The sequence below is a fragment of the Streptopelia decaocto genome, assembly GCF_964273445.1.
Source record: "Streptopelia decaocto genome assembly, chromosome: 13".
Classification (NCBI taxonomy): domain Eukaryota; kingdom Metazoa; phylum Chordata; class Aves; order Columbiformes; family Columbidae; genus Streptopelia; species Streptopelia decaocto.
This window is the reverse complement of record NC_138668.1, coordinates 4566294-5017384: the sequence shown is the minus strand read 5'-3', so window position 1 is coordinate 5017384 and position 451091 is coordinate 4566294. Positions and strand designations below refer to the sequence as shown.

At 52.4% G+C, this 451091-nt stretch overlaps 22 protein-coding genes across 36 annotated transcripts; 9 read left to right on the top strand and 13 right to left on the bottom strand.

The window, feature by feature from the left end:
- Positions 1 to 4604: 4604 nt before the first annotated feature.
- Positions 4605 to 8801, top strand: B9D1 (B9 domain containing 1; the record flags this gene model as incomplete). Its single annotated transcript, XM_082064606.1, is given in 8 exon segments — positions 4605 to 4645; positions 4647 to 4716; positions 5762 to 5830; positions 5928 to 6039; positions 6109 to 6205; positions 6676 to 6738; positions 7021 to 7088; positions 7254 to 8801. Coding segments are annotated over 8 exon segments (663 nt in total). The 3' UTR covers positions 7397 to 8801.
- A 6006-nt stretch (positions 8802 to 14807) lies between these two features.
- On the bottom strand, positions 14808 to 60372 carry EPN2 (epsin 2). 2 transcript variants are annotated; one of them, XM_082064849.1, is made up of 9 exons: positions 60020 to 60372; positions 38382 to 39155; positions 27991 to 28103; positions 26467 to 26559; positions 26045 to 26201; positions 23876 to 24049; positions 22226 to 22318; positions 21074 to 21289; positions 14808 to 19284 (listed from the first exon to the last, which is right to left on the bottom strand). In XM_082064849.1, exons 2-9 carry the CDS (start codon positions 38974 to 38976, stop codon positions 18956 to 18958), a joined length of 1770 nt encoding a protein of 589 aa, XP_081920975.1. In that variant the 5' UTR covers positions 38977 to 39155; positions 60020 to 60372; the 3' UTR covers positions 14808 to 18955. The 2 variants fall into 2 exon arrangements, with proteins under 2 accessions (XP_081920975.1, XP_081920976.1); XM_082064850.1 differs by lacking the exon at positions 22226 to 22318.
- A 16360-nt stretch (positions 60373 to 76732) lies between these two features.
- Positions 76733 to 81632, top strand: GRAP (GRB2 related adaptor protein). Its single transcript, XM_082064414.1, has 5 exons — positions 76733 to 76918; positions 78076 to 78173; positions 79376 to 79498; positions 80889 to 81057; positions 81292 to 81632. The coding sequence occupies exons 1-5, from the start codon at positions 76841 to 76843 to the stop codon at positions 81475 to 81477; spliced, it is 654 nt and encodes a 217-aa protein (XP_081920540.1). The 5' UTR covers positions 76733 to 76840; the 3' UTR covers positions 81478 to 81632.
- Positions 81633 to 82379: 747 nt separating this feature from the next.
- Positions 82380 to 119933, bottom strand: SLC5A10 (solute carrier family 5 member 10; the record flags this gene model as incomplete). The annotated part of the gene is made up of 14 exons (XM_082064604.1): positions 119904 to 119933; positions 118965 to 119069; positions 118282 to 118341; positions 117786 to 117890; positions 112681 to 112786; positions 110765 to 110845; positions 107076 to 107281; positions 104645 to 104780; positions 86610 to 86717; positions 86062 to 86212; positions 83837 to 84005; positions 82992 to 83207; positions 82734 to 82815; positions 82380 to 82546 (listed from the first exon to the last, which is right to left on the bottom strand). The coding sequence occupies exons 1-14, from the start codon at positions 119916 to 119918 to the stop codon at positions 82380 to 82382; spliced, it is 1707 nt and encodes a 568-aa protein (XP_081920730.1). The 5' UTR covers positions 119919 to 119933.
- Positions 90201 to 106971, top strand: FAM83G (family with sequence similarity 83 member G; the record flags this gene model as incomplete). The annotated part of the gene is made up of 5 exons (XM_082064603.1): positions 90201 to 90695; positions 96875 to 97042; positions 100583 to 100707; positions 101624 to 103070; positions 106552 to 106971. 5 exons carry the CDS (start codon positions 90201 to 90203, stop codon positions 106969 to 106971), a joined length of 2655 nt encoding a protein of 884 aa, XP_081920729.1.
- A 2803-nt stretch (positions 119934 to 122736) lies between the features above and the next one.
- On the bottom strand, positions 122737 to 138692 carry PRPSAP2 (phosphoribosyl pyrophosphate synthetase associated protein 2). 3 transcript variants are annotated; one of them, XM_082064080.1, is made up of 12 exons: positions 138562 to 138692; positions 136085 to 136201; positions 135354 to 135504; positions 134154 to 134206; positions 133975 to 134041; positions 132796 to 132968; positions 131739 to 131854; positions 128127 to 128182; positions 125627 to 125775; positions 124832 to 124902; positions 123985 to 124149; positions 122737 to 123440 (listed from the first exon to the last, which is right to left on the bottom strand). In XM_082064080.1, the coding sequence occupies exons 3-12, from the start codon at positions 135470 to 135472 to the stop codon at positions 123282 to 123284; spliced, it is 1128 nt and encodes a 375-aa protein (XP_081920206.1). In that variant the 5' UTR covers positions 135473 to 135504; positions 136085 to 136201; positions 138562 to 138692; the 3' UTR covers positions 122737 to 123281. The 3 variants fall into 3 exon arrangements, with proteins under 3 accessions (XP_081920206.1, XP_081920207.1, XP_081920208.1); XM_082064082.1 differs by having other exon boundaries at positions 122738 to 123440; positions 123985 to 124131; XM_082064081.1 differs by lacking the exon at positions 136085 to 136201 and having other exon boundaries at positions 138562 to 138691.
- A 7247-nt stretch (positions 138693 to 145939) lies between these two features.
- Positions 145940 to 148787, bottom strand: LOC309445656 (chemerin-like receptor 1). The gene is made up of 2 exons (XM_082064646.1): positions 148201 to 148787; positions 145940 to 147673 (listed from the first exon to the last, which is right to left on the bottom strand). The coding sequence occupies exon 2, from the start codon at positions 147653 to 147655 to the stop codon at positions 146570 to 146572; it is 1086 nt and encodes a 361-aa protein (XP_081920772.1). The 5' UTR covers positions 147656 to 147673; positions 148201 to 148787; the 3' UTR covers positions 145940 to 146569.
- A 267-nt stretch (positions 148788 to 149054) lies between these two features.
- On the top strand, positions 149055 to 155862 carry SHMT1 (serine hydroxymethyltransferase 1). The gene is made up of 12 exons (XM_082064645.1): positions 149055 to 149163; positions 150433 to 150557; positions 151070 to 151215; positions 151478 to 151593; positions 151678 to 151838; positions 152148 to 152229; positions 152463 to 152675; positions 152934 to 153050; positions 153405 to 153527; positions 153795 to 153911; positions 154086 to 154196; positions 155050 to 155862. The coding sequence occupies exons 2-12, from the start codon at positions 150456 to 150458 to the stop codon at positions 155217 to 155219; spliced, it is 1458 nt and encodes a 485-aa protein (XP_081920771.1). The 5' UTR covers positions 149055 to 149163; positions 150433 to 150455; the 3' UTR covers positions 155220 to 155862.
- A 137-nt stretch (positions 155863 to 155999) lies between these two features.
- On the bottom strand, positions 156000 to 164598 carry SMCR8 (SMCR8-C9orf72 complex subunit). Its single transcript, XM_082064644.1, has 2 exons — positions 162126 to 164598; positions 156000 to 160230 (listed from the first exon to the last, which is right to left on the bottom strand). Exons 1-2 carry the CDS (start codon positions 164474 to 164476, stop codon positions 159777 to 159779), a joined length of 2805 nt encoding a protein of 934 aa, XP_081920770.1. The 5' UTR covers positions 164477 to 164598; the 3' UTR covers positions 156000 to 159776.
- A 311-nt stretch (positions 164599 to 164909) lies between these two features.
- TOP3A (DNA topoisomerase III alpha) lies at positions 164910 to 176480 on the top strand. The gene is made up of 20 exons (XM_082064433.1): positions 164910 to 164992; positions 165582 to 165829; positions 166867 to 166926; positions 167340 to 167413; positions 167954 to 168029; positions 168585 to 168693; positions 168984 to 169127; positions 169585 to 169755; positions 169982 to 170082; positions 170206 to 170280; positions 170393 to 170475; positions 170594 to 170801; positions 170976 to 171161; positions 171594 to 171723; positions 172141 to 172254; positions 172336 to 172501; positions 172915 to 173058; positions 173348 to 173470; positions 173749 to 174476; positions 175532 to 176480. The coding sequence occupies exons 2-20, from the start codon at positions 165650 to 165652 to the stop codon at positions 175708 to 175710; spliced, it is 3051 nt and encodes a 1016-aa protein (XP_081920559.1). The 5' UTR covers positions 164910 to 164992; positions 165582 to 165649; the 3' UTR covers positions 175711 to 176480.
- A 987-nt stretch (positions 176481 to 177467) lies between these two features.
- On the bottom strand, positions 177468 to 183352 carry MIEF2 (mitochondrial elongation factor 2). Of its 5 annotated transcripts, none has more exons than XM_082064281.1 (4): positions 183239 to 183352; positions 181805 to 181958; positions 180933 to 181110; positions 177468 to 179857 (listed from the first exon to the last, which is right to left on the bottom strand). In XM_082064281.1, exons 1-4 carry the CDS (start codon positions 183241 to 183243, stop codon positions 178803 to 178805), a joined length of 1392 nt encoding a protein of 463 aa, XP_081920407.1. In that variant the 5' UTR covers positions 183244 to 183352; the 3' UTR covers positions 177468 to 178802. The 5 variants fall into 5 exon arrangements, with proteins under 5 accessions (XP_081920407.1, XP_081920409.1, XP_081920410.1 ...); XM_082064283.1 differs by having other exon boundaries at positions 183197 to 183331; XM_082064284.1 differs by having other exon boundaries at positions 183207 to 183270.
- On the top strand, positions 182553 to 192450 carry FLII (FLII actin remodeling protein). 2 transcript variants are annotated; one of them, XM_082064278.1, is made up of 30 exons: positions 182553 to 182697; positions 183285 to 183395; positions 184484 to 184555; positions 184708 to 184788; positions 184989 to 185074; positions 185218 to 185379; positions 185486 to 185589; positions 185668 to 185843; positions 185927 to 186084; positions 186221 to 186305; positions 186588 to 186735; positions 186861 to 186994; positions 187102 to 187314; positions 187396 to 187575; positions 187649 to 187731; positions 187811 to 187885; positions 188018 to 188101; positions 188172 to 188343; positions 188425 to 188529; positions 189074 to 189265; positions 189385 to 189573; positions 189662 to 189801; positions 189893 to 190118; positions 190292 to 190446; positions 190550 to 190610; positions 190700 to 190828; positions 190933 to 191039; positions 191286 to 191391; positions 191484 to 191549; positions 191723 to 192450. In XM_082064278.1, exons 1-30 carry the CDS (start codon positions 182635 to 182637, stop codon positions 191855 to 191857), a joined length of 3798 nt encoding a protein of 1265 aa, XP_081920404.1. In that variant the 5' UTR covers positions 182553 to 182634; the 3' UTR covers positions 191858 to 192450. The 2 variants fall into 2 exon arrangements, with proteins under 2 accessions (XP_081920404.1, XP_081920405.1); XM_082064279.1 differs by having other exon boundaries at positions 186588 to 186739; positions 186865 to 186994.
- Positions 192451 to 192656: 206 nt separating this feature from the next.
- Positions 192657 to 206017, bottom strand: LLGL1 (LLGL scribble cell polarity complex component 1). The gene is made up of 23 exons (XM_082064280.1): positions 205708 to 206017; positions 203072 to 203169; positions 200980 to 201061; positions 200780 to 200895; positions 200213 to 200371; positions 199973 to 200135; positions 199747 to 199882; positions 199600 to 199654; positions 199287 to 199444; positions 198852 to 199069; positions 198676 to 198743; positions 198211 to 198364; positions 197674 to 197778; positions 196698 to 196990; positions 196472 to 196625; positions 196242 to 196395; positions 195861 to 196144; positions 195366 to 195630; positions 194609 to 194723; positions 194416 to 194510; positions 194219 to 194342; positions 194054 to 194133; positions 192657 to 193552 (listed from the first exon to the last, which is right to left on the bottom strand). The coding sequence occupies exons 1-22, from the start codon at positions 205786 to 205788 to the stop codon at positions 194055 to 194057; spliced, it is 3156 nt and encodes a 1051-aa protein (XP_081920406.1). The 5' UTR covers positions 205789 to 206017; the 3' UTR covers positions 192657 to 193552; position 194054.
- Positions 206018 to 207500: 1483 nt separating this feature from the next.
- Positions 207501 to 226003, bottom strand: ALKBH5 (alkB homolog 5, RNA demethylase). 2 transcript variants are annotated; one of them, XM_082064192.1, is made up of 5 exons: positions 225918 to 226003; positions 224552 to 225361; positions 218058 to 218138; positions 213588 to 213743; positions 207501 to 211946 (listed from the first exon to the last, which is right to left on the bottom strand). In XM_082064192.1, the coding sequence occupies exons 2-5, from the start codon at positions 225346 to 225348 to the stop codon at positions 211763 to 211765; spliced, it is 1218 nt and encodes a 405-aa protein (XP_081920318.1). In that variant the 5' UTR covers positions 225349 to 225361; positions 225918 to 226003; the 3' UTR covers positions 207501 to 211762. The 2 variants fall into 2 exon arrangements, with proteins under 2 accessions (XP_081920318.1, XP_081920317.1); XM_082064191.1 differs by lacking the exon at positions 225918 to 226003 and adding an exon at positions 225578 to 225850.
- Positions 226004 to 226525: 522 nt separating this feature from the next.
- MYO15A (myosin XVA) lies at positions 226526 to 250838 on the bottom strand. The gene is made up of 63 exons (XM_082064679.1): positions 247557 to 250838; positions 246570 to 246652; positions 246288 to 246351; positions 246071 to 246180; positions 245759 to 245833; positions 245456 to 245546; positions 244891 to 244994; positions 244344 to 244407; positions 244149 to 244262; positions 243826 to 243987; positions 243259 to 243372; positions 243093 to 243151; positions 242550 to 242673; positions 242379 to 242474; positions 242157 to 242288; positions 241505 to 241630; positions 241247 to 241324; positions 240642 to 240796; positions 240512 to 240557; positions 240254 to 240378; positions 239887 to 240004; positions 239624 to 239799; positions 239469 to 239553; positions 239130 to 239183; positions 238888 to 238969; positions 238685 to 238815; positions 237885 to 237980; positions 237559 to 237794; positions 236638 to 236816; positions 236477 to 236549; positions 236120 to 236311; positions 235890 to 235984; positions 235669 to 235757; positions 235462 to 235588; positions 235235 to 235296; positions 235048 to 235111; positions 234829 to 234967; positions 234379 to 234469; positions 234180 to 234276; positions 233820 to 233941; positions 233650 to 233709; positions 233440 to 233515; positions 232633 to 232748; positions 232428 to 232546; positions 232207 to 232348; positions 231839 to 231950; positions 231590 to 231664; positions 230969 to 231174; positions 230763 to 230896; positions 230617 to 230683; positions 230394 to 230466; positions 230075 to 230148; positions 229916 to 229998; positions 229650 to 229780; positions 229445 to 229539; positions 228976 to 229053; positions 228638 to 228734; positions 228392 to 228552; positions 228170 to 228303; positions 227950 to 228083; positions 227010 to 227143; positions 226746 to 226886; positions 226526 to 226655 (listed from the first exon to the last, which is right to left on the bottom strand). Exons 1-63 carry the CDS (start codon positions 250818 to 250820, stop codon positions 226554 to 226556), a joined length of 10038 nt encoding a protein of 3345 aa, XP_081920805.1. The 5' UTR covers positions 250821 to 250838; the 3' UTR covers positions 226526 to 226553.
- A 4642-nt stretch (positions 250839 to 255480) lies between these two features.
- Positions 255481 to 264835, bottom strand: DRG2 (developmentally regulated GTP binding protein 2). 2 transcript variants are annotated; one of them, XM_082064276.1, is made up of 13 exons: positions 264692 to 264835; positions 263657 to 263817; positions 263135 to 263224; positions 261510 to 261570; positions 260436 to 260526; positions 260014 to 260086; positions 259787 to 259877; positions 259494 to 259591; positions 258829 to 258905; positions 258295 to 258420; positions 257374 to 257432; positions 256900 to 256953; positions 255481 to 256815 (listed from the first exon to the last, which is right to left on the bottom strand). In XM_082064276.1, exons 1-13 carry the CDS (start codon positions 264753 to 264755, stop codon positions 256757 to 256759), a joined length of 1104 nt encoding a protein of 367 aa, XP_081920402.1. In that variant the 5' UTR covers positions 264756 to 264835; the 3' UTR covers positions 255481 to 256756. The 2 variants fall into 2 exon arrangements, with proteins under 2 accessions (XP_081920402.1, XP_081920403.1); XM_082064277.1 differs by having other exon boundaries at positions 258295 to 258383.
- A 2720-nt stretch (positions 264836 to 267555) lies between these two features.
- On the bottom strand, positions 267556 to 275002 carry GID4 (GID complex subunit 4 homolog). Its single transcript, XM_082064948.1, has 6 exons — positions 274667 to 275002; positions 272239 to 272298; positions 271438 to 271545; positions 270573 to 270674; positions 269415 to 269545; positions 267556 to 268328 (listed from the first exon to the last, which is right to left on the bottom strand). Exons 1-6 carry the CDS (start codon positions 274877 to 274879, stop codon positions 268265 to 268267), a joined length of 678 nt encoding a protein of 225 aa, XP_081921074.1. The 5' UTR covers positions 274880 to 275002; the 3' UTR covers positions 267556 to 268264.
- Positions 275003 to 275123: 121 nt separating this feature from the next.
- ATPAF2 (ATP synthase mitochondrial F1 complex assembly factor 2) lies at positions 275124 to 281436 on the top strand. The gene is made up of 8 exons (XM_082064286.1): positions 275124 to 275399; positions 276930 to 276974; positions 277305 to 277450; positions 278011 to 278108; positions 278280 to 278360; positions 278489 to 278601; positions 279945 to 280060; positions 280674 to 281436. The coding sequence occupies exons 1-8, from the start codon at positions 275270 to 275272 to the stop codon at positions 280809 to 280811; spliced, it is 867 nt and encodes a 288-aa protein (XP_081920412.1). The 5' UTR covers positions 275124 to 275269; the 3' UTR covers positions 280812 to 281436.
- Positions 281437 to 282375: 939 nt separating this feature from the next.
- Positions 282376 to 297184, bottom strand: DRC3 (dynein regulatory complex subunit 3; the record flags this gene model as incomplete). The annotated part of the gene is made up of 10 exons (XM_082064528.1): positions 282376 to 282506; positions 282668 to 282799; positions 286665 to 286796; positions 289443 to 289623; positions 290908 to 291020; positions 291913 to 292032; positions 293129 to 293275; positions 293879 to 294045; positions 295526 to 295642; positions 297028 to 297184. The coding sequence occupies 10 exons, from the start codon at positions 297182 to 297184 to the stop codon at positions 282393 to 282395; spliced, it is 1380 nt and encodes a 459-aa protein (XP_081920654.1). The 3' UTR covers positions 282376 to 282392.
- A 1767-nt stretch (positions 297185 to 298951) lies between these two features.
- TOM1L2 (target of myb1 like 2 membrane trafficking protein) lies at positions 298952 to 356516 on the top strand. Of its 3 annotated transcripts, XM_082064846.1 has the most exons (15): positions 298952 to 299024; positions 318793 to 318877; positions 319555 to 319633; positions 321259 to 321408; positions 325759 to 325893; positions 326870 to 327028; positions 327790 to 327906; positions 330542 to 330675; positions 333109 to 333157; positions 334219 to 334342; positions 335430 to 335547; positions 337467 to 337542; positions 348093 to 348152; positions 350550 to 350586; positions 351108 to 356516. In XM_082064846.1, exons 1-15 carry the CDS (start codon positions 298973 to 298975, stop codon positions 351254 to 351256), a joined length of 1524 nt encoding a protein of 507 aa, XP_081920972.1. In that variant the 5' UTR covers positions 298952 to 298972; the 3' UTR covers positions 351257 to 356516. The 3 variants fall into 3 exon arrangements, with proteins under 3 accessions (XP_081920972.1, XP_081920974.1, XP_081920973.1); XM_082064848.1 differs by lacking the exon at positions 326870 to 327028; XM_082064847.1 differs by lacking the exon at positions 348093 to 348152.
- A 3977-nt stretch (positions 356517 to 360493) lies between these two features.
- SREBF1 (sterol regulatory element binding transcription factor 1) lies at positions 360494 to 371997 on the top strand. The gene is made up of 19 exons (XM_082064903.1): positions 360494 to 360756; positions 363785 to 364159; positions 364299 to 364471; positions 364540 to 364680; positions 365307 to 365525; positions 365617 to 365731; positions 365821 to 366032; positions 366526 to 366730; positions 367272 to 367456; positions 367849 to 368110; positions 368186 to 368352; positions 368431 to 368599; positions 368680 to 368788; positions 368864 to 368973; positions 369075 to 369207; positions 369396 to 369558; positions 369798 to 369983; positions 370062 to 370173; positions 370922 to 371997. Exons 1-19 carry the CDS (start codon positions 360651 to 360653, stop codon positions 371143 to 371145), a joined length of 3366 nt encoding a protein of 1121 aa, XP_081921029.1. The 5' UTR covers positions 360494 to 360650; the 3' UTR covers positions 371146 to 371997.
- A 156-nt stretch (positions 371998 to 372153) lies between these two features.
- Positions 372154 to 448790, bottom strand: RAI1 (retinoic acid induced 1). 3 transcript variants are annotated; one of them, XR_014185346.1, is made up of 7 exons: positions 448656 to 448790; positions 414198 to 414276; positions 376266 to 381867; positions 375041 to 375134; positions 374682 to 374731; positions 374143 to 374276; positions 372154 to 373841 (listed from the first exon to the last, which is right to left on the bottom strand). XR_014185346.1 is itself a non-coding variant. In XM_082064902.1 (7 exons), the coding sequence occupies exons 4-7, from the start codon at positions 381849 to 381851 to the stop codon at positions 374262 to 374264; spliced, it is 5745 nt and encodes a 1914-aa protein (XP_081921028.1). In that variant the 5' UTR covers positions 381852 to 381867; positions 414198 to 414276; positions 436253 to 436364; positions 448656 to 448790; the 3' UTR covers positions 373988 to 374261. The 3 variants fall into 3 exon arrangements, 2 of the variants coding, with proteins under 2 accessions (XP_081921028.1, XP_081921027.1); XM_082064902.1 differs by lacking the exon at positions 372154 to 373841 and adding an exon at positions 436253 to 436364 and having other exon boundaries at positions 373988 to 374276; XM_082064901.1 differs by lacking the exon at positions 372154 to 373841 and having other exon boundaries at positions 373988 to 374276.
- Between the last annotated feature and the right edge of the window lie 2301 nt (positions 448791 to 451091).

The window sequence follows — 451091 nt, the reverse complement described above, 5'->3', positions numbered from 1 at the left end:
ATCGCAGACGACATCAATCTGAAATTCTCTTTGTCAGACTGGGGAGAAAAAATAAAGAACAAAAAACCCAAACACAACCAAATCTGACTCCATCCCAGTGCAATCACAGACAACCTTTAATCTGCCAGGGCCATGAGATCATACAGGTCGCATGAATACTAATAAGCATTTGGTATTTATACGAGCTTTCTTAGGATGAATAATTAAATTGACTTTATCCATTAAACATTCCCTATTACACTTTAACTACGTGGTTGTGTTTTAATGGCTGGGGCCATCGCATCTTCCATACGAGGGGGGTTAATTAGCAGTTTCAGCGCAGCCTCCCAGAGCCGCACACCAGCAGCACGGGCTGAGGGGCTGAAATCTCTGTGTCTTTTGGGGTTTTGTTCAGCATCTCCATGTCTCTCTGCTGCCCAGGAATAAAGAGAGAATGGCAGTGACCCTCATGTCACACGGCAGGAAAGAAACCGGATTAATTATTTGAATATTTGATTGCAATACCCTGGAACGGCTTTTTTATTCTGCTTTGCCGCACTCGGAGGCACAAGCTGCCGAAGGCTCGTGGTGACGGCTCCGGGATTTGCTGCAGCTGGTGGGGCAGAACGGGGCCCTCCTGCCCCTGTCACCCCCAAAAAACGCAGCTTCCCTTCCCCTCTCCTCTCCAGAGCCTGGTTATTGCTTTTATTCCACACACCCCACAGGAACCAGCTCCCCCAGCCCTCCTCGCCCTCTCCCCCTTCCTGCCGGCACGTTAATTTATTCTGACTGGCTCAGACCGAGGCACTAATTAATTTTCCTCATTAACAACAAAAAAAAAAATAATCTCAGAAATGGTAACAAGTGCCAGTACAAATTGATGTTTCATAGAAGAGCAGGCACTTCACAGCTGGTTGGCAGCGACACCGCCCGTACCCAGCGGGGCTCTGCCAGGGGCATCAAAGCCAGACCCCAACCTGCTTAATTACCCGGCGTAACGAGGGGGAGCAGAACATCAAGTATTGAAATGTCTGCTTTGGGTTTTTGCCCTGGTTTTCTGTTCTACGGGGATGTTGGTAAAACGTGCTTGGGCTGAGGATGGGGGGAAGCTCCTGAGGTTCACGCCTGGGTTACAAAGCACAATGTGTCCCCCCCCCCGTCCCAGCAGAGGTGACAGGGACCCTCCTGGTGCAGCCACCACCTCGCACCTCGTTTCTCCGCTGCCTCGCGGCGTTCAGACACATAATGCAGATACTCACCCCACCTGCCCTTGCCCAATTACCTTCCCAGCAAAATAAATGTCTGGGAAAACATATTCAGCAAGAATTCCAGCAAGAACATCCTCCTCTGCCATATCGTTGGACGTCAGGAGAATTATGGTCCTTCCAGGCCGACTGGTTGAGCAGTGGGAGGGAATTGCTCCGGGTACAGAAGCCGAGGCCGTTCCAAGGGCCGGGATGAGTCGGGCTGGCAACGCTGTGCAAACAGTCTAAAAATAAAACCGGTTTAATGCCGATTAACGACACCATAAAACGTATCGCACTGTCCATCAAGCAGGTGTTGATCGTAAATATTTGGGATCAAAAATAAACTTTTCCGCTGTGCCATTGCATTGTCATTTCTGTCTCACCCAACTTCCCCGGGCGCTGGCTGGAAAGAGTAAATCAGCCCTGAGGTTGGTTTAATCATTCTTGAAGACGTAAAGGGGACAAAGTACCTGAGTTCTGGGTATTTCCCTGCAGCACAGGAATTCCGAGCGCTCTCTGTCCCAGACGGCAGCGGCCGGACCTGCCGCTCACATCAAGAGCTCTACAATTATTGCAATTACACCAAAGGAGCCCAGAGACAGGGTGATGGGCACCAGGGACACACCAGCAGCTGTGTCACCATCCGACAGCTTTTCCCAGGATGAAGAAGAGCCCCAAACATCCCAGGGAGGATTTCCCTCCGTCCCTTCACATATCACAGGCTCAGGGCAGGTCCCAGAGAAGAGGTGAATATTTTACATGGCCAAGAGAAACAGCAACATCATTAAATAACACCCATGGAGCCACCGCGATCCGTGAGTTCTCATTGTGCTTGGAAATCACACTCTCCGATGCATCATTAATTAAGTTTTCCAACACTTCCTTGCTTGGGATTTCATGCTACTCATAAAGATTAAAAATGCAGCTAATGAGAACACGACTGGCGTGCAAGGGAGAAAAGAAAAAAGGTCTCCTTATGAGCAGGAGGAGACAGGTACAGATGACTCATTGCTGCCGAATAACCACCATGACTCCTCCCTGTCATGGGCAAGGTCTCCCGGTGCTGATACCAACTCCTCCAGCAGCTGTACATCACTTGCCATGAAGAAAAACCCCTTGAATTGGCTCCTAGGTAGCTCTGAGGTATCTGGTAGCCAAGCCAAGTGTTAATTACACAGCCTTGCTAAGTGCATTGGACAGCTGGTCAAGAACTGGTTTATTTCCCCCCCAATAATTTTCAGTTCAAATGAATTATTTTCTCTGAAGCATTTCTGAGGGGCAGGGGAGAAAGGATAAAATCTCAGCCGTTCCCTCCTATTTCTCCTGATTTTCCCCCATGCTTCTCTTGGCTAATTTGTTTGCTGAACGTTAAAAAAAAAAAAAAAAAATCAAATAAAACCTGAAAAATCTAGTTGAAATAGATCTTGACAGAGAACACATCTATTGGAACACGGGAGGTATTTTTCAGCATGAAGTATAATGGATCTTTACCTTCAGTCCACTATAAACACACACCCCTCTTAACATGCAAGGCTGTATCTTGGGGCAATTAAATACCCCTCAGGTCGCTCTTAATGAGGGGAGCATCATCTCAGATGCAGAAAGGAGGTGAAGGGATGAAGCTGGTGGCCCAGCACGGTCACATCGAACCTCTGCGGGGAAACAGCGAGACCTGGTCAGCGAAACTCAGCAGTTCCAGCTCTGCAGGGCCCCAGGACATTCATCTGCCTTGTTTGCACACAAATGAAGAGAAGCTGCTAAATTAATGTATACTGCGATTAAGTTAAAAAAGACATGCCCATGGTTAACTAATTGACTTGATAAATGCTTTCTGACCACCTGCAAAACGAGGGGATGTTTTTCAAGTTTTAGATCCTTCTGCATGACAGAAGGAGACAGAAGATTAAATAAAACACTGTTTAGAAGCAGAGTGTTTAGTTTATATTTAAGTAATAATTAACAGGTGTATAGTAAGTAAGAAACAAAACAGTTATAACTAAATTAAAAAATTATTTCTTAGTGTAGATATATGTCAAAATTTTCAAATATTGTAATGCATATATAATAATTATGTGAATATAAGCAACACAAGAGCATGCAGTCTATGGAGCACTTAGGGAGGATGATCCCCAGCGCTGATAAAATAAAGAACATCACTTAACAGTATAATTGACTCTGCTGTAATTCCTCCGTTTCACAAAACTCACCCCCTCCTTTTAATTAGAGCAGGCTAACTAAGCCAATGCCATCCCGTTTACCTTCCCACCATACGTGTGGCCACATCCAGACTTAACGAGAAACAATGTGCGCCCAGGGGAATCATCACCTGGGGCACTAATGACCCCGCCAGCCCCTCCCTCTGCTCACAGCACCCTGACAACCCCCCAGAAACCACAAAATGCCCCATTTTCCCCGATCCCAAATGCCTTATTTCCCTGGAAAACAGCCCATGGTGATGGAGCGACGGAGCCGCTTCAGCCCGGCCGGCAGCAACATCTAGCGGCCAAGGAGGAGGCGCCAGACCCTGCCGTGCTTTAAAGAGAGCTCGTTGGGGTCTATACAGGCTAATATTTAAATATATATATATGTGTGTATATATATATGTGTGTGTATATATGTATGTGTGTATATATATATATGTGTGTATATATATATGTGTATATATATTATATATATATCTCGAAAGGTTAAAATATGAGGTGGTATGAAACAAAGAAATAGACTTAACAGCAGAGTCAGTTCTACTGTTAAGCCGCATTCTTTATTTTACAAGCACTGGGGATCATCCTCTGTAAGTGCTCCAAAGGCTGGATGCTCTTCGTTGCTTATATTCACATAATTATTACATATGCATTACAATATTTGAAAATTTTGGCACACCTCTATACTAAGAAGAAATTTATTAATTTAGTTATAGCTGTTTAGTTTCTTACTTACAAAACATCTGTTAATTATTAGTTCAACATAAACTAAGCACTCTGCTTCTAAACAGTGTTTTATTTAATCTTCTGTCCCCCTCTTGTCATGCAGAAGGATCTAAAACTTGAAAAACATCCCCTCGTTTTGCAGGTGGTCAGAAAGCATTTATCATGTCAATTGGCTAATGATGGGTGTGTCCTTCGTAACTTAATCACAGCAGACGTTAATTTAGCAGCTTCTCTTCAGTATGAAGAATAAATGGGGAGAGTGGCCATGGGTGTCCTGGTGGGGCGGCCACGGGGGTGAGGGGGCTGTGGGGTCGCGATGAGGGGCGCAGGGGAGGGGGTTACCGCTGGTCCCGGGGTGTCCGCCCGCGTTTGGGAAGCCCCTTGGAGCGGGCGCTCCGCGAAGCGCCGCCGCCCCAGGAATTGTGTCCCGGCCGCCGCCCCGTCCGTATCCATGGCAACGGCCGAGCGCGGCCCCCTCGCAGCAGCGCGGCCCCGCCATGGCGGCCGCCGGCAGCCCCAGCGTCTTCCTGCTGGCGGTGAACGGGCAGATCGAGAGCGGGCAGGTGAGCGCGGCGGGGCGGGAGGGCGGCCCGCGGGCCGCTGGAGGGGCGGGGAGGCCGGTACCCCGGGACACAGCCCGGCCGGGGCCTCAGCGGCGCGGGCCCTGTAGCGCGGCCTTGCCCCGGGCCTCGGTTCTCTCACAGAGCCGGTCCCGGCGGGAATCATCGAATCGTTTTGGGTGGGAGATCATCGAGTCCAACCGTTACCCCACCCCGGCACTGCCCCATGTCCTGAGAACCTCATCTCCGTCTGTTCAACCCCTCCAGGGATGGTGACTCCAGCACTGCCCTGGGCAGCCTGTTCCAATGCCCCACAGCCCTTTGGGGAAGAAATTGTTCCCCAGATCCAACCTCAACCTCCCCTGGCGCAACTTGAGGCCGTTTCCTCTGGTCCTGGCGCTTGTTCCTGGGGAGCAGAGCCCGACCCCCCCTGGCTCCAAGCTCCTTTCAGGCAGTTCAGAGATCAGAAGGTCTCCCCTCAGCTCCTGTTCTCCAGCTGAACCCCCAGGTCCCTCAGCCGCTCCCATCACACTTGTGCTCCAGCCCCTCACCAGCTCCCACCAACGCATCCCCTCTTGAGGAGAAGCTGCTAAATTAATGTATACTGTGATTAAGTTGCAAAAGACATACCTATCGTTAACCAGTTGACATGATAAAATCTTTCTGACCACCTGCAAAATGAGGGGATATTTTTCAAGTTTTAGATCCTTCTGCATGACAAGAGGGAGACAGAAGATTAAGTAAAACATTGTTTAGAAGCAGAGTGCTTAGTTTATATTTAACTAATAATTAATAGGTGTTTTGTAAGTATTTAACTAAACAGTTACAACTAAATTAATAAATTATTTCTTATTAAAATGTATGTCAAATTTTTCAAATATTGTAATGCATATGTAATAATTATCTGAATATAAGCAACGCAAGAGCATCCAGCCTTTGGAGCACTTACAGAGGATGATCCCCAGTGCTGATAAAATAAAGAATGCTGCTTAACAGTAGAATGGACTCTGCTGTTAAGTTTATTCCTCTGTTTCACTCTCTCGCGCAGTTCCCTGGATATGACGACCTCTACTGCAAGTTCTGCTTTGTCTACGGCCAGGACTGGGTCCCCACAGCGGTAAGACCCTGTCGTACACCCCTGAAACCAGCCAGACCCCTGGCAGTGTGTGTGCACGGGCTCAGCGCAGCCCCGGCTTGTGCCCCTTTCCCCGCAGGGCCTGGAGGAGGGAATCTCGCAGATCACCTCCACGAGTGACGTCTCACCCACCACGCTCGTCTGGAACTTCCCCATCGATATCACCTTCAAGAGCACCAACCCCTCGGGCTGTGAGTGCTGGGGGAGGTGGGATCCGGCACGCACACCGGGCATCTCTCTCACACCCGCTTCGTTTGCAGGGCCGCAGATCGTGGTGAGCGTCTACGGACCAGACTTTTTCGGGAATGACGTGGTCAGAGGTTATGGGGCTGTTCATGTTCCCTTCACACCTGGCAGGTGAGGTGACAGCCTGGCCAGGACTGAAACTGAGACTTTTTTTTTGCAGTTACTATGTTGTTTCAGAAACAAAAATGCTCCTGTATCTCCATATCATGTCTTATCTATTTGGTACAAATAACACAGATTTTTAGCAGCAGCCCCTGGTTATTAAATAATTTTCAATAATCCTGTAGACAACTGTAAAGTCAAAACGGGCACGTAGAAAGCCCAGGTGTGAAGCACAGTATGTTACCTCTCCCCCGTTGCTCTCAGCACATGCTAAGCTTTCATTCCCACTACTGAAAGTGCAGGAAGATACATTCTTCCTATGCAAACAAATCCTTTCTTAGTGAAAAGTGAAGTGTTATACTTTGAGGTGTTCGGTGGTCTGATGTACCTGAAATTCTGGTACCTTTATAAATATAAAAGGTATAGCCAGAGCTGTTTGGGTCGTTTCTTAAGTTATCTGCATCTCATGTTTGATTTAGGCACACAAGAACCATTGCCATGTTTGTTCCAGAGTCCACATCTAGGCTGCAGAAGTTTACAAGGTAATAATTAAATATTTCTTTTTTAAAAAAAAGTCCTTCTTGCTCTTGGATTTAACATAACGTGTATGAAATCGGTTTCATTTATTTTCCTTAGACAAAACTTATCCTGGGTCAAAGTAGATCAGCAGTTAAGTGAATCAGTCTTCAAAACCCTACTCTAAACAAAGGCTGGAGTCTCATTAACACCCCCCCCTTTTCTTTTAACATGCGTATAATGAACTGTATCAAATCTAAACATTAGTGGATGTATCCAGTTAATAATTTGCTGTTTTCTTCTCCAAGTTGGTTCACAGGGAGACGTCCAGAATTCACTGACCCCAGAGTGGTGGCAAAGGGAGAAGGAAGAGAAGGTGAGTCCTCGAGAGCTCCTGACCACAACCCGCACTTGCCCATCTAACTTCTGTTGAAAAAAGGGCCACTTGTTCCTGTTGAGCACGGTCCTACCTGGATACGTAAGGATTTCAACAACTATTCAAAAACCTCCTTTAACCAGCTTTATTTACATCTTCTTCTAGTAACGAGGGTGCGATCTCAAGGCTTTGTGACCATTTCCTTCAACGTGGTGACCAAAGACATGAAGAAGTTGGGCTACGACGTGAGCCCGAGTGACATGCAGAACCCTTCCCTGGTGCCCACAGAAGGGATCCCCAAGTATTGAACTCAGAACTGAGATGTCCAAGGGCTCACAGAGAAGTTAAGCACTTAGGGGCGTTTTGTGGCAAATGGAAATGACTATGTTGACTAAACTGAGCAAGTTTCACTTGAGAGCATTATCCGAAAGAAACACAAGCCAATGCAGCTTTGGAATAATTACCTAAGCATAATGCTTTCAGAAAGCATACAGGTTGAAGTATTATGTTAATTAATATCATCAGATAAGATTTAGCATTTTTATGAGCAATATCAGACTATCTCAAAATAAGATCTGTAACAAAATATTTTTTATAACAGCCTTTTGTATACGATTTATATGCTTAAAGAATAGGAAAGTTTGAGGTTGTAGGTGTTTTCCTATGCTTAAAACACCATTGCAAACTGAGTTATTTTTACTGAAGTTGTTTGGGTGGTTTTGTTTGGGGTTTTTTTTTTGTTAGAAATAGGAAATTGAAATTATCACACCTTCCAAAAAGAAGCGAATAGGAAACGTTGTAGGGAAATGCACGCGCCCTTCTCTGTGCCATGTGCTTCCCTCTGCAAAAGCAACAGCAGGGTTGTTTATATCCCCACATAGTCCTTAGAGTTTGTGCAACTCATTAAAATAGCTCAGGCACTGTACAAACAAACCCTTCCACTTTTGCTGGGTGGTTTTTTTTTCAGTGAAGCAACCTGGGCTTTTGCATTTAGAACAAGATGCTGACTTTTCCATTTCCAGATTTTCTGCATCAAGCTTCAGGAAGACCAAAAAAAAAAAAAAAGTTCTGGTGGAACAAATAGCATTTAATTGCAGATCTTGACTAAAAATAAACTTTCTGCAAAGAAAGTAGTTTCAGTAAGGCAGCATTTAGCTCCAAATCAGGTAGGAGAGGGACTGAGCTGCACAGGAGAGCAGGGAGGGGCAGGAAGGACCTTCTCCCTCCTTAGTTGGTCCTTCCAGCCAGCACATGACACAGATAATGGATAACGCACCGTGACTTTCCTGAGCTGGTTCTCTTATCAAAAGAAAAGCAGTAACAAAGCAGCACAGTGACGTTCTGCTGGGTTCTGATTCGTTTGCGCCAGAGCAGATGTTTCTAAAAGTCCTAAATCATCCCAGATCTGAAATTCTCACAGGTACAAAAGAAGCGTATGCTACAATGAAATGACTATTTGCTTAGTCACTGTCATATTTAAATTTGGGCATGTCATCTCTTGTGTTCGACTGCAAATTCCAAGAGATGACTGTGAGAATGACTTAGTGTGAAACCACCCTGTAAGTGACCTTGGAACTGTAAAAATACAAGTAATAACACAGCATGAGGAGCTGCGGAGCCTCCAAGACTTTTATCGAATAAAGTCAGAGAGAGTTGTTACTTCATGCTGAGCAGTGTGATTGAATAAATATAATTTCTGAAAGGATAACGCAATCACTGTAACTTTTCTGTATTAGCGTATTTTATAGTATTTATACTTTTCCAAACATGGTCACAGCTGCTTTTTTGTCTTTTACTTTCTTCCTATCTTGTTTTTGTTGGTTCGACACTTCCAGTAAGCTCCTCCACCAGTTGTTTTGGCAACTGTTGTAATCTCTGAACTGAGTCACGTTGGAATCCAAACTAAAAAGAATTTCCTGTTGGCTCAGAGGAGACGCAGGAATTTTGTTTCCTTTACAAAAGCATTTGGGAAGCAGCTACAGTAGCAGGATAAATATCTGTGTTTGAAATACTTGAACCTACAACTGCTTAAATATCTTTTTTTCCCTTGAGCAGAGTTACCTGCCTCCCTAATTAGAGCAAAACTGTACAACGGTTTCTAGTCACGAGAATCCTGTTAAACCCAGATTAAGCCCAAACTTTGGGGGCGCAGGGAATTTATTCACACCAGGCTTTGCCATGCGGTGCTACGGCCCATCTGCTGAACTGCTGCCATTTCAAATGAGACCGACTTTGCACAGTGGCACCGGTCACAGCTGCAGGGACACTCAGAAGCAAGAAAACAGTGAAAAGCAAAGGTTTGAGGAAAAAAAAATCTCCCCAAACTCCATAAAACAGTATTTAAGATCCGTGACTAAGCAGATCCCATGCTGCTGCCTGCGTTGTTCAGGCTCTTTGCCTGTTCTCTCTGGGCTTGGTTGGGTTTTGGCATGTTTTTCCCCCTCAGTGTTTCCAGTACGTTCTTAAGACCCTCACGTACCTTCTTCCAGGCCTCACTGTGTTTGGCCTGTGGGAGCTTTATGTCTGACACAGGGATGTTTTTAAGCGTTTCCCCAGTTCAATGCCATTGTTCCAAGAGAGAACTGTTGATATCTCTCATAAACACGCATTCCTCGCAGAGACGGCTTTGCTGCTGCCTTTCTAACTTTCTGGAAAGCTCTCTTTGGTGCTCAGGCCCCGCAGAGCATCTGCAGCTGTTTCATGCTGGGGAGACTCTCTGGAGTACAGGCAGACACAACACTGCGCTGCTGGGTGACATTAATAAGGAAGGGATTTATGACCTCTAAGTGTTCCTTGCAGTCAGTGTTAAAGGTTAAAAAGAGCCTTCGCTTTAAGACCAGCCAAAACCCAGCCTTGCTCTACTCAAGACTCAAAGTAATTTCCTTCACCCACTCTCCAGGCAGCTGGAACCACCCTGCTCGTTAGTTAATCATTCTCCCTTTTATTCAAAACTGGACTAAGTTCCCAGCCCCATGTAACACTCACAGATGGCAGCACGAGGATGTCAGCTGGTGCTGCAGCTCCTGTTTTGTTACGCTTAAATCTCTCCCAGACAGTGAAATTGGCCATTAACCTCCTAATTCAAGATGGGAAGGAAAAAACTGTCTATTCACAACATGTGTCCTGACCCAGGGGGAGGCTTCAAGGCCACCAAACCAGAGTGAGACCCGCTGGAGGGGAATGAAGCCTGTGAGGACGCTGCAGCAGCTCTCATGGTCAGGAGCAGCTCTGGACCGCGCTCAGTTCATTCTGCTGTCATAGACAAGGACACGGACTGAGCAGCAGCTTGGGAATCAAACCCTCCAGAAAACAGAAAATCGTTTGCATGGCCCTTAGGAACGGATATTTGCAGCCCTTTCTGCCGAAACTAGAAACAGCAGCATCAGCTCCTGCCCTCTCGTGGCAGTTTTCAACCTTTAGAGGTTGCTAACAACAATTAGCTGACAAGACTGCATGAAAAACACCCAAGTTTTTCCCGTTCCCACATGGAAAATTGCTTAATGCGATGGTGCCGGCTGCCCCTGCACCCAGAGCGTGGGGCAAACTGCTCCCTGGGCCACGAGCTGCCGCACCGGGAGAGGAACCCAACCAGAAACCTGTGCATGAGCGAGCACTCGAGAAACTGTCTTTGTCCTGAGGCTGGCAAGGCTATTTTACAACAGCAGTAGTGCAGCAGCCAGAATTTATCTCCATCTGAAAATGAGAGGTCTTGCGGATGGATTAAAGCTGACAGCGACTGCTCCCAGCAGCGGTGTCGGGTCAGGAGCCGCCTGTGAAATACTCAAAAGGAGAGGGGAAAAAAAAAGGCAAAATAAAATACAAAACCATAGAAGAGCCAGATTTGAAGACAATTGGAGCTTCAGCTCCGATTCTACCTGGGCTTGTCACTGGCAGCATTTCAGCCCATTGCAAACCAGCCCCAGGATGACCCGTTTGTGCCAAGGTCACCAGAGCATCGTGCCAGGACCTGCTGTCTGGGGACACAGGGCTGGATCCACGGTCTGGCCAGGGATCTGTGGGGTGACAACAGGACAGGGCAGCTGGGGTGGGCGGTAGGGGCTATGCAGAAGGAGAAGCAGTGACAGAGCCAGGCCTGTACCCACAGCTGCGGTCTGGGGCCCGTGTGTGCGACTGTCCAGGCACCGCCAGCGACCCAGAGCACCCACAAGAACCACCTGAGAACCACCCACCTCCAGGTCCTTTCCCTTCAGCCCAGCAGATGGCACCGAGCAGCGGCAGAGCCCACGCAGGACATCTCCACGGTGGCCCTAGAACACACTCTTGGACCTGAGCCCACCATGAAAGCACCATGAACCCCCCTCCTGCACCCACCACCCAGCCCAGCTGGACACCCGGAGCCTAGGACACACCAGAAGCCACCAACAACCACTTAATGCCTTCCAGGCCACACAACTGAGCAGGATCACAGCAAAGAGCTGAGCAAAGGCCGCCCGGCCTGTGTCCCTGCAAGGGCTGATCATCCCCAGGGTGTTTGCTGCACAGGGGATCCCCAAGGCTCTTCCCACCAGCTGGGGAGCAAACATGGAGGAGCTCAAACCCCAAGAGCTGAACCACTCGTGGGTATTGCAAACCCAGAAACAACCTCCACATTCAGAGCACAGGAAAAGAAAACCAACCCAAACCTGCAGCTCCCACCAGGCTGCAGAAAGCAGCTGGCACCCTCCGCTGCAGCATTAACACAGGCTGTGGAGCACACGAAGAGAAGCTGCCAAATTAACGTATGCTGTGAGTTTATTTCTCCATTTCACACAAGGATGGTGGACTGATTACCCGTGCTGGGTTTGAGATAACTTTCCAGTGCCTGCCCATGGTTGGGGCACAAATCCTCTGAGAAACCATCCTTTGGCCACCAAAACCAGGCTTGAACCTCAGGAGGGAGCTGCAGAGAAGCAAGGGTGCAATGCAACCCCCTTTCCCAACAGGGTGCGGGTGATTCAGTGTCCTCCCCTTCAGAGGGAAGATCAGCAGAAGCATCAAACTGCTGTAGGCTTCTATTTTTAGACCTCTATTCAGGCCAAGATATTTAAGTACCCAAATTCACCTTGGAGAATATCACTACATTTAGTGCTAGACTTGCTAATGGAGACGTTAAAAAAAGAAATGAAAACCCACCGCCGTCACCCAACACAACCCCAGCCAGCCCACGGTCTCCTGGGCCATATGTGCTGTTACACCAAGGCAGAGCTGGTTCCCTTCAGCTTGCTTAAACCAAAAGAAAAACTTCATTCCCCAGGAAAAAAGCCCTTCACAAGGAACATGGATCTCACTGCCAGATTTTCCCAGGTTCCATGTTCCCACCCTGGGGGGGGCACAAGGAAGGTGTACCATGATTTTCCACCTTAGCCCCCGCCTGGCTGGACTGAGCTCAGATCTGATCTGTTTAAACAGCGCTCAAGCCCACGCTGCTGTACCTGCTTTGTGAGGATCTCTCAGCACGTATTTCAGCAATGGAACCGCAAAGCCGGCAGCACTCGTGTCCCGGAGAGATTTCACGTCAGGCAGCAGCAGGCGCGCAGCTGAGAAGACAAGCTCCACCTTTACTTCTGCTGCGCTCCCGCTATTTGAAATGGCATCGATTTTCTTTCACCTGAGAACAGGAACGCAGTTGCTCAACCAGCGGCACAAGTGTTGCGATTAGATCAGGTAACGCATCCAGGTTGATTTAGAAGTGTTGCTGAACAGTCACGATGAGTTTTTAATACCTGCACCCCCAGCATTTCACCCAGGCCTGGCAGGATACGGATGTGCTACGAGTCCCTGCGCCCCACAGCCGCTCTGGTGGCCGGGAAGATGCTCAGGTGCTTCACAAGTGTTTTGCACTTCAATAGTATTTTTTAACAGCATTTCAATACACATCACAGCTAACTCTGCTGGTCACCGGTTTGCTCAGGACTAAAGTTTGCACCACTTCCCTGCCCCATCCCACTGGGAAAAGGACAGATTTTCCCCTAATCTCCTCAATAATATATTTACCAAATATCTGAGGGTCTCACTACTCAATCCAGGCTCCCCAAAAGGTATCTCCCCGCTCCCCTATCCGTAATTTACTATTTCAGCCTCTGCAGAGCTCTGGGTTGCGTTGCACTGGTAGGATGCCAACCCCCGATCGATCTCCAGACTGCTGCCAATGAACCGCCCTAATGGGTAATTGGCAGGATGTCTGAAACACCAAAGGGAACTTCCACTCTCTGAAACCTCGAGTCCTCCACAACTACAGGGTACGATCAATCGACAGTAAAACATGAAGAGACAGGGTCGCTACCACTGCGTACAACACCAGCTCTCCGCTGTTTAGAATCCTAAGCTCCCAACCAAACTCTTTCCTTCACAAAAATCACGTTCACTTGGGTCCCAGCTCACAAGTCTGGGAGGAGATTACTTGGAAGGCAGATAACAGCTAACTTTAAAACGGAAGTTTTATATGTGAAGGGCTGTATAAATCATGTCTGTTCTCCGAAACGTAGATTGCAGGCAGCTACAGAGGTCTTGCCAAAGCCAAACCATTTTCTCATAGTTCCATGAAAACGAGCGGAAAAGCAGAACTGCACCACTCGGCCCAGCACAAACAAGAGGCAACAGCAGCGTACATGTTCAGCAGAAATCCTTTGGCAACACCGGGGCGGATGAGTGCAAGCCTCTAGATAACCCTTTATCCAGATAGGCCTTTTCCACTGCAAAAAGCAGATCCCAGCTCGCTTCAGCCAGAGGAGGAGGAAACCCGGGCCCAAGGGCAGAGGGAGGCTCAGATCTCTCAGGAGAGGCTTTATCAGCTCAGGCTCCCTCCAGCAGCCCCTCGGCTTCAACAGTCCGCAGCGTTCAGCTCCTTCTCATTACAGAGTCATCACACAAGCTCCCCTTCCTAAATCTTTCCTGTAGCGAGCAGCTTTATTTTAATAATGGGCAATTCCTAGAGGCCAGAGACAGCGCAGAAGTACCGATCACACAGAAAAAGAGACTGGCCGGGGGAGCAATAAACACACACAGAAAAGCACAGGAGCAGACAGCATCCTCTGTAAAAATAAGAGGGACAAAAAGCACCAGGTACCAGGGCGGCGAAGGAGGTTTTTCTGTTTTCTTTACCAGCTCAAACACAGAAGCAAAATAAATCAAAAGAGCTGACTGAAGTTGGCCTCATGTAACCGGGATGGTGGGTTTACAAACACCCCCAGCCAGCTCTGTACCACCCACCCCAAACCAAAACTGATGGTTGTTTTTTTCCCCGTGGCCGCCTTTCCGATGGTCAGGTCTCGAGCACCACTGCAGTTCCAGCATTAAGGGTTTGATTAGTGATGCGTCTGATTGGCAGCAAAACCCAGTAACTGCAGGAAAGCTGGATGGGCTCTGGAGAGGCAGCTCTGGAAACAGCCTGCTAATGAAGTACCTTCCAATTAAGCCATCCAGAATTAGTAGCTGCAATCACTTCCCAGCCAGAGCCAGGCTCGGTGCACGGGGCAGAGCCATGGCCACGGGAAGGGCAAGACCCAACCACTGCAAAAACGGGAACAAGGACTCAAAAAGTCAGTTTTGTCACGGTCCCCCAACCCTCATTCCACGAGCGACAGCTTTGGAAGTCAGACCTTGCCCAGACTTCTGTCTTGACATAACCAGGGAAGCCTCCACCGAGACAGTGCTTCGTCATCCCTGCAGAAGCGCCGTTTAAAAGGATAATGTGGTTTAAAGAAGCAATTCAGCCACCTGCAACACAACAAGTCTGCATTTTTATTGAGTTAGTAAGGTCTCAACGGATTCCGATTTAAGTGATTTATAAGAAACTCTCCTTTCTCACAGCAAGAGCAAGGCCTGCCCCAGGAAAGCGATGAACTCAAAGAAATCACATCACCAACGTACAAGCAGCATCACCCTCCGCAACGGCTGGATTTCTCCTCACACCTCGGACTCGTAGCACAAACCTTAAATCATGGCAATCAACCCATCAGCTTTCTTGAAATCTAACTCAAGCACGGCAGTGACAGTTTTTGGAGTGGGATATAAACGCTACACAGAGTCTTGAAAAAGCAACACGGCTGGAATATAAGCAATACAATTTTAATTCTGACCAGTCACCTACAAACCCCTTGTCTTTCCACTGTTCTGATGGTGTTATTAAATATCACGTTCGTGACATCACTTGGGAAAAATGACACAAAGATACAGACATTATGATACAATAGTACAAATGATAAATTATTTATACAGTAAATAATGTCAATAGTCAGCACAAATTCATAAAAAGCAGCCAGCTCCCAGTATTATGAAAACAGTTTGGTAAATATTTAAATTTTAACACTTGTAAAGGAAGCGAGTCTTGTGAGATTCTGCTGTGAAAAATAAACCATAGATTTCTCCACAATTTGTGCAATATTAATACATACAGTACACATTAGAAACTGTAACAGCAAAAGGGAGGATGGATAACAATAGTTGTCTTAGCTACGGGACTTCAAAAAGACTGTAAACACCACAACCCACCATGGTTTTCCTTCCCTGACCCCTCAGTGTAGTTTAGTTTCTATATAGTATAAAACTGAATAAATAACTGAGCTTATTTTGGGTTTAAAATTATGCCAAGATTTTTTTTTTTTAATTTTTTTTTTTACAAAATATTTAACACTTTCTCTTTGGTCAATTTGACCAGTAAGGCTATTTCGGGATACTAACATTTTTAAAAATTAAAAGCACTTTGAATATTTGCAAGTGAGAAAAGAAGGGGAAAGAGGGAAACGCATTTGGAGCGATACACCAGAGCGGACGCGATGGGATCCGCACGCGTCCTCCACGTGAAAAGAAGCGGGAGGGCGAGGAGGGGGGAAGAATTACTCTGGAGAGCAGTTAAATTATCGCAAAAAGACATGGACCACTCTGGGCACGACTGACACTCCCCCTGGCCAGGACAGAAACCGCTGCTCAGCGTTTCCGCCGCGGCTCCAGCCCAGGAACTCAGCACATTTACCAAACCAGCCACTTCTCCTCTTAAACTCGAGTCCTGCCGCAAGCCCCAGGTTAGGCTGGGAATCTCAGCCTGGTTAGTCCCAGCCTAACGCTTCCTAGTGCCACGGGCTGGGCTGGTCGCTCTTCAGAGTGTCTTGTCATGGCTTATTGTGCGATATACATCTATATATATATATATATTTATAATGTCAAAGTAATACAGCTCTTACAGAAGTGGCTTGGTAAAAGCAACAATTTGCCATTCAGCAGTTTCATTAAGCTCGGGCTCCCTACCAGACCTATGGCATGTTTATATCGATTCACGGTGACTCTGAACTGTAGATTACTTTATCATTTTAAATACTTACTAAACAAACCCCATCTTGCCTCCAAAAACAGTTTTCTAGTGTTTAACGAGAGGACGCGGGGTCAGAACTTTTTGGCTGAACAGACAATGCCCCATCTAACTGTTGCAAATGCATTCGGGTGACAGACTAAGGGAAAAAAACATCAAGTGACTTCAACTCCACTGCTGATAAAATTAAACTGGAAAAATAATGAAGGATAAATCTTGCCACAGATCAATTGGAAAGCACTTTCCCCCCCATTCTGCAAGTATCACACCCTTCCTGGTCTACACTTCTCAATAACTTCAACAACAACAAAAAAAAGTATTTTTCCTTACTCTGAAAGGCAACATGAATGGTTTTTTGTTTTGTTTTTAAAGACATACTGGGTGTGGACAGCAATTCTCCTTCCTCCTATATAAAAACAAGAGCAGATGAACATTCCGAATCCTACTTGCAAATTCAACAGCGGTCAAGAGGATCGAACAATCTGCATAGAAACATCCACACGTTTAGCATTCCGCGTACTAACAGAGCTACACTGACCTACACAGCTACAAACCTGTGATTGTACCCTAGATTTGATAGTCTTCCAGCCTCCCCTGCCCACCACAAGATAGAACCCGGTCCCTTCCACCTTCGCCAGCCCCTTTTCCTGCGGCACACGACTCTGGGCTGGCACAGTCCCACACAGTGTCATTTCACCACAACACACAACTCTGGCAATTTATTTCAGCTTTTGTTTTGTTTTCCCCTCCTAATTATGGAAAGGCCACTAAGATGCATCAGTTCATTGAGGAAATGCCCCCGAGGCAGGAGCGAGCTCTGGGACGTCCCTTTCCACGGGCTGAGCTCCAGCGCTGCTCCAACGTCCCCGAAAAGACCGAGTTTCCCCCAGAAACGCCGCCCGAAACCTGAGCGCAGTTTAGTGCCGATGAGTCCGGACATGCAAGTTAAAGTTGAGCTTACAGTTAATGGTTGCAAATGGAACCGGTTAATAATCTGGAGCGCACCTTTCATTAAGAAAAATTAGTCAAGAAAATGAATGAGTCGTGTTTGTACATGAGAATTTTTAACATCTCAAGAAGTATTACAAGGAAAAAACAGCCTCTCTTTGTGATCTTCATAAAGGCTGAAGGTCTGTCCATTTTGGCAGTCGGAAAACGGGAACAAATCAAGGGAAAGGCGACTTTAGTGTTTTTTCTTTTTAATGTAGTCTTAAATCACGTTATGCTCAAATTCAATTCATCTAAAAATAATTAGTCACGAGAATTTGTTTTGATTCGCATTATGAATACTTCATTTAAAAGTAAATATTTTAGTGTTAATCTTCCCTTTTAAACTCTCTTTACAGAAACAAAGAGCTAAAACCATAAATAAGAGGGCATTAAAACCATAAAAATGACATTTGCCAATATCTTAATTTTTCAGCCAGACTGGATAAATCTATCAAAACCAGACAGTTAAATAAGAACCACATTATAAAAATTAGCAAAAAAAGGACTATTAGGTAACTCTGCAAACTCAAATATGAAACTGTACTAAACAAAATATGTGCAAAAGTATACAAGAATAACTGCATATCGCAAGGTTAAGCCTGAATTAGTTTTAAAGCTTGCCCCGTTGAAACTGAATCCAAAGTTGTCCCGCTGTATTTTTTCTTTTTCTCCTCTTTCAACTCACATTGTAAGTCAAATAAAAACAAAATACACATGAAAACTTCCAAACGAAGCTGGTACTGGACAAGCACAGAGCAGGACACTCACTCAGCACGAGTGCAGCATGCCACTCACAGAGAGTTCCTCGGGAGTCCTTAGAGAGTAGTGTACAAATTCAACACCGCATACAACAGCACACGTTATACTCGACAACTTGAGAATGTTCTTGGGTGGTTTTTTTTAATCTGTGTTTTTACGTTTTTCTCTTTTTTTTGTTTTTGTTTTTGTTTTTTTGTCCTTTTTGAGACAAGCTTGCTTTCTCGGTCAAACCTCTGATAGGAAAGCAGTGCGATTTTTGCGTTGCAATGTTTAATGCATAAAAACCAGCCGCCTAGGCCCTCCGAATCGTTCTCTTCTAAGAGTAAGGACTATGGGTGAACCAACAGTCTAGAACTGTGTGTAGGTATGTGCAAAACATTCACTAGCACTCTGAATCTCAGGTCTATCGTACGGGCATAGGAAGTGACAAATGCAGGTATAGAGTAATTTCAGGATCCAGCACATCATCTGACATCTACAAAATAGCCAACTGGAGTTTAAAATGCCAGGTTCTCCCTAGAAAGTGTATTGAAATGATTAACAAAGTAACAAAATGGGCAGAATCTAACTTTGGTGAAAAGTCTGAACATTTCACGTAATGCTCAACAAGCCAAAGTAAGGTACCATCTGTAGCAAAGACTAGATTTAGATTAACTGGTAAGTAGAGACAACTCTTCAAAGATCATAACTGTAAACTGCAAATCTACTTCCAAGTCTCTTACACACCGTTCAGTCCACACAGGCCACGTTCATCGCGCTGTAAAGACTTCAGCCTGGAAACACTATGAAAAGAAAAGTTCCTTTAATTGGGTCTTTATAGGAGAAAAGGGTTAGTTGTATTTGTAGCCTGGGAGGCTGACGGCGGGATTCCCGTACTGTGGAGAGGTTGGGTCATTGATCCTGCAATGCTCACGTTCAGCCCCTGGCCCATTCTCGTTAGCGTGCCCATCGCTGGTATCGGCGCCATTCCCACGGGCACGGGGGCCATGGAAGACAGAGGTATCGGCTCCATGCTCATCGGCGGCACGGCACTGAAAGAAGGGCTGGTTCCCATCACGGGACTCGCTCTCATCTGGTTCAGAGTGAGCGGCTGAGGCTGATTCACCTGGAAGGGGTTGATTGGAGTCGGTGCTGTAGCGGCACCTGGTTTGGAGAGAAGAAGGGGGAAAGAGATGGCACCTCCATGAACACGATGGCCTTTTCTCTCAAAGAATGCACCTTCTGTCCATCCCCAAAACACCCTGTGGAGAAACCTGCATGGGTGTCATTCAGCAAACTGGGCCTGCACTGGTGCGCACGTACAGTCTGTTTCCTTCAACCTACCAACGCCACAAAACACCCCTTTGCTGACCAAGTTTCCGCTCCTGATAGTAATCACTGGAGAGAGAGGATCTAAATTTGGCTACCTGGAACATGCCTAACCATGACATCCACATCACTCATTTTTTTCTAAATGCTGCTTAAAATTTGCATTACAGAAGAGAACTGCAGGCTCTCCGCACTCCTTTACTGCAATCTGGTTTCTGCAGATCTGTGCATTCACTTCAAGATCTCGCCCAGTCAACTCCATTTAGAAGCTGTACATGTTTCTGGCACCGAGTTTTGACAATAATTCATAAAGTAAACAAGTTGTTTCCGAATTACAGCGGTGCTAGAAAAAGCAGTGAATAACTTTCCCAGCGTTTGAGGTCCTTTGGGCTGCTGCCAACACTACAAATTCCTTTTACCATATATGTATAGCGTTATTTGGATGGCCCAGTGACCCCTCATAAACTTTTTGTAGTAACCGGTAATGGCAGATACACAGACTTCCTCTTGCTAAACACTGCCAAGGCTGTTCAGAATTACTGGTTTTTTCCTACCCAAGGAGCTTAAACTGTCAGGTTTTTTCCATTGGAAGAGTGAAGAAAATAAATACTGAATAGCATTTTAAAGTATTTCACCATACTAGCCTCACAAAAAAGTTTCACTGCATATGAATAGCTTTTAAAAAATAGATATATCTTCCATGTGTTTAGTGCCACCATCCAAGTCTAGTCTAAGTAAAGACTCATCTCTAAGAGGGGCCAATTTACAGGAGAACTGCAACAGCCGATTTTTTTCCAAAATACACTGAGAGTGTGTTTTGATCAAAACTAGTTTATCATGGTAGCCTAAAGACAGCCTAACCAGCAACCCACCAGACGACACTGCAGAGTTTGCGACCTGAAGCTCAGGCTGCTGTCAGATGCTGTGCCTGCTGTAGCACTAAAAAGGGCAATTCCCACCCGCGCCCACAAGAACCTGCCCCCTATTACCCTTCCAAAGGATTCCTGGTAGTGCACATTCACATCTTACCTGTTCTGACAATCAATCGGCTTTACCTCAGCCATTCTCAATAACCCAAAGCATTCTACCACAGATCATTTCAAGAAAGCAAATGTAAAAGTGGAAGAAAAATTCCTTGAACAAAGCTCAGCCAACAGATCAGCTGCAGACGCAAGAGAAGAAACTCTGCGCGCTCAGAGTCGGCAGTTTGCCTTGAAACCATGATACCTCCCCCTTCTGCTCTCAGGAGAGGTTCAGGTTGGACTGGAGGAAAAGGTTCTTCACCCAGAGGGTGCTGGACACTGGAACAGGCTCCCCAGGGAGGTGTCACAGCCCCAAGCCTGACAGTGTTCAAGAGACTGGACAATGTCCTCAGACACACAGTGTGAACTGTGGCTTTGTCTTGTGTAAGGACAGAAGCTGGACTTGATCACTTTTGTGGGTCCCTTCCAACTCAGGACATTCTGTGACTCTATGCTCTCTGTCATGATCTGTTGGCTGAAGTAATCAAGAAAAATACACCAAAACCAGCTTACGTTACATCAAATAGGACTGAGTTATGCAGAATTTTCCTATAGAAAGGGAAAGCTAAACTAGAAAACTATAGGAACGTGCAGAAACAGACCTGGCGCCAAGAATGGATTCAGTGAAGTAACGGGTTGCGGTGGCTTAGACACCAGTGAATCCAGGTTCACCAAAGCAGCGTTGGGACCCAAAAAAGACTCGGGGGTTTTCCGAGCTGCACTTTGTTTGCCTGATGTCGCGCTTGAGTGTTGGGAATCAAAGAGATCAGGACTTGTGGTACCGCTATGCTGAGATGGCAAAGTGGAACCTGATTCAGCTGAAACAACACAAAGAGAAAAACAAAACTTATCTCATTAATCTACATAGTCAAGCAAAGAAAACCCTGAAGTCTCTGACAACGGAAATGTTTTAAAATCTAATGTTTGTATTAGTCAGATTTAAATGTTTCAGTACATGTTACACCCTTATAGCACGCAAGCAGATAAATGTTCTTTAGAAGAGCACGAAGAAGCTACAGTTAGAGTTGCAGCGCTCTACTGAAGGCACTACCTGATTTTCCCTGATGAATATTCTCACAGCTACGCTGCAACTGATGGGACTAAGGGTTTCCAAGGAAAAAAAAGATTCCAAAGCCTTGGCTCCTGCTCTTGCACTGTGCCACTGCTGCACCCTTCCTACGGAGATTCTGCCCAGGTTTTCCCTTTTGCGTTAGAGTAGCCCAGCCCAGCTTTGAATTAGTCACCACTCTTTCAGGCAGAACCATCCTGAAAGTACACAGTATCTAAGCACTTATAGGTTAAGATCTGGCAGTTTTTATTTTTGTGACTAAAGACCAAATAAAAAATAAAGCATTTGTAGAAGTGTATTTTCTCATCTTCCTACTGTTGTTACACACTAGAATGTACATATTTGAGAAATGCAGTCAACATTGTTCTGTTTGACTCTCTGAGCATGAGCCATACTCCAAACATGCTGGAGTTGTAAATTTAGAACTCAAACAAATTTCTGGGTCAATGCCATGAAAGGTTACAGAGTGAAATTCTATAGCTTACAATGCAAAAGGCCCATTCCCCATAAGTTCATGCACAGGCCAAAATTTTAACAACAAGCTTTTACTGCTGCATTACCACCAGCTTTAATCTTTGCCTTTGCGAAAGTCAATTTTATTTATTTTAATCAAATTTAAGAATAGACACATTTGTTGCTGAGGCTATCACCCAGACTGTCCGCATGCTAAGAATTTGATTCATACCTGGCTTTTTGGAAGTTCGAAGTGTGTCAAATTCAGAAAAATCATCTTTAACTGTACCATTCAAATTACTGAAGAGGTCAAAAGATGTACTTCCTGTTCAAAACAACAAGACTGTTGTCATTTTTCTGTCATTTACAGATCTCTGAATGCATCACACACCTGGTCCTACTGAAAGTCATTTCTAATCCATCCAAGACACCAAGAAGCCGCCCTGTCAGGTTCCAGGGCAGCAATTCAGATCTGCTCGAGTCTCCTACTCTTCCCCAGGACCAGGATAATGTCACAAAACTGTCCTTTCTGACAGTATTAGCCAGCTAATTCAGAGAGATGTGCTTTTGAACCACCTTAGCATGCTGGGTTTGCACTGTGTGTCTGCACTAGACAGATGTATAGACAATATATTGCTGCGAAAAAGGAGAACAGCGACAAATTTAGAGCCTAAGCTATAAAGTGTGTTAAGCAGCCCTCAAGTAAAACACAGTTCTGAATACAGGTCCAAAGACAAAAGTAACACTGCTATAAATTAAGTGATGATTTGAGTTATGCTTCCCAAGTTAAAAGGAGCAGAAATGCAACAGCAAAGGTTATCTACGCCAGGTAGAGAGGGTAAGGCCCCGTTAGCTAAAGCACCAGAACTTGCGCATAGTTTGCAACAAATGAGAACGTAACATTTTCAAAATGTGGATACACCTGTACCTCAAAATGGAGGAAGAAAAACCACACCTAAATGAACAGCACTCCCACTGCTGAAAAGCTTTAAAGTTTGCCTTTCTTTTTTTTTTTTGGTATTAATGTTTTTCTAACTTCGTTTTAACCTTCAAACACATTTCCAGCGAATGAACATACGGACTTAGCTCCATAAAGAGCATAAAAAGACAAAAACCCAAGAGAAGGAGTGAAGACTGTATTTAACAACAATATAACAACAATACTTCTTCTCAAGAACAAAGACCCACCATCGTTAAAGAACCATTCTTGTAATGATCCAGTTTTTGCCCTTTGCCCAGCGAAAAGCTGATTAGACAACTTTTTGCAGTACTCAGACTCCTTTGTTTATTATATATCACGATGAACAACTCGCAGAAAATGCATTTAGGATGCATTTAGCCACGGTGCCAACATGCAAATACCAGGTATTAAGACTCATCGAGGTTGCATTAGTTACAGAGCATGAATAGACAATTACATCAGCACCTGCTGTATCTTGCTACACAAGGGCTGAGGGACAGTTTCACACCCTCCGTCTGAAGGAACAAACCTTCATTTGCACCTCTAAACATCTCCACAGAGCAAGGAGCTGCTCAACCTGTCAATCTGCCTCTGCAGAGACATCCACCTGCAGAGCTATTTATCATGATGAAAGGTAAAATTAGAGTATCGTTCATTTCCAGAAATTAAGTCCTTGTCTGCTTAAAGATAAAACCCATTTAAAAACCCAACAGCAGCAGCAGCCCTAAGTGCTCAGCACACATCCACACATCCCAATAAAAGAACGTAGAACGGACAGAGCATGAAGAAGCAACATGAATTCAGAGCTCTAAGTCAGAATAATTACATTTCAGTTCTTTTTGCTGCTAGCTACTACTACTCCCATTTATTTTCCAGACCAGTACTGCAAATTGTTCAGCACGAGATGAGATCATTTCTCACCAGAAGTAGAGAGAGGTTTGTTTGCAGGTGCTGGTCCCCAAGGATCCACAGAAGGTTTTGCTGCAGTAGAAGATGGCTGAGCAGGAGCCCAAGGGTCAACATTTTTGGACAGAGACTGAGCTGTGGATCCTGCTGGTGCTGCCCAAGGGTCAACAGAAGCAGCTGGTTTGGCACCTGCAAAAAGAGCCAGCGAGAATACACGTCAATGCAGTTCTACTTTGGAAAGCTCTCCTTGGAGATTGATGCCTCTTATGAGTCATTATTGCCAATTAATACCAAACATGAATAGGTGAAGCAGTTCAACATGAGGTATTCTGCTAAGTCTCAGCATCAGTGCGATACATACTGAACAACCACAAATAAATTCTGTGCAACACAAATGAATAAAACAAATCTGTTCGAAAAAGAATTAAAAAAAAATCTGCAGTTCCAACTAGAAAATAAACTTGTTTTTGCTACAGACATTGCCACCACAACTGACAGACCAGGAAATGCTAAAATTCTCCAAATAAGCCCAGCTATCCCCACACCAGTACTTACGTTTCCTTTATCTACCCTCAGTGCTGAGTTATGAGCAATGTCACACCAGAAATGCTAATGACAGCACTTCCCACAAACAGAAGCTTTCAGAAATATCTTTTCTTTCATAAAGAGAGCACACAAAATCAGAGCACTTGGGACAATACCTTCCCGTAGCTTCCATTATCTCTACTGAAATACCAAAGCACATCTAGGATTTGAGAAATACAGTTTAATGAGTCACTCTTTTTAGCAAATTCACAAATCTTACATCTTCAAGACCATCCTTGGAAGGCAAGTAACCAGCAAGCTGGAACAAGGGGATGTTCTGTGGCATTTAAACCAAGTTGGGAGCCACTGAGAGGAAACACTACAGCTGCAACCAATGCAAGGAAAATCTTGTCAGAGGATGATATATCAAGCACAAGACCTGAAGAAGGGGGATTTTGTTTGTTTTTTTAACCACAGAAAAACACATTAAACAGCCTTAGGGTCCAAAATTTGAAGCTTTTCCTGATGTCATGCTTGCAGTTTATCACCAAAAATGAAACAATTACACTTAGACTAATGAATGAACTGTAGTTGGCCCAGTAATTTGTGTAGGTGCCTTTAATGCTGCCGTGAGGGGAAAAACAAACAAAAAAAATGGCACTTCCTTATTAAACTTACAAGTTTTCACCAGGAATGTGGATGGCAGTGTGCTGAACACTAACACAAATGACTTTGAAGCACTCTACAGCAGGGGTTGTAGAATCACCAGCCTAAAGCAAAACTGACAGAACTACGCTGTTTATACCTTCATGAAAAAGTTTCCACTTGCACAGAAACCCCTGACCCCTCAAAACAGATAAAATCCAAATCCAGCAAAAGCAGATCCAGTTCCCATTCCAGACACATCACACGTTTAATGTGCACTGTGAGGAACCATCAGCTTTCTTATGCAAAGGAATAACTCCTTGGACAGGCTTTGGCCAACAAGCACACTGCACGGGCAGCAAAACACACACCCAAACACCAAAAAGTGGGTTTAATTGCTATTTAAGATGTGAAGCATTGGATCTTTCACTTCAGAAACAGATTCCACAAACTGACCATCAAAAGCTCATGAAACACGATGAATATTTAAAACTGTAACCTCAATTTTTTTTACTACAAAAAAAATCTCCATTTAAACAATTTAACCCATTTGGTTTTGACAGGATACACATCACATTTCACTAGGAGCAACTAAACACACAGTAAATCAGATCTATGGGCTTCCTAAGTATAGCACCCCGCCTAAGTACAACATTAAATACTGCTAAAGAGTCAAAATCAACGACACTGGACACAACTTGTAGTCAGAGCAGGAGCATCCGCCTGGTCTGAGACAAGCTGTTTTTGCGGCACAAAGACAACAGAAGCTTCACCCTTCTCCTCTTCCTTCAGATTCAAAATGCACACACAAAAACGCAGCAGAGTGCAACTTCTGTTTGTTTCTGGTTGGAAATGTGTCAGGGAACATTAGTTATAGAGTATGGAAAACAATCCGAATGGACTAATACACTGTCCTTATCAAGCAGGACATTGTACATTGAGGAACTCTGAAAAGCTCAACAATAAATAGTAAAACCTTTTAACCAAGCATTCCTTCTGGCAGTTTGTTCTTACCAAATGATTGCCAGGGGTCAGAGGCAGTGGCTGCAACTGTGGATCCTCCCCAGGGATCAGTTTGGTTTGCAACAGCAGGAGGTCCCCAAGGCTCCGTTTTCTGTGGGGCCGGTGCCGAGGAGGGCAGGGCATCCATTAGGTCCAACAGAGTGGTATGCTGAGGACAGGAATCAGCTGAGCTTTAATCAAAGGCATTACCAATCTCAAGTACAAACCCATGAGAGTGAAGAAGCTTTTTTTTTTTTTCTTTTTACACACCTGCATTGACAAGTAGTTTGAAATTTAACCCACATGGAAGCAGCTTTAAGCTATACAACAAAGCAATCCCAAAAGCATTAAAGAGCTCAGTATTAAGCTAGTTTGTGTTACTGTATTTCAGCTTTTGGCAGCATAACCAGGAATTTCTTAGTCGAAGGCACTACCTCCTTCTTTTTGGGAATTTTAATTGTGTCTCTGCGACTCTCCTCCAGAGCCATCTGTAATCTCAGATCATCTCCGCGTCTGAGGCGCTCCTCCTGCAAAGGAAATCAACACTGTTGATACAGACCATGAGCCTAGACTGTGCTGAGCCTAGAATGCGCTGAGCCTAGACCACACAGTGGGATTGCCAGCATTATTTCATGTAATTTGTACATAACACAAGCTGAGGTTAAAAATATTTCTTGTGGTTCTTGTCTCAAATAGAAGTCAGGAGCACCCTGAGCCTGTAACACCAGTGTGATCATAACAACAGCCAGTTTGGTGACTGCAATTTACCCTTGTGTTGTTTTGCTCCTAATGGCAAAGGTATAAATGAAACATTCTTGCCAAAAATTCAGTTAAAATGTTAGAAGCACTACAGAAGTAAATATCCCATCTTTAAATTACTGTAATATTTTTGGACATTCAGATCACCACTGAAGGATACAGAGATTTAAACTTCGCATTTCCTGGCTTTTGTCAGCTTCCTTCCACATCTGATACAACTGGTATAAAGAATGCTAAGTGAATTAATTCAGCCAACTCCATGCGTATTTTGCAGGTTTTTAAATATCTTTGCTTGCATCATGTCTTTCAGAAGTTGACTAATTCCCTAGCTGGTATTTCCTTTGCAATTTTTAAAGCTATTTCAACTGTTAGATTCTGATTTTTATTTTCTTTAACTTCATTGCTCAATAATGACAAAGCTTACTGGGTGATAGTTTCCCTTTCCAAGCACAGCGATACTAATGTCTAACATAGAACAGCAAGTTCGAATTGTCACAGGAAGCCTCTAAAATGTTATAGACACTCAGCTGGCTGACTTGAATTTTCACTCATAGCTGAGGTTCAACAGCTTTGTTATATATATATATATATGCATTAAACTTTACCCACAATTACAGCATTTACAGCAAATTCAGAATGAACCTCCTAAGAATTAACAGAGTAATATAACTCTTGTGATAGATTAGGAGCCAAGTTATTTTAAACCAGGTTCTTTATATAGTCTAGTACTTTGTGTCAAGTCACCCTTCTGTTCCAGACTACCTCACTGAATGAGAAGATCATTCAAAATTTCATTGCAATCAGAATTCACTGACATTTCTTATGCTTGCCCTATTAACGAAGGTTTCTCAGGTTTCTCAGGACTAGTCACATTCTCAGTTCTTCCTAACTGAAAATATCTTCAGTAATGTGATGATTAACATCCTCCTACACCGAGTCTCCTTGCAAAGTGACTGTTGTCTCCCACTAGTCTCAACAGCTCAGAGGCTGCAGTTACTTTAAAAAGAGATGAGATAAATAAAATAAAATAGCAACATCTCCCAAAATGGCCTTTCTCTCCCCCCATTCCACCCAGAGCAAAGCCAAGCTGCCATTAAAAACAAAAAAAAAAAAACCAAAACCCCAAAACACCCCAAAAAAGGACTGTTGTCTGAACAATCAAAGCATGGAGACTATGGCAAACCTACTCGAGCACTGACCTGCTCCGCCACCTCCCGGCTCATGGCCAGCGCCAGCTGCAGCTGCAGCTCCTCTTCTCCGCTCGTCTGGGGCCGGGCCTGCTCGAGCTCCGAGGAAACTCGAGGGGATGTAGCTGTTGGAGACAAAACCCAGCAAATTTAACACCAAACAACAAAAAAATACTACAGGCTTGATTATTTCTCTGACCAGAGCACCCCAGCGCAGCAACAGGTCCCCCAGGTGCCAGGGCCACTGACCACCAGCAGATCCATGGACTGTCCAAGATAAAACTGGTACCAAGGCCAAGGTTAACGAGTCGGAACAATGAAGCAGAGAGAACCATGCAAGACAGTTTGATGGCTTTAAAGCAAAAATGTCCCTGGAAAACAATGGCTTTTTGTGTTACTGGGGTCGTAATATCAAGGAGTATCACCAATGAACGCTGGATACCCTGTATTAGCATATCAGGGCCTCAGGGGTGGGACATTGACTTCAAAAACTGTAGAACTGATCATTCCAGAAAACATTTGTTGGTATTTCTTACATCTTTCAATGTCAGTAAGAATTTGCTGGGAGTTGGCCAATACCAGGGTAAAATTGGATACCACCCACTCTTCTGTAAAATAATACAGTCTTAATGGGGCAGATAAAGAACTATTCTGAACCGCCAGGCAGGCTCCGAGAGCAACAAGCCAGCGATTCATACCCAAAATTCACAAAAATAGTGTCATTCTGTTTAAAAAAAAAAAAAAAAGTCTGGTATATATGTTAGAGGGTGGTTTGGTTTTTGTTGTTGGTTGGTCTTTCTTTGGATGAAGAACAGAATAATAGCAGCTGGTAATCTCCTCCACTCCTCCCTAAGAACAATCAAGCTCAACAGCTAAAATACACAATTTCTCAATACACAAATATTCTTCTACTGATGTTTTCACTACAGTAGCACGCAGAAATTCCCATCTGAATGGGACAACACTAACAGTTCTGTCACTATACAGTAATTAAACAATTTTTGTCCCCCATCTCTCCCTCCAATAATTCTCTAGCATCTAAATCATTTATACAGACATTTTAGCTTGGCAAGGAAGTTTGTATTGAATGGTTGGGATGATAATTAGTTTGGCAAAAATATACACTGACATTTAATAAAAAGGAACCATATTTTTAAACTATGATGTCAAGCTCAAAGAAATCATGTTGTTTCTTAATAGTTCAGCTAAGAGTGTAAAAATTAGATTGCCAAACTGTAATTTTTAAAAATACTTTTTCAGTCTCTACTTCAATCTTCAAAGTTATTTCCCAGTCTTGTGTTCCCCCAACTTTTAGGCCAGAATGGCATAAAATAAAAAGCGCAACTTTCTCTGTAATCCAGCAGCCAGAAGGTGACTCTGGGTAAATGAGAAATGTCCTTTCCTTTCCACCACATGCCCAACGTGCCGTCCCATCCCACTCCCTTTCTAATGGAATAAATTAATTAATCACCCAGAACAATTCATTCTACATTGTGCTGATCCTGAAGTTTTCATGCCAACCGGACAAGCTCCTTAACTTCATATAAAGATGTTCCTCATACCTCAATTCTATTATTTTTTCAAACTTGCTCATATAAGGTCTCTAAATTTAGCCCACTTCATGAGTACTTTTTGGTCCAAGAGCCACAGACATGCTCTCCAATATATTACAGACTTAAAGTAGGAATAAACAGGGCATCAGATAAGAGGATGCCTGACAGTATGGAAAACATAACCTTGAAGTGTTTGTAAAATATGAATATTCTTAAAATATGAAAATAAAGAGAATTATTAATAAAAAGAAAACAGGATAAAACTCAACATGAGATTACCACAAGGTAGCCCATGACAGAAAACTGAGATCCTTCTCTGATTTTTCAGTCAAAAGGAAAAGTAGTAAAGTTAATCTATCTGGACTCGAAGTACTTGATGATGCTAAATCGGATGTTACTGTTAAACAGAGGGTCACGTAAGAACTGGAACAGGTCAAGAACCAGCTGAAGAAGAGATCGCACCACCCTGCCTGTCACCAACAGCTTCTCAAGAACTGGCTTTAAGGCTTTATGTAATAAAGAAATGCAAGAGGTCATGTGAAAATGCAAAGATAATGCTAAGAAAAATTGTCAAACTAGAGGGAGAAACAGGAATATTCAGAAAAAGAGACGACTGAGAAGGGAACAATAGAAATGGGACGATACAGAGCAAGAAAAAACATTTGATGGCAATCTCTTACTAACTGGGGCCATTGACTGGAAGTGACAGAGATGTAAAGAATTTTCTTTAGTACTAAACCACACAACTCCAGCCACCAACATCGTACAGCTCCTACTGACAGCAGCACTACTGCAAAGTGTCAGTCGGAATTCATCTAACATACCAAATGCAATTCTAGGCAGTTACACCCAAGACAGGTTATTTCCAAACAAAATGGATGTGGAAACGCTTTCTTCTGAGCACAAAGAATATTTTACGTGTTTATCTTCGCAAAAAGAGCACTGAGCAGTTTAGGGTTGCTAAATACATCGGACTTGCAAATATTACGGAGTGAGAAAAGCTATAAGATAAAGGGCAGGATCCAATGGTATAAATTGACCATGAATAAATTTGAGATACAAATAGAAGCAGCTTTCCAGCAAGAATTATAGGAGGAAAGTGGCTGCGCATACAAATGGGACAGCAAAAGTCACCTGAGAACAGACAGTGACTGGACCACGATCAGGCAGGTACCTCCTGCTCTTGTTTCTTTAATTGCAATTGTCATTTCCTGCACGTTTTTCCATCTCTATTAACATTACTACATTCCATAACAACTAGGAAGCTGATGGTAAAATGACTTTAAAATTATGTGAAATAGGTTAACCATTGTTTTTTCTCCCATTTCCCACATGAAGAAGTACTTACTGAAAGTAGTCACCAGTTCCAGCTTTTACCAGCACGCAGCATTTTGTGCATTTAAGAAGCAGCAGGGGTTGGATCCCACCCCAAGCATCCCCCTCGCCCTCCCACGGCAGGTCCTCACCCCAGCCCCACAGGTTTTGCTTTGGCCGAGCTCCAAACAGCGACTGGTCCTCAGCAACCCCAGGGGCTGGACACAGACAATAAGGGGTCTCACTTTTGGGCTTTCCAGCAATTCATTCTACTTGGTTTTACTAACTCTAAATAGAAATTCAGAGTTCCTTTTGAGAAAAAAAAAAAGGGGGGGTGGGGGGGTGTCAATTTGAAATTCTTCCTTAGGCCTCCCATTAAAAAACATCCTCACATTAAAAAACATTTATAAAAATGTTGCTATTTTACATTTAAACTCCTGCAGCGGTTGTAAAACCATGTACATTAAATAGCTGCCAGTACATTTTTTGAAAAAGGATTACGGGAAATACGACAAACTGGTTTTGGTAGTAATCTGACATATTTTATCCAGCAACTTCACTCCTGAATTCCTGCAGTGTTTTAACTGCCCTCCTATATTGGCCTCATCCTGTATTAATGGTTGAGTTGAAAGGATCCGGCATAAAGTTTATTGCCTTAGAACAGCTGCCACACAAAGAATCTCTTATCCCACAGCACATGACAGTTAACTCAGATGTTTATGTGAGATGGGACTCAATAGATCCATTTGGACCCGTTCAGCCCTGCTTTGGTGCTGCTTTGAAAATCTGGAGATCAGCTGCCCTAGGCTGCCCAGAAGCAAGTGCATGGGATCTACTGCCGGGATCGGGGACCAGGCTGGCTCCTCAACCAGACTGGAGCTGCAGGGCGGGGAAATCATTTCCAACCTCAGTTAATCTCTAAAGCAGGATTCCACTCCACCATCTGTCTCTAGGCCAGGCTATGACGTCTTTCAGTTGTATTTATTGGTAATTTACTATATTTTGGCTCTATTAAAAGGCCTCCGTAGATGGCTACAGGTTTGGTTAGGTTAGCGAGTTAAAGCGTATTTACAGCACACAGCTAGAAAGCAGAGTTGTTGCTCACAATAATGATAAAAACCAGTCCCAGCATCAAAATCAGAGCAGGTATTTTCACTCAGAAGCATGTGCTTGGATTTTTGGTGCTGCTTTTTTTTTTTAATGTCACCCTACACCAAGTGATGGCACAGAGTGCCATGGAAAATAAGTCCCTGCTTTGTAATTTGCAGGTGGCATTCTTAAGAACAGATTTCAGTTCTTAGTCACATCTGTTCAGAAAGAAAAGCTGCTTCCTTCATCAGTATGCCTACAAAAGGAGACAAAAACAAAGCTGACTTGGAAAAATTAGAACAATATCAAAGTAAGAACTTAGAAACTGAAAGCAATTCACTTGGGAACCAAGGAGAGATCCCATTTGTTAGTCTTTAAATGACAGGCTATTCAAATAAAGGTGGGATACTTTCAAAAAGCCAATCTAACCTCTCTAACTATGAAAGGGCACGTGCAAACTGCTTAATCTAGAAGGAATTGTGTAATCCACCTTTCCGTTGGGAATTAATGAGATCTTTCATACACAAGAGAATTAATAGCACCTATTAATGTGACAAGGTGGAGCTGATCAGCCTCACTGCATGATTTCTAATTGCACTGAAGCAGACAGAGCACTTCTGAAATTAATTTAATGCTGAACAAACCCTTAAGGTTTGTTTGGTTAAAGAACTTTTTTTTTTCTCTCAAGCGATCCCCACACTCATCTTAATAGACAATTTATTGCAACTACAGAAGCCTGGTTAAACCCCTGGCACCTCCCACCTTTACTCAGGGCAACAGAAAAACAAAAGTATGAGAGGATTAAATCAAGTTGTCAAGTGACATCTGACTGATAACACAGTAATCTACCAAATTCCTTTTACCCCTCAAACTATAGAAATTATCCATGCAGCTCATCCAGGTTCATTGTTGGATGGTACATCATATATTCCTTAAGATGGAAGGTCAGAGATATATTCCACCCCGCAAAGATGCAGAACAGGTAAGAAAACTTTAAAAACAAGAGTATCCTGAATTTCCTATAATGCCAAACCTACATTAGCAATTCCTCTGAATTGTTTTCCACTCCAAGAAAAAGAGAAGACAAAACTGAAACAGACAAGTGAACACAAATTTGCTGACGCTTCATGAAACTGCTTTAAAATGATGAGTCCACTTAATGTGAATAATCACTGCAATACAAAAACTCATCATTTCAGCTAAAAGAAACTGCTCACAAAATCTTTACAGGTAAGGTTAACAGACTTGGCATTTCACAAGATCCATAAAAGCCCCTCTCAGTCTTTCACCAATCTTTTCTCAAATAGGCTGTAGGGGTAACGAATCTGATTTCTCAGGCAAACCACCCACCCCCGGCCAAAGTGCTCTCGGAAATCAGGTCACACTGTGCAATGCTGTGTTGCTCCCAACTCTGCCCTGTTTGTGTACGTGAAATCAGGGCATTAAAACACACACCGGTCTCACTCTGCCAACATTTCTAAGTGCAACCAAACCCAAAGCAGCAGATGGGCATGGAAAATGACATGTGTACAACTCAACACAAACAGGTCCTGGTTTAGGCAAAATAGGATTTGATCTCTTTGAAAAGCGAGGCTTCAGTAAATTTGGTTTTAAAACATGAAGGCAGTACAGGGAGAGGAGCAGCATTGTCTGAGGTTCCTTCAAAGCTGAAACTAACTCAAACACACTATCTTCTGGTGGCAGGGGTGCCAAGGAATTGGCTTTCTCAGTCACTTCCCTCCAGGTAGAAGATTTTTCCACCCATTTTCTGACTCCCGTAGCCACCCCAGCCACAAGAAGCTGCAGCAGCCATCACTTCCCGAGGAGCCACAGCTCAACTGTGACAATCCTGGATGGGTCTCCTGAAGACAAGACAACCTGCTCCACAATAGTTGAGAAAGAACAAGGGAATCATATAACAGAATCATAGAATAGTTTGGGTTGGATGGACCTTCCCACCTCACTCAGTGCCACCCCTGCCTTGCGCAGGGACATCTTCACCAGCTCAGGTTGCTCAGAGCCCCGTCCAGCCTGGCCTGGGATGTCTCCAGGGATGGTTCATCCACCACCTCTCTGGGAACCTGGGCCAGGCTCTCACCACCCTCATTGTAAAGAATTTCTTCCTCATGTCTAGCCTGTAATCCAAGTTCCTACACTCATGCCCCATCTCCTAAGAGCTTCTGCAGGCCCGAGGTGCTCGAGCACAGCATTTTGCAGATACTCCAAAGTTTAGAGTCTAAGCCGCCTGCCTCACAGCAGCGCCCGTGGGTGACACTTCTGTCGTGCTGATGACTTGGGTGTAACAACAGAGTAATGCTCCTGCGTGAGCCCCTTCTGAAAAAATGTTTTTAAAAGATAGTTACTAGATGAAGGACTTTATCAAGACTAGTAGCTCTAACAAATGCACTCCCAGGCTGTAAACAGCACTGCAGTTCAGACTTAAGAGGTCTATATTAAGAACACCCTACTTTTCCCCATGCAGCCATAAATCCAGAATCCTATTTAAGTGGTCGTTGGCAGCTGTAGATGAAACAAGGCAAGGAACAAGAGGCTCCAGTTTTCAAAACTGGGTGACTAACATGTAGCATAAAGACAACCTTTAGACGCAAAGCCAGATTAGGAGTGGGGAACTATTGCTCCAAAAGATTTCAAATATTGACCTCGTATTCCTTCCTCTCCCCAGTAGGTTTTGTTTCAGCACCACACAAGAGCATTCCCTTAATGTGAAATAAAACCTCATATCAGATTTCTTGCAACTCCATACAATTTACACATTTTCCAAAATAAATAAAAACTCTGATGTAGTTTGTCATGGAATATTTAATAGCTCTTAATCTGAACATCAACGGCCCTGGCTTAGAGCTGGAAGACAGCGCATTGTCCCCAGTTTGGCAGAAATTGTTGATAAAATGGAGGTTGGTAGAAGCTTTATTTTTGCTTTTAGCTTTATAGTATCTCTCTTGGTTTCCACTTAAAAATTACAGGACTAGATAGCAAAAACATACTAATACGTTCACAAATGTTTGCTTCAACTGTCAGTAGTATTCATATGCCACAATGTAGTCCCTAGAATTATTCCAAGCTTTACAGCACCGAGACCTTCAGGTCCAACAGAGTCATTGAGGCAAAGCTTTGGGGAAAAGGATTTTATTAAAAACTATCATGCTTCACCATTTCACTTTCCACCATTTCTAAATGATTGTTAGAGATGAGATTAAAATATCTACAAGGAAACAGGGAAAATGTCTTTATTTGCCCCTGTGTCCTGCATGCAGCAGTGAGGGACAATGGCACATCAGTCAAGAGATCCATTTCCATCTTGAAGTCTCCCACACTACACAGGCTCTCAATGATGCTTTTATTTTTTCATAAAGGATAAACTTGGGACACGAAGACCAGCAGCTCTACAAGAAAAACCTTTCTGGCCCAACGTCAAATACAAAACCCCAATTCTAACAGCCACTGTCAGATATGAGGCTGCACATTCACTGAAGCAGCAAGAAGAGAGCAGCAGTTTGAGCACTGCAGTGTTTACAGCCAACGCTGTGCAGCTAATTCAACACTGTGAAGAAACCAAACAAAAAAGGGTCCCTGACTTCTCCAATGTCGCATTTGCAGTAATTGACAAAAGGGGGAAGAGATCCCCCATGTACAATCCCAACACATTATCCACTGGAAGTTACTTGTTCCCCTAGTGATCTGTGCTGGAGAAACTACTAAGCTCTTTCAGCCAGCTCAGGCTTCTTTTCTTCTGCAAGAAAGTATTAAAAATGAGGATATTTAATAATGAAACACGATCTTTTCAATTTAGTGGAATGCATTCAGCTAAGAATTCTCAAAATCTGCAATCCTCACCCACTGCCTCTAGCAAGGAAAAGCAAAATGTGCTAAGAAAACACTGAGAGATCACACAATCAGAGATTCGTCTCTCATCACTGAGAGATGAAATATTCCACTTAGCTATGTTGGTAAAAAGGCTGTTACATTGTTCCAAACTTTATTTATATTTGAATGTTAATAAGACATGCTAAATATTTAGCAAAGAGGGTGGACGTACATATTTTTAATAGGCAAATCTCATGCTATAGGTTGCAGATCTACATGCCTCTGATCTCCTCTTCAAAGGCTCAGAGGAACAAAAGACAATTCTACCAGAATACACAGTACAGCAACTGCATCTTAGAACTGTCATAAAGAGAGTATTTCCCAAGAGCTAAGCATAACTTAAGTCCTTTTATATATTTTACTGAATCCATATTTTCAGAACAAAAGGAGGGTATCATTAGAGAATGAAAGAAAACGCGAAGGATACAAGCTCTTTCACTTCAAATAATGAAAAGCATCTTTCTCATTAAATTTAGAACACGCAAGAATAACCTTACATTTATGGGACACTAAATGTCTGGATTTTGATGAAACTCCTTCCTTGTTTCCCAGGATAAAGGACAAATCTCTACACAAAGTTTTCCATTATGGGAAGCACTTAGCACAGCTGTTTGTGAGGTGCTGGTTTGCTCTGTATACTCAGTAAAACCATACAAGAAACATATTAAAATTTCCAAAGATACAGATCATAAAAATTAACAATCATCTGTATTTTTGCTGATAGACAAAAATCAAGTCCAGGAGAATCTACAACAGAGGAAGAATCTAAAGAAAAAAAAAAGCCTGAGATTTATAAAGCTTCTTAGGTACATGCTTATGGGGGAGGAGAAAAAAGGATTAAGAAATCATTACCTCAAAAGCAACCCTGCAAATAGAGGCATACAGCAAAATCAGATGCAGGCAAATGAGAATAACCAGTAAATCAACCCTTCATACCGAAAGAATAACTGAACTTGTTTCTCGACATCTAGTCCCCCATCAAAATTCTTAAAACGTCCAAGGGACAGCAATTCAGAAATACACCTGCACTGCCCAACCCTTGCTGTGAGGGACGCTAGTGGTACTTGACATGACAAACAATAGTGACCTGCACTAATTAAAGTTAAGAGCTGGTGAAGAAATCACCCTGTGGAACAAACCAAAGGTGCACTCAGCATACCTTAGTGACTATTATTTCAGTCCTAAGTTTTAACCAACAACACTTCAAGCTATCGACTAAATTAAGAATTTTTGTTGTAGGCAACAGAAGTCTAAAGAAGAAATGTTATCGTACTGATAATAATATACATGTTCTTCTTTAACTATTCACACTTGAATCAATGCTTAAGCATGGTTATTACAGAAAAACTAACGTGTTTGTTATTTCACTGTTAAATAAAAGACAAAATAAAAATCTTCATACCTGGAAACCTCATGCTCCTAAAAGCATTTCCTTTCAAAAAAAAAAAAAAAAAAAAAAAAAAAAAAAAAAGTTTTCCTGCTCATTTCCATAGCTTCAATTGCACAGAGATTTTCTTCATCCCGGCTTGATTTGTCCTGCTGCCTCCTCCTGCCTTCCGCAGAAAACGTCTGTACATGTCAGAGCTAGTGACACCATTCATATATTTATAATTTGAGAAGCGCTTTGGAAGACAGGACATGACAAACTTCAGATTCTTAAAACTGGTGCTCAATTGATTCACCACCCTGGCTCAGTTACAGCCCTCCATACACTATAAGCATTCATTTAAAGAAAAGACTTTTCCTTCAGAACTAGACCACAACCACTGACATTCCAGCCAAAGCAGCTTTCATCAGATCATTACTTATATTAAGAAGGATTTAGTGTCAAATCAGGGCTCTTCCTAACATGGCAGGGAACTCCCCCAAGCAGTGCTATGAAGAATCCATTCTTTCCGCAACACTGTGTTTTTTTAAAGAATGAAATGTAGTATGTAGTACTGATACTTGCATGCCAAATGTGATAGTCTAAACAAATACTGACATATTCAAAGGGTTACTACTCTAACAACTAACAAGGAAATTAAATACCAATATTTTTCCTAAAAATAAAATAGCAGCAACCTAAAGAAAATATCTAGCAAAAGGATCCATGAAATACTCTGTATTTCTCCTTTTTTTCTTGAATTATTCTTAACAAAAACAACCCTCAACACAACAAATATTCAAGGACTCCTTTTAAAACTAGAAACAAACAAATCCATTAAGAATCTCCCTACTGAGATTGGGAGCCTATCACATCAGACATTGGAATACGGTCACAAAAGCAGCTCAACAATGCTACCTTTGGGAACTGACAGTAAACAACTGCTTTTTAAATTGGTTTATATCAACACACACATCCTCTCCAAAACAAACATTTAACTGGTCATTTGAAGAGACATTAGTGCCACAGAGGAGACCTATAAAGACTCAGCCATTGCAAAAAGTCCTCGCAGTCAGAATATTCATCCTCTTAGCCAGCACCATTTCTTCTCACATCTAACAGCAAATCAGAATATAACATCTCTGGAAAGAAAAGAGAGAGGGAAACTTCTTTTCTGTGTGTTTGCTTGTACTTACAGCCATGGTAAGATGCCGGGGATCCTCCAGACTTCCCATATTCTTGCTCTGAGTAGCTGGTGGAGAGGTTTGGCTGGCTGGAGCCTCGGCCGAAGGTGATCTGGTTGCTCCCCACTCCGGTGGCCACCTGAGCCATCCGTTCTTTGGTCTTCAGGGCCTGGGCCCTCTCTGTCTTGAGTCGCTCATCATCCTTCAGAAGAGACACCAGCTGCTTGGATTTCTCCCTCACATTGATGCCCTGGTCTTTACCGTCTCGATCAATATACTGAAAATCTTTCAACGTCTGGATGGCAAAAATATTCTCTTTACACTGCTGCGCCACTCTCTCAGAACCAGTTTTAATCAGGTAATCTAACAGAGTAAGGGCCTTGTATACGTGTCGCCAGTTCTTGCCGTGGTCATTCAGTCGTTTCCAGATCATACTCATAATTTCAGAAAAGGCCACAACATTGTAAGTCAGATCTGCTATTTCAGTCATTAATGAACTCGAGGGACCCCAGGGGTCATTAGAGGTCGCTTCTCGAACTTTTATTTCGGCCTCTGAATAATTGTTCACAATGTTCTTCATCTGCCGTCTAATAGACGAAGTCGTCATTTTTATTTCCCTTTTTAATGAGACAGATTCCAGAACACAAACAAAAACGGGCTATATCTGCTCTTCTATGAACGTTTCTGAACTGCGAAGGCTCCGTATCAGTGACTTATTTGTAACACGTTCCACTACAATCATTTCCTCTCTTCAAGAGAACGACACGAGAAAACAAAAATCATGACCTGAGTAAGGAAAGAAAACAAAACACATTAGTTGCGTCTCTAATTATTCCTACACGTCAAGCAATCTATATACACTTTTGACAAGTTTTCTCGAGTTAGCTGACAAGTTTTCTCCCTGAATTTCTCCAGGACACCTGATTTTGAGAACAAATTGCTATTCTCACAAGTAGTATTAAACATTGAAGACTGAAAACCTGGACTGCTGAACAAGACAAAAGCAAGAAAATACCCATGCTCATGCAAATGCAAAACTTGAAAAGCAAAACAGAAATAAAGTCCAAGAAACAACTCATGGATTTAGTTTCCAACGAGGTAAAACCTACCTAGAATTTTTAATTCTAGAAATTACAGTGCTACCTTGCAGAGCTGAGGAGAAGCCCCAGGAGAAATTCCCTGCTTAGCAGCCATTAGCCTCCCTCTGGCAGTTGACAACTGCAGTTTGCAGCCACTGCTGTAGGAATCTGCGTACCCAGAGAATAAGCAAACCTCTTAAAAATTAACCAAGCTATTTCTGAAACCTCGGGTAAGTTTAAAGCACTCTCAGTTTCAGGGAAGAGATCTTGAATAGTGCTCTGCATTCAGCTGAGGCCTGGGGAAGAGAAACGAGCACCACAACGACGCACTTTGACTTCAATGTGACCTTTAATGCTAAGCAGATTAGACAGGAATATATATATATATATATTTTTTTTTTTTTTTTTTCAAAATGCATTTACTTGTGCATTTGACAACACTCATCAGATCCACAGTTTCTTCTTCATGTGTCTTTCACACAGCACAGAAGAAATTTTAACTGTATGAAAACAGAATTGGAACACCAAAGTGACTGGCAAGGAAACCCAAGGACAACCTTTGAAGCTTGAAAGCTGTTTCAGTTATTTATTTAAGGTCACTGTTTCATGTAAACAGAGGCCTATTAAGCTTTAGAATACATTACTTGAGTAAACTGGCAGATTTTGCCATTCATCAGTTGCTTGAACACTAAGCACTGATTCTGTGACAGAACTTGCCACATTTATAGAGATTGTGCATTGGAGACATCCTCTAATAATGTTTCTCCAAACACTCCAAAGAAGCAACAGTATCACTTACAAAAGACACAGAAAGAAGCACAGATTTCAAGCCTAACATTGTTATCATTCCTCAAATTACTACCCTGCCATTTAGAATGAAAGCAGATTTAAGCATGAGCTTGGATAACCCGCAGCTCTATAATGACCCTTTCAGAATAACAGCATTTACCTTTCCTAGAAGCCATTCTGGGCCAGTTAAAGTACCACAGAACAGGTGCAATGAGTAGTAACTTTTTTATTTTGTTCCAGTAAAGTTATTTTTTGGCAGAATAAAAAGCTATTATGACATCATGGAAAACTAAATGAGACCAATGCTAAACTTGAGGGAAACTGCATCATCCTGGTGTTTTCCCCAATAATTAAAACAAGCTGTAGAAGAATGTCCGTCTGGTGTCAGATGCCCAGTAGCAACCGAAACAAAAAGGGGCATCTCCTGGAGCATGTAGAGGTTTGTGCGTTATTAACCCAGAATGTGAAAAGGCTGAGCCTGTATAAGCATTCCCAGGTGCCCATTGCTACTGCTTCGCTCCAGACACTAATGTTGTCCAAATCTGTTGGCTCCCCTGCCCTTGTGATCACTCTTTAATTAATTACTCTCAAAAAATGAAGCATCAATGAAAAAAAAAAAAAAAAAATCCCACAACCCACAGATCTTACTTAACCTAAACTATTTCTTTGCGTCAATAACGGATTAAGGCAAGTTCCCAGAAAAAGCTGAAACAAGTTATCCATGTCTGATAGAAAGATGGTCCCAATGAGCTCAGAGCAGCCTGCGGGTGACAACTTCAGGTGGTCAAACTGGAGTCAGCAGAGGAAACCAGTGCCCACCTGAGCATGAACACAACTGTCCTGACAATATGGATCCCAGATCAGAAGAATGCAACACCCCCTGTAAGGGCTGAGCCTGTCACCCAACCTGACAAGCAGTAAACAGCACAAAAATTTAAAACCATGAGAACTACAAAACCTCCATAATCAGTTCAATAAAAAGTCGACCAAGCCCAGCATCCTCAGACACAAATCTTCATGTATAGAGTATGAGAAAAGAACATATATATTCCCTTGCCCTATATTATCAGTAGCTTAGGCACCTTAGATGCAACCTGTGCTGGAGGCTTCTCTGCCAACAATGGGCACACTGTGTCTCTGCCAACCCCTTTTTTGAAGCCACTTTTATTTTCCGTTGCACTCTCAGCAAGAACACAACAACGGCACAGTGACCACACTACACAAACAAGGACTTCAGCTTATTTTAAATTTGGCCGTTTATTCCCCATGCTGTACACTGGGCGCACGCTTTTTAACAAAAGAACAAGTCACCTTTGGCTTCTTTATGTCACTCATGATTCTAGAGAAATTGGCCATCTCCTGAAATTCAGCTCCTCTATTTAGTAGCTGCTCCACACCTCTGATCATCCCTCATGTCTTTCCATGCATCTACTGCACTTCCATTTCTTGAGATATTCACAGTTCCAAGCGCTCTGCATTTCAGATTTGACAGTAACAAAAGTTCATATCACAACATAGTCATTTACTGCTTAGGATTTCCCATTCTATAACAAATACTTTCTAAAAGACCATTCGCCTCTTGGTATTTGTGCCTCTACTCAGGCACATTTCTTCTCCCATTGCCAAGGCACTGAGGCTATTTCATCTGCCATTTTATCACTTACCAGATCTTAATCTTCCTCCTTTCAACTAAGTTTAATTTAAAATTTGACTAATTTTGTTCAATTTGGCCTCCTTATTATTTAGAAATGATCTGGAAAAGGGAGCATTTGCAAGAGCGCTGGTTTCTGGCAGGACTGTGAGAACCAACCATTTACTCCTAACCCTGTTTCCTGTCTTTTAACCCACTGTAAATCTATGAGAAACATTCTTGTCTTATGAGAGTCTTGTTTCTTTAAAGGCCAGGGATGAGAGTCCTTACCAAAATAATTTTAAAAGCCAAGTACAGTAAAGAAGCAAATGCCTCGCTTACCTGTGCCTCCCCAACTAAAGAAATGAGAAAAATTTGTTTTGAAAAAAAATCATTTTAATGCTGCACATGATATTTGGAAAGGTAAATTCTACAGTACATGGGAACACCTGCTAGTCCTAAGTAAGACCAACTGTGGCCAGTAAAATAAATATCTGCAGAATTAATCACAATGCCAAGACAAGCAGGCGCACAGGCAGTCAAGGTGCAATTTCACGTGCTATCTCAAGCTAATTGTGAGCCAGCGCCAAACCCAGTGGCCTCCAACCGCTTCCCCTTTCTTCCTCTTGCATCAAATCTGGCAATTGCACAACACCACAGAAAAATTAATCAACTTAAGGTCTCACAGAAAATTAGCTTTTTAGCTGATCAAGATGCAGTGACACAGTCACAAGCTTTGCTGCAAGGCAGACTGTGAGAAGAGTAAAAGCAGCCCAAGCCCAGCTTCACTTTTGAAGGAGTTGAATAAATATAAAATAAAGCTGTCAAGCTCCAAAAACCAGCACTAGCAAGTGAAGGGTTTCATTCCTGCCCAACTACAGCACAGGCACGAGGAACCCGCACACCTGGATCAGAGAGACCCAAACTGGACGCCTGGAGCTTTAGCTCCTCAAGACACCCACCAGCTGAGACTGGGTCTGGATGGTGCTTTGGAAAAACCAACGCAGAGCAAACATTTCAAGAAGAGAACACACCACATTAAGTGAAATGAGCATTTTTTCACTATTCCAGAAAATTAACGATTTCGCTGGCATGATTCTTTACTTTCATAGCTTTGATTCATGAAAACAAAGGCGTTTAATGAGAATCACATTAATGTCTGTTTGTTTTCTTTTCTTGATGGAAAGACATGTTTTCTAATCCTATCCTACTTTTAACCCATTAAAGATAATTTACTCTAAACTTCATTTCACTCTATTAAAATCACAAAGGATGACTGGGGTGGAAAGACAATAGATTTTTTTATTCGCCATCTCCAACACTGGATATGACCCTCCCCGAGAGCTCTGCGTGCCTTTCACTATCTGCTTTACAAACTCTGCTTCTACACCACACCAAAGATGCATTTTACTTTATGATTACAGGCTGTGGAACACCGTAACAGCCTGCCTTATGGTTAAAGAGATCAAAAAGCCAAATATCCCTACTGCATAAAAGTGAGAAACCATTTCTAACACATGATTAAATACTTACATAGAAAGTTCAGGTTTTTATTTTTTTCAGAGACCTCAGTGAATTAACTTCTCACAACAAACCACAAGGAAGTACAATGCACTTGCAACTTCAGCACAAATCTGAGTTTGCATTTTTAACAGTACAATTGCAAAGAAAGCAAAAAGTAAGACCAGTTGATTAAAGCTGCTGTTCCTTCCTAACAACAGGAAAAAGGCGATCAGCTTGAAGAGATTTCTTTAAAAGGTTAAAGAGAGGGGAAGAGAGAGTTGTTTTCTTGTTCAGTTTAGGCGAGCCTTCCTGATTTTCCTTCCCTTGGTCCTTACAAGCCATTTTCTGTCTGTTTAGTAGCTTGTAAACTTCAAATACATAGAAAAGGCAAAGTACAATTCTGTAGACTAAAAGGTGAAGCTTACCTGTGCTATGGAGGGTAACATGGAGGGGAATATCCCGTTCCCTTTTTCCTATTCCAATAGTATCATTACACAAATAGAATTCTCGTGGTCCTTTTTTAGATACAATGTGCAGACAGAAGGAATTCTTGACTGAACGTTTCAACAGCTCGCTCTCAAGAGATTAAATTCAGTAAATGAAATCTACATGAGGAAACCATCTTTAATTTGCTCAGACTAACACAGAAAGGAGGCCAAGCCACAAAGTCCTTAATAAACTTAGTTCAAAGAAACAGCCACACAAATCCACCTCTAGACAGGCTTTCAGCAGAATCCATTCAGACCTCTGGAATGTAAAACCTAAACCAGGGTTTGTCTGCACTGATAAAATGCTCTTCATATCAAGCCTGAAAGTAAATACATAACACAGTCCAGCTAAGTATGGACCAGAAATATATGAAAAGTCTCTAGTAGCAAGTGGACAATAAAAAGTGTGAAATTTAACATTAAACATAAGTTCATCAGAATTTGCATAAAATTTCAATTAACATTGTATGTTAGATTAGGCATTTACTGTAAGTAACTTACATAAAAAGTAAATTTTTGAAAAGTTATTAATTCCACCATTCTGTCATTCAGGCAGTTTCTACAGACAATCTACATAATCTACATAAAAATATCCCCCCTTTCTTGAAATACATGGAAAGCTGACTACAAGTTTTCATCCAAAGATTCATCCTGCAACTACACAAAGAGATTTTTCTGGTCATCACCAGAAGATACACTCCAACAGCTCAGGCAGGTTCCTCTATTCAGTTCACAGGACTGTCCTCAACAGCGAACCAGAGACCAAAATCCTGCAACACTGGGGCACAGGGCGGCTGTGCATCCAAACAGCTTCGTGTTCCGAAAGCACATCCGTGGTATCAAGGCATCCAAACAGCAACATCTGGGACATTTGCACCCCACGACAATTTCAAAGGAACAAAAGTGAAATATAAAGTTTTAAGAGCCATCGAGAGCATCTCCTACCCAAGACATGCTGAAGCAGCTGCTGTGAGAAGTTCCAGCGCGTTGTAACACTGAAGCACGTGCCTTACCCTAAAACGTGAATCCACACGAACAGCTGGGTCTGTTCTCCTTGCTATCAGGGTGGAATGATAGTGGCTGGCAATCCTTGGGGAGCTGTATTCCAGGCTAAATCGAAGAAGCCAGGGCCTGGAAAGTGCTTCTTGCCAGGCTGCAAAGAATCAGGCTAAGAGGAAAGTGCTGCCAGATGCTGACTAAGGAAGAAGATCCCCCACAGACAGACACTGAGAACACACCTGCACGAAGCAAAAAGCACCCTCTCAACAACCCCAATCCTAACAATAAGTCAGCTGTTATTTATGGCAAAACCCCACAATTCCTATTGCCTACTGCTGTCAATTCACATCCTAGTCTTCTTGTGCTAGCTCGTTACATGTACAAACCCAAACCCACCATGCTTTGAGAAAGCCTCCCTTTCCACAAACAGGAACCAGAAACCTTTGACAAAAAATATGAAGCACAAGCCTTTATTTAAAAGTCAATACAATAATCCGGAAAAAAAAATGCCAGCAAAGGCATTTTTCTTATACTGGATCCCACAGTGCTACAGAAATCTATTTCATTCCCCCCCACTTCATAAATAATTCTTGCAGAACAACTGGATGACCAGAGGATATCACTACACTGCCCACCGTATAATATCCTACTGTAATACAAACATTGTTCCCAAAACCAAACAGGAAAAAGGGCAACTGTACAGAGCGGTCACTTGGAGCAGAGCGCTCAGAGAAGCGAAGCAGCTTGGCACTGTACAGAGAAGCCAACAAGCAGCACACTTATTAGCCCTCTCTCGTTATTGTACAGCAGATAAAACAGCAATTCATGTGTATAAGACAGTAAAACGAAGACACTGAGATTACCATCAATGCCCTTCCTCAACCTTCAAAGTTATTTAGGAAATGAGTTACAAATACAGATTGGCAAATGGTTTGCAGAACAGGGTTAACTTCAGAAGAAAGGTTTCATTTCCATTTTTCACAGCTTAAATGCTTGTCTTCTTCAGTGTTATTTCTGAGAAGAGGAAATGGTTCGAAATTTAAAGTTTTGGAAGCTTTCCACTCCCTTTTACAAATGAGAGAACAAGGTCAGCTTTCACAGACAGCAGGTGGCCAAATTATTTCTTTATTTAAAGAGTTAATACTGAAAGATAATTCTCCTTCAAATTTATGCATATTCATGAATCCCAAGATTAGATTCTACACTGATTTTACAGTCATGCCTCAAGATTTGCAGAGAAAAACTAACTCCAGCTTGTACAGCCACTTAGCCATAAAATAGATTTAGACACACAAATTTGCTTAAGTTTTCTCTCTAACACCTTTGCTTACTATGTGTCTACTTAAATTACCAGGGCAGTATTTGAGCTCAGTGGAGAGCTTATCTCATTACTGACAGAGCCTACAGAAAGAGGGAGCAAGGAGCAGAAATCTTTCATCTGGCCACTTGGTTTGGGGACCCACCAAGCCAGAGCTGCCAGTGCTTTGACTTTCGCAGTCACATTTGACTTTGCAGTCCATAACGCAGCTGGAATTATTGACAGCATGGGAAGCAGCTGCAAATACGCTCTAAAGTGCTGCAAACCATCCAAATTCAACCCACTATGGAGGCCTAATTCTAGGATTACAAGCTTTGATAACACCTCTTTTAAAATAACATGTTCCTCCTATGGCTGGGTCAAGTGTCATCGATAGAACTACCTGCATTTCACGCAGATCTCAGTTTATTTTTCATTAGTAATACAGCAAGTACTGGGTGTATAATGAATAACAGAATATTGCAGAATTACAAAACACTGTAAGGTCAAGCCATTATGCACTGAACCAGAAATTCTAAATGCAAATTAATCCAACACAGCCCTGAAAATACCTACCCAAACTCTCAAAAGGAATTTGTTCTCTGGGGATTACCTACTTGAATGAAAGCACTTTGTCTTTTATTCTCACAAACAGAGTAGAAAAATAGTCACCTAATGTGTGCCTTAACAAAAAGGTATAACTCTGAAATAAATTCAGTTTACCAGGTATATTTGAGTAGCATTTTCCACTGAATTAAAGACAGTAGGAGACATTTCTCTCCTTCCGTATTTTCATTTTGGAAAGGGGGAAGATACCTGATCTTCTTGCCAAAGAATGCATCTTAAAATCTATTACTAATTAGAAAAATTCAGCCTTGTCACCTAGGCTGCTTACTGGGTGACAGGCAACCACCAAAAGGAAGTCATTAGATCTTATCTCCCAACAGCTCGGAGCCTGGATAGATCAGCCTGAACACAGGGGGAACTGCAAATAATAAAACCTAAAAGCCTGCAAGACTGTAAAACACTCGCTACATTCTCTAAGCCACATCATTTTCTTATACAATGGCAATTTTTAAATTCAAAACTGACAAGAGCCACTATATCCACATATATCTGCGCTCATGTGTGAGACCAGGTGTGTTGGGAAGATACCTGCTACTTAGAATTACCCAACGTTTTCATTAACTACATACATTTTGCACTTTATTATTATGAAGCAGACGTCACCATGAGCAGTTTTCTATCCACCTACACACCCCAGACAGACAACCACATTAATAAATTCAGTAGGCCAAAGGCAAATGCTCATCATGACAAAGATTAGGTGAAAAAAATAATAGTTTTAACTCTCCATGTTACTCCTGGTAGAAGCTAAGAGACTAATTAAATACTTCTACTTTACAACCTGAATCTCTAATGAAAAGGACTGTTCAAGGAACAAAGCCATATCTCTCCACACATCCAAAACACTATTTTCTTCCATTTAAATTGTTAAGCGTGCTGTTGCTAACACAAACTACAAGCCTGTAAAGAAACAGGAGACTCATTTATTATGCTACCTACATTCATAGCATAAAACTTGGAGCACCATTCCTTGCACACCACACTTGCACACTCATCTTGAAAAGTCACCACATGGTCTTAATTCAACTATCAATGGTAACGATTAACATAAAGTTACTTTAACCCTCAGAAATGAAGCTACATGTGGTTGTGTGTTCATGACTAATTAAGTTGCTATAAAATTCTAAAGCAGGAAACGTATATCCTAAAATCCTCCATGCACCCTGCTGGAGGAGCATTTTGGCCCAAAGCCAGGGTTTTACACTAGGCTCAAATGCTCGGCAGTCAGGCTCAGAGAGGAATCGAGGATGAGGCTTCACGTTACACTTCATCCTCAGCTGGCTGCTACCAAAGGACACATCCTGCTCCTACCTGCTCTGCTGTCACCTGTCACCTCCCCGTCCCTCACGCCAGATCTCGAGATAGAATCAGTTCAGTGAGCTGACCTGACAAACCGTGGGAGGCGAGGGGGAGATGGATAGCTGGGCTTTCTGACAGATCAGGTCACCAAACCAATTAATCCCAAGGTCGCTCTAATTACTTTAAAGTACACCACAAATAAGGGAAGTAACACTCATCTCAACAGCCACAGTCATCTACAGTTGCATTTCACAGTGCAAAATGTAAAGCTGCACCTTGAAAGATCAAATTGGTGGTCAAGTTAAAGATGACGGTTCAGACCTGGGGCTTGTCTTCAGCAGGTAACAGCGCAAGAACTGCAGCGAGTTTTCTGGGAAATATACTACTGCCTAGCTACTAGTAAAAGTAACAAATACATTTTGTTTCACGTTGAAGACAGCATAGTAAAAAAGGAAATTGGGTCCTCTAGTCTTTCAAAACTGGCTAACATCTTAAAGCCTTGAACTCTTTCACACTGATTTTAGCCACCTGTCCTGTAACACTTGCTGTTCAGCTTTCCCTCTTATTCCTCCATATCTTTATCTTTTGGAACTATACACACCACATAGTTTCCAAAATCTTTTCCAAACAACCCTACCTCTTTCCCCTCTTCCTAACAGAGCCATCTAATGTTCCTCACATGACCACCTCGGCAGAACAGCAATTCCACCCCAAAGAGCGCTGTGGGCAGACAGGACACGCAGCCAGAGGAAGAGACGCCCCAACCCTGCCACCAGCAGCCCGGATTTGGACTGGGTTACAGTTCCCATGAAACAGCACCCAAAAACACTGCTGGTTGCTTTGGTCTACCTCTGTGCTGCCCCAGTTTCTGATTTTGAGCTACGTTCTTAAGCTTATCTTTGATGGAATGAACCATTAAAAGACAAAAAAAAAATCGGCACATTTGATATAAGAATTTTTCCTCTTTATGTACCTAAATTTTTCTAATTCCTTCATTCAGGCACTAAAAAGAGTCATCCCTATTCATAAATGAAAAGATTTGTTATTATTTTGGTTTAGTATTACTTTGTTGATTTTTGCAGAATTAGGAAAAAAAAAAATCTGGCTTGAAGATGCGAGTGAATCCCACACTCTCCCATGCATATACACAGAAATTTTCAGTTGTCATTGTAACAATTCCTCAGGTTTTCTGAATCTATCCTTCAGCAGTAATATTCTACCTACTCTCTTATCTATTCTGGATATTTAGACGGAAAATTATTTGAGTGGGAGTTAGCTTGCGCTTCTCACAGAGGATGACAAAGACTCATTACTAAAAAGCATCTGTGCCTGTTCCATTATTAAAGGTCATCTTCCTCCTGGCAGCTCCTGCAGAGAACACATTTTACCCTCTTGGCTTTGAGACTCTGCATCCAGCAGCCCCATACGTGTCCTTGGGACTCCACGCACCTTGTAAGAGTCCAGCTGGAGAAGACAATACCTACCACGTGTAAACATGCCTCAAGACTCTGATATTTCTGAAGCAGCTGATTACAGCTTGAGACATATAAAAAAACCAACAGCAAATAAATCCCTTGTGTAGTACTACTACTATCTGTACCTCCCATAGCTGCCCGGTATCCCTGTGCTGTGGATTATTCCTTTAACCACTGTTTTAATGCAAGTCACTACAAATATTCTCTCTCTTTAGATTTCTAAACAGAACAAGAAAGTGACTTAAAAACTCACCCGCTCCATTTTTCTGATCTTTTTTTCAAGAGCATTCCATCTAGTCCAAATGGACAGAAGAAATTCCAGCCCATTAACATCCATCAGCTAACAGAAAGCATTATGAATTCATCAATATTGCTAAAATGTGTGGGTACAGTATCATTCTGAATCATTTAGTAACTACATTTGCAGCAAGAATAGCTCAAACAACTCACCTTACACTGTAAGCAACCATCTTCCTGAAGGAGGAAAAATGAATGTATTAAGATCACCCTCAATTTTCTTATCCCTTCTGACAGAGTTGGTGGTGTGTCTACACACAAGTATTTCCATGACAATCAAATCCTGTCTGATGTTGGTCCCCTCTGGACATCAGCTTCCTTACCCAAGCCACTTGCAAAAAGCTTTCACTGCTCATTTTTCTGCAAACCCTGACTTTCCCCTGCTTGTTAACATCCAGGTCAAATGTGTTAAGTCTTAATTTAAGTTTTCAATTTGCAAAGAAAGAAAACAACAAAAGAAACCCCACACATTGTTCCCTCAACACGAGGTTACTGCCATTGTTACAGTGACATACACCTGACTTTGATTTTTTTGTTATCTGTTTACAAAGCTATGGAGGGACCATCATCTTTCTCCAGCAAGAAGTCTTCCTGACAGTGTTGAGTTCTATACATTAGAAAAGCTAAAAGCTACCAAAATCAGTCTTAAGAGAAAATACATTATGGACTAAGATGAAAGTGTAACCACCAAAAAAAGCCCACACCTGGGGCTGAGAATACAGGCAGAGCATAGGGGGTAAAAAGAAGAGTGAAGAAACCGTATTATGGAGTATAACAATATGAAGTCATTGTTCTCAGAACAGTGAAAGAAAAAGGTATTTACTCTTAAAAAAAAAATTCAAACTTAATAATATAAAGAAAGAAAATTATTACCAAAGTCTAGATTAGAAACTACTTTGCTTGTTTTGCCATGTTTAGGTATGTCTAGTCTGGTCTTCTCTGCTTCACTGCAGTTTATAAAATAATAGTAAGTATATGGCACTTTCGTTTACACTTTCAGTTATAATGGTACCTAATCTAATTAAGTCCAAGAATAAAAATGTTGTTGTTAAGGTAGCCTTTACAAACCGAGCACAATTAACTCAACTCTCAATACCATAGTTTCCTTAATATGGAAAATGTCTTAGAATACATACACTTACACATGTGTCTACATATCCTTAACTCCCACGGCTTAATTCAATTAATACTATTAAATCTTTAATGCTTAGCTTCAAAGGCTTTTTTTAATTTTTAATAGCTCTCATAGGTTAGCACGAATGTTTTAAGTCTTTCTACTATATTTTAAATAAACTGCTCTTTTCTTTCCGCTTTGATGTTTGCCTTTCTGACAACCCTATACTCTGTGAAGCTCCTGGAACTTTGTTTTCTGTGAAATGATGACATTACAAACTCAAAAAGATATGTTAATCACTGAGCTGTAATCACGGATTTTTTTTTTCCCCTCTCACCTGCCCTCTGGGCTGGGAGTTGGCAATAGAATCACTTTAATCAAAACAATGTAGAAAGCCAGGAGGAGAGAGGATGCAATCGGGAGGGATGGGGCTCTTATTTGCATCTGTTCAGCATGCAAGCAGCAGGCGGGCCTTAATTCTCTTTTACTCTGGTTTCCCATGAAAGGAGAAAATGCAAAAGCCACCACACGTTATTAGAATAGTTAAAATAGGCGTTTTGACAAAAGAGAGTTGAGATTCATGGAAGCATTTAAAGATGCATCTGTTGCACAAGCTTGATAGGCACAAAATGTGTTTTTAATGTAGGCTTTGCCAGTGCCAACAGCATTACCACTAATAAATTTGGTCACCTAAAGCTCCAATTCATAGATACATGTTGTACACAGACAGGCACACATATATCTATAATTTACCAGTTCTGCTACCTGGTAAAAGTGCCACTGTAAGCACATTGTGCTGACACCAAGGTAACTTGCACCAGTGTGTTTCTCCCCTTTCCTTCCTCTCGGTCCCTCCAGACCCCCCCACCTTCGACAGCTCCATTTCTAAACTTTGAATTTGTGAGACAAAAAGTTTGGTGGGATATTTCAGGCCTTTCTATAAAGCATAAACTAAAAAAGGGAAAAAAAAAAAAAGGCGCAGACTTTCATCCACCTCTAACGTTCATTTTTCTTCTGAATAAGAAAAAGAAATCCCTTCTTAAAACAAAACTAAAAATCAGCATTTCCATGGACAAGAAAAAGCACTATAGTATTATATACACTACTCACGCTGACTTAAAAAAAATTAAAAACTGGCTCTGTCTCAAGGCATCCAGACACAATTTCGTGGCAGCACGTACATAAACAAAACTCCCTCTGCATTCCGGATTTCAAGCATGTTTCTTGCATTTACACCTGGGAAACTAACAGCACTAAAACCTGATGTGGTGTATTCCACACTGACTGTAAGTCAACGACCAGTCCCAGATCACCAGATCCCTCCCACGTTCAAAGTCAAGTACGTGCTTCCATACTTTGCTCCATCTAGACCATAAGCTGCAGAACAGAAAACCCTCATAAAGCCTATTAAAAACAGTCTAATGAAGACAATCTACAAAAGTATCCTGCTGTTCTTCACCTCTTCAACATTTCAGCAGCCTGGAACATGGAGAGAACAAGAGAGCTCCGACCACACAGAGCCCTCCCCAGCATCGCATGTCTGCAATTACAGAACATGTTCTGCCTTTTAAAGCCGATGTAAATACTCTCTTGGAGACATCATATGTTTGTATTGTTGTGAAATTAAATATATGCAGACACTAATAGTTGGCAGATAGACACCAAAATGTCAATTATGCTATTCAGTGTGCTTAAACCAGACAGTTAGGCAAAAGGAGATTATTCACTAGGTAGTCAAATGTAAAAAAAAAAGCCAGACATTTCAGTGTGTCTCAGTGTTTCACAAAGGGGTCAGCGATTTGTAAATTTTAAATGCGACACTTAAGCAGTTTTGCAGACTGAAAAAAAACCTCACATCCTTTGATGATATACCTCAGTGCTTCTCTGCAATAAAACAGTTTAAGAGCGATTTTGCTGTCACACAACCTTTTATAATTCAGCGTCTCTAAAATTTAAGAATTCTGAAAACCAAGTAAATAAAAACAATTATAAATATTACTTTATTTTACTTACTTACAAAATCTTCCCAAGAGAATGAGGAAACACATAAACACAAATATCTTTCAGAGGAGCCACCCGAGTACTAATCTTTTAAAACCTTCAGAAAGCAGTTGCTTTGCTGAAAAAGTATAAAATACATGGGCTGCATAATTATAGTCCAGTGCAAAAACAGACTTCCTGTTCTTCTGAGTAGCATGTAGAAATTTCTGCTTTAAAAATATACATAAGAAAGTTCTAGAGATTCCCCAAAACTACAATCTTAAATATTGATTTCTGATCTGCATTTGCTTACTTCTAAGAAAAGTACTTGGTGTCAACCCTATGCTATCTATCTAAAAACATTCCAATGACGCATTATCTTTACTTTCTGAGAAACACTCTCCTAAATTGGTAGACAAAGTTTAACTTAATGAACTCTGCTCAACGACAGCAGCAAAAAAATAGCAACACTTCTCATCAGTAATAAGCATTCCAAGCCCTTAAAAAAAAAAAAATCACTGCAAGCAGCATAATATTACAAGAAGCAATCATAAAACCATGCAATAAGCCAGGATGGGCTCAGAAGGCAAATATTTCATGAGATAACAGAACAGATGCAAGTCTTATGCTTTCAAACGGTCATTACAGAGAGAGGTTTTTATCAAATGATTAAATACCTGGGCAGGGCCATTTTAAAGCCTCACCAGATCTTCCCTGGATCTGAATATTGCTGGAAATGCACGATTCAGATCTTTCTCTAAACAGACATTCCTATTCACATTCCAGCAGTGTCACAAAATGGTAGGGTGTTTTACTGATTAATTAGCTAACTGAATAATTAAAACTATTAAATTTCTGTTTTTCAAATAATAATTCAAGTGCTTTCCTTTACATATAGCACATGACAGAGTACATTCTGCTTAACCATCCATCAGAGCACAGGCAGGCATACTGAAATAGTTCTATTTAGAACTGAAGGATGAGGATTTATTAATGATCTTCAATTTTGGCTGATTTCATAGTGTTAGAGAACAGGCTAGATCACACGTCTGTGCCTTCCTGCTGTTGTCACAAGCCTCACCCCTGTCCAAGCAGAGTGGAGAGTTAGTACAAAGGGAGCTGCAACACCAATGGGGTCACCAGATTTGGCTGAAGAAATTCTGCCAAAAGGAAAAAAAACAAATAAAAATAAGGAGAATGACAAAACTAAAATGCTGCTTGGGGCCTGTTCACCCAGTCAGCAACACAGAATTAGTCACTTGAGAAAAGATTTCCTACCTACCAGGAAAGCTGTTTGAGGGAGTCTCTCAAGCCTGCATCTCAGGGGAGGAAGTTGCCTTTAAAAATACTTTGTTTTGCTTTTCCCTAAGGAATACCAGAACTGTATATATCAGTTATTTTAGTGGGTTTTGACCATGAGGCCCTACAAACAAAGGTCTTATTTGTGAACTGTACAATCCTCACACCAGTAAGCAATTACTCATGCGATTAGTCCCAATGAAGTCAGAAGAACTGTTTGAGAGAGAAATTGCTTGCCAACCTAAGGGTTGCACAATCAGAAAAAATATATAACAAAAACACAGAGGGGGATAAAACGCATCTGACAAAAACTACCATCAAGAAATAGCTGTTGACAGATTGTTATTTAAGTAGAAGGAAGTGATTTAAACAGTCAGGAGCAGTTGTAATAAGATTATTCTCTATTAAGATTCTTAAAATGTCTTTGTTCTAGCAAAGCTATGAAAAGACCATTGCCCTTGTAAAGGTTCAGAAACTACTAAATTGATGTTAAGTCTAGAAATTAACATGATTTCAAAGTGAGCAAAGGAAAAACTGTAAAAGAAAATACCTGACATCATTAGCACCTTTGGTGCATGTCAACATTTTTACCTGGCATGGGTACAATGTACATTGTGGTATTTCTTGGTGGCAAAACTCAACCAAAGAAAACAGACCCAACAAACAGAAATGCAGAGCGAGTTCTGTTTTTTAAATAATGAAAAGGATCAGTTTGATTTTAGAAGGCATTTCATTATGTGACATATACAGAAATGCAGGAAGGTCTCTATCAAGTTATACTGCAGGGAGATTACAGCAACATCTGGCTGTTGAATTTCCCTAGAGAAACAAATGTGACATTTTAGCCCCGATCCTCACACTCCATCATCTATCTTTAAGATAACTTCTAGAACAGGCCCAAATATTGGCCGTAACTACTGCTACTCTGAAAAACAGGTCTTCCAATTTCCATCTTGAAGGATGGCCATAAAACATCTCCAGGTAAGGTGTCTGGCATATTTTTAAACTAATAAGCAGCTCTGAACTTAAAAAAAAAAAAAAAATTACTTAATTTGTAGAAGTATTGTTCATTGTCCTGCACTACTAGCACTGTAAGCATAAAAGAGCGAATGATTCACAGATGAATATTTTACTGAAAGGGACATAACAGAAATTTCCATTGAAAAAGAACATCCACCAAAATACTGGGTCTAAAGGTGATCAAATCTGTGCCATAGGAAAGATGTACATGACCCAACTGGGGAGAGGAACCAGGAATGCTATTCAAATAAGCACTGAACCAGATGTAAACATGTGCAAAGTACAGGGAATTTATGAGGGCAAGAAAATAGGAGGAGACAGAGAGAAGTCTAAAAAAGAAATGACAGTTTGGACCTTTTCTACAGAAACAAATTGCATGCAAGTGTTCTCCTGCCTGGGTCACCCCCCAAAACTATTCTACTTCTCATGCCTTGCACATTTAGTATATTTTTATCATATAGTTACATGACAGAAGACTCAGACAACATTAATATAACAGCATTTGGAGGAAAGACAGGAGCAGCCAGCAATGTGGCAGAAAACTGCAGAAGTCTCACACAAAAATTTCAACTAATTACTTCAGGCAGCTCAGGGAGCTCTACTCCTTATCACAGAAGAACAACTACGTGAAAATAAATGGTGTACATCAGGACAACAAGACATGCAGTGCTGGAGATCTGTTAGAACTTCACCCAGCCACCTCCACCATAAAACTCAGATAAGCGGAGCCTCCGAGGCAGAGCTCATGGGTCAGGTTCTGGGCTGGGACTGGTTTTACCCAGTGGTGCTGCCAGAGCCAGCCGCGCTGCGCTGCCCGCGGGGACCAGCGCGTGCCTGGGCTCTCTGCTCCATGCTCGTGTTTCCCACCTGGAAAGAGCTGGCTTTTGCAAGTCGGAGCGCAAGCCAAGGCACAGGCAGCGTGAACGGACCAGGTCTGACCTTGAATGTGAGCTCAAGGCACTAGTAAGAGGCATTTGTGTTAACAGGCCTGGGTGACATGAAAACAGATATACACACTATTAACAATTAATGCAGTACAGGGCACTGGTTCAGAGATCAATCTTTAAGCTACATTTTTGTAAAAATAACAAAAAAGAGAGCTAAAAATTTATCTATGCAGAAAAAAAGCATTTCACTAAGCATAGTGATTCAAAGTAATATTTCCATGTAAAAATGCACAACAGCAAATTACAAACCAAATTCTGGTAAACATTGCAACTAGAATCACACAATGTCCTGAGTTGGAAAGGACTCACAGGATCGAGTCCAACTCCGGTCCCTGCATAAGAAAACACAAAATACTTTTATACCAATTTTCTAATTAGTATAATCCTTCACTATAAACTTCACTATTAGATATTTACATGCATTTAACTTTTTGTGGTAACTCTGAACATATATAATAGTTTGAAGGAACTCAATCTCAGTAATTTAAGCTACTCTCTCCTTAAAAAGTGCCTATGACCTCTAGTTACCTAAAAAACCCCACACCTTAGAACTGCATGATCTAACTATTTTGAATTTTATCATTAGTTTGGAACACGGACATAAAGTCAACCAAATCCCAAATTTGAAAACCAAAAGCAAAACCAATATCAGCAAAACGATAAATAAGCAATACCAGCTTTTCTGTAGCTTTCTGACTCCTGCACCACTCACCAAGAGGCTCAACTGCGACAACCACTTGGTTCTAAAGTCATCCTGGAGCTTAGTTTCTGAACTCACTTATTCTGACATACAAGCATTCTAAATTCCAGTCCCCTCCCCCCACCAGAACAGGAAAGCAATCCTGTAACAGCCACCTAAACTGATTAATTCTGGGACTTTTTATGGTCTACTATTCAGCACATAGCAGTATGTAACCAAGCTGCAGAATACCAGTGCTAACAGACCTACAATTAGAGCTAGCAGGTTTTATTCGAGAGGACAGCATACGTGTTGTTCTCCTCCACGGTGTCTCATGCCTTCTTAATGAGCAGCCTGGCTACTGGAATACACAAAAAAAACCCGCTGTTCTTTGAAGCACTTAAGACAGCAGGATACGGGTACGTTTCGATACTTTCCCTGCACAGATCAGAGCAAGGGAAAGTGGAAAAAGCACATTACAGATGTTCATACAAACCAAGCACCTTTCATTTTCTATTAGCAGGATCCCAAGAGACAGTTTAGCACTCTGCAAATATGGCACTGGAAGACTGGGAAGTTGCTTCCTGAGTACCAGTCATTAAATAAAGATTTTAGAGTAACATGTTCTTCTAGACCAGGCAAAACCAATAGCCATTTCCCCATCCTACATATGAGACCTAAGAAAAAACAGGATTTTGAAAATCATAACTACTCTGTATTTCTCCTAAACCAGATTATCATTTAATGATTTCTCTCTCAAAAAGAAAACCACAGAAACAAAACACCAATTTCTCTATCAAGAAAAACTATCAGCATTTTTATGAAGTAACAAATCAGGCCTTTGGCATTTCACAGCAGTGATCCAAGATTTGAGGCTTTTTAAAAGCTCCAAGTTTTAAAGCAATCAAACAGCTGACAGATGGAACAAAATTAGCATGATTAACCAGTTATGTAAATAATGATGCGGTCAGTATGAGCTGAATTCATTTATGCTCATTGCATTATACAGCACTGTTTGCACTGGACATAAGATGTTTGTCAACTATTCATTAAAAATGACTGTAGGAATAATGGATGTGAAAAACAACATGAGCATTACCATCCAGGCCACCTGACAACCAGCTCTCAGGTATCTCTTCTCCTGTTAGGACAAGATCATCAGGTAACACGCAGATTGGACTTTTCTTGCCCAAATATTATCCAACACTACTTAACTCTTACCTAGAGAACAGGTCCATTATTTTTTTTTTCTAAAGAGAGAGGCTCACCCTGTTAGTATGTCATTATATCTCATTTCTTAAAGGCAGATATTAGTTTTCATTTGTCAGCACATGTAAAAGTCAAGAACCATCCTCACAGAGGGATGATGTCACACAGTTACTTGATGGCATCAAGGAAGTTCCAATCAGCACCTGTAAGTCAAACTTCCTGAAGTAAAACTTGCCATCAATTCAGCCTTATCAGAATTCGTCTCCAGGAATGCATACTCATGGTTAGTTTGTACTTGATAATTTTCGATAACGCAGTTAAATATTTAATATATGGAAGATTATCTCTCAAACTCTATCTAGCTAGTTTGCCATTACCTCGAGTTTATAAAATAAAATTTATCAAAAGTTTTGAATCTTCACGATAAAACACTGTATATGAGTTTGTTCAAAATAGTGTATCCGAGAATCAGCCAAAACAAACATATTTGAAGTACTTCCTAAATAGGCTTCATTTTGCTAAAGATAACATTACAATGTATTTATAATCAAAAATCATCCTAAAACCCCATATTTTACATCCTAACAATCCCATTTTCTATGACCTTGTCTTGCACAAAACACAGCAACACATTGGAATTATGCAAGAGTTCCATATTACCATAAGACATGTATTTCAGCAGAGAGAATAATAAAACTTAATCCTGTGGCCTGATTTGCATTTTGAACTCCTAAAGTCAGCCTCTACGGTCCATAACATCCGCAAGACACCTTGACAATCTGAACAAGCATTTTAGGCCTCCTGTTGAAAATGTACACATATAATTCAGGATACTTAGTAGATTAAGAAAAATAAACATATCTGATTGATGTAAATTTTAAATATAACTTAGCTTTTCAGATCAGTAATGATGCCATACTTAAGAAGCAGGGGGAGGAAGCATTATAATGTCCATTGGCCAAATAAAACCAAGACCAATTGTTATCAATATGGCTTTAAAATAGGAAACTTCCATTGTAGGTAGCTGTGATAATTCTTGTTTTGATATGTTTCACAGCAACAATACTGCTTAACGTAATACAGCACATTGACTATCCAAGAGTAATCTGTAGCATCAAAGGTACTGCAGGTAAAGGGGGAGGGGGGGATTAAAAAAAAATATATATATATGTATAAAACTAACGATTAAAAACAATTAAAGCACTACTATACATCTTCCAAACGGACTGTGTTACTGAAAAAATAAATAAATAACATGAATCCCACACCACCAGAATTAAGGTTCATGAGGCGGCAGAGAGGTGATGGACAGGGCGAAGCAGCGGCCCCCGCAGCCAGGACCCCCCCGGCACAGGCCGCCATCCCCAGGTGGATCCAGGGACGCGGCCGGTCCCATCGCCCGGCCCGGCACCGCAGGCCAAACTTTCGGCCGGCGGCGAAAGCCCTTCCGGGGGCTGCCAGGCCGGAGCACCCCGAGAGGCGAAGGGCCGGGGCGATCGTGTCCCCCCCTCCAGCCCCGGCAGCACCGACCCGGCGGGGCCCGGAGGCGCGTTCCCCGCTGCCGCGGCCCCGCCGCCGGGCTGCCATGACGGGCAGGAACTGTTGCTGCCCACCCCGCCGAGACAACAAAGGCCACCCCGGGCCCCCGCCGGGGCTGCCCCGCCGGCCGCCCCACACCCCACGGCGCCCCCCGGCCCCGCCCCACCGGCCCCGGCCCCGCGGCCTCGGCCGCCGCCCCAGCCCCGCAACCGGCCGGCGGGCCCGCTCCCTGCCCGCGGGGAGGCCCGGAGCCCCGGGGGGCCCTTCCCGCGCCCACCCCGCACCCCGACGCTGAGGGGAAAGGCGGGGGGAGGCTCTTCCGCCGCCGTCCGTCCATCCCTCCCCTCCCGCCCTAAGCAACGCGCGGTTCCCAGACTGACCTGGCGCTGCGTGCGGAGGGTGCGGGAGGAGCGGGGAAGGGGCCGTGGGAGGCGCGGAAGGGGGTGTCCCGGTGCCCAGCCGCCGCCGCTGCCGCCTCTGGCTGGGTTTGACACCCACACGCACCATCCAACATGGCGGCGGCCGGGGGGAGGCGGCGGAGGAGGCGGAACCGGCGGCCGCGCGCGCCCCCGAGGCGCGGCCCCGGCCCGGGCGCGGCGAGGGGAAGGGGAAGAGCGGGGAGGGGGAGCGGCGGCTCCGGCCCGCGCTGCCCGGCCCCGCCGCCACCGCCCGCCCAGGGGGCAGCGAGCTGTCCCCTCCTTCCTCACTCGCCGCCGCCGGCCATGGCGGGCGCTGCCGGGTCTCCTCACAGCCAGGCCCGCCGGCCCCTCGGCGCTTCCGCCTGAGGAGGGGCAGGGGCAGGCAGGCAGCACCCCGGGAAAGGGCCCGGCTCTTGTTCAGGCCGTGTTTGATTGAAGGAAAACGCTTGGGGAGCCCCCTCCTCGACCAGAGCTCCAAGGGGAAACTGACACGGGGCGGGAAGCCGTCGTTTTCTGTCGGGAGAGGGGATCCCCCAAGAGCAGGGCCCTGGGTTGGTTACCAGGCGCCAAAGCATCTCCTACCACCTCACACAGTGCGGTCACCACACCTTTCCCCTCCCGACAAGGCCACCAGTACAAAATAAGAGCATTTATGGATCAGGGGGTAGCGGGAGGGAGGTTTCTGGTCAACACACTCGGTGATGAGGAAGGGGAGCTCACAGGAGACAACAGCGTGAACATGGCAGGAGGTGCCGGGTGGGCTGGAGCTCACGTCCTCCCCTCTGGGGACAACTAAACCTGTGTCCGGGATCACAGACTGGGGGAGGTTCGTGGTCTCATTGTCAGTACTCTGAATGTATTTGTTCCCATCGTAAAACCATGAGACAATTCAAGGAAACGGGACGTGGCTGTTGGGGAGACAGCCAGGGTTGCTGCGGGTCAGGAGAGAAGCTGGTTTGCAGGGCTGTGATCGTGTTACAGTTGGCTCCGGGCAGTGCTACCGGTCATTTAAAACCCAAATTCTTGAGGAATCTTGCCTTACTAAAGCATAACAAACAAAGTAAACTCAGAGCAAAACCCAGTTTATAAGGTATTGCTTTTCCAGGGAAAGGAAGGTCAAGCCAAGCACTGCAAACTTACAGCCCAGCCCTTTCTCCCGTGGAGTCAGTAGCAAAATTCCCGCTGACCTCCATAGGAGACGGATCAGGGTTTAAGAACGTGGACTGCAGTGAAACACCAAGTAAGCTGCATTAAAAGCAACTCGTTTAGAAATGCTGCAAGTTCAAATGCTTTGAATACCATCTGGTTGCTGGGAAGCCAAGTCTTCTGCAGCTATCTGTGATGCCGGCTTAGCTGTTAACCTTGAGCTAGGCAGAATAAAATTCTGGGTGAAAAAAATCAAGGATCGGCACACATCTGATGCTATCAGCAGGAGCTGAAAGAATGCTTCCCCTTTTTCTTTAGAAGAAAACAGCAATGATGGAAACCTAATGTTTCTGGGCACGTTCATTAATCCTAATGATTAGGTGCTGACAGCTCTAAAGAACAAGAAGAAAGCTCTTGGTTAAAATAAAACGGGAAGAACAAGATCATTCTTGCTGCCTGTCTTCCTTCCAGGTCTGGGCAGACAACGCTCCGAAGCAGGAGGCGGCTTCCTCTCCATTCCCAGCTCCATCCCAGGTGTCTCCGTTTACAGCACCAGCGTATGAATCAATGAACCCAGCAAAGAGCTCCTGCAGCTGGCACGCCTGTATCAACAAAACTCTATTTTTCATCAACCAGATCAAGCCACTTAGTGCAAGCAAAACAAGCCAGCCGAGTAAAATTACACTTTTAAAAATATTTTTTTATTACACCCATGTTAATGGCTTAAATCACAGCATTCCTGCTGCACTGGTCAGGTACCTGACTGATAGAGCTTCACCAGGCTACAAAGTGACCATCCCTTCTGATGGTCCCCTGAGGACATCCACAGTGAGAGAGGGCTCCTGGCAGTGGATCTATGGCCCTTGTTTTGAATTAACAACAGGACGTCGCTGTGATTTGTCACATGATTTTAAAGCCAGGAGCTAGTGCAGAAAACTTCCCATCGGGGCACTGCCCATCCCTCTCTCAAGCAGGCTGTACCACGCCTTGGATGTTGACCCAACTCTCTATCAAATCCCAGCCCACAACATTTCAGCTGTGTTGGCAGAGCCAGAGTTCAAGGCCATTATTCAGAAAATGACTTCACCATCAGAAGCCAATGGCAGTGCCACCTCCCTGGTAGCTGCTCCAGCGGCAGAACAGTCCACACAGAGAAAGCAGATGGCAGCAGCAAATCCAGTAAGTGGGAGTCAAGGGGCTGTTGCATGGCAGAGGGCAGGAGGAAGATGAGCAGCGCTGCAGCACGATGTCTGCCACGTGAGAGACTCTCCCAGCAAAGACAAAGCGGGTGCAACCCCCCAGCTCTGCCCTCCCACCTTACCTAGCAAAGGGCCACTGCCAGGAGGCCCCAGGAGGGCCTGTTCCACAGCCATAATGTGAATATCGCCCACACAGCAACTACCGCCACGTGGGGCCGAGCACACCACTAATTAGCTAATGAGTTTGTTCCAAATGTCTGCGAGTGACAACAGGAATGGGGCTTGAAAAGCAATGAACAATGACAAGTACGTTCATCTCTTCTCGCTGACCCCAGCCCCGCATTAACAAATAGGTCACAAACAACAGTGCTTTACAGTGATCTAATCCGCCAGCCATATGTCGGCTGACCGAAAAAATACAGGAAAAAAAAAAAGCGCTATGCAGAGAACACCAAAAAGCTCTGCAAAAATTCTAAGGAAAACTTGATAAATATATCCCTGCAGTTTGAAATTTGATTTCCTCACTCTATTGTTTCTCATTTCCTGAGAGCTGGCTCGGTGGATCACATTTTCTGCTGCTGTCTCCAGTGCTTGTAACCAAACAAGACTGAATCTCATTACCCTGATGCATGGCTCTAACTGTATGCAATCCAATCTCCAAATCACAGTCATTTTTGCTCCATTACCGATTTTCCTTCCCACTTCTAAACTATAGGTCTTCAAAGGAATCAATTTGAAAATAGAGACTAGCATCCTCTAACAAAGGTGTGTTTAATGTTCAGCACTTAAGTCCGTATTAAGTAGCCAAGTAAGAACGTGCCTCGTGTCTCAGGAGGTTGGGCACCCTCCACTCGCACAGACTCCGGTGGGAGTTGGCCTTTCTCAGCCTCCCTGCAAAGCCACATGCTTCCACATGGGGTAAACAGGGACTTAAATCCTTTAGTGCCCAGTTTGGGAAATCTGCTAATTAAATGAGAATCTGGGCAAATGCAATCATTATTGTCCTTAGAGCCAAAGAAGCAATTTCTCAACAAGCACAGCCCTTCTTCTGAATTTTCTGAGCTGTCTGCATGTTGCTGACAGCAATACAGAATATATTCAGATTCATACAAAGTGCTGTTCACCCCAGGTTATTCCCTCCTGGATCCATGAATATTTCATTGAAATATGCAAAGTCTGAGTTACACTCTTGTCTGCTTTGATTAGACACATGGATCCACGGGGTCTGCAGCCCTACCACACATAAAGGATTTGTCTACAAGCAGAGGAGAACCATAATAAAAGTTTAATTTCCATCATGTTTAGTTGGGTTTAGGTTATTTCTTCAAACATTTTTAAAACAAGGAGCAAAAAATCAGAATGATGATGAATGGGGGAGAGTCCAGCCCAGTAAGTCTGTGCCCAAGTTCAGCTGGAACTGACCCAAGTTTAATCAGAATAGAACATGCTTACAGCCAGCGTGAGGGTTTTAGTTTCATTCGTGATGCAGACAAGCTTGTAGAGCTGTTTCCCACACAAATATTCATTCTGACAAGTTCAAAATTAATACACCTCTAATACAGGCTTTCAAAAACAGACCCTTTCTGAGCACATTAGCAGATTCATGAGGAGAGAGAATGCAAGCCCAGCACATTCTGTTTTTCTCAAAATGAATATGCACTGACAGTGCAGGAGGCAGTGACGTGCTTAGTTCTAATAATTACCAAGCGCTGAGTGTCTTCAGAAGTTGGAGCCATTCTCTTCTGCGGGCACCTTCCCTCATTCCTTTCTCCTTACTGCTTCGTAGGTGCAGTTTCTCCCCCTGCCGCATCGAGAAGCCAAGGCTACAGCCTTGCTTTACAGTAATTCCCACTAAAGCCTCAGGGTGAAATTCCACAACAGTTTTAATTGACCTAAGTCAGGGTGTTGTGGTTCCTGCCCTTCCTCCACCACCAACACCAGCTTATACCATCTGTGATGAAGACTAATCACCTTTTTTGGGGGGGAGGGTTGCTTCTTAGCCAGTTTAGCTTCCTGAACCAACTCACTAGAAGGTCAGATGAGCACCCACATCAGCAAAAAGGAGGTGACAAAGCCACTGCAAGGCCCCACTGACTGGTGGGGAGGTATTTTTCTTGATTAATAAGATACAGTCAGCACATTTGACCTAAAGAGCCTGGATTTGCTGCTTGTTCCCAGGCTGGGAACGCTCACTCATTGGGACTCTGCATAGTTTTCAACAGCAGACTCAGGCCCAGGATATTTGCCATGAAGTTGGGCTCATTTTGTGTTACCATCTGGATCCCCAAAGCAAGTGACCGAGTCAGAGCCTGTAAGCCCATACGGGAGGACAAGCATTCCCCTGCGGTTGGTGCAGTTCGTACTATCCCTCTCAACTTCCTCCTCGCCACGATGAGAGGACATCCTGCCAGGAAGGAGCTGATGGACAACATCACCCATCAGAGTTCCTCTTCGTCATTCCTGCAGCCACCCAAAGAATGTCACCCACAGAGTCAGGCCCTCCCTTTCACCACCAGCTCATCCTCAGACCAATCGAGGCTTCATAATAACAGCCAAAGCACAGGATGACTTGTGCTGTTGCACAAGAATCTCACGTGGCCAGGGTTTATCCTCACTCCTCCCAACTGTTTCTCACCTTGAGGGAAACCACCCTGTGAGGGTCACGATGAGGAAAGTATCAGGAGAACAAGAGGAGCTCCTGGCTTTGTAGCATCATCTGGAAATTGGGTCTCCTTCCTCCTGGTGGGCTCAGACAGTGGTGTGGGCTGGGACAGTGATTTAGGCTGGACCTATCTGGCTAAAGAAGGAGACAAAAGATTTTGTACACTAATAGAAAGTGGGAGGGGGAAAGTGAAGTGTCCCTACAACCAAGCAGCCAGTGGCCACTGCTGTCAGAGGACACAGTATACTCAAGCACAAAGAGTTTTACATTGAAGCACAAAAATCCAGGGCCCATCAGAAAAGCACCACCTTGCCCACAGGAGGCAAGTGCACTGATTCATCTCACACTTACCTGGGGTGAATCAGGGGTACCAGGACCAAAATCTGCATTTTCGCACCAAGACTAGTGCCTGGCAGCACAGGCTGGCTGGAAAACCACATCAGCTTATAACCGTGGGAACTCAGCAGTAGAGCTACAGCCATTTCTAGCTCAAATTGCATAGTATCACCCTCAGTCCCAGTAGCAAAGACGGGATCCCTGAAGCAGACGGAGCACTGGAAGCTGCAGGCATTTTGCGCTCTGTCTCTTTTAAACCAAGCGATTGCTAACACAGTGCTGCTGTGTCCCTGGATTACAGCTGGATGCCCATCGCTGATTATCAGAGCTGAAAAGCTGATAGTTTTTCCCCTCGACAGATGAAAACTGAGGGCTGTCTATTTGGTTTATGTTTACACAGAACCCAGCCAGTCGCTTAATTACTTGGCCCAATTTCTAGGTTTCCGATTCCCACTTCTACAAGTGACTTCCTCAGTTCCCAGGCTCACAAATCCAGTTACAACTTTCATATCTGCATTCATGGTCACAACTCTGAGCTTGTCGCTGCTGCCCCATCACAAAAAAAGCATCCCATCCTCAACAGGGCTTCCCGGGTATTTTCATAATGCAAAAAAAAAAAGAAAAAACCTAAACAACAGCGCAGAGCTGTAAATACATGATCCCCATGTAATCAGCAAGCAGATTTTAAAAAATTCACCAGCTGGGCTGGAAGAGATTCATGACAAGATATCAGGACTCCACAAAGCAAACAAACTGCACAACACTGCGGGCAAGAATTTCTCAGGAACACATTCAATTCTAACACTATCCAACCAAGCTGCTCCACGGATCAGTCCTGCTGAACAACTGCTCCGCGATATACTCAAAACCAGAAGGCATCCTTGGTTGAAGAAAAATGTCCATCTTCAACAACAGGTTTCAGTAGCCACTTGAGCATTTTGGCTAGTCTAGCAGGTTATAATTGGCTGTAATTAATACTTCTATAATACAAGCTTATACATCCTTATGGACTGAATGAGATGGTGAAATACAGGATTGCTCCCTGACCTTGCGAATATTAGAGGAAGTCAAAGGAACCTATTCCCTTCTGATCTTCAGAAATCAAACATCTCCATGATCAGAGATGGCAAAAGGCAAACAGCAGTGCTGCTGGGAACTGGCTGTGCACAGCCTGGTTTCTTCTGAGGCACAAACCACAATGGCCTCAACCTCAATCAAAAATAACTGCAAAGCAAGTTGCTGAGGACAGTCGGTTTCCTCTGTCCCTCAAGAAGCCTCTTTTTATGCTTACATGTCACTCAGAGTGTGTTGGGAGGGTGGAGGGTGCAAACTGTGGTGCAGCCACAGTAGGTTTTAGCAATACTGAAAGTGGCCTTCAGTGAGATGCGTCAGCTGAATAACCCGATCAGTAAAGGTGAGAGGCAAATAAGCATAAACTGTCTGATGTGTTGAAAACCCCACATCTGTCATCAGTGGGCTGGAAGAACAGTTTGTGACACCTGTGCGGCTCAGCTTAACAGTGCTTTACACTCAGCAGGATTTGAACCGCTTGGAACGGACGGGCTGTGCTGCGCAGATGATTTCCTCGGCTGAGGCCACCAGTCCAACCCTCAAAAGAAAACTGACAGACGCTTCCAGACACCCTGTGTGTCTTGCTGTCTGTTCTTTTGCTTGCAATCCTTCATTACAGGCACATTGCAAGGAGTGGGTCTGCATCAGCTTTTGCAGCTTGCACTGGGTTACCATCAGAGAGGAACATGAGAACCAAGTGTTTTCCCTCTGGGCATGGCACAGCCTCCCATTTTGCTCCAAGATCAGAGCCTGGGGGGACTCAGGAAACTGAAGATGCTGTCATTTATGGCTGCCTCTTTCCAGATACATCTTACAGACACAGCTTTGCTTTAGGGAGCATCCAAGCCCCACGTTCCAACGTCCTAGGAGAACATAACATGGAAATATGTGTCTCCTTACCCATTTACAATACTTGTCCTCCAGCATTCACTATGGACCACTACCAATGTTTGGATTCTGGACTGGACACCTTTGGTTTTAAGCAGGATGGATGCTCTCATTGTCCCACACGCTGGCTCCCAGCTCTGCACTTCAAACCTGCATGGATATCACCTTTGGAAACAGAGGCCAAGTGCAGCATTCATGTGCCATTTCTCAGCTCCACTTTTCCTGAAAGCTCCACCCCCATTTGCCTTTCCCCAGACTCTCCATTAATGGGGATGCTTTACACCTTCAAGCCTAAAGCCGCTCCTAAGCCTCACAGACAGGTAACATGCTTTTTAGGCCTGCAACACTCGGGGTGCTCAGAGCCCATCCTACACAGGTACATTTAAACAAATGCTAAAATGTTTTACTGAACCAGTAAATGCAGCTGCCATGGGAAGCCAAGAACACTGCAGCTGCAAACCTCTGTAGGCTGCATTGCTGGTCCCAGCTGAGGAAGCAACACACAGATATCAGCTTGGGCTGTGGACTTTGAGTTCATCCCCTGGTCTCCACAGGGAGAATATGCAGTTGTCCAGACTGTAGCCACTTCCCAAGCTGTTTTAGGGGGTCTCCCAGGAGTGACTCCAGCCCTTTGTGCCCTGTGCACTTAGTCATAGCCATCCCTGAGAAGCAACCAGCCCCAGTCTCCCACACGCTGCCCTTGGCTCTGCCAAACCCACTTGGAGCTGGAGCTTGCCCAAGATTGAGCCCTTTCACCTCATTTCTCATCTGAGCCCTTGCAAGGAATCAGATGCCCCATGGTGCCTCCAACCCCCTGCTCCCAGGCAAGCCCAGAGAGGCTGAAATCCCAGCGCCTGCAGCTGGAAGGACCAATAGGGTCCCAAATGCTTCTCCAGCACCAGAAGACACCACCATGTAACATTAATATGACAAGACAACATGTGGACATAACCCACCAAAACATCCTGCTGCCAACTAATTGTTAGCTCCACGAGCTGGCAAGGTGCTCAGATGTGCAAAGCCTGCGATGGCCAAGACCATCAGGCAACCACAGTTCCCCAGCAAAACCCAGAAGCCATCAAACCCCAAACCCAGTTCCTCTTTCAGCCTGAGAGAGGAAGAGAGGGAAGGAAAGATGGAAAGAAGAAAAGAAATCTGCATTTCAGAAGCTTGCTGCCTAATGAGCTGAAAGGAACACTTGATATATAGCAAAATACTGTTATATATCTGTTTATGCTTTGCTAGATATTGCAAGTGCATCTGTACGCATGCATGTGCCATACATACACCTACATGGGAAAGGTTTTTATTACCTGTGCTAATGTTAGTGCCTTACATTACTCAACCCATGAGCACGGTCACACTGTTTCTTTGCCATTAACTTCCCCAGGAGGGGGCCCTAGTCCCCAGTTTCCTGGGGTTCTCATGAACTCTTCCATCAAAAGAAATGCTGTCATTTCCAGCACTGCAGGAATGTTTCTGGAGAAAGCAGTGCCTCAACTTTCCCTTTAAAATGAAAAATTGCCTTGTAGGAGTGCTGCATGTAGTGTTTGCTAAGAGAGGCAGAAATCAAGAGCATGCAACTTGGAACTATCCCCCGGGCAGTTTTTCCTTAAAACAGGCTTTATCCTGGTCTCACTTACACAGGCAGATATCTGGAGGGGCTTTTGTGAAATTACCATGGATTTCCACAGCTGATGTGTCAGAAATCACAAGCCAACACAGCCCTGGGGAAGAATCCATCAGGTTTTTTGTGGCATCCTGAAGCAGTCTTTGCTCCCTCTTTCCTCTTGCCTTGCACAAGCAAAAGCCCCACTCAGGAAAATGACCTGAGAGTGTCCTGTGCCACCAAGGCAACTGCAACAGCTTTATTTAGCTCAGTTTTCTGAAGAAGAGAAGCAGATGCAGTAGCACTGTGTGGGTAGGGATGGGCAAGGCCATGAATGTGGATTCCCCCTCATAATTTTTGAGGCCTTTTGCTCATTTCAGATGAAGCTGATGACAGGCTGAGCGGAGTTTTCACATCTACTTCATTTCTCAACATTTCCTGAAGATGAGCAGCTAGGGAGAGGAGAGAGGTTGTACTAATGAGGAACAGCTCAACCCTGCATCAGACCTTAGAGAATCCACACAGACCTGCTACCTCAAGGTCCGGCTCTATAGGATCAAAACAGCTGCACCAAACACTGTGGCAGCAGCAATAAATCAGAGTGAAAGCAGAGCCGGGGGCTCTGGAAGCCCAGGGGGACTCTGGAGTCCATCTCCTCCTTCCCCGCAGGAAAGGGCACTGCGGAGCAGCCGGGGAATCCGCAGCTGCACCTGCATCCGTCGCTGGCCGGACACAGAGAGCTTCAGTGCTCCATCTTCCCTCCACTTCCTCCCTCTTGTCTTCCCCATCTCTGCCCTGAATAGGCGGTTTCAGGAGGAGCACAGTGCCCGGATTCTCTCGGGTTTTACAGCACATCCGGCGCTCCGTGCATTATCCCAGCGGGCCCCGCTCCAGCAGCCTCCTCCTCACTGCCCGGCGCATCGCCAGCCTGGCCAGGGATGCAGCAACACATCCTCAGCCCAAGGAAGCCACAGGCAAGCGAGACTTATCCCTCCAGCCACCATCCCTTTGCCATGGGCCGTCCCCACAACTGACTCACACCGTCTGCCCCAGCACTGACCAAAAGCCTGCCCCACAGGGCTCCTGTTCCACACACCTGCGCCCCTCCAAAGGGAGCCAAATGCTCCACAGCTGAGTCCCCTCTGCACTGGTGGTCCACACAGCCCTGCCTGGGATGTCCCCCTGGGCATGTGCCCCCCCAGAGCAGCCCAGGGGTGACAAGGCACCTGCCCAAACAAGCCCCCCCCACACTCCTACAACAGGAACAAGCACAGGGTGGGTTTGGTGCCGAAGGAGGAACCATGGCCGCTCTTGCCACACTTCCAGAGGAAGGCGTGACATGAGCTATGGTTTAATTGGTTATTAATAACTTCTTTGTTAACAAGCCAGCCCTAAGGAGGAATTGAAATTTGACTACTTCTCTGGTGGAGAGCTCAGCCACCCCTCCCTCCGCGAGCGATCATTCACAATTTCTCCCTACATTGTTTTTATTCTCGGAAAGCACAGACCTCCCCAGTGAGTCACGGCCCCCTCACCTACACACTCGTCACAAGGCTTCTTGGTTGTTTTTTTTTTTCCTTTTTAAAATCCTAGAAAAATAACAGATGCTGTTGTTGAGGGGAAGCTTCTCAGAATCTGTTCAACCACCAGGCTGTGTCTGGATATGACCCAACTTACGGTTCCCCTAAAACGAGCCCTCTGGGAGCCGCAGAACTCCCCTGCCCATAGGTGGTTACTCCTGCCAGCCTGTGCTGCCTGCTCAGGGTGAGAAGCCTTCCTCCATGGCAAACACTGACAGCAAATAGCTTCCATACCCAAACCCCACACCTCCCTGCCCAATTTTTTTGGAGCTTCCAGTTAAAGAAACCCTTCCATTTTATGTCCCATGCAAATCAAAGCAGTGATGTGACTCTCTCCACCTCCATGGCATGTTTCCAGCCCTCACCGTCTGGGGATGGCTCCTAAGGACCCACAAGAGACAGCAAAGAAATCTCCACTCCCACACATGCTGCAGCACCAGTCTACCCTGATAATACTGGTGTGGCAACCTCACCCTCCCCATAACCCACAGGGGCAGCCCAACACCAAGGATGAAGATCGGAGGCCAGACACCACAGCAGTTGTTCACAGGACCCTCCATCAAACATTTCCAGAGCAGCACCCAGCAGGTTCAGCAGAAAACTAGACATGAAGAAGAAATTTTTTACAATTAAGGTGGTGAAGTACTGGCCCAGGTTGCCCAGAGAGGTGGTGGATGCCCCATCCCTGGAGACATCCCAGGCCAGGCTGGACGGGGCTCTGAGCAACCTGAGCTGGTGAAGATGTCCCTGCTCATGGCAGGGGTGGCACTGGGGGAGCTGGGAAGGTCCCTTCAACCCAAACTATTCTATGGTAAAGTTACTCACGCAGCTTAAAGCAGAGCCTGGGTTGACTTCCTTAAAAGCACCCAGCAGGTCTCAGAGTTAACCCAAGACCCATTGGTAATCACAGTAAGGTCCCAGGACAGAGCCCAAGGACCAGCACAGCCCAGCCATGAAGCACACAAGATGATCAAGGTAGAGCTGCATAACTCAGTCCTCTCCAGGTCACACACAGGGAAACCGCATCTTACAGACAGAGGAACAGTCCAGCTCCTGGGGTGTCCCAGGCTGCCAAGAGGAACCATCCCAGGGAAGAACAGGATCTCAGGAGCATCTCAAAAACACAACAGAAGACACACCCTCCTCATCATCTAGAGCCCAGCTTCTGCCTTCCATTTACCTTTTATAGGGCTCAAGGAGTTGAATGGCCCTCAGCTGTTGCTGGCCCTGATGATTAACTCATTAACAGTTAACATCTCTGTAAATGATCCTCACCTGACTCTCCATCACAGCTGTGTCCCTGAACCAAAACAGAGGCAACGCCTGTCCCTGGAGCCATGCACCAGCACTGGTCATGTCCATCAGCCCAGAACTGAGACCTGGAAGCCCCACAGGACATCTTCCACATTGGTGCCCCTAAGGCTGCTGCTTGTTGTGTTTTGTCTCCTCACCAAAACTGTGTTTGGCCCTTTCCCAGGAGGCTGGTCCCAGCTGCCATCCAAGGCTGGACCCGTCTTGAGGCTGTTTGGGATGACCGGCCTCCTCCACGACCCTTTCCTGCAGCTTTGGGGTTGAATTCCACACCTGAGACTTCAAGCTTTTCAGTCCTTTTCCAGATCCATCATCGGGCCCACATGAGGTCCTATCACCAGCCTCCTACCTCCAGGTTTCCCCCAGGGAGCTCGAAGCACAACACCACTTCTCATCCCACCTGCACCATGGGCAAGAGTGACCTGTTCTGATTTATTAGCCCAGAAACCCTAATATCAGCCCCAAACACCTGCATTGACCCCAAGGAGATGCAGCTCCATGGATGGAGGCCACCAATGCCTCAAAGGGCGTCTTGAAGCCCCCTTGAGCAAGCATGGCAAAGTGGTTCTGGATCTGCTGGCTGCCCCTCCTGGAAATGTTTTTCTATGGGTCCTGTGGGATGACGAGAGGTTCAGAGGGGCCTGGTCCTCCCAGGATTGACCATGCTCTCTCTGTACTCAGTTACACCAGGGTGTAAACAGTGACACAAGCTCCTCGATCCGGGCTGGGCTTTACAGAGAAGTATGGTTACACACATGGACAAGTCCGATGCTCAGGATTTACTGACATGGCCTCTGCTCCAGCAGGAAAGTGCTGCCTCTGAACTCCTGTTTACTGCCACTTATATGACATTTTCTACCCCAAGACGTTGTTTCCTCTTGGTGTGGGGGCTCAGTGGGGCACCTGCTTCCTCCAGAGATGGAGGATCCCCATCGCATCCTGTGCCCCGGGTGTGGGTCAGTACCGGTCCCCAGGCACACAGGCAGCAATGGGTGATGTGACACCTCTAAACGGTGTGTGCATCAGCAGTGCCAGCTGCTGACCCCTGAGCCTGGCTCTATCCACGTGCAGCATCCCAGGCGTGAGCTTAAAATTGGGCTGAATCCCTGCAACCATCCCCAGGGTGGCCAGCCCTGCTGTTGGGGTCACCTCCCTGTCACCTTGCTCTCCGTGTGCCAGCACTGGGGACAGCGTGGGGGAGTATCTGTGTCCCAACAAGCAGCCTGGGGCCAATGTTCCCACCCTGCCCAGTATAGGATGTTTATTCTGGTCTCCAAGGTCTTGCTGGGGGGCAGCTGGTGGCCGGTGGGATGGATGACCCATTCCCCTCCCTCCATCACCTGATGGTCTGTCCCTCTTCCTCCCCATCACCTCATCTTTCTGGCTCTATCCCCAGCCAAACACACCAGAGCTGTGAGCTCCATCCCCAGCAGTGCTGAGCTGGCAGCACCAGGCTGCCTTCCCGGTGAGGCAAGAGGAGTTGCCCCACACCCGGTGCTCAGGCTTGTGTGCGTGGGTGTGAGGACAGCGTGACGGCCGTGGCAGCCAGCCCGTGACACACTTCTTGGCTCGGTGGGCAGCTCTCCGCTACCGGAGACAGAGAGAGTGGGAGGGGAACAGGCTGTGGGGTTTTCTTCTGAGGAGAGCTGCCCATAGTGTCACACCAGCCCTTTTCTCTATGGCTCTCTTGGGACGGTGTTTTGCCCTGAATTTCTTTTTGCAAGGGGCAGCACGGCATGTGTTGGGCTCTCTGCGCTGATGTGTGATGGGGCAGAATCTGTCCCTGTCCCTGCTCACTGGCCAGAGCAAAGCCCCTGTGCGCACCGGGGGCTGCAGCAGGAGCCAGCTCCCATCATCCAGCCCTGCCACCATCCAGGCTAGGCGCACAGCCCCACAAAGCCACGCTTGAGACACCCCCTCCTCTCCCATCCCCCTCCCAAAATGGCACCTTGGGCCACGGCACTGCAAGGAGCTACAGAAGGAACCAGCCAGAGGAGCCCAGGATCGCCTCCTTAACAAAGCTCCCCGGGCCAGCAGCGGAAGGGGAAGAGGCTCCCCTCCCTCCTCTTCCTCCTTCCTCCCTCGCTGCTGGGGATTGTGCAGCCAGGTAAACACAGGATGTTGATGAAACAGGCTCGGCAGATTGGGCAACCCGGGAGGTGGCTCCCAGCATCCGAGGGGAAAGGGTGATGCCGGAGCCAGCTGCGCCGTCCTCTGCCTGTCCTTGGGGACACAAAACTCTGTGTGGAAAGAGCAGCAGTGTGGGCTGATGGTGTCACCGGCACAGGGTGGGCTCCCTGGTTTGGCTCCCTCCCACCCACTGGGCACCCTTGGCTGAGCCACTGCACCTCCATGGCCCTTGGGACTCCCTCGCAAGCCAGGCTGATGTTCACAGCGTGCAGCCCCAAGCACCTTGCTATACCCAACCAAGGTGACCATGGGGCACCTTCAGGGTCCCTTTGAACACCAGGGCCATGCAGGACACAGCAATGGGGGTACAGACTCTGCCAGGATTGTACCAGACCAGGCACTGGCTCTGCACCCACCGCTCGTGGCTGGCACTGTGGGGACAGGCTCTTCCCTGCTCCGGTACAGCATGAGCTGTACGAAATATGGCCACTTGACAAGGCACAAGAGGGAAGATAAGAGGAAAAAAAAATAAAAAACAAACTTGTTTTGATGCTTCTTGGATGTCTCAGGCTGGTGGTTAGTCAGTCCTTGGCTCTCAGGCTGAGCCTTGCAGAGCTCTGCAGCACAGCCCCATGGGGGACCCTTCTGCTTCTGGGGGCTCCCCTGAGTGTGGGATGGGGCAGATTTGGGGTTGCTCATGAGCAGATGGAAGGATTATCCCAGGGGATGAAGCAGAAGAGACCCAGCCCCTGGGCAGGGACAGCAGGCAGGAGCCAGGCAAGGGAAGGGAGGACAAGGAACAAGATGTGATGCGGGAGGTGGCTGAACAAGGATGCCAAAGGGGCTGCCGGCTTCCTTAGAGCATGAGAGAAGGGACATGTGGCACTGTCCCCAGTGTCCTCAGTCTCCCCCTGGACACTGCTGCCATCTGCTGGCAGGACCCAATCCTGCTCCTGTCCTCAATCTGGGCACTGCGCTAAGTCTTGGGGACCCCTCTGTCACCCAATGTGCTGTGCCCCGCTCCTCTGCACACAGGGCAGCGTGACACCGTGCATGGCTCCAGGGCTCAGCATCATCCAATTTGTGCTGGTAGCTACTGGGACAGGATCAGGCCCTTGGCCAGCAGCAGGGTTGGAGCAGCAGCTCTGCTGGGGCCAGTTTCTCCAGGGAACACCCAGTTCCATGTCTCTCCAGGGCTGCAGAGGATGCTCATCCCAAGATAGTGTCTTCCTGCCTCAGTCCCGTCCCCTGGGTCTCACTGGACTGTGGAGATCCACTGAGTCCCGTCCTCCTTGTGACAGGCGTGTGCATACCAAGCCTCTTCCCACGGCCTCTCCTGCCATCCCCAGCATTCCCAGAATTTCCACTTCCCCTGGGACCTGCTGGGGATAACTGTCGGGGACCAGGGCCTCGCTGGGTCTGGGGACACCCAGGGCCACCCTGCACATCCCTCTCCGCTTCCCAAGGGTACCAAGTCCCCAAAAAAGGCTTCAGGTGGATGTTGTATGGTGTTTGCTTTTCAGATGCACTTGGGAAGTGAGTTAAGGTTTGGAGGAGGCGAATCACCAAGCCGGTGTCCCCCAGAGGCCCTGCGAGCACCGTGGCAGGTGGCAGCCATGTCCTGCTCCTCGCTGGAAAATGCCTGAGTCCATGGGCAAGGATCGAGCCGTAGCTGTCCCTGGCTTAATTCCTTGCAGCAAAGCAAAACCAGCATCCAGAGTGTTTTCTGTGCGTTTCGTGCCCTGGCCCACACACATGATAGGAAGGCTGCACAGCATCGCAGACTTCCCCATTGGGAACGATACCCAGCATGAGAGCCCTGTGGACTCAGTGCTGGATGCCCATGAGAGGTGCAGGAAGTCTAAAAGGGATTTTTTTTCCCCCTAGCCCTACAAAACCAAGTTGGAAAAAATCAGCTCCCAAAGGGCCACAACCCAGAAAGCCAAAAACAACTATACTGAAACCTCGCTGTTCAGACGTGGGACCTGGCACATGGGTTTGGTCCAATTTCCAAAGAACTGTAGAATCACAGAATAGTTTGGGTTGAAGGGACCTTCAAAGCTCCTCTAGTGCCACCCCTGCCATGAGCAGGGACATCTTCACCAGCTCAGGTTGCTCAGAGCCCCGTCCAGCCTGGCCTGGGATGTCTTCAGGGATGGTCCATCCACCACCTCTCTGGCCAGCCTGGGCTAGGTTCTCACCACCTCAGTGTACAGAATTCCTTCCTCATGTCTGGCCTGAATCTCCCCTCCCCTGTAGTTTAAAACCATCACCCCTTGTCCTGTCAAGCGTTTGCCTCCACCCTGCCCCTCTGTGCCTCTGCCCATCCCACCCTCCATGATCTTTTTTCTGCGAAAACAACTATTCCCACCAAGCCACCTTTCAAAGGCTGTGCTGGCAGCTCAGCCCTTACAAACCATCAGAGTCCCCATCAGCACTCCCAGCCCGTGAGCCGTGCTCTTCAGGCTTCACCCACATCCTCAACCAGCCCATCACCATCCTCTTTCCTCTCAAAACCCCATGGCTGCCCAACACCGCTGCCCATGTCCCACCCCAGCCAACACTTTGGGGTCCTTTTACAGTTGGAGCCCCTCGCATCTGGGTGGAATAACACAGCTCCCCCTCCCACCTCCCAGCACATCTGGGCAGCTGTGCCCGATCGCGTGGCGCTCACCGTTTCGTCCCGGCAGCACTGACATCAGCACGGCTTCCTGCCACCGTCACCACCACGCTGCGCTCATCCCGTACCCCACAGCCCCACACTGCGGGGCAGCAAGCCCCAGGCAGTCCCCCACCCCAGCACGGTGACGCCCCTGGGACCCTCACCACCGCCCAGTGACAGCCAGTGCCATGGAGTCAGTGGCTCTGTACAACTTCCAGGCGACGGAGAAAGACGAGCTGCCCTTTCAGAAAGGGGACACCCTGAAGGTATGGGGAGCAGAGGGGTCACGAGCCATGGTGGGGTGGGTGCTGCTGATTTGGGGGACAGAGAGGGCACATGGAATGGGGTGACACTGGTGCCTTCATCGCATGTGGCTTTGTTGCCTCTTTGGGGCTTTCTGTGTGGTTTAAGGAGCCATCCCTGAGGTTTTCGGGGTGCCGAAAACCCACCCAGCAGTGGTGGGTACCATTTGTCTGTGCCACCAACCACACCTCTGAAGAAGTCCCACCTGGGACAAGGCACGTGGCCTCCCTGGCCATTGGTGCCACCAGCTGTGCCCTGCGGCAGCCCCCGAGGGCTGGGACACGTTTTCCTTGCCCCTCAGCGGCACCGGGGAGCTGCAGGGACCATGTGCCCACCCAGGTGCTGGCATTGGGACGGGCTCTCAGATGCCAACCTGGCATCCCAAAGAGCTTCAAGGGGGCTCAAAACATCCCTCAACACACCCCCAGGGCACTGTGGCCCTGCAGTTGGGACAAGGGCACCCGCTCCCTGCCACTCTGCCTGGCCACTCATCCTTCCCTGCAGGGCTGATGCCGAGATGCTGGTAGCTCCTCCTGGACCCCGAGCACCCAGGAGCCCACGACAGATGCACCAAGCCCCGGGGAGGCCAAGGACACAGCCTGGCTGTAACCCAGGGCCCCAAACCCGCCGTCATGCCCGTCCCTGCCTCCCCGGCGTGTTTTCCCCGGTGCTGTGCCGCGGGGTTTCAGATCCTGTTTGCACAGCTGTGCCGGGCCCCTGCGGGGGAGGCTGGAAAACAGTGCCACGCGGAAGCGAGTGTCAGCACCCCTTGCTCGCAATGGGGCATGTCCTCCCATGCAGAACCCAGCTGTCACCACCCCGGGGGGACACAGGGGGCTGGCTGCCACCCCAGTTCCTCCAGGGACAGATTTTACCCCCTTCCCTGGCCAGGGGTTTGGGGCACCAGTGGGCACCCCCCAGAAACCATGGTGAGCCAGACCAACCGTGAGCCAAGCTCTGTACAGGTCCCCCCATACCATGTCACCTTTGTCAGAGCCCACTTTTCCCCAGGTTTCAGTGGGGAACGTGGGGTCTAGGGCAGCAGTGGGGATCCCGCTTGTCCACTCTCCCATGGGGACAGTGGCTGGGCTGACACCTCCCTGCTCCTCTCCTGCCTTAGATCCTCAACATGGAAGATGACCAGAACTGGTACAAGGCTGAGCTGTATGGCCGCGAGGGCTTCATCCCCAAAAATTACATCAAGGTCAAGCCGCACCCGTAAGTGCCATCCCGTGGGGATGGGGGATTCGCAGCCCCGCTCTGGTAGCACCCACTGGCACCAGGATGCCCTCTCCCACCACCCAGGCAGCAATTCCAATGGTGCATCCCAATGCCCAAAGGTCTGTCACAAGCCAGGGTAGTCCCACATGTGGGGAAACCGAGTCACAGAGCCACGGGGTCTGCCTGTTGGGTCACTCTGCCATTGCCAACACTGCCAGGGGAGACAGGAGGCAGCAACGTGCCCATGTCCCCCCAGCACACAGAAATTCAACCCTCACACCGGGCTGCCCGCTAAATAAATGATAACTGGGGAACAACAAAGCGTTATGGGATTATGACTGCATTAGGCACAATCCTATTACCATGTTATTAAAGCCCAGCATAATCCATCCCTGCTTTCACCTATGTTTTATGTATCATTATCCCCTGGTAAATCACATTTAAATGCCATCGCAAAACCTGCTCAGGGCTGTGGCTGGGGAGCGGGAATGTGTGGGCTCAGGGCAGCCTGGGGCAGATCCCGTGGCCTCCCCAGTGTCGGTGGACTAACCAGGACGGGCGAGATGCAGCTTCTGCCCTGCAGCACCTGCGGGGATGGCACCGGGAGATGCTCTGTGCTAAAGTCCGTGATTGATCATACAGGGGACAATTTTAACAGGTAGCAGAAGGTGTCTGTGGGCGGGGGCTCCCAAATTCACAGGGACTCTGTTCCTCCACCTCGCTCTGGCAGCTGTCGGCAATGCAGGCAGGAAGGGTTTCATCCTGATTTTCTGCTCTTCAGCCCCTCCCACATACATAGCATGTGGCAGGGCTGTTCCCACAGGGGGTACATGGGACGTGGGGACAAGTGTGGGGACAGGCAGCAAAGTGAAGGACGAGGTCTGTGATGTGGGGAGCCAGGTGACAGGATGCGGTCGCAGCTGTCGGTGATGCTGCACGAACCCTGCGTGGGGACACGTGAGCACCCGCAGCACCCTGCTGTCCCCCCATCTCCGCCAAAATGCTGTGACAAATTGGGGGTGGAAGGGAAGGGAGAAGCCGCTGCTGGTGAGTCACAGCCCTGTGGAGTGCCCAGTAGGGATCTCACTCCCACCTACACCAGGGCTCTCGGTACCTCCATCCCATGGGGTGAGCATGTGGCACCGGGGTGTCCCGGGGTGTCGGGGGGTGTCACATGTCTGAGCCCGGTGTCCTGGCAGGTGGTACGCGGGCAGGATCTCCCGGCAGCTGGCAGAGGAGCGGCTCCTCCAGCGCCAGCACCTGGGAGCCTTCCTGATCCGTGACAGCGAGAGCAGCCCAGGGGAGTTCTCCATCTCCGTCAAGTAAGTGGCCGTGGGACATGGATGGACAGATGGTGGGGTGAGCAAGGGTCCCCTGCAACCCCCACTTTGGGATCTAAGGCATCAGGCCACCCTTGTGTGTGCTCCCCGACATGGAACTGGGGAAGGGACAAGCTCCCTGCCCCGGCCGCCTCAAAGTGGCTGGGGGCTTTGGAGCTGTGTCCCCGGCACATCCAGGCACAGCCTCACACAAGGCCTTCCTCCGCTTTCTCTCCTTTCTCTCCTTCCTTTTTTTGCTCCTCTTCCTCTCTTTCCTCCCTTCCGCAGCCTCACGCTCCACCTCCGTCCCCACCATTTCCTGCCTGCACCCTGCCCACACCCTGCCTGCACCGCTGCTCTGCATCGCTGCCGGGGTCCCTCACTGGGGTGCCCCTAAATCCAGCCATGTGGGTAACGCTGGGGCTCAGCTGCCAGCGCAGCCTGGGAGACATGACCTGGAGGAACAAGGTGCCCAGAGCATCCCCAGGGACGAAGGGCTGCAGCATCCCAACGCCACAGGGACGATGATTTTGACATCAGCACCCTGGGCTGTACAAAGGCAGAACCATGTCCCCAGGGCTCACACCCCACTGCTGCCCCTTCCCTGCCCAGGGCTGGGGTGGCAGGAGCTGGCCCCAGGCCAGCTGGGCACTTTCTCATGCTGCTTAATCTCTAAGCATTTAAGGAGGTTCTTGCCCATAATGAAAGGGAGGAGTGTTCTGCCATGCGTCACCAGCGTGGCTGGGTCCCTGCCCTTGCCTGGGGGCCTGGCAGCAGCGGGTCCTCACAGGGTCTTCACCCAGCCCTGCATTGTGGGGGGACCCCAACCTGCCACCCCCAGGTACACACCGAGGGGGTGGTAAGGGACATCCCAGCCTGCCCCGTCCTCCTGTGGCTTGGGGATCCCTGGGGTCACAGGGGATTCGGGAGCCTGAGCCCAGCCTTTGCAGTTTCCTCCCCTATGTGCCGAGCTGAGACCTGCAGCTCTCATCACACTTTTCTCACAGATGTCCCATAGTTGTTTCCTGGTCAAAGCCACCTGTCCTGCATGTGGCTGGTGCTCTGCCAGCCCTGACCCCACAGGTATTCCACCGTCCCAGGCTCTGAGCTCCCTCTGTGTGTGGGATGAGCTGTGTCAGGTCTCAGCTCCTTGCATGCTGGGGACAGTCACCCACTACCTCGCTAGCAGGGCCAGGAGTGACCCCAGTGCCACCGTCACCCCTGGCCATGGCATTACAGCTGCAGGGGGACCTGTGGGCACAGCTGTACCCCCCACAGCCCCTCCAGATCCCCAGATCAGTGAGCGGCCCCTGGGCTTTGCTTGTGATGCTGGAAGGGGGTTGGTTGCTGCCCCCATCCTGCAGCCGTGGTAACATCCATTCTCCTCCTGCAGCTACGGGCAGGACGTCCAGCACTTCAAGGTGCTCAGGGAGAGGAATGGCAAATATTTCCTCTGGGAGGAAAAGTTCAACTCCCTGAACGAGCTGGTGGATTTCTACAGGACGACCACCATCGCCAAAAAGCAGCAGATTTTCCTCCGGGATGAGGACCAGACCCAGGAGGTAACTGTCAGGGGATGGGGCTGTGCTCGAGGTGATGTTGAACATTTCCCCAGCTCCCATCTCCCATCCTCCAAGAGACACCCCAGGTACCCCCTCACCCTGTGCCCTGGTCCTTGCTACGTGGTGGCACAACCCTGTCACACTGGGGACTCAAGCAGTGCGACCCAGTGCAGAGGGGCTGGTAGATGGGGGCACCTCTCCCCCCGCCAACCCCTGCCCTTGACTTTCCTCCAGGTGAGGAGACCCAAATTCGTGCAAGCCCAGTTTGACTTCTCAGCCCACGACGGCTCCCAGCTGCCCTTCTTCCGCGGGGACATCATCGAGGTCCTGGACTGCCCCGACCCCAACTGGTGGCAGGGGAAGATCTACGGGCGCGTCGGCCTCTTCCCCCGCAGCTACGTCCACCCCATCCACAAGTGACGGGAGCACCGCAGCCCCCGCTGCCCCCACTCACCGGAGCTGCTTTGCGCCCACACACAGACCACACGTCCCTCCGTCCCCACGAACGGTGACTGTCCCAACACTGGGGCTGCTGACGCACGTGGTCCCGGTGCTGCGTAGGCTGTGCCGTTGGTACAGTGATCTCCATCCAGGGGCTGCCTGGCTCCCAGCACCCCAAAACATCAGCCTTGGCTCTCTGTGCTGCCCGCAACGCAGGAGACCCCAATGGTCCCAGCGCAGGCATCGCCTCTGGCTGTGGGTGCTCTCCGGAGTGGGAGCACAGAGCATTGAACTGGGGCCATAAAAACTTATCTGAAGCCATGACCCAGCAGGGTGGCAGCAATGGAGGGGACAAGCACCTGTGCCCCAAACCTTGGCTCCTCTCCGGACCCTGGAAACGAGGCCCCAGGTAACACTGCAGAGGGGTGTGGGGGTTCAAGGCTGGTCTGGGGAGATTCAGTCCTGCCAGTGCTGTTCATAGCTGCAAATTGTGGTTTTTGTTTTAATATTATATTTTTATTTAGAGCTAGTAAAACATGTTTGAGTGACACCCTTGAGTGTGGCTGCTGCTTTTTCAGCGCCACCACAGTGGTCCTGTGACCACGTTCACTGCTTCGCTGTGGTTTTCCTTCCCCTGCAGCCCCATTCGCCCACCCCAGTACCTTCCCCAGACTCCTCCTGGGGACTCACTGACCCTACAAATGCCCACACACACACCTCACAACCCCCTGGGATGCATTCAGAGTCTTTGACGCTGAGAACGCCCAGTGGATTTAAACATCCCATGTCCCAGATGTGACAAATAAAAACTATCACCCAAATCCCCATTTCTTCCCTTCTCTCCCAGCACCTTTCCCACCTGCCGGGGCTCTGGCAGGCCACTAGGCAAAATAGGCATAGCAGAAAATATTGACACACATCAGGATAACAGCATTGATGGCGCAGATGCGGGCCCAGAACGAGGGCTCTGTGGGGTCCCCGAGGGCCACAACTGGGGGTCTCTCAGGCTTTGATGGCTGCTGGCTGCCTGGGGTGGCTGGGCAGGAACCTGGCACAGAAAGATGGCAAGTGTGGGGGACAGGGAGCCATGGGGACCGGCCACATCCAGGCAGGTCGCACAGCTCTGGGGAAACTGAGGCACGGGGTATCCATGCTGTCCCGATGCCCATTACAGGCAGGGAGAGGGGGACACTGAAGATGTGACCCCTGCCAGACACCCCCAAGAACACACTCACCATTAGGGGGTCCCTGGGATGTGCCGTCCATGGAGGGTTGGGGCAGCTCCCATGAGAGGGTCCACCAGGTGAGATCCTTTAGCTGGAAACCAGGGTGAGATTTGGTGAGAAAACACCTCTGGGACAGACACCCCCATACGGATCCCCTGGCCGAGGTTGGGGTGCAGCTGAGTGACACCCACATCCATGGCTGAGGGGGTCCGGTGGGTGGGCACAGTCAGGGGTGCTGGGGTGGGGGGTCCCAGGTGCCCCGCTCACCTGGGCCAGGGGTGGTGGGGAGGTCAGCAGGCTGCCCCCCACCACGATGGCACCCGTGATGGTGCAGAGCAGCACAGCGAAGTGCAGGTAGTGGATGTCAGCCAGAACGCGGGGCCGCAGGTCGGGGACGCCACAGCGGGGCGGGGGGTGAGCCAGCTCCAGCCCCATCCTGGCCATTCCCAGCACCAGCCCCACCATCAGCCCCCAGAAAGCTCCCTGCAAAGGAAAGATCCAGAGTCAGAAGAGTTACCCTGTGCAGGTGGAAAACCCCCCAGGGAGCTGCTCCCTCCAGCCAGCCCTGGGAGAGGGTCAAGCAGCTGCTGCACATTTATAGAATCACAGAATCTTTTTGGTGGGAAAAGACCCTCAGGATCATCAAGTCCAACCGTTAACCCACCCCTGACACTGCCCCATGTCCCTGAGAACCTCATCTCTGCATCTGCTCAACCCCTCCAGGGATGGTGACTCCACCACTGCCCTGGGCAGCCTGTTCCAATGCCCGACAGCCCTTTGGGGAAGAAATTGTTCCTAATAACCAATTTAAATTGTTCATTGGGAAAGAAACCCATACCTTGGCCAGTCAAGCCCTGGCCCAAACTTGCACCCCCTCCACAGGGGATGTCTCCTGCCTGCCCCATCAGCCATGCCACACTTGGTGCACATGCACAGTGGCACCTGCTTCCTCCTCCTCTTTGCACCAGCGGCCCACCAGCTCCCCGGAGAAACACCAGTCAGACTCGGTTCCTCTCCCCAAACCCTCCAGCACCACCTCCCAGCCTCCTGAGTCCCACTGTGTCCCTGGAGCAGGGCACCCAAGCTGTCTCCAGGGCCACCCAGCGTTGTACCTGCTCATTAGCTCGGGGCCAGAAGACAGCCAGAATGAAGACAGCGGTGACAGGAGGAGCCAGGTAGCTGGTGACAGCCTGGATGTAGATGTAGAGCTGGCCACCACTGGAGCTCTGCAGGATGGGGATCCAGACCACGCTGAGGGCCACCAGCACCACCGTCACCACCCTGCGAGCGGCAGTGACACGGTGAGAGGTCCCCGGGTCCAGGGTTGGGTTCCAGCACTGGCAGATGCAGGCAGGTCAGCAGGAGGATGCTCGGCACCAGGTAACGTCCCCATGGCCACCGAGGGTGACAGTTATGCCAGTGCCGGCTCCATCTCAGGTGGGCAAGTACTCCCCAGGATCCTGCCCAGCCGGGGGGCTGCTGAGTTGGGGAAACACTGGGCAATGGGAACTTTTGCTATGAAAGCCTCCAGCCGCCAAGACTGGGTGCTCTGGGCAGGTTTAGGTGATGCCCTCAGCCTAAAGCAGTCAGCTGAGAGCTGAGGACATACGCTGAGCTTCCCCGTGCTCAGCTCCCCCCGGCCAGGCTGCAACAGAGGGGTGTGTTTGTCGCCCGTCCCCATCCTCACCCAAAGCCCTGCTGTGCCCTGCAGCATCACCCTCCTCCAAAGCAAGAGGCGTTGACCAAACTCCAGTTTTTCAGGCCCAATCTGAGCAGGCAGGCTGGGCAGGACACGTCCCGAAAGCTGCCATATTTATAGCTTAGCTCAGCTTGTTTACAGCTCTGCAGAATTACCTATGTCTCCATCTGCTCATCTCAAAAAGCAGAAGGAAGAAAAAATAAAATAAAAAAGCAATGAAAGCATCTTTAGATGGAGTCCCCCCACCTGCCTGGCAAGCTAGAAAGAGGACGCAGCCTCAAAACACACACCCTGACCCAAGGGGTGGGAGAAAACCCCATATTCCATATGTCTTTAAGACACAGACGATGCTAAAAGGTCATGGGAAAAATAGAGTGTCTGAGTGTGGTGGGGAGCTGGGGGTGCCAGGTGGCTGTAGAGCCCCAGCACAAGATGCTGTGGGGTTCTGGGGTGATTTGGGGAGGATGGGGTGTTCTCACCACTGTGCCATCGCCTCAACACAGAGCACACAGCGAACACCAGTGGGGATTTCCAGCCACCAGCATGGCTGTGGCTGCAGCTCACACCCCTCGGCCCCAGCTCTCTCCAGTCCCACCAGTAAATCCCTTCCCTCCCCATGCGGAGCCAGATGGGGCACACGGAGGGTGGCCAAGACCCACCGATGGCTGCTCAGAAGCAACCATGAGCCACATGTCCCTGCGCTGGCAGGTAGGAAAACCTCAAACTTGCAGCTTAAAGAGCTTTCTTTTTTCATCTCCAGAACATTTATCATTTGCTATGTTCCCGTGGGGCCGTACGGCGGCGGCAGTTCACAGCGCCCTGCGCCCACAAACCGCCCGATGCACGAACGAACCGCCAGGGATCGACGGCAGCAGCGACTCCTGCCCTGGGCAGGCAAGGCCCTTCGCAAACACTCATTAACCACCCTCACGAAAGCTCTGCGGTGTTATTACACCCCTTGTCACTGAAGCCAGTGTCAGGGCGGGGTGAGGCCCCAAGACAAGCACCCCGGTTCCTCTGGTGGAGCTGTGCGAGGCTGCGGTTCCCTGGGATGGATGCCCATCCCCCTCCCACCCTCCGGAGATGGAGGGTGCCAAGAAATAGCTGCTCTCGGAGCCGCCGGACCAGCCAACCCTCCCCACAGCCCCAGCGCAGCCCAGCCAAAGCCCTGACCCAGATTCTCTCCTTGTCATTGTCACTCCCCGTGTGCCCCAGCACCACACCGGGGCATTCCCCAGCGCTGACTCTGCCGCCCCGAGCATGGCACTGCAGGTGGGTTCCTGGTCCCCCTGGGAGCAGCTGGGGCGTGTGTGGGCAGCGCTGCCCTTTGCCACCCGGTGACGGTCCCCTGGGCACTTGGCCTGTGACCTTGGCAGGGAGCAGCCATCGGCTTCCCCCAGGGAACAGGCTGGAGGCGGTGAGGAAGAGCCCTGCCCCTCCAAACGCCCCGAACACCCTGTCTGCCTTTCCAGCACTTTCATACATCAAATAATCCCAGGGCTTGTTTTCCTTTCATAAACAGGGCTGAGCACAGGCACTTTGCAGGCTTCCAGGCACCAAAGGCAGATCACAAAGGGCTGGACCAGCCCCACCGGTCTCCCCGAAACCCACGGTCTCCCCGAAACACTCCTTTCCCACCTGCCCACCAAGAGCAGCTCTCGCTCGCCGGCCCCCGGCCTCAGCTTCCTCCAGATGTCCATGGTGAAGAGGGTGCTGCTGCTGTTGAATATGGAGGTCAGGGACGACATGAGCGCGGCCATCATCACGGCGATCATCAGCCCCCGCAGGCCTGTGGAGGAGAGAGAACATCAGGGAGCAGCTGAACTGGGGGCAGTGATGGGATGGGGTGTGGTGAGATGGGGAGGGATGGGGTAGGATGGGATAACCCGGTTACTTTGCCTGAGGGTAATGCCTTCCCCTCCTCAGGCACACACTGGGATCTCCCCTGGAGCAAAGACGGGGTTTGGGGACACCCAGCTGCACCCTGAGATGCCCTGGGGTCACCCAAATCTCCTGACCTCGTTTCCACAATTACCTATGGGCCTGCATGGGCTGTTTCATGCACAAACCCAGCCCCCAGACCATCCACAGGGTCCCCCCCAACATCCAAGCCATGACGGGCTGCACAGGCAGCCCCGGTGTGCAGCAAACACCGGTGGAAATGGAAGTGGCCCCACCCCACCTACCGCTGGGCATCAGCTCCACCACCAGCTTGGGGTAGGCGATGTTGGAGCAGCCCACAGCGGCCCCACACACGCGGGTGCACTCCTCAGGGTCCACGCAGCCCACAGCGTCTAGGGAACAAAAGTAGGTGACATGGCAGGACCCACATTAGGGGCAGGCTGACCCAAAGTCCCCTCCCTGCCCCAGCATCCCCTCCTATTAGGCTGGATATCAGCCCTTCACTACAGCCACATTTACAGCCAGCAACAGCTGCCCCGGGGGGGGTCTCCAGAGCCAGGACAGGCTCCCCCCAGGTCCTGGGGACATGACTGGAGGTGCTACCTGTTCCCACGCACAAGGCCAGGTGGGTTCATTGCAGCAATTACCCGGCATGGGCAGCACCCGGGACACGCTGGGCGGCTCACCAGGACCGTCAACGCCCAACAGCTTCCATGTCTCAACGAGCGCTGAACCCTTTTTAAAATTTTAATTGTTATGCTCATAAAATATTGAAATGGATGGAAATTAATGTCAGGCATAAATATGGATGGGCTGCCCAGTTCTGCATCCTCCCACCCAGGAGCACGGGGAGTCACACGGGTGATCCCCACGCACAACCAGGAGCATCGTCCCAGTGCTCCTGTGTGGTGACCCCCACCAAAACGGGGTACAGCCCCTGGCCAGCCCCCAGCACCAGTGGCTAGGGAAGGCAAATACCAGCTGGTGACACCCCAGGGTGTCAGCAAAGGAGTGAGGGGTGCAATGGGGTGCAGGCAGCAGACTGCAGGCAACGCTCAGCACTAAAACAGCCCAGCACTACGAAAAGCCCAGCCTGGGCTGCCTTTCCCCAGGATCAGAGTTGGTGCCAGGGCCCCAGTGACTCTGTCCTCCAGCAGCTGTGAGTAAAGCTGTCATCATCACTCGGTGCCTCAGTTTCCCTCTGTCTAAAACACCACGTTGTGTGAGGCTCCATGCAAATGGCTGGCAGCCGGTGGGTGGAAGATGCTTCAGAGGGCAAAGCAGCGTCTGGGTGTTACAGCCCAACCGAAACACCTGCCCCAGGGCTCAGCTCTGCCACCGAACCGCTCGGTGGGACCCGGCAGCGTGCGGGAAGCAGGAGCCAAACCCATGGAGAGCAGTCGGAGCCCCCGAGCTGGGAGCAGAGCCCAGTGTTGCTCCCCACTGCCTCGTTTTGTCATTAGATCCCTCTGTTAGAGTTAGGAAATTAATTAGCTTGTAATTAATGCTTCCATCTGCAGCCAGGAGGAGCCAGCCCCAGTGCCGTGTCTGCGCCAGGTGCTGCCTGTCCGGCTGGGTCAGCCCGGGGCGACCAAGCGAGGACGTCCGCAACGGTGGGGACCGACCCGCTGGGCCACAGGGGTGCTGAGCTCTGTCACCCTTGCTGTCCCAGCAAAGTGGCCACCACCGCTTGCTCAACAGGACTGGGATTTCACCCAAAATACCCGGTTTTGCCTCCAACACGCTCAGCCTCTGCTGCACCCCTCACTGCCCATGTCGTGGTGTGGAGGTGATGTCCCACCACCAGGAAACCCCCGCGGGGTCAGCGCAGCTTTTCCATGTAGTCATCAGCTCCATCTGGAAAACCACCTGAGCCCATTTTCAGTGGGAGCCAAACGCTTCCTCCCTCCGTGCCCTGATCCCAACACACGGTTGTCACATCCCCGCATCCCCCTTCCCCGCTGCCACCTCCTGCACACCACAGACCGGAGCTGGGCACAATGTGATGCACAATTTCATACCGGGAGGTGGGCAGGGGGGTGATTTTATCAGCCTCTACTGTGCACTTGCGTAAACCCTTTAGCTCCAACGCAAAGGGAGAAAAGCCACTGTTTCCTCTCGGCAGCCCAAATTCCTCCCGAACCCTCCCTGAGCTTGACCCTTTGCCACACCACGAGTCCTGGACAGGGATGGGGCAGCCGGGATGCTGCGTGGCCACCATGTCTGCGCCGAGGAGCACTTTGGTGGCCGAGCACCCGGACAGACAGGTGACTTTGCCTGCGGAGCCTGACTCAAGCTGGGCTCATTTCCACGGCTGCGAATCCAGCTGAGCTGCTCCAGCGCCAGGGAGCGAGACGCAGCCCCTGGCGCTTCCCTTTCTTTTTTTTTTTGCATAGGTGCAAGAACCTGACCTTGATTCTTGAAATTCATCTCTATCTGAGTTTCTAAGTATAAAGCTCTGTGGTTCTGGCTTGGAAGCACCAACTGATTAATCCAGGGTGGGGGGTTTTTGCCCATTATTAACACAATCTGCCATAGCAAGGTCAAGTGCTGTGACAATGTCCCTGCTGCAAATCTTGTGCCAAAGAAGAGGAAGGTTTGGGAAGAGGATGGGTTAGAATAAGAACAGACTGTTTTCAGTTGGAAGGAACCTACAATGATCTCCAGTCCAACTGCCTAACCACTTCAGGGCTGACCAAAAGTTAAATCATGTTATTAATGACATTGTCCAAATGCCTCTGAAATACCAACGGGCTTGGGGCATCAAGCATCTCCCCAGGAAGCCTCTTCCAGTATTTGACATACCTCTTGGTAAATAAACATTTCTTCATGTCCAGTGTAAACCCCCTGGTGCAGCTTTGAGCCATTATGGCAGCTCCAACCTGGTGCTGCCCCCAGGACCCACCTGGGCTCTGAGCTCCCGCAGCAGCATGAGGGTCCTTGTGCTCGGCACAGGAGGGGTTAACCATGATCCAGAGCTGCTTTCCTGGAAAATACTGGCTTACCAGGGAGAGACTTTAGGGAAGAGACCTTTTTTTCTTATGCCAAACACTCAAAACCCCTCCCCAGCCACCCACTGACCTCCCACATGGTCCCGGGGGACCCCCGGGGTCGGGGCGGAGGTGTGAGGCCAACATCAGCCGAAAGAGTTAAGGTGCAGCAGGGCTGGGAATGCGTGGAGGCAGCATGTGATGGCAGGTGGGGCAGGGCGGAGCCATGATTCACTCTTTTGCTTTTCCTCTTTTCACTTCTTGCTCTTACCTGTCCGGCCCGGCACTGTGTGTGCTGGCAGGAGCCCGAAATAACCGACCAGGGCAATGCACGAGAGGCTGATGGAGACGCTCGCTGCCGCAAAACCCACCAGCTGACCCGGTTCTCCAGAAACGATAACCCGGGACAGCGTCTGGCCTGAGAAATCCTGCTTTTCTCTGCTCCCTATTAAGCCTTTTTGTTTGTTCGTTTGTTTTCCACTTTTTCTTTTATCCGGTATTATTGTTGTCTTGAAAGAGTGGAGGATGAGAAGAGCGTGGAGCCGGAGGTAGAGGACCTTCCCGGTGGTGTGTGCCTGCCCGGGGCCATCTCTGCCCCGCAGCCCCAGCTGTGGGAAGCTCCAGGTTTTCCTCGCTGGCAGAGCCGGGAGCAAGTGAGAAACCGAATCCTCCTCCCCGGCCAAGAAGAGCTCCAGCGTGGCAGGAGCCGGTGGAGAAAGGAGCAGAACGTTTCCCCAGCTGCGCATCGAGCTGGGGAGGGCAAAGCCAAGCAAATAGTGTGTTTAAAGACTAGGGAATAATTGATTCCTTATTTATTGTTGACGTCCGGTGCTTACTGGAGGTACAGAGCTCCCTTGGGAGAGGGCACCGGTGTGCACGGTCACCATGGCTTTCTCCCAGGTGCAGTGCCTGGACGACAGCCACGTCAACTGGAGGTCCAGCGAGTCCAAACCCGAGTTCTTCTACAGTGAGGAGCAACGCCTGGCCCTGGAGGCACTGGCCTCCCGTGGCCCTGATGCCTTCTATGAGGTCCTGAAGAAGGAGAACATCAGGGATTTTCTCTCTGAGCTGGAGCTAAAGAAGATCCTGGACACTCTGGAAACGTACGACCCCGGCTCTGAGTACATCCCACGTCACGGCAGCAGCGCGGGGGACAACGAAGGTGACCACAACAGCCAAGGGGATGAGCAGGACGTGGCCCCCTCCCTGGAGTACTGGCCCCAGCGGTCCGACCGCTCCATCCCGCAGCTGGACCTGGGCTGGCCCGAGACCATTGCCTACCGTGGTGTCACCCGTGCCACCGTCTACATGCAGCCACCCATCGAGGGGCAAGCGCACATCAAGGAGGTGGTGAGGAAGATGATCTGCCAGGCTCAGAAGGTGAGGTGTGCCGCGGGGACAGGGCAGGATTTGGCCCAGGCTGTCCTGCCAAGGACAGATTCTAACGTCCAGCTCAGCCAGGCAATCCCCATCCTGCAGGAAGCTCTGTCTGAGCAAAGGCATCAGGGTCAAGCGCTTGGGTTTTTCCATGTTTGTGCAGTGTAATCGATATTTGGGGATCGGGTTTTGCTGAGGATGCTCTTAGCCTGGTCCAACGTTCCCTGGAGCAATGTGGCCCTTCCCATGATCCGCACGGCAGCATCATTAATCCTAGGGTCCCTACGGGGCTGTGGGGAAAACCACCGCGGAGAAAAATGGGTTGACCTGCTTCCCAGCTGCAAGCCCATGGTCCCAGGCACCTCACAGTTGGTATTTCCAGAGCTCCGTGTGACTGCATGCGGCAACACGCAGGAACCGGAGGAGCCAAATTCAGCCCTGGGGCAAAGCAGCCAAAGCTACCAGTCTGATGCTGACATGTAACGAGGGTCAAGCTTGGCCTGCACTCACTGCAGTGCTCCAAGGTGGCCTCATCCTGGCTTTAAGAGGAAAAGGATGAGCTGATGTGCAGGACAAAGCTGGGGAGATGCCAAAGGGATTTGGGTTGAGGCTTGTCCTCCCTGTGGCATCAAAGCAAGGAGAAAGGAGGTGGGGTGCAGGAGCGATGGAGTCAGGCTGGTGTCATGGGCAGGAGAAGCAGGGAAGGAGGGAGATGTGGCATGTGTTGAAGGCCAGAAGTGATACTTCCCAGTGACCCAGTCCCAGCTGGGAAGCACAGGAGGCGTCAGTATCTGCTAGTTTTGTGGTGCTTTGAAGCCCTTCGAGCTCTGTGTGTCCACTCCTTTGAGAAATCCAGCTCCAAGGGAGAAGCATCCCAACCCCAGGGATGCTCCAGCAGGAAAACAGGGAGACCCTTGCCAGGGTGGCCATGGAGCAGGGGGAGACAGGTGAGGATGTGTTATGTCTGCCTGGCTCCAGGGATGGTCCTGGGGCTGGAAGATCCTGGCAGGAGGGAGGGAAGCCTGGTGGCACATAGTCTCCAGAGCATCTCCAGGACCAAGGGCTGTGGGTCTGAGCACAAGAAGCTCCAGCTCAGGCAGGAAAACTGATATCCTGACATGTCTGAGGCTCACAGGGATGGCTGATGCCATCTCTGGCCACTATCACCTTGCAAAAACTGATGTGACCTGTCCTTATCTGCAACATTTCCCCCACCAAAGGGCTTTGCAGTGAGCAAAGGGAAGGGAAGGCTGAAGCCCCTTGGGATGGAGGATGGGAGAACTCACCCACTACAAATGTCTCATTGTTGGGTCTTTCCAGCTGCCTCTGACCTGGGCTTGCAGCTCCTGCCTGGCTTTGCCTACTCACCGCTTCCCACCTGCCCCCACACCGACAGCATCTCCTGAGTCATCCCACCACCTCCTGCTCAGCAGAGCGGCGGGTGAGTCAGGCAGCTGCCAGGCCCCGCTGTCGGCACCGTCCCCACCTCTCCCCGAAGCGTCTCCAAGCCGCAGGGACGGGGCCGCGGTTGATGCCGCTGTGCTTGTCACCGGTACCTTGATGCCACGTGAGCAGGACTGGGCTCTGCTTCCTGGTCCAGGTGGTCCCTTGCTGGTGGGATGAGATGTGGTGACACCACTGGTGACGTGCAGGAGCCTGCTTGGCTGTTGTGGCATCCCAGAAAACATAGACATGGGTGTGTAACTTCAAACTTGCAGTCTGCGGGGCTTCCAGAACCCCCATCTCCTATACGAGGTTACGCAGCTGGGCCCAGGTGACCACTGGTGTGGGTGCTCCTAAGCATGGGGACACTGGGCTAGACCCCCCTCCTCTGCACCCAGAGCTTTCAGCCGAGGCTTAAGGTCTTCATGGCAGCTCAGAGGTGAAAGGGTTCAACTGAGGAAGCCAAGATGGGACAAAGGAACAGTCCAGCTGCCACCCCGTCAGATGTCACATAGGCTGGCCATGTGGCACATCCTTTCTGCAGTGTTCCTGCGGAGATCCCAGATGAATTGTCCCATCCCACCAGGCAATACCCGTGCTGTTCATCCTCCCGTGAAGGAGCTCGGGAGAGCGTCAGTGCCGCATCCCAGAGCCTGACCCTTGCTCCAGCCGTTGTCAAAGCCACTCGGTCAGGAATACTCCCAGGTGCCAAGCACCAAACGTTGCCACGCGGGTTTGCTGTCCTGTGGCTGGAAGACCAAAGTTCACCCGACAGACGGCCCAGACAAGGAAAGTTCAGAGCCCGTGTGAGCACTGCTGACGCTGGAAAGGCTCCCAGCAGCTCAGAGCTGGGGTGAGGAAGCCAAGAGCTGGGATGCGAAGCCCCTTTGATGGTGCAGATGAACCTACTTGCCTGCAGGATCAAGGCCAAACGCTGCTGAGTTCAGAGCTTTGCTCTGCGGAGAGGCAAACCCAGGCGAGCCGGAACAGGGGATGCAAATAATCTCCTGCTCTTTCTCGGAATAAATGGAAGCCAAGAGAGGCAGGATCCTGTAGCCATGTCCCTGCTCTCCCAGCAAATCCTCATCTTCATGGGCAACAAACAGAGGTGGTCAGGGACATGGGGCTTCACCCTGGAGACCTTCACCAGGTCCGGGCATGGCACGGCTGTCTCCATCTTGATGCAGATCCCCTAGGGCTGCAAAGCTCATGGGAGGGGTGGGGAGGCACCTCTTCCTCCTCTCTTCTTTAGATTTCTTTGGATTTTGGGTCAATCTGACCAGAAACCAGAGCAGGCTGAAAACACTGACCTTGGCCAAAAGCCAGTGGGGACAGCAGTGATTCTGACCTCTTCTCTGCACTTGAGGTTCCAGGCTGGGATTGTGGTGACATAATTATCCTGAGCAACTTCCAGCAAAGGTTGGGAGGTTCTATTAATTACTGTTTACAAAACCTTCTGCCATTCCTGGATGAAAGGGGTGACAGGGGAGAGCAATTATTAACGTTACTTGTCCCACCTCTCCCTCATCCCAACGCGCTTCCTCTAATTGTGCCTTGGTACCTCCCTAATTTATTGAATGCCCACGTGGTGCGCCCCAAATGTCATTATCTGATGACTCAGAGTGAGCTAATAAAGAGCTGTAATTTCCTCTATAAAACATGATCCTGCAGTTTACGTGCTCATCCAAGCTGTTCAGTAGGATCCCAACATTGTTTGCTCGGTGTCCGAGGGGATGTGATGCTCGACACTCCTCATGGGGTTGGGACCCCGCACCAAAACATCTGCTGCATCCAGCGGACCTTGGCAGCTCCTGGGCAAAAAAAACATCCCCTGCTTGGGTGCTGGGAGCTGTAGATTCAGGATTGGTCCTCTCTGTGCCCTCCAGATGAACAGCAAAGGGATGGCAAAGCTCCTGAGATGATGCAGCAGCAAAGGGGTTTTGGGAAGAGACGCAACTCTCCTGCTGCCAGGAACCATCCCAGCACTGAGCACGAGGTTAGAGGTGACAGAGGAATCAAGCTCGCTCCCCTCAGCAGGACAGCAGGGTTTGCTCCAGACACTCCCATTCCCTGGGCTGGGGAGCAAACAGCACACAGGATTTCACTTCTCCAGAGCAGACCAACCTCCATTCTTTGCAGATTAAACCCCACACCTGGGTTTGGCCTGGACCCAACTGGTCGCAGCTCAGGTTCAAGCACAGGCAGCCCAGCAGCAGATTTCATCCCCATGGTCCCCGGACAGTCACAGCACCGGGAGCGCTGCCAGCACCACTCTTACTCTCCCCAGCCCATTTCGTGCCAGGACAGCGCGTTGGCAAGATGGTGTGAGATCCTGGTGACAAACGGAGGCCAAGCCTGCCCTGCAGGCAAGACGCGGCAGGGAGGGAAGCAGAAGCATTGAGAAGCGACAAGATGCACCAGCCCAACAGGAGGAATCGGGTTGAAAATGTGGGCATTTTCAGCACGCTGCCTGCTTGCCATCCCCCACCGTGAGCAGTGCTGGGGGGGGTGGACATCACCGTGCCCTGCTCGCATCCCTGCAAAGCATCTTCCCATCTTCAGAGCCATGGCAGCGAGCCGAGGCCTTGGGAATGCCAGGACCACAGTGAGAAAACACCTTTTTCCTCCCAAAACAGAAGCAATACTATTGTCATTGCCACTTTATAAGCGCTCAAACGCCACTGGAGAAAATGCAGTGCACAGGCAAAGTGACATGACCATGGCCACAGGTAGCGTCGGTGTCAGAGACATGAGGAAAGTGTCTGACACCAAACCCACCTTCTCCAGCTGGGGAGACACCGTCCCAGCGCAGGTTTCCCTCACCCAACACTCGCAGCAGACAGCACAGCTCCTCCCCAGTTGTTGCAAAGAGAAAAGCCAAGCCCTGAGCTTTAGGAGTAGCTTTGAACCTGTCTCACTTTACATTGCCGGCGAGACAAGCGCAACCCCAGCTGGACGGCCCATGCAAAGTGATACCCAGTTTTCTGCCTCAATTTCCCCGCCAGGACATCGAGGACATGCAAAACACATAAGCAGTTGCACAAGGAAACGAGGATTTATCCTTTCATGACAAGGGCTGTTGAGAGGCTCTCAGGTGAGGATAAAAGGAAATTTGGCTAAAATCAAGTGGCACAGCCACGAAATCCCCTCTCACTCGGCTCACTGGCACCTCCCGAAATGCCTGTGTGTGGCCAGGGTTAGGGAGGTCGAGGAAGCACCAGAACCAACATGGGCTGGGGCTCCCCACGCAGCCTCGCTCCTTGCCCTATTGCCTGCAGAAAAGGAAGAGCCGACAGTGTCATCATGCACAATCCTCTTCCTAATTAAAGCTCTCCACCTCCTGTGGCCCAAAACTAATTAAAAGGCAGCTTGATGCTTTGAGAACCCTGGTCTGAACGTGCCTGAGTGTACAAGTGCCTGATACCATTCTAATCCCTTCTCTCCCAAGGAAGGAGCATCCCGGGGCCCCCCTGTGTCCTCCTGGAGGGGCAAAGGACCAAGAGCCCCCATCTCCCCCAACAAAGGAACAGCCACAAACATGGTAGCACTGACGAGTTTCCAAGCATGGGACAATGACATGGTGACACGCCAGTGCCCTGAGGACAAGCCGCTTTCCTGCGTGGCTGTTGCCACCCTGTGCAGGACGAGGGGAGGCAGACAGGGCTGCGCTACCCGATTGCTACCCAGGGATTGCACCGAGATGCTCAGCTGCCTGCAGCCCCTCTGCCACACACGTCTGTGCACCGCTGCTGCTCACCACTGTGCCCTGGGCGATGCCACCTCTGGGAAGGCAAATCCACGGGCGTGGAGTGAACTTTGGTGCCCAGAGAGCCATCCCAGCAAAACCCCAGTGCAGCTGGACACGGCACAGACACATCTTTCTATCACACACGGGACTCTCCCCAGCTTCACCACAGCAGCAAATTCCCTGGGTGCAAAGGCAGCTCTGGCTTGCAGAGAACAGTGACACTGCCTTGTGACAAACCTGCTGTCACTGTACAGGGTGCTGGTACCATCGTCCAGGCTCCCAGGCATGCAGTGAGACCAATAAAGTGATCCACAGCCCTGATAACAAAACCACGAACCGTCCCCAGTGCTCTGCTTCGGGCCCAGAGTGCAGAGCCGACCTTGAACCCAACCACATCGCCAGCAGCAGCAGCCTGGACTTGGAACACCAGCCAGTTGCAGGCACTGGGAGCTGCAAACTCCCACCTGCTTTTAAGCAACCTTGTCAGCTCACACCCTAGCCTGTTTTTTAAAAAGGTATTAAAAGTCATTTCAGCTCCTGAATGCATCCCAGGGGTGTCCAGATACTTTCTACCAAGCTTATAGTCACTTCTAGCTTTTTTTTTAATGCTTTTTCTCTCAACACAAGCATGCATAATAACCCCACAGACAGCAGACACCCTGTGCAACGTGCCCTCGGACAGACAGACACATCCTTACATCACAGGTTTCTCCTTCTGGTGCTCCCCGCGATGGGTCTGCAGCAAAGAAACATCAAACTTCTCAGCGAGAAACTGGTCTCTGAAATGTGTGGAGCTTGTTAGAGGCAAGAAAGGTAGATACTCCCTGAGAAATCCCTTTGTCACAAGTATATTGTGTTACAGGCCACCATAGAAGACCAAACCTGTAGTGACAGCAGAGGAACAGGACAGGAGGCTCCTGCTTTCCATCAGCTACACCCCAGGGTTGTCACCTGGCCATGCCACCCATACTCATGTCTCTTCTCTCTCTAGGTCATCGCGGTAGTCATGGACATGTTCACCGACGTAGACATCTTCAAGGACCTCCTGGACGCGGGTTTCAAGAGGAAAGTGGGAGTCTACATCATTTTGGATGAGACCAACGTGAAGCACTTCCTCCAGATGTGCGAGCGAGCCCACATGCATGCTGGACACTTGAAGGTACGGGTGACCCAAAGGGACTGGGTGACCTCTTCCAATGCAGGGAGATAATCAGAGCTACCAGCCCTGCTCCCTCCTCTCTTGGGAGCATCACAGCCCCAAAACTTTTGGCAGTACGAGATGAATTAAGTCAATTTTCCATGTAGCCAAAGCTGAAGGTCATGCCCAAACTCAGAAGCAGCAGAACAGAGGTGAAAAGTGAGAGATGGGGACACAAATTTCAACCCAGCAAAGCTGGATGCAGAAACCCCAGGGGGGCTTCAAGTACCAGCCGGGGTTGGTTTGGGTGTACATGGGGTTCAGGGAGCTGAAGGGCACCACAAAGCCCAGGGCAAACCTCCATTCTCAGCCCTTGCTGGTGAATAAGACTGCAAAAGGGATAGTGCAAGAGGCAGGATGCTCTGCTAGGGCTGGGTTGTCACCAGCCCCAAGTACAGGACTGGCAGGAGCAACCACCAGCCGGTTCTCTTGCTTTCAGGCTTTCTTGCAAGTCAGAGGCTGGAATTAAAAAACTAGGTTTTCCCCTTTCCTGGGTCCTTCACCCCAGCACGAAGCCAGGAGCGGAGCAGGGAGCTGCCTGTGGCCCCGGCAGCTGCCAAGGGTGCCCTCACTGGGCAGCGCACCAGTGGGACCGATCCGCCCGCACACACCGTGTTCACCCACCGTGCACAAATCCTGTTTGAAAAGAGGGAAGATAAAGCAGCACAGAGGATGCCCAGCAGCACAGCAGCTTGGGCCCCAGCCCAAAGTGTCCAAAAAGTCCTTACACATCTCTGTGCATGTGGGGAGTGCAGCAGAGATCACTTTGCATGGTGTTCATGCAAAGGTGGAGGAGCTTGAAGAGGCAGAGGAGGGGACTGGGGGTTATATCAGCCTCAGGAGTGAGGACCCTTGTTCTGGACAGAGCCCTGTGCTCACTGCTGGGCACAACCCTCCAATCACCAGTGACAGATGCAAACATGCTGGAGCAGCCCAGCAATTTAAATGCGGGGCTTGCAGACACCCCTCTCCCGGCTGTGCTTCACCCGCTGCCTGCGAGTCGCTCGGCCTCGCCTGTTGCTTGGCAGAAAAGTGATGTTTCTGCACCTGACGTCACCCGGCCACGCACGTCAGCTGCCAAAGGGCTGGCGGGGATGCCCATGCCCAGGCAAGCTCACCAAAATTTGCTTACGGTGAGGGCAAACTCCCGGCTGAGCAGGAACACGTAGGAGCCACGACACCCTCAGCACTGGGCTGGGACACGGGGAAATTAGGGACCCCCTTCCCAGGGAGCCAAAAGCATCAGCCAGCCAAGCATCACACCTTCCCCAGCTAACAAACCTGCCAGCCCTGCTTAATTGCTGCTCACAACAATTAAAGCAGACTCAGCTGAGCTTTGACCCATGTCCAAACTGGTATCCTGCAGACTGCTGCTGCTCCGAGACCAGAAAAGCCAGAGCTGACGCACACCGGTGTTTTAATGCAACCCGGTGGAAGGACTGGAAAAGCAGGAGAACATCTGCAGAGCTCGGCAACACGTCTAGAAGTTGGGATTTGCCACATATTGCAGCCAATTTGCTGGCATGGGACACAGGAGGCAGTGAGGAAACTAGGGCAGTGTCTGGGAGCTGCTGCTTCGTTAGCCGGGAGATGCTAACGAAACATCGTTATCTCAGTGCCTTCCACGCTTCACAATTAGCAAGCCGGCTCGGGCAAGACGGTCGCTTTGTTGAGCAACGGCGAGTGTTTGTGGAGTGATTCAGCCCGTCCCGGGCTCGGCAGGCGGCCACGGCGCCGGGCGCTCGCTCGCTGCACGCTCGTCTTGGGAGAGATTAAATAAACAGATCTTACCTAACAGCAGCAACACGCCAGGAGCGAGGAGGCAGGGAAAGGGAACCAGCACCCTGATTTTAGGGAGATGCGGTCCCTGGGGTGTTACCTGAGAAAAACCCACGGCTGCTTTGTGCCGTTGTGTGAAAGTTTGGTTTGGAACGGGAAAGATCGGTGTCCTGGGGGAGCTGTGAGTCAGGAACCCCATGCTGGCGATGGGTAGAGGGCTCAGCCTTGGGTGCAAGTGTCACCCAGCAGCTGCCGGTGTGATCCCCGCTCCCTGGAAAGCCACGTGTGTAGGAACAACATGGGACATGGATGGGAATTGTCACCCCAACCTCCTTGCCAGCCGCCCCTAGTGCTGGCCACTACCGGGCACTGGGGTGCTCAGCACTGGATTCCCCCCAGCCACGCCAGGCAAAAAGCTGAATGCTAGAAAATACAAAAAAAGCACCAAAAATCCCACAAAACCAAACAAAAAAACCCACAACAAAAAGCAAGCGCACTTTTCCATTTAGTGTGTAAAAATTCCCTGGAAACCCAGCTGGGAAAGCCTTTGCTTTTGCACCATGCTAAAACCAGAACTGAATCCTGTCCCTCCTACAAGGCTTGCAGGAGTGGGGACCAGGGGTGCCCAAACTCAGCTTGCACCCCAGCTTAGGGCTGTGCTGGGTCATGGGCTACAGGGCGAGGGGAGACCCCAGGGAAGCAGATAAGGAATGCTGGAGGTAGGGAAGACAAATACTTTTCATGCTTTTTAAAAACAAGACAAAACCACAAATAAGAAAACCAGCCATGGAAGGTATGACCTAGTGACAACACGGTGCATTTAGCAACGGCGTTGCCAACATCCCAGCAAGAACAAGAGGAATGCAGGTGTTTTCATGAGAAAATATTTTCTCCTCACCCCGGGGAGACCATTTGCAGTGAAAGATGCTATCTGCTCCACTGCAAAAATGTGCTGGTGCCCTCCAGAAAACAAAATACAGAGGCATGAGCCAGACTGAAGATAAAAGTCACTTTCTCAAAGCCTGGGCTGCTGCTCCATGCCCCGGCTCCCTGCTCGGGGAAATGTCTCACTCCTCAGCCACCTCCGCAGGGACACACCGTGGGATGAACCCTGTTGGCCCACGTCTCCCGGTTTCGTTTCCCAAGGGTGAAAAGATGTTGCAGATGTTGCCCCACTGTTTTTCTCTTCCTCCCCCCCCCCACTCACCATTAAAAACATGGGGAGATGCTCAAATTTCGGAGCACAGAGAGGGGGTAGCCAGGTGGAGGGCAAGCCCACTGCCATCAGGTCCACATGCACTGTCCTGGCGTGACCAGCTCCCCCTAAAAACCCTTCTTTGTACATCTCCTGCTGGGTCAGAGGTGGAGAATCACCTCTCCCATGGTGACATTTGCACAGATTGCAGGAGATGGAAAGTTTGGCAGCAGCGTCACACGGCGCTCACCCACGGACGTGGGCAGCGCTGAGTTCAAGAGGTAAAAAACTCTGCCCAACACACGGGCAAAGTGGGAAATTCTTGAAGCCAAGTCCTTGGTTCACTGGGTGGCCCTGAGCAAACTATTTTATCTTCCTATCACTGTGGCCTCCCATGAGCCGGCCTTGAAGGACATTTCCCAGTGCTCGGAGGGGCCACGGAGCATCCTCAGGTGTTGGTGAAGGTGTGACAATGCTCTGCAGACCAGCCGTTTGCTTCTGCTCACACCTCTGCCTTTGCTTTGCAGAACCTGCGAGTCCGGAGCACGGGGGGGACAGAGTTTTTCACACGTTCAGCCACCAAGTTCAAAGGGGTTTTGGCCCAGAAGTTCATGTTTGTGGATGGGGACCGAGCCATGTGTGGATCCTACAGGTAATCAGCAGCGTCTTCCTTGCCCACCCCACAAAGGTGTTGGTCAAAGACCAACATGGACCCATGTGGTCCAAGTCCTGGTCTCTGCCCAGCCTGGCCACAAGGCTCCATCTCAGACTTGCTCCTCTCCTCCTAACCTGGGACATCATAGAATCATTCAATAGTTTGGGCTGGAAGGGAACTTCAAAGGTCACCTAGTCCACCCCCCTGCAATGAGCAGGGACATCTTTAACTAGATGATTTTGCAAGGCCTTAGCCTGAGATTTGGAGTGGGACCAAGGGGCCCCCAGCAACCCATGGGCAGGTCTAGGACACCTCTCCTCCTTCTCAGAGGTGGTGGGACACCACGTACTTGTGCCATGGATGCAATGATGATAGCAGATAGCGCCGAGCACAAGGCACCAAACCATGGCCAGTCCTTGCTCTCATGCTGACCTCAGGTTTTCCAGTTAAACTTTTCCTACCCCAGGTGTTGTCCAATTTGTCCAAATGAAAACTTGCTTTGATAGAAACAGCTGACTCTCAATAAGCTTTTCAGCTCTAAAAGACAAGTTTCATAAACATGGAACTGAAACATTTCCTACTTTCTGGCCACAACAAAAATCATACATTTACGGGTCTCTTTTCTTAACTAACCTAAACTGAGAAAGGAAAAGTGACCAACACTAAAGTGAAAAACTAACTGGCCCACAGCAAATACCTTTTATTTTGACTTCAAGTTCCATGTCATCAAGACTTCAACCCTTCATTCCAATTTAGGACAAGAGCTTTTCCTTCAATCTCATTATTATTAATGTTTACAGCGAGATCATGTCCCTACCAGCACCATCGATCCCCTGGGGAAAGCCAGTGCTGGGGAGAGGTGTGTTATTTCCCAGCAAGTGCTCAGAGAATTTCCAACACATTTCTGTTCCAGCTTCACCTGGTCTGCAGCCAGGACAGATCGAAACGTCATCACAGTCCTCTCGGGCCAAGTGGTGGAGGCGTTCGACAAGCAGTTCCAGGAGCTCTACCTCATGTCCAAGGGAGTGAGCCTCAAGTCCATCTCCATGGGTGAAGAGCCTGAACCCGAGCCCGTAACACTGCCCTCTGTCGTGCCAGTGACCCCCGCCAATGCTGTGGTGAAGAAGCTGATCAACCCTAAATATGCCCTGGTGAAGGCCAAGAGTGCTGACCAGATCAGCAAGACTTCATCCGAGAACCAGGATAAAAACCAGAAGACGGACAACAAAGGCAAAGGCCTGCCCGAAGGCCAGGCAGGTGACAGACATGGTGACACAGCAGACCTCTCCCTCCTCATCCACCCTGGCCTCCTCAACCTGGAGAAAGCCAACATGTTTGACTATCTGCCCACCTGGGTCGAGCCTGACCCCGAGCCCGGGAGCGAAGTCTTGGGCTACATCAACATTATTGACCCCAACATAAAGAACGTGAAGCTCTCACAGATGAACCGCATCAAAGTCTGCGATGTCTCCCAGGCCAGCGCCCAGCACCGGCAGATGCTGAAGAACAGGGAGATGGAGATGAAGAAAAACTCCGATCAAGAGCCACCTCTGATGTCTCCCTGCCAAAGACAGACCTCGCAGACCCCCATGGAAGCTCCTGCAGCCCCTGCTACCAGCCCCATTGAAGGCACCAGCTGGACAATGAAGCAGACAGGCATGTTTGCCACTTCACCATTGGGCCACCACTTGAAGCCACCAGAGGAGACACCGGAGGACATCAAGCCCCTGGTTCCAAAGCCAAGGACAATTCCCGTTGGTGTTCTCATGACCAAAGTCATTACACCCTGTGACAGCAACACTGCCCCAGAGGGTGACACACAACCACCACTGGCCAACCACACGGGCATGAAGCAGGAACTGGAAGAGAACTCCAAAGGAGCTTCAATGGAGACCTGCCATGTCCAGCCAGACCGACCAGTGGCAGGGCCACAGGAGGACAAAGGGCCACCCTGTGCCCACAATGGGGTGGGAGAAGAGGAGGAAGAGGAGGAAGAGGAGTACATCACTCTCAGTGACCAGGAGAGCTACTCCAGCAGCTCTGCTGACCACAGCTACCGCCGCTCCAATGCTTCCTCCATCTCAGATGAATATTTTGAGGTGAGGGATCGCTACGGGCCACTCCGGCGAACCAACTCGGACGTCACCCACAATGGGGAGATCCTTCCCATCCAGAGGAAGCTCAGTGACCCTCACATCAGCCGGGGCACCTTCCTCAGCCCTCTGGGAAGCCTCCCATCCCTGAAGCACGTCCGCGTGGAGGACATGACCAAGAGGAGGAGCAACGCCGTGGAGATTAGGTGTGTGCTGCCACGCACCGTCCTGGATGGCAACAGCTCCTACCCCAGCAGTGCCACACAGGTAGGACTTTTTACTATAAAACTTCTTTATGTTCCTCCACCCTACGAAGCCTGCAAACCTGGAGGTGACCCAGCCAGCCAGCTCAGCCAAGGTGTGGTTTCAGCCCTAAGTTTTGGTGTCACGTCCTAGATGCCAAGATCAGACTCCTCATATAGGAGAATAACAGCCTACACACGGCAATGGTAGGAGTCACCCAAGAGGTGCTCTTGGTTGGGAAGGTCGTGGCCAAGTCACAGCTCTTGGTGTCTGGGAGTGCAATGGGAACGTCTGGTAAAAGGCAGGTTATTGGGAATTAAAGATTATCTCATGGCCCCGTCCCACAGCCCATCAGTGGTGGCATCATGCCCAGCCAGGGACAGACTGCGCATGCAGGCGTGTCCTTTTCAGGCTTGTTTTCTAGCTCCTCACAAAACTGATTAGCATCAAAGTAAAAGCACTCGGACACGTAATTAGGCAGAGCAAGACGGTGGAGAAACAGGGATGGCAACCTCTGTGGGCAAACATTGCAGTCAGCAGCTTCGTGGATGATCCACGAGTGATGCCAGACCTCATCACCCCATGGGGTGCATGTTAGCACCCCACTACGAAACACGGGGTGCACACCGGCACCCCCGCCATGGCAGGAGCATCACCCCATCTGGGCAGAGGGATTGCAGGGTCAATCCTCTGTTTTTCCACCCAAACACTGCAGCCTCTTACACCATCACCAAACATTTTGGTTTCTCCACACCCGCTGTTTTCAGAACATTCAAACCCTCCAGGGCTGAATCAGCAGCTGAAATCAGTGAAGCCATTTGAGGTTACCCTAGCTGAGCATCTAATCTCTATTTACAGGGATTTAAATTTACTAGCCCAGAGTCCACTTGCTTCTCCCTTCCCAACTGGTGACACAGAGCTTAGAGCAGGGTTTTAATCATCACACATGAAATATCCCTTTCGCGTCCTGCAGAGCTGCACAGGGTGAGGAGCACCAAGCCCTTTGATGCTTTGTGACCCAGGTACCTGCGTGCCACCTTGCTGAGAGTAGTAGGTGTTCCTGCAATAACTTGTTGTGGCCCTTTGATGAAAGGCAGATAATTAATACACCATCAGGGTTAGGAAAGCCAGCGCTCAGCTGGTGGAAATGTGCAGAGAGTTGTTTCAAAAAAATAAACCAAAGCAATTCTTGATTAACTCTCTAGAAACCTCAGCTCTGACAGGAACCACCATCAACACCCACCAAACATTTTTATTCTGGGTCCACATTTCTCATGTGCTGGCCCAGAGCTGAGCATAGCCCAAAATGCAGGTGGAGGCTCACTCAGGGCAAACATGTTTTCAATCACATCGAGAACACAACATCCAAGTCACCCCTGGAGCACTGTCCTGCCGAAATACATGAAGCAGTCCTGCTCACACCAGTTGCACGGTTCATAGAGTACAGGAGAGTTGTTTGACGCACAGTGAGCACAAGGAGAGCACTGGGGACATGAAGGTCCTCTCCTGTCCCTCTCCCTCCCGCAGAGCCCCCAGAACAGAGGTTTCCAGACAAATCCCCACCCTATCAGCTCTGCGTCCACACGGCAGGGCCTTACCTGGGTACAGGACCCTGCTGATCATCCCTGGCATGATGATGATGAATAAGGGCAGCATCTTCAGGTAGCTGGCCAAGATGGAGCCGGCTTTGGCGTGACTCAGGCTCTTAGCAGAGAGCGACCTCTGGACTATGACCTGTGGGAGAGCAGCCACCAACATCTCCTGTTCCACAGCAGCCTTCTCCTTGCTAAACTGCATCCTGAGCATCTCCAAATGCTGGAGCCACCAGGTATCAGGCCCAAAGGCAGCTCTCAAAAGCAGCATAGATGTGTACCCAACCCACGGGCTGGGTTTCTCTCCAGACCAGCAACGGGTTGGTGTTGTGCCATAGCACCACAAAAGCCCAGTGCAACCACAGCAGCATGTCCTGCTGCCAGGATCAACCCTTCCCCACCACCATCCTCTCCCTTCTTGTCCCTTCTATTCAATTTCCTCCCCAAAGAGTGACCACAATGAAATGGACACCACGTCCAGCCTCCTCCCACCACAGCTCTACCAGCCAAACTGGCCAAACCATCAGACCTCAAAGCTCTGGCCAAGCTGTGTCCATTCACAATACAGCCAGCCCTTGGGCTTTGAGACAATCACTCTTCAACAGGTATCATCTGTAGGAAATGATGGCTATAAAAGAGCTCAGGCTCTCCCCAGAGGCTTACAGAGAACTGCTCAGCATCTGGCAGGATCTGGTCACTTTTGAGCAAACCCTGGCTCATGCCACTGGTGGGCAGGATGGACAGGGTGCTGGTTCCTGGGATGGGATGCTCGGGGAACCTGTGGTTTAACTTTTGCCCAAGAGTCAGAGTCAGGAGCCACAGAACCCACCATCCAGCTGAGGCACCATGTGCACCACACCAGGCACGCCATTACCTCCAAGGGAGAGGAGCTAAATCACCCTTAGCCCTTCCCACCTGAAGACATCTCAGACCTTAACACTGATTTTAAGCAAAATAATTAAATCAATCTAGCATTACCTAAGCTAAACTGCTTTAATGGAACCCTCTTGGTCAAAGCAGGAGGTGTCTTAAGGACCAGAGAGGCCATTGGGATACTGGGACTAAACCACTGAACCCCGAGATGATGCCAGCAGCACGGTGGAGATGCAGCGCAGGCAGCACAGGGGGTCGCAGCAGCGGCAGGGCAGGTCTGTGCAGCCTCCCGGCTCGTCCTGCCATCAGCACCTGTGCTCGCCAGATCCCATCTCACCTGGGTACATCTGCACAGGGTGCAATCACACCTCCCGATTGCGGTGCAGACACACCCAAAGAGGAAGATAAATATCTGGTGACCACAGCTGTGTGTTAAGGCCTTACCCAGTCCAGAATTAAGTTTAATGGTGCTTAGACCCAATCCAAACTAATCAGAGCCACCCCCGCAGCGGTGTTGCAGCTCACTGTTGTCTGCTGATCCCACCTCCTCTCCCAACCCTCCATCCTTTCATCTAATCTCGGTAGCCATCTAATCCCACAGGTTGGGTCTGGATGACTGAACACTCTTTGGGCCTGAAATTAACGCTTAGATAATTAAAATGGGTGTTCAGGCTGCTGCTGGAGAGAAAGTGTTGAGATGCTGCTGGCGTCCTTGGTCCTGGATCTCCGGGCAGCAATGACTTGGCTCGGGACAAGCTCTGGGCTGCCGGGGCTGCTCGGGAAGCAGCTGCTGAGATGTTCTGATGTGCAGGACAGTGCGTTGCCAAAGCAAGAAATTGGAGGAGCAGCACTGGTTAAGACGAGGCAGTTTTGAGCTGCCACCAGTCTCAGAATAATTTGGGCAAGGCAGTATGCCAGGTGCTGGAAGGATTTGTCCACAAGGATCAAGTCCACAGTGCAGACACATGAAGGGGTGTCCTTGTAGGGCCACAGCACCCTTACACCAGCAGTAACTCTTCTCTTTGCTCTTTAACAAACAGGGGACGCACATCTACCGCTACCAATCCAGGAACCCCGTGGGCAGAGAACAAGGAAAGGAGGTCTCCTGCTCCCCCACGCACGAGAAACACCTTGGGGCCACCAAATACAGAGGGGATGGAGCCGAACCCAAAAAGACCGTTGCAGGCAGCCAGCCTTACTGGCAGAGCAAAGCCTTCAGCCCCAGCAAGCCCACCCAGCCCGGCCACCTCCCCCCAGGCAACCCCAAAGCATCAAGCAAACGCTTAACCTCCCTGCCAGAAAGCCAGAAGACAACGGAGGAGATGAGGACACCCCTCGGCATCCCTCTCTCCAAACTGTCGCAGTCCAAGCACCTCAAGAACAGGGTTGCAGGAAACACAGGTGCTTCTATTGACTCCAAAAAGAAGCCCCCTGAGACCACCGGCCAGAAGGACCACTAGGCACTGATGCAGGTGGACTTGTGTGGTGAGAACGGTGGTAGAGCGTGCCTGGAGCCCAGGCAACGCTGTGTTACATGGGGCAGGGGATTCTTGTTTACATTTACCTGGTCGGTGCACCAGTACCACGTGGCCATGATGGACAACCCAAAAGTCATCCCGGTCCAGGGCAGATCTCCAGAGATCGGGTCTCGGAAAAGGTGCATCGCATCCGCTCTGGGCAGGTGGCAGGTAGCGTTGGGAACGATCTTGGATGGCATGGCTTTTAAATAGGCCTCTTCCAGGTTGGGGTAACCTCCGATCTCATTAAAAGCTGGAAAGTATGGTTGGGGGAGGCTGGTCAGAGTCGAGCGAAACCCAGTGGCCTCTGAGATCAGCTGGCAAAATGCTCGCCAAGTTGTTAGCTCAGAAGTGCTGCCTGGAGAGTGAGGGCTTGTTCGTTATTGTGTTTTCTTCTAGTTATTTAAGAGACTCTTCTATTAACATTTTGCACAGCAGGTCCCATTACAGTCCACCCTCCCTTTGGAGGGTGATCCTTGTCCTGGGAAAAAGGCTCTTCAAGGGACCCATCTCTTTTGACTTCGTACTGTAAAAGCAACCTGTTTGTTAAAGCACCCCAGTCCCAGAGCAGGGGAAACTCTCCTAGGACTATTAAAATGCAAGATTAGGTAGCCTTTGACTTGGTATATTACAGCTTAAGGTGCCTTGGCACAAGTCTGCAGCCAAATCTTTTTTACTCCTCCACAGCACCCCCAAACACAGCTCCATCCCCAAACCTCCAGCACCCAGAGGAGGAGAAAACAAACAAACAAACCAAAAGACGACACTTCCCTGTATTTTTCTTAGGAAATGGGATCTCAGGTCTGCGTCTCAGCCATGAACAAGCCCTGGCAAGCAAGGCTCCGAGCCCTCACAGCTGCCTTGGCTCCCTCCCGCGCCACAACCACCAGCAGCAGCTGCCGAACCCCCAGGCTCTGCCCTGGCCCCCAGTGCCTCCCCACTCCAGGGGGACAAGGGGCTGAACGCTGCTTGTAGCTCCCCGGTACCTCTGGCAGGAGAATTTCGGAGCCAGAGGCATCACTTTTTGGAAGAGGGAGAAATGGAAGGCACCCTCCCTGTTCCCCCCACAGCCACCCACGCAGCAAGTGCATCAACACCCCCATACCCACAGCAGCTGCTGGCGCTCAGGAAAAGGGAGAAGGGTTTGGGGTCCTGGTGGATCTCACAGAGGGGAGACTCCAGACAAGACCCATGACCATCCCTCAGTGGGTTTTGCCCTCTCTGGCCCAGCTGTCGCATCCTGCATCCCTCCCGCCTGTGGGCTGCAGTCCAGACCCTCAGTTCAGTCTCCCTCAGCGTGGCAGCGTGAGGTGGGAACGTGCTCCTGAGCAGCTGCCCTCCCACAGGATCACACCTATGAGCTGCTTTCTTTAGACCAAACAAATCCCTCAGGCATCGGGTGCTGGACACCAGGATCAGCATCACATGCCAGCTTGGGCAAATCCCAGTTTCCAAGACGTCCATCATGCTCCATTGTCCCCTCCCACCCAAGGACAGCCCTTTCCCTGCAGCCCTGCCAGTCCCATCACCAACACACACTCCTGTCCCCATCCCAGGACATCTCCCCAACCTGAGGCTTTTGGGGAGTTTGCAAAGGGGCATCATCCACCATACGCCTCCTTTGCAGACCAGCCCCCCATATTTCACAGGGAGTCAGCATTTGTATAATAAACTCCTCTTGCTCTTGTGCAAGCAGCTCTGGCCTCCCTCCAGCACTTGGTTTATCCAGGCACCGGCTACTCCCAAGCTTTGCCTGGGTGTTGGGCACCAGCAAAGGCTTTCCAGAGGCAGAGGGTGAGCCCTGAAAGCAGAGATTTGCACCCAGGGGTGCGGGCTTGCTCCCTTCCCAAAGGTGTTTGCCGGCAAGTCACGACACCAACGCCTGCTGAGATGGAAGAGCAGGGCAAAAACCTCTGGGCAGCGGGAGCTCAGGCTGCAGACGCTGAACTGCAGCCCATGGGATTAAAGTTCCCATAGTGAATGCCAACCAAAGCGAGGGATGGCACAGTTGGTTTTATCCACGATGCCAGAGCGAGAAGAGCCACCACTAGCACCGCCACCAAGATCTCTGTTAAACAAAATGATTTGTCTGCAACCCCTCGGTCTGCTCCCACTTGTCCTACTCAAGACTGCTCTGCCCAGCATCACACCCAGGATTTGCACAACTCTGCTGCTTTCTCTTGGGAGATGCAGCCTTGGAACCAAGCAATGAGCTTTTTTGGCCCTTCCACAGCAGCAGGGGGGTGATGGTCTGGGCAGAGCAGACCCAGAGCGGTCACAGCTCAGCAGATGAGTGTTAACATCACTGCTGCAGTTGTCACAGTCTACAGCTACAAACAAGGTAGAACATGGAGAGTCTCCTTTATTAGATGAGCTTGACAAGAGCTGGAGAACACCAAGCACCCTCAAGCACACCAGCCTCCGGACCAGCCTCCGTGTCCTCAGGTCTCCCAGGACCTGAGGGAAAAATCTGGTGACCAGCAGCTTGTCTTTCGGCTGCCCTGGATCAGTCCCTGCCCTCCCTGCACACACCGTGCCAACGCCTGCAGCTTGGCAAAGCCAAAATAAAAAACCTGGGCTTCGCAGTCACCGAAGGGTGTTTTCCAGACTTTGCCTACCTGCCCTCCTACTCGGGCTCTGTGTTTTGCTGCACCCAGCCAAGCTCACCAGCCACAAGCCTCAGAGATCCCCATGGCCAGCTGCAGCTTCAGACAACGACCAGCAGCATCCACACACCCCATCTAACGCAATGGCTGTGGCTTGGACAGACAGCGCGTTCCTCTGCCCAGCAGAGCTCCTTGCTTCTGCTGGGGTAATTAGTATTATTGTCGCTTCTCCAGGAAGCATCTGTCCTTTCATTTGGTATTTTGTAAATATATCTTGCTGCGTGCAGGCCTCGCCCAGGAGCATGCTCTGGTTTTGCACAGGGGCGCAGCCGCGGGACCAGGCTGGTTGCTCAGCAGAGCTCCTGGGCAGCGCTGGGTCAAAGCCTTTCCTACCCGCCCGCCTAAGCAGGCTTCTCCAGGAGATGGTGGGAATCACCTCAGGAGTGCCTCTGGAGATCCTCCTCTGTAGTTAAACACCTGCCTTTGAAGCCAGGACCTGACTTTTTGCCTCCTACTCCCAGGGGCCAAGAGCCCCGATGGCAGAACAAGGCTGATGAAAGCTCCCGGCCTCGCCAGGGTGCTCTGAGCTAAATGTAGAGACACAACAGCGCTGAGGGTTGGAGAAGGGCTGGCCCGGAGCCATGCTCAGCCAGGAGGAAGGCACAGCACCACACTCGGCATCCCCCAGTGCCTCGTACTGGCACCGCCATGCCATTCCCACGTGGTGGGATCCCATCTGAAGACTTGCTGCAAGTTTCCCGGAGCAAAGCTGGAAATTCCGCTTTGCTGTCAAATGCTCAGTCAGTCTCTCGGAGTTTGTGGACTAGAAACAAACATGTGGAGCAGCGATGACTGTGAGAAGGTCACCAGTGTTGGGGACAGTCCCTCATGGAGGACCAGGGGGATGCTTTGTGGCATCTTCCCCTGGAGAAACAGCACATAGGGGAAGCACGGCGGCAGACACAGAAGGACCACAAGCTTTCTGTAGCTGTTTGCGACGGGCCAAAGTCCTGCTGGGAATTTTGGCCACTGAACTGCTCAGACTGAGTCTTTTTATTTATTTCCAAGACTGCTCGAGTGGGCAGAGAAGGTCCCCATGGAAAGGGGATCTGTGCTGTCCCAGCTCTTACCTTTCACCGCAAGCACGATGGCTCCGAGGACCATGATGAGCGTCTGTAGCGCATCGGTGTAGATGACGGCTGCCAGCCCCCCTGTGTGAGAACAAGGCACAGTGTTGGGAACGGCAGCGGGTTCAGGCTCGGCTCCATCGGGACATCCCAATAAAGCTGCCCCTGCTTGTGGGGACGTGCCTGTCACCAGCCTTGTCCTGCCGACACTGTGGTGATGGGGGCTGCAGCGGGAGCGTGAAGGGGAACAGCCCCTTGGGGGTCCCTGCAGATGGGGTCGGGGGAGCAGCCGACAACTGCAGGGGCTGCCACCCCGCCCAGGGCAGGGAAGGGGACCCAAGGGATGGCAGCAGGGGAGACATACGGAAGAATTGTTTTACAATGAGGGCGGTGAGAGCCTGGCCCAGGTTCCCAGAGAGGTGGTGGATGAACCATCCCTGGAGACATCCCAGGCCAGGCTGGACGGGGCTCTGAGCAACCTGAGCTGGTGAAGATGTCCCTGCTCATGGCAGGGGTGGCACTGGGGGAGATGGGAGGGTCCCTTCAACCCAACCTATTCTATGATTCTATGCAGCCCCATGTCCCCACACAGTCAAGGGGACACCACCCAGGTCCAGCCCCAGCTCTTTGGCTGCTCCAGCATCAGACCAGATCCAGGACATTGACCTCATCCTTCACCCCACCTCTCCCTCACACCATACCAGTCCTCCCCCTTCAAACACCCCTCAGCTCTCCCCCCAAACCCTACAGTTTTATTTTTCCAGCACCCGATGCTTAGTAGGGTCTCCCTAGGCCATCCAGCCAGCAGCATTCCTCCCTTTCCACCCCAAGATCTCCCTCCAAACCTGTTGCAAACCCAGGACCTGCTTACTTGGCCAGAAAACAATTACTCGGCGCACACACAGAAAGCATTAAAAAGTAGCGGAGGTAGAGAAAATGGGTCAAATATTGAACCAGTTTCAACCCCAGCCAGCGACTCACATCCCAGGAATTCAGGGCTGCACCCTCCCCAGCCTGGGACACAAGGGATGTTCTCAGGAAGGGAATGACACAACGATCACACCCTCTGCCTGAGCTCACACTTTACTTCACAATGAGCCTTGTGGGCAGGAAAAAAAGCCTGAGATGGGATTTGCTTATAACCAAAGTCTTGCAAAATCCACCTTGTTTTGGATATGCTTAAAGTGTTTCCCATTTTGACAGCTGGGATGAGATAAAGAGGGAGAATTTACTGCCTGGTGTCTCCACCAACACTACCAGGGGGAAGGAACGTCCCAGCCAAAATAATAACCCAAAATGCTGGCAGGGATACACAGCCCCACAGCACAAAATTGGGACTGCAAGCCAGGAACACCCAGTTTCCAAATCCAGCTCCAAACTCCTCATCGCCTCTGGATCACAAAAGAACCATATGGACTGAGCCTGGACCAAAATATCTGGTCCCACAACAGGGAAACATGGGCATGGACTATTCCTGAAAACTTTGGGGAGGGAGGGCAGCAAGTTGCATGGCAGGCAGGACAAGTGGGAGGGAAACGGGCTGAGTAAAGTGTTCTCAGATTGCAGCTTCCAGAGTAATAGTCCTGTAACAGGAGAAGCCCTGATTATTGCTGTTACAAATAGGTACACACACAAGAAAGCACTTAAATAGGTGGTGGAGGAGGAGTAATTACAATACAAACGAGAAGCCATAATGACAAAGGAGAGGTCACGCACTGAGTCACTGCCTGAGCCGACACTCGGAGGGATGTTCAGATCCTGGCTGGATAGGGCGGGGAGCATGAACCCCGTTAGTACGAATCCCCAAAGACCTTCCAGGAGCAAAAAATAATAATAATACTAAAATAAAAGCAGGAGTGTAAGTTGTGTGGTTCAACCAGAGTAGAAAGATTGAGGCCAGCAGATGCTGAGCAACCTACCTGCGATGGTGTAGAGCCCGGTAACCACCAGCATCAGGACAGTTGAGAGGTAAAGGTCCCAGCCCAGGCAGACTTGCACGAAGAGGGCCCCCGAGTACAGGTCCGTCTGTGCATAGGACAAGAGATGAGGGCTGGCACAAGTGACATCTACTTGGTGAGACAGCACCCAAGGTCTGTGCAAGAGCAGCACAGCAGGGAAACGGTCAACACTACCTCCTTGCTGCCCCAGTACCCCCAGTTCCCCCCACTGATGGCCATGCCCTGCTCCCCAGGTGGCATCTCACCACGCTTCCTGCAGAGCCCTGGAGATGGGGCACCTGGTACCACCCGAGGGGCTGCGCTCCCTCAGAACACCAGCACCCTTGGGTGCTTCCCAGAGGCAGTGCAAGCCACCTCTCCCAGCCCAGCACCCCCATGATGTTCCTGCACCCCAACACCCCCATGGGGCCAGGACTGGGGGGCGGTCATAGCTGATATTTCATATTCTGCTTGGCAGGATTCGCCCTCCCAGCACCCCTAGTGCTGGCAAGGTGGCTGCCAAGGACCAGCTCAACAGTCTGGGTTATCAAATGGGTCAGGAGGGAGGCAGCAAGCCTGAAAATATTGCTGAGGGCTTGCGGGGCATCTCCCCCCAGGTGCAGGAACTTCTCAAGCTGTTTGGCGGCACCTGCAATGGCTTTAGCACTGGATGGAACAGGTCTGTGCTACATCGCTCAAGCCCATTGCTGCTGCTCAGGTGGGTGCTGGTGGGACAGGGCAAGGGGCTGCGGCAGCTTTTCAACCTCTGCAGCCACCCCAGGGTAAGGAGCACACATGGGCAGCCCCAGCGTGGAGAACAAGACCTCCAGGTCTGCCATTCCTGAGCCTTACCCCAACAAGCCAGCTCTTTGCTGAGCATCTCTGGGAAAAGATCTACTCCTGGTTTTGTACAGATGGGTAAACAGAGGCACAAGCAAGTGGCACAATTTGCTTTTGGCTCCAAGGGAGAAGCAGCATCCCTGAGGTCCTGCACCCCAGCATGGACCAGCACAAATGCATCCTCCAACACGTCCCCTGACTTTTGCAGCCCCTCTTGCAAAGCCCCTGGAAGAGGTCTGGGGTTTCTGCTTGGACACAGGACAAGCTGACCCCATGTCCAACCCACTGCCTTCACCAGCCCCAACACCTCTAGTGCATGAGTCACATCCCAAAGGGACATCAGGATCGTGCCTCTGCCCAGAGGACCATGCGCAGGCCTGTGCCTCAGCTGCCAAACTCCCTCGAGATGACCAGCACCCCAAAAGTGACCATCATTTCCTACCCATGAGAGGGCTGGACCCACATGGGGTGGTCTGATCATGGTCTTGTGGGAACCAGACATCAATTAGAGACTCAGAGGGAGCTGGGGCAGCTCCTCCAACAAAAGCAGCGATGCTGCGGGAGGAAAGGACCCGTGTCACCACCATGTCACCATCAGCTCTCCACCCTCAGCCAAGATCTAGCCATCCCCAGTGCTGGGCTGGGAGATCTTCACAAAAACCCTTGTTTGGAGAAGGAAACGAGGCCAGAAGGGGCAGGAAGAGGCAAGATGAGCCGACTCCACGCCCTTGCCCGCAGCTGTGACGGCTTCCCACAGCCAAGACTTCGGCTCCGATTTGACGTCTTTCTTCACACGCCTCCCAGAAACCCTCCCCCAAACAGCAGGGCTTTCTTGCCCGGTCATGCGGGAGCAGTCACCTGGGATTAGTAACGTGGAGCATTGGTGTTATTTCCCATATCGTGCCTCCTCCCCCAGCTCTGCCCTTCCTCCTCCTCCCAGTGCTGCTCCAGCAAGCCCAGAAGCTGAGGACCATCAGGTAATGGAAAGGGGCCACACAGGATCACGCAATGGGAAAAACAAGGCATGTACCACCTAATGTGGCTCCATCAGCCATGAAACCCAGGAGGTGAGCACACAGCCAGCTTCAGCACAACACGAAAGCCTGTTCCCTGGAAGATGAGCCCATGCCATTAGGCATGACATTGATTAAATCATGAATCAAACTGACCAGATGAGCACTTACACCATGATCTTGAGGATCCTAATTCAGGCACTGTTCCACGACATCTGGACCAGGTTTTACACCACAGTCATGTCTGGTATTCCCAAGGGAGGCACCACATGTCCTCAGCTGCACTCGGGCTTGGCCATGTCTCTGGGACAGCCCCTACCAGCACCCAGAAGCAATTCAGCTCTGGAATGCCCTGCTGAAAAGGAACCAACTCATGTGCAGCCATGCCAAAACCTCTACCACTAGCTCCTCTGACACCTTTGTACCACAACGCAACCCAACCACAGCCTGACACCACAGAGACCAACAAGCAACCCTACAAGAGGACACCTAAGCCATTCGTGCAGTGCAAGCTTCAGCTACAAGGCAGGAAAGGCCCAACCAAGGGTCCTCCGCCATCTCTTCCCAACACAACCCAAAGTGGGTACCCAAAAATATCTTGAGCCTCCCTAGCACAGTACCAACCAAGCATCCTTGGTGTCTTCTGAAGCTTCTACTGTCCCTTGGAGGGATCTATCACTTGTCATCTCAGCACCAGCCAGAAAGTCACATTCCCCCATGACCACCTGCTTCTCCAGCAACCCTTCCCCAGAGTCCAGCTACAAAGACTCAGCCCCGGACAAGATATTTCATAATCGTTTCTCCTGGCTTTCTCAATGCTTAATCATTTTTTGCAGTCGCCTGCAAATGAGTCTAAGCCTTTGCTATGAGGAAGCAGAGGTACCTCCACCTCCCTTGCTGGTAATTCTGCTAGGGTGGGAAAAAAATAAAAGCACATGTGACTGAGTTGTTAATAAGACATCTCAAATACAAAAACAAGCTAATTAAAGCCAGGCATGACCTATTCACAAAACAAGTCCTTTCAACTGCGAAAGGCGAGGAGAACCCTTTGAAGTCAAGCCTCATAATCCAGTGAGATCCCTGCCTTCACCGGTGACCTCACTTGGAAACTTGTTCTTACCCAACATGGTTAATGCCTTCCCAATGAAAGCTGGCTTTAGAGACAGCTTGGATTTAACAATAGGTGAAGCCAAAGCATCAGTAGAACGAGTTGTCCAGGGTGCAGAAGAGTCTCCAGGGGCTCTTTGCCAAGGCCAAGATGCCTGTGGAACTCCTCACGTGTTCCTGGCCAGAGGCACAGCAGCTCTCAGCAGGACTTTGGGCTGCATGAACCACGGAAGGTTGGGGTCCACCAAAGGGTAAATTCCAAGAGAGGAGGGACCTGCCCCAAAAGAAAAGCCAAGGCAGCAGCGCTGATGCTGTGTTTCAGCTCTGGAGAACATGAAGATCCATCCGTAAACTCAACATCTGCAGGCAGGGGAGGCAGGAAAAGCCCAGCTGGCCCTGGACTTTGAGGCGTCCCCCAGTGAGGACCAAAGGAACCCCCCCAGGAGACAGCACTGCCTAATTGCTCCAGGTTTTGCATTCTCCTCCCACGCTCCCTGCTGCAGTCACCACTGAGAACGGGACACTGGACCAGTTTGGCAACGCCCCGCGTGTCCGCATTCACCCCAGCCCACTGCTGGAAACAACCATTGTTTGTGAGATTTGCCATGAATGGAGCCAGATGCCAAGATAATCCCCTTATTAGGCTGATTCCTCTTCTGTTGCATCCTGTGTGACTCAGAGATCAGAGAAAACTCAGCAGACCAAAGAAACTAAGGCCCTGGCTGAGAAAAGGCGCAGGAAGAGGCACTTGGGAGCGTCCACCAAACACGAGGTTGTGCTGAGAAGGGCCAGGAGAAGCGCAGAGGTTCCCGTCGGGGCAGGTACTGCACAGAGGTTGTCTGCAAGTTCATCTGGTGTTAAGCAAGGGGTGACACCACAACCATCTCCCAAGCTAAAAATAAACTTGTAGGACCATCCATCCCTTCTGGGCAAACCTTGCAGAGAGACTGGAATCCAAATGGACCAAGCACATCCCCATGGAATGGTAGGGCACCGCTTCATAAGAGAAGAGGGGACATCTATGATAGTCTGGAAAGAGACTCAAAGACAACCAGCCCTCAAACTACCAGTAATTTCTTTCTTTAAATTCAGAGCAGCAAGAACGAACTACCCCACCAGGAATCTCATCCCAGCTTCCAGCCTTTCCTGTCAAACGCCAGCAGGGATTCACACAGATCCTGCGGACTGACACCACAGACAGAGATGCTCCAGCATCTCCCTCGAGCTCCTCCTGGGGCTTCATCAGGAGCAGGGAGAGATGTCTCCTGAGCAGCACACAGGAGGGGAGTAAGCGACAATCATTTACCAGACATTAGGACAACTGGGGAATAATCAAAGTGTCATTGCCCAAACTTGCAAACGGAACTGTGCACAGCCAGGGCTGTTTGCAGCCACTCCATCCTCCGCATCCCGCAGGGGGACACCCAGGGGATCCCCCTGCAGCTCAGCCCAGGGCCTGGGGCTGCAAAACCACCAGGGCTGAGGCAGCAATGCTGCGCAGGGAGCGACGCTGCATCCGGCCAAGCCGGTGTTTGCAGAGCACGGAGCTGGTGAGCGCAGAGGCAGACGCCGAGTGTCTTGCCATGGGGGAAATGCTCCAGCATCGGCCCTCCTGCCCCGCAGACAGCCTCTTCTTGCAGACAGGCACATGCAAAAGCACATTTCTTTTAGACAGTGAAATGCAGAAGCCCCAGCAGTCAGATGGTGGTGCAGGGTTGCTCCCTTGGGGAGGTTTTCTCCTCCAGACCATTTCTGAGCTCTTTGCTCTTGATCTCTGCCTCGCTGTCTCCAATCCCCCAGGGCTGTCTGTGCCCAGCTCTCTCCTGCTTGCCCTGGGCCTGGTGTCACAGGCTCTTTAGCTGTTTTACCTCAAATAAACCCTTCCCAGAGTTACTGACCAGGCGGCAGGGGCTGCACACAGGGAACTGCGAATGAGGCTAAAATGGGGAATAACATCCCTGATGGCGTCTGCCCACCAATTCCCACCTCCTGTCCTGCTCCCTCCTGGAGCATCCCTACAGCAGCTGCTCTTCCCTGCCTTGGCTACACAAAGTTTGAGCCCCAAAATATTTTCCTTGCTAGAAATCAGCGACAGAATTGTCACAGAGTTGAGCGGGAGCTACTCACCGAGATTTTGGTGAAGATGGAGAGCAGGAGTGACAAGGCAGAGAGATACATGCGGATCCTCTCCCCTCCAAACCTTCGCTGGAGATACTCGGGCATCGTGACAATCTGTCAGTGAAAAGAGAGCGACAGCTGCCCTGGCCAGGGCCCCTCTGGGGATGGTCCCAGGGAAGGCAAAGGGACAGCTGAACTCTTTTTAGATTGGATATTAGGAAGAATTTCTTCCCCAAAGGGTTGTCGGGCACTGGAACAGGCTGCCCAGGGCAGTGCTGGAGTCACCATCCCTGGAGGGTTGAACAGACGGAGATGAGGTTCTCAGGGACATGGGGTAGCGCCAGGGATAGATTAATGGTTGAACTCAATGATCTTGCGGGTCCCTTCCAACCCAAATGATTCTGTGATTCCCAGAGCAGGACTCAGGAGTCTCGAGGGCAGCGGTGACAGCCCTGCGGGGAGCAGGGGACCCGGCCAGGGCCGTACTCAGGGCAGCTGGACGTACCCCAGATGAGATGTAGACCGGCACGAACACCCAGGCCAGCGCCAGGAGAGCGTAGGTCGCCTGTTGGGAAGGAGAAGCATGGCACAACCAGAAAAAACCCCGATCCTGCTGCAGCTCGACACCAACTGTACTGCCAAACACCATCCACCGCTCCTGACCAGCCCAGGTTCACCTTCAAATGTACATTTACAGCCCCAAGTGGCTTCAGATGACACATGCTGGGGCATGAGGCCATGGTGGAGACCCCCCCAGCATCCCACCAGTAGGAGCCCACTCGCCTCAGCCCTTCAGCTCCTGACCGGACATTTCCCACTAATTCCTTGAGCACCAAGCAAGCTAAATGCTGTATTTTTGCTGCGGAACCCAAGGACTTTGGATACAATGTGTAGGGAAACAAGGAACAGGTGACCCACTCAGCCATGTCCCCGTCAGGGTCATGCAGGGGCTGGACTGGGAAGCTCTGCGCTGAAATGTCCCTTTTTTCTGAGTGCATGGACCTGAGTTGACTCCAAACTCAATCTACGTGCACTAGACACGAGCTGGAGAAGCTGAGTTAGCAGGGTTGTGTTAATTACCCCCTGCACGGCTCCTCCCAAGCCTTTTCAAAGCTGCTGTGAGATGGGCCATCTGCTGCGACACAGCTCAAGAAATTAATTTGCTTAATCACACAGCACGTTCCTTACATTCCACTCGAAGCCGGTGACAGCGATTCCCCCGGCAGCGCCAGTCCCGGCCAGCCCGATGAAGAGCCCCGAGCCTTCGCTGCTGGCGAAGAGGGAGGCGCCGATCTGTGGAGGAGCAGAGGAGATGCTGCCGGTGCTCGAAGGGGGATGCTCGGCCACCGGCTCCCCGTGGCTCCGCACAGCTGTCATGCCAGCTGGACCAGCTTTGGTGCTTCCCCAGCCAGCAGCGCAGCCCCGAGGGGATCACTCAATAAAAAGAGGTGGCAAAAATAACATCTGAAAGGGAGCAGCAGAGCACAGACCTCCCTGCCACTTCTAAAAGTAAAGTGTGCCTGAAGATACACCATATGTGTGAGGGACAGGTACGTATTTTGCAAGAAAAACCCTCAACAGGCTCCAATCCAGGTTGCCGTGAGACCCAGCAACCAGCGCTCTGGTGCATTCAGCTTGTCTGGACATTCTTGGTGGGTTTTGGATGGACTTTCTTGTCTTCAGGAGGATGAGGAGAAGCCACACACGTTGCTGCATTTGCCAGGGTGGCCACACGCCCTGCCCAGAGGTGGCCCTGTGCAAGCAGCCAGCGCCAGACATGGGAAGGACCTATGACCAGCTTGTCAATATGATACAAAAAGGAGGGAAAAAAGAAACTTGGGGCACTCATGGCCTGTTGGAGCCACCAGGAGCACACGGGGCCAGTGGTGACAAACGTGTGACTCCAAGAAACCTCCTCCAAGTTCAGAGCAGCCTCGAGAGGACCCGACAAGCCAGGTCGGCTCCAGCACCCTTAGTGCAACGAGAAGAGAAACGCAGCTCAAAAAAGACGAATCTTGGCAGGAGGAGGTGCACAGGGAGGGGGAAAGCAGGGACGCAGAAGAGGGAATGGTGTTGGATGTTCCCGTGCCACCCAAGGTGTCACAAGAAGGACAGATGTCTACTTACTGGCCACCATGCCATGTCTCTGCCAGCAAGGAAATAGCCGCTGACGGTGTTCCTGTTCACCCTGCATGAAGACTGGGAGGAGAAAAGATCAGCACGGAGCACCCTTCACCTCCAGACCCAGACAAGACACCGAGAACCCAGGAACCGAGTCTCCCAGACAAGAAGCCAAGAGACAGGAGACTCTGGATAATTAATGGGAGCTCTGCAACTCCAGCTTAATTACACAAAAGGGTGGCAGCACCCTGAGTACCTGGTGCTGTGAATAGCAAAGGAGGCTTGAGAAGGGGAGGATGCGCCCGACCAACCTCCATCCCACAGACAGGTTGGCTACTAAAGCCCAGCTTTGGCTAAGGAGATTTCTGCAAGGCAGAGTAAATGACTTTGGAGATCCTTTGTCTGGAACTGCGGGTTCTGTTAGAGGCATTTGTCTCAACACCCTTTAATAGACAAGATTTGCTTACACCCGAGGCCAGGGGAGAGGTTTGTGCCGGGGTTAATTCCACCTGTTTTTCAGGCTACTGGAGTCTTTCCATGGGGGCTTGGGGGTGGAGGGTTTGTAAAACAGAACAGCCAATAAAGTACAACACACAAAATACATAACAAATGCAAACTAAGTAACAGAGGGTTTCAAAAGGCAGAAAAGTCAGCTCTGAAAATAATTCTATTCAAAAAAGAAGGCAGAAAGGGAACAAGAGAAAATCCTCTTACCCATATTCCCACCGCAACGTTCAAGGAAAAATAAACCACCACGACAACAAGGTCGGCAACGCTGAACTGCTGCGTGGGGGCGAAGGCTCCAGCAGTGGAATTGTCCTCCATCCTTCCTCTGCCTCCTTCCTCTTCCTCAGCCTCACGCGGTCACCGAATCAGTAACTCGTTAGCGGCCGAGGGCATTTATCATTAAACAAGGCAGCAGGAACTCGCTATGGGCAGCACCACCTGATTTTGGTGTGTCACAAACTAGCATCTCCTTAATCCCCATTTCTCTGGAGTTTTCTGTTTCTTCTGCATTGATCTGGAAGAAGCTGCAGCTCCAGTCCAAGCTGCTCGGGGTTTTAAGGTGTTTCTGGGACGCAGACCCAGGGCACAGGCTCCCAGCAGCCTCTTGCCGCAGTGCCCTAACTCCAGATATTGCTGGATGAGAAACAACCAAGAGTTTTGTCTTCTACAAGCTGTAAAACCCAACTATTTTTCTTGCAGAATCGAAGTCTGGAAAGAATTTGCACGATCTTCTGCCTAGTTAATTACTGTAGAAACTGCTGAGTAAAGCAGAGATTTTTTTTAAGTGTTTATTACATATGAAGGATCCCAGAGAAACACCTCTAAGAATCGCTGGCATTTCTGGTGGTCTGATCATTTTTGTTTCAGGGAAAAGCACGTGGAGTTTTGGTAGCTCTGCTGTTACATGGTGTAATGGAAGGAGAATGAAAAATGCCCAAGTGAAGCCACACATGCTTCGCTCCCTTTTAACCGCCAGGAAAAGCCAAAGCACCAGCAGCTCAGTCTCACAACCGCAACTTATTCCCAAATTCTTGAGTCCAAATCAATACAATAATTGCACTGCACGAAACTCAGCAAAGTTGGGGATTTTCTACATGCTGAAGCGATGACCAAACGCAGGAGTTGGGTGAATGTCCAAGGTGGAGCCTCAGCACCCAGCGAGGACGGAGCAGCAGAAACACTCACAGAAGAGCTGAAGCAATTCCTCCAAAGGTCAACACAAAACAAGCAGCAAGAAAACAACCTTTAAATTTAATGTTTTGGGGCATTTAGCAATCCTGCAGTTTGCTGCTCTGGATGCTTGGCTGGCTCTTTGACAAGTGGCAGCACATTTTCTAACCATGTATTACAAGGTCTCACTAATATAATAAATACACCACAACTAACATGCCCATCACGGAGACAGGTCAGCGTGTTTCTCTTTGAAACAGCCGCTGACGTGCCCAGGAGCAGGTCCGCACACTTGCGAGGAGCTGCAGTTCTCCCTCACTGCTCCGCTGGAATTTAACCTGCATTAACACATTCCGAGGACACAGAAGTGTTAATAGACAGACCGAGCTGACACATTAACATCGCTGAACTGTTTAATAACCTCCTGCCATGGAAGTATCCAACAGAATAATCTTACGAAAGATAAGCTCACAACGCCTAAGTCCTCATTAATTCCACCAGTTTTCTCTACAACAGATCAAGAGCTGCAAAGTTCCCAAGACTGAAGCTCAGAGGGTGGCAGCCAACAGGCCGTTCCACCCACACTGACCCAAGGATGGCTGGGAAAACAAACCTGAATGAGCTCTGCTGTGTTTTTTAGCTCATCCATACATCCAGGCCAGGCCACAAACCTCAAAAAAAACCAAACATTTACCTGTGATGACCTGGTTCAGATTTTACCAGCTGGAACCTCTGCCTCCCAGAATATTCCCTGTTGTTCCGTGACATCCAGCCCTCCATTTGGCTCCCTCCACATTCCCTGAAGTGAAGCAGCGCGCTGGACATGTGCTGGAATCGCTAAATTACAACCGATCTGCAAACCTTTGCGACAGCACCTGCAACTGGCCGGGGAAAGGTTCTGTTTTGCTTTTTACAAGACTGCTCAGCAGCAGGCAGAGAAATAAGTACCAGTATTAGGGAAAAGCGATCTCTGCTCCTCATCTGCAGGGGTTTCACTATAACAAGCAAAACACGCATTATTCTCCTCACTGCCAAGAAGCCAGAATTCTGTTCCTATTCCAAAGTAACACATTAGCGTAAAATATCAATTCACCTCTTGATTTCTTTCAGTAACACTGATATCTACGGATCATTTTTGAGGGAATGCTTTAGAAGATGAGTGACTAGGACATGAACATTTTTAGAAAGCTCACACAAAACAAATCTTTATTCTTTGTCGCAGAAAATAAATACAGGTGCATATTTCATATGCTTTTCTATAAAAGCACTCCTACAAAATCACTGAACCGCATACGACACTACGACCTTTTTGGCCTTTAAAATGCAAATATTATACAGTCACTTAATTTTATTATCTTTTAAAGCACTTGTAGCAAGCAGCTTTGGAAAAGGAATGCTTAATTTAGAAGCCAAATTCTTGCCTCAAGTGTTTTGTGGGTTTTTTTCCATCAGGTATATAGTGCAACTAACCCAAAAGCAACTAGAACAGTTTTCTTGTAAAATCTTTATTCCCCACCCACTCCCCCCACCCCAAACAACCCTGCAAAGGAAAAAAATAGCTCTTAAAAACTGTTCTACCTTGATACTTAAACCAAGAGGAAACAAAAAAGTGGCTCAACAGAAATATTAAGTTAAGCACGATGCTTCACAGCTCGTTATCTGTTCGCTTCCAGTTTGGCCCGGAGTGTTTATTTAGAATAAAAAGCATTAATCATCCAGTCCTATATTTCTGAAAAGGTACGACATGGACTCCCCGTTATGGATCCTGCGAATGGCTTCTGAAAGGATCATGCTGATATCCACAGTCTTGATCTTCGGGCACTGGAGTTTTTGTATTTCGTGTGGAATTGTGTTTGTAACAACCACCTACAGAAAGAAAAAAAAAATGATCAGAAAGACGCAGCTCCGCTATGTTTCGCACCTCCTGCATCTGAACTGCAAACGGGAATGTCCACCCACCAGATCCTATGAAGCCACCGTTGCTGGTAAAAGAACAAGATTTTATGTTACTGTCAGGGTCAAAATCTTCAGAAGAGCCACGCGTTGCTATAGGATTGAACGTATCCATGGATACCAAGGGCACCATCCTTCCCCCCTCTCGTTCTGCCACATGGGTTTAAAGGAAGGTACAAAAATATCCCCCACGCTGAGGGGAACTCTGTGAATACCAGCAGTCTGTCAGCTCACTCCTGCCCTAGTTTCCCATTGCTACAGTTTAAGGACACGTAGATGCTCCCATTCCAGCACACAGCTCCACAGTAAGGAAGCCTCAACCCAAAGACCTACCAGCTAAATTCTTAATGCCAACTTATTTTAAGAATTGAGTGAGGAACATATTTCTTGCTTTAAAAAAAAAAAAAAAACAACCAAACCCCAAACCATTTATAGGAAATTCAGAATCCATGCTCACTTCATCGATTGCAGATTCCTCTATCAGCCTGGGAGCATCTGAGGACAGCAGGCCATGTGTGGCCATGACGAAGATCTTGTAAGCCCCCCGTTCCTTGAGTGTCTCGGCTGCAGCAAGAAAGCTGTCAACGTCATCTATGATGTCATCCTGTCCAAAGAAACAGAGCTGGTGAAGATTCACCCTGTCCTCAGACGGATCAACACGGCACACCCAGACTGACAGCTCTTTCAAGTCTAACAGTTTACAGCCAACACAAAATGAGATTTTTATTGATGCTGTTCTTCAGACACCTGAGCTAGATGGTAAATGTGAAAGAGCCGAAAAGCAAAGTGTCTAAAACACGGCAACACCAAGCGGCAAAGGGTTTGCTCTGTGAGAGGAAGAGGGAAAAGACAAATGCCATTCATTCAAAAACCAAACTGCCAGAAAATCGTCGTTTTCCATGACAAGGCCAGAGATTACACCCTGCTTCAGAGAAACCATGAGACTGTATCATAGCTACTTCACTGGCATTTCTGTACTCAGAACAGAAACGTGGCAATTTTCCATGCTCTAAGGTATAAGCACCTAAAACTCCTCACCTTCAGGCAAGCACTTAAACAGAAATTTATATGGTCTGTTCGTAAAAACAAGGTTCAAATGCCACTTCTTCCAGCATGGATCACTTCATCATTCACGGTCAGCTTCATTAAGTGCACAGAATGCTGCCTCATGGTATAAAAAGTGCAGTATCAAAAGCCCACCATCAACCGAAGTTTAGTGGCTGATATAGTAAAAAAATCTACTTGATTTCTGCAACTTTAACATATTAAATATAATTTATCTAAAACTATGGTATCTGACTTACCACAATGATAGCTATTCTTCCTCCTACATCTCCAACAACGGTGATGGGTGGTTTTTCCTTGGGAATCAGCACTGATCGATGGCAAATTTTTTTAGAGAGGTAGAAAGAAGAAACAAAGAGAAAGTTTATACAATTTACTTGAAGTGTGGAAATGCCAACTTTGGCTGGGTTATAGAGAGAAGTGAAGCAACAATGATTTCAACCATCATAGCATTACTGGGGAAAAACAGCAGGATTTTAACACATGATTTTTCTTTAAGCTTTGTCAGAATATTAACTACATTTATTACACCCAAATTCTTAATCAATTTAATTAATTCTTAATTTTAATACAGAGAATAGAGTGGCTTACAGGCACATCCACTACCGTACTGAGATCCAAACTAGGTTTAAGCCATGAAGTTTTGCTGGTGCAGCTACAGATCACATCCACATTCAGCAAGGTTATTCTGTCAAGGCCCATGAAATTATCCAGCTACACACAAAACCAGCGTTGGCCCAGCTTATTAGCTCTGTGCCCCAGCAAAATTCCAACAGGAAATGTAAATGGCAGAAAAAGCGTGGCCTCTCTGCCAGGAGCTTTTCTGATGAGCTGTAATGACACAGCCCCTCCTACGCAGGGACAGACCTTACATCATGGACAAAGAGCATCAAAAAGGAATCTTCCTCCCCTTCTACTAAGAAAAAAGTTCTATTCCTTCCCCCTAAAGAACGACTCCCTTTTGACGGTCCATCCCATCTCCCAAAACCATAAAAACCCCACAGGTGAAGGGTTTCACACACAAACTTACTTACTGGGTATCTCCAAACTGGGATGAATAGCAGCTACATTTTTGGCCGTGGGTGGCGAGTGTCGACCATCCACCATGTCAGACTCAGCATCTTGAGCTTCCCCATGAATCACAGCAATTCCCAACCGTAACCGCTCAGCGAATGACTGTGCCCTGTAGGGAAAGGGTTAAAAAACAGAAATACATTCAATTTAAAAGAGTTCACATACTTGCAATCCTAATCTATTTCCATTTTATTTCTTAAGTTTCGGAGTTAAATGATCCTAAAATTTTAGGAAAATACATAGAAGAAAGCACTCTCCCATTAGCATCTTGTTTTCACCAGGCTTGTGAGGGTGAGAATAACCTTAAAAGTATCCAAACAGGCCTCGAAGCAACAGGACAAATGCTGCAAGTCATGTAATTCTGTTAACTCCCTTCTGTTTTGCCCAACAGTCAAAACCACATTTCCTAGTCTTCAGCATTCCTGAGATACAATGCTTTACCAGGTCTCATCCAACAGTAACCAAGAGTAACCTAAATGACCAGATTGTCTGTATGTAATAGGAAAAAAAAAATACTCACATGAAGACAGAAAAAAGTGTTTACCTCTTTATTTTTAGCAATATGTGTGCTAAATAAAGACAATATCCCTAACCTTCTGACACATAACCTTGGGTATCTTATAGAAAAGAGCATCCAGGTGACCATTTTGCCTGACAAACTACTCTTTGAAGTTAGACAGCCTGGATTTTTACATGCTTAATAAAAGTTCCTTCACCATGCAGTACTTCTTCAAATGAGAAATTTCTGTAAAATAATGTAAGGTTAGCTGGGGAATGGGGAAAGCAGAGAGTCACGAGAACAGGGATTTCACAAACAGTGCTTGTATCCCAGGTGCTGGAAGCAGCACGTGAAAATGAGCAGATTCATCCTACCTCACCCCACACACCCGAAAGTTCAGTATTCAGCCTAAGGCAGTGACCTCGTCTCCTTCTGGTCAAAGGGAGAGTGGCGTGTCCAGAGTGAGTCACTTTGTTCTAACACTGACATCTAAGACCTATGGCCTAAATCACCTCCTTTGCACTTAAGCCTTGTTTCACTATGCAAACAACTCAAAGTCCAGAGAATAATTTGCTCAGTTAATTAAAAATGAAGAATCTTCTGCCCTGTGGTTATCGTACAGTTAAGATTTTTTTTCAAGTAGTTAACTACAGATAAATTATTATTCTAAACATTAAGAGCCACGACTTAGAAGGCATAATCCTATCAATGAAAACATAATAATTACTTTAAAATGCAATATTAAACTGAAGAAATTTCATAGTAACAGTAAAATGATTTATTCATTTTCCAATACGCTCAGAAACTACAGAAACCTTTTGAACTCCATCAAGCAAAGGTTCTCTTCCACAAGTACATGTTCACCTGAAAAGTGTTCGCCTTCATTAGGCTGAAGAATTCAATCACCCTTTTCCAAATACAGTGTGCCTGCCCAAATACTGCTCCTAAACGCTCACATGTACACATGAAGCTGAACACCACAGCTCGGGGATCTTCACCTCCACAAATCGGTTACAGGTAAAACTTATCTGTCTGATCAGTTAGAGGTATGTGTAGACTGTTTGCTGGCATGCAGAATTACCTGACAAGCATAAAAATGCTTCAGCAAATGTCTGCCTCTTCCTAAGAGGCAATGCTGACACCAAATGAGAGAAAGTGTCAAAGACAAGAAAATGTAACATAACTGGCCAAAACAAAAGAAATCACATAAAAAGTACTGCTGGAAATCAAAGATGCCAAAAAGAAAATCATTCCCCTTGCTACACTTCTACAAATTAAAGCATTTCTGATCTGCTACATAGAATAATAAAACCTCTCTTACGAAGAGCATCATGGTTCCTTGGCATGGAAGTCTACATAACTTTTCAAACTGTTGGGCACCACAGCAAATAAAGGATCTCTTCAACCATCACCCAAGTCTTACACCACCTGCTGAGAGCAGTGTAATTCCAGAGAGTTTAGGAACAGTCAACCAAAAAGCTTCACAGATTAAGAACAGTCGTTCAGCCAACAAGGGCTTCACAATCAAAATAATCTCAAACATCAAATTCTGTTTCATCACCCTAGATTGTAAACCACCTGTACTTAGGATCCGATCAACCATGTTCTAAGTGATGACCAGATTAAGCAATTACTTTGGATTAATGGCATTATACTTCCAGCCATTTTTCTCCATTTACAGCAGGAAATTTATAATGTAAATGCACACAAACAGAATATGATTAAATGCCTTCTTCATCCTAAGCACTGTATTGCTTTACCTCATCCTTTTGTTTCTATGGGTTTTTTTAACTCTTAGGGTTTAGCAATGATGTAAAAACTACACATGTGACAAAACAGAAGTGGTCGGGATTTGAAGGTTGCATCTTCTAATTATTGGACATCTGTCCTTCCCTTGATCCTAAAAACAAAATCACAAGAGAGATTTCCTGCTCTAACACAAGAGAGCAGATCTTACCCACCTCTTTGCAGATGCAGGTGATTTGGCCACAATTACAGCATTCCTGTAGTCTGGTATCTGTAGTAAATAACAGATAGCAATGTCTACTTCATATCTTTAGACAATGTTAAACTCAGTAAGAATTAGAGAACTCTATTTTGCCCGAAGAATTGTAAACATTGAACATTTTACCTAACATAAGAAAGCAACCTCAAGAATGCACGGTATAGGATCAGAGTTCACAGCTCAGCAAAAACAGGTATTCAGAAAATGCAGGTTTTAGCTTAAAACTGTATGTTAACGTCCTGGTTTTGTTAAACCTTGACAGTTTCATAAACACCATGTTATTTTACAGATTACACAAAAGTAACTGCTTTAGAAGAACATCAGGGCCACATGGACAAGTGCTAAAAGGAACAGGAAACCCTCAAAATTAAAGCTTCCTGTTCAACTTAGTGTCTTGTGCATGCACCTAGAAGTCTTTAATCACTTGCAAACACAGCATTTCCTAGTTTTAAGGTTGGTTTTCAGAGTATATAAGAAAAAGAAGTAATGCTTCTCCATCACATCACACTGACTTTTTATATGGACCATCAAAACAGATAAAAATTCCACATCCACTGCACTGATCCTGAAGCCACAGTCTGATATTGCTGCAAACTGTCTTCTGTGCAGATCAGCACCAGAGGATGCTGCTGCAAATGCTGACAGCAGCAAAGCGGAGAGGTCAAGACCTCTGGGTTTCATTTCCAGGGTCTGATGGGGACATCAGTCACTCCTCACAAGCACCATTTACTCCAAAGTTTGCTGCTCCTGCCCCGCCCCATCCTCATACTGGCTTTTCAGTCTGGACTCCTCCTTTCTGTTTAAGCAGCGTATTAGTCCCCAACTGTCAAAAGTTTCTTATCCTCATCTCCGTTTTCCCTGCGAACAGCGACTCCGCATCAGACTTGTCTTTAGTTGCCCATAACTTCTCAAGCACCATTCACACCTCCAGCCCTCCTTTCCAAAAGCAGCCTGTGCTCCCTGTAGTATCTTGCTTTATGCCCTTTCCCTGCAAACTCAGCGTTTTCCTTCACTGTGCCACCATGGGACAATCTGTCTGTCAGGGAGAGCAGCTTACAGAGACGGTCTGTGCTTCTACCCGTTGCCATAACCACAGCCACAGCCACTCTCAGCTGCAAAGTCCAATCCTCAGAATCCCAGTGTTAAGGGACAAAGACCATTCACTAAATACCTGCAAATTAATGTTACAGTTGTAATTTCACAAATCTGGGGGGACAGCACCCTGACATGCAGTCCATCACCTTGCTGTCAGATGTTAAATATCAGTTCCAAAGCACAGAAATACTTGGGTTTTTTTTTTCAAACACAAGCAAGGTAAGTTCTTCCACAATCTTATCCTCAAATGCACTATACAAACCACACTCGCTGAGTGTTTCCAAAAGCACTCTACCTGAAATAGGCATGGAAAATAAATAATTAAGTTCTGAACATGGATATATGCCTAACCAACCAAAAATAAGCTTTTCTGAGGACATGTCAAGCAACACCGACAAGCCACAATGCTGCTAACTCCACCTACAACACTGGAAATTCAGCATGCTCTCTCCTTTATAAAAACTGAAGTTATACAACAGGCTATAAAGATTAACATGATGGAAGGTATGGACAAGGCAGGGCCTGTCACTTGATATAATACAGGCTTTGATCTTGTTCAGACATCATTGCCTCATTTTTCCCCCTGCCAAATTATCAAATTTGTTCTCACCTCTTTAAAAATGAAGTCAGAAAGCCGGAAACGTAATCCAAAAGCTAGTGAAGACATCAACGATGTCTTGTAACAAAGAGCTACATCACTTTGAGATTAACATGTATGCACAGGAAACAGAGAAGACACTAAGTAATGAACACTTGCTAAGCATACAAAAGAAAATCATCAAATTATTTTTATACCACATTAATTTCACCGACTGGACTGTCTTAATCCCAGAACACCAAGTAATCCTCTTCGCACCTATGCATAAATTCCAGACAATGAACAACTACAAGCCCTTGCCCTCTTGACTTTCAGTTAAATGCATTTTAAGTGACCTCCATTCTTATCAAGCTGGACTCTATTTCATGCTATTCAATATATCCATCAACTCCCATCTGAAACATTTTTAATGCTTGGGGACTCACAGTGCAGGATACACAGCAAGCTGCTGCCACTGTGAGCATGAGAAGAATGGTAAATTCTTCCTGAGCAGCACTGGATCAAACTTTTAAGAAAAGGTACTATAAATGACCTGGCTGGTAAAGGTACTTGCTCACGTAGATCCCATGTGATGAGATACACTCAGTCAACTCAAGTTTTAGCAAGTCATCTCATGGACAAGTAGGGGAATGAAGAAATGAAAAACTGGAAGTATCTTTTAGGACCTTTCTACACATACTTCAGCAGATCTCTATAAACGCTCATTTATCAGACTGCACAGCAGAACTAGGCTCCAAGCTGCACCAATTCTTTGTAAAGCATTGAGAGCTCATGGATCAAAATGTTCTTCAACACTAAACCAGGAACATCATCTTGTTAGCAACCATAATCCATATGTTCAAGCAACATACCAAGGCACAACTTGTCTTGTGTCTGAATGTTTGGTTTTCCACTTTTTTTTCGAACTTACAAAGTGATTACAGTGGGCAATACTTCTCTCCTGGTATACGAGATGAATGACTGTGGCAAAGCCAGAACCTGGAGTTTTGTTCTATCATCTCCTTTGACTCTAACATCAAATTAAATTATCATAGATCAAATGGTAACTGATTCCCCAAACAGATTTTAACACTGTGATAACAAAATCATATGTTTTTTTGTTGTTGTTGCTGGTTTTAAATTGAGGCATTCATCTCTCTATAAAAAGCAATAGCTTGGATTCAAAAGTAAGAGTGAGCTAAACCTTTTCTTTCACCAACAAGAAAGCATTTGCATTATTCCAAATTACCATTAGTCAGAAGCATAATATATCTTTACCTACAATTATCATTTGCACAATCTGTATATATGAATCTACCAGCAGTGCTTCTCAAAGCACTTATAAAAATAAGATGGAGAAACAGACACACAGAACCTGAGAAATTAAGCTCCTCAAGTCATGACATGCTGAACAAACAGCAGGTGAACATTTCCACACCAGAAGTCATCCGTTCTTACGTTCAGAGTGTGATCGACAGGCCCTCTCATAGTTTACAATTTGACTTCCGAAATGTTTCCATAATGCACTATAAATTACACCTACACATGCAGTCCATCCTGCAAATGTCAAGGAAATGGAAACAGGAATGGAAGAGGATATCAAGAGCAAGAAAATTCTCATTTTTTTTAAACTACTACTTAGGGAAATACATCTAAGAAGACAGAACAGCATCACTGCATGGGTAAGAAAATGCCAGCTCTTCATGAAAGCAAATTTTAAGCCTGTGGGAAGAAAATAATAAACTGCTCCAACACCAATCCCTGCCCCAATATGACCCTTCCCACTTTAAAATTCTGCGTGACAAGTTTGTCTTTTCAGAGGAATTTGTTTCAGAAGCCCTGAGTCATGACAAAAAATGATTTTTAAAAGCAACTGTAATAGCAGGCCTTCCTCACCTCTTCTTGAATGTACTGTAGTAAAAATGGAGATGCCCTCAAGTTATCAACTGGAATATTGAAGAAGCCCTGTATTTCCTTCTGATGTAAATCCATGGTAATAAGATGAGTTAGCCCTTTAATAAAAAAATAGAAAGATATACAGAGAAGCACATCAAGAAAAGAGAGAACAGACATACTCTTTATTTCTCTAGTAAGTTTAACTGAAGTTTGTCCAGAACAAAATACCTAAGCTGCATGAAAACACGAATACTACACTTAAACTATATAGCATATTCACTCTTTAAGTACACCAGCATTATCATGTTTTGAGATTTCTACTGTCCTTTTAAAAAAGAACCTCGGAACACTCTACATAATTGACTCAGTAGTGCCACACTGAGGCAGGCAAGATCTTTCTTCATTCGACACATGACAAAATGGAAGCACTAAAAAGATAAACTGCCCTGTGCCACACAACAAGACCCCAGCAGCAAACATCAGAGTTCTGAACTCCTGAAAAAAAGACCCAAATCCTAATAATCAAAACACTTCTGTTAAAATAAGAAACCAGATCTCACTGGGTTCACTGTAACTGCTTGTTTTTCCCAGAGACAGGAGCAAAAAGAAAGCAGCAGAAAACATGTGGAAGGCTGTGAAAATGAATTCTCATTCTCCCACATCATCTTGAATGTAAAGGACAAAGTGTATTAAGCTCAAAGGTAAAAAACAGGCTAGAACTGACAAGACACAACTGTTTGAGAGTGTTAGAAAAGCAAAGAACAATATTAGGAGAGAAGGATACCACGGCCCAAAGAAGCAGAGTCCAGCAGACTCATTCTGCCAGCTCAGCAGGACACAATGTAAAATGACTGTTAAAGGTCTGGGGTTTTTCTATGAACTCAACATTTGGAAACATTTCTAATTACATGCCCCTTTCCATATAGGTTTTAAACTCAGGAAGGACTTGGCAGTTATTTTTCAAAGTGTCAGCTTGTGCACAGACCTCTCTAAACCTGAAAGTTGAGAACAGGAGCCCGCATCGCCCTGATTATTTCCTAACAACCTGCATTCTTACCAGCTTTGCACATCATGGAAGCCAGTAATTTACAGACAATGGAGCCCCTTTTCCTCATCTTGCACTGTTTGCTGTACGGGAAGTAAGGAATCACTCCAATAATGCTTTTGGCACAGGAGGTTTTACAGGCGTACACCATGATCAGGAGTTCCATAATCGTAGTGTTCACATCCCTGGAACGAGAAGCATCTAGTTCTGTATCTCGTGATTACAACCCCTGTATTCAACACAATATCTATATGAGCTCCAGGGCAGCAGAGAGGATGGTGACTGATCTTCTCTAAGAATCCAGCTGTGCACCTCAAGACAGCAAGTGCCCTGAACCCAGCATCTGAATTCTTCACTAAAATTACACTTCAGTATTTTTTTTGCTTAGCTATTTTGGGCAATTAAGCAGTTTTTGTTACACCATTTTCAAGCTTTGGTAATATAGCACATTGCTGTAACAAAGTAGCCCATAATTTATCTCCAACATCTTTCTATTGTGCACAAAACAATATATATATATATTTTATATATATCGATAAGCTTTAAAAAAAAAGTTTCAGACTTTACAACATATTCCTCTATTGTTCAAGCCAACAGCAGGCTAAATATTTAACAATTACCATCTATTTTCTGTTCTAAATGAAGATTGGGATGGTATCTTTTTAGATGAGAAGTAGTCATCAACTAAGAGACCTACTACTTCTGTTGCTGTTAAGAAAAAAGTCTTAGCATTTGTAAAGGTCTTTTCACATTAAAAAAAGTTGTTTTCTGATTCATGGGACACATTGCCCAGGAAATGCTCCTCCTACATTTAGAACTTTGTAATGGTGCTGGAGACAGGGTAGCTGAAAAGGGAAGAATTTAAACAGAATGACACAAGCAAAAGAACGCACTTAGCAAAAGAATGCAGAGACCCAGGGCAAAGTTTCATTAACATATTCACTGAAAATTAAAATAGAAGTTAGCTTATACTGAAGTTTTCTTCGTGCACGTATTAAAATATATATATATATATATCTATATCTATATAAATATATATAAAAATCCCACAAAGTGAAGCATCTACCTAGTCAATTTAAGCTTATTTTGCTGTATCATATACATAAAATGCAAAGAAAACCTAAAACAGAAGCAGTCCTATGGACGGGCCATGTCAAAATGCTATCACACCATCTTTAAACAGTTACTCACTTTGAAACTGTTTGGATGATAAAAACATCCTTTCCTCTCACAGACTCCTGAATCTGCACTCTTGTTTCTGCCAAGAAGAGAAATATGTAATATTTGCAATAGCAAAACTCAGAGTCTAAGACAAGGGCAGCCAATATATGCACATCATAGTAAAGTTTCTAGTTTTGCCTCTTACTTACCTCTGTTTGGCTCCTGATAAACCAGAACCTTCCCCATCTCAACTCCTAAGCGCCTGCAGGAGCAGAAAAAAGAAAACCAGAAAATATGGGAAAATGAACGGCAAAACAAATGCAAAGTCCATATAACGCAATAGTTAGTGAAAAGGCCATATTTCACAGGAGAAAAGAAAATCCCAAACCAGAAACCCAGGAGTTATAGTGGAAGTCTCTTAATAAGGCATCTACAATTTCCAGAAGCTGCACTGCAGACTAAGCTGAACTCAATTTTCAAGTCAAGCTCATAAGAACAAGCAACAGAAAATAATAAAAAGAATAATGCTTGATTACTAAATTAACAATTTCTAATTTTTAATGTGTATTTCTATACATGTTGTATATATGTTGCCATACATACTTATATACCCATGGCAACATAAACATGCACAGTGCTTAAGAGATCACTTTTAAAACATTCTTCTTTACAGAAAAAATCCCAAGGTAAAGTGACCAGGAAATACTAGTGAGCTCTATTTGACGAATAACAGAAGACTGATGTTTGCTTTTAATTCACGTCAGCATTGGCACAAACTCCCATCACTACAAAAAGAAGACTATCATGTGCTGGGCACGTACACCCAAGTCCTTGCAATGTGTAACTCCAGCTCGTTTGTAATCTCCTTTCTGCTCCTGTCTCTAACTTTGGGTACATTGGCGCCAGGAAGAAACCCAGCACGCATAACACTCTTGATAACGTTATGGATACTAATGCTGCTATAGTAGGATGGTAAAAATTTCCTTACGTCATGAAAGTTCTATTGAAGCTACTCATGCATTTGAAGCTAAATAAATGTCCCCATCTAAAATATGCAGTGACCAGGATGGATGCAGCTTTGCCATCTATGAAAACTCTGCTACAAGAACATTATGAAAACTTCTGCTGTGATTATTTAATGCTCTCCAAACATTCATTTTCTCCCGTGTTTTCTACAACATACCACAGCTAATCGCAACCCACCATTGATTGATTTAAACAAAAGTTGTTTTCTTTGTTATTGATCTGCTGAAATATGCTGCGCAATACAGTACACTAGATGTTCTTCCTAACCCTGGCAGTTCTCCTGTGCAACTTTCCTTAAACAGATAAATCAGTCTTTAGTAAAATAAATCCCATCATAGCACCACCAAGATAAGCTAAACTGCCCTGCAGGAGATTTTACTTACTCAGCAATCCTCTTTGATAGTTCCATGCATGACGAATTGGAATTAGCTGAAAACAGCACCAGTCCACCCTTGGTTATATTCATGACGGCCCCAATTTCAGTTGATAGCACACAAAACATCAAACCTCAGTTGTTTTTCCACTTCTAAAAGGCTGCAAAAGATTAAAAGTCTGTTGAAATTATAACTTTAAAAACAAAAAAGAAACAAATTTCACCTGTTTAGAATCTTTTATTTATTTTTTAGTTTCCCATAGGCCTCTATTTTCCAGCATCCTTAATATTTGTTATCACCACTTTAACAGTACCAGGAAAATATCCCCACAGACACTGTGACCCACAAGCCATATCGTTACCCACTGAGCTCAGCATACCCAAGGAGATGGCACAAGGAATGGGGCTTCACCCTGCCTTGCTTTCCTTCTCCTGACCCAAAATTTACAAACCCTCCAGCAGAATGCTGCCCTGGAGGCCTCCAAAGATCCCCACAGACACCTCCTCACTTCAACAGGTTTGTTTTTTTTCTTTTTTAAAATGTTATCCTCAGGCTATCATCTAGTAGCGCGGAATCTCTTTTGCATGCACTTGTCCAGTTTGTTTTCCAGAACTACCAGGCAGAGGTAGAACAGAGCTGAACAGAGCTCCTGGGTCCTGGCTTCCTGCTAATTTGGCTACAAGAGTCTACTTCCATAGCTGCATATCTTTCCATCACTTTGCCATGACTTATAAACTTACAAATAAGGATGAAATGTAAGGAAGAGTTCAACAGAGGCGGTAGTTGTAAATAATGAGCTCTTGCACAATGCATCCACTTGGTGAAGCAGCTGTCATTCTTTGATACTAATATTTCTCCTATAAAACAGGAGAAAAATATCAAGAGGAAATCTATACTATTTTTTTTCCAAATAAAGGCACAAACCACTAATCCTGCCAATGATTTAATGGGATTCCATCTCCACACCTTTTATATTTATTTGTAACATCACGTTTTCATTACTTCTTCTAATATAACATTTTTTTCAAATAAAAAACATAAAAATCACATCAACCAGCAGCCACCAACGGACCAAAGCAGCATTCAACTCAGAAAGTCCCAGGCTATTGCACTCTGCTTCTGCTATGTACACAGACCAATCCCTCATCATCCATTTTGGCACTACAGAGGGGACAGAAAACATCAAATACAAGTGGTATAATTCAAAACAAAGTAAATAGAAGTTATGACAAATCAGTAACTTCTTTTCCAGCAAACATCTCCCTGCTGAGAAACATAATTATCTAATAGTCACACATAATTTGTTCCAAAAAACTGATGGTGTATTAACTATTATGTACTCCAAAACAGCATGTAAGAGAAAAACAACAGCTTTCATACTTAGAGAACAGCTGGCTAGCTCTATAAAGAAATTCATTTGGTCCACTTTACAAGAAGATGTACTCTTGCTCAGTTTGACCTTGTTGAGAAACTGTACCTGATTAATTCTCAAGTAAGAGTCAAAGTCAAGTCAGGAACTTGCCCAGTTGCTGTGAATAAAAACCCACCTGTCATCAAAACTTCCAAGCTGTGCAGAAAGCATAAATAGTGACAATTTCAGCAACAGAACTTGAACACCTATATGTTCTGACCTCACTAGAACCTGGTGTGCCCCACTATCCCACCAAAGCAGGACCACATCCATCACAGCCTTTGCTTTCAGGTGAGAGCATAAAAAAAATAATCCTAGGAGGCAATATGGTTAGACATCCAGTCTAAAGCTCAGCTATATCCCTCCCACACTAAGTACCAAACAATTTAAGGAGAACTTAAAATCTATTTCTTAGGTAGTGTTCCTTTGTTCTGCTGCAACTTACTCTCTGTAACTCCCAGCTGTTAACTAATGGCCATCACCATAAAATATTCATAACAGTGTTAGAGATACATCTGAAACCTGAAGTGAGCATGTATGAGAAATGCTTTCAGGTCTCAGAACACCACCTGAAAAGATCCAGCTTGTGCAATTAGATGGGAACAACATGAAGACAACTTTCAATGTTACTAAAAATATTTGCATGGTGTTTTGAAGACTTTCTTTTCCAGTTATGTTACCTTTCTTTGTTCAATGGATTAGGGAAATGAGAGTTAAGAGATCTGCTCAAAGACAAGTGTTGTTGGCTCCCGATTATTGCTCAGGGTGCATTTCACACCACCATAAGTTACTGACATATTCACAAGAAATGCTGAACATAGTTCTTCATATAACCATAGGTCAAGGACTTTCTTGAGGATGTATTCCAGCAAAAAGTGGGCTACAGTGTGTAGGGGGGAAAGTTGCATTCGTGGAGTAATACTGATGTATCATCCAGGTGTTGGAATGAGAGCAAACTCACAAAACTTTATTAGATGTGTAAAGATATGACTCCACAAGGGTACGAAGAACCATAACCCCCTGACTTGAGGTGGACAGGTCTTGCAAGCCCGCATCAGATTCGGGAGAACACATGCACCATGGTACAGGCTACAGCCCACAAATTCCTACCCTTTCTTCCAGGCTGCACACAGTTACACAGACATCATGATGAACATGAGAATTACCAGACTGGGTACATTTACACCCTACACCCACTGGTTTTACACCTCCATAAACTGAGCATGTCCACACTGAAAGCAAGAGATGCAGGAATAACTGTATGGGATCATCATGGTACTAAAGAATTGCTCTCCCCAGGGGCTGGAAGGAAACTGAGCCCTCTCACCCATCACCCCAGGCAGAGTTCCCCTGGCCCAGAAGGTTCCTGCACACTAATCACCCCCTGGGCTAAACACAGAGGGTCGACCCTTGCACCCCACACCTCCCTGCAGGTCCTTCCGCTGCTCCCGGTGGGTCACACACGCCCTGGGAGGGGGAAGCTCGCCCAGGCACCCCGGGACACCTGAGGATCCCGTCCCTCCCCTCAGGGCAGCGCCCCGGCCCCGCCGCAGCCCCAGCCCGGCACACACCGAGCCGCTCTCCACCTGTGGGGCTGGCGAGGAGCCCCCGGCAGCCCCGGGAACGGGTCACCCAGGAGATGGGTCCCCCCCTCGCAGGGCCCCTGAGGGGAGAGCGGCGAAGCCCCCTCCTCAGGCGGCGGAACCATGTGTGGGGATGAAGAGAGAGCGCTGGGGATGTCCTGCCCTCACACAGCCGGCTGAAGTGGGCTGAGCCGGGCGGGATGCCCCTTTCTGAAGGCCTTACCTGCCGGCTCCGGCTTCCCGGGCCCAGGGAGAAGGCAGCCCGGCCGGAGGGGAGGGGGAGAGGCAGAGGCAGCGCCGAAGCTCAGCCCCTCCGGTTGTCCGAGAGCAAGATGGCGGCGCCCGCGAGGGAGGGCGCGGACAGGAGCGCGCGGGAGGGGCGGGCGCCAGGCGACGCCCTCCTCCCCCTCCCTTCCCGCCGCTGCTTCGCGGAGCCGCTGCCGGCGCCATCTTGTCCCCTTATCCCTGCGATGCTGGGGGCGAGGGGGGAGTTAATGACACACACTGTGGGGACCCCAGCGCCAATGCCACAATTCAGCTTCCCCCCCGCCCCCCCCCAAAAAAAAAAAGTGAGATGGGTGGGCAACATCTCCCACCAGGGTTGTGAGAGCCCCAATGGAAAGCCCATACGGCATGAACCAGCAGATGTCTGCAAGGCAACAGGGTTTCCGAGCTTCCACACCTGCATCCAAGCCAGAGGAATGGCTGAGTGCTGCTCTGGGCACCATAGCGGTGATCCTCGCCATCCCCACAGGCACCAGGGTACCAGCACTGGGCCCAGCGTTTGTGAAGAAGGAAGGTTTTCTGGAAAGCAAATTAAGAAACAAGTGGTCTGTCAGTTCACTTATACTGTGGAAAGCATACACAATACATCCAGCATTCCCTGTCCAGGACCTCTTTGCAACATACATGGGTTAAAACAGATGAAAGTGAACTTGATATCTGCATAAATATGCCAATTTTAGTCACGTTCTTTATCACAGGACAGCACCCATAACAAAAGTTGTGTCCTTTGACAAACAGTCATCCTGCACAGCTCCAGGAGGATAAAGCTCTTGATTCCCCCTTTTGACAAACAAGCACCATGTTTCCCACCAACTGGGGAACTAGAACCTGTGGTTTAAATTATCCTTTTGCAGTATGCCTAGCAGCATTTTATGGATCAGAATTTTAGCATTTAGCATAAAGATACAGATCAAGTACTTTCTGCCACAGGTTTTCTAACAAAAAGCAATTAAACTTAATTATTCCTGGACCACATGGTGCATTGGAGCACCCCAGAAGTTGCTTCTGTCTGTACTGGCCTTACCGCAAAAGAGGAAGAAAAGCCACCAGACTGCCAGGACTGCTCACCAAACCTGCCTGCAAAAGGACAACATATTCATATTTTGAAAGCGCAGTTTCTGCTTTTATGAGCTGTATTTTCCATTTTAAATATCCACATGCCAGCATTTCCCCTGTGTTTCACAACACTTGCTCATTGCTTCTTGCATTCCAACACTTCATCAATTGTCTTTTTTTTCCTGTTTTGACAGACTCTGAGCTGGGGAAGGAGAAGCAATTTAACCAGGGAAGGAAAACAATTTAACCAGGAGCTGCCAGATGCAGAGCACTTGCACAAAGCAAAGACAGATGTTTGAAATCGGTGAGCAGAGGGGCCATGAGCCTGTTCATACCCTTCCAGAGATGCAGCAATGATTCCCTGCCTTTCATAGAGTATATTCTGAATTACACTTCCCTGTAATAAAATAGACCTTTCCTATCACATTGCCACCCCCACCCTTCTCAGTCTGTATTTTTCTGCCTACATGCTGGTGCTTCTACAGTTGATTTCAGGGTCATTTACCTTAGTGGGTTCTTCTTTTTGTTTTGGGGCTTTTTAGACAAAGGGGAAGGGAGTTTTGAGCTTTTTGTCAGCCTCTTCACAGAGCAGCAGAGATTTCTCTTAGCATCAGTGTTCATCACAGGATTTCACTATGGGCTGGTATGACAAAGCAGTTTAAAGCTAGAAACAACACATGGTGAAGCACTGACCCACAATGGAATTCACTGCCATCCCCAGAAGCATTTTTCAATACCCTAGGGCACCCAGAATTTGCTGACTATTTGATTCGTGCTGCCCCAAATTCCTGACGTTGCTTAAGCAAACCACAGGACCAGGAACTAAAAGATTCTGTCCTCAGATCCTTTTTATAGGGCTACTGCTTTTGTTTTCTTAGAGCAAATAAAACTAATTCCTGCCTCTCTTCCTAGTCACAGGAATGAAAGTTTAAATCTTGGCTCCCAAGGGAGAGGGGTTGGTTAATTTTGCACTATGCTATCCAAGTGCGAAGAGTTTAACAAGTCGTTTCTCCAAAATGAGCACCCGGGTTTTATTTAATTTGTGTTCATCTAATTAACAGTCATTTAAGGAATTCTGAAAAACTGCTGGGTGTGAATACACTGGCTCACAGGATTTGTGGTTCCTAATCCAGATGCAACCCTGGCAAGCAAGGATGTGCAGAAATAAAAACCCCACACCTAGCCCAGCCAAGGTGAAGGGCACTGCTCACCAGTGCTTGGCCAGACAGCAGCTGCATCCATCACCCGAGAGAAGACAAATGCTACTATCACCCAGTCTCCTGAGCTCCATCCATCACTGCTCAACCAGATTGGATTTTTTTTTTTTTAAAGGTGGATGTTAAAACTCACCTACCAAATGCCTTGACAGTGAGAATTGGCAGAAATGGTACACAAAAAAAAAAAAAACCAAACAACATTTTGATTTAATCCTAATGGAGCCCTGTGAATAGGTTTGGTCTCTGCCAATGGTTGGTCCTACAAGGCATCCCAAAAGCATCCTCCACCCTGCACGGCCCCTCTGAGCCCACCGGCAAGTTCTGCGGCACACAGGCACTTCCACAGCGAGCACAGCCACAGGGCCACCACCTCCCTGCTCCCTCCCTCCAGCTCTGCTGCCTAGGGAGAAACTGCATCTAGTTTCCAGAAGGTGCTGGCTTGGATGGTACCCAGCTAGGGAGGCAAAACTCAAAGTGGCTAGAAATGTATTTCTGAATCAAGGGAGGGAGGAATAATTTTATAACTTCTTAGGAGAGATCTGGAAAATAGCATCCTTCACATCTGGGAACAAAAGTGCCTGAAAAAAGGTTGCAGAGCACACATCTTTTCTATGTGAAGGTCTATGTAAGCAGATAGTACTCTTCCTTATAGTCATATTTTTTAATCAAATATTACTGCCTAGCCGTGGCTTGACCATCTGCAGGGAATAAGCACTGACTCATTTTGCTGCAGTCCTGTTCCTCCTGAGTCATGGAGCTTTGACTGAAAGCCTCAGTGAGTCCAGTTTGCTTTCCTGTTTCTAATCATGCTGTCCATCCATTCCAGGTCAGTCTGCAATGATTAACAGAGCTGCCGCACCAGCTTCAGCACAGGGTTATCTCCAACCAGCCTTCAGACAAAAAGACAAGAGGCTTGTTGGAATACCCAGTGTTTAACAGGTCACTGCACAAACATCTCAAGCTGGATGAGAGGGCGAGGATTTGAACAAACACTGCACTCAGATGAGAACCAGCAGTAGCGCCTTTTGCTTTGCCCACAGATTCTCTTTGCTTTGCTGCATTTGTGTGCAGTTCCAGCCTGTAAAGTCCACATAACATCCAGTTGACATCCATCACCTTCTCTTTACAGATGTGTTTGCACTTCGATTCACCTTTAGACAAAAGCAGTTGAGCTGGACAGTAAAGTCATGTCATTTTAGGGAATTTAAACAGCTACACAGTCAGCACAAAACACATCATTCCTCTTTGTCCTAACTACTGGGTCCTGGCATGACTTGCCATTTATTGCACCAAGCTACAGCTCCACAGCCACAGAAGGAACAAGCTCATGTTGTGCCCTGCACAGGCACTTGGCAAACATACAGGAAGGGCTTGAGTTAGTCACTGGTCACTGCAAAACAGGCTTGCAAGTTAAAGCAGAATTTAGTACAGGAGAAAAGATCCTGTGCTTTACATACACAGCTGCACAGAGAGAGACTGGGGAGTGTAATGAAAGATTTGGTACCAACCCTGCCCTGTACAGCTGAGCAGAAACTGGGAGAGGAGCAGGGAAGGACTGAAGCGTGACCAGCAAAGAGCAGCCTGTTCCCTTCCCAGTTTGGCGCCAGGACAGACCCCGGATCAGCACTGGGAGATGAACTGCGCTGGGTGGGACATTCACCCCCCTGCTACACCAAGAACAGGCCAGGAGACCTGGGTGAGGCTTGGCCATTACCAACACCGCCCCTTCGCAGAGAAACCTTTAACCAATATCAGTCCTCTAAGTACCATGTTGTTTCCTGCCTGATTTCAGCAAGCTCTGCAAGAGGTTCTGCTGTCAGACCTCTGGGCACTACCTTTTACTTGACCACATCTAACTAGTCTATTCCCCAAGATCCAGAGTAGAACACTTAAAAATGTTACTCACCCGGGAAGCTTCACCAGAGGAAAGGCCTAGGGACTACTGGGTTTCACAGGGGCTTTTATTGTCTCATTAAGTGCTCCTTAATGAGAACTTCATCACCAGCTGCAGTGTCCCTCCCATTCATTTGCACCTGCCATCATGCCGCTGGTACTTTCAAGGCTGTCTTAGCTCCCACACCCTCTCCTCCCTCTTTCTTCTCAACTGTTCTGAGCCCAGTTGCTACTTCCATGTCCCAAAGAGAAAATACCTTTTGCTCTTGAGCACCGCTTGCCACAGCCTCCTTGGCTGTTTTTTTCCCCTGATGTCGCTGCAGCTTCTCCCAGCTGCAGTCACCTGCTGTACTCTGTCCTCCAAAGCAAGGCAGTGGCAGCTCTTGTTGAGATTCCTGACTTACATGCTTACTAAAACAGGGTAGAACTGCCGGGCAGAGCAACAATCCATGGCTGTTGAGGACCTACTGTGTGCTGAAAATCACCCCAAGCTTTAACCACTTGAGATTCTTGATACATCTTTGTCTGAGATCCTGTCTTCATTACAAAAGTAGCTGTGTGACAAAACCCAGTTACACCATGGTTGTCCCTCAGCGTGATTAAAACACCCCAGTTATGTTCTCTTGCACTAAAGGTATAAGAACATCCTGCTAGACCCTAATCTGACCAAAACTGTAATGCTGGTGCAGTGCCACTTAGGCCTTTGATTAAATCAGGACAGGACACGACCAGGCTGTAATTGGATTCTGCCAGTTCTTTTTTCAGCATACAGAGGTCTATCGTCCCTCACCTGAACTGGCCCCGTGACATAATTCATCCCATCTACGCCAGCTAATGAAGCATCACTATCCCTTGCTCCCATCCTTCGAGGGCAGCTCTGAACCACAGCGCAGTTTCTGCACTCCGGAGACCCAGCCAAAACCTTTAGCCAAAAATAACCTGCCGAGTCTTTCAGAGCTCTTCACCAACATCTTTTCGTGATTCCATATTTACCCTGCCCAACCCCAAGGTACTAATGACCTAATCAGACTCCTCACCGGGGTCAGCTAATTCATTACCAAAAGCTCTACCGAAACTTATTCTCCTATCAAAGCTTATTCTCCTTGCACAGCTCCCTGTGCGCAGCCTGAGCCCTGCAGGTCCCAGTGGCTCTGCCCATCCCTGCTCGCTGTTTGTACGAGCGGGGCTGCCGGATCGGCCCCTCCGTGGGACCAATGGGGCCTCACGCCGGTGGGGCAGCGGCTTCAGCGTCTTTCTCAATAACTGCAAATACTGTGAGGGTTCAGGCTGTTCCACCCATCCAATCGCATCGGAAAGAGCCTTGAAAGCAAAGCTGCGTCAGAGGGGGACACAGCTGCCAAAAAAGTGGTTCGACCTCTTTGGATTGTTTGCATGCCTTTGGAAAAAAATTTCCCCCTTTTTTTTTTCATTCAAGCTTTTCTAGATAGGCACATGACAAACATAAGTATCAGAGAGAATGAACAGCTTGCCGCCTAGTTGGGAATGTGGGACTATCACAATTATCACTGTGATAATGAGATAGTCTGAATATGAGAGAACTTGATACAATGGGATATTTATCTTGGAACCAGTCCCTTGGCACCTGACCCTGTATTGATGTCCACACAGTTTCTTATCGCACAAAGGCTGCGGATCAGCCCCGGAATGACAGACCCATCTCTATCTCAAGTGCGTCTGTTCCTGTGGCTAAAACATTTGCTTCCCCCTTTTTGGGAAATGTTCTCAGGAACGTCTGTCTGCAACCTTTCTCAGTCCCTTCCCCATCACGCAGGGAGATTTTCAGCTTTGTAAAGACATGCTATTTTGCTTAGACATAATAATGTGACACACAGAGTGGAAGTGACTTCTGGGAGGGATATTGCAAGAGAGATAACAGCTTGGTCTGGGTTCTGGATGGTGTTAGCCAGAAAGGGAAAGCGTGCTGGGCTTGGCTGGGATGCTTTGTAGGTTAGTTACCTACCGGTATTCCTGTGGTAATTCCTTAAATCACCCACACACTCTGCTTCATGTAAATCATGTTGTCCTGTGAGAACCATGTACCTGCCTTGGAAGCCTGAATGACCCAGAAAATTGCTTTCTTTCCTACGACAACCAGGTCAATACTTCAAGTCCTGACCTTCAAGAGTGCCAGGGTGAGGAGAGAGGCGTGACAGGAGTCCGAGGCCTTGGTCCAACACTCTCAGAGCCTCTTGTCACAAGGAATTACGTGGCTCTGCAAACAAATGAGGCAAAGCAGAAAGAGCAAATGCTGCTCTGTACAACCTTGACACTGCAGTTTACCACCAGGAGCAAGTCAACAGCCCTGGAGTTGCAAGCTGCATAGCAAACATTGCAGTTTTATCTGTATGACAGGCAACAATTTGTGGCAAAGGGTAAATCTCTCTGTTCACTCATGCTTGACATATGGATGGTCTCATTACATTCCCTGTTCTCAGCGGGTTTATGCATGAATTTAAGGTTAAGTACATGCATGTCTGTAGAATCACGACTTTCACTTAGTATCGCTTGGCCCAGCAGACCCATAATTAATCCCTAAATGTTCAAGTGACAGCTCTCACTCGATAATGTCATCCACGCAGAATAGTGAGGTACATACCAATGCATACGTTCAAACCTGGGAGTCAGAGATTTTCCAGCCCTCAGAGCAATGAGGCTTCAAGGCAGCTTCCTGGCAGGATGGATGGGACATTTTACAGGCAGATTGGGCTGGCCAGGAGAGGGAGGTGTGAGACACTCACCTGCTCTTTCAGCTGCTGTTCGCTTTTACATGACCAACATTTGGTACTATGAAATTTCAAGCAGTTTAGAGGCTGATCAGGCCTAGGAAGAAAACCCCCACCATCTTCATCTGAGCAGTGTGCAAATGAGAAACTTGATCAGACTCAGCTTAGCCACACTGGTTCTTCTTTCTTCTCCAAACTGCTGCTTTTTAAATGTACCAAAAAATCTGAAACCCACCAATAAGCCAGAACTGTAGGCTGGCAATCAGAGCCACATGGACAGGGTGCCCCAGGCAAGTCCTCACACCCAGGTCAAGCCCTGTCTACTTCAGTCATGAAAGCTGCTGCTAATGCCAGTGGTTTCCAAATTCTGAGTATTTAACCTTTTTATCTAGTTGTTTTATTACCAAAGATGGGAATGCTGAGTCAGATTGGATCAACAAGAGTTTTATCCCACAGGCAATACAACAGGCTGGGTACATTTTACATAACTTTAATGGGGTTTAATATTAATTCACCAACAGTAGAGAATGTCAGATTTCTGCTATTTAAGGGCCGGAAACATGTCAAACACACACACAGACAAGCTTTGCTCAGAAACTGTATGTCAAACCTGAGTAAGTGGAGCACAACCAATAAGCTGTCCTGACACATCTGGGGAATGAAAAGATGAGTGCCTTACTAGCTATTGGAGACCCTACAAAAATACACATGGCCATTTCATTTAACCCTCTTTCTTTAAAATATGTATGATGGACCATAGGGGATGGAAAATGCAGAGGGAAACAAGGCAGCCAAAGAAGCGGCACAAGGAGCAAAATGTACTTTGACTTTCCCACCTTGCTGCCGCTCCACATGGTTGTTTAATTCCTATAGTATATTAAGTCGTAGTAGGTTTGAGAGACCCCCAAAATGTCAAATCACTCTTTGTTAGCATGCACAGCCCTTTGCAGCTCCCAGCCCTGCGATTATAGCTCTGAAATGAGGGGATATTGGAAAGAAAAAAAACAAGAACTGCCTTCTCCACACCAGCACCCACTCAGCCCCTCGGGACCTCCGCTTCCGAAGCAGACCTGGACTTTCTCCTGCTGGTCAGGCTGCCCAGGACCGACTCCTCGCTGAAGGCCCCTTCGAAGGTCGACAGGATGGACTGGCGAAACTTCTCCTTAAAATCCGGCCCCACAAACACGTACAGGATGGGGTTGATGCAGCTGTTGAAGAAAGCAAGGCTGGAAACCAAGGGGATCCCAATGTAAAGAGCCATTTTCATCTCGTGACTGGAAGAGTTTTTGGATATTTCCAGTAAGGAGAAGACGTGATAGGGGAAATAACAGAGGAAAAATGAGACTGTGACAGCAATAATAATTCTGTATGGCTTCGCAGAGTTGGCTAACTGCCGCCTTTTCAGCTTGACAGCAACGATGCTGTAGCAGATGAGAATCACTGTGAAAGGGATGAGGAACCCACATAAGAATCGCGTGATGATCATTGCTTTGTGCCGCATCCTCCACAGCTTCCGCGTAGCCTCGGACGTGTAGTCACCGGACAGTGCAAAATTATTATAGCAGCTGGTGATGTTCCTGGAACTTACCACGGTGTCCCGAAAAACGAGGTATGGGGAGCTGAGGAGAAGAGCCAGGACCCATGTCCCCAGCGCGATCCTGGCTGCCAGCTCCGGATTCCTGTGGTTGTGAGACCAGACGGGAAAGGCCACGGAAACACAGCGGTCCATGCTGATGACCATCAGGAGGAAGACGCTGGCAAACATGTTGAGGAACGCCATGGTGCTGTTCAGCTTGCACAGGAGCTTCCCGAATGGCCAGTGGAAGTCCAGGGCGGTGTAGGCGATGCTGAGGGGCAGGAAAAAGGTGAAGATGAAGTCAGCGATGGCCAAGTTGAGGAACCAGACGGAGTTCACCGTCTTCTTCATCTTGAAGCCTGCGATCCAGATGACAAGGCCGTTCCCTGTCACCCCCAGCAGACAGGCAATGCTGTACACCACCATGGAGAGGACATGCATGCTCTTCTGGAGGCCGGAGTAGTAGTCATGGGTGGTGGCGTTCTCAGACGGTGCAGTGGGGGAAGCAGCAGAGAAGGGTGAAGGGGAAGAAGAGACACTCTCCATCACCAGCAAGCTGGAGTCCTGAAATTGTAACAACACACACCGCTGTCATCTGCTGCCCTGCGGCTCAGGGGAGGTGGAAATCTTTTGCTAGCAACTGTACATAAATGTATATGCAAAGCCAGATTATATACTTAAAATATAATTAATATAAAGTCCTTCTCTATAGCATCTGCATGTCACAGAGACCACTGCGACCAGAGAAAGCTGGTTTGGCTGCTGGTGTCGGTGTCACAACACCACCTCCATAAACGGCCTCCAGCAGCAACCCGAGATGGGCCAGCAGCAGAACCGTGGAAACCCAAATCCCTCCGCTGTGACGAGTCTTCTTCAGATGACCAACGACAAATTAACAGACCAAAAAACATGTAGATTAAGTAAAAAGACTGTTCCTTCAACACATACCTTGCAGGGAGGTGCACTGACAGCAGAACAGTACCAGAGGAGGATTCTGCTGTAACTGTCAGCCCGTTACCCACAAAACACCCTCCTGGTCAGCCCTGGATTCCCCTCGCCCCCTGCCCACCCCACCACCCGCCTCGACTCACCGCCGTGCTCCGTCGCCACTCTGTCTGCAGCGGGTGGTCTCATCCCTGACTCCCCTCTTTGGTGGGTGACTCACCCTGCTTTCTTCCATTTTCCCCTGGCTTGGGATCACGAGGAATTTAGTTGGATTCCTTATTCCCTAATCTTGTTCCTCAATTTGTGGTGCATTAATTTAACCCCCAAAGCCCCAGCAGTCGCAGGCTCCCTCAGGCTGGTTGGCCAAGCCCATCCCCTAACTCAGACTCGAAGCACAAGGAAAACTTGGCCCCTCTCCTCCCTACACCACTCGTCCCTCCAGGCAGTTTCCTTCCTCCGGAGCAGCAGGGAGCACCGGGACCCCGGCCCAGCTGCGGGGGGATAGGGCGGACTCTGCTCCCCACGGCAGAGGCACCACGCTGGTGCTGCCAACCCATGCCGTGGCCTGGCACGCCTGCTCGTCTTGAGACATGGCCTCGGGCAGCAGCCCGGCCGGGGAGGGGGTCTCCCGTCCTCCGGATCACGGGGGAGGCGAAGGGCACCCCCGGATCGCGGGGCGCTGGGAACACCCCAGAGTTTGGGGAGAGGCCCCCGCGCCAGGCGGGACCGGGTCTCCAGGGTGAGGGCAGAGGGATGACATCACCGGAGCCCCCTGGGTGACGACAGAGCGGTGACGCCAGCGGAGACCCACCCGCCCCGCCCTGGCCAAGGTCACCCACGCCCCGGCACACACGTGCTGGCAGCGCCGCCGGCCCCGCCTCCGCGCGGGCCAATAGAACGCGGGGCGGTGGAAGGACGCAGCGCTGATTGGCCCTGATGCTTCCGGAAAATTTTCCGCGCTGCCGACCCACTGCGGCCGAACGAGACGCTGATTGGTCGAGGAGCGGAGGGGCGTGTCTGAGCGGTCTATGCCAGGCGCGCGGGTTCCCGCGCGGTGGCGGAGCGGGATCGGGACCGCGACAGGGCCGAGCCGGGCTCTGTGCTGCGTGGTGAGAGCCGGGCGGGCAGCGCTGTTGCTCACCAGCGGTGTCCGGGCGGGGGGAGCGCATCAGCGGGAGCTTCTCGGGGTTGTGGGTGGGGATGGAGCTGGGTACGGGGAGTGCAGACCCAGTTGGGGAGGGAACATCAAAGCTGGGGTTCATCCCTGCTCCAGGTGAACTGCCCGGGCCGGACCAGTGTCCTGACATGAGGGTGGAAATGGGGGTGCTAGGTGGGGATCGGGGAGCTCCGTACCCTGGAGCGTTCTGCAGGTCTCGCAAGGTGCAAGTACTGCTGTGATCTGCTTGGCAGGGATACGCTGGATCAGGTAGCTCTGCTCAAAGCCAGAGCGGTGCACCCTGCCCTTTCCCTCGCTGTGTTTTCCCCAGCCCAGCTTTTCTGACTGCGGGGACTCCCTCTCTGCCAACCCCAGCATCGGGGAAGAAAGGCAGCCGAGCGTCCCTGCCCAGCAAGGGCAGAGTGCAGCAGCCCCACACCAAACAAACTTCGGCAGTTTGACACGAGCAAACTAAGTGCAATTGCTCAATGACCTGCTCATGGCCCTTCACTGGCCTTGCAGGGTTAATGGATAAAGAGATGCATTGTTTTCTGCCAAGGCAGAAGCTGGGCTGTCATGCCTGCCCAGGAACTTGTGCTCTGCATTGTAATGTGAGCAGCGGTTCCCTCTCAGGGCCCAGCTCCACAAGCTGTGTTTGCTTCAGTTAGAGTCTGGGGCCAGACTCCAACCCGCTGTGGGTTTGCCCTCATGGGTCTACACAAGAAAGTAGCTGAGAGATAACATAATGTACTTTAAAAACTTAGGTCTGTAGGTGTGAGCACTTCACTGCCTTTGAAATTAAACAGCAGTTTTAATAAGACACCCTTGTGTCTATGAGAGTGTCTGCTACCATTTCCTAGAAGCCCTAAGACTCACGGGTTTATGGGAGCAAGAGGGAAAGTAATTGCTTGTGTTGCTGATCTGGTTTGGCCCATGCACAGGTTGACCATGTCCCCAGGTGTCTGTCCAGGTGCTGTGGAGCAGTGATGGGAGAGTATCAGAAATTATCAGAGCATTATAATTAATGAACTAGTCTTAAATCAGCAGGGAAGCCTGTTTGTGTTTTCCTTACCCAGCAGCAGGCCCCAGCCCATGGCCGGTCCCTCTGTGTTTCTGGGGAAGATGTGGGCTGGGAGCAGATGGAGCGCAGGGATGCAGCACAGGGGTACTCAGCCCCACTGCCATCCCAGCCCATCCCACAACGCCCCCTCTCCGCTGGCAGGTGACATCGGACTCAGCAGGAGGATGGAAAACTCAACGCAGAGCGATGGGGGCCTCCTCAGTGCGGAGCTCTGGGCCTCCCATAACAGGGTGATGATAGAGCCGCTCGAGAGCAATGACCCGGAGGTGAGACCCCCGTCCTGGCCCTTGCCCGGCAGACACTTCCTTCATCCCCCAGACAGCCACAGGGATTCTGTGCTCCTCGAGCCAGGGATGGGGCAGGGAGACAGTCCAAGGCTGAGCTGGTGGGACCCATCCATCCTCCATGCCCTCTCTACCTGCAGTGAGAGGTGGAGGGGGCAGGCATCCTCCAACATGGCTATAACTTTGCATCTATGGCTCTTATCCTTGGCTGGAAGCTCTAATGTCCACACCAGAGCAGCCAGCCCACGAGGCCACGTGGCAATTGCCCTTGACTCTGGAGCCCAAATGAGACCTGAATTATCTGGCAGGTAGAAACGAAAAACATGGCCTGTGACTGGACACAGGAACTGTTTGGGATTGGCTGTACTGAGAAGGGATCTCCCCTCCTTTCTCCAGCACCTTTCTAGATACCTCTCCATGACCCGTCCCCTCCGAGGGTGCATCCCCTACGGTGGAGTCAGCATGGGTGAAGCTGTTTCTCTCCCCTCCCAAAGGTGCACAGCATCATCAAGAAGGAGAAGCAGCGGCAGAGGCTGGGGCTGGAGTTAATTGCGTCGGAGAACTTTGCGAGCCGAGCAGTCCTGGAGGCCCTGGGATCCTGCATGAACAACAAATACTCCGAGGGTTACCCAGGACAGAGGTAGGGGCTGGGGCCGACTCCCACCCAACCCAAACCCCTGCAGGGCAGGAGAGGAACCACCCATGGTGCCAGACTTCACCTCTGGGAAGGAAGTGACATCCTGGCCCTGGCATCTGACCCTCTGGTCCTTGGCCACGCATGGGACCATCTCAGCAGGTCACATCTGCTGCAGCTGCTGTCCTGGTGGCTGTCACAGCCACGGCATCATTGGGTCCTTGTTCACGGGGTTTGGTTTAACTGCTGCCCCATCCTTTACTGACAGGTACTACGGTGGGACGGAGTTCGTAGACGAACTGGAAAGGCTGTGCCAGAAGCGAGCCCTGCAGGCATACAGGCTCGACCCTCAGAAGTGGGGTGTCAATGTCCAACCCTACTCAGGTAGCAGGATGCTCAAGAGAACCCAGCTGGCTGCACCGACACGTCCCTGGCACCAGTAACAAGCCCGGTGTGCTCTCATTGCAGGGTCACCGGCGAACTTTGCGGTGTACACGGCTCTGGTGGAGCCCCATGGCAGGATCATGGGGCTGGACCTGCCCGACGGAGGCCACCTCACCCATGGGTTCATGACAGACAAGAAGAAGATCTCTGCCACCTCTGTCTTCTTCGAGTCCATGCCCTACAAGGTACAGAGAGCTGCTCCAGCCAGAGCCAGGATGCTGTTGTCATAAGCGTTGGTGCCTCTTAAAAGTGCCAGTGTCAGGCTCTTGGCACCCTCTCCTGCAGGACTGCACTGTGGCTGACCTTCACCCATACCAAGGTGGCTGAACCTTCCTCTTCCTCCCTTCTTTGAATCACCATCCCTAGAGAGGTTTAACAGATGTGGAGATGAGGTTCATAGGGGCATGGTTTAGTGACAGTATTGGGTGAGCAGCCGGACTCGATGATCTTAAAGATCTCTTCCAACCAAACTGATTCTATGATTCCTCTCCCAGGTCAACCCCAAGACCGGTTACATCGACTATGACCGGCTGGAGGAGAACGCTCGCCTCTTCCACCCCAAGCTGATCATAGCAGGTGAGGATCAAACCCTTACTGACCTCCTTGGGGACACCCCTGGGTGGGGGTGGCTCCCCGAAGCCAGTAGCACCCTGGTAACTCCACGGATGCTGCAGTGCCAGGAGGAGACCTCAAACACATCCACACTGGTGGAAGCTTAAGTGCTGTCCCCACCACAGGGCTGGACGCAGGGCTGTCCCAGGGTCCTTAAGCATCTGCTCCTCTCCCCTCCACATGCCACCTCCCTGCAGGTGTCAGCTGCTACTCGCGCAACCTGGACTACGCCCGCATGCGGAAGATCGCTGACGCCAACAGTGCCTACTTGCTGGCTGACATGGCCCACATCAGCGGGCTGGTGGCTGCCGGTGTCGTGCCGTCCCCCTTTGACCACTGCGATGTTGTCTCCACCACCACCCACAAGACCTTGCGGGGCTGCAGGGCCGGCATGATCTTCTACCGCAAAGGTACCTGACCTGGCCAGGGAACCGGGAGAAACGCTCTCCCCAGGCTGTGGGGGCTGCAAGTTAAAGCTCCTTCCTCCTGTAGCTGGGAAGGAGGGAGGGCAGGTAAGTCTGGGGTCTCCTGGGAGCATCTGAGGAGCTTCCCAGTGCCAACCATGGCCCAGGTTGGAGGAGGAACAGCTGCAACCCCTGTTCTGAGAGGCCAGGGGCTGAAAGCTCATGGGAGAAGGGTGTGAGTGACCCTGCTCTCCCGTCCTGCAGGCACCCGCAGTGTGGACCCCAAGACGGGCAAGGAAACACTCTACAACCTGGAGAGCCTCATCAACCAGGCGGTTTTCCCCGGGCTGCAGGGAGGCCCGCACAACCACGCCATCGCAGGTATGCAGCCAGGCTGGCCACGAGCTCCGGGGTGCCAAAGGGAGATGGCAAAGGTGTCCTGGCTGCACTCTGACCCCCAGCAGCAGTTTGGGGGTTCCAGAAGTCCCGAGGGGTTCACAGTCTGCAAATACTGCCCCAAGGAGCAGCCAGGCTGATCCAGCATTGCCTGAGGAGCAACCAGGCTGGTCCCATCTCCTGCCTTGTAGCTCATGGTGATGCCACCAGCCTGGTTCAGGGAACTGTGCATCAGTTTGCTCAGCTTCCAGGATGGTTCTGCTGGTGGTGCCACACGTCCCTGCCAGCTCTCCTGCTGGAGTCCCCAAAACCTCACCCCGCTCCACGTTCCCTCTGCAGGGATCGCCGTGGCGCTGCGCCAGGCCATGACGCCCGAGTTCAAGGCTTACCAGCAGCAGGTGGTGGCCAACTGCAAAGCGCTCTCGGCCGCGCTGATTGAGCTGGGCTACGACATCGTCACGGGTGAGGACAGGTCTCAGCGGTGGGATGGGGCTGACCCCCACGTGTGGCCCAGAGTCCGAGCCAGATGATGACAGCAGCGTGTGCACTGCTGTGACAGACAGGGCTCTGCCGTCGCAATTCCTCAACCTCCATAAAACCATTTTGAAGCAGCCCTCTTTCCCAAGGGCAGGCACCCTTTCTGCCCCCGAAACCTGGTGCAATCCCAAGCCCTTTTTTGCAGCATTTACCCCAGTCCTGCATCCCTACCAACCCACTGTCTCTTTACAGGGGGCTCCGACAACCACCTGATTCTCCTGGACCTGCGCAGCAGAGGCACGGACGGCGGCCGGGCCGAGCGGGTGCTGGAGATCTGCTCCATTGCCTGCAACAAGAACACATGCCCTGGTGAGAGGGCCCACCATCTCCTGCCCTCCTTGGTGGGGATCTCCCATGGCCCATGCAGCACTTCTGCAGGGCTACCAGCTCCCAGTCCACCCTGCATACTGGGAACCAGGCTGAAATCCCATGCATGGTGGTTTTGGTACTGGGTTTTGTGATGCATGACTTGTCCTGGTGCAGGTGATGTCAGTGCCCTGCGCCCCAGCGGCCTGCGGTTTGGGACACCGGCTCTCACCTCCCGCGGCTTTCGGCAGGACGATTTCCGCATGGTGGCTCAGTACATCCACAGAGGTGAGGCTGGGGCCGGGCTCACGGGCAGGGACCTGCAGGGCTGAGTCTCAGCTCCAGCAGCAGCTCTGGGGCTGGGCAGCTCCTCTGGCAGAGGAGGCACAAGTTGGGTGGCTGTTGCAGCAGCTGGCAAGGGAAAACACACACCAGTGTGAGAACAAGTGTCATGGGAAGCGGCTGAGGGACCTGGGGGGTTCAGCTGAAGAACAGGAGCTGAGGGGAGACCTTCTGATCTCTGAACTGCCTGAAAGGAGCTTGGAGCCAGGGGGTGTCGGGCTCTGCTCCCCAGGAACAAGCGCCAGGACCAGAGGAAAAGGCCTCAAGTTGCACCAGGGGAGGTTGAGGTTGGATCTGGGGAACAATTTCTTCCCCAAAGGGCTGTTGGGCATTGGAACAGGCTGCCCAGGGCAGTGGTGGAGTCACCATCCCTGGAGGGTTGGACAGATGCAGAGATGAGGTGCTTAGGGACATGGGTCAGTGCCAGGGGTGGGGTAATGGTTGGACTTGATCTGGAGGGTCTGTTCCAACCAAAATGATTCTGTGATTCTAAGTGAGGAGTAACTGTCCAACATGCACATCTGGATGTGGGGGAGGACATCTGGCCACAGCTGGGACCAGCCAAACCCTCCCCACTGCGCAGGCTGAGAGCCCAGAGTAGAACTGTACCTTCCGCAGTGCTGTTCCAGTTGTTCTCAGTGGTCCTGCACTGTTTTCCTGGGGCAGCAAGTCTCTCGCACCCCACATGTCTCGGGAGCAGCCCCAGCGCTGCTGTGGGGTGTGCGGGGCTGCCAGAGCCACAGGATGCGGCAGCCGTGGGCGCAGGTGCGAGGGGTGAGTGGCATCTCCATCCCCACAGGGATCGAGCTGACACTGCGCGTGCAGAAGGACATGAGCCCCAAGGCCACGCTGAAGGAATTCAAGGAAAAACTGGAGGAGGAGAAATACCAGGGGGAGCTGAAAGCACTGAAGAAAGAGGTCGAAGCCTTCGCAGGGACCTTCCCGCTCCCAGGGCTGCCCGTGCTGTGACGGGAGGCACCGGCGCTGCAGCCAGGACCATGCCTGGGATTACCACATGCTCGCACCCACAAACCAAGAGCAGCACCCCAGTGCCTCCTCCCAGCACATCCCAGCTGGCACTGGCTGCAGCAGCTCCTTCCTCACCTCTCCCCTCCCGTCTGGGGCACAGGAGCCTCTGAGCGCAGCCTCTGCGGGGATAACAGCCTCGCCACCGCTCAGCAGTCGGGACCCAGCACTGGGTGACCCGCAGCCTCACGGCCGCGTTCGATCTTGTGCCTTCACCCGACACCCCAGCCCAAAGCATGGGGGTCCAAGAGACTTCACAGCCATAACAGCTGGTTTTCTGCCTCAACTATTTCCTTTTGTGCCTTCCAGGCTCCCCAGGCTGTGACAAGGCCAAGCCTTGTCCCAAACCCACCCCGAACAGCCCTCCCGGGATCACTGTCCCGTCCATCACCAGTGTCTCTGGTATTTTCTCAGACCTCTGCGCACAAATCTTAGGTAGAACCATTTTTTAATAAGCACGGTAAAATTAAGAATTTAACCACAATGTATGACAAGAATTATACGCTTTAAAAAATACAACCAATTTTTTTTTTTTTTGTATTTCAAAAATATCTGAACCCAAATAAATAAATTTTTTTTAAAAGTACATTTCTCAGACTAGTCATTTGGTGTTAACATCTGTTAAACTCTTGTGCAGTAACACTTACAGCACAACACTAAGACATGCTTCTTGGATTTCTCCCGGTCACACTCGCCCTAACTACTGACGCAAGCATTCGGCACGCACAGGCACACACACGGAACTCGACATGCAGTGATAGGATACAGTGCTTTAAAATATATGAGAATTCATCACGGCCTCCTTGCCGCTGCCAGCCCAGCCCCATCCCCACGCCAGCAGTGGGACCGGGTACCCTGTTTCTGCCTTCCAGTTAAAATGCGTCTCTGGGACCTGTTTGCAGTGGGTTTGTGACCCCCCTGGTGTCGGGTACAGTCTGTTGCTCTGACCCGGTGCTGACAGCGCGGAGCAGGCGCTTTCCTCCCGCCTGGGCAGCGCCGTATTCCCCAGCACACCTTATAGAGAAGCATTTTCAAAGTGCCGCTGCAAGACCCGGTTCCTGCCCAGCCCTCCGAGACACTGAATCCATAGCATGGGCTGTCATCCCATACCCAGCTGGGGGCTCAGGGACCCCCACGCTCACCAAAAACCAAAAAGTCACCAGATCTCATCCCTCAGCACCTCTCCCACCCCTTACCGAGCAGTGAATATTGCTGGAGTAGAGGCAGTACTTCCCTAGGCAAGGCAAGGCAGCTCTGGAGCTGCTTAGGAGTGATTGCTACTGGATGGAAGTAAATCGGAGCATTATTCTCTGAGAAACGGAACCTGTGTAGGGTTAAATATCGCCCACTCCTATGGCTGACCCTCCTTGGGTGGGAGCTGAAAGCGACAGGCAAGGGGTGACAGCCCGTCTCAAAAGCAGAGGAGTCAGAAAACGGAGCTCTGTCCTCGTGGCCAGGGGACACCTTCACTCTGATAAATTCTCGGTCAGACTTACAGCCTCCTCTCGCCGACAGCCGGGAGGGAGTGAGGAGGGAGCCGGAGCCGGCACGTGGCGGTGGGGACATGCTGGCAGCACTCGTGGAAGTGGGTGGCACTCGGATGGTGCAAGCTGACGAACACACATGCCAAAGTTCGTCATGGGAGCTGTTAGTGCGAAAATCGGAACCTGTTATAAGTCTGCTAATATCGGGAACGAGTGAGGTAATGCAGTGAAGATGATGAAAGAGTCTTAAAGTGCCGATAGAGGGATCTCTGCTGTACAGTAGCAGACAAAGAAATTACTGAGCGAAGAGGAATTCAGATCCTGAACCACTCAGACTCTTCCTGATTTCTGCCGCCGCTACAGGCACCACGAGCAGCACGGACAGGCTGGGCTCTGGCTGCGCCGAGGTGCCACAGCCCGACGTGACTCCCCTCTCCTGGCACCCAAGCTCAGAGTTCTCTGCTGCAACCTGCTTTAGGATGACAAGATCCCCCCAAGACGCATTTCCCCACAGCTCCTACTCAAGAGCCGAGTTGCAGAAAGCACAGAGCTCCAATTTCAAAGCTGATGATGGTGCCAGCAAAGCCCCGGGGGATCCTCCCAAATCAGAGCCGCTTTGTGGCAGAGAGATGAAGCAGGTCAGAGAGGTGATAGTGCAAGTATTGCTCAACGCAGCCTTGAGTAGCAGCTACTACAGGTTTGATAGAGAGAGCAAGAAGTGAGTTATTGATCAATTTCTGAGTGCAGCTGAATGCCACAGGCAGAGACCACTGTGACTAAGAGATCAGCCAACACTCACCGTCAATCCTGCTCCGCCGCTCTGTGCTGTCAGCCCGGGGGAAGACGTGAGTCAGCAGGGAAAAAAGTTTGTTGCTCCTTCCTCAAACCCAAACAGCCTCGGGTTGTTTTCCAGCTGAAAACAAGCTCTGGTGTGAGCTGCAGGTCAGGCAGGATGCAGGGAGTCACAGTCTGTGCCATGTCACCCGTGTTACTCACTCATTGAGACACCTCTCGTCTCCCATTCAGTGCGGCAGCCGTTCAGGTGCACATGAATCGACACGGGGACACCTCAAGTCACTTCAGAACACAGGAGTTTTTGGTGGACAGGAAGTCTTGCACCAGCAGACCCAGTTCACATGTGATGGGCATGGTTAGGAAAGGAAAAGGCCTTTAAACACGCTTTCAAGTTGTGCAGCTCCGCACACAGGCACACCGCTTGCCTCCAGCCATGCTGTTTCCCAGCTGCCACCCCAAAACACCATCACAAGCAACCCCTGACCTTAGGAATCCCCCTGGAGAGCACCACGAGCTCAACCTGTCCAGGCTGGCCTGCCTGAAAGCCACCAGAAACAACACTACCACTTAAACCAGTCTTAAAACAGATGGTTTAGAGCTCCCACAGAGCCTCCTTGCCTTTGGGTTTTGGAGCAGCGTGGTTCTGGCTGCAAGTTTCAGTGGGGTCTGAGCCACACGACAAACCTGTGTGCCACCCTGTCACAGAAACCTCCCCGGGCATCGATGGAACATTGCGTTCACCTCCAGCACAATAAACAGAAGTTAAAAAAAACAAAACCAAATCAAACAACACTTCGGCTTGTCTTGTACAATCTTGGCTGTTCTCACTCCATAACAAGAGTGCTAAAAAGAAATAAAACCAAGGTTTTCTTTCCCGGCAAGGCTTTCCTTGCTTAGAAGTACCCTGGGGGCTGGTACCACTGTACAGACTGGGCAGAGCAGTGCCCAGCCCAGGACCAGTGGCCAAGGAGCAGAATCTCCTACAAGACTCCAGTGAGGCACACCATGCCCGGGTACAAAGCTTTTGGCACGGACAGGAACAACCTGAGAGTGTCACCACAACCTTTATGGCACAGGCAGCAGAACGGAAGCTTTGAAAGGAAAATCCTCGGCATATTCTGCCCCGTCCGGAGCCAGGAGAGGTAGTGGAGACACTACAAAGGCTCGGCCAAGAAGCAGCATGCGGTGATGCTGACTCTGCTGTACTGCAAAGCACAAAAGTCAATTCCCCGACAAAAAAACAAACCAAACTATTATGGATAAAACGTGGAATTCGGTACATTCACCCCCGATCTCTCCTGAGCGCTAGTATTGCACCAACCTGCTCTAACAGCTCACTGTCTCACAGCTGAATTGCACTGTTTGTTTCCCCGTCGCAAAAGCACCTAAAAACAAGGGTCCCCCATCTCCAATGAGTTCCTCTTGCTCCTTAGAAGGCCACCCTCCCCCTCTGGGGATTCCCGATTTCCCTCCCACCCTTCTCAGAGGTCGCCCAACAAATGGGACGTGACAAATTAACAAGGCACAGCACTCAACATTCACAGCAGCGGGCGCCTCGGTGCTCGCCAGCGTTAAGGAATCCTTCTACATTCCAGATCTTAACAAAGCTGAGAGAAGCACACACGTCTCTGCTGCTCTCCCACCCACCCAGGGACAACCTGTCCTGGGAAGTGCCAGGAATTTCAGAAAAGCACAGGACTGGACACACCATCCACTGCTGCTGCGCACAGATGGGTCACTGCAAGCTGCCGCCCAGCCAGGGAGCTCCCGAGCTACGCTTATGTGAGACACAAGTCGATTAAAAACCTTCACGTGGCCTTTACATCCCGCCTCTGGCCTCCACAGAAGGGACAGACAGCATTTCGGGCTCTGGCAAAAGCGTGCGGTATTTTGAGGGCTGCACACTAATAAATATTGATCCCCAAGACAGCCCAGCTCTCTCTTCACACCGTAATCCCCCTGTGATACGCTTTAAAAGTCAATAGTGCCCCTTCGAACATTTAAAAACGGAGTGCTTCGTGGTTTATGTGATGGAACATTTACATTTGTGGCTACAGGGAACCACACAGCAAGCTGCTCCCTCAGACACTGGTTTCTGCGGAGCAAACACATCAGCTTCTTCGCTCCTTCCCAACGGATGAGCTGCTGCAGACGGCGCGGATGCCAAGCACGGGTGATCTGTCAGACTCTGAGCACGCAGGCAGCCGGCTCCTGGGCCAGCCTAGATTTTGTACAAAAAGCTGGGGACATAGTCAAATCGGAGCACAGGATTCCCCCCCTGGCCGGGTTCCTGAATGTACCGCAGCTTCAGCAGCTCCGCTAAATACTGCACGATTTTGATATCTTCATTGGCAAGGCCCAGCTGGAGCTTCAGAAAGTTCATTCTGCGCTTCACAACGGATTCCTCCGGTTCCCTTTCATTGATGGGAAGGTGCAAGTGATGGCAGAAGGTGAAGAGGAAGGCTTTAGAACACAGCTGGGTGAGGATACTTTGGACGTGCATATAGTAGGTGCTCCCTCGCTTGATCTGCGTGCGGTGATCTGCCAGTCGGGACACCACGGTGCCTTTGTAGAGTGGGCAGCGCAGAGTCTTACTGTCGGCGTCCAGAATGCTGATGTACCGGCTGTAGCGGCTCAGGGCGTGCAGGACGTTCACCCCGGCAGGCGACACCGTCCTGAAACGGCAAGGAGAGAGGTCACGGCTGGAGGGGACCAGAAAATTAAGTGGCAAACTGTGTCCGTGCTTGTATCTCACATGCCTTCCCTCTGGTGAAAGAGCCTCTGTGGGCAAATAAAGTCTAGCACAGATGGAAATGGCCAAATAATCTCCCGGTCTGATAGATCCCTAAAAAACCATGATCCCCTGGATCCCCACCGTGCGCTGATCTGCACTGGGTGGGTGCTGCTCCATCCCCCACTGCGCTGGGGGCAGCTTCCCTGCTTAGCAACACAGAGACAGGACGTGTCTGGGGAACAGAAGTGAATCTTGCAGCATCTGGTGGCTTCTGGATGTGACAACGAGGACTCGTGAACCCAAATGAGCCCCGTCCCCCAGCCAAGAACTCAACTGTCCCCCCAGATCATGGGTTTGGGAGGGAGCTGCTCGAAGGTGGTTGAAACTCTGAGAGTAGTGAGTCCTCCTGTCCTTACTTTAAAAAGAGAACCGGCCTTAAACCAGAATATTCCTCAGATGAGCCTGAGCATTTTTAACTCGAGCGCAAACCCATGGCACGTTCACAACATACAATTATCCAACAAGCCTAAATTAAAGTCATTTAAATGCAAATCACAAGCCTACGCAACCTCCACCTTCTGCTCCTCAATTTTGTGTGGGTAAAGTCACTGGAGATGCAGCTCCCAGCTCCAGATCGGGAGCCCCAACTTGTGGGGTCAGGGCTGTCCCTGTCCCCAGTAGCCTCTGGCCTTGGAGGACACAGCACCTGCACCGGAATAATTAATTTAACCTCTCGGTTCCATCCTAAAGCCCTTGAACAAACGGTTTGCTGAGAGCAGCCACATTAAACTCAACACTTAATTAATATTTCACAGACTTACAAGCAGTTCTTAAAAAAAAATTACTTTTGTTTATAAAAATGGTATCTAAGCACAGACACTGAGCAATGAGTAAACACTCAGTGCATTTAAAAACCTCCCCGACAGACAGAGAAGTCTGGGAGCAGCTGTCGGCAGAGCTGTCATCCCGCCTCACGAGCGCAGAAATGAGGATAAACGCACAGTTTAGGATAATTTTGTCATCCACAACCCCCAGCGATGCAACACTCAGCAGCCCAGAAAGCAGATTTCTGTATTTTGATTTCCACACTGCCTAGAAACTCTTTGAGGAGCTGCTGCAGCCCAGCGCTGGGCTGCCGCTCTGACTCGTGTCTTCCACATTAGTGACAGCAACAGCCATTCCCCGTCAAACCTGCACCCCAAGCGCCAAACACATCCTGGTAATGCACCAAGAAAAGCCTTTTAATAACAGCAACAAAGTCAGGGCCAAAATCTTGCCAGCTGAGCAATTACTCTTCACTAATATAAACTACATTTCAGTGCTGGGTTCTTGCCTTCATGATGATCCTCACCCTGAGCAGAAGTTTCCTTCGCATCTGAACTGCGGTTCAGGTGCAAAACCCTCCCCGTATCAAAGCATCTATTTCACAAACAAAATTCTAGCTAGAAACGTCAGAGGAGTTTTAGCAGGAGCCAGGAGCAGCAGAGCACGCAAGGAGACTCCAGGAGTGCTCTGGTATCAGAGCAACAAGGAAAACAGCAGGACTTGAGTGTTTTTTCTGCACTTGGCCATGCTAAGACGTTAAATCTGAGGGAAACCTGCCCAAATTACTAGTCTGAGCCAGCAGAAAGGCCCCAGCACATGTTTTAAATATTAACTCTCAAGTGAGATTGGATATGAAGAGAGATAAATTTACCTCCCTTCAAAACACATCCTATAAGCAAATATTTATGTACGTAATTAGACAGAGACCTCCCCTGCGCACCCATTCCCCTCTGAAATTCTCACTTAGGAGTTTTTATCATCCACCTCGACACCAAAAAAGCCACGATTTACCTCTGGAGTCCAATCAGCTTCCACTTCTGGAAATCCACCACATGCAGAGGGGAAGTCACCCAGTGCTTCACAGGCTTGGCGTACACCCCACAGTTGGGCACGAAGATGGAAAGCGCCGTCACCAGCTTCTTGACGATGTTTTCCTCCTCCCCCAGCACCACCAGTGTCCTCCCACTGAGCAGCGAGTAGATGGCGGGGTGGGCAAAGGGGTACTGCCGGATGAAGCGCAGCGCGTTCTGCCCGGCCTTTTTTTTGTGCCTTTCACTCCCCTGGCAGGCGGGGTGAGCGGGGGACGGGGTCCTGTCGGAGCAGGTGGAGGCGGCACTGCTCATGTAGCTGGTGGAATCTGAGTACTCATCCAGGCTGCTCTTGCTGAGCTCCCGGCTGCCCAGCGGGTAGCGCGAATCGAGCTCACAGGGAAGGAGCCCCCCTGAGATGCCGCTGTGGGAGGGGAAGCCCCCAAAAGTCCCGCGCAGCCCCTGCTCAGCCGGGCGGGACGGCTGCGGGGGGATCATGACCACCCCCTCCTCATCACAGGGCTTCTGGCCCAGCTCAGCCTCAAGGAAGTTTGGACTCTCCTTCCCGATACAACAAGCGGAATCAACCTGCGCCAAGCCTTCCTGTTGTGAAAGGTCTTCCCGCTCGTCGGCGTCGCCCGGGTTTAACCTTGGGGTGAAGCGAAGGCCTCCGTCTTCGTCATCATCCAGGTAAGGTTCCTCATTAATGGCACTTGGGTAGCTCGCTTTGAAATCTTCAGGGATGAGAGATTCGGAGGGGCAGGTGCTGAGCACCTCGATGCTGTCCTCGCTGACCGTGCGCCGGCTGCCCACCCTGCTCCTGCCTGCCTGGGGGCTGGGGCTCACGGGCAGGCTGCCCTGGCTCTCCGATTTTGGCAAGCCTGCGGCGGATTTCTCCGTCCCCAGCACCTCGATGCTCTCGCCACTGCTGATGCTGCCTTTAATATCGGTGTCGAGATAGTCCAGGTTCTCCTGGGGCTCAAATGTGACGGATTCGCTCATTTTGGGTTCGTGGGAATCCTCGAGCTCCTGCTCCATCTTGATGGGCACTGACTCCACACTGGACTTGTAGGAGCCCAGGCTGATGACAACTTTAGGAGCGGGGGACTCTCCCGAACACTTTCTATCGACGTCATCTTGACTGAGCTCCTGGCAGCCTCTGTACTGTTTTTCAGGGGGTTTTTCATCCAGAAAAGAGCCATCCTCGAAGAGGAAGTTCGTCACGCTTTGTTGTTTCAAGAGCGCTCTACTGATCTGATCCGTCAGGAGGTAGCAGACGTCACCTCTGAACGTTCTCTCGATCTGATGCAACTGGTCGAGGGTTTGGGTGAAGAAATAAATATCACAGAGCTCCTCCAGCGTCTTCAGCTTCTTGTCAAAGCATTTGGCAGACTTGGCTTTGATGAGCTTGGGGGTATAGGATGGTGCATGGGAGTAAAGGTGTGTTGGGCTGGGCTCAGCGAGATCCGAGGTAGTCAGGTCCTGGTCGCAGCCTGTGCCTGCTGGATCCAGCGCAGCTTCTGGCTCGTAGGGGTGGAATTCGGACTCTTTCAGCTTCCTGTAGGGATATGACCGGATTTGTTTCAGCAGATCTTGGTGCTCGATGATGGACTTTTCCACGCTGGCCAGCTCGTTGGCCTTCTCGATGGCTTGGGTGGTGTAATACCCTTTGTCGTTGGCTTTCTTCTGTATCTCGGTTTCGTTATGCAGGACAGTTCTGGTGTAGTCGAGATCTTTCAGTTTCTTTTCCAGTTCATTAGCAAAAGCTTTCCTGTTCCCCGTCTTCAGGCATTCAGAGGCTTTGGAGAACTCAGCAGAGAGTTCCTGAAACTGCTGCATGATTTTGTGCTCGTCGGCGGAAATGTATGCCATGCAGAAGGGCCTGACGAAACCCCTGGCTTCTAGGTCGTAGAGCGTCAGGTGGTGCACGTAGGCGAAGGCTCCTTCCTTCGAGTCCCCCAGCACCACCTTGGAATCCTCCACAAAGTTCAGCTTTGGGTAAGCAGAGCCGGGCGGATGCCCCACGAAGGAAGCCTGGTAATCCACAGACATGATCCGGAGGGAAAAGTAGTTGAGGTCGAAAGTGCCCGACACTTTGGCATCGTCGGGGATGGTCAGGAGGGGCTGAGGCCCCACTTGCTCCGAGAACTCGGAGATGAGGATGAAGTCGCGGGTGAACTTGGAGCTGGCGACCTTGGCCCAGGGGTTGGCGCCGTGGCTGGCGAAGGGGAAGAGCGGCACCGAGTACTCCTCGGGCAGCGGGGGCTCGCTGCACAACTCGTCCTCCAGCTCCTCCTCCCTGGTGAACGCCACCACGTCAGGGGCGCTGATCATATTTCCCGCAGGACAGAACCGACGCGGAGCCCCGAGGCCCCCCCGGCCCTCCCGCCCCCGCGGGACAGGCCCCGGCCCAGCAGCGCGGCCCGCAGCCCCTCGTCCCGCCGCTCACGCCGCCGCCATGGCCGGAGCCGCCGGCCCGCGGCCCCGCTCCGCCGCCTCCTCACGGCCGCCGCGGCCCCGCAGCCATCTTGGGGTCACATGACGCCGCGGCCTCTCACCCCGCCACCCGGAAGCGAAGCCGGTTCCCTCCTCCTTTGCGGTTGTCCCTTTTTTTAAAATCTTTGCCGTTTCTTGACGTTTTTGAACCCGGGACAGGCCCAGTGGCGGCGCGGAGTCGCAAACCGAGGCGGGACGGCGGGGGGAGGCGGCTGAGGGGCGACGCGGGGCATCTTGGGAGCTGTAGTTCTCTCCAGCCACAGGGGAGCGCTTTACGGCAGGACGTAACGGTGAAGGAAAGCGCGCCGCGTCCCTCCGCGCTTTGCGACAGAGCGAAGCGCGGGAGTGAGGGAGGTGAGTGAGGAGAGAGCGGCGGGGAAACCGGGGGCGACACTGGGGGTATCGGGGAGGGGCTGCCCCAGGTGGGAAGAGCCCGGCTAGGGTCGGAGGGTGGTGCGGGTCCAGGTTGTGGCGGGCGGGGCCAGCCCGGGCCTGAGGGGAGGCCTTGGCGGGGCAGGAAGCGGGTTGTGATGGGGGGAGAAGCTTCTCCAACTCCGTGCAGCTGTGAGGGGGCTGTGCCGGGCAGAGGGTGCCCTGCGCCGGGCGAGGGACATTCAGCGATCGCTACAGGGAGCTTGGAGCCAGGGGGGGTCGGGCTCTGCTCCCCAGGAACAAGCGCCAGGAGCAGAGGAAACGGCCTCAAGTTGCGCCAGGGGAGGTTGAGGTTGGATCTGGGGAACAATTTCTTCCCCAAAGGGCTGTGGGGCATTGGAACAGGCTGCCCAGGGCAGTGCTGGAGTCACCATCCCTGGAGGGGTTGAACAGATGGAGACGAGGTTCTCAGGGACATGGGGCAGTGCCAGGGGTGGGGAAACAGTTGGACTCAATCATGTTGAATGTCTCTTGCAACCAAACTGATTCAATGATTCTCCATCCTTGGCAGGATCCAGCCCCAGGACAAGGCCACAGCACCATGTCTCTGCCCCATGGGAGCTGTCACCCTCTCCAGTGATGAACATCTCAGCAAGACTCTCGGCCACCCACGGGGTCAGGATGCTGCCCCAGCGCCTCTTCTCCCGGGCCACAGAGGACATGTCATTGCAGAGGATCCGGAAGGTTCTGTGCGTGGCTGAGAAGAACGACGCTGCCCGGGGGATTGCGGATCTGCTCTCCAACAGCAGAATGCGGCGGGTGGGAACACACCACATCTTCTTACCGCTTCCCCATGCGCATACGGGTCTGGCGTAGCTGGCTGGAGAGGATCAGCTCAGCAGCTGTGCAGCACAGTCCCGATCTCAGGTGTAGCCCGTGTTGCAGCCCCAGCCTGCTTGGCAGAGCTCGGCACAGGCAGTTCCCATCAGCATATGCAATATCTCACACTGCTTTTGTCTCTGGCTGCTTCTGGCCATGCCAGGGTACAAGAACAGCTTTTGTGGACAAACACCACTTGCCCAAATGTATTTGGAAGTCTCAGATCCCTTGTGCTTGTGACTTAAGTCCTGTTGGAGTTCAGCTCCCTGTGCCCAATCTGCCTTCTCCAGGCACTGAGCTCTGGTTGAAGGTTTCCCGTGTCATTCTTGGCTTTGCAGTGTCTGCAAAAGGCTTCAGGAACTGAAACCAGCTGCTGGCCTGTATCTCCCCATGAAAAAGCACCATTTCTGCAGTGTCAGCAATTGTCAGGGGTTTACTGAAGTTCACATAGTAAAGCAAAGATGGTCTGTGGTTTGGAGAAGAGTTCAAAGATCTCTCCTTCTGCTGCTTTGTTGTGTGACCATTAACGGTTTGCATAATTACTTGGTATTTCCATGGTAAGGAACCAGAAGGTGCTTTTACACCATAATTATATTTGAATGAAAGGTGTTATTGAGATCCTGAGCGCTGACAATCCCAATCAAGGAAGATATCTCCCTGCTTCTATTTGTCATCTGAAGCAGGACAGTTGTTCATCAGGAACATAACTGCCCAGCCCCATTAAACAAATCTGTTCCCCACTCTTTGTAGTCACTATCGGTGGTGCGATAACCCCAATGCTCCCTTCAAGCCTGGTTTAAAATACTTTTACACTGGAAATCATCGTTTCAATGTCTCTATAAACGACACAGGCAATTTCTGTGAGCTGCAGTACCTGGTTTGCATGTGCGTCTCTGTGCTCTGCTGTAACAGCGAGGCGGAACGGGTTTGGTTTCTGTTAGGAGCCAGAAGCTCATCAACTCTCCTTTTCCTTCTAGCGAGAGGGGTTTTCCAAGTTCAACAAGATCTACGAATACGACTACCAGATGTTTGGCCAGGTAGAATTTCCTTTCATTCTGCTGCTGGATTAGAAAAGTGCAAAATCCTGATTATTAAAAGCCATTTGTCAAAAGTTATGAAACCCATTGCCAGTGACGGGAACATTTTGTCCAAAGATGAGGAAATGTCAGATATTCTTTTCTTGGCTCAACCACTGACCTGCTTTCTAGCTTTAATTCTTTCAACTTTCTGGTTTTATATCAGCCAAACAAATATTGCCATTTAGATTTGGGAGCTTTTTCCAAAAATTGAGTATAAGTCCACAGATTTAGGGAGCGAAGAGCTTGTTGTGATCCATTAGCAGGAGGGAGGCATCACTGATGTGTAAATTGAGAACTGTATCAAGGTCTTGGGGCTGTGGGCAGTTTTTAGCCAATGATGGGCACTAGTTACCTCGCTGTGTCTCTTGCAGAGCGTGACTATGGTGATGACGTCCGTGTCTGGACACTTACTGGCTCATGATTTTAAGCTGCCGTTTCGCAAATGGTTGGTACTGGGGGGGGGGTTGTCACCCTCTGTGTTCAGCCCCAAGCTGGGAGGGACTCTGCCATTGCGTGCTGATGGGTGCCAAATTTTAGGTAGAATAGCAAAAATATTGTCTTCCAAGTGCTGAAAAACCCCAAAGTCATAATAGTGGGTAAAATACATTAAGGCAGACCCAAGGAATTAACCAGATTCCAAATCCTGATTGTTTTTTCGTGCTCTTTGTTGAAATAGGAGCTGTTGGGGGAAGTGAGGCACTTTCTCCGTCTTCCCTCCCCTTTGTTCCCTGTGCTTGAAATAAGAAAAGTCGCTTGTTTAGGGCAGCCATCCAGATTTGCAGTTACCTCTGGTTGCTTTTCAATTCTATTGTTTTCAAGCGTAACTCAGCATTTCACGCAAACTCAAAGTTGTCTAAGACAAGGCCCATGATAAAGTATATTATTAATTCCAGCACTTGAACATCACTTCCTTACAAGACGGCACCAGTTATTGTCTCCCAACACATGTTTTTGTTGTGCACTCTGTTTATCCTCTGTTTCCCAGGCATAGCTGCAACCCTCTGGCTCTTTTTGATGCTGAAATTGAGAAGTATTGCCCTGAAAATTACTTGGATATCAAGGTACATTGTTTTTAAGAGTTTTCCTGAAACTCTTGAGTTCAGAGGTTAGTTCTACAAATATTGTCTCAGACAGGAGGAGGATTGGACCTGTGTCCTTAACATCTGCGTTCCTAGAGCTTAGCAAATTCCTCCTGCTTTTCCTAGGACTACATACGCTGTTCATTTGTGACACTGAAAGGCTCCTGCTCATGTACAATTAACTGCAGTAAAGGAACAACGTCTTTGCTAAAAGTAAAAATATTTTTTCCAACAAAGTGGAACTGGCAATTATGTCTCAAATTTACCAAAAAAATGACATTTTCAGCAAACAGATTGTGGTACAATCCGATCCAAACCATGTTTATTAACAGAGTCAGATGTAAATAAATGACTCAATTCTTTTGAAAGCTGCCTAATCTCATGAGAGACACAATTTCAAAATGTTATTGCAACAATCTATCTCTATGGATACAGGTCGTATGTCATGTTCAGTCAGTGAGTCATTCTGAAATTAACTGACAAAGCAAGTGGCCTGGGATGTCTCACGTCTTACTCTGGGTTGTTTTCTCGTCTCAGAGAACCCTGGAACGAGAAGTCCAGCAGTGCCAAGCTCTGGTGATCTGGACCGACTGCGATCGAGAGGGGGAGAACATCGGCTTTGAGATCATTCACGTTTGCAAAGCTGGTGCGTAGAGCATCTTCTGCATCAATCAGAGTTCTGCTAACGTGCTGATGTAACAGGTATCGCTGCTCAAAGGCCATGTAACAGGCATGTTCTCAATCTTGCTGTGTCCAGGTTAAATATTTTGGCTGTAGTTCTGATAAACATGTGGCTTTGATAGACCATAAATATATTCAGCTATTGGAAAGCTTAGAATAGTTTGACATCATGCTTTTTCAAAGCTGATTATTATTTGCTCCTTTCCATTGGCGTTTGAGTTGCTCTTTGATTTTTTTTCCTCTTGTGTCTCACAGTAAAGCCAAACCTCCAGGTTTTCCGAGCCCGTTTTTCAGAGATCACGCTTCACGCTGTCAGAACAGCCTGTGAGAACCTCACCCAACCAGATCAAAAGACAAGCGATGCTGTTGATGTCCGGCAGGAGCTGGACCTCAGGATTGGTACGTGTGCGTGGAACAGCTTTGTTATCAGCATGTGGTTTATTGTCTGTAAGTGCCTGAGCTCCCTTAGGCTGCTGCACAAACAGGACGGCGTCCATCAGGCTCTTCCTCACTTCTCGCCTAACCACATTGAATGCACATTGTTAAAGCCCAGCAAGGGGCGGTTTAGAAAAATCATGTGTTACTGTCTCTTCAACACAAGACAGAAATTCCCTTTGTGGTGTCATAAACCAGATTTTTAGACCAGATCCAACTAAATCACATCTCATGTTTTGCTGGAAAACACTCTTTGAAGCAGATGTTAGGCTTATAGCTCACGCAGCACTGACAAGCTGCTGCAACTGAGTATTAAGCTTAGAGTAAAATTAATACTCAGAGTATTAAAAAGAACCATCTGAAATGTGTTTATCCTTCAGCGTTTTTGTATTGAGTCCTGATGTTCGTTTTGTTTTCTCAGGTGCTGCCTTCACCAGATTCCAGACACTGCGTCTCCGGAAGATCTTCCCTGATATTTTAGCAGATCAGCTGATAAGCTACGGCAGCTGCCAGTTCCCAACGCTGGGGTTTGTAGTCGAACGCTTTAAAGCTATCCAGGCCTTTGTTCCTGAAGCCTTCTATAAAATAAAAGGTATGTTTTGGGAAAACGAGTCCTGGACTCCATTTGAAAGGGCTTGGTATGTACAGAAAGGAAAAATATCAGGGCAACAAACAAACTGTGCAGCAGAGGGGGTTTCCTCTTTTTTTCCATGACCACTAAGCAGAACTGAAAGGTTTCCCATTACTCTGGCCCCACTGCCTCTGTTGTATTTCTGTTGTATCGCTACTATTTCACTCCGATCTATTATTCTCCACAGTGACACACGATCACGAGGACGGCAGCGTGGTCTTCAACTGGAAGAGAAACCGGCTCTTTAATCACACAGCATGCCTGGTCCTTTACCAGATATGTATGGAGGTCAGAAAGCTTGTAAATCGTTGTATAATCCAGCATCAGCCAAACATTTCCCCCAGCCACCTCGCTCGAGATGTTTAAAGACCAGTTTGTGTAAACTCTTAAAGAAGGTTTTGCTTTGTTTAGGATCCGGTAGCGACTGTTGTTGAGGTTGGGAGCAAGCCAAAGAGCAAATGGAGGCCCCTGCCCCTGGACACTGTGGTACGTTTGAACTCTGATGAAAGGACTTATCGGAAAGAAGCTTTGAGCAGATATTTTACTCACCATTTCGAGTGATGCACAAACACTTTTTTCCTGGCTCCTCCCAATGCAGGAACTTGAGAAGTTGGCTTCCCGCAAACTGAAAATAAATGCGAAAGAAACCATGAGAATAGCAGAAAAACTCTATACTCAAGGGTAAGAAAGGAAGACTTGGCTTGGTAAACTTAATTATTTCAAAAAGAAACAGCCTTTAGTCCAAAATGAGAAGTATCTCGGAGCACCTTAAAGTGTTTTCCTGTCTTTTTTTCTTAAGGTTCATTAGCTACCCCCGAACTGAGACCAACATTTTCCCCAAGGAGCTGAACCTCTCGGCTTTAGTGCAACAGCAGACGCAGGACCCAAACTGGGGAGCGTTTGCACAGAGGATTTTGGATCAGGGTGGGCCAACTCCTCGGCGCGGAACCAAATCAGACCAGGCTCACCCTCCCATTCACCCCACAAAATACGCTGCAAACCTCCAGGTGAGTTTAACAAAGCCAGAGAGAACTGGGTAATTTGTATTGCTGGATAAATAAAGATAGGAGTCTTAATAATATTGTCATTAGCACAATATCATCACCTGAAATCCCACTGTAATTTCTTGACCTCTCATTAACACCAGAGGACACTGACCCTCTTTTTCTGTTTGATACTAGGGCAGCGAGCAGAGACTCTATGAATTCATTGTGCGCCATTTTTTGGCTTGCTGCTCTCAGGATGCCAAGGGACAGGAAACAACTGTAGAGATCGACATTGCTAATGAGCGATTCATTGCTCAAGGACTAATGATCCTGGCCCGAAATTATCTGGAAGTCTATCCTTATGAGAAGTGGAGTGATAAGGTGAATACCCTGAATAATGTAGATGGGAGAGGCTAAAATACTGGGAGCTTAAAATCGCACTTCACCGCCAGCTTCAGACCCCTCTGCAGAGTATTCTGTGACAATTCCTGCCCCACGGGCTGTTTCCCCTGGAGTGATCTCTGCTGAAAACCTGTGCAGCTTTATTGTGCCAGCTTTGGGGAGATTCTTCCCCTTCTGACACTGCAGCAGAGACCACACAGGGCTGTGGGGTTGACTTTACTCACCCAGAGGAGCCGCAATCGCTGTTCTGTGGGCTCTGGCAGCTCATTCCTGGCTAATCCCATGGGCTCTGAGCCTGGATCTCCTCCAGAACAGGGTGCTGCTCTCTGCACTGCCTTGCTCTTAACGTGACATTTTGCCTTCAGCAAACAGACCAGGAGGCAGTTTTAAAGAGATTCTCCTTCCCTTCAGGTTATCCCACTGTATCAGAAAGGGTCTCGCTTTCAGCCCACTACGGTGGAGATGGTGGATGGGGAAACCAGCCCTCCATTGCTCCTCACGGAAGCGGATCTGATTGCTCTCATGGAGAAACATGGCATTGGTCAGTATTGGCAGCGTGGCCTTTTGCTTTTGGGAGAACTTTGCTCATAAGTTTCTCCTCAACTTGTCTAACACCAGTTCTGTCCCACCCTCAGAGTAGGGAATTCTCGAAATGTCACTTTTGAGAGGAAATCACTTAAATGTAGAGAACAAAGGGGTTGTAGAGACCTGCAGGCGAAGTCCAGAGATCCTGAGGAGCCTGCAGAGTGCCTCCAGTCCCACAGAGATGTGCGATCTAGGGCGCAGGCTGTGCCTGCCAGCACATTGTTGGCCTCAGTGCCTGTGGGACACAAGGGCAGTGCTGCTCCTGACCATCGGTTGTCTCCTTCTCCCTTTAGCACCTTTAGCACATTCTGTAACAGGCACAGGGGAAGTCACTTCTTGGCATCTAACTGGGCTCAAACCCATCTGCTTTCAGGGACTGATGCCACTCACGCTGAGCACATCGAGACGATTAAGACGCGGATGTACGTGGGCCTTACAGCAGATCAACGGTTCCTGCCAGGCCACCTGGGCATGGGGCTGGTTGAAGGTAAGGGCAGGGCCAGTTTTGGAAGGTGACAGGTTCCTTACTTGCTCCTTTGTTTCGCTTACCATGCAGTGTGTTCCTCAGGCTACGATTCCATGGGCTACGAGATGTCCAAGCCTGACCTTCGAGCTGAGCTGGAGGCTGATCTGAAACTCATCTGTGAAGGGAAGAAAGACAAATCAGTAGTGTTGCAGCAGCAGGTCCAAAAGTACAAGCAAGTCTTCATCGAAGCTGTGGCCAGAGCCAACAAGTGAGTCGTGTCTTCACCCTCTTCCACTTGCTTTGCTGTTCTGGGAGGTGCTGGAGTGGGATCCTGTCACACTCTTTCCCTGGAGCTCTGCCCGGTCTGTGTGGGCATTTGCACGGGAAGGGATGACTCGCAGCCTGGCACGTTGTCATGGGTCAGTGCCAACTAACTGCTCATCTTGTTTTAAACTCTTTAAGATTAAATTCAGAGCTGGCTGGAGGAGATGGTGACATGCACTGACCTTTTTCAAGTTGTACCCTCACCTACCCTGTTCCAGAGACACAGTGCTGAGCCAACATGCTGGTGGAGAAGCTCAGAGGGGCTGCATGTGGGGCAGCAGGCCCTAATTCACCGCAGTGCCTGGTTGCTCTTTGCAGAGGAGACACACAAGATGCTCTGCTTGTTGTTTTTTATAGGTTGGACCAGGCCCTTGCTCAGTATTTTGGAGAAGCCGCAGAAATTGCAGAGCAAGAGGAGGTCTACCCAGCAATGCCTGTTTCCGTTCGGAAGTGTCCACAGTGCAACAACGACATGGTCCTGAAGACCAGAAAGAACGGCGGGTTGGTGATCTTCCCTCTTGTAGAACATAGCCTGCGGTGGTGGTTTATGTTTTTCTAGGTGTTGTTCGTTTACCTGCCTTCTGCAGCAAGCATGAAAGCTTGAGCTGCAGCTAGCTAACTCCACCAGCTGTGTAAGCTGTGTGGACTCAGCCAAACCTCTCCCTCAAGTACATATTTGCCCTTAAAATTTGTTGTTTTGATCATTTCTGGTGGCTGAGAAGACGAGAGAACAGATCACTGACTGTCTTGACTTTTCCTCTTCCTCATCAGTGCCTCTGTTCCCTGGCAGGTTCTATCTCAGCTGCATGGGCTACCCAGCGTGTAAAACTGCGGTCTGGTTTCCCGATTTTGTGCTGGACGTGGCCAGGGATGAGAGCGTCTGTGCTGTGTGTAAACCGCATCCAGTTCACAGGTAGGTCATACCAATTATCCCATGGGGAAATGCAGCCCCTTGGACGTTGCGTGTCAGCTGTCAGGGCCAGACTTCCACGGACTGGGCAACCATTTTCCACTCGGATCTTGGTGAGCTGGAGCAGCACTTTCATGGCTTGGGATGGAAAAAAGAGGGGTTGGGGAAACTTAAGTATAGCAGAATTTAAAAAATGAAACATGAAAATTCAAGTCCAAATCGAGGTCTGTTGGTGACAAGTGACATGAACTGGGAGACTTTTATTCTTCCTTTCCTTTTAGGCTGAAGTTTAAATTCAAGAGAGGCAGCGTTCCACCCGTGATGCCCCTGGAGTTTGTTGGTTGCATTGGGGGCTGCGACGAGATGCTAAAAGAGCTCTTGGACCTGAAGTATTTGCACAGGTCATCCCAACCCACGTCAGCATCCAGCCAGCAAGTGAACCGCTTGCAGGTCAGCAACTCCAGCAGGGCTGGTGGTGACAACCGGCACACAAGGGGGACCACAAACCTGGCAGCAGGACATCTGCTCCCCTTGAGCTCCACGAGAACACCCAGACCTGCTCCTTTAGCCGCTCCAGACGACGGGAACAATGCCGTGGTGTGCAACTGCGGGAACGAAGCCCTGCTCCTGACCGTGCGCAAGGAAGGGCCCAACCAAGGCCGGCAGTTTTACAAATGCAGTGCCAGCACCTGCAACTTTTTTCTTTGGGCTGATCAGAACTCAGAGGACAGAAACGAGGTGGCTCCGCGGGGCTCTGTGCTGCCCCGGCCCTTTGCGGGAAGGGGCCCAGCAGAATTCCAGCGCCCAGGAGGAGGGAGAGACCCAGGGCTCTTTGGAAGCAACAGCTCTGACTCAAGAGGCGGCACGGTCTGCAAGTGTGACCAGCCAGCCATCACACGCACTGTCCAGAAGGACGGGCCCAACAAGGGGCGGCAGTTCCACACCTGCTCCAAACCCCGAGAGCAGCAGTGCGGCTTCTTCCAGTGGGCAGACGAAAACGTGGCACCAGGTAAGGCTGGGCATGGGTGAGACATGAGGGTTGGAGGCTGTTCTTGGAGCTAAACACACTCCTCACACATGCATAACGCTACTGCAGCATGGCAGCTCTTGTAGCAACTCACACATTTAACAGACTTCAGGTTTTTCTCTTCAGAACAGCTGTCAGCAGCATTATAGCACTTCAAATCTTGCTGGTAACAACCAGGTCTGGCTTACCTCCCCAAGTACTGGTGGATATGTCCTTATAGCACACATCTGCTGAGCTCCGAGCTGGATGCTTTGCTTCTGCGTGCCGTAAGCTCGAGTGTCTGTCCGTCCGTGACTTGTCGGATAAAGCCCAGTGCTCTTTCCAACAGTCTGTTTGGGAATTTGTCCTCCCAAATGACGGTGCTCAGTTTGTAAGAGCGGTTACTGACTCAGTACGGGGTTGAAGCAGCAGCACCGCTTTTGGAGATCTCAAACCCCATTCTGTCACGCCAGGGAAACCACGCTGCTCCTTCTGCTCTAGTTTAGGGATTCAGTGACAGGCCAAGTCTTTCTGAAGTTTTGATCAGAGCCGAGAAACTGAGCGTGGCTGCTGTGGAAAGGTGCTGAAAACAAGTACCCATAAAAAAACATAATCACAAAATAAGGTTGCAAAAGGTAGAGCACCGACACAAAGGGACAGGAAGCAAAGTATGAGGTGGAGATATGGTCTTGAGGGAGATCTTCAACACTGGCCTCCTGCTCCTCCTTAGACATTAGGACCTAAAGGGGTAGAATCAAGTTTTCAAAACTCCTTAAACCCCAAGTTTTCCGCTGGCACGTGTTGTTGTTTCTGCCTCAGCTGTAGACCAGGGCTTGCAGCCAGGCAGAGCCATTTCCCCTCTTCTGTTCCGACATTGCTGTATTGCTGCAGGACAAATGGGTAACATTTAATTGTTGAGACAAATCTGAAGCAAGTGCAGTTCTAGGAACAATCTGAGTAGCTGGGATAGTAAAATCATTGATCCTCCATTTTGAACTTCTGTTTCTCTACCTACTTATATTTTCAAAGGTACTTAAACACAAGTTGTTTCTCTCTAGGGCCATCTGGAGATGTCTCTTTGAATGACTTTGGCAGCAGTGGATATTCCAGAGGGTTGGGAAGTAAAGCCAAGAGACCAAGTGGTTTCTCCTCAGGAGCCACTGCCAAGAAACCACGGACCTGTAGCGTTTGTCACCAGCCCGGCCACACAAGGAAAACCTGTCCCCAAAATCACTGAGCCTTGGCAGACACATCTCTGGGGAGCCTGAAAGGTCCAGGGTCATGAGCTGCTACAGGAGCAGCTGCTGCTGAAAGGAACTGGAGTCGAGAAACGAGCCTGGCGAATGGTTTCTGGAAGGGCAGGTAGCAGGATGCTGCTGCCGAGGGAGACCATCCTCCCGCAGGAGTTCCATGCCTGGGCAGCGAGGGTTCCACCAGCTCTGAAAGGTGGTTCTGCTGCTGCTGTCAGCCTTTGTTTTCAGCTGCTTTTCTGCTGAGCAGATTGGGATAGTCTAAACATTTCAAGGAAGCATTTAGAAACTGAATCTGCAGAGAAAACAGCGCTGGAGCTTGTCCACCTGCAGCTCCCACCGCGCTGGTGGTTCTACACAGCTGTTCTACCTGATGAAGAGCTGGGTCATAGCTGCCAGGACAGACACCGTGGCTGCTTCTTGCCTCTTCTCATTCCCAATCTTCCACAGTGTGGAATTTTATTTTAAGTTCCCTTCCAAGTTGACGTCACCTGAGCAACATTCCCATTTCTTTCTTGTGCCATACCACTTACCTTGGTTGTCCCCAGCCAGGTAGGATGGCCAGGTGCAGAGAAGCAGGATCTGGAATCTCAGCTGCAGGGCTCAGAAAAAGCCTTCGGTTTAGGCAGCTCCTGAATTTGAAGCTGAGTTCTTCCTCAAACCTTGAGACGTGCCTCTGTGATGCTGCTAGCTAATGGAAGTTATTTTTGTCAAACTAATAAGTTTCTTATTAAACTATTATTTAATTTTCACATTCGATACAGTGACATCTTAATTCTGCCTTATTATTTCTTCCTACTTAAAATAGTTAAGCTATTACTGTAAAAGCATACACCCAAATCTTGCTCTTTCAACTCACTCATCGGAACAATACAGAATCTTGGCAGAAACTCCCCACAGTGATTCAGAACTGAGCTGCAGGGGGTATGGAGAGCGGTTTTATCTCATCGGCTGCCGCGTTGCTTCCCCGGGGAAGGGCGGGCAGCTGCCTGAACCCGATGGGAGGTTCCGTTTTCCTGCACTTCATTTATACTGAACTCCCCGGGATGCCAGCCTGCCTCCTCCCGCTGTACAAAGCCAGGAGATCCACGAGATTCCTGTGTCCACTTCTGCCAGAGGACAGCATTCAGATTTTTGCCCCCAATGCTGCTCCTTTGGGACACAGCGGTTCCGTGAGTCAGCACTGAGGTGACATGCAGAGAATGTTTAACGCTGCAGCAGCCCATCACTATCGGCTCTAAATCTATGGAGTAAGGTCAGAACTCGGGTTGCGTTTCCTTGGACCCCTCACTCCCACGATAAAACAGCTGCGGCCTAAAAATACAGACCTGCCGGCTAAAATAACAGGATTACATGGCTTTGTAATGCAATCACTGAGCTGGCAAAAGCACGGCAGGAGCCCAGGGACAGGCAACAGCAGCAGGAAGTGTTTGGGCAGCAGCCGGGCAGCATTTGGGTGACACAAATCAGCCGTTTCCAGCTTCCCATGTCCAACCCTGCTCAGCCTTCAGGCAGAGCTGCCCAGTAAATGTGTCCAGAGGACTCATGTACTGCAGCCAGTCACTCTGCAGGCACAGGGGTTTGGAAAAAGGAGGAGGAAGGTCTGGCAGGATGGGGTCTGACCCCCACCAAGCTCTCTGTGCAGTGGGGGGACACCCTGGGTCGTTTTTGGGCACTTGACCACAGCTGGAGCATCACTTCAGCCCTTATCACAGGAAAGGAGACAAACAGCCAACATGAGAACCAGTATGCACAGGAAAGGTTTATTCGCATCACTGACACCTGGGAAGGGTTTGGAGGAACAAATTAAGTCATTTCAGACTGGGAGGAAAAGCACTTTTTTTCCCCCCCTCCCATAAACAAGATGATAGCTGTAAATAAAACTAATCCACAACAGCTGCTCACATTGAAGCCCGCAGGACTTCTCCATCTCCACCAGTGTGCAAAAACAACTCTTCCCATTAAATACAATAATATATTCCTTCGCCTTGGGACTACAGCCAGAACCAAAGCCTACTAGCAGCCACTCAAAGGAAAAAAAACAAGACAAAATACCCAAACAAAACATACCTTCTGAATAAAAAGCACAAACCGCTTCAGTTCATGCGAGCACTCTGCTCAGAGCATCATTCCTGCCCCGTATGATGGGGCTCTGGGGGAACAGGACCCCCACACAGCAGCAATACTTGTGAAAAGGTCACTGGACAGGCTGGGTGGGGACATGTACCACAGAGGGACACTGGCAGCGTCCTGCCTGCCGGGGAGGGGACACGCAGCCCCACTGCAGCCTCCCCTGAGGGACCCACACCAGGAGCTTCCTGGGGGTTGGGCACAATCCTCCTGGTACCGCCTGTTTTGGGACATCTTCCAGCAAAACCGCACGGTGGGACAAGGGCCAGGAAACCCCGTCACTGCGCTGGACACACATCCCTTCCTCAAGGCAGAGCCGATTCGGGCAGAACGCAAAGGAAGGGCTGAGCTTGCCCCTTTGGCAGCTGAAGAGGTTTCCAAAGAATAACCCGCCAGCCTGTTTGCTACGGCTGTACCTCCAAGTGCACAGACAACCCCCCAGGTCATCACTTGGGCAATGTCCTGCAGACAATGAGGCTCCCACCCCGTCCCAAATGCCAGCTGAGGGCATGGCACAGTGACACCAAGTGCCCAAGGGGACACTGCAGCCCATGGGGGCTGCAGGACACAGCAAGGACCTGCTCCTGTCAGGTCCGGCCGGTCTCGGAGCGCGAGGGGAGCCCCAGAGCTGGGACAGGCAGGGGATACTGGGAACCAGACACCAAACACACTCCTCATCGGCTCCCAGCAGACAGGACTCACCTGCAGGTACTCGAGGCGTGGGCTGCGCAGAGCCTCCCGGGGAAAGGCTCCTCACGCCACCATCCGCCTCTGCTCTGTCTGTTTTATTCAGACAGAAAATAGTTTGGTTTGTTTGTTGTTTTTTTCTCATAAAGTGCAAAAACTTCGCCTCTTACTGACCAGTCAACTAGAAGCATCACAGCCCTCGCAGCGGGGAGCAGCAGATGGGTGAGGAACACCCTACGTTTGGGAGCTCCCGACGCACCCGTCATTTCTCCGTCAGCAGGAGCTCCGGCTCAGATACGGCCCTGTAGAGCATGAAGCCCATCTCATCGATTTCCTCCTCCGACAGCTCACAGAACAGGTTGATTTTGTGGTTGAAATAAGAAGGCAGGACCCCTCTCTCCAGGTAACCCACCAGCTCCTCAAGCACCTGCTGGAACCTGTCAGCAAGGTCTTCTTCTGCCCAGTCCGTGCTGGCAGCACTGAGGTGAAGGATGACATGGGTCAAGGGGCTGCCAGCGAGTTTGTGCAGGGCGGGATGAGTCTTGCAGACGTTGTTCAGGATGCAGAGGCAGCACTGCCGAACGCCCGAGTCACCAGCATCCAGCTCCTTCAGCGATGAAACCTCCGCCCTGTAAAAGCTCTCAAGCCAGAGGTTTTCTACCAGTCCTTCAGGAGGAGCAGCCAGAAGAATCTTGTCCTCCATTTCCACCACTGGGAAGAGGGTGATGCTCAGCTCGACCTGATCATGTTTGACTTCCAGCTTCAGCTCCTGGGAGGCCACCACAGGGTGGATGACGCTCCCCAGCAGGCTGCCGATGGCCGGCCAGTTGATGGAGGCCACCAGCAGCTTGTGGAGTGTCTCGTTGAGCACGTTGGAGGAGAAGTACCGGCCCACGATGAACCTGTCCCAGGGGCTGCACCCACGAGGGAAATACTCCAGATCAGTCCTCTTGATCATCCAGTACTGGGGGTTCCTCACCACCGTGTCCTCTCCTGGGATGAGGCTCCAGAGCGCGGTGTCGAGGACCACGGGCAGCATGAGGTGGACGTGGTCGGCTGTGAGAGCCCTGAGGCCGTCGAGCAGGGGACCGCTGAGGAAGAGGCTGCCGAAGGGCAGCTCCGGGCACTTGTTCCGTAGGAAGTTCTGCAGTTGGGCACAGATGCTCCTGGCCAGCTGCAGGACAAGGGACGCTTGTGCCTCGGGCACAGCCAGATGGTTGCTGTAGTGGGAGAGGAGCTTCTCCTGCAGCGTGAGGCAGCGTGGAGGGCTGGACTCCAGCCGAGGGGTCTCCAGAGGGGCAGGGCAGACCCTGGGCTCTGTGAGAAGGGAATGGGACAGAGGGGAGGGACAAGTCATAGCTCTGACAAGGTCGCCCACAACCTGTAGCAGCTTCTCCTGCTACAGCTGAAGGGGAAGCATCCCGGTCCACCTCTCTGGACGTGAGGTGCCAAGAGGGGCACCGCCACATCCTCTGACCTACACAGCATTTCTCAGCCAAGGCAGGGCCCAAACCAACCTCAAAACCCAACAGCAACCAGTCCTGTCCCCCAGCAAGAGACGGGTAAACCAGGCGAAGCACCAGCAGCTGCACAAGGGACTCGCTGCCAGGGTCCCTGCAAGTCTCAGCCCCACTGGTTGTCCCTGCTGTGTCCAGGCAGATCCAGCCTGCCCCGATGACAACCCGATCGCTTGAGTCCTGGGAACGATCCCACTCCAGGTCTGGTATCTCAGGACCTGCTCTGCGCTAAGCTGGGCTGCTTTCCCACTTGGAAAAACACAGAATCAGAATTGCTTTGGTTGGAAGAGACCCTCAAGATCCTCGAGTCCAACCATTCCCCCCTGGCACTACCCCATGTCCCTGAGAACCTCATCTTCGTCTGTTCAACCCCTCCAGGGATGGTGACTCCAGCACTGCCCTGGGCAGCCTGTTCCAATGCCCGACAGCCCTTTGGGGAAGAAATTGTTCCCAATATCCAGTCTAAACCTCCCTTAGCCAACTTGATGGCATTTCTACATCTATCTCTGCAGACAGCCGGACAAGGCAGCCTTTGTCTGCGGCAGCTCCCGAGTGCACCTTCCTCTGGGCTGACCCAGAAAACGAGCACAACAGACGCTGCTCCAGAAAAAACAAAGCCCCGGCAGCCTCCACCACGCCACAGCAGCCGAGACGCCCAGGACGTTACTGGAGGTGCTGATACTGCAGGCATTGCCTAAAAAGGGCTGCAGCTCAGAGTCCTCCCAAGAGGGAGGGGGCAAACATGTCAGCTTTCCCATCACTGAGCTAAAAATAACACGGAGCTCCCAGGCTGCCAGGAGCAGCGGCACAGCCGGCCCAGAGCACATCAAGGTGATCGTCCCGACCGTGGTAGGAACTGGCACCGTGAGCCTCACCTGGCACCGGCGGCCGAGCCAGAGAGAGCAGCGGCTCGCTGAGATCTTCCCTTCTCTGCTTCGGGCGGGGGTTTGGGGTCGCCTTGATCAAGGCCAACTCTGGCCAGCTCTCCTCCAGGGTCTTCTGCTCAGCTTTGGGATCGCCCTCTTCACGAGGGCTGGTGGCTCGGTCTATCAGCTGGAGGGAAGGAAAACATTATTATCTCTGAATGTTTCTCTAAGGTCACACCCTGAACTAACCACAGAATGGTTTGGGTAGAAGGGACCTTCCCAGCTCCCCCAGTGCCACCCCTGCCATGAGCAGGGACATCTTCACCAGCTCAGGGTGCTCAGAGCCCCGTCCAGCCTGGCCTGGGATGTCTCCAGGGATGGTTCATCCACCACCTCTCTGGGAACCTGGGCCAGGCTCTCATCACCCTCAGGGTAAAAAATTTCCTCCTCATGTTTAGCCTGAGAGGGGACAATAGCCCCTCTGGTCACACACGAGTTGACACAGACCCAGACAAGGCTTCTACTCACAAAAATATACAGTGTAGGGGGCCACAAAGCTGCATGTTTTCTTCCCACAGGTTTTACGTGGGCAACAGTCAGATGCCCAGATGTGAATTAAGCCCAAGGTGCCTTTCTTGACGGGATGCCATATCCCAAATGTGTGATGTTCCAGGAGAAATAGATGTCGGGCTGCCTGTGCCCTGCAGGGCAGGAACCAGCAGAGCTCTGTACCCACGATGCTGCCACCAGCACCAGCAGCATTTCTGCCAGACCCCATGGACCAGCTGGGGAACAGCCAGCGAGGTTTGCGGTGCATCTTCCTTGCCGCAGCCAGAGAGTAAAGCAGTTCTGAGCCCCAACAGCAGCCACACCAGCCTTACCCGCTTCACGGCCAGGGTGGCGATGGCCAGCACAGCTGCGCCGGTGACACCCAGCACCAGCCTGGCGTTGGCCAACAGGAGGTCGAGGACACTGCCCAGCCCGTTGTCCTCCTGCCGCTTGCCCCGCTGCCGCGTGAACTCGGCCATGGTCGCCCTGTGGAGAGCAGTGGGGTGTCACCCAGGGTGGGCGACCTGCCTCCCCGAGGGACGCAGAGCCCGCAGGATTGGAGGGTTTGGGGAACGGGGATTTCTACCGGCCCTACCGCTCCCTTCCACCTCCGGGGCAAAGGCTCCCGCCGCCGGGACGCTCGGGTGCAGCGGAGGAGCAAGGGTCACCCTGGAGAAGGGTCACCCACTCCTCGCTCGGCCCTGCCGCAACAGCCTCCGGAGGAACCGGTGGCGCAGAGCGAGGGGTCGGTACCGCGGCCCGCGCCTCCGGGAAGGACCGGGTCGGAGGCTCCCGCGCTGCCGAGGAGAGGCGGCCGGGCAGCGGCGACAGCGCCCGGGGCCGCCTCCGAGCCCCGACTCGCTCAAGGGCAAAGAGCAGAGCGAACCCGCCCGCAGCCCCCGCTCGCCCCTACCCGCATCCGCCCCCCGTGCCCGCACTCACCTCCGCGCTGCCGGCGGCCTGCGCGTGCCGGCGCGCCCCGCAGCCCCCGGTGCGACCCCAGCCAATAGGGGCGCGGCGCGGCGCGGCGCGGCCCCGCCCACCCGCGCTCGGAAGCAGAACCCGGTTCCGCGCCCCTCTCCCGCCGAGCGTCACCGCCGGGGCGGGGCCGGGCGGGGCGTGCGGCTCCGCCGGGTCCCTCCGCCCTTCCGCCGGCAGCGCCATGGCGGCCACCGGGGTCCTGCCCTTCGTCCGCGGCGTAGATCTCAGTGGCAACGACTTCAAGGTGCGGGGAAGGAACGGGGGACGCTGGGGGAGGGAGGGACAGCCCGGCCCCAGGTGATCCTGGGTCCCTACACCGCAGGCTCAGCTCCCCCGTCCCGGTCCCCCGGGGCTGGGCGATGTCTCCCCCCCGGTGCTGTTCCTGTCTCCAAAACGGTGGGGCTCATCTCGGGGAGCTTTGGCCCCTGACCCCAAAGCCACTCCAGGGCTTGGCGATCCCTGACCCCCCCGTCCCTACAGCTGGGCGACCTCTCCCCCAACCCATGGGGACCCAGAGAGCTCGGTGATGGTGGCCCCCCCCAGGGCCAAATCCCATGAAACTGGACGATCCCAACCACCCCCAGCTCCTGATCCCATAGGACTGACTGGTCCCAGTCCCCCCCAGTTCCCAATCCCATTAAACTGGGTGATCCTACTCCCCGCAGCTCCCAATCCCGTAAAACTGGGCAATCTCATAGGACCCCATAAGATCCCAGTCCCATCCCATAGACCCCAGTTCCCACCTGCCCTCACAAGGCTGGTCACACTGGTCCCCAGGTCCTCACCCCATTGGGGCAGGTGCTTCTCTCACCCTACTCCTCCTGCTCACAGGGCGGCTACTTCCCGGAGCACGTGAAGGCGATGACCAGCCTGCGCTGGCTGAAGCTGAACCGCACGGGGCTCTGCTACCTGCCCGAGGAGCTCGCTGCCCTCCAGAAGCTGGTGAGCAGCACGTTTTGGGGGCTCCAGGGCTCCCACAGGGGCTGTGGGGTCAGACGGGGCCCCGCGCGGCGCTGCCGGGAGCCCGGTGCCTGCCAGGCTCGTGGCTCATCAGCGGATGCTCTGGTGTCTAATAATAGGGCTGAGCTACAACGTGTGGTTGAAATTGGATGCAGGAGCTGTTAGGAGCGGGGTTGAGACAGACTTGTGCTGGGTTTCACCTTGTTTTCCTAGAAAACCAGACTAAACCCCATACTTAGATCCTTTGCCCTTTAATAGAAGGGAAGAATGAAGGTTTAGCATGGGGAGGAGTAAGGTTTTGAGGCTTTTTTTTCCTCCTCCTTTGCTAAAAGATATAAAGAGCAGCAGCTGGCAGCTGCCTGGCTTTGTTTTTTTAGGCAGCTCAAGCTTTGTGCATGACCAGGCCCTTCTTGGAGTCCATGTCTGAGCTTTGCTTTGGTGGCGTCCTGCACGTTACAGACATCGTTAAATCAGCGTCACACAAACACAACACTTAAAATGCTGCCCCAAAGTCCTCACCACTGTGCTGGGTGCGCCCTGCTCGGCGGCAGCAAGCGGGGAAGCCCTTTGTGCTGCTCAGAGCTGGGCTCCCCCCCTCCTGCCAGGTTTAAACCCGGCATCTCGCCCCCAGTCTGCCAATTCCTCATTTTCCTGAGCAGGTACCAGCTGGTGATACCCAGAGAAAAACAAAGATTTCCTTGCTGGTCCCCACATATCTGCCTGTGTCCAGATCACCCAGTGAGAAGCGTTTCCAGGAACTGGGGGCTGTTTGCTGGGGGATTGTACGGGGCTGCAGCAACCCAGAGCACCCCGAACCCCACAGCAGGGCTGGGGTGTCCCAGCCAGGTCTGCCCCGAGGATCAAGGGGTGCAGAGGCAGTGTGGGCACACTGGGACCAGTTTGAGACTGGGAGCATCCCAGCATCCTTGTGTGGGTCAGGGCTGAGCTCACCCCGTGCCCCACAAGCCCCCAGCTCCCCTGGGATCCAGGAACCCCCCATTGGCGTGGGGGCCCGACTGCAGTCCTGGCTCCTGTCTCTGCTCACCGGGGTTCTCTGGGGTTCCCCACAGGAGCACCTCTCCGTGAGTCACAACAGCCTCACCACGCTCCATGGCGAGCTCTCCGGCCTGCCCTGCCTCCGGGTAAGTGTCCCCCCTTCCTGTGTCCCACCTGCATCAGCGCTGGTGTCCCCAGGCACCTCTCAGGTTCCGGGGACACCCCAGGATCATCCCTGGCCACACGAGGGGCTCAGCAGGCAAGTGGCTGCAGTTCTGCCTCTCTGTCCCCTTCCAAGGCCATCGTGGCTCGTGCAAACAGTCTGAAGAACTCGGGGGTCCCCGATGATATCTTCCAGCTGGATGACCTCTCGGTGCTGGTAGGTACAGAGTCTCCTCAGTTAATGCAAGAGCCAGCTCGGGCTCCTGGGTCCTGGTCCTGTGCCTCAGTGGCCCCTTGTGCCCTTTTGGGGAGCACAGTGGGGCTGAGGAGCATCCAGGGTGTAAATCAGGGCTCAGTGCTCCCCAGCTCCCTTCAGCTTTTGGGTGTGGGCCAGAGAGTGATGCCTGTTTGCCCCAGGACCTGAGCTACAACCAGCTCACAGAGTGTCCCCGGGAACTGGAGAATGCCAAGAACATGCTGGTCCTCAACCTCGGCCACAACAGGTGGGTCTGGGCCAGGGCAACCATGGTCGTGGCCACTTTCATCCATACCCCTTTCTTCACTTTGCTCCCTGCCCCTCTCCGGGGGGGGAGCCCAGGGCTGGTGCGGGTTCTGGGCAGCCCTGAAGATCCCCATGTCCCCACAGCATCGAGACCATCCCCAACCAGCTCTTCATCAACCTGACGGACCTGCTCTACCTCGACCTGAGCGACAACAAGCTGGAGAGCCTCCCGCCGCAGATGAGACGCCTCGTTCACCTCCAGACCCTCATCCTCAACAACAACCCCCTCCTGCACGCACAGCTCCGGTAAGGCCCTCGCTTTCCAGGCTGGATCCCACAGTTTCAGGGCTGGGCCAGGTTCCCGATCCAGCCCTGACGCCGTCTCTGCCCCGTGGCTCTCCCTGACATGCAGGCAGCTCCCGGCCATGACGGCCCTGCAGACCCTCCACCTCAGGAACACCCAGCGCACGCAGAGCAACCTGCCCACCAGCCTCGAGGGGCTGGTGAACCTGTCAGGTAGGACCGGGGTGTCCATTCCCACTGGGCACGGGGCTTTCCGGACGGTGGCATCACCCTGTTGTCTTCCTCCCCAAGACGTGGACCTGTCCTGTAATGACCTTAGCCGCGTCCCCGAGTGCCTTTACACCCTGGGCAGCCTGCGGCGCCTCAACCTCAGCAGCAACCAGATCACGGAGCTGTCGCTCTGCATTGACCAGTGGACCCAGCTGGAGACCCTCAACCTGTCCCGCAACCAGCTCACCTCCTTGCCTGTACGTCCCTGCCCACAGGTGGGGTCCCTGCCCGTGTCTCCGTGCCCCTAGGTTCTCCCTCACCCCCCCATCTCCTTCCACAGTCAGCTATCTGCAAGCTGACCAAGCTGAAGAAGATGTACCTGAACTCCAACAAGCTTGACTTTGATGGGATCCCCTCGGGCATTGGCAAACTCACCAACCTGGAGGAGTTCATGGCGGCCAACAACAACCTGGAGCTCATTCCTGAGAGCCTGTGCAGGTCGGGGACAGCCCACAGTTGGATCTGCTCTGTCCCCAAGAGGGGACACAGAGGCTGTGTGGTGACACAGGGTCTGTGAGTGTCCCTGAATGATGTGGCCTTGGCCTGACCCTTCACCATCCTCCGTGTCCCTCAGGTGCTCCAAGCTCAGGAAGCTGGTGCTGAACAAGAACCGCCTGGTGACGCTGCCGGAGGCCATACACTTCCTGACGGACATGGAGGTGAGAGCCCACCACCCACGTCACCACGGGCTGGGGCCACCACAGCCCCCACCTGGCCCTGGGACCCCAGGGTTGGATGGGACAAGGTGAGGACAGGGGATCTGGGGGCCAGTATATGAGTCTGGCACACGGCTCAGCTGAGGCAAGAGGTAATTTATGGCTCCTTCTGCATCTCCTCACCTCACTGAAGCCCAGGGTGCTGCGGGGGTCTCCCATCCCACCCCACACCCTCAGTGTCGCCATGTTTCAGAGCAGTGAGGTCTCCTGTCCCCTCCTTGGCAGATCCTGGACGTGCGAGAGAACCCCAACCTGGTGATGCCCCCGAAGCCGGTGGATCGCACATCGGAGTGGTACAACATCGACTTCTCCCTGCAGAACCAGCTCCGCCTGGCCGGAGCCTCCCCGGCCACCGTGGCGGCCGCTGCCGCAGGCAAGTGTGCGGGGATGTGGGGACAGTCCCTGCCTCGGGGCTGGGGTACGAGCCATGCCCCTGGCATTGCCCCAGGGCAGGTATGGGTGTCCCAGCTGCCCCTCACCCCGTCCCCACATCCCCAGGGAGCAGCACCAAGGACCCTCTGGCCCGCAAAATGCGGCTCCGGCGCCGCAAAGACTCAACCCAGGATGACCAGGCCAAGCAGGTGCTGAAGGGAATGTCAGACGTGGCCCAGGAGAAGAACAAGAAGATAGAGGTGGGGTGTGGGGGTGGAGAGCAGCTCTGCAGTGCCCCTGGGCCCCTGGGCCACCCCAGGGGCCACCCCATTGTCCCCAGCTTAGTGACCTGTCCCCATCCCCGTAGGAGAGTGGGGAGGCGAAGGCACCAGACCTGAAGACGCGCCGGTGGGACCAGGGGCTGGAGAAGCCGCAGTTGGACTACTCCGAGTTCTTCAGCGAGGACGTGGGGCAGCTGCCCGGTGTCTCAGTCTGGCAGATCGAGAACTTCGTGCCCACACTGGTGGATGAAGCTTTCCACGGCAAGTTCTATGAGGCCGACTGCTACATCGTGCTCAAGGTGCCCAGCCAGGACCAAGGGTCCCCCATGTCCCCAGCCCAGGGCCGTGGCCATCCCCTCTCACACCTCATCTCTCCCCAGACCTTCCTGGATGAGAACGGATCCCTCAACTGGGAGATCTACTACTGGATCGGGCAGGAGGCCACGCTGGACAAGAAGGCCTGTTCTGCCATCCACGCCGTCAACCTCCGCAACTACCTGGGGGCTGAGTGCCGCAGCATCCGGGAGGAGATGGGAGATGAGAGCGATGAGTTCCTCCAGGTGACACCAACCCCCGGCCCCCCATGCCCCCCCAGCCCGTCCATTCCCACCTTCACCCCCTCCCTGCCCCCAGGTCTTCGACAATGACATCTCCTACATCGAGGGTGGCACAGCTAGTGGCTTCTTCACTGTCGAAGACACACAATATGTCACCAGGTACTGCTGGGGACAGGTGCTGGGGGGGCACGTGGGGCAGGGGGTCCCCCATGTCCCACTGTGGCTGTCTCTCCCCCAGGCTGTACCGTGTCTATGGGAAGAAGAACGTCAAGTTGGAGCCGGTGGCACTGAAAGGGACATCGCTGGACCCCAGGTGAGCAGGGAGGGGACATAGGGGGACTGTGTGGGGACAGGGTGCTGGCAGGGGCCACCCAGGACATTGTAGGGAGGGGGTTCAGCCCACCCCACTCTCTCCTGACCATCTTCTCACCTCTGTGTCCTCCAGGTTCGTCTTCCTCCTTGACCACGGCCTCAACCTCTTCGTGTGGCGCGGGCGCCAGGCCACGCTGAGCAGCACCACCAAGGCCAGGTAGGGCTGGTCAGGGGGTTTGGGGGGGCTGCGGGGAGCCCCCCTGCCATCTCATCCGCTCCCGCCACAGGCTCTTCGCCGAGAAGATCAACAAGAACGAACGGAAGGGCAAAGCGGAGATCACACTGCTCACCCAGGGCCAGGAGCCCCCCGAGTTCTGGGAGGTCCTGGGGGGGCAGCCCGAGGAGATCCGGCCCTGTGTGCCCGATGACTTCCAGCCCCACAAGCCCAAGCTCTACAAGGTGGGGACCCACCATCTGTGGGGCCGTCAGTGCTGCCAGGGCCCTGCAGCCCCCCTGACCCCCATCCTCTTTCCCTTGCAGGTCGGCCTGGGCCTGGGGTACCTGGAGCTGCCCCAGATCAACTACAGGCTCTCAGTGGAGCACAAGAAGAGGCTGAAGGCAGATCTGATGCCGGAGATGCGGCTGGTAGGATCACAAAATAGCTTGGGTTGAAGGGACCTTCCCAGCTCCCCCAGTGCCCCCCCTGCCATGAGCAGGGACATCTTCACCAGCTCAGGTTGCTCAGAGTCCCGTCCAGCCTGGCCTGGGATGTCTCCAGGGATGGTTCATCCACCACCTCTCTGGCCAACCTGGGCCAGGCTCTCACCACCCTCAGAGGCAAAAATTTCTTCCTCATGTCTGAGCTGAATCACCTCCCTCGACCTGCTGGCCGTGCTCTTTCCGATGCAGCCCAAGATACAATTTGCCTTCTGGGCTGCAAGCACCCATTGGTGGCTCATGTCCCATCTTTCATCCACCAGTAGCCCCAGGTCCTCTCCACAGCGCTGCCCTCCCACTTTGACCAGTGCAACTGGTTTTGTGTCCCCTCTGCCTCCAGCTCTGCCCTGGGAGGGGCAGGTTTGGCCAGTGTGGGGGATGCTCTGCCCTTCCTGGTTGGTTTTTTGGGAGCAGGCAGGCGGGGCTTTTTCCAACCAGGGATGCCTGACCTGTGTCCCCACCGTGCTCACAGCTGCAGAGCCTGCTGGACACCCAGAGCGTGTACATCCTGGATTGCTGGTCCGACGTCTTCATCTGGATCGGGAGGAAATCCCCGCGGCTGGTGCGTGCGGCGGCGCTGAAGCTGAGCCAGGAGCTGTGCGGGATGCTGCACCGGCCCAAGCACGCCATGGTCACCCGCAACCTGGAGGGCACCGAGTGCCAGGTATAGCAGCGACGTGCCTGCAAACAGGGAGGGAGACCGGGGGACAGACCCCTTGACGGGGTGCTGTGTGCCAGGGAGCGTGTTGTGACCCGGGGTCCATTACTTGTGTCTCGAGTTAGGTCTTCAAGTCCAAGTTCAAGAACTGGGATGACGTCCTGCGCGTGGATTACACCCGCAACGCCGAGACGGTGCTGCAGGAGGGCGGCCTGGCCGGCAAGGTCCGCAAGGACGCCGAGAAGAAGGACCAGATGAAGGCGGACCTGACGGCGCTGTTCCTGCCCCGCCAGCCCCCCATGCCCCTCAGCGAGGTAGGGCTGGGGACCGTCCCCTGCGACCCCCCGGGTGGTGACAGAGGGGCTGGGTGGCTGTGGGGTGATGGAACGTGTGGGGCTGCAGGCGGAGCAGCTGATGGAGGAGTGGAACGAGGACCTGGACGGCATGGAGGGCTTTGTGCTGGAGGGGAAGAAATTCGCTCGGCTGCCTGAGGAGGAGTTCGGCCACTTCCACACCCACGACTGCTACGTCTTCCTCTGCAGGTGACACCTGGCTTGTCCCCTCCCCAGGACTGCTGGGCCCCCTTCTCCCCACCCAGATCCCCATCCCTCACATCACCCTTTGTACCCTCAGGTACTGGGTGCCGGTGGAGTACGAGGAGGAGGAGGAGAAGAAGAAGAAGGGTGAAGGCAAAGGGGAGGAGGATGGTGAGGAAGAGGAGGAAGAGAAGCAGCCTGAGGAAGACTTCCAGTGCATTGTCTACTTCTGGCAGGGCCGGGAGGCCTCCAACATGGGCTGGCTCACCTTCACCTTCAGCCTCCAGAAGAAGTTCGAGAGTCTCTTCCCCGGCAAACTGGAGGTGACACCGCTGGGGGCACACACACAGGGTCCCCCAGCTTTGCCTCCCTGCTCCCCTCTGCCCTCTCTGCCCCCCAGGCTGAGGGCTGGGGAGTGGCAGAAGAGGTGGGGGTGCAACTGGGGCTTAGGGTTGTATTTGGGGGGGGTCCCTGCTGACACTCACCCCTTGGCCAGGTTGTGCGTATGACCCAGCAGCAGGAGAACCCCAAGTTCCTCTCGCACTTCAAGAGAAGGTTCGTCATCCACCGCGGCAAGCGGAAGGAGAAGACCAGTCCGCCCCAGCCCAGCCTCTACCACCTCCGCACCAACGGGGGGGCGCTCTGCACCAGGTCAGCCCAGCACCCATGGGTGCCAGCCCCCAGGCAGGGGAAGTGCCGGTGGCCACAACTGCCCCAGCTCCTGCTGACCAGACCTCCTGGGCTTTTTTTCTAGGTGCATCCAGATCAACACGGATGCTGGTTTGCTCAACTCCGAGTTTTGCTTCATCCTCAAGGTACCGCTCATGGCTGAGCATCCTCAGAGATGCTCAGCTACTTCTCCCCCTCCCTGCTGGGGTGGCTCTGACCCCTGTGCTCCCCCCAGGTGCCATTTGAGAGCACAGACAACCAGGGCATCGTCTACACCTGGGTGGGCCGGGCGGCTGACCCTGACGAGGCCAAGCTGGCTGAGGACATAATGAACCAGATGTTTGATGACTCCTACAGCAAACAGGTGAGCGGTGGGAACACACAGTAGGGCTCGGTGCCAGCTTACCTGGGGGACAGCGACCAGCAGGGCAGGGGACAGCCAGGCTCAGCCCGTGCGTGTCCTTGCAGGTGATCAACGAGGGAGAAGAGCCTGAAAACTTCTTCTGGGTTGGTATCGGCAGCCAGAAGCCCTACGATGAAGATGCTGAGTATATGAAGCACTCCCGGCTCTTCAGGTGGGTCCTGACCCAAAAGAGGCTGTTTGGATCTGTGCTGGGTCCCCTTCCTCAGCCTGGTTGCCCCTTTTCCAGGGGCTGAGTCTTCCCAGGACATGGCTCCCCACACCAGGCAAAGCCCTTCTCCCAACTCTGTCTGTCCTGAGCATCAACCAGCTGAAGCGGCTCCTCCAGCACGTCCCTTTGTGAGCAGAGTCCTGACAAACTCATGTCTTTGATGCAGTTCCCCTCTGGCTCTTCCCACAGGTGCTCCAATGAGAAGGGCTATTTCTCTGTGTCTGAGAAATGCTCCGATTTCTGCCAGGATGACTTGGCTGACGATGACATCATGCTGCTGGACAACGGGCGGGAGGTGAGGCCATCCTGGGTGCGGGGACAGTGTGGCAGGGGCCAGATCTGCCGGTGGCTCCATCAGCTGAGCCCGGTGTCACCTCCTTCCCGCAGGTCTACATGTGGGTGGGCACCCAGACCAGCCAGGTGGAGATCAAGCTGAGCCTCAAGGCCTGCCAGGTACGGACCCCCCTCCTCCTTGCTGCAGCAGGGGGGCAAGATTTGGGCTTCATCTCCCCTCAGAGCCCAAATCCTGCCCTAAGCACTGCAGTGTGGAGCTCCCAGGCTGGGGGGACAGCAGCCGTGGAGAGGGGTGAGTGTCGGGGACCGCCACCGCTATGCTCCCCTCCCAGGTCTACATCCAGCACATGCGCTCCAAGGACCCCACGCGGCCTCGCAAGCTGCGCCTGGTGCGGAAAGGCAACGAGCCCTGGCCCTTCACCCGCTGCTTCCACGCCTGGAGCGCCTTCCGCAAGCCCCCCGCCTAAGTAAGGGCTGGGGGCACCCAGAGCTCCGGTCACAGCCCCCATGGCACCGCCGGACCCCCAGCACTCTGCGCTGCCGCACACGCCTGCGCCCACCAAAGCACGACTTGGAGCCGCTCCTCCCCAAGCTGGGGCCAGCAGGGACCACTGGGGCTGTCCCTCTGCCCCCCTGCTCAGCCCCTTCTCAAGGGAGGGGGGAAGCAGATGGGGGAGCATGGGTCCCCGTTACCCCCTGCTTGGGGACGCTGCTGCCCCCAAACCAGTGCCAAGCTCCCCCTGCAACTGGGGGACAGGAGCATTTCCCAGTTTGGGTGGGAGGATGCTTTGCTGAAGAGCAGTGGGTGTGGGGGGTGAGGGGCTCTCAGCCCTGGGTATTAGAGCAGCTCTGCTCTCTTGGGGGGCACTGGACCCCAGCCCATCAATATCATATCAATAAAGGCATCATTCCCGGCCAAGGCCGTGCCAGGCTCTGACTGCGCCCGTCTCACTCCCAAGCGGGCCCCCCCCAGTCTGATCCTGCTCCTCCACAGCTCACGGGGTGGGGGGAATCCTGGCACCCCCACCCCCAGCTCCAAGCCCACTGCTGAGGCTCCCCAAATACCTGCGGCCCAGGCAGATGATATTAAATGCTTTATTTTCAATATTAAAAACCAGTATTTTTAATAACTAAATGCTAAATTCATCTTACCAAAAACAAAAACAAAAAAAAACCAAGATGAGGTGGGGGGGGGTTCTACCAGGGACACTACAGCCCCGGCCAGCAGCGACAGAGCCGGGGTAGCGCTGCCCCCCCCCCAGCCACACACGTACCGCAAGAGAGCCCGGGGTGGGGGGGTCCAAAATGGCCCCAGGTCCCCAAAAGGAGAGAGGCTGAGCCCCAGAGCCACATAGGGACAGGGACAGTGTCACCGCAGCCCCTGCAAGGACAAGGCTGGGGAGTCTTGGGGATGGGGGGTGGGATTTGGCACAATGAGACCCCCAGGGTGGGGCAGGAGGGGGCCAGGAGCCGGTGGGTCCCCCCACAGCGCATTCCCCCCCGCCACAACCCACCGGTGGCAGGAATTAGTGTCACAAAGGAGCCGCAGGCACTGAGCCCAACACGGAGAATAGCCCTTGGAGAAGCCACTAAGAGAAAAAGGCCATTTGTGACCTCCCCACCGTGTCCCCCCCGGGCTGTTCAAGCCCTCCAGTGCCCACCTGGTAGCCAGGGGGTCCACGCTGGGCTACCCCCGGGAAGGGGACAGGGCTGTAAACTGCAGGGAGCCGGGCATGTAAACACAGACCAGGGGATGGAGGGACCCTGCCTGGGGGCTCCCGGCCCCCCACCTTCCCAAGGGACCAAAAACTGGGGACAAGGTGGGGTTCACAAGCCCCAGCCCTCCCCGTGTAGCCAGGGAAGCAGCAGCACCCCCTGGGAGGGGGCTCTGGAGCTGGGGACAGTGACACTCGACTGCATATAAAAAAGAAAATTATCTTCCCCGGGAAGAGTTTGTGCCCCACGGTCCTGGCTCAGGGGGTCGGGGAGGAGGTGGGGGGACCGTGCCGGAGCCGGGGCTGCGCCAGCGGCTGGTGCGGAGGTTAGAGAAGAGACGAGTCTATGTTACGTGGGGAGGGGGTGCGGGGGGGTCCAGTCGAGTCACACGTCCCGGGAATCCGAGCACCGAGATGGGCTGGGGCAACAGCGGGTGCCAGCAGTGCCTGTGAGGGGAACAGCCCCTGAGAATTGGACCTGGGGGTCTCCAGGACATGCAGCCCTCCCCACTATACTCCCCACGCCTCTACAAGCCCCAGGGATGCCGGGGCATCCCAGCTCCGAACCGTCCCAGCTCCATGGGGTTTGCAGCCAGAGCCGTGTCATGGAATCATGGAATCACTTTGGCTGAAAGAGACCCTCAAGATCATCGAGTCCAACTGTTAACCAACCCCTGGCACTACCCCATGTCCCTGAGAACCTCATCTCTGTCTGTTCAACAGGGATGGTGACTCCAGCACTGCCCTGGGCAGCCTGTTCCAATGCCCGACAACCCTTTGGGGAAGAAATTGTTCCCAAGATCCAACCTCGACCTCCCCTGGTGCAACTTGAGGCCATTTCATCTCATCCTGTCACTTGTTACTTGGGAGAACAGACCAATCCTGTCCATGCTCCAGCCTCCTTCCCACCCCTGTGCCCACTTGGGACCCCTCCAGCCCCCCACACACCTCACTTAATGAGGATCCCCGCCGGCCGGGCCTCCTCTTCACTGACGTTCCTCAGGTTCTTCTCGGCTTCCTCTGAGGACCTGTGGGACAGAGTGGGATGAGGGGTGGCCGGGGACACCCCTATGACCCCTCGGTGCTGGTTACACCATCACCCCCCTGACTTACGCCAGGAAATCCTTCACTTCCTCCACGGTGATGTCCCCGGTGGTGTCCAGCGGGTTCTCCAGGCTGCTGTTGGGGGAGTCAATGGGGCCGGGCGAGAAGGCGGCCGGGTGCTCCTCGGGGGACCCTGGGGAGACAGGGAGGCTGGGGGGCAGCTGTGGGGTCACGGGGGACATGGCAGGGACAGGGCAGTCACTCACTGTCACTGTCACTGGGGGAGTGCTGGCCCTCAGGGCTGTGTGGGACGTGGGTGCCATTCGCCTGTGGCAGTTTCGGCGTCGCCATCGAGCTGTTGCTGGAAGGGACACAGGGAGAAGTTACCGCCAGAGCCGGTGCCACGGGGTGGGGGCACTGGGGTGCTGGAGGGGCAAAGCCCCCGGGGACACATCTCACCTGAGGCAGGAGGTGTCCTGGAGCCGGGCGACCTCGAGCCGGCACAGCGGCTCCGTCACGTTCCTGGCGCTCAGCGAGAAGCGCTCAAACTCAGATGGCGAAATTAGGTAGAAACCTGGAATGGGGAGGGACAACAAAAACCTTCTGTGGGGCTGCAGCCAGGGATGATGTCACATCTCTGGGGAAAGGCTGAGATCTGGGTCTGTTCAGCTGGAGAAGAGAAGGCTGCGAGAGGATCTTATTGATGCTGACAATATTCAAGCCTGACAGTGTTCAAGAAGACACTGGACAACATCCTCAGACACGTGGTGTGAACTGTGGGGTTGTCCTGTGCAGAGACAGGAGTTGGACTCCGTGATCCTTGTATGTCCCTTCAAACTGAGGATATTCTATGGTTCTATGAAATATCTCCAGGGTGGGTGTCAGATGGACCAGACTCTTCGGTGGTGCCCAGCGACAGGATGAGGGGCAATAGGCACAGACTGCAACACAGGAGGTTCCATCTGAATATGAGAAACTTATTTCCTTTGAGCTGCCAGAGCCCTGGAACAGGCTGTCCAGAGAGGTCGTGGAGTCTCCTTCTCTGGAGACATTCAAACCCGCCCGGACACGACCCCGTGCGATCTGCTCTGGGTGAACCTGCTTTAGCAGGTGGGTTGGACTGGATGACCTCCAGAGGTCACTGCCAACCCCAACGACCCTGGGACTCTGTGATCTACCAGGACCATCACCCCCAGCCCAGGTCTGGTGGCCTCACCCTGGCCGTGCTTGGTGAAGACGCAGGAGGCGATGCCGCTGATGTCCTCCTTGCGGATGCAGCCATAGTGGACCTGGGGCCGTAGGCCGGGGACGGTGAAGATGTGGATGTCCCCCAGGTTGGTGAGACAGGCCAGGCAGTTCTCCAGCCGATCCTCAGAGCTGGCGCTGGCCAAGCTCACCAGGGCCACCTTCCGCACCCGGCAGCCCTCGTGTGCCGTCAGCTTGAACTTGGTCTTGGCGCTCACTTTGGGCAGTGTGAAGACCTGGGGGGTTGAGAGGAGTCATTTGTTGGGGGAGAACAGGAACTTGCAGGGTTTTTGGGGACACCCGAGCAGCCTCCCGCCATGGGAGCCCTTGGAGGCTCCACGCCAGGGACACACAGGAGTGCCCCAGGACCTGGCCAGTCACCTCCAGCCCTATCCTTGCACCTGAGGCGATGCAGACACCCAGAGAGGACAGGGGACACGTTGTGGGTGGCCCCTGCCAGGCTCACCTTGAACTGCTCCTCGGAGGAGATGAGCATGGAGTGACTCCCCTGCATGTCAGGGGCCTTGGCCAGGTCCCGTGACACCTCATAGGGTTCGGGCAGGGGGTTCCCCCGCCCGTCCAGCACGGCAATGGCCACCACCGGCGCCCGGTGCATCAGCTGGATCTCCTTCCCCAGCACCGCCTCCACCGCCCGCTCCGAAAACTTCTCCTGCGATGGCACCTCCAGGGCGTAGGCGAAGACTGAGCCCGAGTTGGTCCCTGCCCACATTGTGGGGCCATGGTGGGCGGCTGAGGGGACAAGAGCAGCGTCAGAGCCCCCTGCCTATAGAACAGGACCAGCCAGACCCAGCTCGGGGGCTTTTCCCAGGAAAGGGGGAGGTCTCACCATCTCGGAGGAAGGTGTCCGCGAAGTAGAGGCATCGCACCACCCCCGAGAGCGAGTCGTCAGCTGAGCGGGGCTCGATCCGCCGCTGCACAGGCGTCATCTCCACCTCGTGGGGTCCCGCCTGCTCGGCCAGCTGCGCGTTGGCTTCGTGCACCTGGGGAGTGGGACACGGGGGTCAGTCCCTGTCCAGCGGGGCCAAGGAGCAGCCATGGGGGCCCCCCTCTGTTCACCTTGCTGGAGGGGCTGCTGGCGTTGAGCCGCTTCTTGCCCGAGACGCGGCTCTTACGGATGCGGCGGAAGGATTGGCGCAGGGACTTCTTGAGGGACTTCACACGGGACAGGGGCCCCTCCATGGCCAGCGAGTCATTTGGGTGCAGCGTACACCTGTGGGCACCAAAGCTGCTCAGCACCTGGACCCGCACCGCATCTCTACCCAGCACCGAAATCCCCCCGTACCTTGCCAGCACGGGGTTGCGCCGGTAATAATCGAAGAGTCCAAAGCCGTGGCTGGTGCCAAATGCCACCAGGTTCCACTCGGAGTGGAGGGTGACGGCAGTGACGGCAGCGGGGGGGACGCACTGCACCAGGACGCTGGGCTGGAAGCCGGGGGCGAAGGGCAGGGGCCCGTTCCTGGGCGCCAGCCGGTCGTGGCCCTTCCAGGTGAAGCCCTCGCGGTCCTGCAGCAGGTCCACGGTGGCCACGCTGACCGTGTGCTCTGACTTCTCATCGCTCAGTTCCATCACCAGCACCTGAAGGGGACAAGCAGGGATGGTGGGGCACATGTGCCAGCCCAGGACAAGGACAGTCACCCTGCTGCAAGCTGGGGACCAAACTCCATGGGTGGGATCCCTTCACAGACAGGTGTGGGCGTCATAGAATAGAATCATAGAATCATTTTGGTTGGAAAAGACCCTCCAGATCACTGAGTCCAACCGTTACCCCACCCCTGGCATTACCCCATGTCCCTGAGAACCTCATCTCCGTCTGTTCAACTGCTCCAGGGATGGTGACTCCAGCACTGCCCTGGGCAGCCTGTTCCAATGCCCCACAGCCCTTTGGGGAAGAAATTGTTCCCCAGATCCAACCTCAACCTCCCCTGGCGCAACTTGAGGCCGTTTCCTCTGGTCCTGGCGCTTGTTCCTGGGGAGCAGAGCCCGACCCCCCCTGGCTCCAAGCTCCTTTCAGGCAGTTCAGAGATCAGAAGGTCTCCCCTCAGCTCCTGTTCTCCAGCTGAACCCCCCAGGTCCCTCAGCCGCTCCCATCACACTTGTGCTCCGGCCCCTCACCAGCTCCGTTCCCTTCTCTCAACTCGCTCCAGCACCTCAAGGGCTTTCTTGTTGTGAGCGGCCCAAAACTGACCCCAGGGTTTGAGGTTGGGCCTCACCAGTGCCATGTTACCCCAATGGGGTGCTCAGGTGTCCCCCCACCCTACCTGCCCTGCTGTGCCAGCCACCACCATCTTGGCCGTGTACTTGCAGAGTGCGATCTTCTGCACACCCAGGCGTGGGTCATCACTGTAGGGATCAAAGCAGCCAACCTGCGGGGGGGATTGGAGGGGTTGGCACCTTCACACAGCTGCAAAGCAGTCTCCCCCGTGCACCCCCTTGTCCCCCCCAGCAGCTGGCAGCCACCGGCTGCAGGGCACGGGCCGCTCTGGGCATCACGCCCAGGAAACGTCTGTCCCCACGTGTCCCCTGGCTCTCCCCCGACACCGGAGCGGACCCGCGAGATGGGACACAAGGAACAAGTGTCCCTTGTGTCCCCATGGGGCGTCACACAGCAGCTGTGCCCCGCGCCAGGGGACACGTCCCCGGGCGCAGCAGTGATGGCTCCGCCGGGTGCATCCTCTGTGCCCAGCTCTGGGCTTGTCCCCCCTGGTGTGGCAAAGGCAGTGGGCTGCTGGGGTCCACTGCAGCGTCCCGCCACCCTGGGGACCTCACCAGTGTCCCCTCAACCTCAGGGACCTCACCTTGCGGAAAGGCGGCCACTCCTCCTCGCCCGTCTGGTTGAGGCTGTCGTTGTGCTCGCAGTCCGTCTGGAAGATGCTGGCAGTGCCCAACTTGTAGAGGGGCTTCAGGGAGACCCCCGAGGCGTCCCAGAACCGCACCGTGCCATCCTCGTGCCTGGGGGGGACACAGGGAGGCCCTGTTAGCGCAGGGCCCTGACATCTGCCCGGCTAACAAGAGCCGCCTGTGTGCGTGCCAGGAGGGGGGACGGGGAGGGGGACAACGCAGCGGGTGACACACTCCTACCCAGCCACCAAGCTGAACAAGACGGAGGGTCAGCCCACCTGATAGGAGCAGCCAGAGCCCCCCACATCCCACTCCCACCACTCCATCCCATGGGAAGGTACTGAGAATGTCTCCCCTAATCCTCCCACCTGGTGAATTTTGGGTTTCCCAGGACCCCCCCTCCCCACTGCCAGGCCACTCACCCGGTGAGGAGCAGCCCCCTCTGCGTGGGCTCCTGGGCCAGGTTCTTCCCCCCGTCGATGGGCCAAGCCTGGAGGGATGGAGGGAGGGATGGAGTGAGACCATCTGCAGGGAGTGGGAACAAGCATCACCCCTCCACCAGCCCTTCCTGGGGGGCTCAGGGACCCCCATCACTCACTGCAGAGGACAGCCGGGGGCTCTGCTGCTCGCCGGCGCTGATGATCCTCTCCCAGAGTTTGAGGGGCACATTGGAGACATGGCAGGAGCAGGTGATGGCGGAGGAGTGGAGCGGTGCCAGGTAGGGCGCGGGGATGGCGGGCCAGCCCGGCGTCTGCAGGTCGATGGCCACCAGCTCCTCCTCCACCAGCACCACAAGGGCACGCGGGTTCTCAAAGCCTGGGGACCGGGGGGACATAGAATGGTTTGGGTTGGAAGGGACCTTCCCAGTTCATCCAGTGCCACCCCTGCCATGAGCAGGGACATCTTCACCAGCTCAGGTTGCTCAGAGCCCCGTCCAGCCTGGCCTGGGATGTCTCCAGGGATGGGGCATCCACCACTGCACGGCTGCTGCCAGCAGAGACGCCCCCATCACCCCCTCCCCAGCAGGACGTACCTCCCTCAGGCGTCTGAGCACTCTGCACGGTGAAGAAGTCGATGACGCGGGAGGTGAAGTCCAGCGTGGCCAGGGTCTGGCCCTGCAGCACGGTGACACAGTGCCTGTCACCATAGCTGGCCCGTGGCATCCCCCCGCTGAAGATGATGAAGGGGTTCCTGGGAGGGTGAAGCAGCCTCCATCAGACCCCATACCCCATGGGGCATCTTCCCCCACAGCCCATGTCCCCCTGCCCTGTGCCCATCACCAGCCCAGCATGGCTGCTGGGAGGGTTCATGCCAGAGCAGCATCCCCCCATTCCACAGGGACATACCCCGACTCGCAGGTCCGCCAGAGGATTTTGCTGATGGCTTTGCATGGAAATGGACCTGAAATAAAGATTTACACCCTGCACTTGTAACACTGGTGCTGGGACGGGGTGATCAGCCCCCAACCCTCCCAAGTCCCCTCCTCCCTGTACCGTAGGGAATGGTGGACATGACGGGCTGGTGGGTCCTCTGGCCGGTGTCACCCACTGCCCACACCATGTACCCGCCGTCGCTGTGGGAGCTGACAATGCTCTTCCCGCTCTGCTCCCAGGCCAGGCTCTCCAGCTGCTGCAGGGACACATGGCGGGGGTTAACACTCAGGATGGGGGGGGACACATGAGGCCACAGCCTCCCCTGCTCCCCCAGCAGCCCCAGTACCTGGTTCCCCAGGAACAGGTGCTGGACGGTTCGTGTGCTCTGCTCCCAGAGGGCCACCAGCCCCCGGCTGTACCCGATGAGGAGCCGACCACCATCGCATGGGTGCTCCTGGATGGACTCCACGGGCCCCAGCGCCTTCCCGCAGCGGTACTCATCGGGGACACTGAGTGGGGGGCGACATAGGAGGCTCAGGGGGGGCTGGGAGCGGTGGGGAGGGGGTGCGGGGCTGGCAGGGCTCACCTCTGCAGGACCTCATCCGGGAACAGGGTTTTGTCCTCCAGCAGCACCAGGTCGGGCAGGGTGACAAAGTAAACCGCACCGCCCTCCGTGCCCAGGCAGGCCACTGCGCCGGCGGCCATCGGCAGGACCACTGTCACCCGCGTGATGCCGGGGGAGCAGCTGGGGGCGAGCAGGGGCTGCGTCAGCCCCGGGCTGGGTCTGGGGGAGCGGCACAGAGACCCCAAACCTCCCCTGCCCCAATGCTGCATCCCCATCCCTGCTGGCCCAGAAGGATGGGAACAGGGACAGCACCAGCGCTAAGAGCAATTAGAGCCATTAATCACCTCCAGCGCTGCCAGCACATATAAAAAGCCCAGGGCTGAGTTTCCCCTCCAACACGGCATCCCAGTTGGGATCGGGGGAGCATCCCAGCAGGGAAGCCACCACTGAGGGGACCTTGGCTGCCATCCCACTGATGGCTGCTCCCACGTGCCATTCCCAGTCTGCAGCAGCATCACTCTCAGCTGCATCCCCATGAGGAGGAGGCAGCTAGGGACCCCCCCAGGCAAATACTTATTGCTATCGGACCCTGGGCGTCCTGGGAGGCCGAAGCTGCGGGTCTCTTCCAGGTGGGAGCAGCCGTCCTTCTGGCAGATCTCCCAGAGGTGCAGCGTGTTGTCATCCAGGAGGGAGAGGAGCCAGCCCTGGGGGGAGGGGGGGGACACACAGCAGGGTGGGTGGAGGGTTGGGGGAGCTGCCACCAGGCCCCCCCAAGGCCACCCACCTACCTGGCCAGGGAGGAAGTGCAGCTGGGTGACAGTGGCCATCTCCTTGTGCAAGCCCGTCAGCTCCACACCTGGCGCGCCATATCTGGGGCGGTCGTCAAAGAAGTAACGAGGGTAGAGCTGCCCCCTCCCAAACCCAGAGAATGCCTGGACCCCCTGGATCCCCCCCCAGGTCACAGTTCTGCAAACAAGAGCCAGTTTAGCCCCAGGGAGAGGCAGGGCTGAGCATCCCCAGCAGCACCCCAGAGATGCAGAGGGCACCCCAACCGGGACACCACAGGTCAGGATGGAGCCGGTGAGCGTGCGAGGGCCAGGCTGGCCCACGCCACCCTCCTCTTCCTCAGCCGCAGGGCCGTGGCCGTGCAGAGGTGCCTGCGGCAGCCCCGGCCAGCCCAGCAGGCAGCGGCGGCAGGGTGGGGTTCGGCATGCGCCGGCACAGCCCCACTCACCCGACTGGTCCCGGCTCCTCCACCGGCAATGCAGGAACCGGGGCAGGACCCGGGGGCAGCTCCGGCACCACACAGTGCCCCCCGACCCGCCACTCCCCCCAGCCCTGCAAGCCGCTTTCCCCAAGCATGGCATCACCGGTGCATGGTGTGGCTACAGCTCGGCGCATCGTGTGCCGGGGGTTTGTGCCTGCTGGCCCCTCAGTCCTTGCCCCCGCTGCTGAGAACTGGCCCAGCGGCTCTGCCCAGACCGACAGGCAAGAGCTGTCTGGCAGCACCAGGCACAGCCGAGCCGGCAGAGCCGGGAGAGAACCAGGGAGGTTTTTGGGGAGGCCAGACATGGGGGTGTTCAGGGGGAGCACACAGGGGGCTCTGGGTGCTGCGGGGAGGGGGGATGCCACCCATGCTCAGGGACTTCCCCACCCAATGGTGCTGCTGGCCCAAAGACCGGCAGCCCGCGGGGAACGCTGGTGGCACTGGCTCACCACGATGGCGGTCTGAGCCCAGGGACCCCCAGCTGCCCCAGGGGACACCCCAGGCCCCTCGATGCCGGGCTGTCTGCAGCAGGATCCACCCATCCCGGCCGGGGAGCACCCATGGGTGCCCCCACTAACCAGTAGCACCAGTCAGGCCAGCTGTAGCTGCCGCCTCGCCCGGCACCGTGAACCTCCAGAGACATCTTCTCAGTGGCAACCAGAGCAGGGCTGGGTGGCCACTGGCTGCAGCGCTGGCATCGGGTACAGTGTCACGGGCAGGACCGTCCCAACCCCGAGTTGGGTACCACCCCAAAACCATCCCCGTAGAGGATGCCCACGGCTCCGCAGCCTCCCACAGCATCAGCCCTGCGGTCCCGAGGGTTCGATGCGGGGGTGGCCACAGCCAGTGCCCAGTGGCGAGGCAGCCGAGCAGAGCGGCCGGCGACGTCGCGGCGGGGGCTGGCACGGGGGCAGCCCCGGCAGAACAAAACCCGCCATCTTTGTGCTCGGGAGGCAGTGAGCCGCCGGCCTGGGGGAGGGGGAGCACGGTGGCCCCCCCCTCCCAACTCTGACCCCAACCCCGACGCGGGCGCAGCTGCCCCCGCGCCCCCCCCCACATTCCTGCGGCGCGGGGCCCCCCGAGCGCGGCCGCATCCAGGCCTGGCCGCCCGCCAGCAGCCCGCTGAAGTCTCCCTGCACGCCGCCGGCAACAAAGCCCGGCCAGGCCCCGCGTCCCCCTCGGCCCCCCCCACCCCCGGCCCCCCACCCGGGACCGGGCTCAGCGCCCGCTGCAGCCCCCCCACCCCAGCGCCAAACCGACCAGAGGCCCTGCAGCCCCTTGCAGGGCTCATCCGGCAACCGCCGCCGTGTTGTCCTCCCAAAGGTGGCACGGCCAGGAGCCCCCCGGGGATAAGGGGGGTGACACTGGGAAGCACCCCCTGCCCAGGACAGTCAAGCCCCTCTGCTCCCTCGGTGTTTTGGGCAAGGCGGGGGCTTCCTCTGTCCCCCCCTCTCCAGCCCAGCTGCAGCCCAGCTGGATGGACGAGGCACTGCCGGATGAGCCAGCACGGCCACGTCTCCCAGTGTCCCTGGGATGGGGGCAGCTGGGGGGTGTGTGTGTGTGTGTCTGGGGGGGATCCTTACCTCCTGCCCTCGGGGGTTTGAAAAGGATACAGCTTGACGGCTCCCGCCTTGGTGCCGATGGCCATGACACGCAGGATGGGGTCGTAGGTCAGGGCGCTGGGCTGGCTGGGGAACCCATGCTCCACCGTCTGCCGCAGGGACAGGCAGGTCAGAGCTGGGACCCCCCACCCCTGAGCCCACTCAAACCCCCTCTCGCCCCCACGGTTCCATCCCACACCAGCCTGAGCTTCATCCCTGCAAAGCAGGACCATGAGGATGCTGCTACGCCTCCCAATGCCACCAAGGAGAAAGTCCTTGGGGAGGGGGGACACCAGTCCTCACCCCATTTCCACCTGACCCCTCAAAACAGACCAAACCCAACAGCCACACCAAGGGCCGGAGTAGGTCTGAGCTTGCACAGGACACCCCACCGCCCACTGGCACCTTGGGGAAGGAACCCCCCACCCTAAACTGCCCACCCAAGGTGTGGATGCCCCCAGATGGCTGAGCAGGGTCCAGCTCAGCCCCACAGGGACCCCCACCACGATGTCCCCCACGGGTCCGCAGTGCCGGGCGGCAAAACCAGGCGAGCGGGACCCGCCGGCACCGGGGACGTCCCCACCGGAGCAGCGTGCTGCCCGCGGGCACCTTCCCAAGGAAGTCCCGGCCGGTGACGACGTGCCTGGACTCGCTGGCTGGGGAGAGGCAGCCCAGCTGGCAGCGGGGGGACGCGGGGGGCACCCACCGCCCCAGCCCACGGGGCTCCCAGGGGAGCAGCCCTGGGGACAGCTCGGTTGAGTGGCAACGGCGGGATCAGACGATTTGCAGGCCGCCGGAGCCAGACTGGCCGGATCCTGACCCGCTCCCTTTGTCTGGGGTGGCTTTGCACACCCGCTGGCACAGCCACCGTCACCCCAGGGCCACCTTCGGGAGGGTGACAACATCCCCAGCCCACCCAGGGGGTCCCAGCTGGGCTGGGGGGGTGAGTTAGCGGACACCTGTGGTTCCTGGTCCCTGTGGCAGCCCCAAGCAGGGTCACCCCAAATCCCCCTGGGATGCTAGAGGATGGTGGTGGGAGCAGCATGGGGACAACCTGATGATGCTTTAGGTTGGGGACTGATATGACAACCCTGGCAAAGACCCCCCAATGCTTCCCCAAAATGCAGCTCCCCAAGCCCCGAATGGGGGACCCTGCTGGCAGCCCTCCCTGCTCCCGCCCGGCCGCGGGGCCGCATCCGGCAGGCAGTGCCGGCCCGGCCAACGCACGTTCCCGGCCAAATTACTGCAAATCCCCGGCAGATCTGGAACTCGGGAGGAAAAACAACCCTTAATGGGAGGCAGGTGGGCAGCTGGCGGCCCCAGCTCTGGAGTGGGGCTGCTCCCCAGCCCCCCCAGGACACCCCGCCGGGCGCAGACCCCCCAAAGCGCCTGCTTGGGCAGGACCTAGCCATGGGATCCTCTGTCCCAAAAGTGAGGGGCTCTGGTTGGGCTGAGCTCTGCACCTCAGCCAGACCCTTGCCCACAGCGGGGAGTTTGGGGTGACAGGGCTGTGGGTGCCGGCTGTGACCCCCCCACCGCAGCACACCCCGCACCTCCAGCCCAGCACCGCTGCAGGGCAAGCTGGGGGTCCCCACCATGAGTTTGAGCGAGTGCCTGGCAAACAACCAGTGCCGCGCTGCTGCTGAAGGACGGACAAACGGACAGACACAGTCTGGGGCTGCTGTCAGTTTTCTCCAGTCCCCATGGCCATGGCAAGGCGATGGTCCCACCACCGCGGGGGTCCTGGGATAGGGAACACGGACCCCCAGCCAGGCACTCCCAGCACAGCCCGTCCTGCTGGGGAAGGGTCCAGCACCCAAGGGCTGGTGGGATCCCCAGGTCATTTGACAAGCCCCAGGGGGGTCCCCATCCTGAATGAGGGGGCCAAGCAGGAAACCTCCCTGGTGCTGGCAGGGGGACAAAGCTCTGGGCCTCTGATGCCCCTGTCCTTGGGGTGCAAGGGGACCCCCAGCCCCAGGGGTCATTACCATGGCTCTTCCTGCTGATGTAGGGGGTCCAGCCCCCCCATATCCCAGTGCTACGGGTGTTTGGGGTAAGGGGCTGAGCCCCCACACGGGGCACACAGCCTGGGATGCTGCAGGGTCAGACGGGATGGGGGGGCCATGGGGTACCCCAAAAAATGGGGGCAGCACGGGAACCAGGATGCTTATGGGAGCCCTCACCCCCGTGGTGCCTGGTAAGGGGGCTGTCGCATCCCGCCCCAGGGTGCCCTTGGGGTGCGGGAGGGGGTGCACCCTGCACCCCAGGGGAGGACAGCAGCCCCCCCCGCCTGCTCCCCGGGGCACATCCTGCTCCTGGGGTCCCGGTACCCACCCGCGGGGATGCAGCCACCCCGCGGCACCCCCTCCCCGCGGTCAGACCTGCTCCCCGCGCAGCCGGGGGTCCCGCTGTGCGGCTCCACACCGCGGCCGCACCCCCGGGGCTGCACCCCGGTCCCCGGGGGGCGGTACCCCGCGCACTGCTCCCCTCCCCGGGGCAGCATCCCGCCCGGGGGCTACCGGAGCCTGCGCCACCGGGGGGACAGCCCGCACCCCGCTCCCCGGGCTCGGCCCGACACTCCCGGTGACTCCCTGTGGTCCCCACCCCTCCGGGGTCCGCCGCCGCCGCTCCCCCCGCCCCGGGCGCACCTTGCTGAAGGCGAAGAGATCGTGGCGGAGGCGGTCGCGGTGCGGGTCGGCGCCCTGCCGCCGGAACCGAAACTTCATCATGGTGGGGCCGGTGGCGGCGCGGTACCGGGCGAGGCGGGCGGGGCCGGCGATCCCGGGGCCGGTACCGGGGCGGGCGGTGCCGGTGCCGCTCCCGGGGCGGGCGGTGCCGGTGCCGTTGGGGGGCGGTACCGGTTGCGGGTCCCGGGTGCGGGTCCCGGTCCCGGTGTGGGTCCCGGTGCGCGCGCCGAGCGCCGAGCGCCGCGCGCCGAGCCCGGGGCAGGCACCGCCGCGGCGGGGCGGGGCGTAGCCCTGACTGACAACGCTCTGCACCAATCATCGCCCGACCCCGCGCACCGCGCGGCGCGTCCCCTCCCACCGGCGCTACGCATGCGCCTTCGCGGGGAACGACGGGATTCGTAGTTTTTCTCCCCACCCGAAGCGCCCTCTACGGGCGCTTTATTTATTTATTTTCTCTTTTCTCCTCTGTCTTTCCTTTTTTCTCTCTGTGGTTGGGGGCACACAGAGGGCACCCCCAGGCTGCTCACCCTGGTCATAGGGCCCCCAGAACCGCGGTGTGTGTGGGATCCAGGGCCCGCAGGCCCCACCGCCATGGGTGTCCCAGCGACATGGCGGCACCACGGCCACGGGCCTGGGGCCCGGGAGCCGAGCACAACCCTGAGCGCGCTGAGCGGGGCCAGGACCAGCGCCTGCCGCCTGTGCCATCAGTATGTGGGCCCTGTCCCCAGCTGGGTGACGGCGTTGGCCCAGGGTGGGGGTGAGTCACCCGGGCAGGGCAGGGCAGCCCCTCCCTGCTGACTAACCCCGGGGAGATGCCACTTTGGGGTGATGAAGGTTTTGGCGTGGAAAACACCCTCAGGGGAAGTGGGGGCTATCACGAAATCACTTGGGTTGGAAGAGACCCTCAAGATCATTGAGTCCAACCATTAACCCACCCCTGGCACTGCCCCATGTCCCTGAGAACCTCATCTCGTCTGTTCACCCCTCCAGGGATGGTGACTCCAGCACTGCCCTGGGCAGCCTGTTCCAATGCCCCACAGCCCTTTGGGGAAGAAATTGTTCCCCAGATCCAACCTCAACCTCCCCTGGTGCAACTTGAGGCCGTTTCCTCTGCTCCTGGTGCTTGTTCCTGGGGAGCAGAGCCCGACCCCCCCCGGCTCCAAGCTCCTTTCAGGCAGTTCAGAGATCAGAAGGTCTCCCCTCAGCTCCTGTTCTCCAGCTGAACCCCCCAGGTCCCTCAATGACTTGCTGCCCTGGGGATGGGCTCCTGGGTGGACAGAAGGAAAGGGTTTGATCTTCAGAAATGGAGAAGACATCACCAGAGTGGGCAGGAGCTCACGGTGGAGGAAGAGGAGGAGGAAGGCCACCATGCAAGGCCAACAGACCCCATCCAGCCACACCATCCTCTCTCAGGCACCACATACCCACCCACCAGCCAGGGAGGACAAGGGGCTCCATGCAAGGTTGAAGCACAGGGTACAGCCCCCGTAGGTTGCTGGGGACAGTTGGGGACCAGGCACTGGCTGTGGCAAGTCCCCGAGGATGGAGAGCAGGAGGAGGAGAAGGACAGAGAGCCCCATCCCCGCTTTCTAGGGCAGCACAGGAGGGACAGACACTACATGTTCGGCCGCCCCGTCCCCAGGGAACCAGAGACTCCCTTTATTTAGAAGCAGTTCCCCGCAACCTCGTTTCTGCGGGGGGGGACGCAAGGCACAAATCCCAGCCGCCAGCAGCACCACACAGGCAGGCAGAGCGATGCTTTCTGCTTTTATTCAATTAATGCAGCAATCTATACAAGAAAAAAAAAATTATAATGAAACCATGAAATTCCAAACCCTGACAGTGAAGAACCAAATTCTTCCTAAGAATCAACCAGGATTAAAAGATTCCCCCCTCATCAGACTGTACATAAAATAATCTCTGCCCCATTTACAGCGTTTCACACAGTACTTCGGGTATCTCAAACTTCAGAACTGTACAACTTTGTTACAAACCACGCTTTTTCCTAGGAAAAGCTTAAGGAAAAAAATATTGCCACTTTCTTTTTTATTTTTTTTTTTTAATTTTTATTCATAACAAAACAAAAAAAATTAGAATCTTTAAAAAAACAAAACTGAAGTCAGCCAGAACTCGTAAGTGTGGGCAGGGGCGCGGGAAGGAGCAGAGATGTGCTTCTCAGCTGAATATTTCTCCTCCCGATGGGGAAAGTGAACACTTTTGGCAGATAAAAGACCATTTGCTGCTGGCGGGGGTCTGGACCCTGTCCCCCCACGCGCTGCTCAGAGCATCGCAGCCATTTCAACCCGCGGGTTCGGATACGTAGTGGTGAACAAGGTGCCAACAGCACCAAAACCCAAGGGACAGAGCTCTGGTCGCGGCAAACGGCGGCTCGTGCCAGTACCGCGGGTGGAAGCCCCTGATCTCTGGGATGAGCCAAACATCCCGGGGCTGGGACTGCAGCTCCTGCTGATGTAGCAGATCCCGCTGTAACAGCTCTTGGCTAACAGCTGGATGAGAGCTCAGCGGGTGCGGAGACAGATGTGGCAACACAGGCTCCACTGCCTGCATCCCTGCCCGCACAGGGACCCACCGCAGACCGACAGCCCCTCCCTGAGCCCGCTCACCGCTTCCCACCAGCAAACAGCCCTTTCTTCTCGTCCTACAGACATATCGAGCCCACGCGACCGATGCAAGAGCTTCAGTTTGATGACCAAGTCTCCAAGATTCAAAAAATCCCCAATTCCTCCTGCTCTTTGCAGAGAAGCACGGACAAACACCGCTTTCCTTCCCATTCCTCAGGAAAGACAGTTCTCATGGTCTGGGTGTGCGGGACCATCGCACTGGACACAGCCTTATTCCCAGTTTATGGCTGAGGTTACACAGACAACACGCTGTGGGTGTGTGGAGAAGAGGTCAGACCGCACGACCAACACGACAAAGCCAATGACGTGATCAAGGTTTTTGAAACAGTCTCATCAGACAGGTGACATTAAGGGATCCGGACATCTGGATCCACGTGAAATATGTGTCTTCTCATTTCCTATCAAGGTTTCACTCCGATGTTGTTCAGTTCAAAAGAGTTAAAAAAACATGTTATCTACACATATATATCTGTATGTATAGAAAATGTCTGTACAGGTGGGGAAGATACCTGCCCACACACTGAGGACTCCTCACCCAAGAGATCAGACCGGTTACATCCCACTCTCCCTCTCTTCAAGGTGTCAAGCCCCAAACCAGTCCGGTTGAAAACCAAGCGCACACGAGAACAGACAGTGGCTGGTGAGCAGCTCCAGTGAGGAGCAGCTCCCGTCCCTCCAGCCACGGCTGCTGGTTCCGACACACAGCACAGGCGTGGGGCAGGGGGGAGCGAGGGGAGAGCTCCTCACCACAGCAGCAGGAATCCCCAGCAGGGAGAAGAAGGAAACTCACACGTGTCCAGACTGCACGAGGACCAGGATGAGGTGATGGTTGGTACTGGGCTGGAGGTTTAGACCTCAGGATCCTCATTCAGCCTTTGGCGGAGATTGAGCCAACGTGAATCCCTCTCTAGGGAAAGCTCGGCTGTCTCCAGCTTCGCTTTGACACGAGGGTATAGTACCCATATTGCAGAGTGTAGGTGTAAAATTGAGAGCTGGTGGGGAAAAGGGGGCTGCACAGAGCCAAGACCTCCAGCAGCGACCACTGCCACCAACGCAACACCGACACGGAGGAGAGCGCGGCCAGATGAGTCCGGAAAGACCATCTGGAGCAGGCAGTGCTGGGCATCCTGCTCGCAGGTCGCCAGTTTGTCAGAGATATTTGCACCAGCCCTGCAGAGGAGAAGGGATCACTGCTCCCTGTGTGCAGTTTGCTATCAGGGGAACATCAAGCTTTCCAAAACGGGGTTTGTAGCCAAGAGCTGGCCTGGATTCTCTGCAGAAAGCTGGGAGGGTGAGGAACACCCATTCAAATGCTACGCGTGGTCTGAAAATTGATTTTTAAAGGTTTCGGAAGCAGAAGTGTGAACTTTGTGATCACTAGGCAAACAAGAGAAGTTCCTTTGAAGGCTGGCTGCGAGGTTGTGCCCACACCTCTGCACAGAGCCAACAGGGGCTCTCATCAGGAAAGCAACTGGGTAAAGGGAATCAGAGACAGAGTGACAATAATTTCCTTTGGACCAATTTGACCACTAGATCCAGCCTGAGCAATAACCCCAACAACAGGTGAGCAACAAACCCAACAACAGGTGAGCAATAACCCCAACAACAGGTGAGCAATAACCCCAACAACAGGTGAGCAATAACCCCAACAACAGGTGAGCAATAACCCCAACAACAGGTGAGCAACAGGAGCTGCAGAAGTCAGCGGAGAAGGAAAAGGACACTGAGGACCAGATGTCAGCAAGCGTGCTCGATTGCAAAGGAACGGCGCTCCAGGAAACAAGTGGGTTCTGGTTTGGGTGTTTTGTTTTTCTTTTACTGTGATCCCCTCAAGACAGCAGCAAACAGGTTTCAAAATATATTACATCTTTTTATTGCCAAGCGTGCAGACCATGAAGTGTGTGGGGGACACGACACTAAGAAAAACTACAATTTGAGGGAGGGCAAAGCAGTAAAAATTTTAAAATAAGACTACTCCTTACAACTGCCAACACTTAGGTTCAAAGAATCTATTTGAGGAAGTTTCTTAAAAGTTCGGTTCTAAATATGGTGTCGGGCCCCAAACTTTGAAAATGCTGAGGCTTCGATCTGGCCTAACGTAAAACGGGTGGGAGGAGAGGAGGAAGGCGGCAGACTTTCTAACACTAAATCCACGGGGCCAAATGCCCAATTCTTAGCATTTTCTGTAGCAACCAGAAAACTCCCTCCCCCAAGAATAAGCCAGGAGGGGAGGGGCAGCTGCTGAATGCGCTGAACTGGGGCCAAACCAGACCCTCGCAGCGTCCTCACTCGCAGAGCCAGCCCGGAGGAGACGCGCCGCAGCCACAGCCTGTTCCTGCTCTGACACAAGTCCCTCGGGATCGGATGCTGTCCTGGCACGCTGTGCCACCTCAACTCTCTGATAAACAGCCCCCAGGCAGCGGAGAACGGCTCTTCTCAGGAGGTCCCAATGAAAGCATCCTCCCAAGAACAGCGTCTCTCCTGCTCTTTCCTCTCGCCAGCAGCACATACTCTATGTGATCACTCACTGGGCAGCCCCAGGGCTCCAGTACACACCTCAGGTTAATACTGGGCCAGCCTCAGTGACACCATTTTCCTTCCTCCTCAACCGAAACACTCCCCTGGTCAGCCTGGCAATGAGAAACCAGTGCTCATGTACATTCTTCTCAGAAAGGGACACAAGGCTGCGAGCCCACGCTGGCTTGGGAAAAGGGACTAGAAAGGAAACTTATGGCATTTAAAACTGGTACTAAAGTGCAACAAAAAAAATGTCCTAAACTCTTTGAAATCAATCGCAGTAAGAGGCGTCTGCAAAACTTCAAACTTCCAGTTACTGCAGGGCACCTTTAAAACAAACCCAACAACAACCAGGTAAGAGCAGACCAAGGAGCCCTTTGGTGTAGCAAAGAATACGAGGCCACCACAGAATGTTTCAGCTCCTGGGGTCAAACATCATATTTAGAACATTTGGAAAAGAAGAAAGTTAAAGCAAAAAAAACCAAAACAAAACAAACAAAAACAAAACAAAAAAACAATTATTGAATCTTGCGCAATGAAACAGTTAAACTTTTTGGTGTTTTCAAAAGAAATCCCAACAGACAGCCTGGCATAACTTTATCTGCTTCCTAAGGGAGAGATGCTCGTTTGACTCATGACTCAGGACACCATGTGCACTGGACATGTTCCATCCTTACATATGTCTCAGCATTCCTCCATTCATAAAAACCAAATCGCTAGATCCTTCCTGTTTACCCTTCAGCCTGAAAGGAAAAACCAAAACTGAAGCTAGATGGAAGATAGCCAGAGGGAGGAGAAAGTTTTCACAGACTGGAGGCAAATCTCATCATCTCTGCGAGCCTGGAAAGTGCAAATCCTCAGTGTCGCCTCATTTTAACTTTCCTGGCTGGGCTGCCGTCCTCCTCTTCCTCGTCACAGTCCTCCGTGTACTCGTAAGACCTTCGCCAATAGTTCTCAGAGCTGAAGTTGCTCCGTCTCCTATGTTTTGGTAAGAGGACTGAGCGCCTGTTCTCCTCTTTATCCATTTCTAGAATCCGTGGCCTATGGGGGGGAGAGAGAAAGCAGGAGTGAGAGCACATCCTCCACAGCACTTAGACACTCCTTGTGCAGACACTATCTGCAGTTTTGCATTCTTTGAGCGATACGACTGACTGTTTCCACATTGCCTGTCCAGTGCTGGGCACTCGGCAGAGCCTGAACACATAATCAAGGTGCAGCTCCCACGGGGAGGCTGAGAACTTTGCTTTTGATGAAGCAAGTCCCTCCTCTTCCCAGGGCAAGTTTTTCTTTGCCTCCACCAGAACACTTCCAAACAGCCCAGTCACCTCTTTCTACACACAGCTTGTGGCCCCAAGAGACATCCCTTGGGCAGAGGGGTCTGTCTCTCGCAGCACAGAGCTGTGCTCCTTTTTAAGCTGCTGAGGTGCTTGTGCCGGATCAAACCATAACTCCAAATGCCTTTGTCTTCTCGCTAGTTCTCTCAAACGCTACCACAGTGCAATCAGCTATTTCTGCAAAGCTGCCTGAGCTCTCGGCTGCACCTGGGCTGGTGGGCTGCAGACCACTGATTTTATCCTCGGTGGCAACTGCTGAGTTCTCTAAGAGATACCACTACCTGATATCCGTGCTGTTTACCGATGTTATACCGGAGTCTTTGAGGCCAAAAGAAGAGAAAACCATGTTTTTGACACTCATTTGCTGCAGGAGTCTACACAAGCCGCCCCCACCCTGATAAGGTCACATCAGGCTGAACACCAGCTCTCATGGCTCTGCAGATTTGTCCTGCATGATCACCCCTCCAATCACAGAGGAAAGATTTTGTTTGCAGTTGACCTCCTTGATTTATCTTCCCAGTCTGCGTCCAGGTGAATGAACACCGCTCACAAACAACCCGTCCCCACCCTCCTCACCCCCGGACAGGTTGAAACACGGGCTGGGACCGAGCCCCAGGACCATGCCAACTTTGATTTTTTTACACCATGTGCAGAGAATGACATGTCAATCCTGGGGAAGCTCTGGAATTGGAAATACCAGAAAAATTGCACGACAGCTGGCAGACTGGCTATCGGAACATTCACACGCAGCATGGTGGTGTTTAAGGGAAGCCTTGCTGCAGAGCTCAAGCTGTCTGAAACCTCAGCAAGGAGCTCTCCTGAAGGTCAGGCTTACACATTCACAGTCTGGTTACACACAAAAATAAACACATGCAGCTCTGGAATCAAAACAGGTCTGAGACGCTTCCCAAGAAGACCTTCACCTTTCCCAGATAGCAAAACCTCACATTCTCTCCCAAGACTGCTTTCATAATATAGTTGAACACAGCTGCACAGGTTGCTTGGCAATAGAGGTCAAAAATAATTAGCTGCAGGGAAACTATTGTTCTGAACAACTGCATTATCAAGAGCCAGCCAAATCTATTGCTTCTTCATTATGCCACTCACAGGATAAACAATGTAAGCTGCTTACAGCCAGAGCTTAGCCTCCACAAGCCTGGGAGGAAGGTATAAAGAACCTCATTCTGATAAACCAGATCTGTACGCCACAGAAAGCACCCAGGAGGTGCAAACTAGGATGTTTTTTCAGTGTGCTGTGCAGCCTCTCTTGTCAGAGGCCAGGAACCTCAGACACGCACCAACCTAGAGATATGATCCAAAACATCGCTCTTAGGGGAGACCATCCTACCTGTGAGCAGCATCGGGATCTGCTTTGCGATGGGACCGCTTGGGTTTCAGGATCTGGTCCCGGTTGTTTCCTGACAGACGGTCGGAGTTATAACCTGGTGGCAACACAGAGCTACTCAGGGATTTTGTTTCCAATCGAGGTGCATCTAGTCTTGTTCTGCAAATAGTTAAAGAGAAGAGAATTTGCAAGGAGTTTCTACAGAACCGCTAGTGAGCTGCAGCAGACGTTTGTCCTAGATGTGCTGAAGCAGAACCCTCAATCCCAGTCATGCAACTTAGGAAGAGCATCAGGACCATTACACTCGACAGCAGAAGCAGCTGCAGCTTTCTCATACTTGAAGCTGCAGCTTTAACCTTTACTGCATTGGTTAGAGGGAAGGTTTAGGGACACGCGTAGTCATGAGGTGTGAATGGTGCTGGGCTCGCTGCAATGCCAGTTACAGGATAGAGAGCAGAGGCGTTGCGGCCCCTGTGAAATCCTATAAAAAAATCACAGTGACTCGTTGATAACTCGCGGCTCCAGTTAAGCCACCTGGGAGATGCCCTGTGAAACTTACCATCGCCTACGACAGTAATAACTGCTTCTATCTGGAAACTCCCTGCTGTCTCAATACTTCATGGGGTCAGGCGTTTCTCAGCTTGACTAAGAGGTTCAAAGAATTGAAGTACAAGTCAGGAGAAGGTCCAGCAAACAGAAGCTGCACCACATCCCTTAAAGCACCACCTTGTTTGTGCTGGGATAGAAAAGTGCTCAAGCTGCCCCAGAGAGTGAGCACAGCTCGTCCCAGAGCAGAACCGTTGCTGGTCCAGGAGTGACTGTAGCCACAGACACATGGAGGGAGGCAGCAGGAATGAAAACTGGGCAGCATGGTATCTTATCACAGCACTATCACCGTCTCCAAGCACAGCACGGTTACCAGTCTCAACTTACAAGCACTGCTAAAAATCTATTTCAAAACACAGCCTGAAATTTAAGAATGGGCAAAACACACTAAAAGATGGTACTGGTGCTGCAGAGAGAATCCAAGCCACTTCCCAGAAGGAAAGGTACTCTGATATTGTTGCTGCAGCCTGTCTCCCTCCTTGGGATTTGGGGTGAATACAGAAGGGGTCTGGGTGAAAAAAATGGGGAAGAATCGCTACTTGCTGTCTAGTGCTGAACTTTAGCTCCTGAGGGAGGTTTCCACAGGAGAATCCCAGCCTAAACTGCCGTTAGGAAGCACATCCAGTTGCCAAGACTCCTCTCCACCATCAGGGAGAGCCCCTCCAGTTAACCATGGCAATGCCAGGCAGCACATGTGAAGCTGGGCCCGGCAGCCCAGCTCTGCCCAGCACGCCAGAAACAAGAAAGGTTTCCACAGGCAGCTGCCAGGCTCCACAACACTGCCATCCAGAGCTGCTCTGGGCTCCAGGGCTGGACCCAGTCCAGCTCCAACACCAAAGGCATTGCGGATCCTGCCCTGGACATGTTAGGTGGTTTCAATACCTCTCAAATATAACAGCAACTGCAGGCTGGCAATTAAAATAAACAAACCGCCAAATATACTGCAAGGGCAAGGGAATAACAGCCATGCTCTCTCTGAACACAGAGCAACACAGGTAGGAGCTGCAGGAGCAGGTACAAGAGGCTACACCAAAACAGAGAGCAAATTTCCTACCAAAGCTTAAGTTAAACAGAATAACTCCCCAATGTAACTGTTCACAAATGGCAGCATAAACACTCTAAAATGACTTTCAAGACCTGCTTCTACAGGTCTTATTTCTATCCTTTTCCTCTTTCAGCATCTCATGAAATTGAGAGCATCGTTCCTCCCCCCAGCCTCTTGCTCAAAGCATTTCCAAACCTCGCTGGCTCCCCACAGTCCTGCACTCCGACACGCAGGAAACGCTGTAAATATCATCACTGAAGTGTTTATGACCTACTTGGTAACCACATCGCTCTCCAGCATCCTGCAAACCCCAGCCGCTTCTCCAGCTCGCGCAGCTTTGCTCTCCCGTCACTGCCAGCAAAAACCATCTCTAGAATCAGGCGCTCGGAGCAGAGGCAGGAGCAGATCCAGACTCGAACGTCTGGGGCCCAGCAGGCTCTGGCAGCCCGTTCAGAGACGAATATCCCAGCTCCTACCTGCAGCAAAGTTTATGCTGCTGTATGACCCAACTGATCCAACCCCGCTGGAGAGCTCGAGGCCGATTCTTACCACGAAAATGAGGAAGAGGACTTTTACGAGGCCGCTGGCTGCTCCCAAGCCTCTTGTGCTTGCAGGGCAACCAGCAGAAGTAGCTGTTTTCCCAGTTGCATAATACGCTATTTCAGATTGCACAAAGTCGCATGATCTGGGGCTAGGAAATGGCATTTGCTGCAGCGCTGGATGCCGCGGGGATGCAGGCGCAGCCGAAGGTCAGCGCAGCCCTGCTGTGTGTGCACGCACGTGGGGCTCGGCGAGGAGACAGCCGCCGTCACAGGGGATAAACAGCAATTAATAAGCTCTATTTGGCAGCAATCAGCGCGTACCCCTTTGGCAAACAGGCAATTGCCATCTATTCACCAGAGCTGCTAAGCTCTACGGAGATTACACAAAAATAATTACCGGGGGGGTTTCCACTTTGCTCGAGAGAAAAAAAAAATAAATAAAAATCTTGGTGTGGTTTCATTCAGCCTGCAAGTCGAATCAGCCCATCACTGTCTGCGTATGATGGGGCAGAGACACCTCTGCTTTAACACTAAGAAAATCTGGCCCTTAAAATCAGGGGAAGACAAGAGGACATGCTGCTATGGAAGGACAGTGACCCAAACGTAGCCCATACGGCTCTGCTAGGAGCTAATGGGCCTTGTCTGCTCAGGTCAGCCGGGCACGTCTCAGCCAGAAAGGTTGCAAAAAAAAGCCCGGTTGCACACTGAGGGCAATCCGGCTGAACTGAAATAACTCAACTTGAAAGCAAGAAGTAGACTCAGTTTAAATATGTAAGATATCTGCAGCACTTTGGGCAGCCTTAGCTTATTTAGCTGAGTCTGTCTTTTCTAGGGAGAAGCTCCACAGCCCAGCACAGGCAGCTTCTCCACCCCAAAGTCCAACTAAAGCAGCTGTGGGGTTTGGAGGTGCATTCCACTGCTGCTCCTCAGCACTCACACCGCTTTTCCTTGGCTGCAGAAACCAACAACACAAACACAAGAGCCTTTTAGTTCTTGTCGCAACCCTCTCGCCTTAAACCTCACGTGGCCATAACCAACTATCAGGTGGTTTGGTTCTAATCTTTCTTTCTTTGATCCCCCTCTTTATCACCTGCCACATCTCCTCCTGCCTCCTTGGGTCTGTGCTGATCTTGCCTGGCTGACGCCTCAGGGCTGCTGTTTTTCCTGCCTTCGTTCCATGGGTCTCTCTAACCAGATGTCCAACTCTGCTCCACTGGCTTTGTGCCAGATCTTCACGACGTTGACAGACTTGTTCTGAAGCCAACTCAGCAAGTCTCAATCTAGACCACTCACCCGCAAGACTTACGCCAGCCTGGGCCACAACTGCAGCCCTGCCATCAAACCCACGCTTTTGTCTGGGTTTACAGCACTCAAATCATGTGTGTTTTCACTTGCAAAATGATTTCTTGACAGCAGAATTACTGCTAACACCTTCTGAGGCACAATCAACATGGGTCAAGAAGTGGCAGTCACATTTTTTTGGTCTCCTAGTAGAAGGAACTGATGAGAGAGGACATTTCTGGGCACAAAAATAAAAAAAGGTTATACTGAGGAATTCTGGGTGGGGTTGGTTTGGTTTTTTCCATTTTATTTTCTGAAGGGCTCACAAACAGACACTGGCTGATGAAACGCCGTCAGCTGACCAGGACAGTGCATCTTCTAAAGAGGAAGCGTGTGATACAGCTCAAAGAGCTCAGCTTCCCAACACTGACTCGTAGGACAAGCTCTGTAAAGCGATCACTGAATCCACCACATCCATTTCCCTTCGAAGCCAGTGACTCTCTCCCTCTCCCTAGGAAATGAAAGCTGTGCTACCAATAAAACTTTATCTGCTTTATAGGAGATTCTTCATCGTAAGCATCAACTTCAAAGGACTGTCCAGGTAATTCATATACGTGGGTATCGTATGATCAGACACCTGAATACACAGCCCAGAACAAGAGAATTTGAAACCCTAGCTGTTTGGAGCTAGGCAGCCGATCAAAGCCAGGTGTTTGGACACAAAAAGCACTTGCAAACCCAGACATTACAATGAAGTGCTGCTGCACAGAGCCAAAAAGTGATTAACTCCACAGTAACGAGTCCCATCTACTCCCACCGGCCACGCGATGGGTACGGCAAGACATAAACCAGCATCAGATTGACATCTAATCAAGACAAGATCAAGCCAGCAAATTAATAAGCAAGACAGTTTTACAGTGTTTCTTTAAAAACACCTCAGGAAACATCACAACACCATATCCAAGTTTATCTTACTGTCCAGAGGGCTTCAACACTTACTTTCGAAGGATGATGACAGCTCTTCTCTCCTTGATGTCCTGTGGTCGGATACAGTGTGTAATTTCATCGGCTGCGTATCCACTGACAAGAGAAAACAAAAAGCCGCTGTGAGAAAGATGACAGGCAGAAGCAGAAAGTGGTTACCAGCCTCAACAACTCAGTTTGGCCAGTCATTTCCTAACTTCCACCAGAAATTCCTCCTCCAAACACCATCCCCAGTCCCATGGGAGCTGGACTTACAGTACAAGAAACTTCAGGGAAGAATGAGGACAGTCAGGGTTTTTTAAATTTTCTTTTTTGTACTCAAGTTTTTTCACATACACCAGAGGAAACTGCCACCTGCCACAACACTGTGAAATAAGACATGTAGGAAATGAGTTTATGAAGCGTAAATTCAGCCAATCTATCAAGAAATTAGAGAGCAATAGGGGAAAAAAGATCAGCATGTTGGTCCAAAGCATCTCCTAACACATATACCTGAGAAAAACCATCTCTCATGGCTGAGATGCACAGCATACCCAGACGCAAACACGTAGCAGAGATGATGAGAAGATCTGTTATTTGAGGAGGGGGGTGAGCCAAGTGTCTCACCCCCTCACATGGGCACAGACGCTGCTGTGCCAGCACCCTCGCCCTCCCGTTACCCCTCACAAGGTGCATCCTCAGCCACGGCACAAACATCTCCCCCAGCACTGCCCAACCCAACACACACCAATAACCTTAAAATCCAGAGCTGCAAATCAAGCCACACTCCTAAAACCTCCCTGCTGTGGGGCTCGCGAGGCGAGACAGCTTCCTTGGGCCGATGGAAATCAGAGCCAGCTCGGGCAGCCGCATGGTGTGAACTGTGGGATTGTCATACGCAAGGACAGGAGTTGGACTTAATGGTCCTTGTGGGTCCCTTCCATTCTACGGCCACGAGCAGCCATTCCCAGCAGAAACGTTTCACCAGACAAGACGACTTCGCCTCCTCCACATTTCTAGCGGACAGGAGCAAAGCCACGGCCAACACGGGCCCCGGCCACCCGTAACACGCAGGAGCGATTTTCTCGTGGCTGCTTCAGTTTCTCAGCACAATCCTGGGGTTGCGACAGGTCCCTGGAGAGCGGCCGCCACATCTGCTGGGACAGATGAGCCACCGTACTGGGAGCAAATCTCATCACTCACGTGGGTGCTGAGAAGCAGGTCCGAGAGCTGGGCCTGCCCTCTACCTGCTGTTTGGAGAGTGACTGTTCACAAAAGAGCCTTCTGGAATCAAATATGGGGAAAAGAGAAAGTAAACGCCTTCAGAGCCTCCTGAAATGGCTGGCAAGGAGAAGACGACCTTTGAATGGACATGGGTGAAGGCTGCTCACACCACACAAAGCCAGCACACCCCATGCCAGTTTAACGTGAAGCAGGAATCACTGAGCCTGCTCTCCCGAGGCTTTACCATGAAGCTGCCGCCACACTGAGTGCCAGCCGGGAGCACGGCCAGGGACATCGGCTCATAGGTTATTCAGGACACTCAGAGCCAGGACCTGCACACGCAGGTGTTCTCTGGGGATGGGACCAGGTTTCCTTTATCTGATTAGATAACCCACCCACTCACTGAGAAACACCTCCCCAAGATGGATTTGCTGCTTTAAGAAGAGAGTTAAGAGTATAAAACCTGATCACTTAAACCAGGGGTTGGTGTCCATCCCCCCCCGTCCTGTGGGGCACTGCAGAACAAGCCAGCATTACGCGAAAGGGCTTACAATGATGCTCTATTATGTTCCAGGAATCTCTGCGTCAAGCTTCAGCGAATTCATTAATGTCACGCACATTAACATTCAACTCTGCACATCCTCAGCGACACCCCGAACATCAGGAAAAGGTCTGTTGTCACACGAGATGTCAGCCTGGCCGCTCATTCCCCCTCCCCAGGCAGGAACCCGCTTTCCAGTGAGCTTTCAGAGCAGCACCAGGCAGAGCTCATGGTCCCAGATACATACAGGCAGCACCAAAGTAACAGCCCCAGCACTCCCATCCGAGGCCCTGATGGGGACCCACCAGTCTGCCCCAGTGCCACACTGCTGTGGGAAAAGCCAGCTTGTACTATTATCACATATAGCGACGGCGACTCTCTGCACGGCCCGCCTTGCAGAGGGGTTCGCACAGGCACCAGGCAGAAAAATGGAAGAACAAGGTTATTTGGTTATGTCACACTTGTTCTGTTTCGTACTGGCAGAAGCTTCTCACCCGCTGCCCGGCCTGGCTCCATCCTGATGACGGGTAAAGGAGCAGATGCTGGAATGAAACACCCGTAATGATATCAAGGGTCTACCAGAGACTTCTTGTGCAGAGAACAAACCTACAGCACAAGCTAAGAGGTGACTTGGTAAGGAAAACCTTAAATTGCTGCTCACAAGAACACCTGAGCGTGACATCTCCAGCCTAGAACACTTTCTAGAACACAGGGAGGTGCAGATACATCCACACACTCCCCCCAATTAACACCCCAACTCCTAACCAACCTGTCAGACCTCACACCCCAACTCCTCCCAGAGTCTCAGGCCAGAAGAGCTGCTGCCGAGCCACAACATAAGCCATTCACATAGAGATGAAAGCAGATTTTTTTTTTGTACAAACATCACCAGAAAGGAAGCCCTCTGTACAAACCCCACCAGAAGTTCTGCAGAGTCTCTGACGAGAAATATTTCTAGGGGCTGACAACAGCCAGGCCAGCTCAGAGGCAGAGGGACCTCACACATGGTCCCGTCACAGGGTCTGAGCAGCTCGAGGCTTCACTCGTGGTTCAGGAAAGCTGCTGCCACAAACCACGCACGTGATGCCGACCACTTCAAGCAGAGCTTGGACAAATCTATTTGCCTCATCACCGCTGGCACACGTGGAACTTACTCCGCACCAATGGCCTGTTCTGAGGGATCAGACTTTTCTGGAAAAGCACCTGATCCAGGCAATTGCAGAGATTCCTCCATCTAGGAAGAAAGCAGGTTCATCCTCCAGAGGCTCTGATTAGCTCTGATTACGCTACCACCAGCCATGCCCTGAGACAGCAGGAGAGACAAACATCACGACATTTCCACTGCTATTACAAACAGCTGGGCGAGGACCTGGAGCACTCAGCAGCTGCAGAAGGGAAGCCCATATGGCATGCAAGCTCTCAGAACCTGGGAAATGTTACCTTTGGTCACTTATTCCTCCGGCCAACTGCAGCTGTGCTATTTGCAACCACAGTTCTCAGACGCAACGCTCGGTAATTAAACAGCTGGTGCAGTGCTGAGATTTGCCACCTACAACAGCAGCTGCAGGGCACGGTGTAGGGGTCTGGCTGGCTCTGCATCCCCCCAGCTCCCTCCTTTTATTCCAGCCGAAGCCTCTGTCACAGCACGTGTTCCCCAGATGAACCAGCAAATTCCTTCATTTCCTCCCCATTGCTTCTATCGATTGATGCTTATCAAATTATTGCTAAAAAAAGAAAACCCACAAATGTGGTCCAGCCAGCAGCCCCCAGGAGACAGCGGATGGTCCATCGGACTGAAATCCAGCTTAACTCTGCCCAAGAAGAGCAGCATAGGCGGAGGCGGCAGCAGGACAAACCTGCAGGAGCAGCCGTGTTGTGGGGCTGCGGGAGAAGAGGGGACTGGAGGAGGTCTATTTGTGTCAAAAGTGTCAAAAAGTGTCAAAACCTACAAGGGCGAATCACTGCAGATTTCACAAGGAGAGGAGGAAAAAGCGTCTCACTGGAAGTGCAAAGGGCTTGCTAGCGGGTCACAGGGTGGTTCAGCCTTTGCACAGCCCAGCCAGGAGAAATCTGTTCCACCTTTTAAACACTAACCTGTCATCTGGAGATCTGAATACTTTCCAGTGAGTTTGAGGAGGGTTCAGTGTTTGCGAACACCACAACCTGCTTCACAGTAGGCAAATCAAGTCAAGGGATACGGGGAAAGCCCCTCTGCAGACTCTCTGCTGGGCAGGCAGCTACAAAATCGGGAAGACAATTTGGAACAGGCCAGGTGTGATCTGGGGACAGACTGAGAACGATGTGGGGGCAAAGGGAGAGATCCAACAGCTTGCTTTCGATCCTGACGATTTCCACGTGGGAACCAAACACACATGGCTACCCTGACTTCCCCAAAGAGGGCGGCATGCCAGGCACAGCCACTGACCCAGCAGTATTTGAATCACAGGCATTACAAGCGTGCCATTTCGATCTGTGCCGTTTCCCTATCTCCAGGGCAACTGCCTTCAGCAACTGTTTACCGAGAGAAGAAAAAGCCAAGTTTGGGGAGTTTACTTAAATAAAGGAACAAGGGCTGGATTTTGGAGATCTACCCCTAAGAGCCCACTGATGGTCTGCACCTCTCCCCGCTCCTCCTGAATTGCTGAGGTTAGAGGGGAGACAGGAGATCTGCAGGAACTTGCATCCAGCCAGGATCATATCATCACACAACAATGACTTTGGCAGAATCTCTCTTAAGTGAGTGCTAAGTACCTGCTAACTGCTCTACCAAAATTGAAATAATCCCTGATTTAAAGTCTATCATTTGCTGGAAAGCAGAACATCTAACCGTGGATTAAGCTAGTGAACGCCTGCAGTGGGTCACTCAGAAAGCAACTTCTATTTGGAGGGAAAACGATATCTTCGTTTGATTTGTACGATTGCTTCAGTCACGTCAATAAGCTGATTATGGCACCCAGGTGACACAGGCCAACGAGCAAACACACGTGCCTGGGACACACCCTGCTCCAATGTCCAGAGCCCAGCAGTTTTGGGGGATGAGGGAGGGTCTGGGACAAGAAAACATCATTCTTCGGTCCTGAAGCAGACAAAAGCACCTCTCCCTCCTCCCACCATCCTCCATGTCCTGATTCTCCTTCCCACATAGCGAGTTTTCCTGGTGGCTTTGACTACAAGACTTCAGCCTGACCCTGCATTTACTGCTAATGCTTCAAAGTGAGGAAACACTCTCACTGTCCTTAAAAAAAACAGACTTCTTGCTACAAAAGGACAACTATTTACTCCAGGGCCCCCAGGGAAAGGCAGCACAGGGGTTCACATCGCCAGCAGAAATATTGGGGTAGGAAGTTTCCCTCCTCCTGTCTAAGAGGAGGAGACGGGGAACAGGGCAGTTGCCTCCATCCCCGGGACAGAGCTTGCTCTGCGGTAAAAGGACACACGGCAGGACAGGTCCCCCAGGTCCCATTTCACAAAATCACTGACCTCTGCCCCCCACACACTCTCGAGAGCAAGAAAACTTCCTCAGCGCCGTTCTTGCTTCCCCCCACCGCCTCCTTCATCCCTCGCTAATCCCCAGAAGTTACCTAACGCCGGGGGTACGGTGAGGATTAGTTAATGTTTGTGCAGCTTTTCCGAGATAAAAGCTACGTGAGATATCAGCATTTATTATTGATGCACTAGTCAACGGTGTGAGGCTGCGTGTATGGGGGGGGGGGCAAAAATTCCTTCCCGAACCCTGAGGCGATCACTTTACAAGCCAAAGCAGGGGATTGTGTTACGGCCTGGGAGCTCTGAAAACCGGCCTGGACCTTCACCAGTCCAAAATTAAAAAAAATATAAAAGCTCAAATGAGGATACAGTTGGTAGCTCAGAGCACTGCTGGCAGAGCCTGGGCGATCCTGCCCTGGCAGGGAGCACGCTGACCTTTGGGGACACGACATGGTCACCGAGTTGGGCAGCGCTGGGCTTCGAGCTGCCACTCCCAAGACTGGGACACTGATGGGTCCATATGTACCCTGCCTGTCCCCTTCACCTGCCCCGCATGTACCAGGAGGCAGCAGGGATTAGGCAGCAGGCATTTCCCAGTGCCAATCCCAGCTTTACCACCGACCAGCTGCGTGACCTTGGGCAGGTCATTTCACCTTCACAGCTCTTTACCCATTTGCAAAAACACGCGTAAAGTCCTTTCTCGCACCCACGACCCACCACGTTTCCCAGTGACAGTCCCACGGGGCTCTGTGATCCGGTGTCCCCATCGGCATCGGGCAGGGAAGGGTTTAGCGTTCCCAGTTTACAGACTGGGAGGCCGTTCACACCTCCTCTCCACGCTTAAGGTCAGGTCAGGGAGGTACCGGCCAAACTAAGAATAGATCCAGGAGCCCCATCCCAACCAGCTGCTCCGCTCTGACCGCTCTTGGGCAGAGGATCCATTTTGTGCCTCGATATGTTATTTTAACCATTTACAGGAACTACGGCAAAGATCGGCTCCGTAAGTCACCACACTCCCACTAGGACCTGCCTCAAGCTTCGTGGAGAGGGCACCCACACAAAAATCAATCACCTGCCCAAATCCCATCCACCACAGCACTAGGACCCCCCTCCAAATCCTTCCTTCACCCCTTCCGCCACAGCGAGACTCTGCACGCCTACAGCCAGGCGAGATCAAGCCCAAGCTGCCGTCGGGATGTGCACCCATGTGCCTCATGATAGCGTTACACAACCGAGCCCCAGCACGTTAGCGGAGGCCTTGGCAACGCGGGCGAGTTACCTGAGCACCGTGACGCTTCCCCTCTTCACGGGCAGGAAGAGAACGGGCTCCGAGACCCTGATGGGTTTGAACTGGAATTTACACCCGAAGCAGAGAGCCGAGTCGCTGAAGAAGGAGACGGAGACGATGGGCCTCTCAAAAATATGGATGGGGTCCACGTGGGAGACAATGCATCCCCCCGGCTGGTAGTCGTTGATGACGGCACTGTTCACAAACCCCTCGGGAATCACCCGGTGCTCCACCAGCTTCCTGATCACCAGGTCGTGCACCCACTCGGGGATGGTGTCCACCTCCCCCCGCGGGTACAGCCGCTCTTGCCCGGGGCCCCGTCTCTGCAGCTGAGACCCATAGGTGTAACCCTCCCCAAAAAAATATTTATTCCGTAGCGGTGCCCGATCCACTGTGTGCTCCTTGTAGAGCCCCTTCTCCGCCCGGGACACCACGTCCTCGATGCGAGCTTCGATCTTGGCGCACTCCTCGGCGCTGAAGAGGCGAAGCTGCCGGATGCCGCTTTTGACTTTCCGAGCTTCTTCCTCCTCCTTCTGCTCCTCGTAGTCGCTGGGCTCGGAACCGGAATCCTCCTGGTGCCGCCGTTTGCGATCGTAGGGGGGTTCAGGGGGCTCCCGGGGGAGGCTGCCGCCGCCACCGCCTTTGTGTCCGTCCCGGTAGGGCATCATGGACTTGAGCTTCTCCCGCAGGTCCGTGTAGCCGCTGCCGGCCATGGTGCGTCCGCAGCCCCCGCCTCTATCGATCCCGGCGCTGCAGGCGGCGGCGGGGGACGCGCAGCTGCTATTCATGGCACCCGCCGCCCTGTTGGGAGAACCCCGGGGGAACGGGGACGTGAGAACGGGACTCCCCCCCGCTCTCCGCCCCCAGCCACCCTGCAGTACCGCCATCGGTCGGGCCGTGCCCGCGGGAGCCCGGTTCACACCGCCCCCCCCACCACCACCTCCAGCCCCGGGGAGACGGGACCCCCCTCCCTCTCGCCCGGGGGGAAGGGCCCGGCCCAGCAGACGCCACACTCACGGCTTGGCCCGGGGCGGACAAAGCTGCCGGTGCCGGTGCTCACGCGGCGGCCGGGCCTGGCACATGCCCAGCGGCGGCCCCGGTGCGGCGCGGTGCCCGGCCCGCTGCAGCCGCCGCGGCGCTGCCCATGGCGGAAGGGGAGGGGAAGCGGGGGCCCGGGCGGCGGTTGGCGGCGACCGGGGGTCTCGCGCAGCCCTTCCCGCGGCGCGAGCGGCGCGCTACGTCACCAAGAGCCAGCCCGACATCCCGGATCGCCGCGGGGCCGCCCACCGGGCCCGCCACGCCCCGCCGCGCACGCGCCCCGCGACCCTCCCCGGCCCCGCCCCTCACACGCACGTACGGGCGACGCGGCGGCCCCGCCCCGGCCCGGCCGCCGCCACCTCCGCCCGCGCCTCGCACCGTAACGGGCACCGGCGGCGCCGCGACGCCCCGCCCCGCCTCCCGGCTGGGCGCTGATTGGCCGGGGGGCGGGCGCGAGCGGCCCGAGCCGGTGGCTGATTGGGCGGCTGGCGGGCGGCGCGGGGGCCTAACGGGCACAGCGGCCGGTGGATGTTGGGGTAGCCGCCGAGGTGCCTGCGGGCGCAGCGGCGGGGGGCGCGGCCGCCCCCTGGCGGGCGGGAGGAGCGGGACAACAGGTCACCCGCGGGCGCCGCGTTCCCGCACCCCGGCAGCGGGAACCCCCCGGGCTGCTGGCGGGGGGACGGGCACGGGGACCGGGGGAAGGTGATGAACGGGGCTGGAGGAGGCTGATGCATGGGGACACGGGGAAACTGAGGCACGGGGTGCAGCAACATCCCCCCACCAACGAGCGCAGCACAAAACCACGGACACCGGGTCGGGCCGGGCTGACGAGCGTGTGTAAACCCCGAGAACGACAGCCAGGCGCCAGCAGCACGGAAGGGACAGCGGCCACCAGCCGGGCTGGGGACACCCGGGGTCGCTGCGCCCCGTGTCCCCCGCGGCGGGGCCGGGGGGCTCAGAGCAGGGTGATCTCGCTGGGTGGCAGCGTCAGCCTCTTCTCCCGGGCACCCAACAGCATCTCCATGTGCGCGGCCACCACGCGGCACAGCTCCAGGCCCTGCCGAGGGGGACACGCCGTGGGTGGCCGTGCCACCAGCGTGGGACACCCTCCAGGGTCCCCCCCGGACACCCCCCGAGCATCCCCCACCTGCTCCAGCTGCAGCTGGGTGATACCCTGGGCCAGGAGCTCTCCCAGTGTGATCTCCACGTAGGGGGAGCTGGAACCGGCCGCCGGCCGCCGCGTCCGCGTTGACTGGATCTCCTTCAGCGAGAACTTGGCCATGGGCTCCTGGGGGAGGGGGCAGGGGAGTGGCTCACGCGCCCTGGCAACCCCACCAAGGGGACCGAGGACCAGAGGGGGAGCGGGGGGTAAGAACAGGGGTTCCCTGTCCCCCCTACGCCCCCCACCTACATGGGTTTCCTTGCTGAGGAAGTTGAGGCCGTTCTGGTTGACGGCCAGGATGCAGGGCGAGATGATGGCATTGTTGCTACAGCTCTGGATGTAGAAGAAGGATGAGCCGAACATGGGGTAGGCGCTCAGCAGCCCTGCAGGGCAGAGGACAGGGACTCAGCACCCGCTGCCACCCGCTCCCACCTGGGCTGGCACCTCGGGGGCTCTGCCAAGGGTCCCAGCCAGCCCCATGCGTCCAGGAGCTGGGTTGGCTCCCAGGGCCTTGCACCACTTTAGGCTCTGGACCAGGAGCAGGACCCAGGAGCAGCCAAGGGACCCATTGCAGCCTGCTGGGAAAGCAGGTGGCCTGGGGACAGGTGGCCTGTGCTGTCACTGTGGTCCTGCCCCCCACATGCAGCATCCTGCTGGCCCCACAGCACCCTAGGCCCCACACACGGCCAATGTCTGTCTGTCTGTCCCAGACCCCATGGAGGAGCCACCAGCAGCATCTCATCAAAATGGCATCCCCAGCAGCATCATGTCCCCAGCAACAATGCACCCTCATTGGCATTGCATCCTCATTAGCATTGTGCCCTCGTTAAGAGGACACAATTAGTATTGCATCTCCAGCAGCATTGCATCATCATTAGCATTGCATCCTCATTAGCATTGTACTCTTGTTAGGAGGACACAATCAGCATCCCATCCCCAGCAACACTGCAACCTCATTAGCATTGTGCCCTTGTTAGCATTACGTTCCATTGCATCTCCAGCAGCATTGCATCATCATTAGCATTGCATCCTCATTAGCATCGTACCCTCGTTAGGAGAACACAATCAGCATCAAATCCCCAGCAGCATTGCAACCTCATTAGCATTGTGCCCTCGTTAGCATTACATCCCCGTTAGCATCACCCCCCCATTACCGTCACCTCATGGTCCCCATGCAGTCCCCACTCACCCAGGAACTGCGCCCGTGCCTGGTGGGCACTGAGCGCCTGCACCTGCTGCACGTGTGGGGTCACCATGTGCAGCCAGGACTGAGCCTTCAGCAGGCGGAAGAGCTGTGGGGGGACATAGTCCTGCACCTCCCGCCTGCGGGGACACAGAGGTTAAGTCCAGCATTGACCAGTGGGTCCCGCACACGTGTACCCCCCCAGACCCCCTGCCCCAGGCTATACATGGTGGGGACATGGTGACGGTCCTTGGCTCGATGCTGGAGGGCGGCCAGCTTGGCCACATGTGGGAAGTGCTGCTCTCCCGGCCTGGCGGGTGGCAGGACAGTGAATAGTCCCTTGAGGTAGTCAGGGAGCACCTGGAGAGGGGGACAGAGCACAGGGACATGGCTCAGGGACAGGGGATGAGTGGAGGGGACAGGGAGGTGGCCCCAGGGGTGGCCTGACCTGGTTGTAGTGGACGGTGACGTAGAGCTCATTGTCGAACTTGAGAGGTTGGCTCCAGACCACACGGCGGCACCAGAAGGTGTAGCTGGTGTCCCGGAGCTCTGTCTCGGCAGCCACGTCCAGGACGTATTCCCGGCGGGTCAACGGCCGCACACTCTGTCCTGTGCCACCCCGGGAGCCTGAGTGTGGCCACCGCACGTGGCACCCACCGGGGGCACCACCATCCTGTCACTGCCAGCCCCTCACCTCTGTCAGTCACCACAAAGAGGATGTACTCGTCGAAAGCCTCTGGGTGCTGCAGCCCCATCTCACAGCACAGCTCCTCGATCACGTCCAGAGCCACCTGGGCACAGGGAGAGGCGGCTGGGACACTGTCACCTCACCCTGCCATGCTCGCGGCCACCAACAGGCCACCCCATGCAGCTCCCCAGGGAAGGAATCTCCCTTTCCCAGAGAACCAAGTGCCCCAGCTTGGGGACAGCTGAGGGGTGCAGCCCCCACAACATCTGCATGCTTGGGGTGCCCACAACTGGGGGGTCACTGCAACTGGGGGGTCACCGAGCCACTTGCCCGCTCCAACTCACCGAGCATGTTTTGATCTTGAGATGCCTCTCGATGCCGCCGGGCAGAAGGAAGAGCTGGCGCTTGGCGCTGCGTCCAGCCTGCGGGGGGGGTTTGACACACATTGGGGTGCAGGGGAGCCCTTCACACAGCCAGACCCCAAAGGACACCTCAATTCCCAAGCTACCCCGCAGGGACCCTCCCATGGGGATCATCCTGTATCTTGCCCACCCTACCAGGGTGAGTCGTCGTGCCCCCCACCCCATGTGCACATAGCTGGGGACCCCTGAGAACTCAAGGCACCCCAAAAGTGCTTCCCCTGGAGAGGAGCCACACAAAGGACTGAGCTCCCTGCACCAGCACGGGGCCATCAGCTCAGCCCCAGGGCAGTATCTGCGGTGATCCCAAGTCCGTGGGGGGACCGCGAACCCTTGGGTGGGATCTCAAGCTGGCATCAGCCCCAACCCACATCCCACGGGCACCCAGTCTCACCACCATGGCCTTGAGCTCCATGCTGCTGGGGAAGAGGCTGCGGCCGCCAAACTGCAGGGTTTTCCGCAGGTTTTGCTCACAGGCTTTGGCGATACCTGGTGGGGACAGGGACCAGGGTGAAGGACAGGGCTGAGCCACATCTCCAGAGCCCTGTGACACTCCTGGGTGTCCTTCCCCAGCACTCTGGGGCATGTCCAGCTCCTACCCTGGTACGGCAGCTCTGGGCGGCTGCTGACATTCTGGAGGAAAGCCAGTAGGAAGGGCCGGAGCACCTCAGAGCACTTGTAGTAGGCGGCAAGGATGTAGAGCAACCTCCAGCCCTTCTGGCAGCTGTCCCTGGGGTTGGAAGAGCCGGGCTGAGCCCTCCGGGGAGGGCGAAGGTGTCCCCAGCAGCTGCCATGGCATCCACCACCCTGGGGAGCAGCAAAACCCCCCTGCGAGGATGGGGGTCCCCAGGGTGCAGGGACTCACGGCTTGGAGCTGGTGTTGTTGGTGACCTGCTTGATGATCTGGCAGTACACCTCATCCCTCAGGACCTCGTGCTCTGCGCACAGCTGGGGAACAGGCAGGGCTGTCACCTGGCTGCCAACAGGACACCCCCAGGACTTGCCACCCCAGTGGGGGATTTACCTTGAGGATGGTGCAGACGGCGTCCAGCTCCGTCTGCCCCCGCAGAGGGTGGTCACCCATGAACTTCATCACGGCTGGGGATGACAAAGCCATGCAGTGACACAGCTCAGTCTGTCCCCACCCTGGGGACACACTCCCCTGGGTGGGGGCAACATCCGGGGCTCCCAAGCCATAACACAGGGGGCAGAGGGGCTGGAGGAGCTACAGCCCCCCCAGGCCACCCCATCTGCCCATCCTGGTCCTGTCCCACCCTCCTCTGAGGATGGGGCTGGCGGTGGCCATGGGGCAGGAGGATGGGGTGTTTGTGTCCCCCACATACCTTGGAAAGCCTCGGTGGCCAGTTTGCTGGTGCCACCATCCACAAATTCAATGAGCGACTCCTGGATGGGGGTCTGAGGAGGCAGAGTGTCAGCCCCCAGGGACAGCCAGAGGGGTGGGATAGGGGTTGGGGTGGCATTTGGGGAGCTGCTGAGCACACCAGGATCTTGGAGGGACCCACGGGTGACAGCAGGAACACCCCAATACACTCTGCTTCCCCGCACCTTGGTGAACATCAGCACCTCCAGCACATCAGGCACATCTCTCTTGGCCTTGGTCCCACCAGAATCTCTGGGAGAGGGACAAAGGAGCAGGTGGGCATGGGTGTCCCCACCATGGGGTGTCCCCATCCCACCACTGGGGCACTCACATGGTCCCGTGCCGTGCTGCACGGAAATACCGCTGGGCAAAGGCCAGCATGGGGCATGTCCCCACGTTGTCCCCAAGCTGCTCACCACCATCTCCCTCCAGACCCTCCACGATGGTGGTGCTGGGGGGACACACCTGCGGAGCAAGTTAGGGGGTGCTGGACACAACCACCACCGCACCAGCGATGTCCTCAGGGCCAGCACCCACCTCGGTTTTCCGATCCAGCTCCTGGGCCGCAGTGGTGGATGCCACAGCCACAGCCACGGCGGCTGAAGCTGCCACCTTGCCCTGCTTGTCCCTGGGCTCCTCTTTCCTCTCCGCTGGCAAATGGACGAAGTCGGGGGCTGCGACGGGCTGGACAAACTCAGCGGGAAAGAGCCCTGACCTGCCATGGATGGCCCCGAACTTCCACCCTGTGCCGAGGAGACGGTGGGGATGGCCCTGGGTTGGCAGCCCCGGGGGTGACCCCCCAGAAAAGCCTCTGCTCGCTCCCTCCTGCCCCCTGCACCCCAAGCCCTTTCCAGGGGATCACACTGCAGTTTTAGGTGGAAACAGCTGCAGTTTGGCATTGCTCAAGGACCAGAGGCCACAAAGCCCATTGCTGGCAGGGACATGGGGCAGCATCTGGTACCACTTGGGATAGAAAACACAGGGGAGCAGTCCCCTGCATCAGGTTGGTGCCGAAAAGAGCCCAAATGATGCTGCGGGTGGGTGACAGAGGCAGGGTCCTGCCCCGTGCCACAGCCCCAGGAGGGGACATGGCTCAGGGCAGCTGTACACACACCGGGGACGTGCAGGGGGACAGCATGGCACCGCCGAGTCACCCACCAAAATCCTGAGTGCCTGTCTTCAGCTCCTCCAGGTACATCACCTTCTTGCGGACCACGCAGCCGTAGTAGTGGTCTGTGGTGACACAGGGCATCGCAGGGACATGGGGTGTCATGAGGCCAGGGCACAGTCATCTCCGGGGCCACTGAGGCCATCAGTCCTGCTATCCCTGTGCCCCATGTCAAGGGTGTTTGGCACATGGCAGAGCGGCAAAACTAGGGGCCATGGGGGGCCATGGGGGCCACTCACCTCTCTTGGGGTGCTCCAGTGGCTGCAAATGGATGATGTCCCCTTTGTGGAAGCTGAGCTTGTCCCCATCCTCCGGGCTGTAGTTCCTCACGGCCACCACGTACTGGGAGTCCTGGGCACAGGGGGGCTGGCACAGCCCAGGCACGCGTGCACACCCACATGCCCCCACGCACGTCTACATCGCACCCAGCACAGGGGCTTCAAGCACCCACAGCCACAGAACCACCCTGGGGTGCCACCCCCCAGCCCCAGACATGGTCCCATTTGCAGGGTGCCCCCTGCTGCCCACCCCAGCCCCTCAAATGTGGGCGCACAGGTGGATTCTGGCCCCCAGAACACGTCATCAGCCCCCCTGGGGCACCCCCCACCTTCCTGAGCTCTGTGATGAAGTGGTCGACCATGGCTTTGACCTGGGGGGCTTTGGGGGAGAAGAGGATCAGCTTCTCACTGCGCAGGTTGAACTCCAGCATGTTCCTGGACGGGGTGGTGACGAACAGCACGTCGGCGTAGCTGAGGCAGGACAAGGATAGGCTGAAACATCCAGCACCCACAGTCCCCACCTTGACCCCTCTGGGCTTCTCGCCCCCACCTGTACGCCCGCAGCACCCGCAGCTGCTCCCCGGGGACGTTGGTGCCCTTCACCAGTCGCAGCAGCTTGACACCAGCATGGGACACGGCCAGGATCTGCACGCCCGTCCCCACACTGCCCTGTGGGCAAGGACGATGCCTCAGCTGGGGGCACGGGGCTGTGGTGACCCCCGCAACGCCCACCCCCGCCATGGTTGGAACCTCACCGTGGCGGGGAAGAGACGGGAGAAATAAACCTCGCAGCCGTCCCGGGCCGCAGCAATGATCTCCCTCTTGACGCTTTCAGTGGCCACGGGGCTGAAAGAGTCCAGCTTGTTTTCCGCTGCGGGGAGAAATACCCCCAGTGAGGGTCCCCCCATCCCTGGGGAGGATCTGGTCACAGGGTTCAAGGTGAGAGCAGGAAAGGAGGTTGGAGCCAGGGGGGTCGGGCTCTGCTCCCCAGGAACAAGCACCAGGAGCAGAGGAAACGGCCTCAAGTTGCGCCAGGGGAGGTTGAGGTTGGATCTGGGGAACAATTTCCTCCCAGAAAGGGCTGTCAGGCATTGGAACAGGCTGCCCAGGGCAGTGCTGGAGTCACCATCCCTGGAGGGGTTGAACAGGCAGAGATGAGGTTCTCAGAGACAAGGGGCAGTGCCAGGGGTGAATTATGGTTGGACTCGATGATCTTGAGGGTCTTTTCCAACTGAAATGATTCTACGATTCTATGTTCATCCCCTTCCCCAGCCTGGCAGCACTGTGATGGCAAGACAGGTGTACCCCCAGGGGACAACCTGAGGCAGCAAGCTGGGCTGAGACTTGACACAACTCATGACTTTGTGGAGAACTAAGTCACCAGGGACTCATTGCATCTGAAGGCAAAATTACCCCAACTTTAAGGAGAGCCGGTTGTGACTTGGAGATGATCAGGACATGAGGACTGGCACCAGAGTCGCTGGGTGTGAACCCCCGGGTTTGGACCCCCCAGGTGGGACCCCCAGCCCCAGACCAGCAGGATGTGGGGGTGTGAGTGTTACCGAAGAGGGATTTCAAGCGGAGCCGCTCCTCCTGGCTGATCCGGAGGCAGGTGTTGGAGAGTGTGTCGTTGAAGATCTGGGGAAGGGGGTGAGGAGCGGCGGGGCCATGTCAGAGGAGCGATGTGCACGGCCCACCCCCAGCCGAGGTGAGGGGATACCCCAGCTCCCAGGGGACCCCTGGATGACTTCGGGGCCAGACGTGCGCCTCACCTGCCGGAAGATGAGGTCAAGCACCAGCGGGTTGTTGATGCTGTCCTTGGGGTAGAAAACCTGCCAAGAGGGAGACCCATGTGGTGTTACTCTGCAGGGCCTCGGGCTTGGCAAAAGCCCCCTTTATCCCCACACCAGCCTGGCCCCAGTCCCTCCCCCAGCCCCTCCACCTCCTTGCGGATGTATATTTTCCAGGGCACATTGTGGTAGGTGTAGAAATCCTCGCTGCAGCTCCGGTGCAGCTGGGTCTGGACCTGCTGCCCCTCGGCTGGGAGCTCCCGTGAGACAGAGACTGTGAAGGGACAGAAAACCCTGAATGTCTCTTGGTGGGGACAACCAAGATTCCCTCTCCAACTGGGGAAACTCAGGCACAGGGGCCAGCTGTGGGGCAGTAAGCACAGCAGCACAGCAGTTATCCTATGAGGATGCTGTAGAGCTGGACCTGTGCCACCAGGCTTCACCCAGTGCCAGCGGGGAGAACGAGGTGCCCCACTCCACCGTGACCCCGCCACATCACAGCCCTGCGATACCTGGGGGCCGGGTGGCCGCTGGACGTCCTGTTGGTGCTCGCAGCTGGTACCTGCTGCTGGTGACTGGCCTCACCGTGGCCACCGTCTCCTTGGGCCCCTGTGAGGCAGAGAGGGGCTGCAGTCGGGGCTGGCAGCTCCTCCAGCCCAGCATGACAGACATGAGGGGGCACAAAGGACATGGGGGTGGCCACATCCCTACCGCAGCTGCCGGCACTCGGGCTGCTGAGAGCTGCTCCTTCAGGATCTGCATGGCTTCCTCATGGGGGTCCAGCTTCTTCCCAAAGAGCTTGCTGCAGAGACAGCACCCCACATTGCTTGCATCCCGGCATCACCTGCACCCCAAGAACCACCTGCATCCCCAGAACCACCTGCACCCCAGCATTGCCTGCACCCAGCATCACCGGCAGCCCAGAATAACCTGCAGCCCAGCATCGCTTTCACCCCCAGCATCACCTATACCCAGCATCACCTGCACCCTGGCACCACCTGCATCTCCAGCATCACCTGTACCCCAGCATCACCTGCACTGCAGTATCGCCTGCATCCCGGCATCACCTGCATCCCAGCATCACCTCCACGCCAGCATCATGGCCGGCACAAATCCCCACAGGCAGGAGAAGCCCACAGCTTGGTGGGGGCCAGGGGGTACCTGGGGGGCTGGGAGCCACGTGGGGCCAGCTGGCACTGCCGGATGATGTTGCGGATGTCGTGCGTGGGCCGTGGGAAGTGCTCCGAGTTCAGCCGGGAATTCTGCACCAGCTCCCCCGGCCACTGCCGGCCCACGGGTGCTGTGGGGCCAAGTACACGGCTCACGGGGGGCCGGGCATTGTCCTCCCCATTGCTGCCCCATCACAACGGGACCCCTTACCAGCTTTCTGCACGTAGGGTCGTGGCTGGGGGGCGCGGGCTGGCGTCCCCTCTGCTGCTCTGCCCTGCAAGGGACACCATGCCATTAGCACGTGGCATCCCACCAGCCGCCCCCATCCCTGGGCAGCAGCTCAGGAGAGCTGCCCCACAGAGCTCAATTCCACCCCCCCCCGGTCTGTCCCACTGACCGGGGAACCAGGTGGCTGTTTGGCATCTGCCTGGAGCTGCGGGGACGGGGCTGGCTCTGCATCTGCGATGGTAAAGGGGTAGAGCTCAGCCAGTGTGTCCTGCAGCCCTGTCCTGGGGCTGTGGGGTACTGGGTGCAGGGGTGTCCCCCACACAAGGGACCAGGGATCAGGTGGGGAAACTGAGTCAGGGAGCTGGGTCAGGATGCAGGAACAATTGGGGCGCTCACCCCTTGGCTGATGTGATTCTGTGGGCTTGGGGGGTCCGGTCTGCTCAGCATTGCCACCATTATCTCCTCCTCCTGCGCCGCCTCCTCCCTTCATTCTCTGCGTGACGGCAACCGGCTTCTCCAGCTCCTGGAGCACATGTCAGCAGATGGAAGCCAAGACACCTGCACCCCCAAAATGCAGGGCTGCCTCGGGGACACCCCTCTCACCCCATTGCCATAGGAGAGCACAGGGTCGAAGAGGCTGTCCAGGTACCGATCCAGACCCTTCTGGCCGCGTGGCTCCCCAAAGTCCCCGTCTGCTGGAGGACGAGGAGGGATGAGTGGGTGGCAGCAGGATGTCACCAGCATGGCAGGGTTCACCACCATGTCAGGGTTCATTGGCACAGCCCCCCAGAAGCTCCGGGGGGCCAGGGGGCATGATGTCCTACCATGAGTGAGGTACGTCTCTGTGGATGGCAGTGTGGGGGCTTTCACGGCTGGGGGAGGAGGCACTTCATCCAAATCCAAGCCGTGTCCCAGCACCCTGCAGAGAAGGAGAATGTGCTCATCCTGCACCCGCTGGGTGCCAGGCCCCCACCCAGGACCCCAACCCACACCTCTACCAGTATTTCCCCCAGCAGCCCCACGGCAGGGGACACATCCCTGCCCAGCTACCTACACCCGGCTGTCCCCGCTGCGGCTCTCGGTCCCCTCCCACGCGACAAGGAAGCAGGACTTCTGCTTGGGAAAGCCCCGGAGCAGCTCGAGGTCAGAGACGAGGTCCAGGACGTAGTCGTGACCGGCCAGCTCGGCCCACTGGGCACCCGTCTTCATGGCCACGGACCAGCCACGCCAGCCCTTAGCCAGCCCCCTGCCAACAGTGGGACACGCTGCGGACAAGCATGGGCTGCCAGCAGCGCCCCAGCTCTGTGGGGACACCCTACCCATGAGCTGGACATCCCAGCTCTCGGAATCACCGAAAATGTCCCTGGGGTGATGCTGTGCCTGGGTGGGTGGGTGCCAAGCTGGTGCATACCTGTGCTTCAGAACATCCCCTGCCAGGTCCTCGCCTGTGCTCCAGGAGTGGACGGGGCAGGAGAACTGGTCACCTGGGGAGGGATGGGCGGTGAGCAGGTCACCATCCTGTATGTAACAGTGACAGGGTGGCCAAGGGACTGACCCTCCCCAGCCCTGTACCGTTGAAGCAGTGCAGGTCCAGCGCCATGCTGGCTTGCTGCCGGTTTGCTGTCCACTCCAGCAGTGACGGGGGGAAGGTGCGGGCGGCCGCGGCACCCAGCTGTGACCGTGCCATGGCGTGCATCAGCTTGCGCTGGCACACCGGCTTGTAGCCAGCAAAGGCGTAATCAGAGACAAACCTGCGGGGAAGGGAGATGCTGCAGGAGGAACCCAGGCAGCATCCCTGGGTACGTGTGCCAGGGAACACAGAGGGACTAAGAGCATCTTAAATGAGGTTTCTCTGGACATGGGTTAGTGCCAGTGTTAGGTTAACTGTTGGACTTGATGATCCTAGAGGTCTTTTCCAACCAAAATGATTCTATTAATATGATTCTATAATTCTATCCCTGGAGGGACCTGGGCATAAGCCCTGGGCACATGTGCCAGGCTGGCCCTGGGGACCCTGGAGGGACCCAGCAATAGAATCATAGAATCACTTTGGTAGGAATAGACCCCAAGTTCTTCAAGTCCAACTGTCCCCCACGCCGGCACTACCCTGTGTCCCTGAGAACCTCACCTCTGTTCAACCCCTCCAGGGATGGTGACTCCAGCACTGCCCTGGGCAGCCTGTTCCAATGCCCCACAGCCCTTTGGGGAAGAAATTGTTCCCCAGATCCAACCTCAACCTCCCCTGGCGCAACTTGAGGCCGTTTCCTCTGCTCCTGGTGCTTGTTCCTGGGGAGCAGAGCCTGACCCCCCTGGCTCCAAGCTCCTTTCAGGCAGTTCAGAGATCAGAAGGTCTCCCCTCAGGTCCTGTTCTCCAGGCTGAACCACCCAGGTCCCTCAGCCGCTCCCCATAAGAATGTCCCCAGGCATGTGCCAGGCTGCTCCCAAGGGTCCCAGCCAACCCGATCCCTGTTCCCATCCCCAGCCGTGACTCACTTGAGCAGGTACTTGTCGAAGGCGGTGGAGGGGGGGAAGGCACTGAGGCAGGCGGCCAGCAGCAGCCAGCCCCGCTCCTCGTTGTTGACGTTGGTGTTCCGCCAGACCTGGTTGGCGGCTTGTGCCAGGAGCTCGTCCCGCAGCCCCGGCGCCGACAGCCCCTTCTGCACGATGTAGTTGCCAAAGAGGGTCTCCTGTGAGCCGCCCAGCCTCGGGTCCCCCATGAAACGCAGGATCTGCCATGGGGACAGCAAGGTCCTTCCCTCCAGCCCCGTGCAGAGAACGGGCAGGGTCCATGGCGGCAGGTCCTGCATTGTCCCACCTACCAGCTGGAAGATGCTGAGCGCCTCATGGCACAGCTCCTCATCCAGCCGGGTGAGCGGGGCTGCCAGTGGGGCCGTCAGCATCCCAAACGCCGGCTCCTGCGGTGACACCCGCACCCGTGGCTACCCGGGCACTGGGGACAGCCCCAGGCCATGGGGGGGCTGGTCCAACAGCGCTGAGCGTGGGGTTGATGCTGGGTGGGGACTGTGGGGCTGTGAAGGGGCTGGGGGGCAGGATGGGGACAGGGACAGGCTCAGGCTGTGCTGGCAGCACCGCAGATGCCGACACCTCCGTGAGGCTGAGAGCAGGACCCAGCCGCAGCGCTGTCATTTGGGGAAATACGTGGCAAAAACAGGAGGTGAGGAGGAGGAAGGGAACAAAGTGACCGGGGATGGGGCTGGGGTCCCGGCAGCAAAGCGACCTGGTCTCCCGCCCCAGTGTTTCCAGATCCGCCCCGCGTCGGGCGTCCAGGAGGGCTCGGCGGGTCTCTCTCCGATAACCTCAGCGGGGTCCCCCCGGCTTCTGGAGACGACAGGAACCCACGGGAAGGGAAGAAGGCCCTGGCTGGCTCCCCACAGCACCGCGGCCATCCCGGAGCTGGCCCCTGTCGGACCCCGCGGCACCCCCGGGGCCGAAGCCGGGGCAGCCCCCAGTGGGACGGTGCGGGGAGCCGCCAGGCAGAGCTGCCGCGGGGACCCTGAACCTAAACCGCTCAGCCACGACCAGGGTGCCGAGGACTCCCCAAAAGCCGGCTGCCCGCCGGGACAGGCTCCCCGCCGCCGGGCCACGGCACCCACCTTACCTGGAAGTGGCCCCGCACGTACTTGGCCATGGAGTAGTCGTTGATGTCGAGTGGGAGGGTGAGCTGGGGGTCGGGCTGCAGCGGTGGCGGTGGCACCAGGACCACGCAGCCAGCGTTCACCTCCCGGGAGGCTGCGGCACAGTGGGCAACTATGGCATAGCCGCGGGGATGGGGATGGGGGGCTGGTGTGGGATCCCACTCACCTGCGGCGGCCTCCAGCAACCCCATTAGCTCAGCCGGGATCTCCAGGTGGGTGACGTCCACCACCTCCCTCCTCGTCAGCTCCTGCCACCACGACACATGGATGCAGCCACTCACCACAGTGTCACCCACCCCGGCACCCATGGGTGCCCCAGCCAGCAGCACAGAGAGCAAACAGCACGGACACATGGGTTGCATGTGCATCACGTGTGTGTGTTCCCCCCAGCACCGCAAACCCCAGTACCTGCTTCATCCTCTCCCTCTCCTCCTCTGCCCGCCGGCGAGCATCCTCTTTCTTCTGCAAGCAGAGCAGCCACCCTGAGCCCCCGCTGATATGGGGGGAGACCCACAGGCAGTGGGACATCCCCTGGGGTGCCATCGCCCCCCCAGCATCACCACACTTTCACCCCAAAGACACACAGCCCATGCCCCACAGGGCATTGAGGCAGTGGTGTGGATGGGGTCTAGGGGAGCTCGTGGTCTGGGGGTGCTGCTGTTTCCCCTCCAGACCCACCACTGAGTGCTTGGGAGGGTAGGAAGGGGTGTCCAGGACCCCCCCATGATGTACCAGCCTCCACCTCACCTTGAGATACCGTCGGCGGTTCACATAGATGTGCACCAGCGACCTGAACTTGATGAGCGTGCGCCGCATACGCCGGTACCGCTGTCTGCAGGAGGGCACCCGTCACCCTCTGCCACCTGGCAGCACCCACCCGCCGCCCCCCCCGGGGCCCCCACCTGGCCAGGTAGCCCCGCGCCCGGCTCTGCAGGAGGATGATCTTTCGGCGGAGGGAGCGGAATCGTCTCATGATGAAGAAAGTGCGAGCGTAGCGCTGAAGTGTGAGCGCGGCCAGGTGATGGGCACGGGCTCGCTTGCTCTCCAGCGCCTGGTACAGCTGCTCCTTTAGGAAGAGCTGGGAGGGGGTGTGATGCCGTGAGCCCCCCATCTCAAATGCCATCTCCTGGGATCCCTGGAGCCGATCCCCTGCCCAGGACCATACCTTGGTGACACCGACGTAGTACATGCTGGGGCTGACGGGGCAGAGGTTCCTCAGCATCTCCACGCAGTTGTTCCCGTTGGGGATGACGTTGGACCACATGTCGACAAGGCAGCGGTACCTGGGTGAGCCCACAACACCATCACCATGTGGGACCCCTCCCAGGACACTGGCACAGACCCCCCCAGGACACTGGCATAGACCCTCCCCATGGTGCTGAGCACCCTGCCCAGGAAAGCAGCTTCTCCCAGTGCTGTGCACTGAAGAGGGGAGCTCCCATTGTGGGGGATCCTCAGGCCAAATTCTGCCCCCTAGAACACCCACAAGCTTTGTGGTGTCCCCTCTTTGGGACCCAGAGCCCGGAAGGCACCTGTCAATGAAGACGAGGAAGGGGATGCGGATCGGGAAGCCCTCCTTGCGAATGCGGATGGTCTCCAGGATCCCCGCATACCGCAGCTGGCTGCTCACCACGTCAGCCTCGAACAGCCCCGGCTCCTGGTGGGACACGGGGACAAGTCTTGGTGGCCGCACAGGCACCCCCCTGCCCAACATGCACCTCCACACTCCAGCACCATGTGCAGGCAGCACCAGCAGCGTTGCATGCAGGAGAGCCCCAGGGGGTTCTCACCTTCTTGTTGTTGGGTTTGAGGCAGCGCACGAAGAAGGGGTTGCACCTGTGTTGGAGAGACCTTTTTGGCCACTGGGGACAAGGGACAAAGCCAGCTGGGCTACCTCATGGCCTGGCTGCCTGCCCTGACCTCTCTATCTTTTCCACCAGGTCCAGGAGCGACTGCTGGAACCGGGCAGCCACGGTGGGAGCCTTGTACCGCCGCGTCCTGGTGCTGCTCCTCCTGACCAGGCTCCTCTGCCGGGCCATCACCTGGGCATGGCCGAAGAAGAGGTTGGCCACCACCTTGGGGAGAGGGGACAGGTTAGGGAGGAGGAAGGTGGCCAGGATGGCACAGCTCTCCTGGCTCCTCTTCATAGCCCAGCCACTGCCTTTTTGCCCAGGCCTGAGTCAGATCCCATATTTGCAGCTGGGTTCCCCAGAGGGGGATGGAAATGATGGGGATGGAGATAGGGATAGAGATGGGGATGGGGATGGAGATGGGGGTGGAGATGGGGAAGCACAAGAACAACCCACGTGCCCATTTATGCCATTGCCGGAGGGGTCAAAGCCCAGAGGAACCCAGGGGAAGTGGCACAGGGCGGGGCTGGAAGAACCCTCTGCTCCTGGTCCCCTGGGGCTCACTGGCCATGGGGACACACACTTGAAGACGTGAAGAGCGGTGTGTATGGAAGGGGGATGTCTGTGTCTGACATCCCCTCAGCACCGCAGAGCCAGACCCGGGCAGGGCCCTACCTTGGTCCTGCTGCTGATGAACAGGTCCAGCACGTCCTGACGGACCTGGTCATAGTTTTTATCCAAAAACTTGTGAACCTGGTAAAAAGCAAAAACTCTCAGTGAAAAGCCCAGTGGCGGGGGGAAGGAGATCCAGGCTGGGATGGGGGGGTCCCAGCCAGAGCCCCTGGGTTGCCCATCACCCCTGAAGCAGGATCAACCACATAAACCTTCTCTTTAATCCTCCAAACCCCAACTGGGCATCCCACCCCTGCACACCTGGTAGGTCACCTTCCCTGCATAGTGCTTGATGGTGAACTCCGGCAGTGGCATCTTCGGCTTAGTGTACAGGGGGTTGGTCCCGTGGTGGTAGTGACACTTCTGAAGGAATGTGTGGTCAGTGGCCTGGGGACAGACAGAGGTGTGAGATACAGCTTGGACAGCTCAGCAGCTGTCTCAGGAAATGAGGAAATGGCCTCAAGTTGCACCAGGGGAGGTTGAAGTTGGATCTGGGGAACAATTTCTTCCCCAAAGGGCTGTCGAGCATTGGAACAGGCTGCCCAGGGCAGTGGTGGAGCCACCATCCCTGGAGGGGTTGAACAGACATGGAGATGAGGTTCTCAGGGACACGGGTCAGTGCCAGGGGTGGGTTAATGGTTGAACTCTATGATCCTGGAGGCCTCTTCCAACCAAAATCATTCTGTGATTCTTACTTTTATGGGACAGCTGAGAAGGGGTTTTCAGTAACTCTTACAAAAGCAATTCCTCTGGGGAAAGCTGCTCCAGTGGCACTTACCTGGGACCTCCCAGGGCTTGTCCAGCCCATAGGAAGCTGGGTGAACATGCCAGCTTGTCCAAGACGGCCCAGGACCACAGTGTCACCCCAGGGACCGTGACCGCCTGGTGCTGCCGTCCTCGGGCAGCCCCTCACCTGGGGGAAGCAGCTTTGGTCGTCGAGGATCCGCAGGATGCCGTAGGGCTTCTGGGAGATGAGGTCGATGCAGGGCTGGTTGTCGCTAAAGGGGATCTCCTTCCACTCAATCTGCTCCCGCAGATATTCCTCCTGCAGGGCCGGCACTTTCTCAGCCCCACATCCCCAGCCCCACAGCGATGCTGGGCACAAGGCAGAGCCCAGCACTGCCCCCCAGCCCACCTGCTCCTCCTGGAAGACGATCTTGTTGAAGAAGAACTGCAGGTACTCGTTGGCGTAGTTGATGCACAGTTGCTCAAAGCTGTTGAAGTTGAGGTCCTGCGAGAAAAAGAAGCTGCAATGACTGAGACCCTGCGGCCCCGGGGGGATGGAGCCAGGATGGATCCTGCTCACCTCGAAGCCGTAGATGTCCAGGATGGCGATGGAGAGGGCCTCCTGCCGTGGGTACACCAGCTTGTTGATGCGGTCGGTGAGCCAGGCGAAGAGCAAGGAGTAGAGAGTCTTGGCAATGGCATCCCTGGGAAGGGGCGAGATGAGCAGAGCGCTGAAGCTCCGGTACGGCATGGCGTGGCATGGCACAGCATGGTATGGTATGCCATGGCATGGCATGACATAGAATAATTGAACAGTTTGGGTTGGAGGGACCTTCCCAGCTCCCCCAGTGCCCCCCCTGCCATGAGCAGGGACATCTTCACCAGCTCAGGTTGCTCAGAGCCCCGTCCAGCCTGGCCTGGGATGTCTCCAGGGATGGTTCATCCACCACCTCTCTGGGCAACCTGGGCCAGGCTCTCACCACCCTTACAGGGAAGAATCTCTTCCTTATGCCCCAACCATCCCTTTCCCCAGCCCAACATCTCATTTCCCACCCTGTCCCCAGGGCCCAGACACCCCATAATCCCCAGACACCCTCACCACTACAGCCCCCCCTCCATCTACCTGGCATCCACGGCACTTTCAACTGTCAGAGGGGTAAAAATCTTCTCCCGCAGTGTTTCCTGGTTGGGGATGCACAAAACCAACAGTGTGATGGAGTTTTGGCAACACCAGCCACGGTCCCCAGGGACCCGGGACACCCCTCCCTACCTGCGCCCCCCCTACTCACCGTCACCTTGAAGGTGATGGCTTTCTGCAGCCCCTCGGGGGACACCTGCAGCAGCTCGGCCACGGTCCGGATCTCTGTGGCACTCACCACTGTGGCCACCTCCTGACAGTCAGTCTGGGGGACACGGTGAGAGAGTGGGATGGGGTGGCCCCCCCTTACCACACAGAACCATAGAATAGTTTGGGTTGAAGGGACCTTCCCAGCTCCCCCAGTGCCACCCCTGCCATGAGCAGGGACATCTTCACCAGCTCAGGTTGCGCAGAGCCCCGTCCAGCCTGGCCTGGGATGTCTCCAGGGATGGTTCATCCACCACTGCTCTGGGCAGCCTGGGCCAGGCTCTCACCACCCTCATGGGGAAGAATTTCATCCTTAAATCTAATCTAAACCTCCCCTCTTTCAGTTCAAAGCCATCACTCCTCATTCTATTGCTACGTGTCCTTCTCAAAAGTCCCACTCCAGCTTTTACAGAGTAAGATACTAGAGAAACGCCTTACTCTGGAGAAAGTCTGGTATTTCTCTAATCCTAAATGGGACCCAAGGAGCATGGCTCAGCTCTGCTTTGGGTACCTCGTATTTTTCGAAGTAGACGTTGCCCAGGTGGAGGACAGAGGAGAGGATGCGGAAGATGCTGTTCTGCTCCTCCACGCTGAAGCTCAGCACCTCCATGGTGTTGAGTAACCGACGGAAATCCTCTGCGTCATCCTTGCCAGGGATCTCACAGTTCCCCCCCTGGCACAGCCCCCCGGGGTGCAGCACTCAGGGTTTGGGGGGACACACTGCCCTGAGCACCCTCCCCATCCAGGACTCAGGGACCTGCCAGCAACCTGGGCTTGGGCAGTGCGCCATAAAGTGGGCAGCGTGGGGGGGTCCGGAGGAGGGGGAGACGCTACCTGGTTCAGGTAGTAGTAGGTCTCGGCGCCCTGCAGGCAGTACCGCTGCCGCTGCTGCGCGGGCAGCCCTGCCAGCATCTCATAGAAGATGTGGTAGTTGCGCTCGCTTTTGGCCTGGGAAGAAAAGGACCAAGCTGGGGTGGGGGCAGCAGGGGGGGCAGAGGGGGCAGAGGTGGGGACTCCCTCACCACCCACCTGGAAGACCACGCGGGATTTCTCCAGTAGGTACTGCGAGGTTATGGCACCGCAGATCAAACCGCTGCGGGGGCGAGAGCGGGCACCCGGCTGGCAACCTTGGTGCGAGCAGGGGCTGTGCCCCCCCCATGCCCACCGCTCCCCTCGGCACACGGGGAGGGTCCCTACAAGTCCCCAGGTGCCCCCCACCAGGGACGGGTGGGCAGGGAGAGGTGCTGGCTCTCAAGCAAGGGCTGGAGCTGCCACACCCCAGGGTGGCATGGGGCACCCCACATTGGGATCAGTGAGGACAAGCTGTGGTGACAGGAATGGGTACCAGGAACAGTCAGGGTGCCAGCCCAGGGGACGGCATCCCAACATTGTCTTCAGGAGACGTCACCTTTCCCTCACCAAGGCTTGTCCCTAAAAGTGTCCCCATGTATGTGTCCACCCAGGGCTGAGGGACAGCCCAGCAGCGGGGCTGGGAGCCAGGTTGGGCACCCCCAGGGCAGGGGGACACACAGGGGTGGGGGGCAGCCACACGCGGGTGTTGCTCAACATTACTTACTCCTCCAGAAAGATTTCCACAAATTTCCCAAACCTGCTGGAATTGTCATTCCTCACGGTTTTGGCATTGCCGAAGGATTCCAGCAAGGGGGTCGCCTCCAGGATCTGCCGCAGTCACAGAGGGAACTGTGGGGTCAGCCTGGGCACCCCAACATGCCACAGGCTGTCCCCATGGTGCCATGGCCCTCCTTGTCACCCTCCCACCCCTGCCACCTCCTGCCCCGTGCAGACACCCATGGGTGCCCAAATTCCAGGTGTGCACCATGGCCAGGTTGCAAAAGGGTGCTGAACAGTGCAGGAACCCCGGCATGTGCATGCACCAGGCTCCATCTTCCTGTTCCTAGTGTCCCCCCACAGCTGGGGTGACATAGCAGAGATGCCACCACGATGCTGAACCATCCCAGCCCATGTGTCCCCGCCTCCCTGGTACCTCTATCTGTCGTGATCCGAATGGAAGCGCAGGGACAAGGAGAGAGCGGCAGAGGCGTGAGCAGCGGGTGGAGGAGAGCGCAAGGAGGTGGGACAGGGGACAGGGACACAGGGACATCTCCAAGGCAGCACCCTACCTGCGGGGCAGTGCTGCGTTTCTGGCTGATGGCTGCCAGGTAGCGCAGGATCAGCTTGGTGGCCTCCGTCTTCCCTGAGCCACTCTCCCCACTGAAACGCAGAGAGGGGACACGGCCGGGGCTGTCACCAGCTGAGCAGGGGACAGGGGGTGCATCCACAACAAACACACCCAGCGCCCCAAACCCAGAGCACCCATGGGGCCAGGCCAGGCTGTCAGCAGCATTCTGCAACTGGTAATTAGGGCAGTGCTAATTAGGGACCATCCCAGGGCAGGTATTGGGTGGGGGACAGCTGTGTCCCACCTGATGACGATACACTGGTTGTGTTTGGCATCCATCACTTTGGAGTAGGCGACGTTCGCGATGGCAAAGAGGTGCCTGGGGGAGTTGGAAGCAGAAATGGGGGGGTGCAGTGCCATGTCCCCCCAGCATGGGGACCCCCTGCTGCACCCTGAGTGTCCTCATGCACAGACACAGTGGCCCAGCACCTGAGACCAAGGGTCCTGGTAGCCCCAGGACCACCCAGTGCAGGGGCTGCTGCAGGACCCAAGGGGGGGTGACAGCATGTGGGGTGTCCCTGTCCCACAGGGTGTTTGGGGACACCCTGGTACTCACGGGGGGTTCTCGCCCAGTGCTCTGCCCTCGTACTGCAGCACCTGCTCTGTCCCATAGATGTTGAGGAGCCGGTACGGGTTCACCGACACCAGGATGCTGCCGATGTAGGTCTGGAGGACAGAGAAATTTGGGGCTGTGAGTGTCTGGAGAGCAATGACCCCCCCACAAAACTCCAAGCATGGTGGCCTTGGGAAACACTGTACACCCCTAAGCTTACGTAGATGAGCTGGCGCTCGAAGCGTGTGCGGATGTTGCTCAGCACTGCGGCCTCCTGGAGGTCCCTGGCATGGAGCAGAGGCTGCGTTAAGGGGTGGCAGGGGGACAAGGGGTGTCTGCTGTCCCCAAGCATGTCCCCAGCACACCCGGGAGACTGGAGCAGACCCCATGTTGGGATAGGATGGGGAGCAGTGGGGGCTGTGGGATGCACAGAGTGGGGTTGTAGCATTGGCCCCCATGATGCTGGGTCATGGTGAGTGACAAAGGGGACAGGGACACTCACTCCAGCTGTGTCATGTCCTCCAGCCCGTCCTCCTCCTGTGGCTCCTGGTACCGCACGATGGGCAGGCTGCACAGTGACTGCATCTGTACCAAGCACCCCCCATCACCACTGGGCCACACTGGCCCCCTTCGGTGTCCCCAAACCACCATCTGTGACCCCAAACCAGACCCCACAGCCAGCACTGGCAGGGACCTCGAGCAAGTGTCCCACAGCCCCCAAACAGGTGCCTCAGCACAAGTGTGACATATCAGGGGAGAGCAGCAGTGTGGAAACAGGGACATGGGGCCACCAAGGCATCTTTGGGGACTGTCCCAGGAACAGCACTGGTGTCACTTGCCATTGGCAGGTTAGAATAGGCAGAGGCAGCTGTGCCCACCCCATCACAACACCCCACATTTCACCCAAACTGCCATGGCAGCTGCAAGGGATGGGTGACAGAGACCCCCGTACATGGTGACATCTCCCGGGGGAGAGATGGAAGGGGCTGAGGTGGGGGCTGAGCTGTGGGGGCCAGGAGCTGCTCCCCATAGCCACACTCAGAGGTGACATGAGGAGGGTGACACAAGGCGGGTGGCACGAGAAGGATGTCATGCCGCAGCCCATGCTGGCAGCCGGCCAGGCAGCGGGCAGGAAAGCAGACACCCGCCAGGTCACCGTGTCACCTGTGCCCGTCCCAGCTACAGATCAGGTCTCATCATTTCCATACGTGAGAGTCAAGTGTCCCCAAGGGGGCCGTGCAAGGGGGGGGACACACACAACAGGTGATGACCACCCCCCTTTTCAATCTGCTCCCCACAGCAGGATCCCCACCATCCCCCCATGCCCCCATAGCCACTTGCCCCCCACCCTGGGTGCTGCAACCCCCCTGGCACCGCTGGCTTTGTGCCCCAGTGAACCAGCAGCCGCATCTACATGCCACCCTGTCCCCCCAGCTGCCACCTCACCCCCCAGCTCTGACACCCACGATGAGCCCCCCACCACCATTACCTTGCTGCGCCAGGGCTGCTTGGAGGCCAGGTACCTGTCTGCCCAGGGGTGCCTGTCCTTCCAGCCACCCCCCGCCGAGCGCTGGCTCAGGTACCGGCCGATGTCGGCTCCCCGCTGGCTCGCCCAGCGCCGGGTGGGCTGCCGGGGGAGTCCCTGCTCGGCCGTCCAGGCGTCGGGCATCTCCCGCACCCGCACGACGTGCTGCGCGGACCAGTGCTGCTTGTACATGCGGGACGCCCGTCGGAAGGAGCCCAACCTTTGCACCTGCGGCGTCACCACCGCGTAGCGGCCCCCACCCTCCTCCCCGGCCGCCCCGTCGCCATCGACGGGCTCCGCCGGCACCGGCGCTCGGGTTCCGTGGCGGGGGGTGACCGGGGAGCCGGGGGGGCGGCCGCGGGGGGACGGGAAAGCGACACGACGCTGCGGTGAGGGGCTGCGCTCACGGCGTGAGGAGGAGGAGAGGATGGGGCGGGCGGCATCAGCCCAGCCCCGGTGCCCCCCCGGTGGGCTCGGTGACCTGCGGGTGCTGCCGTCTCGCCGGGATGGGGGCCGGGGCGAGGAGGGCGAGCGGGAGGAGGGACGGCGGGTGGGCGGTGAGGACGAAGTGGCTTTGGCGGCGTTCATGCTCCCCACGAGCAGTGACGCCAGGGACTGCGCCGGGGAGGGACTGCGGCCCCCGGCTTGGGCTGGGGACGGTCTCGCCGGGGGGGAGCGGGGGGCCATCCCGGCAAGGGGCTGCCCGATGCGCTGGATGAAAGATTTGGGGGTGCCGGGAGCGGGGCTGGGTGGGGGGGGCACCCCGGCGAGACCCCGCGCAGCGCTCTGCCAGGGGGGCAGCTCCTCGTCCCAGGAGGGGCCGGGGGAGCTGAGGCGGCGGCTGCCGGGGCGGGGGGTCGCTGCCAGGAAGGGGCTTCTCTGCAGCGGCTTCACCGCCTTCGTGGGGGGCTCGGGAAGCCGTGGCCAGGCCTGGGGGAGCGGCAGCCCGGGGGGGCTGCCCCGCCGCGACGGCCTTGGGGTCGGGGGTCTCCCTGACCCCGCCGTGGGCACCCCCAAACGCCTCCCCCCCGGTCCTGGAGAGCGGGGGGCGGCCGGCAGTGGGGTGGGGGGCTCAGGGCTGAACCTCCGGAGGCTGGACCTGAGCGGGGGCGGGGACCGCGGCCCCTCACCCCGCACGCTGCCGGGGGGCTGCCGGGCTGGGGGTGATGGGGAGCGGCCGGGGTTGGCGAAGGGGTTACGGAGTGACGGGCGCCGCACAGCCCCTGACTCTCGGGGAGGGGGCTGCCCCCAGGGCCCCACCGGCGTGGAAGGGTCCCTGGCCAGAGATGCTCGTGGTGGGGGGTCCCGGCCACCCAAACCAGTGTTCTCCATCCCCGCCAGCCTGCGGCTGTAGCGTCTGTAGGAGGGTTGGGGGGTGCGAGGCTCCCGAAATGCCCCTGCACCCCGAGGGGGGTGGCTGGGAGGCTGCGAGAGGGAGCGCTGGAGGAATTGCCCCAAAGGGCTCCCGCATGCCCGTGCTGCCGAAACCCGGCGCCCCGGGGATGCCGTGGGACGAGAGGGTACCAGGGATGGCGGGTCGTACTCATCGTAGTCATCCTCATCACGGGCAGTGGGCAGGTGTGGGGACGGCAGGAGGGGGACGTCCAGGCGGTCCCTGCCAAAAATCTTAACCTGGGGCCTGGGGAAAAGCCTGAATTTCCTATTGAGGGAGAGCTTGGAGGAGAGCGTCTCCCGCATGCCCCGGAGGGAGGAGGCGCTGAGGATGGAGAAGGGGTACTCCCCGTCCTCCTCCTCCTCTTCCTCCCACTCCTCAGGCTCCTCGGCCTCGGCGATCTCCTCCAGGCCCAGGGCATAGGGGTTGCAGGAGGACTGGGCGTGCGGCGCCCACCCCCCCTCGCTGTACTGGATGCGATGCTCGGGGTATTCGCCCCCATGGTACCCCCTGGCAAGGGGCTCCCTGAAGTCCTCATAGGGGTCTCCCCCATAGCCAAAGGGCCCCACCCCCTCCTCGCCATACTCTGGGTCGCTGCCATAAGGATCATAGAGGGTGTGGGGGGACCTGTCCCCAAGTGGTCCCTCGTCCTCGAGCTCTGTGTAGCCGTAGGGGTGCCCTGAATTGTCACCCTCGTCCCAAAACCCCCCGTAGAAGCCGTACTCCTCTGTCTCGTAGTCAGGGTAATCAGCGTAGGGGGTCGGCACCGTGTCCTCGAAGCCGTACCCCGCCGGGTAGGCTGGGGGTTGGATGTAGCCTTCCTCCTCCTCGGCATAACTGTGCTGGGGGCTGTAGGCTCCATCGTCCTCCTCTGTGTAACCGTGCCAGGGGCCGTAGGCTCCAGCTTCCTCTGTGCGGCCATGCTGGGGTCCATAAGCTCCATCCTCCTCCTTGGCGTAGCCGCGGCGGGAGCCGTAGGCTCCATCTTCCTCCCTGGCATAGCCACGCCGGCTGTAGGCTCCATCCTCCTCGGCCCACCCATAGCGCAGCACTGGTGGTTCTGCCGGCAGACGCTGGGAGTGCCGCCGGGACGGGCGCCGCACGATGCTGCCGTGCCGGTCCTGCCCATGCAGCACAGCGCCAGGAGCCGAGAAGCCACCGCTGCCGCCACCGATCCGCTTCATGTTGGCCCGGTGCCTGAGGATCTCGTCTTCTGCGGGGAATGGCAGCTTCTTGGCGCCGATACGGGAGAGCCAAGCCGTGTCGGCCGCCCGGCCGCCCCCCGCCAGCCTTCCGCGCCGGGACAGCACCTTCCTGGCCAGCCAGCCCGTGGCGGCGGCCGCCTTGCTCAGCACCTGCGCCCGCGGCTTGAATTTCCTTTCCGGGCGGCGGCGGAAGAGCGACGCGCCGTCCTCGGCCGCCTGCCCGCCCCGCCGCAGCAGCAGGAACGACGGCTTTGCCGGTGAGGAGCTGCTGGCCGCCTCCTTTCTCTTCTTGCCCACGCGCTTGAAGCGAACCATGAAGTTGGAGGTGGACTTGAGCACCGCCTTGTTCTTCTTCTTCTTCTTCCTCTTGGTGCTGTGCTTCTGCAGCCCCCAGAAGAAGCGGGACGTGTTCTTGAACTGCCCCTTCTTAGGCCGACGCAGCCCCAACTTCTTGAAGCCCAAGAAGAGTTTGGAGGTGCTGCGGAGGCTCCGCTTCGCCCGGGCCTTTGGTGCTGCCACCGCCTCCTCTTCCTCGGCCAAGGCGGGTTCCGTGGGTGCTTTGGGCTGGCCCTTGGCCTCCGTGCCCTTGGCCCCTTTCTTCTTCTTGGCATTGTCGGTCGCCAGCCCCATCACCAACTTGGAGGTGCCTTTCAGGTTCTTGGTCGGCGCGGCATCGCTCTCACCCTCCTCCTCCGTCTCCGGCTGAACCTTTTTCCCCCGGCCTGGCTTCTTTGCCACCACCCCCTTGAGCGCCCCCTTCTTCTCCTTCCCTTTCCCCTTCCCCTTCTTGGGCTCTTCCACAGCCACCTCCTCCTCATCCTTCTCCTCCTCCACCACCTCGGTCTCCTCGCCCTCCTCCGCCTTCAGCAGCTCTGTGTCCGAGGTCTCCTCCGACTCGCTGGGTGCCTCCTTCTTGCCCTTCTTCCCATCCTTCCCTTTCCCTTTGCCCTCCTTCCCTTTGGCCTCCGCATCCTTTTTGGGCTCCCCCTTCTTGCCAGCCATCCCGGCGGTGATGGATGCTCATGCTCCAACCCCAGCAGGACCCTGGGAGACGATGCCCCGCGCCGGCACGAGGCAGCTCCCGGCACAACGTCCAGCTCCCGACCCCGCAGCCTGCCCCGGGGGGAGATTTACCTGCACCCGCTTTCGGTGAGGCACGTGCGTGGCTCCCGTGGCCGCCGGCAGCCCCCCATCCGGCATGGCGCTGGGACGGCAGTCGCGGCGCAGCCTGGCGGGAGCTGCCTCCTGCCTCCCCGTGCGCTCAGCGGCGCGGGGCTGGTGCTGGGCTCGGCTGTAACCCAACCGCCGGGGCTCGCACCATGAATAATGTAAGGGATGCGCCGCTTCAGCCCTGAGAGTTTTCCGAAGGAGCGGGGAAGGGCCCCCGTGGTGGGTGCGGGGGAGCGCCGGGCCCCGCCGTAGGGAGCTTTCCCCCAGCAGGACAGCACAGAGCACCGACACCTCCCCAAAACCAGACCCTGTCACCTCCCCGCACCTCAGAGCTCCTTGGGGAATTACTGTCTTCCTCGGGCCAGCATGAGGGAGGACAAAGCACATGGACCTGTTTGACACGGCAAAGCCAAACCACGGCGCCAAGAAAGAAGAGAGAATTTGCAGGGCCCAAGGCACCAGGAGCCCGGCCAGGGCAGCACTGCGGCGGAGGAACCAGCACCAGAGATCGAATTCCGCAGTGCCGCTGGCAGGCAGAGAGGAGCCCCGGGGGTGCCCCCACACCATGCCAGGCATGTTGTGTGTGTGGGAAGGTGCCACACGTGCCCACACGTGCTGGCGAGGGTGTTGGCGTGTGCCACACGTGTGCCCTGCGGCGGTGCCGGCGGCGTGTTCACACACACACGTGCCCAGGCGCGGGGTGACCACATCAAATGTTAATGCCGGGGCTGGATTCCTGCGGCTGCAGGTTCATCAAAGTTTAAGCAGCGGCGCTGGGAAACAGCTGCCCTGTGCAGATCGGGACCAGCATGGGCAAGGGCAGCACCCGCTCCCCCGCCTCACAGCGGGTGTTCGGGGAGAGCCAGGGGAGGAGAAACAGCTGCATCCAGCTGTGCAGCAGCTGGGGGAACCCAAGAACCAGCAGAAGTCACTGGACTTAACCCACTGACCTCCCCCAGGACCAGGAGAACCCCACAGCTGGCCCTGCTCTGGAGGGCAGCAGGAGCGCTGGGACTGCGGGAAGGTGTGAGTCGGAAGGGGACACAAGGGGTCTAAAGGCAGCAAACAGGTAGGGACAACCAGAGATGAGGGGACACCGTACGCCCTGACCCAGAGCTGAGCCCCACGCCGCAGTGTTCGCACAAGGACCAACATCACACACAAAGGTGCCTCCCTGCTCCTTCCCATCGTGGCCTCCATGAGCCCAAGGGATGTGCCACCCTGCTGGGGGACTCACAACCACTCACCTGGGGTAGCCCAGCTCACCCGCAGGCACCAGGCCGGCTCGGTGCCCCCTGAAGCCCCCGGCTCTGCCACGCCGCGCTCTCAGCCCCGTTGTGTCCCCCAGGGACCGTCACTCCCCGGCAGCCGCAGCACCATATTTGCCGCACGGCAGCTGCTGCCACCCAATGCATATTTGATGACCGCTATTATTCTCATCTCCACTCCCAAGCCGGGGGACAAGAGCTCGTCCTCCCTCTGCAGAGCTGGGGAGCGGCTGGAGGGGCAGCCAGCGCTGGTCCCTGTTCCTTCATCCCTGTCCCTTCTTTACCTGGTGACACAGACCCTCCCTGGGAGGTGGATTTGTGCCACCTCTCTGTCACAAACCCCAGATATGAAGAGCTGGTGAATGGCCCTGACCTCCAAACCAATGCAAGTTTAGGAGAAGTCCCAGGGACACAGGGGTGGTCATACCCCCTTCTCCAAAATATGGCTGGCACCAACCAGGCACAGGGAATGGACTTGGCACCCGTCACCCCAACAATACCGGGCAGCAGCACATTGCCACCTGCCTTCCCAAAGCATCCGAGAGCCTCAAAGCTTCATCCTCTCCCCTCCAGCCCCAGGTTCCTGCACCACACCACACCACACCACACCACACCACACACCACACCACACCAGGGACTGTTTTCCCATGGGGACGGAGCCCACAGCTCCCCCAAACCCGGGGAGCACCCCGCTGTGGGCACCGCGCCCCCCGAGCTGCGAAAAATCCTCCGCTTCTCTCTCCTCCACACAGACACGTCCCTCCTGCTGTAATGCGGTGGGTATTTATTATGCTGATTCCTCAGAAAGCGAAGGCTTAACTGCAAATTACAATCAATAGCCCAAATCCCCAAGGGGCAGGTTCATCATTTAAGCAGGCAGCAAGCAGAGGAATTCTAAACGATTTGCCAGCCATAAATCCCTCCTCTCTGCCGGCTCCCCAGCCAGCACCGCACGGCGCATGGTGCCGGGTTGGGGTGACCCTTGTCAGCGTTTGAAACAATTAAGCTGTCGCTGCGGATCGTGACTCTTATAAACAGCCCTGAGCGGCGCTTTGAGATGTCAGCGTGATGGGGCGAGGGAAGCGAGCCTGCCGCAGTAACTGTCTCTCATTGAATTAAATGAATGTATTTGGAGTCAGAGGCTCTTTTTATTACTTTGCAAACGATTCGTGGCTAAATTAAATTATAAAAAAGAGTGTTCAGCCAATCAAACCTGCTTGATTGTCTGGAACAGGCATTTTAAACGGAGCACGCCTGGGGCCGCCGCTGTTTCCAGGCTGAGATGGAAGGCGGCCCATGGGCTGTGTCGCAGCCCATCCACCCGCTTCACACCCACAGCGATGGCTCCGCAAGCAGAACCGACGGACTCATGGAATAGCAGGTTGGAAAGGACCACAAGGATCATGTGGCCCACAAGATAAAGTGGGTTCAGGGCAGGATCCCTCTGGGATCGGGGGACGGTGCTGGTGGAGACGGCGGCAGCTGGAGGAGCAGATAAACAGCAGGGGCTGTGGTGCCCAAGAGCAGATCCCCAGCCAGGCTGCTGAGGGCGGCTTTCTCTGAGCATCATCCGTCGGAGAAAATGCAGCAGGTTCTGCTCTTTAAGGGGGCAAACCCACAGTTCCCGCCTGCAACCGCCCTCCATCCTCCTGGAGAGACAAAATTCTCCAAAATCACTCAGCAAGGAGGCTCTGAGCCCATCTCGCTTCATTAACTCCCCCACAGAACTAACGAGGGGTCTGAGCAATTCCAAAAAGCTCAGGAAGCTCTGGTTCAACCCTAACGCTGCGGTAGATTTCCACACCCCCCCGCCCTTAGGACCTTGATTTCTCAGGATTCAGAGAGATCTTCAGGCAAACCTGCTCCTGCACCGAACTGCAGCGTTTGCAGCTTTTAACGTTCGTGCAGAACAATTAGGGAAGCTGTCTGGAAGAATGAACACCGCAATTAAACGCACGCGTTGTCAAATACATCTATAAATTTGCTACTCTCACTAAAAAAAGAAGTTAGCTTCTTCTGGCTTAGCTATTTTACTTCATCCCCACTCCAAATTTAATTGCGTTCATTTTGAACAGGATAAAATGCCCCATTTCCTAAATGAAGAGTAAGGCTAATTAGACAGAGGTTTTTTTTAACGATGGCACGCTAGACTAGTCAATTAGAAACACACGCACACTGAGAGGCAGGCACTAACTAACCAAGGACACGTTTCAGCAGGTAATACTGTGCATTGCAGCCTCATGCAAGCACCAACCATTTCCCAGCCCCACACACGACCTGGCCTGAGGATGGAGCCAGGTCAGCACTCGCGGCTGCTTGGTCGCGTGTTGGGGCTTTGCAGGCTCCGGGGTTTGCAGTGAGAAAGTCAGAAAACCAGGGACAAAATGAAAGCAAAAGAACTGTTTGTGCGGGCAGCTCTGCCTGTGCAACCTTCAGAGGAAATGTAAAGGGTAAGTTAATGTGCTGGAACGCCATCTCAACCGATTCACGCAGAGAAGCGCCCGATTTCTCCAGCCAGCTCAGCCAGAATGCAGCTAATTTGGAGCTCGTTCTCCGCTCGCTGCCGCCGCGGTCGGGATTCGCTCTGCTCTCAGCTGCGAACAAAGCCAGGGACAGGGAAGGGAACTTACAGAGTTCAAAGTCACCTTCCTAGCTTGGGTATTGTGTACAATATCCATTTCCCATCACACTTCATCAAGTCCCCTCCACCCTCAGAGGCCTCTTGCAGCCGCTGCACAATCTATTCCCCGCTACAACCTCCTGCGCCAGCATCCAGGATTCCTCAGGTGGCCGAAGATAAAAAAGAGAGTTAGAAAACACAGCGAACCATCTGCCCACTGCAGGCAGACACCTACAGTTCACATGAAATAGCAACTTTTATTTTCTCAAATAAAATAATCCTTCCATTTCTGCTCGATGGGTTTGGGAGGGGTGGGGAGGAGCACGCAGGAGGGAAGGAGCTCTGCTCAGACAAGTTTGCCATCAGACCTGTCCTCACAGTTCAGAATCCACATCAGACTGAAGCCTTTTTCAATGAAAGAAAATAAAAGCTATTGGCAACTCTTGATCCCAGAAGGAAAGAGCTGTTCTCTATCAGGCACTCTGAATCATTTAATGTCAGTATTCAATGAAAAATCCCAGATTTCTGATGAAAAATACCCAGACAAGCAACCATGTTTAACAGGGCTGGGTAAAACCCACAGTGTGGGATGGTACTTGCAGCGGTTACTGGAATTTAGGGGCATGACTGAGAAAGAAGCAGATCCCCAGAAACGCTCTCAGGGACTAAGGGGCAGGACAAGAGCAAAAGAGGAAACTCCCAAGGGAGCTCCTCGACAAGCGATACGCCAGAAGTGAATCCTCACTGCAGCCTCTGGCTCCTCCATCGTACCCTGCTGCAGTGTGGCCAGATGAATAATTCATTAAGAAAGTTTCGTTTCTCATTTCTCTCAGTGCCAGTCAGACCAGGTTGTCCTATAAACCTACTGCAGAGCTAAGGAGAGGCACAGGGCGCCAGGGTTTAACGTTAATTGAGGTGGGACCATTATAAATTCAGTGGGGTTATCTCAGACGCAGAGACTGAAGTCTCCGACGGTGAAAGCTGCAGAGACAATGTGTCCAGTAAGTAGGGGAGGGAGAACGTTGTTTCTGTTTCAGATCAAGGCTTAAATCAAGTGAACAGATAAGCAGCAAAGCCTCAGGAATGTTCTCTCAGCCCTGGCTTCCCTGTGCCAAAGCACAAACCCAGAAACTTCCCACTGGTGGGTTAACACATGGATCCATGTGCAAATCCTACTGGGGCAGGACATTGCTGGCTGGGAGAACTGTGTCCTAGAACTGGCTTGCTTTTTTTTTTCCTATTAAGAAACATTACCTGAAATGCTGCAAGATGGAAACCCATCCTTCCCCTCCCCACCTGCAAGCACAGCAGCCTCATTTTCTGCCTTTCGCCAAGAGAAGGAGCTTCACAGAAGCTTTCCTGGCTGTAGAACACATCTCCCTTTTTCTTTTTTTTTATTTTTGTTTTGTTTTGTTTTGCTTTTCCGTGGTCAGTTCCAATTCTAGTGACGAAAGACAAGGCCAGGCACCAGCAAAGACGGTTACTTCTTTACGATCTGAATGACATCTTCATGCTCCATCATATGGGTTAAGCCCACCCTTTGAGGGCTGTATTTTGTGCTTGTCCCCTTCAAAGCAAAAGGAGGAGAAGGTTTAGAAGACCAGTCAGAGACACCCGAGGACAGAGATTTCATTTGCTGTTACACACTTACCCACACCAAGGCATATTTGAACTGGCTGGCTAATGATCTGTGAATCCGATGGCACTGCAAGACAGACAGACAGCATGTCAGGCAGTTCAATGACACGACTTTGCGAACAACTTGCTCAGTATCCAGGAACTACAAGCAACTCGGGTCTGTCAGAAATTACACTGGTGACTTTAGGAGCCAGTTAACAGCACTTGAAAGAACACAGAGCAGACACAGAGCAATCACCAGGCCACACAAAGCCCATTTCACTGCTTCTGGGTGCTTTTTCGCTGGACTGTATTAAGGACATTTTTTTAAACTTTCATAGCAGTTAGGAAAGAAACCTGATGCAGATGGAACGAGTAAAGGTAACAAAATGAGAAGCCCAGCTGAACACTGGCATATCCTGAGCTTTATGAAGCACAAATCCCAGCAGGCTCCAGGATGAACCTGCCTTCTACAGACAAGGAAATGTAAAAGATACAGAGAAATTACCACGTGCTCCACAGAGGCCCCTTTCCGTAGAATGATGGCATCTGTAAAGTCTGGTCTCTCTGTGGAAAAGCAGAAGAGGGTGAAAAAGAAGCATTTGATTTCCATCAAGGGTGTTGTAACACACTGACACCATCTCCAATCACCTTGTGCTTACAGTTCCAAAATTCCTCCCTCCGTTACACTTGCCAACTCCCAGACAGAACAGGTGTCTGGGTACCTGAAAGCATCAAACCAGTTCTGTAGAAAATCCAGTACCCAGAAGTCCGGTTACCCACGTCAGACAGTCAACAGCTTCCTCACAATTCACCTGCTTCAACTCCATTCCAAACACTTGACTCAGGAGAACCAAAAGCACCCAAGTCAAAACACACCTGCCCAAGTAAAACCAAACCACTCTGCAGTTTTCTGTAAAATCCCTAAAATTTTGTATCTTAACAAGCTCACAGAAAGTTATCTAGTCTACTTGTTCACAACTGGGAGAAGCTGCAGGTGAATTCTAAAGCAAAAGGAGGATCAGAGGTGCTCCCGAGCATGGGAATTGCCAAACCTCTCACGGCAGAGACAGAAGGTCTCTTCTGGGTAGCAATGGGCTGAACAGTTGACCACAGAACGCGCATAATAAGGAAGAAAGCTGCAAACTTCCAAACTTTATCTCCTTATCTCATCATGCAGTCTTATGAAAGTTCAGCTCTTCTAGTACAGAGAGAATAGGGGGGCTGTGGTGGGATATATGCACGGCTGGATCAGAAAGCAACTCCCAAGAGGCAAAAGCTGATTAGGGAGAGCATAATTGCGGCATTTCCAAGAAACAAGAGATCGCTGACAGCCAGGCGCCCAAGCCCCGCTGGCAGCCTGTCTGCCTTTGATGAGCAGCCACCCTTTGTGCCTTTCAAACCTTCTGTTCAGCGAATGCTCACTTACGTCCTCGCTTCTTGGTGTAGATGCAGGTAAGCGCCAGGTATTCCCAGAGCTTCTCCAGCAAGTAATCCAGGTTCAGCTTCATGCCACAGCTGCAAAACACCAGGAACATCTCCATGTTTACTGCTGCTGTGATTTAGAGATCCAGAAGAACAAAGTGAAACATCTTATTAAAGTGTGAGGGAACAAGGGGAAAAGTCTTTAATGAGATCAGCAAAGGAAAAACAAAAGGCGAAATAAATATGCCTTTCAGAAGGGCAGCTTTGAAGTAGTGAAGCCCTAGTCAGATATATCAGCACTTCTAAAGAAACAAGCTGGACTGGCTTAGTCTGGCCTGCAGACAGTGTGGAGAAGCCAAAGCAGCCTCTGCAGGGGAAGGAACCCTGGAAAAAGCTGCACAGAGGCTCCGCTTCTCACCCCAGCAGCTGCAGGCAGCCCTGGGAGAAGCCCCTTCTTGGGAGAAGCTGGAGGAAGAGGTAGGAAATAAGCCACCACACCATTCACGCCAGGACATCAGGCAGCTCGACAGGCTCCTACCTGATTACAACACTGTGGGGTCTCCGAGCAAGACGATCCACTTCCTCCATAGATATCTGGTCGATCTTGTTATAAACCTAAGTCAAAGGGAAAACAAGACACCCTTTAGGAAGCTGTCAGCAACACTGCGAGGAAGTTAAGACATGTAATGTAGGTATAACAAAGTAGTTCCAGTGTCTGAAATGGAAACTCAGATCCTGTCGGCCAGAGGACAAGCCAAGGCTCTTAGTAAGACTAACTGTTAAAATTCAGAAGCCTAAATTTAAGTTTGGGCTTTTAAAAAGTTCTCCATTTGCAACACGTTCTCCAGTATGTTTGATCTCACTGTAGACGCAGTTGCTATCAAACAGAGCTGTTAAGTGACCTCTAGCACAAGGGACCAGCAGTGAAAACCCCTGCACAGAGGTGGCGGCGGCAGGGGAACCAAAGGGAGCAAAGCCAACGTCACCAGGACAGGCAACCAGAGCTGCTCCACGGCAGCAGCCACCAGAGGGCACAGGGAACACACAGACATGCAAAGCTGGTAAAAAGCTCCCTGTTGAGCTCCACTTTCCACCTCTTAAACCCCAAATCGAAACGAAGGAACCAGGAAGCCTCAGTGCTGCCTTCTGCAGAGAATGGAAATGCTCGGTGTGGCAGAAGGCAGCTGTTCCCAAAATACTCACATAGAGGCACGGCATGTAGACCCTGTTGCCTACAATCACATCAATGAACTCATCAGGGGAACAATCCTCTCTGAAAAGGACCTCGGCGTTGAAGATTTCTGAGGTGAACGTTGTCAAGGCTCAAATCTCAACACATCTACGCATCAGTGTGAGCTGACGGACTCAGCTGGTTTCTGAAAGCCTGTTCTCAACCCAGCAAGCACCAAAGACACGGCAAGGCCATCCCACAGCAGGTACCACTCGACTCACGAGCTGCTGATGGCTTAAGGGTCTCCCATCTCAGGAAAGGATACTGTATTCATGGAGAATGAGCTGCACCAGCTTCTCAGAGCACTGAGTCAACGTGACGGTTGAGTTGAAGGAGATACCTCCACCCTTCTTCGGCTGCAAAAAGGCAGTAGAGCAACTTAAACAACAGTCTGCAAAATCCACAATCCCCTTTCAGTCTGTCCAATGTGGGGCAGCATACAGTGACCTCGGCTTTAAGCAGGCAGTCAGACACAAGCCCAGGAAACCTCACCTTGAAGTAGATATTTGGTTTGCTTTTGTTCAGCCGGATTCCTACAGATTCCAGTTCTTTCTCCAGCAGGGCCCTGCAGGGACACTGCATGTTAGGACCATGAGACTGAGACTGAGCACAGGCAGGTGACAGACTTTCCTTTTTATTATCATATACATACAGCTTTGCCATAAGCTTTTACTGCAACCTAAACACCACAGCTAACTCAGGGCAGAGTCTGTGGTAGAAATCTGGGTGGACATCCCCATCTGTAGAGCTCTGTAAATGCTGCTCCCAGTCAGCTAGTGTGATTCTAATGGAGCACGGCCTCCACCTCACACTCGACAGCTTAAATACTGGTTCCCCAACAGGACACACAGGCAGCTGGCACATTCTCTGTGCCCACCACCTCACAGCTGCACATGCCCCAAGGACATACTCACCTCTGTACTTCACCCTTTGTGGCATCCAGCATCATAATGACGACATCTGCTGTCCTGGCCACAGCGATCACCTGCCGGCCTCTGCCCTTCCCTGAGAAGAGAGGACATGGTTGTACATCAGGAAGATGAAACAGCTATGAGCTCTGCGACAGGCAGGGACTCCTGCCCTGCACAGCAGCTTGGAAGCAAAGAAAAAGATCTCTCAGTGCCATTCTGGGCGCAGTCAGCTGCTGGGAGTGTATCTGGTCCATTCACACTGTCTCATGTCCAGCACAAGCCCTAACAAATACTCTTTGCTGCTGCTCCTGCACCACAGGTAACATGAACTAGTGTGTGTAAAGCTTTCTGAATACAGCTGCACGGGTGGAAATGACACCTCTGTCAGCACAACACACGTGGTACAACTGTAGCAATGCCAGGCAGCAGAGACAGGTCACCCAGAACAGAGATGTGAAACTGGGCCGCTCTGCAGAGCGGTTACCTACACTTTCTGGTCAAAAAGGAGACAGAATTTATTAACCAGGCTGTGCTACTCCAAGAAGAGGCCATTAGGAGATTTGCCAAAGTTTCCTAAGGCAACTTCTGACACGATTTTTCTAAGCTTCATAAGGCATCTTCAGGCATGAGCAGCCAATCAGCACATATGACGAAACAGAGGGACAAAGTCAACAGCTCTTCCCAGAATAAGAAGTCACTGGAGGACTGGCAGGAACTCAGGAAATTGGTCAAAAGAGGTTACTGTTTAGCTGTAATTCCCCCCTCTGCCTCTCCAGCATCTTTCTTTAGATTTCCTCTGTACCAGAAAACAGATGAGCAAGATAACACTCACACAAGAAGGTGAGAAGTTACTGGCTTGCTTTGGCTCCCACCTCCAGAAAAGCATCTTTCTGCTACATATAGAAACCTTATGTGGGCTCAGGGATGAGAATCGTGCCTCACATAAGATCAAGGACTCTAAAATTTGGAAAGCCAACGTGGGAATTATTGGCCCAGGAAACCTACTAACGTTTGAGACACCCAGGTACACTAATGAGGGCAAGTCCCTAATTTATAAGAAATCAGAGATGAGCCAACCTTGTGCTGCTCCTTCGATGATTCCAGGCAGATCCAGCAGCTGAATGTTGGCTCCTTTGTACTGAAAAGGAAACAGAAGGATGGAAAGTTGAAAGCCTGGTGCAAGGAACTCGAGCTGCCTCAAAAGCCCCAAGCAGGTGCTGGATTCGAAAGCCAGCAGAGAGTGGAACAGAATTAACCTGACAGAGCAGGAGAAGTCTGCACAAAACCAATGGCTGTTTTGTTGAGGGAACCTCCAGAGTGTTTCCTATGAAGCTGCACTTATAGAATCATAAAATCGTTTTGGTTGAAAAGACCCTCAAGATCATCGAATCCACCCGTTACCCCACCCCTGGCACTACCCCATGTCCCTGAGAACCTCATCTCCATCTGTCCAACCCTCCAGGGATGGTGACTCCAGCACTGCCCTGGGCAGCCTGTTCCAATGCCCAACAGCCCTTTGGGGAAGAAATTGTTCCAAGATCCAACCTCAACCTCCCCTGGCGCAACTTGAGGCCGTTTCCTCTGCTCCTGGTGCTTGTTCCTGGGGAGCAGAGCCCGACCCCCCCTGGCTCCAAGCTCCTTTCAGGCAGTTCAGAGATCAGAAGGTCTCCCCTCAGGTCCTGTTCTCCAGCTGAACCCCCCAGGTCCCTCAGCCACTCCCATCACACTTGTGCTCCAGCCCCTTCCCCAGCTCTGTTGCCCTTCAACACCACACCCTGCAGCTCGCTGGGTCCTGATCTCCTCAAGCACCACACAATTGCAGTTTGACAAAGCAGAGTACAAGTGCAGCGTTATCCTGAATTGATTGAAAGGGAAAACATTTTTTTAGTCTAATGAGAAAGTACTGCAACAAGCAAGTGCCACCACCTCTTACCGAGATGGATCAGAACTATTCAGCTGTGCTGCAGGTCTTACAGCTCCAGGAAATAACGGGAGACTTTCATCCATCGGATCTGCAGGGGCGTGAGCTTTCAAGCTCTCATTGCAGTGACGTCCTTGGTAACGGCTTCAGTGAAGGGCAGCTCAAGGCTGCATTTGGATGCCTTACAATATCGGTGTTCGTTTTAACACTACTACAGTTATTTTCATCATTTAACTCCGCTTTCAATTCTAACCCGAATTTCCTCATTACTATTCCACACTTTTCAGTTTGATGCCCTTTATCACTTGCTTTACTGATGGATGCTCAGGTCACCACTAATAAAACTCCTCAAGGACAGTAGTTGTATTTTTCTTTCCAAATTGATCAGAGTACAGATTGCCTCTTTTAAAGCTTCATTAAAAACAAATCTGTCAAGGTTTCCAGCCATCTGGTCAATGGCACCAATAGCGGTTATAAAAAATCCAGTGGAGAATTGTCGGATTGCTCTGGTCAGTCGCAAGGCAGCGCATGAAACTCCGATCAGGCAGTAAATCCCGAGGAGTTCTGTGCCCAGAGAAGTGCTAAATCAGCACCACAAGTCACAGAAGACCTGATCCCTCAAGGACTCAAAGCCTCCTAAAGCTTAAAGCAGAAATCAGCAGAGACCTTTGGATTTCACCATTTCCTAGTGGTGGCACAAGCGTAACTGGTGTAAACAAACACATTTACACGTCTGGGTTTCTTATCACTACTACAACGAAAAGAGGAGAATCCCACTTACTTCTATGACACCCGGGATACACGTCAGGGTTGTGAACTCGTAAGACGCAGCTTCGCTGGCAGTTGAGGTCATTAAACTCAAGAACGTGGACTGAAATGCAAGAAATCAGCATCACTAGGGATACACAAAGGGAAACACCAGTAAATGTTCAAGGAAACAAGTGACACCAAAGCATCCTCAGCTTTTAGAGGTCGTGTTGCGGCTGCTCCAGGCACAGGGACTGAGGCAGCGATGGGAGAGCCAGCACTTTTGCTGAACCATGGTAAATCCTGGACTCTCACCCATTTTCTCAGCAGTGCTGTGGCTGGACAAGACCGATTTCAGGCTGTTACCACAGGGCACCACATGTAGGACAAACAGCGTCTTCCCTGGCTCTAACTTTCCACTCTCAGCACATAATCACTCTCTGTTACCTCATGGCAAGAGTGTGAAAGACAAAGAGGAGACGGAGATCTGCTTTACAGCCACTGCTGAGCACAGACTGGAAACACCAGACGCCACGCGGTTACCGCACTCACTGACCTTACCCACGGAAGGAAAACCGATCAGCGCCACCCGGGCATCTCCAGATTTCATCACATCAAAGCCTTCTCCTTTAGTGGCTGAGGATTTGGAAGGTTCTAGCAACTGAGCTCTGTATTTTGCAAGCTTTGCCTTCAGCAGGCCGAGGTGGTACTCAGTGGCTGGAATAACACAAACGCAACAACTGGTTGACAGAAAGTTGCTGATAGTTTACTTCTGGAAATAAGAAAGTTCCTAAAAAGAAACACTGTGGATCTCAGTCAACGTCTTCACCACCACCACCCACGAGCTGCCCCCCAGCTGTTCTGTAACCTTTCGAAATATCAGGTATTGAGAGCAAATCTTGTAGTAACCCGCACAGAGAGCTGGACTCGAGGGAAATAAACAGCCAAAAACATTCCTGAGGAAAAGGAGCAAAACCAGAGGGAGAGCAATGGCAGGAATGAGCAGGTGGGGGGAACCAGAGATCACAGGGGGAACAGCCGCTCCTGGGCAAAGGCAGCTCCTCACCCCATCACATTCAGTGCTTCAAAAATGCAAGAACTTTCATCCTCCTGCTCTTATCAAGTATAAAGACGCGTTTAACTTGGAGCTCACGTGTGTGAAAGTACTTTACTGGCTTATTCTTAGATTGGATATTAGGAAAAAAATTCTTAATGGAAAGGGCTGTTGGGCATTGGAACAGGCTGCCCAGGGCAGTGGTGGAGTCACCATCCCTGGAGGGGTTTAAAAGGTGTTTAGACGAGGTTCTTAGGGACATGGGTTAGTGCTGGAGTTGGGTTATGGTTGGATTCGATGACCCTGAGGGTCTCTTCCAACTGAAATGACTCTATGACTCTAAAGAGGGGAGGGGGGCAGACCCCGCACCCCCATCCGCCTCAGGACTCACCCTGTTCCCCAAACCCCCAGTCACCCCAATCCAGCCCCCCGTACCCCCCACAACCCCCCCACATCCCGCCTCCCCCCGGCCCAGCCCCGCAGCTCTTCCCCCCAGCCCCCCGCCCCTCACACCCCTGCACCCCCCAGCTCCCTCACCTTTGTTTTTCTGCGTGCGGGCGATCTCCTTCTCGATCTCCGAGATCTTCTCCAGGATGCCCATGGCGGGGCCGGGCCCGGCCCGTCCGGCTGCCCAGGCCCCGCACGCCGCTCGCCGGAAGCGCCGCCGGCCCGTCCGTCCCGCTCAAGCGTCCGGGCTTGTGCAGCCGCCGCCTCGCTCCGGCCGCCTCCCGCGACTCGCACCCCGGGTTCCGCCCGCCGCCTCCGCTGGACACGGTGCGGGGGACGCGGGGCTGAGGAGGGGGCGAGCGGGAGCTGCTCGCAGGGAACGGGCTGAGGAACCAGGCGGGCTTCACAGCAGAAACCCCTGGGCAAGACTTGCCCCCCCTGCTACTCTAACCAAGGTCAGATCCTGTATTTCATAGAATCACTTTGGTTGGAAAGACCCTCAAGGTCATCGAGGCCAACCGTTCCCCCTCCCCTGGCACTGCCCCATGTCCCTGAGAAGCTCACCTCCGCGAGCTCTTTCCGGGAAGAAATTGTTCCCCAGATCCAACCTCAACCTCCCCTGGCACAACTTGAGGCCGTTTCCTCTGCTCCTGGCGCTTGTTCCTGGGGAGCAGAGCCCGACCCCCCTGGCTCCAAGCTCCTTTCAGGCAGTTCAGAGATCAGAAGGTCTCCCCTCAGCTCCTGTTCTTCAGCTGAACCCCCCAGGTCCCTCAGCCGCTCCCATCACCCTTGTGCTCCAGCCCCTCACCAGCTCCGTTCCCTTCTCTCAACTCACTCCAGCACCTCAAGGGCTTTCTTGGTGTGAGGGGCCCAAAACTGACCCCAGGATTTATGGCAATCAGCAGCTTATTGGATTCCTGGAGAAACCCTTGAGTGGGAGGGATGAAGCACAGCTCTCCCCTAGAACCGAGAAACGCTTTGGTTGACAAACACAGACAGACACAGACCCCTGAAATACATTTCATCTTTAATTTGGACGTTGATCACTCGGCAAAACATCCCCTCGGCCCCGGCTCCCCCTGCCCCTGTGCAGCCACCATGGTTAAAAAGAGACATCGCAACTTCTTCCAAGACCAAATCCCCCATTTCTTACCTCCGCACCCCAAATCCTGCCTTGTTCTCTCAACACACCACGACATACATAACATGGCTCCTCAGCTCATCAAATGAGTCAAAGAAAAAGAAAACCAAAACGAAGGCTTTAAAGGAAGGAAGATCTCAACAGCGACAGTCCCTGCAAACCTCTCAGCTCAGGACCTGCTCTGCACCCACCACACGTGTCCCACGGGGCGGTTTTGGATTTCAGCCGAAATTGGCTTCAAGATGGTGGGAAGGTGACAGGCAGAGAGCAGGACGCTCCTTCCTCACCCTTCTCGCAACATATCACATCTCAGAGAAAAACTTCAGAGGTTTTGGGGGTAGTTCTATGTATTAAACCACCCCAAGACCCTTCCTAACCCAGCGCCCGCCAACGACCACAGTGTTAGTTCAACTAAACCACGTCAGAAACTCAAGTGTCTAGCCCTGGGGAGGGCATCAAACTGGCATTGCCACTGAAATCGCACCCAGATGGCTGTGGGGGGCTGTGAACAGCTGACGGCAGGGGGTACCCGAGTCCACACAGCACCTGGGAGGAGGCTTCACCCCCACGCTTGGTCACAGCAGAGCAGCACCACCGGCTTTCGCCTCTAAATCCAGGACGAGTCCCAGCACCAGCCGTGAGGAAGCCCCACTCCCCATCACCAAAGGGGATGAGTTTCTCCAAGACGAGAAGAATAAAATGGGAATTCAGTTCCCAAATGCTCTGCTCGCAGCTGCTCTACCCCCACACCTCTAATCGCTCTCCCACTCCTCTACAAATCCACCCATCACGGCCAAGACAATGGCACAGGCTTCCTCCGACACGGGGGGGCTCCTGCCACCTCTGCCCCCGTTCTCCCGTGAGCAGGTCTCTCTCCGTTTGTGCTGGAGAAAAGGAAGGATCCGCGGCGAAGGGCACGCATGAGGCGGGCGCTTTCCGCATCATCTCCTGAGACCAGCCCGGCTGCTTCTCCATCACGCAAGATCCCGACTTGGAATATAGAAAATGGGCTCATCGAGACCTGAATATTCTCATTAAGGCTTCAGCTGCTGCAGTAAACCAGACAGACGTGCTGCCGAAGGGAAGAAATTGAGTTAAAAAGAAGAAAATCCGAACCACCTTGGTGCCAGACACGCGGAGGCTTCACTTTCCTCTCCCAGGCTCAAACCTGTCCTCAACACCCACCCGGCCATCGCAACACATGCCTGCTTGGAGGGGGGGTTGCTTTTAAAACAGCCAAAAAACCACAAACTAAACTCTCCCGAAAGCCCCACAGGTGGGACTGTCACATTAAATATACAACCAAGGCCAACTTTTAAAATATCTTTAAAAAAAAAAAAAACAACAAACCCACATGCGCATACACCACACACTTTGGCACACAAGCCTTAAGTTATATCACTTGAAACATTTCAAAGTCAGAGGAGAGCTACTGGGGGGGTGTTTGTTGTTTTGTTTTGTTTTCTTTTTTTTTGTTGTAAAAAGGTACGAAGCAGAGGTCGTGGTGAAGCATGAAGAGCGAGTACAAATGCTGAGCAGCCGCAGGGCTGCCCCTGCAATGCCGCTCACCACTCACACTCCCGTTACTTCCCAAAGCGATTAGCTGATTACATACACAGATATAAAAACTAATGCAGACATTCCTGGTTTTCAATGTGAAAACGGTAAAATGTAATCGAGTACTTGTGCATTTGCCATAGGGTCCTTGGGAAAAGGAACCATAAAAATACTTTATTAAAAGTTTTTTCTTTTTTTTCTTTTTTTTTTCCTCCTTTTTTTACCCTTAAGTAAAGAGCAAATATACACCTATAAGCAGAGTTCAGATCCACTTTACTTGAGAGCCTGGAAGTCCATACATCAAATTAATTCCCAGTGGCGTATCCAGACATCGGAACAGTTCCCAGCTCCAAAGGGCTGGCGTTCCTGCAAGCTCTGCAGCTCTGGCTAAACCTTGTTAGCCAGTGCCAAGCAAAGACTCGTTCAAGCCTCATCCATCTCAGCCAACACCCCCTCAAACAGCCCCTGCAGCCGAGCAGCGCTCCGCCACGCAGAGCCTCACACACGGGAGCGTCAGAGCTGGTAATATGGGCAACAAACCTGAATCCTGGCGATTTCAACCCATTATCAGACTGTAACAAGGAAAATATAAGCGCCGAGCTTATATATTCTTATTACTCAGAGGATAAACCACTGATTCCCAGCTACTGAGAAACAGCTTCCAGAGGAGAGCTGGGCAGAATTTCAGTGATAGAGAAACTAGCTGTGCAATAAGAAAGTGCATTTAAAGGTAGCTCAAAACCAGATTAAAGATCAAATCGCCACTCGACAGGAGGGAGAATCAAGCTCCAGCAGCCCTGCTCCTTGGGCTGGGTGGGTTAACGTTCAGGCTCTCTCTCTCTCACGAGTCCGAGGGGCAGGAGAGAAGCGTGCATTCCCATGCTGCGACGGGGACACAGTTCTCCTGGCAGGCCATGCTCCCCTGCCCACTTTGCATCCGTGTGGTATCAGTTCTGGACAGGTTGTCACCGGAATTCGTAGATAGGAGCGCTGTGCTCAGGAACGTGAGTTAAATTCAATGACTGATACCTGGGAGAGAGGGAAAAGGGAGACGAGAGGGTTATGCTGAGCAGGAGACATCCCAGTGGCTGGCTCTTCTCTTCCCTCTTGGGGGTGTCCAGCACCCAACACCCGCTTACCCACGGTGCCAAAACCCTGGGAGGACTCAGCATCGCTCCTCATTCCCATTCTTTGAGCCGCCAGCAGCCAGGCTGCATTCGGGTGGGCTGCCTGTGGTTTTTGGACAGCTTTTGAAGTTCAAAAACTTTCATGTTCAAACAGCGTTTGCTACAAGTGCAAATTACGCTCAGGTCTTTCAAAGCTCAGCTCAAGGGAGTTTGTCTGAAAGCTTCCCAAGTACCTTCCACCCCCACGCAGAGTTTCCAGCCACCCTACAGATTCACTTGCCGCACGTGACAAATATCTGAGACCGTCAGAGAGAAAAGATCTCTCCACAGCTACTTGTCACATGGCTTTAACAAGAAACCAACCAATTAACTTTGACTGTTCCCTGTGTCTTACAGCAACACCCCAAGGACCTTGGACTACAAAGCACTGGCCTAACGAGATTTCTGCGTGAAGGGAGCAACAGCCAACCTGTTACACACGAGAAAGTACTCAGCTCCTCAAAGGCCCCTCTGACATCCTCTGATGGACAAACTCAAAGCTGGAATCACTGGGCAAAGCACCAACTGAGGGAGCACACGAAGCCAGGCTGCCTTAACGCACCTGTCCTTAGGGGAGGGCAGGAGACCCAGCTTCTGGAGGGATGTTTTTAGTGAACCACAGCCCGTGTCTGCCACCAAACATACCTCAGAGATGCACCTCTTGCCACAACACGTCTCCAGACCCCTTATCTCCCCTGCGCCACATTGCCAGCCCAATTATCCCCAGCTGTGCAAAAAGAGCAGCGCTTTACACCCCACAAACAGGCTGCACCAGCCTGCTCTGGCCACACACGCCCTCCCTTCTGCCCCGCAGTCCAGCCTGAACATCCCTCCAAGCCCAGAGAAGTACACCCTGGAAACTCTCAAGGCTGGGGACAAGCAGAAGAGGAGTCACCGCTTCACTTGAGGAGCCACATGTCAGCCCACAGCAGGAAAGGAGCTTCCTTACCATTCTGAACTCCTATGGTAGTAATAGCCCTCTATAGATGCTGCTGACTTCTGGAAGCAGATGTAATAGAAACCAGCAAAGGAAGCACCACTGATGTCTTTGATAGTGTGATCTGGGACTAGGAACTGTTCCTGCACACAAAACACAGACTATATTTTAAAATGCTGGTCAAACATTACCCTCCCATCCCAATCTGCACCCCTAAACCAAATACTATCCCCCATTAACAGGAAGGCATTCCCAGCTGAGCGCTCCCTGCGCTTGCAGCAGCCCAGACCAGAGACCAGTGTGTTCTTTCACCACCTGCCACTGTAGGAATCTCACAGGGAAAGAGACGACTGAGAACAGAACCAGTTTTAAAGAGTGCAGGAGACCAGTTTTAGTTCAGCAACTGCCCCCTGCAAACCAGAAGCCAATTGCAGGAATCAGAGCTGCCTGATGATGAAAAGACAGCCCCAGGGAGACCTTATTGCAGCTTTTCAATGGGTTTATAAGGAAGATAGAGGGACCTTTAACACGGCCTGTAGCGATAGGACAATGGGTAATGGTTTTAAATTAAGAGAGGGGAGCTTTAGATTAAATATAAGGAAGAAATTATTTGCTGTGAGGGTGGTGAGACACTGGAACAGGCTGTCCAGAGAAGCTGCAGATGCCCCATCCCCTGGAAGGGTTTGAGGTCAGGCTGGACAGGGCTTTAAGCAACAAGACATTCCTGCCCATGGCAGGGGTGAGGGATGTACCAGATGATCTGTAAAGGTCTCTTCCAAGCCAGACCTTTCTGTGATTCTATGATTTCCTCCCATCACAGCTGCACAGAGAGGGAGGAACCGATCCAGGTGAAGAGCAGAGGTGCAAACTGGCCAGTCTGCATCACACACAGGCCCCGCACAGGGACCAAATACACCAATTCTCTCATCCTCAGGAGCATCATCAAGCAAGATTTTCCTGTTGTGTTTTCAGCCGTGACTGCAGCCCTTAAGGACACAATTAGCTGGCTAGACAGGAGTCACACTGGAATTTGCAAGTGTGGTGGGTTACGAGGTTGGAAGGGTCAGACCTTTCATTAAACCAGCGTAGCTGGAAGAGATTTCAGGCACCACAAGCCTCCGTCAGTCGCCTGTAAGCAGCTCATCAGAGAAGCAGACATAGGGAGTTTACCTTCCATCTCATGAAGACATAGTCCCCATTTTTCAGATCCTCATAATCGAAATCATCAGAGTTAAATGTTTTTGCATACTGGTAAAAAGCTTGGAACTTCCCCTGAAACAAAAAAGAAAGGAAGAAAAAAAAATCAGGATGCTTATTTCAGGAGTAAAGCTCAGTAGTGCCAGCTGCTATTTAGGAGGGAAGAACTGCTACGGAACAGGGAATACTCATCAAAGGAGCTGCTAAATGCACACCCCAAGACAAACACAGGGGAACACAGAGGATTGCCAGACACCCAGGACCACATCCAGCCCGGCTGGAGAAGCTCCTACACTTCCAGAAGATGATATTCTGACAGAAACATAACAAACATCAAAGTCTGGTAAACAGCTGTGAAGGTCGAGGTGGGGAGGCAATGAGCTGGCTGCTGTGGCCCCGACCCAGCACGCAGTGACAGACACATCCTGCCCTGAGCACAGGGCTGGGGCGGCTGGGACGCGGGTACCAACCGACCTGTCCATGCCAAAGGGGCTCCTCTCCCCTCCTCCACCCCGTTTTGTTATAAGCCTTCAAAAAAAGGAGTGTGTTCTCCCAGGGGTGCATGCGACAGGGATTGTTCCAGCTCCTTTCCAACCCCAGGGCTGGTAAGTGGAAAACAAGACACCTCCACCCTTCTGCTGGGTCAGAGCCAACAGCCTGCTGAAGGAACCTTGAGTTCCAGAGATCCCAACACGGGTTAGGAGGGAGACACTCAAAACTAAGAACTGTCCAGGCCCTTCTGACAGCTCTTGCACGGACACCCTCTGCACCTCATCTCCGAACCAGGTGCTCAGCCAGGGCTGCATCAGACCCACATCTGTCCCCCCGATTTACTTACCCAGTGTTTACGATCCACATCTTCGTCAGCATCCCATTTGCGCGTTAAGAAAGGGTGCTTTTTACTGATTATTTCCCCTTCAAAGAAAGTGGTGAGGGTTGGGTATTCCTAGGAGAGAAGAGAGACAAAGGGGAGGTCAGAAGATGCATCACCTAAAGACAGGAACTCAAAACACAGAGAGAGAAGCACATGCCCAGTGAAAAGCAGCATTTTGCAGGAAGAGCTCTGGATAATCTAAGGCCGGTGCTCCTGTCCCTCCAAGCAGCACGCTCTGCCCCACACCTCTCCAAATCTGACTTGTACGCACATGCAGCCTCCATCTTCTTATCCTGGCCTCTCTCTGCCTCTCTCTTCACTTCAGGAAACCATAAGGAGCCGTGTCAGAGCAGGACTGCAGGGAAACTCCCAGCTGGACCATCCCAAGTACCGTTTACAGCCAGTGTCACTGCCCAGCGGACACACGGCAGCTGCTGCAAAGCCCAAGGGCTGGATGAAGCCACCTCAGCGGGGTGAAGGTGCTTCTCCTTGGCTGTGCAGTGGCACCAAATCAGGAGAACACAAGCAGGGAACAGCGGGCTCAGTTGGGGTGAGTGAGATCCTCAAAGGAAGGAAATGGCCTCAGGTTGCGCCAGGGGAGATTTAGGTTGGATATTATTAAACTATTTAGTGGTCAAATTTACTATATGCTCAGTCTCTCCACTTCCTATTTCTGGTGGCAGCTTCTCCTATCCCACCAGGGGAAAAAAAAACCCACAACCTTTCCACAGCACCTTTTCTTGTTGTTTTGCAGTTAACACTCACCTCTGTAAGGCCTTTAATCTTCAAGTATCCACAGAGATAGGAGTTTTCCATATCCACATGCTAGAAAAGAGTGCAAAGTCCAACCATAAGCATATGCACAAAGGGACTCAGTTGACCCAAAGCAGTTTCTAACCCCTCTGAGGCAAATTTCAGCTTCAGCTGCTACAGACTGCCCAGTTTATTGGCCAACGCTCACACTACAGCCCTTCCTCACGGCTGGGAACCACTCGGGAAGAACAATTACAGGTGCCCAGCTCACCTGTGACAGTCCCCACATCCCAGGCCTGACAACACCCCCCTCGTTTCCAGCTCCATCACACTGAGGCAGCACCCCCTGCCCAGAGATCTCTCATGGGAAGCAACTCCCCCGATCCACCCAGAAGAAAGCAGACTCAGTTTTCTCCACGTGAGAACACCACTGGTAGAATCGCCCACACCCCCAACGCCCACATTTCCCAGTTAACTGCTTCCAGTGAACTGACATTCAGGTGAGAAAAAGCATCTATTTACTGGAAATAATTCAGGCTGGAGGAAGAAATTGTGGCCCTGAGCTTCACTACCAGCTTATTTAACAGGCCTGACCCACATCTCTCTAACATGCTGGCCGTACTCTCTGCCCAGGACCTGGCACGGCACATGTCAAAGCCTCCTCAGAAACCAGACAACATCTTGTGCATCTCAAAGAGGCCTCTCCTCAGTCTACCGCTTTTGTGCAACCCTTTTTATGAGTTACAGGGCTGTATCTTGCTGCACAGAAGCTGACAGGGGGCCGTGCCTATTCCGAGCACCTTTAAAATCGGGAATTTCAAAGCTTTTCCCCCCGCCACCATCTCCAGATCAGTTTTCAAAGGGAGAAGCGAGTTATTTGGGGAAGTGCAAACATCATCTGTGAGAAGATGGATCTTCCCCACTTGTGATCAAAGGAAAGCGCCATTTCTCTGCACTCAGCAGCCACCTCTCCTCAGCTGACACGCGCAAAACAGCAGCATTTTTAGCACAAAGCCCCTGCGAGAAGGCAGCGTGCAGTGAAGCTGATCAGCCATGGGATGTCCCCAGCGCAACAAACAGTTCCAGGTACGCTCGTGCTGCTGACAAGGGGAGGACCGTACATGAAAACGGATGGCCTGGTTCAAACACTACCCTATGTGCTGACCCTGGGGCTCTGACACTGCTCCACAATGCCAGGACACGCACTAGGTTCCATCACCGTGGTCACTACGCGCTCAGTCACGGTCCCCAAGATCCTGTGGGAACAAAGCTGTGACTCGCAGGGTGCTCAGCGTGTATCAGACGTCTAGCTTGCCCACATATTAGTGACTCCACACCTTGCCAGCTCTGTCCAAAGCCATCGTGCCAATGCTTACGACTAAAAATAAAGCATGTAGGGTGACAATGACTGCAGGGAGGAACGGGAAAGCCACACGAGCCAGCATCCCCATTCCTTGGCACAGCTGGGCACTACAGCTGTCTAGCTGCATTCCTGCCACAGATGAACCACCAAAATTTGGCCCAGGCTCCCTGCTCAGCCTGGGGAGCCTCTGACACCCCAGGGATGGGGAACGCTGGGTCCCAGGTCTAGCCAGGGGACTGGGACCTGGATCCCTGCTGATCTCTAGCCAGGTCTGAAACACAGGCTGTCCCAAGGCAAGGACTTTCCAGGACAACATCCACTCTAAGCTGGGCTCTCAGCCTTCTGCTCTGTGGCACAGAGGCACATGGAGAGCCTGAAGGGAATGGGGAAAGAATCCTGGGTTATGAACCTTGCTGAGAATGAGGGAAAGATGTGGGGTGAAAGGACTGAGGGCAGTGGGGTCTCCTCAGGGTTTGAGGGGAAGGGAGCAAGGAGGCGGCCCTGAGGGGAAAAGATCCGGGTCTTCTCCACCAATCCTGAAAGGAAAGGGAGGACACAGGGGGACAGAGATCCCTCCAGAGCCTGAGGACTCACAGCCACTCCAAGGCTGGATGGCACCAGGGGAATCACAGGGAGGCACCAGCAGGTGAGGGGAGCAGAGTGGGATGGACCATGGGCCTTTCCAGCCCCCCCAAGGCCCCTGGTCCCACCTCGGTGGGGCTGAGGGGAACAGGGACGCTGGGACTAATGGAACCGAGAGACCCCTCCTTAGTCACAGACCGCGCTGGGGTCGAGGGACAGAAACTGACGACACAGCAACACCTGCTTCTGAGGGAACTGGGGGAGGGCAGACACCGACCCGGGGCGGGCAGCAACCGGGGGCTGAGGGGAACTCGGGGGGTGGACGGCGGCAGCCGGGAGACCGGGAGGAAAGTCGCCGGGGCCTGAGGGGGCCGGGAGGGCCCAGGAGCGGCGGCCGCGGCCTGAGGGGACCGGGGAGGCGGGACCGGCGAGCGCGACCTGAGGAGCGCGGAGCCGCGCGGGGCCGGGGGGAGGCGGCACCGGCGGGCCCCTCACCTGCATGACGACCTCCACCTCGTAGGCGTTGCCTTTGCTGCGCTGCTGCCCGCGGAACTTGGCGCCGCTGTAGAGCAGCGAGGTGGCCACGCCGGGCTGCGCCGTGTTGATGGGGGGCGGCGGCACCAGGCTGCTGGCGGCCGCTCCGGAGGGCGCCGAGGAGGCCGAACCCGCCGCCCCGCCCGCGCGGCACCGCTCGCTCCGCACCGGCATTTCGGGAGGGTCCCCGGGCGCCAGCGTGGCCGGGGCCGAGCGCGGCCGGGGGCGCCGCCCGCTCCGCTCCCGCACGGCGAGGCCGCCGCCTGGCTCAGGGCCTCCCGGCAGCGCCTCCGCGCGCTCCCATTGGCCCTCGCGGGCGCTGCGGGAGGGGCGGTGCCGGGCGCTGATTGGCCGCGGCGGCGGAGAACGCGCTTCCTCCCGGCAGGCGCGGCCGCGGGCGCTGCTGGGAGTCGTAGTTTTTCCTCCGCTACTCCCGGCGGGACGGGGCGGCCGAAGGGGCAAAACGCGGTCGCGATGGGGATTGGCTGTCGCCGCGGCAACATGGCGGCGCCCGCGGAGCCGCGCTGAGCGGGAAGGAGGCGGCGGCGGTTCCTCCTCGCCGCGATGTGGAGCGGCTGCCGCCGGCTGCTGTGGGGCCGCCCCCCGCCGGCCCGGTTCCCCCGACCGCCTCCTGCCGCTGCTGGGAGCGGCCCGGTGGGGCCGGGCGGGGGTCGGGCCTACGCCCCGCCGGCAGGTGAGGGAGCGCCGGGGCCTCTCCAGCCCCCATCGGGGAGGGGAACCGGGACCCTTCCCCGGCCCGGCGGGGCTGGTCCCGCTGGGGGCTTCTTCCCCCGCCCCCGGTGGGGCCTATTAAGGTCACCCCGGGCGGGGTAGGGTGGGCTCGGCAACTCGGGGCGGGTGGGGAACGGCCCGATCCCCCCGGCGGGGCCGGGAGCGCTGCCGGCGCAGCCCCGCGGGGTCTCCGGGGCCTTTCAGCATCCCCGGTAACGCGGCCCCGCTGCGGGGCCTCCCCTCGCGCCCTTGTGCTGGTGTTACTGGGGGTTCAGAGTGGGGGTCGCTGGCAGCCTGGCCAAGCCCTCGCTGCACCCGTTTGCTTTTGTGTTTTGGTGGGTTCTAGGGGGATGGGACCCAGCCGGAGTGGTTCATAGAATCATAAATAGTTTGAGTTGGAAGGGACCTTTAGAGGTCATTTGGTCCAACCCCCAAACAGGCACGTTCTGGGCCACGTGTACCCTCCACAGATTTTGCTGGAAACGTGTGGGTTTGAGGACAGTCCAATGAGCCTCATTCTGTGTAGGGGAGGCTGTGGAGTTGCAGTGATTCATTGTGGGGGGGCGGAGCCCCCTTACGTGACTCAGGTCCCCCCTGGGGTACACACACATTCATCTTTTCAGAGCTGCACCTTAGCAGTGTGGAGTTTTCTGAGGCCCTGAAGCTTGCAGGGTACTGAGCGTGAGCAAATCCTCTTCTGATTCCTCAGCAGGAATGACCTTTTTTTAATAGCTTAGAATAACAGACCTGCAGCCTGGTTTGCTCGCTTCACCCTTCATGAGGTAGATTTATGGGTCTGGGATTTATGATCTGGTTGCTGTCATCAGGGGAATGGTTTGTGGATTCTCCCTGCCTTGTGTAAGCAATACAAGCTTTTTGCAACACGTGTGCAGCAGCTGGTAGGAAAAGAGGCTGCTCTTGAAACAGACCTGCAGTTCCTCAGGCTCACTGTGCTGAGCAGGGATGTGTGGGCTGGAGGTGGCTGTGGGAGCTGTTTCCTCCCCCGGTGACTCAGTGACACACTGCAGCATGGACAGCGTGTCACCAGCACCATCCAGCTGTTTCTGTCGTGTCTACAATAAACCCGTCACAGTGGAGGGAGCAGCGTCCTGCCCTGGCACACTCTGAGCTGGCAGCTGTGGCTCTGCCAGCAGATGCATCATCAGAGTAGAATCATAGAATCACTTTGTCTGGAAAAGACCTTTAAAATCTTCAAGTCCAACCATTATCCCAACCCATGTCCCTGAGAACCTCATCTCTGTGTCTGTTCAACCCCTCCAGGGATGGTGACTCCACCACTGCCCTGGGCAGCCTGTTCCAATGCTCGGCAGACCTTTTCAGGAAGAAATTGTTCCCAATATCGAATCTAAACCTCCCCTGGCACAATTTGAGGCCATCAGGCCACCTTGAGGGGTCTGGGTGCAATGGGACACAGGGGAAGGTACTGAACCTCCTCTAACTCCCCTCTGATCGGCTCTGTTTTTGCCCCCAGAGAGGAAGCGGTTTTACCAGAATGTGAGCATCTCTCAAGGAGAAGGTGAGTACAGATGCTGGGACAGGATGGAGGGGCTGGTACCTGGGAGGGACGTTGTCAGCCCTCACTGCTTCAGCAGGAGCATGGCACGCCTGCACCCCGGGCTGTGTGAGCCTGGTGTTTGACACTAGCCTGTTGTGCAAAACTGTGTGGTAGGAAACAGTTTCCAAGACTATTTTGGGGAAAGTATGTCCAAAATGATTGTGGGAAACTCAGCTATCTCTGGTCCTGTGCTCCTTTGAGCTCCAGTTCTGCTGCTGCTGTGGGGTTGTCTGTTGTTCCTTAGTGCCTGCTCCTCTTTGATTCCCCAGGATTTCTACTCTGATTCCCCAGGAGGCTTCGAAATAAACCTGGACCATCGGAAACTGAAAACGCCCCAGGCCAAGCTCTTCACTGTGCCCAGCGAGGCCTTGGCCATTGCAGTGGCAACAGAGTGGGATTCCCAGAAAGACACCATCAAGTTCTACACCATGCACCTGGTGAGCCCGACAGCCCGGGGCACCCAGACCTTGGCAGAGGAGAACACGGTGTGCTGGGAGCAGTTGCGTCAAGGAACTCGGGATTAAAGCCAAGGAATCGCAATTCTGTAGACATGAGAACAGTCTCCAAATGCAAAACAGGGAGAAAGCAGGTTGTCCTGATGCTCATAGAAACAGACAAGAGGCTGGGACTTTGGCTGGGCACTGGGGAGGAGCTTGTCATTGTGAGGGCAGTTAGATACTGGCTGGGTGACTGTCTGGTAGGGAATCTGTCACTGGGGACTTGAGAAGGAGCTGGACAGTTACTGGAAGAGTAGGAGGAAACGGGATGAGCTCTGGAGCGGTCAGTGAGTGCTGTGCCTTGGTCCTTCATGGACCTGCTCCTGAGGCTTCTGAAATCAGTGAGAAGATTCCTATGATGTGAGCCACATTTTGGCCCTGCACCCCTTCCAGATGTGCTCTCAGTTTTCTGCCACAAATTATTCTTGGCTTTGTACAATGGAAGCTTCTGCTTCCCCAAGCCTTGGATAACAGCAGTTTAAACTGTGTTTATCCCGCAGACCACCCTGTGCAACACAGCACTGGACAATCCCACGCAGCGGAACAAAACGCAGCTGATCCGTGCAGCCGTGAAGTTCCTGGAGACCGACACTGTCTGGTATGAGATGGGGGCTCCACTGGTGTGGAGGCGAGGTTGTTTTGTTGCAGTGTTGTTTTTGGAAAGGTGGTTGGGGGAAGTGGGGAGATGTCTGTGGTAACTCGGTCATGGCAGGGCTCTGATCTGCCAGGGAGCAATCGTCCAGCATGGTTTTGTTCTGCAATCTCCCAGCTATCGCGTGGAGGAGCCAGCTGCTTTGGCAGAGCTGCAGAAGAATGAGTGGGATCCCATTGTCACTTGGGCTGAGAAAAGGTATGAAGTCAAAGATGTTTCTGTCTGCTTATGCCCTTCTGAGGCGAGGAGCTCTGGTGCTTGTGACTCTCAGAGCTGCAACGTCCACGAGCCCTGTGCTTTTCTAAGGGGCTGGGCAATTGTTCCAGGTACAACGTGGCAATTGGCTCCTCAACCAGCATCCTGGGGCCAAACATCCCCGCCAGCACCAAGGAGACCTTCGTCAGCCATCTGGCGTCCTACAACATGTGGGCCCTGCAAGGTGAGAGAGGCTGCGCTAGCAGAGGAGATGGTTCCTCTCTGTGGGGCAGAAGAGTGGCTGTAATGTTTTTCCTCTCCTGCTGATATGTTGAGATAATCACAAGGTTTATGTTTTCAAACTCCAGGCCAGTCCCTTAGCTGTATTTGTTATGGGTGTTCAGGAACTGACTGCTGGCCTGCGAGGTGTCCGCTCTGTTCTAGCACAAATAACTTATTTAATGCCAAACTTTTTAGTGATGTAGTCCCCAACTTTGTTACCAGGAAAAGAAATGGGCTTTGGCACTCCAATTGTCCATGGCTCGGTCCTCACTCTTTCACCCTTATAGCTCACTTGATCTTACCTGATACTGCTGAATGACACATAAAGAAATTAAACACCATTTGTTTCCTCAAGTCTTCAAATGCAAGACTTGAATGAGCAGCAGACAGTGAAACTCACAGAAGACACTGAGCAGTGAAGGAAAGGTATTGGGGACAAGATTCCTGGGGCAGGGCTTGCAGAGCCTTCCCGTTTCACCTGAAAAGATATTTTTTGATGCATCATTTCTTTTCCTTACAGTTTGTAATATGGGTAGGCATGGTGGAAGTGAAAAGCATGTGCCTCCCCTGGAGAAGGGGAGCTGGTCAACTTCAGACCCGAAATTCAAGGTCTGGCCTAGACTGGCAGCGCAGGACGAGCCTGACTTCAGTTCCTTCCTTAGACCCTGTCTGTGTGCAGGCACCTCTGTTATCAGCTCGAGCTGAACTGTGAGTGCTCAGCAGCTCTGAGCCCTTTTTGCTTCTCCTGGCTGTGCGTGTCTGTGGGATTTGCTCCAGTCTCTTGGCCACTGGGCACTCACTCTGCTCCCTTGAGGAGGGACGTCTGGCAGCCTGTTGGTGTGGCCGGAAAGAGCTCTGCTGCTTTATCAGCTGTGTCCTTTGCCGACACGGTCTCCCAGGGCACAGCACACCAAACACATTTGCACGGTGTTTTTCTACACATGGGTATGGATGTGGAAAGCTCTTTTAGAGTCCCTCTCACCCTGGATTTTCAGCTGAGCTCCAGAACATTCAGGCATGGATGGGTGTCCCCTCCCTTTGCACAGGGCAGGTTTGTGGCAGAATAAAAGGAGGCGGTTTCCAAGGCAAAGCCTTTGTCACTGTGGTGACAGTGACCAGAACAGCGCTTTGTGTCTGCTGTTAACTGCAGATCTGACCCTGAAGTGCCCAGATGCAAATGGGAGGTATCAGAATTCCTAAGGAGGTACTTCACCCCTGCTGTCTTTTCAGAGTGTATGAAGATGCTGCTATAATGCTGAAAAAAACAACCACGAATCTTGTTTGTTTTGGGTTATTCCCTTCCAGGTATAGAATATGTAATCACCCAGCTGAAATCTCTGGTTCTGTCCATGGGTCTGATTGACAGGCACATTACAGTCGAGAAAGCCGTGCTTCTGTCTCGTCTGGAGGAAGAATACCAGGTAAATGATGTTACAGAACAGCCCTATAATTCAAATAGCAATAATCTCAGCATGACAAATGCATCTCCCTCCACAAATAACTGGCGAGGGAAGTGCCTGCTGTTGCAGAAGAGGTTCCACTCCACCAGTCTCCCCATTTGAGAGAGTTTGGAGTGTGCTTCTGTAGAGCAACACCACGGGTGGCACAGCCCAGAACGCTCCTGGGGCTGCCAGTTTCCCTTTGCAGAACCCAGCTGGCTGCTTTTCTCCCTCTCGAATCTGAAGTGCAGAGTTGTAGCTGGCTTCTCTTGCTCTGGGTTATCCAGCCTGGAGGCCTTGGTAGACACCAAGCTAATACCTTTCTTGCTGGAAAATGGTCTGGTGTGAAGCTTCCCCTGACCCAGAAGTGGCTAAAGTTGATGGGAATCTTTCCCTTTTAAGGGGCTTTGCCTCAGACTTCAGTGCAGATGAAGCGTGTCCTTCCACTGAATTCGGCTGGACATCTCCCTAACCCTGTAGTCAGTGATCCCACAGCTCTTGAGGGGGTTGTTTCACAAAAGGGAGGCTGAGAGTTGCTGAGCAGGTCTGCACATAATCCAGTTCTGAACTGACTCACGTTCCTCTTCTCCTTCAGATTCAGCGCTGGGGCAATGTGGAGTGGGCCCACGACTATGATCTGTGCGAGCTGCGTGCTCGCACGGCAGCTGGGACTCTCTTTGTTCACCTCTGTTCAGAGAGCTCGACTGTAAAACACAAGCTGTTGCAGGACTGAGGCTGCTGGGCTGGGCACAGGCGGAAAATGCCTGGCTGTGAATTGCTGGTGTGACCCAGGGGCTGGTAACCACCCTCCTGCCACTGCTCCTTCCCCGCGATCAGCCTTGTGCTGAGCGACTGTGACTTTTGTGGGCAGCTCCTCGCTCGGGCCGCCTGCCGCAGCGCTGTGCCAGCAGTTTTGAGCCCACAAGGAGGAAAGGTCAAGGTGAGCTTCTTCTGCATCCCCAAGACAGCAGCTCTGGCTGTCACCGGTGTCTGTAACTCATCAGAGGAGCTCCCACGAAAGAAACGCCTTCCCGGGCAGGGCACGGCACAGACATACCCAGCATATGCCACATGTCTTCATAGCTGCCAGCTCCTGACACACACTTGTTATGGAAATCTGAAAACAGACTCCATTGCATCTGTTCTTCATCCCTCAGCGTGCCTGTATGTAACACCAGGGTCTCTGATTAAAGGCACGCCCCTGCTCGATACCGAAAGCCGATGCTGCTGAGTATTTCTTTGTTTTAATCACCAAACCGTGGCGCAGGTCCTGAGCTGCCAGGCTCTCAGCAGGTGCTGGGATGGCTGCAGGCAGAAAAATAAACGCAGAGCTGAGCAGAGACTAACTGCTAAAGAGATCTGTTCCCTCCACATCTCTGTGCGACCCCCTCCCTGCTAAATGCCCTGTCCTTGCAGCCAAGGAGTAGCAGGGAGGTGACTGTGTAGTCCTGGAGCAAGATGGGGGGAGAACCTGGGCTCCTGCCATCTTCAAAAACGCAGAGCACCACGAGCCAAATCTGTGTATGACAGGCAGCACCTGCCACGGGGCTTTCGGAAAGACCTGTTCTGTCCCCTGAGCACGTATGCAGCCACCCTCTCTTTTAACCTTCCCACCTTTCTCCTTGCTGCCTGCCTGGAGCCGCACCGCCCCGGCCAGCATCATTCCTCAGAAGCTGCCCACGACTGAGTGGAGCAGCTGCTGTCACTGAGCAAGGAGGGGAATTAATGACTCCTCGCTTGGCTGTTGCGAGCGGCGGTGTGTGAGCTCCCGTGGAACCATTGATTTTGCTTCCTGCTAGCTGGGGGCTGCTCTGTTCACGCTGCAGAAAGCTGGGGTTTTTTTGTGAGGTGGTGAGAAGACAAGGCTCTCAGGCATGCAGAGCCCCCGCCAGCCTTGTGCTTGCTGAGCTGGAAACCCGCTGTTACCTCGGGGGTGGTTTGATGGAGAACACTCCTTTCCCAGGCTGCTGCTGCATGCCTGTGGCTCGCAGGTTCCTATCGAAGCTTTCAGGCGTGATATGCCACGATGATTTGGTTTCATCAGCTCACAGCTGAATCCATAACCCCTTGTGACCAGGTCTGAGCTCTGCGCAGGTTTCACGCCAACATGATGGAAGAGACAGAGTTTCGTATGCTCTTCTGGAGTCAATAAGTAGCTTTTATTTGCAGTTTATGGTGGGATGGAAGAAAAATGCCTTTAGCCTGAAATGTCCACTGCTGCTGAGGCAGAGAGAGGGGGCCGTGCCCGCTGGGTGTGCTGCTAGGGGCTGTCCCTGTGTCCCCAGCTATGGCAGCTGCCTGGCCCACAGCAGATCTATTCCATTGGCTCCAGGGTCTCCATGTTATGCAGCTCCTCCTGGAGACTGTCAATGTACTGAAGGATCTCTTTGACACGCTCACGGTTCCTGTTGACCTCGTTTTGGAAAGCCTGAACAGATTGAAACCAAGCAGTGAATCCAGAGGCTTGTCAGGGTCCCTGCTGTAGCGCAGAGTGCTCCAAAGGTCAGGGAGCGTCTTTCCTAGCAGTGGCCCCACCGCTTGGGCCAAACCTGTCTGTGTCCCATCCCCCTGAGCGTGAGGGTCTCTTACCTTCTCTGTCACAGAGGCCTGCCAGCGGTAGGTGTTGGTGAAGATGTCGCTCTCTCGCATATCAATCTTCCGCAGGCGGACACCATGGGACATGTTGGCTGCATTGACAATGGTGTTTTTGTCCACAAGGAGCTGGGAGGTAATATGACCGGATGAGAGGAGGGGACAGGCGCGCAGCAAAAGCAGCGGAGCTCGGAACTAGCAGCACCATAACTGCGGTGCTTGGAGGGGGGAAAATCAGCCCTCTGAGTCAGATGGACAAAACCCACGTCATCATCTACTCTGCTCTGGTGAGACCCCCCTGCAGTGCTGGTCCAGCTCTGGGTCCTCAGCACAGGACACACATGGACCTGTTGGAGAGGGGCCAGAGGAGCCACAGAAATGATCTGAGGCTGGAACAGCTCTGCTGGGAGGACAGGCTGAGAGAGTTGGGGTGTTCAGTTGAAGAAGAGAAACTCCAGGGAGACCCTATTGTGGCCTTTCTGTACTTAAAAGGGGCTGAAAAGAAAGATGGGGACAGACTTTTTAGCAGGGTCTGTTGTGATAGGACAAGGGGTGATGGTTTTAAACTAAAGGAGGGGAGATTCATGTTGGACATGAGGAAGAAATTGTTGCCCCTGAGGGTGGTGAGAGCCTGGCCCAGGTTCCAAGCGAGGTGGTGGATGAGCGATCCCTGGAGACATCCCAGGCCAGGCTGGACGGGGCTCTGAGCAACCTGAGCTGGTGAAGATGTCCCTGCTCATGGCAGGGGTGGCACTGGGGGAGCTGCGAAGGTCCCTTCAACCCAAACCATTCTGTGATCAGGATGAATCCAGTGCTTTACTCTTCACAAGGATGTGTCCAGCCCTCGCTATGGTGTAATAGTGTTATCCCTAGTAGGGGTGGGGAAACTGAGGCAGCACCCTTGGCCTCACCTGCTGGAGCAGGCAGCAAATGCCGGCTGCCGGGTGCTCTGCCGCAGGCAGGGCTGCCTCGCAGCACATGGCAGACCCCTGCGGGCAGCTGGTGTTGGAGCAAAGCTGCGTGTGATCCAGCACGCCTGGCCCGGCAGCTGCGGGAAGTGGGAAATGGCACTTGGAAGGGTCTCTTGCACTAGCGGCACTGGCTGTAAATCTTCATTTTTGGAGAGTTGCAGCTTCTAATCAAAGCAGTGACTTCCCCCATGGCTCTAAATAGAGGGTGGCTTTGCTAAACCGTAATGACTCTCCTCCTGCAGCCAAGTGCAGCTGTTGAACAAATTGCTTCTCCCTGGAAATGGATGGCAGTGAGGCAAAATGGGTGCACAGCGACGGTGTGGAACTGCAGCCATCTGCACAGGCCATAAAGCAGGGAGCATTCCCAGGGGGGCGAGGGGTCTGTTTTGTGTCTGTCAGCTCTCAATTACCTGGAATAATAGGGGGGCTGGGATAAGCTGGACAGAGCAAAACCACAGCGAATGCAAAACTCGAGTCATCTAAGCCGCTAAATGAAGGAGGCAAAAAGGTCAGCAGCATTGCTGACTGGAGCACTGCAACGATCTTTGTGCTTTCTGAAAGGCTCCAGGGACCTTTGCTATCACAGCAAGACTGAGGGCTCAGTGGAGGGCTCCACTGGAAATGTCATGTCCTGTCCCCAGATCAGCTCATGGGCTGGGGAGCTCTAGGGGGGGATTTTGAAATCACTGAGGCAACCAGAGCCCCGTGCAAGGAGTCAGAGCAGCCTTCTGATTCTCCTGTGGGAGCGAGGAGAATCAGAACAAAACCAGCTGCAAGTGCAGCAAAGATGCTGCCTAAGAGCCTGCTGGGCCTGGCTGTCTGGAAATCAGCCAGAGGAACAGGTTGTGCTGGAGGCAGCAGGGGGACTCGCTCAGCACCTCTCCTGGGCCACTGCCACCAGCTCTGGCAGCACCCAGGGAAACCTGCAGTGCATTTTATCCTCTGTCCTCCTCAGCAGAGATGTCCGGCAGCACTGCGGTCCAGCCAAGTGGCTGGGGCCCTTTAGGAGGAGGTTAATCTCAGGTTTAGCCATGGCTTTAGGTATACTGAGCCTCCTAGAAACCCTGTCCCTTCTGAGAAGAGGCTGTGGCCTCCTCTTCTTGCTGCCCCCCAGCAGAGATGAATATTTTGGTGTGCTCACCATGCGAACTTCATCTGGTAAATCCTCCTCAAGCTCATTCTTGACCGATTTCTCCAGTGTGGTGATGCAGATCTCCAGCAGCTTTTCATGGTGACGGTTTTCCAGGTCCCGGCACTGGTTCATTGTACGGAAGCTGGCTAAGGAAAAAGCTGAGCACACCACTCACTGTTAGAGATTAAATGGTCTCCTGTAACTAGAGACTGAGTGTCCATGCACCGGTAGCTATTTCATTGACTGCTGTGGCAAGAATGTACATAGAAAACAGTCTAAGCAGCTTCCCAGGGTTGTATCATGGCTATGTGGAGTAGGAAGGAAGATTCCCAAGGGATAGAAAGCTGCATAAGTCCTACAGAGTTTCAGCACAGGAGAACTTAGATCTTCTTGTGTTCTCTAGAGTGTCCACAGAAAGAAGCTGAGTACCTTAAATGACCATTTCTGCAAAGCTGGGAACAGATCTTTTCTGTTGATTTAAAAAAAAATATCAAATTCTACACTGATGGCTTGTTTCTGGATTTAGAGACAAGATATACATGACTGGGAGGTCAAGGCCAACATACTGTCAAAAGGATATATTCCTTTAATGTTTTCAATGAATGTTGATGCTACAACAGCCATGTTTCCTTTAAAATCATTTGCCAGTTCCTTAACAGAGAGAAAAAGAGGAAATATTACAATGAAAATTTGCATAAACATAAAAGGGAGTCATGGAGTCTAGGAAGAATCTACAATTGATTATAATTTGGACTCATTGCTGTTATTAGCACAGTTAGAAACTGAACTGCTTTGAGCATTTGAAGTGTTTTGAAGGTGCTGCAAGATTTCCTTATTCAAGGACAGAAAATCAGAATCAGTTTATTGGGGGGAAGCCAAGTGACTGATACCTTTATCCAGTGTCTGGAGCAAACCAGCTGATCCATTTTACCCTCACCTGAGTAATTCAGAGTGCTGTATTCCCATATACTGCCACGCTGCAGTCTCCTTGTACGTATGGAGAGCCTCTTATCGGAAGCATAACCAATGCCAGGGCTTACTGTAGCTTTTGTTTTAGTTCTCAGAAACTAAAATTGCTGCTGCCTATTACCTCTCTCAAAAATGTGTGATGGAGAATCTGTCAAGTGTTGCACTTAAATTGATAGAACATTTCACATCCAGCCACCCGAACCCTTCAAATCCAGAAGGGTGCGCAGGGAGAAAAGCTTCTGCTCGTTCCGTCGGTGACTGGATACACAAGAACTAATTCAGGAAACACTAAAAGGCGCAATCCTGATGCAGTGAGGAATCCATGATGAGCTGCTGCTTTCTGTCATGCACATTCACAAAAGTAAACTGCTGCATCTGCTTGCACACAGGCCACAGCTCCTGCCTGCTAATTTTTAAACACATTACTTTTTTTTCTTAATGAAGATGCACATTAGCAGCCCTGCCCTAGTTTTTGAGGAAAAGTCTGGGGAGAAGAAAGGCGGCTATTATGCAAGCAAATGCAGTAAGCTGAGCAGGAATGTGTGTAACCTTATTCACAGCAAAGATCAGCTTCAAAGAATTACACTTCTAGAATCCCAAATGCGTACCCCACGCTATGCCGTGACTCCTGTACACAGACCTGTAAAATGACTGAATGACCTGAAGTCCCTCTCTCTAAAATCTGGGAAATCAGCTCAGACAGATGCAGAGGACTCTGAGGAACAGAAACGTGTTGGAGTGGATCAATGTCCAGGGCCTGACCTCACCCAGATCAACTCTGAGCAGAGGAGGAGTAAGATGGAGACAAAACATCAGCCTGACTTGGCGCTGTGAGCTGCTAAACAGAAGGGTGCAGCAGCACAAAAGTGACCCCCCCTGCATTCTGGACGTGCGGTGTCACAGGTGCATGTGTGGCCCTTACCTCCATCTGGTCAGCTATCAGAATTTCCAAGGTCATGAGCGCTTCTGACAGCTGATGGATGTCCGCCTTGTACTCGGCTCGTTTAGACTCAGCAATATCCGAACTACCAGCATTATGAATCTCATCCAGCGTCTAAACACAGAGATACATAAATTACTTATAGTTTGTGTTCAGCACTCCACTGCAACTTAATTAACTTGTTACGTAGGTGAGAAAAAGTTCCCACTGCTGATTAGCTGCAATGAAAATGTGATGATTCAGAAAGCCTCTGGATTTCCATACTGGGTAGTCAACAGTGCTGAGCGATGCTGCCACACTAACGATCCGGGCAATGCGCTGGAGTCGGTGAAAACGCTTCCTCATCCACCACTCAGCACCTGAGTGCAAAAAAGAATTAGATTCTTGACATTGCTGGTCATGAAGATGAGATTAACAATCATGTTGTGGAAAGAAATGCAGGGCTAAATCCTGATCCCCCTTGTGTCGAGGAGAATCTTGACTGACTTCCATATGGTCAGGATTTAGTATTCTGAATATGGAACACGTATGATTGCCTGCCTTCCTCTTACAGTGAGGATTTATTGCCCTTTGGAATTAAATATTGACGTCAGTTTTGTAGCAGACAAGATTTATGATCGCTGGGATCCAAAAAAGAGTCCTCTTGTGCTGAGCAATGTATTATTTTCAAGTCTGTTCAAAACAAGTTAACAATCAAATGTTAATAGGAGGAAAAAACATAGAAGTTTTAAGATGTCTAATCCACCTCTGAGAAGGAATGGAACTGGCTAAAGTAAGGAATTCTGATGAAAACCATTGCCAAGACTTGTGTCTGAAAATGGATGAGATTCCTCAAAATTGCAGTGTTAAAAGGGGGGAAGGGGCAAGCACGGTATTTTCTCATGTAAACAAGTTAGGAGGCTCAAAAAGCCCCCCAGCCACCCAAGCTGTGCCTCCGGGAGCAAAACCTTCCAAGTTCAAGGCCTTTAATGCTTCTTTGCTCCTTAACCAACTCCAGAGAGCAGAGTTATTCTACAGGTTACGCACGTTTGCACGGAAGGATTCCAGGGAGACAAACAGCCCCTCAAAATGGTTTATGGATTTCAGTCTGCTCGGACTGTGCCTGCTGAACAAATGCAGCAATTTTACATGAACGGGGAAATGTTGTTAAAATACAGTGTCGGTTTTGATGCCGACTCCTCCAGTATTTATGTGAAAACTGTCATGCTGACCACCGTGTCCACAGGTCATCGGACAAAGACCAAGGGCCAAAATCTGCATTCGGCCATGTTTCCTTGGAGGCTTTTTTTGGGGGGCTTGGTTGTGGTTTGTTTGGTTGGTTGGTTGTTTTTTTTGGGGGGGTGGTTTTTGGTTTTGCTTTGTGTCTTTTTTTATTAGTATTATATTTATTGTTATTTTTAATGAAGATATATTGGGAATTCAAGTGCAGGTTAACTGAATATGGATATCAGTCTTTCTCTGTCACCTTCTGGTGAGGCTGCAAACCCGTGTCCCGACGGGAGCTGACGGAGCCCGATTGCCAGCATGACTCAGCAGGGTCCGAGGACCCGGGCGCAGGGTGACTCAGCAGCCTGTCAGCGTGTGACGAGGCACCTAAATATAATAAAAGTGACCTGGTTTTCAAAGGGAGCCAGCGCTCGTGATTCTGCCGGTGTCAGCTGTCAGGGACCTGCTCTGCTGACAGTGTTCCCAGCCTTTAGCATCCCCCTTATTTTTTCTGTGGAAACAAAATAATGATTCATCTATTATACATGGGCAGAAAGGGATCCAGCTAGAAGCTACGTCCGTAGCAGCTACAATGGGTGGCTGGAGTTGAGCAGAATGAAAATTAAAATATAGTTTCTGCTTTAAAAAGACTAGAAATACATTACAAAAACTTTATCTAATATTTTGGTCAAAATTCTTCGAGCTGCTGTTGACAAAATGAACCAAAGCAGAAGATTACTTGAAAAGACACTGAATACCCTGCAGTCTCCTTCCTTTTCTTCCCCTTTTTTCAGTGAAGGAAGAGCTATTGGAGGCCTCAAAGAGAAGGGGAGTGGCATCGAATCTGCTAAATCTCTATATATTTTTAAAATTGACTTCGTCAAAATTATTTAAACTAAAAGAAAGGTTGAGTATTTCCATTTTCTTAAAGACTAGTAACTTTTCTGGACAGCAAAAAAAGTAAAAAAAAACCCACAACATTTAGCCACTTTTTTTAAAGCATCAAAGGCCCTTTACCTTTGTGGACAATAAGCAAACACTAGGCTACGTTAATTTTGTTCCACGCTGAATTTCCAGTATAGATGAAAGCTGTCTGTGTTAGCTGGTTGTGGTTCGCCCAAGGGGTTGAAACTTCAATCCCCAAATTATTTTCCTACATAAAGTACTAAAAACCTTCTAACATAATGTCATAGTTAATGACATTATGTTACTTCACACAGTGTTTCTTGGTATAGATTCATACTGTAAAAACCATGTACAGATCCATGTTTGAGCACTGGGGGATGTTGCCCAGTCTCCATCCTTGGACGTGGTCCCAGCCGCCGTTGTTGGTGGCCCGGCTGGAGCAGGACGCTCGGACCAGGTGCCTTCCAGAGGTCCCCACCAACCCCAACCCCTCTGCAATCCTGCCATTAGGGACCAAGTACCAACTCCTGGTACAACAGTGTAAATACAAAATCGTAATTCTAATTTTAACAGAGCTACCCTTGTTCTCAGTGAAAAGCTGGTGTAGATAAATCAGGTATCAAACCAACAGAAGTATAACGACGTTACCGTTTTGTTCCGATTTTCAAAGTCTAGGATTAGTTTTCTGCTCTCTTGCTGGTTGGCTGTTAATGCTTCATTACGGCATTCATAGAATTCGGAGACTTCAGCTTCTCGTTTTTCATACTCTTTCAGGCCGAAGTTAAATAGGTTCTCACAAACCGAGACAAACTCCTCCCTGTATGTGACACTAGTTAAGGTATTTTGCTTGTTCAGTGGAGCAACATGTGACGCTCTTTCTACCTCTGCAAGTTTGAGCATCATGAGTTACAAGCTACTCTTCCATAAAGTTTGTGGTTCTTGGCAGGAGGAGGCTGCCAAGGATTCTGTCTGTGGCAGGACTCAGGTCACTTAGTCACATTTTATGTATAGGATTTTGTTACCTTAAGGGTGTGAAGAATGTATGTGGCCTTGAGGGGAAAAAAAAAAAGGAAATATATATACCTGCCTGACTCTTTTCTGGCACAGCAGTGGAATGGAGCATACAACCCTATCTGTCTTCACAAGTGTGAACACAATGTCTGCGTAGTTAATAAATACAGCTCTGGAGCCTATAGCCAGAGCGCAGAATAAACTACTGACTTGGTAGTATCACAAAAATAACGTCCATTTTTCTTCTGCTATTATCTTGGCAATGGGATTGTTTCTAGAGTCTATTGTAGTTAAGCTGTGATGCATTTTTCCCCAACAGTGTAATGCAATTTTAAGGAAGGTCAAGTTACTGGCCTTGACAATGCTCGATTAATCTGAATAAGAAAAGAAAAAAGGAATAAAAAAGTGTCTGCTTTCTGATCCCCAGTGTAGGAACAATAATCAGAAGAAAGTGCTGGCCTGAAAACCTCACGTTGCCAGCTCTGGCAGGTTGGGCGATATGCGACTCATATCATTCTGATTAGTCTGTTCCTATCTCCTACCACTTCAATTTCAACATGATTTTAGCAACTGCACTCTTACAGTCTAACTGACAGAGATTTATCTTATAGCTCATTTTAAACTTTAAGTGGATTCCAGACTTAAAGAAAGTACAAAGCCTTGATTCTTGAAGGGTCAGAAGAGAAGGCTACCGAAATCCTGTTTGATTCAAGTGAAGGAAAAGGAATATGATAATTACAATGGTGAGAATTTAAAACGTTCGAATCTCATGACCTGTTGGTGATAAAACCGAGTGGTTTTACAAATGAGATGTTTCAAGCTGGGCTGGCCAGCTTGCCAGTAATATAAAACATTTGTTTTTAGCCCTCATATTTCATGAGATATCAAGCCTTAAAGCTGTCAGTGGTCTCATGGTCTTGCAGTGGGTTTTTTTTTTTTTGGTACCATTCCAAAATTGAGCACAGACTGTCTCAGATCTTAGATCAATGCAGCTTTCAGCCCTGGACAAAAGCAATGGGTGAAGAATCCCCACGGATACACCTCCTTCTTAACTCAAGGCATTATGTTTTAGCTGTAGATACTCTAAACCCAGGAAGGATATTCCTGCAGCAGGTCACTCACTCCGGGGAGGGAAGCCAGTTTGGCAGCTTCTGCATCGTCTTCGTACATATTGTCAAACAGGAATGATCCATTCAGGTACTCAACAAAGGCTGTCTTTGAAGAGAATCAGAGCAATATAAGTAAAATAAAGAGTGCCAACCTGCTGCCAGACAGGATGTGTCTCTCCTACAAGCACTTTACCAGCAGAGAAACACAGGTGCAGACACAGTGATACCAACACAATAGATAAGCCAAGCAAGGCATGAAAGCAGCCTGCAACCAGCATGAAAACCAGCCTGGCTTTGCTGCTAGAACTCTCTAGCCTAAGGATAGAAAACAATGTTTAATCTTATACAGAACATTCACACATACAACCACGTACTGCAAGGCTATTAAGCTGTTCAGATAAGGAGTCAGTGGACTTTGGGGATGGATGAAGAGCTGCAGGTGTCATCCCTGTCACAGCCTCCTGCTCTTCAGCCAGTCTGATCTTCTAGAGGTCTGGAACACAGAGCCAGACCATAAGGGAAAGCACCGTTCTGCCTGGTCATGTCTTCAGTCTGTTTGTGGGACTACAGTGATCTCTGAAAGCCCTGAATAGTTTAACCATAAAACTAATGAAAAGCATTAACTTGGTGCAAAGGAGGAAAAAAAGTCATTGCGCCACGAAAATGCTAACAGTTCCTCAGACCTGTAATTTTCTTAATCTCACATCAGGCTGATAAGATCCTCGGATATGATTTACTATTTGGCTTCGCAGGTTCTATATCTATAGTTTCATTGTTCAGCCAAAAGAATTATGTTCCCCTACGTCACGTGTATTCCACAGCAGTTCCTGTTTTCATTCAAAGGATGAGATTCAGAGATCACAGAGCTTAATCCCAGCCTTAGTTTTAGCACAGTCGACGCTAACTCTCATTAAATCTTCGGGCAGGTAAAAGACAAGTCAATATGCGTTGCGCTTCTTTCTCCTGAGACAATACACAAGCAGCCAAAGAAAACACACCTTGTGGTACTCCAGCTCTTGCTGCTTTGCCTGTTTTTCCTCCAACTCAGCCAGGACCTGGGCCTCCTCACCTTCCAGCAGATCGGTACGATCTTGATACTCTAAAACTGCAGCTTCTCGCTGAGAAATACAGAGAAATAAAATATTTTATTAGATCATCGCTCATCGCGATATTTTATTATCATCGCTCAACAAATCTGGGCATAAGCATTCAGTCTTTCTAGAACATGCACCTGAGTGACATCTGCAGTTCTGCTTCTTTGTGGGCTTTTTATTAAACTACTTATGAAGCTTCTAATCCCATTTTTTGTTGGCATATTACTCTGACTCTGCATTCAATGCATCTGAGCTGATTCAGACCCGGAAAACCTTTCTCTTCCCATTTTTTCATCTTTAGGGTTGTTTTTTCTTTTTCTTTAGCAGGAGGCTCTGTTTTGACTTCTAGAATTTGAGCTCTGATTTGATCAGCTAGCGAGTTTAATACATTTGCTAGGGAGGAGAAGACTCTTCTGAGGAGTGGATGACAAGGTAGTAGCAGGGGCGAGAACCTAATTAGCTTGAAACTGAAGCTTGACGAACTAAAGTAGGCGGATTCTATGACGTACTGTCTGTACCAGCAGGGACTGGGCTCTATGACCTGGAAAGCCCTTCCAGTCCTATGGTAGGAGTAATGTATATTCCAACTAAAGCTCCTGCTCTGCGCCAAGCAAATTTAGAATTAATCATGTATTTGGTTAGCAAAAAAAAAACAACCCAAAAAACCCTTCTTTGTTCCTTTAAGCCCGCAGGCTGACAGTCTGTCAGCCCGCTACCGAAACAAGCTGCTCAGTGAGCAGCAGGACCACCAAGACTCCTTTCCCCCAAATCCATGTCTCAAGACTGGTCTCCCCCAGGATTTTCGGATCTCTGAGGCTGGTACTCACACTGCAGCCACTCCGTGGCAACATTAAACCCTCTCCCACACGCAGCTGCTGATTTGCACAAAATCTGTGAAGACATCGTGCCTCTGACACCTCTCTGTCAGATTTGATAGAATTTGGCCTACAGGTTCACAGCTGTTAGGCGGAGGCAGAACAAACACTGTGTGTTTCTGTAAGCCTAATTTCTGTAGGGAACCAGCCCTGAATGTGACAATATTGCTGGCAAACCAACAAAACAAATGATCTGTAAGATGCTGTTGCCTGATTTCACAAGGAGGGAATGCAGAAATCCTTACCGTGCTGTCGCTCACGAGCTTGAAGTCCAAGTACATTAGGTTTGGAAGATAAGCAACAACAAACAGCATATACCGCTCATCGTCGCAGAGAGGGTTCCCCGTGAGATTCAGTGTCCGTAAGTTTTTAAACCTCCTGAGGTAGATCACCTGTGCCAAGGGGAAAGAGATGCTGTGCTTCCCAGTGCCAGGGAAACACACAGCCTTTTGAAATTCATTGCTCTTATTACAATTACGTTGCAACACATATCCTGCTCCGCTGCCAAATGCAGGCAACATTAAATTAGGAGTTTCTTATGCTTTCGGGAAAGGAAATACTTAAATTTGCATTGCAAATGCATAAATGATGGGTGTAGAGAGAAGGCCTTTAGCTGGCATGGACAAATCACAGGTCTTAGATTGATACACCACCTTCAAAAGAACCCCAAATAAACCCTAGTCTGCACTCCCTCCTTTTCTCAGATGTAGCTACTTATTCCTTTTCCAGCTTTCATGGGAACCATCAGGAATTTTGCCATGGCTATATCAGTAACAGAGCCAGGACTGCGTGAGTCAATAGTCTAAAAGAGAAATAGCTGGAGTAAGCACTTAACGCTGGGATAGCTTACCAAAACCATAACTCAGACTGCAGGGGAAGAGGAATCCTAAGAAGAATTTTCTCCTCTAAGGAGGAGCTCAGACACGGTGAAAAAGTCAGGTTTAGAATATTTGGTCCTTTGACAGGGAACATTTGCAAAGACAAGGAGCACTCACATCTTCCAGAGTGGTCAGGTTATTCTTTCCTATAGAGAAAATCTGCAGCTCTTGCAGCGTGTCCATGTGCTCAATTTTAGATATTCTGTTATTGTAGAGACTGAGGTCCTGCAGTTTGACAAGGGTATCCAGGCCCTCAATTACTTCGATATTGTTGAAGGACAAGTCTGGGGAAGAGTTTAGAAATCAAATGTTTTACACGCAGAAATTAAATTATTTCTAGTAGAATACCCTGACTCAGACCTTGCATTTAGCTTGGTTCTTGATTTAGGGATTTATGTACAGGAGTGTTCAGTGTCCCACAGGAAAGGCTCAGCATTAAATCTGGTTCAGGAAGCGATGCAGACATCTCCTCCTTGCAACTGCCCAGGCAACTTTTAAATGAGAGGAGCAGTTGATGTCATTCAATGCCGAGTCCATATACACAACCTGAAAGTGATTTCTACTTTATGTGGAAATCCAAAATACAAGAAAATAAGCAGGGAAAATATCATAAAAAGGGGGGTGTTTCTGTGACAAACTTGCTACTCCCTGCCCTGTTTCTTGCAGGCTTTTACCTGCCACACCAATGCTCACAGCCATGGTCATTCCCATAGGACCAACACCTACCAGTCGCATGCTCACAGTCACCCAATTGTCAGCAGAGCTATGCAACGGCAAATACTCACTTTAGCTATTTCACGTGTTGATATTTTCTCTTATCATGCCGGAACATCTATCCTAACACCTACATTCATCATGACTGAGGGCAATATTTGCCCTCAGGCCAGTACCGAGTGATTTAGGAGTCCAAAGACGGTTGGTGAGGTTACCAGCTGTCTCCATCACCCCAGCCTCAGCCAACACACTCGTGCAGCAGCTGCTGAACCACCGCGGCCTTTGGGCAAATGAAACCCATGAGTGAGCTTCAAAACACTCTGCTTGCATTGTGGTGATCAGCTGTTGATTCACAAGTGCATTAGTCATCTGTGCAGCAGAACAGCGCAGACAACTGGGAGGAAGAACCCATTAGACGTTTCAAGATGTGCTTTTGAACCGAAGCCCTGTTTTCAAAGGTGGCTGAGGATATATTTACGCTACCAACCAGCAGTGTGGCTGCAGTTCCCAGAGAATGCTCTAAGCCACGGATCTGTAGCAGCAAGCTCACCAATTTGCCCAGAATCAAGACTCACACCGCTGTGCAACACTGCTATCACAGCCTGAGTTTTGAGTTGTAAGTAGTCACATAAGACCACAAGGGACAATGATGACAAGCCCTGCCCTTAAGTATATAGAGGTAAAGATTGTGGGTTCTAGCCTCCAAAATGCCTGCGTTAGCTTCAAAAACAGAATACAGGCTTCTAAATCACAGAGGTGTTTCCATAAAAATTTCTGAACATCACCTCCAAGTACAAACCCTGGAAACAACCTTGAAATCTCAGCTTCCTGTTCCTGCCGCACCAAATGTATTAAAACCAGTTTTTAAACATTTGAAGGATTGTTTTGCAGCTCTGATATTCAGGCATTTTGACATTTGACAGTCAAATGAGGAAACACAGACAGCTGACAGCCTTCCCTGGGAAAGCTCCTATCAGCCGTGTTTGAGGCGGAATGTGACATCCTGGCTTTTTTGCAGATTGTGTCTGGCCTCATATGCCTGTATCTTACCCAGCCATACAAGGTGAACTAGACACTCCAGAGCCTCTATCTTCTCAATTATGTTGTTGTCCAGCTGCAGTTTAGTCAGATTCTCAAACTGCCACAGATTATCAATCTGCAAGATATCTAAAGCCACAGGGAAAAAATTAAAGGTAATTGCTTTTCATGGGAGACAGCTTTCAGTTCAGCAGACACACTATCTTGCACAAGGAAAACATGCCCAGTCTTACCTCCAAAATGATTTTCAGCAGATTACAACAGCGTGTGCTGACTGCCCTAGAGAGAGTTCCACTGGCTGGACAAGATTTCAATGAAACAGCCCAGTTAACCTCAGTGTCCTGCACCAGCGCTCAGCGCTCATCAGCGATGCCAATGAGTCGCCAGGGGGACTCTGACTACGGCCCTGCAGTCAAAAGCGGCTTTATGAATCCACTACTAGGAGGCCTTGACCTTCGTTTTCCTCTCCAGCTGCAAGAGGGAGGTTTGGGACATGATTCTGCTTTTCTCTGCGTTTGCAGGCTGGCGGTGCCCAGCTGCTCCTGGGATTCTCATCACAGGAGAGCAAGTTGGGGTCTGCTCTTTCCGTGAAGGCTGCAGTTTCGAAGTAATCGATATCCCTGCACTTAGGTTTCTCCAAAAACAGAATCACAAGGGCAGGCCAGGAGGCACTACAGCAAAACATTAGGACCAAGGTGACAGAAAATACACAACATTCTCACTCCTGATTCTCTTTTGCCCCCACAATGGCTTCCCAGAAGATTTTGTTAGCTGCTTTGCTGCTTTTGTTGTTTAGCAAGTGCAGTGTAAAGCAAGGAATTGAATGCACAAAATATTCACACAGTTCTATATTTCACATTTGCAAACAAATACATGCAGGATCAGGTAACAGGGAGTTTGTTCTAAGGAACTCAACCAATACACACATTATTTTCTTGGAGCACACAATGACTAATCAAAAGCAGATTTTTGCCCATGAAACTACACACCCCCCAAAATACTCAAATATTGAGCCAAATGTTCTTCTTTTTCATTTTTTGAATGCAAGTTTACGACTGGTCTGACAGCAAGAGGCAAGCTGCGATAATTCTATGGATGACCGGAGGAAGCCACTGAATTGGGCCGTAATCACCATAATCTACCAAATAGCTCTCACATAATCGCCAGTGATGGCGGAGCCTGCCCAGGGTTTGATTTGTCCGCGGACTGAAGGGCCCAATAGCCCTGTGGCCTGTAGGTGTCACCACAATATAAATCTTAAATAAGAATAGCAGTGACAATAATAGCATAAAGTTAAGCAGCTTTAAAGTCACCCATCAGCAGAAGCACCCAGCTGCCTCTAATGAAACTACTTCATATGGATATGACTAAAAATGCAAGCCCAGGCGTTACTTTTCACACAACAAATCCAAGTTTATTATGATTGTTTAATTGCCACTTAGCCACTTCATGCTTAATTCTATTGCCTTCTAACAAAAGAAGAAGAAGAATAAAGTATTTCTACCAATACTCACTTCTAAAACTAAGCTGTAGCTCTGTCACATCTTTAAAATCAGTACCTTCTTTTTTGGCAAGCTGTCCAATGTCCTCTGGGTACTGCTCTTCAATGGCTTTCTGAATCATTTCATCATCAATAACGTTTGGCTCAACGCTGTTGTGTGACTGACTCATTTTTAGACGGTATCAGCCTTAAAAGGACAGAAAAGAAAAATCAATTATATCACTGCCTGGCTACTATTTCCAACATTAATTGAACGGGCATGACAATTCCAAGGAATTAAAAGCACAAACGAGCATTAAGAAGATCTAACACTTCATAGCTGATGTCAAACACAGACTTGACTTTTATCACAACGTCACTGATGGGACTCTAAGCTCAGCCTTATAGCCCAAGCACTGTAAAACAGCCGGGCACAATCACATGAAAACTTCCCACCACGTTTGAGTGTTTTCCATTAAGAATAACAGAATTTGGCCAGATAAATAGATCAGGAAAGTAGGCCCTGTGCAGCACTTACAAACAGCAATGGTCCATCTCATGAAACCCATCTTCATGAAGAGGGCACATTTGAGGCTCTGTGTGCCATTTAATCTGGTTTTAAAAGGTAACTTTCTCATTATGGGCAAGTTGGATTTATAGAGTAAGAGGCATGCATTTAGAGCATAGGAAAACTAACAACAGCAGTTCACTAAATGTTAAACACCAACATCATAATAAAGGTGATTACAAATTTGAGGAAGGATGAATATTTATACACAATAACAGTTATTTTCTGAAGAAAGTACTTAACAGAGACCCACAGTAAAGGCTGTCTTGTTTAGTCAATATTTAATGCTGAACACAAACACCTTTGCTTTGGGAAACAGACAATTCTGTCAGTCAAAACTTTTCATCCTGGCTTTGTAATTTAAATATCCTTGATGTCACCCTGGAGGCAATGAGACTACTTATCTTTCTAGAACTCTGCACAGTTAATGAATCAGTATGAAGGGCTTAAATCTTCACACTTTTGCTTGCGTAAGATGTCTATAATTATGGAAGAAGTTCTGCTGATTTTTTTGCATAGGAGGACATGCACGATAAACATCTGGGTTTAGAGAGCTCTTGCGTCATCGTGGCTTTTAATTAACAAACCAAACCTCTTTATGGCTGTGCTCAGTAGAGGCCGAGGACTAGCAGGCTCTGGGTTTATTCATCCTTGACCTGCCACACTTTACATTTTCCATGTGTTTGTCCAGCGGATCTTTAGTCAATGTCGGTCCCACAGACATCCCTGCACGGCCCGGGACGGGGACCCTGGCTCTGCCTGTCAGGGTGGCTCTGAACCGGGTGGGCTGCCGCCTTTTCCAGGCCCAAACCTCAGCCTCCCGATCCCTCAGGCCCCGGATCCCCAAGCCTCCTGGCCCGCTCCGCGCCGCCAGTTCCCGGCCCGGCCCGGTCCCCACCTGCGCCTCGGCCCCGGTACCCGGCCCGGTTGCTAAGGAAGCCCAGGTGCGTTGCTAAGGTTGTCCACGTGACACGCTCAGCCGCCAATGGTCAGAGAGTGGGTGAGGAGGCTGGTTGCTAATCAGAGCGCGAGAAATCCGTGTCAGCCAATCAGCGCCGGTACTGCGCCTTCGGGGCGGAAGGAGGCTCGTATGATTGATGTTTCTTTTGTCCAATAGTATTAGAGAATGGCTTGGCTATTGCCCAATGGCCAATGCTAGTAGTTGTGCCCCTGCTGTCAATCAACTGGAGGGCGTGGAAAGGGCGGGACTATCTCGGGGCGGACCCCTCTCTTGACAGTGATGGACACGCTCTTTAACCTATGACTCCACAGGCCGTCCAGCCGCCTCCCAATCGAATGCAAGGAGGCGGGCCACGCTTGGCAGAACGAGCTGCGGTTGGTGTGCTTGGGTGCCAGTCAGGGCGGGGTGGGGGAGGGGGGCCGCCGGGCCGCTGTTTGTTGTCATCCCAAGATGGAGTTTCTGCTGGGGAACCCGTTCAGCACCCCGGTGGGGCAGAGCCTCGGTAAGGCGGCCGGGGGGCTGCGGGGGACTCCGCGGGGGGCTGGGAGCCAGAGGGACTTCCGGAGGGGGTGGGAGGCCGCAGGCCGAGGGAAGCTCAGGGGGTGGTGGAGAGGCTGTGGGGGTTAGCAGGGGGTTGTGGGGCTCTGGGGGCTCTGGAGGCCGTGAGGTGTCTCTGGGCTTTGGTGGGAGGCTCTGGAGGAGTGGGAGGGGCTCTGGGGGTCGAGGGGTTGGTGGGTGCTGTGGGCCTTGGTGGCAGCTGTGGGGTCAGTTGGGCCATGGAGGGCTCTGTGGGCAGCAGGGACTGTGGGGCCAGTGGGGCCATGGAGAGCTCTGTGGGCAGCAGGGACTGTGGGATCAGTGGGGCCATGGAGAGCTCTGTGGGCAGCAGGGACTGTGGGGTCAGTGGGGCCATGGAGAGCTCTGTGGGCAGCAGGGACTGTGGGGCCAGTGGGGCCATGGAGAGCTCTGTGGGCAGCAGGGACTGTGGGGTCAGTGGGGCCATGGAGAGCTCTGTGGGCAGCAGGGACTGTGGGGTCAGTGGGGCCATGGAGAGCTCTGTGGGCAGCAGGGACTGTGGGATCAGTGGGGCCATGGAGAGCTCTGTGGGCAGCAGGGACTGTGGGGCCAGTGGTGGCTTCGGGCTGTTTGCCATGAGGAAGGAGCGACGCCACGTCAAGATGGTTGATGGATGAAGGGAGGTGGTCGTGTCCCCCAGCTCCTCTTCCCGCATGTGAGCACCTCGTTACAGAGCAGCCCTGTTGTTCAGCTGCCTTTGCCCAAAGTGTTGAAACCTCCCTGGACCTGTGTATATGCAGGGAGGGTGATGTGGTTTAGAGTTACAAGCATGTGCTCAGTTTTTAGCCCAGAGCTTGAATTGTGGTTTTGCTAATGCTTCAGTGACATTAGGCAGGTTGTTCTGAGTATGCTTTCACAAGCCCTTCCTGTGTCTGCTCCCTCCCTCACTCTCAGCTGTGGCAAGTGTGGTTTTGGTCTGGGTTGCCACGGCCAGGGCCACAGGAGAAAGCCTGGATGCCACTTCTTCAGAGTTTGTTGCCTTGCCTGTGGTTGGGTGGGCTGTCATTGCCTCCCGCTTGCTTCTCTTGAGCCCTGAAGAAATAAAGGAGCTGTCACGTTGCAGTGGGATCGACCAACAGTCTGGCTCAGGTTCCTGCAGCGTGGGGACCGTGGCACATGGTCCCAGAGGACAACGTGATATTCGGTTGAATGCACTTGTGCTACCATCCGTCTCCAGTAAAACCATGCTCGTAGGTTCCTTGATTTGTTTCATAAGCAACAGCTATTCCAATGCCTTATTTAGGGGTTATATATAGTATAATATATACCTATATCTAGTCTATAGCTGCTTTACCTTAATTTATGGTGTGATGGAAGACTTGTCTTTGGAAATTGAAGTGGAAAAATCTTGCAGAGTCACGGGTCATGGCCTCAAAACCCACAAGTTTTTTTATCGTAGTTGCCTCACCCACATGTGCAGAGACGCCCCCTTGTAGAGCTAAAAGGCCCCTAAACAGGGAAGTCTCGCACTGTGCTGTGAAGATGGCTGGACTCTTGCTTTGTCAGACTATATGGAGCATATGTATAGCTTGCTGTTTCTCTTTAGCCATCTGGGGTGTTTATTTCTTCTGCTTAGGGAAAGAAGTGCCAAGAGTCGGAGGATAATAAGAATGGTGAAATTTAAAGATGATTTTAAAGTGCATTTGCTTTGTTGTGCTTGGCCATCTGACCACATCTGCCAGGACAGCTGCTGCTTTGCTGCTTGGACGAACCATCTACAATGAGTGTTGTTAAGGGAAGGCAATAATTTCTCATCTATTTATGTTGTTTCTTTTAGCATCGGTAAGTGGTTTAAAGGGGCTTCCTTAAGACTTAAGAATTGCTGGGGTGGGGTAGCAGTAAAATCTGCTTTTCTGGCCTTCTGCCTTTCTATCTCTGGAGCTCTTACGTCCCTTTGCTCACTTCAAATGAACCATCGCTCCCAATGTAGAGGCTTTGAACACAAAGCTCTGAGGGAGATGCTTTCATCAGCTAAGGTTAGGTGTGTGTGAGGGGCTTATAATGCAGCTTCCTATAATGCAAAATTCAGCTGCACTTTAGGAATGTTTTTTCATCCCCAGGGGACGAGATAGCTGCAGATTTTATTTTGGAAGGAAGTTTTTTCTGCTTCTTCTATCACTGCCAGTTATCCCTTTCTGAGACAACAGTAAAACAAAAGCATGCCTTGTTCTCAGTGCTATTTGCCCAGTGTTTCCACAGGTTTTTTTCAATGAGCTTGTGGAATATAATTTTCCCTTATGTTTCTCTTCATTCTTTAAAAGAAACAGAATAATTTTGTATTTCTGTTTAAACATATTGTGTTGAACACAGTTGTGATGTTTTCAAGCAAGGCCTAACACTCACCATAAGGGAGAAGTGCAGAAAATTATGTAGGTCCGTCGGCACACCAAGAATCGTGTTCTCTGCCAGGCAGTAGCAGTGGTTCACATGAAGATTTAATTAGGGCCAGACAATGTCTGCAGATAAATGCCAGGTCTGAAAGAACAAAGATGTCAGAGAAGGTTTGGGGAGAGCTGAGAGAGGTAATACAAGGGATTTTCTCTTTTCTCCTTCTCTTTATCTGGATAATGTCTGAAGCTAGATGGGCTTTTTATGTTAACTCTTTTGCTTAATGTGGGAAAGTGATGCTGGGATGAGCCTGGAGGATTTGTAATGGAGATGGATGGAGTCTCCTGCATCTAAAGTGCCGGTTTCAGTGGCAGCCAGTTCCTCAGCGCTCAAAGCTACCTGATTTTTGGCAGCTGTCTAAAAGTCTACCATGGCTATTAATTCCAAACCTCACTTAATTTTTTTAATACTTCGACTGACCCGTGGACACTGAACTGCCCTTGCATCTCTAGCGAGGTCCCTCCTGAGCAGAGGGGGTGGCTTTTGAAGGGCTGTTGTGTGGAAGGCCTTACTTCCCAAAGGCTCTGTGAGCAAATGGTGCTTTTCAGCATCCTGCAGAACTTGGAAAAAGTTTTCATGGTCCTTTACACCCTCACAATGTCACTTTTGTTGGTGGCCAGTGCTTTGAGCAGGGCTCCTTGGGAAGGTCCCTAGGCAGGGACTGTGCATGGAGGCTGATGTGAATCATAGAATCACAGAATCATTTTGATTGAAAAAGAGTCTCAAGATCATCAAGACAACCATCACCCCACCCCTGGCACTGCCCCATGTCCCTGAGAACCTCATCTCCGTCTGTTCAACCCCTCCAGGGATGGTGACTCCACCACTGCCCTGGGCAGCCTGTTCCAATGCCTGACAGCCCTTTCCGGCAAGAAATTATTCCCAAGATCCAATATTTGCTGCTGATGCTTTTCACCATCACCTGGTGAATCCAGCAGCTGTTGGTGATGCTGGACCTGGAGCCCATGGGCACCCTGGAACTTTTGGTGACAGCTGGTGACACCGGCCAGCCGAGGGGTGGTTGTGCCACCACCAGCACCAGAGAAGGTCTTTGTGGAAACTGGGAAGGGTTTAGAAGGTGGAATTTGGCACTGTGGGTTTTGTAGGCTGCCGAGTACGCCAGACCTGACAAGATCCTTTGTGGCATTGAGCGTTGGCCTAGTTCTTATCACTGAGCTGTTTATTTTTCCGGTTAAAACTATAAATACAATAGACTAGATCCTTAGAGGAGGACTGTTTCGAAGAATACTCCTGACTGGTGAGGGGGAGAAGTACAGGACGATGTGTAGTAAACTGGCGAAGACAGACTGCTTGCTCTGGGAAGGGGGGCTGGCCTGGGGAAAAGCTGCAATTTACAGTAGCAGGAATTTACCTTGAGGTTCAACATCCTGCCATAAATTGCATTTTTATCTTTCTTTGTTCGAGGGAGCCATCTTTAAAGTGTCACCACTCTATTCAAGGTTATTAGAACAAATACCCTTAGCGTAGGTTAGCAAAAACATCTTAGGTGATTAAAGCTGATTGAATTACAAGAATGTGGAGTACTGGTGACTTTTTTTTTTCCTTATTTGATATAGGCCATATGGCTTGCACATGAGGACGCAGTAAAAGCAGTTACATTTTGTAGTTTTATGTTTTTTTTACTCCGGAGACTTTGCTTCATGAGAGTGTTTATTTGTTTGAATCCAAACCAAGTCTTGCCCCCCCCCGGCTCCCTCAGGTGCAAAGGGCCGAGATGGGGCAGTGATGTGTGAAATGGGCTCCTGGCAGGGCCATGGATGGGAGCACCGAGGTCCAGTTTTTGGTAAGGGCTGCATGAGCTGCTGAGGTCAGCTTAACTCAGAGCCAAAGACCTGCAGGGAGGGAGCTCCAGCACCCGAGTTAAACACCGAGAGACCCGAAAGTTGATTTTTAACAATACAGTAGAAATTAAGGTGTTGTGCACAACTGGGAGTGAGGGTGTTGATCGGAGGATGCTGTTCTCCATCTGTGGTCCCCGTCACTGATGGGAGGTTTGAACAAGGCTGCTGGTCCGGGCACTTGCCTTGGAGGCTGTTTCTGAGGAGGCACCGCGCAGCAATTTAATGTGGGGTATTGTTGTTTAAGGAGGCTACAAAAACAAGGTTTCAGCAAAAGATACAGAGGCACTTTATTGAAGCAACAGCAAGGCAGACAGCTTTTCAATTGATTTTTATCAAAGCACTTGCAGTTTCCATTCAAGGCTGTTAAACTGATAATAAATATGGTGGACAGAGTCTGTTTCCAGAGCTGCAGTTTTGTTCCCCACTCTTTTTTTAAAATGAGAAAATGCCTCAACTTGGGAGCCGTATAAACACCTTTTTATTTTCCTTTCTATAAGAAGCACTTAAGACCTTTCTTTGGGTTTCTCTATCTTGAGATTTTTATGAGTCTTAGAATGAAAATGGTTCCTAGATAAATTAGTTGATGGTTACATGCAGGAATAGGGAGAGGTATTACAGCGAGCAGCCCCTGGTAATCCTGCAGGAGGAATTAACCTGGGCTTCCTTGTCCGCATACACAATTTGTTCCCTTCAGAGTCAACTTACTGCTTTGCTGTGCTGTAAGTAAATAATTTTTTAAAAGACAAACCTTTTCCCAACATCAGAAGTCAGTGTTTAAAGTGCAATCTTTAATCTTAGAATCTGGTACAAATAAAAGTATGTGTTTGCACATAGAAAGTCCTAAGAAAGACACTTGCATTTATGCATAACCACTGGAGTATTGTGCCCTGTTCTAAGGGAAGCTTTTCTGAGTACACGGTAGCAGGAACTTTTCTTGCTATCAGATGCCCAACAGCATCAAAAAGATGATTTGTGTCTTTTCCCACAGTGAAGAGGGCACAAAAAGTGCTCTCCTCAGAGTTTAGGTACATTTATAGTTACTTCTGGAGCTGGTCAGTCATTTAGATTCCAGCTCCCATACTGTGCATCTAGAATTGTGCTAGTCATGCAAAAGAGGGGCTGATAAAATGCTTTTAGTTTTATAAGATTATTTGGATCTGCTTTCACTTCACGACAATGGATTACATTGTAAGGAAAATCTCCATGAAATATGAAAATGGATATCTTTGCTTTTAAAGGAGCAAATAAATACTGAGTCATGAATCTGGCAACTTGCAGAAACTACATGTGTGAAGCTGGATAATTAGTATAATACCATTTAATACCAAGTTTCTAAGACTGGATTTATTTTATAGGCACAAAAGCAGATTGTAGTTCATGAAGGTATTATAGCATGTATTTTTGGATAGTGCAGTTTTCTCTCTTCCAGCACAGTATACTTAAATGTACATTCCATATGCTTCTAATAGGAATCTATATGTAAGGGGTTGCGGTGTGAGGACAGCTCGTTCCCAGTTTGATACTGCTCTGTTCATGTACTTGGCAGCCTTTTAAACTGCAGATTTAAAATATGCTTGACTAAAAATACAGTTAGAAAATCCCCACAGATGCTTCCAAATGATTCCAAATTTCGTCCAAAACAATTTTCACACAAAAAAAAAACCCACAACCTATTGTGTGTTTTCGTTAGTTAAATTAAAACCAGTTTTAAATCAGTCTGACTTTCCTTTGATTTTGTAAACTACATTGGATTTTTAATTAAGCACTCTTTGAAGGTGATCAGGGCATTGGGTGGTATCCTCGGTGATCACGGTCAGTGGAGGAACAGCAGCAGTTGGTGTAAAATAGCAATGCTGTTTCCCTGGGGAAGGAGGATGCTGCCTGGTACCCACAGGGCGGGTGCTCTCACGTCTGTCAACCCCTCTCCTTGTCTGACATCTCATAGTTGACTCTGGGTCAATAATTTCACACTTTGCATTTTGGTTTAAAAATCCATGCAATGTAGAGGTGATAAAAAGCATAAATATTTGGAGAACACAGGGAAGAAAGAAGCATTGTAAGAGCCCCAAGAAGTCAGTAAGTGATCCCAAAATCCAGCTTGTGTAACGCACTTTTGCCTCCATGTGATCATCCAGAACTACTTTTCCGTTTTCTCATTTGCATCCACCTGGGGAATTCCTAGTTTTCTACACAAAATAAACTTATTGCAGAGTATAAAAATCCCGTCTAGAATAGACAAGCCTTTTGCTTGGTCATTCTGCTGACTGTTCACAGCTGTTTTACTAGTTTCAGTTATCATCAATGGGAGAGGACTCTCTTAAAACTGATGATTCTTGAGCACAAAAGATGCCAATCTAAAGGCTTTACTACAGCCTGGTCTCTCTTCCCTCAAGAGCAAGTCTTCACCTAATTTATGGAGCCAGATCTTCCAAGCAGTAGGTGCTTTTCCTATGGCTGAAGAAGGGGAGATGCAAATAAATTCAGCCAGTCTATTATTGACAGCAATGTCTTGACATTTAAATATATTCTCTAGGATTTTTCTGTAACTGCCAGAATTATGAGGTGGGCCCCATAATGTAGTAACTCATTTCAAAATCAAGGATTAGGGAAGAAAATAAGTCCATATATCTATATACCCTGTCTGTGTTCAGGTAATCCCTGGCATGGCCACATACAGACTATTTACCTGTGCTTCTCTATCTCTCGGTTCACAGAAACCCTTTGGCAGCTCAGTGTTTGCAACGTAGCCTCAGAAGCATCAGGAGACTCAAAAATGAGAAGATATTCAGTAGAAACCTGTTGAATAGTTTGTTTAGTTCCTCAGCTGGTTCTTTGAGAGTGAGCCAGTCTGTTCCCCAGCTGGTCCTCAGGAGCCTTCTGCATTAGATTACTTTGGGAAGAAATTCTTTGTTCAAATCCAGATCAAAGAAAAAGTCGACAAAGCGAAGGCACGGATTGCTGTTATAAACTGTGTTTGAAACCCGGGAATTTTGCAGAGCGTTGGTTTCTTATTCTTAAGGAAAGAAAGACTTTGTTACATCCCAAATGTGGTCAGAAGTGTTGCGGATATTGTTAACTCGGACAAGTTTCATCCTCCATATTTTCATGGGATACCTCTACTGCAAGAAGTGCTTTGTATTTAACACAAATTTAAAAAAAAAAATCACATTTCTTGCGGCAAATATTGCTTTTAGAAATCTGGTATTTCCTGACCTTTTTTTTTAACTTTAATTTTGACTCAATTATAGCTTTCTGTATTTATTTTCCTTTTGAAAGGAAAAGGGCGTTCTTTCTTGCCTATACACACAACAAGCTACCTTGAGCAGATTAAACAAATCGCAAGCTTCAGCAGCTTTGCCAGCACATTTTGCAAGGTATTTATGCTGCACTAGACCTACAGGCCTGTGGTGTTTGATATAACAGCTCCCCATCACTTTGCCTTCTCAGACTAACAAATATGTCTCTATGTTTTAATAGAGGTATTTTACTTAACCTGTGATGACCAAATACTTGCTAGAAGAGGGATATTTTCTAAAGTGAGTTTTTGAATGAGGTGATTCAGAGATGAGACACTGTATTGTAGCTCTTCCTTCCAAAACATCTTCCATTGCAGTTAGGTGCAAAGGACATAGGGCTCAATACAAATGCTTTTCCCTCTCTTATATGAAGCTGTTGAGAATCCGAACTCTCCAGTGTTCACCAAAAAGCGCTGCTATCAGTTAATGCTGTTAAGGAACATAACCAGTTAATTGGTTCCTAATTTAAGATTAAGAGAGAAGATACGCAAACTTTGCTGGAATATTTCATCTGGAGAGAATCCTTAAATCGGTCTCTACATTGTGACCAGTTATGACCTGAATGCTGTCTGGCATTTTTCGGAGCAGTTGTTATGGGGTGTAGATATGATAAAATGATGATTGGTAGGGAAAGGAAGGAGTTAAGCAGGCACCAGCATATATTTGGTTTTGGGGTACCCTTATGTTTAAGCTGTTGTAGTAAATAGCTTGTTTTTTCATTATCTTTGAGCTGCCCTTTCTCTACTGATTTTCGGTTCTTCTAATTAGAAGGGTATTTTAGTGAAAAGAGCGATCCTAGACCTTTGTGAAATTTTCTGCCAGTACAAATAATGGTAAATCCGAAATCACTTATTAGACAAGAAGTTGTTATGGCAACTATAAGATGGTCGGCTAATCAGAGAGTGAGATCAGTTTTTATTTACAAGCGTAATGAGCAATTAAGTTTGAGCAGCTGTCAGACTTGGAAAGTGATTAAAGTTCAGCAAACAACCCAAATGGGTCAGTGTTCAGTTCTGGTGGTTTTCTGACACTGCAGCTTGATCATGTGTGGGTTTTATCTACTATAATTAAAACTGCCTTGAAAATCCCCATCTATGCCAGTGACTTGGCATAGCCAGTGAGTAATGAAAAATCCCTTTTCCAGCCAGGTTCTTTAAAGGGTATCAGCCTTGGGTCTTGCTGCAGCTAATGAGATATTTCACATGTAACATCCTTTAAAGCAAACCTGGCTAGAAGAATCACCTCCAGGCTGTTGATGATCTCCAGGAAAGGGCTCAAATGGTGGAGCCTGGCTCAGGCTGGCTTTGCACTCCAAAAGGCACTCTTTCATAAAAAGCATCATTATAGAATCATCAAATCATTTTGCTTGGAAGAGACCCTCAAGATCATCGAATCCACCCGTTAACCCAGCCCTGGCACTGCCCCATGTCCCTGAGAACCTCATCTCCATCTGTTCAACCCCTCCAGGGATGGTGACTCCAGCACTGCCCTGGGCAGCCTGTTCCAATGCCCCACAGCCCTTTGGGGAAGAAATTGTTCCCCAGATCCAACCTCAACCTCCCCAGGGGCAACTTGAGGCCGTTTCCTCTGCTCCTGGCGCTTGTTCCTGGGGAGCAGAGCCCGACCCCCCCTGGCTCCAAGCTCCTTTCAGGCAGTTCAGAGATCAGAAGGTCTCCCCTCAGCTCCTGTTCTCCAGCTGAACCCCCCAGGTCCCTCAGCCGCTCCCATCACACTTGTGCTCCAGCCCCCTCACCGGCTCCATTCCATTCTCTGAAAGGCTTTGCTGGTTGCTTGGGAAGCTGCTGCTGGGCTCAGAGGAAGGATGTGCACAGTGCACGTGAACATAAAACACAAAAGAAGCTCAGAAAGTGTTGATTCACCCTGAAGCATAAGGGCATACCCAGGAGAGGCTTAACCTCAGATGAAGCATGTGGAACTTGGTCACTGAGCTCCACCAGTGACCGGGACCAGGCTGGTGCTTCCACAAGCAGGAACAGCGACACTAACACATATCAGTGTCAATTGCCAAAGAGGCTTCAGTAGGTTTTATATTTGTTATTCGGTATATCGACTTCTGGGTTGTTGATAAACAAGCTGTAAGCAGCAAAGACCAGAGAGCTGATTCTCTGTAGATTCCAGAAGATCATACGTGTTGACATTGGGGATGTTACCTTGCCATCCCAACCCTGCAGTTTGCAGAACACACTATATCAGCCCTTTTCATTTCCTCGGGTTTGCTTCCCTGTTGCACGTGGTAAATAAGCCAAACTGCTCAAAATCTGTGTCCTAGTTAGAATTTTAACTGTCCAAGGACCAATATTGTTATTTGCCAAAAGTATGCTGCAGCCCCCTGATACATTTACATTGGTTTTAGTTTTACTACACTAATAGTATCAAATGTGATTGCAGTGGAACATGAAACATTGGGACAGTTTCTATCCTGAAGAATTTACGAAGTCGTGTGACTAGATAGCACAAGTCTCAAAATAGGCCTTTGCATGCTTGGTCTAAACTTCTGGTATTTATACTTTGTATTTATCAGTCTTTTTTCAGGCTTAGCTACAGCAGTGGCACATGAGAAACAGGGCTGTAGAAACAGAGCAGAATTTTTAGTAGCGTTATTGGAGACCAAGAAATCCGCATTTCTTAGCCCGTACGGAGTGGAATTGCACACACGTATCTTGTTATGATTGTTGCCCGATTTACACTCGGGTTTTGGAAGGGTTTAGCCACTAAGCTTTTGCAGGCATAGCAAACTTGGCGTGTTGGAATGAGCAGCAGCAGAGCCCTTCAGTGCCAGCAACCTTGGCAAACGTGATTCCTGTTTGCCTCTTCCCCGGGTGAAAACGCCGAGTGTGTTCCAGACGCCGATCTTCAAGCCACAGAGATATTGGAGAGTTTGAATGGGATGGGAGCTGGGTGCCCCCTGCACAGACCTGAGGGGAAGGCTGCAAAATTGAAAAGCAAATGTAAGCATTTCACCCTAGAAAACATGAGCTATCAGCCCTCCAAAGCTGCAGACTCCTCCCTGTTTGCTCTTCTATGGGTGGGATAATCATTTTCCAGGGACACAGCTCTCACCTCCGCGGCTGGAGATGCACAGGAGAGCTGGGTGTAGGAACACACACATGAAATAGTGGCTGCAAGAGTTGTTTCAGTTCATTTGTAACACATTTTAATGATCGGGTATGAATGTTTACTTAAAAATCTGCTCTAGCACACTCAGCTAAAGAGTAAAGCTTGTTCTTGTAATTGCTTTCTTTGCAGGAATGAAAGATTTTTGCCTCTTTTTCCCCTCGCTAAATGTAATTAGTGTTTTCAGTTTATTTTAAGCATGTGAGAATGTGGGCAATTGACTTTAGGAGTAACCTGCACAAAAATAATATAAATAATACTAATGTAGGAGCCTGATGGATCATCTTTGCCTCATAGTTTGTTTGCAGCAAACAACATGTTTCGAGTGAGTGGGAGGGGGAGTTTTAAATATACGGGGATGGATTTTTAGAGTTTACAGCTGACGTGGATTAAAAATTCTTAGAACATTTCATCCATGAAAGGCAATTAGTTTTGTTTTATGAATATGAAAAGCACGTAGCTTGTAAGTACTGAAGTGAAGTCCCAAGTGAGTTATTAGAACTTGCTTTACTCGTGTAGTACAAAATTAGCCATCAAGAGCTGATAGATTTCAAATATAGCTCACTGACACACTGATCATCCATAACTTTTCCTAAAGACGTTTTTTTGGTCTCACCTGTAATTATTGGATGCTGTTGAAATCCTGAACAGGGCGACTGGTCACCAATCGGGACACCTTCTTGCTCTTGATGGTGCTTGCGACGTTTTATACAGCTGGGCTATCAAATGATAATACTGTTCTGCCTGCAGCTCCGGGAGGTAAAACTGCATCTGGATGCTTAGAATATTCCTCTTTCTCTTACCTCCTGGTAGCATCTTACTGGTCAAATACATTTTTCCACTTTGTAAGATGGTATTTTTTTCCCACGTGTTTGAGGGAATGTTTTAAAAAGTGATTCGCAACAGTTTATTCAAGGAACTGTCATATGGGGGACTCTTCAAAATAACAAACGCACTGTCATAGAGCCCGTAGGCATCCGTGTTAACAAAGAAGCTGAGAAATAAATCACTACTTTCAGCTGCCCGTTCTCTCAGATTTTTAAATTAAGGCTGATAAAATGAATGGACTCTGCTCTTCTTTCTTTTTTTTAGCAATTGTTTTTTGGCATTAGGCAAATTAATGTATGTGCATTAGGCAGCTACTTAGGAGCGTTTTTGGAATATTGGGTTTGTCTGTTGTGAGTTGTCTTTCTGGCGAGAAAAAGCTTCTCAGCTATAAAGGGTCTTTGGAAAAAGACTATTTTTTTCAGCTTCTTTAGCTAGTTTCTTTGTCTGGGTTTTTTTTTGGAAGTGGGGAAGAGCCAAAGACTCAGCTATTAAGAAATTTTGCATTCCCAGGGTTGATGAACAGGTATCATTCATCCAGCATTTTAATATCTGAGATTGTCAATTAAGGAACTGGTAGCCCCAATTAAGAAACAGGGTAGTGCCCCCAATCCAAATTCCTTGGAGAAATTAAGACAATATAAAAACTCTTTGGCAAGTAGTAGGCTACGATCCAAGTTCTGCCTATGGAAATGACTAAATGTACGATTTGGTATTCTGCTTTACCCTGGTCAAAGGAGGAGGAGATTTGGGTAACGATCCCAACACAGTGACCTGTTTAAACAAATAGAGTCGTATGGACAAGTCATAGCAGTCACAGTCTAATTCAGAAAAGGCAAATCCGATGGAGAACGTTCTGTTGCCCGGAAGGTTTTAATTGATGCTTTCATGCCTCTAATCTAGAGAAGAAAGGTGGATGCTCAGAGTGTGATAATATGAGACTACATCAGAGATGTTTGCAACATGTCGAGCTGTCATCTCCACTGGTACAACACTACGGGGGGACATTCTGCACGAGATGTGACATGTCATAAAGGAACATTGATTTCTTGCTCCCCTACAATAAATCACATTGTAAACATCTCCATTCAAATCCATTAAAATCCATTAACACAGGATATATATTTTAAAACTGCTTTGACATTTCTGATTGAAGGCTTTAGCGTATTGATTTCTGACGTGAGCGGGTCCTTGTTTGTCAACCATGAAGTTGCACCGTACTTTGAATATCATGGGTTCGCAGCGAGATGGGAACGTGGCCAAGGTCACTGCTGGGAGAGGTGAAGAAACATGCGGTGCAGGCCGAGATTAGGGTGGTTTTAGGGAAAAGCGCCTCTGAATTATGCTTTGATGAGCCGGGAGCTGCTGCGGTGTGACCTGGCTCTGAAGGACAGCTATTTACGGTACATGGGTCAACGTGTTAGCTTTAATGAGCGTACCAAACAGAGGAGGAAGGCTGGGGTTTGTGTTTTGTTTTTAAAGCTGTGTGGAATAAAGAAGTCAGAGGGATTTCACTTTTTTAAAGAAGCAGTAGCCTCTTTGTGCCGCCTGTTTTGAAAGAGCGATTTAGACACACGTCATTCGGCAGAACGTGCTGTCAGCAGCAACGATTTCTGCTGATGGGGGAACTTCAGTGAGAAGATTCATAACAAGAGTCTTTATTGTATAGAAACACACCGTTCTGCTTCGGTTCCGGATTCCAAGTGCTTCTAAGGACTATGACTAAACCATCATTTGTCCCGAGATGAGTGACATCTGAGTACAGAAAGTAACTGGAATAGGTTGCCCCGTCGGGCCACTTCTCTACAGTAAAATCACATAATACTGGAAGGTGCATCTGGTTTTACAACCTGCAGATGCCCCAAGACCTACGAGGCTGATACGCTCTTTTGCCTAATCTGCTATTATTATTAGGATTTCTGATTTGTTTTTCTTCTTGTTCAGGTGAAGCTCTGATCTGAGTTTGAAAGAAAAATTTTCTTTGTTATACAGCTGTTAATATTTGTTTAATATGTATTAATCCACCCACCTTGCCCTGTTTGGCTGCACAGCTGTGCTCAGTTAATCAGCTGTGGTTTCCTATTCCTGAGAGGCTGGATCTGTGGGAGATGTTGGGCAATGTCTTTTTTGTAACATCTCTAAATTACAGCAATGTTGTAGCATAACTGTGAATACCATGTGGTGTTTAAAAAGGCACAGCAATTGCATATTACATATTCATGATTGCAGGTAAGTGCGATTGGGAAGGCAGGTTTGAAGTTTGGCATTTGGGCGGCAGCTTCAAAAAGAAGAAAACCTGAAAGTTAGTTGGAGAAAATGACAGTTCCCAGTTTACCACTGTGCCTTCTAACAGCATTCAAGCAAAATACTCGTTAGGATTGCACATATGCATGTCCACAGCTTCGCTTGTTATTTTATTTTAACATAGACTCCTCAGTCATTATAAACTATGATTATGTATTCGGCCCCAGAAAATTTGGCAAAACGAGTGAAGGACATGACTTCACCCCAAAGATTTTCTATGTAAGCATGGCTAAAATCAATTGAAAAATCATGCCGGTCGAAGTGGATGACCGGTGCTGCAGCAGTACAACCCAAATCCCATTTTTCTGTGCTGCCTTGCCGTTCACATTGAGCCCGTTTGTTCTAGCTGACTGGCTTTTTCTTTGGAAGTGTAAAGCTCAGCATTTTCAGAGCAGTGTGAAATAAGGAATGTAGAAAAAGGACTTGGAGCAGTGAGGTGGCTAATTGAAAAATGCTATTGGAGCTGTGCTTTCTAACAAAGAAACTGGCAGGCTTTATGAGTAAGTCACTTCAGAGTTGAGTTTTGATCTTGAATTTTGAATGAGTCACATTTATTTTTTAATAGCAGCGTTTTGATAAAGAAGAAAAAACCTCCTGTTGGTTGCCATAATGTCTAAGTGTCCGTGACTGTCTTTCTAACAGCAAATGTAGAGACAGCAAGATCAGACCAGGAGTATCCAAGTGTGTTATTCTGGTGTATCTTTGCCTTCCAAGTGAGATGTCTTGAATGCATCAGTCATGCGAATGCTGAGGATCTTTAGTCTTTGCTTGAGCAGCTGGAATATGTTTCACTGGTCTCAGTGTGGTCTTTCCCCAGGTCTTATTGACGGTGCTGTGCAGGTCATTGACGGTTTCTTGAATCTAAGAGAGACAGTCGCCATCACAAAACGTAATGATGCTTTACAGCAAAGCAATTCTATAAGCTACAGCTCAGAGGAGAGATGTTACCGCCTCATTCAATAGCTCATCTTCCCCTGTGAGCTCTCTTGTACTACCTTGCAAAACAATTTATTTTTTTTTTCCTGAAAGACCTTTGTGCATTCTATAAAAGCATTTTGCATTTGACCTCAGCTGGCAGGCCTTGAGAGAGCTCCGCTGAGCCGATGGGACTGGGACCAGCAGGATGGGAGTAAAACCCTGCTAATGCTGCGGCTTCCGTTCCCTGTCACACGTTACACGGGGTGCAATGTAACACATCTGACTGTTTGATTTGGTGATTTCAATCTCGAAGCACAGCTGGTGGGCAGGTGGGCTGTGAAGAGGCAAGACAAAGATCTAAGATCCATCATCTTCTGAACTGCCAAGCAAAAAGAGAGGAAAAAAAAGATGTTTTATGGGGAGGGGACAAATCTGGAATTGGAACTTTCTGGCTTTTGGATCTCTCTAACGCGGTGCGTTGGTGTGCCTGCTTCTGGCATAAACAGAAGGTGATTTTTTTCATGCATAATTCCTCCCAAACATATGAATTGAAGGTCTCTGAAGCAACATCTGGAGGAGTCCCAAGAGAGAAAACTGTGACTTTTCTGAACACAAAGATCTGTTCATTCACGAGATTCTGGTATTCAGACAGAAAACAGCCCAGTTCTCCCACTTTCATGTGATGTGATTTCTATCTAGTGCAACATTCAACATCCACTTTTGCCTTTTCTTCCAAGAATATTACTCAGCATCACAATCATTTATCGGTACTTATAGCTAGACCTTTTTGAGGGATTTTGTTACCCTGCTGTCATCATTTAGCTAGAGTAGATCTTCTCAGTGCTTCCTGCAGCCAGTTTTTTAGTCTCGGCTGCATAAACATGCAAATGGTATGTGAGTTAAATATTGCATAGACTTCAACCCTTGCAGCCACCACCCTTATTAAGATCTTCAAGCTGTCTCGGTGGGTTCAGTGTAATGGTCAGAGATAAGAATTGGAAGGGGGAAGCAGGGAAGAGTGAGGAGTTCTGCTTTGTTTCACCCATATGTGGACAAAGTCACATTTTAAGAGTGTCCTCAACATCGAACCGTCACTTTGAAGCAGAAGTAGAATGGCCAGGAAAGGGCTGTGAGAGCAGGTTCTCAAGGACAACCAGATTTAGCTTTTCTTTGTTAGGCCTCTTTGGAACTGGGTTTAAGATGGGTGGGAAAGGTTCTTCTGTTTTGTTTTGTTTTCCTCTGCGTTTTAAAGAGCATTCCTGCCCTGCCCAGCCTGTTTGTCATGCTTACACACGCATTTGTGACATGATTTCCCTGTGGTGACATCTCTCAGGTCGGAGCAGGTTGCTCGGGAAGGGTGTTTACACTCAAAACCTTACTGTACTCAACAGCACCTTCAAAATGCCATGAAATGCACAGGATTCCAGCATGAGCAGGGAAATACTGATATTGCCATTTGGTAGAGCATGGAAACGCGGCCACGGGAGTTAGAACTCGGAGGGAAGGTGCGAATGAAAATACAGCACAGGTTTTTCTCCTTTTCCTCGCAGACTAGAGATAAGCGAACGCTTGCAGGTGCATACACGGTGTCTGAGGTCTGCAGCGTGTCGGGCGTGAGGCGCCAGATTATTTCCTTCTACCAGAACATTCACGCTTTAGTTTGGGAAACACGGCAGGAACTGAGGGCGTCTTGTTTCTGAGAGAGCTTTTCTGATGGCCTCACTGAGGGTGTCACATCCCTGTGTCAGGCAGTGGCTCCTGGGCCCTGCCACGGTGACAAAGTTGGCGCTAAAGCAGCAGCCGGAGTTGCTGTGGGGTCAGAAACTGGGCAAGGAGCCCGTGGCACCCAGGCTGGGACGTGCCAGCCCTTTCCTTACGCAATTAAACTCCACCAGAAACTCTTCAATGAGGGCAGGGGCAGGAGGGACTCCAACTCATTGCCTTTTTCCTTGTTTAATTTAACATCAATTATGTCCCTCTGGAATCCTTTGGTCATGTTCCAGAGTCCTCGTGTGAACTAGTGCCATTTAGATGCCTTTTAATGACGTTCAAAGAGATTGAGGAACTGGTGGCTTTTAAAAAGGTTATTTGCATGATTTGCATGCCATTCCTTCCCAGCTCTGTGGCAGGTTCCAAAATCTGTTTAATCTTGTTGGTGTTTGAGGTGTTGCTGTTTGAGGAAGAGCCTCAGAGTGATGCAAAATGTCCAATAAATACTGGACAGATACTGAATATTTTTAATTTACTGCATTTAGGCTGTGTTGGGCAGGGATTCTCTTACAGATGAGTGCAGGCAGAGCTGTTTCACCAGAAATCCAGAACTGCAACCTGCCACGGTTTGGTTTTGGAAGAGCCCTACAGTCTTTCAATTCATCGCAGCGTAATACTGAATCCTGTTCTTCAAACAAATCCCACACGAACCCGTCTGCCTCTCTGCAGCCAGTTCACTCCTTTGTACGAGTTGCAAGAGCTCTGCAGCAGCAAATCTGGGTCACACACCCTACAAAGGACAAGTGACTATGGATGACAAGAGCTTCTGTGCTCTCCACCGCTGAAAAAGAGACTAAAATTAGCTTCCGACTCTTACCCGAATTAAAAATTACCCAAGGGGAAAAGAACTAATTCTCAAAAAGACAACTGTTACGTCTTAAACCCACACAGTCTCAACCACGTATTACGCCAACTAAAGAAATGCAAAAATAAAAAGGTGGTAATCAAAGTTTCTGGGAGAAAGGGGATTCCGTTTTCCCTGGTGTATCTCAGAAGGGAAATATGAATGAGGTTATTGGGGAACCCAGACGAGTGTTCCTGTGCCACCCTCTGTACAGTGCTGCAGCAGCATCTCGTCACTCTACCATCTCCAAAATATCACGTTTTCTCAAAATAAACATGAACTAAATGGGTCTTACAAGACCAATGACTGGCTTGGCTGCTGGCACAACTTAGTGCGGGATCAGCATTTTCCACAAGCATTTATAAAAAGTGAGGGCAGAACCAGAGTGTACGAATATCGCAAAGTTGCTGCCCGATGCCAAACGCTGTCAAGAACACCTAAATTTGTTAATATAGTTTTAGATCAAGAAAACAAATCAGATGCCTAGATTAAGGAATGCCCTCTGTTTAAGGTGTAATCGGTCATTTTGCAGCACTGTGTTTATAAATCCTTTGCAGCTTTGGAGACCACCTTCTCCAGCACAGCCCAGGTAGTGAGTTTCTTAATATCTGAATATTAAGGATTTTTCTCTAATGTTAAATGTTTTCCTAAGCAAGCAGGACTATATAGAGGTGAAGGCAGATCATGTTCTATACCAATAAAGCCTTACGAACAAAATGCAGCTAAAAAAATGATTGTTACAAGTGGCTTTTACATAGAGATAAATTCCTCTATCCCAGAAAACATTGAACAGCTCTGCCTGCACTCATCGGTCAGAGAATCCCGTGCGCAACACAGCCTGAGTGCAGTAAATTTGGTTTTGGATTTGGATTTTGCGTGTGCCGTCTGGTTCGTCTCAGCCTCCCACAACCGCTGTCCTTGGAGCTGCTTTAGCCACGATTCTGGCATAGATAAGGCACTGAAATTTGAATTACCTCAACACGTAGTCTTTCTCTAAATAACATCCCATAATTGCAGCCTGTGGGCATCTCTATCCTTAGTTGCAGCGATAGAAATGTTAATGGGAAAAACATCGCTGGTAAACAGCAAAAGAGATGTGTGAAGTCCTTGGAGCCTGGCACTCTCAAACAAAATCTGCTTTGTTCTGGGGGACAGATTGGGGTCAGCTGTAAAGGCAGAAGGAGAAAGATGGAAGAGGGAAGATGGTACCTGTGGTTTTGTTTCTGCTTTAAAATTTTAGAAGTTTTCTTTTTTTTTCTTGGTTTATTTCGCATTTAAAAAATACTTTTGTTTACCCTATTTACTTTCCAACACCGTATGCCAGGGATCTGTAGAAAAACCTGGACTAATTTAGTGGAGAAGGTCGTGTTTGGCTTGAAGGTCCCTTTTTTAGGTCTCTCCAGGGACAGACTTAATGTTCATCTCAACAGCAGCGTAACGGAGATGGGGTCTGAGTGCTGCAAGTGAGAAGGGCGAACAATTCCGGGGATGTTTTAGGCACCACTAGGCAGAACTATACTGATTTAGGAGGAAATGCCACGGAGGAAATAGTTCTTGTCAACGGATTACTTGAAGTTCTGGTTATGCTGCTCTTGCAGACATGTATAAATTAAGCTGCCAGTTGGCATCTGCCGCTGTCACAGTGCTATAGGTCACCCTCCCGTAGGATTGAGTCCGATGTCACACATAGTGAGGGAGCGTTTGGGAGTGGGGAGGAAGGCGGATCGTGCGATGGGGACGTGTACGTACCCCAGCATGGACCATGGGGACACAGCGTGGGCTGGGGGAGCAGCGCCCAGCCCCTGAAAAGCAGATATTGAGGGACCCTGATACACAAATAAAAGAGTCCCAGGCAAAAACAGGTGCCCGTGAATGATATCGTGACCTGAATGGTCACGTGCTGAATGTTTTCACATGCTGGTGGTTCTTTTCACACCGAAATTCTGCAAATTCTGTCTCTGACTACTAAAAGAGGGAGGAGGTCTTGTTGATTTTGGGGAGATTTTCCTACCTCTGCCAACAGTGCAGCATCTGAGAAGTTTAAATGGGAATTAGCTGACATTTTCCTGCTCCCCCAGGAATTCAGGAGCCTTTGAAAAACAGCCTGTCTATGTGGGCTGAAGGTGCTGAGCTTGACGGATAATTGATTCTGTCTGGAAACCTCTGTGCTGGTCCCTAAAATCAAGAGGGAAGGTTTGACATTGCTTAGAGTCTGTGGGGAAAGGTGGGACTTTTATTTTTCTCTTTGTTTTACTGGATAGTTTCAGCTCAGAGTCACTGAAGATGGGCTGAAGTATAGTAACTACTCAGGAAGACGTGAAAAGATGTATTGTATTGTTTTTTGCTTTCCAGAAAAGGCCACAGATGGCTCTCTGCAGAGTGAAGACTGGACACTTAACATGGAGATCTGTGACATTATCAACGAGACAGAAGAAGGGTATGTACTATTTCAGCAAACTTTGGAAGGTTCAGGAAGGTTCAGGAACACAATCTTCATCCAGCCATACTCGGCATGTGAGGAGGTGCAGTGAGACTGGGGAAAGATGCTCACATATGCAGTTCGCATATGGGTTTTCCTGCTCCTTAGACATTTCAGAAAACTACTGTATGATGCAGCACTTTCTGTGGTCGGTTGCTTGGGAGGCCTGGCATGAAAAATATATTATTGGAGAGGGTACTGAGTTTGTACATCTGGGGTTCTTGTCTTCAGCACGTGTGTCTCTTTTCAGTGCTGCAATGCTATGAATTGCAGCCGTTTGAATAGAGAGCTTCTCCGATACATCTGCTTCGGCATCAGAAAAGCTGCGCTGCTCCTGGTTTGCAGGAGAACTGGTCGCTGGTCTGATGCTTTGGGCCTTTTCTGAGTGGCTGCCAATCTTTCCTGCTTGATCACCATCCTGCCTTTTGGGAGGCTTCAGGCATTGCTCTGGCCTTGACTTGACTATGATATCTTGTCTTTTCGCATAATTCTACATGACCCTAGTGTGGTTGTAGTCAAGTTGTCTGAAGTTAACACGCATGCTCGTGTCCAGCTGGAAACGGTAACCGATTCCTTTTCCCACAGTATATGGTATGTGAAAAGCTGTTTTTAAAAATGGTGTGTTTCTCCTTCAGCCCAAAGGATGCCATTCGAGCGCTGAAGAAGAGACTGAATGGAAACAAAAATTACAGAGAGGTCATGCTGGCGCTGACGGTGAGTGGGGGCAGGCTGGAATGCCTCAAAAGGGCAGAACCCTTTTCTTTTGTCGTTTTCCCTTTCCTGGCACTCACTTGAATGTACACACTATTTGCTTTAACAGCCACTGCTCTGCCCTTTTCTTCTCTCCAATTGCCTCCTTGCTTCCTTGGGCAGAGTTACTGGAAGCTTTGCATAGCGTTTTTCTGACTCATTTGATTTCTGCTTTTTTCTGGGCTCTTTTTCATCCCAAGTACTGACTGAGGAAAGTTAAAGTGGCCCAAATGGGTCTGTGTAGCCTTTGGGTCTTTCCCTTGTACTCTCAGCTCCTTGTGTCCTGTTTTTGCACTCTGAGACAACAGCTCTGGGTGTATCTGCAAGAGAGGATGATGAACTTGCCGTATTTTCAGCTTCGTAAGTAGCTGATGCACAATTTCCCATGTGAATGGATCTCTGTAGGAGACTCGCATTAATTTATGCTGATCTAATTTCACTCAATAAAGTGTAAATTATATTCTGTGCGTTTAGGCAGCACTGCTAAGGTGGGAGATAATTTGGCAGTGACCTTTCCTGCGATGACTTTAGGGCTTTCCTGGGCAATGCAGCGCTCCCGAGTGTGCAGTCTGAGGAATGAGCAGCGGTAACGAGATGGAGTTACACCGCTGTGGGGAGGCGATCTGTATGATTCTTTCACACAGCTCTTGTTGCATCTCCCCGACAAAGCGTGACTGTACTTTCTGTCTTCTTGCCATTTCCCATCCTGGATTGTCATTTTGACAGATCACTGAAGACCAAACCATGAGATTATCCATTGTGCAGGAAAGAGTGAAATTCATCAGGAATGAGTCCGTGTCATCAGGGCTGATGAAAGTAGCTGAAGTAGGAGAGTAATTACAGACTCCTCAGATACAGAGTCGCAGTGGTTATTAGGCATGGCTGTAAGGAGAAGTGACGTTTTGGATTTATCTCCATGCTAATCATGTTCTTCAGAGAAAAATCAACAGCTGTTCTTCCGTGGCAGTTGAATGGCAAGTGGAAGGTGCCTCTAGCGAGGTTGCAGGGGGAAAATGTGTCAAAGTATAACCCGTCAGAGCATTCACAAGGGAGTGTTTTGAATGAGTGAAGATCATTCACCTGAATTCCCAACTCTGAAACATGGCTTATGGCTCAGAGCAACCGGGTCCAGCTGTGTTCCAGGTACCTAGAAGCTGGTGGAGTGTCACAGCATGATAATATCTCACTGCGACAGTGAGATAATATCAGATAGTATCTCACTGTGTCTTACCTGCTCTTGATGTGATGCTGTGTACTCAGCTGTTCAGCTGCACAGGTTGGGAGGTTCTGCTTTAAAGAGGAAGAAACTTTATATTTCTTTGCCTTGAAAACAGGCAAAGATAGATCACAAAAGTGCCCAGTATGTTAATGGTGGGTGAGTACATCTAAATGTATGTGTAGAAAATGAAGTTTTTTGTAAAATTAGGGAAGAAAAGGCTGAAGGGTAAAAGTCCAATTTCTCCTCTGTCTTCTCTCTCTCCCATCAAAAGTTTTAAAACAAAAAACAAAATTGGAAACCAACCACATAGGTGCTGTGTGTGTGACTAAGCTTGGCTCCAACAATTAATGGGTTTTTTGTGTGTGTGTAGGTGTTGGAGACCTGCGTGAAGAACTGTGGCCATCGCTTTCATGTCTTAGTGGCGAACCGTGACTTCATAGATGGTGTTCTGGTGAAAATCATCTCACCCAAGAATAATCCCCCCACTATTGTGCAGGATAAAGTACTAGCGCTGATTCAGGTACACAGCTTGTCTCTGCTTCCATATGTCGCTGCCTGAAATAAGGACTGTCTGCTTCAGTGCTACGCATCGCTAAACATGCTGTCATTATTAAAAATGTGGCTAGTTTTTTATATGTAAAAACAAACAATATATCCAGATTGGCAGGGAGGAGCAGGCATGCACATGCATAGATATTTTATCCAGGGAGAAATGTCTGGATTCTAGTTAAAGAGGTACCACTCTACTCCAAAGCAAGAGGACTTAATAAAAGATAAATGGATGGCTTTGCAATTGAACAGTCACATCTAGAAGCTGGAGACCTGCTTCTGTGATGGGCTTGTCATCTGCGGCCAGGGAATTGCCGAGGATCACGCTTTTGCTGGCAGTTGCAGAACGCTTACTTTTCCGAGCCTGTTTTCCTGACCGTAAAATGGAGCCGTTTCCCTCCCTTAGAAAGCTTTCTGAATTCCTTTTAAAGATTATTATAGAAAAGTAAATGAGCATTTAGGAGTTAAGATGTTTTTGGTGTTTTTTCTCTGGTTATTGTGCAGTACAAGTGCTCTGTCAGATCCTTGCCTGCAGTGGGGACGTTCAGCCACAGGCCCGGCTGCCACTTCTCCTTCTGTGCAGCACAACAATAAACAGCCACGTTAATTCCACAAGCCATTAGCAACACATGAGGAAACACTGGTGCCTGCCCGGAGGAAATTTGACAATTATAGGAAGCTTTATCACTAGGCTCCTATGGCCTATCACATACACCAGAGACTAAAAGACGCTGCGTATTTAAAATGATATAAACCTGCTGCAGTGCTTCTTGTGGGAAGGTACTTACAAATGCGTAGCATAGTTTTTGAAATATACTTCTGATTTTTGTGGCAAAGTATGCAGTTGAATTTCTGCCGGTTTATTTGTTATTTGGATACACGGGTAGGAGACCATCATTAGAGCATGACAATGTAAATGAGCGATTTCCCAACAGGAGATAGGCTGGGTGGGGGAATTAGGTGAGCATTGCATTGGGGTCTGTAGGCTCCCTTTATTTCTTGTCTCTGATCTCAAGGATTTATTATTTTTTTTTTAAATAGCATAAAAATAATGAAATTATTAAAAGTAATTATCATGCATCTGGCTGAGCCCTTGGGGGTCTGCCTGCTTTGGTGGGAATGCTGGTGGCGGGGAGATGAGGTTAAATACTGTCCCAGAAGGAGCAATGGTGTGTGTTTCTGTACTGTTTGCTCTGCTAACGTGTTTTCGAGGGTATTGATTACACTGGGTCCTGCATTTAAGTGTATTCCCAGTCATCAATGCAACTAAGGTGGAAGCATTTGTAGCAGAAGCAAAAAGCCACAATCATTGCCTCAGCATATTAAGCAGAGCTTTATCTGAGCCGACTTAGTGCACTAGAGCTAAAAGCCTCACTCTGTGTGCTAAATGCCTTTTGGTATAAAAAGCCTGAGAATACTGGAAGTTGCCTGTGGGTGGGTTCTGTTGGTGTCTCTTGGCTGGAGGTGGTGCGGGACTTGGTTCTCCAGATTGCCTGACAGGTTTGGAAAAGTGATTTCAGTCACTCGTCTCAGCTGCCCTATGGACACGCTCACCCAAAATATCCCGTACATCACGACCACTTTGCTTAGCTTAGAATTTGCTCTTCAGAGCTCCCTGCAGTTGGAATTAAGTCTGTTCCAGGGGACTGATCTCAGCTCTGCCCCACTAACATTACATTTACCCACTTCCACAGGCTTTTTACAATTTGGTATCAGGAATTAATAAGAACAGAAATGAGAGGATTAATAGCACAGGCCTGGCAGCAGGGAAAAAAGCTGTACAAACGGCATATGTCTTCAGCCATACAGCTGCTGTACTCCTGGGCCTTTCTGTACCAAGGGCAGATAAAGCTGCCATCCCATTTCTTATCTAGAGACTTTACTGTTTTGAGGTGTTGGGCATCTTGTGTTTCACTTCCTCAACCCATTTCTCAGTGTATGTGAATTAGCATGTTTTACTTATTGCTTATCCTTCTTCACCTTGCTAAAAGGCCTTGGAAATGTTCCTTGTTGCCGTGCATTTGGTAAGAGCTTCTGTATCACCTCGGAGTTCATCCCACCTTGCTGCCCAGCACTGTCATCAGAGATGAAACCAGGGGAGCATAGTAGTGGCACAGCAAATTCATCTGAGGGTCCGTGTGTTCAAAAAAGTGTCTGCTGCTGGAAAAACTGTCTTGTGATGGTCAATTCCATGATTTGCAATGGTATTTAATTAAGCAGTTTGGGTACACTGAGGTGCCAAGTGAGATTTATACAGCAACATCCTTAAGTATCTACTTTTGATAGTCTGGCCCAAGGTCTTAAAAGATCTGAATTCCATCTCGCCTCTGTCATACACTTGTTTGGAGAACGGGCAAGTCTTCTAAGCTCTGTGTGTAGCTCCTTATCCGTACAACAGAGCTAATATTACTTTTGCCCGGTTGATTTGTAAGCTGTCTAGGACAGGGATTGTCTTACGATGTATGTAGGCAGCACTTAGGACAATAGCACCGAGTCCTGCCTGTGACCTCAGAGTGACACACTAATGGAGATAATGGAGCCAGAAGAAGAATACAAATGAAAGTGTCTCCTTTCTCCAGGGGAGAGAGTTGCAGAAGAGAGAATATATTAAAAAGGTAGAGTGCAAATGAGGTGAGTTCACTGTCATTAGTGCCTACAACAAAATCTATAGGAAGCCTGTGACAGGGAGGATGCATTAGTACATCCTCCCGGACACACAAGCCTCATTAAAAGTTGGGGGCAGCAACGCAGCATATTTTCACCTCTAAGTTTCTTTGATTTATTATTAAATAGAGCATCCCTTGCCTAACATTTTTCACTCCTACTTGCAAATAAGCTTCAAGTGGGGAACACCATTATGTAGAAGCATCATTCAGCTGACTTCTCGTGCAAATTGGAAATGCAGATAAAATGCAAGAGCAGAGTTACTTGTGTAGTCAGTACCTCAGTCAGAATTAGGGATGGTGTGGAAGGTCAGTTCCAAGGAATCAGAACGGCTCTTTGCAGCCGGAGCTGTTTTCTCTGGCTCAAATCAGGCTGTTTGGACTTGCTCTGCATCAGAGCAGTTGATGCAGTTAATTTACTCTTAACAAAGCTGAGAAGCAAACTCAGAATTCGTAGCTTGCAACTGATAATGGATTGGCTCCTGGGCACATAGGACAGGAAAAGCTCTTTCTTAGAACTGAACAGAATAGGAGTGTAAGTTAAATATTAAAATTCTTTCTTGTCTTGTTTTGCTATCTTTGATTTCTCTCCTCTCAAATAAAAAGTGGTTAAAAACAGCTTTAAAAGTAAAAATAGTCAAAGAACTAGTGTAAAAGGGATGACTAAATTAATTAAGTTCAGAGCCCACACACACGTCTCGCAGTAATTCTGCATCCACCACACTGATTCTCTGCCTCACATTTGTGGGGGTTTGTGTAATGCTTCATTTTTAATTGTGTCATAATATTTCAATTTTTCCTTCCCCTAAATTTTTAATACTTGGCTAATTTCCAGCGAAAGTGAAAGGGGGTAGAGGCTTTCAAGCTGTTATGCTCCCAGCAACTTCATGAGTCCAGGAGGCTGGTGAAGAGAAACACTTAGTACTCCCGCTGAAGAAAAAGCTCCAGTGTGAATTGAGGCCTTTTTAGACACTGGAGAATTCATGCGGGAGAGATATTATGAGTGTTCAGGCTGTGGGAAATTCTCCCTTTAAACTCGTTCTTTCTGACACACCGGGGTGTCTGAGTGTTGGATGTGCTCTGTAAGAGCCCAGGCTTCATTAGTTCAGCTGCTCAGGGGACTGCATGTTTCACAATATAAGAACCTCAGAAACTACCTTTTTTTCATTTAAGTTTGGTCCAAATAAAATGCTGAAGAAAACCTGACAGCTGTGTGTTTCCTTTGGCAACAAGCGAGGACGTTTCACAAAGTAAATCACCTGAGATTGTTGTATGGCTTCATGAATTTTACTTAGATCAATTTAATCTTTCACACAGACTTTTTCTGGTGGGCTGTTGACTGTATACAAGAAGAGATCAGCGTGCAATCACTGCTGAGCAGCCGAGACTGGAAGAGGATTTCATTTGCATTTACAGATTCGGATGATGTCAGGGGTGAAACTTCGCTCCTGTGCCCTGGGTTCCTCTCTATTTTATGTTTGAGTAAAATGTGGATGTGACTGTCTTTTGTTAAGACAGGATCTTTTAGACCAGGTCTGATGATTACAGTTTCCCTTTGAAGCTGAAATCCATGAAAGCTTTTGTAGTCGGTATCTGAGGTCAGGGTGGAGCAGGAACTCGGTTTGGAAGGTTTGTGGATAATCCCTTGTGTTTTCCAGGCTTGGGCTGATGCCTTTCGAAGTAGCCCTGATTTAACCGGAGTAGTGCATATTTATGAAGAACTCAAGAGGAAAGGCATAGAGTTTCCCATGGCAGATCTTGATGCTCTGTCTCCAATACACACACCACAGAGGGTAAGATGCAGCATTGCAGTCCCAGGGTTGTTTTCCCAAGATGTCTAAATAACTGGGTAATTACTTTTCTTTCCCTTCCTGTTTCTCTGAATTGGGCTCATTTTCTCACTCCTGGAAATACTTTTTTAATAGTGAAATGGCATGTAGGAGAAGCATAATTCAGGTGCATTTGACAGGCTGATAAGCTAATGGTATCTCCTCCCTTGAGTCAAACATCAATCTGAGAAGAGAGTTTGGAGGAGGTTTGTCTACTTGTACCAAAAAAACCAACAGACAATGCAACTAATTTGTTCAGAGAGAGTCCGGCAGGATATATGATTGAGATTTACTTCTTTTGCTCAAAAGTGTGGTTGTTTCTGTTGGCGATAACCCTGAACCAAGGCCTGCTTGTCTTTTAAAGGCGAACAGAGCCTGAATGTCTCACTGATCTCACGGTAACACATGATCTCTGCATCTCTGAAAAGTTCGGTCTGGAAAGTTGACAGAACTGCTGCTAAGAAGTAACTTAATGATCACAGGTGTTCTGATTATTCACTCTGAAAACTGAAGTTAATGAATCTTTGAAGTGGTAAATGCAAGTGATCAAGGACTGAAAGATTACAATACTTGTGTCAAGATTAATTAAGTTCAGTATCTATGTATCACTTTTTTTTTTTGTAAGCCTGCAATTTAATTCCTAATTTTAAATAGTTTATAATTATTTATCTTTGGCTCTTGTTTTTATTTTGCTTCCCACTTTTCTTGTAAAGCTAAATTAACTTAAATGAATGTGGGTTGGGTCAAAAAATACGGGCCTGAGTTTTTGTTGCAGCTCTCTGTTTATGGGCTGGCCTGCCAGTCCGTTCTCAGAACTACACTGACCTTTTCCACAAGGTGCAATTATGTTCTATATTTGAACGTATTTGGCCTGAGGTTGCTGACAAAGCAAGTGCCGTCATAATTCAGCTTTTGAACTCCTGTCTTTCCGATGTGGCAGAGCGTTCCTGAAGTTGATCCTGCAGCAAATATGCACAATTCACAGCCTCAGCAAAGGATGAGCACCGGTTCTTATTCTTCGTCTTCTCCAACGGCGTATTCTGCTCCTCAGGCCCCAGCTCTGAATGTGATTGGTCCCATCACTGCTAATTCAGAACAGGTATTGGAATAATGATCCTTCTGAGTGAGACTCTTTCAGCAGATCAAATTAGAAACCAATTTGCAGAGGAACTTTCATTTTAAGTCTTTTGACTTTGGTTGCGTCGTAGGTCTGGTTGTACTTAGCAATCTTTCCTCCTATTACACTGTAAAATCTGAGCTTTTGATTTGTATGTATGGCCTCCTAATGGCAGCAGTTACTAAACCTCACAGTCTGATATACAGTCCCCTCAGCGGTTGTGCGGTGGGTTAGCAGTTATTCTCATTAGCCCTCCTTCCTTAAAGGCACAGAATGTCTTGCAGATGCAGAATGTCTTTCTAACAGGGAGTTGTCTACATCTGTAAGACCCTTGCAAATGCTCTAATATAGGATCTTCTTTTCTCTCTGCAAAACTACTTCAGAGCCAAAGATCCTGCTCAAAATTTGTACATCTTTCCCCACACTTGAGGGAGGTGTGCAAGCTGTACCAAGGTCTGCTTTTAGCTGCTATTTTCAGGTCTCTTCCATACAAGTGAAGCACATCTGGATTTGTGATGATAGTGAGTGGTTCTCCAAGCTTCTTTTATTTTTCTCTTGCTTTTCTACAATTCTCTCCTGGGCAAGCTTTTTATCTTTACATTTTATTTTCCTCTGCTAGAATGTCTGGAGCCTCAGATCTCAAGTCAGACAGAACCAGAGGTGTCACAAAGCCAGTTCTTGAAAATGATCTGCTTAAACCACAAGGTTATGCAGGATTTTGCTGTCCTTTTGCCCCCATTTAGATTGCCCGGCTGCGCAGTGAACTGGATATTGTTCGTGGGAATACAAAAGTGATGTCTGAAATGCTGACAGAAATGGTACCTGGACAAGAGGATTCCTCAGACCTTGAGTTACTCCAGGTAACATTTCCCTAGCAAATATGATTCTGATTCTTTCTGTGCTGGAGTTTCTCTGGTGGGGGGGTGGGGGTGGTTGTTGTTGTAGTTCAGTTCACTGCATTGGTTTGCTTGGTTTACGTGATGACTGTGGGTTGTGCTTGACCCTGGTTAGTCCCATCACTTGCTGTTCTTCATTTGTTAAAGCTTCCAGTGACACGGATTTCCTAACTTGCCCTGAAACTTGTTCCAGTGCTTTCTTCTCTGTGTAGCTGGAAATTTTCTCAGTGTTGAGTATAAGTTCTCCTTTACCACAAAGCAGCTTAGAACTGTCACAGGTTCTGTAAGCCCTGAGCATTTCTGCTGCTTTTACATCCTCCATCATCACTCACACAGTGTCAAAACATTCCCAGGCACTATGCAGGAAAAAAACACTCGGTGTTTCCAGCTGGACTAAATATTTCCAAGGGTCTGTGGATCCTCTGCTACTTGAAATCTTAGATATGAACTTCCAGAAGCTGTTCTGTAGCTTCTCCTGAAGGTAGTGTCTTAAGGCAAAGTTTCATGCTCTCTGGAGGGTAATCAGAAGGGATTTCTTTGCTGACAAGTCTTGGTTTGGTGCAGCATTTATTATCTCAAGAGGGAAAATGGTGTAAGTTGGACTCACGTCTCAGGCTTCCCTAGGCCAGTGGTAGTGGGGTGGCCTTTTGCCTGAGGAAAGCAAATACAGCACCATGTGCAACCCAGATGAGGAATACTGCGATCTCACATTCCAGCTGCTGCTGGTGTCGTGTGCTGTGACATGGTGTTTGCCTTTCCATAGCTTCAGAAATAGGCTTCTGTTTGATCCTCCAGCAGGGAGGATGGGCTCCCACAGCAGTGTGTGTGGAGGAAGGCAGGGAATTGCTCTCTGTGGTACATCAGAGTTTGAAATCCATCCAAAAACTGGTCTCTCCCAGGCAGCGGTATTGTGTGTTTGTCTCTGAGCCATCGTGGCAGCTGATGAGAGGCTTTGCAATAAAGAGCCTTTCAGTTACTGCCCATTTGGGTCGGACTGCTCAAAACAAAAGCAGCTTCCAGGAAACCACGACAAACCAAAACAGCGAAACAACTACCAACATCTTGACAGCGTAACCTTACAGCACAGCTTTAAGGTGGAAGAATTTGATCATAAAATGGAGTGACAGCAACGATTCTTTATTCCAACTGGTTCCCTTCTTTGACTGACGCATCCTAAATCTGAATCACAGGGCTGGGGAAGAACCCGGTTTTGATCACAAAAGATGGTTGGTCTTTTGAAAGCTGTGAGCCGGGTGCTGCGTGCAAGGGCTCCTTGCTTTGAGGTTTATATAGCCCTCCTCCTTAAATAATTCCTGACATTTTCTCCAACACTCAAATGTAAACAGCTTGCTGGAGAGCCAGCTCTGAGCAGAATAGATAGGTACTGTCAGCCCTCTCGGAAAGGCAGCAAACAAACCTCTGAAATGTCACAATCTGCTTCCAAAGTGATGGGATCAAACCTGACATTGGAGAACACATTCCTCAAGCTGTTAAGGCAGCTGGATTGCACTGGGTGAAATTTATCCAGAGCTTAGGATGTCAGAGCAAGCAAGGAAAACAAACACATTTTTGCTTTCATCCCGAAGGTTGTGTACCAACAAGTCGTCCTTGTTTAGTGCTGAATTTTTGCTGTGAAGTGGAGCTGGGGGGGTGGAAGATGACAGAGGGACACGCTTTAGTTGAAATGTCAGTGCTTATTGAAGTAAAACCGTGGGCCTAAGCGGTGGCGACGTGCCATATGTCACGTTTCTGCTTGTAGTTCCTCCTCAACATACCAGCTTTGACCTTTGGTCTTGAGGCCTTTTTGGAGTAAAGAATTCTGCTAAGTAACTGGTGCTGGAAGAGATGCCCTGGAAGCACGAGAACTCCTTCCTGGTTTAGGCAAACTCAAACCTGGATTTCTTGGCATGAGAGATCTCTAAAATAAATGCCCTTACTCAATATTCTTTACATTTTTCTTCTGAAACTCCCCACTGCCTTTTTGCAGCCTCTTGCCTGTGGCCGTGATCAGTTAAAGGGCACATTTCTGTGTATAGTTCAATACTGGGGTGTGTGGGGTGCTCATCTCTTCACGTTCCTGCTCCGTGTTTTGTGTCCACACTCAAGTTCTCAGTAGTTGGGACATTCCGTGTCCCCAACACTTCTCTTCCTAGCACACACTTGGCTACTTCTTATAGCCCTGATGAACTTTTTTACCCAACTTGTTCCACCATGTGCGTCTTTTAGTTTTTAAGGATGATATTGCCAAAAAGAGCAGATGGAATATCCCTTGAAAGCTCTCTTCTGGAAAGCTGTTGTGTTAACCTGTTTTATTCTTAAAGCAGGTGACTAAAATGCAGATATTTATTTTCTGAAGTGCTCAGAGTTAAAGAAGAATCAGGATGTTGAATTGTAAATAGGCTCTCAAGGTTTTATGCCATCGTCTCTTGAAGGGCATGTTTGATTAGATGTGCTTTTGGGTGACATTTAATCATGCAAAGATAGACTTGTCGTAGTGTTTCTCAGTCGGGGGATATGTTTGGCTGCGAACAGAGCTCAACTAAATCTCCTTATTGCTAGCTGCTTACCAGAATGTGTGTGCACAATGCATTCCTCCTAGGAACTGAACCGAACCTGTAGAGCTATGCAGCAGAGAATTGTGGAGCTTATCTCACGAGTGTCCAATGAAGAAGTCACAGAGGAACTGCTGCATGTGAATGATGATTTAAATAACGTCTTCCTCCGATACGAAAGGTGGGGCACCTTTTCCATCAATTATTTACATTCGTTCTGGGTTTCCGCTTAAGTGTAAAATAGGTCAGTTGATGAGCGTTGGCCATTTGGGCCAATGGTCCAACATAACAAAATGCAGAGAACCAAACCACAGAAAGCGTTTATAAGGTCTTTTTATGGTCTTTTATGGTAACATTCCTGTTTCAGTTGTTGCCTTTAATACTATGATTTATTTTTTATTGTCCTAGCCATAGAATTTTTGTGGGCCATGTCTGTAAAAAGCAGGACAACCTTGTGCAAAACTCTGAACTAGCGGAGACTTGAGTCTTCAAGTCCCTGTTGCGTAGGGCTGTACAGATGGAGGGACTTGGGACCGAAAACAGCACAACCACAATCTCTAGTTCTGCTTTCCAGCTTGGGCTCTGCCTAAATGCTTGTGCTGCTTCCTGGCTTAGGGAGGCTCCCGTGAGCTCTCTCTGTGTTCTCATCTCTGAGCTTTCTAGTTCCAGTGCTGGTGCAAGGGGAGCTGGCTGAGGTGGGTGGAACCTTCCTGCATATAAAGGTTTTGTTTTTAAGTAACTCTTAATCTTGAAAAAAAAGCCTGTCTTGCACAGAGCTGAGGTTTGGAAGAGTTGATCTGCGGGAATCATCCCCGGGGTGGGACTTGGGTCATAGGACTTGCGACACGTTAGACAAAGGCGCTGTCAGCCACATCTGCTGCAGGAGGTGACACGTGATACGGCAGCCTTGGGAAAGTTTAATCTTCCCCTTAATGACAGGCCTGGGGAGTGAGGCACTAAAGAGTACCCTTTGTTCCTTGCTCTTAGCACGGGGCTTTGTTTCTCAAGCCTTTAAAAATAAATTAGACTCTAGATCTGTGAATCTGTGCTGTCACAGCAAAGGCTGGAAGGAAGACTCAGTGGCCTTGATTTTTGTCTTTGATTTAGTCGTTCAGAGGAGATCGGGGCAAACTTTGAGACAAATGCTGGCTTTTTATGTGGAATGGGATGTGTTTCATGCATGAGCACGGTTCTACAAGTGGCAGAGTGTAGCTGTCACGAAGACTTAGTCAGGTCACCCTTAATATTTTTTCTATTTTCCTCCATCTGCGACTTTGCTGGCTGGTGCTAATGCATTCGTAGTCATTATACACTGAAAGGTGAGCTGAGTGATGTTACCAGGCTATTCATGGTAGAGTAACTGCACTGGTCTGAGCGTTTCAATAAATTCCAGTTCCTCCTCTGCTATTCCAAAAGCTCCACATCCATCACGCTGATTTTTGGGCCGGGTACCGGGCTCTGTCAGAGACTCAAGCAGCAGCTCTGGCCTTCGCTGTGAAGCTTTGGATGTAAACGGACGTGTGGTTCATAAGCCTTTTGGTGAGAAATATGAGGTGGGAGGTGTCTTGGGTTTCCAGCTAAGGGAGCTGGATTTCCAGGAATAGCAAACACCCACAGTTCCCTAAAATTGAATTTGGGGCCTGAATTTGGTTTTGCTGCCTTTTAAGTCTGCATTTTCCTCTGTTACATTAAGAAAACATTTTAGTTTGCTTGAGATTCTCTGTTGCATTTTGTTCATCAGGGAGAAAAGTCATAGGTTTATATGAATATTATGGATTTTTTTTACTGAAAAGAGAGGTTACATTTGAAACTACTTTTAAATGAGGAAAAATTCAAACCTCAGAGAAATCACGCTGCTTTTCCTGCAAAGGAAGGAGATCGGACTGGCTTCAGACAGGCCTTTGGAGGAGGCATTTTCCCTGATTTTTTGAGTTCATTAAAGCTGGGTTTAGGTTTGCGGCCCCAGATGCACAGCTGGTTGGGGAAGGAGTAGAGAAATGATCAGATTTTAACCAACCAGACCTCTTCCCCTAAGAAGTATAAAGATTTTTATCATTACTTTCTCTTCTTGGAAAGACCCGACCTGTTTGAACACAGGGGCTGGTGATCTTTGAGCTGACCCAGAATGTTTTAAGAAATGAATCTGCCTGGGTAGGGCTGCGCTCGCATGGATGTGGCTCCGAATTTACATGGATTGCAGCAAGAGGGAGCTGTTAAGTGGGAGTAAAACTTGCTGCAGTGCTCGGCTGATTTAGCTGGGAGCATCAATCTTGCTGCCGTTAGTCCTGGCCCTTGGCTAACAGAATAGTCTATCACAAAGCACTTAATGGTAAACAAAACCACAAAGACAAATCCTACGGTGTTTTTCAGACGTGTGTGTGCTGCAAGATCAAATTAGTCAACTTAATATCCACATTTGCCAAAAACGCAGCTTCTGCAACTATCCTCCCTTTGTCCTGGCTTGGAGTTCAAGTTTTCAGGGTTCCCTCTTGAACCAACAAAAACTAAATTCAGTGGCAAGCACGTTGCAGCTTTATTCTAAACTCATGTTTTTCATTGTCGGTTGGTGGCTTTGATGTTGGTTTTCTGTTGTTTTGGTCTTTTCTCTGAACAGATTTGAACGATACAGATCAGGACGTTCTACACAAAATGCCAGCAATGGAGTAAGTACCTGATTCAATTTTTATATGAGTATCTACACTGTGTTTAGCCGTATTACTATCACTAGTATCAGACCTTTTACATGTCCAGCCCTGCGGCTGATTCTGGATACCAGGAAAAGAGTGTAAAAATGCGGCAAACATCAAGTGACAACTTCTAGCTCAGGAGGACACTACACTGAAATATCTGTGTTTACAATCCCTGATGGATTTCTTTCCTCTATTAACTTTTTTGATTGCTTTTGGGGCATTCACAGTGTCCTTAAGCGGTGAGTTACACAATTTTACTACACATTTTTACATATTTATGTGGGTATTTATATATAATAAATATTTTGTTTACATTTGATCAAGTCATTTGATGATTTTTATTTGCTCCACCTAATTCTTCTTCACTGTGTCTTACAATACCACTCTTCAGGCTCATTTTCTCCATGCCACTCATAATTTTAGGAACCTTTCTCATCTCCTTTTTCAGCAGCCCTTTTCCAAGCTGAAGAGTTACAGTTCTAATTATCCTTTCAATGAAAACTATTTTATAGTTGTTTTATAGTGTTCAGTGTCTGAGTTCATGATTAATTCATACATGGCACTATTACGTTTTGTATTCTGCGTTGTTCTAACCGTTTCCTCTTTAGCTGTTTGATGGCCACTTCTACTGCAAACTTCAGCACATTGTAACTTTAGTCACAACAAAGAACTTTTGTTCCTGAAAACAGTTTATACCTAATGTGGAAGATGGTAGAAAATTCAGTTTGACTTAAATCCGATGTTGGTCCAGTGCTAAAAGAGGTGGAGACCACAGACACATTAGCTGAATCTGAAGAGATGTAGCTGACCTCCAGGAGTTTCCCACTGTGCTGAGCAGTCAAACTGAGGGTTTTTTTGGTGGATGACCCTTTTTATTCTGCACCCATCACCATAGTGTCCAGGAGACTGGTCCATTTGGCACTATGCAAGAGAGATCATTTTAGGAAGCACCATTATTTTTTGGTGTTTGATGTTGCACTGCAAGAAGAAATCTCTGGCATGTGTAACTTGCTGTGTTTCTTGTGTCACAACAGGTACTGAACGAGGTGACAGAAGATAACTTAATAGATTTGGGTCCTGGCTCTCCAGCTGTCGTGAGCCCGATGGTTGGGAACTCAGCGGCCCCGTCTTCACTTTCGTCACAGCTTGCAGGGCTTGGTGAGTGCCCGACTTAAATAGTGGTGGACATGAGGATGCAACACACAGACTTTTTCAAGCCTGACCAGTCTGTGGGTCTCAAACAGTACGTGGGGGCCACAAGGCAATCCAGGTGTATGATTGTGGGAGCAACTCCGAGCATTTGCTGAGCTCCCTGCGACTAACCTGAACACCCGGTGCCAGCCCTTATCGCCATGGGCTGTTGGGATTTACAAGGAGCCATTTTTTACTTGTGGGTCAGGGAGTTTCTGTTCCCTTGGGCTCTCCGTTACCTGATTAATGTTGCCCTGTAATCTTCAGAAGGTTTGGGTAGTGGTGTAGAGGATTAGGAAGGCTTTCCCACTCCCCTGCACTGTAGCGATCTGTATTTGGGAACCAGCCTGGCACCAGGGGAGGGATTTATTAACTAAAGGGGAAAGCGAAGGAAAATGTGCAGGTTCTTGCCCACGATAAAACTTGTACTACTACTTTTATTTCTGCTTAGGTTTATCTCTCCATTAAATCAGTCCGATGAATGTTCTTGATTCCCCTTCTACAAAGAATATTTGAAACCTTTGGACGAAAAGTTTTGTGAAACTGTTAGGTGTTTTACATTAAATGAAACCAAAGATTGCTGGATAGGATCGCTTGATTTGACTGACGGTTCTCCACCTCTTTCAGCACTGCACCAATATCATATCACTTGATTTGAAACTGCTGGTTTCATAGTCGATAGCTGAAAGATTGCATTGTGGAGAAGACTGTCATCCATGCCCAAAATTTTGGACCATGTTAGTGAATGGTAACTATCTCAGGATGAGATCAGCAGCAGGTGCACACCAGTTCCCAAATGCTGGCTTCTCGATGAGGAGTTCTTATGGTGCGGTGCTTCCAGGAGGAATAAGACAATCTCTATGTTTGTCTTTTAAGAAATGCATGATTAGCAGCCTCCAGCCTCTTCTGGACAGAACTGCGCTCAGTGCTGCAACTGTTCACTAGATGATCTCTGTAACAGTCCTTATTGTTAATGACTTTCTCTATAATACGCAGTCATGGTTGTATATGGTTTGCTGTTTCATTGGTTCGTTTTTTCTGCCTCTGGTTGCAGACCTGGGTACAAACAGCGTCAGTGGCACCCTCAGCTCTCTACAGCACTGTAATCCTCGGGATGACTTCGACATGTTTGCACAGACGAGAGGCAGCTCCCTGGCTGAGCAGCGAAAGAAGTAAGTTGGAGTTTGTCTTTAGCGCTGTTTGAGTCACAGCATTGCTGTTTTCTACAGGCATAAATTTGAAACTTCTTGACTTCACTCCAGACTAAAAAAGTAGTTTTGGTGTGTGTTTTTGTGCTTTTAATCCAATCCCTCTCCTGTTGGTCTTTATTAATATGAGCAAGTGGAGAAGTCCCTGCTGCTGGGCAGAGCAGACTGGCTGAGTAATGTTATTGACTGTCTTAGTTAATGAGCTCACTGGAAACTTGGAAATGAACTTGCCTTTATTTCTGCAGATGCTTCCTCTCATAAAGGCTCATCATCCCATCCACCTGGCCAGTGCTTGGGATACAGGAGCACAGGGCTCCCTCACCTGAAGCTTATGGACATACTTGGGTGAATGAATTACTGTCATCAAGGGCTTGGAAACAGAACTATCATCCAGTTCGACTGCTGGGCCAAAGGGACAGCGTGACTCTCGCAGGCTGTCAAGGCAGTGTAGCTTGCCTGGCTGCCATGCTGCCCCTAATTTGTTTGTATGCACAGGGTTTGCATCTCTAGACTGCAAACCTGGCACTTTCAAGGGCATTTAACAGGTCAAATTATTTTAATGTAAAATAAATTGATGCACTTATTAAGAAAGCCTTTGATCCCTGTCAAGCATGATTCAGTAAAAGACACACTCAGGTATTTTTCTTTCTTATATTATTTTTTGCCTACTTCTGGTTTCAGATTCTAGCGGATGTAGTGGCTACCAGCAGTCAAGATATCATAAATATCTTGTCTCAAACTAAGAAATGTTGTTAAATAGCTTAGCTTGGACCTTAGCAGGTTATCAAAAATTTACCAGCCCTGGAAAACTTGACCCAGCAAATATATTAGGATCTTTAATTTGCAGTTATCGATATAGCTATCGGTGCTGCCTCAGCTGTAGTGTCAGTGTTGAGATGTGCTCTGCCACAGAGACCGCTGGAGGTTTCAGGCTGAGAGCCCTGGTGTATAGTCAGAAAGGAGATGCATTGCAGAGAGATCTGATGGAGGTCCCTCTGTCTCAAGTGCTAAATGAAGCATGAAACTGGTCTTCCCACACTGCCCCTCTATCTCCTGTGAGCTGATGGAACAGGGAGCGCGCATCAGGCCGTGATTTCACACGGGAGGATTGCTGCATCTTCCTTGGATTGTACGCTGTACAAACAGAGCAGCAGAAAGGCAGGGACGATGTGACTGGCTGTGGTGTGTGGGTTTGAGCTGCTGGGCGCTGTGTGAGGGCCTGGGAGAAGCGGGGACGCTGGAGGGGAACGTGCTGCTCCTGCTCGGACACGCGGCTCCTCCCAGGGGCTGATTTACCAGCAGGTGTTGGCAGCTGCTGCTCCTCATGGTTCACCACCGTGCTCTCAGAAACGATGTTGCCTCTGTCACCTGACTGCTACACGTCCCTTTTGCATAGCAATTTAAGAAGCTTTTTAAAAAATCCAACCTCTGTAAATAGTGCATTTCTCTGTGTGCTTCACTGTAGTTGCTTAGTTACGTTTCATCTGCCTTCAAGTCTCCCTCTGCCTCCCCCCATGTGCACATCAAGTTCAGGCTTCCAAATGTCATCTTCAAAGCTTTGCAAAACATAATCTGCAATCAGGCCTCTTTTCATAGTCCCCTGCTGGCTTTTGGACACGCTTATAGTGCCTCATAACCTATTTCCCTACCTTCTATAATGCCAGTCTTACTCTTTTTGCTTCAACATGCTTACAGAAACTGATGGACGGTCTTTATGCAGAGCACACTCCTCTTCTTGGAATGCACTTAGTATACTTGTAGTCTTGTTAAGAAAAAGAACGTGCTTTCTGATTTCCAGGGGCGTAAATCAGAGTAGCGAGTGCGTTCTGCATGGGTGACTGCTGGACTTCCTTCTAGTTCTGTGGTTTGTTCCTTTCTTTCAGTGTGACGTATGAGGATCCACAGGCTGTCAAAGGACTAGCGTCTGCCCTGGATGTTCGGAAACAGAACACAGGAGGGGTAGGTCGTTGCTCTGTGTTTTGTTATCTGAAACCCTGCTTGGAATCCAAGCTGCAGGCAGCTGCTTTGACCGAGACTTCTCATTCTGTATTCCAGCCATGTGCTAGTACTGAGTATTTTGAAATTGGTATCTGGGAGCAAGTACGTGCTCAGTAATGATCTCTAAAGAGCTGCTACTTGGCACGCCAGCCTAAAAGACTTCAAAATCGTAGTGGGTAAATTCTCCTGTGTTGTTGCAGCTTGCCTGGGGGGTCTAGATCTTTGGCTGGAATCACTGCTCAAAAGATTAAGTGGGGGGAATGTCTTGTGAACACTGGTGTGCATGTGTTTAGTTCATTTTTGCTTTCCAAAGTTGTTGCAGTCTGTATCTACCAGGTTTTGCTCTGAGTGCACAGATACTCGAACAAGTTACAGAGAGAAATTACGTAGACTTTGAATGCTTCGTGTGCCTCACCATAACTGCCCTTGCGTGCAGTCTGTTGTGTCCCAGGGCAGGCTCCTGCTTTCTCGTGTGGGCAGAAGAGCCCCAGCGCTGTCACCTCACAGCAGCTGACACTAGAATCATGTTTGAGAGAGCGAGCTTGGCCAGCTTTGTTCTCACACCTTGGTGAAGGCAGAAGCAAAAAGACTTTTCACATCATCCCTCAAACCCTTTCCTACCACGCCACTTTTTAAAACTGTCCTGTTCTTTTGTACTCAGCTGTGTGTGAGTTTTAGGATGACGGAGCAAGATCAGAGCCTTTTCCTGGTCTGGTTTCAGTGTGTGTTTACCACTAGGGAGCACGGCAGAGCCGGTGCAGCAGGCACATGCCTCTCTCCATGGAGAATTGCCCCCCCAAGCCTTGGCTGATTCCCCCCCTGGTTCCTTCATAAGTGGAAAGGGGAGCACTCAGGGCAGCTGGTGTGCCTGGCAGCTTGTGCTCTGAGCCAGGGAGAGTTTGTGTTTGGAGCCAGCTGGGCTCAGGTCGCAGCTGCCCACCTGCCCGGGCCGTAGTTCAGGGGGAGCTGGGCTTCAGCAGTGATTTCTGATGGAGCATCCTCCGCCCCACAAAATCTATCTGCTTGTTCCTGGCCCCCTCCTCCTGCAAGGAGAGTCATTTATAACCCAGGTCAGCCCATAAAAACCCGTGCCAGCAGTACTGAGGGAAATGGGGGAAGCATGAGAGTCAGGGCAGGAGTGCTTTGAGGGCGGGAGAGCGGAATTCCTGAAGCCAGTGTGACAGCCCAAGCCCCCAGTACCGCTGTGTTATTGACAGGAGCTGCAAAAGGATTTGAGATTCTGCTCTTTGTTCCTGGCTAATAAAACGCAAGGGGCTTGCATTTCGCTCCTGGCCGAGGGGGCTGCATTCCCCTGCTAGCCACAGGGTCATGTCCTTATTTATTAACACTTTTGTTCTCAGCCAATTCTGCTTGAGGCACCGGTGCGACGTGTCATTCACACCAGCGTAGGGGCTGCTCTGCCCGAAGTGTTGTCAGTTCAAAGGGCTGTGTTCAGGCTAATCTGATGGTCAAAGTTTTTTTTGAGCAAACGCTTTATGGGTTGTGGAACTTTGGGCTCTGAGATGTTGTAGAGACTTTCAGCCTCTTCTCAAAGGTCCTGAGGACTGTGTCATGTAATCAGAATAGCTTGTTTTGAAATGCAGTCTTTCGGTAACTGGTAAACACCTCTTTTTGTCAAGTGTTGTGAGGCTTGTGGGTGTCTCTTCTTAAAGGAAATAAAAATTAAACTCTCCTAAAGTTACCAGCCCCAGCATGTGTAGGAAAAAACTGGCAGTGCTCAGTAAACGAAAGGCATGCGTTAATTTGGGTAGAGAGCTAATTTAAGAACAGCTCTAGGGAGGAGCCAAAAGCTTCGCAACACATTCTTCACACACATCTTGTTCCAGCACAGTTGTCCGGTGGTAAAATTCAGCACATCCGACATTTCTAATGTAGCCGTTCTCAGAACGGTCTGTAGAGAGACGGCTGATCACGCGGCATTAACTGTCCTTTAATATGATTTAGCAGCTGGAAACAAGACAAGCTAAAAATACACTGTTTTCTTAATATTGCTTTTCCATGTTGGGAATTGCTTTTGTTGCCACAGAGTTGTTGCGTGATCACAACTGGGAGGAGAGGTGTCCAAGAAACAGCTCTCTAGTGTTGCACAGATAGTAGATGAAGTTGGAGTGATTTCCCCCTTTTCTTTTTCAACACAAGTGCCTTAAAGAGACATAAAAGACAACGGCCAATTCTCTCTTCTCTGTGGTCATGGGGACAGGAGCGGTATCCCACGGATTTGGGTGTCTGGATCGAGGTATATAAACACACCAGGGACAGTGGGCTGGAACCACCATGTTCTGCCTGTCCCCAACAAACCCCTGCAGAGCCAGAGAGGATTCTGCATCCAGCCCCTGCCTCGGGGGTGAGATGCTGAAGGACAAGAAGCCTTAAGAGGCTTCCTGAGAGTTTTGCGTTGCTGTGCGGTGCAGCTGCAGCCTGCACGGAGGGAACTGGATGCATCAGCGATCCTCTTAACCTCTGCCGTTCTCGGAGAGGGGCAGTTTGAAAGGCTGCCAGAATACTGCAGCAAACCGCGGTGACTCACCCTCCCGCTCCGTGCCATCATTAGAGCTGCCGTGTGTCGTACGCTTAGAGTTAAAGGCAGAGGCTGTCTGCCGAGATCCAGGAGGTAAGTCGGGTGTGCTGCAACTCAGCTTTATAAACAAGGGAAACTCCACAGTGTGTAAAACTAGTGTTTCCAGTAAAGCCTGACTGATTTAGGAGGTTGTAAACCCTACTCTTTTTCTCCTTCTAAGAAGATGACAAACATCAGCCTCACTTTATTTTGGTTTATATATATATATATATATATATTTTAATATCAGCATGGAGGAAGTGCTAAAATTCTGTGAACTGTCTGCATGAAGTGCAGGGGTCGGGTGAGCTCTGTCCCTCCACAGACAGAGCTGACAGGCAGCAGAGGGGGAAGCAGCTGCTGCCAGCAGCTTACAGACAGCTCTGTGTGTGTGTATGTCTATGCGAAGTTTTTAACTTGCTGCTTTTACTTTATCACGGGTTGTTGCTGTGGTTTCTCTCTTTATGGACCTTGCTGTTCTCAACACAGAGGAGAGGTAAAGGTGGGAACTCAGACATGGAGCCCATAGACAAGTGGCTAATTACACAAGGAATGGTGAGGACTTCACCAGTGAAGCAATTCCTACTGCCCACCCCAGCCCCCTTACCTAGAATAACCATCCTCCATTCACCTCTTGTCCTGCCCTACTGAACCACTCAAAATCAGACAGTACAAGGAGTTTATTTCCCACCTACATCATTACCTGGGGCAAAGAGAAAGATTTGCACTGCTTTCTGATTTATCCAGCACGAAGGCCTGTAACCAACTGAATCATTTGTAGGACCCCACATCACCTTGAGAAGAGGCCTGGGGATCCTACTGGTTCCTTATACTGTCTTGATTTATTTATGCAGTATCCGCTTTTCGAGGGATAAACACAAGTCTCATGGTTCTTGTTCATAAAGAGGACACTTTCTACGTGTCTTTAAAGCAGCCTCTTCTGGTAGTGCTTAACTTCATGATCTAGAATAAACATACGGAGCTTGTAGGATCGTACCTAGTTTAACTGAGTAATGTAAGGATAGTTCTGTATGAAAGGAAGGGAATGGGGGAACTGCTACCCAGATTGACGCCTTCCACCCCGGTCAGGGAATTACACTGGCATTAGGATTCGGACTCCAAAAGGTACAATAGTATTTCTAGCTTTAAGGATTTAATTCCTGTATCCAGTGATGCCAGTGCTCTGATAAAATCAAGCTTCTGAAGCTCTCTGAATCTTCGCATATTGTGACCTTGTTTGAAGTTGTCCTTCGTCAACACGTTGCAGAGAGAAGTTCAAAACCCCACTTTAAGTGCACAAGTCAGAAGTAGGTAAAAAATAGCCTCAGCTATGCCTTAAAGCCAAGTTCTAAGACCAATTTTGTATTTTTGGACAATATAATCCATCACTTTAAGTGTCTGAGATTAGTAACAATAATGTGACCAAACTACAAAGTCCTCCTGGGAAAGTCCTGGCTGCAGCTGAGCTGGGAAGGGGGCAGTGCCGAATTCCCCATGGGCTGGGCTGCACGTCAGGAGGCCCATGGAATGGGAATGCCTTGAATACCCCGAACATAGCTGCCCGGTGCTTAAAAAGAGAAACATCCCAGGGAGTTTAAGGTTGAGAAAATCCAGAGTGTGCAATATCAGAGTGCACCAACTCTGTGAAACACTTTGCATATATTCTTCAAGGTTTAGGGCTAACCCAGGTTATTTTCTGAGAGCTGGTTTGTGAATTTGTGGGACGTCTGCATGGCTGGTGTGTGCACAGTGATTCGGACACGTGCATATATACGGTCACCTCTGCCTGCCTGTGCGAGCACCCAAAAGCAGTTCTGTGCCTGGGTAAACCCAGCTGCAGGTGCCCCCCCTGAGGAGCCAGAATTGCGTTTCAGCAATTGTCAGAGACCCTCAGCTGGTAACGTGAGCATGAAAAAGCTGTAAAATGAGCAGCTCCCGCTTTGCCTCTGATCCTGTTGACTGTGGTTCACAGAGGCTCTTGCTTTTGGGTGGCTCTGTTGCAGCCAGAGATGTGCGATGCCGCTGTTAGATGTTCATCCATAATGAATAATCCAGTGATTGAGTTAGTTCCTCTTCTTTGCCTTTCCGCTGTTTACGAGAGCAGGGAAGCATGAAATCGGCACCCCTGCTGTTCATACCGCTGGCACCACCGCTTTATTAAAAAAACAAACACAATATTCGTTCATTGGCTTGTGGTTATTCAGTCTGGAAAAAGGATACTGCAGCATTCACGGAGACATACGGATCTGGGGAGGGAAGGGGATCTGGCTGTCCAGCCAGCCGCTGCTCTTACAAGCCTGTCACCTTGTTTGTGTGCTAAATATGAGAGAGAAATACTTAAAATAAAACTAAACTAATCATTAACTCCGTTTCTCTCTTAACTGGCTGTAGTTCTTAACTGTATTTATTAATACAACTTTGTAGCATTTGCAATACCAGCAGAATAACTAGCATCCCAGGTATGAACTTGATGTGCCCATTCTTTGGTAACTGTACTTAGGAATGAGAGGGAAAGAGGGAACAACTGGCACGGCCGTTACCTGTGTCTGTGCGACACTGAGACCACTGAAAGGTTATTCTCCACCTGCCAGAGGGGGATTCACATCCCTCATGGCCTGACATAGTTCTTTCCAAACTGTGATATATTTAAGCTTATGGGTGAGTTCTTCCCACTCCATTTCTGTGCATCCCGGTTCACCAACGCACCTTTGCAGAAGGAGACTCACCCAGGGCTCTGTGTGTGCTCTCCCAGTGAATTTGGCAGCGTTGTTTCAGCTTAATCTGCAGCTCAGTTCTGCTGACAAGGTGGTACCAGGACCACAGAGATGCAAACCACACCTTTAGCCATTCCAGCTATGCTGACAGAACTAACGCAGACAAAACGATATCTGCAGAAAATGTTCCTGGTTCAGACGAGGCTTAGGGCTATCAGCTGAGCTGTTTGGTACCAAATCTGTTTGCAGTGTTACATCTGGATTTTTGCAAGTTAGACCAAGCATGTGTCACCCAGGGGTCTGTATCAGCAGCTCTTAGGCGCAGACTTTAGCACCAGGCCACCACGTTTTAGTGCAGGTAATTCCCAGTTCCCTTCTCACGAGTTCGGGCAGCTATTGAGATTTGCATGGATATATTAATATATTCATTTGTTAGAACCTGTCACCCCACTCACATGCCACATGGGTATTTGTTTACAAAAGTGAGGAGCAGGTGTTGCTTAAGCCACCACATCAGGACAGATGGTATTTGGGACAGTGGCAGGGGAAGAATGAAGCTGAACCAGAATTCACAGAAAGTGAGATGAACAACTTTGAGCATTGCGTCCAAGCCTCCCTCCTGGAGAGGAGATTCCTCTCTATAGTAATGTGAGTAAAGATTAAACAAACCCTTGGCTGAGATGTTGTTAATTAGGAACAAAGTGGGGTGCCGCTGTGGGTGCCTTCAATAGAGAGATAGGATCTAAGATGTGGAAATTACTTGGTAACAGGAGACAGTTGAAAGACGTCATCTTCTCGGAGACTAAAGCGCTTAAATTGTGGCCAAACTAAGAGATGGATATGGGTGCGAAGATCTCATTTCTTCGGGGTCGTAGGACCCCATGTTCCCTTGTTCTGAAGACCACGTGGCTTTCATTACCCATCCAGCCGTGGCATTTTAACAGAGCACTCTCCAAGGACAGCGTGATACCCCCTGTGCAGGATGTGCCCGTTGGATCCAGCCGGGCTGGTTGTTGTGGGGGCACAACAGGCTGTGCTGGGGAACACACCGCCCCTGAGCTCCTGCCTTGCCCGTCCATGCGATGCGTAAACACCCTTCCAAGTCATCAAGTAACTAATTCAATCCTTACGTGTCGAGTCAAACGTTCTAATATTGAGGCCAGGCGGCTATTTCGAGATCACAGCAGCTTTAAATAGATGATAAGCCTGGAGTAGTAAGCTGGAATAGGCTGCTAGTCTGCATCGGAGGCTCTAGTTGTGCTGCCATGGGGATGACGGACCTTTCTTTACTATTTCTAACTAACTGGGGGGTGAAGAGCAGATAACCGAGTACCAGTGTCAGCTTTGCTAAACATCTAGAAAGGAGTGGAATTAACTAAGCTATGACAAGGCAGTAGTCTAGCAACAATTAGCATGAACCTTGTTAAACATTTTAAGAACATTAATGAGCTCACCTAGAGACCTGAATTGTCATTTCATACCTGCTTCTTTTCCAGTGGGATCATTTTTAATAGAAATAAAATGTGATAATAATAACCTTAAACTGTCTTTTTAAGGGTAGAATATTGGATTTTATGACTTCTGAGGAAATATATTGGCAATACTCTTTGGCTTTTGATTGCTAGCGAGAACACCAACACAATCTAACTCAGGTATGAACCTGAATTCCAGATTCCTGTGGGTTTTGTGAGATTGAACTCTTGCTTTTTGTTCTCCCAGCCCTTCTTTTCCATTTCCTTTTCAGGACTGTTGAGATGATCCCGTTTGTAGGGTTTTCCAAAGACTAAATAAAAAAAGGAATTTGAACAATGAGCCCAACTTTTAATTAAAGCCAGTTACTTAAAGTACCCCAAAATATTTTGTGGCTTAATTTCCGTTTACTTTGAGTATAGACTTTTAACAAAGAAATGGCAGTATTGTTACAAAGCCAACTCTTGCAGCCAACACTGACTATCTGGGGTGCTGCCTCACCACGACTGAGCTTCACTAGACCGTGTATATTTGCATAATCAAAGTATTAACGAGACTGTATCCCATTCTGGAGCCATTTCCATGTAGTCCACGGCTGCCACTGCTGTTTGTTCCCAGAAACTGTTGTCTTTTTTAATGTGTAAACTAGCTGATTTATTTTTACATTGCTTCTGTCATGTTTTAGAGGATTAGTTTTAGCACAACTCCCCTCCACATTCTTCAGTTTAGAGCTTTTGGAAGCGAGAGCCTTGCCAAGTACACAACCGACTGGCAAAAAATGAACTTCTGTGTGTGGTCAGCTTCAAATGGAGTAGAAATGGTACAATGTTATAGTCAAAACATTTTAAAACTTGCAGTTACTCTGGAGAGTTTCCCTCCTCTTTATTCTTAAATTAAACCTGATACATTTAACCCATGTTTTATGGGGAAAATGTGGCTCAGAGTGGGAGGAAAGTAAATTGGAAGGTTGAGCAGGGAAGGAGCAATAGGTCCAAAGCCTTGTCTCTCCTGGGAAGACGGGGCAGCTTTTTAAAAGGTCAGTGCTGAACAGCAAAGGGCTGACATGCTCCAATGTTTATCTTACAGCTCTCTCCGCTTCTTATAGATGACCTGCGAGAAGTGTTCTTGCACTTCTGAGGTTTCTGTTTGTTATATAAAGTAGGTCTGTCTGAAAGTAGAATTCCTTTTTTTCTTTATTTTTATTTTCAGTCTTACAAAACACAACAGCGCAGGCTCCTGGGCTGCTGAGCTGTCTTGCTCAGTCACCTCTTGTGTTTTCAGGGTAACCAAGATGCGAGTTGCTGTTCCTCCTAATACAGGGACCAAAGTACCACCACACTTTTTAGAACAGCTGCTCTTATTTTAGTCACAGAAAAGCGAAAACCCTGCTGTTTTCCTCCTCCCCTCCGTACAAATTTCTTTATCCTAAAGAAACATAAGGACCTTTCTGAGCTGCAAACTGACCGACAGCTCTGAAGGCAACACCTTCCGAAGTGTAATTTATTTATGCAGTATTGAGCAAGACAGGAGAGAGAGACAGCAGTGAACTTCTGCAGGAGGTTTTAGGTTGCTGTAGGCTGGATAAATTCATTGCTTTCTATCTCTGAAGCCAAGATTTTCCAAAGCTGTTAAACTAACAAGCCAGTTCTACAAGATGCAACTTGTCCTTGGGAAGGAACACGTTGGAAGGTGTCTGCAGGGTTGGTAATGGCCATCTGGGCCAGCTCACAGCAGCTTCAGCACACTGTGTTAGATGTGCGTGATCCAGTTCTCCACTGCAAATTAAAAAGAGGGAATTATCTTAAATCTGGCCCATTCCAAAGGAAACTGCAGGAACCTATTTTCTGCTTGTACCTTTGACCCTTCTTGGATCTGTCATGTGCACTTTGTCCAGCAATGTGTAGAGTCGGAGCCAAACCATCTTGCTGGTGCCTCTTTTGGTGAGAAATGCTTTGGATTGAGCCCTGGATTTCCAGTCCCTTGACACAACTAACCCACCTTAGCGACCTGACCTCAAGCAAGGGCTTAACTGACCTCCTCAGCACAAAGGGCCACTTGATTAGACGACAAAAATTCCTGAGGAGCTCCACTAAACAGCGCCAGCCTCTGCTGCTGCCTCTGTAATTCAGTGTCTGTATCTTCCTCCACAAGAAATCCATGACAAAGCTACATCTCCCAGGGAATTCATCTGCAAAGCCTCTGTCAGCTCTTCTTCCTGTGAGAGGTTTCAGAAAAAGCCGTGGACAACTCCTGACGCCTCTTTTTCCTCGGAGAGCGAGGTCTCCTGCTGCCAGCCCCACTGCTCAGCTGCCATGCTCTGGCCTGGAACTTACGTGTTCCCACATTGCTTTCCAAATGTTTTTCACATTGTACTTGCGAGATCTATTGTGGCATTTTCCTGTTTACTTCTGCAGCCCTGTGTTGTAGTTCAGTCAGGAAATTCTACACCTCACACGCAGGAATTTCCCTTCGCTGACCCTGTAGTGCTTTGTGAAATAGAATCATAGAATCACAGAATCATTTTGGTGGGAAGAGACCCCCAAGATCATAGAGTCCAACTGTTAACCCACCCCTCGCACTGCCCCATGTCCCTGAGAACCTCATCTCCATCTGTCCAACCCTCCAGGGATGGTGACTCCAGCACTGCCCCGGGCAGCCTGTTCCAATGCCCAACAGCCCTTTCCAGGAAGAAATTATTCCCCAGATCCAACCTCAACCTCCCCTGGTGCAACTTGAGGCCGTTTCCTCTGCTCCTGGTGCTTGTTCCTGGGGAGCAGAGCCCGACCCCCCCTGGCTCCAAGCTCCTTTCAGGCAGTTCAGAGATCAGAAGGTCTCCCCTCAGCTCCTGTTCTCTCCCAGCTTCCCTGCAGCACTCAGTGCGCTATGTCTGTGCTGCCTGTCACAATCACACACAAGTGGTTTTATCTCAGGAGGGGAAGAAAACCTCCCCTGCCTTTCTATGAAACCCTCTGTGAGCAGCAGGCTCTGGCGGCCTCGCTGCAGCACCGCGGGGCAGTGCTGGGAGGGTGCACGTCGTGCTCTCCTCCTCCGCCCCATCCTCCTCCTCGCCTTCACCTTTGGGACTCCGCACTTTGCACCGGCACACGTTGGATTCTGCTGCGACAGGGTCACCTTTGGCAGAGGAATGGGGACAGGGAACTGGGACCGTTTTGCTTTAAACTGGTGTGCCGAGGCTGGGTGGTGTGGGAGGAGGATCTGGAATGAAACACCACTGTGTGCCCTGGGCTCAAAATCAAATTGTTATTGTAGGAGTGAGTGTTGCCTGAAGACTTTGAGCCCCTCTTTTAGCTAACCCTTCGCTGTGGCTAATACCCATTGAAAAAAACAAAAGGTGGAAATTTAACATTTCAAAACCTAACTGATATCCAGTATTCTACCCTTAAAAGCTTTTCACGATCAAGATTAGAATCATCAGTCTATCTTGATGGTTTTAATATGTGGTCGAGAAGTTACCCATCTTACGCTGGCATTGAGTCACATCATTCCCCATAATCTTTCTCTTGGTTTTTTTTTAGCCTTGTTGTTCATAATTTCCTTTCAAAGTGTTTCTTTATTTGAAATGCCATTTATATTTTGTTGCCTTTTTTTTTTTTTCCAGCACATTCTTACATCTTTGTTTTTGTTTTGTTTTTAATCTTCTTTCTGGCGTTTTCCATCGCTCTGTGGCCATGATTGTGGATGTGTTTTGGTTTTTGCCTGCCTTGCTGTTCTCTCGCTGCACTCCCTAGATCCCTGTTGCACAGTCCTCTGTCATGGATGACATTGAGGAGTGGCTCAGTACCGACTTGGTGAGACTTCTTTATATTTTCATTTTTCACATGGGCAATAGCACTTGTACGGATAACTTTCAATGCATTGCTGAGTTACTGGTGCTTCTCATAACGAGAAGCAGTGAAACTTCTAAATCTTATATTTCCCTTTGAGGGGAATATCTAAGCAAGAGGAGATAGGGTTGTGTTCAGCAATTCAATCGAAACATTCTTTTTCTCTGAGTTGTTTTATTTTCACATCTCCACATTAACAGCACAGAATAGCGTCTGTTCCAGGTCCCCATGTAGGAAAGCATTTAAACCTGTGCTGAAGTTTATCTGTGTTCTCCACTGAACTTAAAGCACACTTTTAAAGCTTTGCCAGGATCCACGTCCGTGTGTACATCCGCGCATGCTGGATCAGGGCTTAGACTCCTTTCAAATTGAGATGTCTTTGTTAAATTGGCAAGCGATCTTGACATGTTTCACAATGGTAATAATAAAAATTTGTAACAGTCGCTCTTCGATGTTTATAACTTTCAGTTTCTCCTAAATGATTATTGTCTGGTGATTATTAAACAAACAAACAAAGACATAGAACTAAAAGTAGCTTTTCCGTCATTCTGCAGTTTGTTTTGCTGTGCCAGAACACGTTTGGTTTAAGCAGTCACAGCCAGTACGCATTTATTCCAGTCTCTTTTTTTAACGTAAGCATCTGACTCAAATTAACCAAGTGAATTTTGGGGATGGGCAGTAGGCTGCGTTTCAGACTCTTCTTTGAAACATCATTTAGTGAGCTGAACCATTTCCTTGTGGTCACCATATCCCTACAGATTGTCTCCTTCCATTATTTCGTATGACTTCAGGGACTGTCCCCAGAAAGCTCCCTGTTCCTGAGGTCCCCCCAGCCCCCTCATTGTTCCCCGACCGGGAGCTGTGGGGTTCAGGCTCCGCTCCCCAGCTCATCAGCCCTCGCTCCAGCACCGGAGGAGCCAGCTGTACTCAAAGGAAGAAAATGCTCCTTAAGCAGATGCCGGGTTTCGGTGTTTGAGGTTGGCTGTCTCTGAAATGTCACTGCGTTTCAGGTGCAGGTCGTTTTTTCGGGCCTCAAGACAGACAGCCATTTCCAAATTTAATTACAAACTGGCTTCATTTTGCTAAAGAAACACAGTAAACATAGCATATCCACTCTGCTTAACCAGTAAACTTTTGTCTTTGCCATTTAAATTAATTTAGCGGGAGAGAAGATCTTAATGGCGAGATACCGAGGCAGCTCTGTCCATCTGTCATCCCCTAGACAGTCTTGCTCAAAAAGAGCAAAGCAGAGAAACGCTGTGTAAATGTGTAAATGGCCAGACAAGCCTGGGGGTCTCACCGCTGTCACTGCACCGGCTGCCTTGTCCCCGGCCCCCCCGGCCATGGGCAGGTGCAGCACAGAGATGCCCTCCGAGAAAGTTTGGACTGGATTTTTGGTTTTCATTCTGGATTCCTCCCCTCCTTTTTTTGTTTATTGATGGTTCGTTTCATTTCTCTGCCTCCCAGCTGAGGAAGTTACAGGTTAGTTTAGCTAATGGTTTGTTATTTCCTTACCCTTTTTGGGGTACATTGGAACAAACAGTATCTCTGCATGTGAAGCAGCAGCTGCTGTGTGTACCCTTGGAAATCTCTGTGCAGTAGAAAGCTGGTAGCTGCTGGACGGCATTAATTCTCAGCCATTAAAAACCTTTGTGATGCCAACCAGTATGTTCCCACTCCCGTGACAGAGAAACCAGGCTGTGGACAAATATGTTTATTTTTCAAAGCAGGTTCAACATGGGGTTTTCAAGTAGTAACATCCTAATAGATAGAAAAGGATACCAGATACTCGGACTTTTAATTTCCTTATTGAGGCACTGTTGGCCATTTGCATGTTGAAATCCTCAGCCTTTGTATGCCCATCAGCATCTTTCATCCAGCCCACCCCAGTCCTGCCTTTGTAGAGCACGGATGCCAGGAAAGCTTCTAGATTTTTATATGCAGTCTGAAATGAACTCCCACAGGAAGAACATTGGCCCCCAACTATTTTGCAGCATATGTCCTTTGTCAGCTTAAAAGCGCATTTTTATTTGAAGACACAATGCAAACCACAGCCCTGACTTTTTAAAGGACTGTGTGGCAAAAGATGGCACCTTGCACGGTGTTTATGTGACTCGCACGGATCAGTTTTTGAGCAGGGCAACTGTCTGAAGTGGAAACGGCAGCCGGGTCCAACGGGGAGAGTTTAGCTGTGCACCAGCCGTCTTCAGAAGCATCTCTAGTGCTTGTTCTCTTGCTCATATAGTTAATATGTGGAAGCGAGTGCTGGAAACTGTCCATTTGCATTAAATGCAGGTAGAGGATAATAGCGAAGGGGGAGCATTGCCTGTGCGTTCACACGCCTTTTTGTTCCAATTGCAGAAAGGAGAGGAGCTGGAAGAAGGAGTGACCAGTGAAGGTAAGCAGAGATGCCGCTGGCCATGAGCCGTTCCCAGGTTAGTGCGCAGACTGAATTCTCTGCGTTGATCCTGCTGAGATGCTGACTTCTCCCAGCAAATGCTTCTGCACTCGGAAAGGCGGGAAGAGAGCATTTTAGAGGGAAAAAAAAATAAAAAGTGTTTATGGTGTGAGGAGCCCTCCTGGCTGTAAGCGCTTTTCTGCCATCTTCCTTGGCTCTGCACTGCATTTGTGCCAGCAGGAACGTGTCCCCGAGCTGCTCAGCCCTTTGGAATGATGTTTCCCGGCTTCTGTCACAGCCGATGGCGTAGCGTGGGTTTGATTCCCTCTGCTGCCTGAGCTGGAGTGTCTCAAAGGACATCTGTGCCCTGTCCTGAGGAAGTCAGGCTGTACAAGTGCCTGCAAACACGGCCTGACAGGATGCCAGGCGCTGGGATTTCAGACCCTGCAAACCTCTGTCCCCGGGCTCCATGTGCAGCCTCAGTTCTTACCTGTCTTCCTTCTTTTTTTTTTGCATTGCAGAGTTTGACAAATTTTTAGAAGAGCGAGCCAAAGCGGCGGAGATGGTCCCCAACCTGCCGTCCCCTCCCGTGGAAGCCCCCACCCCTCCGGCAAATCCTGCCGGCAGGAAAAAGCAGGAGCGCTCGGAGGACGCCCTCTTTGCACTGTGAAGATTCACCCTTAGCCGCCCTCCCACCCCCGTGCTCTGCGGGCGAACGTCGCCGTGCGACCACTTCATCCTCTCACAGTACTTACCTAACAACGACCCTCTTCCCCCAGATTTCATAGATTGCTTCTCTTTCCCCACTCCCAAACAATCCACCCCCCACGAGCTGACTCTTTCTATTTAAGTCCAACACTATTCCTGCCAGACCACAATTCTCCAGCACTGCTTAGTCCCCTCCTTCCTATCCCAGCTGCGCAAAACCGGCTCTTGATGCCGAAAACCCCTTTAGAATGCATGAGTACGTCACACCGTGTCGAAACAAAGGACCGGAGGGGAGAGAGCGGCCTTGCCCTTCCATTTTTGTTGGGATCATCCTCTTCTGTAGGCAGGTCCTGCCAAGTAGACTGTTCTGTCGATCAGCATGGAATTGACTGAGCTGGAACGTTCAGGAGGAGTGCGGCTTTATTTTTAGATAAAATGTTAATGTATTGGCTTTCGTGTCGGATTCGACAGCAAGGAACAACTGTTCCCCTTTCAACATGTGCTTCACAAGTTAAAATCCTTTACTCTCCCACTCACACATCTCCCGGTACCATATGGTGGTCGCTTTTCCCCACTTGGTGCGGCGCTTCGCATTCTAAATCTCACAGGGTATTTTTTTCCTTGTGTTTTATCTGGGCTTGCTCTAATTTGAAAGCAGTCTGTTAGCCATGTCCAGTAGCTCTGGCAGTTGACAGGAATGAAAAATGCTGAGCTAAATGGATGCTGTAACGTTAGTACATGAAGCATTTTGCTCTTTGGGAGAGCATTCTCACATGAGGATTTTTTCTGGTATGTTTGCCATTTAAAATAGCTCTGTTATTTTTTTTCCTTACCTTAGATTCCTTCTTCAGCGAGTGTAGAGCTCTGCATTTGTCTCAGCTGTTGTAAGTAACATCCGTGCAGATGGATGGGACTTGCTCATGGACTAGGGGTGAACTGAGGTTTCTGGATTCCCTGCCATGCCTGGTAGGACAGACATGCTGGTTCTTGGGGATGAGTGTGAGAAAAAGAGGCAAACCCAACACAGGTTCATACGAAAATGCTGAGGGGGACGGTTAGCGTGCAGGAATTAGCCATAACTGCCTGTGCTGGAGGGGAAACTCCTCATTTCCTTCTAGGTTTGGGTCTGAGAAAGTGTTGGATGGTTGTGGCTCTGCTATTTGTAATTTTTGGAGTGGCCTTTGATACTTCTGCCCCTTTATTAACTCCCAGCTCCTGCAGGCTGCGGTCTCCCTCTTGTCTGTGCAAACAAGCGTATTCCCTCGCTTGCCAGCGGCAGGACCGAGAGCCGCAGCTCTTGCAGGAGCTGCCAGGAGGGATTGCAGCGTGCGCCATGCCCGCCGTGCTGGGCTGACAGGCAGAGCTGGAGCCGGCAGCTCCAGCCATCGCTGCGTCTCCCAGCCCGTTCCTCAGTAGGAAGCCTGTGGCGCAAGATGGCAGGATCAAAGAGAGAGCTGAACGCTGCGCGGCAGGAGGATCTCCCATCCTTTATCAGATGAACGCTCTGTTCAGCAGCGCTCTGGCTCCTCTTCCTCAGGGCGCTCGTCAGCTCAGGCATCCAGCCACTTTGTTCTGACTTGGCATGTCTGGGCTTCCCGGGATGCCGCTGTGTGTCGAGCTCTCTCAAAAGTTATTCTAGACCTAGAAGCCGTGCTATAAACAGCCGATGTGAAAGCGATAGAAGCTTTTATCTGAGCGTAGCTATTTCAGCTCGTAACATACTCTCTAAGGCACACCATGCTTTGGTAGGTTGTGACACATAAAACCTTTCACCAAATGGCCCAATTGCAGCACCGATGGTCTTTGGGAGCGGTCATATTAATCTTTGGAGGGAAGCCTTGTTTGGTGCAGGATTTCCAGGCCGTCCCAGCTCAGATGTCACTCTGTGCCATCCCTGCTCATCCTCTTCCAAGATCTCTCTGTATCTGGCTGGGCCCAGGGGAGCTGCCCCGCCGCCCCCCCATGCTGACTCAGCACCTTGTCGCTGCTCCGTAGCTCTCTGCCCCCCGGCCGCTCTGCGCTGTGCAGAGAGCAGCGTGGCTTGCAACTGAACGACGAAAATCCGTGTAAGGATGCAGGTAGCATGGAGATCAAGCTGCCTCTTCCACCCGCTCGCTGGCCCTCTCCCCACTTGAAGCCCTTTTATGTGGGTCTGCAGAGGGTTTCTCTCCATCTCTGTGGCTGATGGAAGGCGCCGGGACACCCTGCCTGGGTGTCACGTCTGCTCTCACCCACAGCCTTCGCTGTTTAACCCACGCTGAGCCCCATGCGCAGGTATCGGCTCCCAGACACCCCACTGCCAGCTCCTGCCTCACTGCCACCCATCAGATGGGGCCACCAGCTCCCAGAAACCTGAGGAAACTTCTGCTGTGATGCTGATTTGATTTCAGGCAGCGTCTGATGGGTGATTGCTTGAGCAGTCTTGCGAGCACAGAATGAATTGTTGGTATTCCTGTCAATGCAAAAAGCTCCGTGGGTGTTTTAAATGTGTATTTTCTCTTCTAAATCCTTGAAACACATTGACCCTGTAAATGGCCACATCAGGTGATTCTAAGCATGTTAATCCAGCTTCCCTGCCAAGCCAGAGGAGATAATCGCATTGCTCGAGCATGGGTACATGGTTGAATGAAGCTGAGTGACGAGGATATTGCCAGTGCTGTCACCGAGCCCCCTGGCAGATTTGCTGTGGATTTGCTTGCCCTTCTTCCCCCACCCTGAAGCAGAAAGAGATGGGGGGGGAGCAGGGATGTTAATGCTGCTGCTTTCTGTCACGCTAAAGCTGTCCTGGGACTTCCTAGTTGTTGCTTTAGAGAGAATCTGGTCCCTTTCCAGAAGACCCTGCGGAGCTGTCAGTGACTTCTCCGTCCAGCCAGGATGAAAAAGAGATGAAACAAGGAGGCTGAGGCTGAGGGGAGAGAAGGAGCGTGTGTTGGCACAACTCGAGGGACTCCGTGGTCCCCGCTGACGCCGCATGTCACCTCCTGGGAAGCGAGGACACTGCTTGCAGGGGGTGACGGGTGCCGTTGGCACAAGCAGTGGCTTTGCTGGAAGCAGGGCAGGGAGGTGTGTGCTCAGCCTGGGGCGAAGGCTTAAACACCCTTTTGGTGGGACCCTCGATGGGTCTGGTGAAGGTTTGGAGTTAAATTTGGAGCCTGGATCCACCAGACCTGGCTCTGGCGGGCTGAACACACCGGGGCTGGAAGCACCAAAGGGGACAGAGCGTGTGGTTGAGCCCAAACCTTCTTTAACAAATATAACAGCTGCCCTAGAGCTTCCCTAATGTCCTGTATCAGGATCTCTCATCTTCCCCATCCTCTTGTGGTCTGCAGAAAAGCTGAACGGTGGAAATGGTCGGGGGGAAAGGGAAGGGGTTTTTCACTTCAGGAGACCAACCTCTCGATTTATTCTTCCTTTGCTTTCACTCTAAGTGCTTCCTCTGTGCGAGTGGGCAGAGGACTCGTGTGGCTCCGACACTTGGGAGAAGAGGGACGGAGCTGCAGCCTGATCGGCTTTCCATAGGAAATAACATCCCAGTGCTTTCTAGGCATATTAGGAATCGCAGCTTGACGCTCGATGACACTAAATTATTATTGGGGTCCTTTGTAAGTTCTAATCATACCCTGTTCTAGGTTAAAATATTTATTTTGTCAATATATTTTCTTTCCAGTGTGTTTTTTAACCTCTTCCGTTAACCTTTCTTGTGCTGAGATGTAAGAAATGAATTGTTTCTATTTAAATATATCCTTTGGGGTTTTTTAATTGTTATGTGTAGATTTCAGCTGTGTCTTTCACATGTGTCATAGATAACAATATGCTGTACAGACATTTAGGGTGTTTAGTAGGTAGGTAAGGCTCATAGGAGGATTGCTCATAAAAACATAGCATGGTGTCTGTTAAAGGGAACAGTGTAAATGCAGAAACTGGTCCTTACTGGGACCTTCACGTAGCCTCCAACATACCTTTCCCCTCCCACTTATCACAATGTCTCTGAAATGTGCTGATCAGGTCAGCTCGGCTGTTTCCAGGGCTGGTTTTACACCTCCAAGCTGAAGAAGGATTTTTGGGGGGACTTCCATTCGTTTGACTTCATTCGCTTTTTTTAAATGGGATACATTGGCCGTTATCACTTTTAAATGGAGGGCTCCGTGGGGCTGGCTGCGGTGGCGAGATGTTTCCCTCCAGTGGTGGAAGAACAGACCCGGGGGGTGGTTTTGGACCCCGGGTGGGGACAATAGGGTCAATGGGTCCCTCCAAAAGCTGCCGCAGGAGCTGGGCGCTCAACCCCCGTCCACCGCAGCCTGTTGTGTTCCTCTGCACTCAATGCTCTCCTGCTTTCACGCGTGACAGGACGCTCAGAGCAGGAGGGCAAACACAGCAGCACCTCCAACAGTTTTTTCCTCTAGTGAGTTGTTGGGTCTCTTGCGGCTGCTGGGAGTGCTGAGCAGTGGGAAGCGCCTGTGCCAGCTCCATCCTCAGCCAGCTCATTGTTTACCTCCAAAATGCTTCACCGCAAGGCTTGCAGAGCCCACCCTGGAAAATAAAACAGCTCAGGACAGTTATTTTTATGGAAATAATGAAGCAGGTAATCAGTGAGTGGATTTACAGCCTTCTTGGCGGTAACCCCAGTGCTGCCGGGGGCGTCCACTCGTCCCTCCCTGCCGGCCCCAGCGTCCCCGCTCCGTGTCCCCGCGTCCTTCCCCGTCCCGGATTGAGACGAGGTTGCGTTTCACCGAGAGCCGACGCGTTGGAGCCGCCCCGAGCTCCGGTGCCGGTTCCCACGGCAAACGGGTGGCAGACGTCCCACCCTGCTCCGTGTTTTTATGAGTGCGAGCTCCTCATTCTGTACATGTTCTTATGAGCTGTCGTTAATCCTACGAATGTAACCTGTGTAATAGCTTCTCTGTATATTACAACTGTAGGCTTTCCAGAGAAAAAGTGGATAATATTTATTTACTGAAGATATTGGATATTTTTTTGTTTGGGAACGGGGTAGGGGGAGAAGGAGGACATAACTGTTTAAAGAGGTCGACTATGTAAAGAGAAACAAAATACACAAAAAGCAGAGAAACCCAACACTAAAATGTTGCTGTATTCACGTAGAAAGTGTTTACGTTAAGGGCAATACAACTGTATTAATCTGCCATTGTTTAACTTGCTCCAGAAATCATCTCTACTTTGGTTCCTGCATGTGAGATACTCCAATAAATACACCACTAGTGTGACCTGGAGGACGGTGTCCGTCTGTCTGTCAGGTGCTGTCTCGCTCTGCAGCTGCCATCGGGTGCCCGTCAGGTATCAGAACACGACGCAGGCTTTTGGGAATCCTCGGTTTCCCCCAAATGCCAGAGAACCGGGTGTTGTCACCGAGAGAAGGGTTGTCCCCAGTGGAAGATGCTCTTGGTGTCTTCAGGTGGGTCTTGCCGTGCGCGGTGCAGTGTTGCCACTGCTGGTAAATTCATTCCACGCTAAAGCTGTGGCACATCTTTGGAGGTTAATGTACAGGTCACAACCTTGGTGCTTGGTGGGACACCTGCCCCCCTTGCAGGGCTTCTTGCCAGGTGATTCTCAGGGGGTAACTTTGGATCACCTGCCTTGGTGACCTACAAAGTGAGGGGTAAGGAGCTGTTGTGCACTGTGGTGCAAGGTGATATTCCCAGCCCATGCAATGGGTGACTTTTCCTCACTCATCATCCAGGAATTTGCCCCAGCATCCCCACTTATGGTTGTGATGGGCAGAGAAGGAGGACGAGCAGCCATCTAGGAACCCTGGAGAAGTCACACGCCATTACTTCGGCCAAAACTGAACGCATTTGACAGAATGGTGCTCTCCATCGTGCATGTGGAGATCAAAACTAATGGCCTGTGGTTTCAAAGCTGCTTTGGGGAAGGGGGGTGTGTGTGGAACAGCTTGAAAGATGGGTTTCCCCTCCTTGGAGCTGCAGATTAGCATGCATTAAATCCAGCTCTGCCCCGGCTTGTTTTCCATCACACCGATCATGTGCCTGCCTCTATGTCTGATGTATTTGGGTGGATTCATGGCCTGGCTCTGATGAGAAAGGTGCGGAGCTACCACTGCCCTGACAGAGCAGAAATCACACAAAAAGCACCAGAACATGAATTTCCAGTGCTATGCAGGGGGACGACAGCCAGAGCGGGGGCTGCACCGCACTGACATGTGCATGAGGTAAAGATCCGACCCCAAGTTATCACTGTCTCATCAAAGGACAAAGTGGGTGCAAAGGGAAGAGTCTGCAGGACAAGCACGTGGGGACATTTCACACATGTGTCCCCCCCAGCCTCCAGCTGCTGGTGGCACCTGCATCCCCAGACCGAGCGTGGCTTCCTTGGGTTTGGGAACCCTGATGAGCTTCTCCACTCCAAACCTGCCCGGGATCCCACAGATCCCACAAGCTCCCAGAACAGACTGGGGGTTTGCAGAGCCCAGTGTGGGCTGAGCCTCGGCCAGGGTACGTGTCACTTGTCACTGCTCTCAGCACTGGGCACTGAGTTTGGATCCCAGCGCGAATGGGAAGTGCCTGCACGTGCGTTTGCCTTTCCCGTTTCACCTCGGGGTGAATAAACCCTGTGCAGGTGCTGTGCGGCACGCCGGGGTCCGGCTGCGTGTTTACACGAGCCGTGGCTCAGGAAGGGATAGCTGACAAAGCAGAATTACAGGTAGTGAAGGAGAGAAGAGGCTTTGAATCTGTTTGCAACATGAATTAATGATTAACGCCGCGCTCTGCCGTAGCAAAACAAACCCCAGAGCACGCGGTACGCTGAGAGCTGTAGCTGGACGTGTCATTGAAACCCTGGGCTGCTTTCAGCGCAGGGTTAATGTCTGGGGTCTCACGTCTGTCTGGGCACAGTGTTTTTGGGGGAGCCCACCCGGCTGTGGAGGGTGGCAGGATGGGAGATGCTCCACGCAAGGTGCCTGGGGTGCTGCATCTGTGCTCTGCACATCCCGGAGCTTGTCGCTGGTGCCGGCGCGGCTGGCGGCGATGCTCCCGCCGCCGGTGAGCCCTGCGCAGCCGCCCGAGTGCGCTGCAGCTGTGCTAGCCGGCCTGGTCGGCTCGGCAGCCGGAGCCCAACCATCTCGGGGCTGGTTTGTTTTCTGTCTCATCCCTGCGGTTTCCTCCCAGCCTTGCGCTCAGGAAAACGTCTCAGCGACTCCAGAGCAACCACGTGGCCCCGCTGCCATCCCCGCAGGACCGACATGATGTAATCGCGGGCCCTGAGCCGTGATGCAGAATCACTCCACTCCAGGCCGCCACGCTTATTGGCTGCGTGGCCCTGGTCCTACGGGCGGGGTTTTCCCTACCCCGCAACCCAGCTCACCCCGGGGAGCCCCACCCCGCGTGGCATCCATCGGCCTCCAAACCCACCCGCCCCATCCCACGGAGCTACCGGGGTGCTTCATCCGTCACAGTTGCACGGAGGATGCTGCTTGTTTGCTTTGGTCCCCTGGAGCAGGGGAAGGCACCGCGTGTGGGTCCCGGGGTGCACATCCCCTCTGGCTGCGGGGGGGGTCCTGCAAAATCCGGCTTTGCCTGCAGCTTGTGCAAAAATAAGAATGTGTTTACGTGTGTGATTTTGTCCCCTCCATGTCTCACAGGGAAAGCCGTGTCCTGGGTCTCGCGTGGGTTATTGGCTATGTGTGACCCTCATATTCACGCCAGGCTGCCCTAAAGCCTCACAGGGCCACGGCACATCCATGTCCCCAGCCCTGGAAACCTGCCCTCTCCTCCTGCAGCACACGGACAGAATTCTGCAGGGGCTTTCCTGAAAGCGAAGGGAAACCTCCCACTGCCATGCAGCCCAGCTTCTCCCCGCTGACCCCAATAAAAATGTGGGGGGAAGCATAAGGCCCCCTGCACACCCCATGAGCGGTGGTGGATCGCTCAAAGGTTTTTCTCTTTAGTACAGTTTGCTGCAGGTGAGAGATGTCCCAGCGGGTGCCAGTGACCTGTGTGCAGGTGATGCTGCCCCAGACGTTGGCATGGAGCTGAGCCAGGACTCCCTGGGCTCGTCCCCAGCTGGGGCACGGGTCAATGTCCCCAGCTTGAGTGGGGTGAGGGCGCAGAGGGGACTGTCAGGGCTGCGCAGCCGCAGCTCTGCCACACGCCACGTGCTCTGCTTCATCTCCACTGTGCTCCATGCCACACCAGGGTGCCCCGCGCCAAGCAGGGGGTCCCCATATTGCACAGGGGTGCCCAGTGTGTCATCACATGGGAGCTGGTGAGGCTGAGGGGGGAGGTTTTTATGGTGCAGCCACATTTAATTAATTCACAGGTAGCCTCAGATTGCACTCAGTGGCGCAGAAGACGAAAGGGCAAACTTTCAGATGGCCAAGTTGCAGCACATTTTCTTCTCCCAAATTGTTCCCAGCAGTAAGACAAACCACACAGTGCTGCAGGGCAAGACCCACACGCTGAGACCCACCCCGTGGACAGCCATGGGGCTGGCCCCAGTGGGACCAGTGGTTTTCCTGGTTCCCACAGTCATGGCACAGGGGAAGGTGCTCACAGGGCAGAATCAGCCCTTGGGCATCCTCTAACTGGGGTCACGGGAGCTTCTCCCCTCCTGGGACATGCCATGGTCGGGCAGTGGTGCTGGGATGCGCCCCAGACCCCGCAGCTGGAGGGGGAAGGCAGATGTTCGCAGCTGCCTCAGCACTGAGAACCGCAGTAGCCTCGAGAGGTGCCATGGTGGCCCAAGCTCACCCCAGCATGTGGCCTCCACGAGATGCTGGAGGCTTCTGCAGCCATGGCCAGCACCTTCTCCCCACGCTGCCCACCTGCCTGCTCCCACTTGTGCCCTGGTCTGGGGCTAATTGGTATTCAGTGCCAGCCGAGGTATTTAGAGCCCAGCCCAGGTATTTGGTGCCTGTCCCCAGGGGCTGGTGCCTGTCCCAAGGGCTTGGTGAGCGTTCCCAGGGCTCAGTGACTGTCCCCAGGGCTCGGTGACTTTCCCAGGGACTGCTGCCTGCTCAGGGGCTGCAGCCTCCCTTGCTCCCTGCTCCGCTCCTACTGCACCAAGTCCCTGCCCGCTGCAGCCGGGGGTCCCCGCCCGGAGTCCCCGGGGGTCCCGGCGCGGTACAACGGGCCGGCGGGTCCCGGCGCCGGCGGTTGCGGGGCGGGGAGGCGGTGGCGGGGCGGGACGCGGCGGCGGATCCGCCTCCATCCCTCCCTCCTTCCCTCCCCTGCCCGGTAGCAGGTCTGGGCACGGTTCGCGGGAGCAAGTTGGCGGCTCATCCCCTTCCTCCCTCTCCCCGGGCCAGCGCGGCCATGGCGGGTGCGGGCGGGCGGCCCCGCCGCTCCTAGAGCCGCCGCAGCCCGGGAGCCGCCGCCGCCGCCGGGATGAGCGCTCTCGCCTTCGACGACGCGGCCCTGGAAGGGCTGACGCCGTCCCTCGGCCTCTCCGGGGCCAGCGACATCGACACGGCCCTGCTCAGCGACATCGACGGTGCGTCCCGACCCGGGGAGCGGGCTGGGGGTGTAACCGGGGCTCGGTGCACGGCCGGGGGATGGGCTCGGTGCGATACCGGCGCTCGGTGCATGGCCGGAGCTGGGGAGAGCAGGCTCGGTGCATGTTCAGGGAACCGCGGACTGGGACATGGCCCGGGGGAGCGGGCTCGGTGCATAACCGGGGTTCGGTGCACAACCGGAGCTCGGTGCATGGTCGGCGGGAGCGGATTCGGTGCATACCCGGGATTCGATGCATACGCGGGATTCGGTGCACAACCGGGTGCGCAGCCGGACACGGTGCATGGCCGGGCTGGAGGGAGCGGGCTCGGAGCACGGCCTGCGCACCGGGACACAGCCAGAGAGACCGGGCTCGGTGCCGGGCCCGGTGTGGGAGGGACACCGACCTGCTGAAGCGCGGGGTCGGCACAGGGCGGGCGGTTCGGGCCGGCTCCGGTACCGGAGCCTGGTCATGGCGGGGGCTCGGGGAGGAGCAGAGTCCCGGAGGGGCGGTGTGGGGAGCAGGACACCGGGACCCCCGAGCTGGAGGTGCCGGGACAGCCCCGACGGGGCCCCCGCCGACCGCAGCATCGTGTCGCCTTTCGCCCCGCCCCCTTAGTGACGTCACCGCCGGGGTTACTCCCGGTCGTTCCCTCCAGGACGCCTGGGTTCCCCGAGCCACCCAACCGGGATGGGGGATGGGAAGAAGCTCTAACACCGGCCCCAGGGCTGAGCGGAGCATCCCTGGGGCTGGGACCCAACAGCACCCACAAGTTGGGAGTCCGTGGGGTGGGGATGCTGCCAAGGGGACCGCATTCCCCAAGGGTACCCACTCCCCAGTGCCAAGGGGACTTGCTCCCCACCACCATGGCACCAAAGTCTTACCGAAGCCAAGTGCAACATTACCATGGCTTTAACCAAAAATTGGGTTTCGCAGCCTTGTGCCCGCCTCGTTGCATGCTCCACCGGCTCTGCCAGTCCGCGCCGCATGGCGCGGACTGGCAGAGCCGGTGGAGCATGCGGCGAGGCAGGCTGGTGGTGCTTGGAGCCATATGTCCTCCAGCAACTGGGATGGAGGTGGCATCTCAGGGCCAAAGGCTCATCCCAACTGCACTCGGGATGGATCAGGGCAGATCCAGATGCCACCCGGCTGTCCCCGGTGTGGTTTTGGCATGGGAAGGATGGCAGTGGCAGGCAGGAGCGGTGCTCTGGCGCTGTGCCCGTGTCCCTTTGGGTCCCCTGGGACCCGCACCAGGGCTGAGTGGTGCCCAGTGTGGACCGGCCATGTGGGGTGAGGGTGTTTTGCCATGGTCCTTTGCATCATAGCCATCCAGGCCACCTCATGCCCCCTGGTTCTCCGTGGTTCTCCGTGGATTTACCACCTCCAGGTGACCACAGGTTGTCCCCTTGTCCCTGTGCCCACCCTGGTGTGGCTGTGGGATGTGCAGCCAGCGATACGGGTGCCCTATGCCCACCCTGCCAGCACCCACAGCCATGTGGCTCTGCCCCACGGGCTCCCACAGCCCAAAGCAGCAGGGTGGGGGCAGCTATGGCACCCCCAGGTGCCCCTGTCATGCCAAAGGTGTGGGTGGCAGCGAGTGTGAGGGATAGAAATAATCTCGTAGGCACTGGGAGAGCTGTGCCCACCCCCAGGGCTGCATAGAAGGACAAGGGGTCCAGGATGGAGCCCCCCCCTCCTTACACTCCCAAACTTTGCTCTCTTGCCCCTGGACCACGAGGGAGTTTTGGGGGTCTCTTGAGCAGGGGGTGGATGAGGCTGGGAGCCCCCCTGCAAGAAGCCACACCTGCATAGAGAGGAGTGCCAAGGGTTTGATGTCTTGGGGGCTGCACAAAGACCCCGGTCCTTGTGGGGCGTCTCCAGGTGCTGGGCATTATCGACTGAGGAGCATCATGTTGGGCTGAATGGACATGGGGCTGGATGTGGGGATCAGGGGGAACTGGGTGAAGGGGTTAACGCCGACTGACCCCGAGTAACCGCCGGCGGGTGCCGACAGGGTGCCCGGCAGTAACCCCGGGCCGCGCTCACCTTGGCACGACCGCGGGACTGTCTGGGGGCGGCGGGCGGCGATTGGCGGAGTCACATCACCCCATCGCTGGCATCGCTCCAGGCCTGGCGCGGGCAGCGCCGGGGAGGGCGGCGCGGAGGAGGCGAGAACATGGCTTTAAAATATCCTGCTGCCTCGCTACGGGGCTGAGCGGGGGACACAGCCCACCCCGGGAACCCCTGCCCACCGACACGGGGTGCACCTTTGAAGGCTCCCTCTCCTCACCATCCTCCTCCTCCCCACCCTTGGAGTCGCTGCCATGGCCCCGTTTGGGGTGCTGCACCCCAGGGGGTGTCCGGGGGCTGTGCAGCTTAGGGGGGGATCCTGGGGGGGTGCACTTGGGGGTACCACACCAGGGACATCCCAGGGCACCTCTGTGGGGGCACCTCAATGCACCCCAGTGTGTGGGAGCTGGTGTGTTGATGGGGACATCGAGCAGGATAGAGTGCCCCAGCCCAGCACTATTTAACCCCGCGCTTGCCCCGCTGGCCTCCAGGTGGGTGCTGTGACCAGCACTCCTGGCACGTCCCGGCTGTGCCAGCCCCTCTGTCCCAGCCCCAGCACCCCCTCCCCCTAATACAGGGGCTGTTTTGGGGCTTGGAGCGTTTCTAGTTTATGATAAATGAATGAGCTGGCACAAGCCCTTCTCTGCCCCCCTGGACCTCAGAAACTGGCTGAGATCTGCCCCCAGATCAGTCTGGAAACCTCTGAATGCCGGTGGCCAGACTCTGGCACCCCCATTGCAAGCACCATGCCTCAGTTTCCCCACTGGCAGGGGCTCTGAAGAACAAGACAGAGCAGATTCCTGGGCTTTCAGGGAATTTTTCCCCTGGGTTACGGGGATCCTTCCCCAAAGTGCTGAGCTGTGGGGTGGGCAGCATGGGGTCAGCTTTGAGGGTGCTGTGGGAGGTGTGGGGCCAGGGCAGCTACTGACAGCATGGTGGGGGGGGGCCTGTTTTGCAGACATGCTCCAGCTGATCAACACACCAGACAATGACTTCTCAGGGCTCTTTGACTTGCCGTTCGGTGCCCTCGACAGCGCTGTGCCCCCCGGGCCCCCCCCGGCTCCGGGCACCCACAGCACCTTCCTGGGACCCAGCAAACCGCCCCCCGCCGCCCCCACCGGCAGCGTCTACTCGGGCCCCCCTGGCATGCCGCCCTTCGCCCCGCAGCCTGCGGTGCTGCCGACGCCGGCCCCGGCTGTGAAGGAGGAGGCGGCCGTGCCCAGCAGCCAACCCCAGCCGGGGGTCCTGCTGGCCCCCAGCTTCGTCCCCGCGTCCCCCAGCCAGTTCAGCTCCCAGCCCTTGGTGGGCTACCAGAACCAGCACGGCTTCTCCGGTGAGGATTTGGGGGTACGGGGAGGGTTGTTGTGGGGGGTTCTCTCTGGAGGGAGGGATGTGTCCCTGTGGGATGGGGGTGCGTGGGGTGGGCTGGTGCTGGAGGAGTCTGGTGACATTGTCCTCTGCTCCATGTCCAGCCGTGCAGCCTGGGGGTGCGGGGCAGCCCCTGCCCAGCCCCCTGCCCGCCCCCCCGCAGCCGAGCCAGCCCGTGGCACTGCCGGCCCCCGTGCAGAGCGTGGCACCCCAGCAGCTCCTGGCCCCCGCCACCTCCACCCCCCAGCCTGTCTCGCCCCAGATCCAGCCAGTGCCGGTAAGCCCAGGGCCAGGGGTGGGGGTCCCAGTGTCCCCCCGTTCCCACTGACACCCTCGTCCCTCCAGGTCCTGCTGCAGCCCCATTTCATCAAGGCTGACTCCCTGCTGCTGGCGGCCGTCAAGACGGACGCTGGCAGCGCCAAGACTTCCAGCACCACCTCCCTGGCCACCAGCGTCAGCGGCTCGGCCACCACGCTGCAGGTGCCGGTACGTCCCACAGCCGGGGAGCTCCGGGCTGGGGGGGTGCTCCAGGGCCAGGGACCAGAGCAGGGACTGTCCCCCTGGACTGGGCACTGCGGATGACAAACCTCGAGTCCTGGGGCAGTTTTGGGCCCCTCAGAACAAGAAAGCTCTTTAGGTGCTGAGCGAGTTGAGAGAAGGGAACGGAGCTGGTGAGGGGCTGGAGCACGAGGGTGATGGGGAGCGGCTGAGGGACCTGGGGGGTTCAGCTGGAGAACAGGAGCTGAGGGGAGACCTTCTGATCTCTGAACTGCCTGAAAGGAGCTTGGAGCCAGGGGGGTCGGGCTCTGCTCCCCAGGAACAAGCGCCAGGAGCAGAGGAAACGGCCTCAAGTTGCTCCAGAGGAGGTTGAGGTTGGATCTGGGGAACAATTTCTTCCCCAAAGGGCTGTTGGGCATTGGAACAGGCTGCCCAGGGCAGTGCTGGAGTCACCATCCCTGGAGGGTTGGACAGACAGACATGAGGTTCTCAGGGACATGGGTCAGTGCCAGGGGTGGGTTAATGGTTTGACTTGATGATCTCAAGGGTCTTTTCCAACCAAAATGATTCTGTGATTCTGTGCCCCCCACTGATGCCACCTCGCTTCCCCACAGGCGCTGGTGAGCGGAGGGACCATCCTGGCCACAGTGCCAGTGGTGGTGGACACCGAGAAGCTGCCCATCAACCGGCTGGCGCCCAGCGGGAAGCCCGTGCTGGTGCAGAGCAGGGGCGAGAAGCGGACAGCGCACAACGCCATCGAGAAACGCTACCGCTCCTCCATCAATGACAAGATTGTGGAGCTCAAAGACCTGGTGGTGGGCACCGAGGCCAAGGTGGGAGCCCAGGGGTGCTGGGGCAGGGGTGTGCAACAAGACAGGGGGGCTTCACCCAGTTTTGGGCTGAGCCATTCCTCTCCACCGGCAGCTCAACAAGTCTGCAGTCCTGAGGAAGGCGATCGAGTACATCCGCTTCCTGCAGCAGAGCAACCAGAAGCTGAAGCAAGAGAACCTTGCCCTGAAGATGGCTGTGCAGAAGAACCGTGAGTGGAAGGGAAAGTCTCACGGTGGGGCTCAGCCATGGGCTGCTCTACCCCCGACAGCATCCCTAACCCTGCTGTACTCCCTGCAGAGTCCCTGAAGGACCTGGTGGCCTCCTGCAACAGGGGGACCAAGGCGGAGACCCCCATGGAGGTGGCGAAGGCAGAGGTGATGGAGATGCTGACACCGCCGCCGTCGGACGTGGGCTCGCCGTCCCACAGCAGCCCGCTCTCGCTCAGCGGGGGCAGCAGCAACAGCAGCAGCGACTCGGAGCCCGACAGTCCCCTCTGCGACCATGGCAAGGTGTGGGGGGGTGGGGGGGGTCCTGAGTGGGGCAGGGGGTCTACTGCTTTATGCCAGGGTGCCAAGAACAAAACGCACCAAATGGGGAAAGGAGCCGAGAGCCATGGTCTTGCTCCCTGAGGCTGCTCCTCACCCAATTTGGGGCTGGAGGGAGGGGTGCGGGGGCATTCTGGGATGCAGTGGGGTGCTGCACCCCTGCCCGATGTCTGTGTGCTGTGCTCTGCACCCCATATCTGTACTCTGCTCTCCATGCCCATGCTGTATACCCCATGCCCCATATCCCATGCCCTGTATCTTGTGCCTGTGCCCTATATTCCATGCCTTATAACCCATGCCTGATATCCCATGCCTGTGCCCTCTGTCCCGTGCCCTGTATCCCATCCCCACATCCTATAACCCATGCCCTAGATCCCATGCCCATGCCCCATCACCACACCCCATGTCTGTGCCCCATGCCCATGCCATGGGGCTCACAGTATCTCTGCCCACGCAGGTGAAGCAGGAGCACCCACCACCCTCGCCCAGCAGCCAGGGCATGCTGGACCGCTCCCGCATGGCCCTCTGTGCCTTCGTCTTCCTCTGCCTCTCCTTCAACCCCCTGGCCTCCCTCCTCCGGGGCTCCGGTGCCTCAGCCCCTGTGGGGAGCCCGGGCACCATTGGCGCCAGCAGGAGCATCATGGCTGAATCTGGCACCGTGGGTAAGCTCTGGCACGGGGTGGGGGCTCTTATGTGCAGGATGTTGGGATGGAGGCTGTCAGGGTTCTGGTTGTTGGAGTGGGCACAGGGTGGAGGCCACTGGGGTGGAGGCTGTCAAGGTGGGCATGGGGCAAAGGCCATTGGGATGGAGGCTCTCGGGGTGGGCGTTGGGCTAGAGGCTGTTGAGGTGAAGACCATCGGGGTGCAGGATGTTGGGGTGGGTGTGTGATGGGGGCTACTTGGGTTGAGGCTGTTGCGGTGGAGCCCATCACGGGGGGGCCATTGGGGTGGGCATGGGGTGAAGGCCATCAGGAGGGGGACTTGGGGTAGGTCTGAGGCAGGAGATGATCAGGGTGGAGGATGCTGGGGTGGATACAGGGCAGAGGCCATTGGGTGGAGGCTGTTGGGATGGACCCCATTGGAGTGGACACCATTGGGTCGAGGTTCTTGTGCTGGGCACGGAGTGAAGGCCACCGGGAGTGAGACCTCAGGGTGGGCACAGGGTGGTGGCAGCAGGGTGGCACTGACCCCCTCCCCACGCAGAGGAGCCGTGGGGATGGTCGCAGTGGCTGTGGCCCACGCTGGCCTTCTGGGCGCTGAACGTGGCGCTGGTGCTGGGGGCGGTGGTGCGGCTCTTCATCTTCGGGGAGCCCGTCACACGGCCCCACTCCGAGGCCTCCGTCCTCTTCTGGCGCCACCGCCGGCAGGCAGACCTGGACCTGGACCGGGTAAGCGACACCTGCACGATGTCACCTGCCCCACCCACCACCCTGGCCACGCCCCACTTGATCCCACCTGTCCCAGCACCTGCTTTAGGGTTAGCCCCGCCCATTTCACAGTACCCCCTTTCCATCAGCCCCGCCCACCTGACCCCACCCTGCATCTTCCACCTGCACTAAGCTCAGCCTATCTGCCCCCACCCTGACACCCCAGGAGCACAAAGTGCCCCACCCACCTGCCCCGCCCCATCCACCTGGGCTAGCCCCACCCACCCCTCTAACCTCCCCCCACCCATCACACCTGGCCCCGCCTCTGTGTAACCCCACCCCTTTCCCCAAAAAGCTCCAGCCCCCTCCCATTGGTCCCACCCCCCGTGCTCACCATCTGTCCCCGGGCGCAGGGGGACTTTGCGCAGGGGGCTCAGCACCTGCGGACGGCACTGGCGGCGCTGGGGCGGCCGTTACCCGCGTCCCACGGGGACCTGACCTGCAGCCTGCTCTGGACGCTGCTGCGCCACCTGCTCCAGCGCCTCTGGGTGGGCCGCTGGCTGGCCGCCCGCGCCGGGGGGCTGCGCCGCGACCCCCCGCCCGCCGACCACGTCCGGCAGAGCGCCCGCGATGCCGCCATGGCGTACCACCGCCTGCACCAGCTGCACCTCACCGGTACGGCCCCGCGCCGTGGGGGGGGTGGGCGCGGGACCCCCTGCCCTGTGTCCCCCTCACCCCCCGTCCCCGCAGGGAAGCAGGCGGGGGGACACCTGCTGGCCATCAACCTGGCACTGAGCGCCGTCAACCTGGCTGAGTGTGCCGGCGACGCCGTCTCCGTGGCCGCCCTGGCCGAGATCTACGTGGCGGCCGCCCTGCGGATCAAGGCCAGCCTGCACCGCTGCTTCCACTTCCTGGCCGTAAGTGCGGGGCAGCCCCCATCACCGTGGGGTGGGGGGTCCGGTGGGTCCCCCTCTGACCTCTCACTCTGCCCCCAGCGCCCCTTCCTCTGCAGCGCCCGGCGCGTGGCCCTGTCCCGCGGCGGGGCCGTGCCCCCCGCCATGCAGTGGCTCTGCCACCCCTTGGGCCACCGCTTCTTCGTGGATGGGGACTGGGCTGTCAAGGGCGTCCCGAGGGAGACCATCTACAGCTCCGCCGGCAACCCAGGTAACACCCCCCACCCTGGTACCCCCAGCCCTCAGTTTTGGGGTGGGAGCATGCCCGCTCACCATCCCTCTGTGCTGCAGTGGACCCAATGGCGCAGGTGACCCAGCTCTTTCGTGAGCACCTCCTGGAGAAGGCTCTGTGCTGCGTGGCCATGCCCGAGCCCGGCCGTCCCGCTGCCCAGGGAGAGGGGTAAGTGCTGGATGGGCACCCTGCTCCATCTGCCTGGGGTGGGGCTGGCCCCACTCACAGCCCTTCTCCCCGCAGGCGCTTCTCCGACGCACTTGAGTATCTCCAGCTGCTCAACGGCTGCTCCGATGTCAGCGGTGAGCCCGGTCCCGCGCCCTCCATCAGCTCCGGCTTGGCAGGTGTCACAGGTGAGGCTGGTGTGTCCCGCCCTGTCCCCCCCCAGGGACACTTCGTGTGTGGGGCCATGGGGCTGATGAACATCCACTCCTGTTTCCTTCCTGCCCTGCAGGCACCGACCCCGTTTCCAAATGGTGGGCATCCATCATTGGCACCGTTATTCACTGGCTACGCGGAGACGAGGAGGGGGCCGAGCGCCTCTACCCGCTGGTGGAGACCATGCCCCGGGTGCTGCAGAGCTCTGAGTGAGTGCTGGGGACATCAGGGACAGGCGGGGGTGACAGCTTATCGCACACGTGCCATCCTTTTTGGGTTGGCACAGCCCTTGTTGACACACTCTGAGCGTCGTGGCTGTGCTGCCCTGTGTCTGCTGAAGGGGGACACAACTGTTCCCAGCAAGGGGTCTGCAGTGACCGTGTCCCCCGCCTTGCAGGAAGCCCCTGCCCCGCGCTGCCCTGCACGCCTTCCGTGCTGTCCGGGCCATGCTGAGCAAGCAGGATGGGAGCCAGGCCAGCCTGAGCCACTGCGAGAAGGCCAGCAGCTGCCTGCGGGAGAGCCTGGAGCTCGGCAGCCCGCCCAAGGGCACCATCGACAAGGTGAGCTGCCACGGGGGGGACAAGGTGGCCACCCAGACCTCGCGGGAGGTGCCCCCGGCCCTCGCAGGGGTGCATTGTAGTTGCATTGCATGTGTCAGACTGGGAGTGCAATGCCCCTGCCATGCAGCCCGGCGGGGGCCCTGTGCAGCAACGCCTGCCCGCAGGGACCTCCTCAGCTATCTCACCATCCGTCTGTCCGTCTGTGCCCCCGCTCACCCAGCTCCCCTTGTCCCACCCAGGTGGTCCAGCTCCTGCTGTGTGACCTGCTCCTGGTCACCCGCACCAACCTGTGGCAGCAGCAGATGGGTGCCAGCCAGCAGCGCAGCTGCCTCTACCAGGCGTCCGCCCTCGAGCTCCGCGGCTTCCAGCAGGACCTCAGCAGCCTGCGGCGCCTGGCCCAGACCCTGCGCCCCGCCATGCGCCGGGTGAGCCCCTCACCTCTCGTCCTGGCGGGTCCCTTCATCCCCTGCCCCCGGCTGTGCTCATTGTCCCCACCTCTCCAGGTGTTCCTGCATGAAGCCACTGCCAGGCTCATGGCCCGGGCCAGCCCCACAAGGACTCACCAGCTGCTGGACCGCAGCCTGCGCAGGAGAGGGGTGCAGGGCAGCAAAACAGGTGGGACATGGGGTAGGAGATCCCCCCTGGCCACCCCACACCCTGAGGACACCCCATTCCCCACCCGCATCACCCCAGGTCATGGAATGCAGAGGGTTTTGTGGTGGCACCTGCTCTGGGGCGAGTGAATGGCCATGTCACCCTGCCAGAGCACCTAAGGGAGGGTGGGTGGCTTCTAGTGGCACCCTTGGGGCTGACACCCACTCTCCGCTCTGGTGAGACCCCCCTGCAGTGCTGGTCCAGCTCTGGGCCCTCAGCACAGGACACACATGGACCTGTTGGACAGGGGCCAGAGGAGCCACAGAAATGATCTGAGACTGAACAGCTCTGCTGGGAGGACAGGCTGAGAGAGCTGGGGTGCTCAGCTGGAGAAGAGAAGGCTCCGGGGAGACATTATTGCGGCCTTTCTGTACTTAAAAGGAGCCAAAAAGAAAGACGGGGACAGACTTTTTAGCAGGGTCCGTTGTGATAGGACAAGGGGTGATGGTTTTAAACTAGAGGAGGGGAGATTCAGGCTGGACATGAGGAAGAAATTCTTTACCCTGAGGGTGGTGAGAGCCTGGCCCAGGTTGCCCAGAGAGGTGGTGGATGAACCATCCCTGGAGACATCCCAGGCCAGGCTGGACGGGGCTCTGAGCAACCTGAGCTGGTGAAGATGTCCCTGCTCATGGCAGGGGGGGCACGGGGGGAGCTGGGAAGGTCCCTTCAACCCAAACCATTCTATGATTCTATTCTCCCCGCCTTGCAGCTGGTGCACCCGAGAGCCACCCCACGCCGCGGGAGCACGCCGAGGCCCTGCTCCTGGCCTGCTGCCACCTCCCCCCTGGCTTCCTCTCGGGGCCGGGCCAGCGCGTGGGCATGTTGGCCGAGGCTGCCCGCACCCTGGAGAAGCTGGGCGACAAGCGGACGCTGCACGACTGCCAGCAGATGATCATCAAGTTGGGCAGCGGCACCACCGTCACATCGGGCTAGCTGGGGAGGGAGGGGGCACGCTGCCAGATCCCCCCGCCAGCCCCTCCCTGGTTCTGGGATGTGGGGAATGGGGGTGGCGGAGAGGAGCGTGCCTCAGTTTCCCCCAGGAGGGGAGCCCCTTCTGCGGGATGGTGTTTGGGGAGCAGTTTTTAAGGTAAGGGGGTGGGCGGCTGGGGCTGGGTAGGGGGATGCCCAATGACACCGGTGGCAGGTGTGGGGACTCCCGGGGTGGGACAGGGGACAGCCATGTGTGTGGCACCCCGGGTGGGCTCAGCCACCCCCTGGCTCAGTCCCTGGCCCCAGCCTGCTTTGGTGACGGGACATGGGGACCTCTAGTGACACTGTCGCAGTATTGCATGGCGCTGGGATGCTTGGCCCCAGTGCCATCCAGTGCCCCCAGTTCCCTGGCACAGGGTAGAATCCTGTCCTCACCCCCCTCTCCTGGTGTCCTTGCCCGGTCCCCCGTGGGTCCCACTGCCACAGGGTGGGTTGGGGTGCCTTGGCATTGCCCCCATTGCAGGGGGAGGAGGTTTGTCCCCATGGTGGTGGCCAAGGGCCCTTGCCCCCACTGTGCCCCCCCGGCCTGTCCTTCTCCCTCCCCAGCACTGACCAGTATCCCCAGTTAGGCGCTGCCACCGCCCCAGGCACGGCCAGCCCTGAGCGCTTTTGGAGAAGGGATGGCAGGTGACACAGGGCTTCCGGGAGGCTGGTGGGTGTCCCTGTCCCTTTGCTGCACCCCCTCTTCTTTGTACATAGCCCCTCACCCTACCCTATCCCCCCCGCCTTGCCTTTTTAAACAGTATTTTCATAGTTGGAGAGTTTTGTACAGACAATTAAAGCTGATTATTTATACTGGTGTGTGCTGGACTGGGGGGTTGGGGACAGACACAGAACTTGGGGGGCACCACACAGAACCTGGTTGAGGCAAGGGGAACCCCCCCCAGGCTGTGGGTCCTGCCTTCACCCTGCATGAGACGGCTGCACAGGATGGGGGAGACAAGCGTGACAGGGACACTGGGTGCCAAGGGACTCCCAACGCACCCTCCTTACCCCAGGATGAGCTGGGGGTGCTGTCGCCCAGCCAGACCCTTGGTGCTGGTGGCACCTGGGGACAACGGGCCAGCCAGGGGCTGGTCCAGCCCGGGGGGACCCCTGGGAGCCCCCCGGGGAGACAGAGAGGCCACGAGCAGGGTGCCACGTACTTCCAAAACAATCGTTGTATCTTTATTGACGCTCTGAATGCAATGACCTGTTTTTTACTCTTAAGGAAAATAAACATCTTTTAGAAACAGCTTGTTACACACAATCTTCAGTGTGAAGCAATATACTAATAAGAACACTAGTCTTAACATTTACAGTCTTCATATATATTATATATATGTATATGTATACATATATATACACTATATAATGAGGCAATATATAATACACACGGTTTACCATTTTACAGTCATATGTACAAGATGTCACTAAAAATAGCCAGATTTCAGGCAACACTGCCAGGGACACCAGGATTTTTTTTATTCTTTAAATTAATTATTTTTATTATTCTTTCTCTTTTTTGTTTGTTTTTTTTAAATGTGTTTTTCACTCCCGTGTCCGAGCCAAGCTGCTGAAAGAACAGACGTTTTGTGGCCAGCAAACCTTGAGGGTGAGGGCTGGGTGGGACAGAGGGGACACCGGGGACATGGGGCGCTGGCTCTGCAGGGTGGGGGTGGGGGAGATGGATGGGGCCAGCACTGCACCCCCGCCTTTGCAGGATGCTTTGCAGGTGGGGGGCAGCTGGTGGCTCTGTTTTTAGGATGGGATTTGGGCTTGAATCGCCATGGGTTGGGTATTATTTGCCACCTGCACCCAGGTGCGGGTGGTGCAAGGCTTGTGGGGGCAGGGTGCAGAGACTGGGGAGTCATGCAGGGCGCCCTGTGGGTGACACGGGTGGGGGTGATCCCAGAGCTGGCAGCCCCCAGGGTGTCTGGGAAGGGATGTGAAAACCAAGGGAGCTGAGTGAACTCAGCACCCAGGGCACGAGGAGCAAGCCAGGGCCACGCAGAGGGAGGAAGCAAATGCCCCCTCTTCCTTCAAGAACCCTGCTGCTGCCTGGAAGCCATTTCTGGATTGTTTGCACCCTCTTGCATCAGGATAAAATCCTGGGGTTCAGCACCCAGAGCCTGGGGTTTGTACCCAGGGCCACAGGCTTTGCACCCAGAGCCTGGGGTTTTGCACAAGCGCAGGGAACAAAGCCCAGCACCAGCAAGAGGAGGTGCTGGGGGGGCTGAGCAGAGGCAGGACAGTGGGTTTTTGGGGTCCTTGGCAGCAGGACCAGGTGTCCCCAGCCCAGCAGTGCCAGTGCCCCATGGAGCGGGAGGGTGGTGGGTGCAATGGGCCAGGGGCTGGAGGGCGCGAGTGGGGCTGGAGCAGCCCGGTGGGTGCCCACCAGCCCAGCCACGTGCCTGTCACCCTAGTGGGGACCCAGCTGCTGGGGACAGGGCCTGGCACCCCGGGCCAGGCAGGGTGGGGGCAGACAGGAGATGGAAGAACAACATGGAAAAAGGAGAGTGGTGTTTCAAACAGCAGGCCGTTGTTTGTCTTCTTTTTTTTTTTTTTCTTTTTTTTCTTTTGTCCTTTTTTTTTTTCTTTTTTTCTTTTTTTTCCTTTTCTCCGCCGCACGTATATACAGACAGACACCGTGAGGTTTGCTAAAGGCAACATCTCAGATCAGATCAGTGTGAGATATGGAGAGCCGGGACCCGCGGGGGGTCCGGCGGCCCCACAGTAAGACAACATCGCCGGGACCCCTTCTACATGGCCCCCCCAACCCGAATCCCCACCCACCTCCCCCCTGTGCAGCCATCCCAGGATGGGATCCCGTTCCGCCTCCCGCATAGGCCAGGCCGGGTTTTGCCGGGGCCCGGCGAGGGGGCAAAACCCGGCGCTGGATCCGCCCGCCCAGAACGGGCTCGGGGCGGGAGGGGGCCGGGGCGGCAGCGCTGCGCCCACCTGCAGCGGGGCGGCTCCCGGTACGGCTCGGTACGGCTCGGTACGGCCCCGCTCCGCTCCCCAGGGCGCTGCCTCCTCCGCCGGTCCCTCGCTGGCAGCAGGGCGGGTGCCTGCCGGAGCTACAGCGGCTGCCTCTGCGGGGAGAAGAGAGACATCAGCCCGGTGGTCCCGCTGCGGGGTGTCCCCGTCAGCAGCCACCCTCCCCACTCGCGAATAACTGGGTGCTCACCCGAGACACGGCGCTTTTAGCACGGGTTCAATTATCACCCCCACACCCCATCAGTGCTTAGGGAAGGGGGATAATCCCCAGTACCCCGGCTGGGCGTTCCAGACCTGGCACCCACTGGCCTGTCCCTGCAGCGGGGGGTCCTGGGGGGCCTGGTGTCATCCAGGGACACGATACCCCATGGGGCTGAGTGTCTGGGGTAGGTGTGCCACGGAGTGGGGTGTCCCTGGGGGGTAGATTGTTCCAAGGCAGAGCCCCCTACCCCAGGGGCTGCAAAGCACTGGGGGTGTGTGCAGGGGGGTTCTGTGCTTACCTTATGTTTGGGACATTTCAGAGAGAAGCTCTCTTCGGTTAATAAGCAACCTGCGAGGAGAGGAGAAAGCCGTGTCAGGGAGTCCCCACACTGCAGGACGGCTGTCCCTGAGCAGCAGGGACACAGTGTCCTCCGTGGCCTCCCACCACCATCCAGACCAGCTGCAGCCTTTGCATGAAGGGTTCAGCTGAGGACGGCCAGCCAGCCAGCGCTGCCGGTGCAGGGATCATCATTGCCCCAGCTGGCAGGGAGCCGTGAACCCCTCCTGGGCTCGGGTGGGCTCCAGCGATGCGGAGCAGCCAGCCAGGTAGGAGGGTACCAGGGGACCCCCGTACCCCTGTCCCTGTGGCCGGGCTCACCTGTGTCGACGGCACACGCGTAGTGGTAGGTGTGGGGACACCCCTTCTGGCAGCAGCCCACGGTGGCTCCCGCTTGCTGGCAGCTCGAGCACTTCTTTAAACACATGCAGGAATTCGGAGCAGGGAAGGAGAGATGCAGAGAGACAGAGAGATCCCATCAGAGCCCAGCGAGGGAGCACAGCGCCACGACAGCCCCAGCCATGAGGGCAACACGCCAGCATCCCTGCGCCTCTCCAGCCCCAGGCAGCATCTTTTCCTCCCGTGCCCGCACACCGCAAGTGTCACTGTGCCCTTTGCTCGGCTGTCTGCAGCCACACACGAGCTTCTGCCCACCGTACCGCTCCCCTGGATGGCACCGAGCCCACAGCCATCCTCCATGGAGCAGGAGGTGTGAAGGTGAAGGGCCAGGGCCAGGGCCGTGCCATGGCTTGGTGGCAGTGGTGGATGAGGACCAGGGTGTTCCCCATCTCCTGTGCTGTCCCCAGTGGGTGCTGCAGGGACAGGAGCCCCCAGCCCCATGGCGTGGGCAGGGAGCCACGCTGCGAGCATGCACACCAGGGAATACGGCCAGCCCCAAACCTGGTACTGGGGGGCTTGCTGGAGACCCTCTGCTGGGTGGCTGTCGCCTCCCGCTCCCCAGCACAAAAGCCCCATGTTCCAGCAGTGTCCTCCCTATTTTGCTCCCTCCATGTACCTGTGTTCCCTTCATTCTGGGAGAGGAGAATCATGGAATAGTTTGGGTTGGAAAAGACTTTCAAAGGTCATCTAGTCCAACTCCCTGCCACAAGCAGACACACCCTCCCTCCAGCTCTCCTTGCCCCGCTGCCCATCACTATGGCATCAGGCCATGTCATGCCCTTTTTTGTCTTCCATCCTGCCTTCACCAGGCTGTGTCTGTCCCACTTTGAGCTGCCCCCTGTGACACATGGCTGGGCTGGGGGATGCAACCCACCAGGCTCAGCATCCTCATGGTCCCGGGGGGGCCCTGCTGTCCTCCCAAAGCATAGCACCAGAAACACGCTTCTATGCCTAAAGGAGGGGGGTTTAGGTGCTTTCTGCCCCGCTCTCTCAGGGCAACTCCTCATGCTCAGATGCTCGGGTCAACCCTATTAATTTTCATCCCAGCCAGAGGTGCAGCCGCAGGAACCACTCCGGCTGAAGGAGGCCAGGGGGAGATGTCACCCCGGGGTGCTGTGCCATGCCAGGTGGGCAGCTGAGCTCTTACCAGGTCAGCAGCCGCCTTGACGGCCTCCTGCAGCCCGTAGAGCTTCCCCGCCACCAGGAAAACCCCAGCGGTCCATACGGCACAGGCCTCGTGCAGCCAGTGCTCCTGCGTGTCACCCGCCGGCTCCTGCGGCGGGGACTCGGCCTTGTGACATTCGTGCCGCCGGGGCTTTTCGGCCGCCTCCTCGCCCTCTGTCCTCTCGTCACAGCAGTAGCAGCTCTGCAGCCTACGGAACATGCCCCGCGGGCTGGAGCGCAGCGAGCTCTGCTTGGCCACCTCCGCGGCACCCTCCGGCCGCGCCGCCTTGCTGCCGGCACCACAGCCACCCTCTGTCCCTCGGGGCGCCCGGTCAGCCGTGGCGGCGGGCGGGATGGCGTCCTCGCCCGGCCCCTCCACCCGTGCCTTCTCCTTCAGCCGCGACTTCTTCTTGGGCAGGCAGTCCTCGGGGTAGTAGGGCCCGCAGAGGTCCCCCAGGTCCTTGTAGTTGGCGGGGTTGCGGCACAAGCAGCAGACCAGGCAGGCAGCGCTCAGCGCCTTCGACACCACCGGCCCCATGTGCATGGTGGAGGAGGCGGGCAGAGCTGCCCGTGGCCGCGGTGCCGGCCCAGCCGGTCCCCGTTGCAGCCGGGCTTCCTCGCCGGGAGTGTTGATGACGGTGCAGGCGGTGGTGAACTCGCCACGCCGTTCCACGTGGACGTAGGGGGCGAATGGCGGGGCCCGGCTGTCCGCCCGCAGCCGCTTGCAGGAGATGTATTTCAGCCGGATCTCGGGCTCGGCGGGGTGCAGCAGCGGCACTTGCTGGGCTTGCCGCCGCCGCTTGCCGCGGCTCTTGCACCGCGCCGGCACCGCCTTGGCCTTGCCGTGGGCCAGCCGCTTCCGCTGCCGCTTGGAGTAGCCGTTGTAGTTGGAGTGGTTGGCCCGCGGCTTCGGCCCCCGCGCCGCCCCAGCAGCGGGACGCACCTCAGGGGGCCCCTCACCGCCCCCGGCCTCCTTCTCCTCACTCTTTGGTTTCTTCCCCTCCCGCAGCGCCTCCTCCCCGCCGCCCGGGCCGGCTGCACGCTCCCGGGGCAGCACCGGCGGCGCGGGGCCCAGCGGAGCCTTGGCCGTGCCCAGCGCTGCTGCTTTGCCCTTGCGGTTCCTCTTCTTGGGCAGTAGCCCCAGGCTCTTGGCTGCCACAGAGCTGGGCTGTGCCCCCAGGGCCGGGGCATCGGCCTCACCCTGGCAGCCCTCGGCTGAGAGCTTCTTCCCGCTGCCCAGCTTGCCCTTTGGTGCTCGGCCGGCGGGGTTTCGGCAGAGCTGCTCAGCCGGCGGTGCGGTGGGTACCTTCTGTGCTGCCGCCGGCTTGGGCAGCCGTGTGTCGCCCGCTGCCGGGGCCACCCCACCGTGCTTCACCGCCCGCTCCCTCTCTGTCCCTACTGGGCTCAGGGAGGTGCCGTAGGTGGCCACCGTGGCCGCCACCGTGGCTGCCGGTTTGCAGGTGAACTTCTTCAGGTTGGGCGAGGTGATCTTCTGGACGATGGCCTCCAGCTTGAGGCCACGGCCCTTGCGGGGGGGCAGCACTTTGGTCTTGGTGGCCTCCTGGAAGGCTGCCCGGGAGGTGATCTTGATGCAGACGTCGGGGGCCTCCTTCGGTGGGGGGGGCTTTGGGACAGCTTCACCGGAGCTCTTGGGGGCCAGCTTGGCTTTCACCTTCTTGGCCACAGGCATCTTCTTGAAGAGGCTGGAGGGGCCCTCTGGCTTCTCCTCCTTCACGCCACCACTGTTGCTCCGCAGGACCAGGTTCCTCTTCTTGGCGGGGATGGGGGAGATGAAGGTGGACTTTCTCTTCAGCGAGTGCAGGGGCCGCTCGGACATCTTGCCCCCCATGCCTGGCCCTGCTTTGGGCAGCTTCATCCGAGCACCCACCTTGCCCTCCTTGTGGGGGCTGCCTGGGGCCGCCAGCTTGAAGGCAGGTGGGAGGTGGTTGTTGATGAGCTTCTTGGGTGCCTTGCAGTTCTTCAGACGGACATCAGCCGCCCTCTTGCCCCGCCGCCTCTTGGTGTAGAAAACCTCCTGCGTCTTTGTCCGGGAACGCAGGATCATCGACCGCTGGTCCCTCTCCCCTCCCTCCACCATGTCCCCCTCCGGCGGTGTCGGCCCTACTGCCTCCTCCGCCGTCACCAAGCCAGGCACCAGGATGGCGGTGGCATCGCTGGCGTTTTGGACCACCTTGGGGGTGGGCCGGCCGCTGCGCTTCCTGGCTTTGAAGGCCACCCGCTGCTTCACGCCACAGCCAGGCTTCTTCCCCAGCTTCTCCTGGTGCGCGGGGGCCTTCAGCCCCTCCAGCGGTGCCGGGGCGCGGGGCTCGGCCAGGGCGGTGAAGGAGCGGGTGCACATGCGCGCTGGCAGACCCTCGGCTGGAAACCGGGGCGTTTGGCTGTGGGCGTTCTTGCTTGGCACCTCTGCCGGGCCGTCTGGCCCCAGGCAGGCGCCGGCCATGCCACCGGCTGCCAGAAAGTCACTGAAGGGGCTGGGCACGGCGCTGCCGGGGCTGTCCCCCTCCAGCAGCCGGCAGTGAACCCTCTTGTTGCGGAGGCTCTTGCCCCGCGAGACCGGCTCAGTCTTCCCCGGCGTGTTTTCGGGCACGAGCTGCTGCTTCACCGCCACTGATGGGGCAGATTCGGCATCAGCCACCTCTCGGGGGGATGTCTCCCCTCCACCGCTCTCCTCCTCGGGCTGGATGTGGGGCAGGGAGGACTTAAACCAGCTCTTCACCTTGGTCTCTGTGCCCACGGCAGGGCCCAGCAGGATAACGGACTGGCCGGAGAGGCGTGCGGCAGGAGCCGAGCTCTCCTTTTCCACCGTGCTGACAGTCTCCTCGGCAGACACGGGCACCTCGCTGGAGGACAGCACGGCAGGCATCTCCGGGGGCTTGGGCGACGAGGTGTCGTACGTCACAGACTTTTGCTCCGAGCCGGCCAGCTCGCAGAGCGAGGAATACTCCTCCACCTCCAGGTCCGACTCCTTCAGCTCAGGCGAGGAGATGATGGGGATCTCGCTGAAGTCCCCTGTCGAGCAGCAGTGCCGGGTGTCCTGCAGCCACCTCTCACTGTCTGCCTTCGTGGCCTCATCGTAAGTCAGTGTTTCCTCCTCTTCCTCCTCCATTGCCTGCTGGCCAAAGTCCCGGTCCGGCTCGCTCTTGGCCGGCTGCTCGCCATCACACAGATCCAAGCCACAGGCATTTTTTTTCTCCTTGCAGGAGCCCACCAGTTTACTGGGGAACAAGCCCTTGGGCAGGTCGGAGGTTTGCAGACCCGAGCCCAACTCCTTCCACCGCAGGCACGCCTCGCCCAGGCTCTCCTCTGGCCACTCGAAGTGCTCCATGGCATTCTCTGAGCCCTCCGAGTTGGCGGTGGTGTTCGAGTAGCAGCTGTAGCCGGCAGCCCCCGCGTTCGATGTCGCTGCCGGGATGCTGGGCTTGGAGTTGAAGGCCAGCGGGGACGCGTCCTTCAGCGCATCCTTAGTCTCAGCATCCACAAACTCCACCTGGGGACCCTCATACACCTCCTCACCAAAGTCCTTCCCAGCGCTGGCCCCTGAAGCCTTGTCCAGCTTGAGGGGCTCGGTGAGGGTGCTGGAGTCACCCTGGCTGGGCCAGGTGCCCTTCACCATGGAGTCCAGGCAGGGCCGGTGGTTCTCCAGCTGGAAGGGGGACTTGGTGGCCTCCTTGCTCAGCATGGGTGAGTTGGCCCAGGTTTTGTCCGCCTTCTCGCTGATGGCATCCTGCAGGACGATGATCTCGGAAGCCAGCTCCTCCTGGGATAGGGCGCTGAGGAGCAGCCGGGGACAGTCCCGTTCATTGGTCACATACTTGGTGAAGGTCTCCAGTGGCAGGCTGGCGTGGATGCTCTGGAAGGAGTCGTCTGATTTGGTGGACATGTCATCCGGGGAGGTGACGGAGCAGGTGGACACAGACTCGGGCTTCGCCTTAGAGTTGCTGTTGACACGGGCAGGGCTGCGGTTCTGGTTGCAGTACAGGAAACTCCTCTCCAGCTGGTCCTCTGACCCACTGAGATAGTCGGCATCCTGTGTCTCGGTGTGGACGGACTGAGGGGTGCTCAGTGGGTCAGACAAGGGGGTCCCCACCTGCTCTGCCGAGTAGGTGCTGCTCTCAGGGCTGCAGTGCTGCCCCTTGAGCTGCTCTGGGGTCCTCGCCGGGGTCTTGATGCCCTTTTTCTGGGGCACAGCTGATTTGGAGAGCAGCAGCTGCTGGACAGTGTTGGAGATGTTCTCCACCTGGGAGGTGAGTGCCGTCAGGCTCTGCAGGCTCAGGTCCGACAGCAAGTTTTCGGGCAGCTTCTCCTTTTGCAAATTTTTGCAGTTCCCAGATTGAGCGTCAGGGCTCGTCCCATCAGTGGGAGAAGGGTTCAGCAGTGGCATGAAATGGCTGTGGTCAGTGATACCAGCTGGGAAGGCGCCGGTGCTCAGCGGCTGCTGGCTGTACTGGAAGTTTTCCAGGTTGGGCATCAGTGGGGAGGGAGTGGAGCTGTAGGACGGGGACCTGCCGACGGAGCGAGCCGGCGAGTGGCTGGCGCTGGGGCTGAAGGTCTGGTAGTACTGCTCCGGTGTCCGCACGGGCGGCGCATCACCCTGGCAGTAGGTCTGACCTGGCTGGTTGTAATGTTGGTACTTGGCCAGGTTTTGGTAGTGGAGAGTCTCTGGGGCGTGATGCCGCCCTTGCAAAGTTTGCGGTGGCTGTGGAGGCTGAGGCGGCTGCGGGGGCTGCGGTGGCGGCGGCTGTGGGGGCTGCGGCGGCGGCTGCGGGGGCTGCTCGTAGCCGATGCGGTTGGGCTGGTAGCCGTGCAGGTTGGGCACGCGGGGGCCAGGGGCCAGGCTGGCAGCATTACCCAGGGGCCGCTCCAATGGTGGCTGCCCCGAGGGTGCCGTGCAGCTCTTGTAGGAGTGTGCGGACTGGCTGCCCCCCGGCACCGAGGAGTAGGTGGAGGAGGCAGGGAAGGACTGGGAGCGCTGCCCAAAGTGGGGGCTCTGCGAGAAGGGCATAGGCGAGGAGACATCATTGGGCAGCTTCTGCCGCTGCAGTTTGGGGTAGGGGAGTGCGGGCGGCTGCTGCTGCTGCTGAAAGTGAGTCCGGAACGGCAGCGGGGCAGCCGATGGCTCGTGGTACGGCCGCCCGCCCGCCAGAGCCGCCGTCTTCTTCATCAGATTGTCCTCATACTTGGCCACGCCACCGGGCAGCGCCTGTGGCTGGCTGCCCCACGCCTGCAGGCTCTCATCCCCCGAATAACGGGCCGGGTAAGGGCTGTTCTCCTGCACGGCGTAACTGGAAAAGGCCGGCCTGCCTTGCAGCTGCTGTCCGGCTAATTGCTTGTTTCCGCGGTGGTATTTCTCCACGGTGCTGTTCTCGTAGCCCGCGTACGGCAGTTGCTGCTGACTGTAGTACTCCTTCGCCACCAGCCTCTGCCGCTCGCAGTTCGGCCCTGCCTGACTTTGATGCCTGTAATTCTCCAGGCGTGATGTATCTTGTGAAGTCGGCTGGTAGCTCTGCTGGTTGCCATGGAAACCACACCTTTCTCGAAAGGACTGCATGGCGCGGGCTCGTTATCTGCGAAGAGAGAGAGAGGCGAGAATTCAAATGAAGCATCGCCACCGCGGAGGGCCGGGGAGCGCGTGTGCCGCGGGGGACATCGCCTCGCCTGCCGTGGCATCACCCTGCTGGCACCACGTGGCCTTGCTGCCACCCTGCGGCACAGCACCTGGCAATGCATCGCCCTGCATTGCCTCACTATGCATCACATTGCCCGGCAGTGCCTCGCTTTGCATCACATCGCCCTGTATCACCTCACACCGCCCTGCATCACATTGTGTTGCCTTTCACCTCCCTGCATCGTGTTACCTTGCATTTCACCTCCCTGCATCACCTTACATTGCATTGCATCACCCTGCCTCACATCACCCTGCCTTGCCTTGAATCGCATCGCCTTGCATTTCAGCTCCATTCACCACGTTATCTTGCATCACATTGCCCTGCTTTACATCGCCTTGCATTGCATTGTCTTGCATTGCCTTGCATTGCATCGCCTTGCATTGCATCGCCTTGCATTGCATCACCTTGCATTTCAGCTCCTTGCATCACATTACCTCACTTTCCATCACCCTGCATTGCATTGCCCTGCATTGCATCGCCCTTGCATTTCATCTCCCTGCATCTTGTTCCCTTGTATCATGTTACCTTGCATTGCATTGTCCTGCATCGCATCACATCACATTGCCTTGCATTGCATCGCCCTGCATCACCTCACCATGCATTTCACTTCCCTGCATCATGTCACCTTGCATCGCATCGCCTTGTATTTCATCACCTTGCGTTGCATCTCTTTGCACTGCATCACCGTGCATTTCATCTCCCTGCATTGTGTTACCTTGCATTGCATTGCATCGCCTTGCATTGTCCTGCATCCCATTGCCTTGCATTTCATCATCTTGCATTGCATTGCGTTGCATTGTTTTGTATGGCCCTGCATCGCATCACATCACACTGCCTGGCATTGCATTGCCTTGCATCCCATCACATTGCCTTGCATTGCATCTCCCTGCATCACATCGCCTTGCATTGCACCACCCTGTATTGCCCCAGATTGCAGCAGCTGGCTTTGCATCACCTCACATCCCTCTGCAACGCATCACCTCGCTCCACATCACATCGTTTGGCGTTGCATTGTCCCACCTTTCACCACCCTGTATCACCCTGTCAGACCTCCTCGCATTGACCCCGCAGCATCGCCCTGCTCCGCAGCACAGTGCCCATGAGCAGAGGGGTGGCTGGGTCCTGCTGCCTCCCCCCTGCCTGCGCCGTGCTCAGCCAGCCCCCGACCCCGCTGCCGGGACCTTCCCCATCTCTGCTGCCCGTCCCCGCTTTGCTGGGTGAACAAACCCTCTCCCTGCAGCCCCGCAGGGCACAGTGACCCCCTGCACCACGCATGACCCCTCGCCTCTGCAAATCGCTCACCCCCCTCCTCGCACACCCTCCCTGGGGACGCCGGCATCCTGCGAGCCCCTGCGAACACCTCTCTTATCGCCATTCCTTTTAATTATTGAGGCTAATTACTGGAAGCAGCAGCGTGGCGGGCCAGAACCGCAGGCTCTGCCGCAAAAAAAGTCATTTCAACTTGCCGGTTCTGCCCGGCTCTGCCTGCTGCTGCCTCCCGCAGCCCCCCCGGCGCTCCCCCTGCCCGGTGCGATGCCATCTGGAAGCTGTCTGCTCCCGCCAGCCCAGCGCCTCGGCACCGTCGCCATTAAACATCATTTCCAGCCCCGCTCCCGTTAGGTGCAGGGAAGCACCTGGGTCACCAGTTTGATCTCGGAGGCAGCTGAGCAGCTTGTGGGGCTAATGAAGGGCTTGAGGACACATCCTGCCTATCCCCAGCACCGGCAGGTCAGAGGCGCTGAGGTGAACATGAGACTGTTCCAGCAGCAACTTGAGATTTGGGAGTTCAGGTTAGGGCAGCCCCAAGGGTCTGCAGCTCCCCAGGGATGTCCCTGGTGCTGCTCCCTTGGTGACGTGCCACAGTGGTGACCCTCGTGCTGTCCCCTCTGCCTGTGATGAGGGGAGGAGATGGGGTGCTGGTGGTGTGGACACCAGTAATGTCTCCTTTTTGCACCTTTTTGGGGACTATGTACAAAGACAAGGCTTTATTTAGTTATATTTCCACAACCACCAGCACCTTAGGGATGCACCGATTGCACAGTGCCCCCTGTGCCACTGGAACTGAGCTTGGTGCTGCCCACGCCAGCACGTCCTCCTGTCCCCCCTGTCCCCTCCATCCTCTTTTTGGATGCTTTCCATGGTCTCTTCCCCATATCAGAGCTGCAGCTCGCAGGCTGCACAGGCAACTGGAAGCGGTTGAAGCCCAGATCCCAGGGAAGGGACGGGTCAATCAGAAATCCGGTGAGGCTGGTGTGAATGTCCCTACCGCGGCGTGGGCGCGGTGCTGGCCTGTCCTGTGCCGGGGCTGCCGGAACAAAGGCAGCAAAATCAAAGCCAGGCCTCTGGGGCAGCCCCAGGTGGCGCTGAGAAAATTAAAGGGAGAAAAGGGCCCCTCGTGCTCCACGTGGAAGCAGGTCTGAAAAATGAAATCGGCTTGAGAAGACCTTGGGTTGGTGCTTTAATAGGAGCTTTTTGCCCCCTGTTCTCTTTAAATATTAATTATTGTTATTAATTAATTATTGTTACTTTTCCAAACAGCTGGGACAATGCAAGGCTGAGCAAAAGCACCCGGCGCAATGGGGCAAGTCGCTCAGTTGTGCAGAGGAAGCACATGTGCAGGGTGTGCACGTGTGCAGGGTGTGCAGAGCTTGCACGCATACAGGATTTGCACACTTGCAGGGTGTGCATGTGTGCAGAATTTGCACACTTGCAGGGTGTGCAGTGCTGTGCATGCAAGCAGGGTGTGCATGTATGTGCGTGTGTATGTGTAGGAGGAAGCCCCCCAGCGGGATCAGGTCATGGGGACAAAGGGACATGTTCCGGTGCCTGGCAAGGGCTGGGACTCATCCTGCACCCTGGGCATCCTCTTACAGCAGTCACAGTATGAGGAGCTGGATGACACCCACCGGGCTGCAGCTGCCCGTTGCTTCCCTACCCAAGATGAGCTGAGATCCCATGCCCGGAGCCACATCCCCATCTCCATGCAGGTACCAGGTACTCTGCTGGGGGTGATGCTGCCGTTGGGGGCTGGGAGGGGACACACTTGTCACCAGCAGCACCCGGACGTGCAGACAGAGCCAGAGGCCAGCTCTGCCCTCGGTTCTGCCGCAGCTTTGCCGGAGAAAGGCCGTAACAGATGTTGCCGCCTGATGTAGGCTGTTTCCGAGCAAACGCTTTAATGGCATCAAATCAAGCTGTCGACAGCAGCAAGGTTACAGCCCTGCCTGGGAGGGGGAGGCGGCCACAGACGTGTCCCCAGGGCCCCACACGGTCACCCCCCCCGCCACGTCCCTGCCAGACGTGCTCTCCTGGCCCTGAAGAAGTTTCCAGCCCAGCTCCTGCAATGGGAATCGACACCGGGCCTTCGGCGCATGGCAGCAGCCGGACACCTGCCCTTGGTGGCCGGGAAAGCCACTGTGGCTGCAGCCAGCGGTCACAGCATGGGAAGGGGTCCCCAGGGCGTCCATGGGAGGAGGTGGGGACTTGGGGCCACCATGGTGCCCAGAGCCAGCGCGGCCCTGTCCCTGCACGGCAAGGAGCTGTGCTTGTGTCTGACTACAGCCACCCGGGAGCATCCTGTCCCCACGGTCCCTGGGGACGCATGAGCAACCCAGCTGGCCCCACAGCTCCCAGCACAGCTCCACTGTCACCCTTTGGGGATACACAGGACCTTCTGCACTTCTTAGCGCCGCTGCATGACCTGGGGCCATGCTGTGGTGCATGAAGCTATGCTGCAGTGCACGGAGCCGATGTGGTGCATGGAGCTGATGCGGTGCACGGAGCTGATACGGTGCACAGGGCCAACGCAGTACATGGGGCTGATGTTGTACATGGGGCTGATGCGGTGCATGGGGCTGATGCGGTGCATGCAGCTGATGCAGTGCATGGGGCCGATGCGGTGCCCAGGGCCGATGCCGGGAGCTGAGCCATTGCACCGCGCGGCACAGCCAGCCCAGCGCAGCCCCGGCGCTGCCGATGCCGCCTGCACGGCAGCTCGCAGCCTGCCCGCTGCTCGGGAGGATTTGTGCTGCGTGGCTGAGTTTGGTGTCATTTTCCTCCCCCCCATCCCTCCTTCCTTCCTCTTTCCTCCCCCTTCCCCTTGGCTGGCAGGGACACAGCAGGGCCAGATCCGGACCCTTCTGCAGGCGACCCAGGACTTTCGGTGGCAGGGCACCCTTGGTAAGCAATTGAAACCCCCAACACCTCAGCCCTGGGGGCTGCCGGTGTCCCCCGGCCCCCCAAATCCCAGTCTCGCTTCCCAGCTGCTGCTCGTCCCACGGGGGCTGATCCGGTCCCCCCAGCCCTGCTGCTCCTCCGGCTGCTCCTGCGCCATCAACAAGGATTCAGCCACTAAAAATAGCAGCCAGCTCTGGCAGGGGGATGCTTCGCCAGCGGAGCACCGCGGAACCCCGCTCCCCACCCCAAAACCCCTGCGCCAAACCCCCTCCCAGCACACACTCCCCACCCAGGGGTGCAGCGAGGCGCCTTTGGGGTAGGGGGGTGAAGGGATGGACTCTCCTCACCCCTCCTTGGTGGCTCTCACTGGGGAATAAGCACCTATCAAGGAGCATCAGCCTCGGATTTGTTTAATTGTGAGCTGGTGGAGTTTAAAGAAACCTTTTCTGGCCGGCTGCCACACCGCAAACTGCTCCAGAGAATTGGATTATTACGGGAGGAGAGAAAAGGGGAGGCAGAGAGGGGTGCTGGGGGGGTCGCGGTGTGGGGCACAGCCCAGGAAAGAGTGTCCTGCCCCAGGAGCTGGGAATGAGAGGAACTGGGGGGGTCGGACAGACAGACAGACCTCCCGGACAGTGCAAAGGGACCCATGGGGCTCAGTGAGACCCTCTGGGGTGGTTGTGGAGCTGCCACCGTCCGTCTGTCCCTGCATCCCCTGATGTCCCTGCAGTGTCTGCTGCTGGATGATGGCACCCAGCTCGGTGGGGCCCAACACTCCCCCGGGGTGCACCCCGATCATTGCACCCAATAATGCCCCCTCCTTCCAATGAACCCCCTTAATACACCCCCCCCTCCAATGAAGCCCACTAATGCACCCGGTCAATGCGCTGTCCCCTAATAAACCTCTTTAATAGACCCTCCAATGCCCCCTGTTAATCTGCTGACCCCCCAAAACCACTCTTAATGCAATCTCTGCCCAACACACCCCAACGATGCTCCCTCCCCCAATGAACCCCTTTAATACATCCCCACTCCAGTGCACCCCTTTAATGCGCTCTCTCATTAGTGAACTCTTGAACCCCTTTGAAACACCATCTCTTCAATGAACCCCTCTTTAACACCCTTCCTCCAGTGAACCCCATTAATGTACCCCCTCTCCAATGCCCCCCATAATGCAGTCCCCCCAATAAACCTCTTTAATACAATCTCTGTCCAATACACACCAATAATGCTCCCTCCCCCAGTGAACCCCTTTAATACACCCTCTCTCCAGTGAACCCCTTTATTGCACCCTCTCTGCAATGAACACCGTTAATACATCATTCCCCCAATAAACCCCTTTAATACATTGTTCCTCCAACGAACCCCTTTAATACACCCCTCTCCAATGTACCCCCATTAACACACCCTCTCCCCAATCCCCCCCCATCACCACCACCATCTCCCACAACACGAACACTCCATCCCAGTGCAGCAACTGGGAGGTGAACGATACCCACAGGGCAGACCCCAGCCCCCCCAAACCCCCACATCCCTGCGGTCCCCCCTCCTTTTTCGGCGCTCAGCCGACCGGAGCAGCTGTTCCCTGCACACTTCACTTGCCCACAGATGATGATAAATGGAGCTGGGGCTGCGCCGCCCATCGCGCGGGGGTGGGCGGATGCGGGGAGCGAGGAGGAGGAGGAGGAGGAGGAAGGATAGGGGTCCCCATCTCCTGCAGCCCCCCCAGATCATGCTGCTCCTCCCATCCAGCTGCTGGGGAATTCCCTTTGGGGGGCTTGGCAGGGGGGGTGGAACCTGCCCAGGGAATTCCCATTGCAATGAGGTGCAACCCCCATTGATGGCTCAACACCAGATTTTGGGGGCACAGTCCCTCATCCCTGTGACCCCCCCCCAGCTCCGCTCCTCCCCAGCGAGGAATTTTATTCAGGAAAGAAAATAAAAACCCCACAATTGCCTGCAAACCGCACTCATGACTCAACGTTTCTGCTGGCCCTGGCTTCTCCGGCGCTTGCCAGGGGAAGCCCGTGGCCTCCCCAACCTCATCCCCTCGCATGGAAATCCGGCTCATCCGCCAGCTCCTGCCTCTGTCCCCTTGGCTTTTCCTCTTTCATTTTGGAATGATGGCTGGGGGGTTCCCGACGTCAGGGCTGGGAGGTGGGCAGAGGGTTGGGCTGGAGGATGGGGGGCGGTATGAGAGTCAGGGAAAGTTGGGGTGTTTCTTCTTGCTGCTGGAAAATGCCAAGGGGGGGTTTGAAAAGGGAGGGAGGGAAAAACAAAAGGAAAAAAAACCCCAAAGGGTTAAAAAAGGGGAGAAGGAGAAAAAAGAAAAGAGAAAGAAAAAAGAAACAGGGAAAAGGAAAGAAAAGAAAAAAGAAAAAAGAAAAAAGAAAAAAGAAAAAAGAAAAAAGAAAAAAGAAAAAAGAAAAAAGAAAAAAGAAAAAAGAAAAAAGAAAAAAGAAAAGAAAAAAGAAAAAAGAAAAGAAAAAAGAAAAAAGAAAAGAAAAAGAAGGAAAAGAGAAAAAAGGCAAGAGCAAGAAAAAAGAAATCAAGAGAAAAAAGAAAAATAAAAAATAAAGGGAAAAGACATAAGAAAAAATAAAAAGACAAAAAGAGAAAGAAAAGTAAAAAAGAAGGAAAAGGAAAGAAAAATATTAAAAAAAGAAGGGAAAAAAGAAAAAACAAAAAGAAAGAATAAATAAAGATAAAAGAAAGACAAAAGAAATAAAAAAGAAAAAATAATATAAAAAACAAGGAAAAAAGAAAAGAGAAAAAAGGGGGAAAACTGAAAAAAGAAAGAAGGGAAAAGGTGGGGAATTTCGCTCCGGAGCAGAATCCATCTCCGGCCGTAGCCCGGGGGGAGGTGCCGCGTGTCCCTGCGCCCCAGCGAGGGGTCGACACCAGCTGGGAGCGGAGAACGAGCTCGTGGTGGGGCTGGAAACTCAGCGGAGGTGCCGGGGGGACCCTCCGTACCCCAACCTTCCTGCCACCCGCGGCAGCTGCCGGCGCAGGCAGACGGCGGCAGGGACGGGCAAGAGGAGCCCGTGCCGGGACACCAACGGGCACAACGGCAGCTGTGGGGTGGCCATAGGGTGGCCATGGGGTGGCCACTCACCACCACGGTGACCTTCAGCCAACGCTCCAGCCTCAAAACCACCGAGCAGTTTGGCGCCAGCGCGGTGCCGACACGAGGTGACAGCCCGGCCAGGTCTGGGCACACTCCTGTTTTAATTCTTTACTCATTTTCTGCCTGATGGGTTGGGATCCTTCTTCCTTCCTCCCTTCCTTCCTTCCTCACCTCCCACTCTTGGCCTGACTCACTTCAATTCCAATAATAATTAACCATCCCAATCATTACTGTGACTGCTAATATTAACCCTCCCTCCCTCTCCCATGCCCCCTTTTGCCCCCCTGCCTCAGTTTCCCCTTGAAGCAGGGTGGGAACCACATCCCTGCGAAGAAAGCGGGGAGAAGCGGAGCCACCAGCGCGGTGCCCGTGCCGAACCCGTGCTCTGCGGTGTTCGGCTGATCACTCGCAATATTTCCTGTGCTTTTCATATATGCAAATCGCTGGCGAGACCCTCCCCGCAGAGCAGCCTCCCAAGCACTTGCTTGTGGCTGTCGGACAAGCTGTTTTGCTGAAACTATATAAACAAGACACTGGTTTGTTAGCGGGATGGAATGGGTGCTGGACCCCCGAGGTGCTGCTGGACCCCCCTTGCTGGGTGAGGTAAGTGGGGTGCCCCATAGCATCCTCCTTGGTGATGCTGAGGCCCCGCAGGGTTTATGATGCTTGCAACAAAAATAGAAGGAAATAAAAGCTCTCGCAAGGATGGGAGAGCAAATGGATCCTCATCCCAGTCCTGGATCCACACAGCACATGGCTGTCTTGGGATCCAGTTACTCACAAATGCTGCGAGCAGATGAGGTTGAACACGCGAGGGTGCGTTCCCTGGGGAATGTGATGGGGATGGCTCATGGTCCCCACGCTGTGCTGACCCATGAGCTCTCCGGCCCAGCAAATCCACACCAAACCGGGCGGCAGGACCCGGCACCCACCCAGCACCGCAGCTCAGAGCCATCCTGCACCCCGCACGGGCCGCGGTCTGGACGGAGCCGCGGTTCAGCCGTGTGTCCAGGTTTGTGTGCGGTGTTGGGGCTCCCAACAAATACCAGTTTGGGAGCTCGGGGATGGAGCAGGCTCGTGCCCCAGCCCCATGCTGGGGTCCCAGACCCCCTCCCCTGGTGGGTGTCTCCATCCCCAGCAGCCCCAAAGACCCCAGGAAATGGCAGGTGGCCGTCACCACCAGGACATTTCCAGCTCTCCCAGCCGTGCCACCAGCTCCGTCCCCTCCGGCTTCGGTGGGTCAGGTTCTGCCCCAAGCAGAGCCAATTTTTCCCCAAAAACTTCCAGCAAATTCACACTACACTGGCCAAAACCAGTTGTTGTGGGATGGCAGCTGATGGGCAAAGGACAGACCCTGGCACCCGGCTGCACCTGTCCCCCTCCCATGCGCCTGCTCCCTCTCTGGGAGGTGATGGGGCTTTACCACTGATGTCCCATGTTCCCACCATGTCCCCGCCATGTCCCCTCCGTGCTGGCAGGCACACAGGGACACTTAAGCCTATGTTTTAGATGAGTGTCACTAAACACTACCAGTGTTCCCAGTCCCATTGAGACGCCCTCACGGGGACCAACAGGCACCAGCCCATCTCCCCTTCATCTTCCCATTGTCCGGTTTTGTGGCACCTCCTGCCTTTGCTTTCAGGGCAGCTGCTCTGCCGTACCAAATCGCACCACCCAAGCCAGAGACACAGCGCCCACCGGCTCCCCACCGCCGGCACGGCAAATCCCCCTTGGTCATGGCATCCTGTGGATGCTGCGCTTCGGCATCCTGCAGACAGGTCTGTCCGCCGGAGATGAATTCGGCCGCACCGCTGCCAGGCTCTGCCCTCTAAGTCATCTCCCGCCAGCAGCAGACAGCTCGGTAATGAAGCGTAATGCTCCGGCACTCCCCTGAGTGACAGTGGCCAGCGCCGGCTGCGTCCCGGCGCTCGGCACGGCCTCCCCTGCCTGCCGGGGGACAAACAGAAGGGAAAAAATGAGCAGCCCCTTGCCATGAGCACGGAGCAGCACGTCGACCAACCGGTACCCCCGGCTGGACCTCGGCTTGGGGATCCTGAGCAGCAATCCCCTGGGAAAAAGGAAAAAAAAAGAAAAAAAAAAGAATAAGAAGAGGTTGAGAAAAATAAACCAAGGCTAAAAAAATAAAATAAAAAGGGAGTTGAAAAAAAAAGCACATTGAGGTTTGATATCGTGTGATAAATTGTTTTGGTATTATGCATTCGCCTTCTCTAAATCCCAAAGACAAATACCGGGGCAGGTGAACTGGCAAAGGAGATTTCCACAGGCCTTCTCCTGGTTCCCGGTTATTGACTCTGACCATCACCACAGGCGCCGTCCCAACCTTCTGCACCCCCCAAAATCGCTCCTTTTGTTCCTGCTGAAAAACCAGGCAGGGGGGCAAAGAGGAGGGGAGAAGAATTTGGGGCAGGGAACTTCCAAAAGGGATGATTAAGGAGTTAATCTGCCTGAAATAGATAAGGAGCTTAGAGCTGCTGGTATTTGACTGTCCAAGTTTGGATTCGGCGTGTCTTAAACACTGGCTGGAATGTACTTAGATATGACCAAAGCACACGTCCCCCTGAGGAATTACCAGGTTGCCAATTAGATTTGCTTCCCAGATTCACTCAAACCTTCACAAGCTTCTTCAGAGCAGGAAAATTGCTGCTGGTCCCCGGGGAGGCGGCAGAGCAGCCGCTACGGCACGGCAGAGATGCCGGCAGAGATGCCGGCAGCGCGCGGGCAGGCACCGGCATTTGCGGGCAGGCGGCACAGCCGCGGCGATGGAGGGGAAACCCGTGCCAGGGGGTGAGGGCACCGGGCATGGCCTGGCGGGTGCTGCCGGGGGGGTTTGGGTGGTTTTGGGTGTGTAGGGATGCTGCGTGAGCCTTGTTGCAGTCACACCTTGGCACTGGGGATGCTGGTGTGGTGGCTGGGCTCTCACCAGAACAGGTTCAGCATAGAATCACAGGATCAGTTTGGTTGGAAAAGACCCTGAAGCTCATAGAGTCCACCCGTTAACCCACCCCTGGCACTGCCCATGTCCCTGAGAACCTCATCTCCGTCTGTCCAACCCTCCAGGGATGGTGACTCCACCACTGCCCTGGGCAGCCTGTTCCAATGCCCAACAGCCCTTTGGGGAAGAAATTGTTCCCAAGATCCAACCTCAACCCCCCCTGGCGCAACTTGAGGCCGTTTCCTCTGCTCCTGGCGCTTGTTCCTGGGGAGCAGAGCCCGACCCCCCTGGCTCCAAGCTCCTTTCAGGCAGTTGTAGAGAGTAGCTCCCTCGCTCCAACCAGGCTCCTGGTGTTGCCACACAGCCAAAATCAACCCAAACTACCTTAACCCAAACTACCCCAACCTGGTTCCATCTGAGCCGGCAGCAGCCAGAGCCATCGCGGCCTCTGGATACAACACAGAGCGGAGCCGCGATGCCGTGTGGGGAAGGCAAACAAGCACCAGTGGCGAACACCCGCTCCCGGTCCCCATGGGCATCACCAGCCTGTGCTGGGGTGGGGGTCACCACCCCCGGGGCACAACCACAACCACCAGTGGGGCCAAGCGGCAGTAGAAAAGCAAACACCATCCTCTGCAAAGCATCTCTCTGGCCATTTGTTTTAACTACGCCGCTCACATCCTCATTATTTATGACGCTCCATAATGTGATGGTGAAAGTAATGAAGTTTGGAGGTTACAAGAGCACCATGGAGCAAGGACCATAACCGGGGATCCCCATCACCACATCCCGCGCCCCAACGCACAGCGCTGAGCTCCTTTCCCATCCCGGCAGCACAGCCGGGCTCTGCTCACTAAATCCAAGCTGGGTTTCTCTGCTGGCATCCCAGCCCCATAGAAAGGTGTCGGGAAGGGCAGCGCGCCTCACCGGGCCGGTCCCGGCATCGCCAGAGCAGCAGTGGGTGATGGAAAGTTGCCGGAACATCAGCTTCAGATGCCAAGTCCTGGTAACAGTTGCTATGTGAAACATTCAGAGGTGGAATTTACTGTCACAGTTAATAATAGATGAAGGTTTTAGAATTTTTGATGCTTTACATTTTAAGCCGTTTGATTTATAATGTTTCAGAAAAGGAGGGGAGAGATGGAGAGGGGAAAAAAGGCAGGAGCCGAATGGCAATGCGTGGTAAACACACCAAGTGGGGAGATGGGTGGGGGGCTCCATCCGTCCCCCTGCCCGTGCCAGGGATGTGGGTGAGACCCCTCAACCACAGCTATCAGGACATCCATCTCCCTGCCAAGTACAGGAACCACGGAAGAACATCCCTAAGGAAGAACAGGGCACAATTGGGACCAAGCCCCTCAATCACCAGCTCGCACTTCTTTTTTTTCCTTAAATCACTGCATCTCTTCTCATTCTGCCCGCACGCCCCCGCCGGTGTTTTCATTCCGGCGGGTTGCTGGGTTATTTACTTGCTGGCGCTCCTCTCCATTCTTGCAGGTGTATTTCAAGTAGGCTCCTTAAATAGCAGCGAGCCGCGCGCCCGCGGCGGTGTGCGCTGGGTCGTGCTGATTAGCAACACGCTGCCAAAAAAACCAAGGGTCTCATTTCTCCACCGAGCTGCCGCCGCGTTGGCACAATGAGGCACCGACGCCCCGGCACGCGGGAACGCTGCGGTCGGGTCCAGGGGGCTGGTGCTGCCGTGTCCGCTCCCGGCCTGAGCTCTCCCTCCTGGAAAGCAGCGGTACCGGTGCCGTGTGAGGGACCTCAGTGTCTCCCCGTGTCCCTTGGTGTCCCTCGGTGTCCCTTGATGGTCTTCAAAGCTGCCCGATACTTGGGATGGCTGCAGCTCCAGGACCTTGCTCCAGCTTCTCCTAAACCCTGGAGCATCCCAACATCCCGAATGTGTGTGTGGAGCATCCCAACATCCCAAACATCTGTGATCAGGAGGATTTAATCCCAGCTCAGCGGGGCTCTGGGTCAGGCACAAGGTGGGGGAGCAGAGGGGGACCCCATAACTCTGCTACCAGCACCGGGCTCGCAGTGATGTCTTGATAAAATGATAGGGGGGTGGATAACAGGGGTTTTCCCCTCCGCTCCCCCAAAACCAAGAGAGATGTCATGATGCAGACGGCAGGAGCTGCGTCGTGATGCCAGGGAAGATGAGGGGGCTGGAGTCAAGGTGCTGGAGAATCCCCCCTCCAAAAAGTGGAGACATCCCATCCCTAAACAGCTCCGTGGCTCCTGCCAAGGCCCTGGGTGCATGAAAGGACCCCGGGAGGTGGCTGTGGTGTGTCCCCCACCACCAGCACCCTCCAGCCCCTCTGGAGACCCCCGCTACCCCCCAGAACTGGGAATTCCCAGGGGTTTCGGGCTGAGCTGCCCTGTGATGTCTCAATCAGGGTTTGTGCGTCGCCCCATTTCCATATGCACCGCCTGGCCAGAGCTGAGTATAATTTCTTTATAAAGCGGCTGTAGCTCGCCTTAATGAGGAGGGTTATTCCACAAAGACCCGTTACTAATGGGCTTGGGGGCAGGCAGCCCCTGCGCGCAGACGCCTCCTGCCAAAACCAGCACCACGATGCGCCCAGCTCTCCCCCAGCCACGGGGTCCCTGCCAGATTTGCACCCACGGCTGAGCCCGTGCTGGTGACCTCCAGCTTGGTGGGCTCCCAGCAAGATCCCAATGTCCCTATGTTTCTGTCAGCTGCCTCTCTGCGATAACAACCACTTGCAGGTCCGAAAATGCAACCGCACGGCACGTCTTGGCGTGGAAACCATCCAACCCTTCCCAAAGAGCAGGTCTGGGAAGGGAGATTGAGGTCAGTGTGGCACCACTGTCCCCTGCTCGAGAAACCAAACCGCTGGATGTCCCCATCCCTGTGGGTACCCGCTCTGCACCACAGTCCCTACCAAAGACATCGCTCCCGCTGGGCACAGGCGCAGCCGCCGGCGATCAGTCCCTCATTACCAGCACTGCCTTATTAAAAAACATTAACTATCTTTAAAACACAGGACTCCAGAGCAAGTCCCTCCCCACAGAGCCCTGACAAATTCACTGCACTGGTTCAGCCCTGCTGCTCCTCCCCACTGCCCCCCAGGGACCCCCCGTTAGCGGCGGGTGCCTCGTTAACCAGCGTCGTGCCGGCGATTGGCTGAAACTCGTTTGCGGCGTCAAGCGGCATTGCCCCAGACACCTTCTCATACGACCGGAGGCGCAGTACATCCCAGGGCACTGTCACAATATATTAAGACGCGGCGCTAAAAATAAGCAATGGCAAAAAATAAGCACGGAAATCGCAGTCCCTGCCTGTCCCTGCCAGAGCCCCCATGGCCACGCGCAGGCTGGGGAAACAGGCAGGAAAGAGGATTTTGCTGGGTTTTGTTAAAACGACGTGTTTTTCCCTTTCCCTCCGCCCCCATCTCTTGCCTCCCCGAGGAGCGAGCCCTGCGGTGACACACAGGTCTTGGTGACAAATCATCCCGGAGGGGGTGGTTTGTCTACATGCCGGTGGTTGGGGCTTGGAGCGGACCCCTTGCCCACCTCCCACAGCCCAGCACGGTCTCTGCTGCCAGGCCAAGAGCTGCGGGCGCAGCACCACGTGCTGTCGAAGGGCGGTTGGGTTCCAGCCAGCCCCGTGTTAGATGCCACATCCACGCTGGTGCCCCACAGCTGTTCCCATCTCAGCAGCTCCCCAGTGGGGTACACAGCTACAAACACCCCGTTTTCCCCACTCGCTGCTCCCTGGGTACGTGCGCACCGGTGCGGCACAGCCCATGGGATGGGAGCCGGGAGCATCATCCCTCCCAGGGATGCATTTGGCACCGGGGCACCTGGAGAGGGAGCAGATGCAGGCAAGAGGCTGCCTGCACCCAGCCCTCTGCCTGCACCCACCCCTCTGCTCTCACCCATCCTCTGTGCCGGGTCCTGCAGGGGTGTCAGAGGGACCAGAGGGGACACAGCCTCCACTGTCCCTGGGAGGCGAAACGGCAGCTGCAGGCTGGGGGACAGCTCGGTGCCGCGGCTGCGGCTGAACGAATGCATGCACATACCTCTGCCCCGGCACGGGTGTTTGCTCTTCTCTTCCGCGGCTGTGATTGATTAAAGGATCAGGGACATCTGAGAATGGAGGCAGCAGCGGCAGCAGCAGAAGCAGCTCCCTTTGGACTTGGAGAGCTTCCTTGCCTGCTGCTTGCTGCTGCCGTTGCCTGTCAGGCAGCTTTTAATCAAGGTTTGCTTATATCTGCAAAGGCCTTTCCCAGAGGGATGAAGGGAGGAAAAGAGGGGGGGAGAGTATATTAACATGCCAGCCACCCTCCCTCTCCCTCTCCTTTGTTTATGGAGAGGGTCAGTGCTTGGAAACGGCTGGTGGGGACAGGGAAAGGCGCTTTGGGGGTGCTGGGGGTGCCGGCGGCGCGGTGTGGCTCTCGGCAGGTCTGGGTACCGCAGCGTGGCCACGGGTAGGAAAGGCATCGCCAGCCGGCTGGGATGCTGTCAGTAATGGCAACAGCACATGCAGGGAGCGGGACCTGGTGGCCAGGACTTGGTGGTCTCCTCCATACATCCCTGGATGGCTGGTGTGTCCCCACGGGTGCTGCAGTGGGAACAGGGATGCAGGGACCAACCTGGACACCCCTAAATTGGGGTTTCAGTCTAGACAGAGCAGCACTATCCATAAGCCAAGCCTGGCCAGGTGGGGAGAACCCTGGTCCCTCCATCCCTCCCCCAGCCCTGCAGACATTTGGGGTCTCCCCTCCTACGGCAGCACTGGGGCTGCAGAGGGACCAACACTGGCCCCAAACCTGCCCCACAGCACCCCAGGGATGGGTTTGCCCCATGGTGTCGGGATTTTGGCACAGCACCCACCACACCCGCACAAGCGGCGCGGGAGGACGAGTGACCCCCAGCCCCGCGTCCCCCCATTGACACATCTGCCTCTGCTGCCATTCGCACGCATCACTTAGGCCCTGCGTGTTATCTTATTGCTCAGCTAATGACCTGCTAAAAGTATTATGTGAAAAACCGCACTCTTAGCCAGCCATTAAACTGGTTAGGACCAGCGGGTCATGCTTTATTGCTTTAATAACTGAGTTTATGAAAGGTCGTCTCATAACTGATAACATGCATAATTTTTGTAACTTAATTAATGCTGCTAATATACTGGAGTCTCCATCAACTGCTGTTGCAACTGATGTGCAGTTTGCATCCAGAGCGGGGCCGGGCCGTGGATCCCGGGCCGGGCTCTGCCCCGGTGTCCTTGCCAGGTGGCACCGGCGCTGGGAGCAGGGCACAAATCTGTGCCAAAACCCTGCTGGGACGTTCCTCCGCATCGGAGCATCGCCTTCCCAAATGCTCCAGCTGGGAAGGGCGATGCTGCAAGTGGGCAGAGGGGGATCAGGGCCAGACGCTGGTTCTAAATCAGTAAAAGTAGGGATTTCTGTGCTTCCCCCATGCCCAGCCCGTGCAGCAGCCAAGGGAAGAAGCGGGATGTGCAATCAGGGCAAGTTTACCCCCAAGAGGGACCAAAAACCTCTGTGGGATGGGAGTCACTCCAGCAATCCCATACATCCCCACCTGGAATTAAAACCGAGCAAAAGCGCTTTGCTCTGAGCGGGGATTTGGGGCTTTTCCCCAACAGGATTTCCCCTGGGAGCCCCGGGACTCATCCTGCTCCCCGGCGATGCTGCGGGAACAGAGCAGGCTCCTGGTGCTGCACATCAATCACGGCCCCACAGAAATAAATACCACCGAGCCGGCTGCCTTTCTTCCCAGCGCTGTATTTTTTAAGGACAACCTCCTTGACAAGAACACATTTTTCTCATTAAAGGGAGAAAAGAAAATAATAAAGAAGCAAACAACTCCCCACCGGCCCCAGCGCACACCTGGGGGGCTGAGTGTCTGGCAACCAGAGGCATTTTTCCAGGCAGCAAAATCGAGCCCTTCCCTTGCAAAACAAACAGAAAAAAAACCCACCCAAATGTAAATAGGAGCCCAGGTGCATGCGGTGTGCAAGTCCCTGATATGCTGCCACCAGCAAATCTGGTGAGCTGCGAATCCCCGGCACCGCGCATCCAGCGCTGCAAATCCGAGCTGCTCCAGCCGCCTGCTTAGTTTTGCAAATTCTTTCCTGCTGGCTGAGAAAAGCCAATATGTCTGCTGCTCCCGCTCCAGCGCAATAATTGTTCAGCGCTGGTTATCATCCTGCCAGAAAGGCACGAGCTACCGCTGGGGCACTCTGCTTGCTGTAAATGCAGCTAGATGATTTCCTAGCAAATGCAAGTTTTCCAAGGAAGTGGGTGGAATCTGCTTGTCTCTGATTAGACAGCTTGGGTTTTTGTTTTCCTGGTGCTTTAGAGACAGAAGCAAAAAAAAAAAAAAAAAGAAAAAAGAGGCATAAAATATGTGGCTTTCCATCCCCTCTGCCCTGAAACACAGGCTCGTGCGCATCCCGGCGATGGTCCCCCTGGGACGCGCAGCTTTGCCCACACTCTGAGCAATGATCCTGTGGAATGAGGCTATGATCTTTCATCAATCATCGCTTCTCCCTCCCGCGCCCGCTCCCCGCGCTGTGCCCGCGCCGTCTAAGGCCCCGCGGCTCCGCTTCTCCTCCTCACCTACAAAAATCCGAGGGTGCGGGGTTGAAACTCACCGCCCCTCAGTGCCCGTGAGGTCAGGACCCTGCTCAGGGCTGGGGGGCACGGGGCAGCCCTTCTGCCCCCCTCCCCGCTCGGCACCACCGAGGGATGCTCGGGAGGGGATGAGGGATGCTGGGGAGCCCTTGTGCATGGAGAGGTTTGGAGGGTGGATCCCGAATCCCTGGGGAAGGGTCCAAGCTAAGCGGGATGAGGCGAGGGAGGTGGGATCAGGACAAGCCCTGAGGCTGCAGAGAGGCAGGGGGAGGAAAAATAACTTGAAATTAAGATTTCCTGATGTTCGGGGGCTTGGAGACCTTGACAACCCCTGCGTCCATCTGGCTCTTCCTCTCTCGCAGCGGCTCACTCCCGCATCCCCGTCTATCCGTGAATACCAATTATGGTTTAGGAGAATGTATATCTGAGATGTGCAAATACAAAAGGCAGGAAATAAAAGTCATCTCTTACTGAAGAGGAGAGGTAACCATGACTACCTGGGACCTCATTTAAAACTGTGCCGGCCGCAGGCTAAAAGGCAACGCTTCCTATTGTTACACACGTTTACGGAAAGCTTTGAAAACCCGTTTTCCCCCCCAAAACCAGCTGGGAAGTAAGAATGAAAACGAGAATTGGAGGAGGGGGGGAGGATGTAGAAGATATTTATTGGTGTTTGCAGGCTGGTTTTGTGTCCCCCCTGCGCAAAAACAGCCGGCGAGCTGAAACTTCAAATGAGCAACTCGGAGGGAGCCGGAGCGCCGGCGGCTGCGGCATCGTGGCTCCGGCGCCACGTGGCAGCTGGCTGGGATCCTGCGCGGCAATGGCAGAGCCGCGGCTCGAGCGCTCGGAGAGAGACACAGCCCAGGAGGAACACAGGGAGTGAGCGAGGCTGCCAAGGGCTCCCGATGCTGCAAACCTGCCGGGATGTGCCGGGGGCTTGGGGGAGCTGGAGGAGCTGGCGGCTCTCGGTGCCGGTCACAGCCACGCCGGTGGGTGGTGGGATCTCGGGGGTGCCCCGGGCAGCCTGGGCTCTCCCATCTCCCGTGTACTGCAGACGTGGGTTTCAGGCTGCACCCCGCAGGAGGGATGCCCAGGAGGTTTGGGGTGACTGGGAAGCACCATCTGCCCAGACAACTCTTGTCACCAGCCAGGTATGCAGTGCTGGCACAGACCCGGGGGACACTGGTTCGCTGTCCTGGGCCACCCGGTTGCTCTGACACGTGTATAACCGCGATCTACCCCATCCACCCCAAAGACCAGGAAAGCCATCCTCTGACCACCAAAAACTGGAAAAGCCATCCTCCAGCCATCAGCCTAACCGGGACCTTGTACCATGGTCAAGCCCGCAGTTACAAGGCTGATGACACGGCAATTAAATTACCCACTTTCTGGCTCAAGAGCCATCCCACCTGCCATGCCAGCAGTGTGCCCCTCGCCAAGGCAAAGCCAGGAAGAACAGAGCCTGTGCCAGCGCTCACCCTTCCCTGCCACCCCAAGAGTGGCTGCCAGGTCCCTGGGGTTTTTGGGGACAGTTTTCCTCACAGGGGATGGGACTGAGATGTCCCCTCTGCATCAAACACAGCCAGCCACTGCTGGGGAGGGATGTCCCGACGGGAGCTGGTGGCCCCGGTGAGGAGCCAGCGCGGTGCAGAGCGGAGCAGCCGCTCCGGCGCATCCAGGCCCTTGGGAAGTGCCAGCAGTTCCCACCTGGGTGATAAAGGGTTCCTGCTCCAGCCTTTCCCCGTCTGATGAGGAAAATTCACCTCCCTACACACACAGACCCGCTACACCCAAAGGAAGGATCAGTGCCGGATGGCGACGTGCTGATTCCCCACCGGGATAAAGCCAATTCCCCATTGGAATTAAACCCTGCGATGGGCGATTCCAATGGGTGGGATGGCGGGAGGACGGGCAGCTCTCCTCTCGGTCAGCGAGCAGCTGAGAATGGGGAACCCCCATCAGCCCCATGGTGTAAAACCAGGCAGGACGGCGTGGGGGGCGCCACAGCGGGGCCTGATTTGGGTCCTGCTGCCACATGGGGTGCAGCACCCACCGCTCCCCCTGTGCCGGGTCCCCCACGCCCTCCCCAATCCCCATCCTAGGGGGGATCACAAAACACCTTCCCGGCCTGGCCGGCGCTAAGGAAGGGCCCTGCAGGTCTGGGTGTGCTGGAGGCGCCCCGGCACAGCTCACCGGCACCCACGGCCAGCGGGAACCACCTCGGTGTGCCGCGAAACCAGACGATGCTTTTTGCATGGCACCAAGAAGCATCCCCGCGGTCGCAGCTGAACACGGCGCTCTCCTTCGCCCCCAGCATCCCCAGCATCTCCAGCCAGCAAAGCTCTGCCGTGCCCGCTGCCGGCATGGCCGTGCCCCCGGCACACCGGACCCACACAACGGGGCTGCAGGCAGGAGCCCAAGCCAGGAATTATGGCCTGTACAAAAGACAATGACAGTGAATCTTGTTACTGGCTTTTCAGCAAACGTAATTCCTTTTTATTAGAAAATTAAAGGGTATGAAAAGCTTTCCAAGGCTGAAGAGCTGAAATGTGCTTTCATAAAATATGCGGCGTCTGATAAAACGGATTTGCTTGTCTGCCTGCCCTGGCCCCCTCCCCACTGGTTATTATTCCTACCAGCAAGGTGATGCCTATTGCCAAAACACCAGTCCTGGCATGGCCGTCTCTTGTCCACGGCGGCCTTTGGGGACCAGCACTGCTCCCCGCTACCCCGGCCATCCAGCCATGAGGCACCACGCAGGCTGCAGGGTCAGTTTTGGGGTTTCTTTTTAGCTAAATAAAACTCCAAGGGGCAGTTTTTCCCCTCCAGGCTTGCAGGTTAAGGCTGAAAATGATCCAAACCACCACCCCAAACCCAGCCATGAGGATGCAGCAGTTGCAGGCAGGAGAGGTGATGCCATGCAATGGCAGATAGAAAGCGATGGGTTCCCCCAGCCATTGCACAAACAGCAACTATTAAAAACCACCTGGAGACCCCATCCCAAAGAGAAAGACGTGTCAACCCCCGTGCACCAATGCTGATCCGCGTACAGAGGAGCCATCAGCCAGCAGGCAGCTAAATTAATCTGAAAGATCTCATTTTCTTTCCTTTAACTTTTCCCTCCCTCTCGTTCTTTCCGATGGTCCAAGTCAACCTTCCAGGTTTGCAGGGTTAAAGGTTTCTCGCCCTCTCCTGCTTGGACTTGCCAAGGCGATAGCCACAGGCAGTGCCGCCTTTTCCACCTTCTGTGGGCAGAACGCCCCTCACCAGCCCCCACGGACACGGACCACAACACCACGGCCTGGATCGACCCTCCACGTTCTGTGTTTCCATTGCCAGGGTCAGTTTTGCCTCTGCAAGTCCCTGGGGATGAAGAGCAGTGGGACGCATCCACCCCCATGATCAGCATGGCCAGGGGATGGGGCATGGGGACACTGCTGTCACCACTGCGCTGGCAGGCGCAGGGCGGGCACCCTCCGATAGTTTGTCACCCTTGGCATGGGGAGGTGAAACAACGTCCCCTGGGTGCCACCAGGGAGATGACGCCTTGTCTGGGAGAGGTCCCAGCAGCCCTGGCCACTGTCCCCAAATCATTCCAGCCCTGATGATGTGACACAGGGACAGGCGGCAAGGGGACGGCAGCACCGCCGGCATGAACCTGCTGCGGTGTGTGGGACAAGCCACTGGACACGGGGCAGGTGGGGACAGGGACAGGCAGCACCCAGCCATCTCCCCATCGCCGTGCTGGGCACCAGCATCGCCGCTGCGGGGAGAAGCGACCCTGGCGGTGACACCGCTTGTGCCACGGGACCGTGAGACCCCACATGCCCTCTCCATCCCCTCGCAACCAGCTGCGACACAACCCAGCTACGGCAGCTTCTCGTTTCCAAACCCACCCACCCCGGTGGCTGCGGCCTCGCGGTGCCGCCGGCAGCGCCGCGCGTGTTGCGGCCCGGCCGGCTATTACCAGAGGAAGAGCCGTAACGCTACAGCAAACCTCCCCGCTCAGCCCTGCTACAAATCAGGGTCAGGCGGCAGCGCTGTTAGACAGAGCCTGCCGCTACGTGCTCCTGCTCCTAATGTCCTCCCCACCACGCTTCGCGGGGACGCGGCGGAGAGCGGCGCGGCCAGACGGCAACTTGGCCCCGCTGCCCACCCAGGGCACCCCGGCCCGAACCCCCATCACCGTGCTGGCTCAGAACCGTGTGTCCCCAGCTCGCCAGCAGCAATGGGGGTTAACGCCGGGGAGGCATAGCCAGGGATGTGTTTTTTTTATTTTCCCCCAGGGCTGCTCTGGCTTTACCTTTAACATCTGCAAATGTGGTTAAAAGTTTGCTGTGCCTATTTTTAGAGCCTCTCACCACATGCAATTTCTCCATCGTGAGACAGGAAACGCAGATGAGGTTTGCTCGCCATGGAGCTGCTTTCTCCTCCCCGGACGGCCCCCGAGCTCCTCTGATCTGCGCCGTGCTGCCACGACACCGGCCCCATGGTCCCCAGCTCCCGGTGAGGGAACCGCATCCTGCAGCAGCAGCTGAGAGCCAGGCGAGCTGTGTTCATGCCACCAGCTTGCCCTGTGCCTCAGTTTCCCCCAAGTGACAGCATTTGGCTTCGCTGCCGAGCCCAGAGCAGCGCTAAGGGTTTGGCGGCTGCTGCATCTCCTCAACCACGGGATGCACCGATCATTGGCACCGGGCACAGGCGCCAGCAAAGAGACCCGGGTGGGGATGCCCACCACCCACCCTCATGCCCACACATGCTGCTCTGTGTGTCCCCACCATTCTGCTTAACATGAAATGCTTTGAATCCAAAGTGGATCTTGGCTTCCCGGATGCCACCGGCCCTTCTGCCGCCTGTCACAGCCCCGTGGCTGAATCCATGGCACGGGGTTGACAGCCCGCGAGCGCGGCTGCGGCTGGGCGGCGCGGGTACCTGCTGTTTGAATGTCAACACCTCATTTATACATCTTGATTGGCTCTCATCAGCCATGCTGCGTTACACCTGATTGCTCCGAGCCCGCGCGGGGTGCCAGACTGCAGCGCGTAATTTCATTTAATTGGCCCTCCATCCGAAGCAAAACAGAAATAGAGGAATAAAGAAACAATAAAGCATCATCATCCCCCTAAAAAAATTAAAATCTCTGCGTATTCGGGGCTGGTTTTATTTTGCAAGCACGAGCAGACTGTGCCGCGGGCGGTGGGAATCCCTTCCCGGCGGTACCGGACCCCACGCGAGTCGTGAGATGCTCTGCCACCCTAAGGGTTCGGCGCTCGCGCTCCCCTCGTCCCGCACTGAGCCCCGTGCTCGTGTCACGCTCGCCTGTGCTCCCTCTCCCGCCCGCTCTCGCAAACCACTGAGGCTGAAATTTCAATTAAGAAAGAGAAATAATTACCCGCCGCTCCACATTTCCTCTAAAATGGTAGCCAACGCCAGCAAGCCGAGTCACCGCCTCCCGCCGCGTCCTGGCGCGCGCCGGCGGGCTGGCGTTGGGCTGACATTTTCAGGATAACGTCGGCCCAGCGGCTGCTTGCCGGTGGTCACCACCACAGCCGTGCCGAGAGGTCGACACCACGCAGATGCTTGGCAGTGATGTTCGCTTCCTTGGTGAGAGTGGGGCTGCTGAGAGCCCCCACTGCACCAGCTCGACCTTGTGCCGGGTCTGACCCCTGTGCCTGATGCTGCCCATACCCAGCACGGGTCCCGGTCCTGGCACCGGGGAGGACAGCAGCCTCGGCTGCACTGGTGACACTGCCGGCACATGGGGCAGCACCAGGGAAGGGCAAGTGGACCCACCTTTGGGACATCCCCAGCTTGGGGACACCAGCGATGTGGTTGTATCAGACGTCCCAACCCAGCAGTTGCTGGGGCACCCCAGGCTGCCCAGAGCCCCTGGCAACAGCTCTGTTTGTATTCAGCCCAACAATGTTCCAGAAATCACAGTTCTGGGATAGTTTTATGTTAGCACAGCCAGAGTGAGAAGAGGAACAAACCCCACTGGGGCTGGAAAGGGCACAAACCCCCTTCGGAGGATGCTGCATCATCCCAAAACTGCTCCTGCAGCTTCCCCTCGCCCGTCAGCCTGTGCTGGCTCCAGCTCACGTCCCGGTGGGTGGTATGTCCCTGTCACAGATCCCTGTGGTCTGTCCCCACCAGCACAGCCAGAGGTGTGAGATGGAAACACCAGGAGAAGGCAGAGATGGATGCTGACCTGGGCACAGGAGGCTCTACCGTCATAAGGATGAGGATGAGGATGAGGATGAGGAAAGGAGAAGCACGATGCACAGGGCTGACGTTGGGTTTCCTGCACCTCGCAGGTCTGTGGTTCCCACCCGCACACAACACCCCAGGCTTGAGCCTCTCCTGCTCCAGCCAAGACCCCCACCAGGCACCAAACCAGCCAGAAATGCCAATGGGCTCACGCCAAACTTGCCTTGGGCAGATGCCACATTTGGGCAGCGGGGGCCTCAGATGGAGCTCCAGGAGCGAGACCATAGCAACAGCAAGACTTGATGGGGAAATGGGCGCTCCCCAAACCCTGACAGATATAAACAAACTGCTGCCCAGTGACTCCATGACCATCAGCTTGTGCCACCATGTGAACGGTAATTGTGCTCCCACGGCCCCAGCTGCCCAGGGAGCTCTGTGGGTGCTGCCGGGATCCACGCTGCTGCAGGACGAGCCAGTGCGGGTGATGCAGTGTGTCCCCCAAACCTGACCCTTTGCAATCAACGGGGACAGCGGCTTATTTTCTCTGCATGTTTTCCCGTTCCTCTTCCCATAGCCGGGGGGGCACAGTGAAGGCTGTGAGTCCCGTGACTCTGGCAGCAGGAGATGCAGGAGCCCTGGGCAGTGATCAAAACAACGGGGAATGCAGCAACCTCAGGTTGCAGATTAGCTTCGTTTTATAGCCAGGGAGGCAGAAATCTCCCGTGGTTCAACATCTCGCCTGAGACCACACAGGGAGCCCGGGGAAAGCCAAGGAGAGGTCGCAGGTCTCTGCGGGGCCAGAGCATCCTCTCCCTGGGGAGGGAGGGAACCTGCGGTCATTGAGACCCCGTGGCTCCCCCAACCCATCGCTGCACCCCAAAATACTTCTAAGCAGAGCCATGCATTGCACTCCTTCCCCCTGTGACCCCAAACACCCCCCTGTAATACCGGCGGGGGCTGCAGGAACCACTTTGGCGAAGAAAGGCTCTTTAACCAAGTTTAAATGCACTTCCCTTGACTCGGTTCCCAGTTCAGCGTAGAGGAGACCCAGCTTGGCCGGCAGCCATGGTGCTCAGCTCCGCACGTCCCCACCGACAGACACATTCCTCAGCACTGCAGCTAAGTGCAGCACAGCCTTTGAGGCCTTCACCCCTCCTTCAATGATAATTTATGCCCTCTGACCCAACTCCCCCTTTTAAATCAGGCTGATCAATACAGAAATCAGACAATCCTTTTAAGAAACTATCTCATCTGATCCTTCCAGCTAATGATCCCTGCTCTTCTTACAGCTGGTTGCAGATATGTAGCTCAGACTGCCGGGGGAAGCAGGAGGAAGAAAAGCCACCGGGCCAAATTTCTCCTTCCCCGGTCCAAGCAGGAGCAAACGCCACTGACTATCTGCATGGGAGTGAAGCGGGAGATGCCAATCCCTGTCTTTTGGAAAATGGCAACACACACCGGCACTCGCTGCTGACCATGATGCTACAGGGAAGAGCTGGCTCCTAAAATCTGCTCCCTCAACAGTCTCGCTGCCGAACGTGCCCTCCTCCCAGCCCGGGAGCCCTCCAAGGATATTCCCCTCCATCCTGCTCTTCCTGCAGGCTCCAGCCTCCCAGCGTGGCTTTGCATCACCTCTTCTGCAAAGAAAACCCAGCAACACAAAGCAACAGCCCCGAATTCGGTTCCTGGCTGATCCGCGGTCACCCACACCCCGTGTCACACAGCCGCGGCTCCCGGCTCCTCTGCATGCCGAGGGGACACGGTGAGCACCGGGCATCTCCGCTGCCTGACCGGCAAACCCTCGCCCTTGTGGGGACTCTCGCTTCGTCACAGCAGCAAAAGCTCAGGGGTGCAGCCACGTTCTGCCGATGGAGGAGCTAAACCAGACCCCTGGGACAGGGAGTGGTGTCGGGGGTGGCACCTCCGCGCTTGGGGAGGAGAACGGCGCAGCAAATGTCCACGACGGAGCCTCCAGAAGGGCTTTATTGACAGTGGTTGCATTTCTGTGTAACTGGCAAAGGAACAGGGCTAACCAGCGAAGAGGGAAGCATCAGAGAACCTCTTAAGTCTGCAAATCAAATCAGCTCCTGGAACAAACGCACTCGGTAGCCAAATGTCCCCTTCTCCTTTGTGCGCGCTGGGCTTTTGACATTTATTATGCTGTTCGAGAACCACCCAGAAGAAGGATGTTTTTCTTGTATCTAAGGGCCATTTCTCACCCTGGCACACTCAGACAGGGATTTCTCTCCTGCCCAGGGCAGTGTCTGGCCCCCAGCATCCCCTTTTCACACGCACCTCACCCCGCAAACCACATAGGTGGCAGGATGCGACCGTTTCCCAGGGATGCTCAGCACCCTCCCCACACCCACGGGGAGCTGGGGACCAAGCGCCAAGCCTGGGCCACCTCCAAAGTCCCCCTGCACGTGTCCCCCCTCCCACCCAGCCCCTTGCTCCGAAGACAGAGAGCAGATGCAGAAGCCCACGGGGCTGCGGCAGCGCAGCGCGGTGCAGGTCCTGCCACAGCAGTCACAGTGAATTACAAGGTATTAGAGCCCCGCGCCGCCGCGCGCGCAGCAGCAGTCACGGTGAAGGACATGCTATGATAGGACTAGAGTCTCCTCCGGACAATCCAGCCCGGTGAGAGGCGGCGGTGAGAAGAGGCCAGCCCCGTTCTATAGATCATACAGCGACAGGCAGGGTGAAGGACACGCCGTTCCAGGACGAGGTGGCGCGGGGGGTTTACCGAGCCGAAGGACACGGTGTTTGGGGGGTACGGTTGTGCCTCGCTGGGTCAGCGAGTGCCCACGCCTTTGTGAGCCAGCAGCCGTGAACATTTTTAATTATTCTTTCCTACTTTATCGAGCATCTCATTTTCATTTACGTGCTGGCCGTCTCCACCCGAGAACGTGGCCGGTGCTGCTCCTTTCCATCACTGCTCCTGTATCCCCTCCCCACACGACCCAGATGGGGCCCAGCGGAGCCAGAGGGGCGTCCCTGGCACAGGGGACCCATCCGGTGACCGACCTGCCCTGCAGCTCCTCTGCACACGCAAAGTGACATCGAAGAGCTGGGCAGAGCTTCCCTGATGCTACGTCCCTCCTCAGCGGAGCACAAGCAACGAGCACCAATTTTAGCAGCTGCCATCAATGCAGCAGGAGTGGTGTCCCCTGGTGAGGCATCGAGCGGTGACTAAAAGCGGAGATGACAATAAAGCAGAGGAAGCAAGGTCTGACTGCAAAGCAGCAAACCAATCCCCCGAACCCAGCTGGGAGGCACTAACGATGCTCCCCCAAACCAGAATGGAGCCCAAGCCCTGCACGGGCAGGAGTTGGTGATGTGAATCCGGGCTTGCTTGGGCTCAGGCTGAGCTTGGTCCCAGCACAGGCTTGGTTTGGGTGGAAATCCTGTAAACGGGAGGGGAGAAAGGCTTCCCCACATCAGGACGCTGGGATGAGTTCAAGCCTCTTAGCAGAGCAGGCAGGGAGATCCCTGCACAGCTCCTACATATGAATCTACCCCCTTAAATTGTTCCCGGTGGTAAATGTGGTAGGGATCACACACAACTTGACAGATCAAGGTGTATTTCTGGCGCTTTGGCACAAGGGATACAACCAGTTGGGATTTTTGCTCGGCTCTACCACTTGGGCATAGCGCAGCCACAACAAACCTATTTGAATATCTCTTGTTTCAACCAAGGCAAAGATCCAGCCTATTCTCCACGGAACAAGTGCCAAACCCTGGGCCAAATTAATCTCTGATGGATCTCTATCAACTTCATGGAGTTAAACCACAATTTGGCCCATGCACAACATGTAAATCTGTTCATTTTTCTTCCAAATTGTCCGAATACCACGGCATTTGTTAGCGCGGGAGTGGGAAGCATCCTCCGGGAGAGATCTCTTTGGATACGGCGCCAGCCCTTCCTTGGTTTATTTCCTTTGCTGCCTGAGATAAAAGGCGAGCGAGACGGTCCATAGGATGTGTCTGAGCTGTTTGGGGGTAGAAATAGGAATTTCCTCCTGCCATCCCCAGTCTTTTGATAGGCAGGTGGGATGCGAGCAGGAATAAGTCAATCAAGACAGAGCAATTTTTAATTAATTTGTGGATCCCTTTGCCGGCTGATCGCCTTGGAGACAAAAGGGAAGTCTCTCCTTTAACACTTGTGTGTGCCTGGTACTCTGAGCCTCCTCTTTTCACTGGTGCATCTTTGGTCTTGAAAGCCGCACAAAAGGAAGAATTCCTTGATCTTTTGCCTCGGCTTTTGCTAAGACGGAGACACATGAGGGAGAGCCAGGTTGGGCTTTTTGGAGGGGTTTCTTTTCTATATTTTTAGAGCCCCAAATGCACACAGAGTGGGATGGGGAAGGACATAAAGAAAAAAAGAAGTAGAAAGAAAGAAAAGCAAAGCAATCTCCAATGTAAGAAAGCAGAGTGTTTTCCATCGACACCTTCTGCCCAGCCCGCTCCATCCCCAAGGGGAAGGAGTTGAAAGGTTCAAGCTACATCAAGTGGTGAGTAATGCAGCAGGAGGCTCCTGCTCCATCGCCCCCTGCCCCGCGCCCGATGCTGCGGGGGGCACAGCCCGGCTCTCGCCCTCCCCTTTACCCCCCCCAGATGCGGGAACTTCCTCGGCGGTGACTGACACTGCAATTATCGATTGCCGGCTGCAATGGCTTGCTCTCGCCTCCCCCCAGCTCTCTTCTCACTTGTTTTCCTCTGTGCAGCAGAGTGCCAGCCTTCAGAGACGGCTGCTGGAAAAGGCCCAGATTGACAGGGTGTCAAGATATCCGCTGCCCCCGGCTTTTAACGTTCCCTTGCAGGGGGGGGCGGGAAGAGCCCCTGCACCGGCAAGGGGAGCTCAGCTGGTTCCAAAAGAAAGGGAGGAATGAAAAGCCTTCCTCTCTTCTCCGTCGAGGAGATGCTCTTGAACCACAAGCAGCTTTTTTTCAGTCTCAGCCCGGTTGCGTGCGTCTCGGAAATCTCAAGATGCTGGGAAGGAGGAGAGGCGGCGTGCCAGCCAGCCGGCCCCCCGCCAGCGGCTCCGTCCTGCCCAAAATATCAAGGCACCCAAGAAAATCAGCACCCTCTGCACCAGGTGGGGTGGCACACATATGTGACCCATCGGATTTGGCTGTGGCCATTTCAGGGTTGAGGAGGACAAGAGGCACCCTGGCCAGATGAGGTAACCCAGCAAAGGCTGCAGAAGGACCAGGACTTCCCAAATCACACAGAGTCCCAGGGTGGTTGGGGTTGGAAGGGACCTCAGGAGATCACCCAGTCCAACCCACCTGCTAACGCAGGGTCACCAGAGCAGATCACGCAGGGTCATGTCCAGACGGGTTTTCAATGTCTCCTGAGAAGGAGACTCCACAACCTCTCTGGGCAGCCTGTTCCAGGCTCTGGCATCTCAAAGGAAAGAAGTTTCTCCTCATATTCTCCTCCTGTGTTTCAGTCTGTGCCTGTTGCCCCTCAACCTGTTGTTGGGCACCACTGAACAGAATCTGGTCCATCCTCTGACACCCACCCTGGAAATATTTATCAGCATCAATAATATCCCCATAAGCAGAAATAAATCACAGAATCATTTTGGTTGAAAGAGACCCTCAGGATCATCGAGTTCAACCATAACCTAACCTAACTGAAGCACTACCCCATGTCCCAGAGAACCTCATCTCCACGTCTGTTCAACCCCTCCAGGGCTGGTGGCTCCATCACTGCCCTGGGCAGCCTGTTCCAATGCCTGATCCCCATCCTCTGCTGCTTGGCACCAACAGCTTGAAAGGCCTGGACCAGAGGGATTTCCCAGCAAAAACCAGCAAAGCAGGAGCTCCATGTGCCCCCCTGGGTCCTCCACCAAAGGCTGTGATGCCACTGCAGGAGGCCAACCTGCCTGATGGCCCTGGGAGCCAGGGCCACCCCCTTCAAGTGCCATCTCTGCCCAAAACAGGGACATTGACCCACACACGGAGGCATCTGCAAAGCCCGGCAGCACCTCGAGACCGTGGCAAAGCGTTATGCGCCGGAGTCAGCGCCCTGAAATTAAAGCCGGTTCCATGACGATCAGCATCAACATCTGGTGATGGGAGGAGAGGGATCAATGATGGAGAGTCTGTCGCTCCTGACACATTGCTGTCAGGGTCAATACACAGTTCTTGGGGAGATCAGATGCCCATGTTATCTGCTTTGCCTCCGCGCTAAACCAATGGGTGGTGGAGCCTCGTCCTGCCCGTGCATCCTCTTCCCCAGCCAGAGCCACCAAATGCCACCAGGAGCATCCCCAGGGCATGTGGCTCTTGCTTTCATCCACATAGAGCTCAAGCGTAGCTGCAGAAGGTGTCCAGGGACCGGCCCCCCAGAAGCTTTATGGCTGACCCAAACTAGCCCACTGCCCCATGTAACATTGCCATGGGACCACGTGGGGACACGGGGCTCGGGGACAGCCACCACCTCCCTGTGGTCACAGAGACAGAGGCCACCCGAGGGGGCCTGGGAGGGGAAGTGGAGATGAAGAGACCTCCCTAGGGGGAGTCCCCTTTGCCAGTCCCCCTGCCCGTCCCCATGCCAAATTGCTGGGCAACGGAAAAGGGAGGAGAGAGGAACCTCAGACCCCTCCTGCCCTGCACAGGTCCTGCTGGCTTGGTGGCCATGTCCTGCTCTGTGCCCCTGGTGTCAGGGGCTGCGCGTGGCTTTGGCTTGATGCCTGTCCCCTCCAGGGGACACTCCAGCTGCAGAGAGCCACCCCCACGGGCCACGAGAGCTGTGGCAGTGGGGCTGTATAGTGAGTGCCCTCTGCATTGAGTGGGCTCACAGCACCCCATGGCACCCCACAGTGCCCTACGGCAGCCTGCAGGCACTGCTGCAGCAAACACAAGCCCCGCTTTGCACCCCACATGCCACACCAGGCAGGATCCGTCCCGGAGCCCGGGGGTCCCACGAGGACAAAAGCCACCTGCAGCCAGAGCGCAGCGTGTCACCCCACCGGCTCCCAGGGGGGGTTTAGCCCCACAAATCCTCCCTGAGCACAGCATGGCCAGCAGCAGCCCCCCAGCATCCCCGGGGGACCCCAGCACAACCCCCCCGGGGATACTGTGGGATCTTACCTGCTGACAGCCCATGGAACCAGCTTGGGGAGGGGGACACAGCATCACACCCTGACCCCTGCACAGCCAGACTTGCGCCAACTCCCCCCCCCCAAAAAAAACCCCAAGAAAACAGAGCGCGGCATGAATAACAAAAGCAGCGATCCGTAAAGACTCTCCCAAGAGGCTGCAAGTTCTTCAATTAGAGCTCTCATTATAGGAACGAGAAACTCCACGCTGTCTTCTGTACGGATAACACTTTTTTTCCCCCTCTCTTTTAAAGAAAAAAGGGAGGGAGGGAGAGGAAGGCTGCATCTCTAATGCAACAGACAGGTCTGCTGAGATTCACTTTGGCTCTTATTTTGACTTTCATCTAAAAGAGCTGCCCTGGGAATCCATTAAGTCCAATTTAAATCGGCTCTCCGCCCTCACAGCTTCTCCCCGCCTTCGCACCCCCCCCCCGGCTCCCTTCTCAACCCCCCCCCTGGAAGCAAACAAACACAAAAGCCAGGCCAGGCAGCGAAGGGCAGCACCGGCGGGTTCGGAGCGTTCTGGGGGGTTACAGCCCTCCCGGGGGCCGTTGCTCCATCTTTCTTTCCGCCCAAATAAACACAATCCGGCCACGTTTGGATATCGCCTCAATATCACCCACCTCGGCAGCACTTTTAAGGGGGGGGATGATGGTGTTTCGGGACCCACTTCTGCTCCCTGCACATGTCCCCCCCCCCATACACCATGCACAGGCATATTTTCCTCCGATTTTATTATTTTCAAGTACAATTAGCTCCATTAACACCGCACTCGGCAAAGTTGGATGGGATATAATCGCATACTTCACTCCAGGTTTTCTTCTCGTTTTTTTATGTCCCCCCAGCGAGTTTCCCCACCCCCAAATCATTCCTTTGCCTTTGGGAATCACCCCCCCGCCACAACCCCGCAGCCGGGCGAGGGACGGACCCCTCGCCTTTCATCTCACCACACTCATTCAAGCTCCGCTTCTGTCGTATAAGCAGTTTTCCAGCTCTCCCCACCACCCCCCCGCTTTAACACACCCGCTCTGCATTGCATCCTATTCATATGTTTTCAATCATCGCCGTTTCGTTATTTAAAACAAAAGCACATGCCCCCCCCCCCCCAGCAGCAGGCTCTGAGCCCCCTCACCGGGCTCCTCTGTTATTCCCTGGCTTGTTTTGTTTATTAACGTCAACGGAGGATTTGGGGGGCAAAATTTGCCGTGGGAGAAAGGGAGCGGGGAGGCGAAAGTCCCACCGAGGGGGTTTTCCAAAGGCGCAGCCAGATGTGCGAACCCCCCGCGGCTCCTCGGGTTATCTGCTACATCCATTTTTGTCCTTTTCTTTTCTTTTTTTCCCCCTGCCCCGCCAGCCACCGAATGAAAGAAAGAAAATCCATCAAGTCAGCGTTCTCACGTGCAGACAACGGCAAGGATCGCCCGGCGCCCGGCCGCGGCACCGCCGCAAGTTTTGTGAGTATAAAACCATGCACATCGATAACTCTTCAATTAAATAAGCCTCCCCTGGAAGGTTTCCCTCCGCGGGGGCTTTCGCAGCCCCGCGCCCGTTATTATTTTAACTTTGGAAAAGTAGCAGTCAGGACAAGCAAAATGAATCCATCCCTTACACGCACGCGAATATTCCGAGTCTCAGCTCTATCTTTGTTCAGACACCCATCAATCGGCAAGTCAAGAGGGTTTTTTTTGGACCGGTTGCAAATTTCTTTATTACTTCCAGAAAAGCAAAACACCCCCCTGCCTGCCCCCCGCCCCGGCATCCCCACCGCCCCCTCCACCGCCGCCGCGAGCAGGACACACGGACACACACACACGTACGTACAACCCCCCCAAACTCCGCGGTGCCGGTGCCATGCATCTGTTCGATCGCGGCCGCACGCGAGTTGCACCAAGAGGAAAATAAATCCGGAAAAAGCTCCGTCTGCACGCCCCCCCAACCCCCCCCCCACCCCAGTTCTGCTGCGGATTCAAGAAAAAAAAGACAGAAAAAGGCAAAAAAAAAAAGGCACAAAGATGTAGCTTGCAACAATACCTGCGATGCTCCTCGCTCTCTCCTCTCTCCTGCTGGCTCGCTCTCCTCCTCTTCCAGAGCACAGTAGCCAGATTAGATCCTTAGAAAAAAAAATGTGAGAAATAGCACAATTCTCTCTTTTTTTTTTTGCCTTTTTTTTCCTTCCCTTCTCAGCAGCCCTTCTGAGCTCCTTCACTAACCATTATTCATAGACCACTAGGGGATATAAGGTAATTAGAAACGGCCCTATAGCATCCAGGCTGAAAATGTAATGCCAGCGGTAGGAGTGGTGGAGGCTCTGGCTGCGGGTGGCTCGGGCAGAAAGTGCTGCTGGAGCTGGGGACGAGGTGAGAAGTGGGGTGGAGGCAACGGCGAGCGGGTGCTGGAGCTGTCCCCGCAGGAGCCGGGGCGGCCGGGGGACACGGCGGCACCGCTTTGCTTTGGGGACGCTTGGGGTTTGTTGTTTTTTATTTTTAATTTATTTTTATTTTGGAATGGGCTCGCCGTGCCCGTGTGAGCTGTGCTGGGGCTGCGTGTGTGTGTGTGTGTGTGTGCGTGTGTGTGTTTGTGCCAGGAATAGCAATCAGCAGAGACAGCACACAGAGCGCAAAAATGCCATCATGCAGGGTCAACAGAAAGCTGCAGACATTTTTTTTTCCTTTTTTTTTTTTTTTGTAGGCTTAATCCTCCGGAGCGGCAGAGAGGGAAAAGGAGGAGGCTGCTGCCTTCTTTATAGTTTTGATTTTATTTTTTCCCTTGTAGGATCAGATTAACCCCCCCTCCCCTCCGCACACACACACACACACACAGACGCCAGCCCCGGCGATCCCAACCCTCCGCCGGGGAGATGCCGGGGTGGGACGCGGGGTCTCGCCGCCGCGATGAGCTGGGTGGGATGATGTAGGTGGGCTGGCGTGGCGATGGAAAGCGAGAGGGAGGCAGCACGGGCTTGGACGGGAAGCGGGGGAAGGCAAATGAACAAATCACACCTGCAGCTTTCTGCACACCGAAACCAGCTGCAGCCCAAGCGGGGACCAGCAGGAAAGATGCAGGCGCGCAGGCTCGCAGCGCCGCGCATCTGCGGGGATTTAGGTGCACGGTAGCTCACCGCTGGCAGCGATTGCTTTTGGGGGGCGGGGGGAAAGGGAGAGGGTAACAAAGAGCAACCCGTCCCCGCACACCACTTTTTCCAAGGGGTAAATAAAATCCGGCGCAGAGGCGAGGAGGGGGAGCTGGTCCCCTTGGGAAGGCAATGACTTTGGTGGCCCCGGCACGCCGGGGTCGACGCCGTGTGGCTCCGTGCCCAAAGGGTGCGAACGCCCAGCCCTGTCTCCCCCCGCGCCTCCGCTCCCGGCCTCTCTTTAATGGAACTAAAGCTGTTCACCTTGATAACGCAGCACGGCAGCAAGTTTCCAAGCCGTGCGCGGGGGGCTGGAGAGCTATTTGATCCACTTCCAAGGTGCTGCCTTTCAATTCAATCCCTTGCTCTTGAAGGATGGATAACCAGGCCCTCTCTTTTCCCTGTTAATTACTCGAGATAGCAGGAATCAGACTGCAAAATGGACCAAACCTCACAAGGGGACCCAGCATCGGTCAAAGCAGACCGCTTGCTCTCGTCTCCTCCATCCCATTTCTCCTCATCCATCCCCATCCCAGCCCCAGTCTGGGTTTTTATAGCTCTTGGCCACCTCCGATTTCACACGTGCCTCTCTGCAGGACGGTAAAACGAGCCAGGGCCTCACGGCTCTCCGGGGATTTGGTATTTATCCCCCATAACCCACCGATCCCCCCTGCCCTTCACAGGGGAAAAAGCTCCTCCACCATTTGGCCCCACAGGCTGAGACTGCTGCCCCAGGAAAGCCAAAGTGGGACATACCCCGCAGTCATCACCCCCAGCTTCTCCTCTGGGACTGACAGAAGACTAAAGGATTTGTTATTTTTACACTACAACCCCATAAATCTAGTGATCTGGTCCATCCAGGTCATTTCACGGCTCTGCTGTGTTAGAAATCCCCACCTGTGATTTCAGGAGAACCTCAGTCCTGCTCTCCTTAAACCCTGACCTCACCATGGCGAGCAGAAAGGTTGAAACCATGAGCCCCTGAGAGCCCCGTATGCAAATCAAATCATCACCAAACACTTCTGTTTTTTTAAATGCTGTGGTATTTCCAGCGGCTTCATAGTTCTGTGATTTATGGGTTCACAAAGGCTGATTTCATGATTTCTCAGCCCTTCTGAGGTGCCGGCACCCACATCACCTCCATTTGCATGACACGGCCGTATTTGACTCAGCCCAGCCGCCCCTATCACGGCAATTAACTTTACTCATTAAAGCCTCCGAGCTCGTCAAGGATGCTGCTGCGCGGTTGTGTGGACGGGAAAGTTTCCATCCTCTTGCTGAAATCCAGCTCCAGAGCACCCTTGTGTGCGGTTCCCAGCCCCCCGCCATGGGTTTGGATACGGCCCCGTCCCCCTCACGTTCACAATCACCTCTGCGGGGCAGATCTCACCCCGAGCCACCGCAAACCCAGGACAACCCGCATCGAAAAGCCTCTTCCCATCTTCCCTGCTGCAAGGACAGGGCTCACCTCGCCGACCAAAGTCAGAGGTTTCCTTGGAAGCAACACCCCCGCAGCTCCTGCTCCAGGGGGGCTAAAAAATAATGGCTCATTGCAATATTATTTCTAGAGCTGCTAAAACACAGCCACCCCGGCTCCCTCCGTGTTTCACCACTGCGACCTACAAAGATAAGGTTTCCTGCTCTGTGCTGAGAAAAATGAGCTTTTCCCCACCAACCTCCCCTTCCATGCAACCCTGGTCCCCAGGAGCCCCCAGTGCCTCCATGGGATGCTCTGACCCGGCTCTTCCTCATCCCCTTTCCTCTCATCCCTCTTGCTGGCTGAGTTTCCCCCAGCCCGTCTCCCGACAATTGCTCTTGTCCCCTGGCCAAGGTGACACCTTGCCCCGGGTGCCCCGTGCCCATGGCTCCTTGCAGGCAGGGAGCAGGCAGGCAGCAGGCAGCCCTGCCCCAAACTCTCATCAAGCTCCGTGCACCGGCTCCGAGCGGATCTGATGGATTTTCATTTCCTAACTTTGCCCTTTGGGCTATTTCTAACGAGCTTCCCCGCGCTTAGAAAGAAATAAAAAATAAAACCCCTTCATCTTGCAGCGCGGTGCTGGAGCGCCAGCGCTCAGGACAATCCTGCCTGCAAGGAGGCTGCAAATTAATTATATCGCGGTCACTTGAGGTAGGGGGGGGCATCATAGTGACCTACTCAGACAAGCTCCAACCTGGGACCCAGGGAACAGCCAGAAACCCGCTCCAGAGCAAACAGGCCTTTTTTGGCCTTGGAAAATGTATTTTCCTGGTGTGATGTTCGGCTGGCACAGCACGGCCCTAGCGAGGAGCCACCGATGTCCTCCCATGACCCCGGACCCTCGCCATTCCCTGTGTCCCCAGCCTCTGCCACCAGCACCGGCTGCATCCTGGACTCATCCCTCCCGTCAAGAGAGAAGAATCGGTCCTGGGCGCCTTCGTTTCCTCTAATCAGATGTTTTAATGAGTTTCTCAACGCCCAGCGCATCACGCTCCACGCCATCGCCCCTCCGAGGCCGGCCCTGCTGCCGTGCCGTGCCGAGACCCCCGTCGTCTCAAAGGCTTCCCGTGGTGGGAGAGCGGCGATTATTCCTCTCAAAAGGTCTCTTATAATGGAAACCATCTCTCCATCCCTCCTTGGTCTCCTCCTGCCGTGACCCAGGCTCCGTCGAGAGGAGCTCTGCTCCGAGGCAGCGCCGTGTTTCCATGGAAAGAGTGAATAGCTGAGTCTTCCCAGCGGTTTATTAGAATTCTTTTTACTTCGATGGAGAGTTTTAGAGCAAAGTAAAAAGGCTTTAATGTGGGGCTAATGGAGCTCCTGGGAAGTCCAGGAAGGAAATCTCCCCTGGAGAAGAGGAGGCGTGAGGAGAGGGAGGGCAACTTTCAAGACAAATTCCTGGACAGGTTGAAGTTTTGTTCGCAGAAGCCATCTCAGGCAGCAAGAAATGGAAATGACTGTTTGTTTTATTTTTAACAGATGTTACAAAAGACCTGCCAGTAATTCAGCGAACGATGCAAAACCTAGATCCCACTCACTTTTCCCGGCATGTCTTCCGTCCCCTCCCTCTCCCGCTCTGTAAGAATGCTTATTTGCATTTAGCATATCGTATTTAAAAAAATATATATTAAGCAATAAAATAACAATCGTAAGCCACTTCATTTCTTTCCTCCCTAAGGCTTTGGTTTCAGGTTAAATCCTTGGTTGTAGCAGCTATTAATTGTTTTTAATAAATTTTTCTGTCTTCTCGCATTTCCCAAGCCCATTTACTCACCCACTTTGGGGGTTCCCCTATTTCTGGTCCTCTGTCCCACTCTCTCCCTGACATTCCCCCAAAGGACACAACAGCTCTTGACGCTGTAAAGTGTGACATGAAGCCTGCAGCCTCCTCTTTGGGGGAAAAATACATGGATTTGGCTGCGGTTAAGAGCTGGGGAGATGGAAAGGGGACAAGGTATGACAGGGGTGTCCTAAAACCATCCAGGCAGTGGCTGAACCAGGAGTAAGAGTCCGGCCCCTCTGCACCTCCGAAAAATGAGGTGCAGATGCCCATGCACACACTGCAGTGCTTTGAACTGGATTTAGAACCAACCATGATGCCAGAGTGGTATTTGGGGTGAGATACGGCACTTGTAAGCGTCACCATGAACCCCAGACCTGGGAGGCTGGTGACAACCCTGGGCAGAGGAGCCCTGAGTCCCACAGATGCCAAAACTCCTAAAACTGAGCAAGTTCAGCAGCTCCTGGTTTAATGCTTGACGGCAAAACACAAGCCACAATACCCCCCATTTTTCACCATGGAAAACCACTTTTCTCCTCCCGATACCCGGCTTTCCAAAGAGCAAGGTCCCACAGAAACCTGGACCAGCCAAATCCACGGGTGCAGGTCACAGCTCCCGCACGTATCCCACGCAGGAATATCTGGGAGAGACCACAGCTTGCTTTTTATTTTCTGCACAAGGGATGGTGTTCTTCCAGCTCTTCCAGCGAGATGAAGGCCAGGAAATCCAGGGTGATTTTCTGCCTCGTTTCTCATTAGCAGCCCTGCATGCACAGCCTGTCATCCCGGGACACCTTATGCCGGATTCACGCTGTGTCGATGCCTCATTTGCAGGATCCCGAGTGCGGAAAAAAGGAGACGGGCTCCGGAGAGCAACCACAGGGCAGCGCTGATACAAATGGAGTGTCCCTGCACCTCTCATAAATCCTAAACCCTCTCTGATTTCCAGGCAGAAAATGGCATCCATGTGCATTTCCAGGTGACGGAGGAAAACTGGCTGTTTTCACCGAGCTTTCTCCTCCTCCTGTTACAATTCTGCACCTGGTTAGCAACTGTCGGGAAGAGGTTAATCACAGTCCTTAAATCAGGAACCTTGTTGCGGTATGCTTGGGATGCACATCTGTGCTCTCCACGTCTCATCCCCCGCGGCACCCGGGAGAAGGCGATATGCCAAAAAAAACAACCCCCCAGATAAACCCAGTCCCCCCCGAAATTAATGAGAAGCATCCCAGGATGCGGGATAACGCTAATTCCTCGAGCCGGTCCTGCGGCACACGTGAAACGCTCGCTGTGCCCCCAGCCCGGCCATCAAGGCATCTCATGGTGTTGGCACAGCTGTTATGTTGCAGAAAAGGCTTTTTAGAGGTTAGATTTTTGCTCGTTGTGATGGAGGGGAGGTGGTGTCACCTCAAAACACCTGGGGAGTGATCTGTGGGGACCACGATCAGCCCCAAACCTGGAGCTCAGCCCCACACTGGGTCAGGCCTCGGCAGAGGAAAAGCTGCAGCTCTGGCAACTGCCAACTGCACAGTTTTGCTGCTGGTTTTCAAGCGTTACAAAGCCTGGCCTTGCTATTCCAGGGGATCACCCGGCTTTCCTAGTTTTGGGAAAAATAAATGCTTAGGAGCATTGGTGCCCTTTGGAGAAGGGCCCGGCTGGTGCTGGCACCGCAGAGCCAGTGGCGTTAACCGGCAGAGACGGAGCCTGTTACGCTTGTGCACGCAGCCGCACGTGCGCAGCCCGGAAAATGGAAAGGAATTGATCCCGGAGGCAAATCTCTTTTGTTCTAACCCCGTTGCTGTAACTGGATCTCCCCAGGTCCTTGGCTGGGGAGCCGCAGCGGATCGCATTGCTTTCATGCCTTTACCCGGTGCCAGCTTGTCACATCCCCCTGTCGCCGGCGGCGGGGAGAGGACGAGCGAGAAGGGGAGGCACGGCTCGCAGGGCTTGTTTACCTCGCCGCCGCACACGAGGGGTGTACGGCGGTAATGAGCAAAAACCCGAGAGGGAGCAGATTGAAGATCTGTGGTACGAGACCACCCCCAACTCACAGGCTGCCCCTTTTTAATGAGGTTCCCCCCATCGTCCCCCCTGCGCCCCGACAGCCTCCTGCCTCTCCCTGCTGTCTGGTTTGAGTGCACAAATGCTGATTCACAGGGAGGGAGGCGTTGGGGAGGCAGAGAGAGGAGCGACCCGGCGGCTGCTGCCTGTGCAGGCAGCGCTGCCTCTGTGCAAGACAACCCGAGAGCGTCCGACCTCCCCGGGAGCTTTTACACTGGTGACTGGAGACAACGAAGTCGCTGCAGATTAAATCTGCTCTGTGCTTATTCCAGCAGCTCTTACAGAGTGAATCTCTCGTCTCTCAGCGAGGTGAATTCATCCTCTTCGCTCCCTGGGAGAGCTCGTATACTGATTTTTCTCCCCTTTCTGCAAAGGGGAAAGCCGGGTGAAAGCACGAGTGTGATGGGGAGCGGCTGAGGGACCTGGGGGGTTCAGCTGGAGAACAGGAGCTGAGGGGAGACCTTCTGATCTCTGAACTGCCTGAAAGGAGCTTGGAGCCAGGGGGGGTCAGGCTCTGCTCCCCAGGAACAAGCGCCAGGACCAGAGGAAACGGCCTCAAGTTGTGCCAGGGGAGGTTGAGGTTGGATCTGGGGAACAATTTCTTCCCCAAAGGGCTGTGGGGCATTGGAACAGGCTGCCCAGGGCAGTGCTGGAGTCACCATCCCTGGAGGGGTGAACAGACGGAGATGAGGTTCTCAGGGACATGGGGCAGTGCCAGGGGTGGGTTAATGGTTGGACTCGATGATCTTGAGGGTCTCTTCCAAGCAAAATGAATCTATGATTCTATGATTTCACACCAAGCCCCCAGCACCACACAGCGAGACGCCAGGATCGCCGGGATGGAGGGTGCGGGAGGTTGGTGGACGGCACACGCGTCCCTGGGGAAGTGCTTTGCTTTCCAAGCTGTGAGGCAGAGCAAACAGAGCCCTGTCCTGCCACTGTGTTAGAGCCCTTGCTTGTGGGTGCTTTGCTGCATCATCAGCAACCTGGGCCCCATCTCCTGGACGCCCCTCGCCACCGCCACGATGCTGTGTCTGCAGCCCTGAGGCTCAAAAACCAAAACCACCTTTTACTTCATTGCTCTCGCTTTTCTTGCAGCGCTGTATCTAAGCCATGCAGGTCCCCTGATCCCCTCTGCATGGGTGAGCTGGCCGCTCATCTGGCTCAGTGAAAAGCCACGGTGCATCTGAATAGATTTCTACCATGCAAATGTAAAGGCCCCAGTGGGTTTGAATAGGAGCCCTTGAGGTATTATCTCAGCAGTGCCTCGAGGCAACCACCTGAATCCTTCCACCGCTGCTGCACAAACCCAAAATGTCTCCAGTGGCTGGGGATTACGGACAGACCTTGCAGGAGAGCACCCAGGCCACCGCGGCCCACGCCGTCTGCTCTCAGATGCCCCCACGTGTGCCCAACCCTCGAAAAACAAGGCGCGGTGATGCTAAAACGACGAAAGCCCAGATGCCAAGGCAGGAAACCAAGCTGAAGTTTTCACATTAATCATATCGAGCTCTATTCTTTTTCATCTATTTCAAGGCAAGTCAAAAAGAGGTTCACACTCTCCCCTGGCAAACCACAGAGGATGACGTGAGCCTGTCTCTTGCATTGCAAGTAGAGTGTGTCAAGCAATTAGCAAGTAATCAGGAATTCAGATAGGGTGGGTAGGATACGATCCCTCAAATCTCTGACAGGAGCAAAACCCATCCCAGAGTTTCCCATCAGGCGGGGAAGGCAGCAGAGGGAGCAGGGGCTGTTGGTGAGCAGAGCCGACACGGTGCCAGCGGAACCTGCTGCCATAAACCATCTCACGATCAGCGTGTGCTGTAGCTAAGAGGCCCCAGGTGTCCGAGCAGAGATTTTTCCCTCACTCATTCCCAACCAGAGCAATTCAGAGTCCCGCAGATCTGCTGGGTCACCCAAGCCCCTCTTTGCACGTCGCATCCCTGGGCATTGCATTAACTCTGGCTGCTGTCACCAGTTCTACCCTGCTGCTTTCTGCCCAGCATCCTCCCAGCAGCCCAAATCCCGCTCTCCTGGAAATTAGCGGCAAAACTGATGCGAGAGCAGGAGCAAACCTTCAGTTCTCTCTTCGGGAAGCCATTTGCACTTCGGCCCCTCAGTTCTGCTAAACCCACATCACACAAAGCCCTGGCACAGCACACAAGTGGTACGGTACTGTCTCACAGCGCTGGGCTCTGCAGGCATGGTGTGCATCAAAGACACCTTGGCAGGGGGATATGCTGGCTTGTAGCCTCCCCAGACACCAAACGACACCCAACAGCCCCCCAGAAAGAGAGGGCGGATTATCCCGGGGTCCGAGCGGCCAACCTGGGCGCTCGCCTCCCTCCGGGCGCGGGGCCCGGGGCGCAGAAGGAGCCGTCGCGACGGGTGGGTTGCAAAGGGGACGCCTAATCTGCCACCCGCCCTTTCTCCTCGCCATTGCCAAGGTAGCAGCAGACAATGCTATCTGCGGGGTTGTGAGCCGGCCCTCCTCCCGCCGTCTCTTTAGCCAGAAAACTCTCCATCTGTCTCCAGATGGGGTGTTTCTACCACTCCAGTCAAACCGATTCAGAGTGGAACAATGATGCTTTGTTAACAAAACAATTTTTGTGTGTCAAGCCCTCCTTCTTGCGGGTTTTTCCCCCCCTCCCCAGTCCCCAGTGGGTCAGCTTTGTGTGGCGTCCTACATTTTGTTGTTTCTTTCACATTTTTAAAGGCTACGTATTTTAGTACAAAAGGTGCCTGCGGAGCAGCTTTTATCTGCAAGGCAAGATTTGACACATAGGCAGATCACAATTGCGACAGGAGGTTCGTGATGTGGTGGTTAAGGGTGGCGTCAGGACCTTCAGAGTGATAAAGCGTTATTTCCAGTGATTTTTTGCCTCCAGGATAAAAATTAGAGCTGGTCCTACAACTGCTTATAAAGCTTCTGTGAGCTGGAATCCCCCAAGGGCTCATGGAGGGAGCGGGGAGAGAAAGTTGGAGCCGGCGTTGGTGCATGGCGGGCATCAGCCATGCCCACCCGTCCTCCTCGCACCCTCCTGCGCGGGACAGGGCATCTCTGGGCTCGACGGGATGGGTACACAGAGCAAATTTAAGTCCCTGTGAGTAAAGCACAATCCCCTCCCCAGCACAGACCCCATGGCGGTGAAACCTCAGCCCTCCCGTGGCCACAGCCCCCAAGCAAAGATCCTGGGGTGCGCTTGGCTTCTCCCCAGCTACATGGGCTTGGATTGTCCCTGTTACCCAGCAGCAGGGAGGAGATCCCTGTTTCTCTTCCAAAGACATCTCCACCACACAGGCCTCAAACAAAATAAGTTCTTTTCCTTTTTTTTTTGCGCCGAAGTAACGAGCACACAAACCACCTTCTGCTCCGCACATAACCAGCAACTCACAGCAAATAACCAACCCGCTGGCTCCAAAGCAAACAGCTTTGTGTTCCTAAGCAGGCTGGCGATTTCTACACAAGTGGGACCTTTTCTTCCGGCCCCCGCCGCGTTCGCAGGGAAGTTCCCTCCTCCTTCCTATCCTCAGGTAACTGCATCTTCATGGTAACATCAATATTTTTATGAGTCACTCTCCTTCTTCTCCCCTCCTGCTCTAGCCAACACCCCTTTGCTTTAGAGATCAAAGCCTTAGCGGACCAGCTGTGTCGCGTCCTTTCCTCTCCAGCCCTTTCCATCTCCATTTGCAGCCGTTGCAGCACAAGCCCCTGCTGTTCTGACAGCGCTTTGTGCCGCCCGTTCAGTGCCACAGCTCCGTGCTCGCCCTCCATCCCGCTCCTGCCACCCCCGCTCCTGCTCCCGCCGCGCTGGGAACACGGGGAACCCTCCGGAGCTCTGGGTACCATCCCCTCGGGCACACACAGGAGCTGCCCTGCCTGGTGTGTGCTGCTCCGCAGGAAAAAATGTGCTCGGAGAAGGGAGAAATGGGATAATCCACTGAAATCCCATCCTGATTCCCTGTGTTTGGAAGCTCCTCCATGAGGCTGCATCTCTCCTCCAAAACAGCAGCTCCCTCCGCGCTCATTCCATCACAGGTGCAACTTCAGCTGGGGAAGCCCAGGTCCTTCTGAGAAAGCAGCGGAGGGAACAGAAACCTCCCTCCATGTTCAAATGCTGCTCAACATCTCGCACGCTGCAGCAGGGATTTGCAATGCAACGGGGGATAATCTGCCAGGGATGTGCTTTTCGCTGCGCCCAGGAAAACCTGTCTGGTTTTGGCCTCCAAGGGAGCATCACCCATGTGTGCTCAATGGATGCTACTCCCATCTTCGGGGAGCACACCCTGACCTTTGCGGTCTCTCCTTTTGCCCGCACTGTGTGCACCTCGTGGGTGATGTGATCGTACGTCGAGCAGCGTTACCATCCCCGCTTCCCAACACCTCGCTGTACCTCTTCGCCAAAATCTATCCTGGAGTTGTCTCTTCTACAAGGGCTCTGAAGAAAGCATCGCACGGAATTAAGTCTCAGGGCTTTTTATATGTAAAATGCTGAATTTAGCTGCTAATGGCAATTCCCAGCAGAAAAGGATGGTTAGTAGTGGCGGGTGTATTTATGAATACTTTTTAAGCAAATGCTGTGAGGCGGGAAATCTATCGGTCCTCGTGGAAAGCTCCCTGGTTTGCCGCTGCGGGCATCTAAATGCAAAGTTTAAACGTGGCTTTTGCGTTTTGTGCTCTGGTACACACATCCCCCTCGAATCTCTTCTCTTGGAAATGGTTTCTCGGCTCCTCTCCCACGGTCACGCGTGTGTCACCGTGACCTGCCCGGCTCAGGGAGGAGGGCAACATCTCCGTCCTTCACCAGACACTCCACTGCCTCGTCGGTAAATAAAAGTCAGGGGATCTACTTGACTGGGCTCCTTAGCTGCTCTCTCCAAAGTGGTAAAGGGCTGACATAAAAAATACTCGTGTCCTGGATTTCTGGGAGGTTTTCACTGAGAGCGCATTGTTTTTCCCCAGCAAAGCCAAGAAAGAATTTACAGTCGGTCAGGGCAGTGAGATTGCTCAGCTTTCTCTTTCCTGGGACGGAAACCCAGTTTGAAACAGATTGCTAGCTGCTAAATGCAAGTTCCTTAGCAGCTTCTAGGGTGAAAATATTCCCTCTCCACATCTCCTTTTATGTCCACAACACATTATTCCGGTGGAGGGCTCTCTTGCTAAGAAAAGCTGCGATAACTCCCAGCCCCGTCTCCAAAGTGGTTCGGGTACGGGAGCCAGCTCCCCACTGCGCATCCCTTGGTCCCACTGCCCAGCTGAGATGTCAATTCCTCCATCTGTCCCCTCCAGGCTCTGGCTGGCTCGGCTCTCAGACAGTGAATACAGCAAGCTGCAAGGCTGCTTCTCCTAAATGTATATTTCTCCTGCAGCTTTAGAAGAAATGATTCCTGCTAAGTCCCCCAGTGTGCTCCTGGATGCTTCTGGGGCTTTCTGTGCTAAGCCGCCTTTGTCCCGCACACCGCATGCAGACAGACAGGAGGTTCACACCAAAATCCACCTCTCCTCTCTGCCTTCAACTGAACGAAAACAAAAAACAGATGGAAAAATCAAAGGCTGGCAGCGTGAAGCATGTGGGCTGCACTTGCATCAGCCCTCCTGGAGCTGCCGAGTGTGTTCCCTCCTGCCTGGGGGTCCCAGCGCAAAGTCAGCCTTCCCCAAAAACTTGTCCTGCTACTCCCCGCTGCCAACCACCGAGCAGCACGGAGGTGAAAGGGACAGAGGGAAAGAAGCGAAAGCACAACGCAAGAGCAGATTTAGCGTTTCACACTTTAGGACGGTCCAGGAGGAACAATTTCATCCTCCAAGAAGGATTTGCGTGATGGTTGCACGCCGCATAGCAGCGGCACAGCCATGTCCTGGACACTGAGCTGCTTTTAACTGAGCTCCATCCATCCCACACGCTCGCTGAAGCAGAGCCCCGGCAGAAGAAATAGCTTGTGGCCATGGAATTAAGACTGCACCCTAATGAATGCACGCCACGCTGCCGGACGTAAGCCGCTCAGGTGTCTTTAATACTGGGATTTCTTATGCGCTCAGTGCCTGACTTTGTAACCTTTAATAATGTATTTTTTAGTGTTGTTTCTATGTGCGCCTGAGCTTATCTTCTTTTACTGTGGCCTCTTCTTTTAACCATCTTTCTAGGATAAACAACACCTGGACTCCCCCATGTCCCTCCTTGGGAGCCCACCAGTGTCCCTAAACTTCCCCGAACGCTCCTCAGTTTTGCAGTCGCTCACACAGCGGGGTGAGCCGTGCAGAGCAGTGACGGGGCTGCTGCACACTGCTGGTGCTCGGAGGTGGCTCCTGCCCGCCGATGCGAGCCCGGTACCCCCATGCCACCCCAACGCTCACCGCGGGCGCGGTGGCAGGAAGGGAACCTGCGGCGAGCGCAGGGGCCGGCGGCGTGTTTGTGGAGTAACGCTCCAACTGCTCTAACTGCTTGTTTATGCTGGGCCTGGGGAAAATCACCCCTGGGGATGGAGATGGAGAAGCATCCAGAAGCCTCCAAGAGCAGGAGAAGCTCTGCATCCTCCTGCCTCTTATTTTGCTTTCAAAAACATCCCCCACCACATGGGAAAGGGGAAGGGGAAGGGGAAGGGGAAGGGGAAGGGGAAGGGGAAGGAAAGGAAAGGAAAGGAAAGGAAAGGAAAGGAAAGGAAAGGAAAGGAAAGGAAAGGAAAGGAAAGGAAAGGAAAGGAAAGGAAAGGAAAGGGAGAGTCATCCAACGGGAACGTGGCTCTTTGGTGGGAGCTCAGGCTCCCCCTCGGTACCCAAGGATGCACCAAGAAGTGTTGCCGGGCCAGGGGCTTCCACCAGGAGTTGCCACGACACGCTGGGAGAGGGAGAAGAGACAGGAACCACCTTAAGGGAGGGGAGCTGCTAGCAAAACAGTTAAAAATTACTAAATACTTTCCCAATATCGCTCCTCCACGTAAGCACTGCTGTAATTGCCCTTGGGAGGTTGCACAACGGCAAGAGGGAGGGGCAGGTGCTGGCAGGGAGGGAGACGTCCCCAGCCGCCACACCAAAACGCGTGCAAAGCTCCATCCCGAGCACCACTGCCATCCAGGAGAGACACTCGGCGTACGGCACAGACGTCTCTGCCACCTCGGGGCCTCGCTGCTGGATTTAGAACCCGCGGGGCCATTCCTCAGATGAGCTGGAGGACTCCCGGGAGCACTCACTCCTCGCACCTCTGAGACACAGCGGGTTGCCCCAGGGAGCAAGAGCAAAAGGCGAGGAGGAACAGAGCCCACGTTGCACTGTGTGGGGAAAAAAAGAAAGGCAAGAAAGAAAGCGAGAGATGTAGGGGCTTCATTCAAGCGCTCTGGGAAGTCTCACGCAGAGCAGCAGGTCTTTAAGACAGTTGCAAGCACAACATGCAAGCGTAGAGCGGTTACATTTCTGGATGCTTTTATTAGTGACATTCAGACAGGGGCATCCACTCGACCCCTGTGCGAAGGAAAAGGGCTGACTCATTCTTCCAGCGATGCTCGAGAGCGGGACACGACGCTCCGTAGCAGCAGCACGGGGTCCTCTCCCGCTTCGTAAGCCAGATCACCAGATCCGGGCTCAGACTCCGCGCACGTATGCAGGCACCAGATAATCCGCGGATGCGCTGCGTCCCCGGATGGAGCATTTGCAAGCCTTTGCTTCCAAAAGCAGCTCGCTGGTGCTCGAGTCGAAAGGGAAGCCTCTGAGAGACTGCAGTCTCAAGGTTTAAAACATCTGTGGGCCACCAGCCATTAAATAGGATGCTATGCTGGTTTGCTGCTATCGGGTTTTACGCCAGGTTCATCACCGTGCTGGCTGGGTACCGTCCAGCAATGCATTAAGTGATGTGACTATTTCTGTTCTCATCACATGTTTGTTCTCATCCTCTCCAGGGTGTGTGTGGGGAGGAAGAAAAACACACGTTCATTATGGAGTGTCTGATTTTGGTAAGGCTTTTCCTTTCTCTGCGTAACATGTGCTGTTGGGCTGTTGGCAGAGGAGAAGGGGGATTTTATTTTCCTAATATCCATATACTTAGGTATTTCTGTTAGAGGAGGCAAAGTCAAAGAAATGCTAATCAAATATCCAGGAGTGCACAGTGCTGACATCTGCACCTCGCTACTATATGGCCTTTCATTAGCATTACCTAAATGTACGACCATACAAAGAGCAGATTTCCTTAGCAACAGGGCTGCCTTCATATTTCCTCCCCACTACCCCCTGCCCTTAGAAGAAAAATGACTTCAGCTCTTTTGCAGAGCCGCGCTTGCAGCCGCTCCGCGATGCAGCAGCGCTGTACAGCCCTGCCAGTCTTACTATATGCTGCATCTGGGACGCTTTTTCCTCTCTACGCCGGCACCCGCGAGCCATAAAGCAACCTCTTGACTTAGCTCTTCTGTACAGCCACAATAAAACTCCTCTTTTATTTTCCTAACGGAGCATATGTAAAACAGCCCTGTAACAGCAGAGGGGGGGATCCTCTCCTCCAGATGACTTACAGCTCCCCTCGCCGAGGGACCGTGTCCAGCACGCGTGGCAGTGCCAGCATCACCAGCTGCCACTTCCTCTGCTCCCTGCCACCTGGTTGTGGGGTGCTGCCTGCCCCCCTCACCGCACGACACTTTAAAGCACCTCATTTTTGAGCAGGGAGCTGCCAACCCCCCTTCCCCTTTTCTCCCCGGATCTGGGCCAGAAAGACTGAACGCTCCATCCTCTGCGCTCTCCCCCGGTGCCACAGCCTGGCGCACTGGGCTATTTTAAGAGCTCGTCTGGGAGACTGGCACAGGCACCGCGCTGCCGGGAACTCCCTGCTTCTCTTTCAAAATAAAAAAGCCGGAGGCTGGGAACCTACTGGGACTCACCCCTGTGATTCCCAAGGTCTGACCCTCCTCTCGCTGGGACTGGTGCAGCGTTGCTGAGTCAAACGGAATTAGTCCCAATTAGCGGCGGTGAAACAGGAGGAGAATCGTGCCCTCTCCGGCATTTCAACCCCTCTGGACCCAGGCTGTGACCGCGAAGCCTCCCCCTCCGGCTGTGCCCCTGCTTCTCATCTCCCAAACCCACTCCTTCTGTGTCGCCATGCCCTGGCTTTTCCACACGGATACTCTCCCCCTTTCCCATTACGATAGGGTCTTTGATTGCACGATCGCATAACTGTAATGAGACAAATATTTATTTTGCAGATATGGGTTAATCAGACCGAAGGTATAGAAATATTTCATGCGCTAATCAGAGTACCTTCAGCAATCAGTATAGTAAATAACTCAGGTAAATTAACATAGGAGAGTTCCCTTATCAGGTTTTAGTGTAAGATATATGTGCATTAAGGACTAATTTGCCCTCCCCCCACAGATTTGGGCTGGAGCCCAAGATGAGGTTCAGACCAAGGTTCCCTCCCATCAGCTTTCACAGGAGCTGTGCGGGCTTTGCTCCCGGCAGGATGAGACGCCGGGATGAATATTCAGCAGCGCGATCGCCTCGCCTTTGTTTTCTGTGCTCTGCACCTTTAAATTTCCAAGGGCTCCGCTGTTTGCAGCTCAGACAGCCTTTTTGCATTCAGTTCGTTGCAGGCTGACACAGAAGACACCATGGAGCAGGTTGTGTCTCCTGCTCTGAGCCCTTCACGCCACTCTGGCAGCGTTTGGGGGCCATTATTAAGAGCCGCCAGTAATTAGTGAATTCCTCCTGCCCCAGCGCAGTGCGGAGCAGCCGTACGTGGTACCCTGCGGTGCCAAGAGCAGGGATGCAGCAGTGGCTGCAGGGATGCTGGGCTCCCGTGTGGGTCCGGAGGGGACAAGAGCGGGACAAGCCAAGCGAGAGCCCAAGAAGGGCTGTTTGCTGCAATGGGCCTTCCTGGGGTGCTCACACAAGCTCCTGCAATTTAACAGTCCCAGGAGACACCTTATGTGTGAATGTGAGAGCTGCCCAGATCCCTCAGCCTCAGTGTCCCTTGCTCCAGTGTCCCCACACCAGAAGTGGCTGTGCTCCTATATCAAAGCAGCTCCTACAACTGCATTTTCCTGGTTTCGCTCAGAAAAAGCTCCCGCAGAGGAAAGACGGAGGAACCTGGAGATTCTGCCTTTGCCTCTGTTGTGTTTTGGGATCCCTGAGAACAAAAAAGCAGCGGAGGAATGGCAGGCATTATAGTAACGATGGTGACAAATTTAATTAGAGCAGGAAGCTCTGGAGCGGATTTCAAATGGCAACACGGCATTTTGTGTGAAAGCATCGCTCTGCTCGTCCCCCCTTCGCTCCCCGCCTCCACCACGCAGCTCCATCCCAACCCACCCCACCCCGCGGGACGCATCCCTCTAATTTTCCCACATGTCATCCCCTTCATCTGCCCCCCCCCGCCCCGACTCCCCTCAAAGACCAACACATTCCCGCGGTCTGGAAAATGCAACCGTAGAGCAATTCAATAATACAGCGGCCAGATGTGCAACAGTATATCCAACATGTCATTCAAAGGGCTCCTTCAGTGGAGCCGAGACATGCTATCCCGCAATCTTAACTAATACATCCTGGGGCCCTGGAGGAGTTGATGGATGTATACAATTCCCTTTCCTACAGCTGTGGTCCCTTTTCGAGGGGGGCATCCAGACTCAACAATAGCCCCGCTGTTGCTTTCAAGAACAAGAACCTCTTCAGATAACCCGGGGTTTAATCCTGACCCCGCTGATGGCCGCTCGGACTCTGCTGAGGCCGGTGGGGTTTTGCAGCCAAGGGCTGGGGCAGGATCCGGCCCCGCGGACACGATTTCTGACGTTTCACCTTGTGCTACAGCCTCTGAGAAACCTTGGTAACTGGTTGGAATAGAACCACCTTGGGGAAAAGGCAAGCGGAGAGGAGCAGGTAATAAGATTTCTAACTGGTGCTGGTAGAAAGAAGGAAGTAATATAACAGTTTAATTAATCTATGCCTATTAGCGTTATTAAAGAAAACAGGGAGCTATTGGAGATTTACCTCGGAGAATATCATCAAACGGGGACCTTCTGCGGGGAATTTTATGTCTCTGTGCCCAATTTATAACCAGCACGGAGGTGTGGTGTTAGTGACAGCCAGTGCTGAAATGTCACAGTGCTTAGAAGTCATTAGCTGGGGACACAGGGAGAGAGAAAGAGAGGATGGAGGAGGGGACAAGGGAGAAATGGGGAAGGAAGGAAAAGGAATTAATTTAATTAAAAATATCTTTAGAGCCTGTCTCTTGATTTGTGTGGTTTTGGGGCTTGGCAGAGCTGCTGAGAACGGTGTGGAAGGAAAATCAAGGTTGCTGGGGCTTTTTGAAGCTGATAAAAAAAAATAAGCACACTTTTCATGTTCAGGAAGATAAATCCCCATTTTCTCAGTCTCAAGACAATCCAGTTATTTACTGACAGTTTTACTGTGAAATAAAAAGGGCTTTAAGCTTCTTTCTACTTGATGTCTCCATAGCCTGAATATTATTAGATCCCAGCCTGGTGCAGCTGGAGTTTTGGTTAATAAATTTAACGTCATTAGACAGAAAAGCCTTCTACTGAATGTTGCAATTTTTTTTTTTTGCCGTTGCAGTCAGACTGTATGTAGGTGGTAAGAATCAAAAGAAAGGAAGTACGCTTGGCAAATAGGGGAGTGCTAAAAAAAGGGTTTGCTGGTGCTTGGTGCGAGGGTGTTTCGCCCGCAGACGGGGCTGGGCTGAGCCCCACGGGCGGACGCCCCACGGCACCGCGGCGGTGCCAATTTCACAGCATTTCTCTGCAAAACGCTCCTGCTTTTACAGAGATGGAGGATCTTGGGGTGCTCGGCCCATCTGAGAGGGTGGCACTGTGGACAGCGAGGTTTCGTGTGGTGGCATCACGCTGCGGCAATGCCACGATGCTCAGGGGCTGCCTTGGCCTGGCCACCATAGGTGGCTTTTCTGAGAGGAGAAGTCTACTCAAAATCCGCTTTGGGGACATCGCAAGGCCAAGGGTTGGCGCAGCAAAGTGTGTCTCAGTGGGAAAAGGAGGGGGAACAGCCATGGTGGGGTGGGTGAGGAGAAGGCAGACGGCAGCAGGGCCTCCGTCCTGCCCCTCGGGGAGCAAGGCAGCTGCAGCCCCTCGGAGCGGGACTCACTGTCATGGAGGGAGAGACAGACAACAAACGGCTTGTCTAACTCCGTTTTAATCTCAAGGGAAAAACCTGTGTTTGTCCAGCTCCTGGCACCACCAGGCTCAGAGCTCACAAGGAGATGCCATCTCAGACCAAGCAGGGCCCCATTCTCCCCTCAGGGAGATGCCATCTTGGGTTTTCCTCCACCATCCCGTCTCCTCAGCTGCTGCTCTCCTGCTGCCACCCCCGCCATGGCCGCACACCTTCTCCTGCCAGGAAATGCGCTGGCTGGGAGGAAGGTGCTGAGGAAGATGTCAAGGAAGACACTGCAGCACTCTTATCCCCCCAACACACACTCAGCTCGGCTTCTTCCCCAGCTCCTGCCTTGACACAGGACATGGGTGGTTGGACATTGGAACAGGCTGCCCAGGGCAGTAGTGGAGTCACCGTCCCTGGAGAGGTTGAACAGACGGAGAGGAGGTTCTCAGGGACAAGGGGTAGTGCTAGATTTAGGTTATAGTTGGACTCAATGGTCTCTTCCAACCAAAATGACTCTATGATTCTAAGCAGACAGCTGCCATGGCCAGGGCCTCCTTCCCCATCAACAAGTCTGAAGCATGGCGGGGTTGGGGGAATGCTAATTTTGGGGAGCTGGTCCCTGTGCATTGGCTAAAACGTGTCCCACACGGTGGTTTCTGACCCCAAAACCCCATGTGTGTCGCAGACACCAGGAGAGGGCTTTGGTGGCAGGAGTGGGGACCACAAGTCACCTCCCACCCGGTGGCCCCGTGGCCACGGGTCTCACCCCTTCACGTCTGAGATAAGCCCATTTACAAAATAAACAGGGGAGAAGCAGGAGAGGGGTCTGGGGGAGATAGCGAGGGGCCGGGCAGGGCCGGTTGCGGAGCCGGGGGCTGCCGGGACGGGAAGGAAGCGGCTGTTGTGGGAGTAACGTCAGGAAGAGCCTTTGCTGGGGCCCGGGCGGGCAGGGAGAGGGGAAGAGCAGAGAGTTCACGGACGGGGAGGAAGAGCTCGAGGAAGAGGAGGCCGAGGGGAAGGGTCCGGTGTGGGGATGAGGAGCGGGGTGAGCCCCTGCGAAGCGGCGGGTTGGGAGATGCCTGCCCTGGGAGCACAACCGAACCCCAAAATGTTGCTTGATTCGTTTGACTCCCCCGCCCACACCAATTTCTAAAAAAAGCTTGCTTTTATAAATGAAGAAAAAAAAAAATTCCCCCCTTCCGGTGAATAAAAAGCAAAACAAATACGTGGAAGAAGCAAGGGCGGGTAATTATCAGCAGATGGCAGGTACCTCCATACCTGCGCACCCCCATTTACCAGCCTTCGCGCTTGGAGGTGCTCCCAGACCCGCCGCCCCCGCCAGCCGCGCGGGCAGGGGCACCGATCCCGTGCAGACAGCAGCACCGATCCCGTGCAGACAGCAGCACCGCGAGCTGCTGTGGGGAAATCCAGTTTAGAGCCAAGGCGATGCATGCAGAGTCATTAATCTAGGTCTAGTGCCAATAGGGATGGCTTTGCATTAGAGCCTGGGCCCCTTTGTAGTTCAGACAATCGGTCGTATTCAAACAGCGCGAGATAACACTGCAGAAAGCTGAGACCATCGAAGCTCATTCCTCCTGTCAGGGGCGGGGGGAGAGGATTTACAGGCAAAATAGCATTGCATTAATGGGACTGCTCAGTATTCTGCACAGACGCTCGCGGATAATGTCTTTGCAAACTAACTGCAATAAATTAATTAAATTAATCTACTATGCCGCGCTTGTCCCCACCCAACATCAAATTCAAGGATGATCAGGGCTTGCCTTATCCTCCATAGCCTACGAAAGAATCTGATCTCACTTGCTCTAGAGTTTCTGAGGCACTGAATTGCAAAGTACCACCTGCCTCACTAAACTAATCACCAGCCTGGTGGTTTAGATCACATCAGTTTTACATGTAATTAAGACTGTCCAGGAGGGCATGCAGCTGCTTACATGGTCGTTCCCTCTTATACAGCAACGTGCCTCCTGCTCAGATAGGTGCAATTAAACAAGCCTGTTCACAGTCATTAAGCATTAATGCACCTCATTAGCATAAGAACTGGAAGAAGCTTTGATGCAGGGAACCCCGCAGGAGAAGGATAGAGAGAGATGTACACACAGACAGGAAGGCGAAGGGCTGGGCCACCACCTTCTCCTGGCCCCACCAACCATTGCAGCTCCATTTCTCCAAAGCAATGAGCCATACCGTGCCCTCCTCCCCAGAAATGGGACTGGGTTATCTTTCTTTCCCCCTCCCCCTTTTCTAAATTATTCTGGTGGAGAGAAAAAAAAGAAAACACCACGCAACCAAACTGTTGGGATATTAACCTAGCGAATCCATTAATAAGCTGAACTCTCTGTTGGCTTTGACACAGCGCACTAAAGCTTTAAAGAGACAGGGCCCCAGACACTGGAGATAGGGGCAGAGACAACAGAGCTAACAAAGAGCCACTGTTGCCACGGCCGTGGCCATCTCGGGTAGGTCCAGCTGTCTTTGGTGTTCTGTTTTCCAGACACAAAGAGCAGACTGAACCGTTTTGGTCTGAATGGCTTTCATTTGATGGTAGAGAAAATGAGAGGGAAGAAAGAATCTAAGTAAAGTGTCCAGGAGATGAAAAAAAAAAAAAAAAGAAAAAGAAAGAAAGAGCATGGTGTGCTGCAGGTCTTCAGTGAGAAAGGCTGCAGCTCCCCAGAGCACAAAATGGGGCTGTCTCGGGGTGCAAAGGGAAGGCGATGTCACGATTTCGGAGCAGCGCATGGTATCGCGAGCGAGGAACTGCGGGATGTCCGCCCCGGGGGAGCCGGGACGGATGCTGCCTGCCTCCTGTGAGCTCGCCCAACGCTTTGCACAGATCTCTTGGCATTGCCAGATCACAGACAACAAACAGCTTGTCTAACTCCGTTTTAATCTCAAGGGAAAAACCTGTGTTTGTCCAGCTCCTGGCACCACCAGGCTCAGAGCTCGCAAGGAGATTCCAGACTGGACCACGGCGTGTTCACGTGCGGAGCTCTCAGCCAGCTTTACCGTCACCATGGCAAGAAATGGGCTCGTACCAGGAACGTGAATCAGCTGGAAAAAGTGAATCTCCCAGTGAAATGGCCTCAAGGAACCACCACGCTCACATGGTACCACAGGGCTGTTCCAAACACACGCTCCAGCCCAAACTGTACCCCAGGGCTCCATCCTGGGATGGGACGGGGATGTTTCCACCCTGAACATCCCTCCTGCTGCAGCTGCAGCCTCGACATGCCCAAGTCATGCCCTTGCATCTCTACCAGAGGCCAAACCTGCATCCCGTAAGACTGAAAAACAGGTCTGAAAGGTCCAGTCCAGATTCCTCTGTTACAAAACGCAGCTCTGAAAGATACAAATGGAAGCTGAGGCCTGTTAAACTTACGGATCCACGCACTGGAGAGGCACAAAGGCTCATCCCTACCGTATCCGCTCTGGCCCTCCATCTAGTCCAGTTTTAAGTGATAAAAGCGTTCATGACTGCAGCTCTCATCTGGGAAGAAGAACAAACAACCCAAGCAGATCTTACCACTGGGAAATGGTTTCTAAGGGTCTCCAGAGATATCGTCTTTCCTACGCTCATTCCATTAGTGCTGTGCATGCTCCATTGTCCCAGTCTCTCCCTCCTTTGTGGTTACATCCTACAAATACAAACAGATTTCGAATCCCCTGTAGCTATTTGGACCACGTTGATAATAATTTTCCCTCCTTGAGCACCTTTTATCTAGAGATCTGGAAGCATCTCCCTGGCATTAATAGTTATTAGCTTCTGCACCATCACGCGACGCAGGGTCAGCACTGACACATTTTACAGCTGAGGGGAACGTGGGCACGGCACAGTTAAGAGATTCGGTCCTTCCAAGCGGAGCATCCTCTTGTGCCCTGTGGAACAGCACAGGGATGGAGATGTTCAGGCTCTTGATGAATCGGACCCTAAACAATTTGTCAACAGCATCAGAGAGAGGAAGAGATCCCAGGTTTGCGCCTGAGTCACCAAACTCTGTTTTCCATTCTGCACCTAGAGAAGCCAATGGAAAGCCTCCCATGGATGGCAATAGGAAGTTCATGCTTTTTGAGTCAGTTCTAACAGCTTTTTTTGGAGGGTTGTTTTGGGTGAAGAGGCTTTTACCGCACAGTCATTTTGATAAACCCAGGAGCCGGGCTTTTACCCAGCAACAGGCTGGGAGAATGACTGATGGAGACCATGACCCCGGTGAACCACAGCCTTGCTCCCCCAGTCCCTTCCCATTTGCCTTTTGTGATTACAATTAGTAGTGGGGGCTGGCAGGTGGGGGAAAAATAAAATAAAATAAAAGCTCCCCCCCGCCCTGCCCCGCTCCCACCCCCTCATTGTCTGCGTGAGGCTGGCGGAGCCTCCGCACACTGCAGTCCTCTGCCCATTGTACTGCTGAGAACATGCGAACAGACGCTCTCGGGCGATGGGTTTTATTGAACGCAACTTCAATGGCAAATGGAGAAAGGGGGGGGGGGAGAGAGGAGGGGAGGAAAAAAAAAAGCAAGCCTTGAAAATCCATGCCAAAAAAAAGAGGTGGGGAGGGTGTTTTTTAATGCAATCAATGGCTCCTTCCTATAACTCTGCCTGTTGTGAGGAAATTTCTTTCCAGTAGCAGCCAGCAGCAGTCCCAAGGCTGTGACATTGCTGTAACGCTTGGAGCTCAGCTCTCTATCTCTGGCAGCAGCCCCGTCTTTTTGTCATTATTGGCTGTGATTGCAGGGGGTGCACGCCAGCTCGCCGAGCGCTGAGATATTGCTGCCTTCCCCTCCCTCCGGACAACCTGCCCTCCGAGAGGCGTTTGGGAGGAGATGGGGGTGAAAGAGGGAGCTGGATTCTCTCTGCCTCCCCTGAGTAAGCTCCTATGCGAGCCCACATGGATAGGTAGAGCTCCCCAAGGCCCTTTTGGAAAGCTCATTAGGAAAGTAGTGACAGATGCATTAGCTATTAAAAAAAAGAGGGGGAGAAGCTATCATAGAACTTTAAAAAAAAAGCAGCGGCAGCCGCCCGACAGTTTTATTGCTGTCAGATCCTTTTTTTTTTTTTTTCCAGTGGGCACGTTGCAAAGCAGGAGAGGTTTGGGGAAATATCTGACGCACGCACGCTCTTCCCATGCTCTGGGCTGTCAATAAGCCAGCCGGGGTATTTCTCACCCCCCCAGGAGGGACCTGCCAGCTCTGCCTATTGCCACTGCAGCCACTCGCCCGCAGCATCTCCCGCAGAGGAATTTTTGGGACAGGCACGTCTGGCTGCAGGAAGAACCCGCCGGGATGCCACGGGGAGGGGGGGTGAAAGAAACCTGGGCGTCAGCTGCTGCCATCGCCGACTCCAAGCTGCAGCCTGGGGAGGACAGGTCTTGGCATGAGATGTTCCCTCCTGATCTAAGCAGAGACCGCTGAGATGGTGAGAGAGCCCTGCGTGCCGGGACCTGCTGGCCCTGCGAGCTCCGGCAAGGCGCTCCATGGAAGGATGGGCACGGGTCACGTCCTGCGACCGCATCGACCGCGCACTCGGGCTCCCAGCCCCATCCCAGCTTCCCCAGCACAGCCCTGGGAGACTGGGGAAGCGGTGGATACACGTGCTAGTGCACCGCACACCCACAGGAGTGCAAGGAATGGGCTCCCAGGGGGGGCAACACACCTGGCAGCAGCTGGCAGCCACGGAGCCTCGCGGAGGGACTGGGGAGCGGCGTGGGGCAGGGTGGGACGTGGTGGGGACTGGGTGAAGCGTGGGTGCTCTGGATGGTGGTCCGGGCTGCTGAGCTGTGGTGGGCAGGGGGGTGGCGATGGGAAGGATGGGAAGGCAAGATCAAGGTGGTTTAGTTCCGCCGCCCATCCCACGAACCAAAAAGGCCACCGCCGCTCTTCCACCTGCGTGAAGAGCAGAGCCCAGGTAATAACAGGAGAACAACAGATGTTGCACCTGCGTGACGGCTCCCGAACAGTGCCAGACGAGCAGGAATTCGCATCTGAGCCGCAACGCAAAGCTCTTCCTACAGCAGCGGTGGGAAGCGGGGATCAAAACGCTGCTTCCACAACCCAGCACCAGGTCCTCCCTCCACACACATTTTCCACAGACCATCCTCATCACTACAGGACGCCCATGCCCGGCACAAGCGGGTCCCCCCCGAGACCTCTGCGTCCCTCAAAAAGAGGTGCAGCTATTTCAAAAGCAACCAGGCAGGTATTGGAGGCAGTCGCCAGCCCGACCTCCCCTCCCGACCACAGTCAGGAGGCAGAAATCTCACCGGAGGAAAACAGCAGCAGCAGCAACCGTCCCCCTTGGTCGAGTTTTAAATGGCTCTCGGATCCCTTCAAACAAATCTAAATGCACCGATCCTATTGTGTGCATAAATCTTTGCACCGGGGCCTGCACGCCTCCACACTATTGATAAAGAGAAACGAGTCTTAAATATTTAATGAGCGAATAAACCCGTTAAGAGGATATGATTAACTGCACGCCACAGCTCTGCATTTAAGGTGTCCCTGCTGTACCTTTAGAGGGGTTTTATTTTTAAGGGAAATCGGCAGCAGCAGCTGGTGGGAGCGAGCAGCGCGAACGGGAACGCCGGCACAACGCTCCACTTCGGAGGCATAAATATGCCACAAGAACCCGTGCTATTAAAGCGGGGGGGGGGGAATGGGTGGGACTGTATTGACTCAGCCTGATGGGGTGGGGGGGCAGAAAATAGAGCCAAGGAGGTTTTACAAGGGGCGGCAGGAGCCAGGCTGTCAGAGCAAACATCTGAACTCCGCACCTTTCCCAGATGGCGGGGGGGGAACAGGAGACCTTGGAGCTATTTCCAGCTGAAGGGGGGAGCCGGGGTGCGACCTTGGGCAAGTCGCTCATGGTCACCCTGTGCCTGGAGTCGAGCTCTGGGTGAGACACCCCGAGTGTCACCTCCCACAGGTCACGGTGGCGTGGGGAGCCAGGCTGGTCCCTTCACTCCACCACGGCCGAACCGGAGCACCGAGCACGGCCGCGGTACCAACTCAACACCGGCCCAGAGAACGTTTCCCAGGCACATAAAGAGCCATCGATGGAAGATTTTATGAAACCAAGCGCTATAAATGTCCCCTTGCTATGTGGCTTTTTATGTTTCTAAATTATTTTGATCATTATTTTTACCGGAGCAAGGCGAATAATACAAAACAAACCACCGTGAATCATCGCTCCAGTTTTTAGATATGTTAAATTTAGCTGTTTTGGTGGCACCTTTTTGTTTATATTCTCCAAGTGTTTCTTGCCAACAAGTTACCGGCAGGGATTTCTGGCCAGGAATGGGAAAAAGAAAAAAGACAGACTGTTAATTTTAAGCGGCAACTGAAGATATTGGAAGAAAGTGAATTTCAAATTCTTAATCGCAACAGTTCCCTCCCCAAACCTCAATTCTAAAAATTAAACCTGCCCAATCGGGAAGCCGAAATCCATCATGTGATGTAAGATCCCAATTAAAACGACCCTCATTCTTGAGACCGAGTATTCACAAAAGAGCAAAGACCGCGAATTATTTGCTGAAATTATCTGGAGAACAATTTTGAATAATGAATACAATGGGGGAAATCGCAGTCACTTTGAATACTTAATGCAACTACAAAAAAAAAATCACGAACAATTTGTGAATAGAAAAGAGGTGAAACGCGCGGAACAGATCATTTATCACAGTCCTGCCACCATCAGCGATTATTACGTACGAATGATGCCCCTGTACGGCTGTAAACGCTGCAGAAATTACCTATAGCGACTGATGGACAGATGGAAGTCATGCTTGGAAATACACCTAATCGAAGAGGCTGTGCTACCACGGACAAGTGAGGGACCCAGATGCCCGTGACCTGGTATAAATCAGGGTGAAATAACCGGGGAAACGGGACGTACAAGGCGACCCCGGGCAGGAGGAAAGGATGCTCTGGGTGATGCAGCCAAGCGGGAGCAGCTGGAGGGAAGAGGCGCGGAGCCCTGATACACACTGGCCAAATCCCGAGGGACGTCAGCGCAGAGGAACATGGAGGACGAGCTCCAGGACAGTGTGACCGTGGCTGGTGGAAGGGGTGGGAGATGATCCTGCACAGGCAGGGAGCGGCAGGGAAAGAAGCTCCAGGTAGGGCTGGATAACACATGGGTGGATGAATCTTCATGGAGCGCTGGCTCTGCAATGGGAAATACTGTCCCGCTGGCCAGACTGTGAGCATCCAGACACCTGCAGGGGCTGAAGCTGCGAGCTGGGGCTTCAGCAGATCCCACCGTGTCTCAGCCACCTCTCCTCAAGCCATGGGCTGGGCCAAACTCCGGCTTCACCCCAAGAGCTGCTCCCATGGCCACCTCTGATGCTCAGAGCGTACAGGACCAGAGAAGCAGCATCTGCTAAGACCTGAACTGTCTTTCTTGCCCAGGGGCCAAACTCCACGTCTTTGCTAGATTTACTTTATCACGGCATTAGCTGTGATCAACTGGCACTGAGCATGGAGGCCAAACCCTCAGCAGGGTTGTGTTTCTGCAGACAGGGTTGAGCAGGGAACGAGGAGCTGAAGGGAGAAGGCAAGAAGGGTTTGGGGGACAGGAATAAGTAAAGGTGAGGGTGGTGGAGGACCTTGGGGGGCCACAGAAGGACTTGAAGGAGCTGGGAGAAGGCACCAGCATGGAAAAGTCGGGCAGATGACTGCAGAGGACGCGGCACGATCCTGATACTGCTGAGATGGAGGGGAACAAGCGACCCTGAGCAGCACTGACTGTGGGGTCCAGCCACGCCACTTAAATAAGTTTTATCCCTCCCTGGTGCACAGACTGCCTGCAGACCACCCGTCCCAGCTAAGACCCCATCATCCCAGGCTGGATCATCACCCGCTGGGAACCGTGGTCCCTGAAAGGTACTTCAGCTGGGGGCAAAACCTGCTCTTGCAGCCGCTGCCCGCACTTCACCGCAGAGCATCCGACTGCCCCGCGCCGGGCAAAGTCTGAAACCCCGCCGGGGCGAGCACACGCTGGGCCTCTTCCTGCCCAAACACCGTCTGCACGGCAGCGCAGCAACGCTCCGGTAGAGATGCAGCTTTTCTACATCCCAGCCCGGTCAGCTGACGTTTACCGGGGTAACAAAAGGTTATAGCCGGATCACAAGACAGGCTGACAATGCATCTTCCCCTTCTGGGGAGGAAAGTCAAACGCTGAAGTTGTAAAAGGAGTCCAGTCGTCTTTCGTATCTTCTTCTGCCTGCAGTTTGACACGTGGGGAGGTGGCTCCTCTCGTCTTCCTTTGAAATGGAAGAGGAAAGGAAAATGCAGAAAATTGCATTTTAGGCGCAAGAATTAAAAGGAAAAAAGTCAAGTTCTTCTCATGTTTCAGGTCAAATATTCCCCAAAGCTTCTGTTGTGGTAGTCTAAGAAAGCAGAGGCTGAATCTCTTGAATTCACTTGAATTTCAACAAGCCAGGCTGTGTATGCACAGGAAAAGCTGTCTGTTATACGCCTGGACTGAAGCATCAAGAGAACCACTCAGGAACCGAAAGTCATTATTTGTTATTAACTCACCTGGAATCTGTGATTTCTTACATGTTATTTTGCTACTTCGCTGCAGAGCAAAACAGCTCCTTAAAAAAAAAAAACAAAGGGAAAAGCAAATCGTCCACCAGTGTGGGATCATCTTTCCAGTGGACTCTAGTAGGTCACCAGCAACCCGGATCAAAAGCAATTAAGACCGTCACGGTGGTTTCAAGGTTTTGTTCTTGTTCTCCTCTATTTATTGCAGATTCCCTGTGTGGTGACACTAACCGGCCCCTGCAGAGATGGCCCAGCTCCAGCCTCCTGCTTTTCCAGGGTCAGGCAGGCGCTGGGTGTTGCGTTTGGCTGGTTTTGGAGCGAGGGTATTTGCTTCAGGTGTTCACGTAGAGCAGAATCCCCTCGGAAGGCCATTCTGGGCAGGAAACTGCTGCTCCTGGTCTGGGAATTGCATGGGGAAAATCAGTTTATCTTTCTTTTAATAAAGCTTTTAAGTGAGGAGTTTGCTCTGGAGAGACAGAGAACTGCCGGGATCCCACTGACTCTGCTCCTGCCTGTCCCACAGATTCTCCCCAGCACCAATTTGGCTAGTACGGTGGTTGCCGCAATGATTTTATGGGGATAAAGATTTGTTGGGATAACGACTTAAGGTGCACAGGGCATTTCTGTGCCCCAGCTCTCTGAGACCACTCACGTGTTATCCTCCTGACTTTGCAGACAGGGAAACCAAGGCACAGAGGTGACTCTGGAGATGGCCAAGACCCCAGCAGTAACTGAAGATGTGAGACTTGGCTGCTCCAACAATGCCCACATGCTGCAATATCAGTGTATCACCCACAGCCCAGCTGAACTTCCCCAAGGGAAGGGATCTCCCATGTCCCCTCTGTCCCCAGCTCAGCCACCCTGAGCCTTGGTCCCTCTTGAGCACCAGTTTCTGCCCCATTGATGCTCCGGGTACCACCTTTCCCACCACCGTCCCCTGGAGGGCATCACGGCGGGGCTGGTGCATCTTCATCACAGCTGGTGACAGCAGTGCAGACAATGACATTTGCTGCAGGAACCTGACATTGAACCCAGCCAGTCAGAACGGCGGGTGTTGTGCTGGCAAGGGCAGCGGCTCCGCTCCGACACCATCAGCTTAGCGAGGGGACAGGAGAGGGAGGGGAAAGGAAAAAAAAGCCGAAGCAGCAGCCAGACAGCTGCCTCTTCCTCCTCCTCCTTTTGTGCAGAAATGTGTTTTTGTTTGTCAGTCAAACAGATTGTTTTCTCCTTCTTTGCAGGCCAATTGTTTCTGCTCCTGCAAGATAAGGGATTGAAAAGGGCTATATTTTTATGGCAGTGAATCTGGGCCCTCCGAATTGGAGGGGAGACATCAAGTGGGAGGAGATTCCTGTTCAACCCAACGCTCCTCTCCCCAGTTCCACTCTCCAATCCTATTTCCACCCCCGTTTTCCTTTTTTCTCCTTCCTTCTCCTGCCTGGAGCTGCCTCTCAGCCCTCTCGCTCCTTAATCTCTGTCTCTCTGGTGGACTCTCTGGTGGAGGTTTACGCAGCTTTGTCCTCTTTGCACCATCTGCTGAAAAGAATCCTTTCCCCTCGCTGCTCTGTCCGGCGGCTCCTCCTGCCGTCCTCCCCCCCAAAAAGAGGAGAGCGAAGCTGGTGCCACCGCATGTGTACGTCCAGATGAACAAAACCCAGGAGGGGATCTTCCTTTTCTCTGAAGGTTTTTCCCTGAAAGCGCCTTGGAGAACCAGACATGGGGCAGGAGCAGGAAGCAGAGACGAGGGAGGAAAATGATTAATAAGAGCAAGCCCAGGCCAGGATAAGACACCAGGTTCCTCTCCCGGCTTCTTCCTTTGCCTTGTTGGACTCCCCTAAATCCACAATCCAGGTGGGATGCCATGACTCACAGTGATGGAAACACTGGAGCGATGATCACTGGATGTTCATCAGCATCGTATTCACACCATCGGAGCAGGTCCCCACGCCAAGGGACCTGGAGAAGGTCCTTGCTCCGGGGACCATCAGCCTCGCAAGCGGTGGGGATGCCCGTGTCCCAAGCACATGTCCTTTCCTCCTGGGTGCTGATGACATCGCACTTCGTTGTTTGGTTCTGAGGACCGGAGAGAGGTTTTTGCCTCCCCTCCTCGGGGGATGAGAGCCGGGAAGGGGACAGCGTGGTTCATATCCAACTCATAAGCCTCTCAGAGCTCAGGCTTGAGGACTGAGATTCACTCAATTAATTTTGCTTTGGCAAAAAGTCCATTTTTATTGCTATTTCATGCCTTCAGTATAGATTTTCCCTGCTCATCTCAAAGGGATAATAAAACCCGACTAGTTCTTTTTATAAAAGTCTCACACTCCCTCTCTCACCGGGCTCTGTGTTCCCCAGCTAGAGATGTAAATTTAAAGGGGAAATGCTGTCATTTAAAACAAAACAAAACCAAAAAAAGCAACTCAGAAAGCCCATCTTTGAGCGTATTCCAGCTCTCAAAAACTAGGCCATGCAACCAAAGCAAAACCCAAGCAGCCGCCTTTCCGCAGCGAAGCAGCCGCCCGGCAGCGATGCCCACCCTCCCACCGGGACCAGGACCCCAGCCCCAGGCAGCCACTTTCCATCTTGCATGGCCCGTGGTGGCTCTCAGCTCGCTGGGACGTGCAGGTTTTTGTCGGCTGGGTGCTGGAGAATGCAGGTGGCAATTACTGCTTGGAACTGGTTCTTTGCGCTCCGCCGTGACATTGCTTCTCCAGCACCTGTACCTGCCTCCCTCTTCCTCCCCTTCCTCCTCCTCCGCACAGGGCTCAGGGTGACAGCCTCGCCACTGTCAGCCAGGAGCAGCTGTACGAGCCCTCCTGGGAAATCCCAAATCCACACAATGCTGAGCAGGTGGGTTTTGAGCATGTTTCTGGGCAGGCAGTGGGACAGGACAACGCTGGGACGCATCCCGCCCGCTCTTCAGAAGGGCTGGAGCTGCAGAGCATCCCTCGGAGAGGTGACGAAGGGAAAAGGAAACAAACAGCCTTTCCTCTGCCTCGTGCCCTGCTGCAGGGGATAGGATGCGAGCAGAAGCCACGTTGCATTGCTGGAAGTGTGTCATTAGTGAGCGGCAGCAATCACCTGGGGACAGGGTGGGTTCCCCAGCACCCGCGTTTTTTAAGAGCAGGTTAGACCCATGTATTCACCAGGCATGGCCTGAGGACCGACCCAAGACTGTTTTGTCCTGCTTTGTATGATTCGGTGACATGCACAAATCTGCCATCACTGGAACCCTCCCTCCCTTGGCAAAACCAGGAGTGAATCCAAAGGAGAACGCAGCCGCGCGAGGCGAGAGGAGACGCGCACGTGCCCGCGCGGTGCCAGCCGGCGCACTGCCCTATGCCGCAGCATGGGACCGGACCGGCCGGGAGCAGCCCGAGGGGTGAGAGCAAAGCTCTTCACCTCCAAACGTTTCTCCTTCTCCCCATCCATTTCCCTTTGCACCTCCGCGAATCTGCCCGCGCACCACAGCTGCCGGGAACTCAAAGCCCTGCCTGCATCTGGCAGGGCCGGCAGCGCCCGCGGCGAGAGGAAACCCGCAGCTCCCTCTGTTCCTGCAGGTGTGCCTCCAACCGACTAAAGTTTTTAGGGCAACTCGTGCCAGGATGGGCAGGAGAGGAAAGACAAGGGTGAGGAAACCCCCAGCGATACTGCGCTCCCTGGTTAACCGATGGCCCGTCACCCCCCGGCTCGGCTCGCCGTGCCCCTGGCGAGGCTGTGACGTGGCTCTATCAGTTAAACCAAAGTTGTGCCGTTTCCTCTGACGGCAGAACAAACCGTCCTTCCCCGCCGCAAGCTGCCAAGCCTGAGGGGTGCTAAAGAAAATAATTCTGCAGCTCCCCCATTTCGGGGGAAATCAGTCGGCATCTCTAGATTTTCCTGCAGAGCCCTCACAAGACTCGACCCTCCAGGCTGGAAAATCCTTAGCGAGCTGCGACAACCTCTGCAGCTCAGGCAGAGGCGAGAGATGATTAAGACTGGCTGAAATCTCACAGGACTCTGACGTGTGAGAGGCCCCATGCAAGACAGAGAAACACACCGGGCTGCTCCTCGCAACCCGTGACTCCCCCCACCTTAACATGGGGCTGAAGGGAGATCAGGGACCGAGCGAGGCCAGGAACCAGGTCACTGCCGCTGGTTTCCAGGCAGCAAAGGTTTGGAAGAGCAGAGGATCATTTAGCTGAGCGACAGTGAAGGTTCAGAGCAGAGCCTTCAAATTACACGCTACAGAGCACTTTTCCTGCCTAAAAGGTCTCTGAAATGACTGTGGCGGCTCTGAAACGAAGCACTCTGTATGCAATTGTTCCCTGGGGCTTGCAGAGGAGACAGAGCCGGGAGAGGAGAGGTGGGTCTGCGGTCCTTGGCACAGGCAGCTCCTCATCAGAGGAGGATGCACGCTTCTCCTGAGCTCCCTGGCACAGCCGTGCCGCTTCCCTAAATCTCCCCGGCAGTTTCTACTGGTCGCAGTATTTCTTTTTTAATTATTATTTTTTTATTGCTTACTTCCTGCCTTTAACTTCACACAGCTCCCGGCCCTGGGCTGCAGAGCTGCTGCTCAGGGTGCGGGTGCCCCCAGCCCAAACTCCGAGGCCTGTGCGCGGACCCACGCTGAACCCACCACCATCATCACCCTCACCATGCCTGAGGCACACCGCGATCCCACGGGGAATGGGGAGGGAAGGGCGCTCAGGGGAAACGGGTCCTCTTATCCATCTCACTTGGCTTCTTCCCATCCTTTTCCCATCCATCCCCCAGCAGCTCGAAGTCCATTTTCATCAGGCAGTGACAGACACCAGACCTAAGCACCTGACCGCGCAGTGCTGGGGCACCATGCACAGCCAACCTCTGCCTCATCCCCCGTGAACCCCGCGCCCTCTCCCATCGACGTACAGGTGACAGCACCCACATGCCCAGAGCCACCACGGTGCTGCTCGCCCAACTAGGGGATGCAACCTGCCGCCCCACGGAAAATGGCTGCGGGGTGGGAGGGCCCTGCAAAGTCTCAGTGTCCAGTAGCAAACCATTTCTGCACCCTCAGAGAGGCTCTGGTGATGCCCACGAGCTGGGACAGTCAGAGTTGAGCTGGCAGAGCGCTCAGAAGGTGCTGGTGCCACCAGAGACGCCTTCACTCTGCTTGCAGAGCGCCCCAGGAGCGCTCTCCCACACAAAACCCCCACTGTTGGTTTTGTTCCTCCGAAACATCACTTTGGGAGGTCACCCGAGGGCAGCCAGCCCGGGCATCACTTGCAGCCAAAGGGAGAACAGGCAGGAACCAGTGGCCACAAGAGCTTTTGCCAAGCCAAATTTGCTCGCATCTAAGGGACAGCATCACGTTCCATCAAAGGCGGCGGGGAACAAACGCGCACCCCAGCAGCTGCCCGCTCTGACGTCAACGAAAACCTCCGGCAGGTCTGCGACGTCAGCTGCGACACTTTGTCACCCGCCCGAAAGTCCTGGGGATGCCGACCCCCAGGCAGGGGGACCAGGCCGGTCAGCATCTCGGCTGGGATCCCCGGCTGTGCGTGCACCAGCGCGCTCAGGCTGCTGCTCCAGCTGCGCGTTTCCAGGGGATGGTGGGAAGGGGACACACACACACTGGAATTTAGCTGGAATTTAGCAGCTTAAAAGCAGCTGCAGCAGAAGGGCTCAGGGTGGGGGGGGGGGAATGTAGGGGGAGCTGATGGGGGGGCCGCGGCTCCCAAGCCGCCTTTCTCCAGGGTGGGTTTCAGATGCACCGAGTTCCCCCTCCGCGTCCCCACGCAGCCGGCCGGGAGCACCGCGGCCACCCGTGGGGCCGGGGGGGCCGGGGAGCCCCTCGGTGCACCCCCCCCCGTGACGTCACCGTGCTAGGGCCAGGCTCGCGCTTGGGGGGGGTCGAGGTGGACGGGGGGGGGTCGAGGTGGAGGGTGTGGGGGGGTCGGGCTGCAGTTGCAAATGCGAGTGCGGTGCGATGGGAGAGAAAAGAAGGAGGGAAGGGAAGGGAAGGGAAGGGAAGGGAAGGGAAGGGAAGGGAAGGGAAGGGAAGGGAAGGGAAGGGAAGGGAAGGGAAGGGAAGATGCCGGCAGCGCGGGGGGACGCGGTGCCGCCGCCGCTCCAGCGGCAGCAGGAACGCAGCGGGCTCGGCGGGAGCTGCGGCTGCAGCCGGCGGCGCGACGCGAAGCAAGCGGGGTGGGAACGCGAGGCGGCGGCAGGGACCCCCCCCCGCACACCGGGAGGGCACCGGGGCTGCGGCCCCCGCCCCGCTCGGGCAGCTCTTCTCTCCCCGCGCCAGACAACGCCTGTCACCCCCACCGTCCCCGGGCCACCGGCCTCCCGGGGCCCGCCGCGGCCAGCGCGGCAGAGCCGAGGCCCTCCCGGACCGCCCCCCGGAGCCGTAACCGGAACCTTCTTACCTGGCCCGGCCGTGGCCCCGCTGCGTCTCAGCGGCGGCGCTGGGCGGGGGCGGCCCCGGCGGCCATCCCCGGGCGGCCCCGCCGCTCTCCGCCGCGCCGTGCGAGCCGCTCGGCGGTGTCAGCGGGCGGGAGCTCCGCGCGGCGCCGGGAGGGAGGGGAGGAAAGTCGGGGGCATGACCGAGCGCCGTCGGAAGTGCACGCGCGCCCGCCGCCCTGCCCGCGACGGCAGCGACACCTGCCGGCCGCGCCGGGGGCCCGCCGGGAACCGGGCGGCGCGCGCCTCCGGTGAGCGGGCACCGCGCGCCGGGAACGGGCATCGCGGCGGCGGTAGCGGGGGATGGTGCGATGGGCGCTGCGCACCGGGGACCCCACGGCACACGGGCCACCGGGACGGGCGGCGGGCGCTGGGCGCCGGCAGCAGGCAGCGGATGGCGGCTACTGGGCAGCACATGCTGGGCACCGCGCACGGTGGGCACGGTGCCGGGTGCGGGGCACACCCGGCGGGTGCTGGTGCTGGGCAGGGTGAGGTCCCGGGCACCGGAGACCACACACCAGATCCTGGGCCAGGGCTCAGATCTGGATTGGGGTCTGGGTCTGTCTCTGGGTTTAGATCCACATTTGGATGTGGGTTGGACCACACGTGGGACTGCACTTGTGTCTGGGTCTGGATTTGGATCAAGGTTTGGAACCACATCTGGATTTGCATTTGGAGCTGGATTCAGATCCTCATCTGGATCTGCATTTGCATCTCAATCTGGAACACACGTCCTTTGCAAAGGATGGAGGTGACGTGTCCGACCCCCCCGCTCCCCGAGCATCCCACGGCAGCCCCAGGGGGTGCACAGAGCGTGGGGTGCTCACCCCCCCAGGGGTGCTGCCCCCTTCCCCTGCCCCAGGCAGCCTGGGGGGCAAAGCTGGGGTCTGCAGCAGCCGTGGCAGCAGTCCCGGCCTCCGAGCGAGGGGAGGGACAAAATGGCAGCGGTCCCGCTGGCCTTGGCTGTTGCTCAGCGGTGCGTCTGGGGCTGAACGTGCTCCAAGGAGGAGCTGAGGTCAGGGAGGGGGACGAGTGCAGGAAACATATTAAGTGAGGAAAATTGGCTGCAGCCAGTGCTGCTGCCTAATGCTTGCTCGGGATTTTCCTCTCCATCAGGTATCTGGTACAAGTCCTTTCTGATCAGCGGTTGCAGCCAGTTTAACCTCTTGCATCTCAAAGGTGCCACCAGCACCCACTCTGCACCAAGAGGGGTGCACTCTGCACCCAGGACCCCTCCTCACTTGTGTCCCCGGTGCTGACACCCAACTTTGGCCACGGCGACATGTGCAGGTATTTTTAACGGGAAGATTCTGGGCTCTCACAGCACAGCTGCTAATTTATAATCCTGTTTGCCTATTAAAATAAAAGCCTCTCTCATTCCCGAACGTGAGAGCCAAAGCGAAACTATGAGGAAGTGCCCTGTTTGCAGAACACGCTGTGAAACGCACAAAGGAAACGGAGCAAAACCAGCATTTTGCACGTTTTTTTGCCTCATTTTAGCTGGGACTTGGAACCGCAGAAGGGAAATCTTTTCCAGCAGGATGTGCACAGCGGGGGTGTGTTGAGCTGCTGGTGTCCCTTTGGAGCAGGGCCACCTGCCTGCCGAGGGACAGCAGCCTCTGCGGGTCCCTGCTTTGTCCCCAAGGGGTGCCAGGTCCCTTGGGGCTTCCAGGGCTGGAGCAGCGTGTCCCCCGTGGGGCCGGCCAGGCGGGGATGGTGTCTGATGGCAGGAAATACCTGCAGCCTCCCCAGCCAAAGCGAACAAGAGGGAGAGTGTTCGGAGAGCGGCCGCGGCCACGTGTGACAGGAGGAGCCTCCAAGGGACACACAGGCCATTGTTCCTTGAGCGTGCGGGGCGGAAATTCGGATGGACCCGTTGTGTGCTGCCCTCCTGGGGCTGATCCTGGCACCCAGGAGCTGCTGAAGCAGATCAGGCTGGGAATGTATCGAACCCTGTGTCTGGTGGTTGAGCTGCTTGTGGTGACGGTGGGACAATCCACTCGAGGGGCCTCTCCAGCTCGTCGTGGCTGGAGCGTGGCACGTGCCCAAGGACTTTTAGCCTTTCCAGACCTCTCACTGATATTTGTCATGGCCCTGCTGCCTGTCTGTCTGTTCTCACCCCCACCAGCGCCCTGCAGCAGCCTCGCAGTCACTTGGAAAGACATTTTCATGTGGTCTGGGTTTGATCCGTGCTTTGCCATTTCTTTAAGCACTCCCTGGTGTTTTCCTTTCGCCTTTTACCACCAACGCTCCCCCATTTCTGCAAAAAGGCAGAAAAAAGACTTGCAGAATGTGCCCAGCCTTGCAAATCCCTAATTACCCTCCGCACGTCCTAGCAAATGGGCTGCCCTTTGAGCAGCGCTGCTGGCAGCAGGGGAGGGTTGCAGGCTCTCCCCAGAGCA

Bases quoted from the DNA above. Each gene is read 5' to 3' on its own strand.
- TOM1L2 (XM_082064846.1), top strand. From the start codon at position 298,973: ATGGAGTTTCTGCTGGGGAACCCGTTCAGCACCCCGGTGGGGCAGAGC. The intron at 321,409-325,758 runs GTACACAGCTTG...TGTGTTTTCCAG, and splicing joins AAGTACTAGCGCTGATTCAG to GCTTGGGCTGATGCCTTTCG. The intron at 325,894-326,869 runs GTAAGATGCAGC...CCGATGTGGCAG, and splicing joins CAATACACACACCACAGAGG to AGCGTTCCTGAAGTTGATCC.
- SREBF1 (XM_082064903.1), top strand. From the start codon at position 360,651: ATGAGCGCTCTCGCCTTCGACGACGCGGCCCTGGAAGGGCTGACGCCG. The intron at 366,033-366,525 runs GTGTGGGGGGGT...CTGCCCACGCAG, and splicing joins CCCTCTGCGACCATGGCAAG to GTGAAGCAGGAGCACCCACC. The intron at 366,731-367,271 runs GTAAGCTCTGGC...CTCCCCACGCAG, and splicing joins GGCTGAATCTGGCACCGTGG to AGGAGCCGTGGGGATGGTCG.
- SHMT1 (XM_082064645.1), top strand. From the start codon at position 150,456: ATGGAAAACTCAACGCAGAGCGATGGGGGCCTCCTCAGTGCGGAGCTC. The intron at 150,558-151,069 runs GTGAGACCCCCG...CCCCTCCCAAAG, and splicing joins TCGAGAGCAATGACCCGGAG to GTGCACAGCATCATCAAGAA. The intron at 152,230-152,462 runs GTGAGGATCAAA...ACCTCCCTGCAG, and splicing joins CCCCAAGCTGATCATAGCAG to GTGTCAGCTGCTACTCGCGC.
- TOP3A (XM_082064433.1), top strand. From the start codon at position 165,650: ATGAACATCTCAGCAAGACTCTCGGCCACCCACGGGGTCAGGATGCTG. The intron at 166,927-167,339 runs GTAGAATTTCCT...TGTCTCTTGCAG, and splicing joins ACTACCAGATGTTTGGCCAG to AGCGTGACTATGGTGATGAC. The intron at 169,128-169,584 runs GTACGTGTGCGT...TTGTTTTCTCAG, and splicing joins GGAGCTGGACCTCAGGATTG to GTGCTGCCTTCACCAGATTC.
- MIEF2 (XM_082064281.1), bottom strand. The intron at 181,111-181,804 runs GTAAGGCTGGTG...CCTTCCCTCCAG, and splicing joins CCACCCTGGCCGTGAAGCGG to CTGATAGACCGAGCCACCAG. The intron at 179,858-180,932 runs GTGAGGCTCACG...CCCTTCTCACAG, and splicing joins GGCTCGGCCGCCGGTGCCAG to AGCCCAGGGTCTGCCCTGCC.
- LOC309445656 (XM_082064646.1), bottom strand. From the start codon at position 147,655: ATGGAGAGTGTCTCTTCTTCCCCTTCACCCTTCTCTGCTGCTTCCCCC.
- GRAP (XM_082064414.1), top strand. From the start codon at position 76,841: ATGGAGTCAGTGGCTCTGTACAACTTCCAGGCGACGGAGAAAGACGAG. The intron at 79,499-80,888 runs GTAAGTGGCCGT...CTCCTCCTGCAG, and splicing joins GAGTTCTCCATCTCCGTCAA to CTACGGGCAGGACGTCCAGC. The intron at 81,058-81,291 runs GTAACTGTCAGG...ACTTTCCTCCAG, and splicing joins ATGAGGACCAGACCCAGGAG to GTGAGGAGACCCAAATTCGT.
- EPN2 (XM_082064849.1), bottom strand. From the start codon at position 38,976: ATGACGACTTCGTCTATTAGACGGCAGATGAAGAACATTGTGAACAAT. The intron at 26,202-26,466 runs GTAGTGCCTTCG...TCCTGTCCTCAG, and splicing joins AAATTCCCAAAAAGAAGGAG to CATACCACTCTGTTGGACCT. The intron at 21,290-22,225 runs GTATGAATCAAA...GTGTTGTTTCAG, and splicing joins TCGAACTTCCAAAAAGCCAG to CTGAATCAGGTTCCACTTTG.
- MYO15A (XM_082064679.1), bottom strand. From the start codon at position 250,820: ATGGGGCTGGCGACCGACAATGCCAAGAAGAAGAAAGGGGCCAAGGGC. The intron at 244,263-244,343 runs GTGGGTGGTGAG...TTTTCTTCCCAG, and splicing joins AATCCCGCGTGGTCTTCCAG to GCCAAAAGCGAGCGCAACTA. The intron at 232,749-233,439 runs GTAACACTCACA...TTCTCCCCGCAG, and splicing joins CCGCTTGAAATCCCTCTTCG to CGGAAAACAAGCTGGACTCT.
- PRPSAP2 (XM_082064080.1), bottom strand. From the start codon at position 135,472: ATGTTTTGTGTGCTATCAACTGAAATTGGGGCCGTCATGAATATAACC. The intron at 134,207-135,353 runs GTAAGTAAAATC...CTGCTCCTGCAG, and splicing joins CTATCAAAGAGGATTGCTGA to GCGCTTAGGAGTTGAGATGG. The intron at 134,042-134,153 runs GTAAGTAAGAGG...TCTTCTTGGCAG, and splicing joins TTATCAGGAGCCAAACAGAG to AAACAAGAGTGCAGATTCAG.
- SMCR8 (XM_082064644.1), bottom strand. From the start codon at position 164,476: ATGATCAGCGCCCCTGACGTGGTGGCGTTCACCAGGGAGGAGGAGCTG. The intron at 160,231-162,125 runs GTAAATCGTGGC...TTGCCGTTTCAG, and splicing joins AAGCTGATTGGACTCCAGAG to GACGGTGTCGCCTGCCGGGG.
- LLGL1 (XM_082064280.1), bottom strand. From the start codon at position 205,788: ATGATGAAGTTTCGGTTCCGGCGGCAGGGCGCCGACCCGCACCGCGAC. The intron at 196,991-197,673 runs GTAGGGTGGGGG...TGTCCCCTTCAG, and splicing joins TGGCTGGCACAGCAGGGCAG to GTGCTGGTGATGGAACTGAG. The intron at 196,626-196,697 runs GTACGGGGGGAT...TGGTGCCCACAG, and splicing joins CGCAACCCCGTGCTGGCAAG to GTGTACGCTGCACCCAAATG.
- ALKBH5 (XM_082064191.1), bottom strand. From the start codon at position 225,642: ATGTGCCAGGCCCGGCCGCCGCGTGAGCACCGGCACCGGCAGCTTTGT. The intron at 225,362-225,577 runs GTGAGTGTGGCG...TTCTCCCAACAG, and splicing joins TGTCCGCCCCGGGCCAAGCC to GGCGGCGGGTGCCATGAATA. The intron at 218,139-224,551 runs GTAACTCGCCCG...TTCTCTTGTCAG, and splicing joins GGAAGCGTCACGGTGCTCAG to TGGATACGCAGCCGATGAAA.
- GID4 (XM_082064948.1), bottom strand. From the start codon at position 274,879: ATGCCGGTGCGGAGCGAGCGGTGCCGCGCGGGCGGGGCGGCGGGTTCG. The intron at 269,546-270,572 runs GTAAACTCCCTA...TTTTGTGTGCAG, and splicing joins ATGTCTTCATGAGATGGAAG to GAACAGTTCCTAGTCCCAGA. The intron at 268,329-269,414 runs GTAAGGAAGCTC...CCTCTCTCCCAG, and splicing joins TACCATAGGAGTTCAGAATG to GTATCAGTCATTGAATTTAA.
- DRG2 (XM_082064276.1), bottom strand. From the start codon at position 264,755: ATGGGCATCCTGGAGAAGATCTCGGAGATCGAGAAGGAGATCGCCCGC. The intron at 258,906-259,493 runs GTGAGTATTTTG...CCTTTGACTTAG, and splicing joins TCTACATGCCGTGCCTCTAT to GTTTATAACAAGATCGACCA. The intron at 256,816-256,899 runs GTAAGTGTGTAA...TTTGCTTTGAAG, and splicing joins TCAAATATGCCTTGGTGTGG to GGGACAAGCACAAAATACAG.
- RAI1 (XM_082064902.1), bottom strand. From the start codon at position 381,851: ATGCAGTCCTTTCGAGAAAGGTGTGGTTTCCATGGCAACCAGCAGAGC. The intron at 375,135-376,265 runs GTAAGAGCTCAG...ATGTGTTTAAAG, and splicing joins TCAAGGCGGCTGCTGACCTG to AAGTGCTCGAGCTGCCAGCA. The intron at 374,732-375,040 runs GTGAGCCCGGCC...CTCTCCTCGCAG, and splicing joins CGCGTGTGCCGTCGACACAG to GTTGCTTATTAACCGAAGAG.
- FLII (XM_082064278.1), top strand. From the start codon at position 182,635: ATGGCGGCCACCGGGGTCCTGCCCTTCGTCCGCGGCGTAGATCTCAGT. The intron at 186,736-186,860 runs GCAAGTGTGCGG...CCACATCCCCAG, and splicing joins CGTGGCGGCCGCTGCCGCAG to GGAGCAGCACCAAGGACCCT. The intron at 188,102-188,171 runs GTAGGGCTGGTC...CTCCCGCCACAG, and splicing joins AGCAGCACCACCAAGGCCAG to GCTCTTCGCCGAGAAGATCA.
- ATPAF2 (XM_082064286.1), top strand. From the start codon at position 275,270: ATGTGGAGCGGCTGCCGCCGGCTGCTGTGGGGCCGCCCCCCGCCGGCC. The intron at 275,400-276,929 runs GTGAGGGAGCGC...TTTTGCCCCCAG, and splicing joins GGCCTACGCCCCGCCGGCAG to AGAGGAAGCGGTTTTACCAG. The intron at 280,061-280,673 runs GTAAATGATGTT...CTTCTCCTTCAG, and splicing joins GTCTGGAGGAAGAATACCAG to ATTCAGCGCTGGGGCAATGT.